Raw genomic sequence first — 545,117 nt, forward strand, 5'->3', positions numbered from 1 at the left:
AGAGGATACTTACGAAATCATGAGGCGATAAGACTCCGACATAAAACGAGCGGCACTCCGTTTCCGTCTGTTGCTTTTTTTTTGCTGAGGGGAAAGTTTCCTCTGTCAAGTCTCGCCCGTGTACTCCAGGGGGGTCTTGAGGATGCCCATCACGTGGGTCCAGACAGCCACTCACAAGCTCTGTTGGTTGTCAATCAATCGCTCAAGGCCTCCACTGCTCTCCCGAAAACAAGAAGGGCTCTGCTCTAAATCTTACCCCATGTAGATCCACGCTTCTCTTCTGCGGGTCGTGCCATGTGATAACACAGACGGAGCAATGCTGGACGCGGGTAGCAGGTCTTCAAATGCAAAGATACAAAACCCCTACACTAGAGCAAGATCGAGTAAATTTTGGAACACTAACAAGGATACGAGGGCTCAACAGAACTGATAGACAGCATTCGCAGACGGCATGTGACGTCAAGACCAGGGGTGGATCCAGAGGGGGGGTCCGGATGTCCTGACCCCCTCCCTTGATTTCTGCATGTGTAAAATTTGGGGCGTAAAGCGAAGGAGAGGGGGAAAGGGTTCCTAAACACATGGTACGCTGACCAACACCTGACCCCCCCCCCCCCCTCCCTTAGGAAATTCCTGCATCCGCCCCTGGTCAAGACTGACGAGCACTGAGGCCGCCGAAAAGTGGAGGAAGCGAGGAAAAAAGTTGCGGCGTTTGCTTGGTGCCGTTCGAACGGACATTAGAATGCCAGACTGCTGGACGCAATTCAACTTCCACAATTTTGACGGAGTTGTGTCGCCTCACAATTTCGAAGCATGAACGGAATGGCTGTGGCTGAGGATCACAATAACATGTGTCAACACTGTGGACAGTGAACACTCGATCACTGCCAGTGATCCGCTTCGAAGCATAAATGGGACGCCTGTGGCCATTCACACGACTGAGGCCGCCCTGGAAATAACAATAACTCGTGTTAGCACAGTGGAGAGCAAAATCCCAGCTCTAGTGCTCTGTTTCGAAGCATAATAGGGACGTCGAAAGCTTCCATGAAGTCGACGGCCATTATGACTCTTGGGTCGCACTTCGGTGAATTGGCTAACACCTCGTGGTGGATGAGGAGCAGGCAGTGTCCTGTGCGCCGAGGTGTGGTCTGAAGGGGTGTGGCATAGATTTTCTAAATTTTGGAGGTGCCATTGTGCTCACTTGAAATATATCGTAGAAACAGCACCAATTGCTTGACGTGAGGGAAAGTCTGCTACAACATTGATGAAGGTTGGGTGAGAGGACCGAGATCTGTGGAATGGCAATGCCGGTGACTAGGCCTGATTCAATCAGACTTAAGCTTGATATCGTCAGTCTTGCAGGAACGCTATGATGAAGTGAAGCGGTCCTCCACAGAGACCTTAGTTTTAAGCCCCCCAGACTAGTGCAACGTAGAGGATCAAATCAAACCTTCTTAGAGCCGATAAGAACTACAATGCACAGACTGCGGCCAGACTTGTTGCCGAGGGCAGTGGTGTGAAGTAATGAAAGGCCGTTTTTCAGTGCTTGGAAGGCTTTTGGAACTGGTTTAGATTGAATGGAGGCGTTTCTCGGTTTTGTGATGCTGTGGTTTGTAACAGGCGTAATCCTCTTTTTCGTTGGTGCTGATGTAGTGCCCCCGTCAGCTGGCCCATAGGTCAAATATATACTGTCATGATTTGGGGTCCCTAGCTTCTCGCACCCGGATCAAGTGAGTTGCCTCCTGGAAGGCGAGGGGATGTACTGTTGGAGCGAATTCATCATAGGATCCATCTAATGGATGCTGAGAAGTTATTCCATATGGCGAATCATCCAGAGCCCTTTGAAGGCTGAGGTCGTAAGACTTGCAACGAGATCACATAGGAGGTGGTCGCTTCCCACTGTCAGTGTGCACTCGCCGTGCCCCTCGGCTTAAGGAGCCCCACATTAACCCTTAACTCTCAAGCCCGAGCCCGCTGTACTCGTCATAATTTTGCACCAATAATGCCAATAACAAGTCCTTGTCCAGTCCAAAAACTTTTAAATTTGCCTGATGGAGACGAACCAGCTGCTCCTTATCCAATTTCAGGTCGTGAACTTTAACAGCAGAGGGAAGTGAAATTCACTAGTTTTTTTCTTTTTGTTTATAGAGTGCATTTTGTCTAGCAATGGGTTTCTAAAAATAATGCAAGTTGCAATGGTGTTGAAGCAACACGGCTCGGAAACAGGTTTTTTGTGCGGTGGCACTGTTTCATCAAACATTTCCCCTACAGTTTGTTTCATCGACACTGCGACATTTTATGAACACATTGTTTTATCGACGTATCTTGCTATGTTTCGTCGACGACTTTTTTTTTCTTTTTTGGTTAAGGGTGCGCCAGTGGCGTCACAAGGGGGGGGGGGGGGAGGGGCTGATCGCCCCGGGTGCAGCGCTCAGGGGGGCGTCCCGGGGGGGGGGGGGGGGGGGGTTGGGAGTCGCAGTGAGGAGGGGTGTGTCACGGCAGGCTACTGCCCCGGGTGCTGCTGACCCTCAGGAAGCCACTGGGGTGCGCTGGTGTGTTGGTGAGCAAGGGTACGGGTACATGGACGGGTGCGAGACCACCCGTACACACTGCTGCGAAGTGGCTTGCACGGGTGGGTTGGGCGAGTTCACATTTTTGTAATGAACTGCCGCAGACTGTCGCTGCGAAGCGTCGTGAACTGGGTGGGTTGGATAGTTTAATGCATACCCCAGTGATAAACGCACAACGAAATGTTCCTACAGCGTGCAATTTGCGTGTCGATGAAACTTGACAGCACGGTGTGGTAGTGTTGATGAAACGATCAGTGTCAATGAAACTATCAGTGTCGATGAAATGTGTCACTAACACAACAGGGACCCTTTTTACTGATGATTCTATGGAAGCTCTAAAAATGAGGACTGCAAAGTTGCCTCCAAGAAGAAGTTCGATATGTTTTCTACATGAGTCCGACTTTGCCAAGTAGACCCGAAGGACCATGGGGGACTTTCAAGAGCTCTTTCGCGGCCATCGCCTGATGTAATGCAGAGATGAACATACATCAGAAACGTAATTAGGCAGTACGAGCCTTGGAGCAACACTATTTTCTGTTCACTTGGTTTAATTCCCTTTTCTTTTAAGTCTCCTCTATCTATTTTGTCATTGTCGTTGTTTGATTACGACACATACATTTGGATCAAGATCAGAAAATCTGGGTATTCGGTAGGTTTCTGAATTTTTTAGTTAAATAAATATTTCGCATATAAGAAAGCCACAATTCATGAATTAAAGGGAAGCTGCCCTTGCAATTAATTTTTATTGACATACTTTTCAGCTGTTAGAAATTATTAAACCAATGCTGCAATCGAATTGTGTGGACAAAATGTTCCGTCTAAAGTAATTGAAAAAGTTGGTGCGTGTTTGCCAGCAATACCTTAGGCCGCAACGCGAGTGGGGGTGCGCGCGTCACATACCCGGGTTTCGAAGCATAAACATACGACTGACAGGGCCTCCGAGAGCAAGCGGAATGTTTACTGCAACATTTATTATTTTACATATGTACAATGTCTCTGAGCAGACCACAGCAACTTCACTCGAGTGCAAACCTCACAGTACTTCCCATCTGGGCACAACTTCACTCTCATTGTATAAATCTAAAGCACAGTGAAGCGTGTCATCTTCTCCAGCCTTCACGAGTTTCAGCTCGCTAGACTTGCGCACCTGATAGCAAAACCTGTGCCGGTCAAAACCTTCGTTCATTAGCAATTCAATCAAAATGAATAGCTTGCGTTCGGCAACATACAGAGCTTCCACTCTACAGAAGTGTGGCTCGGCATCCTGGGAAGGTTTCACCAGGACAGTACCACACCGGTACTCACGGTGGTCGAGTGACGCACGCGACACCTGGCGCGCACTCAGTGGCAGGACTCCTTGACCGCAAGGAGGTAGAGCGCTCTGCTCAACTGGCTTGCCAGATGGGGTCACGAGGTCAGAATCAAATGAAAACTCCTTCAGCTGGTGACTCTGCATCAGCTGATGCCGTGTTGACAGGGTTCGAGTGATGTTGCGGAAGTTTTTGACGCGCGAGGCGAGGCTCTTAAAATGTTGATGCTTGGCCTCAAATCTCATTGACCAAAACTGTGGCAGCGGTCCAAGTTCTCGAATTAATCTGGCGTAATGCACCAGGTAGTGCATCTTAGGAGTTATGGCTGCAGCACCATATCGCTGTGCAAAGTCCACGAGAAAGGTCTGCACAGTCGTCTCTAAGTACGGAAGGTACTCGCATGGTATTACCGTAGCAAAGACGATGTCCACAATTTCGCGGAACCGCAGATATAACTCCCAGTCCGCATCACCTTCTGGGACCAGGTCCCCAAGAATCAGACCCAGGAGTCTGAGAAGGCACCACTTTTCAGAAGCAGTGCCCTTCAGGTTCGCTTTGCTTGTCAGAAAGGACCTATTCATTGCAACAGGCTTGTTCTTTTTGTCATTCCATCCGTACTCGAATGAAGCTATGTAATCCAAATCACTGTATGCCAGCGTGCCCCCCTGAACTAATGCCTTCAAAACTTGTCGGAGAATGCACTCAAACCCCCCTTCCAAAATGTCATGCATCAGGTCGGGAGGCAACTGACGCGTGACGTCGAAGTAGGGCAGTTCCAACAGTATGGAGCGTTCAGTGACACCATAAAGTTTCTTGTTGGCGATCGGGTTAATAGCAATGGCTTGCAGGTGCTGCTCATGTGCCTGAGCTGAACGCAGGGCACAGAAATCCTCAGTTGTGACCTCTAGCAGACTTTTAGATGCCGCCATACAAAAGCGGCATACCCTGCCCTGACTAAAACAGCATGAAAACCCTCCAAGGCGGTTCATGGACAGATTGTCTCCACACACGCATAGCACAAACACTTGTGCATTGCGCACTGCTCCTCCACTCGTGAACGTAAGCCCAGATGAGTGCAGTTCCTTAAGATCACTGATGAATGGCTTCAAAATGACGTCCAAGCCATACTGCTGTACATCTTCATACTTACAAAGAGCACCAGGTAGATGGATCTCAGCTGTGACCTGTGCCTTGGATGCAGGTTCAACAAGGTGAAATACACGGCGAGCAGCTTATGCACGCCCCGTTTCGCTCCTAGGGGGTTACATATCTCTACCTCGTCGCTGTATAGCATCAGAAAAATGGTGTACTGCACTCCTTCCGAAATAAGATCCCTGAAATCTTAGAACAGGAGCCCATCAGTGAAGTCGGCATACATCTTGGGGTCGTCACGGCGCAGTTGTGGTGTGTAGATTTGGGCAGCGATGTCAGGAACCTCGCACAGCTTTGCAAGGAGTCTCGGGACTGGTACATAGTGGTAGCAGCCCCCTTCAGTACCGAGATCACATTTTACTGGCTCGACATATGGAAAATGTGTCTTTGCATATTGTTCTCTCATGTGTTTGCTTTGTATCCCCTCAAAAAGGCGGGGCAGGAACGAACATTCCAACAGTGAGATGGCATCTGGGGACAGAGCAGACACATCAATCTTGGCTGCGATTTCAGCAGCATATGCCTTGATGATGCGCTCAAAAACAAGTTGCAGATTGCCGAAGATTTTTTCGGCCACAGTGTGTGCCAGTTTGTGGTTTTCAGTTGTGTTGAAAAAGAAGTTCCAAATAGTAGCAGCTTTGGCTTCTGTCACAAAATCGCTGAACTCTTCTCTTTCTGGAGATCCGCTGCTTTGTTGCGGCTGGGGCGCTTATGGCATTTCAGCATCGTCACTCAGAACCCCTTGGTCAGTGGCTGGGCAGTCCTGGATTTCATTTCTTCGATCGCGGTCGAAGGCACTTCCAGTGCTTTCCAGCAGATCCCTGTGACACCGATAAAGGTGAGTTTTGTACGATGCAAACCGGTTGTAGCTATTTGTGCAACCGGCGATTCCACAATATACTGTGAAGTTGTCGTCACCGCTATGAACGACTCCGATGTGGTTGACCACCTTCGTGAACTGTTCAGAAAAGTATGGGCACCTTGGACAGTATCTTATTACCATTTTTCTTTACGGAACAATAAGCAACTTGCGAACGACACGTTAGTAAACCATGGTATTTGGTTTCGACGCGAAGGCACGTTGTCGAGTACTATTACAGTAGTTCACTGTAGTAACATTCAGCACCATTCACACCATGATACCACAGTGTTGCCAGACGGCCCCACAAAAAACCGCCAAATCGCTGGGGAGTATAGCCCAAATATAGCCAAAGCCAAATATAGCCTAACTAGCCATCCTTATCTATAAAAAAATATAGCCAAAACTAAATACAATTATTTTAAAGCCTTTTACTGGCAATTTTCACGCGCATACAAGACACGTTGCATTTTCTTTTTCAACCCTCAGGTGCACCACATTTTGTGCACATTATGTCCCTTATGAAGGTTTCAAAAATTTGTTTCGGAAGGATAAAGATCCGTGCAGCACTGACCCTTCCTTTGTAGGTTTTCAGAAATACAGAACAAACAAAGACAGCTTTATTGTGAAGTCCGGGAGATATGATCATACAGTAAAAGAACAAAATACTGAAGGAGAACAGTAAGAACACTGTTTCAAACCAGAACCCCAATATCTAACACGGACACCCGTCTCTTTTTCTTTGTGTAGAATATGAGTGTCCCCCATTCCTCTTCACTGTGCTTTGTTGGGGTGGGCGACGACTGGAAGGTAGTCAATGTTTAGCGGTGAAGCTGCGGACTTCTCATTCTTAGGAACTTGGGTGCCTAAGGATTCTCAAATATGGGCATCAAAGCAGCGTTTGGAAAGTTCAGTCTAGGTTCAGGTAGAAGACGTGCTACCGGGCCTGTGGTAATAGTGCAATTTTTTTGGTTTGCTCCACTGCTCTGTGGGAAGACCGCTTGAACTCTGCAAGCATTGCCTCTCCGCATTGTGAAAACCCCGAAGTTTGAAACCAAATTCTCCTTCCTCTCTCTCCTCTCGACTGGACGAAAGAGGAACAATTTTCTTTGAAGCCGATAAGAAGTTTGAAAATTAACTAGTCGAGCCTGGGGTTTCGACAAAAGTTTGCAGTACCCTTAGAAATAGCCCTAAATAGCCACATAGCCAACAACAAAATTTTGACGCCAACTAAAAGAAAATGTAGCCCAATTTGGCTATATATAGCCCAATTTGGCAACACTGCGCGGACGGTCACGGCCCTGGGTTTCGCAGGCGACGATGGAAGGACGGTTTAGAAAAGGATTACAGTGACAAAGAGACAATTAGAATGACGAAAATAATCCCTGGAGAAGGGGAACGAGAGGGACAAAGGACCAACATAAATCTCCATTCGTCATTATTGTCCAGCTCGCTTGCACCTTTGCATTTAATCGCTTTATAATTAAGACAATTAGAAGATTGGTGAAAATTATCTAGGGAAAATTGAATGATGGACAACTAACTAGCACAGCTGGGAACAGGCTGGACAGAGGAAAATTGGGACTCCCTCCCGCGTGGCTCCGGCCCAAAGTCTCTCCCAGTGGGTCCGGTGCTGGGGTAACGCCGAAAAGGTTTGACCAGAGGAAAATTGGCGGCTCCCTAGCCGGGGGGAAGGGGCAGGGGAATGATGTTTATAGTTTTTTTTTTTTTTTGCCCGATCCCTTGAAGGTTATCCTGGTGATATCCCACACTGCCTGGTGATAGTTAGGGGGTTGAAAAGGCGGGAGAAATCACGTTTTTGTCTTTTTAGACTTAAACTAGGTGGCGCAAGCTACCGCCCGTTACAAAGGGTATAGCCGTTAACATTTATCCATCCGCTAGCCGAAATTGGAGCCAAAATCAGATTGACTAGCAAGATAGCGAAAATGTTTTCTTATATTATTTTTGATTATGCAGTATTGAATCGGTATAATGTAACAAAGCAAAAACGCCTTATGACCCACAATTTTGTAATAAAAACATCACCACGAAAAACTAAAATTATCCAGTCCACGTGCAAGCCGCGGCTTGCGCAGCTTGCACGTGCGTGCTGAGACCAACGGTTCTGTGCCCGTAGCCCTACATCCGGAAGCGACAACAAAAAAGGATCGGCGCGCGGTTTCCACAACGGCTGCGTGGCTGCTTTGTGGTTCAAAGCGAAAGCAGGGAACTACGTTGCTACGTTGGTTGGACTTTCTCGGCGTTCCCGCATCACCCTAACTTTTCCAAGTTCGGCGACGGTTTCCTCAGCTGTGGAGACCTCAGTTAACGAGCGTGGCTGGCGTGGCTTAACGCGGAAGTGGTGCAATGAGCGCGATTGAGTGCTTGGTGTCGTACGGCGCACACAAGATAGTTGTCGTTGTTGACGGAGAGCATAAGCGCGCCGATTTAATTCGGACCCTTGCTGGCAATGTGTGGTTCCAAGGAGTGGACCTGCAAACAAGCCACGTCCAGGTCAGCTCAGTTACGTCATTTGTGCTTTGTGCGGGGTCAGCGTGGGACCGGGCAGCACTTGTATAAGAGTGCGGTACGATGAAGAACGAACTTGAAGCTCCGAATCCAGCACGCGCTCATGGCCATTCTCCGCGTGCACGCTTTTGTAACCAAGGCTACAAAGCTCTCGCTGGAAGTGGAGCTTTAGTACGTTCTTAAACTTTCTGGCAATGAAGTCAAAGCTATGTGCGATCACGCAACTTGAGCGCCGATTAAGACTGTGCAGGGGCTATCCTCTCGTCGGATTCGCGGCAGAAAGTTGCCCGCGAGAATCTGCGTCTCCAACTAAGCAAACGGCACCAAGCGTTTGAAATGCCAAGCCTGGGTATCGCGCTAGTGCGCCCTTCTACATCAAACTGTTTGGTCAAGCACATGCTTTTAGGCCCTCTCTAAACTGCTTCGTGATTTCTCCACCACATGACCAAACAGTTTATGTAAAAAGGCGCATTAGCACGAGACCCTCGCTAGACATCTTGGCATTTCAAGCGCTTGGTGCCTTTTGCTGAGTTGGAGCTCGCCCGTTCGATGCTCATTGAAATCGAAACGGGTTCATGCGTGGATCGAATACAGGATCACTAAACTTTTCAGCGCTAGCCCTTTCTACGTGTTCTGAGCTGTTGGAAGTAATCTTATGACTATGCCCACAGTGTAATTTTTCTTTTGTAAAAATTTACGCTGAACTACACACCGGCTCACTGAAAATTTCCTTTCATATTTTTTGAACCAAGTAATGTCGTGTTTTTAAACTTTAGCATTTTGTACAGGCAGCTAGCGTCAGGGTATGGCGGAGGAGTATCAGCTTTCTGCGATGCATCACCACTTGTGACCAGGAGGCCGTTTTAGGATATGGATACGTGTAGGCCCGTCAGAGATTTTTGTGAAATGTTCTCTGGTTTTACTTGTGCATACCTTAGGTTACGTGTGTTGACAGTGATGCCTATAACTTTCCTTTCATTCTTTTGTCGCACAAGGTATACCATCCTCGGTATAAAACAGATGTGGACCTCATGGAGGGCACGATCCTCGAGGATGCAGCGCTGGTAACCATTTCTTTGGATGAGTCACAGTTCAGGTGGGTAAAAATGCTTGCAAAGACTGAAGCAGTCAGGCATGTGTGCTTCAAGTGCTGTTATCAGGACTGACAACAACGATGCCTCTGCAAGAAAATGTTCAAGACTGTCTGTGTAGCATAATTGGGCTCAACTTGTTTTTGACATCATGTATAGATGCTGGCTTTTAGCAGTTGAAACCGAGTCGTCTAGGTAGAAACAATGCAGCTATAGTTGTTTGCACTTTTGACATGTTTTGGTTTCCCTGTGGGATAAAAGATAACATATGCACGTGTCTGTGTGAACAAGTTATGACCTAAAATTTGGTTCCTGTACTTCAAAACATTAAATCAAGGGCATTCTTGTATTCAAAATTGTTCAGTGTTTCTTTTTTCTTTTTTTTAACTGAAGCGAATATGTTTTATTTTATATATCTAGAATCATGGATGTCGTCATTCAAGAGGACTCTGCACCATCGAAAGCTCCGTCGAAAGCTCCATCGGAATACAGGTTTCCAAAAGTGCCATTGGACATCACGCAGGCATCACAAAAACACACGAGGGGGCAGTACCTGCCTTGCCGATCGAAGATCATTCAGTGGCTCTTCCACGACCTGTGCCTTTACGACCTGTAAGTTCAAGTTGGGACTGAACTAACTCCTAATTTTTAGTGGCTCAAATGAGCACATGTGCATATTTTTTTTTTATTCTTTAGACAGCTCTTTGACAAATCAATACAAATCCAATCTTCATATTTTGGCTCTCTGGCAGGAAACACTGGGCACGCTTCTTTCTTCATCATAAATGGTGATTAATGCTCCTATTCATTGATTTTTCCAATTGATGGCACTATGTCTCTCCTTTACTTGTGCAGGTACCCGGATAAGCTCTATGCCGAGGCCGCAAGGAGCCTTGTGGAAAACTTCCCAACTCTGAAGGACACCACAGGATCTGGTTTTGTGAGTAACTAGATGCAATTTCACTTTAATTATTAGCCTGCACTCATTTAAACAAATGTGTACGAAGTACTCACCAAACATTTAAAGGACACATGCAAAGGAAAAAAACTTTTTTTTTAAACGGCTTACGTGGAAAAAGGATGTCATAAAACAATTTTACAACGAAGAAAAAGTGATTGGTGCTTACACTAGGTGCTGGGAGTCCCCAACTAAGAGTGCATGCAAGGGCTCTAGCCGCTAGGAAATGGCTATACACCCCGTGCGGGACCTATAAGGGGCGCTTTGAAAACCGCACGCAGCGCCACTTGCACTGCGGCTGGAGGTAGTACTGAGAGTCGTAGCAGAAGACTTTGGCTCTTTGCTTCGGAAGCTATGGCGGCGCAAGTGCCCGTGGCAGGAACATTTGTCCTTCGAGCTGGTTTTAAAGATATTATAGTGGGATCGTTCTTCCGCGATGCCACACAAAGAAAGGCAAAAAAACTTAATTAAAGCAGGCACGTCTTCGACGTGAACGAACGGTTTGCTATGGCGACGTCAGTCTTTAAAGGGGCGATGCAACGATTTTTGTATTTTGCGCAAATACCGCTTAGAACGTAACCCTGACGTTAATGACCTGTGAAATACCCGTTTGTTTTTCACCACACGCAATCGAAGTCGCAGAACAAAAATAGGGAAAAACGAGCAGAGTTCACCCCCTCAACTCGCAGCCAGAACAAGCAGCCACGTGATCGGGAGCCGATTATATGCCGCCAGTGTTGATCATAGCCATGCGCTGGGGATGGCAAGGCACAGGACACGCGCTGCGTTCCAGACATTATTATGGTTCGGCTGTTGTCGTCATTGCAGCGATTGGACACAGGACACTACCCGAAAGTTTCTCGAGCTATAGATTATCACGAGCCCAAATCGAGTTGCCACGCAATGCTCGGGTCCAATCTATTAGCCACATTCAAATATCGTAGCTGGGCGGTATTGCTACCGCCCAGCTACGTCATCAGGTTTTGCGAAGGAGAGATTGAATCAAAACGCTCGGTTTTGTCCTCGAAATTACAGCGCAACAAAAGAGTTTCTTGGCCAGTGGCGTTGCCGTGCGAGTATCCTTGAGTCCAACTAGTGCCAGTAAGCTCGTGTAAAGTGAAAACCATTCTAGTTGAATATCGTTGCACCGCCCCTTTAAGGCCAAATGTGTGCGTCTCGCCAGAAGCTTACTTCATAATTATTTAGTTATAGCTCCTTCCCCTTGCAAACCCGGAGCGCTCGCAGATTCAGAACTTCGAGCATCCAGTCGCGAGCAATCTCAGCGGCACACGCATCAGCCAAGCGGAGATGCTCTGTCCAGCGTCGCCGTCACCGCCTGCCTCGCTGCCAGCCGAGACCTCCGACGCTCAGATGCCCCGCGATCGAAAAGCCGTCCCGGGTGAGGACGGTTTTATCCGAAATGCAAAACATACCGCTTGGTTCTACAGCCTTTGACTCTTCCCACGAAATAATAACCAAGGATGCTCAGCGCTCTCGTGTACGTATACGCGCATGTTGATTCCAGCTTCGGGTACTTGGCGCGAACGTCACCACAGACGGCGGTCGGCATGGTCGGCACCGCTTAGTCGACATTCGAACAGCTTGTAAAAAAGACACATCCAACTGACGTTGTCATATCGAAAAGTACTGCGACCGTAACCGGCGCAATCGCTGCCGTGTAGCTGTGACAGAAACGGCATAGAAATCAAAACCAATGTATTGCGAGTGGCTGCGGATCAAACTTCAAGCGTGCGAGCGTATGCGCCGTCGCTACATAGCGAACACCTCCCAATCGCTCCCTGCACTCCACCTCTTTCGGGCAGAGCGGTTCGAGTTGCACGGCGAGCGCCCGACCGTCTCCAGATCTGCAAGTGACACAGACACACATCGCTCGCGATTTGCAAGGGCCACAGGGATCCGCTTGGCAAGCGCGCCGGGCGCTCCGGATTTGCAAGGGGAAGGGGCTATTAGGTTGTCACGCCTTCATGCTCAGAAAGTGATTGGTGCTTACACAGTACCCGTGTACTTGCAAAACGTTAAATCCTTTTAGATTTACTGATGACCCAGATGCAACCGCGGCGTTCCTATGTTGTGACCGCGGCTTCGGTTCATGACGATTTGCAGTAGAGTCGCCTCGTCTCCCGCAATGCTTCACTTAAATTTGTCGCTGCAGTGTAACAACCTCTTTCTTTGTTTATCTTGCTTGCCAAAACATAAGCCTGATTTACACATGCATGTTCGAAGCGACCAAAGCGACTACGAACAACAAAAACTGGCTGGAGTGACGAACCTAGCAATGCTCCAAGCTCGTCGTTCCGGTCGTTCGTAATTGCGGTCGGGTCGAACGTGCATGTGTGGATTAAGCTTTGAACTTTGGCATGCACTTCTATCATTACAGGGTCCGCACAGTGCACTTATGCGGGCCGCAAAGCCGCGCTTTGTTTTTCCCGGCAGACCCTGTAGTTTTAATAGCCCTGCTACTCTTCGTTGTACCTTCATTCTACCAAGTACTCGTAGCGCTGCTGTGCCGCAAAGTTTTTTTATGTGATTAATATCCTAGCTAACTCAATCCACTTTTTAATGGTCCTAACAAATAAATTAAAACCTGCACAGCTCTGGCTGTCCTTGCATTGTATTCCCAAATTTTGTAAATCTGGCATTTTTATAGTGAGAAAGCTCAGGGGTAGACTTATTGCAATGTTCCCTCAATTTTGTTGAGTATTAAAATTTCTTGCATGCATGTTTCTTTTCTCTTCAGCTAGACGACAGCAGGAACATCCCGCAAACTCACTGCACTTGTAGAGGTGGTGTCTCAGGGCAGTGCAAGCATTCAGAAGCAATGATTATGTATTACTGCTGCATACCTGCCAACTCTTTCGAATTTTTTGTGAAATGTACGAATTGGTACTAATTTTACGATTTTACGAATCTTGCTTCACATTTTACAAAAAAAAGAACAAATTATACAAAAAAAAATGTTTTAACATCTTTTTTGTATAATTGTTGCTGGCGGTATCTTGCACCACCACAAGAGGGCGATACGTACCGCCCATGGCAGCGTCGTGGTTTTTACTATCCGTCTATCCGGTGGTCATGTTAGTGTGTTCGACAGCGCTTGTTGGTTCGGCGTGTTCAGACGTGGTTGGGCGTCTCTGTTTCGGCCAGTTTCGAGGCGAGGAGTGCGGCCTCTGTGTTTGTTGCACATGTAATCGTAGCATTCTTCTGGTCGCGGGGGCTTCGCGGCTCAATGGCGAACTCCAAACCTCAAAAGAGGTACTTTCAGGTGTTCATGAAGCCCTACACGGTGGAATTTTCGTGCCTCGTGCCGTATAAAAAGGGAGAGAAGTTTGGATTCTGTAACACGTGCATGTGTGATGTAAGCGTTTCGCACGGTGGCAAGGCTGACATTAAGCTGCACATCGTTTCGCGTAAACCTCCCGGCGGCGGCGGAAGTTTTACGAATTTGAAAGTTCACAGGTTGGCAGGTATGCTGCTGCTGAATGCTTTCACGTATTCAGCAGCGCGGATTACTGCCATACGACGAATTCTTTCATTGCATTTTTCCGAAAACAGTGTACTGCTGTTGCTGCCCGACAAAGCGCAGACGAGTTGAGAAACTGTGAAACGTCGTCCCCGTGGGGCATGACGTGTACCTGTTGGTACAACCGACCACGCAGCAATTCATGATACCAATTAACAGCGCATTAACGACGCAGTGGCGGCTCCGCGGCGGCAGAATTGGTATGGCAACGGCAGCGGCACGGCGAGGTTTCCCTCTACTAGGATTCTCGAAGCCTATCTTCTCTGACGGCTGCGTGGCGGCACATCAGCTGCCGTACATGGAGTGTATGGACGTTTAAGGGATGGGGGAAGGTTCTACGCTTTCAAACATGGCGGCCTCAGTGAATGGGCGGAGATGAGGGTTCTGCGGCTGAACCGAATTTATTGATGAAACTATCGCATTTACAAAACAAAGTTGGAAGATATGTAATAACGTCAAATGGGTTTCAGCGGCATAGTTTTATTCAAATGGTCTTTAATAGCTTGGTTAGTTGAAGTCCTCTTATTCAGTGTGTTGCTAGAATGTGATATTATGGTAGATATGTTTCTTAATACAAGCCCATGTGAGATGCGATGTGCTGTACACAAGAGATACAATTTTGCCAGGATTATTTTTAAACAAGCTCTCTGAAATTCTTTTTTTGTGGGTACATCCAGGACTCCTGGCGCGTTGCCATGCGATATAAAGCAAAATGTGAACTGTCAAAGCTGTGGATGCAGGACAACACTGAAAAGCAGGTTTCACCGCGGAATCAGCCGAGGGCATCGAGGGGCCTAACCCAAAGCGGGTGACGAGGCCTGGGACGGTAGGAGAGATTGTTTCATGGAGACTCTTTTCTATTTTAATGGGGCACTAAAGTGCTTTCTTTACATCCTCGTTTTATGGTCACGAAGGTAGAAGAAGCATCCCAAAATATCTAAAATTACTAACATGTGCGGCCAATTTGCATATTAAAAAAGTGATCGAAGATCCTAACACCGTTGACACAGAATGACTGACGGCGCTCGTCAGCTACTCGCAAGTGATGGGTTCCCACGTGGAGTCATGACCATAAAACGAGGTTTCAAAAAGCACTTTAGTGCCCCTTCAAGAATTGGTAAGCCTTGATACTAATTTTTTACTTTTGTGTAATATATTTCAGAACATAGTGCTGCCAGCACATGGAGAGGATGACGAAAGCCTGCAGGGCCATATCATCAACATGGAAAAAGAACTGCGAAAAGCAAATCCAAATGTCGCCTATGTTTCCGACTCCATGTCGAGGACACTTGCTACACGGCGGGCACGGATAACCACTGATCACCCAAGTGTGGCAGCCATTGTTGCAAAATACCCTGCTTTTGAACATAGCACTTTTGTAAGTATTATTGAAGGTAGGATTTTAAAAGGGCTGTGCAACTATTTTAAAATTAAAAAGAATTCTTAGTTTGTAATTTTTAGATTGTTTACCTTGTCAAGTGATAGAAGTAGCTTCTCTTTCCTCGGAAATAATGCCATACCTTTGAGGAATCGAAAAATGAAAACGGACTATTTCTCTATCTGCATTCGCAACGTGGCGGCAGTGTGAAACATGTAGCACTGCGTTACTGAGGGATGATGTTATAAGTGTCCTCTCTGTTGGGATCGTGGCACCATGTTCTACTCTCTTTTGCCTGTCGTGCGACCTTGACGTCAGTGGTGCTCATATCTTACTTGCGTCACTACCACGGGAACCGGACGTCTCCTCGAAATTAAAAAAGCGTTTTACGTTCGAATCTTTTTTTTTTAATAAAAAATTGGGCTTGTAGGAAAAAAGATTGTTTTCTATTCTAGAGACTCCCAGGCTTAACGTCCCAAAGTTCGAAAATTGTTGCACAGACCCTTTAAACGGGCACTGAAGTCCGTTTTGAGATCCTCATTTTGTGGTCATAACTAGGGTTTGGTGTTTTCGGTTCAAAGCGATAAAAGTATGCCGCATTTACTTTCGGAAATTTGGTTGATCCAGTCTTCCTGTGTCAAGTTTGCTCTTGTCCTCTCAAGATAGAGTCTCAACTGCTGGCATTGTACTTTATTCCTTTGATTTTTTCTCAAAGAGCGAGAGGGCAGGTCATCTTGTCTGATCTAATTCAGGCTGTATTGTAGGGGACACCGAAAAAAAAACACGCTGCTGTCCAGCACACACCATCACGCTTCCACTTTGGTTAAACGAAATTCAGTTTGCTGCTGTACGAGCATGTTGCCACTAGAAACTAACCAGCTTTGGCAGTCCTCAAAATGGGAAGGAAGAGAAGGCATGCCAAATATTATCATTGTCTAGAAGAGCACATAGAGTCTGCTCACCACATCAAAGTGAAAACTACACTGCCCTAATTTGTTTAAGGAAAATTGAAAATACAGCAACAGATAAAATAGTTAAGTGCCTAATGTACTGCACTTTGGATGAACAAGCATAAAAAGAGTGTATTCCATCATTACATATTCATCGACAAAAACCGGTTAACTTGCATCTGTAATATACTTACCAATAAAAACCAAAAACATCATTTAGAAAAAAAAGAACAAAAGTATGCCGAATTTCAGAGGAAAAAAAAAACTCAGAACCCTAATCATAACTTAATATAAGAAGCATCCTTAAAAACCCGAAACTACATTCATGCGTGGCCGATTGCCTTATTAAAAAAAGTGATCAAAGATTGCGACAGTTACCGTTGTTGGGGACAGACACATGGTGCTACCAAACCTTCCTGAATATGGTCGAACGACGGACAGTGCTCGGCAGCCAGCTGCGAGCGATGGGTTCCCGCCGTCCACACCGGAACCTATCGCTTGCAGCTGGCTGACGAGCATTGTCCGCCGTTCAACCATATTCAGCAAGGTTTCGTAGCACCATGTGTCCGTCTGCAACAACGGTAACTCACAATCTTTGATCACTTCATTAATAAGGCGATCCGCCGCGTATGAATGTAATTGCGCGTTTTTTTAGGACGCTTAGAACTCGTAGACCGAGTTATGATCATAAAAGCACTTTAGTGCCCCTTTAAGTGTTCCAGAAACACAGTTCACTTGCCTTGACATCCTTTCTTTTTTTAATACAGTTGCAGCAAGAGTTTACTGCTGTGACAAGCAAGCCAATGGAGGTCAGCTTGGCGGCCTGCCTGTCCGAGAGCTGCCTGCGGATCTTGGATGCCGCTAGGAAGAAGCGACACCTGTGTAGCTTTTTCGAGGATCTGGACCGACGGGTCGCACAAGGGGACAAAGGCCCGGAAGATGTTAGGACTTGGTGGTTCAAATAACTTGCGGTTGATAAGATGAATACTGCAGGAAGGCTACAATGCTCAGTCTTCCTGTGCTTAATCCTTGTTTAGATAGATTAGGTAGAAAGGAGAGAAATGTACTATTTGGGCGTGTTGGTAGCTTTTATACACTTAGAAAGAGGAGACACATAAGGGATGACACAAACAGGGCAATCTTCCACCTTTGACTACATTTCTTTTAGACTTCAAGCACGGCGTACGACCATTCTGTGGGAAGAAGATAATGGGAAATTGCTTGGGGGAAGGGGGGGGGGGGGGGCAAAACGATTGCAAGCCAGGTGGAATGCGAAGGTATGGACACAAATAACGCTGCTTTGGATTCCCAACATGCAATTTTTATTCATGGGGGACAATGCCCTGGCTGCGCTCCTAATTTCGCTGCCATGACGAATTTGGGGAGCCACTGCAAGTTTGTCAGAGAAATAATCTAGGCTTTTCGGATGTTGACTGAGCCCACAGAATATTAGGTTCCCCACCCATCTCTCTATAGCAAAAAGGATTAGCCATTCTGAGCCTGACAATGGACGTTGAGCATTGACAAACACGGTAAGACAATGAGTTGAGCAGAGTCTACTACGCAGACGCCCCTTCTCGCTGTAATTCCCATCTGCCCCCCCGCCCCTTCCACTTAGAAGCATCTTTGTATGCCAATCCTTTTGCCCCCCCCCCTCTGACTTAAGCATTTTCCTATTCCCTTTTTCCCATGGGGTGGGGCACCATGCTTGATAAATGTAGTTAAAGTTGAAAGATGGTCCCATCTGTGTCGTCCCCTATTTGTTTCCTCTTTCTAGTTGTTTAAGAGAAATGTTGCATGTGCTCTGTAATAGTTTGTTGTCTAGTCTCAATAGTATTAAGTTTCAGCCAACATGCCTTATTCGCGTTGAGACCTAGACTTAGTTGTGTGGAAGTGTGCTCTTGCTTGTCTATGGTTTCCTATGAGGCATGTGGTAATCAGGGAGTCTACCAATCTGGAAAACCTGGAATTCTCAGGGAATTTCGATTATCTGGAGAAGTCAGGGAATTATCAGGGAAGTTAGAAAGTTGGCTAGTAAATCAGGAAAAATGACCAGTGAAAGTGGTGTGGCAGTCTGGATTGAAGGCGATGGTTATGCATCGGCACAGCCATGCTAAATAATGTTGCCCAGAAACTGTCAGGGAGTTTTATCAAAATAGTCGGGAAGAAACTTGGGAAAGTCAGGAAATTTGAACTCAGTAATTTGGTAGACACCCTGGGTAATTCCCTTATGTCCACAAAGCAGCTGGGTTCCAGGCATTTACACTAAAAACACGGAAAAAGGTACAATGCACAAGCTCTTAGCTTGAAGGGTTGAGTTCAATGCACAAGCACGTGCATTACATTCGGGCCTACCTCAGCCTCAACCTCACGTCTGTAGCATTCTATTAGCTAAGAGCAAAACCTAGTTTCCGAGTAAGAGTAAAATAGATAGTTGTACGCCTTTTCATGATATCAGCCATGGTGATTGTATATCGAAGAGAGTAGAGGTTTTCATATTCTGAGGCAGCATAAGCCAGAAATATTCTTAAGCAACCTTCTGGTTGATTGTGGGCCTTAAGTTCAGGAGCATGACCTGCTCATACTTTGTGCTGTGTTTTGCCGTTTTGTGACTTGTAGAGCCAATGTCCTTGAGCCATTTTATGTCTTCGTGGGCAGTTTGTACTAAACGTCATCATGGCCTTTATCATTACAGAAGTTTTGACAACGGCTGCTCTTTATGTGTTGCCGTCGTTGGTTAAGCAGAGAAGCTCTGCCTTTCTCTACCCACATGTAAGTTTCAGGAACCAATCTTGTTCTTCACAGTTTATATTGTAATTGCAGCTTTTTAAATGACTTTGAAGCAGTCTATATACATTATTACCTGGCTCTTATAAGGCGGCACTAAATTTATTTTTATGGTGGTAACTTAATCTACACACTCTAAGGTTTTAAAAACCCTAAATTGTGTTGTGTGGGAATATTTATACAGCGCGGTGTTTGTCTGCATTCAAGTGATGCGACATGTCTCGCACTGTAGATGAGAAATTTAGCCAAAGCAGTACAACCGCCAGCCTGGGGTCTTTACGTACGTAATGCAGTAGTGAAACACGAACGTGTGCCGGTACGATGCTCATCCAGATTGAAACGGACAGGAGTAGGGACTGAACCCAGGATCCCTGGATTCTTCAGCGCAAGCTTTCGCTACACATACTCCTAGCTGCGACACGGTGCACTAGGCCATCGATCCCCCCTTAAAAACCTTGGAATTGCAATAATCTGTGGCTTATTCTCATATTCATACCTGCCAACTCTTCTGAGTTTCCGAATTTCGCTTCAAATCTTACGAAAACATTTTTTTTATTTATTTATTTTTAATTCGTTGTTGGCGGTATCTTGCACCACCACAAGAGGGCGATAGGTACTGTCCACGGCAGCGTCGTGGTCTTTACCGTCTTTACTATCTGTGTATCCGGTGGCCACGGATCGGTCCACAGGTTAGCAGGTATGCATATTAGAAAGGTGACCAAACATTGTTACATGCCCCTTGTTCTGCTATATATTGCAGAGTGAAGTTGCCAAGAAAAAGGGAGCTCCTCGGCTAATTGCAAGCAATAGCCTGCGGTTACCCATTTTATGACCTTGCCACACATTTTTTTATCAAGTTGACAGCTCATCATCAGAAGGTCTCTGTTGTAGATACAGTCTTTTGGGCATTGTGTCCAAGGTTGGCTTAAGGGTTAAATCTGTCTTCTTTTGGGGGACTGGATTTTGTGTGTTAAGTGACCAGCCGTTCGAAGAAAATGTTTCGATTGTTTTCATTGCCTGAAACGGCTAACAACTATGTACGAGGGCAGTTTCAAAATTTCAGAGCAAACAATGACCTAGATTTATATTGTAATTAGAGTTCTTGCTGGTTAAAGTGATTATATGTTGTGGGCACAGCTCTGGAACATTACGCATTACTTGGACAAATAGTGTCCTATTTCTCGGCTTTACATTGTCATGCTCTAGGCATATACGTTTAGTGTCCATATTGTCACAATTTCAAATGGCGTTTTCATACTCCCCATTCCTGCACTGATCACTGAACAAGCACATTTGAACTTTAATATGCATGTACATGGTAACTGAAAAAAGAAACAATTTGTTTTCTAGATCAATATTATCCCCCCAAAAAAATTATTTGGAGATAGAAACCGAATAACGTGTGCCGAATTCAACAGAACTGAAAACGCTAAACCCTATGTATATTGCATCGGACGCTGTAGGAATATTTAGGATCCATTTGAGAACTCGAAATGCCAAAAATATTAAAAGAATTACTATAGCACATTGAATTTCAATGCTGTGTGTCCTCACTTCCTACTCTTCTTACTGCTGTTATTTTTTTCATTTATCTCTGCATTTTTATTTAGGTGCTTACATTAATTTTTATGTCTGCTGTTGTAAGTCCTTTGGAATATTATCCTTTGTCCTTTGGAAGTCCTTTGGAAGTCCATATATATGATTTTATGTAATCCTGCTTTTTTGCACCATGCAGATTTGGTAAATTATACACAAAATGTGCGCATCTTAAAATTTTGAGCTTTGCAAAACCGGAACACACCTATCTTTGTCTTGCACTGCTGTAAGCTGCGGCAAACCATGACATTATTGCCATGGTGACCGTAGCTGACTTGACATGGCATTCGTAAAAAAGATAGCGTGGTAGTGGTAGCAGAGGAATGTGATAATGCACCTTTCACTACATTGTTGTGCTCAGTGCGCAACAGCTTAGGGCACGTAGAGTGGTAGGTCATATTGCGGAACCCAGGGAGACATTGTTCAATTTCTGTGTATTTTCATCTGAATGAGCATCATACTGGCATTTGTTTGTGTATCTACTATGTGAGCATGTTCTCAATCCTATGTTAGCAGTCTTACTGTGCTCACCAAATCACCCATCTACTGCAGAGAACTTATCTGGCCCTTTTGAGGGCTGACTAACTTCATGTTGTCCAAACATCTGCGCAACACAACTTTTTGGGTGGAATGCTTGGCACTTTGTCTCACTTATACAATAACATAATTACAAAAGAAAATACAGAATTTGGAAATGTGTGCCATGGTATTTGTTAATATAATGTTTTTTTTTACATTTCTTTAGGACCCAGACGCACTTCAAGCGTACCCAGCAGTGAGCTATGAGGAGAACGTCTATGAGTCGTCATCGTTCGTTGTGACCGTGGATGGACTTCATGTTAAGGAAGACTCGCTGCTGGGTGCAATTACAACCATGACTGCCATGTATTGGGTGTTCAATATGGAATTTAGTCCGAGAGCCTCCAAGACAATGCAGTTAATGTCACATGTGTTTGGGGTTAATTCTGGCATCCCAGCTAGCCCTTTGGTGCGGGTGGCCATAGGTATTTTTTGTGGTTAGGTTATCCCACCGGCAGCTGTACACCTTGTAAAGGTTTCTTTTTATGAATTTCAGGCCAAATATTAATGAGAAAACTTTGCTCCACAGAGCAAAGAGGTTGATCTCATTTTTCTATCTAAAACAATTAAGGTGGGAGGCTGGTCTTTAACTTTTCGTTTTTTATTTTTCATTTATCGGGCTGAAATTTAGTATACTTATGTATTTCTGAGTGGTGATTTCAAATAAACAATTAGTTTTCAGATAGCTCCACTAGATTTTGAGTTATTAATAAATTTATCATTTTAACTAGGCCCTCCTTACGGGCCGTTACCATAAAATTGTCAGAATATATCAGAAATATCTATAGAATTGCATTGACCAAGACATGTTTTGTGCGGTGATGCTATTTTAAGCCTGATTTAATAACGTTACATTGGTAAAAAACATTTGCAATCAAGTTGCACAAAACGGGAGGCTCTATCTTTTTGAGACTAATTAATTAAAATTATTGTATGAGCTATAAAGCAACAAAAATAGCACCACCGCACAAAACATCACTTGGTTATTTCAATTCTATAAATATGACTGATATATTCTGAAGAATTTTACGGTAACGGCCCTTAAGCAGGACCTAATTAAAATGACGAATTTATTGATAACTCAGGATCTACTAAAGCTACCTGAAAACTAATTGCATATTTGAAATCACCACTCAGAAATACATCAGTATACTAAATTTTAGCACGATAAATGAAAAATAAAAAACATGAAGTTAAAAACCAGCCTTCCCCCTTAATAATGTTTGGAATAAAAAAGTGTTCAGCGTTTTGATCAATTTGCTTTTTAATTAACAAAGCTACAAGCATAAATCAATTAAGAAACTTGGGCATCACCTTAAATTACTAAATCTTTGTACTTCAAAAAGATGCAACATGCATGCCATATTTTACAGTATCCTGAAGAAAATGTGCTCTATGAAAGCACCTTAAATTTAAGCTTTAATGATACTTTTTTGAGGACGTTGTAAGAATGCTATGCACCCATATCTTTGTAAAGTGAGGCAGTTTAGTGGTATTGCATTATACGTAACGAGTTCTTAATTTTTATTTAATTATGCTCTTATTTTTTTTATTTAAAAAGTTAATTCTTTGTAAATAATTAACTACCTTTATATTCCCTAGGCTATTCATTTTCCTACGTTTGGCCTTAAGACATCAGCCTTTTCTGTCGGTGCATAGTTCTGGGGGGAACAATTTGGCCTGCACTTTCTGAAGCACCCTGTAGTTTTATACTTTATCTTGTTTCCAGAATTTCCATTTCACCATTTTTATTTTTTATTTACTTATATCATTGTCTCCTGATGTTCCAGAATAAGTCATGTTTTATGTTTTTTCACCCCATATGTGTAATGTTTTTTGTTAAGAATTTAAACTTGCAAAGGGTCTGAACTAGTGCTGTGCATAGTACCACACTGTGATAGACTTCAGGCTCACTGTACTAATTTTGTAATTTATGTTTTCAACTGCAGTTCTTGACTTTGCGTCATGCATAAGGCATGTGGAATTCCATCTTCCTAATTTGTTTTTTATCAAAGTCAGATTACATCATGTTTTATGTGTTTTACATCAGATGTTTATTGTTTTTGTTTACAATTAGAGCTTACCTATGGTCTAATCTATAGTCATTGACCGGTTAAGAACCCAGTACAAGCCCCCCCCCCCCCCTCCCTAAAGCCGTCTAGTCTTATCCCCTCAGCACAGCAATTTCTGGAGATGGTTCGAGGAGGGACTCACCTCCTCTCCAGCTTTTGCTCAAGTGGTGTAGAGATTTGCAGGGCAGCTTGTCCTGGGTTCTCAACCTGTCCCTGACTATAGTGCCGTGCCTGCAGTGCACCCTGTGATAGAACTCCAGCCTACTGCCACTTTCTTTGTCTTTTGTTTACTTGTTTTACCTGTTGGATGTGTTCATAATTTTCATCTTCACAGTTAGCTTTTGCTTTTTTTATTTTCTTATATCAGTGTCTCTTAATGCCCCAGACTAAGTCATGTTTTATGTTTTTTCACCCCATATGTGCAGTGTTTTTTGTTTAGATTTCAAACTTGAACGGGCTGAATTAACTGGTGCATGCTGTGATACAACTGAAGCTCACTGTGCTACTTACATTGTATTTTCTTACATGTTTTTTAACAGCAGGTCTCAAATAAAGGTGTGATTGACTTGAGCTGCAAACTGAAAAACCATCGAGGCAACAGGAGTGCATCTTCAAGCGTACAGCTTGTCCTAGGGGACAAAAAGCAAGGGCTCAAATATTTGTCCCTATGGAACAAATGTAATGGATTAACATTTACTCCTTTGGGATTAATATTTAGTCCTGTGGGACTGAATGTGTGGGATTAACATTTAGTCCTAGGGGTCTAAGGGGTGGGTACACGTGTTAGTCCTAGAGGACTAAATGGAAGGGCACTACTGCTAGTCCCAGGGGTCTAAATGCAAGAGCGCAACAGTTAGTACTAGGGGTCTAAGTGGTGGGTGCATGTGTTAGTCCTAAGGGACTAAATGGAAGGGCGCTACTTTAGTCCCAGGGGTCTAAATGCAAGAGTGCAACAGTTAGTCCTAGGGGGACCAACTGTGAGAGACTATCCGTACGGGTGCAACAGTTGCTCCCACCCCCGTTAGTCCCCCAGGGGACTAATGGTAGTGTCAGCGCAGTTACTCCCCGAAGGGACTAAATCACGCTCCCTTTTTTCTTAGAGTGTACTATGTAGAGCGAAAATAAGCAGTTGCCTGCTTGAAATCACACTTGTGTGAAGAAATTACTTGCGATTGTCGTTTACTGGTGCGCACGCCACGATAAAGTGAAGGCGTAACTTAAGCCGACGCGAGAGGCCAGTGGACGAAATGCAATAGGGGCCGCCATTTAAAAAAAAAACAATAAAAACAAAACATAAGAAGTACTTAGGTACCCCATCCGTGGTGAGGGGGCGTTTTTACGGGCTTAAATAATTTTTTGAAGAACTTTCGTTCCTTTTAAATTATTTAGTTTTCAATATAATTTATATTGTGTGAATAATATACAATGAGTTAAGTTCTACAATGTACGTTTATTCACACAGGGCCCTCGATCACGTGGTTTGCGATTTCCACAGGCTTATTCTAAATTGTGCAAACTGTATAGGATAAACTGTGGGCGGCAGAGCTCGTTCGGGCGAGCTCCGGAGCGACTGTACGGCAGGGCGCGGGGCTCTTACTTCACAAGTGTGGGCGCTGGGCCGTCGCCCGGCGAAATGTGGCCGTACATGCCACTACGCCGCAGACGAACTAAGGAAGCGGAAGTGCTTAGGTGTCATCGGACTTTTTATTAAAATCATAACCGGCGCGCGCTTTTTTTCCCCAGCTATTATGGTCGCTGCATGGTTTCTTTTTCGTTCCCACCAAACACATTAAATAGACAAAGTAAGCAAAACCAATAGTTCGTCGACAAATCTGAAATACATGTCGTCTGCTTTTCACTAGACCGGACGGCTGCTGATCTGCCGTCATGCAGCCGACTTGGGAAGGCACCCAAAGCGGCTGGGGACCCTGCAACCCCCTGTTGTTCCGTCAGATATAGGGTGCGCGATTAGCAAACAAACACCGTCGAAAAAAAATTATGTTTTTTCTTTTGAGGTTTGTGTACCCACCACCTTTTGCTTACGTTTCGTTATGTTACGGGAGCTTACGTCTGCATACGTCGAGAGTCGCTAGGACATAATTACGTTGTATGAAACCTGACAACAAATTTCAATAAATAGCTTGGCAGGCTAAATTCTAGGCAGGGATGTTGCGGCGACTTATAACGTTACGTAAGAAAACTTTCCTGTGTGAGTGGCCTTTTACTCAGGAAAGTTCGTTCTTTGAAATCTTGATACGATGCTTCCACCACCTTTAGGCACTTTTGGGGTAAATAGTAGCACAATACGTTTCCGAGTCGATTTATGCGATAAAATTAAAAACTTCACCTTGATTCGGGGGAACGAAATAGAGATGTTTATATATATATATATATATAAATCACGCCCTCACCTATATCGATGGGGGGGGGGGGGGGGGTTTATTTCACGTCATACGTAACGATGGTCCGGGTTATACTTTTAATATATATGTAAAAAATATATGTCTATGTTTTTGGGAGAAGCATTCAACTATATGTAAACATTGAAGCCGATTTTGTTCCTGAGATTAAACATTTGGAAGCTCGTGGCGCGACGATCTGAAAGATTTCACTATGGTACTTTGCACAGCCGTCAATATTACACCGAGTCTTGTACGAGGTAAAAAAGGAAATTCTATTCATTTTAAGAAAGATTTAGATGTACGCGGAACATTCAAAATCACAATAAAATATTTCTATGCAGAAAAGCTACGAAACGCGTCAAGTACACATTTCAGAAATTATTCACGAACAAACAACATTATATAAGACTGCGAAATATGTAAGTATTAACATTTCTAAATGAATTTTAAAAATATACTCGTATCCATTATTTTAATTGTGTTATTGATGCAAAAACTCAGGTGATTTCTTTAAATGCGGCAAAATTGCCCGTCAGTATTTAAAGATATCCATCTTTTATATTTTAACTCTCCTTAACTGTTTGTTCTGTCTTCAACCAACTTGTGATGGCAAAACATTGAGTAACATATAACCTCCCAAAGAGAAAAAACGACAACAAGCTTTCACTAACATTGAGCGAGCTTGTCTTCGTTATAGGTGCATTGCCGCACGACGTCGGCTCCAAGGAGACGTTTTCTAGAACCGACAAAGGCTGCTCTATCGAAGGGTGCACAAAGTGATGCTCTCCCTCTCTTACCTTCATATTTCTGTTCCCTTGCGTTGCCTCCTAAACGCCCCTCTTCCCTGGGCCTTCTGGTCACGAAAGATTGTCGGCAGACGCCACTACTGCTGACAACTGAAAGCTGTATGCACCACCCTTGACCGTGAATTCTAAATCCCGGGCACGAGGGAGATCTGTCAGCGTGAAAGCAATGCGAGGGAAGTAGTATCGGGAAAGTCGGTATCTTCGTGTTCAACATTTTGTGATGGAAAGCTAACCAGCTTACTATTTCTACTTATCGATGCGTACAGTAAAACGTCACGCAGATAGAAGTTGATAAATGCGGCAAAATTCACGTCATGAGCTTCAATAAAACCCCGAGAGGGGGTGCAGCCAGGGGGACGTGCGTTCGTTATTCAGCCCACCCGTGTTGTTCATGAGGGCTCTAGCTTCTCTATTTTTTGTACTTCACACCGCATAAACGTCTCATAATAGCGGGCACTCACTCAATTACAGATACAGAAACATACACACAGCGCTGAACTCACACTTTTTGTATTTTGTCTTCGTTTTCTTCTACTTAGTGTTAAAACAAAATCTGGAAATTGTTTAGTCCTCAATTTTTTTCTTTCCACCTATTAAACAAATTCGTAAGATAGTGCGGAATTATCATCTTAAGGTGAGGTAATCCAATTCTTTTCCATAGAAGGTGAGAGCTGGAAACCTCAGCTCACGCACTCATCGTCAAGCTTCAAGTATTTCACTTCTTAACTGGTTGTTGCTTCGGTCTCGCACGGTGCAACTACGTAGTTGTGCCGCACACCCGCAATCCCGGCAGTGGAGACCTAAATCTCCTGAGTTGGCGGCTCTGGTAACGTTATTGTGGAGTTCGCCAAGCCGATCGTTCAGGAATCGTCCACTCTGGCCGATATAACGTTTGCCACAGGAGAGATGAATGAAGTAAACGACCTCTTGGGTGCACTGCACAAAACTGGTTTTGGGCTTCTTTGTGCAGCTCTCTGATCGGTTCGAAGAAGCGTTCACTTTCTTGCACAAGCTGGTGAGCCTTTTCGGACCTGAGAATACCACCTCAACATTGACTTTTTTCGCTACTTTTTTCAGTCCATGGGAGAAGTTGTGAATATAAGGCACAAGAATGGGCCTCGATTACCTGTCTCTTGGTTTAGTGACCTCTCGTCTTTCTATATGTTTGAGAAGGTTCTTTGCAATCGACGTTAATAAGACACTGGGGTATCCTGCTGCTGCTAAGCTAGAGATTTGCGCATCGAAGCTTGTTTTAATCAAATGTCCACATTATTTGTCAAGAAAGCTGGTGAGACATAAATTCACAATGCCTCTTTTGACCAGTTTTGAGTGAGCATAGTTGAAGTGAAATAGCGTTTTTTTCCCCTTGGCTCATATGACCACCATACGTGATCTATCAATAAAAGTAGTTTAAATCCAGGAATCTTCAGGACTTCTTGTGTGAAAGCTCGTGGATACGCTCGAACGGATATATGCTGCCTTAGAATTCGGATAGAACGTTGGCCAACGTCGTTGGGAACTTGCAAGTCTCCACTGCTAGGAAGATCAAATATTCATCCACGTGTCGAAATATTTTCACTATGCTTGAAGTGTCTAAGTTTCTACGCAAGAATCTATCGTGGTAGGAAAGATAAAGGTAGCTGACTATCGGGGCAATACACAACCCCATGCATACGCCCTCTTTTCGCAAGTATGTTTTTCCTTCCCAGGTGGCAAAGGATGATTGCAGATACAGGGGAATTAAATCGATTAACTTGTCTTGGGCAATTTTCCCAGAGTTCTGGAGGGCGATGGTACCAAAGCAGTCTATGCTCTCTTCAATGTACTGTAAAAGACGGTCTTGTGGCAGCGAGTAGTAGAGTTCTTTGATGTCGCTTGGAAACACGTTCAGATTTTTGTCACCATACTCTATTAAGAAACTTGTTACTTCGTTTGAGCTCCTAATTAAATAAGGATCGTAAATCGTGAAAAGGTTTAGCCTTTCTGGGAGAAATAATGCGACCGACTTCTGCCGGATTCCTTTTTCCGAAACAATAACTCTGAGTGGGCAATCAGGTTTATGTGTTTGACACTTTATGTAGGAGCAAAGTGTTTTTAATTCCAGCGACTGACACAGTTTTCTAGCTTCACTCTAGATTTTACTTAAAGGGATGTCGTTACGGCATTGGAAAACAAACTTAATGGCTGAAAGGTCTTTTGTTCCAAACATGTCGAGGTACATGAGCACAAAGCCCCCAGCTTTATCCACTGGCATCAGAGACAAGCAGTGCTCTTTAAGGTAGGTCTCCACTTTCTTGGTTGATAAGGGCGAAGCCGGTAATTTTTGTCGAAAAAGTATATCAACTCCTTCAGAGTTGACGCGATCAGATTCAGCTTCTGGAGCTCGGTGGGACACTTGTCTGACCGTCGACAAGCTGGTGCCGACGTTTTTGGTTGTACAGCGAACTTAGGACCAAGGCTGAGGACGCGCTGCACGATCTGTGGCAGGTGCATGTCTCCGATAGTATGCACAAGGTTACCCTGTGCCCACACTTTTTCTGGTGTTAAATTACCGAGATGCCTTAAGGTGAGATGCCATAAGTGTTCTGTCAATCTATATATTTGGTACGAGTAATCACGCCACGAGCGTTCACTGAAGAAAAGACTGCACAGGTAGACGTAAAAGCTCGTCCTGTAACGCCTGGTTTGTCTGTGGCATTCAGACTGAAGGATCTTGCATATTCTACTGCCGTGACCGGCGGAAGGGGCGAAGCCACCAAAAAGGGGTTTGACTTCAGGCGGAACCATTTTTACTCGAATGCAGTATCCGAAGGTACTCGCTTGGCAGACGCAAATGGCGATCCAAATGACCAGGAAGCTTGGGTTCAAGAGAGGATACGAACTAGTGCCCGGTGTACTAGAAATAAAGCTTGTTAACACCGCAGCTTGGGCTTCTCGTTTTAAACAGCCACGACATGGTGTCGGGAAGTGTAGTCAGGACAGCGACACACGCTAGAGAGGTAAGCGACAAGCGACGGCCTCAGCGAGAGAAAAAAGGTGTGGCCAAAGAGAGACGAGACATGGCTAAGTTCGCCCGGGGTGTCGGGGATGACAACGGCCAAACAAGAGGAACTTCGCTTTCGAGCCATCGCCGTGAAGCCGGCGGGGTTGCCGCGCCTGCGCAGTGGGGTCACGTGACGTCACCGCCGGAGCGCCGTGCGCAAAAGGAAGACGTGACGCGCTGCCTCCGGCGCGTCAGTTGCGCTTCGGACTTCATCGGTTCTCGTTGTGTGCTTCGTAAGATGGACTGTGAGGCGACCGCGTCAACATCTACGGCCTCGACATCGGCAGCACCGTCTACATCTACAGCGGCACACCGAATACAGTACCGGCAGAGACAACTTAAGTACGTGTAGAAACATTACTCGAAAACATTTCACCCGCAGGACTATAATGCTTTCGCATTGCTACACGTAAGCAATCATAAGCGTCTTCGGCGTCTCTTTTTGTTCTTTTTCCCGTAGTAAGGTCTAGGAGCCCGTTCAGAAAATCGTACAAGGACTCTTTGTTTGCATTTGGACAGCTCATCCTGCTCGTAGCTTGTTTTCTGCCTTGTTGCATTCCGTATCCTCAGGACAAAAATAATCGGGTTATAAAAGTTTTCGCCGTAACAAAATGAACTTATATATATATTTTTTTTTTTCGTTCTTTCACTGGTATTTCGTGTCTGCATCTTTTGTCCTGGCTTGTTTCCCGTTCATTGTTCGGGCGTTTCCGATTCACTTTAGCAATTGGGTTCAAAATTGCGCTGTAGTGTGCCGAGTACTATTTCTGTAAAATATTCCCGCGCAAATGTTTTTATAAGATCGAAAAATGTATTTGAGATATTGAGTACAAGATACTGAAAAATGTAATTAAGATAGCGTAACAAATACTCTCGATCAAATACAATATTTCGATAACTAGAAAAAGTTGATTAAAATACAGTGTCTCGAGTAGAGCATCTGAGATAGGCCCAAATCAGACAAAATATCCCGACGCAAATCGACATTTTATTTTGCTCCTGTGGATCTGCTTGCAGTTTAGGGGAGGATGGTTTTTTTTTTATTTATTTATTTTTATTTCCCGAGTGAGTGCCTGCATCTACTAGTACTTGCGTTGAAGGAGGATGATCGTTATGGGGAAAAGAACACGACCGAATCGATTGGTGCTGGGGCTCCGACTGCCCGCACGTTTTTAATTTGCGCGTGACCCGCGTCACGGAGCTCGTGACCCGAGCTCCGTGCTGCGGCCATTGTTGCGGGCTCCTACAGGGCTCCCCCCCTGGTAGCATGGATCGTAGGAGAAGAAAAACTAATAGATCCCATGCTGGCAAAAAGAAAAAAAGGAAGAAAAATAATGAGTAGATTCGGTTCTGACATTAAAGTACAAGAAAAGCTATATGGAGCTATGTGGCCCATGAGACGCGCTTTCTTGTGGGAGGGGTCTTGTTGGCTCGCAGAGACAGTAGGTGTTCTGTGGATGGAGACTGGTCCTTAAATTCTTGAAATGCAGGCTTGAGTCTGTCCATCGCTATGGTTTCTGTATGTCCGTTGGCGTCTAGAGTCGGTTTTCTCGGTGCGTTTGAGCACCTTGAAAGGTCCATCATAGGGCGGAGTCAGACTTTTCTTGCTGCCTTCTTTGCGAATGAAAACATGTGTGCATGTTTGGATCTCCTGGCTGACGAAAACTTTCTGAGAATCAGGATATCGAGGTAGTGTCGGTTGAAGCTCTCGGATGAGCTCTCGCAGGTTGTCCAAGTACGTTTGGGATGGGACAGTTTGGGAATTTTTGTTGCTGTTGAAAAATTCACCAGGAAGTCTAAGTGTCGAGCCATAGACGAGTTCCGCTGCGGTGCATCCGAGGTCTAGTTTGAGCGCGGATTGAACGCCGAGGAGGACGAATGGTAGGTGATCGACCCAGTTGAGTCGCCCGTCTCGTGCCGTAATTGCTGCCTTGACTTGTCGGTGCAGTCTTTCTACCATGCCGTTAGCCGAGGGGTGGTAGGCGGTAGTACGCACATGGTGAACTCCTAGGAGCTGGGCTAGAGCGGCAAAAAGCGAGCACTGGAACTGCCGTCCCCGGTCCGTAGTGACGGTGGATGGACAGCCAAAGCGGGCGATCCAAACCTCAACAAACGTCCTGGCGACAGTCTCGGCAGTGATGTCGGGTAGAGGTATAGCTTCGGGCCACCTGGTATAGCGGTCAACGCAAGTCAAGATGTAAGTAAATCCCCGGCATGGAGGCAGTGGACCCACAATGTCAAGATGCACATGATCGAACCGTGCAGAAGGAGAGCGGAACGGTACCAAGGGAGTAACCGTGTGCCGGCTCACCTTAGAGCGCTGACATTGCAGACATGTTCGTGCCCAGCCACGTACATCCGCGTTGATGGTAGGCCAGATGTAGCGAGCTGTTATCAGGCGCTCTGTGGCTCGGATGCCTGGGTGACTGATGTTGTGGAGGTGGTCGAAAACTTTCCAACGAAGAGCTAGCGGAACAAGAGGTCGAGGACTGGTGGTAGACATGTCGCAGAGGATGGTACCGTTAGAATGAGGGAGAGGAACTTCCCTGAGTACCAAGGACTTCACCATGTCAGGATGGGCAAGCAACTCCGGATCATCTCGTTGTGCGGCAGCAATGCTCTCAAAATCGACAGCTCCACGACTTGCCGAGACAGCGTCGACACGGGAGAGCGCGTCCGCCGCTGAGTTGTCTTTGCCTTTTACGTGGCGGAGATCAACCATGAACTCAGAAATGAAAGCAAGTTGTCGTATCTCTCGGGAGCAGTAGGCGGTGTGGTTGCCATGGAAAGCATACGTTAGAGGCTTATGGCCCGTCAGGATGTGAAACTCGTAACCCTCAAGGATATACCTGAAATGTTTGACAGCCCGGTACACTGCAAGAAGTTCACGTCCGAACGTGCTGTAACGTGTTTCGGCGGGCTTCAGTTTCTGGGAAAAAAATACAAGTGTTCGCCACTCGCCGTCAAGCATCTGTTGCAGGACAGCGCCGGCAGCAGTGCTGGAGTCGTCAGTCATGAGACGGGTGGGGGCTCCAGGTTGTGGATAGAAAAGCAGGGCTGCATTGGCCAAGGCTTCTTTAACGCTGGAAAAAGCAGACGCAGCTTCTGCGTTCCATGGAACTGCTGATGATGGCCCTTTCTTGGTTCTAAGAAGATCTGTCATGGGCTGAATCATTTCAGCACAGTGCGGAATGAATCTTCGATGGAAATTGATCAAGCCCAGAAACTCGCGAAGCTTGCGAAGTGACGTGGGTTGGGGAAACTCGCGGATTGCCCGGACTTTGTCTGCGAGTGGTAAGATGCCCCTTGACGTAACGCGGTGGCCCAGAAAGTCCAGCGCATCAACGCCGAAAACGCACTTCTTCGCGTTGATGACGAGACCGTACTCCTGCAGCCGGTCGAACAACAGTCGCAGGTGTTGCTCGTGTTCTTCCGGAGAGGTGCTGGCCACGAGGATATCGTCAACGTACGCGAAAATGAAGTGAAGTCCTCTGGTCACTTCGTTGATAAGGCGTTGGAACGTCTGAGCGGAGTTTCGCAGCCCAAAGGGCATTCTTACGTATTCGAAAAGTCCGAACGGAGTAGTGATGGCAGTCTTGGCCACGTCCGCTGGCTCTACGGGAATCTGGTGGTAGGCCTTTATCAGGTCTATCTTGCTGTAGATGTTGGTACCAGCAACCCCAGCGGAGAAATCGTGAATGTTCGGCAAAGGGTACCGATCAGGTACCGTGCGTGCATTCAAGGCTCGATAATCTCCGCATGGTCTCCAGTCATTCGGGTCCTTTTTCGGGACCATATGTAGTGGCGACGCCCAGTTGCTGGAAGACGGGCGGACGAATCCGAGCTCCAGCATATGTTCGAACTCTCGACGCGCGATGTCTAGTCGCTCGCCAAAAAGGCGGCGAGGACGCGCGGAGATGGGCGGGCCACTGGTGATGATGTGATGTGTCACACCGTGCTTGGTTGGTACCTCCGCATTGCAGGGCCGGGTTACGGCAGGGTATTCTGTGAGGAGGGCTTCATACCTCGACGTCGTTGCCAGGGGACGCATCGGGGAAGCGTTGAATGACGACAGGATACCCTGGATGGTCAAGGATGTGGTGGCATCGGTGAGGCTTCTGCCACGGATGTTGACGGCAAGGCCAAAGTTTGCCAGGAAGTCCGCTCCCAGTATGGCTTGACGGAGATCCGCGACAATGAAGACCCACCGGAAAAGTCGCCTTAGTCCTATGTCGATGGTTAGCGATCTCTGGCCAAAAGTGGCAATTGCCGAGCTGTTGACGGCTCGTAGGGGCGCGGTATGTTGCACTTGCTGACGGTCAAGTCGTGACGCAGGCAAGACGCTCACCTCGGCCCCGGTGTCCACTAAGAAGCGGTGACCAGAGATTTGGTCAACAACGTGGAAAGGGCGGCTTGTGTGTTGGCCATCGTCACTCGCCGCTGCTAGTGCCGGGCCTCGGTGTTTTCCGACCAGGAGCATGGTTGATGGCAGTGTGTGGCCCGTTCCGCGTAACGCCGGTGGTACCAGCACAGGGCTCTGCTGCTTGACCGCGAGGCTCGTCGCGAGGCTGAACGGGCGTGAGGGGAGCCTTGCCTGGATTGTAGAGGTCTTTCGTCTGACGCTTTCATGGCGGCAACAGCGCAGGAAAGCTCTGCTATGCTTGCCTTGATCTCGGCGACTGTTGCTTGCCAGGGCTGGGGCTCGTGAGGCTCGTGAGATGCCACAGCAGCAATAGAAGGGGCTGAATATTCAGCAGTCCGATCCGCCAGCATGGCAAGGCGATCTAGCGGCATGTTGTCAGCAGCTGCAAGAACCATGCGCATTCCTTGCGGAAGTTTTTGAAGAAATAGCTCCCGCAGTATACGGTCTTGGGAATCGGTGGCTTGGGGACCCAGCAACTGTCACATTTGGTGGAGAAGTTGTGATGGGCGGCGACCTCCCAGCTCCTGGGCTGTCAGCAGCTGCTGGATTCGTGACCGCTCCGATGCCGTTGTTCGTTCGAGCAGAATGCTTTTTAAGTGATCGTATGCGTCCTCACGCGGTGGCTCCGTCAGCACGTCGTCGATTTCGTCGGCCACGTTTGGCGGCAGAGAGGCAACGACGTGGTAGAATCGTGAAAGCTGGGTAGTGATGCGCCGAAGATGAAACTGCGCCTCGACTTGGGTGAACCAAACTCTGGGGTTCTTCCGCCAACCTCGCAACTTTACAGTTGCGAGGTTGGCGTCAGAGGTCTGAAGCGGCGCGCCGTCGCCAGTGTGAGCGTTGCCTTGATCCATGTTGGTTGAGGCTGCTAGAGAAGGCGACGGGGAGCCTTCAGATTCCGGGTCACCATTTATGGGGAAAAGAACACGACCGAATCGATTGGTGCTCGGGCTCCGACTGCCCGCACGTTTTTAATTTGCGCGTGACCCGCGTCACGGAGCTCGTGACCCGAGCTCCGTGCTCCGGCCATTGTTGCGGGCTCCTACAATCGTGTTTCTTCTTTCGCCTGTTATGTTTCTCTTTCTTTGTGGCATTTTCAATTTAAGCACATTTCAAGTGAAAGAAAGTTCTGCTCTTTTTGAGACTTCTCGCGTGTGTGTCGTACTTTGCTTACCTGCAGTCTCGGTGTTGTGTCATGTCTGGAATATGGTAGCAGAAATAAGGGACAAGAGGAGTCTACATCCGATGGTCGAGGAGGGCCTGGCTCCAGGGGCCGTTTAATGGTCTTCAGAGCGTACACGGTAGGTGGCGCTGGACAGGCGTCTACGGGCAATACCACCTAGAAGACAAGGCCTGCACATTTCCCCTTAAAACGTCATCGCTAGTGGATCCACGCAGCGCCGCCTAGCTCGTACCAGCGTCGCCGCCAGCGCGTCTTCCAGCGTCTCACAACGAGTAGGCCTTTAGCAGGTGACGACGCCAAGTCGGAAGCGTCGGCGCTTTTGCGGGAGCTCGCATCGAGCTTCAGCGTTTTTGCTACCTGAGGCGGGTCGGGCATCCACTAACGATGGCGTAATGCGCGGGCCTTATCCTCTAGGTATAATTGCTACGGGGGTGCTCCCTCCCTACACACACACGCACGCATCCACACACACAAACCACACTCGCTCCAAGCGCACCGTAGCGTGAAAAACTAGAGCGTTACGTGCCTCTACGCGGCTCTGTACAGGGGTCACTTTTCTCTGCGTGCCGCCAGTGGACGGACGGACAACGAACACGTCCGCAAAAACCAAACTCTGTACACTATGTACACGGCAAGAGGAGGGACGCGGCCCGTGTATATTGCTGCGGGACGCTCCCAGGGGGGGCGCGGTGGTCCAGGACGATTCCTGCCGAGCCGAGCCATACAGATCGAACAATTGAGGTTCCAGAATTCTCTATAGAACTCAACTTCCGCTTTGAAGTCCGACTGTAGCCGACGCTCCGATACGATAGAGTCAATCAAACACCGCCATAAGGGAATCGTCACGGCACCGTGGTCTTTTTGTGGGTTTGCTAGCACTGGCTGAACCATCACGCCCAGTGAATTTGCCACGATCCTGCGCTTCTTTCTGCGAGTGATTGGTTTAGTCAGAGATACAAAGCAGAAAGAAAAAAAAACGAACACCGTGACGATGCATGTTTGGCGTTGCTTAAGTGGCGCCATTGGGTTGTGGCGCAGGCTGTGGTCGAACTTCAGGTCAAACGGAGCACAGTCTGGATTGATGTTGCGAGATTTCGATAGTTAACATATCCCTCTATGTTTGTATATTTTTTAAACATAATATAAACGTTTACTGTTATGTCTTAGCTTGTTTTTGCTACATTTTTAACGGCAGCTTAACGTGGCGATTCTCGTTAACACTCTGTTTTTTCTTTTTTTTTTAGACTCTTTAGGACGATTCTTTTACGCTGCACAAATATACAAGTCAGCCGGATCTGTGGGCCTCGATTATTCGAATCGAGCAGAAACAAAACAAACGCCGAAGTGTGCGGAAATTCATTAATAATTCTGCTGAGACTGGGGATGAATGTGTTCCTGATCAAAACCAGCTGCGTTCTGGGACCTCTTATAATCAATTGCTTGTCTAGACGACATGTTACGCTCGTGTTTTGCTAAGTAGGGAAGGGAGTTCCTTCGATCGAACTTTCGATCTATGTTATGGAGTGGTGCTTATCAGTAGAAATAAAATACGCCAGTGACAAACCTGAAGTATTTATGCATATTCCACTTATCGATTTAGTTTGTTATATATATGTCTGCTTTATTGCTCATTGATATTCTGTAGTCGTAAGAAACAAAAATGCAATCCCAGATTGCAATATTGACCTGACGCTCAACGTGACAAAAATGATAATGGAATACGCTTTGAAGGTTGCCATCAAGTCGCAGCTCTACGGAAAATGGCCAACAGATTTGACAACGCGTACGCATACTAAATATAGGTGTCCATTTAAACAAAACGCATATCAAAGACTAATACAAAAGAGATATAGAAAAAACTAAATCAATAGGTGTAATATGCATAAATATTTGGGGTTGTCACTCGCATATTTTATAACTAATGGTGAAGCACCATTTCATATGTTATGCAGTAGTGATACCCGATTGCACGCCGGCATGGTGCTTCTCCAGAACAAAATGGGCAGGGGCTAAAATTAATCCCAGGATTCATGGGTTCTGCAGCGCGAGCCTTTGCTCCACGTGCTCCAAGCTGTGGTGCTCTAACAGACTCGGCCACCGATCTCCCCCGCCCCCCCCCCCCCCCCGTTCCCCCTGAGGTCTTCGGGTCGTTTCCATGTTGCTCCAAGTATATGAGTGTTTCGCTACCGCGAAACCGCTCAATCTGAACCTGTCAATAGAGGATAAACTGGTCTGTCTTTTAACAAAGGTTCGTCTCTTTTTGACAAATGTCTAATTCAGTAGTGGCCCAAACGTTCATGGCGCTCGGCTAATAGTTTAATCAGCGGAATAAAAAACAGTGCAAAAAGACGAGGACCAGACAAAGAAGTGACACGGAGTAGCGTTGTCCTTGTCACTGCTTGGCAGCGCTACGTCCGTGTCACTTCTTTGTCTGGTCCTCGTCTTTCCGCGCTGTTTTTAATTCCGAAGTATGTACCAACTCGCCCAAGCCTCAGCTTAATCAGCGGCCTGACTAAACTTATATCTACTCAGTTCATTATACATGAGGTCTGCATTATTCACTAACCTCCAAATGTCCTCTGAATGGCTCGGCAGTTTGGCAGGAAGCCACCATTCACCCCGGCATCTACCACAACACCATCTACTGGCTCGCTTTGTTTTTTCGAAGAAGCATCTCGAAGTGAGACCTTTGAATGGAATGTCACAAACAAATGTCCCAACTTGGGTATTGCCCGCATGCATTGCTCCCCGCTCTCCCAAAACAGCACTTTGCTAGTCAAGTCTCTATACCTCAAAACAAGATTCTTGAAACCTAGCGCAACAACAACGATCTCAAATAATGGTACACAAACACGTTTTTCTTCCGTCCTTCAGCGAATCCCGGAGACTTTTTTTAAACAAAAATTAAATTGTGCCACGAAACTAACAATCAATACTATGGCCAGGATGAGGCACTCTCTGAGCCAAATAAGCAAATCTGAATAAGTCTTATTGAATCTGATTCAAATCTCCTTCAATGTTATGGTAACTCACAGCTTAGGATTCGCAAGGTGTGTAGAATCGCAAGCGTCTTATTATGGTCCAACGGTCAATAAGAAATTAGGAGTTAAAAACTCTAGGCAATGAATCGCGAGGGAAAAGACAGAAGCTCATTTAGCGATGCTTTTCTTTTGTTGTTGTTAATATTGCCAATACGAATAGTACCAATGTTACGGACTGGTTAAAAGGCCTCTGACACGCCGAAAAAAATCAGTGCCCGCCAGTGCCCTGTGTCGTAACAGTGTACCGCAAGATGTCGGGGCGGTCAGAAGGGAGGTATCGCCGGAAGTCACGTGAGTTTTATCACTCCTCGTGCTTACCACGACCGAGTGTAATATTCATTTAATATTTTCTTTTATTCTCTGCATCTTCGCGAGCAATCCAAGGAGACAAGTTATCTTTTATTTGCTTTTCATTGCCTAATGTTGCTGTAAAGGTAGAAGAAGAGGAGTTAGTGAACATAGTAAACAAGTTCTCCTCATGTTCTAGACAAAACACGTAGTTTATGCTGGACGTTTACTTGTACTTGGTACACTCACCAGTTCGTATTCTCTAGACGGGAGGCATTTTTAGCCTACAGAGTATCCGATGGTTCGACGACTTTGGTGTCTGAACCTTCAGCAATGCGATGGGGCGAGTCGTATGGTAGCAATCCTAATTTCTGCAAGCGTTCTATTTTATTTTTTTTTATTTTCAAATCTTGTTAGCTTGTTTTTTGCCCAGTATGGCTCTGTTCCATCGGACTGACGGCATGCACTCGTACACTGGCTTGTACTCGCAACGCTTTCATCATTAACCTCCATCAGGTCGATCCAGTGACTGTTCGTCCTCAATTTTTACAGCACGCAAACTAACCAACGGTGCAGCGATAAAAAGCTAGTGGAACTGAAACTTCGTCTTTTAAAATCGCTCGTAAAAAATACCAGAAAAAAAAATTAAAAAAAGTCTCAGGCACAGCCGTGGAGAGCACGAGGAGTGAAACTCGCTTGACTTTCGGCAAACCAACTTTCAGTGACGTAGGTCGATGCCTCACTTCTGACCGCCCCGACACCTTGCGGTACACTGTTACGTCACAGGGCACTGGCGGGCACTTTAATTTTTTTTCTGGCGTGTCAGAGGACCTTTAAGAAACGTAAATCCTGCTTCTTGCTTTGATCTTAGGTGGTCTTATCGGCTGATGCCAGAATTACAATGGTTCAAGAGCAATATTAAGATAACAGAGTCTTCACGCCCAGCGTTTCTTAAACTCTCAGTGATTATAAAGCGATTCTCAGGATAGATCTTGAATTGGCCCACTCCAAACCAAAACAGAGAATAGAAAATTTTAAAAAAAGTCACAATGAAGCGGATTCAAATCAGCTTCGATAAGCTCGTGTTAGTCTCGTTAAAACTTTCAATATAACAGCCTTAAATTAAATTCTCGCTAGTTTTGTTTCCGAGCCAGGCTCCACAGATCACTTCAGTCTGACTAGTTTTCTGCGACAATTATCACACGTCTTTCACAGTCCGGCCTCACGCAACCTGTCTCGTTGACTTGTCAGTCCCTCCGTTCGTAGTACTCACAAAGCCTGCACATGACAGTTTTGAAAGCTAGAGGTTTTTCTCGTACCTAATAAACAAAGAAAAAAACAACACATATATAACCCCACGTGAAACTGTTCCGCGTTCGGCGAGCTCTGTCGATCCAACGCACGAGTCTTCGGTTGGAAGTGAACTCGAGGAGTAGGCACGGCAGTATTAACGGTCGGTCCGGGTGCCAGTGAAGAGTCGGCGTGCTCCGCGGCAGGACTTGAACGGGGTCGTCTGGAGGATGATTCGTCACCGCAATTGGGTCCGCCACAGCAAGTACACACACGCCGCAATGAGCGTCGCAGACAGTCCCCTCGCTGTGCACACTGCGGCGCTCGGCTGGAAGTCGCAGTCACCTGCGGCCAGAAAATGGAACTCGTTGTTGATGACACAGAATAACTAATGCTACATTTTTAATGGAGTTACAACGTCATGCAATTTTTGTTGTTTTATATTGTCACGCGCGCAGCTGGCCAAGGAGGCAGTGGGTCCATGACCTAACGGTTATCGTGCTTGCCTTCCACGCGAAAAGCCAGGGCGACGTGTCTTTTTATGAATTCTTTGCAATTTCGCTTTCTGTTACATTCGAAATCCGTGTTACTTTTCGAGGTCCGAATGCTCTGCGCGCCGAACCTTCTAGGCCGATTGCTCCAGAATCCCACGCGTGTACATAAAGGGCTCCGCGTGCCGAGGCGCAGTCAGTCTCTCCCCAGCGTTCGATCCTGCTGTTACGCCTCCTTTGACGTCCACGACGCTCTGTTGTTATCCTCTGTTTTCTTTTTGGCTTTGGGCACAAGTTCGCCCCATTAAACGTTTCAGCCTTCTCAGTTATTATTTGTTTCGTTACCTCATAATTGGTGACAATATTCCAACGGGTGTAACTTCGCTTGCGATTCATTAATTATTCTTACTCTAGCTGTATAATGTATTTTATTCAAACACTTCTCAAACTTTTTTCAACCCCAAACCTGTCATGCATTACTGCTGAGGCAAGGAGTCGGCTGATTTGGAAACGATCTCTCACATAACCCACTGTGAATTGTCTATTTCACACTGCCAGTCTATGCGCACACTCTATTTCGTCGTCAGTCGTCGACACGGACGGACTTTCAGTTCTCTTGTTATGCCTTACACGTGTGCGTTCACCCTTCAATTACTGCATTCAATTAAACACATTTTCTTGTGGCAAAACACTCCCTTCTTGCTTGCACGAAGATTTTAATAAATAGCGTCACTAAACACATCCTCAGACCATCGAAACTAGGTTGGTTGACTGGTTGATTGGAGGTTTATGGCACATCAGCATCTAAGGCCATAATGCGCCAAGAGTCTGAACTATTGCAGTAGAGGGTTAGGGAGGAGAAAGAGCTCTAGTAGCTGGTGATGTAATAAAACTATGAACATGCATTTGTATAAGTGTGAAATGTATGGTCATGAGTTTGGGGTGGAAAATAAAAACACAGTCGGTGTATAATGCCGATAGCAGTGAGAAACGTAAATAAGCAATCATGTGAAATAAGTGGTTCATTACCTAGAGGCAGGGCTAGGTGCAGTGGGACATGTTCTCTATATAACTGTGACAAGTGTTTCTGACGGTATTAATCATATGTCTGACATTCAATTAGGATGTGCAAAACGCTTAAAGTTATGTTACGATGTTCACACACTGAGCATCCTCCCCACTCAAAAGGTGCCCATGTGTGAGACGTGTATGGCCAATTCGTAACCGGCACAGGACCACTTCATAGCAGCGCTTCCGATGCCGGGCACTCTCCCATTCACTTATGTAAGATTTTACTGCATGCAATCTGTTGTGCAATTCAGTATTCCACTGAAGTTGCCACTTTAGTCGAGACGTGTGATAGCCTTTATAAGGTATTTTTACTTTTTTTTTTAATTTAAAGACGCGTGATACTGTTATTTTGAAGACGTGTGATAGTCTTTATAAGGTATTTTGCGCAAGTCAACTTGTTTCTCGTTAGCAGAACTTGCTGCATAATCAGCCGCTGCGTTTCCCGGGATGCCAACATGGCTAGGCACCCAGCATAAAGTTATGCGAATGTTGCTGTTTGCGGCTAAAATAATCTTACTCTGCAATTCAGAAACAAGGGGGTTTGTGACCCGTTCCAGCGATAGGACTTCTTTTAAGGAACTCAAAGGGTCAGTGAATACTACAGAGCGATGAAACCTTTTCTTGGTTATGTGATCGACCGCCAATAGCAGACCATAGGACTCTGCCGTGAGTATGGTGGCGTTTGAGTTTTTCTCCTTACTCGCCTAGCGAATGGTCCGACCATAGCGCATCCCACAGCGGAGTCGTCTTTTGTCCCGTCCGAATAGAAACTTGTATACTCTTGGTATTTATATTGAAGTTCCAAAAATTCCTGCTTCATGACTTCCCTTGGAACATCTTTTTTACTTTGTTTTGTAAGTGTGAAGTTGCAGTGAATGTTCTTGTAGTCCCATGGGGCAATATGTGCAGAGTATTGGACTATTGGGGCCTTTGCATCCATCCCAACAGACTCTGTTGAACTACAATTTCTAGTTGAAAAAGGAGGAACTATAGAGGGTTTGTTTTTTGAAATGCTCGCTGGAACCGATTGTTTTCTATGTTATCTCGAGCAGGTTGCTCGGGAACCGAGCGGGCCCTAATAGAGTACATGTAACCCAGTGCGAACGTTCTATACTCCAAGAATGGTTCATTAGCTTCTACGTATAAACTAGGTACTGGGGAGGTGTGGAACGCACCAGTAGCTAAACGCAACCCCTGATGGTGGATGGGGTCCAACATCTTCAAAGCCGATGCCCGGGCTATGCACTATGCAACCATAGTCAAGATGGGAACGAACGACAGAGCGATATACGCGCAATAGAAACAGTCGGTCCGAGCCCCATGACAGATGCGATAAAATGTTAAGAACGTTGAGAGATTTCAGACATTTCAGATTAAGACTCTTAATATGTGAAATGAAAGTGAGTTTTGAATCATATATGATACCCAGAAACTTGTGTTCACTTTTTGGGGAAGTGGGAGTACCATACATACACAAGGATGGATCATGGCGAATTCTACGCCGACGAGAAAAACAAACACAGGCCGTTTTTTCGGGCGAAAATCTGAAACCCTTTGTATCAGCCCTTTTCGTCACGTTATTCGTCACGGTTCAACTTACGATTGTAAGTTGAAACCGACGTTCACAAATGCAAGCTACAGGATGAGACGGAGATCGGCCAGCCGTCAACATATATAGAATATTGTACTAAGGGCGGTATTACACGAGTAATTGAATTTAACTTAACGATGAAAAGAGTGACACTGTGCACGCCTCCCTGGGGGACTCCATTTTTCTGTATGAACTCTCTTGAAAGTCCCCAGCTTCACACGAAAAGTACGGTGCTACAAGTAACTTTCGATGACACCTAACATGCGACCTCGAACACCGAAACTGAACAAGTTTTGCAGTATTCCAAAACGCCAAACCGTGTCATAAGCCTTCTCTAAATAAAAAAATAAAAAAACAGAAAGGAATTGTTGAATGTTCACAAATGCCTCCCGCACAGCGGTCTCAAAACGAGCAAGATGATCGACTGTAGACCGAGCTGAAGGGAAACCACACTGGTACTTATCAAGTACGTTGTTTCTCTTCAAGTAAAACATAAGTCTCTTGTTAATCATTCGCTCTATAGTCTTGGCTATTGGCCATAAGCTATGAGCCTAAACCTAGATGAACATGAGAGTCCTTGCCAGGCTTTAGCTCTGGTACGATGCTAGCAACCTTGCAAGAGGATGGAAAGTGACCCACGAGCCAACTCTATTAAAAAGGTACAGAATAAGTTCCACGGTGGATGGATTAAGATGCTCAAGCATTTTATAATGAATCCCATCTGGTCCAGGCGGAGACTGCTTGGTTGAAAGGAGAGCCGACTGAAGTTCGTGTAGTGTGAATGGAGCATTACATGGTTCTCTCATAGCCCCGAATGCGGTCACGGTCCTTTTTTCAGCCTGCAATTTGTATCGCTGGAAATTTTGAGTATAATGCTCGGAGCTCGATACAAATTCGAAGTATTCCCCTAGGATGTCTGCCTGCTCTTTCAGGCTCGCAGGGCATATTCCATTTCGACTTAAAAGTGGCACAGAAAATGCCCAGTAAGAACCATCGATTTTATGCACTCCGTCCCAAATTTCTTTCAGGGTTGCACTGCTATTAATAGAGGAGGTATATTCTCTAAAGCTTTGCCGCTTAGCGTGCCTTCTGGTGTACCTTGCCTGTGCCCTCATTCTTTTGAAATTAATAAGGTTGTTTGGTGTAGGATATCGCCTAATACCCCACGCTTTGTTTTGTTTCTTTTTAGCCTCTGGGCAGTCTTCATTCCACCACGGCTTTGGCCTTTTAGGAAGATGTTTGGATGTCATCGGTATGGCATTCATTGCAGCTTCCATGATGTGCTTTGTGAGATCGTCTGTTGCCTCGTCGATAGAGGGTTGATGTAGAGGTGAAATAGCTAAAAAAGATGATTGCTTAAAACGTGCCCAGTCAGCTTTTACGAACTTCCACCGAGGTGAACGCAATGAAAGAGTGACGTGAGAATGGTTCAACTCTAAAATTGGGGGAAAGTGGTCACTTCCATATGGACTTGGGATGACCTTCCATGAAAGCAATGGTAATATTAAAGGGTGACAAATGGATAAGTCTATAGAAGTAAAAGTATGAGTGGTAGAACTAAAATATGTAGCTTCATTTGTATTAAGTAGGCACAATCCCGAGGAAAGAAGAAAGCGTTCAATGAGAGCCCCTTTGGGATCTCGTCTGCTACTCCCCCACAGAGGATTGTGCGCATTAAAATCTTCCAAAAGTAAAAAAGGTGGTGGAAGCTCACTAACAAGGTCTTCAACCTCTTCAATATTTTGCTGATAACTAGGAGGTATATATAAAGAACAAACTGTAATTATACGGTCTAACAAAATGCGGGCTGCCACAGCCTCCAGTGAAGTCTGCAGAGTCACTCCGCTACATGGAGTTGAGCGTTCCACTACAGCTGCAACGCCTCCAGATGAATGAACTGCTTGTATGCGGTCTTTGCGAAACACCTGGAAGTACTTTAAGATTGTGGGAGCCACTGGTTCCCCTCCCCCGAGAATGCGTAAGCCAAGGACGCTCCGGGCGAAGCCTTCTGGCTTCGAGCCCGGTTGCTCTGTATCGTGTCGGAGAGACTACGTCACCACGCTGACCTAATCTCTTGCACTTCTCCGCGCGTCTCCCGATTTCGGGGGAACAGCGAGATTGCGCGAGAGAAAGTCGGGCCTGCCCTCCGAGTGGACGGCCTATGGTCGAGGAGTCCTGGATTGGACTCCGGGCAACGGGTGGAGTCGCGGCGCGAGCTCGTCCGACCGGCGATGACTCCACGGTAGTGATTCCCCTGGCTCTGACAGTCGGCGTCCCCACTACCCGTGGGCGTCCGTCTGCCGAGAGCCCTGGCCCCGAATTCCTGCGACGACGGGTAGCTGTGTGAGCTCATCCGACCGGCGATGACTCCGCTCGCAATCACCCGTTTGGCTCTCAGGTCGGCGGGCGCTGCGGGCACACTGTGTCCACGGCTCGCTTGACCGCAGTGTCTTGTTGGGGACCCCTGGTACTCAATAAATGCTGTTAGATACCGGGATCATCGTTGTTGGCATGGCGTTGGCCGAACTCGGCGCGGCGACCGCCCTCGCTGGTAGCCGTCGGCCGCGCGGTGGGACGGGCATCGGATTCCCCTTTGAGCACCGGTCCCCGGACGTAAAAGGTGCGTAACCCTCCCTCCTTCTATTCCCACCATATATTAGTGTGGCTCGCTTTCTGATGTGTTTCCTGCAAGCAAAATGCAATGGGGCCATGATCATCTAGTAGCCGGCTCACACGGTTATTGTTACGAAGAAGGCTTTTACAGTTTCATTGAAGAAAAGGAGACATGGGTATTCTAAAAGGAAGTCAGATTTATATATATATATATATATATACCAGAGAACGCTACGGCATAAATTTACGGGGATTTTGGTGCCTCAATACGTAGGATTGTTTTTTTCTTAGCAGTGTCCTTCGGTCGTCCTACATCCTCAGAGGGGGCCAGAGGAAGAGACTGTGTTTTAATAAAAAACTGGTCGTCTTCAGAGAGCGGTAGGCTCTCGTCCATTTTTTCATCCGGCGAGAGTGTTGGGCCCTGGGGCGGAGGAGGTTGTTCTGTCCGCCTGGGCTTCTGGTTGCTGCAGGAAGCACGAGGAGGGAGCCCTCGACCCCTGCCAGAAGGGCCAGCTAGGGCCGCTGATGGCACCTCTGGTACCTTGGACGAAATGGTACCCTCCTTGAAGGGTACAGCACCCTTAAAACATGAAGGTGACTGAGTGTGCGTCACCTTCAGGGGTTCCGAAGGGGACCCCTGTGGAGAAGACATTTCTTTCGGGGAAGTCTGTGTCTCCACAGATGCCGTAGACAGTGAGGGTCCTCTCAACCCTGCCTGAGCATGAGAAGCCCTTGCCTGAAAGGAAAGTTGTTCTTTGGATGCTTGGTAGGTAAGGTTATGTTTTACTGTAAAAGTCAACACTTCTTTTTCCTCTTTCTATTTTGGGCAGGAGCGAGAAAGAGCAGGGTGAGCTCTGCTACAGTTCACACATGTGACTTCATTTTCGCAGATGTCTGCTACTTGGTCAGTACCACCGCACTTTCCACGCGTTTTTCGGCCGCGGCAGTTTCGGGAATCATGCCCGAACCGCTAGCACCGGAAACACCGCTGAGGATTTGGAATGAAAGGGCGGACTGTGCAGTTCAAGTACCCTGCCTTCACGTTGGATGGAAGAGCATGGAGTTCAAATGTGAGTATCAGATGACGGGTTGGTTTTTCTTGTCCGTCGCGTTTTAAGGTTATTCGTCGAACAGCAACAACAGCACTCTTGCGCAGACCTTCGAGTATCTCGTCTTCACTGCATTCGAGAAGGTCATCTTCTGAGATGACCTTCTCGAACAGTATTCAGGGTACGGTGGGGGGTGACAGTAACCGGGTAGTCTCCCACGCTTGTCAACTCTAAGAGTGCTGTGCTCTGCGGCTTATTTTCTACTTCGACAAGGAGGTCTCCAGCAAGCTTTTTTGCCTAATACATTTTCCAATCACTAGTTCTAAATGCTTTGCAATAACAAAGGGGGACACTTCGGACAAATGCACAGTGTCACTTGTAGAGTGAACTACAAGAGATCAAGGATAATTTTCTGGTTCATATGCTTTTTCGAAAGTAGGGGGAGTGGCGCGAACCCTTTTGGGGGGTCGCTCTGCTCGGGGTTCAGAAGAGAGGGTCGCCATAAAAAGGCAAAGGGTTTTCGGAATCTGTGGCGCGCCGCCCACCACGGAGCCCAACGAGGGAATAGGTAACACCCCATAACAAATATGGCTTTGCTGGAAGCATTACTCTATTAGCGCTACTCAGAAACTTTAACCAAGTGTGGATCTGGACGAGAGTATCTGTCACCACCCAGGCTAGCCCTTGCCGCCAAAGGAGTTGAAAAGGAAAGAAGAGAAATTAGAAGAGTGAAAAGAAGGAGAAGACAAAGGTAAAAGAAGGGAGGGGATAGTAGAAGGAGTGGCGACTAGAATGAATCATCCTGGCCGGGCCTTACCAGGACTCCCGTCTATGAGAAGCGGGGGCCGAAGTTGTGTATTGCCTCGCCCGGGGGACTCCGAAGGGTCCAAACCTACCCCGGACTCGGCTGAACCACCAGGATGCCATTTTCCCCAGACACGGGAAAGCCACACACAGCCAGACTTGGGCTGGCGAACCCGCATGGCTTGGGGGTCCGTGGTGACGCCACTCACCAAACACCTGCTAGGGCTCCCCCACTTGCGCAGACAGCAAGTGGCGCAGAAAATGTTTCTCGTACCTCAGTCAGGACAGAACTGGCATATCATATTCAAGCATGCACAGCAGTGACTGGAGAGACGGCGACCATGTGTGAAAAGCGCCAGTAGAACAGTGTGGTCAACATAAGTTTGAAATAACCGGGAATGCGGATAATAGTTCATCGCCCTCGCAGATAAAAGGCGGCTACGCTTTAACGCCTTCTGCTTAAAGATTTGGCAAACTGAGGCACACACGATTGTACAGGATCAGTCAAAGGGATGGATGACCGTTCGAAGGGATTGCATAAATCGGTTTCTGAACGTATAGAGCTAACATTTTACACAGACCTGTCCGAAAAACTTGTATTAAGGGAATAAAACTTTTACCCGAGAAACGTTGGAAGTTAAGAAACCTCAACTTTCTACCTTTTCTCAGCCGTGTAATAATGAATCGCGTCTGATTGGCGCAACAGCCGCCAGATGGCAGCACGCCAGATCGCAGGCGCCCACGACGGGTGCTTCACTAGAACATCGGCATTAGCCGACAACGCTTCTGATCAAGAAATGATGCACTCTTTATATGTAAAGATTGTCAGCGCATTACTATTTTATTCTATCCAAAAACATGGAAAATGAAGATAAAACCAAAACAAGACATATGTTGATGATACAACTAATGCAAAGATGCAAGCGAAAGGATCTGGACAAGAATGACGATAGCTGTGAGAAAACAGTGAGCGCGCAGGCGAGCTGGTGGAAGTTCATCATGATGTGGAATGCCCGAGACGATTGTAAAAGCTGGGAAACTTTGTCACTTCTGTTTCTCCTTTCTCCCCCTTGTTCATCTTCTCCAGGGATTAGTATCATGAAGACATATATGTTGTCTTGTTGTAGTTATTTTTTTCGACAACCGCTTTTGGCAACGTGTCGTAGTCTGCGTCGCACTCTCTGGTTGTTACTGCATCTCTTTCATACTCTGCAACTTTCATCCGTGCCGTTTTGGAGTGCAAGTAAACTTCATGGTGTGATTAGCTCCTAACAAGCAAATGAAAATTGCAATCGGGTACAGCAAACGTTAGAAGACGAAAGAGATCCACCGACGTTTTCGGGTGGAGTTTCGGCGGCAACCTGCGTGCTCCCTACGATCCTATGCTGGGTTAAGCGCCTCAAGGAGGCAAACATCCAAAACAAGCCACCGACAAAAGTAATCCCATCACCGAAGCTGACACCGATAAATGCGGTAGTCGGTGTTTTTATTGCCGACCTCCACCTGTGAGACGGAAAGCACTGCTGACATTAGTCGACTGTTGCGTCAATTAGACACCTTTGGTTAGCACATGGCCGCCGTATGTAGGAATACTAAGTTTTTCATCTAAAACTTTTTACTCATTTAAGTGGACTGAACCTGGGGGGGGCACCGGAAGTCACGTGAGAGGAGTGCGAGCTGTTGCCATTAACAGAAACAAATTGTGATCGCTTAGCTAGAAAAAAGTTTATTCAATCGAATGACGCGCTTTGGCGTTTCGGTGTCGTCGGCGAGTCGGGCGGAGGGTCGGGAAAGTCGCCCGTTTTGAGGCGGTGACCGAGGTGTCGGTGGCAAGTGTGGGATGCCGTCGTGAAGCGCCAAACCAGAGTTCCGCGTCCTGAGGAGCCACTCCCGTTCCATCGGCGCGAGGTCGCTGAACGAGGGTTAAAACTTGTCTGCGAGCGCGGCATCGTCGTCCCTTTTTCTAGTTCACAGACCGCAGCGCACTATAGCCAACCGCGGGAATCGTGTTGCGCGAACACCACCTAGACAGAAGGCCTCCGCATCTCTATATAACACGTCATCAGAGTCGGATCTCGCTAACTCGGCTGTTGGGCCCGAGTCCAACCTTCGACGCCCTGATTGGACACGAGCCCCAGCCAAACACTGACACAGCACTTGTGCCCAATCTCAGGCCTACATCCATCTGACTGTGGTGACGCGTGCGGAGGACTTCTGTCAGGGTGGTGTAAATTGAGCGGTTTAGAAAATTTATTTGAAGGCACAGAAGTATGAGTCATGGAGTTCTAAAATATGGAGAGTCATGCTAGGAACCCAATGCATTCGAAACCACCTTATTTTTAAAACAAAGATGTATTTGACTTTATGGTCTCTTGAAATAACGACATTTTGTAAGGTGCAATTTTGCTGGTGCGGTATACGACCATATCGAAGGCGACATAACACGCGTTACGCAGTTCTATACGCAGCTTGCAAGTTTCGACATTGCTGGGTACTGACGGTTATTTCTATTCGCTGTTTTTTTTTTGTTGTCAAACTAGAATGTGTGATGTGTGAAACTAACACGGCGGACCGCAAGCTCGATGCGCATAAAATGCTGGAGTGGCCGCGAATGACGTCACATATGCAAGCTACGTATAGTCGCTAAAAGAATAAAATGACCCGGTGTTTCCTTTGGATACTTGACCTCCAGCACGCGCTCGTTCCTTTCCGTCACGCTTTGGCTGCGCGTGCACCCTTGAAGCTCGCGAGACGCGTATGTATTATCGAAGCTAGGGATCTCGCGCTAGAATCAGGACTACTGAAAGACCTCCCTGCCCTTCGCATTCTGTCAGTAAGTGATCATAGTAGTACCCACAACAAATCACTCTTGTAGAGCGCAGGTCTCAGTCAAAAACCGACTGGTGTGGAATCGTGGAACAAAACTTTGAGTCAGCAGAACGGGTTCTTCGCAGAACACTGCTCTGCATCATAACGGGTAACGCACACTTCCTCGTTTTTCAACCATTTCACACTATAGACAATTTGACGATAACGTCGTCTTTTCTTTTGCAACGCGACGGTTGGATGACACAAGAAGACCCCAGTGGGCACAGATGTACCATGAATGCTCATAAGACATCTATCCCTATTGAACAAAATGCACCATACGATTCCATACGACACATTTCACCCTATGCCGTATCGAATGCACTTTTTTTAATTAAAAAAAAGCAAGGGTTCATTTGATGTCTGGCTATGGTTGTCTACAATACTTCCTTTCTCAGATATCACTGAATTGACATTGTTTTCTTCCACCTCTTCTTATAATTATCCAATTAGCGATATTCAAAATAAACAGACGAGGCGTGCTTCAAAAACAGACAATGAATTTTGTTCATATGGGTCTCTCGTTTGGTAATATGGAATATTGCCGCAAATGACAACTAATGAGGTGACAAAAACTGAACAAAAATAAATGTTTAATGGGGCGAACTTGTGCCGAAAAGAAATAGAAAAATGATATCTTCGCAGGCGCTGACGGCGGCTAAACAGCATGATCGAACGTTGGGGAGATACTGCCCCCGGCTCACCACGCGGAGCCCCTTATTTACACATGTGGGCTTCTGGAACATTCGGCGTAGAACGTTCGGCACGTAGAACATTCGTACCTCGATTAGACTAAAGTCACTGGATCTAAGAAAATAGCGCCACTGCCTTCCCACCTGCTAGCTGCGCACAAACACATACCAACACATAGACGATAAAACCTCTCGATAAGATTGGCTCATCACTGTTGGTTGCCATGGTGATCGCCATTTGGACCCTTTCAAAGCTTCGAAGCTTCGAAAGGGTCATTAAAACCAGTCGCACCAAGATCGCTATGGAGCATCATTGTACTGGTAGCGTTCCTAGGTCAATATGAGCGTCTTTGGCGCTGTGCATGCAATAAACTTATCACTTATGCTTAATTACCCAGATCACTAACAATTATGTTGCTGTTCTTGCGTATTTCAAGACAGTAAAATTATTTTCAAAGCCACCAAGCACTGACTTTTGTGTGTGGTGGCGGTACGAAGATGTACGGCATTACACGCGGCGACGGTTCTTGGGGGTATTGTAAAATAATGTTACTGCCCTAAAACACACTACAAGAGCAACATAATTGGAAGATATCCGAAGAAACAAGCATGAGTGATACGTTTATTGAGTGCACAGTGCCGAAGACACTCCTATTGGCCGAGGAACGCCTTCAGTACGATGGTGCTCCATAGCGATCTTGGTGCGACTGGTTTTAACGACCCTTTCGAAGCTTCGAAGCTTTGAAAGGGTCCAAAATTGCGATCACCATGGCAACCGACAGCGATGTGCCTCATCTTGAGAGGTTTCGTCGTCTGTGTGTTGGTATTTGTTTGTATCCGGCTGGGGAGGTGGGAAGGCAATGGCGCTACTTTCCCAGATCCAGTGACTTTAGATTAGAAAACGATGTTCTCGAACTTATGGGAATGCTAAATTGAAAGAATCAATAAAAGACGCGTCGCTCCCAGGAACCGAACCCGGGGCCTCAGCACGACAGCCAAGCACGGTACCCACTCGGCCACGCACGCACTCGCTCGGCGACGCGCGTGGCAACATGACTCGTACAGTTTGAAATGTCAATAGCGCCAACTTCCCCGCAATACTCTCGGGAAAGTCAATTCCTGAAAAATCTATGGAGAGATCTCAGTGAGTCACGCGTCTAATAATATGTTTAGACCCTCAAAAGCACTCTGCGGTTTGGCACTGAGCATGGTGGAACATAATGCTGAGTGCCACAGCGCAGACAGTTTTTCTTAGGTCTAAACTTATTATCAGACTCGTCACGCCTGATATTTTTCTACAGATTGCAGCGATTGACATTCTCAGGTGCACTGTGGGAAAGTCGGCGCTCATGGTGTTTTAGGGTGAATAGGTTCATATGTTGTTTTTTTCAGTAGGATTGTAAATTTAGAAAACACTGAGGACGGCCCAATATCCTTGTGTTCGGCCGGAGACTCACCGGCGGCGCTTATGTTGAAGGTGAGGTTCCCGGTGACTCCTGGAAGTACCGTCCGCCGACACGTGTCGTGAAGACCGGACAGCTGCGTCATCTTCTCACCTTCGGAAAACACCTGAGCACGACACATCGAGAGTTCACACGCGGTATCTAGACTTTACAAGAACCGATTACTTTAAGGTTCGGACTGAAACAGAAACACACAAGACCGAACTTAGAGGGTTGACATAATGATGTTAGGATAAATCCTTAAGGTGCAGAAGATTTACGTAAGAACAAACTGAGTGCCACTTAAAATGGAGCGAAACTCGCACCCTGTATGAAACTGCTAACTGGCCGCTGAAAAAAATTAGCCTTGTCCTTGATTCTATCTCAGGACGTCTCCAAGTCTGGCGGAGAGCTCTACCAAGTGAATCAAGCAAAAGCTGGCAGACAGTACCCTTATCACCCTTACGGTAGCGAGGGTAGTAGGTAACAAGGTGACTGCAAAATCCTTGCCACCCCCCGCGTTGACAAGGGTACGCGGTCACCCTTGCAGTGGTTATGATCAAAACTGATGGCAACTGTTAACACCCATTTAATCCTACTGACTGTTGGTCAGCTCAGTTGGTAGAGCACTCCACTAGTCTTTGAGTAGTCTCGGTATCGAATCCCGAACAAGGCGGATTTATCAGTGGCTAGCAGTCGCCTAGATAGCGCGAGTTGTGCTTAATTTCTGGTGGAAGTCAATTTACTCTTACAATCTCTAAAGGCACCACAATGCAGTCACTGCGAAAGGTTTTAGCGCACTTTAATTTACGATAATGTATATTTAGGGCCCATTCTGACAGACAAAGTGCGACTTGCCTTGTGTTTCTGCGTTCCGACAATGGTTGGGCCCTTTGCGGTAATGAATCTTGCATGTTTGGGCGTTCCTTCACATTAATACCACACTCTGACCACGTAGCCCGATAGCATGCAGTAACTAGCAACTCAAGAAACGGAAATAGCGGAGGGTACCGAGCCTTTTACTATACACCAACATAGCGTTTACAAACAAGCCCGCTTTGCCCACGCGCTGCGCGGGAGCACAAACCAAACTAAGGAGGAATCAAGCGTCCGCGCACGCGCAGTACTGACAGCAGCGCCACCGTAGTGGCGCGACGTGAGCGAGTTGAGTTGGCCTATAGCTCCGAAGCCAATGAGGTTCCGGCATTAGCCGATAAGAGCACCGAACAACCAATCACGAAGTAAGCAGTGGAAACATAATTAGCCACACCCTGCTATTCTTAAGCTGTCGGCGACCATAGTGAGTATCAGTTTTTGGTGAAAACGTTTTCTCAGGCCTGATGATTGGTGCAGCTTCCTCTGTAGATGGTAGTGATTGGTGCCCCGAAAAGTTTGAGGGAAAGTTGACACGCCCGCGTTCGATACCGAGAAGAATTACATCGTAACATTCCGGCTGATGTATGAATTACTAGTCGCGAAGCAATTGCAAAACATTCACCCTTCCAATCAGGGACTCCGAGATTCCCTCACCAAAAAGAATTCCCGGGTGAGACTCTCAACTGCGGAAACCGTAAAATTGCGTAAAGAGCACGTACTCAAGCTTACACGACAGTCTCCTTAATGCAGAATAACTTCACGTTTTATAAACAAGGAAATACAACATTGCCCGTAACGTGGTCTGCCCAACATTGAACTTTGTGCAAGAATATGTCACTGTTTGTCGTGTTTTTGTCACCAGTAGAATGGTTAATGCTGTACAGGGCCCTGCCTTCTTCGAAACTGCCCAAATGAAACTAAGGTGCGAAGGACGATGTTGGTTTAACAAAGGCAAAGTTTTAATTGTGATTTATTTATGACTGTTTACTTGTGTCCTCTTACGTCCAAGGTGATTCTACATTCCACTCCAGTCCGGAGTTAAGTCCACAAAAATTAACGCCGCTGGAATATTGTCATGGTATCACATAGGTGCGGCGCTGTATGTGAACACCTACTTACTCTTTTACTGCGATAAAAATTGAAGATAATCAAAGTTATTTGACTGTTTCGCATATTTCACGTCAGAAATTAAGAGCAATTAAACATGCTTGCGCTCTTTTCATACAATGAATTTCTCTCAGTAAGAATGGAAATAAATTCATAACGCTTACAACATTTAACAGTGATAACTAACTTACTTAGTGCGGTTTAGCTGAACAGTAAAGCCTGGTTCCCTCGTTTGTGTTTTAGTTGGCTAGAAAGTGCTTTGTTAGCTCGTAGATTTTTACCCAAGCGCACTGGCGCCATCTATCGGGCAGCACTAGGACACTCTTTATATTTGTATATCTTTTTTTTCATTTTTAAGTGCCATTCTTTCAACGTCGACCTGAAATTATTCTGATAATATTACAAGTGACTTTTTTCTCGTTGAGAGTGCGTAGTTTTGATATCTCAAATACAGTGAAACCTTCCGTTTAGATTACACACAGGTTGGGAGTGCTTCAGAACTGTCCAATAGTGGGCTGCAGTATGTTATTGTGTACCAGGGTTACGAGGGAACCCAAAAGTAACACCCAAATGAAGAAGCCAGACTTAAAGCTATCGCTGTTGTTCTTTTTCAACATAAATCGAATGGTGTCATGAATTATGACCAATTTGTTTCTTTACTGCTATTTTGTTCTGATTTGACATAGAGAGCGTCAGTATGGAAGCGTGCGACTGTATTGAGGGTACTAAAACTGAATGAGTTATACACTTATGGCATGTCAGAGTGTAATTTAGGGAAAATTGCAAACGTCCTGTATTCTACAAAACCTTCCTTTTACCAAATTTAACGGATAGAAAACAGTGACAAGAAATTTCTCACACAAATATGTCGCCCATACATTAGACCTAATGAGAACTTTTATCGCAATCTCGGATCTCCATTCCTGCAAGATATTACAATGGACAGCGTTGTTGGGCATTCTCCAACATTTAAAGCAATATCCCATCGTGAGAAAAAAGTATTTTAATTTTGGTTTTCGATTTTTTTACATAAAATCAAATGTTTTTCTCACCGCCCCAAAAACGTTATTTTTAGTGTAACTAGATGGGAATACAAAAATCATATTTAACATGGTAAAAATAGCGCCAACATTTTTCTCCAATTAACGAAATTGATTCTGTTTTTCGCAGGAGCCCGGAAAAATGTTTTCAGTGCTGCTTCTTTACACAATGAGGTTAAAACCAAAATGCCTTCGTGTTCACTTTTCGGCCGAACATCCAGAGAGCCAATCACTGCAGACAACGAAATGATCCCAGTTAGTGACGAAGCTCAGACTACAATCAGATCCGGAGAATGGGATGTGCGCAGAGATAGTGAAAATATAAAACATTGTGCTAATTATCTTTGATAACAACGCGTTTTAGGTATAATCCTAATGAGAGCATGTCACTGGCTTGAATCCTCCTGTCGTCCGTATTTATTGGCTCCCTGTAGATGTTGTGCACCAAAGTGAACGCAAACGTGTTTTTTTAGAGTGGATGTTTCTTCTTTGCCAGTTATAGTCATGAACAAAGAGTGAAAAAACTACCAGTGAGGTAGATTTACTACGTCTGGGATAAATCGTTTAGCTGATTATATTTCATAGCCAGTTCGCCTGCTTATTTTCGCTCCTTGGGATAAATGTTTGTTTGGCTCCAGTTAACAGCATAATTCTTAAGCCGCGAACGTAATTCAAAATATATCATACAAGAAATAATCTGCAGGCACACTCTCAGGCTTGCTTTCTTTTATGTATGACTGCACTGTCTCGTTTTTATACTTGCACTTGCTTGTTTAACTCATAGATATGTATGAAGCAAACATGCTTTGAAGATGAATGACGTGTGTCCACGGATATTTCCGCCATTGCCTCAGCGGCGAACACCGTATGTTTTGTATGATGTGTCAGCAGAAGGACTGCGCTTTTGAGGCAACCAGTTGATTTCAGACACTCACGAAGCAGAACTTTGCCTTGGAGCCCTTCAGGCCCGTGATGAGGTAGTTCTTGCCATTCTCCTGCCAGCCCCCGTGGCACTGGAACGCTGCATCGAAAGAAACAACGAAAACATGTCAGTCGCGAATCTTCAGTCCTGGTCCTTCTGTTCCACGCTCATTATTTTCATCTGGTTTTGTGTTAACCTGTTTCTTTAGTACTTGTGTTTGGTTTGTAGCTACTATATGACTTGTTACTCTTGGGTTTGTAATTTAATAGAGCCACATAAGCTGTATATTACCTATCAAAACTGGGTAACATGTCTTACATTCTCCTGTAATTTCAATGTCCCTTAAAGTACAATGACACCATAGCTGCACCCAATATGAACAGTCATGAACCAACTGTAATGGAAAGAACGCTATCAATTAACAGTGTCTTGGCGACAACAAAATATTCATGATGAAAATAAACCCTGGGTTTACCGGTTGCCATTAATTTGTAAGACATAACATCTTCCACGAGAGCAACAGGAGGAGAAGACAAACTGTAGAGATCACCAACCTTTCAAGCGGGATATTTATTCATACCTAAGCATTCAGTCAACAGAGTGTGCGAAACTATTCTTAGATGACAACTGGATACACGAAAATCTTCCGGTACTCAACCAACAATGGAGTACAATAATTTCTCCGTCGAAAGCATCACACACTTCGAGAAGAACTGCAGAGGTGCTGAAAGTTGCTGGCTACGTTAAAAGCGATTTATTGTTTTCGGTTAATTTATTTTATTGTTTCGGAAAAAAAAAAAGCTAATATCACGCTTCAAACTCCGGTTACTGGGCGGAAGCAATGGTTTAACACAATGCCTTTATCAAGCAATCTTGGCTCCAGGACCAACTTAAATAAGGAAGAGACCTGTCTACTGTACTGTGTCTCAGCGCCGGCTTAAAAGTAAGCGCATTCCTCACGAACACTCGTCGTGGCGCTCAGAGCCCCCCTCAACCTTCCCTACCGGATCCAGTCCGGAAATCCTTGGGGAACACCAAAGCGAGGTGGCTACGCCGCTGAAATTTGTGTGTTACGATACGAAAATTTAAGTTTCGAATCGAACTGCGGGCAAAAGATACACTGTAGTGTGTCGCTGTGTACTTCGCACGGAAAAACGGGGCGAACACGAATTTCCATCATCGAGCGTCCGCGAAGAATGGATGAAAAGAATCACGAAAGCGGTTAAGTGCCGATATTTGTTTTTCATCTCAGTTATCTGGGACGGTAAGAATAATAGCGTCATATTGTAGAACGTCCTCTTCTTCTTCCTTTTGTGTATAAATTCAGTTGCGAGTCAGCGCTTCTGTGTCGTGCATGTTCCTTTTCTTTGTCTTTGTCTTTGTGTGCGCTGTTCTGTTCATCGTGGCGTCATATTGTATTCGAAGAGCAAAATGCAGTCAAGACATGTTTTAATGTTTCAATTTTTTTTAAGGTGAAAAGAGTTTTTTGTGGCGCCCAAGTGATAGCAGGGGCACTGTCCAATGCTCGCTGCCTTTACAACAGATGCCTCTAAAGAGAATGTTAATATAAAAAAACCTAAAAACCACAGCGGTTCCAACGGTGTTCCCTGTTCTAGATTTATCCGATCGACAAACAGTGCAATTCAAAGCAGACTAGAAAACCCGCGGTGACACCCGCACCACCGTCGCATAAACGAAGAAGGAATGAATTCATTTTCTGTTTGCAGGCAACTCATTTTTAAGATTATTTGCAACAGTTATACATGGTGACACAATCATTTTATCCGCTACGGACGGCGAGCCCGGTGAACGAAAGAAATGCTACCTCGGAGGAGCCGAGGTGGAGCCGATGGACCTCTCGATATTCTGACTCAAGAATACATTCCTCGACTATGCGAACTACTGGAAGAAAACGGCACCGTCGGTCAGCGTATTTATGACGTCCGAGACTCACGAAGCCATGGCAGTCACAACGTTGTCTATTGTATTGTGCACACGTCACTTGTTGGACCAAGGATTGAAGAACGTTTTAACGTTCAAGTTCTCTTCAGACAGAGTAGACTCGCCCTTTTCGGTGAGGCAGCTGAGCGGCTCCAACGACCGAAGGGATGCCCAAGGCGCCCTCATCTCTGCACCAAATTCTTGTCGTCATCATCATCATCATTAACCTTGAATTTTTTTACGGGCATTACACAAGGGAGCGGCACATAAGTTTCAGAGTTCGATATCGGTGCACTGCTGCAAAAGCCAGGTCTGCAGCCTGCAGCTTCGCCGCGTAATATGAAGAATATTTGGCAACCCTTCTTAATCGAACTTCAAGCGCTCCCGGATAAGGAAATATTTTATTGTTTATAAAAAGTTAAAACTAGCAAAGAACGCAAAATAAAGTTTTTGGTAGGTTATCAAGCTCTAGGACTGCAGACCAGCACGCTGGCACTTATTGGAGGTTTCCTCGCGAGGGCGGCTGAAGGCAACATTACCTACGACATTTGCTTGCATCAGCTTAAGTCCCCTCCACACAACAGCACTACCGTTGCGATAGGACACAACCTGGACCGTGGGGTACCGCGCTATCCCAGCCTCCGCTTCGTTAACGTTCAGAGAACACTTTAGAGCGCAGCCAATTCTGCCGAGACGGGGTTAGTAGCACTGAGCAAGCCACTGCTGACGTTTACTAAAAAGGATCTGCCAGCAATTCCGAGCAACCTGCTATTTGACTTTGGAATCAACGACTCACAAGGTCACAGAACCGCCTTGGCTGCACTCGTCGTTAGGAAGTTCACGAAGCCTTTCCTGACGAACATTACATCAAACCTGATGGAGGAGCACCGGTCAATGTAGTTCATAAAAAAAAAACTATTTTGAAAAAGCTATTTAAGGCGTTGGACATTATGAGAAGCATGCATAGAAGTTGTTTAGTAATTAGTGTAAAAAAAGGATGTGTATACCTATTTATTACTCTGTGAGTCCAATAAAAGGAAATTTTTGCGCACAGAAGCTACACCAATGTTAAATAATGTCATGCTTTAAAAGGCGTCTGTAAGACAAAATCACAGGCTTCAGTATTGCATCGCGAATCGCGCAGCCTTCTCCATTCAAAACGATGGGGGGGGGGGGGGGGGGGGGGGGGGGGCGCTTAGGCGCCGCCTCGTAGCCGCAACGTCAAAGAGAGCTCCAGTTCCTCTCCCATAGGAGGGGCGCGCGATAGACAGGTCTCCCCCCTATTCAAGTTGGTCGTGCTTGGCTCTCAACTTTGATCACTATAAACCCCTGTAGTAACTAAGCGCATTACTTTTTATACAAAATAACTAGAATCTGGTGCAATAAAAACGCCACAAGATGTAAGACTAATATTTGTACCACATCGCCCGGCGCAATACATAAAAATCCTCGAACCATTTGGCATTCGATCGCGCACATTCAGTACGAACTCCAAAGACTAGTATACAAATTTTCATTTGAGTGCGATCGGCAATGTTGCAACCAGTTGCAACCGCTTACGACGAGGAAATACACTGGCTCACTGTGTCACCTTTTAGGTAACCTGGAACTACGTATAATTGACTGAATGATCTGCAGCATTTACGGCACCTTATTTAGGTACTATCAATTATAAAGGGTTGTTTATTACATTGACAAATTCAGCGAAGCCCCCAGTACAATATTATGCAGCAAAAATTCAGAAATATAAACGCACTTCTGAAGTGTCTTAGGGATAATTGATAGGTGGCGCCAATGCGCCATTCGTCGTAAAAGGAAACAGGGGCACGTAACGCATTCGGGCACACTTAAATGAAAACTATGTGAACCAACCTTAAGTAGACCTTATGGTTAGAACCTCATCAGCAGTCGCGGTGGTCTTTTGGCCAGTGGCCAAAGAGTGGTACTTCATTGGCCAATGCTTGGCCGATGGCTGAGGGCCAGTGGCCATAGGCCAATAGCCAGAGAAAGGCCAGTCATCTTCCAATCTCTGGTCATTGTCCGGCCACAGGCCAAAGGACCATTGCCAGCCATTGGCCAATGATTGGCCAACTCTGTGTTATTTGGGAAATTGCAAACGTGGAGTCCCTTGCTTCCTATGTCTAGTATAGTTCTGCTTCAGCAAGCTTAGAAGGCGATTGGATGAGTTGAAAAGCGAAGATGATGAGGCAGTAGATAAATGGCACAGCCGACAGCTCTCTTGGTTTGTGCAGCTGTCTAACAACATGGGTGCTTACTGCTTTTCTCTTTTCTTGTGTTAGAAGTACTTCCTATCAACATCCATTAAACATTGAGGCCGAAAATATATCGTGATTTTCGTGCGATCTAATTCAGTGCTCATCTCAATCAAAGATAAAATCCTTCCTCGTGCGAGCGCATACCACGCAGTCTGTGCGTCAACATAGGAATGTTTTTTCTTTCAGAAGTGCATTTTACAGAGTGTGAACGACGGGCATTTTAAAACATACAAAAAAGAACTCGTCTCAGTACTACTTAGAAACAAGACAATACTGTTTTCTATGAATAACATAAACAATCAAATTACTGTAACGTTCCCATATAGCTTCAGGAAATGATGCCACATTTCGCACTAAGTGCACACACATATGCTAACCCGAAAAAACAAGCATAGCTGATAGACTTCCAATCAAACTTAACCGAGCTATATATCAACATCTTTATGGGTTGACGAGTAAGTGGTGTAAATGTGTTATTCGGTCACAAGGAAAATCCCGCATATGTCTTGGCAGTTAAACTTGAGGAAGAAAACGAGAAGGGGCGGACAAACACAAACTTACAACTGGCAACACCATTTAATAACACCAAGAGTTTAATTTAACATTTATTAACACCATTTATTAACACCAACATTTAATAACACCAAGAGCAAACTCTTGGTGTTATAAAATGTTGTTGCCAGTTGGAAGCTTGTGTTTGTCCGTTCCTTCTCGTTTTCTTCTTCAAGTTTGATTATCCCATACCAACCCGCTCGTTCTCTCCTTACACTATCTTGGCAGCTTTCTACTTTTCTCATATCGTGCTCTAATAGTTTCGTGCTGATTTACATTCCGTATGAAAAAAATATAAATGCAACAGAATCTTCGAAAAATGAGGACGAGATTTATCCAGTTCAACTTTTAAGGGAATGTGAATGTCGATGAAATAGTTCATATGCAAAACATTTAAAAAGCAGCCCTTTCCTGTATGAGCTATAAAAGAGATAAATCTGTTAATTTGCATGGATGCACGGCATTTTATAAAGAAAACCAAACACACGTGACCACGTTCTATAATTTAGAAATGCCTCATCTGTATCAATAACACATATCCATCAACAGACGGGCAAATAAGGTTATGAATTCCCTTGACGGTCGTTATCGCGTCAAGTATATTACCGGTTCTAAATTGTCTTTGTGAGTTTGAGTAAGCTTCCAGACGGATTTAAAATGCATTGGCGCAATGGGACCAGTACAATACAATTTGAAACAACTGTTCGGTGTAACTGGAGTTGTGATCGATAAGGTTTGCCTCCTAGGCTGCAAATATTTTATTCAGTGTTGAAATTCTAGCAAAAGTTTGGAGTCTTCTCTTTACCACGAGCGCATCACTTTTCAATATAGCCCCCACCGGCGGCGAAGCACTTCCGCTACCGGTACAGCACTTTCAGCATCAGTCGCTCAGTCAGGGGGCAGGCGTTTGGGGCTTCAGGACTCCCCCCCCCCCCCCCCCCTCTCCCGGAAATCCAGCCGCTCCTATATTATATACATGCATTTTGATCCCCCCTTCCCCCTTTAGATCCAAAGGCGTGGACACACCAGTCAACCTCGCCCCCCCCCCCCACCCAACCCCCCTCGACAGAACTTTCTGGCTACACTACTGCATGCCGTTGTAGATGATTGAGAGAAGATGTTGACTAGATCAACGCCGCCCTGGAGGAGCTGCAGTTTCCGAGATGTTTTGCCTCAATCACCTTACAGCTTGGACGTCGGGCCTTCACACTTGATTTCTCAAAAAAAAAAAAAAAAGGACGTTGGGACGGTACAACGTTAGCGTCCGACGACGAGGTTAGCGATGCCATGCACCGTTAGCGTCGTCAAGAGCAGCACTCAAGCATCTATGGAAATATGCAGAGAGTAGTGCACCGGTAGAGGAAGTGAATCACCGCCGGTGGGTAATAGAGTAAAAAATTATGTGCTCCTGGGAAAGAGAAGATTCCAAACTTTAATTCGAATGTAACATCTTTGAATTGCCTCCTTGAAGAAGAAAGTTACAGCCTAGGAGGCAAAATTTATGGATTACCCTGCGCAGAGTCATTACCTTTAATTTGCTATACGTCTTGTATAAAACCTAGGTTGTTACAACCAATTACACAAAGATGCGAACATATTTATACATCTATTCACTTCTGGCTGCTGCAAAACTACAGAGCAATTCGCTGCCAAAACATGGAACTCTAGAAGATGGTGGAATAAACTCTTTTACCTGAGTTAATGCTCCGTTTAATCATAACTTGGTATGGGGCAAATGCTGAGTCCCTGCTAAGAAAGTAAAGCCGTCAGAGCAAATAACGTCAGAACCAACCGCCGTACTATCCCTCTCTGTGGAAAGCTCTCGCGTGATTTGCGTTTAGCTCTGCAGAGACTGTACGTGCTGGCGGCGAGCATTCACCAGATTTCTTTCGCACATTCCAAATTGTTCTTCACAGCAGACGGTAAGTTGCTTTACATACAGTGGAATCACGTTAATTTAAACTCTCTTAATTCAAACTCGCGGATAAATCCAACTAACATGCAGGGCCCGTCAAATATGTTTCTACGAAGAAAACTCCCGGTAATTCAAACTTTGCATTATTCAAACAAAGTTCTGGTCCCCCTCGGGTTCAAATTAATAGAATTCCACTTACATCCAATGCACATGACACGTGAAAACAGTATTTTCCGCAGTGCTCCAACGCTCTAAAAGCTACGTGTGTGAGCGTCTTCGCCTGGTGCGACCTTGGCATGAGACCGTGTGCGAATGAGATGCAAGGTGACGCCATGAACTCTCGCACAGCTGCGGAATGCAGCAATGGAGAAACTACAACAGCCTTGACAACGCAGCACAACAAAGTTAACGCCGAGGATAGTTGGCTCAAGCTAGCCTTGTGTTTCGTCCTTTGAACAAATGAGTCTGAAGCGAAGTGAAGCAACCAGAAGCAGAAACGAAGCGGGCGTCCTCACTCGTGCTGGCGACCAGCGACTGCGCTGCTGGTGGCTGCTGGGAGGCGCAGCCGTCGGTCCTGAACTCCAGGTGGCTGTGCCTGCGACAGCCGAGCACGTCTCGGCACCCGTCGGGTTTCCACGAGGCCCTGCCCGTGGCGCGAAGCCCGTCCGTCCCCACGAGCGACGGGCAAGGATGAGAGGACGCCGAGCCCTCTGGAGACGGAAAATGTACATGGAGAACGAGAAATTCAACTCAATATCTTACACGGTCCGATGGGGAACATATAATCCTGTTTTCTAACCAGTATAAATAAACTACGCATTGCAGAAAGCTGGGACTTTGTGTGGGTTCACATTAAAAACGGGCGTGTTAGTAAACGCTATCGCAGTGGTAATATAAAACTCGAAAATTTAATAGCCTGCACGAATCAGAAAGTGGAACAAATGAACAAAACCTATCAGCGAACGTCCATCCGAAAGCGTAAAATTCGTCAAATAAAAAAATTACATTTTGTTCACTTCTAGCGTTCATTTCAGTTAAATAAACTTGCCAGCGAGAAGAAATATTATCTTTCTTGCTGACAAGTGCTTTGCACTGATATAAATATCCCATGGAACCAGAATGTCGGTTCTTGGTTCGACGAATATTCAGCTTAGGTGGACGTTTGCTCTCGTTATTTTATATTTTATTCAAGTAAATTCATATTCTAAAACGTTCGCATTTCATCGTTGGCGCTGGCTTCATATTCACACGAAATTTCATCTTTTTTTATGCAGTCCAGAAGCGGAGATTCATTTTTAAATTCAGCTCTATATTGTTCTTACTAAAAACCTAACTTCTTTTGAGTGACGTACAGAAACTTAACTTAAATGGTTGTCCATAGCAATTCAAACTTCGTGAAATTTAAACAAAAAATAAAACACGTTTACGTTTACAATTCTCTCTAATGGCGAACTAGAGCCCAGCTTTTGACGAGGAGGAGGGGTATGACCCTCCTCCCCCTACCCTTTTCCTCTCCTGCTCCCCTCCCATTTAGCGGGAGATTTTCGTGACATTTCCCGCTAAATGCAGTGGGCCATTTAGCGAACATTTCCCCGCTAAATATAGAGGAAAGGCTTTCCCACTAAATTTAGCGGGTTAAGCTTCCCAGCTATATTTAGCGGGAAATCAACATCACGCGACCCCAACACCAATTCAGTTTAACCACTAAATTTGCAGCAAAACTGTGACGTCCCATAATGCAACGCACGCGATTACGAAGACGCCTACGTCGACGCCGACGCCGCCCAACCCAGAAACGGGCGCCTGAGAGCTGCGCTCTAAAAATGAAAGACGTATACAAGTCTTTGTAACACGAAATTAGAGCGCAGTTCTTGAGGATGACGGGAGGGTATGCCCCTCCTTCTCATCCGCACCTCTCCTCCTTTGCTCCTCCACCTCCCATTCTTTCCTTTTACCTCCCCCTCCTCTGCTCCTGTTCCTTTCCTCCTCCTTCTCATCCCTTCTCAGCCTCCCCCTTCTCGTTATCTTCCCTCCGCCTCCTCTCCCCTCCTCTTGTCCTCCTCCTTCCCTTATCCTCTTCCATACCTTCCTCTGCTCCTCCTACATAACCTTATCCCCTTCTCCTCCTCTACCCTCTTTTGTTCTCCTCTTCGCTACCTTCTCCTTCTCCTCCGGACCTTCCCCTCCTCCTTCTCTGTACCCTCCTCTCCTCCTCCTTCGTACCCTTCTCGCCTGCTCCTCCTCCATACCCTCCCAACCTCATCATCCGTACCCTCCCCTCCTCCTTCTCTACTCCTCCCCCTTGGTACCCTCCCCTGTTACTCCTCCGTACTCTCCCCTTCTCCTCCTGCGTACCCTTTCATCCTCCTCCTCTGTACCCTCCGCTCTTCCCACACTTTCCCCGCTAAATTTAGCTGGAAAAGTGACGCCACGTGACCTGCACGCCAATTCAGTTTTCAACACAAATTAAGATTAATTTCGAGGTCACGTGACGTCAGTTTTACCGCTAAATCTAGTGGAGATAGTGAATTTTTTCATGGGTGACGTGACACGAAGTCATGTGACGTCGTTTTCACCACTAAATTTAGTGGGAAAACTGAATTGGTATTGATATCACGTTTCGTCAATTTTTCCACTAAATCTAGGGGGGAAATGACTTCCTTCGTGGGCGACGTGACACGAAGTCATGTGACGTCGATTTCCCCGCTAAATGTAGTGGAAAAAGTGACGTCACGTGACCTCAACAAGAATTCAATTTCCCGTTAAATTTTAGCGGGGCGGTAACGCCGACGCCACGAAACGCGGAAACGGGCGCCTAGGAGCTGTGCTCTAAAATATCAACATTGAATCTGTTTCATGTTGTTTCATGATTTGCGACTTCCACTAAGCGAGTCACATGCCCTTACTGTGCATTCGACCCAATATATCTTCAGGAGCGCCATCAACCGAGTCCAACATTCGGTGTTTGTTGATTTCCACCCTGGCTATACTTGGCGTCAACGCCTTCGTGCTACATTGTCAACGCTAGCCTAGCATCCCTAGTGCTCAATCTCTGCAATTCTCGCCGTCAACTATTTTGTGCTAGGTCACCAAAGCTTGCGTAGATTCCACAGTGCTCCAACTCTGTCAAAGCTATACTTCGTTTCTGCTTATTTCCAGACGCCGCCGACGCTACCAGGTAATGGAACCAATTAAGCAGTGCCAAAAGCGTAAGTCACTAATCCTTTTCTGCTTATGATTGTTTCACCGATGATATAACACGTACAGAAACATGAAGAACACCATGATGATGCCTTTTTGACGCTCTCTGATTGATCTGCTCAGCCCCTACCATTGGCTGACTCTGGACTTAGGGGAAACGATGCGTAGTTGCCCTAGCGCGTGCGAATCAGACGCAAATAAATTCAGGTACTTTCGCAGCAGCGCGGGGCCTGAGCGGTGTGTGGACGTTACGGTGGCCCTGGCAATGTAGCACGAAACAGTTGTTGCCGAGTATAGATTACCTTAATCTTCATATCGTGCCGTCGTCTTCTCTTATTATTGTATTCATCTTTTGGAACCGGATTTTTGAAGCCGCGATGGTTGTTTTTTTAAACACCGATGATTTTTAATGACTGAAATCGCCTAGAACAGTGCGTTACGCCACAAAACAAAAACGCCACGCGGCCGCCATATTCTACAAATTCACGGGACGTGCATGGGTTCGTTGAATTTGGCGGCCGCGTGGCCTTTTTGTAAGTAGTAAATAGTATATAGTAAATATTTCAACGCTTGATGCACGTATGAGGCGCGCGGTGAGCTAATGTTACTACTCGTGCCACAGGGGTAAGCTTAGTTTTGCGAAAACGCATATGATGAGGATATCACCTGCCTTTTCGGGCACCGCCAGCATTGCGCCATTTGCACGAGTTGTAACTTTAGCGCACCCCCGCACAACTCACGTACGTCATGTCATTCTCACATTTATTTAATTAATGTTTTTTTTTTCGGATGCTCAGCAAGTTTCTAGTTCGAACTATCTATTTGTATTCCATAACTAAAAGTTAATTGATATGGTATAGTAATTATTTGATTCATTGTGACAATCAGTTCCCTACATTGTCCTTTTGAACGTATATGTGACCGGCACACGCCGCATTAGGGCGTTCTGCTCTTTTTTTCTAAATCAAACACCCTGTTTAATGTTTTATATACTTGATGGTTCCGAGGGTCGGTGATTGGACATGCCGTGGTAGCTTCAATACGAGTACCCTTTGTAAACTAAGTTTGTGAGAACTTGTACCAAAATAAAAGGCAACTGCAGTCGTACCGAGAAGCGTGATAAAGTCTTGAGAATCCGGATCAAAGGCCGGAGGCAGGCAGGCGTCCCTTGCCGTCCTACTCAGCTCCCCTGCAAGCAAGAGAACATTAGAAGCCCCGTTAATCCTAAATGAATTCATATTAATCAACATGCGGTTTACACAATGGCATCATTCGACATCAGATGTCCTCTTTGTTCGCCTAACAGAGGCAATAGAATATGAACGATTACATTTCCACCCGTTTATTCGAGTTATCGACAGAACGAAATAATAAAAATAATATCTTTAAATTAATATCTGTTTATTTTTGCTGTTATAAATTACCTAAACATCATCGCATGACTTCGTTTGAATGTTTAACTACCTATGCTGATAAGCGTGTGCGCAAAGCTCGTGGGATCTGCCGCAAATACTGAAAATCCTAGTGTTTGTTCGATCATAACGTGTGCATTTTGCTGCGCGCATTTTTATCTTATTAAAAAACTGATCCGAATATTTACTCAATTGATGTTTTTATATAGTGAATAAATATTCTTAATGCCTTTCCAGTTTTTTCGTAAAAAAAAAGCCTGTATTTATTCTAGCATCTACAATCAAGTCATTCAAGCATGACTATCGTTCGGTAACTAGGGAAGTACAGCTGAGTTCCTGCTGTAAACTCAACTTTAGTGAGGATTCGCTTTCTTATTTTATTCAGTCATAAATATTGTGAACCTTCGCTTGAAGGCCATTGCGCGAGCGGTTGAAACATCATTATACTTAGACAGCTGCACTAAAGATAGCACTCCTAAAGAAATGTATACTTAGAAAATTACGCCATTGTTATCACTAGGAACAAACGAGGACCTACGCAATTCCACCAAAGTTAATACTTGTAGAAAACATGTGAACACAATGGGAAAAAGCGTAACACATTAATTGCAGCTTATATTCACTCACATTAAAAGGCTATGTCTTAAAAAGTAGCACAAGTAATATATACTCAAACTCATGACCTGTCTCTAATCGCTGAATGTCACTCCGCTCCAGCATTCTACCGACACCAGATTTTCATAAATATTTCCAATCAACTTTCTATACTTTATTACGAACCTTACTCAATAATATTTTTCCTGGTACAAGTGTGTTCGTAACAGCCTAAATGTGATGGTTCATTGTAAATTATTTTACGAAGAGGAAACCCCAGTGAGTGACTATGTTAAAAGAACAAAGAATGTTTATATTCTATTATAATATTTCGTTCATATCAAATGTGCAGCCACAATGCGAAATGCACCCTGTGTCGTTAGTGTTGTCGTCTGTTTGTTTTTATAACAACTACAGTGGATACCGAATAAGTTTCGCGGGACATGTTTCAAATAAGACTCATCTGCCACACAAATAGCAGTTCATCTCTCCTTTGAACCACGGGGTGCAACGTCTGACCGCTTTTTTCAACGTTTTTCCTGCCCCGTTATATGACATTAATTTATTCGGCCCGCAATCGCACCGCCCCGGAAAGTGAGAAAACCAAACACAGTTTGCAAGAAGGCTAGCAATAACTTGTTTAGTATCAAGACTTTATTTTTATTTTTTTTTTTTTACAGCGGAGATTTTAAGGGCTAGGTTCCCCAGGATCGTGTCCGTTTATGGCGGCACAAACCTACCTGGACAGCTACCGCCATCTATAAGCGACGGCGGCAAGCACACAACCAGTGTGGTTTCCGCCGTCACTCGTAGATGGCGGTAACCTTTCCAGCTATAAAAGTAGATTGAGCAATTGGGCGCGTTGGTGGGAATTTATCGTAGGAAAAAGCGCGAAAACCAGACGACGACGAAGAAGCACACAGTGTATCGCGTACAGCTCCGCTGGTCTTCCTTCTTCACGAAAGTGGAAAGTCTGAACGACTTTTTTTTTGCAGAAAACATGTTTGCGAACAGATGGTACTAGACACCCTTCGGTCGGGTCGTTGAATTCCTATTTTTGTGATGTCGGCATGCAGTACTCGCTGCTTGTTAGCTGTGCGCGTGCAATGACTTTCTGAAGAAAAAAACTATTTTCCTTATCGCCTCTTTTAACCAACCACAAGGCAAAAAAAAAAAAAGACAAAAAAAGACAGAACTTTGAATACAAAGCTATACTATCATTGACAACTTAAGAAAGGACAAAAGACAAGTTCTGACATGTAGCAAACATCTCATTATAGCTCCGCTGCTCTCCAATCAGGAATCGGCAGACAGAAATCAGAAAGCAAGAAGCCTGAACTTAAGAAGCCCCTCACTGCGTTTTTAAGCTGTCACCCAGGGAGCACATACACGTCAAAAGGATGTCGAACGAAGCTCGATGACGTCAGGAACCACGTGTCGAAAAAACGTCGAAAGTCTGAACCCTTCGAAGTCATGTCCCTTCAAAGTAATATGGAAAGGCTAATGTCTGAAAAAAAGCGTGGATTTTACGTCGACATAACGTCCCACTTGACAACTTTAGAAAGTCGAATGCACCTCTGAATTGGACGGGAAGTCAAATGATAGCATTATATCAACATTGACACAATGTTCCATTTAACGACCATAAAACGTCAAGTATAGGTCTAAACTGAACGGGATGTTAATTAAGAACGTCATATTAACCATATCGTAAAGTCCCATTTCACGACATAAAATGCCGAGCGCGTCTCTGATAACGATATGTCAACGTTGAAATAACGTCCCATTTAACGACCATAAAACATCGAACATACGTCAAGAGTGAACGGGATGCCAATTGATAAGGTTCCGACCTCGGTCACCGTGGAACCATGGAGTGGACCGGATCTGGCTTCGTTGCTCGAAGGTTGTTCGCAAAAGCATGCACATTCGGACGGAATAGACCATTTGCTAAATCCCCCAATCGCCCCGGCCCGCACTCTATGAATCATGGGAACGGTGCTCCTTGAGCTCCCTTGTGATCGGTAATTTTGGACACTTCCATGGTTACACAGTTTTGGGTGTAATTCGGAGTCACCCAAAACAAGCTTCCTATAGTGCCCAAGGACTTGTCGTATCACTTTTAAGATTTCTCGTCAATGACATGGTTTTCGATACTGTGCATGCTGTCCACCCTTCAACCTGGCTGAGCTGCAGAAATCTCTTGCATTATTATCATTCTCTTACAGCTTCAAAGACGCTGATATTAAGTTGGATACGCCAAAAATGCTTTAAACAGCCCCGCTGACTCCAATCTAAATCCTGGTTTGTGTCGTGAATTCTAGACTTTTTAAGCAATTCCTGCTAAAACGAACATCATTAGAATGATAATATTGTAAGAGATTTCTGCAGCTCAGGGGCAAGGTTGAAAGGTGAATTGCATGCACAGTATCAAAAATGCTGAGATTGACGAGAAACCTTAAAAGTTATATGACAGCACCTTGTTCTCTATAAGGCACCTGTTTAGTGGGATCAAGGTGTTCGCTCAGACATTTTTGGGACGTCTCGTGCTCCACGTTCAAAGAACTTTCCGAAGAAAACGTTGAACTGACGTGTATTATTGCTAATGACGTCAATGTATTGCTCATACATTGTTGGGACGTCTCGCGACCAGCATTTGAGAAATCACCCGAAAAAACGTAGAACTGACGTGGAATAATGTCTTGCTCAGGACATTGTTTGTACGTCTCGTGCTCGACGTTGAAATGGCTTCCCGGAGAAAATGTAAAACTGACGTAAAGTAATGTACAAGACGTCAAATGTTGCTCAGGACATTGTTATGACGCCTCGTGCTCGACGTTCAAAGAACTTCTCATACAACACGTCGATCACTGTTGACGAAGTCGAGGTGAAGCTTATGACGTTACCACTACGTCGCGTGTTTGACGTTGTCGTAGCCTCTCATGTGGGCGTAGGAATGCTATCGATAAAAAGTTTGTTAAAAACTTCGACGTCGCCCAACCTCTAGGACATTACTTTGACGTCATCTCAATGTCTTCTGCTGCCTGGGCAGTTACGATACAACAATGACTACTCACCCATTTGCACCTCCAGAACGTGGGAGTCCCTGCGATGTATCGCAACGCAGACGTATCCGTTGTTACTGGAAAATAGCGCGTGGCAAAAAATACTTTCAGAAGCATATATCGACTAATAATGTATCACACCACAGCCCAATTCATTTATGGAGTTAGATGACCAGCTTTCGGGTGTTGCAACACTAAGTGTAGGCGTTAAATCCCCCTTGAAGTTTTTCTGTAATCATACTGCATACTCGTTTCATAAGAGGCTGCCGAAATGTCAAGGCGCGCACGGCGACATTAATCATCATGCCTTCGCGCGTATGTATATACCTATACTCGTTTTCACCTAAAGAAAAAAGGAAATTTCACACATTGTCCACACACCGCGCAAATAAGTTCTTAAAGATTTGGTTGTCGGGAGAAGAAGGGATGCTTTTGACAATTGAAACGGGTACAGCTTGATTAGAAAACAAATATCTAATCTAAAATACACCTATATTAATGTTAATTATTTATATAAGGGAGTAATTAGTAATACTTAGCGAAGGCCCGGACTTTTTTACTACGGTTCTTGAGGAGAAAACCAGTATAGAAATATTTAGCGCTTTGTAAATTGAGGAGTGAACTAACCTACTCTGACGACAGGCTGTCAATCTTATATTAAACTAGAAAAGGAAAGAAAGATGCTTTAAAATTGTGACATGATTGTAAACCTGAGACTGGGGCAGAAAGAGAACACAACAGAAGGTAGTAAAAAAGGAGGCAAGGTCTCAAACTCACCTGCAAAGTTTATTTCGAACACGCTTTATATACCTCATCTCCAACGCCGTCTCTAAATTCTGTTGGCGCCTTTCAAGTGAATAATTGGCCATCTGGTAGTCAAACTCCTGCACTAATATCCGCCATGAAGGAAAGGTTACTACAAAAAAATCGCTAAGATTATTTTTAGCGCCTACTTCAAAACAGATCTATCCTATTAAGAAGAAGCACACTAGATATCAGGAGTCGTCATCATTCGTCATAAGTGGTACGCCGTCCACAGTGAACAAGATACGACGAAGGTGAACAACAGCACTGAGTGACGATGACTATGAATGAGGTCTCCATACGTGAGACAAAGACGATCGATGATAGCGATAACTTACAACGACTTCTTTCTTAATTGTGTCGGTATTCCATACGACATACACTTAAAGGTAAAAGTGCATTCCCGTTTCATGAAAGGAGTTTAGAAGGGAACGGTGTGAGACAGCCGATTAGGATGGAGGCCCACCCCGCTAAGATGGCGACGACACGAAGCTTGAAGGCCCGGGCACGCCTGAAGGAAGTGTTCGAGATCAGCCTCCCGAACTGGGGTGAGGAAAGAGAAACAGCAGTTGGATGTCGTGATATGAACCGAACTGGCGCGGACAGCCGGTGGGATCTTTGCGTTCACATGAACCCATGAAGCGAAACCTCTTTAAGGCAGGCAAGACCACCAGGGACGTTGAAACCACACGAAGGAATAAGAGCTCGTGTGGTGCGCAGCAGTGACCTCTTGTGAATTGCCAGACCAGTCTATATGAGGCCGGCATCTTAAAATGAAGAGGGTAGACTACGGTTTGAGAATGACAGGCAGCGTCTGCATCGGCATGAGCGGAAACACTACAGCGGCGAATCGAGCAGACCTGTACTGGGCAGGAGCACTCGGCTACAAACCGATGAAAGTCCGACGCCACACTGGAAGGGTGGTCAACGCGACGTAGGGCAAGGACAACCTGCGTCGAGACGGTGTAAAAAAAACACGAGGAGGGTGAAGATGACCAATACGAGGCGAACGAGTGGCACGGAAGGATTCATATGGTGTACCAAGGCAGCCGCCGCTGGAACTGCGTCAAGCTTCAAGACACGGGTTTGACGTCGTTGATAACTCATTCAGTCTAATCTGTTCACTTTCGCCTCATCTTAAAACCTAGGGATCGGTTTTAACCACCGGAGGCACGTAATGACCGGAACATTTTCCGTATCACGATGCTGCAATCGGGCCCATTAGGCCTTGGTGAGATGCTCAATCTGTGCCTGGTAAACAAGACAGGACTGGAATATCCGGCGAACATCCATCGATTCAAAGAGAAAATGCCCCCCCTCTCCTCCCCTCCCCGTTCCCGGGAGAGTAAAGGGATATGGCGAAACAGGTGCAGCGTGCAAAAACCTGACTTTCGGGCGGCGCGGAGCCCTGGCGGCGCTGAACCAGAGGTAGTCAAGTCCACGCCGTGCACGCGGAGTGCAGACATATCCGTCAGGAGTTGACCAGCAAGGGTAAGTCTGACGAAATTCTATTGGAGAGTTGTAGCGGCCCTAACTGTTAGCAATGGACAGGTGAACCGTCGTTTCGGATGAGAAAGTGAGCCCCATCAAATTGCACTAGCTTCCACCACCATGTTCAGGCCCCCTGTTTGACATTTCTGGGAGGAGCGAGTGGTCCATACCACCACATCATCCGTGCATATCAGAAAGTAATTATCTGGGTCATCCTAGAGGTCCCAAGAGAATGGTAGAGCGCTTCAGTGAAAAGCAGCGGGGCAAGGGCAGTACCTTGTGGCACCCCCGCTCCAGTGTAAAGTGCCCAACGCTGACCCCGCCTAGGCTCATAGAAAGAAACGACGTTGAAGAAAAAAGCGGACGAAGCAGCAAATCGGCCCTAGTAGCCACCGAGGAATGACAAGGTTAGCCGCGTGGCTCACGTTGTTGTATACTCTGTGAATATCCCTGCCGAGTAGCGTGCGCACAGGGTAAGAGATAAAATTTCGTCCGAGTCGTCCGCAGTACCCATGCGAGGCCGGACTCCACAGTGCTCGAGCCAGCAACCGAGGCGCGTGGTCACCATTTAGTCAAGTAGCTTGCACAAAGTCGAGGTGACGACGACAAACGAGGACTAGGAAGACTGCCGAATGCAAATGGCATAGGCAAATTATTACTGCATTTGAACACTTCAGTGACAATGAACGACAGTGACTACTAATGACTAATATAAATGAAGACAACGTAAGATGACCGCCGGAAAACAAACACGGGCAACAACGACGGCGAATGACTTTCGAAGACGGCGAACGACGGCTACGAAAAACCAATATTGATTATGAGGTCAAGTTAGGACGACGATTGAAGGTGGACGACAAACGACGACGAGCGGCATACAGTGACGACGACTACAAACAATCACAGCAAATGACAACTACAAAGAAATACAATCGACTACCGATGATAGAGGATATAAAATGACAACTAATCCAACGACTAACAGTGGCTACGAAGGACAACGAATAATGGCAATAGGTGACGACCAACGACGAAGAGCGGCGTACGACGATTACGAGCGCCGACGAAGAGCGACGCCCTCTATATAGACCAATAGGAACGACATCTAGTGAAGACCAGAAATGACCATAACGAATGACGACAATTGAGGACGAACGGCGAAAAACGATGACGGTCATTCAATGGCAATAAAGACAGTGAGCGCAGACCGACCATATACCACAACGTGAGCACAGAAAACAAGCTGTGTCGACAGCAAGTGACCAAATCAAATAACAACCAACGAGTGGGGACGGCGACTGACGGCTGACGACAAACGACGTCGACTACAAATGACCATTACGACAAATGTCGACTACGATTGAAGGAAACAAAGGACCGCCGAACGACGAAGACGAACAGCGACGACGGACGACAGTGACGGATGACACACGACGACGGCGAACGACGAACGATGGCTACGAATCACCACCGCACATGACGACTGCGGTTGACGGTACAACGAACGACAATCGACGAAGGGGGGCATACGACCTCGACAGACATCATCAACATGTGACGATGACTACCACAGTAAATAATTACAACGACCGAAAAATGAAAATGACGACGACGAATGACGATGTACGAAAATGGTGATAAACAAATCTTTTGATGGCGTTGCAGGCGGACCACAATAATGACTAAAAATGAATATAAGGCCGTCTTAGTTGTCTCTGATTGAGCCATGTGGCAGCCGCCCAATGTAATCAATTGCTGTCTGTTTTGTTAAGCGCACAGATTATGCTTTGTAGACGGGGCGAGTAACGCCGCAAGTGTTACACGAATGTTGAGTCGACTCAGAAAACATTTGATTTCGCACTCCCTTATACTTGTCTGAATAATGTTTAAGGCCTGCCAGTGCGTACTCATTTGATGCAGTAAACTTCGCTACTCTGGGTAGCGCGTTGACAGATTTCGAACATCCGAAAATTCTGATTTAAAAACCTTGAATATAGTGCAATTAGATGCAAAGGTGCAAGCGAGCTGCACAATAATGACGAAAATAAACCCTGAAGAAGGGGAACAAGAGGGACAAAGGAGAAACACGAATATCCAAACAGAGCTAGGTGACTGGTGCGTGACCGAAAAAATCCGCCTGGTCCGGGTATCAAACCCGGGACCTCTCCATTTCCAGCGGAGTGTTTCACAAACGGAGCTAACCAGGGGTTAGGCGTCAGTAGAGCAAACGGGTTTTATCAGCTGCCACCAGTCTAACACCAACAAGGGTAAACCCGGACCAGGCGGATTTTTCCGGTCGCGCACCAGTCACCTAGATGTGTTGGGAGATTTGTGTTTGTCCTTTGTCCCTCTTGTTTCCCTTCTCCAAGGTTTATTTTCGTCATTCTTGTCCAGTTCGCTTGCACCTTTGCATTTAATTGCATTATAATCATAACCTTAAAAACTGCAAGTTTCACCTTTGTTGGTGTTAGACTCGTGGCAGCTGATGAAGCCCGTTCGCTCTACTGACGTCTAGCCCCTGGTTAGCTCATTTGTTAGAGCGCTCGACTGGAAATTGAGAGGTCTCGGGTTTCGATACCCGCACCAGGTGGATTTTTTAGGTCGCGCACCAGTCACCTAGCTGTGTTTGGAGATTTGTGTCTGTCCTTTGTCCCCCTTTTTCCCCTTCTCCGGGGTTTATTATCGTCATAAAAACCTTCCCACACCCGACTGGCCACTCAAGAGTACACTGACGGAGTCAGTGAACTATAGACCGTTTTATCGAGGGCAGCGCCATTTTCAGAGCGAGTGAGAATAGGACAAAGGGCTATTGGCGCTTTCCCCCTTGCTGGTGCGTTAAAAAGAGTGAAAGTCCCGGATGAGAGGCTTCGCCGGTGTTGGGTGTATGCATGCTCGAAAAAAATTCGGGCATTGCCCGAATTTCGTTCGAGCTTTCTTCTTTGTTTTAAATTTCCAAACTTCATTCGAGCTACAAGCTTCGATGGCAACAGTCCCCCGGTCATCGGGACACCATTGCCAAGAATAACGACTCAAAACGTCGAATACTGTCTGTAGCTTGCACGGAATCCGGCCAGTGCGGCTACAATGTCTTTAAGCTCCATCGCTTTCCAGATGACCCCGTTCTCCGGCGGCAGTGAGCTCCTTCCGTAAACCAGCAAGGCTTTTCCCCAACGCCACCCTCTTGACTGTGCTCGGAACATATTTGTGAATGGAGCGCGCACCGAACGCTGTACCGCCGATGAACATGGTATACGCTCGCAAGGTGCGTGCAAGTTTTGTAATTGAATTTATGTTCATATTGATACCCTCAAGTGGTGACACTGACTCAATTTTGTCATCTACAACACTTACTTGAAGGCTGATTTCCGCTGCCGGGTGTAGCTAGAAATTGTCGAAAAATTAGTTCTATCTGTTTTCCTGAATTGCAATTTTCTGCGCAATACCAGAGGGCATGAACCTATGTTTACCGTCACAATGCGATTAGATTATTTTCCTTTTCCAAGTTAGGACATAATTTAGCTGGAAACAAACCTTCGACGTCTTTTGCTGAGAGCTGAAACATGCTCCTGCATCGATTTCGAGTCCTTGAATCATTGGTCGACTCGCTCCGGCAATAGGTTTATCTCGACTCTTGCTGCTTTCAGTTCTTGACAAAAGACACACTCGTCTACACAGGATCCTCGGATGAAACGCTTATAAACACCTTCAAGCCGTAATGAGATGCCTCCAAGAAACGCCAAAAACATTCTGGGTGTTCTGCATCTAAAACGACGATAAATCTGAAAGGACATTCAATCGCTTTCCAATGATACAATATTTGGAGCACTCGCCTCCGATTTCTATCGGTGGCGCATTCCTGCCGCAATTCTGGCGTCGCCGCACCGGTGGATGCCGTAATTCGGGGCAACAAGCATTCTCAATGAGTTGAAAAACACAATCCGCGGCAGACAAGAACACAAGACCCACACTAAGTCAAATACCCAGCCCATTGCAGCGCCCAACTAGCACACCCAACGCGGGAGCGGCGCCCAGAAGAGCGCTTTCGCCAACGTTTCTAACCACTCAGAATGGCCGCGGAACCAGACGCTCGTTAGCTGGTGCTACATTATTCAAAACTGCGCAACCCTCGACAAAACGGTCTACCGTTTTATCGTGGAACGATCGAAGGCAGTTCACTTTGGTTTCAAGGTGTTTATAAACTTTTCATTTGAGGATCCTGTGTCGACGAGTGTGTCTTTTGTCGAGAACTGAAAACAGCAAAGTCGAGACGGGCCTATTGCTGGAGCGAGTCGATCAATAATTCAAAGATTTGAAATCGATGTCTTTCAACTTTCAGCAACAGAAATTGAAGTTTTTTCCAGCTACATTATGCACTAATTTTGAAAATAAGAATCTAGTCGCGTTGTGATGGTCAACATAATTCCAAGGCTTTCTGGTATTGCGCAGGAGATCGCGATTCAGGAAAACCAATACAACTAACTTTCGACAATTTGAAGCCACACTCGGCGGCGGAAATCAACCTTCAACTAAGTGTTGTAGATGAAAAAATAGAGTCAGTGTCACGATTTCAAAATATCAGTATTACGATAATTTCAGTTACTAAAAGTTTCAAGCTGAAAGAGAAATTGTCACGAGAAAGCTCGCACGCACCTTGATAGCGTATCCCGTGTTTATCGGCGGTACAGCGTTCGGTGCGCGCTCCATTTAAAAAATGTTCCGAGCGAAGTTGAGAGGATGGCGTTGAGGAAATGTCTTTTTGGTTTACGGATGCAACCACTGCCGCCGGAGATCGGGGTCACGTGGAAAGCGATAGAGCTTAAAGACATTGCAGCCGTACTCGCCATGCTGGATTCCGTGCAAGCTACATAAGTCCCCGGACAGTATTCGACGTTTTCTGTCGTTTTACGTGCACTCTATCACCTAGCAATGGTGTCCCGATGACTGGGAGACTGTCGCCATGCAAACCCGTGGCTCTAATTTTGTTTGTAGGTTTAAAACAGAAAATAAAGCGCGAACCAAGATCGGACAATGCATACACCCAACACCGGCGAAGCCTATCATCCGGGACTTTAACTCTTTCTAACGCACCAGCAAGGGGAAAAGCGCCAGTAGCCCTTACCCCTCTTCTGTCTCGCCCTCTTTCACTAAAACGGTCTGTAGACCTTTTTCGCTAACTCTGGTCCCCAGCCCCCTGGAAGGCACATCCGGTATGCGCGACTGAAAAATAATAAACGAGTTCACCCTGCAAATAGTAAACAAATAGAGGGGAGACAAAACGAGAATAGGTAAGGGTTGCGCTTATATCATAAGTACATTCTAGGGCCGTGGCGACGGCAAAACGGTGTTTTTGCCCATACTGGAAGTGACGATATTTCAAAATGGCGGCGCCTTTGTGAGAAAAGATCGTTGACAATTCAAGAAGGTAGGGCGAGGGAAAGGAAGGCGGGAGAGGAAAAAAATTCCTCCCCTCGCCAGCGCTGCGTCCGCTTCCTTTTCTCCCACCTTCCTTTCTTTCGCCCTGGCTTCTTAACCTGCAGCATATTATAGTTGCCCCCTCATCTCCGTTGAATATTAGTTGTCAGTTCATTTATTTCAAATCTGACATTTTTAATATTAAATATAGTTTTTCGCTGGGTTCTTTTTTGTGGCAATATTACTGGGGCACGAAATTGAAGTGCGGACAACTATTCCCTCCTGTCCGGTATACAGTGACTTGGATAACTCGTGACATGCCCCCCCTCAACTCCCCCCCCCCCCCCCCATACACGCACACATGCAAACAAATAATGGTGCTGCTTCGGCGTGACATCATTAAGATATCTTTGCATTTCCAGGCTTTTCAGATCCCCGAGCGATATTTCAGATTTATTATGGCTGAGTGTTCACCCTGCGGGTTAAATATTACCCTATACCGTTGTCACGTAAATAGTAGGTTATCAAACGGTTATAAGGCTGGCAGGTGCCGAAGGAAAGTAAAGGTGGGATTATAGTTGCGCACACAGGTTCGTATAGCTTAAGATACAAAGTGCAATTTCTATGAAAAATAATTTAACAAAAACACCCGAGATAAAGAATACATTTTTGGAGAATATTCGCACGAATGTTTTACTGGCTTTACTTTCCTGCAAGCTGATCCTAGTAAATCAGAAATTTCTTAATGCGTTTTACACTGCAATACGATCGAAAGAACAATAATTGGTCTTTATTTAATCTTAATAAGAATTCAGAACATTTGTCGGCAAAATGCTTTTATAATCATAATGTTTAGTGGAAAACTGGGTGGAATGTTTAGCCACTTGGACTTTAATATTGTTGGGGCTCAATACGACCGGTTGGTATATTGGCCTTGACTAAAAGAAGACCATTGACTGGTAGAAGTTAATGCCATGCGGGAAGTTGTCGAGCAGTCAGCAATTTGAGAGACAACACTCCCTCTGCCATTTTCCTAAAACTTCGGTCCCCACGATCCCCTTTTTCTCTCCATCTACCAAAAGGACTGCAACACAAACTTGAAGTTCCTAACTCAGTTTTGTGCCCGAGCGTTCGTAAACGCTGGCAGGTGCTCCCAATAGGCATGACGGGCTGTATAATTTTATATATCTTGCGCACATGCAAGATATACGGGAACGTGCCGGAACGTATCCGAGTGTGTAGACATGCGATGCGTCAAAAAAGGCGTCTACCCTGTAACCATTGGCAGAACCATCGCAGCGGCTGCAGTCACCGCCAGTCTTCCCAGAATACAGTGTTTCCAACAGCGAAATTGAGGTCACGTGGTTCATTGGCTGCGTTTGGAGTACGAAGTCCAAAGAGGAGACCTACACGTTGGTTGTCCGGAAGCGTCTCCCCCTACTCTCCTTCTTGCCACGCGACTACGCAACGCATGCGCACTTGCGACCAGTCTGCGCAGAAGGCGTCCGTCATCAAATGGAAACTGCTCCTCAAGGCTGAGCTGATATGTTTCAAATGTCAAGAAGAGATCTCCGATGAGCAATCGATTTCATGTAATGATTGCGGATATTCGTATCACCCCGGAAGTTGTTCGGGAATCTCTGAAGCGACACTGAGAACAAAAGGCGAGTCATATCGCAAAGCTTGGAAGTGCCCCACCTGCCGAGCTTCAAAACTGAAAGGCGGTGCGTCCAATAAGCAAACATCCGATGACGGCATATGGACAATGTTGGCGTCCATGAACTCAAAACTAGATAACCTACTAGATCTGAAGGAAAAAGTTGGAAACATTGAAGCGTCGGTCAACATGATGTCGGCACAATACGATGAGATTCTGAAAACCGTCACGGAACATAAGAAAGAAATTAAAATTCTCAAATCTAGAGTTGAAGAAATCGAGAAGCGAGACGAAGCGAGGGAACTCAGCCAGTTAAAGTTGGAGCTCCTGACCTTGAATGGAGAAGTCGGAAGCTTAATTTGGAATTCCACGGTATTCCAAAAACTAAAGACGAAGATCTAATGAGCAAAGTGAATGAGGTCGCGCCAGCGCTAGAAATACCCGAGCTGACTGGAACTGACATCACAGCAATCCACCGACTGCCGTCAAAGCCCGACAAGATTCCAGGTATTATTGTCAGGTTTGCCTCTCAGACAACAAGTGACGCGTGGTTGGACCGTAAAAAAAGGCTAAGAGCAAGTGGAAAGAAAGTGTACATCAACGAGAACCTGACAAAACAAAATCGAGAACTGCTTGTCAAGGCTAAGGACTGGGCAAAAGGAAAAGGTTTCTTGTATGTGTGGCACAAAAATGGTAAAATCTTTGTTAGGCGCAGAGATGGTGACAATGCCTTTGTGGTCAGGAGTGATGAAGATTTGCAAAACATTCCGTCGTAGTTGCATATTTGATGATGCTTAGAATATTTGTTCACAAATAAACTCCAAATGGCTTTTCCAATGACAGAGAGTACTTCTTTTCAGCCACTACTTCCTGTTGAAGTAACGGCTCTCCTCGAGAAAAAATGTAGTTCACATTTAAAGTGCTTTCATTTAAACGCGCAGTCCGCAGTTAACAAAAAAACAGACCTTGAATTGCTTTTTGATCAGTTCGGTGTTCTTTTTGATATCGTAATGCTTACCGAGACCTGGTATAAAGATGACTCGGATATTTTTAGTTTACCATCCCATGATACGCATGTTTTAAATCTTACTTTAAAGCGAGGCGGAGGATTGGCCATCTTGATTAGAAAGGGTATTGAATGTGAACTACTAAGCGATTATTCTCTTATCACAAAAGATGTGGAAGCATTGTGCTTACGTAATAATCAAAATATTTTCGCGGTTTTTTATCGCCCACCGGACGGTAGTATGTCATCTTTTTTTGCATTTCTTGAGTCTTTTTTGATGTTCACAAATGAAAGTATATATAACGTCATTTGTGGGGGTGATTTTAATATTGATATGTCTTCTGACAGTGTTTCTAAAAGGGAAATGGAAAACGTAGTTAGCATGTATGGACGTGTCAACACGATAGTCGATCCTACAAGAGTTACCTTACAGTCTAAAACCATTTTAGATTTGTTTATAACCAATTTTCATACAGATCGACTGAACAGTGGAGTTATAAGTTGTGACTTGAGTGACCATCTTCCCATTTTCTTGTGTGTTGACCTTAATATATCTCGAAAGCTAACGAAATGCGAACCTGCGATTTTCCAAAGTATTGATAAAAATAGCCTCGATGCTTTCAGACGAGACATCGCAGCTGTAGATTGGAATACGGTGCTTACGCAAGAAACGGTTGATTATGCCTATAACTTATTTTTAGAACAATTTCTAAAGCTGTATAAACTTCACTTTCCATATAAATCCGTAAAAATATCAAAGAAGATTCGTAAACTGTGGGTAACGTCCACACTGATAAAAAAAATTCGTAAGAAAGATGTACTACACAAACGGTTCGTCAAGACACGCAACCCAGATGCTCTTAAGGAATTTAAGTCTTATCGAAACGGCTTAACTAAGGAGCTAAGGAATGCCAGAAAATGTTATTATTCTTCCCTTTTCTCGTCGGAAAATGGTCGCACTGACGTAATATGGAAGCATCTTGGTTCGATGGTTAAGGGGTTTCCTGTACCAAACTTTATTGAAACATTGCAGTACAAAGGTGTAAGTTTAACTGGCCAAGATTTGGCAAATGTGTTTAATGAATATTTTGTAAATATATCTAGTATTGCCGACACTAATGACTCGTGTAAATATATTTGTCAAAGAAACTGTAGATCTATATTTTTAGAGCCAATTGCTAATTCAGAAATAACTAATGTGATTATGCACTTAAAAAATAGCGGTAGCTGCGACGCTGATGGAATGCAAATTCGCCCAATTAAGTATGTTGCCGACCTAATTGCTCCCGTGTTAACTTACATTTTTAATCTTTCTTTGGAGTCTTGTGTGTTTCCCAGAAGAATGCAAGTAGCGAAGGTGTCTGTACTGTATAAAAAAAGGTGATAAAAATGACTTAGGCAACTATAGACCTATTTCTATATTGCCCGTATTTTCGAAGGTTTTGGAAAAGCTACTCTATCACCGTTTACTAGATTTCTCGAATAAATGTGACCTCATAACTTCCTCGCAATTTGGTTTCAGAAAAAACTGTTCAACAGAGACAGCTTTACTTAATCAAAAAGAATTTATTTTAGAAAATTTTGAAAGTAAAAAATTAGTTTTAGGAGTGTTCCTAGATTTCACAAAAGCCTTTGACTGTCTTAGTCACGAAGTATTATTCAAAAAGCTTGAAATTTATGACATTCGTGGACATGCCCTACAGCTTTTAAATTCGTACTTACGACATCGTCAGCAATATGTCAACATAAACGGTCATTCTTCCACTGTAAGATCTATTACGTCAGGCGTTCCACAAGGAAGCATATTGGGACCATTTCTTTTTAATTTATACATTAATGATATAATCAACGTAAATACTAAGGCGAAATTTCTAATTTATGCTGATGACACAACCATTTTTTTTTCTGGCGAAACCTGTGACGAAATAATTGATATGGCGAACTTTACTCTATTAAATATAAAAGGCTGGGGGGTAGCAACTCACTGAAAATTAATATTAATAAGACTAAAGCCGTCATATTTCGACCAAAAAATAAGTCTCCGGTTATATCGAAGGTTCTCCGCTTTGACTCGTCTCCCATCGAAATCGTTAGTTGTTTCAAAACACTCGGAGTGTTTTTTAGTGAGACAATGAGCTGGGATAATCATATAAACTATATTGTTCCAAAGCTTGCTCGGGTAGTTGGAATCGTAAATCGCTACCGATCTGTTTTACCAACGAACGTTAAATTGTTGCTCTATAAATCACTATTTTATTCCCATTTAACGTATTGTCTTCTAGTTTGGGGCACATCCACAATGACTAATATAGAAAAACTGTTTTTGCTGCAGAAAAAAAATATTGAGAGGAATATGTAATGTGCCATATGACTTTCATTCTGCCGATTTATTTAAGACTTGTAAAATAATTAACATCTTCAAATTATATCAGTACAGACTCGCTACAAGTTTTAAAAGTGAAAAGAAAAGGGGATTGTGTTTTCTGGAAAGACTTGCGTCGTTAAGGGAAATTTGCCCACATTATTCCACCCGCAACGCAGAGAAATGGAGGATGGTCACTCAACGAACACATTATGGCTATCAAATGTTAAATTTCACACTCCCACATTTACTAAATAGTTTTAGCATTGATGATATTGACTTTGATAGTTTAACCTTCCAAGACCTGCGCTTATATTTTTTTTTGCACGTGATCATTCTATGTTTTGTACTTGGGTGAACCTTGGTTTGTAGAAATGTCAACCGGAGTTGTGCAACGGTTTCATTATATACTTTGACTTTTTTTTTTTTTCCGCCTGCTTGCTGATGACGAATGTAAGGGGCCCGAGGACCAGTCAAGCTGCCTAGTGCAGCTTTTTTCCTTTGGGCCCCCCATCATTTGATGGAAATAAAGTTATTATTATTATTAAGGTCGCTCTTTAAAGCCGCAGTCATACACCGTACAAAAGACGGCCACTGCAGACACGGTGATCACCTGCGGAAACCGCTCGAGCCTGTTCAAAGCACGTTTGCTTTATATATACTTGAAAGATATCTCTAAACAGTTTGTTATGACCAATCTGACAGGACCATTATACGAAGGACGCCTCAGACAACACCTGCAGATGGTCTTTCGTGTTATATTCAGTGCAATTTACTTATAATGAAACTATATAAAAATTCAATCGTTATAACTGATTATCGTTGAATCTGAACTCGAAAGTGATCGTTTCTGGTCTAGAAACTCTATAAATGATCGTTATGAGAAGTGCATTGTTATACGCGGTATCGTTATAAGTGGATTGCACTGTAGCAGCAGGGTGAGTGCGGCTTTAAGTCTAGGCGCTCTCTTGTGCCCACCATCCTGACGTGCTGTATCCCACGACGGTGCTGGCGTTGGGGCCCTGGGCCAGCTCCTGGATACAGGTGACCCTGAGCTCGGGCTGCTGCTGGTCTCCGTGCTGGGACCGGTGCACGCGCAGCACGCGCTGGCCGAAGGCGAAGCTGCGCCTGCCGTCCAGCGAGTGCCAGCGACGGCCGGGAGAGGCGCTCGACACCGTCCAGGCAGGGAAGTGACAGCCTGCGCTCGGCTGCCGACCTGAAAAACGATTTCAACGGGGAGACAGTGACTGACACGAAACGGGTTTCCGTGAAATACTGTAACGCTCGACCGTCGCGCTTGATCTTTACGTGTAGGTTTAAGCTACTCTTTTATCTGGACTATCGTCCGCCAATGATTCAATCTTGAAAGTTTATATTTAACGAGGTGCACACTATATCCAGGCGGAGGCTATACAACAATGTGTTTTCTTACATCTTTCATTAGCGGGGATGTGACGGATTTTGTGTATGGCTGGGCATGAGTTAAATATGATTAAGGTGTGATACAACCGCTAGGTGTGCTGTGCATGATCTTTTACGTGTGGACTATTCATCGGGTGTGACCTGCGCACCGGGAGCGGACTATGCACAATCTTCGGAGTATCCAAAAAAAAGTTGTTTTTTTTTAGCCGAAATGTTTTTTTTTTTACAGACTGTCGTGTGCGAACTGTGGTACAAAGAAATATATATATATAGAGAGCATGCACGTTCATATGCGTCATTATTAAGTCAGAAATAGTAGATTACTTCTGATAGGGATCGAGCTTGAAACTAAGTAATTCCCTTCCAGATGCTATGGCGACAGAGCTAAACACTGAAGTGCGTAACAACAGCTATAGGCTGGTTCTTAAAGTCAAAAACATACACTAGCTTGATCATGTTCACAAAGACCGTGAGACAGAGGACGTGTTGTGCTACCGCACACATGATGTGTGTAGTTGCGCGGGACCGGCACACATCAACCCACCACCATCATACAAGGGCAGCACGCGGAACCCACACACTTCATGCGTACGGTAGTGCGACAAATATTGTCTCCCGGTCTTTGTCTGCTTAATCAAGCTAGTGTAGAACTTCCTTCGCGCCGCTTAGTATAGTTCCACACGGGCTTTGTCCTTCGCGGTTGGGGCAGCCGGAGTCAATACATGTCGAGAATGAGCTAACTTGTCATGTCAGATACGCTCCTAAGGGCATGTGTTTAGTGGCAGTGTTTGAGGCGAGGTTAAAGAATTTGAGAAAGTTTTAATAGACCTGTGTAGCATTGGCTATTGCGGTGTGCGAGTTAAAAGATACAAGTTTAGAGAAGCTCAGTTTGCATCAGACCAAGACGAGATTACTACTGAAATTATTGTTAGGCACGTTTTTTTTTTCTTAATCATATTTATTTTTAAATATAGTTTCGTTTATTTTTATAACATATATTCTTTTATATACTTATGGCTATGTTCCAAATCTTACCCGAGTAACCTGCCTCCTACGTCAGCGGGTAATACCACGTGACATCGCGAGTAAACGATCCGCGACTCGATTTTGGAACGGCCAGGATAATCACCTGGATACTACGCGGATTGGCTTCGTCTTGGGCGACGGCAAAAAGAAAACACAGCAGCGATGGCAGAAAATAGCAGACGATCCTTTTGATCATGGAGAAAGCACCCGAAGAACGGTAATGTTAATGACGACGCGGTGTATTTTGAGGTGGATCCACCAGCTCCTTTTACTCACCTTCGTTTTGAGCTGTATATTGAGATCAAAATTACTTACTCCTTACAGCTAGACATAAAAAAATGTGTTTTTATTAATCTGCGCGATCGGTGCAATTCTAGTCACGGTGCCCTAAACGCATATATTCCACGCATTGTAATTTGCACCGATTATGTTTTGCAGAAATATATTCCACACGGTGTAGCGGTACAGCGCGAGGGTGTTTTCTCCAGAATGATATAAAACTCACGTTCGCTTTGACGCGAATGTGATTACAGTGAAATTTTCGAAGCCTTCACTGCTTTACGAACGTTATCCTCTCATTACACACACTCTGGAGGAAACAAAAATATTACATTATCATACACCGAGTTCAAACATTTTCGGCCTTGAACGTGAGATTACGGCATTCCCCCAACGCCGAGGACGAGGATGCGGAGAAGCTCCTGTTTACGCTCGCACTCAGATAATAACAAGTACACGTTCCCGGGGAAGGTGGACGGTCTGGATGTAATGCAGTCAATTCCTGCGTTGACAACAGTAAATCGCAATAACCAGACATGCTGCACCTAATTCTTTGTAATTTCGAACGTCCGCCACCAAAACCAACGGAGCAAGCGAGCTTTGACGGCTGTCGGCGCAGAAAGCAGACGACGAACAGATCACGTGACGTATTTACTCGATTTGATCCGACTTTACCCCCCGATCGAGGAGGGTAGCGCGAGTAATTACTCCGGAGTAAACAACCCGCTTCTGGAACGCGAGTTCTGACGTCATCGAGTAAGCTCGAGTAAGTTTTGGAACGCCACGGTACGAAACTTTTACTCCGGAGTCGGATCGAGTAAATTTTGGAACACAGCCTATGTTAACTTGGACCACTGAAGAATTTAGATCAAACACAACGGTACAAACGGAAGAGGGCACAGCTGTTTCTTCTTTTATTTCTTACTTTGGTGTTTCACATAAATTCTTCAGTCGTCCACATTAACAGAGCACAAACTAATTCAGTCGCCTAAAGCCCGTAACACGTTTACTAATTGGGCATTATTTATTTAACGTTTCCGCTTGGAAGTATATTACTTCACATAGAATCAAGAATGAGCAAGATGGTAGTTTGTTAGAAATCTTACATCTGTTAACTTGAGACTGCTCATGCAAACATGGAATAAATGCAATTTCAAATCAAACAACGCTTGTTTTTTTTCTATCCCCCTCCCCCCCCCCCACACACACACACAAACAGTTTCGTTTAAACTCGGTATCATGTTAAGCAAACTCGTTTGACTTGACAGGAATGCATATACTTCATAATCCTTCGCCAAAAAAAAATGCAGCGATCCTGCTGTGTTTTTTCTTTTTTTTTTGGACTGAACATTTTTGTAGGTAACATAACTCCCTCAAAAACGTGACAAAATATCGCAGCAAAAATAAATGTAACAAGCAGCAGCAAAAGTGTATCGTCGCGGCACTCTTCGCATTTGTAGGTTTGCTATCAGCATCTACACCATTCGGTAATAGCAAAGACACAACGAGAATGAGTGCCCTGACCAGGCGCTTTTGGCGCTGCTTGATTGTCTCTATCGGATTGTAGCGTCGGGTGCGGTTGAACCCAACGTTATTAGATTACCTCAGTTGTGGAACTCCGCGGAGGGGGGTACCCCCCTCACTCACTTCAATCCGCCTAGCGTCGTTCGAAGCGCCATCTATATATTCGTTTCTTAACTATGCGTTACAAAGAACCCAGCTGAAGCGCCAAATGGCGATCACAACGCCGCCATTTAGCCTGCAGCGGTCACTCGAGGAACTGCACGTAGCATCTATTTTGGCTGTAATCGGCCATTTCGGAGCCGAAACAGATACAGTGGAAAGAGTTACAGGGATGGCACCCCCGTCTCCCCAGCGGATGCGCCGCGAATTTACCCCGAAGTTAAGATGAGCCTAGGTCGGGACGCGCTACCTGAAATCACCGGTGAGGCATGGTTGTATGAAAACAATATTAATTGTGCCGCAAAACCTTGCAAACTAAAGATTTTAGAAAACATCACGCGCCCCTCATTTTGTACTAAACTCCAATAAAAGTTACTACAAAACGAGTTTTTTTCCGTTGGATTTGACGTTTCTAGTAACGTTGAAACGTACGTATCCTGATTTAGTTACCAAAGCAGCCGTCTGGCGGAGCGTGAAGCGACGCTGGGCGAGTCGTGGTGAGTGAGGGGGGTACTGTTCGTGCATGCGGCGTCTATGACAGTTCCGTAACTGAGCTAATCTAATAACGTTGGTTGAACCTAATGTGAAACAGGCTGTGTTCCAAATAGATCCGAGTTACTCCAGCAGGTCGCGTCATGTGACAACAAATATAGAATGACGCAGGACGCGAGTACGTTTTCGAACGCCCAAGATGCAAAACCCTTACCCTAGAGTAAGAATGAACACATTTTAAACACAGCCAAAAAGTATCGTAGCTCTCCCCTCATATATCTCCTTTGAAATACACACCCCACCACAACTCAAATGATGGAAAATAATAGGTCATTCGAGAAATGTAAGAATAGCCTAGTAACCTATATGTTGAATCTTTCGTGACCTGCAGTGTGTACTTCAATATTTCATTTTCCAGATTAAAAAAAAAATATATATATATATATATTTTATCCAATGCAAATGTCTGTGGTACGTATGGGAATCATTCTTTATCCTCTGTTTTTTCTATTTTCTCTGCTGAGTGCGGTATAATCCTGGGGCTGGGGTCCTGTCAGAAGACAAGCATGTCTTCTTTTACCTAGCCCCCCCGACGTTTTCGTATAAAATAAAAATACAGTACAATACCATACAATACCCTGCCAATGTACTCTTGACAAAGACGTAATCGAATCAGTATCAGTGTATAAATTACATTGGCCTTAGACTAACACCTAACATTTCGTGGAACCTCACATCGAAGCCATTTCTGAAGAGGCTTCCCAGACGCTCCGATTCACCAGACGTAATCGTCGAGCCCCCCCCCCCCCCCCCCCCAATGTTTAAACGATGTCCTATAAAACTTACGTAAGATAAAATTTAGAATGTACATCCGTAATATGGAGCCCTCAACGAGTCTGATAAATCAACCTCCTAGAGTCAGCACAAAAAACAGAGTCGCCCGGTTCACCTTATCGTCGGTTGACCACTTCTCCAGTGTCTCTTCTCTAAAAAGTTAACTTCAACTTACATCCTTACTCACTCAAAGGAAACTGTATCGCCTTTTCATTCTGTATAAAATGTATTACCATTGTCCAGAACTAAATAACACTTTGTTTGCACACCCCGATAAAATATCATCCCGCCTGAATAACTCTCGCGCAATTAAACGAATTTCCAGCAAAACTAACGCCTTCAACAAACCGCTCCTCGCATATGCCATCGCCAAATAGAACCAGTAGCCATCCTCCATTGAAATCACCACTGATGCTGCGGTGTCTTACAATTCCTTACAAGCCCATTATGCATAATTTCTCCTGCTCTTATTTTTTGTGTGTTCTATTATTGTTCTACTAATGCGCCCGCTATTGTATTCCTCGTTATATTGCCAGCCCCCCCCCCCCCCCTCCCCTTATCTCATGCCCTAACCGGGTCTTTAAGGTGGAAATAAATAAAATGAAGTGGAGCTGAGAGTCATCTCGAGAAACTTGCGTACTTTTGGTGAGCGTCATTGTACGCGAGCCTTCGGACGCGGATACGAGTCCGTCGCACGTGGCGTCCGGTGACTGCGACAGCTTGTAGACGTTCTGGTGGCCGACGTGCTCGAACACCTGCGGGGACCAGCGAAACCAGAATGTCAGAAGTACGAAAAGTCGGCACGATTGAAAACAAACGTTGCTTCGTCACATCACAACTTACCTATGCGGGTAGAAACTGGGAAAGTGGAATAAACGAAAGCGCGCTAGGACGTTAGAACACCGGACTCTGCTTGGAATGCTCAGTGGGCAGACGAAAAGCGAGCTGCCTTTATCTTTCGTCAATCTTGGAACGCGGTCGAACGGCGCTATACCCACTTAGTCATTCCAACCAGAGCAGTGTTCTTGCTAAAATCTACAAAAAAAATTGGGTCTTTGAAAGGCTGCATCCAAATGCGCACTGCATGCTTGACAACTGTAGTGCTTTGCGAGATATGCGTCCCATTTCGCAAGAAAATGCACAAGTCTTAGAGAAGAACTTAGAAATTGAACCTGCGCATTCCCGAACCATATCAGAAAAGCTGCAATCGGTCAAGAGATATGTGTATAGCCTCCACAATCTCCAATCACGAGGCCGATAGGCTTTGAAACGAACTCATTAGCAATATAATTATTGTCCGTCACAGACAAGACAACACATAATTGGTGAATAAAGATAAAAGGAATCTGATTCAGACAATCTGTAGAAATTGTTGGTGCGGTAGCGCGTGCACACATTTAGTGAGCAGACAGCATCTCGCTCGGCGCCTCACTAAGCCTTGTCTTTCTGCTAAGATAACACCGAGCCCACAACCTGCCAGCCCGCGACGCTGGCGCCGCCTCGCGTAGGAACAGGGCAAGAAGGCGAAAGCGAAAGGAAAAGAGCAGACGACGATTCTGTCGCATTTGACCAGGCATCCCGGTGTAGAGGAGGCTATTCTTTCAATTATGTTTTCTTATTTTCTATTGTGCAGTCACTACTCTCACGCGCTTGCCACAGGGCGGTACCCTTCCTTGCTCTAAAACGCACATGAAAAAAGCAAAAAAAAACTCACGCTGATCTTTTTTTTTCATTTAACACAATGCATTTTTCCACCCTGCACTTGAATAAACAAATATTACAACAGCAATTACATGACCATAAAAAAAAATGCAGGATTTTTCTAAGAAGACTCAGGATTTCGTTCTTGCTTCTAGCCTTGCCCAAATAAAATGCGAGTTTACCAAAACCAAAGTCTGTTTTCCTTTCTGCCAATGAAAAAAACCGGGACAATAAAAATATAATTCTTCCGGAAAGTACTAAAGAACACAGCTTTGTTTTCTCCCTTGGGCTGAATACCCAAGATTTTTTTTTTCATTCTAACCCAACGTTAGTATACAGCGAGGTTACTCAAACTAAAGTTCCTATTCCTTCCTGATAATGAACGCAACAAAAACAGTAAAAATACTCCTTTAAGAAAAAAAAAAACTACACAGCGCTGCGCTGGTCCAGAGCGGACTGGGAGGCGCCGATCCCGCATTAAGAATGGTCAGCCAACCTTCCCGATTCCCGAGTCCTTGTTTCCTCCGAGGAAAGGAAGAGCCGCAGTCGATTAATTTCAATTGCTGGAGCGGCCCGTTTTTCTCCGGAGTCTGAACCCTGACCCTTGTAGTTCTGTACGAGAGTGTAATGGAGAGTAACGAACTGGCCTCACTTGCAGCGTCAATAATCGAACTCGTGTCCCTGTTGGGACCAATTTACCGCTCACGTGAACCCAGACATGAATGTACCAGTGCACGGTAGGGACTCTTTTTATTTAGTCATTCTGACACGGATTACGCTGTACTCACAGAGACAAACATCTTCGCACAGGAAAGACAGACGGTTCTAGAGCTATGCTATGTTCTTTTTTTCGCGACATCGATGCTACGAAAGTAATATTATGCTCATTCTAACATGTGAAAAAGTGCTTAAATTGCATGCGAGCGAGTGTACTTTCAACATGATGGTGAACCCTGAAGCCTTGGTGGAAAGAAGTTAAGGCAGTAATAGATAAAGAAAAAGGAAAGTTTCACACGCTTTCTGTCCCTCTTTATTCGTTCTCTATTACGGATTTATCTGCTTTCCACCGTTATTCGCAACGTGTATTTTCACGATTAACATGCTCGGTTAGTGCGTTCCTTTGTTGTTTTATTCAACTCAAATGACACGCTAACTATAATTCTCTAACACGTTTGCAAAAATCTTTTTCATTCATGAATGTAGCCATATCTACCCGCATAATCGTGATATGGGTCTTCAATTTTGGTCTCCAGCCATGTTTGTGTGGGGATACCTTGATTTTCAGCGCCACTTTGCTATATCTGGCGGAGGAGATACTCCGCCAAACAATATACCATTGCAACGTAAGATATATTGCCACAAAAAATAGGAGATGAATTTTAAGTTGAAAACAAACATTAAATGAGGCGAACTTGTGCGTACAAACCTAAAAACGAACGGCACAATTAAAAACAACGCAAAAGGATGGTACAAAAGTAGAAAGAGCACACAGGACAGACTGACTGACAACTAAATGTGTATTGGCAAAATCCACAGGTCCACAGTGTATCGAATATGCACGTGCTCATCTAATCACAGATTTGTGTGGGGTCATACCACGTGCTAAAATCAGCACTACATACCCGAACGTTAGCTTATTTAAACCAGCGGCGTCGCACGTAAAAATGTAATCAGGTGGAGATCAAACGCTCATCAAAAATACGATTAATGACTGTTAAATAAAATGACGATTAATTTCTGTTGCGCTGTTTTTACTCACGTCGTTATACAATCGCAGCACGTTTTAGAACGTTCTGAACCAGAACACACGTTGAGAACTCAAAATGGCATGGGACTTTACGGTAGCAGAGATGGCTAAAAGAAAGGGCTGGACCAGGCGGCGTTCGAACCCCGTTCCTCAGCGTGGCGGCCCCGTGTGTTGCCGAATCCGCCACGCACACGACAATATTTGTTCTAGTATGTTCGCTTACCGCACGCACTTACACTTTTTTTTTATTTTGTGCGATATGTCAGCTGTCATTTACTACCTACTACTTCAAAGGTTATATATGATCTTGTTGATTCGTGCAGTTGGCAATGTCTTACCTTCTGGCCGCTGACCGTGGCAGGGGTATACAATACAATACAATACATTCTCATTTTCCGAGAAAAGCATTACAGAAAATGTCTGGCCCAGGAAAGCTGAATTTGGCTTGTATGTGCGGCCAAGTAGCCAACTAAATTGATTTTTTTTTTTTAAAGCAGCAGTGCAACGTCTTGAGTATACACAAGATAAAGTCGGTCAGCGTGCCTTACGGATTGTTCACTGCGCATCTCTATTTCTGCGTCTGTTTTTGGATGTTAGAAAGCACCATTTCAAAATAACTTCTGCAGGACTGTCACCAAGTTAACATCCGTACCTCCAGAATGATAAGTTAAACTGCGTGATAACGCCACCGAGACCAGACAAAGATGGCGCCCAAAGCAGAAGGCTGAAGAAAAATCTTCACTAAGCATCGTTTGCAAATATTCCGTACTTCTTGGTCCTCTTTTTGTGCTGGTGAATCGAACGAAATCCTCATATTGAAAATAATTCTGCGCTCATTTATTAAGGCCAAAAGCAAGAACAGAGAACATAAGCTCCACAATGGCCGCACATACCTTCCGTGAAGCCCAACGGTCGCAGACGTTTCTTTACCATCTGCGAAGGGACGGCGATGTCCTTTTTCTTAACGGTGTAGTGAACGCGGAAGACGGGATAGCTCAGCTTCGTGCGCCATCATTAAAGATGAAAAAAAAAAAAAAAAACGTTTTGATGATAGGTTGCCATGACGATCGATAAGCTCTTCAGAAATTTACGTAGCACACCAGTAAATCGAAATTTCTGGGCACCTACACTCTCAAGTGCAGAAGGAAAAAAAAGAAAGAAAAAAAAGACTGCGCAGATCAGTACAAATTATAGAAGCAGCTTATCGGGTTAAGACGCTCGGGTGCGTTTTTCTTTCAAATATACGGTCTTGGAAAGCATGTTTTAAGACGTCCAGCTCCGAGCTTCCGGGCTGCACGTCCTAAACTGAAGTGTAATAAACCTCAGGAATAATAATGTAACCGTGCATGCATCACAGCCGTGATCGAACATAAAAAATACAAAGAGCTGGACACTATAGTGTAAAAATCATAAACGAGCACAAAAGTACGAAAAGAAAACATAGCCAAAAGTTAGTTTTAGCCTTCGCTTATTTAACATAAAGAACGCGAAGCAAAGGAGAACTCAGACTCGAAAACGGTCCTTGTCCGTCTTTGTCGGTGACTGTCTGCCCTTAGCGATATTTATGTTTAATATGATTAACGAACTGGCCCACCTTAACAGTTGAGTTTAGTATCTGATTCACTCAAAAAGATAGCGACTGCCCCTCTAAATGTTCCTTTGTCGAGCGCCAGTCTATGCTTCCATGAATGCATATAACCCTCCGCAAGTTTCCTAACTTTCACAACTAGTCAGAATGATAAGAGTCGTGATTTTCTGCGGAAAAAGCAGCGCATAGTTAGGTTTCTGATGCAGTTACTTATAATAGACTCTTTCCGAAATGAAATCTGGAAACTTTGATCACTCTCCTCATCTGAGGAATGGAATATGTCGTACTAATGGCAGCCTTGCGGTTGCTGATGATGGAAGACGTTCAAGATTCTCTGAAGCGAATCTTGAGAGGCCTCTTGTGACGTTATAAACGGGGCTTGCACGAAGAAGACGAGGCGGTGGGAGCACACGCAGAGACGCGCTCGTGGGCAGAGGACCGAAGCCACTGACCGAGATTGAACGTATCGCGACACCGGTGAAAGAGAGTACCGTGTTAAACCCCGGTCAGGCGCCAAAAAAAAAAAATTGGGTTGTGTGTGTGTTTATACAGCCTAGAACTTGGTCTGCCTCACAGGGGCGACGAGTCTCCCAGCTGTAGATGAGAAATTTAGCCAGTGCAGTACAACCGCTATCCTGGGGTTTTTAACTTGCATCAGACAGAAGGGATACACAACCACACGCCGGTACGATGCTCATCCAGATCGAAACGGGCAGGGGTGGGGCTCGAACCCAGGATCCCTGGGTTCTGCAGCGCGAGCTTTCGCTCCACGTGCTCCGAGCTGGTGTGCGCTAGACCACTCGGCCACAGATCCCCCTGTCAGGCGCCAAAAGGCATGTGGGGGCTGCAACCAGGCTTGCTGGGGTTCTGTCGCCTGCTCAGAGGCATCGCCCTGAGAAATCAACATCCAGACTCAAGGCTGCTGTGATTCCTAGGAACGAGCGGCACCTTGTAAACTAGCGGTTTCGGTAAGGCGCCCGCGCAATTTTTCCGTCGCTTATCAGGCCCCAGCCTTGTACCTGCTCCACGAGTGGTAACTTCAGCGCACTACTTCGCTTCTCACTCTCTCAAACTCTTTCTAAAAAGTACTGATTTAGGGGTTTCGGACGACGCTTAGCAAGTTTCTAATTAGAATCATATGTCTATTTCCACTAATTAAAAAGTTAATTAGTGAATATTAATTAATTAGCCGACTTATCGCAAAGATTAGCCACCCACATAATGTCCCCCTTGGCGTATAACTCACTTGCACAAACCGCATAAGTGAAGTTTTCACGGCTTTCTTTTTAAATCTGCAAGAAAAAAAAACACCTGGTATATTTATTACCATCGAACCTGAGAGATCCAGAAAAACATTTTGAGGCAGTAACACACATACTAAACTGTTCTTGATTAGCTAAAATGATGGCTCTCACAAAATACTAGAGTGCAGGCCGAACTGCTGTTTGAGCAACCAGATAGCACTTAATTTCGAAAAGGGTGTATTGCGTCAGGTCAGCGCACTATTAAAGCCTAATATATTTGTATACGTGGCTAGCGCGAACTAAATGTCCATCGTTAACGAAGTTTCAAACACGACTTTCATATTGTGGTACAACTAAAGTGACGTATATGGCAAACCTCAACGGTTCGCTTGGGTCATTACTGTAGATTTTTAAATGTTACAACATACGATGCGACAATGAGACATTCTTCCACGTCTGTTGGCAAACATGCATCCACGTAATGATACCCCAATACTGAGCTCAAAGTGGAGCAGGAGAGTAATTTTTCTTGTGACCATTAGAACTTTTTAGGAGCTTAACGAATGTATGTACTTTATTACCATTGTTCATAGCAGTGTTTGTTCTAAATATGCCTAAATCAACAGTGCTAAATAAGCAAAACGAAGCGGACAATTAAAAGGAAACTGAAAAAATAGGAGCTGAAGATATGCTTATAATATAAATTTTGCATTTAGAAATATTTTGGCAGCACGCCCTAAAAACGGGCACTCACAAAAACGAGGCGAAAGGTCCCAGATTAAAATCAGCGAAAGTAATGAAGCTTTTTTTTTTTATTCATTAAAGTACGTAATTTGTAGAAATACTCCTTCTCATCCTCTTTTCTTCCTTTGTAGTATATTTCAGTGGAAGCATCACGAACATTTACGAATCAAACCTTAGGACGTCTTCGCGAATCTCTTTTGTTTTTTCGAGACACTAGACCGTGTGGTGAACGCCTCAAAGAATGCCTGAAATCATGATAGCCTGAAATTTATATAGTCCCTATGGTACATACAACGCGTCTCCGATAGGTGTGTTTACCGTGTCCAAAAAAGGCTTCCCTCGATATCCGCTCGATGACGTCATAGAAGTGCCACGCTGCCGCCTCCCGCGATCCTGGCGGTGTCACAGCAGCGATGGTGGATGTGGCAGACGCCTGCTCTGCCGCAGGTAGTTCTCCAGCTTGACAGTACAAGGAAGCTTTGGAATCTAGGAGTTGGGACGGATTGCGAATCCATGACGAAAGCGACACTCGTGTATGCCGGGTATTTTTTTCGCCGCTACCTCTTCGGCCCCCCACCAGGAACGTGACATCTGACAGCCGAACACACCAGTTTTTGTGACGTCATTTGTTGCAACTTCGGGACCGCAGAATGGGACACTAAACACACCAGTCGGAGACGCGTTCCAGGCACGAGTCACTGTAGAGCCAACGAATGCAGAGCGTGGCGAACCCCGGCCTCCTTATTACCGCTCCACTGCAAATGAGATGGCGGCGTCGGCCCATCAGAACGCAGAAATTGTAATCTCGATTCAAGAAGTGGGATCGTAACTCGGAGCGCAAGTTCGTCTGCTTTTTGCACACGGGTTGCAATGATGTCAGCAAGCCGAGCTCTTATTGGTTCATTGAAAAGAAAAATAATGGGTAGACCTCAAGGCTCTTCGCATTCAGGTCTACCCGATATCCTTCGAATCAAAGCAATTAGAGGTCGGCGTCGTTCTGATGTCACCACAGCTCCTGCTCAAGTAGCAGACGACTCGCTCGCCGCATACGCCGCACGAGTGGAGAAGCCAGGAATTTATTGCGGAAGGGGGGGGGGGGGGGTAGTGTTGAGGTGCCTGGGATGTCCGTGACTCGGAGCGAGGGTGCGGGGGGGAAGGGAGGGAAGCGGGCAATCAAATTGCATATGTATATTATGAGGTCACCTGGATCTCGGGGTGGGGAAAGGGGGCGGGAGGGGGGTTTGAAGCCAGGTAAGCCCCTCTCCTGGCTACGCCACTGGGTCACACTGTGACATTTTGAAGTAGTCAGTGACTAAAATAAAGTCCCATAAAGAATAAGATATGCAATGCTTGGAGTGTCCCGAGCATCTTATCTCTCTGAAACCAGTGAAGCTGTTTCATTAACCGCTAGGAAGACCAAATAAGAAATGAGGCCTATTACAATAATAGGCCTCATTCTCTCTTTCTTGAGATGTCGGTGACTGGCTCAGCACTCAGGTTGCAGACACCATTTACTTCTTTTTTCTAAACAATAGGCATGAAAATGATGAAGATCGAATAATTGATTAATTAATCGATTAAAGGGTGGCGAATAATCGGATTTGATACTTTTAATTGACGCTCAGCCCTAATCAAAAAAGGCAAAGAAAAACCGGTACAAAGATGCGATGTCTATATGTTCTGACGGGTGGAGGCATCCTGAGCTCCGCATTATTTATAGTTCGCATACATACCACCAGCCGGCACTCGTTACTCAAGAAAGGTGCATTACATGCGGACATAAACTCGGACGAAGCAAATCCCGAGTGCCCCGGCTCCAAATCAGGCATTAACTCCCCGTGTGCTTGCCTGGTTTGAGGGCGAGTGGTAAATAATGAAGACGCGGAGACAAATCATTAAGCTCATTACTATGCGCTCAGCGTTCCTTCACTTTCCAGACCGGACTGTTAAATAGGGTTTTACGCCGATCACTGGCCCCCTTTATTAAACCATTACTCTCCACGACAGAAGGCCAGAGGGCGCCGCCGACGTGTTTTATGTTTTTATGCGTTTCTGCGCTGAACGTCTTTGCTAATGATAGTGATTTTGCCTCTCCTGCGTCATCGCCCTTTGAATGCTGCGCGATAACCTATATAATAGAGAAACGAAATGGGCCACTTTCAAAATAATGTTATCATTAACCCGACGGACAGGTTGGCATTGAAGCCGCTGATATTTTTGCTAAGACATTCAGACAGTCATGCTGAAACGTTACCATTATCATGGTAATATTTAAGCGTGACTTTCTAAATGTCTCACCAAGTGTAGTGGAATAGAATTTGAAATCCTTGCCCCAAGCGCCACGCCAGAAAAACTCCTATCTCGGCCCAAGATTGTCAATCCTGTGGGTGTAACTTGGGCCTGATAAGATTTTGGTACAAAGCATTCGTTAGTGGCAAAGTCTTTTGCTTTGTCTTTTCTATGGCTTTGCTTGATTTGCTACATAATTGCCGCAGTGTCCCGCATACGTCCTAGATTCCAGCAGTGGGGCCTGTTTCTAGCACTCGTATGGCAATTCAGGCCCAAAGTCTCCAAATGAAAATCACACAACCAGAAATTAAATCACGTTCCGGAATTCCCTCGGAAACCGAGACGCAAAGAAGCCGGGTGACAGCCAGACTACCAAGCACTGATGCCTAACTTTAGCACTTGCTTAGCAATATAGGACCAAAACAACCAGACCCTCGCCAAAGTATAAGTTATATTTTACTACCTCGGCTTTTTATGGCTTTCAAGGCCTTGCATCACCAGACAAAAACCAAGTATTAACAAAAAAAAACTGTGCTACCTGTGGCACCTCTTCATGCGTCCGTCGAGCTCTCACCTCTCGGGCTAACTCACTGAGGCGCCCTTCAATTTTTTCACATTATCTAGCGGGAGTTGAAGCAACTCGGCAGGCGAGCTGGTTACGGCTCGTCTGCCGGACAGGCACGAAACTCGAAGTTTCGTGTCTTTCCGTCCCATTTTGTCCCCTAGCTCCAGGGCTACTGTGTCTCTTTAGCGGGAATGGTTTTCCCATTACATATCAGTATCGCGGAAACGCCTGAAGAGGTACATAGTCACGCAGAAATTTAATTTTCCCCTAAATAAAGCGGAAAGATAATCATTAATAATTATAAACAAATTCAACTTTTTTCGCAATATGTATCAATCAAGTCACGAGAAAGCGGCAGATGAATGTACAGTATTATTTGGACTATAAACCGCACCCGGTGTATAGTTGGCAGGGGAAACTTTCGGTTGAATACAGGGTCCGTCCCAAAACTTCCCGGAATGATTTTTTGTAGACGGCAACGCCGACTGGCGGGGCGGCGCTTTGGGAAGAGAAGTTAGTGGGGGATCTAAGCTTCGAAACGAGACCGGTCTCCGTTGCCTGCGGGCAGTTGTTGAGGCAGGTCACTCTCCGCGCAGAGGTGTCTACTGCACCGTCGTCGAGAACACTAATGAGCCAGTTTTGGAGCAGCGTTATGCAGTCAAGTTTTGTGTGAAACTGAGTAAAAACCGGGTAAAGACGCTCGAAATACTTCGGAAAGCCTACGATGTCGACGCGATCAAACAAAGCCAGACTTGTATGTGGCACAAGAGGTTCCGGGAACGTGAGGAGCCCGTCAGCGACAACGACCGCTCGGGACGCCCGTCGACATCACAAAAGGACAACTTGGTGCAAAAAGTGCATCAAGGTTTGAACAAGGACCGGCGATTAAGTGTTCGGATTATCGCAGAGGACTGTGGAGTACCCCAAAACAATCGTTCATCGCATTTTAACTAAGGATCTTTAAATAAGAAAAGTTTGCGCGAAAATGGTGCCAAAGGTCCTGACGAGTGACATGAAGGAGGAGCGTTTGTTGACTTGCCAGGAATTGCACGAACGCAACAAAACGGACCCAGAATTTTCGGACAGAGTAATCACAAGGGACGAGACGTGGATTTTTGAGTATGATCCCGAATCAAATCGTCAGAGCAGCGAAGGGCACACCACGGAGTCACCTCGCCCGGAAAAAGCAAGGATGAGCAAATCGCGAATCAAGGCAATGCTCATTGTGTTTTTTGACAGAAAAGGTTTGGTTTATAGTGAAGTCGTACCACAGGCGAACAGTCAACAAGGAGCTTTTCTGTGAAGTGCTCAAACGGTTACACAACAGGGTTCGACGAGTCTGAAAAGAAATTCGCGACAATTGGATCTTGCACCATAACATTCCGTCAAGCCAAACCGCGCTCATTGCTTCCTAGCTGCTGGCCAAATTGGGTGTGGCAACGGTGCCACCACCGCCGTACAGCCCCGATCTGGCACCACCGGTTTTTTGTTTTTTCCCCAAAAAATCAAAAGAACCCTGAAAGGAGCTTGGCATGGGACGCTGGAGATGGTAAAAGCAGCTGCGACAACCTCACTGAAGGAGGTTCCCGTTGGCGGCTTCTAGGGTGCCTTCAATGATTGCGTGAAGCGTTGGCAATAGTGCATCGAAGCAGGGGGAGAATACTTTGAAAATTTCTAAAAAGATTGTAATATTGAATAAATGATTTATAAAAAAAAATAAGTTCCGGGAACTTTCGGGACAGACCCTGTAAAAAGGTTTCCTACGATTTTCCATACCTGGTGCTTTGCCCGAAAGTGTAAACTTCTTACGGCGATTGTCGAGCAAGCATGTCGCCTAACCTCTGCTGGCTCTTCCTACAGGCGCTGTCATGCTTCTGCGGATGCTCCAACGGGGAATGCAACATCACTAGCCACCTGGCCTCCACGCCCACGATGACGCTCAGTAAATCCGTGCAGGACGCCAGTCATCTTCCCGCACTGAAGCCCACCACGGTCATCGTAGCGCTTGGATCGATTTCCGCTTCCGCGGTTACGTCACCTGTGAGACACCTACAAAGGGAGCTGCCACAACATTTCATCTTCAGCGGGCACGACGATTGTCGAGCAAGCATGTCGCCTAACCTCTGCTGGCTCTTCCTACAGGCGCTGTCATGCTTCTACGGATGCTCCAACGGGGAATGCAACATCACTAGCCACCTGGCCTCCACGCCCACGATGACGCTCAGTAAATCCGTGCCGGACGCCAGTCATCTTCCCGCGCTGAAGCCCACCACGGTCATCGCAGCGCTTGGATCGATTTCCGCTTCCGCGGTTACGTCACCTGGAAGACACCTACAAAGGGAGCTGCCACAACATTTCATCTTCAGCGGGCACGACGATTGTTGAGCAAGCATGTCGCCTAACCTCTGCTGGCTCTTCCTACAGGCGCTGTCATGCTTCTACGGATGCTCCAACGGGGAATGCAACATCACTAGCCACCTGGCCTCCACGCCCACGATGACGCTCAGTAAATCCGTGCCGGACGCCAGTCATCTTCCCGCGCTGAAGCCCACCACGGTCATCGCAGCGCTTGGATCGATTTCCGCTTCCGCGGTTACGTCACCTGGAAGACACCTACAAAGGGAGCTGCCACAACATTTCATCTTCAGCGGGCACGACGATTGTCGAGCAAGCATGTCGCCTAACCTCTGCTGGCTCTTCCTACAGGCGCTGTCATGCTTCTACGGATGCTCCAACGGGGAATGCAACATCACTAGCCACCTGGCCTCCACGCCCACGATGACGCTCAGTAAATCCGTGCCGGACGCCAGTCATCTTCCCGCGCTGAAGCCCACCACGGTCATCGCAGCGCTTGGATCGATTTCCGCTTCCGCGGTTACGTCACCTGTGAGACACCTACAAAGGGAGCTGCCACAACATTTCATCTTCAGCGGGCACGACGATTGTCGAGCAAGCATGTCGCCTAACCTCTGCTGGCTCTTCCTACAGGCGCTGTCATGCTTCTACGGATGCTCCAACGGGGAATGCAACATCACTAGCCACCTGGCCTCCGCGCCCACGATGACGCTCAGTAAATCCGTGCCGGACGCCAGTCATCTTCCCGCACTGAAGCCCACCACGGTCATCGTAGCGCTTGGATCGATTTCCGCTTCCGCGGTTACGTCACCTGTGAGACACCTACAAAGGGAGCTGCCACAACATTTCATCTTCAGCGGGCACGACGATTGTTGAGCAAGCATGTCGCCTAACCTCTGCTGGCTCTTCCTACAGGCGCTGTCATGCTTCTACGGATGCTCCAACGGGGAATGCAACATCACTAGCCACCTGGCCTCCACGCCCACGATGACGCTCAGTAAATCCGTGCCGGACGCCAGTCATCTTCCCGCGCTGAAGCCCACCACGGTCATCGCAGCGCTTGGATCGATTTCCGCTTCCGCGGTTACGTCACCTGGAAGACACCTACAAAGGGAGCTGCCACAACATTTCATCTTCAGCGGGCACGACGATTGTTGAGCAAGCATGTCGCCTAACCTCTGCTGGCTCTTCCTACAGGCGCTGTCATGCTTCTACGGATGCTCCAACGGGGAATGCAACATCACTAGCCACCTGGCCTCCACGCCCACGATGACGCTCAGTAAATCCGTGCAGGACGCCAGTCAACTTCCCGCACTGAAGCCCACCACAGTCATCGCAGCGCTTGGATCGATTTCCGCTTCCGCGGTTACGTCACCTGGAAGACACCTACAAAGGGAGCTGCCACAACATTTCATCTTCAGCGGGCACGACGATTGTTGAGCAAGCATGTCGCCTAACCTCTGCTGGCTCTTCCTACAGGCGCTGTCATGCTTCTACGGATGCTCCAACGGGGAATGCAACATCACTAGCCACCTGGCCTCCACGCCCACGATGACGCTCAGTAAATCCGTGCCGGACGCCAGTCATCTTCCCGCGCTGAAGCCCACCACGGTCATCGCAGCGCTTGGATCGATTTCCGCTTCCGCGGTTACGTCACCTGGAAGACACCTACAAAGGGAGCTGCCACAACATTTCATCTTCAGCGGGCACGACGATTGTTGAGCAAGCATGTCGCCTAACCTCTGCTGGCTCTTCCTACAGGCGCTGTCATGCTTCTACGGATGCTCCAACGGGGAATGCAACATCACTAGCCACCTGGCCTCCACGCCCACGATGACGCTCAGTAAATCCGTGCAGGACGCCAGTCATCTTCCCGCACTGAAGCCCACCACGGTCATCGCAGCGCTTGGATCGATTTCCGCTTCCGCGGTTACGTCACCTGGAAGACACCTACAAAGGGAGCTGCCACAACATTTCATCTTCAGCGGGCACGACGATTGTTGAGCAAGCATGTCGCCTAACCTCTGCTGGCTCTTCCTACAGGCGCTGTCATGCTTCTACGGATGCTCCAACGGGGAATGCAACATCACTAGCCACCTGGCCTCCACGCCCACGATGACGCTCAGTAAATCCGTGCCGGACGCCAGTCATCTTCCCGCGCTGAAGCCCACCACGGTCATCGCAGCGCTTGGATCGATTTCCACTTCCTCGGTTACGTCACCTGGAAGACACCTACAAAAGGAGCTGCCACAACATTTCATCTTCAGCGGGCACGACGATTGTCGAGCAAGCATGTCGCCTAACCTCTGCTGGCTCTTCCTGCAGGTTGGTTATTCATTCAGATCGTTTAGCAGTGATGATATCACGATTGTAGTTGTGACGTGCCCACGGACTTTGTGTCACATTGCGCATGACGGTTTGTTAGTATGTACGCTTCTTTTGTGTGAGAATGTGGAGTCAAACCCGGGGCCTACAACTGAAGAAATGTTTCAGCCAATTATTGATGGCCAAATCGCGATTAAAAGTGAAATATCTGAGCTCAGGGCTCGACACGATCGTAATGACAAAAAAAAATTGAAGACCTAACGTCTAAATGCACGGGAATCGAGAGAACTCTGAGCGAATTACAAATAAAGACTATGCAGATTGATCCCCTAAAGCAAACTGTAACTGCTCTTGAGCAAATTATATTTAAACAAATTGCAAAAATTACTGATCTGGAAGACAGAAGTCGCCGTTCAAACCTTGTAATCCATGGCATCCCCGAAACCCCGAATGAAACCGACGACCAATTAAAAAGAACACTACCCGTTGAACTTTTTCAAAACAAACTGGGCGTTGCGTGTTCGTCCGTGGCGCGTGCTCACAGGCTTGGTAAACATGGCTCCAAAAGACCGATTATTTTGTATTTTCAGGATTACAATGCAAAAACGGAAATTCTTCGTAATGCTAAAAAACTGAAAGGCTCGGAAGTGTTTATAAACAGAACAATGATTACTCGCAGGCTAGACTCATGAAAAGAAAAATGCTGTGGGAGAGTGCCAGAAACGATAAAGATAAAGGCGCCCGTGTTTATCTATTTAATGATAAGCTTCACGTGAATGACGATGTGTTTGTATGGGACGAAAACAAAAATACACGCGCAAGTATTTCAACCCAGATAGAAACCACCCGTTCTGACTGACTTGTACCTAATCGTAAACAGTTTCGACTCTTGAACTTAAATGCACAGAGTGTCGTCAACAAATCACACGCACTTGAATCTATCCTTCTTATGCATGACCCGCATGTTTTTGTTATAACCGAAACCTGGCTTACTGATTTCATTAGTGACGGAGAGGTATTTCCGGATCAGTACAATGTATTTCGCAGGGATCGTGATGGAAGGGGTGGCGGACTGGCTGTTTTACTTAAACCAGGCATTGAAGCGGTCCTGGAAACCCAAATAGAACATCATGAAAGCTTGTTTCTACGCCTTAACTGTTGGGGCAACACTGTTATCCTTGGAACTGTTTATCGACCCCCCTCTGCTACTCCTGACTACTTGTGCAGGTTATTTGACCACTTGTTTAAATTTAGCAGCCATAAAATAATCCTGGCTGGTGACTTTAATACCCCGTCCGTTGACTGGGCGAATATGTGTGGTTCTTCTTCTGCAACTGAAATTATTTTTGATATGATGTTCGCCTTTGATCTGACGCAGTTAGTTCAGGATCCAACCAGAGTACATGGTACAAGTCACTCAATTCTTGATCTTGTTTTCGCAAACAATTCGCTTAGTGATTGCACCATATCTGTTGAACAGGGTATATCCGATCACTATTCGGTCCTCTTGACTTGTTTACTTGAGCGCTTTTCACCTACAAAAAGAGTTATATATTCACCTTTCAAAGACTACTCGCGAGCTGACGATACTAGCATACTCGATTATCTTGACATAAATCTTGATAATTTCACTGATACAAATGTTGATACCCTTTGGCTAAAATTTAAGAACTTATGTGAATACTGCCTTGACAAATTTGTACCTACAAAATACAAGCGTATTAATCGTAATAATACGTGGATTAACAGAAAAATCGTACATCTCAAACGCAGGATAAAACGAGCGACGAAATCAAGGCCGGTTAACTGTGATGTCACCAATCCGCAGAGCGAACTTCGTAGCCTAATTACAGTGGCTAGGGACAACTACTTCTCCGGTACGCTTCTAAACTATCTTAAACATGACCCCCCAAAAGTTTTGGCGCTACTTGACTAAAAAAATAAGCCTGTTGAGCAAATCGTGGTGAATGACACTGTCTCAACTGATCCTGGTGTTATAGCGTGCCATTTCAATGAGTATTTTCAGTCGGTATTCTCCGATATCCGTAACTATGAATATGTGATTTCCACCACATCAAACTATCACTCTGAGTTCATAACTTATTACGGCATAGTTTCTTTGCTGTTGTCACTGAAAACGAAAACAAGTGCTGGTCCCGATAAGATTCCAAACACATTTTTACGACGGTACGCTGAGTCCCTAGCCCATTATCTTCTCATTATTTTTCGTGCATCATACTCAAACAGCTCGCTGCCAGATGATTGGCGCACTGCCATAGTGGTACCTGTGCACAAAAAAGGGGATCGCCTAGCAGTTGAGAACTACCGTCCAATTTCCTTGACTTCTTCTTCGTGTAAATTAATAGAGCACATCATCTGCAGCCAAATCAATGAACTGCTGGACAGTCGTAATCTTCTAACAGAATTTCAACATGGATTTCGCAAAGGCTTATCAACTACGACCCAACTCGTCACTACCATTCATGAGTTTGCGCAAATCCTCGATAGGGGAGGTCAAATTGATGTGCTCTTCCTGGACTTCAGCAAAGCTTTCGATAAGGTGCCTCACGAACAACTGCTTTTTAAACTTGAACAGCTTGGTCTTCCACATGGTTTTGTTAACTGGATTGCTGCATACTTGTCACATCGCACACAGTCTATTTCCGTCGGAGGTTGCATCTCTCCAGTTCTGCCTGTAACGTCAGGGGTCCCCCAAGGGAGCGTTTTAGGTCCTCTTTTGTTCTTGGTGTACATAAATGATATTCTATCAATCATTGACGCAGGTGTCCATATACGTCTTTTTGCCGACGATTGCATTATTTTAAAGAAATAACTTCGAGCTCGGATCAGTTATTGCTAGATCATAGTTTGCATTCCGTTGTATCATGGTGCGGTAGGTGGAAAATGAAGCTTAACTCTGCTAAATCAACACTTCTACGTATTACAAAAAAGAAGCAACCCTTTGAATACATCTATAATATCGCGGACACCCCGGTTACTGTGGAGCGAGAATGTAAATATCTTGGTTTAATTATATCGGACACGCTTTCTTAATCTCCTCATATAAAATATATCTATACCTCGGCATCCAGGAAGTTGGGTTTCATTTAAAGAAAGTTGAACGACGCTCCGATTCAGGTTAAGCTCCATGCGTATTATTCAGTAGTCAGATCCAAGTTGGAGTATGCAGATATCGTTTGGGATCCATTCACTCAGAAAGATATCCGGAAGTTGGATATGGTGCAACGTCGAGCGGTTCGTTTTATTTACGGAAAGTATAGAAGGCTCGATCCACCATCTCAACTTATGCAGGCTAACGGAATACAGACTCTTCAGGCCAGAAGGAAACTAGCGTGGTTGAAATTCTTGTTTCATCTTCAGCAAGGACAGACTCGCATAGACCCATTGCAATATATTTCCCCTTTAGCCTCAAGAGCTACGCGGCACAGACATCAGTTTTCACTAACACCCATTTTTGCGCGTACTAATATGTTTAAGTTTAGCTTTTTCCCTCGCACTATTAGCGACTGGAACAGTTTACCTCTCGAACTATTTATCGACACCAACTTTGTAGAAGGTCTCGAGCGTCTTGATAACTAGCATGTTTTGCTTTGTACATTGCTGCACCTTCAACTTTTTCGCATGGACATTAGGATTGTATAAACCTTCATACTACATCTGGATAGGTCACTTTGTATTAGTGCATGATGGAATTACATACTGCTTGATGCTTGCTTCTCCCCCCTCCCCTTTTTTTATAATAATATATCCTGTATATTTGCTACGTAGTTGTAAACCTTTTAATGTCATGTTATTTGCTTTCGTTGTATGTGTGAATGTATATGTTGTATCCCACACCTACTTGGGCCTTCAATGGCTTGTAGTATCCTCTAAATAAAAATAAAATAAACAACTTGTCACTGCTTTATTAACTCCCAACGAAGCTTGTATCAAACATAAATCACAACGATAGACGATATAGGAAAACAAATCATTGTACGCACCATTTCCACAAGGTCGCAACCATCTTAATTGTCGTCAAATCTGTACACAGAAGAACATCGCTATGATTTATCCACGCCGCTGGAAGGTGTTTACAAAAATACGTGATTATCGTATCTTCTTTCTTTGCCTTACCTATATTTTCTCGTATATTCCAGTTTGATATGTTTTATTATTTTGTCCCGCTTACCAGATATAGAACCCACGTGACTGATAACGACAGAAAACAGAAAACGTATATAGCTCCCATTTCCAGACCGTTCGAACCGCGTAAACCTTCAACTTTTAGACATATACAAGTCCGCGAAATATAGTCCCAAAAATACGGCATAAGTCATATGCCATTGCATTTGAAAGGAAACACAAAAGTAATGCAAACCGCGTCGAATGTAACCTCACACTAGGTGCGTTGACACGTGGTCGCGAGATTGAGAAAGAGTTTCCTTTGGGGCCTTTTATTGTTACGGCAGACAACAGAGAAAATACTTCCTCCTGTGTCCTCTAACGTACTTTATTGCAGCTGTGGGAAATTGCAAATAACACGAAGAATACTTATAAAATATACTGCATTATGGGATTGACTGGCAGGTGCCGGATTTAAAGACGGCAATATATTTGCTACCTGCGAGGTCGTAACATCTCTATAATTGTTGAGTCCTAATTGTTCTTTTAATGCAGACGTGTTTTAGCCGACAATATATTTAACGGGTAAATTTTGTGCAAAAAGCGTTGCGCTCGAGCGTAACCCCATACCGCGTTACACGAAGGCCCAAGGCAAACTAAAGGATGCAAACCCATAGCGGGCAAATAAAAAGATGAGAGAATATACACTTGTGCATACTTAAACTTAATCGCGTGTCAGCATAATTAATCCAACATATTGAGATATAACAACGGGTGGAGCAAGAATCAAACCCAGACCGTGTGATTCGCAGTTGAATGCCTCTGCGCAGCGCCACGAGGCAACGGGAAAGGGAGCGCCAGTAGCTGGACTAGGTATGACTCATGAGAGACTACGGTAGCAGTGGACTTTCGGCGGGCGCAGCTGGCTCCCGAATGACGTCACGGGGCGCTAACGGTTAACATAATGCCCTAACGGTTAGCGTAGCGGGCCTGCCACAACTTCGCACAGGATCCAATAGAGAGAGCACCTGGTTGTATTTATATATGATAAGACGAGATGCTCAAATAACTTGGACGCTATAACTTGCTTCAGTTACTTCAAATACCAGAAGGGCTTATCGCAGTCCGAAAGCACGAAGAAGTGAAGGCGCTAACGTACGCTCAAGAAAAAGCGAAACTCATAAAAACTTCTCGTTGAAGCGTACTCCTCACTCACCCAATTCCTGAATAAATTTAATATTTCCTCGATCCGAATACATGAAAGGATATCCTTCCATGTATCCTTTCATGTATTCGTACCTATTCACCAACACACTCATCTTCTATCATCGTTCGATCATTCAGATAAACTAATGAATAACACGAGCTTGTCATGGACGTAAGGCATGCGAAACTACCCAGAGATCTTCGTAATCAAGCCCAAGAAGTCGTAACTTACGCATAATTCATGCACGGCACATTTTGTTCTCAAACTTTGCCAGGATAATGCAGGGAAGTTTAAATTTTAAAGAAAATCGCATAGTGAACAAAAAAACAATGAAGTGTTCCGTTTTAATATGCGATATGAACATAAAGTTTATCTTATATTTTGGTACTGATCTAGACAGAACTGTAGTCCACTTTCGTCGCTAATTTTCCTTGCCTAAACTCTCAACTCTCCAATCTATGTCTCCTCAATCGCCATCAACTCTGGCAAAAGAAGCCGACAAAAAGGGAAACAACCTCCGGATACATAACGACCAGCGGGAACGACACTGCATAATCAATGTCTCCCCACGACCTTTTTCCCCGTTATGTGTAGCGATGAGTAATCGCGATTCTCAAGTGCCGTGCTTATGGTCGGCGATCACGAACATCGCTCAAGCCCTGAGCGAACCGAAGGAATCGCCTGATGACCGACTGCACGGCAAGGATTGCGCCCTGGAAACAAAAAGCGATTTGCTTCGCCCTACGCTCTGTTACAGCTTGAAAGGCTCGGCTCAAAACGTTTTCACTTTCTAGAAGAACATCGTAGTCTGTTTTTTAAACTCGAGTTGAACGCTACGTGCATTACGAGTAACCTCGTTAGACTCGCGTATATTACGTTCGCGAGTAAAACTTCTCGGAACGTAACCGTTGTAGTAATATGATAACTCTTCAAACGATAAACGGACTATTGGCGACGAGATGTTTCGGTAGTTCCTACCAGTGACGTCGCGACTGGCGTCGTCGACAGGCGGTGGCAATTTCGATGGTGTGTGAAAAAGCACGGCGGAAGCTTGTAGGCATCGCGTCATTCAACCTACATTGTCAGACTTGAGAGTCTGACGTCCCTATTGCCTGTATAATAAAAGTAAAAATCATCATACTCGAGGCTTTATAGTGAGCGTTTTACCAATCGTGGCAGGCCCATTAGTGTGACGCTCTTAGTCAGGTGTCCCATAGTCACTAAAACAACTAAGAACGGCAGGGAGGATCTCCAGTTGTCCCGCCTGGAACGTGAACTTCGTACCTTCGATAGTGCTTTGCCGTCTCGTGCACCTCGAGCGCGTGTGCGGAGTGTAAGCACGGTAAAAGCATAGCCTCCTCTATACTGCCAAAGCCTGGCAGTTGGACGACGGAGCCATTGAGTGCCCGGCCGCAGATTTGGAGCGCGAGGATCTGGTAGCAGAGAGCATCAAGGAGCCATTTCTCGGGGAACCTGTACGTCAGCGCACAGCTTCTGCACCGGCGAGGACCCGAAACCCACTCGTTCGCTCAGGAGAAGTGTCGTTTCGGCGTCTCGCCGAAATGACACTCGCGTTTCGCCGAAACGACACTCGCGTTTCGCCACGTCTCGCGTTTCGGCGGGGCGCCAATCACGTGGCTTCCTTCTCATCCGTTGTCTGCCGCTCAACATTTTCCATTTCGGCGGCCGCTTCTCGTGGCGCTCTGCCAGGCTTTGTTAGTATACAGGAGGCTATGGTAAAAGGTACGAAGCGGGTGCTGGAGGCTGAGAGTTCCGAAGATACGACTAGCCATTCTTAGTCTGTCCGTGATTAGAGTCATGCTAGTTCATAAGAAATATCACATTTGTCAATCGGGTGTTTCGACAATGACAATGTCTTCCGTGAAAATGCGTCTGCTGTCTTCGCTGTAAACGGCCCCAGTAAGGTACGGCAAGTCCTGGACATCTTATTATCGCTCCAGAGTCACGAAGCCGGCGGCATCAGCCGACAGGATAGAAGTTCGAAGCTTCTGGAGGCGACATGATGCTGCATGTGGCAAAGCCGGGGGAGAGTTCCGGTTTGGTGCGACATGCCACCGACGATGACCAAAAACAAATAAAAGTCAAAATACGCTATCGGACGGAAAGCGCACCCTTGGGGGCGTTCCAATTCCCACCGACCCCGACCTTTACTTTTGGCTTCACACAGGATTTGCTCGTTTGGCTGGTTTCAGCCGGTGCGTTGCCTCCTCTTCTTTCTACGTCAACGGCTGACAGGAACACCCAAGAGCGAGCTACGAAACAACGAGCGTAAATCCAAAAACGCATCGCTTCGTATTTTTTTAATCTACCAGTGATCATAGCCAAGCCGTAGTGAGTCATTTGGAGGCTGAGCTAGCCTATTTGACTCACGTCCTTGGCTTCAGTTGGTGTCAATGCGAAATCTCCCAAGCATTATTATTGCACTAGCCAAAACTACAAACTATGTGTAAAGGTGCCTAAAGAATTGCGAGCAAAATATTATCATGACGGTATTTACGAGGATTTGGAGCGAGTGCTTCGTAAATTGAAAAGGTCATACGGTCAAACACGATGTCCCTCTCGATAAATTTGTAATGCTAGCTCAAAGGCAGTCTTCTACACGTTACTAAAAAGTAATGGATTACAATTAAAATTCTGTTCGGTTAAGAATTATTCAATTAGATCACTTGATTACTTGAGAAGGAATGTAAGTGGCCGTTACTTAAATAAAAACAATCGTTACTTTTCCGAATACTTCCGATTTTCAAAACGACATCCTTTTCTGACGGTTAGAAGCGGGTCGTTGGTGCTGTCCATGTTGGATTAAATTCGACGAATAAGCAATAGACTGTTTTCAGAAGTCTGCGCCTTCGTCTGCCCACCATTGCTTGTTCACGTACTCTGACCACGTATTGGACACGAGGGCAGCGTCAGCGGTCGCCATGAACTCGGCTTAGCACTTATTTGAGAGCGAGCACTGCGTCAGTGTTCGGCGAGGACTCGGATCCAATCGCCTACTTCGCGTCCAAGAATGAATGGATAGATAGATGTTAATGGCTATACAATTTGAAATGGGCGGTAACTTGCGCCACCTAGCCCAAGTCTAAAAAAGCAATGGCCACCGCCAATGTTCCTCGACGAACTTTTGAATAGGGTTCATTATGCACTACATATCATCTTAATTCACCGATTTTCGTAACCTAGCTTTCTGTCGATTACTTGATTCGGTGTAGATTCCTTGGTAGGAAAGTGCGCCATCAGAAATGGGGGATAAATATTGTCACGGTTACGAGCCATTGCAGTACTTCCAAGAATATTTAGATTACTCTCGCGATCGCTCCCTAGAAATATTTTGAAAGTATTACAAAATTACTCCAAAATGTAATTGATTATATGTAATTTGATTTCTTGTAATAAAAACCGTACAGGTCTGCTCGAGAGCCGTAAACAGTTTAGTTACAATTGTTCGTCTAAAATGGCGTTGGAAATTAAAGCAAAAGAAAACAAGCCCTTTCGAAATCCGCCAAAATGATATATACAGGTGATACTTGGAATAAGGAAATATTTCTTCGATATCGATTTATTCCTTCACTTCATCGCTGCTTGTCCAAATCGTGAATAATAAAAACGCAACAAACTTAGTCCGGGTTTTAAAATATATATTCCAATTTGACGCAAAGCATGTAGTCGCCCTAGAGAGAACACAAAACAAAAAACAGACGTTTTTGCACAGACATGTTGTGAAACAAGATTACAAGCAAAACAGCGTATGAAACACCTTCAAACTCAGAACGTTCGATAAAAGAGGCAGCGTTTTAACAAACACAAAAAAAAAAACGCAAACGCGTGCACACGGTTTTTAGCAGGTCAGACGTGATTTATTTTACCGGCTAAATAAATATATAGCGCAAATAATACATGCACTCCAGTGTGCTGTATAGATCCCGCGGGCAATCGGCGATCCAGTATTGGCGGGAGAACCGAAAATGGAGCCTGCGCGCGAGCAGGCGGAGCTGCGGGTTTCACAACTATGTTATCTGGTGAAATATCTATTTTCGTTGTTTGAGCCAACGAAGTAAGAGAAGAGTTCCGACGCACGTAGGGTTCGTGTATTCCGTATGCTTTGGCGTCCCTGCCCGGGGAACTTGTAGATCTCAATCACCAAAAAGTAAAATAAAACAAAAAACACGGGTGTCGCGCATTGCGCCTTTCTTTTCTCAATGTAAAACTTTTCCTGGTTTCTCGCTGTGAACTGCGGGGACGGCTGGGACGCTGCATGATCTTCAGCAGAACGACTACGCACTATCACACTGCCGCAATTTACCCGCTAAATTTAGCGAAAACATTTTTCCGTTATATTTTTCGCAGAAATACTTTCTCCGAATCTAGCCTCGCGACGAGAAATTCGCGAAGCATTTGGCCGCTAGATTTAGCTGGGAAATTTTACCGCTAGATTTAGCCGGCAAGTGGTTCTGCTAAAAGTTACGTTACACTAAGATGCCACCAGACACCATGAAGTCACGGGACGTAAAGACATCACGTCACGCCATGGTGTCACGTGGAACCCTCAATGAAACCTCTAGATTTTAGAGAGGGAGCAACTCGAGCCATGGAGGGCATTTGCAATTTAATGGCTGACATACCCCGCCTCATTGGTTGCTCGTGCGCGTGCATGGTTTGTCGCTCGGCGAGAACAGAGGGAGCAAAGACTCAGCCAAACTTGGTGAAGCTCGCAGACAATACAAAGCATTTAGCGTGTCTGTAATTATTTATGTAATTGTTTCTATTGCTTAAACAGCTATGTAATCGGTTTAGGATGTATTTGTTATTTCGCACGAACACTGTTCGTGTTTCACACAGTTTTTCGCGCAGCCTTATTTTGATGTTTTGAGTTCCTGGCGGTCGGTTCTAGGCCCTCTTTTATTTTTTTTTATTTTTATAAATGATATATTGTCATGCGTTCAAATTTCTTAGAGGCTCCTTTTTGCCGGTGATATAAAGTTGTTTAAAAAATGCAGTCCCCGGAAGACTGCAATATATTACAATACAATACGTCATGTGTCCTTCTGTTGTACAAACTGAATCAGTTGCTACTGATCCCTACAAAAAAAAAAAAACTGCTTTTGTTGCGTATAGGTCATATGGTAGTTGAATACAGATATAACCCTGATGGAATGCCAGCGCAGCAAGTCTTTTTTGTGAGAGATCTTGGCGTGTCTTTAGATAGTGCCTTAACATTTAAAAATGATAACTCTTATTATGGGTAGCGCGTCGAAAATATTGGGAGTTGTTCCACGCTCGTTACTAAAGATATACCGAAATTAACATTGAAATATACCTCTCATACTAAGTGCAACCCGATCAACGAAATCTGCTAATGACAATCTTACATTTTTATTTTGAACGAATGGCTGCATTTGTTTGTTCCAAGCGGCTGATTATAGCGAGCGCTCTAATGGCGCGTTCACACTAAAAGCGGATCCGCGTTCGCGAAGCGGATCCGCTAGCGGATCGGCTTCGCGAACGCGGATCCGCTTCCAGTGTGAACCAGTGTGACCGCGTTCCGTAAGCGGATCCGCGAACGCGGATCCGCTTACGGAACGCAGTCCGCTTCGGACCGCTTCGCGGTCCGAAGCGGAAGCGGTTGGCAAAAACGCGCTCCAACCGCTAGGATTGAGCGGTTGGAGCGCGTTTTTGCCAACCGCTTCGGGACCGATTTCTCCCAACCGCTCTCATGAACCGCAAAGCGGCAAACAACGCGACGCTGACGTGACGTCAGTGACTTTCAAAACAAGATGGCACCTGTCGCTGGTGAGGCGGTGAGGCGTCGAAGGCACTGTAGTCCTAGCGCTGTAGTCTTAGCTTTCGACAAATCATCGGAGAAACTTCATATTCACGTCTGTCACCTGAATCCGCCGCGAAAAGAAGTGACTCGTAAATTTAACGCGCTTAGCACCGGTGATTTGGTTCGGGTAAGAGTTGGTTTATTATTCCGGGTGTCACAAGCCCAAGCTCGCTGCCTTGTTAGTCGCTGCCCGTAGAACGTCGGAACCCGCCCCTGATCGACCGAAATGTCAGCTTTTCTACCCACTAGGATAGTCGCGTGAACTATTGAAAGCTTTCGACACCGTGCATGACTACCACGAAGGCCGATAGAGACGTCGTGAGCTTGATTGCGTAGTCAACGCACTACCGCGGAGGGGGCAGGGTACCTGCGCTAGCTCGACCTGTAACGTTTGCTACTAATAAAATAAATAAAAGGAACCTACTCAAGGAATAAAGTGTACGTACCAGACAATGCAGAGGTAATCCATACGGCGTTTATTTGAGCTTAATGTCAAACAAACAGTAGACTCGATCGACGAGCGAGTGACGAGAGAAGAGTCCGCCACCAACGAAGCCACGACCGGCTAGCACCGAACACATTCCCCCGCACCACAGTCCACCCCACCGCTCACAACTTCGAAAATGATAAGAACGAACAACAACGAGGGGGGAAAACTGGCCCTCTATCCCGAAAACAAGGTCAGCTATTCATGCAGGAAGGGTCCACTTCGAAGAAAAGGCCGGGGGCATCCTGTTCGGAGTCAGCAAGGTGCGCCTAGCTGGGCTTTGCTTGCGGGCGAAGTCGAGGGAATCACAGGCGAGTTTGGCGGGTCCATGCTTCTTTTTCCGCTGCCTGAACTCGTGATGCGCGCGAACACCCCGGAGAAAAATATTCCGAGTGCCAAAATAGCAAACGTTTGGCTTTGGATCTTGAATTAAAGTGGATTTTGGATTGTAAAACAGGGTTGCCAAACGACAGTCTCACAAGATCACGCGTGATCGCCGAGAAACCGCCAACCGCCTCTCGGTGTGTCTGAACGGGGTCGCTCGCTTACCGCATCCGCGACCGCTTCGCGAACGCGGATCCGCTTCCAGTGTGAATGCGCCATAAGAGCAGTCATCCGAGAGCGCGGTAAGCATGACGTCACGAACTCGTTCGTGACGTCAGGCTTACCTTCACGGGCAAGGCTACAGGAAGGCTGGCGTGGGTGTGAGTTTCGCCACTTGGTGGCGCCAACGCGTTACAAGCTGGTTTTTTCGAGATGTCCGATGACTGGTGTCGTAATGCCAACGGAGGCGAAAAAGTGATTCATCTGCGCTTTATATTCCCCTCTCCTCACTTGCCGCGGGAGTTGCATAGGAGCGGAACAGAAGGTAAATCCTGTTCGGTCAAGTTTCACGGCTAGCTGCGTTCGCAGCTCGGCTCCGTACTTCCGCGGAGCTGCGCTCCTTTTATGCACCCTTTCCACAAGGGCGATGTCATCTTGAATGTCGTCACTTCTGGTATGCGGTAAAACATTGTTTTGATCTCTTCACGCCGTTGGAAGTTGTTTATAAAAATGCGTGATGTCACACATTCTTGTTCCGCCTCACCTATATTTTTTTGTATATTCCGGGTTGAAATCTTTTATTATATTTTCTTCCCGCATACCAGATATAGAACAACGTAACTGAAAACCACAAGAAACAGAAAACTTCTATAAGAAGGGGGGACGTAACTAGATTCAAACTAGCTTTGGGAACATCCACCACGTACAGTCTGGCGATCGTGATTTTTTTTTTATTCTTTGTAAATATTGGTTTGTTGTCTTTTTGAACGAAACATCAGTGTCTCTGGTGTGGTCAAAATATTTAGTTGACATTGAGACAATAAAATAGACTCTAGACGTTCGTTGCAGTAGTCCATTAAATTGTTTGAACCATTAAAGCTTGATGACTCTTTTCAAACTTCTTAGTAAAATCGCGACTTGAATTTGCGTCTGCGATGTGGAATTTGCAAGCAAAAACACAGGCAATAAATATTGAACACGTTTAGAACAAAATAATTTTTTTTTGTTTAAATCAGGTATATAAAAGGGCGTGTTTATTATGACTTCAATATCAGCTAAAAATATTATCTCACTTTTTTTTTCTTCATAGAAAAGGGAGGTTTCTGACTTAGTTCTGCTTCGGAAGGTTGCAAATCGTGCTATAGACTCGGCTCTTCTCTCTAAAGTTAAACTTTCTGTCAATTTTTTTTCTATCAGACATTTAATAATTGATTTCTTTTTATTAGTTCACCATGCAACATTTCACCCCTCTTTCGGATTCAGTCGCTTTATAACAGTTTTATCACTCCTGGTCTTCACGTCTCAGCATCGGACACTGAGATCCGTGACATGCTGAATAATTCGCTCTATGCTAACCAATCTCCATTTCTCCGTATAAAACTATTTCTGCATTAGCATGTTTGGAGTGTGATCATTTCTGGTTCTTACTTTTAATGCCTCTGTGGAAGTGCAATTTAAAGATCAATGTGATTTTCTTGTGGCACTTTAAATAACGATTAATATTATTATTAATATTATTATTACGTTGTTATTTTTTTATTTTCCAGCTTAATGTCTAGAGAAGCAAAGGAGGCTGGTTTGTAGGACGCGGCACTTGCTGTACAGGAGAAGATATGAATCTAACAAGAACATATTTTGGATGCTCCACGAAACCTCTCAGTCTGAGAACGAACAAGGAGAAACACATTGCTTGCTGCTAAAGACGGTCTACGCATTCGTCTCTATTTCGCCTCTTGTATTACAAACACGGCCTTTAAACAAAAATCCGTGTTTTCGAGTTTATTTTTTTACGAATTCCGGGACTGCCTTTTGAGGGGTTTATTTTTTTCCTAAGATTCTTTTTTTTTTTTATGTCAACCTCATGTGTCCGTTAAAAAAAAAATCAAAGTTTATGGGGGCTTACGCGGAAGAAGAAGGGACATGGAAATACGATATCTCAACCCGTACGGAACATTCGCATGACCCGAATATTTCGAAAACGTCCCGGTACGGATAAATGAAGGGCACGAGATAAGGGGAATGGTACCGAAGAATGGCAGCAGCTCGAGCCAAACGTCAACAAATATGATATTTTTACGCTCCAAACCAGAGAAAAGCTATGGGCACGTCTCAGCCAGCCGAGGACTGACAAAAAATCTTGACCGCCAGAGGACCTTTTGATGTGCAACCAAAATATCGGCTTGTTCCACAATAAGCCTCCATCAGATTGCGGGCACCTCGGCTGGGATTTGAGCCCGCTACCTTGTGACCCGTAGGCCGGCGCGTAGCCTCGGAGCCACCGAGGAGTCTAAATCGGGGGTCGCGCTGCTTATAGATCGTACACAAGACAGTCTGCATAGAGATTCGAACATGGGTCACCGCGAGAACCGTGCTTCGAATGCCGCATGGCAATGAGTACAAGGATAAAGATTGGCACGCAGCATTCGAACCACGGGTATTGCGGTGATTCGTGTTTGCAGATTGTCTTTTGTATGATGGTATGAGTACTCTTAGCCGGGGTCGCACGCGTTTGTTTTGCAGGCAAACGCGTCACCGTGCTTTTGTTTTCCCCCGAAATCAAGCAATGAAGGCGCGTCATTGGTTGCCTCGTCATCGTAAAGTTTTTAACGTGCTTTTTGTGCAGCTTTAAACGTTCTAAGACGAATTTCGGAACACTTGCTGGCTGTAGAATTCCGAAACAAGGACGCGATGCCAGACAAGGCGTTGCTTTCAGAGAAATGTGCTTCGAGAGAATTGATTATCGGAGCAAGAAAGTACATTTGCATGGCACCCCAAGTTTGCGTCGTTACTGTTTGCAACATTTATTAGCGTTTATTATATACAGTTTATGAAGTAAATATGTGATTGTTCATATCAGTCTCCATAGGTAAGACGAATGAACAGAACTATCCTTAGCTCGAGAAACTTTGTGTTTCCTCTCTTCCCCTCGCCTACCGTATTCAATGTTGAATTTTCTGCGTCGAAAGTCTTCCAATTGCATTTAACGACACAGAAGTATGTCAAGGGTACGACCCGATAGAAACTAAATAGCTTAAAATAATATTTTCTTCTGACTGATAAAAGCAATCGAAAATAGAAAGAAACAAATTAGGTTCCCCGCAATTATATGTTTTCCTCCAAATGAACTGATTGCGCAACTGTTCCAAGGGTCATGCAGCATTTTGTTTTCTTCAAAGCTGCCGGTATATTTTCATAGGAACATGATAATTTCGCGTGACTTGAGAACGCACAGAAACTTTTGTTACCCAATTTTGTTCTTCGAATGGCATTACTTGTCTTCTATAGATATATGTCGTGTTTGTTGGTACGAATCTAAACGTTTGGTTGGCATGCGGGTATTTTTCTACTACAAAAAGTATGTTACGCGTTAACGTCTGACTAAATATCTAAAATTTATATTTACCCAGAAATCGCCTAGTACATGCATGAAGTGAGCGTTTGAAAAAACCCCAAAGCCATTTTTAACAAAACAGCAACGACGCTGCCCCTAAAAAACTTCGAATTTACGTGACTAAAATTACTTAGACCTCACGAAATAGCTATATTGCACACCCTAAAATAGCGATGCTGGCATCTGAAATTCTTTTACTTTCGCATGAATACAAATATTTCAAAATTAACACTAAGAAATAGTTTGAGACATCCGTTTTCAGTGAAATAGAATGTGAGACCGAACCTATCCGTAAAACAAGACAACTTACAAAGCCCTACTTCCTCGGGCGCAACAAACTTACAGTTAAAAAAAAATTGTATCTAAAGACAACAAAAGAAATCAGTCTTCAGGAATGCACACTCAAAATCTAGAGTGCCTTCTGCGCAATTTCGGCGAAGTTGCCATTCAATCACGGCGAGACAAGAGCAATAATCTTCAGTTGGGCACAAGCGCTGATCAGATTACGAGAAATTGGCTTCGTCGGAGACAATTTCACCAGAAGCCCACGCCGCCTCTTACATTTCCCCACAAACGATAGATACAACAAAAATTACGATCGAAGCGTCATCAAGGTAACCTCTCCAACCAAGCCTTTTCTCCCCGCACAGCGATATATTTTCCCCACCCAGTCCCAACGACTGAAAACAAAAAAATCCAAAAGACAAGCTTGACATAGTTCGTTTTACCTTACAATGGAGCGCAAAAGACGCCACGAGCTATCCAATCCAATCCAGCGCTGTGAACGTGTCACGTGGTTGCCCGACATCGTGGGCATGCCTCGGCTACAGGGTGCTATCGCTCCATCTCCTCCACAATGTCACGTGACACTCACGTGGCATTAAATTGACTGCGACGGCTCGCTACGTCGTCCGAAATCCATCGTACGCAAAGAGAGTATTTGGGTGTAGCAAAAAAATAAAAGGCTTAAGCCTCAAAGTTGCGCGTAGCGCGCCCCATTCGTTCTCTCGAGCCTCCGAGAAGACGGAACGCTGATTAAAACGTCATCTGCTGCGATTCCATTTCCGAAGCAAGACGACTTACCTGACCCCGCTACCATATTCTTCGGGAGCATTTTATGTTTTAAAGCCCGCGCATATTGCACCACGCGATTGGAAGGCAGAGAGAAAAGAAGAAAAATTAGAACGCATATGCATTATTCGAGGCTCGTCTTTATCCGAGATTAGATATTTATTTTTCTGGCGCGGTGTACTTCCGCCTGTCACGAGTGTGACAAGCGACAGTCGCCTTATTTGCGGAAATTGAACTGAGCGCTAATGAGACGCGGGAAGCCGGAAGCGAGACTTGGGCGTTACGCCCGCTGCGCGCGCACTCAGGGTCACAAGATGGAATCACCGTGCTCCGTTGACCCCTAAGCTGACAGTAAAGTGGCAGCTACGCGTATGCCGGACTAAAAGATCGCCTCCATGTTGTCACCCGGCCCAGCTCTCTGCGTGTGAGCATGGGCGGTGATCACGTGGTGAAAGATGGACGCTCGGCGAGCATGTAGCTTTCACCGCGCTGTCGACGTAGAGGGAAACTGGGCATAGATTCGACGTACTTCTATCTACGCTGGCATTTGCCTATTCGTGTCCAACAAGAGACAACAGCTGGTCTAAATTATGATTGAGCGTAGAATGCAGTATGGTATCTGAAAAATGACCAACAAAGAAAAGTGACATCGAAGGGACGTCGTCAGCGTCACGCGACCACATGACGGGTTTACAGTGGTGGCGTGACCACCGTAAGGTAAATTTGGCGTTCTATGTCTTTTTTCGTGGCCATTGCAATTTTGCAATTTTCGTGGCCATTGCAAAAGTGTTGCCGCCGCAACAGGGGTCCCTCGCGACCACTCTCCCATTAGCTGGAATAAAAGCGATCGCGTGGACATCGCGACAACCAATGTAGTCCTATTTGGCGTTCGCAGTATGAGTCACGGTACATTAACGAATGCACCGAGATGTACATACACATGACAAAAATACGGTAGCAACATTGTTTCATCTCGAAGCGAGACATCCGGTTATGAGCAGCACCTCCTGGGTACGAAGGCCATAGGAGGGTATGAGCAACGCCTGTGGATGAATTTTCATTGTCATCCTCAGGAGAAAAACGCGGGGAAAGAACCAGACAGAAGTGCTGCGTCACCGTTCAGTTAACACTCGCGACCTCACTGAGTAAAAACAAGTCTAGGTCAAACGCAGGCGAAAAACTCCTGGGGTGTTCAGGTCGGGAGCAGAGTTTCTTCAAAACCTTACGGCAATAAAACACGCCGGGGAAGTTTGCACTCATATTTTTTTGCGACAGTACACTGCGCATCATGCTTAACACGAACATAAAATCCGCAGTTGATTTCCCTTTTTTCCTTTTTTTGCAATTTAGGTCAGCACGGTAAGAACAGTGTTTTTCATCACCTTAGTCCTTGTCCAGAAGGAGCGAATTCAACCTAGCTATATCCACAAAGACGATGGGAACGATAAGGGAATATATCAGTTGTCACGCTTCTAGCGCCAGTTTTTCAGCTTCAATAACACTTTGGCGTCTGGCGGGCTTCGAGCGTCCGGACAAGCAAAGCACGACGAAAGACAACGAGCGCACCTGGAAGACGGGAATCGTCAAAAGACGCTGTGCTATTTTTGTCCTGCCAGTGACCATAAGTGATTTGATGGCATTTTTTATTTGTAAGAGGAATATTACAGCTGAGAATTGCTTATTGTTGCTCAACTGTGTCCCGCTTCATAGCGTTTCACTTAGTTAAGTTTGCGCTTCTTCGCTACATGAACAATGAAACAAATGCAGAAGGATGATCTAGCTCCTTCCTAAAAATCTTTTTTTTTTGTCTAATTAAGCTGCGCATGCCGCCGAACGTTAATGTTTCGTTATGGGAAAGAGTTAGTGCGCAGGCGAGCTGGTGAATACATAAAAAAGGGAAACCTGAGAAGCGGAAGGAACCAATCCCGCACTACCACCAATCACCATAATCGTAAACAAAACGTATTTTTTGCATCAACGAAAAAGAGAGAGGAAAAAAACGCTAGGCTGTGACAATGTTGAATTAACCTGTGACTGGGGAAGAGGAGAAACATCAAAACTTAGTACGTGACCTCTTACTCGAATCCAGCAAAATCAATCGAAACTGAAACTTTTCGCGCGCGACTATAGGAAGTATTTACTGGCGGCCATAGTTCAGTGCGCGACTGCTGAGCGCGTGCTGATGGCCAGCTTCCACTGTTCTTTTGCAACGTGCATTCCACACCATCAGGATTGCGGGTCTTAGCAGCCTATTAATGTGGGCTCGTTCTGAGCGTGCGCTCTAGACAGCACCCACAAATATGGCGCCCAGTGAATGCTCCTTACAGACTCAGTCTATAATCCGGTTGAGTCAGTTCATTTTTGACCTCCTTTTTCATTATGTAGATTAATTAGTGGAAACCATAAAGCCCCGGTCGCATCGCAAATGCATCATGCAAAATACAGGATGGAGGCACTGTCATCATGCCTGTCGCAAACACAATGTTTTTGTGTTTTTTTTTCTTTTTTTTTAGTATGATGTTCGAGCAGTTGGACTGTGGCACGAATGAGACCTTGTCAAGATTCCTGAGTGTTCTTCTTCACGAGCGTGTTTGTACTCACAAAGCAGCGGTAGCTGTCTCCATCCGAGTAGGGCAGCGCGTGAAGCTTGCGCTGCACCATCTTTCCCACCAGGTAGTACGCGGAGCCTTCCTTCCACGTCGCCAGGCAGGTCAGCTCTTCCACTGCGTAGACCGAATCCAGATGAACATTTGGAAGACAGGGAACGTCGGTGCGCCTAGAGAGGACGCGTTTCGTGTTCTGCCTCGATAGGAAACGTACGTCTCAAGAGAAGCTTGCCCGAAATTACAATTTTCTTTTCATCGCAATATTTACGTCGCGAGAATATAAACTTGGAAGCGTGTTGGTTTTTGGACGAAGACGACAGAAAGAATAACACACTTATGACAAAGGGAGAACGGACACTTCTCCTTTGAACTAGCAACAACACAGATACACCGAATCCCCTAGCGGAGTGTTTTTGAGCCCACCCCTGCCCAGAAGGAAGAAAAAGGAAGTTATACAGTAAATACGGGATAAACGGGGACAGAAAAAGTGTGACCAAAAATTTCATTGCCGGTTGGAAGATGAAATGCAATTATGCCAATTGCGGAGTAAGAAATTCAATTTCATCCGTAGTTAAAATGATTCAAGGCGCCTAAGTATTAATATTCATTGAATTCATGCTGAAGGTTTCTGTACTTTTTCTGCCAAACCTGTTACTGTGCCCTCCCGAAATCCTCGTTTGCTCTAAACTCGGAACACAACCACTGCACATGCTGGAGTGAAAGACAACGGGGTGAAAAGAGTCTGCCGAAGCTTTTGCAACTTCCAGGTGGTGCTCGCGAAGTCGGTGCTTAATGCACCTGCACGTTTGTCCTATGTGCTGTTTTCCACACCCCAAAGGAACGAAATAAACCTTCTGCTCTTAACATCGAAGGAACTTGATAGTATGCTTGACTGTGCATCATTCAGGCTTCTCGCTCGAGTTCACTTTTTGGGAAAGCTGCTTGAGGCGCCGCCGGCAGAAAATACCACGTTGATGTACCTAGAAGCAATTGCTTTTGTCGATGCACTGATTTATAAATGTATAAAATAACCGCAAAATGATCCCGCTTATTGCCTCTAGTTGTTGTGTCTTGCCGTTGACGGCCAAGAAAAAATCTCTGCGGGAGTGGCTTTCCGAAGATCCCCTGAATAACCAGCCTTGACAAGCCTCTGATGTTGTAAATGGAAGCTTTGTTTCGGAAAGGTGAGGGCATGATTTCGTAAAAGAGAAGACAGACTTGACAATGCCAAGTTTAACAGTTTTAGAATGAGCACTTGTTTAAGGGTAACAGCGGCTTTTTTGTTCTCTGTCTTAAGTGCGTTACTCTTTCTGTCGTCTTAACGTCGCGAGGCTTATTCTTGTTTAGGAGCGACTCCGAAAGATTTTTCAGTTTAGAGACGTGGACACTGAAATAAAAGATGCAAGTTTCGAAATCGCTCAAATGAGACACGGGATTTTAATACCGCGCTATTTTATTTGATTTTCTTATATGTGGGGCTTATTTTCTGACAGACGTGTTCTATTAAAACTTTAAAAAATCGTTAATGCTCTTTTCTTCAAGAAATTCGGGTGAGAGGGGATCTGATGAGTTTAAATAAAAAATGAAGTTCATGTTATGTTCTCGTACTATGCAGCAAATTCCAATTTCTTTAAACGGCCACTTTATACGCGTGGTTTGTTTTTTACTGCACTCGCTAAAGTCCTTAGTTCACACTGTGTCGCCACAAAAACAAATTCATGAAATACTTAAAGATATTGCTTTCGATTATGTTATTAATAATTGAGTCCACACGGGGGCTCCGTCGGCGCTTGGTTCAAACTCGTGTCGTCGCTGACTGAATAGGAGCACAGACCTAACGCTGCCGTATTATTCATGACTATGGTGCAAGGGGCCCTTCTTGAACTGGTGCGTTCAACATTCTAAACCAACCACACATCGAAAATTGGCCCCGAAGTGGCCACAAATGACGTCACGGGATCCGGCCTGCCATGTTGGCGGATGTCGCGATCCTGGCGGTTGATGGTAGAAGTTCCGAAGAACGAGCAGAACGCGAGTGTGGCTGTTGCCGCGGGGGCGTTCCAACTCCTGGCTACAAAGCTTCTGTGGACTGTCACAGTGAAGAGCGACTTACAGTGGTACAGGTGTTTGCCACATTCACCACCTCTGCTGTGACGCCGCCAGGGTCGTGGTCGGCGATCACGTGACACTTTTGTGACGTCGTCAGAGACGGAAATCATGGGAGCGCCTTTTGGGACGCGGTAAGCAGAGAAGTCAGAGACGCCTTTTAGGCACTATAGTCGTTGCCGATCTATGCCCAGCCATGATATTCGGTGGGTGACGTAAAAATCCAGCATTATGAACTTGATACGTTTTGGTTCACGATAAGTCAGAGCACAGCTAAATGTTACGAACAGATGGCGCAAATCATATAGCATTGAAATTGAAAGGTCACGGCGTCCATCCTTGTTTCGTGCGCATGCTATTCCCTCGACAACTCAAGCGCTCTAAATGTGCTGCTACGCGCTTTTAAGACTGTTTCACACACTTCAGTTCATTTATGATTGAGTTCCCGTGATCTAATACGACTGGCACCATCTATGAGGTGGCCCTTGAACTGCACTTCACTAGAGTGAAGCTTTTGCAGTATTTGCAACATCCAATTCGCGTTTAGTTTTGATAATTTCTCGTTTATAACACTCTAGAAAGTTTTTCGGGCCAATATAGAAAAACTGATGCGTGAGAACATAGGTATGCGCAAATCCCAAGTGTTCCACGGCTCCCCGATAGAAGACGCCAGGGCGTTCTCTAGTCATAAGAGATCACAAGAAGACATTTGGTCGTAAGCAGGCGCGAGTGCGTGAAGCAGCATTTTGACCATGCGGCTGAGTTTGTATGCCTTCGAGCCTGTGGTGGCGTTCTGACTTAAACTGGTAGATTATTCTTCGAACTGAATGCTCATAGGCTACTTTTATTATTAACAAGTTTCGCGATTTCTAAAATACTTGTAGGTGCAACAATAAATTAACGCATGATAATCAGTTTAATCTGGCAACCAGAAAACACTGGCCAACTTAGTCACAACGTGTTGCCCCTAAACCACCCATTTACTTAGCCGCCCCCATATTCAAGGCGCTCCCATGCTCCCGGAACCTGGTTGTTTTCCACGGAACGATCTCATACGCTCACGCTGATAGGCTACTACCCCCCCCCCCCCCCCCCCCCCAACGCTACTCTAACTCTCGCCTTCTTGCTTTCCGTCATTCTGCACTGAATGCACGGGCGAGGCCGGCCGTCGCGAATAACGGCGAGTTCGTCCGTCACAATATCGTCCTCGTCGCTGGAGCTGGGCGCCAGAGGGTCGGAGCCAAAATTACCGGCTTCCAACATCTTTAGATAACGATTACTCTCATCGCTCCTTCTATCAGCGTCCAAGATTTTGAAGAAGCGAGCGATTCCATAGGCGTCATTGTCTCGAAACAGGGTGTTAAAGACACGGAAGGAAAACGAGGAATCTGACGCCCGAGGCGCCGGAGAGCCAACTCCGCGAGTGCGTGCATAGGGACGCCGCGCATTAGGCGAGTGACGTCACCGACCCAGCATACATCAGCCTTTTCGAATAGGGTGGATCCGAAGCTCCAACATATAAATCGATTCATCCCAGAAAATCTCCCGTCTGTTCGCAACAAATTTCGCTAAAATATAGGAAGATACAATGGATAGTAGCAGCATCTCATATTTCATTTATTGGCGAAGTATAAGAGGCAGGGTGTCTAGCGAGTTATTATTGTGAAATTCCCTGACTTTTCCAGGTTTTCCTTGACAATTTCAGGTGAAATTTCCTTACCACTGTAGAAGTGATAAAATATATAAGACCATTACCACACAAGGCATTGAGCACTGAGTGCTGTGAGAATCATTTTAAGCGGTTCAAACCAACCTGCATATTCCGAAATATTCGGGTTCGTCCAGGCCGGATTAAACGAGCCCATTCTTGCCGCTGGCATCATCAGGGAAGCGGCCACTTGCGGAAACACGATGAAAACACGACGCTCAACCACACACGTCTATAACCGAATGGCAGCATGGCCGCCAGATGCACACTTTCGGATACTTTCGGCATAAGGCTTGGATTGGATTGGGGTCTCCGGACTTTTCATTTGTTAGTACATCTAGCACTTCTAACTGAATCTAGCTTGGTGTCGTGCCCGCAATCCAATCCAATCCAATCTAAAGCTTGGACTGGATTAGTCGGTTGTTCCTTTTGCATCAGGTAGCACACTCTACATCGGGTGAGCAGAGCCCGCGCTCCGCTCTAAGCAGACTTTATTGCCTATTTTTCTGCCCCTAAGTCTTCAAGTCTTTGCTAAGGGCACTCGATGGCTTTCCGGCTCATTTTTCCTGGCTGGGATCGCTTTTTGACAATTCCCTCATTTTTCTCGGTAATTAAAATTTCCGTGACAATTTCCGCTTCTTCCCGGTCGCTAGAGATCCTCAGAGTTGACAGACGGGCATGGTCGTGCGCGCACTCCAACAATGTGCACGAAACGATGGGCAAGAGACTAATTATGTGTTTCGGAAAAAGAGAGAGATAAGCGAAATAGTAGGGTTTAATCTGAAGTGTGCGGCACTAAGAGACGCGAACTTCGCCTTCATTCCATACGTGTTTACTCGCAATAAAGGTAGCATTTACTACGGATATCCGTTCTACGTTTTGGGATTATATATGTTGGATAAATTTACAGGAAGTAGTAATTAACAACAGGGGTCTGTAATTTCGAGGTTTTTTTCGTGATCACCGTGTCTGTAAACACAGACTATTTTTGCTTTCATTCAATCTACATTTAGATCCCCATAGAAAGGCGCAAGAAACAAATATCAAGAATATATTCCAATTTAATCCTGGGAACCACCTTAAAAACTCGTTATACGAAGAATCGATCCCGGAAACGTTTCCTGGTTCAATAATAATTAATAAATTAAAAAACGCCTGCCTCTGATATTTCACTATCCTAACTCCCGAGGTTAAACTGTCTGAAAACCTTAAAGCAAACTGCTGTCTTATCTGAATACTAATTATAAAAATGTAGTTATGTCATGTAATATGACCTTAACCTTAACGGGCTGGCGGTAGTTGAACTTAGTAAAAACAGCCCGAGACTAGGGAAAAAAGAAGAAAGGACAAGCACAGGGATCTCGAAAAGTTTACAGCAAGCACGAGTTGACGACAGGGATCTGTGCTTGTCTCTCCTTTCTTTTCCCCAGTCTCGGTGTGTTTTTGTTCTGTTTACTTTTTTTATATAATAACTTATTCACAATCTCATTCGGGCCCTCAGAAAGCAAAATGACGACGATGATTATGATGAAAACTATCAAGTCTGCGAAGGTCTCTATTTCTAAAACTATACCAAAATGTTCCAAATGTATATAATAAAAATATAGACGCGATGAGCACTGAGGCAGACTTCAGCCTAGAAGCTCGTGCATTGCGTTATTTCGCAGTTGTTCCCTCCATTCTATAAAAAACGGGAAACCTGAAGCCGTTCTCGAATTTCGACACACGTAAAAAATCTCCCGGCTATATTACCGGACCATTGTCTGTTTATCATAATGTAAAAACAGCGCAAACAAACACAGACGAAGGAGAAGAAACACGCAGACGGTACAAGCGCTTGTACCCTCTGCGTGTCTCTTCTCCTTCGTCCGTGTTCGTTTGCGCTGTTTTTACATTATGATCAACGAATACCAACTAGCCCAACTCTCGACATTAATTGTCTGTTTCTTCTCGTGTAGCCAGACTCACACACCCCCGGCGAATTAGAATCATCACGTACGCAACTCGAGTGCAGAAAAACTGTAAATATTCCCGAAAATGAACAAGTAGACGGCCGACTTTTGAGAGTATGTACTCACTGACTGCTGAAGAAACACGTGGCGGGACTTGGGCACGTTACTAACGCTAGGAAGCCAGTCAGATTAAGGCATTAGTCGATAAGAACGTCGAAGAAGAAAATACAAAGCAAAGCGCGTTAACATATAAGACATGCATTTCTGAAGCTTTAGATGACTATACAGGGTGTACGGAGGTAAACAAAACAAAAATTTGAAAGCCGTGTAACGCCGAATTGGAGCGCAGCTCTTGAGGAGGAGGAGGGAAGGGTACTGAGGGGAGGGTAGGCACCTCCTCCTCCTCCTCCTTCTCCTCCTCACCTTATTCTTTAATATGCTCCGGGGGGTCACCTGACCTTCGGGGGAGGGGGTGACGTGACCTCGGGGAGGGGGCCACGTGACCTTGTGGGTAACCTTGGGGGTCACGTGACCTTGAGGTGACCTTGGAAGGGGCCACGTGACCTCGGGGGTCACGTGACCTTGGGGTGGCCTGGGGATAACGCGACCTTGGGGTGACCTTAGGGGGTCACGTCACCTTGGGGCGACCTTGGTTACGCCTACGGCGACGGCGACGCCGCTCAAGCCGGAAACGGGCGCCTAAGAGCTGCGCTCTAAAATAATGATCGAACTTTGGGGGGAGTATGTTACTTCCGGTTGGCTATTGCTCTTGCTTTTTCTTTTGAAGACCTTCAGTGAGTAGCGCATAACTAAAAAGCATCACCGCCGAGGGCTAACTGCGGTAACTCCTGAAGTTTACTTATATGGCGAGAACGACATCTTTTCCTGTTCCTTTGTGCGAAAAAAAAGCACTTGTACCTCGAGCAAAAATCTGCCGAAGGTATCGTGGGCGCATCTTCAGGGCAACCTATTCGACTAACCTGGTCCATATACTGGAGAACGAACGACCTGCAAATCCCTAAACGTGTTCAACTACTTCGCGAAGTGCAAGGCATCGGCGGTGGACGCCTACCTCCCCCAGGCGCTCAAGATACGCGCCGAGATTTCCCGCAGGGGTCGCCTAGCCGGGTCTTGGTTTTAACAATCTTCAGAACTTCAGACGCGAGTCTTTGTAATGCATCATTTTCCTGTGTTCTAACTCGCTTGCTTTGGTGTTTAAGGTTTCTTTTCCAGATCACCTCGCACAAGGCATTTGCACATGCCGTAATGGCCCATCGTTGTAGGGAGATGGAGAGATGGTCGGTGAGACACCGCAGCGCCGGCTCCGCACTAGCATTAGTCGCGTTGTGCCATCTGTTGGCAGTACATTAGAATAGGCTAGCACCGTCTCTCAATGCCGTCGCCCTGCGATCCCAGAGGCTCGGCGGCGCGTGTGTCGTCCCTCGTCTCAAGATAATCCGCATAAATTCACTTCTGACGTTAAGTTCGTGCCGGTACGCATCGGCAAATTAGATGCACCATATTGGGGCACTTCTAGAGCGTAGCTCGAACGGAATAACTAGCTGGGGAAGCAAGGGTCGTCGCGCACCCACCCACACACAAGGTGAACATAGGAGGACCGGAAGTGTTTCTCGCCATCTGTAATGGCGGCCATAAGCGGAGTGCACACCCTGTGTACAGGGTAATGAACCATCACAATATAACCATCACAAAATATAAAAAAAGCTTCAAAGTCAAAGAAAATGACAACTGTAGCACGACGTCTCAAGGCAGCTGTGATATTTTCTTTGTCTTTTTTCTTATATTCAGCCGATGCTGACGTCACCGACATCTTCATTGGTATCTTATGAATACAACCGAATGACCTCTTAACATCAATACCTTGATACCAATAGACAGATTCCTCCAAACTGTACAAGCCTTTCCTTTTTTTACTAATAAAGTAAATGCAAGTGCGCAGGCAAGCTGGTTAAGAACTGAAATTTGTAACCCTGGAGAGTGGGGAAATAAAAGGACATGACAACAGGAATCACGAATCTTCTCGACATTCGTGCTGTCCTGTCCCTCCGTTTCCCCCTCTACAGGATTAAAAATGTCACATTGAGACAATTTATTTCACAATGAACAACAAAGCCCTCGAAAAAGAGCAACAAAGGAAACATCCCGACGACCGACGAAAGAAGATTGTCGCCTGTCCTCCAAATTGACTTTTATTTTTGGACAATGCAGACCAACGAGCGTGTTGGTTTAGTTGAGGAACGCCGAAAGACGAAGACACAGTTTCGACGACGAACGACGTATATTTTCTTTATTCGGTTGTGAAAGTAAATGTCTTAAATGCATAGCCATCGTGAGAAAGGGTTGCGGAGTTTAGATGATATTAAGATCATTCGGTTGTGTTTACAGGGATTCTCCCTAAACATGTCTGTGAATTTAGCATCGGCTGTACATATATAAACACTTTACATAAAAGAGTGCCATCTGTTGCACAGAAGGGCACCTAACCCCCGACGCCATCTTGAAGGGTATCACGACGGTCATGTAAGTCTGTGCACGTTTTAATCTCAATACTGACCACGATAGTTTTTTTTTGTTTTGTCGAGTAAAGTTGCCCGAGAGGGCGAAAAAACTGTATTTTTCCTTGTTTTGTCGCAATGTCCGGACTAAAAGACGTCCAGGATCGGGGTGGCGACTGCCGGTTTGACGTGGCGAAGGCCTCGCCACATCGAATTGGCAGTCGAACGCGTTGTTCGACGTGGCAAGACCCGCTTGACATGGAGATGTGCGACTATGAGTTTTGAATACGGCTTAATTTGTGTGAGGTGAGGTTCGTAGACACAGAAGATTACTAAAACTACGGCTCGAACGCGTGTTCGTCTGCAAGATTTTAAAAGTTGAATAATTACATCGTTCAGACTGCTAAATACAATTCGAAGTGACGTTATCGCAATATCTTTTTAGTTATTGTGTGTACCAACTGTTTACCATGAATTGCTTCTTTTGTAACGACGTTCGACAAGGCGTGTGAAAGATATTCGTCCGTGAAGACGTCTTTTTGGACTGCAAATGAAAATATTTAAGGGAAGAGATTTTGAGGTGCAAGCATTTTCTTTTATGTTAAAATATTAGAATATGTCGCAGAAATGAAAAAAGAACCCAGGGAAAACTGCGACATAATCAAGCTGGGCAGTTACATAACAAGTCAACGAAGATGATGTGCTAACGCCATCCAAGCAAACGGAAAGGAACACAACCTTCGTAAAAGTTGCTTCAAGGCATGAAACCTTCCTTCTTCGCGTGCTGTCTAAAACCGGCTAGCGGGTTTGGCAGTCAGGGGACTTGCGAGCGCAGCGCCTAGCAGTCAGTGAGCCCGTGGTCATCGGAACGGCGATAATGTACGCTGTGTGTTATATATATCGTCCCGCGACTGGTGGGGAATAAATACTAGGATAACCGGATGATGCAACCCCGAGTCTTTGACCTCGTGTAGCCACGAATACTTAAATAGCTTTCACAGGAGGGTGGCCGCGAGTGCACCATCGAAACATATAAACAACGTTCCAAGAACTAACCTATTCTCGGTTTTAATAAAATTATTGTACGTCTCATTCGCTTGTTCTTAGCCCGAGCTGAAAAAAAAGTTGGGTCGCGTGATAAAGAAATTACAGTTCCATTTCAATAACGACCTCCTCACAACACAGTGCACACCCCATTACGAAACTCGCACGGGGCTGATGTAAACAAAGCGGGAAGATCCTTCAAGATGGCGTCAGCTGCCAGTGTACCCAACAAGTGTAGCTTTTTCACTGTCACCACGGGTTCTGAATGGCGCCTTTGAGGAGCGAGAAAAATGAATGAATCTATTTGCGTTTGGCCTTTCTCCTACTGTTGCCTTTTTCTTTGACTTGAAAGCCCCTTTATACTTTCCGAACTACAGTCTCAGGTGTTACATTATGAATAATTATAACGAGCTCGCCTGCAGTAACTGTTATTTTGACTTTACAGGGCGTTTTTGCTTTATTATTTACGAACTTATTTTAATGAATCCATGATAGCTAAATAAAGACGGTCTTTGTAGGTAAGTTATACGGCCAGAGGAACATAATATAGATGATTATCCTCACAATAAGTCGGATGATTACCTTTTTAATTAGTGAAAATAAAGCTATAGTTTTAATCAGAAGCTTGCTGAGCGTCATCGAGAATCACTAAATCAGTACTTTGAAGACATACTTGAGCTTGTCGGAAGCGCAGTAGTGCGATAGATTTTCCACTCGCACAACATGCACAAGGCTGGCGATGAGAAAACTTGGATGATGATAAAAAAACTCAGTGCAGCGTTATCGGACTTGTAGCCTTCCATCTGCTACAAGAGTGTTCATTTTAGCACTCTATTGTGCCCCCGCGGGCTCCAAGTCTTTCTATACCTGCCAGATTTAGCGGTTTTCGAGAACACTCAGTGAGTTTGTTCTTGGCAGCTTAAGTTTATTCTCACCCATTAAAATATTATAACTATTTTAGTTCATTAGGCGACTTATCGTGGCATTAGCCCTCGATACTATGTCTCCCAGGCCGTATAACTCACTTGCGAAGACCTCATTTTGACGTTGATTTTTTGCCAACTTGTCACTTCGTCGAAAGCCCATTCGTTGACTGAAAACTGGTAGAAGGACAATTAGTCGAATAGGGCAAGTGGCCTTTGGCCAATTTTGAGAAGGGAGAACTGGGCGAAGGTGCAAATTGGTCGAGCGAGATGTAGCATAATTTTAGAAAGTAATTTTAAGAGTTACCTCAGTGGGGGAGGTACTTTGCAGGTCATTTTTTTCTGGGGGCGTTGAAGGTCACCAACAGGTAGCGCCTCCCGATAGTGTGAATCGCGGGACCTTGCTAACCTTCATAACCAAAGTACAGTGAAGTTTGAAGCAGGAAGATGGCTAATTATGCGCTTAGAAGCATTCAGGAGTGCATCGCAAAACGCCGAGTCCTTCTTGGGTATAAACGCCGGACTTTTGGCAACAAATTTCAGTCGCTGCGCCATGAAACTCGGGAAAACTGAGAGTGGCTGATATTCTGGCATGATGTTGTGGGGAGTATGCGAGAGCTTCCACGGTAATATAACTTGTCTCTAGGCTCCTATGTGCTCTTTATGACTTTGGATTATTTTCGAGAGAAAAACTTCGTTGAGATGCTGTAATGGTAGTTTTTTTTAGGCAAGAGGTATCGAGGATAGTACGTATATAATTAAAACAGCGCGAAAGACATAAGGACAAGTAGAAGAAGGGACTCACACTTTTACTACTTGTTCTTGTGTTGTTTGCGATGTTTTCATTATATGTCTGCTATGCACCACCAACTAGCCCACTTCATAACATTACTCCTGTATCTTGATTCAAGTCTACTGATCTTCAACATACTAAGGACCGTGACGGACTCAAAAAAGAAAAACACAAGGTCTAAGTTTTAGTATCGTTTTAGCACGTCGAGTAATACCCAGCTCGCCTGCCTAGTCACGTTGTCTTTATTTGTCTCGTTTATTGTTAACTTGTCAGGCATTTCTTATTACCTTTTTTACGCTCTTCAAAATTTAGTTTGCGCATTGTGTTAAGTTTTCGGCCTATGTCTTAAAACAGGAAATCGCATTGCATCACAATACTTTAAAATCTTTCAACGATTTCTTTTTATTGCGAACGGGCGAGCATTTTTTTTAGGTATCCATTTCACGAATTGACCTAGTGCGCATCGCCCAACTGGATGAATTTTTCTTCTGCAAATTCTCCGTCGACAAAGGGGCTTTCAAAAAATTGTCCGAAACCCCCCAAAAAGCTACCTTCGCACATTATATTCATGAATCTCGCTCCCTCATTAGTCCTGCGTTTTTATCAGCTAATGTCGCAATCTGATTGGCTGGGGAGTGGTAATAGGATGCTCAGGATCCGCCACACCCTATGTTTCTTAAGCTGTCTGTGATTATACCACCATTCAAATATCTTCTTTTGATTTATTCTATCAGGTCTATAAATATAGATGTTAGAGTATATTCTTTTAAAGCAGCGCGACAAAACAAGGACAAAGTAAAGACGAGACAGACGACATCGCAGACTGTCAACTCAAAGTTTATTTCCACAGCTTCCAGTATACACCAACTCATGTTTACAAACGAACCGGAGCGCTCCAAGCGGACGCCACTGACGCCGCGCATGCGCGACTGGGGTGTTGGGAAGAAGCTCGCCGTCGCCCATAAACAAACCATCGGAATGGGATGTTAGGGAGTTTTCGTAGACCGCGCTACCCCCTCCGCTAAGCGTTCCGCAACGAAGAAGTCGCTACTGCGCCTGCGCGCCGATAGCCTTGACTGTGGAGTTCCCGCTATCGTAGCGGATTGCGGAGGGCCTTGCGGGACGGCGAAAACGATCTACGAAAACTCCCTGTTGTCAGCGTCGGTGTGAGTCCCCGCGATCTTTTTCGCGTTGGAATTGTCGATTCTACGTCTTCTTGGCAATATCTGAGTACTTGAGCGGCATCAGCAAAATTAACGAGGCTTGTTACACCGCAAAACTTTGCGTGAATAATGTAACATGCCGCGATTCATTTCGCGTGGACGCCGCAGAGTGGACGCTAAAGCTTGATTCACATGGTGAGGTTCTGCTCGCTATTTTCAGTCATGACGTAGATCGGGCCGCAAAAGCCTGAACCGTAGCTGAGATGTTGACGTCGATACTTAAAATCGCAGAAAGAATCGGATCGAGTGAATCAGGCATAACAAGTCGGTGATGGCCCCCGGTAGCAATTATCAACATTGCCTTTTGTCTACTGTTTACACCGAGCCTACTTACCCGAAGAAACCTTCAAACTTAAACGACTTTTGAGGTCTGCACTTCTTGTCGCAATAACCGGGCCAACGTCAATTGTTGGTAGCCGGAGACTGCGGATGCATCTCCGGCTACCAAAAAGCCAAAATGCTCGAAAGGAACGGTGACAAACTAGCTCGAGAGATAATAGAAGCTTACAAAATAAACAAACTCGGCGACAAAAATATGTCAGCATTCCCTCCGTTGGTCTGTCCGATAAAAACATTTGTTTTCTCACTGGTGCATTTTAGGGACCGATTATGACACAGCACTGTGTAATCTAACTAATAAAATGAGGGGACTGCATGTATTTTGTGTTTTTTTTTTCGCACTTTGTTTATTTGGTTGTTGCCCTTGTGATGCATACTTGAAGCACTGGAAATAAACTTGTCAGCGATGTCGTCTGTCACGTCTTTACTTTTTTCCTATTTTGTCGTCATGTTTTAAACCAAGATGCTCACCAACCAACTACCCCAAACATACCTATTAGGAAAGTTGTTTTACCGTGTTTTTTGAACATGCTTGGACTGACTCCCAAATGCAGTCAGCTGCGAACGATCCGGTACAGTTTCCCAAGCGAACCTTTTCCTTTAAAACGAGCCGTAAAACTCTGCGCCTGCACATTGAACGCTCGCACTTTTACCGAATGTGCACTGAGCAGGTCATTCTCAATGTCGGCAATTTCGAGGTGTAGATATCTTCCTCTAAAAAATTAGATAAAAAAAAAAAACCTTGCCAAACTCAATGTTGGGCACCTTCGCAGACGTCCGAGTTAGCCACGTTATTCAGTTGAAGCGCCATCTTCCGACAGGCGCAGAGGGCAATCGACGCACGCTGTTGCCTACTCGCTGCGCATATAATGAGATGGCGCCACAAGTAGTTAGCGTGGCTAACTACTTGCGAACGCGGCCACCGTCGACTTTGAGAAGTTTTTGCTCTCAAATTTTACTTAAACAGCTCAAAATTTCACGCGGTAAGACTGACCTGCTCAATACACTTTGGGAGAAAGTTCAAGCTTTCTGTGTACACGCGCCGAGTTTTCCGGCTGGTTTTACTGCTTTGAACGCCCAATATTTGGCTAGGAAAAGGATAGACAGTAGCTTGTAGGTTGGGACACCCTCTCACGTGGCTCCCACACAAACATTTCAAGTATCTCTTCCAGTGGGTCTTGTGTTGGAGTAACGCAGACGAAGTTTGTCCAGAACAAAATATGGGTGATTCTCACCGGGGCGAGTAGGGGGGGGGGGGGGGGGGGGGTTGTTTTTAAGCAATGAAATGCTTTTTAACTCTACCATTCAATCCCAAAAGTTTGTCTGTCCGGTCGTTCATCCACACGCCTGTGCAGTTCAAACTAAATTTAGCGGGGAAATTGATGTCACGGGACATATACAGAAATTCAGTTTCCATGCTAAAATTAGCGGTAGAAGCGACGTCCCGTGACCTATAAACCAGTTCAACTTCCCCGCTAAATTTGGCTGGAAAACTGATGTTCAGTGACCTCTCGTCACGTGATTTACGTATCAATTTATTTCTCCAGTTAAATGTGGTAGGAAAATTTTCGTCACGTGACCGGACGTCAAGTGACCTATACACAAATTTAGTTTTCCCGCTAAATTTGGCGGGGAAACGGATGTCACGTAATCTGATATCACGTGACCTATAGACCAGCTTGGCTGGAAAATTAAAGTCATGTGACTTGACGTCACGACATTTATAGATATATTTAGTTCCCACGCTACATTTATCAGGTAAATCACGTCACATAAACTATACACCAATTTAGTTTCTCCGCTATATTTGGTGAGAAAAGTGATGTCACGTGACCTCATGTCACGTGACATCTGTTGGCTAGAAAATTGCTGCGAGGTTACCTAACGTCATCTGACCGGTACGCCACTTCAGCTTCCCTGCTAAACTTGGAGGGGAAATCGATGTTAAGGGACCTGACGTCAAGTGAAATATACACCCGTTTAGTTCCCACGCTAAACTTAGCGGCAAAATTGAGGTGCGTGACCCGACGTCAGCTGAACTTTATATATATATATCTATATATTCCTAGGAAAGAAGACGACGTGGCGCGAGTGCCGCGCTCGGCGGTCTGCCTCGGAGCACCCGCGCGATCCGATTCGGACTTATTTCGTCTGGCTGCGCTGTGGTATTGACCATCATTTGCCATCCATGAATCGTCTCATTAAACCAGCACATCGTCGCCTCACAGGATGGTGGAAGTGCGGAACCATACTCATCTCCTAGATTGAACATCGGCGCCGCTATGATCCTGTCAACCCGCCTCATTAAGGCAGTCATCCGCAGCAGCAGACCAAACACCAGCCCATGGATCCGTCACCTAACCCCCGCCCAGACACCATGACAAGCCGAATCAGACAAAGCCGCATCAGACGAAGCCGGTCTATAACTTAATTCCAAGAAATGTACGTTTGATACCCCGCACCTCCACCATACTGTTAGGGTGATGCTCTCGGCAGCAGAAAGGACAGTACAATACACGACGATAGAACAAACAAAAGATTTATGGAGGACGAGCCGGTCCGCGGGGCCTGGCGCGAGATGGTCGTGCGCGCCACTGTCCCGTCGTCGTCTTCACCTTCCTAACAATATATTGATGCCGCGTGAGGTATACTATACAAGAATGTATATAGTCGTCGAAACAAATTGAAACGATCGCATTTCATGCATTATAGGAATTTGAAGTTAAAGGTCGCTGCCAATTTGTTTTCCCAATCTCCCAGGGGTTATTCTGGGGACATCCCATATTGCCTAATGAGAGTTGCGGAAATGCAGAGGACTAGAAAATTAACTTCAAGGGGAAATAAAAAATTATAAGTTTTCCTTTTAGATTTTAGGGTAGGTGGCGCAAGCTACCGCCCATTAAAAAGACAGCCGTAACGTCCATTCATACAGTATTCCGTAAATATGGACCACGTGACGCTAGCAAGCACTTGATCATATCGTGGCGGTGTCCGGCAATGACAGGAAAAGGGTGATGGAACTCTGGCCGCAGATTTCGAACTGCCTCCAGTGCGTCCGCAGCGCCACTCACCGCTGCTCTCAGTGCCCTGGACGTCGGCGCAGGCCTGGAAGCGGAAGAGGATGTGCCAGTCGGCCGTGCACGAGTCGACCGTCGACACCGGGTTCTTGCAGTCGCCGTGGCCCCGGTTGTACGTGAAGGTGAACGGCCCCCGGAACGGGCAGGCCACGGGCGACGCGTCCACTGCAGCCACGGTTCAGATGTCAGGCAAACACAGCCACGCCTACACTCTTGTACAATACACTACAAAGCCTTTGGAAAAATCCCCTAGGGGCCGAGTTGGCTCCGAAACGTAGGGATCTTTTCTTTTATTAAAGCGTGGTTATAGTTCCAAGTTTAAGTTTTGAAACATCAACAGGTAACTAATTTGTAAAGACTATAATCATTACTAACAATTGCAGTCATATCTTGTTAGTATGGACCCGTTTGAGTTTATTCAAGACAACCTTGTACCGAATTGTCTCAGGGGACATGACTAAAGGCACTTTGACTGCCTGATGGGGTCATGCAGCAGTGTATACAAATATGAAGTACAGCTAAAGTTATCCTACAAGATATGTCATTACAAAAAAGTAAGCAGCAGGTGAAGCAAAAATTCGCTAATAACATATATTCTACATTTTGCTTGAAACATATCTTCAATACAATTTTGCAATATGCTAGTGCACATAACATCTCCAAATTCTCAAAACATCTTGTGGTGGGTTTATTGCTCCATAAATTATATCTATATTATATTTTTCTACTATTTTGGGGTGATTGGGCAGTATTTAGAATATCTAAAATAATGGGGTACTGTTTGACTTGGTCTGGCATCAATAAACGTAACCTGTGGTCTCCATAATTTGTTCGAGAGCGGGTTTTAACTATTAAGTTTTCCCTTAAATTATACCGGCCAACGTTTGTGTGGTAGTACGTGGAAAACAATAATTTGTCTAATTGGAATTTACGCCAAACTGCAAGTGACAGTTTGTATTTGTTTCGATTTCTTGCGTTTAATATACCCTATCTTTTAAAATAAGTGATAACACTTTCAAAAGGTTGTACTTAACCAACTGATCGTAATGCTGGCTTTTTTATGGATAAAAGACAATCTACGTTTGCTTGGGACGTGTTTGACCAAACTAAACCACAGTGACTTTAACGGGATTGTACGAGGGCTGATTAAATTTGATGTTTCCCTTTTTGGGAGATAATATCTTAGCCTGTTTAGAACAGCAACAGCTCGACATTCATTCTTTCTTATGGTATCAATATATGGCGTCCATGATAGTCATATAAAATAAGCTTTAAAGAATCGAATTGTTGATGACTGTTCAATAGAAGAGTCCTGGAATTCTAATTTCAAATCTGAAGGTATCGTCATTCCTTTTTGTTTTAAACACTAGGTACTTTGCTTTACCGACGCTTTAGTAGAGCTTATTTCATTTAAGCCACGAGTCTAAACACGAGGACCAATTTTTTCCCCTGAAATATGGGTATGCCACTGTATGTACCAAATTGTCGGGGACAAGCCTGGTAAGAATGCGCATTTTGTCTCGTTAAAATGAATGACTAAAATTCTGGGCCATTTTGCGGCAGAACAGAGATGTCCATGATAACGCGACCTGGCTGACATATCACTTTCCAAGGCCGGCCTCCGAAATCTTCTATAGGATAACTAACTCTCTTTAACTTCATAAACGACTTCCGTGTTTATCTGACTATAGTCCTCGCCCGGTATATTTAACCGCAGGATCTAATTGACGCTAAAATTGTGTTTTATACCTACTCCACCTTTGGTACATAGCCCGCATTCAATGCATAGTCCATACCCCATGCATATTCAGCATTAGAAGAACATTCTTCTACACAGCACCCTTCGAAAAACTCCCGCTTCAATATATCACGAAAAAAAAAGCTTACATCACGTGGAAATCTTTGTTAACATTAACTGTCATTTACGAAATTTCTCATGTTTCGCCATAACAAAACAATCTTGAAAAACCAAACCCTTAAGTAAGCACGCCTAGGTACTCGGCGTGAAATCTCAACTTTTTTACGTGGTTTATTGCCCGAAAAATACGCGATACGGCACAGGAAAGAAGGATCCTCTTTCTGCGCAATTTCGTGGGATGAGGCAATCTGCAACGGGAGAAAAAACGGTATCTGGGAGAACCGCAGAGGTACATCGTGGATATTCACAACTTAGCATGAGGCAACGCTTCCTAGTGTGATAGATTCGCGGGAGAAGAACGAGGATCTACAGACTAAGTGTGCAGCAAAAAGCAGACGCGCCCTGCGGTCGAAAAGTGAAATGAAAAAGAAATTGGAACGGAGTGCGCTGCGTTATTTTGGAGCTTCCGATAGCTTAAACCAGCCGTGTGGAGATAGGAAAAATACGCAATTTATCATTTCAATCCTCGCAAACTGTACGCCATCATTCATGATATTTTGATTTTGAATGGGGTGCTCTGCACCGTTCCTCTTTAACTTTAACCACTGCCGACAATACCATTGGATGAGAGGAAATAAAGCGGCGCAAAAGGTGCTTCGTCACGCGGCTCGATGTCTTCGTCGGTTTGCCATCACCTGATAAACAAATGACGCGCATATAAAAAATCAGAATTGCAGCGCAAAAAAAAAACGAACCAAGAAAGGGTTGTTGAAAATACAAGCATCAAAAAGAGAAAGTAAAACACTTGAACACAAGGACAAGCGCCACAGTTGAACTAGCAACGAACAATTACAGATATCTCTCTTTTCATACGTGCATTCTTGCTCCCAACTTACTAAACTGAAGAACATACATTAAAAAAAAACATTTGGAAGAGAAAGCTAACCCCGAAATAAAGGAATGGGAAAAGGAGACAAAAGCAGCTAAAAGAAAATAAAAAAAGGAAGCAGCCAGTTCACTTACGCAACCCGTAAGGTGAAACACCGCGACAGCTTAGGTGGGACGTCGAAGCCGCTAAGGTGTCATTCCCGAACAAATGGACTGAATGAACGTTAAAGGTGCGAGCGCGCACCATAGAGTCCGCGTAGGCGTTTGCCTATTAAACCAAGTAACACACCGGGCGAAACTTTTATAGCGTTTAGAAAGCAATGAGAGCACAGGCTATCCCCGAAACGATATTAAACGCTATTTTATTTCACCGCAAAAGCAAACTACGCACCGGCGAACGCTCATTCTCCACCCAGACGTATCGCTAGTGGTCCGTACCAGACGCCAAACCTACAGCAGTAACGGTTATCTTATTCAACAGATATGGGATTTCCTAAAAATTCCAATGAGAAAATGGCGGCTGACGGAGCCCCCGAATACATGGAGATCTGTGGCGCCAGAAACCGAACACGGGCGAAAATGTGCACCATTTTCCCATTGAAATTTTCAGCAAATCACTATAACTTTTGAATAAGAGTTAAATTCAAGTTAACTTTGAGTAAGCTCGTGCTGAAACTTTGGCATCGGGTTCCGACATCTAGTGCTACATTTGGGGGAGACTGAGTCTTGACGTTGCATATCTTATTTTCAAGCTTAAAAGAACACTGTAATTCTTTTGGGTGTGGTTACCCCGCACATTAAGTTGAGAGCATTTTGTGAACCTGTAAAACAATTTTATTGGACGCAAAATGGACCGCCTTGTGCTAATTGAAGAAGACTTGAAAAATCGCACACCCAAGTTTGAAATCTAGGGAACGACAAAACTGCATGCGTATGCATAAGCCGTTCCCTGTTGTTGGTGTGGCTGCCTGAAGGTCTTACGCAGTCTAATTGGACACAATCTAGCACCTCCTTATGGTCACTGAAGAAAATGTCTAAAAGTGCACGCTGAAGCTTCAAGCGTGTAGCTCCACGTAATTTCATGCCCGTGATTTCGGCGGCTTAACATAAGACTTGTGCCTATCTTAAATACTCTACTCAAGATACTGTATTTGAAATACTTTTGGTGGTATTTTGGTGTCTGGCAAATAGATTTAGCCAAGAGTATTTTCTACTCTATCTTAATTATTTTTCTGACTATCTTGTACTGAGCATCTCAAATACATTATGCAACTTTGAAAAAAAATTCGCCGGAACATTCTACGGAACTATGGATCATCAGACTCCAGGATAAAACTGAACCGATTGCAAACTTGAAGCCCAGTAACCGAACATAAACAGGAAACAGGGCGTGACGAAAACAGTCCCCAAATGCCAGCAAAAAAAAAACGAAAACAAATGAACAGCTTCAAGTACGCCCGCCTTTATGTGTCTTCTTCTCCTCTTGTCGACTTTCTTCTTTTTTCAAACTGTCTTTGCTTGGAGCTAGCAAAGTACTGTTGAAGTTATTCTGATTTGACAGTTAGACCCTGCCTTTTGTCTGGAGCTAGAGTGGTTTCGTCAGCGTAGGACTGTAACGGCAATGATTACGATGAACCAGTTTCGAAATTCGCAGATTCAGGGATATGAAAACGTGCGAACACGTTTACATGCGAGCACAGACATTCCCTCGGCCAAAAAGCTACATCCAGATGGCTTCATTGAGCTGCAGTGACCTAGATTGGGCTTGCCCAAACCTCGTTGTATGCCCATTGTGACTTAACTTTTGCTCCATAGCTCGTTCAAAAGCGTTTAGTGCATCTCCTTCCAAATGCGCGCATTGATTCACCCTCAAATTCTTCGAAACCAGTTTCCCGCCACGTGGAGTCATTTATGAACTAGTGCACTGGTTTTCAACCATTGAGGTTTCGCGGGACCCTTCTGGATAAGCAAGATGATGGAGGGCCACGCTCGTATTTAGCGGAAGGGAAAGGTATAGGTTAATTATGATAATTATTTAATTAATTGATAGAACTATGGGCTAGTGGGAAGTGACATTCACACGAGAAAGCTCACCCCAGAAATTAGAACAATTTATTTTCAATCTGAAAGAAGACACCCTTTATTACCGGGCTTGACTTATGAGGCTGGGTTTTGCGGACCCCTAGAATGCCTTCGCGCACTCCGATTAAAAACTACTGAAATAGTGGATTCTGATTCTGGAATCTTGACCATCTTGGCCTTCACTGTGTCAAGAATGGTTTCAACTGGGGCAGAGGGGGCAGGGGAAAGGGGTTTAGAAGCGGTTTTGTGGACACTCTTTTGTGTTTGTTGTGTTTCCCTCTTGACCTTCTTATTATTATTATTTTTAGCAGTTTGAAGGTGTAAGGGTTCTTTCTTATGTCCCCTTGTCGATGTTTCTCCTGAGCGTGCGCATGTGTCGTTCACTCGCCTACTTATCAACAAGTCTTGCTGCCTGGTCAGCTTCAAGTTCGGCTGTTATGGATATGCAATGCCGAACTACGTGTTACGTCCTCCGAATCGCAGCATGGCATATTGGGAACTTATTGCGGAATGCGGCGTCACGAGCCGAGCCTGCCGCCAGAGTAAGGCAGGTCCTAAAATATTTAGGCACGCACTATGTTGCATATCCCGAATTATTTCTGAGCAAACCTCAATTGCAGAAGCTAAGGCGTTTCTCAAAGGTGATAAAATGTAATTTTCAGAGATATAAAAAAAATAAAGCACCACTTTCTGACCTCTTATTCTTATATTAACAGCTTGTAAAACTTGCCGAATACCTTCGAATATTATTCAATTACGTTTTCAAACCTCTTGTACTCTACTCGAAATTGTTCGTATAGAAAGTAAATTAAATGCTACTCTAAATACATTTTCAGATAGGTTTTTAGTATATCATCTGAAATGCATTTGTTAAGTATTTGGCACAACAGTGCTTAACACCCTCCTAGCTTTATTCGTTTTATAACCCGAGAACCTTTCTGGCTTGATTAGCGAAAACGCTTTGTTTTCATTGTTTCCATTATCAGCAGTTTCATGTTTGCTTCTACGCGCTGTCATGGTGTCACCTGAACTTTCAAGATAGGATGTAGCAATCGAATAAGTGTGATTACGGTTACTCCACCGGGTAACCTGATGCTACAGGCTCGTATCTTTCCGTCGCTGCAGGTGAAGAACTCTTCTATGGTTCACCTCTTCCCTTGTTCTCTTGGTTGAAAATCGTCCTTTGATAACACAATATCTCCAACTTCTATGTTATGGAATTGCATCTGTTCGCAGTGTGCATACTTTTCATCTTGAGTAAGTATTTCTTTGACAATCTGTTCTAAAATATATTCAACACCTCTTAACGGTGTTTCTACATTTCAAGAAGTTCATTTGCAGAAGGGTTCGCTAGCTCTGTAAGTCCGTCTGTCGGGAAAGTGTTCAGTATCCTGCTCGTAAGGAAATTGGCGAGTGGCATTGCTTCGGTTTCTTCGATGTCGTTGTAGACATAATTCAGGGGTCAAGAATGTATAACTGAATCTACTATATCTGAGAACTATAGAGAACTCCTCTTTTGTCAGTAGTCTGCAACCCAAGGCCTTTTTTCAAGGAGAGCTCTACTGAGCAAACACGTCGTTCATAAAATCTTCCCCACTCCGGAGACACTTCTACGATGAACTTCCAGTAAATCTTGGAAGTACTCACTTGATTCGGTACTTCGTTGCCTCTGATTATGTTCCAAAGGTTGTGTATTCCTTCTGGTTCCTTTTAAACGTTAAAGCATTATCCGTCTAGATAAACTGTGGGATGATTCTCCTTCATATAAATCGTCGGAATGCGTGCAGAAAATATGCTGTAGACATATCTTCCACAATCTCCAGGGGCACTCCTCTCGTCACCGCGCAAGTTAAAAAAGTTAAATACGCTTCATGAGATTGTGGCTTGCCCTTTAAAAAGAACAGACCGGCAAAATCTCTCTGAGTCACCTAAAATTAAGTGGCTGATTTTACGCTATCAATAGGAAACGGAGCACTAACTTAAGAGGCTGGTCTTGAACTGTATCGCTGATAGACGATACATTCCTTGATCACCTTCTTTACACACTGTCGGCGGGAAACAATCAGGAAAATCTCCCTCAGCTGTAAAAGAACGTCGTGTACTCGGCACGGAGTAGTCGTTGATGCTCTTGAAACACAACTAGGCGGCAGTATCCGTTGTCTTTCGTTAAGACTATTCGATGTCGTTCGCTATCAGACGCTTGGCTGTGTTGAAATAGACAAGTAGTTCACGACACGCCTTCCTGATCACCAAGCAAAGGCATGTAACTTAGTCTAGAATCTGTTGGCATCGTTTTAGCTTGGTGAGTGCACATTATTTCTTCGAGAAAGGATTCAAGTTCTACACTTTCCATCCAAGACAGTTGGGGTTCTTGAATTTTGGGTGCAGTCAGAGGTCCATTCTGGTCATTCGTGTGTCTCAGTTTATGTGTAAATCTAAGGAAACAGGCTGTCGTTTGGTTAAGTCGCTGAATTTAACTGTAGCTTGTTTCATTCCATATGGCAGGTTCAATCGGGTGCACATACTATAAAACGTTAGTAGGATCGTTTTGGTACGTGTCACAGGAATGGAACAAGTCCATTGTTAAATCAAAATTACAGTCGGGGCTTCACGAGCCGCGTTGCTTTATCCATCGGAATCCATGTGAGTCATTTCCACCACAGCTGATTTTTAATCGGATGCCTGGTCGATATTTCAATTGTAGTAAGGTTGTCTGTGCTCTCTTTGCCGTGACATTGTCTTGAGTTCATGTTTTTCGTGGTTTGAGTTTCTCGCACTTAATCATGGACCAGTCCTGTCCATTTGTTGTCGTCTCCTATTTTCCAGTATAACGCAATAATAAAATCCGTCCAGAAACGTGCTTCCCTCAGCTTCTCTTGAAGATGAGTTCTGACGTGATGATAGATCCTCGCTGCCACCAATCAAGCTAAGAGTTCTAACCTTGCTAAGGTAACCGTCTTTAGCGGCGCCCATTTGAGATTTACAGAATAAAAATCTTGAGTATATGTCACCTGTTGTGTTTCTCTTAGACATACATGCAACTGCGCCATTGGCCACAAACCGCAAATATCTGCAGCGCGGTTTTTCACATTTCTGCGGTAATTTGGCTTCTGTAGAACCGTGGTAAAGATATCTCTCCAAGCAAGGAAAGTTCGTTACACCATCATTCATGTGAAAAATAGCATTGGGCAATTGGCTCTCCAAGTCTAGCTTCAAGCAGCAATTGGTTGAAAATACATTTTCGCTCGCCTAATGAAGGTTACCAGCATTCCAAGAGGATCGTGCATCTTTGGCGCTATCTTCGACACAGATGGTTTCAAGTACGTTCGTTTCTGTAAAAAGTTGACATTGTCCAGAAAAAAATGACAGTGTGTCTAATCAAGGGTTTCACGTGAGTCCAAGAATTTTTACGATACCTGGCAACTCTTCGAGTGGTACTTGTTAAGTCTTGTCCCCGTGGATCTTCGCAAAAACTTCAGGAGAGTTGGATGACTATTTGTAAAGTTTTATAGTATTAAGATGAAAATTGTCATTAGTTTCAGAGTAGAACCTGAGAGCTTGTTCTTCGTCCTCTGCAACCGTAAAGATGCTGTAAACGTAAAATGATTTTAAAAGGTATTCCATCCTTTGAGGGTACAGTGAGTTCATGAGTCTCGGATGGTGATGTACGGTCGCAGCTAGCAGAATGGACTTCACGTCGCACCAAGAAAAACTCTTGTCATACTTTACGTTTCAAAATTTGGGACAGAATGACACAACACTGGCCTGCTTTCTACTTACAAGACGCGTAAATTATCAGTGTCCTTTTGGTTGATAGCGATTCTCAGAAATGCTTTCTCGATGTCTGCGACCAGCGCAAGTGTATGCCTTCTGAAGTTTAGAAGAAGGTTCACCAGATTAACGTTCAGATTTGGGCCGCTCTAGATTTTCATCCACTGAATTTGATCTTTGGCCATACGGCGGAGCAGCAAATACCACGCCTATTTTTGTTGTCCGACTTTCCTTGATTAACAGCAGGTGTGGCATCTATTACACAACTCCGCTATTCTCAAGGTTTCTTATCTTCTCTGCTATATTTGCTTTGCCATATTTTAAATGGTAGCGTCGAACGTGTTCAGAATGCCTCTTTTACGTTTGAGCTTTTCAGTTAGCTGCACCTTTCCCTTTTTGGCAACTTTCTTATTGCGTTGTAGGTGGGCCGAAGGGTTTCATAGTAGGGCTACTACTATTTCTCTGTATTTTTTTGTGTGTTATTGTTCCTTCAAATAGGGTCAGTACGGAGCCGGTTGAACTTTTGTCTTTGTCTTGCTCCACTTCCATTGCGCTTGAATTTAAAAAAAAACTTTGAAGGATGTCCTCAGCGGTGTTTGTTATCGCAGAAGCCTTGAGAACGACTGCTTCCCAACACTGTGTTACGGTGGCACTTAGCGATATTGATCTTTGCATTGTCCATCCAAATCAGGTCTTCATGGCGTTCATATTGCCGCTGATTTCTGTGACCCGTCCTATCGCAACATTCTATTATTGCTCTGATATCATAGGAATGTTAATTTTGTTAGAATGTTCGTTTTTAGTGACACCTGCGATTGTATAGTTCAGTCGATGGAGCTCTTTCGCTACTTATTCATTTTTCTGGGGATTGTTGATTGCAAATAATGGAGGTTTCCAGGAACTCAATATGATAGAGCTATCCGTCACGCTTGCTTTGAAAAGTGATGAGAGCCCTTCGAAATTTTTTATATTCGTTTGGATCCATAAATATCCCACCGACGGTAGGTTACTGCCCACTACCGTCTTGAACGCGAGTTCTCAAAATAAGTCTTCGATTATAAACGATCGTTGACCACCATCACCAAATAGAACACTAGACAGCATCCTGTATTTCGTCCCAAACGTCCATGCTTTCGCTGTTTGCCGGAGCACGATCTTGTTGTCGGAAGCGTCAATCGTTGATTTGACTAGAGATATTACGACCACTTTCTCTTGATCAGTGTTCATGAAGGTAGGGTTGCACATCACAGAAGCATGCCAGCCTTCACAACCTTCACATGTAACTTTACTTCTTGGACATGCGATTCGCAAGAGTGCATCAAAAGCATTTGCAGTTTTTCTGAGGAATTATTATATTATCGTCCATAAAAGCTGTTGAGGTGCACTCTCCCGTCTTGTCTTATTTAGTGTAACAAAACATAAAGGGCGTTCTTTCATTTATTCGTAGTAGCGCTGACGCGGATGAATTTGGTCGGATACGTGCAGCGGGATACTTTTTATTGTCTGTCAGTGTATTCGTTTTTCCTACTGCATGGGACTCCAGTCTCGTAGGATTGAACGTTTCCGCTCGGCTTTTGAGGTCAAACCTTAAAATCTGAAAAGTAAAGTCCTTAAAGCCGTTTGCTGTCCTTTTGAAGGAAGGCTGGCTTGAACACCTTGGTTAGTTTGTTCTTGGTCGATGTTACCTTTTTGTTGAATTATATGTCTGCTATAAGGCGGAATTATTCCAGATGGAAGAAGTCTCATACGTAGACGATTTGGTATGGAACAGTTGGAGTCTCACTATCCCGAGAGACTTCATCATTTGTGCATAGACTTGCACGCTGTCGCAGATACTTCGAAGTCCCCGTACATTTAGTGCAAGGGGCAGATAGTTCAGGTGAAGCAGCCACTCTACATAATATTGAATCATTCGATTTTTCTTACCAAATCTTCCAGTGCGGCAGTCAACTGCGTCCTTGAAGCATAGCAGGTAGATTTCGACGGAAGACCGGCGATGGCTGCTTGCTTCCATAATGGTTGCAAATATTGCTGTTGAGTGACGAACCTGAGAAGCTCCAGTTTGGAAAGTTTGCCCTTTAATGTATTTGCCGTTCCTCTGATGTCGTTGTATTCGTGCCTCGTTGTCTCGGATGGACGTCGTTGTTGGAAAATTAAAATTGTGTGGTCCAGTTTGGTCTAGTATGTGACGGCTCGGTCGTTGTTCTCGAATCCACAAGTGCACTATTGTTCCGCGTCGTCTCTAATGCATGATTCGATGCAAACGTCCGTGTCGTTTAGCGGGCTATGTACATGTACATTTCCCAATCGTCCTCTAAGGACTCCCAGATCTCTCTCGACGACTGGCGTACATTGCAGCGCAACATCGATGTCCGTAAAGTGCCGGTGGCATCTATGAACCTTAAAGATTTTAATGAATGGGGATGGGAAGGGGGCAGTTGAAGCTTGTATATGACGCACTTTACGTCTACCCCTCGCAACCGCATGGTCGGGTGGTGGAATAGGATCGGATGAAAACGAGCATCCCAGCGGCTGTACCTGCAGAAGTTCAGTGATTTAAAGGTATCGACGTTTATTGAAGCAACACTTGTTTACAAATTTTGTCGTGGGACAGATTATTCTCAACGCCAAGTCCAACGCCAAGTCCAGCTAAATATATATTGTTTTATACAAGCGCACATTTTTTCTTATCTAGCAGAAGTTTAAACCCGGATATTATTCATTTTTATATCTAAAAATTAGGAAACTCAGAAAAATTAAACACCCAATTTTGGAGGATCCAGAATCGACAAGTATAAACTCCGACAGGCACTGAGAAGTTCAGGGGGATTTGCGGCCAAGTGTACACCCTGCTAAGTTGGCTCCTTCCTTCGTTATAGCGTCAACTCATCTTTATCTGCCTCATGCCGTCGCCCTTCCCACCACCCGTCAAGCTCGGCTCGTGCCTGGCTCCGGTTGTTCGACTTCAGAATCACCCAAAAAGTGACATCTGGTGGACAAGACCTCTCAGTGCTCAAAAGGACTGTCGTTTATCACAGACGCGGGATTTGTGGCCAAGTGTACACCCTACTAAATTGACTTGTTCCCTCGTTATAGCGTCAACTCATCTTTATCTGCCTCGTGCCGTCGCCCTTTCCACCACCCGTCAAGCTTGGCTCGTGCCTGGCTCCGGTTGGTCGACTTCACAATCAACCAAGAAGTGACATCTGGTGGACAAGACGTCTCAGTGCTCAAAAGAACTGTCGTCCATCACAGACGTGGGATTTGCGGCCAAGTGCACACCCTACTAAGTTGGCTTGTTCCTTCGTTATAGGTGAGTGAACATAACTTGAATCTTCCTTTTGCTTCGGAATACTTTTCGAGATTTTCTGGCCGCAAATCCCTGCGAATTCGTGTTAATCTCTGTGATTCCTTTGTACTGTCATGGGGGTTGATTTGGGCACGCACAGAGTTCGTATTGGATGTTTTGTTACGCGAAAAAGAAACCGTGCCTTTACTTCGCATCGCGATGTTTTGAACGTCAAATCAATGTGTCCCAGCGCGAAAATTCTGATTCTGTCATTATGCATTGCGCAACTGTGGCTTTGCGCGGGAGATGTTGAGGCTAATCCGGGACCTGACAAGATGTATCTGGTCCTGGAGTCCCTTCAGGGTATCATTGCTTCAAACGGAAAGAACCCGAGAGAAACTACAGCTACACTAGCGGGCATTAACGCAGAAATTGAAGATATATTACGGCGTGTGTTGCACCTTTAAGAATCTCTTCGCGAGGTTACTCACTTAAAAGTGGAAGTGAAATCTCTGAATCTGACGGTTTCTAATCTTAAAACAGAGAGGGAAGGCATTACCACCAGACAACACAGAATGGAAGATGTAATTAGTGTCATTGACGACTTAAACAATCGTCTTCGCAGAAATAACCTAATAGTGAAAGGCCTACCTGAACAAGAACGTGAAACCTGGAACGACACAGAAAAAAACGTACACGCGTTCTTCTCAACCCATCTAAACATCACCTCCGGTGAAATCGAGCGCGCGCCCCGGATTGGGCGGTCTAGGGCTGGGATAAATAAGCCGATAGCTATACAATTTCTGAGTTACAGAAGCAAGTGCGAGGTCTTCAGCAATGCTCCCAGCTTGAAAAACCTGATATCCCTTAAAGTCTGGATTGAAGAGGATTTTTCTTCCAGTGTGCAGCTTGCCGCAAACAACTTCGTGACTATGCGAAAAAAAAAACGAGGTACAAATGGATTCCGACTATCATACGATAAGCTTACATTGAACAATGTTGTTTACTCCTACGATGCAAACAGTGATCAGGTTATCTCAGTTTCCTGAGGCAATACGATACACCACCGCCCATGACCTCAGATTGGCCCGCTCTCTTTCCTGGTAGCCAAATTCCGCAGCCTATTGCCGAAGCAAGATGACTCTTGTTCTGCTGATGTTGTTTTGGGAACGGACACCTGGCTTACTTCGAATATTGTGAATTCAGAGCTGTGTCTCGCTAACTCGCTTACTTTTTATCGCAAAAATTGAACTGGTACAAGGGGAGGCGGAGTTAAGGCAGCTGACAGAAACACCATTCCATCCTCTTTGCTTTCCTTTCATAGCTCTATCGAAATTTTATAATTACCGTTAAACTATCTTTTCAGACGTGTTTAATCGGGGTGTGTTACAGGCCCCCCAGCTCTCAGCCGACTTTATTGGAAATATAACTACAGTTACCGACGAAGTTCATTCTAAATTCCCTCCCGGCCCTCTCATATTAGCTGGCAATTTGAACTACCCCGGTATTGATTGGGCTGCATGTACAATGTCCGACGAATGCCCCCCCAAAAAATGAGTGCCGGAAATTGTTGGAAATGGCCAACTACTTTTATATGCAGCAAATAATTACCACGCCTACGCCTGAAGATGCAGTTTTAGATTTAATTTTCACCACCCATCCCAAGCATGCATCTGTACGCGTCCTCAACAAAATTAGGGATCATTCTATTATCCACTGCGATTTTTCCCTGACTGTAAACAAAAGGAACCAAATTAGCAAAGAAATATTTGATTATAGGAGTGTTGACACGGAAACTTTTTATTCTGTAATAAGTGTATTTTCTAGTACATTCCTGAGTGGGTTTCATGAACGGTTTCTAAACGACAACTGAATCCTCTTTCGGGATAAGTTACTGGAGGCTCAGGTTGTATTTGTATCCACTATAAGAATCGCCCCTAGCCCGCACGAACTGTGGTTTACGACGAGAATTAAACACTGCCTACAAAAAAAAGAAACGTCTGTAGAGTCTTGCCGTGCTTTCACACAGTCAGCGTGATTGGACCACTTATTATGCTCACTCAGTATTCCGCAAAAACGAAATAAAAAATGCCAAGCAACGTTTTTTCGATGACGATGTCTCAAACATGATTCGATCCGACGCAAAAAAGTTTTGAAAAGTAATAAATCCAAAGCCAACTCCAGTATTACCTTGTATTATTTGTGACGACCGGATCAGTACAAACTTCACATCAATTAGCTGCTGGTTTTAATACTTTTTAGCAGTGTTTTTACTGAGGAGAACGTGTTTCCAGATCCTACTTCTATTCCCTCACTTACCGAAAATATAATGAACGATATTTTCATTTCTAGTTATGGAGTTGAGTGTGGCATTGATAGTTTGGAAACCAACTCTAGCCGAGGTCCCGACGCAATAACTACTAAGCTTTTAAATATAACCAAACACATATCTGGAGTTCTAGTGTGCAGGCTGTTTCAACAATCCCTCTCCAGTGGTCAACTACCTGATGACTAAAAACTCGCTCATGTCATTCCAATTTTCAAAGCCGGAGATAAAAATAATTTCAATAACTACAGACCCATATCGCTCACTTCCCTTTCATGTAAAATCTTAGAAAACATACTTTCATCACAGATTATGACCTACTTATCTTCAAACAGCCTTATTTTCTCTAATCAGCATGGGTTTCAACGTGGTCATTCCCGCGAAACACAACTATTTTAATTGATTACTGACCTTCACCTTTCTGTTTACTCCTCTTGTCCTACCGATGCAATCTTTATTGATTTTGCTACAGCTTTTGATCGGGTTCCCCATAACAGACTAATATAAAAATGAGGAGCTATGAATATAAACGCTGCTGTGATTCAGTGGATAACTGTTTTTTTAACAAACCGCTCTCAATCTCTTGTAATTAACAAGTGCGTCTTCTCCCATATGCCTGTGAAGTCTGGCGTCCCTCAGGGCTCTGTCCTCGGTCCGGTATTGTTTCTTTTCTATATAAATGACCTTCACTCTAACATTCAATCTACCATACGTCTCTTCGCGGACGATTGCGTCATTTATCGGGTCATTTCTAACCCCTTAGATTTTCGCATGCTCTAACGGGACCTAGACATTCTCCAGCATTTAGGCACCACATGGTTAATGCGAATAAACACTAACAAATCTGAAGCTGTCAATTTTACAACAAATTACAAATCACTCATCACGCGTACATGTTTGGAGATTGCCGCATTGAAAACGTTACGTCAAATAAATACCTCGGCGTCCACCTAACAGCCAACTTATCATGGAACCTTCATATTGAACATACAACCCGCAAACCTTCCAGAACTCTTGGTTTTCTTAAACGCTCTTTATTTCAAGCTAACAAAGAAACTAAACTCCTCGCCTATATTACCGTCGTCAGGTCGCAGTTGGAATATGCATCCATCATACTGCACCCTCATCAGCTTTACTTAACCAACCATATTGAGGCACTTCAAAATAAAGCTGCAAGATTTATAACCCTCGACTTCTCCGGTACTTCCAGAGTGTCTAACATAAAACGTAACCTCAACCTAACCCAACTGGAGTACAGACGATGCATTGCTCGCATGTCATTTTTCCACAAGCTCTATCATGCATCATCTCCCTTTAGGGCCTCATTCATTCAGCCTGCACATCGTATTTCGTCTCGCGTAGATTATCACTTTAAAGCATCGCCAATCTTTGCCCGCACTAACTTGTTCAAAAATTCCCCTCTGGTTCTTGCCATCTCGGAATGGAACAGTCTGCCCAGAGAAATCGCGTTAATCACTTCACCTGATATGTTCCTTAGTTCTTTAAGTAATATGTACAAACGTATGTGCTGCTTTTTGTTTGTATAAGTTTATTTGAGACAGAACTTACAGAATGTCTCGGGGTACATGGCTAAAGGCACTTTGAAGTGCCTGACGAGGCCACACCGCCCTTTTTGGCAGCAGCGGTTGCAAAACAAAACAAGAGTGACATGCTTGCACTGCTATACAATAAGAAACAAACACAAAAGAAGACAAATAACAAACAACCAGGGGTGTGCGAACACAGGTGGGCCAATTATTTATAATATTACATTTTGCTACAACAGATTTTAAAAAAAAGATACTTTTTTGTGCTATTACATGCATTTATCATTCAAGAAGTTTAGGACATATTTTTCGTTGTTTTATTCATCCGAAAATAAAATTTCTTTCACACTTTTCTTATAACTAAGGAGTGACCTGGCGCTATTTAGAAAGTCTAAAATAGTTGGGTGTTGTTCAAAAAATCTGGTATCTGAAAACTTAGCTTCTGATCTCCATAATTTGTCCGTGAACAAGATTTCATTATTACATTTTTTCTTAAATTGTACGGCCCATTTTTCATGGATTACTTTGTATGGAACAGTCATTTGTCAGCATGAAATTGCCGCCAAATCTCGAGGGACAGTTTATATTTGTGTAGATCTCTTAAGTTTAATATTTGGTATGTTCTAAAGTATGGTGTGGCATTCCTAAAAAATTCTGTTTCTAATTGCTCGTAATGCTCGTTTTTGTATAGATAAGAGACGATCTAAGTTTGTTTGGGACGTACTTGACCACACTAATAGACAATAACTTATGCGGAAGTGTATGAGGGCGAAATAAATTTGACGTTTAGCTTTTTGGGGGAGATAATACCTTAATCTATTCAAAAGACCAACAGCTCGACAAAGATTTCCTATGATCGAATCAATATGGGGTGTCCATGATAAGTTTTCGAGGAATAGAACTTCCAAGAATCGAATTGTTGAAGACTGCTGAATGAAAGAGTCCTGGAATTCTAATTTAAAATTTGACGGTAATGTCATTCCTTTCGGCTTAAATAGTAAGTACATAGTTTTGTCTGCGTTTAAATAAAGTTTATTAGATTTAAGCCACATGTCTAACCCCCTTAACCATTCGTTTGCCCTTCCAAAGAGATCGTGTATGTCTACACCGGAGAAGAAAATATTGGTATCATCTGCATATAATACTATATTTGAACTACCATGTGTGTTTACAATGTCACTGATATATAACGAAAATAGTATAGGTCCAAGAATAGATCCCTGGAGGACTCCATATCTGATGTGGGCAAGGCGGCACGACATCGATGCGGTCACCAACGAACCCCTTCTTGTTTCTGCTGCAGGTGTTCGTCTTGATTGCCCTTCCTTCAAGCTACAAGGACCATGGACAGTCCAAAGCCGAGGAGTGCCAACTTTTCTCGGACCTAACATCAATTTACCCTTCCAACGTCGAGTCGGGGACTGTCTTTGACGAGCGAGTTTTCGCTTTTGTGCCATCGGTGAAATCTTGCTGAAGCATCGCTTCGTCATCGACATCAACGACGCTTTCGACATACGCCCCCAACGGTATCAGCTTCAGTGGGCAAGGCGGCTCGACAGCGATGCGGTCACCAACGAACCCCTTCTTGTTTCTGCTGCAGGTGTTCGTCTTGATTGCCCTTCCTTCAAGCTACAATGACCATGGACAGTCCAAAGCCGAGGAGTGCCAACTTTTCTCGGACCTAACATCAGTTTACCCTTTCAACGTCGAGTCGGGGACTGTCTTTGACGAGCGAGTTTTCGCTTTTGTGCCATCGGTGAAATCTTGCTGCAGCATCGCTTCGTCATCGACATCAACGACGCTTTCGACATACCCCCCAACGGTATCAGCTTCAGTGGGCAAGGCGGCGCGACAACAATGCGGTCACCAACGAACCCCTTCTTGTTTCTGCTGCAGGTGTTCGTCTTGATTGCCCTTCCTTCAAGGTACAATGACCTTGGACAGTCCAAAGCCGAGGAGTGCCAACTTTTCTCGGACCTAACATCAGTTTACCCTTTCAACGTCGAGTCGGGGACTGTCTTTGACGAGCGAGTTTTCGCTTTTGTGCCATCGATGAAATCTTGCTGCAGCATCGCTTCGTCATCGACATCAACGACGCTTTCGACATACCCCCCAACGGTATCAGCTTCAGTGGGCAAGGCGGCTCGACAGCGATGCGGTCACCAACGAACCCCTTCTTGTTTCTGCTGCAGGTGTTCGTCTTGATTGCCCTTCCTTCAAGCTACAATGACCATGGACAGTCCAAAGCCGAGGAGTGCCAACTTTTCTCGGACCTAACATCAGTTTACCCTTTCAACGTCGAGTCGGGGACTGTCTTTGACGAGCGAGTTTTCGCTTTTGTGCCATCGGTGAAATCTTGCTGCAGCATCGCTTCGTCATCGACATCAACGACGCTTTCGACATACCCCCCAACGGTATCAGCTTCAGTGGGCAAGGCGGCGCGACAACAATGCGGTCACCAACGAACCCCTTCTTGTTTCTGCTGCAGGTGTTCGTCTTGATTGCCCTTCCTTCAAGGTACAATGACCTTGGACAGTCCAAAGCCGAGGAGTGCCAACTTTTCTCGGACCTAACATCAGTTTACCCTTTCAACGTCGAGTCGGGGACTGTCTTTGACGAGCGAGTTTTCCCTTTTGTGCCATCGATGAAATCTTGCTGCAGCATCGCTTCGTCATCGACATCAACGACGCTTTCGACATACGCCCCCAACGGTATCAGCTTCAGTGGGCAAGGCGGCACGACAACGATGCGGTCACCAACGAACCCCTTCTTGTTTCTGCTGCAGGTGTGTAAACCGTTTTACTGCTGTAAAATCAAAAACAACTATTTGTGCTTGGTTGTGCTGCCTTGCCCGGGCGTGTTGTGTGAATGTTTGGCTGGTTGCTTTGATACGTTCTGCCTACTTATACTTTTACTGAGCGGGGACGTAGAGTTAAATCCCGGACCTACCGTAAGTGAGCAGTTAGAAACTATTATCCTAAGTCAACGGGATATGACGGCAAGACTCGCGTCAATAGAGCAAAGGCTAGAACAATCAGCTGCCAGTGCTAATGAACGGCTAACTTCAATTGAGCATAGAATTGAAGCACTTTCGTTTTCAGCCCAGAAGCTTGAACAGTGTGAAGCCGCTATTGAAAGCTTGAAATGCCAGGTCGTGACGTTATTGGATAAGGTTGACGACTTGGAAAATCGCAGCCGCCGGAACAATTTAATTGTCTATGGAATAAACGAGGAAGATAATGAGACGCTTGCTTCAATAAAACAGGCGGTAATTGAGGATATTTTTAAATCGAAAATGGGAGTAAATGTTGCAAGCGTTGAGCGCATACACAGACTAGATAGAAAGGCGGCAAACAAGTCACGACCGGTTATCATTAAATTTTTTTGATTACAATGAAAAAATGCTATTGATGAGAAACGCTCCTAAACTTAAAGGTACTAAGCAATCGGTATCTGAAGATTACTCTCGTCGAGTTCAAGACATTCGAAAACAGCTGTGGCAGACGGTTAAAGATAACAGAACACCAGATGACAAAGTCTTTCTTCGCTACGATAAACTTATCTTAAACAACGACGTGTACGCGTGGGACCACGAAAACAACACAAGAATTAAAGTTACATCCGCACGTGCGGAAAAGTGACTCTTAAATGATCAGCAGCGTCAGCTAAAAATAATAAATGTCAATGCAAGAAGCCTGGCGAACAAAGTTGAGGAGTTGGAGCGTATACTGCTTGCTCATTCTCCTGATGTCGTGGTTGTAACAGAGACATGGTTACATCCTAATATAGCAAATTCAGAGCTATGCCCGCCTGAATATAACATAGTTAGAAAAGACAGGGCTTCTAGGGGAGGGGGCGTAGCTATAATTCATAAAACGTCCTTGCAGTGTATGCCTGTATCTACACCAATTGATCATGAAGTATTGCTGTGTAAACTCTGGTACGTCAATGTGTCATTCATGGTATGTGCTGTTTATAGACCACCAAATGCAGCTATCAGTATGATTAGCGATCTCAATGATTACTTAATTCAGCACGTTAAACCCTCAACTAATTTCATCCTACTGGGAGACTTCAATCTACCGCACATTGACTGGAGTACACTTACTGTGTCCACTAAAGATCGTGCGAGTGGAGAGGCCCTGATTGATTTAACATTTTGACTAAATTTAGTTCAAATAGTAAATTGCCCTACTAGGGGCGAATCACTGCTATATTTTTTTTTTTTAAATGATCGCTTGCTTAGTAAACAATACAGCAGCGAAGTTTGCGAAGGTATTGCTGATCATGATATGGTGCTTGTGTCAATTTATTTAGATCAAAGATTGCCATCTTTACCTGTTCTGTTAACAGTTCCAGATTTCAACAATGCTGAAGACGTTTCTATCATCGATTTTTTAGAATTGTCTTTTGATAAGTCTGAACAAATGTCTTTTGAATGTGGTTCTAACATTGAAGCGCTGTGGTACTACTTTAAGAATATTGTAAACAAGTGTATATTGAAATATGTACCTTATCGAAAGAAAAAGACTAACGTTCATGATCCATGGATTAACAGAGATATTTTGCATTTGAAACGTAGAATTGCCCGAGTGAGAAAGAATTCTATATCTAATAGAACAGAAACATGTCGCCAGCTTCTTTCTGAATTAAATGCACGACTTAAACTTGAAATCTCAGAAGCAAAGAAAAAATATTTTAATACTTCGCTCCGCTCTTTCATTAAAAGTGCGCCACAAAAGTTCTGGCGTTATGTCTCACCTAAGGATAAGTCATCTGTCCAAAGTAATATTACCGCGACTGAGTTCAATTCTTTTTTCAAATCGGTATTTACTACTGACGACGGAGTTATCCCAAGCCTCAAAGTTAACGATGCGGACGTAATTAGTGACATTTTTATAACTCAGGAGGGAATTTTTAACTTAATTTTAAATAAATTAGACGCTAAGAAAAGTACTGGGCCGGATATGATACCAAACACTTTTTTAAAAAGGTATGCAGAATGGATGTCCAAGTATTTACATGTTTTGTTTTGTTTTTCTCTTGAGCATGCAGTATTACCGAATGACTGGAAGACAGCAAAAATAATTCCGATACATAAAGAGGGTGACTGGAGTGCAGCATCAAACTTTAGGCCAATATCTTTAACTAGCACCACGTGTTAAGTGCTAGAGCATATTATTTTTACACATATTTCATGTTACTTAGATAAGCATAACCTAATATATAGAAATCAGCATGGGTTTAGGAAATCACTTTCGACTACAACTCAGCTCATAGAATTTACGCATGACTTGGCTGAAGCCATTAACGAGAGGGGCCAGACTGACGTAATTTACTTAGATTTTTCTAAGGCGTTTGACACGGTGTCTTATCCAAAGCTGCTTGCAAAACTTTCCAGTATATTCAAAAACTCACAAATCGTAAATTGGGTAACCGCGTATTTATCAAACCGAAGCCAATATGTCCACTATAACAAAGTTGATTCGGACAAAGTGCGCGTTACTTCAGGAGTGCCCAGGGTTCCGTACTTGGGCCACTTTTGTTTTTGATTTACATTAATGACATTCCAACCAATATTGATGTCCCGATTAGATTGTTCGCTGACGACTGTATTATATATAAAACAATAAAAAGCCATACCGACAATCTTAAACTGCAGCAGGCTTTGGATGAGATACTGTGTTGGACTAAAAAATGGCAAATGAAGTTAATTTTTTTAAAAACAGCCGTCATGACATTGTCCTGTAAAAAAAAAATCCAATTCAATTTATTTACCTACTGGATGGACAACCAGTAAAGCGGGTCGAGGAGTACAAGTATTTAGGACTTCTTTTTAACAATAAACTGAACTGGAACCAGCATTTAGAATTAACGGTTAACAAAGCGAGGGGCACTTTGTTTGCGTGTCGTAGGAAATTAAAATATGCTGATTTTGACACTAAACTTATTGCTTATAAAAGTTTTATTAGGCCTGTGCTCGAATATGCTAGTTCAGTATGGTGCCCTTTCACACTAAACGGTATTAACAAGCTTGAAAGTATCCAAAAGTTAGCTGCTCGGTTTATTTTTAATGATTATCGTAGAGAAACATCGTCCACCGAATTAGTTATTAGAGCGAAGCTTCAACCGTTGCAAATGAGAGCGAAAATTGATAGATTAAGATTGTTGTTCAATATTCTTAATGACACTTTTCATGTTCAAAGCTCTAACTATATACAACCATTATCGACCGGGTCCTCACGTCTAAACCACACAAGAGCGTTAAAACAGTACAGGTTCAAAAACGACTGTTTTAGATATTCTTTCTTCCCTCGGGCAATTCAAGAATGAAACGAGCTACCAAATGATGTCGTCGTTAACACAACTGTTGCTAATTTTGTATCTGCTCTTGAATTCATACTTAATTGAGTTTTTATTTATAAATCTGCATCTTGTATACATGTTTTGTACCCACTCCTACCATGGCTCCTTGACTGGAGCCAGTAGTATTCCCAAATAAAATAAAATAAATGCGTTGAAGGTCTGACTTCACTCCGTTTATGGTTACATACTGCGTTCTGGACGCGAGATAGTTTTTAAATAATAATAATGTCTTCATCCAATGTTCTTGTTGTTTATATTATTTATTGCTTGTTTACATACTGCGTTCTGGACGCGAGATAGTTTTTAAATGATAATAATGTCTTCATCCAATGTTCTTGTTGTTTACATCACAAAACCTAGTTTAATGATAAATAATTACCTAGATGATATGGCACAAGCGGGACTGGAATCAATGATATATGAATTCACAAGAGAAGAGATATTAGGCGAGAAACTAACACAGTCATGTATAGATCATATACACGTGCGGTCGAAGGAAGGGAAACCCGAAGGACAAGTAATTTCTGAAAAAGTGGCTGACCATTATTTTGTGGCAGTAACTATTCCAGATCTTATTCAAAACAGTAATAAAATTGTTGAAGGCTCATTTATAAATAATAAAATAGTCGATAAACATATCCAAGAAATCGACTGGAACATTCTCGCCGAAGAACAAAACCCAGAAAAATTATACGATAATATTGTTAAAATATTCAATGATATTTATACAAAGTCAACTCAAAGATGCAGTACGAAAAAACGTAAACAACAGAATCAATGGATAACTAAAGAAATTGACGACCTGATCAAAGAAAAAAAGAAAGCTTGGCAACTACTGAAAAGATTTCCTAATAATAAGAAGTACAAAGAAAATAACAGAATAATTAGGAATAAAGTTACAGCATTAATAAGATTAACAAAAATAAATTATTACTGGAACAAATTCTCTGAGACAAAAGATACAGCAGAATGCTGGTCCTTGGTAAACCAACTGTTACAACGAAAAAAGAAAAAAACGATTGAAGACACTATTCAAACAAACTTCGGTCCTGAACATGACTTAGGGATACTAGCAAATAGTTTTAATACAGAATATGTGCAGTCAATTGAAACTTTATGTTGTACGACAACGGAAAGACAACCAAATCAAATAAGAAATAATGATTCAATATTTTTCCCCGATATGGATGACAATGATCTAATTGAAATTGTAAAGCAATTAAAGACTAATAAGGCAACAGGGTTTGATCAAATTAGGGCTAGAGATATTAAATACCATATCACTATAATGAAACCTGTCCTATTACAGTTGTACAATCGTATATTTTCTAGCGGCATCATTCCAAAAAAGCTTAAAACATCCGTTGTTCGGCCTATATACAAAAAAGGTGAGAAAAATAAATTCCTAAATTATAGACCAGTTTGTATCCTTTCTGTGATAAACTATATAATGGAAAAATATATTAATAAAGTTCTTAGGTGCTATATCGCTAAATATAACCTACTAACTAACACACAATATGGATTCAGGGAACATATAGGAACCAGTGACCTTCTAGAAGACTTTTTTGACTATGTAAATGAAAACATCGACGCCGGTAATTATGTTCTAGCCTTATTCATAGATTTTACGAGGGCCTTCGAAACAATCAATCATGATATATTAATGGATAAACTATATAGTATTGGAATTCGAGGGAAAACATGTGATTTATTTCGGAATTATCTTGCTGATCGATTTCAGGTAGTACGTTTAGGTTCAAAATATAGCAAGGAAATCAAGGTAAAACAAGGAGTACCACAAGGTACAGTCCTCGGTCCACTACTCTTTAATATATATGTTAACGAGATAGCACAGGTTAGCTTAAAAAGTAAGCTCCTTCAATTTGCAGATGACACGGTAATTGTATACGCACATAGAAATTACGAAGTAGCGGCAATGACTATACAAGATGATATACATAAAATTATTCAATGGTACCGTAAAAACCAAATAATTGTAAATGTTCCTAAAACGCAAGTAATATGCTTTAGAGATCCAAGAAAAAAAATCGTAAATGAATTTCCAATAAAAATGCATGATGAGAACTGCGACAACTGCTCGTGCATCCCGCTAAAATACGCTGATAATGTAAAATACCTGGGTATGCACATAGACAAATATGTTAAATGGGATATTCACATAGACCAGGTTTGCAAAAAATTAAGGGTATTAATGGCCCATATGTACCACATCCAAGAACTAGTACCGCGATCCATACTTAAAATGATATACAATTCACTGGGTAAATCCGTACTTCAGTATGGAATAACAGTTTACGGGCACTGTGCCAAGTATTTACAACTAAAGATAGAATCTATTCAAAAAAGGATAGTTAGGAATATTGGGTACCGGCGCGAAGAAACAAATCTCTCAGATTATATGCATAGAGAATTAGGAATATTACGTTTCAGAGATCAAATGAAGTATGACATTATAATAAAGCATTTTTTCAACAATAAATATAGGCGCGAAAATAAAAAAGAAAGGACATTAAGACCTAATAAAAAATTTGTTGAACCATTTGTAAGAACAAGATATGGAGAGGCCACAAGGAAATATTACATACCTAAGCTTTATAATACATTACCCGATGAGCTACTTGAAATAAAATCCCCTAGAATAAAAAAAATAGCAAAAAAGTGGATAATTGAACAGGGAAAAAAAGATTCTTAAAAGGTAATAGGTATAACCGATGAGTATCCCCGAAAACGCAGGATATAAAAGGTTGTTATTGTGTTCTATTATTAGAATTGTCTCGTAAGTCGTGAATTCTATTCTTCTTTACAGTATGTAAATGTTAATTCAATATGATTCGATGGGTTTACACATGTACTCATCAAAGTAGGCGAACTAATATAAGCTGTAGAAGGAGGTGGAACTGCAGTAATAGGTACTAATATTGGTATGTTTTGTTATTTTTAGTTATGTGTGCAATAAAAATGCAGAGGCTCCTGTCGCGTCCCACACACAAGCCATCATTGGCTTACGTGGGCTTTATATTGTATTATTTGCAAACAAAGTAAATAAAGATGGTTTTTGTATTGTATTGTATTGTATATTATTTATTGCTTGTTTAACAGTGTTTATGCCAACTATGTAATCGTTTTCTTTTTCTTTTTTTTTCCACTTGACCCAATTGTATTAGACTTTGTAATATCGCTCCCACCCCCCCCCCCCCCCATGTAATGCCCGTTTGGGCCTTTAGAGTAAATAAATAAATAAATAAAATAAATAAATAAACTCCGAGAAACACCCTCCGAGTTTGGCGAAAAATTAAGTCCGAAAACGCGGAAACCAACATGCCTTATTCACATCGCCTGATTTTGTTTGCCATTTTCAGTTGCGAAGTCAAGCACCGCAGCTCCCACCACGTCTTCTTTTTTTTTTCCGCAATAGCGACGTCGCAATTGCGATATCGCACGTAAACTCGCACCATGCGAATCAGGCTTTACACAATTCGGCGCTTAGATAGCTTGAGATTCTGAATGGCGTCCCAAACGTCACGACCTTGTGTCTTCTCTTTTTTTTCTAAATGGGCAACCGCGTCCGCCATCGAATGCACGCATAGAAATAGAGCGGTGGTAATTCAAAGAGAAAACATCAGGGTCGTAAATTGGACAGCGCCTGCAGTCGAAGCCATTCGGCGCACACGGTGCGCGCCATCCGCGATCGGCGCTCCCGCGACCCCACTCGGCAAAAATGGCAACAGCGAGCGATCCGCATCGCCGCGTGTCGCTGAAAGCCCGCCTTGAAATGCACTTACGAAACCTGGGTCATTGCTGTTGTTTTCCTCGGAACCCACCGTTTGGAAAGGGCCGAGTACGGGGCTCCTAAATTTAAAGGAGAGGTCCGGCAAAATGCTTGATGGTTGCTGATTTGCCTTGAGATTGGTCCAACATACCAAAAGACACGGTTCAGCAACAGTCAGTTCCAACTCAATAAATGCGGGTTGGAGTATCTTATGTTAAGGATACTCGCTTCCTGAATGGTTATTTTACGTTGTTATAGACTAATGCGGCAGTCTCACTGCCTGGGGAGTGTTAATAAGATGTTCGGGGATGCGCAGGGCCTGTACTTCCTAAGCTCTCGTTAATTATACTAGCCCAAATGAGGAGTCTAAAGAATGTTTTTGCATTTTTGCAAATCTACATATTTTGTTTTAATGTTGGTTCTCGCCGCGTTTTCAAATCGAAGGCTTGAAATAGCGACCGCTGGGGGTGCAGGTTCAATATATGGGTAGCAGAAATGGTTCCCAGGGTGATTTCATATAAGATCGACCAAAGGATGGCTAGTCGACATTTTGAAATCAACTGATGTTTTTATATGTTATTGTCTAGTGTCTGGTATGAACGAATCCAAACTTAGTTTTGACTAGAAAAAATACTTGGGGACAGGAAAAATCGTAATGCATGAGGTGGTGGACAGTTGCATTAACGCGCACTGATGGAGGGTGCCCGTTTGAGAGTGAAAAACTAAAGCGATAACATTCGGAGAACTCTAATACGTTTTAGGCGCAAACTATGGGTATAGCTTGCTTGTAATATAAAGTAATCATATTTATTTAAAATTTATTTATTTTTCTAAAAATTGACAAACATGCCTGCTCGAACGACAAATGGCAAACTTTGCAGGTCTGTATCTCATTAAATAATTTAATCATTATGATATAATTTGCAGATATTATTCTACTAATATATAGCTAATATTTGAAAAATAACTAAGGTATCTGTGTGATACAATAGTTAGGATATATTTAGTCAAACATGGAAAAAAAATCAAACAAAGAAAAATTCCGATGCGAATAAAAAAAAACACCACCCTCGATTTTTTTTAAATTTAGGTAACCTGTTATACTCTATTTCGGCATTCATTTCCATTAAAACATGTTGCATCATTTTATTGAGAAAGAAGATACAACTCCCCAAAGTAGGGTCCTTTTTCAAAGCCTACACTTAGCAGTGTTTTATACAAGAACTGACTCTGAGTTCCAGTTTCATGAAACCAACACACATCTTTTATATATTTTTATTCAGATGAGGCCAATGATAACTAAAGAAATCGTTCACACACTTAAATTAAGGAGAAACTACTGTGTACAAAGAGGTATCATATTACGGACTAGTGATCCGAGAAAAGATCATGCAGCCATCGGCCACTAGGAACTTTGTTTACTTTATTCTCCTGCGACACTGTATGCTATTCCCTCTTCCGCTCTACCTTCATCTCTCTCTCTCTCATATATATCCCTGATATATATCCAGAACAAAAACATGTTCAAGCATTCCCTTTCTGCGTGGTAGTGTTCTGTGGCTAGCAAAAATCATTTCCTCGCTAAGCTCACGATTATGGCAAAATAGTTGCCGGAAACCGCAGACGACACTCGTCGCTAGTTCTGGCAAAACGGCCGATACAATCTTTTTTTCGCATTTCCCCGCTCGCTGTCAAGGACAAGGGGTTTCGCTTCAACCAGCAAAACATGGCCGCCGAAGCCTGTTTACTGAGCAGTCATGCCTGTCGCCATCTCACTCGCTGGCGTCACGGGCGTTAATATCAGGCACAAAGGGGCACACCAACCGGCAGCATTATCCCCAAATACTCGAGCCTCGCGTAAATACATAGAGTGTAAACGCTGTCGCCATGTTATCGTAGTAAGACCGCCCCCCCCCCCCCTCCCCCAACGGGGGACTGCAGTACGCGACGGCGTACTAACACAACGGCGACGATATCGATATCGCGGGCTCCGAATTTTCCCATAGTTCTACTCCACGGGCGTTTCTCGAAACGCTTGATATTGTGTACGCCCGCCTGGAAGGATTTCAGGCGCGTAGTTAAGATAAGGCGGTTCCCCGCGGCAAAAGAAAGCAATTTCACAAAAGCTTAAAAGCGGCGGCGACGCGTGTGCGGTGAACGCTTGTAGTTTTGGTGTAGACACGGTGTGTGTGTTCTCGTTGTTGACACCAGCCGGCGATAAGGCACTGAAGGTGGTAGCTCAGTACAGCAAGGGCTAATCCGAGTGACCATCAACGTAACCCCACCGCCAACCCCTCGCGAACCGGTCGCCGACATGGCTCAGGCTGTGTCATGAACCACGTGGTAGAAGCTCGGGTGCTTTCATATCAGCGCGTGGAGGGACGACAGTGCGATTCCGGAAAGTCTTTCTCGAAGGCCGCTGACCACAATTTTTTGTCTAGAGACTTTCCCTCTTTCTTCCTTTGACGTGGATCAAGCTTTGCCGACAGCCTCAGTTGTGACCTCTCTTTTCAAATGTACGTTTGCAGTGAGTGAGCTCCTCAGCCTCGGACTTGTCACTTGTGCACCCAGTAGTTCTTTCATTTGGCAATTATATGCCATCAGTTGGGGTTTAATTTCTATTATTTATGTATACATTATGAAGACGTCCTGGAGCTCCGAACGAGTGTTTTCTGCAGATTACTTTTGCAAACACAAAAAGACTATACCAAAGCAGCGGAATTTTCGAAGTGTTGGCGAGTTGGACCTAAACTCGTTGAAGCAAATTCTTCCGCCTGACTGTTCCACCAAAGTGAGTGCGACGGACTACCTGTACTACCATTGCTTCATGCACATCACTAAGGAGATCTCGATGCGAAGCTCAGAGCAGTGCCCTGACATATTTGTGCCAGCTGAAGAAGCAATTGAAGATCTAAATCGCAGCATACAACCTACAGATGTGTCGCCGCTGAGACAACCAAGCGTCGTAAGAAGTCGGGACAGGCCTGCCTATGTCAAGAGAAAGCAGACAGAACTGGAGCAGGTTGCTGTCAAGAATATACGCTCAAGGCTACGTATTGCGTACGACAGGGACGCACCATCGGGGTCGTCCGAACCAACATGCTCCACATGCCCTGAGTGGGTGGACAACTTTCGGCAGGCCTTTGAAACCGCCACCTCTCTCCGGGAACGTTGTCAACTGCTTACACTCCTGCCGTCAACACTGACGAAGAATGAGGTTCAAAAGATGATTCCACAGGCCTCAATGTACCTCATCAGTAAATCCCGAAAACTCAAGGAAAAGCATGGCGTGTGGTATGAGCCGGATCCTTACAGGAGGTGCAAGGTGAGCCCTGAGAACCTGTCTGCTGCCCTAGAGTACTTCACGAAAGACGAGCTACAATGTTCGCGCCAAAGTCCCAACCAGAAGGACGTCATCTCTGTCATGCTCAACGGAGAGAAAACGTTCGTGCCAAAGCGCTTCATGACACGCTCAATACGAGAGGCCTTCCGTATATACAAAGACAAGCATCCCGATTCCGGCGTTGGGCTAACGAAATTTCATTCGTTGCGCCCTAGATGGGTCCAATGTATTCCACACCAGGAAGTGTGCGTTTGTGTGCGCTGCGCCAATTATTATCTTTGTATTGTATTGCCGCTCTAGAGAACGTTACAGGCTCAACATTCAACACTGGTGAAACAAACTCGGCATTTCTGTGCGACCCAGCAACAGAACTGTGCCTTCAAGGAGACTGTGATCACTGCCCGAAAGGCCAGTTTCTTACACTCCAGGAACTTGATATCCCGGAGGATGAAGAGATTGTGCTTGCAACATGGGAGTCCGGCGACCTTGTGAAAAAAACTTTGGAACCTGAGACTTTCCTAAAAGTCATCCAAGTGACGGTTGGAAGTTGGTTACTTCACAACCATATCCGGCAAACGCAAGGTAAAGCGATCTACGATGAAAAACAGTGCATGCAACGCGGGAGCATTGTCTTTCATTTTGACTTTGCTGAAAACTGGACCATCGTGCTTCCTGACGAAGTGCAAGCATATCACTGGAAAAAAAAACAAGTTTCGATATTTACATGTATAGTGACGACAAGAAAATCTACAAACAGCTTTGCCATCATCAGTGAGGACCTGCGTCACGACGCCGCTCACGCTTGCTTGGCTCTAGAAAAAGTGAAGGAGTGGGTTGAAGACAACGTTGCGGTATACTCGTACGTGACGTACGTAAGTGACGGCGCCGCCAGTCATTTCAAGAATCGCTACCAGCTTCACCAATTTGCAAAGGACGATTGCCGACAAGCCCAGTGGTTATTTTCTGCATCTGGACATGGGAAAAATGCATGTGACGGATTTGGCGGACTCGTGAAGCACCAGGCCACGCTGAACAACCTGAGAGAACGTTCAGTAAGCGCAATTCAGACGGCCAGGACAATGGTGAGCGTTCTATCAAAGAAACTGAAAGGCGTGCATCTTGTATATCTGGACGAAAATGAGGTTGTTCGGTATCGTGAACAAAAAAAAAAAAGAAGAGTGGCTGACGGTGCGCCCCTTCCCTGGTATTCAGTCTTGGCACGCGTGGCGGCTCAGCAAGTCATCAACAGAAGGGACCTGTGACGTATATGTAGCACGGACAGTCGGATCTGCTTGGAAGCAACTTTATTAAATGGGTACAGCGAGGAAAACCTTAGCGTAAAGTGCCGAATTTGATTTCCCAAGGACTGCTCATTTTGAATGCAGGGACATCTTATTTGTCACATTTTTCTTCACGGGGTATTTAACCTACTGTTTTTGTTGGTGGTTACTAATAATTTTTATCTGATCACTATAAAAAAAATCCCAAAATGTTATCCTCGAGCAGGATAAAATCTATCGGCTTGCCACGATTCATTCATACACCGAGAGCATCGAAGCTGCTTCAGTTAGGCACTATGGCATCCGTCACCTGAAATTGTTTGTAATCGTAAATACACAGCCAACCTAAATATCTTACTATTATATCTTTGTTTTTGTGTGTGGAAGTAAAGTTATTTATTTTACTCTAGATGTAAAATATACCGGAAGGTACAACTTCACACTGCATCATCTTTTCTCAAATCATTAGTCTCTAATATGATACCACTTTGTACGCTTATGTAAAATGTTGTATATAGTTTCTCCTCCCTTTTACTGTGTGACCGATCGCTCTTATTATCAATGACCTCATCTGAATAAATGTATATGAAAGATTTGTGCAAGTTTCATGAAACTGGAACTCAGAGTCACTTCTTGTATAGGACACTGCTAAGTGTAGGCTTTGAAAAAGGACCCTACTTTGGGGAGTTGTTTCTTCTTACACAGTGCAATGATGCAACATGTTTTTAATAGAAATGAATGCCGAAATAGAGTATAACAGGGTACCCAAATTTAAAAAAAAATCGAAGGTGGTGTTGTTTTTTTTTATTCGCATTGGAATTTTTCTTTGTTTGATTTTTTCCCATGTTTGCCTAAATATATTGTAACTATTGTGTCACTCAGATACCTTATTTATTTTTTCAATAGTAGCCATATATTAGTAAAATAATGTCTGCAAGTTATGTAATAATGATTAAATTATTTCATGAGATACAGATTTCCAAAGTTTGCCATTTGTCGTTCGAGCAGGCATGTTTGGCAATTTTTAGAAAACTAAATAAATGTTTAATAAATATTATTACTTTATATTACAAGCAAGTTGTACCCATAGTTTGTTTGTAAAAAGTTTTGAAATTCTCCTAATTTTATTGTTTTAATTATTCACTTTCAAACTTGCCCCCTCCATCAGTGCGCGTTATTGCAACTGTCCACCTCTCCCTGCCTTACGATTTTTCTTGTCTCCAAATTTTTTTTCTGGTCAAAACTAAGTGTGGATTCGTTTATACCAGACACTAGACAATGTCATATAAAAACATCAGTTGATTTAAAAATATCGACCAGCCACCCTTTGGTCGATCTTATCTGAAATCACCCCCAAAGAATTACAAGAAAGTTTACAATACTGGTGAGAAATTAAATATGTAAAAGACTCCCTCAGCTAGAAAAAACAAATGTGCGACGTCCTGTTTTTTTTTTTTTTTTTTTTTTTTTTTAATGTTTGCTTGGTTTGCAAGTTGAACGTTTGGTCTGGCCTCGCATACAACTGGCGTTTGCTCAGTCTATTTTGATTATTAAGACACTAGACACCATGCCAGAAGGAGTAAAGCTGTGTTAAAAAAAGGTGGTCAGTTTGGGTCACTCTATTATTATTTATAACAACACGAGGACAACGTAGCTGTGTTCGTGTGGTTATCTTTATCAAAGCGATAAAGCTTGACTTTCAACGTCACCTCTTGAAGGCAAGCACTGCGAACTGACTGGACTCTAGTCCCAGCGGAACGCTGACGCAGTACTCGGGCAGAATCAGCACACTGCGTCGGCCTCCGGTTCATGACGTAAAAAATCCGGCACTGTGGCCTTTTCATCTAGGAGGTTTTGTCTCATACCTATGGCGAGGAGGCATGGCAACAGGGAAACAATGCAAAGGAAATGACGTCAAGATGGTTCCACTTTGTGCTCGAAGACAAAAAGACATGATGTTCAGGCCATTAAATTCCTTTTTTTGTGGCTCCATATTCGCAAGGATATTTTGGAACCATCAGTACGGACCCCGAAATAAAAAGGGAGGGAAAAATAGGTTTTCTTTTTAGATTTCTGGTTTGACCTTTGTAAATGTCAGAATGATTGCTTATTCTAAGACTTCACGCCACCGGCATCCGCAAATTATTTTACAACTAACTACGATAAAAAATATTTGTGTTCTTTCTAACCCGAAATAACTTTTTTCTGCCATTCATCTGGTAGCGATCCCCATACAAAAAACGTACTGATCCGGCTCTGAAGAGACTGTTTAAGCAAAAACAACCTGAAAGCTAACAACATAAAGCAGGGGTCTCAAGCACGTAGCCCGAGAGTCGCATGCGGCCCGCAGGCAACAGGGTAGGAGAGTTGATTCCCATGTCTCGAGCAAAAGAAGTGGCATGCGCCATTGTGGTCTTATCTCGTCGATTGATTTTCGCACGAAAAGTAGTTCTGCCCTTTTAATGCCTTCAAGTAGTTAATCCTTTTCTGTTTTCACTTTCTTTTGGTCTCGCTTTATTTTTTGCTTCCCAGCTTTCTTGTAATGCACAACAATTTCCCTACTAGGTTGCAAGCGCGAGCTGTCTGTTGAAGGATGCATCCAGGCTGCGCAAACTCTCGATCAACAGGAGCAACTCCAAAAAATGAAGCTACGAACTCGGGATTATTACCTTCAAAAATATATCGCCATTAAAAGGCAAGTATTTGTTCAGGGTGTTATTATAAAAATCGTCAGGAAAGCAAGGACTGTCAAATTAACTGATTGTGTTATATACATGTTGAGCTTGATTAATTCCTGGGCGAATTGAGGGACTGGAATGACAGTGCACTTGCACTCTTGTTCTATTAAAAATGCTAGCAGTTTGGCGGGGTGGTGTCATATTCGTTCCTTTTACCATTTCAGTCCAGGGCCCAATGTAGTCACACATTCAAATCAGATCTTAAAATGCCACAGGCAAAGCTGCCATTTTACAAAAAGCATAGAACACAATGTCTCTTTAAAATCTTTTGAAGGACCGCCCCTCCCCCCTTCCCCCCAGTCCTTACGTCGGCACAGTCCTTACGTCGGCACTCGACCTTTCCGATGAGGGCTATTTTGCCCCCACACTCGAATGACTTTCAGTCCACTGACGTAGGGCATGAGGACATGCATACATTCGTGCATGCATGAACATATAGAGGCATAAAAATATACGTATACCCTCGTACATGGTCATATAGATATAAGCAAGCATACCTTCCGCGCATGCACGCACGCACACATGCAGGCACGTACGCACACGGGCGCGCACGAACATATGCGCACGCAAGCTACCGCCGGTTTTTGATCTGAGTCTTTTAGAATCGCGATGGGCCGCCACAAAAACTACAAGGGTGGTAGAAACTGCTTATGTGGTACACTAACTTAAGCGGTAATATTTGTTGCCCGCAAGTACCCCTTCGAAGTAAAGTGAGAAAACGTGCCGATGTTTTGATTGCGCTAACAGTGTCGCGCAGCGACATACATGCCTGCATGCATTCATTCATGTATACATTAAGTTAAAAATATGGGGGGCCGTCAAACCACGCCCTAATTGAAAACCCTAGGTTTCTAATATCCCAGTGTTCACGTTAAGGTATTGACTCGTATGCATAAAAACATACCTACGCACCTCGATACATACGCGCAGTTGTTCGCACCTCTTGACTCCGATAGATTATTTTATGATGCGCGTATGGCAATTGAAATTATTTCGAGTGCACATTATTGAACTCAGTAGTTGCTTTCGCAAGGGTCAATGTGCATTCGCTATTCAATGACAACTTGAAAAACGAATGTGCATAGCCAGCCCTGACCGCTTCAATCTCACCCCGCAGCCCATGAGGTTGCTGCATCGGTCCATAAGAACGTTCACGAACGATTCACGGAGCGAGAAGCGTTGAACGTCATGAGCCGTTCCCTGCTCTTCTTGAGCTCTAAGTGACTCTAGTACTAAAATCGCTCGCAGCATCAACGGTTTCACTCCAAAGTCATGGCAAGGAAGTTATAAAATAAACAATGCAGGTAAACAAAAAAAAAAAACGAAGATCGTTCGTCAATGATTGAACTTTACATTTACATAGCAGAAAGGACAGCGCCTCGTCCTGTGCGTTCTCTCCTTCTTGTCCGTGTGTTATTCGCGCTGTTTTTCAAAATGGATTCATACCAACTCGCCCAACTTTTCATCCTAGCAGCACAAGGAGCTAATCGTAATCCTGGCTTAAGCCCTAAGCCTGGAAATCGAATCTCCGCAAAAATGAAGAAATAAGGAAGACGAAGCAAAGATGTATTAAGCACATCTTAGAGTGCGGTCGCTGGCACGACATACATATATAAATAGCCGTCATTTTGGCTGGCATAAAAGCGAAACAACATACCGTAGGACGATGACTTCAATCTTAAATATGCAGATCACAATTATATCAAGATTTTCACTTAAAAGAGTCTCCTGCATACGTTTTTAATCAAGAATAAAAGTATGACGCTTTTTTTTTAGTACCTGTGCGGTTGAAACCTGATGTTTCACGCAGACTTTAAAGAATCTTTGTGTTAAAATGTTTTTACCTAAAAAAATAACGCGTTTCTGACTGCATTTTAACGATAGTCTCTAAGGTATAGATGGAGAGTCTCGAAGAAAAGAATTCATATTTTAGTGCCGCGTTTTCGTAAAGGACATTTTTAACACTTTTTCCCCTCGCTCCTTCAATCGCAAATACATAAAATGGGGAGCCATTCCACCGGTTCGTACGCGCATTAGGACTCAACGATTTTGCAGCCTCCATCAAACAGAGTGGTCGGCCTTTTCTATGATGTCTTCCGGTTGGGAACCTCAATTAAGGTAATTTAAAAACGTGCTCTCCTAGTTTTTGTACCCTGTTGGATCTTTTTATATTTTTTTTCGTCTTCTACGATTTTATTCTTCGGAAAGCACGGAACGGTTGGTGTCTTGATTACCTTTTGAGGGGGTCTAATTTCGGCTAAAATAGAGTTGATTGCGTCGATCAGCTTTTTATTCGTTGCTTTATATGCATGTGAGGCGAATGCGGTAGCTACCAAACCTCTCGGCAACTGCAGACTAGGTTTCGGGCACTTATTTCTGTTTCTTTTACATGGCGGTAAGCCGTCAGAACGTTATTCCAGTAGCCCGTATAATGATGTAGGGGCCTATATTTCGCCAGTTTTAATTATAAGGCATACAGGTTGCACTGCTCAAGAAACTCCAAAGGTACGATATATTATTGTTCCACACAGCTGTATTATTGACTAAAATGTTTCATAATTTAAGCGATCATCTTTGACCATCAAGTTTAATGAGGATAGTCTATCTAGAAATGTGACATTTTGTTCACCAATTGCTGTCGAACAAATTGGGCACTCCAGCACGAGTGCTAACCTTGGGTGTTAAACCTGTATAGCACACCATTGTTATATCGCTCGTACGTCCTCTTTAAGCTTTATGTGAATGTAAGACCTATATATGTATTTTGATTAATTTCGATCAATGCGGCCTACGAGTGGTACGAAAGTTTCAACAACAGCACTGTAGTATTATTTTTCGGAGGTACAATGATTTCTACTAGTCCTATTAAAGAAACGGTGTGTTCAATGACAAAATTTATCTCCACAGAAAATACATGAACAAAACCTAACATCCGGGAAGACAACAAAAGAACCGAGGTTGGGCAGTATCAATAATACGCATTTGATTGATATGATACTTAAGTACATTTAAACACATCCCCAGTAATATTTTTCTTTCGCAAATGATTTTTGAAAAAGTCGTCTTTACTGCAACGTGAATGTCGTCTTCACTGTAAGTCCCTTGACGTCGGCGGACGTTTGAGAGGCGAACAGCTGTCACAGTTGGGTGAATAATCAAATAAAATTCGATAATTAACTTTCTAATCATTGAAAATTTACATATGAATATAATTAGAAACTTGCTGAGCGTCATTTAAAACCACTATATCAATCATTTTCACAACGTGTTTCAGCGTATCAGAACCGCAGCAGGGCGCTAAAGTTAGCACTCTTGCAGCAGGCACTAATTTATACATACTGTAAACGACTTATTTTTCGCGGGCTCAATATTTCGCGATTTAAGTCAAAGCTGAAATTTTGGAATAATTCGCGGGTTCTAATATTCGCGACCCGGTGGGATCTGAATATAGATTTCAAAATGTCTACATTTTACTGGAATTGTTCGCGGGACCAAGTTTTCGCGAATTTTAGGCGATTCGCGAAATTCGCGAAAATTAGGTCCTCGCGAAAATTAAGTCGTTTAGAGTATATTAAGAGACGAAAAAGTCGCGCGCCGCCTTATCGCACCGGTAGCTTTGATTCTCCTGAGCGAGTGGAAACTTTAGCGCAGTACTGCACTTCTCATCTACTCAAAACCTTTCTGGAAATTGCTGATTTATTGATTTTAAATGATGCTCAGCAAGATTTTAATTGAAACCATATGTCTCTTCATAATTAGAATGTTAACTAAATAAGTTTTGTTAATTTCTCACCAGACTGTGAAAGTTGTTCGCCCCTCGAATGTCCGCCGAGATCAAGAAACATATAGTGAAGACAGCATTCACGTAGCAGTAATGACGCCTTTCTTTTTAAATTTGTTTCCAATAAAAAATATCACCCTGCCGGGGATTTCATACAAATTGAACAAAACACAGTTTAAGAAAATGATAAGAGAACTTATGACTTTTTACGAGTAGAAATGCGAAAGCATTCGTGCACGCAGAGTATTCCTACGAGCAGCGCGCCACTTCTTGCTTTTTTACACCGCGCTCCGGCGGTGACATGACGCTCCCCCAGTGCGCAGGCGCGGTGAACCCCGTCGGCTCCACGGCTTTCGTGACGATGCATCTGCGTTCCTGTGCTTTTCTTTGTGTTTTATAGTTGAGGACTGTCCGCTGTGACCTTGAGCGCCCCGCAGGCTTTCGTGACGAAGCATCTGCGCTGCTGTACTTTTGGCCAATGGGAATTTAACCTCCATTTCTTTGCTACAGACGGTTACAGACAACGCCGGCTACGCGCCATGGGACCAGTAAATGCTTTCGCATTAAAAAGTATGCGAGGGCACTTTCCCCAGAAAATTAAGACAGTCAATGAAGGCGGACCAAAAAGGGACTCGGCGAATGACCAAGCTCATACTTATATGAATCGGTGTGAAAAAAAAAAGATGTGCGTGAGATAATAAGGAAGTGGAAACGCCCTGCCCTGTGCACTTTGCATTTTTAAGATCTACCATATTCCGAGTTTCTTCATTGGATGGGATCCTACTACTTATTATCTCCATGTTTTGCGGGAAAGGAAACACGCAATAGACCGACCTCACCAGCCAGTTTGACTACGCCACCGCTGCCGCAATGCATCGAGGGAACTTTAGTCTTTCTGCACGTGCGAGAACCCCGCTGGAGCTCTGCGCGTGTAGAGCATGAGACGGCACGAGCCCTCTCGCGCGCTGCCGTCTGCCTCCTGTGAACTAAAGTTATGGCGGCGTCACGCATGCGCCGAACGCTTAGTGAGATCAGTCTATTTTATTTAGGGTGCATTGAGTCAAAATACGGTGAGAAAAACACACCTTATAATACAATATAAGTTCCGTGTTCAAGTTTCGACAATAGATTTCTTTTTTATTTCAGCATTTCTTCCGCCTTGGTGCACAAATTAGAGGACTGCACGGGCCCGGGCCAGCCCGAAGGCCCGAGCCGGGCCGGGCCGGGCTCGGGCCGGGTAGCACAAATTTCCTCGGTTCCGGGCCGCTCTCGGGCCTGACAAAAAAGTTGTCGGGCCGTTTCAGCCTGCGTCGGCCCGGGCCGTGGTTAGGCCGTCGTGTGCCGCAAATTCTAAATTGTTAATAACAAGAACTTTGCTCATTGGTCGTTTCAGGTTCAATAAAAACAAACGAGCGGAATAAATAAATCGCTACAACGCCGTTAAAAAAAAAAAAAAAGACGTTTTGCATTTGGAAAGTTTTCAGGTGGATAAAAGGAAACGTATATGACTCCACCAGCCTAGTGGGAAAGTGCGGTCAAGAAAACGAGGGCACTCCAATCGCAGGGTACAACATGAGTGTCTGTTCTCTCTGCTTTTCATACAAAAAAAAATCACGGGACCTTTATTTTTTTACTTTGTGGAGGGGGCCTTACTATGCCCCCAAAAGATCAGCTAACTGCCATAGATAATTTTATGCTTATAGAGCCTTTTCAGGATGCACTAGCGTGATTGTGATTGTTTCTTCACAAAACCCGTAGAGAGGTAACTTCTCTGTGACTCGAATAGAACAACGAAAAGTCCAATATCTCTTTAAGAAATTCATACAGTAAATAAAATATTGCGCACTTTTGTCTTCGCGTATATACGAAGTGCACATTTCGCCTATTGTCTCCAAAATACATCGTCTATTTTATCGTGGCAGTTTATTATGTAAATAAAAATTAGTCCAAGTTTTTAAGAAAAAATTATGCTTAGAAATGTTTAGGTTAAAACCTGCAAACCTTTTCGGGCTCAGATATATAATCTATCTGGCTCGGGCCGGGCTCAGGCTTATATTAGAAAAGATTTTGTCGGGCTCGGGCTGGGCTCAAGCTCCTGTCTAAAAATTCTGGCGGGCCCGGGCCGGGTACGGGCAGTTGCTCTTCCGGGCCAGGTCGGGCCCGGCCTTGAAAGTAAATATTTAGTCGGGCTCGGGCCGGGCCCGGGCCGTGCCTCTACCGGGCCGGGTGGGGCCGGGCCTAGAAATTCCGGCCCGTGCAGTGCTGTAGCGCAAATTACACAGCAGTGCTCACATGACATCTGACCACAAAAATATATGATCCGCTAAACCTAAAACAGTATGTTGGAGCTACCAGAAAGCACCGGCAACTGCTGTTACTATCTCCACATTTAGAAGCTTTACGCCCATAAGGGTGCTAAAAGGTTGTTATCAATGTATACTTAGAGTCTTGGATGCATAATTTTAGACCTTACTTTGAGTACTACACCCTTTTGAATAGTACAATATTATGCTTTTGCATGGAGCACCTTTCGTTTTGATGTGCGTACAAAGGGTATAAGAAAGTGCGCTGCGATAAATTGAAGGGCCAACACCGTTTTCAAAGCTGCTTGCCTTTTAGTCGCAACTTTGGCGGAAGTTTTGTTCATCGAATATATGTGGTACACATCGCCTTATCCTTTTTTTTTTCAATTGTCAGGTATATAAGTTGAAGTTGTCTATGGGGTCATGATTCCTCTCTTTTGCTTAATTTACTGCGTCTTATTTGCCTTTTCTGAGCATGCGAAAAATGCATATGGTGCTTGTTACTTGTAAATGGTTTGCTCGTAAAAATATTCATTCGGTGCTGCTAGGATCGCCAGCGTCCTGCTTTTTGATGTTCACTTGCAGTCGGAGGGTGTTGCAGCAATACCTTAGTGTACGCCCAGAGACGAGTCCCAAATACTGCTAGTTTCATTTTTTTTTATGTCCTATGCATTAGATTATTGTGTTACATTTTATGCACTTCTCGATGTATAAAAATACAATGGCGAGTTGTAAAATATGCATTATTTTCTTTTTATTTGAACCCTTTGAAGTTGTTGTATAGTCAATGCAAAAGTGAGAAGGGCAGGGTGTTCATTTTTTGACCGCCCAGCCTGCAGCATGTACTCCATGCCTTTCGCCGTTCTTTGCTTGCGGTCGACTATGCACAAGGGGCCGAAGCGTTGTCAAAGGTGCGAAGCTCACGCTGGAGGCGCGACGGCTGAAGCTCCACCCTGCCGTTATCACCTTGTCAGTGAATATAGCAGAGTCAAAGCAACCTACAAAATTGTGTATTAGACATCAAGTTTGAGCTTTTTCCGTCAGAATCAGTAAAATAATTTCTACTTTTTCTTTTACTGTATGAAATGAACAAAAAAAGAAAGGGAAGTTGTGAGAAAAGATTGTCAAATTCAAACTTGTAGCTTTCTTGTTAAAACACTCCCTTGTCATAGAATAAATAGAAGCAAAACACCGGCAGACCATAAATTTGACAAGGTACTATTAGTCGTATTCTTATAGAGTCGTAGTTTAACCCAGCGTATGTTTTAAAGAGGAGAGGCGTAAGGCACTCCTTTTCTTTTTTTTTGCAAACATTGTCAACATAAGTATTACGGGAATTTTCAGAACGGTTGGCGTGTAATTCCCTGGCAGTAACAGTGCAAGCGTGGTGGTGTTACGTGCCACATCCACGGAGGGCATCTGGCACGCCCCAGCAAAGAACTGAAAATTTGTCTCTACCACCTGGGGATCTCTTCACGCGAAACAGAAAGCTCGGGTACATAGCGCACTTTCCGCAATTAGCCTCCGTCAGATCGCGGGTCCCTTGGCCGAGACTCGAATACGCTAAGCAAAGATCCGAAAGAGAGCGCTTTGCTTCGTAGCCATCGCGGTGCGTGACGGAGGTCGACAGTGAATTCGGAAGTGTACGCGAGATGTCGAATTCCTGGTGTAGAATAAGCTTTGTGGCTACCGTTAAACGCATACGACAGCGGCTTGTGGCCGGTGAGGACGCAGAGTTTTCTTCCTTCGTTAAAGGTTAAAGTAGCTGTAATTCCTAACAGTTAGGTATAGAGCCAGCACCTCTCGCCCGAAAGTGCAGTAGCGAGCTTCTTGTAACTTTAGATTCCGCGGGAAAAATATCCATGTACTTCCAGTCGCCGTCTAAACGCTGTTGTTGTACAGCACCGAGAGTGGTGTCCGAGGCCTTAGGGCTCATTCACACTGGAAGCGGATCCGCGCGTTCGCAAAGCGGTTGCGAACGCGGTTGTATAAGGATTCAGTACAATTGCACGCGCACACGATGACATCAAATGCGCGTGCAATTGCACTGGATCTTTATACAACCGCTTTCGCAACCGCTTCGCGAACGCGGATCCGCTTCCAGTGTGAATGGGGGGTTAGTCATGCAGCGAGTGGGAGCATCAGGGCGTGGGTGTGTAAAAAGCGTCGCATTGCCAGCGATTTTTCCATGGAAATGCTGTCTCAGCGCGGTCGTTCTAAGAAAAGGGTGATTGATGGTCTTTTGTGGTCTTCAGCAACTCCGCTAATGGTTGTATCAAGCCGCCACAATGGGATATAAACATCTGTTTGACGTTCACCAGGCCTAGAAACTCTTGAAGCTTTCGACAAGAACCTCACTGAGGAAATTCACAAATGGCTTGGACTTTTTCGGAAAGGGAATCATACACTAGTTTAGGTTGATGACAATGCCAGCCTGTTCAAGTCGGTCGAACAGGAGATGGAGATGCTGCTCATGTTCAGCCGTGGTTAAGCTGACTACGAGGATGTCATCGACGTAGGCGAAGATAAAATGCAGTGCTCTCGTGATCTCACCGATCAATTGCTGAAGTATCTACTCCGAGGCCAAAAGGAATTCGTACATATTCAATAATACCGATCAGGGCGGCGATAGCTGTTTGAGGAACGTCGTAAGGCGCAACACCTGCTAAATCTAAGCCGCAATCGATTGCTAACCTTTAGAATCACCATAATCATACGTTTTGATGCTCAATCACTAAGACACGGTCTCATGTAATGTTCAAATTGCCGCTACCAGTCGAATGTAATTGTAGAACCAATGCATTTGGCTTATACCACAAGCTTACATTAAGTTTCTTTTTGATCCGGCGGAGAGCATGCGGCTTTCATGGTGAATGTACTGTTGTGACCGCGATCTCCCTCTTTCTTTCGACCGAACTCATTCAATACACAATTTGGTGCCCTTCTCATTTCGGGAGCACACGCAGTGTTTCTAAAGATTATTGCAACATATTGCAGGCGCGGCGCCTCACTGGTGCCCCATGTGTCAATGCATGTGCAGCGTGCGCGCGAACGTAGCTTCGGCAAGCTTGCAATTGCACGCACTGCCCCGCACAAGCAGAGACATAGTGGCGGCCAGGTTCCCTTCTTGCAATCGTCTCTATATAGCTTCCATGTGACGTCATTCGCGATTATGCCAGTATTTTAGGCGCTGCGAGCGTTCAGTTTTTCATGAACTTTTCCCACCGCAGAGGCTCCAGTTCAAAGAAACCAGTGAGTAGAAATAACCTCAGTACCCAGCAATGGCGACCCTGCTAAGCCATGTATAGTCGGGGAACGTTAGGCATGCCATGGAAGCCCCGCTTCCAGCGCGAGTTGACGGCCTTCGGTAAGACTTCGGAGAGTCGTGAGCACGCGCACGAGGTGGAGCTTCCACTGCATTTTTAATCCATCACTGACTACTTGATGGCCGCCATTTTAACATGCCTGAAAGATGAAAGAACTTGGTTCAAATATATTTCGGTCCCTTCGGCTGTTCTGAAGAAAAAAAGTCCCTTTGGAGTTGTTCTTTATACTTCGTTTCATTTTACGTCCGGACGCAGCAACGCTACAAGCTTATGGGACCAATCAAACAGCGTCAAAAGCGCGCAAGTATCGTGTTAATTATGTTTGTGTACGTGTTCGAGTATCGCTGAATCAATCATGTACATAGAAGGACCAGTGCCTTGCGTTTTTGCCGCTGTTTGGTTAATCTCAGCAGCTGGCAGCGTCGGTTGCATGTGTACCTCAGGTGAAACGAAGTATAGCAGACATTTTCAAAAACGTGGTGAGACACTAAGCCTGAAAAGGTTCTTACCTCTGAACAAGGAATGTAAATGGGCGTCGACATTCAGAAGATGGCACGCTTCTTTCAGGTTGTCGAACTCGTCGCAGTATGCTGCGGCACAAACGGCACTTCGTTACTAACGACTTCGTATACTTTTAAAAATATGTGAGCGCCTAGTGTTTTTTCAGTGGAGGAAAGAGGATCACCGTATTGTACAGAGGAATTACACAAAATGACAAGCATCAAAAAGTAATTAAACTCGAAATCGCAATTGACAAAATGTCAGTGAGGAAGAGAAACGCAATGCTCATTGTCTTTAAGCAGCCAGGCTGCTTGTTGTTGTATCCGTTACAGTCATTAACTCATTCACTGAGTCGTCCACCGTCATTAACTGGAAGCGCTCTGCAGTGATCAAATAGTCCATCGGAAGATCTAGGGGTAAGAAAAGGCGCAGTCATCACGTCATTATGAGGCTACAATGTACGCGATTTTCGTGTGGAGATAAAACAGACACTTACTTTCTCTGTACTGGAGGACATTATGATGCTTTTGGTAGATGGCAACGCAGCGAAAACACCTCTCGCGGCTGCAAGAAAGAAAAAGAAACACACATTAAAAAGCCGCACAAACCAAAAATCAGTAATACTTTCGTAGATTGGCATTTGGGCTCCAGAAAACAAAAGTTCGCAGTCCGGAAATTTCTTCTAAGCACGTTTCAAATAAAGGTTATGGAAATTGCTTCTCATGGTTTAGATTTCCTGGAGCTATCCGAACATCGCCGTGACGTCACACACGCCTGGCATTCTTTTCCGTACCACTTTCTTTTTTTTTCTGCGCTTGAGCGCTTCGAACTTGCAGTGAGGAGTCTACAACCAAAACAATATGGAAAGAGTACACTCAAAACACGAGACGTCATTAAGATCTACTCACGCAACGGCATCTGATGTTTACGAAATGAAACAGTGGTTAACATAAGTTTCACGACTCAATCTTCAAAAACAGTTTACTCCATATTTTCCTCGGAGGTGTCGGCATTGACGGCTTTATTTTATATAAACAATAGCAGTTGAACTTCAGAACGCGTGGTTGGTCGCTCAGGAGAATGGGTATCGTCCTTTGGGACGTTAAAAAAATGTAGCCTTTGAAACCAATATTCTTAAGCCGCAGTCAGGCTGTTCATGTAATGTACGAAACACACGAAGTTTATCTGCATAAATGATGATAAAACTGTCTGTGGAGACGCCTGAAGCGTGTTCAAAGCATATTTGGTTCATGCACAAGTTTGGAGACGTCGGCAGACAGTTTTTGAATGACCAGTTTGGCAGGACCGCTATGCAAACAAGAAACACGCATCATATAGCGTCGGCGCACTGTCTTGTATGTGATATATTAGTAATGTGACCACGGCTCTGAACTTGACGGGCGTACGGTGTCAAAATCAACGACGCGCATAGTTGTTCCAATGACAATAGAAAGATTAAACGTGTCTACTATATCAACGAAACTCGAACAAACAGCGATGGACGCTTGCGCCTTGTATGTAGAAACATGACTCGTAGTAAAAGCACCTACCGACCGTTTTCGTCATGCATATTGAAAGTAACAAGATAACCCTAACCCTAAAAAAGTCTGGCAAACTTACACCAGCTTGCATTCACCCTGACTGTTTCTTTCTATAAACTATGAATGCGGATAATATTATTCGGTGTGCATTGTATATTTATTTTTTCCGCATATTTATTTTTACCAAACAACGGCCTTCACCCTGACCGTTGTTTGGTACTGTAGTTCTGTAGCTCATGCGTAACTTGATTCGCTTCAAATTAGTGGCTAGTGTAAGGCTTTAATTGAAATACTTCAAAAGTAGCGTGTGCGGACCTCTTGATGTACAAGTTAGCAACCAAGTCATCCCCGTTTTTCGCTCTTTTTCTTTCACTACTAAACAACCGTCATCAAAACTACTGTAGTAGTGGAAAGTGCTCAGTTTGAGCACTGAACTCAGTGCCAAATTTTGATGTCTGCCAGCACCCCCTGGAAGTGAAATCCGGAAAAGCGCCGAAACCGTGTTGGCGCCGACAGCATCCCGCAGTGTAGAATAAAATCACTTATACCTCTTCAACATTCTAAGAAATTGAAACAAGAGGATGAATAAAATAGACAAAATACGCCATTATGTTTTGTCTTTTATGCTTTATTTCCAACTGATTTATTCTGCTGTCAGCTTCTCGGCAGGGGGAAACGTGTACACATATCTCCTTATCTGAAAGGATCGTTATCTTTTCAGGAAAACTGCCGAAATCGAGGTTTGTTGAATGAGAGGTCACGCTTTCATTGAATGTATGAACCTTTGTTTTTCTGTAAGGAATGCAAACCAAAAGATATATCCGTATTATACAGAGTTCTAGTGTGTGTCTAAGTACCCCGCAAAACGGTCGACTAGTTTTTCACTGCGATGTACAGCCTGACCTTTACAAAATACTAAACGAAACGAAAATATATTTCTGCTTCCACATAAGGTACTAATGTCACAATTCACTGAAATGCTTGCATCTACTCGGGAGCATAACGCCGACCTAATTTTTAGGCCAACGCTGACGATGAGTTTTCGCTTTTGCAGCGTGAGCTACACTGGCCGAGGTTGAGCAGTTTTGCGTGGCTCGCATAATGAACCGTGATCCGTGCTGCGCAATCGAGAGGAGCAGTGACGTCACACGGCGCACAGCGGCGGGGTGGAGCCGCCCAACACCTCCTAGAAGACAAGGCCATAGCGCTCCGAGTGGTTACGTCACAATGGCGGAGGAAGGAAGGCCATCGCGCAACTACGTGAGAAAAACCATCGAGCATCGACGTGAGAAAACGCCCATCTCGAGCGGTGCGGTGCGGTGGGCCGGCGCGCCGGCGTCGCTGGCGTGGCTGGCGTCGCGCGGAGTGGCACTGAACGCGCATGCTCCAGCCAGCTCCCGCTGCTCCCGCGTTCAAACTTTTCCGTTGCAGTTAGTTTTGTTTCGTGTGCTCGCCGTGCTCGCCTCGTGAGTGCCTCGTCTCGTGTCCGTAAACTGTCCGCGCGCGCGCGCGAACGTTTGTTTGGTCGGCATGCCGAACAAGTGCTGCGTTCCGGGTTGTCGGGGAAACTACAAGAACTCCGAAACAGTGCACATCTTCAAATTTCTCGAAGACGGCGACCAGCGGCGGTCGTGGATACGAGCCATTCCCCGGGAGAATCTCGTTGTCTCGCGACACTCCAGGGTGAGAACTTCCCCACTGTTTCGAATTGCCGTTTCTCTTGCACAGTTTCGTCAGCTTTCTGAGGTTCTCGAGTTCCCCTCCATGTTACCAGTTGTGTGCAGCGCTATACTCCGTTCACCCTTAAGCTGAGGCTAGAAGTTTCGCTTTCAGCACGACCTCGCTGGCTTCCGCAGTGCTTTGGTTGCGCTTTCCTGTGCGTTCACACTTGTGTTAGCAAGTGCAGAAAGCTCGCGCTGAAGGCGGAACTTCTAGTCTCAGCTTTAGGGTGAAAGGAGTATAGATCAAAGTCAGTTGACGAGCTTCCTAGAACGCCGTAAGATTAATGTTTGCACGAGCGTTTGTGCAAGGAAGACATTTCCTAAAGCCACGTGCTCGCGTTCACAAAAAACGCTACAAGCAGCGCTGGCAAAGACGTGCTGCCTTTGCCAGCGCTGCACGAAACTTGTGAGTCGGAGTTTAATTCTGAAGGCATGCGTCGTGCGTTTTTGGTGCTCAGCGCCCGTTGACAGTAGCGTTCGATGACGTTAAACAGCTTGCCTCGAGGACGAGAATACGGCCGGTAGCTGAGAGTCTGTCCAAACAGAGCACGCGTTGCGCGTGAAATTGCTCTCGCAGGCCCATACTTATATCTCGTTTCGGCAACCAGAAGTTTTCCCCAAAGTTTGGACGCTGTAGAGCGTTTAAAAGAAGTTGTAGGCTTGTAATAAGCGTCATATATGCCCGCGTAAAAATCGTGCATGTGAAAAATGGTCACATGCGTGTCTGCGTAATATAGATTTATTGGACATCTCTTCGTTACGTGATCCGTGGGACCAATTAAAGAGATGCTGACAAGTAGCTGTTATTTATACAAAGGCAACATTTTTTTCCAGGTGTGCGAGCTCCATTTTGCTAACAGCGACATTCTTCGAGTGACATCGCATACCGATGCTGCTACAGGGTGCACCGTAACGGTACCCTTACAGTACCCTCGACTCCGCCAAGGTGCTGTGCCGCACAAATTCCGCAACTGCCCCAACTACTTGTCGACTACTGATGTAAATGTGAGAGAAGATCCAGAGGCCAGAAGAGTACGCCTGGAAGCCGATGCTCTCCAAACTGCAGTTGCAGAATCTATGGACCTGTTCCAAGCTGAGGAGGAGGCCGATAGGATTCTCGGCATAAAAGATGTAACTGACTACTTAAGAAGCAAGAAGTCTGGATTTTGGCATGTTATAGAAAGCAACAATTGCCTAATTTTGGTGCACATTGTTCACAATGAAGCACCATGGATCAAGTATTCAATTGTCGTGAATGCTGATTTGCGTCTTACATTCCACGTTGGGAAAACGGCGACCAAGAGACTAGGATCCAGTTTACAGATTCCTGCTAGCGTCAACAGCAAGAAGGCACTAATCAAGCTCCTAGAGAGCATTGAATTGTGGGACGACAGCTTAAGCACCCGGGATGCAGATGAGGACATATTCGAGACCGTTCATCTGCTACTTGGCCAGTTGTCCACGACACCAGCAGAGGACAAAGTCCATGCCATTCAGTTCCTCAACGAGCAGTTGGCGCTACTATCGAAGAAGAAGGAGCAAAGACGTTACTCAGTCGACTTCATGATTTTTTGTTGTATTTTTTTACAATATCTCCTCATGCTTACAAGTATGTCCGCAGCAGTGGTAATATTTTAGAGCGCAGCTCTTAGGGGCCCGTTTCCGGCTTGAGCGGCGTCGCCGTCGGCGTCGGCGTCGCCGTCGCCGTCGCCGTTGCCGTCGGCGTAACCGCGCGGTGCATCATGGGAAATGTCCCATAATGCACCGCGCGAGCCCCCCACCAAGGTCACGTGACCTCGTGGGGGGTCACGTGACCCCCCGAAGTCACGTGACTCCCCTGAGGTCACGTGGCCCCCTCCTCGAGGTCACGTGACCCCCGCCGATGTCGCGTGACCCCCCGATGACGTCATCGTCACTGATGACGTCACCGGCATCCACATCGTCATCGTCATCATCACTGATGACGTCACCGGCATCCACATCGTCATCGTCATCATCACTGATGACGTCACCGGCATCCACATCGTCATCGTCATCACTGATGACGTCACCGGCATCCGCATCGTCATCGTCATCACTGATGACGTCACCGGCATCCGCATCGTCATCGTCATCATCACTGATGACGTCACCGGCATCCACATCGTCATCGTCATCATCACTGATGACGTCACCGGCATCCACATCGCCATCGTCATCATCACTGATGACGTCACCGGCATCCGCATCGTCATCATCACTGATGACGTCACCGGCATCCACATCGTCATCGTCATCATCACTGATGACGTCACCGGCATCCACATCGTCATCGTCATCATCACTGATGACGTCACCGGCATCCACATCGTCATCGTCATCATCACTGATGACGTCACCGACATCCGCATTGTCATCGTCATCATCACTGATGACGTCATCAGTGACGTCACTGATGTCGTCACCGGCATCCGCATCGTCATCATCACTGATGACGTCATCAGCGACGTCACTGATGACGTCACCGACATTCGCATCGTCATCGTCATCATCACTGGTGAAGTCATCAGTGACGTCACTAATGACGTCATCGGTACCCGCATCGTCATCGTCACTGATGACGTCATCAGTGACGTCAGTGATGACATCATCGGCATTGGGGGTCACGTGACCCCCAAGGTAACGTGACCCCCCCCCTGGTTAGTTTAACCCCCCCCCAGTGCCCTTCCCTCCTCCTCCTCAAGAGCTGCGCTCTAATTCGGCGTTACAGGGAGTTGTAAGCGGCTTTCATTTTTTTTTTCTCCCACACCCGGTGACCATCCGTTCAATCTGCTCCTCGTACGACATGAATCCTCAACACGAGCATCGAAGTTCAACATTCCTGAGCTATATGAGGAAGAGGATCTTTGACCTTGACGATCGCCAGCGTTTTGTGACACTTATGGTGGATGAGGTTCACATAAAGCCCTTTTTTGACTATAAAGGCGGAAACATCACCGGTGTGGCGCTCAACTCCACGGAACCAGCCAACAGTGCGTTTGTTTTTATGCTTCAAAGCATCACGTCCAACTTCAAGGAAGTTGCCCACATCGTCCCTGTGCACCGAGCGGACGCGAAGTTTCTGCACAAGATGTTGAGAGACGTGATTTGTGAGCTGGAGAACATCGGTTACAGGGTTGTGTGTGTCGTGAGTGATAACAATGCGGTGAACAGAAAGGCGATGTCCGACTTCGTTACACCACCACCCAAAGAACCACGGATTGTGTATCCACACCCATCTGATCCTTCCAGGCCACTGTTTTTCGTGATAGATCCAGTGCACATCCTGAAGTGTATCCGCAACAATTGGCTCAACCAACAAGATGACAAAGTTTGTTTCTACTACCCAGAGTTTGAGAGTGAGCCGACAAGGCAGCGGCGCATGCTGCGAGCATCTTTTGAAACCATCCGAGATGCGCACAACTTGGAATGCGAGCAAGTGCTGAGGTTTGGCTACACTCTTTCAAGGAAGGCTCTGAACCCCTCAAGTATTGAACGGCAAAATGTGAAGCTTGCTTTGCAGATCTTCCATGAGTCCTTGCCCCATGCCCTTCGTGCACTTGGATCGAACACAAGTCTCCAATACTGTGAGGAAACAGCAAGCTTCATCGAAATCATAGTGAAATGGTGGAACATTATGAATGTCAAGACACCATGCAAAGGAATGGCAAAAAGGGATGACTTTCAAAAACCTCTCTTTCCTTCGATGGATGATCCGAAGGTGGATTTTCTCTACAACTTTCTGGACTGGCTCGAAGAGTGGAAGAGTACAGACTTTACCGGAGGCAAGCTAACCCCGGAGACCCATGCTGCTCTCCACCAGACGACTTATGCACTCTTGGAGGTCGCCAGGTACTGCTTCGAAGAACTGCAGCTGTCCTACTTTCTCTTGGGAAAGATTCAGACGGACAGCTTGGAAGAGCGCTTTGGAAAGTACAGACGGCTGGCTGGATCACAGTATCATGTGTCCATAAGGCAAATTTTTGAAGCTGAGCATAAACTGCGGCTGTAAAGCACTCTGCCAAAGATCGCCACAGCTTGCTTAAGTGGCAGCAAAAGAGACGAGCAATGGGAAAATCTCTTCAAACGCACGGATGCCCCACGCCCCAATTGCAACGTCGTAGTAACTGAGGAAGCGTTGTCACAAATAAAGGACATCATCCCGGTCCTTGTCTATGTAGCAGGATATGCTGTGTATGCAACTGTGAAAAAGCTGAACTGTGAGAAATGCAGGGCTGCATTGTCAATAGACAAAACAATCACGGTTTCAGTCATGCAGCAGCACCACGACCTTGTGAGAGAACTTGACAGGGGAGGACTCATCCATCCAACAATGTTTGTTGTAAATGCAGTTGCAAACAACTATGTTGTTGTTGTTCAACTGTCGAAGCAGCCAGAGTTTTTGCAGATGCCAAACCAGCGGCAGGTAGCAACAGAGCTCACTGTTGAACTTCTAGCCAGCGACGAATTCTCGGACTTCGACACCTGTGGAGATGGACACACGAGCGAGCAGGTGCTTAAGCATATTTTATGGTGTAGCACAAACATTATGTTGAAGAATCTGTGCCGCAGGTTAAATGATAAGATAATTGATGCGAACGCCAAGGCAAAGAAAAGGAAAGCAGAAACTCTTAGAGCCAAATCAACCATCACATGGACCTGCGCAAGCTCGCCACAAGTCTTCCGATTCAACTGCCACTCAGTGATAAGTCTTCTGGCTTTTGCACCTGTGAAGACCTCTATCACATTGCAGGCACCTCGGTGTTATACTTTATTTGTGATATTTTGTTGAAGACCAACTGTGATATGAACATTATAATTGTTTATCATGATAGTCACCCAACCAAAGAACTCAAGCCCTTTATTGCAGAGCGAAGACAGTATGGTTGTGCATCTAAAATATATGTGCTGAAGGTTTATGCCACATTATTCTGTGTTATGTGTGCTCTTTCTCGAGTATTGTGGTGGTGATACGGCATTGAAGTCGACATGCAGTATGTGTCGTGCATGTCACGTCTGGAGAGCTACAAAACAGCATGTGAAATGCACATGTGCGGCTACGTGAGAACCATTGGATAGACGAGCGGTTTTCTTCCCCAACTGTCTCAGGTGAGAAAAGCAGTATTTACAATTTACTTTTATAGTGCTGAATGCAAGTCATGGGCAGAACGATCCTCCAACTATTTACCTTTAAGCAGAAAACCTGCTTATGAGATTGTGATGCTGTCCAGATTCAGTTGAAGTTTGTAGGCTTGTCAGGTGACATTGGAGTACTATTTTTAGTACCTCGAAAGATTTTTTTTTTCAGAGTTAAAACACTGCGATTTGCCTAAGAAACTGGATTGGGGCTTTGTCACTGCTGCCAAGCACGAATATTTTGATATAATGCGACTAATGTATTGAAGTAGGCAGAAGCAATAGACACGCTGTACCAAACTAGTTACAACTAAGTTTTTATGACAACCTAACTGGCTTGTTAGAAATCTTCACAATTTGTTTCAGGCATGTGATGAAGTGCACAAGTTTTCTCCTATTAAAGCTTTTGTTGCAATGTAAGGTAGCCATTTACCTAATAGCTTACTGGAATAAAAATAAGATTTTAGCTACATTCGAGCTGACAAGCTTCATGCAGTCTTTCGCATAAATGTTCTCTACCTTTGTAAACATTGTATTGGCAAGCATTTGGTGCTGTACGTTTTGCATTTACGCATGCAAAAAAAAAAAAAAACAGTTCGAGACAAAAGGAATTAGACCACTCGTCTTCAGTGATGATTTCCGACGTTTTTATTTCACGCAAGGATGTGGTTAATTCGCTATCACTGCATCTAGTCATTTCGTTATAATTCTCATAAAATCATTCATCTTCAAGGAATAATTACACCACTAGGAATATTGCTGTTTACGAGTGAACTCAACATATCTTGTGACAATGCTAAACACGTGCAGCATTCTTCCATTTAACGTCGAAAATTCGACGCCGCAATACTTTTCCCGAGTAATAAAATCAGCTTCCGAGCTTTCATTATGAGCGCAGTGGAAGTTCAGCTAATTAAACACGCTTGTGTAACTAAAAACACGCCGCTGCGACGGTCGATCCACGTGCGTTGCCTTCGCTTCGGCGCTTCGACGCGCGCCCGCAATGGCCTTCCTTTGCGACGTCACGAGGAGAGCGCTACGGCCTTGTCTTCTAGGAGGTGTTGAGCCGCCGCCGCCGCGGGCTCCGCCGCCACCGCGCGCGCCTCGCCGGTCTTCGCATTCCAGAGGAGTGACGTCATAGCCGCGCGCAGACGCACTGGCGCCGCCGCATGCCCAGCTGTGCGCCTCCGTTGCGCAGTAGCCAAGTCTGACGCTGCACCGGAGCCGCTGGATAGCGCCTCTCATTTTGTGCGCATAAGCTCACGCTACGTATATCCGGGTATAGCCGAGCTAAGCCACCGCAATTTTTTTAAGACTCATCAGTCACTGGCCTATCTCAAAGTAATTCACTGATTGACATTCTAAAACGCCAACCGAACCGCTGTCCGTACGCCATAAAATTAATTTGCATAAAATTAGTCTTAATTTATTTAAGCAATCATTTCACCAATGTTTTAATTGCGACAAAGTGAATAATGTGCAACCTAGTCAAAACAGATACACCGCCGCCAATTATATTAATGGTTACAAAAATAAGCTCCACGCTGCACCAACATATCCTGCTCTTTCTCCCGCATTAAGAGATCCGAAACGTAAAACCTCAATCATATAAACAAACTACCGCACTCGATACTTAACCCACAAATTTACTAAATTATTAAATTGCCCAGGTGTTGATGTTGATATCAGTGCCACGTTTTCGAAATTTGCAGATGATCCTCGGTGTGCTGTGGTATAATATAAAATACAATTTACTTCATTTTGTCATTCGTTTTTACAAGATGTTGGGTATTTAATAATTTATAATGACTTTCGGACGGCAAAACGTAAGGTATCTTTCTAGCGAATCTAAATATATTTCCTTTAAACCATGCATTTCAAGTTGATTTGAATTAAGTACTTGAGGTTCATTCAATCGAAAGCTTCTGGAGACGACTTGGTCTAATCCATCTTTAAAGGCTAGATGAGTTTCGATGGGCTTTTTATTCGTAGCAATTCATAAAATGGCCGACATTGTGCGCACTGAGCGCGGCAATGTTTACACATCAGCGCACTTTCGCCTTTTAATTCAGACGGTTATTGTCGGGCATCAACCATTGCCATCAGGTTATGCCCCAATTCTGCCCTTTTCATTACATCAGTAGTTTTAATAAAAACCCTTTGATTAAAAAAATGAGTATTAAAAACTGGCGATTATTAGTTCGTGCTAACCGTGTCGCGTAGTTTACGTGCGTCATTTATTTACTAGTAATTTTTATGTTAATTTTGCTTTTTTGAACACAAACAGTTCAAAATGGCGTATGCTGTCACCGGTCGCAAACGCAGCATAGTTTCGCCACTCTGACTTTATATTTTGCAATTCTCATTTGCTTTCCTACACAATTAAATATGGTGGTATACCTTATGACAACACCCTCTCGGCGAATGTTCAAGTTCCGACCTTGACTCTAGGAGGCAGAAAAGTGACACTATTCTTCAGTGCATTTTTAAATGTCGGTTCTACCGTTAGAAAAAAAGAAACTTCAACTTTCTCTCGGTTTAACTTTGGAACTAAGGAGCCCTGTTCCAAGCATTTTCTGTTTAGCAATATGGATACTCTATTACCAGGGGCAAACAGATTTCAGAATTTCTTCAGATGAATTTAAAAACATCAAAAAAAACTTTGAATAAGGATCTGTATTCGATAGGCATAGATACCTAGTGTATGAATTAAGACTTTGATGGCAGTGTTTTCCGGTGGTAAATACTCCAGACGTAATATTGTGACTAGACAAATAAATGCGCGGCCAAAAAGATAATTGTTTTACAAACCCGCATTAACTATCGTTCTGTCGTTCAACTTCTACCGCTTTTTAATGAAATGTTTGCAATTTAATAAAAGTACCCATAAGTATGCAGTGCAGCACCCAAAAGAAGCAATTGCTCGAAAAGCACCACGTATTGTTTTACTTTCTTCACATTGCAGTTCTTCTGCCCTCTTTCTCTTCCCATTCCATTCCCTTACCGACCTACTTACCTACATGCCTACGTACCTACGCAACATCCTACCTACCAACCTACCTACCTAATCAATCATTGAGGCAGTCAAAATATATATAAGCCGTATATATATATATATATATATATAGAGAGAGAGAGAGAGAGAGAGAAAAAAAAAAACCTTAGTGAAAAACAGAAACAACGGACGATTTAATATTCGACGTTTCGGCCGGAGTCCGGCCTTCGTCAGGAAGACGTCTTCCTGACGAAGGCCGGACTCCGGCCGAAACGTCGAAGATTAAATCGTCCGTTGTTGCTGTTTTTCACTAAGGGTTTTTTTCTTCTCAGTTTTATACCCACGCCTTCGGCCTCCCGCCACCATGCCCGTTATATATATATATATATATCAGGGTGTCGAACCGGAACCGAACCGAACCGAAAACCGGAACCGAACCGGTATTTTTTCCGGAACTGTACCCGAACCGTTATATTGCTATCGCGATGAACCCGAACCGGAACTGAACCGGAAAACAAATAACGGTTACCGGCTCATGTCAAAACGGCTCGGCCACGCGCTGTTGACAAGGAATGTGCTATCAATGCCATTTGTTTTTTAAGTGCCGACAACTGACACACACCTCCGCTTACATATTTTTCTTCTCCATTCAGTCTTAGGAATATAAACGCTGCATTCATGAATCTTGACAAACGCTGCATTTATGAATCTTGACATAGGAACCAGTATTGCACTGGTCGCGGCTTGCACGGAAAAAAAAAATTGAAAGGCTGTGCAAAAAAAAAAAAAAATCACGTCACGGGATTTCATTTTTTTACAATATCGTAAATCCTAAATGCTGCTGTGTACTCATTTCATAACACGTTTCTAGAACGCGCGAGTTCTTGGAGCTTGCTTCCATCGGAATGAGAAAAGAAAAGGCTGTGGAGTTTGATAATAATGCATCCGGTTTCGTATAGGCACTTAGAAGCTAACATATTTGTGAGACAGCGAACTCTTCTATTTCAATATTTATCCTATTACGTTCTTCTGGCGTTGCGTTCGGTGAAGTGTTTTTCATATTCCGTATGTTATTTAATGAAAACTTCTTTAAGGGTCTAATTTGAGTTACTGAAGGGTAGTTCAAATAAAGAAAGCTGTATTTTCTCCCCACTGTTCCTTCAATTGCTTACACGCCGAGGTGGCGGGATAGTTAGCGAGTTCTACTTGTAAGTGGGTTTGTAAGGAGGTCGCGGATTTTACAGCTACTGCGTCGGACCCAATTAGATGAAGTCCGAATGCGTAAACGTCGGTGAGGTAACCTTTGAGTGCACATAAAGAAACCATTCCTGGTAGAAATCCCTGAGCCTTGCACTACGATGTATCCCGTTTCGTATGTGCTGTTTTGAGATGTTTTATTTGTAATTTATTTTGATGTTGCTATTTGTCATTTATAATTTCCGAACCGGTTCGCGAACCGGTTCGCGGATCGAATTAATGGAACCGGAACTGAACCGGAACAAAATAAATTTACCTGAACCTGAACCGTAACCGAACCCGTATTTTTTTCGGTTCGACACACTGATATATATATATAATCTATTTATTGTTTTGAATGAGCGTGGGTTCTGTCAACCTAACATGTTATGTCTTCTCCCAGTATTTCGCTTTTTAAAAATGAATAGCCTATTTAACCGTTCTAGTAAATATTTTAGAAAGTTTCACTGAAAGTATACGTATCTTTTAACTCTATAATATGCGTATATGCGCATAAAAGGTTGTGATGAAAACATAAAAGAAATAGAGGATTAGAAAAACCAGAAAGCAATATTTTTTATAGTGACCCATCAAGTGGAGAACTTCTATTCAAATATGCAGATGGATGAGCCGTGCTGACCGAACAAACATGGTGGCTCAAAGCCGCCGTAAAATAACAAATATTGGCGGGTCTGGGCTTTAAACTATCGGTCTTCCTATTGTCGGTGAAGTGCGTTCTTTACGCACAACCCCGCCTCGCTCTACGGCATTTCTTGCACGCACTACGCTTGCCGTGTCATCAGGGTGTCTTCTTTGGTGTTGGTTTTCCGCCACGGGTAAATGCAGGGTTTTTTTTTTTTTTTTGCCTTGTGTATTTACAGACTTACCGTAGGATTTTTTAGACAAATTCTTAACAAGGTGATCCAAATTCGCGGTGACAGGTTGCTCTATAAAGACATTTTTTATATAGGCCTTTTTTTAGAAGTGCTGCATCTCGAGAAGTGCTGCGCCGACGACGCCGTCTGGTGGCTTAAAACATAAAATACTGGCTGGTTGTGGCAACACAGCTATCTGGGTTGCTAACAGTGCAGGTATTGGGGCAGATTAACTAATAATAATAATATTAATAATGTTATTGCAGGTGCCTTAAATTTTCAAAGTACCATTTTGAAGCTGTCAAAGTCCTAAAGAGTTGTGATTTTAAAAGAAGAAGAATTGTGGATCGCGTGCACAGCATCTGTAGAAGAACAGTCTTGCTGGTTCATGACGTCAATCTATAATGCAGCACGCACACATAAAGTAAAAAAAACAAAATATACAAAGGAGTCAGAGAAAGATTGTTAAAGAAGAATTGAGGACCGCGCATAACATCAGTTGAAGAACAGTCTTGCTTGTTCGTGATGTCAAACCATAATGGAGCAAATAGTCTTCAGTTTTCTCTTTAACCTTCCGCGAGAAGTGAGATCGCTCAGCAGAGGTGGGAGGTTGTTGAACATGTGCGGAACGTAATAAGAGCGAATGGATATCCCAAAATGTGTGTTGATGCGCGGCGTGACATATGGCTCCAGCTTTCGAAGGTCACAACATACCAGGTTGGGAACCTTGAAGGTGTCATCCCAGCAGTGTCGGTGTACAACCGTATGCAAAAATAAAGCTCGAAACGATGGTAAAATAAGATCGTCAAAGATATTATTGGATGCCTGAGCGCTAGAACCTAATGCATCGCTAAGCAAGATGCCCTTCAAAAGAGAATTCACTTTGATTTCCAATAGGTCTGTGCACTGCCAGAACACAGTTATTCCGTATCGAAGCACACTCTACACAAGCGCATGCACAAAAAGTTGTCTGGTTGACATCGGGATGAAAGTTCTTATGTTGTAAAGGCTGCATGATCCAGCTCGTAGCTTCTTTAAGATGTAGGAAATATGCTAATTCCACGACAAGTCACAGTTAAAATAAATTCCCAAGTATTTTTTAGCGCTCACATAGTCCACTGGCTCAAATGCGCAAGAAATACAATGTGAAGCGTGCAGGAGTATTGGCTTGTTCAAAAGAATCCTTTTTAGAGGAATGCAAAAGTACATCAGTTGCGTTTTTTTGCGTTGACACTAATGACATTTGCCAGGAACCAATTCATACTCTTAAATGAATCCAGCTGCAGTAATTCTGCCGCCTTACTATAATGTAGGTGACACGATAAAAGAACCGTGTCATCTGCTAGACTAGACACTGTTCTTTAGACTCCTTAGACTTAGTTCTTAGACTAGACAATAATAATAATAGTATGATGATGATGATAATAATAATAATATATTTATTCGTGCAGATATTTCTTGTAGTCGAGGCACGGGTCTGTCAAATGCCGTAAAGGCTTGTGGGACAACACCATACTGGTCATAATCACAATATCCCCCACACAAACAGTGTCAAGCTCACCATACAGTATCTACACTCTAATGCAATAAAATATGATGAAAAAAGATGCACATAGTTTAAATGACTGCACCGTGATGCAATGAATGATTATGTAAACACAAAAAAAACACACACACATGTGCATACACTCCTGCATAGTTACGTTGTTTCATTGAAATCTTAGAGCAAATAATATTAATAATTATCAATCAATCAATCATTATTTAATTTGGTGCCCAGGAACAACCATAAGGTCGTGGTGCTGGCACATTGACATATTCAAACGCTTACTAAGATTAAACATACATATACTGCACATACACACATAAAGACGAGTAAAACATAAAACCAACATTACAACTAGACAAAAACACCTAAGCAATACATTTCATAACCCGTAGAAAGAGAGCAGATTAGCGCATTGGCATTTCATTACAGCTAAATGACATAGCCTCAAATTTAAAGCAACGAAGAATTACTCGCTTGACAAGAAAAAATACTTTTCAGGACATCATTAGCTCGAACATACTTTAAACCAAGTGACCGAACTTGTTTGAGCTGGAATAAAAAATATCAAGTCTTTCCGCGTACCCGTTGTAACTTTCCAATAACCTGGCGATCAAGCATATAGTACTAAAAGTTACGGGTATGTGAAATGGAAAATTAAGTTTGGGTACAGATGTACTGGTGTGAGTGTGTGCTTTCATGAGTGGTATTTATTTTTTTTTTTTTTATTTACAATACTGTGAACCTTACGGTCAACACAGGAGAGAAAAATAAGTTGTACAAGCCAAGCAAAATGCATTCACACTCAAGTGAGCACTTATGCACATGCAGTGGTGCGTCACACCCTGCACATCTGAAGATGTATTCCGCACACATACATTATTCAGTTAAAAATTCGCGCAATGATAATTCAAAAGACTTGAGATTAGAGCAGCTGACGACTTCGTTTGGCAGAGCGTTCCACTCTACTATTGTCCTACAAAAGAAAGAATACTTAAATACATCATTTTTGTATTGATACGGAGCAATCGCCCTGACGTTGCTAGTCCTTTGGGAACGAGACGTTGAAGGCCGCAAGTAAAGCTGCGGATCTAGCTTTGTCATTCCAGTCGTTATGGAAAAGAGTTCTTTTAACCTTGATATTTTCCGTCGCTTTGCCAGCGAGTCAAGCTGCGCCTCTTGTCTCATTGAAGAAACAGATTCTGTACGTTTATATCTGGAGAAGATAAATCGAAGAGCCAGATTTTGTATTCTTTCAATTTGTGATTCGTGGCATTTTCTATACGGGTCCCATACAGTGCATGCATATTCTAACAATGGGCGAACATAACACATGTACGCAAGTTGTCGAACATCACTATTGGCATGCCTAAGTTGTCTTCTGAGGAATAATAACTTTTTGTAGGCCTTTGAACAAACGTAATCTACATGACTGTTCCATCGCATGGTAGAACTAAAAATAACACCTAAATATTTAAATTCGTCCACCTTTCGCAGTTGCACGCCACCTATGTTATAGGAATATTCTAAAATGTTTCGTTTGTTTGTAATGCTGCAGAATACTGTTTTATCAAAGTTAATTACCATACCCCACCTTTCACACCACAAGTAAAGTTTTTCTAGAGAGGAATTAAGCAAGTCTTGGTCTTCGACTGTACGCACTTTTGAAAACAACATGCAGTCATCCGCAAATAGCTTTACCTGGACAGCTGGCGGCATATCATCTGCAATATCATTTATATACAGTAAAAACAAAAGTGGACCTAATACCGACCCTTGTGGCACACCTGAAAACACTGCAAGGCGGGTAGAGCATGCATCATTGCAGTAGACATACTGTGTTCTGTTAGTTAGGTAAGACCGGACCCACGACACTATATTGCTGTTGAGACCCACAAGGTGAAGCTTTTCAATTAATTTGTTATGAGGCACGCGGTCGAACGCTTTTGAAAAATCCATGAACACGACGTCAACCTGACCCCGCTCATTTACAACAGATGAGAACTCATGCGCACACTCAATTAATTGTGTGACCGTCGTCGTCGTGTGTGACCGCCACAACTCCCATAACTTGGGAGTTGTGGGTATACCACTCATACCACTCAACGGTCGACATACGTATACCTTTAATTGGGAACGCTTACAGCCAAGCACACGCATTGCAATAGTTTTGGCGTACTTCATTATATACAGCTGAAGAAAAGCAGGGCTTGCGAGTCCCGTGGCTCTTATTAACGCTCGTGAGCCAGAGTGATTGTGGCAGTAGCCAAATAAAGAACACCAAAGAACGTTTTACGAAGAAAGGAGCGGGAACGCAGTGGCCTTTCACTTCTTAAGTAGTCAATGCCAATAAACTAATAATTACCCCTAAACCTCTCAACAGAGTCACCACCGAGAAATTAACAAACACACGAACTTACTTATGATCTTCACGCTCCTTTTATTTAATTTTTTTTAATTATCTACGATACTACTAATCCCATTCCGGACTGCTCTAGGGTGGTCCAAAATAATTAATGACGAAGAATCCGTTACAAACACTACATGAAAGTCACGTGTTAGTCGATCTCGACAGGCGTGCGCTTCTAAATTTACCCTACATGATTCAAGGCCAGTGCAATTTAGAACGTTTCTCCGCAAACTATTTTATGCATTAATGGCTCGGGAGATCAAAGAAAAGTAAAAGTAATTACTGTGGGACGGAAACTGTAAAAAAAAAAAAGTTACCTTTGACTAGACTCTATGAGAAAAAAAATGAATTCATAAGTATCTTGGTTTTTTTTTGGTTTTTTTTTAGGCAGGGGGGGATAATTAAGCTGTGTTCGCTAATTCATATAAAACCTTGGGCTTAGCAAGTTGTGCCCTCTTTTCGAAAGGTAGAAGTTCACTATATCTTTAGTGTTTACTAGGGAAGTCATGCGTACTATATTTGCTACATATAAATAAGGGTTAGTTTTTTTGTTTGTTTTTTTGCGTTTTTATGCGTTTTTATGGGCAAATATTCAAATATCATTGACTGCGGAGCAAATGCACGAGACTAGCTTTTCTCCCCGTTTCTTAAGTTGTGTGTTCATATAGTTATAACTAGGGTGTGCATTTTCCGGTTTTAACCGAAAAACACCGATAAACATCCGTCGGTGACGAAAATATAAAATCGGTTAAAACCGAAAAACACTGGTGGTTGGATATTTACGCCCTGGTTAAAACCGAAAAACACCGGTCGTTGCTAGTTTCCGACCTAGCGAACCTTTTCCCCGTAGAGGTTCGTCAAATGTGTTATCTCGTGGATCCTGCATTCTTCCAGTGTTTATACGTGGCTTGCAGGTGGCGTCAGTGCGCCCTCCTTTCTGGGGGTCAAAAGCGTCTAGTGAACCCAGTGGAAGCTAAGCTCTCATACGCCTTCCCCCTATTGTGTCTCCCATGGCCCCCTTTTGTGGAAAAATTAACACAGTGGAGGGTAGGCTCTCACGTGCCTTTTCCTCATTGTGTCTGGCCAAGTGATGTCGGTGCAAGCCATGTATCCAGAGGTTGCTGTGGTTCCTGGAAGACACTGCCAACGTACGTGTCGTACTGGAGCGTGCGTTTTCATAATTGCGGGTTGCGAACCGCAAGGAACGTGCTGCCATGACGGCAGCACGTTCCTTGCGTGTAGATGCAAGCATGACAGTATGCTTGCATCTACTATGATAACCAAGTGTGAGAAATGGTTGCTTCCTAGAGAAGAAGTGTATGAACTATGTGAATAAAATCGGAACTCTCTGTATGTGATCAATCGCTTTTTTTCACCGATATTCACCGATTTTAGCCTTGTCGTGAGACGTTCCACCGAAATACACCGGTGTTTTGAAAACAAATAAACACCGAAAAACATCCGCCGATTTTTCTCACAAATAAACACCGCAAAGTACACACCCCAGTTATAACGGAGTGTATCGATAGCGGATTAGCTCTTTACGACGCTAAAAGACATTCAGCTCAATGGCCGACATAAAAAAACGCGGGTCTCTGAATTGTAATATTGCGTTTCGCCGCAGCCCACCTGTACTAAAACAAAGACACGACAGCTTTGACAGCTCAATCAGATTAAGATTGTCGCGTACATATATATTTTTTCCTGTGTTCGCTTTCTACGGCTTTGAACTATTGTAATGGCGTCTCTGGTCCCGCACTTTATGCAAAGAAGAACGAAGAAAAATGGCGCTTCCGGGTTACAGTCACGCTCGACGAATATACCCTCGCGTGGACGAGACTTACATAATTCATGTCCCGACGGAAATTTTTCGACCCACGGATGATTCTCGAGCGACCGAACCGAACCAGCGCTGAAAGGCCGTAATTTTGTATCTTTAAAGTTTTAAAAGTCTCGCTCGCACAGTGCGCAACATGCTTGAACTACGCCCACACGGGGATAAAAAAGGGCTGATTCATTGATATATATTTGTTGAAAAGTAACGTCTTCAAAATATAGGGACAAAACATATACTACTTTTGTTTCCGCACTAAGATATCCTTTCGATGTTCTCGCTTCTGAAAAACTGGAAGAGCGTTTCCCGGTTACGCGCAAAAATGAAAAACTATTTGTGGGAAAGAATAAATCAATCAATTAATGCCAGGTTATATTACTCATAGCAAAATCAGACTCCTGTTACACACATTTTTTTTACGAATTATCCCGCATTTTTTTAATGGTTCGGTTATTATGGCGGTGGTGAATCGCAGAACTACAGTATCAAGAGAAAATTCATCGAAAACGTATGGCAACTCTAATATATTTGGTCATTCGCATAGAGAGAGAAGAGAGAGAATGAACTTTTTAAATCAGTTTTCTGAAGGGGGGAGGGGGGGCCTTTTGTCCAGGGCTCCTATGGCCTTCGCCACCGAGCGGACCCGGTCCACCAGCTTACGCTGGTCATCCAGACTGGAGCTGAGCAGCACGGCCTCCCATTGGGAAGGGGTAGGGTGTGGGAAAGGGGGAATCGCGGGGTTTCGTTGGCATGCCCATACAGTGTGGTATAGGTTGGCGTACGTGCCGCAGAATGGACATTCTTTGTCGTATGGTTCGGGGTACCAGTGGTGAAGTAGACTTAGGTGTCGATAAGTGTTCGTTTGTAGTCGCCGCCAGACAACAGCCTCCTCTCGTGCGAGCTCCTTGTGCGGCGGGGGGAGCTTTCGGCGTTCTAGGCGTTAGTACTCTGTGATTTCCGCGCACTAGGTCAGTGGGTGTCCGTCGCTCTTGGTCTGTTCTGTTTGTCTGCGTCCGGTGCTCGGAAAGTGCTCGAGCGACAGCGTGGGCGCGCTGGTTGCCGGGTACAGACTCGTGTCCAGGGGTCCAGACCAATTTGACCGGGGGGAGCTTATCTTGGTGCTGCGTGAGTAGGACGTACGCCGATTTGGATGCATAGCCCGTCCGGTAGGCTCGGCATGCGCGGTTTGGGAGTCTGTTATAACTGTAACCTGTGGGTTGCTGTGGGTGCGATGGCTGCCTCTTCGACTTCTGCTGGTCGGTTCGTTTTGATTGCCGCACTGACAACGGTTTCGAGGTCTTGATTGATCACGCTGATAGTAGCTGCTTGTTTCTGGGAGTAGTCTGCGGCGTCCGTGTATCGAACCGCTGGGTGGTCTGCGTAGATTCTGGCGTGTGCCTTTGCCCAGGATGCGCGACTTCCTTTTAAATACTCAGGGTACATGTTCTTCGGTATCGATGCGACATCTATGGGGTAGCAGACGGCTGCCGGTAGGGGCAGTGTGGGGTCACCGTGTTTGTGGCCTAGCTATCCGAGTTTGCACAGCAGGTTTCTGCCGGCTACGGATCCCCAAAGTGGATACTGTTGACCCGTCAGGTGGGCCTCGGTGAGTTCTCGTGTCGTATTGGTAACCCCTGTGGCGTGTAGTTTCTCGGTGGTTGTTGTCGGTGGAAGACCCAGTGCTACTTTACAGGCTCGTCTGAGTAGCATGTCGATCGTCTCTATTTCCGACGGTTTCAGGGGTAGGTATGGGGTGGAGTACGTGGCCCGGCTCACAATCAGCGCGCGGACCAGTCGGAGCGTATCCTCCTCTTTGAGGCCTCGATGGCGGTTTGTGATTCTGCGTAACATTTTGATCACTTGATCTGTGGATCTCGTGAGGTGGTCGATGGCCTTTGTGGCACTGCCATCCTTCTGCATATGCAGCCCCAGAATGCGCATGCTATCCACTGTGGGTATCTTGTGTTCGTCGAGAGATAGTTCTATATGAGTGCTGGGTTTGCTGCGCCCGGGTGTTTTCTTCTGTAAGATCATGAGTTCGGATTTGGTCGGTGAGATTGTCGGGTTGCCGAGCTGCGCGTATGCCTGTACAGCTTGCAGAGCGCTTTGGAGTGCCTCCCATAGGCGTGCGCAGGATTTTTCATTAGGGGGGGGGGGGGGGGGTGAGGTTTCCCCAGAGCGCCCCCGCCGCCCTCCTCCCCCCCCCCCCCCCCCTCCCCGCTTTCTATCAACGCACTCCCACTGATGTCCTTACGCTCATATTGTAGTGCTGAGACGAGATATTTTTATGAAACGTCTATTTCAACAATATTGAATTGTAACGTATACAAAATATCATTAAGCTATAGGTTTCACTTTCTTGTGAAACGTCCGCAAAGAAAGGCAGTCCCTGCGCAGCTGAGGCGTCAGTGACACAACGCGCATACAAATAATTTTTATTCTTTCTAAACCAGAGAAAGATACGACGCATATGCCATCTCTAACAGCAGAGAATATTTAAAAATAATGCCTCAACGTGACTTTGCTAGTATGAAAAATGTAGTATACATACAAGGGAAACGCATGGGTGCACCTACACGTGGCGAAAGCGGTCATATGGCGTCTGCAACGTTCATGCAGAGGACGAAAAACGCCACCCAATACACAACGTAATAGCAAAGCTTAAAAGTACGAGAATATACCGCAGATTAAAAATACGAGAAACAGCAAGTTACAATATTTACTAATTACTAAAGATAAACGCTATGACACGCCATTTTTTTTTCTTCTGAGCATCCAAATGTACAATTAATTATCTTACTTTCTGGCGCTTGATAGAAACATGTTATAGAAACAACAAGATAACACGCACGCATTATGTCATACTCAACAAACATTATAGAAACTAAAGAATATGTTATGTGGTGGTAAAAATATTTTATGACCAGAATACTAAAAATGTGTAGCACGTGGGAGATATAGTACTTTTCACCAATCGTGAAAAGTCTAAAGCAAAATTCTACGCGATTTTGTCGCGAACCGTTCGATGACTGACTGAGTCGCGGCGTATTTTTATGGTTGTTTTTTTCGTTGCGCGCACTAGAGGGAGAGAACTTTAGCGTCGGTGTTTTATGCCGTCGAAAAAAAAACCATGGGCCTCCTGCGCTGCCCAGACGGTGCTGCGAATGGGACTTGTTATGACTTGTTTTGGGTAGTACAATATTTAGCGTCTCAAACTGTCACGCATGCAGAAGCGTGCCCGCTCTGGTGCGGAGCGCGAGATCACGATGAAAATACAGACACAACAAAAATTCGAACCCCGTCAAAGCTAAGACGCCGAGAGCGTGAGCCAAGAGATGCCGTTTCACGCGTTCCAAAGCAGACATCAAAAATAAAGAAAAAAATTAAAGCGTCGCGACACAGGTGTTGTGACGTCACCACCCAGAGATAAGAGACGCGTGCCCTAGCGGTGGTGTCATGAATTTGGCTTTTCGATTCTCTTGCAACGTTGAGTTTCGCCGATTTCTGGCGTCCAATGGTGTTTTTTCGCTCTTTAGCACCACATAGAATTGAAAAAGCTCGACCAACGTACCATAAGTAGGGCTATGCTCAATCAGGTGAGCTTGTGCTACACAAAATGAGGGCGCTACAGTTTGTTCAAAGCTTCAGCGCAGGAGGCCTATACCGCCGGCGCCGTCGCGCCTCGAGTCGGGCCAACTTTGCGCCCCCCCCCCCCCCTCCCTAGATGATTAGAGGGGGCGGCCGCCCCCCCTGTGCGCACGCCTATGGTGCCTCCTGCTTTTCTCCTTCTGAGCCCCTGGTGGTCCAAGTAGTAAGATCATCTGCGTATATGGCGTGGCGTATGCCGAGTATTGCATTGAGTCTGTCAAGGAGCTTGTTCATGGCCAAATTAAATAGGGTCGGCGACAGGACGGAGCCTTGGGGTGTTCCTTGGTTCGGGGTCTCGAAGGTGTCGGTACGTAGTGACCCAATAGCGATTATGGCGGTCCGATGGCTGTGGTAGCTTCTCACATAGTTGTACTTCCGTTCGCCGCAGCTCGTGTGGGCGAGGTTTTCTGAGATCAGTTTGTGGCCGACGTTATCAAAAGCGCCTTTGAGATCGAGTGCTAGGGTGGCTTGCGGTCTGTGTGCAAATAATGTGTCCAACAGCTCCTTCTTCAGTTTCAGTAAGAGGTCTTGTGTTGAAAGGCGGGTTCTAAATCCAAACATTGTGTGGGGCTAACCCCTGTGCTCTCGAGGTGCGGCTGCAGGCGATTGAGCGCGATGTGTTCATATAGCTTACCCAAGCACGATGCCAGTGATACCGGTCGTAATGTGCTGAGGCTTAGAGGCGTGCCCGCTTTGGGGATTAGTATTATCTCCGCGTGCTTCCACTCCTTGGGTACGTCCCCCCGTTCCCAGTGGGAGTTGACATAGTCGGTCAGGGCTATTATTGAGGGTTCATCCAGGTTTCTGAGCAGGCTATTCTGGACCTTATCCCTCCCTGGTGTCGTATTTCTGGTGAGTTCTTGGATGGCTTGGGTGGTTTCTTGCGGTGTTATCTCCAGCTCCAGCTCGGAGATAACACTGCAAGGTGTTATCTCCGAGCTGGAGCTCGGAGATAACACCTTGTCCTGGTATGCATGTAGCTTGAGTTCTTCGAGTAATTGGGCGTCGGTTCTGTTGTACTGGTGTATGATTTTCCGCGCGGTGTGTTGGGAAGCTGATTTGCTTTTCATGGGGTCGAGTAGGTGTTTCAGGAGGCTCCATGTTTTTGCTGTGCTCAGCGTGCCTTGCATCATGTTCCGCGTTTGTCCCCAGTTGCTACGAGTGAGCTCCTCCGCGCATTCTTCTGCTTCAGCGGTAAGTTTGACGACCCGAAGTTGTAGTTTCCGGTTGAGCTTCTGTCGGCGCCACCATTTGATGAAGCCGCGCCTGGCGTCCCACAAGTGTAGTAGACGCGTGTCGACCACGGTTGTTTGGTTCGTGAGCGTGATCTGCTTGGTGTGTTGGTCTATATCGTGTTGTAGCGTACGCACCCATTGATCCAAGTCGTGTATGGGTGCCTGTTCGTGGTTTTCTCGCGCACTTCTAAACACTGTCCAATCCGTAAGTGCTATCATTTGGAGAGCCTTTCTGCGTTTTCCGCTGGGTATTGTGCTAGATATGATACAGTGGTCGCTACCTAGTGTTTCTTCTAGTTTTTCCCATTCGGCCAACGGCATTCAGGAGGTGAGCGTGAGTTCAGGGCACGTGTCCCGTGATACGCTGTTGCCTATCCGCGTGGGTTGACTGGGGTCTGTTAAGATCGTAAGCCTGTTTTTATTTATATTATCGTGTAGTTTAGCTCCTTTCGGTTGTGATTTTTGATAGCCCCATGCCGGGTGAGGTGCTATAAAGTCTCTGACTATGATGAACCGGCCTTTCGCCGTTTTGAGGACCCCGTTGAAGAGGGCGTCGAATCTGGCGTAGCGGTCGGCGGGCGAGCTGTGGGTGTCTAATACGAAGGTGCTGAGTGCGCCTCTGCGTAGCGGTAGGATTTCTATGAGTATCGTGGTAATTACTGTGTCCAGGGGGTCGTGTTGGAAGGCTGTGAGAGATTTACTTACTAGGGCGGCTATCTGTGATCTTCCTGGTGTTGTGTAAGTGTTGTACCTTGTGAGAACGGGAATGGTTCTCGTTTCTTGCAATGCGATTACGTCCGTTGGTTTTTGAGAGTGCTGTATATATTGTCTAAGTAGCCCTTGTTTCTTTTTGAATAATTGACAGTTCCAATGCCAGATTATCGTTTTTGCATTTGATTGTTTAGGCTGTCCCGCCATGTTGTTGTTGTTGTGGTGGCCTGGCGGTTTCAAGGGCGACGTGTTTCCGGAGTATCGCTAAGATCTCCTCTTTTCTGAAATGAAGCAGCTGTTGCTCTCGGTTCTGCTGCTGCATCTGTAGCTGCATCTGTTGGTTTTGCAGCTGCATCTGTTGTAGCTGCTGCTCTAGCAGGGCGAATGCCGAGCTTGTCAGCCTATTCATCATCTCCGCGAAAGTATTGCACTGCTCTAAGATTTTGTTGAGTCTTTCCTCGAATTCGCTTTCTCTAGCCTCGAAGCTTTGCTTTAGTCTGGAAAATTCCGCCCGGAGTTTCGCAATTCTAAGGGTCGTAGTTTTTTCTCTTTTGCCTGTGAGCGTCGCGGGTTCGTGCGCGTGTTCAGTCGGGGGGTAGAGGGGGGTAGGGACCGTGCTGCCCAGCTCACCTACTATACTTTGTCTCAACGTACGATGGACTAAAGGCCAAAGCCACGGGCCGCCAGGTCCAATCACGTTTCATGCTATCCCATGACACGCCTAACATTGATTGGGGGTAGATGAATAATGCTCGAATCCAAAAGCGCCGCATTATTTCTATAGCTTCGACGCCGCAAAGAGCCTATTTGTCGTGGGTTTCTTTACGATGTAAAATTGTTGAGTCACTCAGTGCTCTTTGATTCGAACCACTGCCCACCCGTCCTCTCATCAGGGATCCGAGACGCGGGCACCGATACGGTCTTCGAAGCGAAATACCGCACAATTTCCAAGTGTATTGTGATTGGATCTGGCGGTCCGTAGCTTTGGCCTTTAGTCCATCGTAGGGTGAGACGAAGTATAGGTCAGATAGCCCTGGTCACCCATCTGCTGGGCGACTGCTCCCTCTGCAGGCCCCGGAGTCGATTTTTTCATTAGCTCCGGCTTCCCCTCCCCACGTGTTTCAGTGCGCGGTCGTTTACTCGTTGACAAAAGAAGATCGTCGCTCTCGGCGGATCTGGTCCCCGAGGTTGATTTCCTGGTGTGTTGCCCCGTAGATGGCTCTCTGGTATGCTGTCCCGTCGTGGGTCGGCTAGGTGTGGCGTTCGACCTGGTGTGCTCCGATTTAGGTCCTGGTATGACAGCGTCAGTCCAGGATTTAGTAGGAGATCTCGCTTTGGGGATGGTACCGTTGGAGTTCGTGCTTGTCTCTTCTGTCCTTGGTGACTCGTCGGTTTTGCGCTGGCGCTCGTTTTTGCATTTGCTTGCCGGGCTGGTGTTCTGGGATTGGTTGACGCTGGGTTCGTTGATGCTGGATCCTCGACATAGTGGGTCTTCCGTATCTTGGTATCTTGGTCGGTTGCCATCGCTCGGTACACTCCGTGTTGCCCGTTATATGTTCGCCTTGGCAGATGACTCACTTGGGTATGCACTAATGTGCCTCGGTGGGTTCCGGGTGTCATCACGTGACGCAGGTATGTACGTCCGGCATCGGGCACACGTCCGCTCGATGTCCCTGTTTGAGACAGATACGGCACACTTGTTTGGTCGGTCGGTAGGGTTTGCAGCAGTATTCACCTCCGTACAGGTACACTGCCCGGGGAATTCTGGTTCCCTTGAAGGTGATGATAGCTTTGTCGGTTTTTCCCATGTGTCTGGCGTATATGATTTCATGGGTTCTGCTGCAGAGTTCCTTTAGGAGGATTTCCTGGGTGACTTCAGGTTCCAGATCATAAGTTACCCCTTTGGCGGAGTCCTCGGGTGCCACCAAATACGTGTGGACCGCATAGTCGTAGTTCCCCAGACGTATTTGGTCGATGTCACACAGTCGCGTGGCGAGTTCGATGTCTGCGGTGCTAATGACGACTGTGTTCTGATGATGTTGCACCCTGAAGATCACACGGCCGCGCATGGCCTCGATGGGGAGCTCGCTGGCTTTACTGAGGCTGTTGCTCCATTTCGCGAAGTTCAAGCCTTCTCTCGGCTTCATGATCATCTTGTAGTCGGTCGTTGATAGCGATTCTTGATTTACGATACGTTTCGTGGTGCGATAGCGTGGTGTCGTCTCGGGTTCCTTCGCTCCGTGCTTGCCCGTTGTGTCTGCTTCCTCGTCGCGGTAGCGAAGCTTGCCCCGGTCTCGAACCACTTTGAGACATCCTTTCCCGTGTTCTTGACTGGACGCCGTGACCGCGGCCCCTCCGTTGTCTTGTAGTTCCATTGCAGCTGTACCGGCTGCCATCTCAGTCGCTTCGCATTGGCCTTGCGCCGGGGCGGTTCTCGCCAGGCCGGCGGCCCGACCACGCCTGGTTAAGCGCGTTAGGCCAAGCGGGGCGTCCACCGCTTCGGGATTTCAAACCGCCAGAAAATGGTGAATTATGGGCGTACGGTTGAAATTCGGGTATCCATGGGGTCCACTTGACTAGCGGAGATCGCTGGTAAGGTCTGTTTGTAGCTTCGTTGAGGTTTTTTAAGGGAAAATAGGTATCGATGCAGAAGCCCATAAGAAGCTCGTTCGCTCCGTCCGGCCCCCTAGTGGCCTGTTTTCTCATTCCGTTAAAAAATCTTCCCGGCAACAAGCAACATACTGTTGAGTCAGCCAACTATAGCTATTTATTTTGAGTAGTGTTACATTTCCCTTATAAAAAAGAGGGCGCGCTGTGAGATTGCGACTCCCTTCTAGCGTTGTTCCTCAAAACAATATGTCTGGGGTACCTTACGCTGCACAGATGTTCAAGAGGCCCGAAGCGCTCACGTTTCGCTATCGACTACAGCGTCATTTCAGCGAATATTGGGACGTCCTAACCCCAGTGGTTCGCGTTTTTTTTTTTTTTTTTTCGCAACTGGAACATTTTGTCGTTAATAGGCGGTCGGCTACAATCGTCAATAAGTGAAATTGCGATAGAGACGGAAGAGAAGCCTGGCAGGCACTAATTTTGACTGGTTGATTTCAGTAAAAGCCTTGGAGATTGTTGTGATCAATCCTTTAAATTCTGCCGCATTTCTGAAAAGCCGTATGAAACTCAAACTACACCAAGCATAGAACACGGCAGTGATTCGACAAAAGTAAGTTTATCGTTCGTTGAAGCAGCAGTTATCATAAATAGTACGACAAAAAATAAAGAGATGGAATCGGTGTCAGAAGAAAAACAGCCTGAATACCCAAGGGGGTGAATCATTCGGCAAATTCCCAAGTCACGGACCATTTTATTTACGTGACCGCGTCTCTTCCTCCTATTGTGGCGTTTAACAGGGCCTTGAACGCGGTGTTGGAACCCTTTGGCATGAATATTACAACTACTCTCACGGACAGAATGAGAACGGCAGGGATGAGTTTTAGTTGGTCTGTTTCCAGCGCACCGTGTAAGATATATACATATATAGGTGTGGCAGCCACAACTAGAAGGCTCCTCCATATGCGGCTAATGGCAGCCTGTCGCGTGCCCGGTTTTCCACGATTCTCCATAGGAGACATGCATATTTTAAAGTTCCTTTCTGGGTGCGCCACGTCGGGTAGAACTTGGCACTGGCGCTGCGCGTGTTGCTTGGGCAATGCCTCGTCGCTGTCCTTAGTCTAATGCCTTAACGGCGGCAAGAACCGTTTTAGGAACGCATTGAAGCGGAGTAATCTTTGGCGCAGCTTTCAAGCACGCGTCCATCAAGGTCAGAGCAAACGCTACGAGCTGAAAGAACGCGAGCCCGAGTCTTAAAAGAATGAAACACAATTTTTTCTTCTCAGTTACGCCGTCTGAAAGACGGAAACACTGGCTATGTTAAAAAATCATAGTCGAGTAACCTATATATAACTTAGTGGGTAATATAACTTGACATCTCGAATAAGCGATTCGCGACTCGATTTTGGAAATACCGGGATTATCATCTTATCACATGAATACTTCGCGAATATGATTCGTCTTGGGCTATGACAAGAACAGAACATAGCAGCGGTGGCGTACAATAGAAGACGATCGCCTTCGATCATGGAGAAAGCACCCGAAGAGACGATAATATCGATCGCTGCGAAGTTTTTCTTTTGAGTGACGACACAGTGTTTTCGGAGATGACACCACCGGCTCCGCTTACTCAATGTGCTTTTGGGCTGTATATTAAGATCAAAATCCCTTACTCCTTTCAGTTAGACATCAAAAACTTGTTTTTTTTTTTTTATTAGCGCGATCGCTGTAAGTCTATTCCAGGTACCTCAAAAACATATATGCTGAACGCATCGTAAATTGCACCGATTACGTTTTGCAGTAATTTAGAATCCGCTTTCACGCGCTGATGCGGTAGAGCGCAGGGGACTTTCTCGACAGTGATATGTAACTTACGTTCGCATTGAAGCAAATATGACTACAACATCACAGAGATAACATCCAAACCGCTAAGGGCATTTTCCTGGTGAGGGAGGGAGGGTGGGGTTGTTGACTGTGTTATCCTCTCATTACGCACATCCTGTGAAAAAGGCAGCATTACTTGAACAACATCTGCTGCGTTTCAACATATTTAGCCTGAACGTAAGACTACGGAGATCTCTCCAAAACCGAAAAGGAGTGTACGCAGAAGTTCCTGTTTACTCTCGCCCTCTAATAACAACAAGTATAACTTTCTGCAGTAGATGCACGGCCCTGATGAGGTATATAGTAAATTCGCGCGTTGAAAACAAAACAAAAAAGTCGCAATAACCACACATAAATGGCTGCACCCCATTAATTCTGCCATTTCGAACGTCTTCTACTAAAGCCAACGAAGAAAGAGGATCTTTGACGGCTATGAGTGCAGAAAGCAGACGACGAGCAGACAGCGGATAGATCACGTGATCTTTATTCGATTTTATCCGACGTTAAATCACCTATCGGAGGACGTTAGCGTGTGAGATTACTCCGAAGTAGACAACCCGCTTCTAGAACGCGAGTTCTGGTGTCATCGAGTAAGCGCCAGTAGGTAAAGAAACGCCACAGTATGAAATACTTGGAGTCGAATAGAGTAACTTTCGCAGTGGCGTGTGTCCTCGCCTATAGCTATCTTACACCGTGCTCCAGCGCAGGCTTCCAACCTTCGAGAATGCTCCGGCGTCCCGGCGAGCCTCGAGTGTGCACCCGCAGCCAGATCACTGCGAAAGGATATGAGCTTTTGCGGGAAGTCGGGCGTTCGAAAGAGACGCCGTGCTGTTTTTGCCTTGGCAGGGACCATTCTAGTTTTTATTAGTTCGCCTCGATTTTACGCTGACCGTGCCATAGAGTTTACGTTGTTGATTAGTGGTTAAGGCGGGAAAGGGGGAGATGGGTTCAGTTCGGAATCCGCCAACGTCAGCGAAGGTCTCCAGCACACGCTTCGGGGACACCTGCGAGGATGACTCTGGGGCTTATAATACAACACGTTTCTGGGCGAAATGCCGGCTGAGGTGGTCTTTCTTTAATTAAGGCCAATGGCCGGTAACCCACCGTGAAACTGCATTTTGGGTTGCAGATGAGAGTAGTTGGTTTAAATTATTCCTCACTCTCCTGCTTGTGTATGCGGGCAATATTTGCTCTTCTATTTTGCATTTTTTTTTTTTGTATTTTCCCCGTTAATTGCCAGTTAGAGTATCGCCAGTTACTTTGTAACCTCAAGCCACAGCCTCTTCTCTCTTCGAGTTGTATATTTTGGTTTAGTTGGCAGTCTGTTTCAGCATAACTTGGTTTAAGCTAAGTTTAAAATAGTGACTGCTGCCTGTAGTTCCCTACTGCCTTGCACGCATGTTTTCCTTTCGCTTTTTCTAGGAAGGAGGGGGGGGGGAGGCGATTTCTTCTCCAGCGTTCGTTCTCTTAACATAGGAAGAGGTGAGAGGGGCTTCCACTTTAGTCTTAGCCTGTCACCGACTATAGCCACCTTCAGTAACGTTCAAAACTTAACTAGCAGCACGTTTAAAGGGGTACTCCGCCGATTTTTGAGCTACCTCAACTAACTATATTTTCTGACTCCCCGGCCTTTACCCTTTCTGGTACGCTATTTAGTATCGTGAAATTCATAATAGTTATTGCGAAATCGGCAAATGAAAATCATGCAAAAACAAACATTCAAATATACCCGCCCTTTTCAGGGCCGTGACGTCATTGGAAGGTCAGCTTGCCAGTCGGGCGAGCAGTCTAAAAAATAGAATATGTGAATCATTTGTTCCGTGATGGAGCGCGGGGACTGGAGCGAGCTTCCAAAGCATTCATTTGACACCATGAAACTGCTTCAAATCAGTTGGGAACAAAGTCTACAGTCCAAAGAGTGAACCCCTGCACTTCCAATGACGTCACTTTTTCATTGTTGCCAGTAGAGACTTTCAGTTTGAAAAACACGGTGAGGACCAAAATTGTAAATTCAATAACTTCGTGAAAAAAAATTATTTTGACCTAATATTTGGGATACTATTTTGGCGATGTTGTTTGGCGAGTTTAGCAAAATTTCAAGCAAATCGGGGACCATGAAGAAACCAGCGGAGTTCCCCTTTAATAATGCACTTTTGATCTAGCAATTCGAATGGAGAATAAGCGCGACCGACTCACTAAAACTTTAAACCTCCATGCAACGAACCTAAATCCTGCGTATGCAATTTTTGGTCGAAATAATGTAATTACTTTTTACCTGTAATTGCTTCTTTATTTTGTTTCTGCTAACAAACAGTTATGTATATATATATATATATTGCGACTTGTAAGAGGTGTGTTGCGTGTTCCTCTTTACAAATATATTCTCACCTCTCAGCAAGAACTATGTGCTCGCCCGTTACTCTTTATAATCTCAATTAACCTTTCTAAAGATTGAATTTGTCTTTATCTCTCTGGCCCTTAACGTGTGAGTTGTTCTAATGCTTCGGTTAATTGGGTTATGTCCATCGGGTTTTGTCTTCGCACAGCGTTATTCGCTGTTATGTGCTTTACAAACATAACGACACCGCGAGATGGTTCTGTTTTGCCGCTTATGCTAACTCCGCGCGAATCACGTGGCACACCTTTGACTACCCGATCACAGCTAGACCGAGAAAGTCATTCTAGCTGCAGGAGTAACAACTTTAACTTTTAGTATTTTAGTGGCCTGCAACGGGTCAACATTTTGGTAACCTTGTAATGGCATTGGAATCATTCACCTTACTGCGGATCACCAAGTTTCGCTGATAGGTTGGTGTTCCCCGTGAACACATGCAACTACAAAATATGCGAAAAATGTAAAATATGCGAAAAGATCCGGAAGAATTTGAAGCGCGGTCCGGGAAACGTGCACCAAACAAAAAAAGAAGTCCGGAGGTCCCATAGTGGAAACGCCTTATCGTCACGGCATCACCCACACGCTAAAGAAGATAGCAAGCCGGCAAGGGGTAGACGTTTCGTGTTCCGCGCCGAACAAGGCACATTCCATATGCAACAAGATCAACAAGGCACAAAACACACACCAAAAGAATGTGACATAGAACACAAACAAGCACGCCCAATGTCAAAAAGAGGTCATCGATTAGATTCCCATGACGTGTGGAAAATGTTATACAGGCCAAACAGGACGATGTATAGATGATAAAACAAGAGTACATTCCGCATCTTTACGAACCTTCACAGGGGCAGGACGCGTAGCAACTCACTGCCGTACATGCGAATGTGAAACAAGACTACACGAAGTTGACATTGTAGGAACAAACAGAAACCAACTCGCACGTGAGTTGCTAGAAGCCCCAGCCATCAAGGACAATGGAGAGGAATGTGTCAGTGCCCCTTCAGTTGCACTCCACACCAATAAGGAACCGTTCCTACGGAGAGCCACGGCGTCCGGGAAAGGATACAAGAAAGAAGAATGCGCAACCGCCTCATCCCCCAAAAAATCTGAAATAGAAAAACAGCTTAAACAAAATGAAAATATCAATTACGCGATAATAAACTGTGGTTCTCCTTAGGGCCACTGCCTTTGGGAGTACCACGTTCGCGGCGAGACGCTCTACCGCGAAGCGGGTTCGCACTCGCGTGGCATGCTGCTCGTCGAGCGCAATGAGACACCAGTCACGTTGGTAACGGTGATAAACTGTTTATTTACATTGAAACAAAATAACAACAACACAGCGGCTATAAGCTGGTGAACGCCGTCGGTGTGGAGATCGCCCACGGCCGAACGGTCGTTCACAAATGTACAAAGGACGGGGTAAACGCTCACCGGTGCGCCGGAAGGTTCCCGTGTCGCCGCCGCCGAATTCCAGGAAGAAAAGAGAGCAGCGAGACTGCTGTCAGGGTTGCCAGGTGTTTGAACTCCAACCCGCCAAACGTCTACGAGATATAGCCCAAAAATAGCCAAATGTCGATCCAGAAAAATAGCCCAAAAATAGCCAAAAAAACAAACAAACAAACTTATCATTTGAAACGTTTATTTTGAGCAGAAAAGACACACAATACATTTGTATCGACCAAATGCCCCAGAAATGGCGTCCCTTGCACGTTCGGCGAACTTCCTGAAACGCTCGTACAAGCGCATGACAACATACCTTCCACTGTATTGGGACGCTTTCTATCGGGGCATGATGACAAGAATGACGTCACGGGAGAACTATGCAGAATTAAACACAAAGTATAGGTGCAAGCCAGTCAACAGAAAACCTAAAGAATGCGCAGAACAGGTGCTGCTAAGGCCGCAAGGAATCGCGCCGTCACTTGTTGAGATGGAGGAATAACAAGACATGCTTGCATTCGGACAAAATTCGGAGGTAAACAATTGCACAAGGCGCTCAAAAAGAAGACGAATTTGTTTGCTGTCGCATGCTTATCAGGGTTAAGGGACTGAAGCGCCCCCCAAGAGAAAGAGGACATGAAAGCCTGGTGCAAGGAGGCATTAGGCTTTCTCCGGCAGTGACGGACACCTCCTTTTCGCACTGACACGTACCATCCCATATGACCTTTGCGTTAAACATTAATTACCGTTAATGTCCTTGTTACTGATGTGTTAAGTTCCTGTTATACTGCGGCACCACAGGCCTCAGGTACAGGCCAATGGCCTTTCTGTGGTGCTGCGACCCTCCAGGGTCGAATAAAGACTATCTATCTACTCTAAAAAAACACATTTTAACCTATAAACCCAAGTGCTTTCAGGCATTTTGGTTCCAGCACAGGTCAGAAATTGCCCAATGCACAGGTCAGAAATAGCCCAATGCACAGGTCAGAAACAGCCCAATACTAGCCAAATAGCCAACTACCATTTCCTCCCGCCAACTGCAAATAAAACTAGCCCGATTTGGCTATTTATAGCCCAACCTGGCAACCCTGACCAGGGTTGCCAGGTGTTTGAACTCCAACCCGCCAAACGTCTACGAGATATAGCCCAAAAATAGCCAAATGTCGATCCCGCAAAATAGCCCAAAAATAGCCCAAAAAAAAACTTATCATTTGAAGCGTTTATTTTGAGCAGAAAAGACACATAATGCATTTTTATCCATCAAATGCCCCAGAAATGGCGTCCCTTGCACGTTCGGCGAACTTCCTGAAACGCTCGTACAAGCGCATGACAACATACCTTCCACTGTATTGGGACCAACGTTACTAAAACACTCAGTTGAGAAACTCCCATAGAGACAGCTTTGAAAAAGTGGCCCCAATCTGTCTCCGAGCACCAAGCTAATGACGAACACAACGCCACCATTTCTCCCGCAGCGGCCACTCGAGGAACTGCACGTGACTTCTATTTTGGCTTTAAGAACAGATACAGCGAAAGAGGTTACATGGGTGCCACCCCCGTCTCCCCGGCGGACGCGCCGCGTCGACCTACCGAAGTTAAAATGCACCTAGGCCGGGACGCGCTACCTGAAAGGACCGCTGAGGCATGGTTGTATAAAAACAATATTAATTGTGCCGCAAAACCCTGCAAACTAAAGATTTTAAAAGCATAATCGCCCCTCTATTTGTACTAAACTCCAATAAATGTTGCACAAAAAGAGTCTTTGCCGTTTGTTTTTACGCAAAAACAGGCTTTCAAAAAGCTCAAGGTGACCACAGTACAGACAAATGATAAAGAGTGGCGCTGTTGTCGCATTTAGCTCGGTCTCGGTGGACGCCAGCGGCCCAGGTTACGAGGGCAAGTTTCCCAACTGAGTGTTTTAGTAACGTTGATTGGGACGCTTACTATACACGTTTGCAAGTCCGGTCTCAGGGCGCCGCCATCTTTCTCAGTGGGGTGCGCTCTTGGGCGCGGCCTTAATCCGATTACGACGCCTTAGCAAGGCTTTGTAATCGGGTTATGGCTCGTCCAAGCGCACTCCAGCCAAGCAAGATGGCCGCGCCCTGAAGCCGGACCGGTGACCAGGATGACGTCACGGGAGAGCTATGCAGAATTCAGACAACCTAAAGAATGCGCAGAACAGGTGCTGTTAAGGCCGCAAGGAATCGCGCCGTCACTTGTTGAGATGGAGGAATAACAGCAGATGCTTGGCATTCGGACAAAATTCGGAGGTAAACAATTGCACAAGGCGCGCAAAAAGAAGGCGAATTTGTTTGCTGTGGCAAACTTATCAGGGTTAAGGGACTGAAGCGCGAAATGTTCGCGTACCTTACTCTAAAAATACATTCGAACCTATAAACCCAAGTGCTTTAAGGCATTTTGGTTCCAGCACAGGTCAGAAACTGCCCAATGCACAGTTCAGAAATAGCCCAATGCACAGGTTAGAAATAGCCCAATACTAGCCAAATAGCCAACTACCATTTTTTTCCCGCCAACTGCAAATAAAACTAGCCCAATTTGGCTATTTATAGCCCAACCTGGCACCCTGCAGTGCTGTCCGCTGGTTTTAAGATAACGGCGGGGGCGAAGTGGCCAATCAAGGAGCGACACGTCGATCTCCTTTGTGCGGGGGTTCGGTTACGGAAATCGCCCCAAGAGGGGAGAGGAGGAAGCCACTCACAGTGGTAAGCAGCGCCGCCTCTCGCTACGCCAGCGCGGCCGCCACGGCGCGCCAAAACGCTGACGCGACAGAATGTTGAGGGATCACAATCCCCACAAAACAAAGAAAAAATGAATTACTCAAAACAAGAAAAAGAAAAGGAGGAGCATTAAACAGTTGCAAGTCCAGCAGTTTGTGTGTGCTATCTTTGTTCATCTGGCCCATCAAAATACAGCGTTCTATTTCTTCCGGAAGAACATTTATGAAATTATATAAACAATTTCTTAAAACCACAAATGTCTGGATGGGTTCGAATTTATTAACGATTAGTTATAAACATCAATAAACCTAAAGCTGTTATATTCAGGTCAGACGGAATGAACAACACGATAATCAAGCTCTCTCACTATTAGGAGCGCAGAACACCTATAGGGGGCGCGCCGCTGCGCCTTGGCAACGCCACGTGTGGTCGCTTCCACGTTACGCCGCATAGTGAAGCGCTGTCAAGGCGCTGCCCTCTCCGACCTATTTTAATGAGCCCATAGCGTCTTTGCCCAATCTTTGCTTTCCCACGGCCGTGTTTCTCGATTTAGCTACGAAGTCAAAGTTTGCGACCTGAACATTCAAAACCTACCCACTTCCAGCTTTTCGCCGGTTGTGTTTCCCGTCATTGGACCCCAGGCGTTGCTCGAAGCTCGTGTTCTATCGTGTGCCTCGAAGTTTCGAACGCCGTCTGCGCAAGCGTATGGCCATGTTCTTAGTTTATCTGCACTGGAAGATGCATACGAAGTGTGTCTGTGTTCGATGGCACCGAAATCACCAGAGGAATACATTCATCAATGCAAGAAATTGGCAAAATGTATATGACAGGTATTCTTGCTTCTTTTATGATATCGCTCTCTGCTCGCTGGCAGATTGAGATGATCGCGGCAGTTTTCGCTGGCCAGTTTATCTGCACTGGAAGATGCATACGAAGTGTGTCTGTGTTCGATGGCACCGAAATCACCAGAGGAATACATTCATCAATGCCAAAAATTGGGAAAATGTATATGACAGGTATTCTTGCTTCTTTTATGATATCGCTCTCTGCTCGCTGGCAGATTGAGATGATCGCGGCAGTTTTCGCTGGCGCATGTTGGCGATCTGTGTTCTCAATTTTCAGGTCTCGTTTAAAACAAAGTTAGCGCCGAATGTGGCCCCGACCTTTTTGTATAGCACTGTGCTCAGATAAGCTCAGATGCATTAAAGACAAAGGTTGCCTGCTACACGGGTTGTTTATGCCATTCTGGTCGTGTTCAATGCAAAATACTTTGGCTAGGAGCCGTGCTGTTGTCCTACTGCCTTATCGCACGCCTCCACAACGCTCGTGTTTTTTGGAAACATTATAAAATGGCAAAGATCTCGGTGGTATTCTCAGCACACACATAAGGTGGGACGAATCGGTCCAAACGATAGATAAAAAGCTATTAAAGATTGTAGGCATCATTATCAAGCATAAAAATACATTACACTCGTCCGCGCTCCGTCACATTTATACCTCTTTGTTTTCTGCTCGATTTAATAGCCTTTTTGTTTTTTTGGAAGCTGGGAAACAGCACTCTTTCTCATGTTTATCTTGTCTATGAATTGCAGAAAATTGTTACTCGTCTCACTCTGCAATCAGGGATATGATAGACACACAGCCATGTTATTTGGAAACTTGGGTACTGTTAAAGTAACAAATTTTATGATCATAAATTAGGTCTTGTATACAAGAATGTATTAAACAATCCAGATAGTGATTTGCTTTTACTTTCTTCCTTACAGTTAAAGAAAGACTTTGTACGCCTTCTCTGTCTTGATATCTGGATGGTCCTGCAGTCCGGAACAAACAATGGTAGTATCAGATGCTTAGACATACCTCCCTAAGGTTTTAGGCTTTTTTTAATAACTTGGGTGCCGGGGGGCCGTGCCTGGCGTCACAATATTCGATGGGAAATAGATCCTCCAGAAACATTCGCCTTTGAGTCACACCGCCCACCGAAATTGGAATATGTGGTCACTGCAATATCACCAGTCTGATCCCTGCCGCAATCACGTCTCCCCTTCCGGCATTGAAGGTAAAGGCCCGTTCACTCTCTTGCGACCTCTTAAACCTGTGTTCCTTAAAACTTCTTAAACCAGAGAACACACTGGCGCCATCTATTGGGAAGCAGTATAAACTCGGCGGTCCGGCATATTTTTTTTTATTTCTCGCGCATTATCCTTTCTTTCTTGGCTCGAAAAACTTTTGTCAATGTTATAAACGAGCCTTTCTATGGGTATTACGTACATTTGACCTCGGAAATCCCGCAAAAGCTTCGCTCTTGTGAAATGCAGTTCCAGGGTCACCGCATAGATGGGGCCACAATGCCAGTGTGTTCCCTCATTCTGAAAACATTTAAGAAGTTTGAAGAGATCTCGTCTCTCTCAGTCGTACTCGGTCGCAAGAGTGTGAACGGGCCTTTATTAGCCCCGAGAAGTTCGCGTGGCGCCCCCTTACGGCAAACCGGGGTGACGTCACGGCGAGGAGAGAAGTTTTCCCCGGCTCGCCTCGCTCGCCCTGAGGAGGCTGTGACGACGTCAGCTGTCGGCGCGCTCGTTTCTATTGATTTTTTTTTTTTTTTGCGTGTTTTTCGTAGGAAGTGTAATTTTTTTTTTAGGCGCCTTTATTGAGGTATGGCCTATAGCTACAGGCGAAACTTCAACCAACATTTTAAGCACCGTTGACAGGGCAGGCAACGGATGAATCGCAGCTGGTATATGAAAATAAAGAAATATGGCCACAATTTCAGGAGCATCATTATAGATTTACATCTCGCACAATAAATGCTGCTGATGGCCTAAATGAATTGGCAGGTTATGCATACTATTTTTTGTTTTGTATCTCCGTTTTTAAACAAGATCGCCGAAGCAGAAAAGCTGCATGCTGCTCGGGCAACATGCTAAATACAGTCTGGGCCATGGGGAGAGAATCACAAGTAAGACAGCCCAAGTGCGGGGGCAAAGGAAAAAAAAAAAAAAGGAACATTTATTATATACATTGCTCGCATTTGACCTTTGCTGTATTCGGATAGTATTTCAATGGACTACACGGGTGATATCTGTGGACTTGTTTATATCAACCCTCAAGTAATGTATAACAAACGTAATGAGGTGTCTAGCTCGTTATTAGTCCGTTAAGCCATAAAATTGAGATTTTACTTAAATCGAATTGTCCTGAAGCAAAAACACCAGAACCTTTTCTCACGCAGACTGTCGCCCTTCACGGGTTCCACATTTTGTGCTACTAGTGCTGCAACTACCACTGGACAGACGTTCGAATGCTTGCTTATACTCCTGTTTTCCCTTGTTGTAAGAGTGTCCAGCTGTAGGGAGTTTGGAGGCTGAGGAAGCTTTTGAAGACCCGCAGCAGTGTCTCTTTTAATTGGAAATGACAATTCAGACTAAACGGTGTATTTTCCGAATACCCAAGGCTGGAATAAAAATGTCAGGAAAAAGTATAAACATTCCAAATTACGGCACTATTGCTGTGCATATTTTGGGCAGTTCAATACATATCATACAGCAACTGCGGGCAATTCGGCCGTTTTTGCTGCTACCATACAAACTAATTTCCAGTAATTGTGCATCTTCTAAGCAAATATGTCTGCATACGTGTATAAACTATATAATTAATTTACGAAGAAGCTACATTTATGTAAAACAACCCTGTTCCACGAGCACTTCAAAGATAATCCGACACAGGGCCTTTAAAACATCTGCGAACCAGCGTATGCAGAGTGGCAGCGCAAAGTCGGGAGTCCCGAGCTAATTTGCCGACCAGCCAAAGGCCCATGATATAAATACCACTTAAATGCCTTGATGTAATATCGTCCTAAATCATGAACATGCAAGGGACAGAATTCCAGCGTCTGAAACACTTGCGCCACCGCTCCACCGATCTTTCGCAAAATTGCCTTGTGTCGTGTGGACGGGCGGGGAGGTTCATCAGTGGAATTGCCTCCGCCGATAGCTTTCGGGATTTGTAACCCAATTTTAAAAATAAAGGGGACAAACAGGCTTATAAAATGTACGGAAGCACGTCAATATCGGCCTATCTCAACGTCTTGTACACCGGGTAAACGAAGTCCAGCTCCTCGAAGAGCTTGCGGCACACAACGCCAAACCAGGAATCCGGTGCTGGGAAGCGAGCCGATGCGAGATCGAGGAGCGGAGTCATCGCCGTGACGTCACGGTACGCCTCACCCAATCAGGGCGCGGCGACCGCAGCGACGCTTGTGTTCGTTCTCGGGGCTAATAGTGAAGTCGAGCCGCTTTAGCCAGCAGCTTCCTCGACGATTCTTTGTTAGAGACCTCGCCCGGCAGTCCTCCAGCAATAGGGAGTTTCCGTAGATCGTTTTCGTTCTTCCGCAACTCTCTCCACAACCCGTTCCGATACCCGGAACTCTACAGTCAAGGGCATCGGCGCGCAGGCGCAGTAGCGGCGTCTTTGTTGCGGAGCGCTTAGCGGAGGGAGAACGCGGTCTACGAAAACTCCCCAATGTCTGTCACGCAATCCGTCAACACGAACCGTACATTCACGCTTCCGGTTTGTGCCCTTCACGGAGTTTGAAGACGCCGCCAAGAGCGTCCCCCATGCCCCAGACTTTAGTTGGCGAACGCGGCCGAACTAAGCTCCCTCTCAGACATGTACACGTTACCCTAAAAAAAGTACTTAAATACCGTTACTCGTTCGCTACTCGGTCAAAAGTAACTAAATACGTTACTCGTTACCGATCCCCAAAAGGAACGTGCGACTTACTTTAAAAGTAACGACTTACTTTTCACGTTACTTTGACGACCGAATACACAACTGTTTTTGTTTCATGTTTTATTGTTTTCCTTTTAGTAGTCGTTGCACTTAAGCAGTAGCTGCCTCTCGAAGTTTTCATCAGTTATGTTTCCCCGCTTCGCACTCTAGTCTATACTGAGGAGGTAGTGCCAAGCCTCCTTTTCCTCGCGAGATCCTCACCCTTTCCTCCTCTCCACGAATCTTTCGCGCCTCCGTTTCGACGCTAGCGCCGACTAGGGCACCCTCTCTGTAAGACTGCTCGCCTGGATGCCACTAGAAATGCTGCGAGATTGTGTGTTTCTTGTTTGTTTTTAGCTTGCACGGTTCTGTTTTCTCCAGGATTTGAGTTTGCGATCTTGCACATCTTCCGGTGCGCGGTAGATTACGCTGCTAGTTTTGCGTATGCTCGGATCGTTTAGTCGTTCAAGGTCGTATGCTATGTTTCGCTGTATGAACATTTATTCAACAAATTTGAACTTCTTAACAGATACCCATAACATCACTCCTCCGTGGTCTGACATTTGAGCGATAGGGCGAAAGTAGTAAGAGGCAATTAGTGCGCGCTCCTCAAGTTGGAATGCGAGGAGCATTCCAATTAGCGCGCTATTTCAAAGCCGCGTTCTCGCGCTGTGAACAGAGAATGGCCTTGCTGCTGATTGTTTATACGTTTCACGTCAGGGACCAGCGAAGTGAAAGCTTGCTACGCTTTGCGCCTCCCTGGCTCGCATGCAAGCTGGTGCAGTGCGGGCACCGTTTTTTCAGGCTGCGTGCCGCGCTCGTAGCTTTTGCCCCGTGCGCAGGTAAGGCGAAATGTTACGTTCATATGAATGTAACATTTTTCAGTTTTATTATTGAATAAAAACGTTACATTTACCAGGCAAAGCCGGACGAGCTTTCTTTCGCAGGTAACGAGTGCCTCGGCGGCGGCTACGGCATAAAGAGGAACTATCAACTTACCGGAAAGAGGAATCGGCAGGATGCTCCATGATGGAGCGGGAGATGAGGGGATCTAGCAGCTGTGCAGCAACTCTACACTACGTTTCAACTTACAGTGGACCGCAGAGCAAACCTACGAACCATCGCGGCCAATTCATTGCCCGGCGAGTGTTACCTGAGTTCAAGGGGAAAAGAAAAAAAAAAAGGGGGGGGGGGGGGAATCAGCGAAACGCGGAGCGCGAAGTAATGAGATGCGGTCACAGCTCTAGGATGGACTGAAAAGGCTGACGTCCACGGCGGCCAAGTGTAAGATGAAACGGGGTGTACTATACTCGGGGTCAACATTCTGTATCAATGAAGACAAAGCTAGAGAGGCGAAGCACGCCGTTTCACTGCGCAACTGAATATAGTTCAACCAAAATGATTTGCTGGGTTTCAGTCAACCTAGTAAAAAAATATATATAATCATTCTTTTAAATTTTACTTCATAATACTGCTAGAATATTAATCAGGATATGCCAAAACGTAGGCGTGTTTTAGAGCGCAGCTCTTAGGGGCCCGTTTCCGGCTTGAGCGGCGTCGGCGTCGCCGTCGCCGTCGCCGTCGCCGTCGGCGTAACCGCGCGGTGCATTATGGGTAAATTTCCCCGCTAAATCTAGCGGAAAAATTTCCCCGCTAAATCTTGCGGGAAAAATTCCCCGCTAAATGTAGCAGAAAAATTTCCCCGCTGAATCTAGCGGGAAAATTTCTCCGCTAAATCTAGCGGAAAAATCTAGCGGAAAAAATTCCCCGCTAAATATAGCGGAAAATTTTCCCCGCTAAATCTAGCGGAAAATTTCGCCGCTAAATCTAGCGGAAAAATTTCCCCGCTAGATTTAGCGGAAAAATTTCCCCACTAAATCTAGCGGAAAAACTTTCCCCGTTAGATTTAGCGGAAAAAATTCCCCGCTAAATCTAGCGGAAAAATTAACCCGCTAAATCTAGCGAAACATCTAGCGAAAAATCTAGCGGAAAAATTTCCCCGCTAGATTTGGCGGAAAAAATTCCCCGCTACGTCTAGCGGAAAAACTTTCCCGTTAAACCTAGCGGAAAAATTTCCCCGCTAAATCTGGCGGAAAAAAATCCCCGCTAAACCTAGCGGAAAAACTTTTCTGGGTGGTCACGTGACCCCCCAAGGTCACATGACCCCCCCCCCCCCCCTTGCCCCGAGAACAGGTAACCCTCAGTACCCTTCCCTCCTCCTCCTCAAGAGCTGCGCTCCAATTCGGTGTTACAGGGAGTTGTAAACGGCTTTCACTTTTTTTAGCTCCCGCGCATTTTCTGGGTTTAAGTTCGCGGCAGGTTTTCAAGTTTTCTGCGAAGCAATATGGTGTTGTTTCTTGTGAACCGATACGTCGGATTGGTCGGTATGGTTTATTGTCGTACCATACGTGAGCTCGCCCTTTTTGTTCGCCGCGTAGGAGTTTCGCAAAGTCTGGCCACCAAAAGTTGTCAAACCTAACCAAGCGAGTCGTGTGCTACTTGAACGCACATGTGAGACCAATAGAACCGGGACTCGATATCGTTTCCGTATACCATTTTGTTATCGATCTCTCCGGCGCACGGCCAAGCAGGGGAGGGTCATTAAGCCAAAAGTCCATGGGTTCTGCAGCGCGAGCTTTTGCTATGGCGTGTCCCGATTTGTGGTGCCACCGACATATCCCGTCCCCCTTTCTAGGTGCAGGGGCAACGGAACAAGTTCCAAATGGGATTTAACTTCGTGCCGTACCGTGTGCGTGTTCCAATTTCGGTAGATCGCGCTCACGCTGCGATTCCTCAGCACCAGAAGAGTTACGTACCAATGACCTTGAAACTGCAGCGCTGATAAAATTCAGATTTCTTCAATCGACGTCACATATCTGCGTCGGTCGCAAGACAAATAGAATTCGACGGGATCAACAACGGCGCGATTTACTTTCTGAATCGGTCTCAGTGCTTCAGTCAAATCGTTGGATTGCGTGCAGGGACAGACGAAACGCCGGGAAAAAGACGCGGATAGGCCTGCACGCTCGGTAATCTCCGTTCAGCACCGTCGACCGCGGTCGTCATACGAAGAGATGAACTCTAGCAAATACGTGTATGTCACGTCAAAACTTACTGAAACCGAAATCAAAAAAGTACGGAAGTACTTGGCTCTATACTACAAAACCGTTAGCACAGCACTCTTCCTCCCCCCTAGCTTTCTTTTTATTGCCACAGGAAGTTGTCCCCGAGCGTACACACGCAACATTTCTACACCTATATACGTGTAAAAAGGCTGTATTCACAACGAACACCTCTGCTACACCCTGCTCAAACCATTTTTACACACCGTTTGAGTATTTATAGACGTAACGAGGATGTAATGGCCATCTACACCCTTCCTACAGCTTTCGTACCATCTGCAGGTAGTAAAATTGGGTAAAAACGGTGTACGTTTTCTTCATTACACCTTTCACGCAAACCGGTTGAAAAAGCTGTAATGGCGATACTACCAAATACACCCACGATTTCTTATTCCTCTATCTTTATCGCGTAAGCCAAAGCTTGTCACGATTGTCTCAGATTGGAAAAGACAAGCGCCGAAAGGCTAGGACAAGGTAAGAAGACGACGACACAAGGCGCCTTGTGTCGTCGTCTTCTTACCTTGTCCTAGCCTTTCGGCGCTTGTCTTTTCCCATTATGAACCAACTGGCCCAAGTCACCGTTTTGTCTCAGATTGATACGTCCAGATTCTATTACTGCTATATCACATTTCTTAGCGTTCCTTGACTGTACTCAGTAACGTAGCAACTTGTTTTGAAATGGGAAGCGGGGGGGGGGGGGGGGGGCACCCAAACCCAGACCCCCCCCCCTTCCCCCCTTCCCAGGGTCGGGGGCCGCGCCCTTGGTATCCCTTGGGCGCCGCCGGCCAGTGTTTGCCCTGCCGAGTGGCGGCTGTTTCAGGGGGGGGGGGGGGGGGAACACATGCCTTGCGCCCCCCCCCCCCCCCTTCCCCCAGCCAGACTCTGAGAGTTGGAGGGGGGGTGTACCGGTTGGTACGCCCATGGCTGTACTCAAGGTTTAAGGATCATAGCAGTTAATCTTTCAGCGCAACACAAAAGTGTCGGTCTGGCAAATATGCGCCTTGAATTCCGCTTATCAGCGCACAGCGTCATTCCCACAGCCGCCTCCTCCCTGTGTCATGACTGCCATGGGCGGTTCTCCCGCCCGTAAAAGACCTCCCCATATTTGATAGCCTTTCTGCCCGAGAAGAGTTATGTCTCATTTGTTTGCGTAATTTATTTGTCCAGTCATTTCATCGGGCCCCGAACCAGAGGGTACACCCTAACAAAAAAAAAAGTGTACTGAGACACATACACCTTTACGAGGTGTACTTTTTTTTCTCCTTTATGAAAACGTGTACTGCGATATCACATATTTTAGTAAAGGTGTTAGAAACCCACACCTTTTTTTAAGGATGTGATGTTTACACCTTTTTTCGAAGGTTTATCGCTACTCCTATGAAAGCGTTTGGACAGGCCATTTACACCTATCAAGTTGTGACAATGTTAGAGGGATAGTCTCCAGTACATTGCAACGTTTTTTTTTTGTTTTTTTTCTGCGATGGAAAGACGGAAAGAATAGACCGATCTCACTAAGCCTTCGGCGCATGCGTGACGCCGCCCTAACTTTAGTTCACATGAAGGCAGACGGCCGTGCACGCGAGGGCTCGTGCCGTCTCGTGCTCCACACGCGCAGAGCTTCCGCCAGGTTGTCGAATGGGCAGAAAGTTCCCTCCATGCATTGTAGGAGCGGTGGCGTAGTTAAACTAGCTGGTGAAATCGGTCTATTGTCGTTCCCATCTTCGTGGTGACCGTGCTGCGCTCTCTATAGACGTTGTTTCGATTCCTTTCGGTCTCAGACACCTGGGTTCCGTATCTGGTATGCGGGGCGAATTCCCTATTGCTTTGAGACTGGTGGCTTCACTGCGTTTCCAGAGGAGTTAAGACTTTTGTTTTTTACTTTTTTCTCAGGTAAGTTTGTTCTTCGCAAATTTTAAAGAAAACAAATGCACCACCTGTGGCCAACGCTGCGCAAAATCGTAGGACTATGAGTTAAAAAACCAATTTTCGCGGTCGATTTAAGAATCCTGGCCGCTATCGGAGATATTCTGGAGATAGAGAATGCGAAATCACAGGTTTGAGGAGGTATACGCGCGGCGTACCATATTGCCACGCGTCGCTGAGGGAGCGCGTGCGTGGCCGAATGGTTACCGTGCTTGGCTGTCACGCGGATGATCTGGGTTCGACTCCAGGCAGCGGATACAAAAGGTGCTCCGGTTGTCGTGCGGAGCACGTTTTGTAGCCGCTTGGGTTGCCGGAACACTCAATCTAGAACGTTCGGCGCGTAGAACATTCGCAACTCGATCAGGCGAGAAAGTTCTCCAATTAGCGAGACCGCCAGGTTGAAAGAATACATAAAAGAACATCCCGCTCCGTGGAATCGAACTCTGATCCTCCGCGCGACAGCCAAGAAGAGTAACCATTCGGCCAGGTACGCGCTCGCTCAGCGCCGCACGTGGCAATATTTCGTGGAAGAGAACTACTGCGCGCACTCAGAACGCCTTCCACGGCCCAGCAGGCAAAGATGGCGGTGCGCAGAAGACGATCATTGGAAAGGTCTATGCACCTGTTACCACAAGGCCGCAGCCATCTTGAATTTCGTCAATTCTGGCATGCGTTAAAACAACGTTTTCATCTCTCCACGCCGCCGGAAGATGTTTACGAAAAATGCGCGATTGCGACAGGTTATTATTTTGCGTCACCTGTATTTTCTCGCATATTTTTCACGGTGCAATATTCTATTATTATTTCATCTCGCGTATCGGATACAAAACCCACGGGACTAAAAAAAAAAAAACGTTTATAGGTGGTGTGTTCCTACCCACCTGACGGCACGCGTCACGCGTTCGTACCATTGATCTCTGTTATAGGAGGCTGGATGGCGCATTCAGCAAACAGGTATGAAGTCACCGGAAGTAAGCGGCTTGTACCGGAAGTAAGCGCTTTGCAGGCTTTGTAACCCTTCCGAGTGCAGGTTCGAAAAGCGTCGAGGGCGCTGGATTTTCGCTTGTCACCTCAGGAGAGCCTGCTTGCTGCGCAGTAAAAGCGCATGCAGACCCGAGAAGTATCGTTGGAAGCCATTCAATGCGAACATTTTGAGATCCTAGTTGATCAGGTTCATGAACCAAGTTCAAACGCTTCAATCTCGGGATTTAATTCAACCCACTCAAAAACACCGGAAAGTACGAATCAAAACATTGACTGAATGCACTAGGAAGCCCAGCAGGCACCCGACTTCCGGGACAAGCATCGAACTTCCGGTGGCTTCACTTGCGCCCTGCTCGGAAAGCGGCTATGCGCCATCCAGCCTTTTATAATAGCGATCAGTGGTTCGTAACTTCGAAGCTCATTATCAGATGAGTCCTCACCGAAAGTCGACACGCCACTTCCACCGTATACCGTCGGCTCTTCTAAAGGGACCCCTCTACGAAGTATACGCCGTCGCGACCGACGAGTCATTCTTCTTGCGGCATTTCGGATAACCCTAAGAACAACGTCACCCACCAAGACACCCACCCGTAACACGTGACCGCCGAACCGGAACACATATTCAATAGCGTGACGACCGCCACCGTTTCCATCTCGCAAAAGGAGCGGGGTTCGGCCTCCGCGCTCCCTTCAGCCCCAGGCCGCCAGTGCGCCGGTCGCTACGTGCTCGCAGGACCAATCACCAGCTGACTCCGCTCTCTGCGCATGCGCGAGAGAGCGCGGCGTTGTAGGCGTCACTGAAAAAAGTAACGTGATACGTAACGTATCACTTGCAGATAAACGTAACGAGGGACCGACCTACGTCCCTTCAAAATAAAAGGAACCCGTTACTTGTATCGGTATAAAAGTTACGCTCCGTAAATTTTCATAGATTTCATCTATGAAATAAATCTTTTTTTTATTTTTTTTTGTTACAGGTATGCATAAGCGCAAAACTTTATAAAAGCAATGTAGAAGGTATGGAGGATGAGTGCTAGAATTTATAACTCGACACCTTAAAATTCGGAATAAACTTAAGCTTAAATTTTGCTGTCTTCAGAGGGTGTAACGCGTAACGTAACTACGTTACCCGTCACTCGAAAAAAGTAACGTAAGCACGTTATCCTTTACTGTTTTGTGAAGGAAACGAGTGCGTTACAAAGCAAACCGAAAAAGTAAAGTGCTACCGGTACCGCCGCTGTTCCTGCCAGCACTGCGGGAACATGATCACGTGGTCCAATCCAGACGTGTGATTGGCAGAGCGAGGACGTGCCTTCCACCGCACTGGCAGCTCACTGTTGAACGGAATACACCTCCCGCCTCCCAGCGTCCTTCCAGGTTACTCGGGCGGGGGCCGTTGTAATGCGTGCGCTGTCAAGCGACCTGATGGCCCGGGATCTCCCCAAAGGCGCGGGAACACTTCCCCCTTTTTTTTTTTTCTTCTTTCTTCCGCCTTTTTCCCTTCGTCTCCGAAACCGCGGCACGTCGCTCAAAAAGGCTCGGGTCGATCAGACGCCGGCACGGCTGCCTCCCGTACCCATCCCCATCCCTATCCCCATCCCGTCTCGCAATTGGAAGCTTGCAATACAGGGAAAGGGCGGTGAAGCGGAGCCGCGTCTTCGCTAGGCGGAAGGGAGCAAGCGGGCAGGGGGTGGGACCGTTGCAATCAATAGCGCTAACGGCAGAACAACGCGGGACATATTTCAGGCGGCCGAGCGAACGGCGGGCGCAAATTCCCCCCCTCCCCAACCAAAACAAATCAACGCCCTCGCAGAAGAAATATTTCGGTTTTTAGCTTTTCTCGCGGCGCTTCTTTTCTGTTTTCCTTCGTTTGTTTCGATGTCTTCGTGCTCCGCAATTCCGGGCTACCGGGTTCTGCTAGTGGCCCGAAAACAAGGGCACTTCTGGAGTGCCTCCTCCGCGATGGCTTCTTCTCCCTTTTTTTTCCCCCATAAAGAATGCGGCGTTTGTCGAAACAAACAAAAAAGGAAGAGCACAGGAAGGAGCTGTCGATTTGAGGTAACGAAAAATAAATGTGACAGTAGCGGAGAACGGCGTTGGTAATGCGAGAGACGGCATTGAAAGAGACGTTGTAGCTATAGAATCAATCGGAAAACCCTATTTGTTCTTCGAAACTGGTCTCGCTCGTGACTCCTATTCAGCCAACTTCGGTGTCTCTCAACTATACCGACAACGGTCTCTACCCTTTGCTTGAATCGCGTCTAACTATTCAATTTTTTTGCCTAATGTAGATGTTCTAGTACAGCATCGTAACTATTACACCTGTCGAGGCGTCGAAATAAGCCAGACTGTCATCACCTCCTGAAATTAAGTGTCATTATTTCGTTATATTATTCCTTACTCATGTGTTTTTTTTGTTTTTTTTTCAGCACCTTGACAGAATATCACATCGTACTTCAGGGAGTAAAAGCTTCCAAGGTTTGACGGGTTCTACCAACGCTCCTGAATACCTTTAGTCACTGTCACGGTGAGTTTAGAAGGGCGCCTCTTTTGTACGCCCGTCGGTGAGCTGGGCTAGTTGGTAAGCATTATGCTTGGTTAAAGTCAGCAAACAACGTGAGGAAACTGTAGAAGAGTTCAGCGTCTTTCCTGTATCCTGTATTCTTCTACAGTTTCTTCAAGTTGTTCGCTGACTTTAACCATGGATAATAGGGAGTTTTCGTAGACCGGTCCTCCTCCTCCCCCCCCCCCCCCCCCCTCCGTTACGCTCTCCGGAACGAAGACTACACTACTGCGCATGTGCGGCGTTAACCTTGCCTGCAGAGTCCCGGATCTCGTAGCAGGTTGCGGAGAACATCGTGGGACACCGGAAACGATCTACGAAAACTCCCTAATGTATGAACGCCCGTCCTCTAGCACTCGCTGATTAACTTTCGCCGTGCTTTGGTGGTTCGTGCCCTAGCCTCCTCTATACTGACAAAGCCTGGCAGATGGCCCCGAGAAGCGGCTGCCAAAATGGAAAAGGTGGAGCGGCAGACAACGGATGAGAGGAGAGTCACGTGACTGGCGCTCCGCTGCGGCGAGATGCCGAAACACATTTCTCCCGAGCGAACAAATGTGTTTCGGGTCCTCGCCGCTGCAAAAGGTGTGCGATGACGTCCAGGTTCCCCGAGAAATGGCTCGTTGATGCTCTGTGCTACCAGATCCTCGCTTAACCGGCTACATTTAGCGGGTTAAGCGAGGATTTAGCTTATCCCACTAAATTTAGCGGGAAAATTTTCGCTACATGTCCCTCTAAATTTAGAGGGAAATTTTTCGCTAAATTTCTCGCTAAATCTATCGGGAATGTTTCCCCGCTAAACTTAAACGGGGCAATTTTCGCTAAATTTAGCGGGACATTTATCGGCCATTTTCCGCTAAATGGGAGGGGAGCCGGAGAGGAGGAGGGGAGGATACGGGTGAGGAGGAGTGGAATACTCTCCCCTCCTCCTCCTTCTCAAGAGCTGCGCTCTGATTCGCCATTACACAAAATTGTAAACGACTTTCTTTTTTCTTTATTACTTGAATATACATGTATTATTATCCCCCTTAAGACCGGACCACAGTAGCGGCAACAGTTTCGCCGGCCGGCGCCGCGGCACCGCCGTCCGGCGTCCCAACGCGAGGAGGCCACATTGGCCTCCGTTTTACGGGAGTCACGTGACAGCACTGGCTTTCGAGTTTCCGCACGCCTCCCGCCGGATTTCCCGCTCTTTTGCCGTGAGCTCTTCGTGAGACTCTCCCGTTTTGGCTCTCATCTTTCGCATATATCAGCATCGAAACCGCACTCGCAGCCCACATGGTAGGCAAAGGTGGTAGCAATTAAATTACGATAATTCAATTACAGTAATTAAATTACTTTTGAGAGTAATTTGTAATGTATCTTATTACTTCTTATGGTGGTAATTTAGTAATATAATGAATTACCATAGTGGAGGTAATTGCTATTAAAATATAATTACTTTTGGATATTTCAGGGAGTTTTTTTTTTTTATTTGCCCAGAAATGAACAAAAAAAAAGCAGTTTTTGCATTTGCAAAAAAAAAAATAAAGCTTCTTTTTTCGTTTAGATGGCCGAAGACGCCGCCAAAGCCCAAGGCCAGGCCGACGCCTGAGGAAGAAGAGGACGGGCCCTCCCACACCCTCCTCCCTAACCCCTATCTCGGACAAAATAAAGTTTACTACTACAAAAAAAATTTTTTTAAATAACGAAAAAGAAACGACAAATGCGGTTTTCGCTTCTGGCCGGTGGTTCGTGCGACGGTCGGACTGGGTGCCTTTATGTGCGCGTTGCTTGAAGGCACTTTAGGTCGGACTAGAGGGTCGTGTCTCCTAAATACTGCTGGGTTTGCAGAGCGTTCAAGTGCCGTCCGACGGTATACGTGGGTTTTGTCTCCCTCGAATATTAACTTGCCCCGGAGTTCACACAAAGAAAAAACAGCGCACGTAAATAATCAATAGCAAGGCAATCCGAGCCAAGACGCATCAGGGGATCGACAGCGTGCGCAAAGGGTATTTCGGCAAAAACGTGAACCCACCACACAGACAGACCCAAGGTCAGTCGGTTTGGCTTGGAAGGGCGTGTTGGTTCGGCCTTATCTGTCTTTCGTTTTGCCCACTGGCTTGGTGTGGGGTTGACGGTTGTTACTTTGCGAATGCAGAGCAGAGTGCGTTCTTCCTTTTTGTTTAGCTCCTCCTTTAAGATATACGTATAAAACAGTAATTTGAAAGTAATTTCGGTACTTTTATGGGGTAATTTGTAATTGTAATTCATTACTTTCATGTAGCGTAATTTGTAATGTAATTTAATTACATTTCAGTCCTGTTTATACAAGTAGATAATATTGTAATTTAATTACGATAAATGAATAATTTGGCCACCTCTGAGGGTAGGTGTCCCTGATGACCTGGTCATCAGCGTGAATGTAATCATCCTAGCCTGCTCGTTGATATTGCGACGTCACCGCGCTCTGAATGGAAGGAGGCGCAGGTTTTAGGTCCGACCGAGTTGGTGCTACCGAAACACCGTGGGACAGATTGTGACGGGTTGCGACATCCGTTACAATGCAGGTGACATGCGAGAAGTGTCATGAAGAAACTCAACTGTTATTCGGAATTCCTCTCCGATAATTTCTCAGCCGTTGTTCTTAGCGTCCTTATCTAGGTAGTCTGACTGCGTCTTGTCATTTAAATAGGGAAACAGTAGCACGGTTTTAAGGAACCGCTCCGTGGGGAAATGCATTGAGGGAAATAGGGATAGCTGGCGAAACGTGAAAGACGCGCGGAGAAACGGCTTGCGCGTTGCTATGGCATGGCAACATCACTATCTACGCCACCTCCCATTGACTCTTTTCGTCTGCGGCGAAAAACGGCGAGCCCGTATCCGCGCACGAACAGGTTGCCCTGACGGCGCCCTGCGGTGCGCCGCTGAGGGCGAAAAATGCCTTTGGCCGTCAGCCCGTGGCGGCCAGCGGCGCGTGGCAAGCCTCCGCGACGCTAGTGTGGAGGCTTGGAGTAACGTTCTTGTGTAAATTTATGAAACGGGAAACCACTCGCATTTACACATCATGGTTCTTATTATGACCACTGACAATTATTTCGCATCACCAGACTCGACCATCGCATTACCACTGAACATCTAATGCAATCCTGGCAAGAAGATATTGCTAACTTCTAGAATTAATCGTAAAACGACATACGTCGTCAAAAACACGGTTCTTCTTTAAGAAGCGCTTTACCTTGAACAAACAATTTTGTTCGAATAACTCGTTTCCTGCTTCCACAGGATCTTCCTGCTTCCACAGGGCTAGCTTCCACAGGATCGTGTCCGCCAGCAAACAAATGTCGACACAAAACTCTGGACAGCTACTGCCGTCGCTCATAGGTGGCGGCAATCTTTCCAGCCTTTCCACTCTGGCTTGCCCACTTGCGACCGCCCATTACTTCATTCCCACCATAGTACAGCTTCGCTGGTCTTGCTTCTTAACCAGAGTGGAAAGGCTGAACGTTTTTTTTGTTTTATTTTGCATCTTCTCAAACGCGAGCGCATCTCAAGACTATCTTTGATAGATTTGCCTCGCTGCCTCTCTATTCACACGGAACTGTAAGATTCTCCATTACAGAACTAACCGTCCTACCCAAAACCAAAACCAAAACAGTCTAACTTTTGACATCTTAATTATAAAACTGAAATATTAACTCCAATTTTTTCTGGAAACATGTAATCCATATTGCAGACAAAGGAATAATTTCTGGAAACCCAAAATTCCTATGGACTCTAGATAAACTTCCAGTTTTTAATCTGGGTCCGTTCTCTTCTTTAAAATAGACATTCGTCATTTTGGTATGAAAATATATACAAGCGTACAAATATTGCTATCGGTATGCAGTGACTAGCGATAGACAAGAAAATGCAAACTCACCTTTTGGGGGCGTTAACACATAAATAGAAAATCTATAGAATAGCGAAATAAGTAGTGTGAAATTAATTATATTGCCAAAATGGAAACAATAGGACTTACTAAGATGCAAACAGATGGTTTTACCAGCCTTTCGTGTCTAATAAAAAAGACGGCAACTTACTTTTATTTAGGAAACACTAAAAGCGATATAAAAATAGCTTTACAACTACAAATAAAAACTAAAGTAAAGACAATCAATTTTACAGAAATTTGGAAGATATGTGACATTGATTCGCGAAGCCACATTTTATTGCTACTTTTGAGATCCTGGCAAAAACAAAACGCTGCAGGTGTATAAGTACGTGTGTACATCATGTTGAACTGAGGGCTTGTTTAGGGTTGTATTGGCTCCTATAATTGACCTAATTAAGAATAATTCAGAGCATGCCCTTAACAAAAATAAAAGCAACTTATATAGTATTCAGTCAAGCAAAGCAAATTTTAAAAGAGTCTAGCGAACAATTTTTATCTTCTAGAAAAACAACCAAATGCTCGGCCACCCCCAAAAAAAAAAAAGAATAAACTGCTGAGAGATGAACTGCGATTGCTGACAAATATACATATGAACGTTCAGCAATACACACATGTCACTGATATTTTTTTCATGAATATGTGAGCTTAGCCATGTCTCCGCACTATTACTCTTGTCTCTTGCTGACTGCCAATGAAAACTGTTTTGCGCAAATAAAAACTGGCGTGCGAAAACTATTGATTCACATACACAGTCATAAAAGTCTGCCTGCTACATATCAAATGTATGGTTTCATCATATTCAAAATCCCCCGATATACCCCACGCACCCCAACACGCCCTATCTCTCAACGCGACACATCCATAAACAGGGTGATCTCAAAGGCAAATAAAGCCAACTTTATTACTGAACGCTAGACAACGAAAGGAATGTAATGGGAAACAGGAGCAGGACGTTCATATCAGCACGCAACAAAGAAAAATACTGCGAAGAACAACGTCGTCTTTAATTAATTATTTTTGTCTTTTTTTATCACTGTTTAGAGCTTGGAATGTTTTTGTTAATAGTCTATTAGCAGATATTGGTCCGTTCGTCAGAGCTTTCGTGCATTTACGAGTTAAATTTGGCTGTGAAATTGAATTGGTGCATATTTATACACCAATTCAGGTCACGTCATACGTCATTGGTGACGCGGGAAACGTTTTGACGCAACGTTTAGAGAGAAATCTGAATTGGTGTATACACACCAATGACTTCACGTGACGTCAGGTCAGGGAACGTCAATTTCTGCCCTAAAATTTAGGGAGAAAATCGACCTCATGTGACATCATAATTTGACACCACCACGTCACGTGACCACGTCACGTGACTCACGTGGCAACACGACTCGACTCCGTGCATCAAGTGGCCACTCTGTCTGACGTCAGGGCACTTCGTGTAAACTAATTAAAAATATGGCCTTCTCCACTTCCCAAAACGACTGTCGAAAGCATGCCTTGTAATCAAATTTAAACGATCGCTCCTTACCTATTACGTTCCATGCATTGTGGAACTTCGCAGAAAAATGTCCCTGTCAACTTTTCCTTGTTCCTGAGGCAACTACACAGTCTCGCGGCACTCAAGGACAGATGATCTAAACATAGCTCGCCTGCGTCATCACCAAACGAGAACTCACTTTCTCCTTTATTTCGACTCAGCGGCGCTTGCAGCCTGAGGACTAGTCATTTCCGACAATCGATCAAGCCAAGCGAGTAGAGGTCCTGGCAAGCCGTACAACACTCAACACTCTGGAGTCCTTCTGCGGAGCTCCCGCAGTTCCTACGCCCAGTGGTCACCGAATCAATACCTTTCCTTCCTTTCGAGCACTGGGGCACATTTCGATCTAGACGGAAATTGCTCTTTTGTTTACTTTCGTAGATCCTTACGCATTACCATAGAAGCAACGTAAGTTGCAGGTACGTATTCTATTTGAAGTGGGATCGATCAGTCTACATCGCAAATTGTCCGAGACTTCCCGAGTCAACAAACAGAGTGAGTACAGACAATGTGCGACCTCGATTGACGGTTGCTGTAGAAATACACCGCGACGAATGTGGACAGGACCTCCTTTCAGTACCGCTCTCTGAGAACATGGCTTAGGAGCGCTGAGGTCAAATATTGGATCACTCGATAGTTTGGAAAGGCATACGTTATGGTTTTTATATGAGATTAAAGTTAACCGCCAGCAACGATTCCTGGATGTCCAAGCAACAAAACAACTATAGAAATGGTGGCGTAAGTAGTTTGCCTAATTTTGAATATGTGGAAAATAGCGGCACATGTCGTTCACTTATCGAGCAGAATAAGGTTCCGTAGTAGAACCTTATAGAATAGTGCACATACCGTATGAAAACCCAGTGGTTGCTAACACCGGAAGGTAAAGAACCAATGGTAAACTTTGAACTATAGAAGCAGAGAGAACAAAAGAAATAGGGGAATTCCGTACTTGTGCAAACTCCAGATAATGTCGTGGGGGCGAACCACCGGAACAAGACAATTCTTCTCTATTTTCGGTTTCTCGGTTTCTGCTTGTACCGGATCGGTACCCGCGCTCCAAAATGAAGGTTCATATCCCGCAGATTCTTAAGCTCTTCCTGAAGCACACCCCTGCCTTTCATTCGAGTGCGTCAGTAGAAGGACCCTTCAGCGTCTCAGGAGATGTATTCTCAAGGAAGTGGGAAAATGCAACTGACCAAATCTTCCGTAGGCTGCTTAAGGGCCAAACTACAAAATCATTTGCCACGTGGTAGGAAAATCCAACTCGCCATCCCTCTCATTTCCCCTTTCCGCTCTTATTTTGACGGAGGGAGGACACCTTTTGTTGCTGCATGTCGGGTTGGATAAGCTGGGATAAACTCGCAAATTTTCCGGTCCCACGATGCAGCAACAAAAGGAGTCCCACCTCCGTCAAGATAAGAGCAAAAAGGCGATATGGGAGGGGTGGCGAGGAGGATTTCTCTACCTTGCGAAAAACTTCTTTCTAGGTCGGGCTTTAAGTGCAGGGACTACTGAAAAGAAAACAATAACCGGTTACACAAAAGCAGTTGTGTATTTGGTGGTCAGATTCCCGGGGAAAATAACTCGTTACTTCCAGGTATAAAGTAACGTTTTGAGAATCGGAAGCAAGTAACGTATTTAGTAAATTTTTGATCGAGTAGGGAGTAACGGTATTTAATTACTTTAGTGTAACGTGTACATCTCTGAAAATGGGCCTCCAACCACAATATGTCTTCACTTCTTCAGATGACGACACAAGATTTATATTTATCATGATGTCGCCACGGTCGCACGGTCGGAATGCACGACACCATTTTCATAGCTCGGCACACTGGTCATGACTAGACAGATCATCTTAGGCAGAGCTGTATCATTCGGCTGAAACTGATGTAGAAGTAACAAGACTTATAATTTACTCCAGGTTGCTTTTTTTTATTAAAGTAGCATTGGTAACGAAAATACAGCTGTCACGAATATCATTAAATAATTCATATGCGCGTTTTTTTAGAGTATACAATTCAAAAGGTCAGAAACCTCGTACGGAGAAAATAGCGAATTTAACTCCAAAATTATAGGTTTCTTGTTGCCTTCCATAAATATGGCTGCTATCGCAGCCTCGTTGTTCCATCGATTTAATTTTTATAGACGTTTATAGCATCAGTATATATATTTCTAAAAATTGTCTTTCGGGCGCTTCCATCCTCTGCAACGCCTTCTGAGCATGTGCTGTAGCTCCGTTGACCGGTATATCAGAGGCAGGCGCATTCGTCCACAGCTCAGTGACTCAGCATTTTTAGCCCGGGTAATAAGCGCTGGAAACGGCTATAGTATGAAGACACCCATCACCACTAATCGTTTCTTTAACACGTTAAAACAACTGTACATTAATTATGTGCACTCTCGCCCGACGCACAAGGTGACTGTCACTGCACTGTCGTCCAAAGAACAAAGAGGATTTCCCTACTGAAAAAAAAAACCATTTGGCGCCTATATGAAACTAAACGGGTTCATACCGGTAACAGTTTAACCATACCGCTCACCAGTTTGTCAAAGGGGTCGCCCGTATGGCTCAATGGGGTCCCCTGTATGAGCCATAACGGTCACCTATTTGGACAAACAGGTCACTCCTTTGGCAAATGGGTCGCTCGCCTGGGCAAATGGGCGACTCATTTGGGCAAATGGGCGACTCGCTTGGGCAAATGGGCGACTCGTTTGGGCAAATGGGCGACTCGTTTGGGCAAAGTTCTCGCACTTTTGCTCGAACCGGTGACCATGTTGCAAACTGTACTGGTTTAATCAAACGGCTCTCCGGAGCCCGTTTGATATTGAACGTACAGATCAGCAGCGTGGGCAAGCCTAGCGTTTCAGCCGTGGCAGCCAATGTTTCCGGAAGGCTGGGTTTATCGATTTCAGATCATCCACGTAATGCAAGTAATTATATTTATATTTCAATTGCGCTGATTTTCGATTATACTGCAACTAAAACTAACACTTTTTTTTTTGTTTCACGTAAACGCGCGACGTTGGTGAGCCGATGAACTTTGTCCATCTTTGTTGCCTCAGTTTACTTATTCAGCTCGAATCTCTCTCGCAGAAGACGCGACCGCGTGAAAGAATGTACGTCTAGACTCCGTTTCACTTTAATTCAAGACGCAGCGAAGGTAGCACGCGTGCACGCGGCTGCAGGAACATCGAGCATTGCGAGAGCACGCCCGCCGTTGGAGCACTCAAACTACGAGCTCGCGCTGGGTACTTTCTTCGCTCGGGCGCAAGCCGAGCTTCTGGCCGCCCCGCCGCCATTTCCAAAATTCGAGCGTGTTAAAATGCCCGCGTGCGCGCGCGTTTGTTTTTCGAGGCTACAAAAACACATCTCCCTGGAATGCCTGGGGAGAGGGAGAGGGGCTGTCCCGGTGGTCCCGGCGCCTTGACCTCGCCCCCTCCCTCCTCTCTTGTCAACCCTGTCACGTGACCCACAGCAGCGCGCGAGCTACACGCTGATAAGCATCGAGATCCGGAAGGGCGCCAGTGTTGCCAGATTCGGCTATATGTAGCGAAATTGGGCTACATTTTTTTTTTAGTTGGCGTCAAAATTTCGTGGTTGGCTATATGGCTATTTTGGGCTATTTCTAAGAGTGAGGCGAACTTTTGTCGAACCTCAGGTTCGACGCCGAACTTTCAGGTTCAGCTAGTTATTTTGCGAAATTTTAATCAGTTTCGAAACAAAAAAGTTTCTCTTTTGGCTAGTCGAGGGGAGGGAGAGGAAGGAGAAAGGCTTCAAACTTCTACAAACTTTGGGGTTTTCGCATTACGCAGTGAAGCGATGCTTGCAGAGTTCAAGCGGTCTCCCTACAGCGCAGTGGAGCAAATTAAACAGACCACAGGCCCGGTAGCGCCCCTTCAACCCGGACGCATATGGCTCTGCCCGGACGTAGACTGAACTCTCCGAATGCTGCTTTGGTGCCCATTGTGAGATTCCTTAGGCACTCAGGTTTGTAAAAATGAGAAGTCCGCAGTTTCACCGCTAAACAATTGACTACCTTCCAGTCGTTGCTGACCCTAAGGAAGGAAAACACAATCAGAGAGAGCGTGAACATGAATGGGTGACACTAATATTAGTAAAGACCTGAGATATTGGGGTTCTGGTTTGAAACACCCAGTGTTATGACTGTTCTGCTTCTGTATTTTGTTCTTTTATTGTATGATCATATCTCCCGGGCTTCACAATAAAGCTGTCTTTGTGTGTTTTGTACTTCTGGAAACCTACGAAGTAAGGGCCAGTTTTGTGTGGATATTCATCCTTCCAAAGCTTTTCTTGAAAAAATCACAAGTAACATACGGTACACAAAAGGTGGTACATCTGAGGGTTGAAACAAAGATTGTAACATGCATTGTATGAGCGTGAGAAATTGTTAATATAAGGCTTAAAATTCATTGTTTTAGTCTTGGCTATTTTGGGCTATATTTTTTTACGGTTTGGCTATATTTGGGCTATACCTCCCAGTCGTTTGGCGGTTTTTTGGTGGGACCATCTGGCAACACTGAAGGGCGCGCCTTGCAGCCGCTTTTTTCTTTGTCTGTTTGTTGTCAGTTGCCGCTCGAAGTTCGCTCGTCCTACCTGCTTCAATCTGTCGCCTAACCCTGCGATCTTATTGGGATGTCTCTCGACCACGTATTGGATGTGCACCAAAGCTATCAGTGTTCGAAAAGTCCCCCGTGTATATCGGCAACGAGCGATTCTTCAAAGAAGTCGCAAATTCTCGCGGTTTGATTGGGTTCGGCAAGTGACAGCTTGTGCGCCGCATCGTGTTGAAACTTCCAAGGAGCCGTTCCCTCTCGTTTGTGTGGTTGTCCTGCTTTGACCGTGTCGACAAATATCACGGATTACATCTTTCAAGTCCGCTATTGTTATGGTAAGTGCACTGCAACCTTCGTGTTGGCAACGATTGACCGTTCTTCAACGCGTACTCTTCCAGATTATCCATAGAATTATGCAGCGCCTATTCGCCTGGCTGCCGGGAGAACAATTTCCCCGAAAGTCTACCTGTATAGTCTTCACAGATCGCTTGCATGTTTGTACTTGTCTACAGAAGAGGTAATAAACTTCGAGGATAATTGAAAACAATCTTTTGTGTCGGTTTTCCTGTCCATTTACAAGCACCTAGGCGAGCGCATTTGTCCTACGTGTTTTCTCCATGTTATAAATACGTTTATGAGTTTCCGGACGTCTTAAATATGTTTAAGATAACCAACCTCCCAGACGATACCCATTTAGGGCTAGCGCATAATTTGCCAATTCGAATGGCACGTTCAAACGTGTGGTCACGTGCCAGGTCGAATGGCTACTCGTATCAAACGGGCACCTGTGCCAAACGGGTACCGTTTCAAACGGGTACCCGTATCCCATAATCACGTTTGATCCAAACGGATCGACAAGTTTGATTCAAACGGGCGACCAGTTTGCCACCCGTTTGGATTTCAAATGGTTTTTTTTCAGTAGGGTTATAACTCATTTTTGTTCAGAATCCCCTCTCCTGTGGGCAAGCGTGTTTTTTCCTTCTTTTTATGATACCGTGATTGTCTCTCACAACACGTAAATAACATTAACAAAAAAGTTTAATAGAGAGGTAGAATTTTGCAAGCTTCACATTGATACTAGACCCTCTTCAAAAGTGCGCGCCATTTAGTAGCGGCTGTGCGAATTATTTGAGTCCACCATTGTTTGGGCACTCACTCTGAGCATGTACTGGACGCGAGGGTGACGTCAGCGTTGGGCGTGAACTCGGCTCAGCTTGCGTCGAAAACGAGCGCAGAGACAGTGCCATAGAAATGGCGATTGTCAATGTTGCCTGATGGACCTTTGAAAATAGTTAATTGCCATACGTGTGCATGTTTTGATCATTTTATACTTTGTTTCAGCATAACTTAACAGACGGTAAAACATATAACCCCATAAAGTCAATCGGAGTGCAGGAGTGAGGCGCGTGACGGTGTAATGTCGGCGTGCACAAATCCTGTGAAAGTCGTCACGTGTTTCGCTCTGTCACTCTAATTGGCTCGAGGGGATTGTAGCGTTTCATTTTGCCAAGTTATGCTGGAACGAAGAAGAACGGCCTCCGTTTGGCAGACAAGAAGGTGTAGGGAATACCATAAAGAAGCAGTCAAACGATATTGCATTAGTTGTGGACGACACTAGAGTGGTGTGGCCAGGATCCCTTAACGACCAGGGTCAGTACTGTTTAAGTATTACTCGAGAGAGCTTGTTTCTGAGATCAGCGGAATTGGAAAGTAATGAAAGATGAAGTAGAAAGCAACGAGGCTTCCTGCCTCTGACAAGTAGGGAGCTACTTTAAGTCGAATGTGGGAAGGGGGGGAAGGGGGGGAAGGGCTACGTTTACGTGCCAAACAAACGAAGAGCACCTAGCACGCCCCAGCGAAGGACTCGGGATTAACTTCCACGTTTTGGGGGAATGTCTTCATGTGTTGCGGGAATCCCAGTGGCGCTGCAGCTTCTCTGCAATACGCATTCGACAGGTTGCGGACCTCCCGGCTGGGATTCAAACCAGCCGCCTGCACTCTAAGAAAAAATGGAGCAAAAAGGTAGCAACGGCGCGTCTTCTTCCCTTCTACTGATGCGACCCCAAGCGGACACGAGAAGAAGGGAGGCCACTTAGTGGTACATTGCAGTAGGTGCGGCTGCGTACCTATATTTAATGACTTGACGATCTTGACGCGTAATAAAATTAAGACCGCCAGAGAGATGGAAGACCCATTTTTCATTTTATCAAAAGAGGAAGGGGAATGTGTGAGCGCACCGTCGGTGCACTTGGGGGATGATGAAGTCCTTTTTATCAAGGAGAATGGCAGGCACGTGTGAGGGTGATGACGTTGTAGAAATATTGTCGGTTCGGTTGTATTTATGTGTCTTGATTGTTTTTTTCCCAAGCTCAATGTGTTTATTTTTTTGGTTCGTTTGAAAATTAAACTTTAGTTGTTAGTCGCGCTTTGTCCGTGCACTTCTTTCACTCGTCCTTTGTCAAATTTTTGCACTGTTTTCACGTTTGACTAAAAAAACACTCGTCATTTTTAAGTTCCTATAAAGATTGGGGAAAAACGAGCAGAGATCACCCCCTCAACTTCCAACCAGTACTAGCGGCCACGTATCTGCTGCCGGTTATATGCTGTCTTCCTTATGTCCACGCGCTGGGGTTTACAAAGTGGAGCACGCACCTAGTTCCAAACTTCGTTAGGGTTCGGCTACGCTTGTCATCGCAGCGATTGGACACGAGCCACGACCCGAAAGTTCGTCCAGACATTGATTGTCAGGAGCCCCAATAGTGCTCACGTAGTGCTCGTTCAATTAAATGGGACACACCTGAAATATCCTCTCCACTGAATAATCCCGATGACTACGTCAACACTGCGATTACCGTTACCACATCATCAAGTTTTTGGGAACTAGAGAATGCAGGATAATGCACGCTTTTATCCTTGAAATTACACCTCGGCAAAGCCGCTTTTTGCTTAGTGGCGTTGCATGCGAAGGTATACTTGGGTTCCTGTGATTTCCCTGCACACACCTAGGGGGGGGGGGGGGGGGCATGTGCACCCCCCCTGTTTTTCTGAGGGCACCTCCTTAATTCGCAGTGACTCCTCTGTTCTCAATGCTCCCCTCTAACCCAGCCCCCCCCCCCCCTAATAATTTAGACACCCCCTAATTTCAATTCCTGGAGAAACCCCTCTCGGGTTCCACAAATGACAGCAAGCTTGTGTAAAATCAAATACCTTCCAATTCAACATTGTTCCATGGCCCTTCAATATAAAACACGCTCTACCACAAAAGCAAAATATTGAATGCTGAAGCTCTTGTAACTCTCGCAAGCAGACGGTTCCTATCATTATTCACGTAATAAAAAAAAATAATATTTTTATAACCATCACTCCGGCAACGGGGTACATTGATTTTGTTTGACCGTTTATTACGCGTTTTCAAGCTTGCTTAAAATTGCATGTTTTTGACAAAAAGATAAGCACCCAGTTATGTAGGAGCTTCAGGCGATCCATTGGGCGACGAGTTTCAAGAGAAGCTACTTTTGACAACTTGTATAATATGTTCACATAACGTTTCCTTTCGTATTCTGTGTACACATATATTTTGCAATCATTCAATTTGATCGATGCCCGTCCTTGAGGTTGGCTGCCATTCAATGTATGGGTAATACAGTACGGAAATCTATTCATCCTTCTGTTTCTTGAGATTTGGCTTTGTTTTCGACAACCCTTCCTTTTTTTTATTATGCAACTACGTTACTGTTCCTACTGAAGATTGACTTGATTATGAAGCCAGTGTACTTATATTCGTCGACAGCTTTCGCGGGACTGCAATTTTTGTACAATTAAGGCGCACAAAGTTACAGCTGGGAATATCGCGAAGCTGCTGATATTCGAATTCGAAAAATTTCGAAAACTTTGAACCTCGTTAAGGTTCATAATCGGAACGTTCGCAACTTTCAAACCACGCTGAGGTTCAATATTGAAAAATTCAAATATGTACGATTTTTTTTAAGTTCAGGTTAGAAGGTTTGAAATTTTTTTACGTGTCAAGTTCTAAAAATTTGAAGTTTTCCAATTTATTTTAGATTTATGTTTGAAGAACCTTTGAATTTCAAATTAAATTTAAAAAAAAATTAAAGTTCTCTAATTATGTTTGCGAATTTCAGCGAACAAATTTCAATTTCCCGGTTTCGAAGAAAATTTCGACGGTTTCATCTTGAAAAATTGCGAAAAGTTGAATAAATCTCACTAAAAACATTAAACATTATATTTGTGTCTAAAAGACTCCTTCCTACACAGTTTTTATTAGAACCATACTGCCTGGAACGTATCCCCGACTGGAGTGTTTACCTCGTCCCAAAAAGTGCTCCCTGGATTTCCGCCTGATGACGTCATAGAGGTGTCATGCGGTCACCTGCCGCGATCCTGACGGGGTCCCAAAATGGTGGTGGTCGATGTGGCAGACGCCTGTTCTGCTGCGGATCGCTCTCCAGTGGGGCAGTCCACGGAAGCTTCGCCAGTCAGTAGTTGGGACGCCACGACGACCACGACACTCGAGTTCACTCGTGATTTTCGCCAGCATTTCTACAACCAACCACCAGGATAGCGACATTCGACAGCATGACACTCCGGCTTCGGTAACGTCGTTTGTTGCAACTTCGGGACCAGGTTTGATGTATTTGAGAGGCATAGGACGCTAAACACATCAGTCGGCCGGAGTAGCGCTCCATGCAGCATATTATTACTGGAACACTATCTGTACTACTAGTTATTTAGTGTAACTAAAGAATAAGCGTTAATATTTTTTAAAGGTTAAGCGAAAAGCCTTCGGACGTTCCCGTAAACTTCCGTACCTCCTACCTCTTCGCAAACTGGCCGATACACAATCGAAACCCGTCTAAATGCGATGTTATCATAAAGCAACAAAATATAAATGACGATGCATGCTTACAAATGCACCCAGTCAAGACTTTTTTTTTTAAGTTTTCAGCGGCTCTGGACGCATGTTTCCGGTGGGATGTCCCACGGAATGGAGAAATCACCGGGCAGGGGAATGCAGGTACACAACCCGACACAAGTCAAAGTTGTGGAACACGCAGCCAGATAAGCACTGGGGCCCTCGAAAATTCAGCTGATCAGGTCACGACCGGTCTTGCATCAAGCTCGGTAAATCGCGGTGTTTTCGTTCTTTTCTTCTTCGATAAAAAAGAAATTAAGTGTGGAAATGTTGGTCACTCTAAAGTACAAAAGGCTACTAATGATAATCGAGCAGGCACCGATCCGGCATCGGCTGTCGCGCGTCGGCTTCACTTTTTGTGCCTGTCATTCCCCGACGAGCCACATAAAAAAAAAAAACGCAAAATTTACGTAAAAAAAGAGAAAAACTTAGTTTATTAACAACGCTTTAAAGAAGCGCCTCGGTCGGATCTTAAGGTTGCAGACCTCAGATTCGTTTCCCCGCAGCAAACTATGCGGTTTTATACAGGAGAAGCTCTGTGCGAGAGCCAGAGTAAAAAAATAAATAAAAAAATAACACGCACGAGGCCCAGATGTCTGAGGCCACCCGCAACCTCAAGGAAAAGTTAAAGCACCTTGACGTGCTTTTTCATTTCCTTTTTTTTTTTTTTTGTGCATGTGTGTATGTGTGTTTGCGGGGGGGGGGTGGTTACGCAGAGGGTGATTTTTATCGCGATGCATTAAGAATGAGTCGTGAGCCAGGACAGCCCCAAGTTCAAGTTTTCCCTTCAAACCTTTTTCTTATTGATATTTATTACGTTAAACGCCTGGGATGCCTCAAAGTGGCGACGCGGGCGAGCTAGCTCATTCCTCCGAATGTGTAATACAGCGCGCAATAAAGAAAGACGCTAGAGCGGACGAACGTTGAACGTCAACTAAAAAATTATTGAACGTACGTGCAACGAAGAAAACGACCACACCCCAATCGCGTAAATACATGCTTGAAGGTTGCGGTAAAGTTAGTTTTAACTTTACCGTTTAACTTTACACAGAACACAGACAGCGCGCCCGTCTGTGTTCTGTGTTCCTTCCTCGTTTGTGCTCGTCTCTTTATGCGCGATTTTAACCATGTTTAGTTTTAAGTTTTAACTTCGTCAAACTTTTGTTTTGAATTTCTATGTTTGTCGAGATTTTGAGCTTCGGAAGTTCGGAAGTTTGAAAATTGCCGAATTATTTAGGCGAAACAAATTAGAAAATTTAAAACAATTGTAATTTCTATGCGTGCAAAAAAAAACGGAAGTTAGAAAGTTTTTGAATTTTTTTCTAACGTAATAACTTAGGAAATTGAAAACGTAAGGAACAATTCGAACCCCTTGGTTCGATCTTTCAACCCCACAGTACGGGTTCTTTCGCTGGGTCCCCTTGTGCCGTCCGAATTGCCAGGTCCGGATGGGGTGACGGACTTGGTTGTGGGAAGCTGGGCAGGTATTGACGGAGACGAAGTAGCTTCCCTTGGCCGTCGACGACTAATTCAGTTGAATTTGGGAATTACTATCCAATAAACCATTTAATACTTAATGTAGCGAATTAAAATACATAAAGGAAAAAAATATTGTAAAAGGGTGACTTCCCCTGAACGGGGTTGGGATGGAGGTGGTCGGGTGTTAGCTTATCCAAGCTCGGGAGTTGGTTGGCTTGTGGGAGTACGTCCCGATTACGGGGACAAATGTCCCTCGGAATCCCACAACAGGGCTCGATTCCGAAGCGTTAGCTCTCCAGCTCCAGCACGAACTAAACTCACTCGCTAAGTTTCCCCTCAAAGTCACTCGTTGGTCCATCCCCTTTTAATGGACCGGCGTATCCTCGACGCATCGTTAGACAGGCGTTTCCCATTGGCCAAAAGGCCACAACCAATCGGCTCACTTTCTCGCCATGGGGCAATCGCTTATATTCCCTAATGATAACCCTCGGTCTGCGTACATCTCACGGCCAAAGGTCGGGCGGCTTCGGATACAAGCAAAGCCATTTCTCGAAAGGCGAAGGAGACAGCCGACCCCGGTGTGAATAGCGCCTACTAAGTGAGCCATCTTGTCATTCATTCTGCCAGAAGTGGTATGACGTTGCCGTTCTGCCGTGAGCTTCCACACGCGGGCAGGAAAGACTACACTGATGTAAACGCGCTGTGTAAACGGTGCCGGCCACAGGCACCGCGTTCTCCCAGCCCGAAACGCACACTCCGATCCTTTGGGCAGAAAACGCGCGTTCCAAACCTCGCGTCGTAAAGTACGCCGGTTTCTCGAGGTCGCCCACCACGGTAAGTGTTTACACCAATGCTTTCCTACCAGCCAAGCCTCCCTGGTGCTAACGGCCCACCCGCGGAACCCTCGTCGATCTTTAAGGCGCATTCCCACCGGCGATGTAAGCAGTCGCGCGATGCGACTAGATCGCATCGCAAAAAAATTAGATGGTCACACTGGCGTGCGCGATGAGCGAGTCCAACGCTTTCGTTGGCGAGTCGTTTCTCGAAAACTCGCACTCCGAACGCCGTTGATTGGCTCAGCCGCTCCGCGAGTAGATCGCATCGCAAAAAAGTCGGGTCGAGTTGCGACTGCTCAAATCGCGTCGCTTTTTGCCCGCGATGGTCGCTTTTGCGATGAAAGTTATCGTGCTACTAGATCGCATCGCCGGCTTGAACGCACCTTTCCACCCACGTACGAAAAACTCGCAAGCATGGCGTTCAAAACAGGGGTCGATGCGTGCAAGCACGTCCAGCATAAGCGAGAAGGAAGCTTTGGCGGGCTTGCAACTGCGCGTGCTTGCTTACACGAGCATAGAAATGCGAAAATTCCAAATTAACTATAGAGCGCGTTGGTAAATTTGACTTGACAGAGAAAGAATAAAACTAACTCGGCACAAAGAAAGACGAACGTATATTTCATGAAAGATAAGTCAATCGCTCCTTGTCTAAAGTGTTTTGTTTTTTTTCTGTCAAGTCATGATAGAAATGGCGGTGGTCAAAAGGTGTTTCGATATTCGTGTATCGAAAGGTCTTATTTTTATGAGGCCAAAAGGTATACATGCGGTGGAGTGACGTTTTATACAATAGCGTAAAAGTATCTGATTTAATAGGCTAATTTACAACGTCACTCTCGTAAAGTTGGAGGTGCGGGATCATGTTGACGCAAATTATACATTGCTCGATGCGTAACATGTTCAAACATTTTTCGTTTGAACGGTCTTTTCTTAGAGACACATATATAAGTTTGTCTACAATAAACATAAGAATACAATATTTAGCACATAAAAACTTATATATGCCTTATTATAATTTATATTTTGTACATGTTTTTTCTAAGTAATTTAAATTTTTTTTAATGGGCTTGGGCTTATAGTTTGGGTAAAGTCCCGTGGCTGTAATTTATCTCTAGAAAAAGTATTCGCTCATCCTCATAAAGCTGGCCTACATGCACCCTTACCACTCATTTAGAGCTCACAGGTCGTCGACTAGCGACATTTTCAATAACGCAATGTGATTGGCTTTCTGCCTTCACAGCAACCCTGTGAATACAACAAAATGGTTTCATAAAAAGTACTCCGGCCCGTAGAAAAAAAATAAAACAACATTCGAGTGCGTCTACTTTTTTCTTTTTTTTTTTTCAAATTACTTGGAGAGCCAATTACTTGGAGCTAATGATATGACTCGACGAATGGCTAGTCTTGAGCCTCGATACGCGTTTTTGCCAAAACAGAAATTGTGCCACATGCGAGCGACACTGAACAGGGTGTGGTTAGGTGAAAGATCGTGCGCAAACGTGGCATCGTGCGCTAGAGTTGACTGAAATGAGCTTTGAAGCCACGTCATCTGCCCAACTCCCTCTTTTGGTGGAGTCAACTGAGGGCCCAAGAGACGCAGGACGAGGCCTATGGATATCTATCTCCTAAATTTTGAACAGCACCCCTGGTGAGAGAAAAAAAAATATTTTAGGTCGCATTTCGGTTATGCGTCGGGTTGCGTCCTTTCAAGCGATCTGTTAAGGCTCTGTTACACTCCAGCAATGAGCGCATGCAAACGTGGCGTAGCGCAGCGCACATTGATACTGATTGGTCGCAGATCTGGAGCTCTTGCTCGCCGGCTAATCAACAGGTGCGCGTTCTGTGCTATGCTGCGTTCGCTATGCTCAACGTCGGAATATAACTAAGCCTTTAGTGCCCGTGGACAGACGCTCAGGGACCATAGAATTATTATAATGTAAGATAGAGGCTCAACTGGCGCTAGTGTCCATGCTACTTCAGGAAGGCAAATTGAAGCAGACAGCAACCAGTCTACTTTCCCGGTGCTCCTGTGCATTCACAAGGGAAAACGCACGTAGATTTTGTCTCTTCGCCGGAAATAACATGAAATAATTTTGTTATTTGGGTCGTACCGAATAGTATGCAGCTTTATTAACATTTTAAAAGTGTAATGGGTTTCGTTAGCGCATTTTCTTCATCGGTGAACGATGTTTAACTTCTATATTTAAGGCCCAAACTTCTGTTCCACGGCAAGTGTAAAACCAAGCGACGATTCTAAGCCATTTCTCTGACGCTTATTTTTAAAGGTATTGCAAATCTCCTTTTTATCCCAGTATTTATTGTACAAATTACTTGCATTTTTTTGTTGTAGATGCGATGAAATGTGAACGATAATGTACTTACTTTTGTGTGCTCCTTCCTACTAAGATAAACAAGGCATTGGCAGTATTTTAAAATAAAATAAAAATAAATAAATACAACGATATTGCTCAAATGCCAATAGTCTCACTATATGAAAGTGGCTGCGTCTTGCATGTTTACGAACGTTTAAAAACATTCAAAACGTAGAGAATAAAGTACGTGGGTTATGCAAGGTGTCTCTTTTTATTATTTCCTATGCCGGGCAGCTTTTATAAAGCACTTCTTCTCAAAGGTTTCGAGCGTGCGGGTGATGTTTTGAACGTAGGACAAGCAGACTCCCATAGAAGAAAGAAGAAAGCACCTCTTATTGGTGGCCTTGATTTAGTTTTGATCATACATAAACAAGAAGTTCATGATCCAATGTTGCTTTGTAGTTCTTGTCGTCTCTTTTAATTTTCTAGATGTCTTTCCTTCGTTTGGCGCGTATATCCGCTATGCTGAAGAGCCCCGACGTCGTGTTTGCGTTAACAGCGTCCGGCAGTGCATATAAATACATGTGCGAAGCCGTTGTATCACCGTTTCCAATGCAATGAATGGGGGAAAAAACGCCGTAACTAACCAATTACCTCGTGTGCCTCACTAAGAAATGTTCCAAGCAACCTAGTGCGGACGAATTATTCGAGGTATTTGCTCGTATAATCGAGCATAAGGAGAAAATGCGCTTACTTTTTCCGATAGAGATCATTACCAGAAGTCAAATTTTGACTGGTTGAACCTCTAATGTATCTTATAATAACTTTATGTGAGGGACACTGAGGGACGCCCCATGGGTCCAGCATGATTTGCGCAAGGAAGCCGCTTTACGTTTACTTTAACATAAGTTTCAGTCACAAGAGGGAATTGTAGTATACCGTTTCTGCAGCCCGCTAAGCACCCGGATAGCGCTCCGTAATCCGCCACAAGACCTTGAACTATGCGGAGAAGGCTGGCGGCGCGCATGCGCAGCTGCGGCGTTTTCTTCGGGGATAACGTAGTGGAGGAGAAAAACGATCTACTACAACTCCCCATTATATGATCGCGTCTCATGGACGCTGGGGAAGGCACCTCTGTTTTTGTCGCGTCTCGTGGACGCAACAGGGCACCCTTGGCCGAAAGAAACAGGACTATCGCGATCATGCTCCTTGCTTCGTTATCCACTCCTCGGCGTTTTTATCGGCTGATTCCGCAACCTGATGGGCTTTGAAGTGATATTCAGAAGCTATGAATTTGTGTTACCCTGCATTTCTTTGAGTTTTCGGTATCTATAGGCCATTCAAACAATCACTTTCCGCGCACTGCCACCTTTGTGGTGGTAGAACGTGTTTTCAGCGTGTGCAGCAGCTCTTGAGTCAACGCCTTCGTGTGTGTATGTGTGTTTTTTTTCTTCACCAATAAAAAACAAAAACAAAATCCCAGTATACTGTGATTTGTTTTTGTTCAGACGATGTGCTGCGTGAACAGCCCAGTGACTCGGAAAGTTTCTTTTGTGTAATAAGGACTGGATGGTGTATGAAAACAATTGGTTTCCATATTTCTCTAAAAAAATTGAAAAAAAAAATAACGTGCAGGCGAGTTTGTTGTTTGTTTGTTTGTTTTTCTTGAGAGTGTGGCACAGTTATATTGTCACGGGTGGTGACCAAACAAAAAACAGGAAATAAACAGAAAGAAATAAACGTTTAATGTGGCGAACTTGTGCCAAAAAAATAAAGAAGGAACCAGAAGAAAGCAGAGCGTCGCGGGCGTCGAAGTCGGCGTGTCAGCAGAATCGAGCGCTGGGGCGAGACTGACTCGACAAGGTCGCGGGCGGCCTCTTATCTAGAGTGCGCCGCTATCTCGAAGATTCGGCGAAAGCGGTTCGAGCGTCGCGTGATCGGGGCGAGAATGAACACGCACTTTCTAGAAAACAAAAGCAGGGACAAATGATAGAAGTTACGTGCGGTACATGAATAAACGGGAACTTTCTGGAGGACCGTGACCGAGCGTTGCTTTCTCAGCCTTGCGCGCGGCATTACTCCCCCCTTTAAAAGTGCATCGCCCCGATGCAGTGTAAAACAAATCAAAATAAAAAAGAACGATAAACTAAAGAGTCTTTTGGAGCACAAAGATCCACAGTCCTATCGAGCGTAGTACGGCTTCAGGCGCACGACGTGGACGACCTCAGGTCGTGGTGGGCGGCGTGACGATGTTCGTGTTCCGTCGGGCATCACCTCGTAGTTCAGATCCCCGAGTCGACGAAGCACTTTGTAGGGTCCAAAGTATCGTTTCAGCAATTTCTCACTGAGGCCGCGGCGACGGATGGGCGTCCATACCCACACCCTATCTCCGGGCTGGAAGTGGACGTCCCTGCGACGAAGGTTGTAGCGGCCGGCGTCGACGCGTTGCTGGTCTTGAATTAGGAGTCGGGCGAGCTGGCGAACTTCTTCGGCGCGTTGAGCAACCGCCTGGGCGTCGTCGCTCTCGTTGTCAGATGGCTCATGGGGCAGCATGGCGTCCAGCATGGTCGTTACCTTCCGACCATGTACCAGCTGGAAAGGGGTGAATCCAGTGGTCTCTTGAACCGCCGTATTGTAGGCGAACGTGACGTAGGGCAGCACCTCGTCCCACGTCTTGTGCTCTACGTCGACGTACATAGAGATCATATCGGCGATTGTCTTGTTGAGTCGCTCGGTCAGTCCGTTGGTCTGCGGGTGGTATGCAGTGGTTCGACGATGGCCGGTGCCACTGAGACGAAGGATCTCCTGCGTCAGCTGGGCCATGAACGAAGATCCGCGATCTGTAATCAGAACCTCGGGAGCGCCGTGCCGGAGGACGATGGACTCGATGAAAAACTTGGCGACTTCCACAGCAGTCCCTGAAGGAAGAGCTTTCGTTTCGGCGTACCGCGTGAGATAATCTGTGGCGACGATGATCCAGCGGTTCCCCGACGTCGAAGGCGGAAAAGGACCAAGTAGATCCATTCCGATCTGCTGGAAGGGTGTAGTTGGAGGAGAAATGGGCTGCAGAAGTCCGGCCGGCCTCGTCGGCGGTTTCTTGCGTCGCTGGCACTCGTGGCATGATCGTGTGTATAGGTGGACGGTCTTGGGGAGCTTCGGCCAGTAATACTTTTCACGAATACGGGCCAGTGTCCGGCTGTAACCAAGGTGTCCGGATGTCGGGTCGTCGTGGCAGGCTTGGAAGATCTCCTCTCGAAGGTCACTCGGGATTACCAGCAACCAAGGTGTGTTGTTGTTGCCGAAGTTCTCTTTGTAGAGTACACCTTGTCGGATGGCGAAGGTCGGCAGTACTCGTGAGAAGACACCTGGCACGGTACTCCTGCCCCCTTCCAGGTGCTCGATTAATGCGCGCAGCTCAGGATCGTCCCGTTGACGTCGTGCCATATCGTCGGTGTTCACTGCTCCTAGAAAGCACTCGTCGTCATTGTCGTCGCTGCAGCCGGAAGGGGTTTCGACGGGGGCTCTGGACAGGCAGTCGGCGTCGCTGTGCTTGCGGCCTGACTTATAAACCACTGTCATGTTGAACTCTTGTAGTCGAAGACTCCATCGAGCGAGGCGTCCTGACGGGTCCTTCAGCTTCGCAAGCCAGCAGAGCGAGTGGTGGTCCGTGACTACACGGAACGGGCTGCCGTACAAGTACGGTCGAAACTTCGTTATTGCCCAGACGACCGCAAGGCATTCTTTCTCAGTTGTGGAGTAATTTTTCTCCGCCTTGGACAATGTCCGACTTGCGTAGGCGATGACTCGCTCGATGCCTTCTTGCACTTGGACTAGTACTGCGCCCAGTCCCGCGTTACTTGCGTCCGTGTGAATTTCTGTTTCCGCATCCTGGTCGAAATGTCCAAGCACAGGAGGAGTCTGGAGTCGTCGTTTCAGTTCGTCGAATGCCTGCTGTTGCTCCTCGGCCCATTCGAACTTCTTGGCGTCCTTCGTGAGATTCGTAAGTGGTGCGGAAATCCTTGCGAAATCCCGAACGAAGCGTCGATAATAGGCACAAAGTCCAAGGAATCTTCGCACGGCCTTCTTATCTGTCGGCGCTGGAAATGCCGCGACGGCGCGAGTCTTCTCGGGGTCTGGGCGGACGCCTTCGTTACTAACCACGTGGCCAAGGAACTTCAGTTCGTCATAGGCGAACCGGCACTTTGACGGCTTGAGTGTGAGTCCGGCGGTCTGAATGGCTTGAAGAACAGCTCGGAGTCGTCTCAAGTGCTCGTCGAAGTCAGCTGAAAATACTACGACGTCGTCAAGGTAGACGAGACAACTCTGCCACTTCAGCCCTGCCAGTACGGTGTCCATGACACGCTGGAAAGTTGCTGGCGCTGTGCATAGTCCGAAGGGCATCACCTTGAACTCGTACAGTCCATCCGGCGTGACAAAGGCTGTCTTCTCTCGGTCCCGTTCGTCGACCTCGATTTGCCAGTAGCCGCTCTTCAGGTCCATCGATGAAAAGTATCGAGAGTGGCGCAGCCGGTCTAGAGTGTCGTCGATGCGGGGGAGTGGGTAGACGTCTTTCTTCGTAACCGTGTTTAGCTGCCGGTAGTCCACGCAGAACCGAAGAGTTCCGTCCTTCTTCTTAACCAGCACGACTGGAGAGGCCCATGGACTGCTTGAAGGTTGGATTATGTCGTCATTCAGCATCTCTTGAACTTGCTGATGGATCACCTCCCTTTCCTTAGCGGAGACTCTGTACGGCGATCGATGCACAGGGCGCGCGTCGTCCTCAGTAACAATGCGGTGCTTGGCAACCGCGGTCTGGCGCACCTTCGACGACGTCGCAAAGCAGTCGCGGTATTCGGCGAGGAGGTTAACCAGCTGACGCCGTTCAGGGTCCGGAAGCTTAGGGTCAATGTCGAGCTGCGCTGGCGACGTACTGTCTTGCTGGGGCGGCGAGGATTCGTCAGTGATCGCAGTGATTTCGGCGGGGTTTCGGAGTTTCTCGACGTGGCCCACGGCTGCACCTTTCGTGAGGTGTTGCGTTTCGTTTCGGAAGTTCGTCACGAGGGCCACAGTCCGCCCATCCTGAAGTTCAGCTACTCCCCTTGCGACGCCTATGCCTCTTCCCAGGAGCAATTGGAGGCTTCCCTCGAGAAGAACTTCGCCACAGGAAGCTTCATCGATCCCGACAAGTACGAAAACACTCGACCGCGGTGGTAGGTTTACGTGGTTTGCGAGGACTCGGACCGTGGGTGACGTCGCTTCGGGTTCCTCCGCTGGTGGAGCAGGTTTTCGTAGCGTCAGCCGGTTTGTTCCGAGGTCGATGACGGCGCCATACTCGCAGAGAAAGTCCATTCCGAGGATAACGTCCCTCGAACAGTCTTGCAGAACGACGAACTTGACAGGGCACGTTTCACCGTGGATCTCGACGCGAGCAGTGCATCTCCCGACTGGTGTGATGAGATGACCTCCGGCGGTTCGTATTTGGGGTCCTTCCCACGGCGTCATGACTTTTCGAAGGCGGCGGGAGAGCCTCCCACTCAAGACTGAGTAGTCTGCTCCGGTGTCCACGAGTGCCGATGCGTCGTGACCGTCGATGACGACGTTTAGGTTGTTGGACACCGTTGCAGGGGCGTCGTAGCGATGCGTAGCGTCGGGAGAGTGGGAGCGCTCCGGCGTTCTTGGAGGCTCTTTACGTCGGTCGTCTTCGGCAACTCCACCTCCAGGGGTTGCCGCGCCTAGTTTCCCCGGCGAGGAGCGAGGGGCGACAGGCTTTCACGTCGGGGTCGGTGCATCGGCGAAGCTGGACGTCGTGGCGATGGCGACCGGAACTCTCGGCGGGACGCAGGCTCGGGGGACTGAGGTCGTCGCAGGTACTCGTCGATCTCGATAGGGCGTTCACCATGACGGGGGCGCGGGTCGTTCGGGTGGAACCCGCGTAGCCCGAGTCGTCGGTATGGGCATCGGCGGTAGGTGTGGTCCGCTTCCCCGCAATGAAAGCACAGAGGGCGTCGGTCGGGCGTTCGCCACACGTCGGTCTTGCGGGGTGCGCGAGGCTCCGGGCAGGCGTACTGGACCTGGTCGTTGTGGCGTCGGTCGTGCTGCGGCGCAGGAGACTGACGTCGGGGCGGCGTGACATAGGTGCGACGAGGAGGCGGTGGCCGTCGGGCCACTGCGGCGTAACTCAACGTCGGTGGTTCCGGAGCGGTGCTGACGACAACCTCAGGCTGCAGCGCTTGCTGGACTTCTTCCCTGACAATCTCGGCGATTGAGGGCGAGGCTGGGCTTGCGGCGGCAGGTAGAAGTTTCTTGATCTCTTCCCGGACGACGTCTCGGATCATCTCGCGGATGTCCGCGGTGTTGCAGCCGGAAGGCGAAAAGGAACCGACGCCGGGAACTCGGTGATAGTGGGTGGCTCGTGCTAGAAGGGCACGTTCGATGTTGGTGGCCTCCGTCATGAAGCCTTCGACGGTGGTAGGCGGGCTCCGCACAAGACCACCGAAAATGCTTTCCTTGACGCCACGCATCAAGACTCTGAGCTTCTTTGCTTCGGATGCTTCGGGATCGGCGCGGTTGCTCAGTCGCAGGACATCTTCCACGAAGCTAACGATGCTCTCGTTAGGGCCTTGAATCCTCGCTTGAAGAAGCTCTTCCGCGCGTTCTCTTCGGTGTTCGCTCATGAACGTTCTTCGCAACTCAGCCTTGAGTTGCTCCCAGGAAGTGATCGAAGCTTCGTGGTTCTCGAACCAGTTCCGGGCGGTGGCTTCCAAGGCGAAGTAAGCGTTTTGCAGACACTGTTCCGGTGTCCATCCGTTATGACGGGCCACTCGTTCGTACTGTTGTACCCAGTCGTCGATGTCTTCGTGGCTTTCGCCGTGGAATGGAGCAGGTGTCCGAGGAGCGACGGGTAGGTAGACGACGGCAGGAGCGGTGGGGGCCTGCGACTGGTTGTCCATCGTCGTCTTCTTCGGCTTGGGTTTGTCCAGCAGCAAACCGTACTCCGGATCCTCTCCCTTGGTGCGGCGGCTGGTCCGAGTTTCAGGTTCCGCGCTGAGTGGTCTTCTCAGCGAGCTTGGAGTCGGGCTTGCACTGCGGGTCCTGGGAGGGGAACGCTGCAAGGGCATGCGGTACCCAGCACCTCCACCAAATGTCACCGGTGGTGACCAAACAAAAAACAGGAAATAAACAGAAAGAAATAAACGTTTAATGTGGCGAACTTGTGCCAAAAAAATAAAGAAGGAACCAGAAGAAAGCAGAGCGTCGCGGGCGTCGAAGTCGGCGTGTCAGCAGAATCGAGCGCTGGGGCGAGACTGACTCGACAAGGTCGCGGGCGGCCTCTTATCTAGAGTGCGCCGCTATCTCGAAGATTCGGCGAAAGCGGTTCGAGCGTCGCGTGATCGGGGCGAGAATGAACACGCACTTTCTAGAAAACAAAAGCAGGGACAAATGATAGAAGTTACTTGCGGTACATGAATAAACGGGAACTTTCTGGAGGACCGTGACCGAGCGTTGCTTTCTCAGCCTTGCGCGCGGCAATATGGCTAGCTGGAGCATGCGACGCCTCTAGGTGGCGGGGCCGCTCCGCCTGGGTGGCTGGTTGGCAGCGTCCACGTTAAATCCCAGAGTGAAAAGTTAGCCGCTCCGACCTCTTCTAAGGCCCGTTCGGACGGGGCAATTTTCTTAGCAATTTCGGTGTTACTACTAAGTTGTTTTCCAGCTTTCCCTAGATCACCTGGCTGCAATACGAATTACTGGAATCGAGTCCGGCTCGAAAACGGCGCGCAACTCGGACGACTCGGAGACGTACGAAGCGGGAGCAGGCAATCAGGGGCGCGATATTTTCGCCGGACACACCTGTGATGGCAAACATCACAATTAAAAACGGGGTTTAATTTGGTTTTGATTCCAAATGAACCGTTTTTGGGAATAGGCCATTTCATAAAGGTTAAGTTAGTGTCCTCGATGTCATTAAAATATATGAGAACACGTTTATAGCGCGTAATTGTGTGTTCCTTTAGTGGAAGAAAAAAATAGTAAAATTTAATGATGATGATGGCAAATCGTAGCAATATGATTCCTGCGTGTCAACCGCGGATCTCTATTCTAGTGGGCTGGATCGCTGATTGAGGCTTGTCTTGCTGGGGTCGAGCAACACCACCGGCAGCCATCGCTTGACATCAACTGATGCGTGGGACTCTATGGGAGAAGCGGCGAAGATTGCAATTTCTTATTGTAGGTTGTTCTCGACGATGAAAGTTTTACCGTGTTTTCCAGGAATGACTGTTAATATTCTCCACGCAAATATCAAAAGCGTTAGAACACCGATATTAAAAAAAAATGCTTTGTGGTTGAGAGTCAGGGGTTGCGACTTTGTTGGTCGTAAACTGAGATGCGGTTCATTCAATGAAACGAGGGTTGCCGAGAGTCAATGTGGAGCCGTTCGCGATCTCAAAGTCATCAGGGCTTAGCAGACGATAAGTTAGAAGGCCTTCATTGGGGACATTTGCATCGTGTCAAGCGCTTCGACCGAGTACTTTCTGGTGCAAGCTCTTTTGCTTTGAATTACAGTGCTTGCTTTGAATCATTTTTTTACAAGTCAGGGAAATACTGCAGACCACACCCCCTACGCCAGGGACAAACGTGTCTCTGTTCTGCTAATCACAAGTCAGGGTATTTCCCTGACTTGTAGTAAAGTTTACATCGGCCACACCGGTCGCTGCATTAATGATAAATTACGCGAACACGCCTGTTTGATTAGGGCATCTCCGTCAGGGAATCTGGCGGTTCACTGAAACATATGTGGTTGCTTTCCGGTTTTGGAAGATACCACGGTCCCGGGAAGACACAGTCTCTAACGAACTAGGGAGATAACTGAGGCCTTTTACATTTCCAAGTTTAACGACAACTGTGTCAGCGCGCCTTCGATAGATCTTTATGATTGCGAGTTGGCATTCATGAGGGGCTTTAACGTGTGACGGTCATGCGTCGTGATGTAATTTTCGTTTGGTGCAACCACGCCGTTGGGCGTTTCTTTCAGAATAAACAGTTGACAGTCAGCGCTCAGTCTGTGTACATCTTCTCTGTCCTGTGTCCTTGTTCGCGTTGTTTTACCCGTAAACATGCTTCACCAACTAGCCCAGAACTCAACAATATTACACGACTAAACTAAATGTAGACAAAACAGAGTACATTATATTTGGACCTATCAATAAGCACGACAATAGTGTAATACATCTGCCCCCCAATATAATAGCCCCCCAAATCTCAGGTTATAGAGCAAACGTTTCTCGACGTCAGGTTTAATGGAACACATACTTGGAACACTTACGTGAACAAATTAAAAGGGGAAATATCGAGAGCAGTAGGCTGTATATATATAATAGCAAATTTATTGCCAAAGTGACTTATCAAAAACTTATATTATTCTTTGTTCTACTCAAAACTTTTTTTTATGGAATTATGGCATGGGGACAAGATATAGCAAATTAATAATTCGTCAGAAAAAGGGTTTTGCTCATTTTAGAAAACTGTCAAGGAAATGGTCGTGATTTTTATAGCAGTCTATATTTTAGAAAACATAACATGCTTAAAGCAAACCATATTTATTACTTTAAGCTTATGCAGATAATATACAAAGAAAAACTTTATCAAATGAACGAAGTGCCATCGCAACCTTATCTTCTTAGAAACGTCAAACACAAGACGCCTAAGGTCAGGACAAATTATGAAAAACAAAAAATTAAATTAACAGGTTCCTTCATTTTTAAAGCATTTTCGAAGGGCGTACAGATTTTGCAGTATCATTTAATAAATATAAAAGTAACATCGAACACGCCCTTGTGCCCAACGAGATATATTACGTGTAGTAGAAATTGTTTCGTTATGCGCCTATCAGTGTTGCAACGACAAATGTGTTTGTTACATGGATGTAACCTTTTCCGTACATATCTTTTGTGAATTTTTGCTCGTTTCGTCATTTTGTAATTACACTTCAGTGTTTACGAATCAATGTCGTACGATTGATAGTTCTAGTTATCTTTTTGTGGCATTATCTAGCAAGGTTTAGAATTTTAAAACGTTTTGTAAATTGTTTTCTTATTTCTTGTAATATCATATTCATCTGAGGACAGATTAATCCTTGTTTATATTCGTAAAATAATTTCTCCAATATTGCGTAAAAAATGTGCACGTTTGTTGCTATGTAGATATATGTATCTTGTTTACTTTCTTTACGTATATATGGATCACTAATGCAAGTTTTGCTGTTATGAACTGGTTGGGGGGAAGAAGGGGGGGGGGGGGGGGGGTAGAGGCCCAGTCAGGCAGAAATGCCTTTTGTTTCTACCTACCAACCTGGCCTGGCCTGTGAGAAAGCAAATAAACTTCAAACTTCAAACTTCAAATATCACTTTATAGTGCTTGCGCGGAAGCCTCCTTGCTCAGCGTCGGGTTGGAGGCGTTACGAGATACGTCTGACTTTGCGCTCGAGATATTTAGATCTTAAACTCGGGTATGGTTAACTGAAAGTTTCTCGAACCCTCAGACATAGCGTTTGCGACGTAGATGCCTGTGACCACGTTATTGTTATAGCGCAAGCGTAGTTTCAAAGCGGCCGTGAGAAAGCAAACAACACGACAACCAAGCCCGCGCCGCGCGCGCGAGGGCACTTCGGAGGTTTTTGAGAGATTCGAGAGATGTACGACGGTGCACATGGTGTATACCACCGGCGCACGTGGAGCGTATCCGTTACACACGTTGAGTTTTCTGCCAAAGTGAAGTTTGTTTCTCCCGAATTTCTTCGAGTAATAAATTTGAGACCGCAGTGACACACCCCTTTACAAGCGGAGCATATGCAGTTGGTCTAGAAGTGCCAGTACTCGATCAAATCTGCGTAGAAAGTATTGTTCGCTAATTTTATTATTTTTGCCAGCCCATAGAGGCGATCATGGATAAAGTGAAAACTTAAATAAAATCAAAGAGACAGCAGACAGATCGACCAGTTGCAGGGCACTAGAGGATACAGCACAGACAAAGATTTCCCAAAAACATTGACACACCAGAAATATGTTCTCAATTTTCATGAATTGCGTAAAAAAAAGTTGGCGCCGACTGTGACCCGAGCGTTTTCTATAGCACTGTGTTCAGGTAAGATGATACTGACTTGAAATTAAGGTTGGCTGCTACACAGGGTGGCTAGACCAGTCTGGTCGAAGCCTATGCCAAATTCTTCTGCTCTTGGAGCCGCAACATGGAGCCACTGTCACTTCGAACGGCTCCAATCAAAGACTCGTCCGAACCTCGAAGTCAAAACGTATCACAGGCTTTCCCCCATCACAGGTGCTGGTGCCCATTGAAGACCAAAGAACGTTTTACTGATTTGTCTAATAAATATGCGAAGCCTCTTCAAGATGACATAAGTCGTAACTAAAAAAAAACACTCTATGTTCTTATACCAATTTGTACGTTATGCTTGAATGTAGTCGCGTTTAATGATCCGGTTTTACTAAGGTCCTGATTGGGGTGACAATTAATTCCAAGAATTCTTCGTACAACGGAAGGTATTCCGAAACGTTCCCCAACGCGTGACAATAGACCGTTTGCTATATTACCCAAGCATCAAGGAGAATGCCGGGATTGGTGTTTCACGCGCCCACACGCGCACGCCTTCCCCGTATAAAAGATTCGAAGTAAGTAACCAAAATAAAGCGTTGACGAGCGCGCGTGCAAGATGCCATTTGTTTTATGTATTTGCTTTAGAAAAGTTGCTACTGCTGAGGCCAGCACGTGCGGCGCGTGGAACACCAATCCAGGCGTTCTCCTTGATGCTTGGGTAACACAGCAATAGGTCTGTTGTCCCCGCCAGGAAACCATAGAGATCTCTATCGGGTTTCACCTCGCACCTTTCATGTCGGAGCTCCCCATCCCTCGCGGCTTTCTAAATAGAGTAATTCTAGTTTATAAATAAAACGCACGAAACAAAAACATAGCTGGTTCATGGTGAAACTTGAGAGGGCGTAGGGGGTCTCGCCCGCCCGCGTCGTGCCGGAAATACGGTCGCAGGTCGGAGGCTGCAAGCTTACGTGGACTTCTGGAACTATTCTGTAACCTAAGTTACTCTGAATAACAAACAAGCTTTTTGTGTTCAACAAATTATGAAAAGCCCGGCATGGCCTATTATGTTCCCACTTATTATTTTGTGATTCGATCCTTTTTCTTCTTGTCGGCGTATGCCGCAAACCCACTTGCTGAGGAACGTCACAGACCGACACTGATTCAGAAGCTTCTTTGTCGCGGTGAAATTACGAGGATAAAAAATGACTATTCCATTCAGTTTTGCCTCTGCAAAGCTTGATGACGTCATTGTGGGATAAAAACCACCCGACTGACGACAGCCGAGCGTGGCTCATTGGACACGAGAACTGCGTGAGCACTCGACTTCAACACGTAACAACGAATGCCTCGGCCGACATTCGGTTATGAGAATCACCGAACTCTAACAATGCTTGGAGCTCGGCAGGCGTTTTCTACTTTGCCCACCCCAGCGCGTGGCTACGACTAACGTTGGCGGGATAGGTTAGGCACAGGCCACGTGGTCGCTTGTTCTGGCTCCGAGTTAAGGGGATGAACGATGCTCACATTTCTCGAGTTTTTTTGGCGACTGCCATTGCTTAGACATGAAAACTAAGGCAAGCTTATTCGGTCGCTAACGTTAGGGAGTGATTCTGAGTCGTATTAAGCAAAAGTAGAAAAATCGCTTCATGACACCTTCAGTGTCTTGATAATCACCAAGAAAACAAGACTAAGATAACATTTATCGTCGTGTCCCTTTATAATGCATTAATTGAAAAATCCTAATAGTTATTTTCACTACCTTCGTGTTTTTATTTTCCTTGCAAATTTTATTGTTGATGGGCTCTTTATTTTTTTTTTTTTGGTTGTAGGTTACACGTTGAAGCGGTTTCACCTAGGAAATTTGTATGCCATCTTTTAAACAGGCGTATCTGTGCGCATATAGGTAAACTTGCACGCATAGAGGTCCTGCAAGTATACAGGTACTGTAGGAATACAGAAAAGCCTGTTTGAAAATATGTTCCATATTAACACAGGTTCGGTATGTGTAAGGGAGACCAGTTTGAATACAGGTCATGCATCGCATAACATCATATGAACTAAACTGGTCAACCTGTATGAATATTTATACATGCTTTTTTCTTCAATTAATCATCACTAGTGAAGCCGTATTTCACGAGACTCTGGCCCGTTCGTGCTCTCTGCTAATAACGCCACAATCACGTCTTCGCTCACCTGACCATGGCTTACGGTCGTACTTTCTTCATCTCACGCTGCCTGCATAACTCAGGTCATGTAGTTCACCCGTTCGCCCTTGTCTCGTTTAAATCGGACTTCTGAAAGCCGTCACATGTTTGATGTAAAAGAGAAAAGAAAAGCTTTGCCTGAGAAAGCGCGCGATCGTTTCTTCATCAGCTCTAGCCTCAGCCCATCAGGGCCGTCTGCCATAGTTTATGCTGCAAAGCGCGCAGGTATCTTTTTATTTTAAAGATGACAGTAATATAAAACAAGTTGTAGCTAATACATTATGATACTAAAACATACAAAAAAATTAACGTCTGATGACTACATTAGTGTTCAAGATGGCAAGCATCTTATTGGTACTAAAAGGCCGAGTACTGCTGAAACTGAAGAAATCCTAAAGTAACGGCTGATTTCCAGAAAAAACACAAAACACTTATATAAAATGACCAAAATATTTTTGCAATCGAGATTCATTTAATATATATTGGAGCCTTATTTTATTTACTGTGCGGGTTTAAGAATGTGTAACAAAATCGTTTGACGACGAATTTACCCGTCCTACATGCAGCGTGTGGAATAGCAAGACATTTCCTCGAAATTAACCGTATTGTAATGTTAACAAAATAGAGCTCTGTCGACACTGGAGATATGGGCAAATTTTTCAAACTATCTGGTGTGGATTAGCTTACAAAATCTTTTCCGCGAAAATTGAGCGTGCACAAAATAAGTGTTTCTAGAATTTTACTATTAAGGCCCGTTCACACTCTTGCGACCTCTTAAACCTGGGTTCCTTAAAACTTCTTAAACCAGAAAACACATTGGTGCCATCTATTGGGAAGCATTGTAAACTCGGCGGTCCGGCATATCTTTTTTTATTTCTCGCGCATTATCCTTTCTTTCTTGGCTCGAAAACCTTTTGTCAATGTTATAAACGAGCCTTTCTATGGGTATTACGCACATTTGACCTCTGAAATCCCGCAAAACCTTCGCTCTGGTGAAATGCAGTTCCAGGGTCACCGCATAGATGGCGCCACAATGCCAGTGTGTTCCCTCATTCTAAAAACATTTAAGAAGTTTTAAGAGATCTCGTCTCTCTCAGTCGTACTCGGTCGCAAGAGTGTGAACGGGCCTTTATAGGGGTGCCTGGATAATTCAAACACCTCCGTTTTCCCCCAAACAGATGGTTCATAATAGTTTCGTTAGATTTCCTGCAACTCTAGCACCGGTGCAAAAAAGTGTAGGGCGGCGTACTTCCGGTCTTATCTTAATACATATACCGGAAGTACACTGCCCAACACTTTTCTGGAGCACTGCAGCAGTTGCAATTAAGTCGAACGAAGCTAATGTGAGTTGCTCTTATTAAAAAGACAAAACGCCCGTATTTGCCCGGTTCGTCCCCGAAATATTGTCTATAGACCAACTAATCTCTCTGACGTCAAGCCACACTGGTGGCGCTGCTCCCGGCACTGCGCATGCGCGAAAAGATTCACTTCTCTCAAATTCAGTTTCTGCGCAAGTATTTGAAAACAGTGTGTTGATGTACATAACGGGAGATATTCATATTAACGGGGGCCCTATTACCTAGAAGTGTCCGTATTAGTTTAGAGATAATGTATAGCTGTTTTTACTCCTACTCTGCTTTAAACTTGGTTACCGTGATACGCATAAAGGCATTTTGTTTAATTTTACGTGGCGCGCTTCATTGAATACCTGCTTCATTTGAAGTGCGCTCTAGAGTACAAGGTATCCTGGTAAGAATGTATTTTATACTTAAAGCAGCTGTGCAACGATATTCAATTGGAATGTTTTTCTCTCTACACGAGCTTACTGGCACACCTGAAACTCAAGAATACTCACACGCAACGCCATTGGCCTAGAAACTCCTTTGTTGCGGTGTAATTTCAAGGACAAAAGCGATTATTTTCATTCAATCTCTCCTTCGCAAAATTTGATGACGTAACTCGGGGATCGCAGTACACCCAAGTGACGATATTTGAATGCGGTTCATAGATTGGACCCGAGCATTGCGTGGGCACTCGACTTGGGCTCGTGACAATTGCTATAGCTCGAGAAGCATTCGGGTTGTGAACCGTGTCCAATCGCTGCAACGACGACAACAGCCGAGCCATAACAATGTCTGGAACTCAGCGCGTGCCCTGTGCTTTGCCAACCCCAGCGCGTGGCTATGATCAACACTGACGGCATATAGTCAGCTCCAGATCACGTGGCCGCTTGTTCTGGCTGCGAGTTGAGGGGGTGAACGCTGCTCGTTTTTCTTTAATTTTTTTCCGGGACTGCTATTGCGCGGGGTGAAAAACGAACGCGTGTTTCATAGGTCATTAACGTTAGGGATCCGTTTTAAGCGGTATTTGCGCAAAGTACAAAAATTGTTGCATCGCTCCTTTAATGTAATTGTTCAGAACTATCCCCAATACAGGCTATGAGAAAGTTGCGAAAAATCAGGCATATCTTGCGCGTGTAATAAAACGAATTTGCGAATCATTTGAAACTTGTTCAATTCACCACGTGAAGTGGGCGTGGCGAAAGCTCTCGGAACAGAGCACTCAACATGTTTCCCGTTGACTAGTTATAGACCCTGCTATATACATATATATATTTATATAGCGCAGCTCTTAGGCGCCCGTTTCCGGCTTGAGCGGCGTCGCCGTCGCTCTCGGCGTAACCGTAAGGTCACGTGACCCCCCCCCCGTCACGTGACCCCCAGGTCGGCGTAACCGTAAGGTCACGTGACCACCCCCAGGTCACGTGACCCCTCCCCCCCCCCCCCCCCGAGGTCACGTGACTCCCCTGAATTCACGTGACCGGCCCCCCCGACGTCACGCGACCCCCCGAGGTTACGTGACCCCCTGACGTCACACGACCCCCCTGAGGTCACGTGACCTCAAAGAGTCACCTATCCCTCAGTACGCTTCCATCCTCCTCCTCAAGAGCTGCGCTCTAATCCGGCGTTACAGGGAATTGTAAACGGACTTCATTTTTTTTACTATTGTTGTTGGCTCAGATTGTTTTGTTTTGTTGTCTCGTATTTTTTTCTATTGTGTATTTACCTGCCTTTTCATGCGTTTATATTTTGCTCCTCCCGCTTGTGCAAGAGAACTGATATTGTGAGATCAGTAAATAAAATGAATGACGGAGTCAGCTCGAATATTCGCGTGTCGAATTCCTGGGTGCGTTTCTCAAGGTACATGCACATCTGACACCGATCTGAAGAATTCTGTTCTGAATATCAGGAAATCCCAGTCCCCTAGCAAACGCAGCTTGAACGAAAAGTTTTAAATTAAATTATTTGATGCGCACGCAAATTATGAATCGCAAAAGGTAATAAAAGCGCTTGGGGTCTGTTTTATGTGGCACTCCCCAAGCCTGAAGGCCCTCTCCTTGATTTAACACGGTGGAGCATAAAAACGTAATAGAAATAAGGAAAACTGTTGAAATAGTCAGACTAAATAAAATTAATATTCTTATCTTTTTGCTGTTCTTTTTTTTGTCAGGTCTCCTTGCAGCGGTCCTCTCTTTCTTTTGCGTTCCTTTTTTTCCCCTTTACTTTCGCTTTTCTTTTTTTCCCGCTCAAAAAGTTTTGCTCGCCGTTTCCACTTTTTTCGTTGTCAACTTTTGCATACGTGTATCATGTATAGAAATATTTATCTTAAAAATGCTGAGGAAACAGTCGCTTTTGACGAGCTCGTGGCCCGATCTGCTGAGTTATTTATACGTTCATACCTGTACAAAACGCGTAACTTCTATCTACTAGACACTTTTTCACTAACAAAATAACAACTTAGTTACTTCTTAAGATAAGGAACGAGTAAAGTATTTTTATTACTTTTATAAAGTACGAGTAATATATTTAGTTACTTCTAGAAGGGAACGTGTCCAACACAAGCAACCCTATTTGGTTTTCACAACGACAAGCGCCTGCCATGCGATCGGCAAAAAAAGAAAAAGCTCCAACAATACGCTAAAGAGTGTCACGAATGCGTTAAAAAGTAGGCATTTTAAACACCTCAAAGCATCGAAAGACGGCTGCTGCTTAAAAAAAAAAACGACATATTCAGAATAGCGAGTGTGTACCCCGTTACTTTTGAAGTCAAGTAACTGGTTCCTTTTGAACCTCAGTAACGAGAACTTAGATATATTTCGAGCAACTAACGTATGTAGTTACTTTTTCATTACTCTCACTGAAATCCAAGGCCCAGTCAAAGCAGCACTACTATTTATATCGTAGCACGGAACTAGTTTGGCAGTTAGTGGCACGCATCTCAGCTAAATCGCAAATGTTCACATTCTGCAAAGCTCGCGTCATTTCAGAGTACAATGAAATAAAGCTGTCTCGATAGTCAGTTAAAAATTAAAACGGGCAACAAAACTACGGTTCTCGACAGGCGTCTTTAACTGGGCTGTTTAGCGTACGTCTTATGCGCCCCCCCCCCCCCCCCCCCCCCCCTTCCACAGATCAAAAGTGTTCCCTAAATGGAAATAAATGGCGTCGAAGAAGCCGGCCGCGATCGTGGCGGTTCGGGGTAGAAGACGAGGCAAAAAGTAGTAGCGAAGTCGAGTGTCGGTGTTGTCGCGGAGTCCCAGGCCCTGTGTGCCGAAGTTCCCGTGCACTGTCTGGCAGGAGAGTGACCTACAACTGACCAGGCGTCTGGTCCATCCACCGCCAGGATCGCGTACGGCGCCAACATGACACTTATCTCTAACGCCATCAGACGGAAACGGAGGGACCACTTTTTGGGACGCGATCAACGCACCAGTTGCAGACGCGTTCTAGGTGCCATAAAAAAAGAACGCCATAGGCAGGACGCGCACCTGTCTTCGATGAGGAACATGTCTCCGTCGGTCTCCACGCAGGTGCCCTTGAAGGCGAGCTGGCGTCGCTCGATCGAGATGGCCGGGTGAGCGCCCTTCTGGAACCACATGCCCAGCCAGCGCTCGGGGAACTCGCAGCCCCGGCCGGACTCTGCGCAACAACCAAAAAAGAAACACGGCCGCATACGTCAGAGTGACACTCGCACAAACGATGTCAATGCACGATCGCGGGCTAGCAAGCTGTGTACCAGCAGGCTAGTGAGCAGGTAAGCAATCAAGCTTTACCAGCACAATCAATTCTCCATCTCAAAAACATCTGCAGTGCAGACAAAGGCGCGAGCACCTAACTTTATACTTCGTTTCAGCTTCGGTCCAGACGCAGCCGATGCTACAAGCGCGAGCATGTGGCCCAGAACAGTGCTTGCACTGCACGAGCGCGCGTGCTTGGCAGGGATGCTGAAAGCCCGGAGCTCGCGCTTGTAGCTTTGGCTGCGTCTGGACCGAAGCTGAAACGAAGTATAGGTAGTGCCTCGTTTGTGCGGGTTCTCCTGCTGGCAGCCCATCCTGCTGAGCACTGACCCACGCGCTTGTGCCATTGTCTGCATTAAACTCATTTAATTTACTTGCAGCTCGTACACCGGTGTCAGAAAACTGTAGGGCAGCGTACTTCCGGTATACGTGTTGACATATGACGAGAATTACACCGCCCTACACTTTTTGGTACCGGCGCAGATGGTACCGGTAAATTGACCGAGCCCGTGTACATTTGTGAAATGAAAGTAGATGAAACAAATCGCACGCCCTTAGTAAGATTAATCTTGCACCAGAGCAATCTTAATTTTTGTTTTCACGTTATCACCATGCCACCATCCCCTTTTGAGGTTTTCATGCGTCTGCTATGTTTAATGAAACAGTTTATTTTTTTTTTATTTATTATTATTTTTTAGTGAATCCCGTTTCCTCCAAAAAAAAAAAACTGAATCAGAAGCTCCCAAAGTACGCCATAAAAAAATATTTGTCGCCAACCGCAACCTGAAAAGTCACTTCACTCTTCAGATCTGGAACCGAAAGCACCGACACCTGGAGCACAAGCGCTCTCCTATACAGCCCCAAACAAAAACAAACGCATCTTTTTTTTTTCTTTCGTCCACACGCCTTACGTAAACAACCCTCCAAAAAGCGAACCTGCGAGACTGCGAGGTTCTTTCGACTCCCCACAACACTCGAGACATCGTGTACAACTCGAGAAGTGTTATACAGCCTAAGAGATGGAGTGCACAGACGCCCCCTCACAAACACAAAAATACGTGTGCACACACGTACACACGCACAAGCATTCACGACGCGCCAACACACACACACTGCCAGGCACCGCTTTATTAAGAATGAACAGACGTCTCGTCTCAGAGTGACACAGGACGGACGGCCTCCCCTCGCGAAAAACTCGAGTTTTTCCCGCCCCCTCGCTTCTCTGTGGCGGGGCTTCCGACCACGGGGTGATGGATCGCGGTTTAATGGGCGCGCCGGAACACGTACCAAGTTCCACACGATAACATCGCTGCCGCTGCAGCGAAAGCGTCGCTATGCGACCGCACAATTAAAGAGCCGAGCTCCATGAATGCGGACACACACAAAAACCGAGCACTACAAAGCAACGGCCAAAAGAAATACGTGCATTTTTGAAAGGGAGGTGCTCGTAAAACGATTTTATGGCTGGGGAGAACCATCGGCCTGGTGAGGGGAAGGAAAAAGAAAAACGAAATGAAATATTTTAATCTGGAGCTAAAGTATACCAGGAGCGAGTTCCAGTCGCTAGCACGTCACGTTCCCGGTTCTTCTTTTAATGCAAATTGGCAGGGCAGTACATCAAAATGAATGACGTATCACGGTTCACTATAGTTGAGACTCCGAAGTTTGGAGCCCATGTAAAACGAGAAATAAAGCTGAAGAGCGTTTCTTTTCTACGCTTATTATTTAGATATACATAAAAAGAATATCTGGGGTTACGACCGATGTGAAGTGTAGGGGTACGTCACACACACCATCTATAATCACGTTCCATGCGCAAGTGCATCTATAGTGCAGTTATGCCAAGGGCCTAAAGCTTTGAGTGCCCTTTCGATTGAACATAGTAGTGAAAATAAAAAAAATAATATCGTGTGGTACAGCTCGTGGATTCACTAAAATCAGTCATCAAGCTTAACTGAAACGAAGCTTTATGCGGCGAGTAAGTTCACCTGCTTTTTGTGCGGCGGGAACAATAAGGTCATAGTGCGAGCTCCGATGTGATTTGGTCGCTGCCTGCCATGCCTGCCATGCCTGAAATGTTGAAGTTTCACCCGCAGCTACGGGCCATGCCTCGAGAAAACCAGATATAATAATGCACACTTTCTCCCAGAAATGCACTCGAAATAGGAAATAGAAACGAGCGTTTTGACAGCTAACGTCATCGTCGCCTCCGCAAGGCGAGCAGGGCGATGGAGGGGAAAATGACGTCCTTGTCGTGACGTCACCCCTGTTTGCCGAAAAGGGGGGGGGGGGGGGGGGGGGCCACTGAAACTTTTCGGGGCTACTAGCCTCCGAAAAAAAGAAAAGGGTACTTCAAAAAAAAAAATTTTTTTTTTCGAACAAGTATTAGAGGCGTTTCCGCGTGCGAGAAAATGACGGCCTATTCTCCATTTCCTCTTGAGTCCCAGCGGGGCCAAGCGCTAGAAGCTACACGAGCACAAACCAGCTTACTAAAACCCGATGTCACAACGCATTTGTTCTTGAGCTTGATTGGGACAGTTGGTAGTAAAACGCGCATAGAAACACACACACACACACACACAAATGTTTTAATCTAGTGATTTTAGAGAGGCTTGATTGTCGCCATTCACTCGTGGCGTTGGTGGTGCTCTGACCTGAGATGAATTGTAGCATATATCCTCTGCTCTCCAACGCCGCCACCGCCAAAGAGCGAGCAACAGCTGCGAGTGCGGAGATTCGTCGCGTTTGTCATTCACATGATCACTCCCCTCTGATGCTCGAAGAGACGTGTTTCGGGGGGCTTGCTTTCCGTATGGCTTGACACTGACGCGAACGAGTTTTAGGAGCCATCGAAAGCACTTTCCGTATTTTTTTGCTGGTGCCAATTGACAAGGAGCGCGCATAGTTCCACCCGATAAAAATGCTTAATGTGTGTACGTCCCATCGCCAATACGAAGAAACTATCGCGGGTTAGCCAAAAGGGACATTTGTTAACATATTTTGAAAAAGATTCACCATTAATGTTGAATTTTATCTATGTTATCCTGTTATCCTTTCTGGGTCCCTGGCTTTCGGCAGGCGAAACAGCAGTAACTTCTATTGAACGACGTGTGTTGCCCTATTCGGTAGATAGCGAACTTTGTGCCGACAACACGAAAACGAAAATAGCTTCAATGGCGTTCATCGGCCAGATGCAATTCTTGCGATGTTTCGAACCTTGTGGTACCCGCTTTCACTGTAAGTGCATAGATGTCATTAGAGATGACTATGATTACTTCATGCTGAGTGGTACCAGGACGTACAAGAGTAAACCTTGTACGAAACTCAATGGCTCCGACGAAGTTAGTGCTACCACGAAAAAATGTCCCCCCGACTATAGCGACACGGCATCGGGAAACACTGTTGTAGGGAACTGCAGCACGTGTGGCTATGGGGGAATTCGTATTAAACTAACATTCACAATGCTTTCTAAAAATAAAGAAAAAAAAAGGGGGATTGTAGGTGGAAGCCACAAAGTTATAGGTCGTGGTGGTGATATCAACGTCAGGATACTCGCCACTAACGACATATGAGTACCTTTCAAAGAAAATACTCGTCATTCTCCGGTTCCTACTACGTTTCGCTGGTCCTTGTTGCGGATTACCTCATCATTCATCAGCAACACGATTGCACCAGCCTTCAGATACGGCTTCGACATGCTGACAAGAGACAAAGCATCCACCAAATATTATCAATGACTACTCGGATCACTAGGAAAGTTTTGAGATTACGCAAACAGAAAAGGTGGAGGAAAAGAAAGTCTGGTGCAACTATGCCTTAATATTTACTATAGTCCGTTGCAACTCAAGAGGTAAGGCGAGAGAAAGGAAGGACGGGAAGGAGGAAGCGGACGGAACGCTGGAGAGAGGACAAGGTTCCCCCCTCTCCTCTCCAGCGTTCCGCCTGTTTCTTCTTCCCCAGCCTTCCTTTCCCTCGCCCTACTTTCGTGAGCTGTAATTTACTATAGTAAAACTAATTATTATCTTATACCACAACGGCGCGTAGTATTGACCCTGGATTTCAGAAGATTTCGACATGCCACTTCGTCTGCCTAGGCCATGGAGGTCGAAACACAGGGTTCTTAATAGATGCTGTGTTACGATTTCAAAAGTAGTTTAAGTAGGTCGGAATCACTGGGGCGGTTCTCACATGTTTTGGGACGTTCCACCGGCACAGGCAAACGCTTTTTTTTTCTTTGATATTGTAAAGCATGGTTACATCTCTCTGAGAGACAACGAGCGCATTGGCAGACCATTAAAGGTTGCGATTGAAGGAAACGTCGCTGCTGTGGAAATACTTTTTAGAAGAGACCCTAGCTTGGAATGCTATGCTATCGGAGGGGGGGGGGGGGGGCGGGGAAGGGGGCTGTAGATTAGTTAGTCAAGTTTTATGACCATTTCTCAAGAACACCTTTTTTGAAGAAAGTTTATAATCACGCATAGTTTCACAATTCGATGGAAACTCAAAAGATGGAGCTCGTAGAATGGTGCCGAAAGATACTACGGACATTTCAAAGCTGCGACTACAGAAAGGTAAACGACAAGTTTATGGCCGACTAAACCTGGATGTTTATTACGATTTGGAAACAAAGCGCCAATCGTTAGGTTGGGTCTTCCTCTGAACGTCAAGAGGCCAAAAAGTGTAAGAAAGAAAACGGTGACCTTTTTTATCTTCTCAACCAATGTCCATGTGGCTACGGTATCTTTGAAAAACAAAGAACAGTAACTGCACAATGATAAGCCATATTGTTTTCTTTCAGCAGTACTAAAAAAACTCTGGGAGAGGCCACCAAGAGAGGACTTCAGGAAACTCCTGCTGCACCGCGAGAATTCACCGGCCTACACTGACAACCGCACACTCGAATTTCTTAAAGACACTTCAACGAATTCGCTCACTCATCTGCTTTACAATGCGGTTGGAAAGTGATGGAGACGAGAAAACGAATGTGCGCGTTGTACGCAATAGCGCCGAGCTCTAATATAACTAGGGATAGACGCAATGCTAGCTGCCTTTGTCTATTCCCATGCGTTCTAATCCGTTCAAATGCAAACTCCGAATACGGGGCGTCGGCGTTCGTCATTCAAGTTAGCACGATGAGCGACTAAAGTGAAAGGCAGCTAGCTTTACGTCTACCCACTAACCATTCCAGTCACAGCTCAGTGTTTTGACGCCCCTGCGAGCTCTTGTCTCCTCTTTTCTCTGTTTTCTACCGCATTAAAACCACGAACCATGCGAGTTCTCCCCTTGTTCGTCCTGTTGAAAAACAAACTGAGAAGACAGCGATTTACAACTTGTGAAGATACTTTCACAACAATTCTTGCTGTGCACGACATCCAATGGTGCCGGTGCTTCCGGGATTAGTTTAGAAAGATGAGTTCTTCTGCGAAATGTCAGAAAGAATACTTATAAAATCTGTAATAGAAAGACAACAATATATTTGATAAGTGACAACATTTTCAAAACTTTTTGTAGAGACCCTCGTAGAGACCATTTTAATGATGCCCTGCTGTGCGCCGCCATTTTGTCCACCGGGATGTTATCAGCAGACCTCTTATGCGGACTTTTAGACGCCACGCGCGCGCCCACATCCCAAGCACTTTACATTTTCTGCCTCAGGAATAGACGCTGTAAAAATGTATTCTACACTCCGTCTTATGGTAAGTGCGAGCGAAGGAGAAGCTACAAGACCGAACGCAACGCTCTGAGCTGATCCCCTATTTACTCGAGCTCCTGTAGCGAAAGCCTTGGTCAGGACAATATGTTAGTGCTTACAGCGTCGGCTGGTGAAACAGCTAGATTACACGTAACGCTTCCCTCGCATTACCAACATGTCTTGAAGGAAGACAATGAAGAGCAAACTCTTGAAGATCGGTACTTGGCTCAACTTGTATATAAGATCTCGCCTGTCTCATATCAATGTGGCTTTATTGAACGGTATTTTTTTAGGGAAATCTTGCACAGAATATGCTTTCAGTGTTCGTTTGCGAAAAAACACAATCTGTATAATATCAAATGCATGTTTCGGAAGCGTTGTGGAAGCTTTCTAGCAGCAGAAATTCAGCAAACAGCAGGACTACGCTCTGTCCATCAGTCAAGGAAAACAAAATCTTTTTGATTAAGTCATTTGTTTTATCAGAATAAGTTGTTTTAAATCGTTCTAGCTATAAAATAGCGATCCTTAATCACTAGGCATATTTTCCAATATAGCAGACTGATTGATCAGTCGGTCTAATTCGGAAAACTATTCTCCGTAAGTTTAAAGTACGGTTTAATTAGCAACTTTTTCTTGAGTGAACCGCGCCATAGTACATAAAAATAGCTTGATTTGTTTTTCTTAGCGAAGATAATTTTGTTGCTTTTTCTGTCGCGATACGACTTTCTTGCAATAGGACATTGATTTTCTAGTTTTCGTTTCTTTCTTTTTGGATACTTATTTAGATGCAATAAGAGTTGCGTAACTGAAGAGCGAAGTCGAGAGTAGAAACAAGGCTCAAAATCCCGATTTGCTCAGAAGACCACTCCTTGTGTCCCTGTTCAACCTGGCATAAGGCTTTCTTGTTGATGATGCTTAAATACAAGCGAATTCCGATAAGTATCAAGAAAAGATAAAATCAGTAAATAAAAAATATTTATGAGATTATTTTGGTGTGAAAGGTTTGATTTAAACCATTACAGTTGAAGCGGGCTGATTTGAATCACAACTTAAACCATCTAGCTTTTTATCCTGCGCCTTGACCCCAGGGTACACAACCAGCACAGCATGGACGACGACGAACACGCATGCAACAACTTCCATTTGGTTGTTTGTCGCTGAATGCTCACGGCCATCTGGTGACGTGTGCTTTCCGTAATGCCACAGAAGCGATGGAGTCCGAGAAAAACACAACGGAACTGACGTGTCAAGCGACAATTTTAGAACCACGCAGTCTTTGTCGTTGGGATCAGAGGCGACGCGGCAACAATGAACCATCTTTGTGTGTGTGTGTGTTCTTTGAGGGCTGGCTTTTATTGTTATTCACAAACGGTGTCGACAAAAATGCGACAACACGGGCAGTTGTCTTGACTAACAGCGCTTCCGAGGAACCAAACCACTGACCACACGCTCAGTAATTCCGCACCCTGTTATCCGCGCCAGCGGAGCGGCTTTGATTAGCATGCTTACAGTTGCTGTATATGTATTCGTGTTGCAGCGTGAAAACTTTCTCCCCTAATGGTAGGAGGACCTCAGCACATGCTTCACATTTTGCGACTTTTGAATTAGTGCATAGATCTAAGGTGCATTTACTCTTCTTTCTTTTTTCTTTTTTTTTGCGTCTTCTCGATAATTGCGTATAACGCAGCTTGGTTTCGGTCTTGTCCTCTTCGTCTTCCACCTGGTAGTTTTCTTCTCATTTTTTTGCAATTATAGTTTGTGTCACCTCACACGAAAAGCACGAAAACCAATTAAATAGGAACGGAATAAAGAATGTAACAGCTTTCCATGGGAACAGCGATTCCGACTTCACGCGGCCACGTACCTCCCACAGACGCTTTGGTTGGCTTTCTCGAGTCTTGCCTTTTGCCGACTGCAAACATAGGATGAAGCGAAGTGTAGATGACGCAAGGCCCACGCGCTTCTTTCTATGCTCTTCATCGTGTACTTTGACGTCACCATGCCCAACGCTTTTTTCAAACGCAACGTGTCTATTGGAGAACAGCGGTTAGCGTTTTTGGGTTTGAGTTTCCGTCATATATCAGAAACAAGGAAGCATTTAAAGAATGGATACGTGATCTGGCTGAATTCTTAATAATACGTTTTAGTTACCCTACAAGACACAAAGGCAACCGGATAGTCTCTGCAACTCCACTGGACTCCGGAAAGGAGTGCTTCCCTTAATCATTACCATCTCTATTAAATAGCTATCACCTCGTGAATGTTGATATATACACTTATAAGAACTGTCATTTTTGTGCAGTGTACGAAATCATGGAAACACGACTTTTTAATTGCATTTCTATGCAACTGAGTATGTGAAAACTAATTTTGTCGTATTCTTTGTTTTTCTTTCTTGTATTCAGCTTCCCAAATGTTTTGTTTCAAAGCAGGTCATGTCAATGTTTTCCATTCCTTTGTCGGTAGTCTTTTGTTGTTTTTATGGTGGAAATACCTCGCACTATTGTACTATTTCTTGCGTTAGTTTCGTTTTTGTTTTTTTCTCACCACAGCTTGGTACTTGAGGGTGGGGGAATGTGCGATGTGTTTGTTTTGCGGTACTTTAAATTGTTTGTATTCCTTTTTTTACTTTGTGTCTTTTCTGTACAAATGCGGTTCACCGATTCCCAAGCGCTTTCAGACAAGCACAGTGTGGCGTTAGCAGGTCTGTTTCCGTTTTCTGTCTACTTTTGGATACAACAAAGTATATATTGTTACTACTATTATTATTTAAGTATTTCTTAGGTCGTCAAGTGATAACGTTCTTGGTTTCTTTCGTGTCAATACACGAAGTATGCGGAAATATTGTGATGAGCTTTGGTAACTGTAAAAAATATAATATTATTATTGGGTATATTTGTGCTAACGAAGATCAATGTTAAAGATGACCTATGTGATGAATTCCAGATACCAGAATACAAGGCAACTATTTTTACCCGTCCTGCTGGCAGGAAAAAAATTTGCAATATTTGTTAAAAAAAACTTGGTGTGAATAACGATTTGGCATTAATTTCAAATATTTTGAGTCAATTTCAGTGAGTCTATGGTATTCTAATTGGTCTGTAATTTTGTTAACTTTTTGCAGGTCTCCTTCAAATAACCCTGTCCATTTTTAGAACTCGATTATACTCTTTGTAGCTTCCAGTCTGTTGGCGTCATATGTTAAATAGGAGACTTTAACACTGAGCTAAAACTCAATAAATATGTTTGTGACTATCTTAATATAATAGCAGTTTTCGGTCTTGAAGGATTTATTCTTACCGCCTCTCGAGAAGACTATTTAATGGCCACCTTGTGTCATCACGCTTTGCCCCATTGCTTCCAATGTAATCGCAAAATCAACCGTAATAGAACAAAAATCGCTGATCACTATTTTGTGGCCACTCAACTTACATCGAATCTCTGTACTAAACCATCACCGTACTCAAAAACAAATTTTAAAATTTTTGACCGAGTAAGGCTTGATAAATTTGTGCGAAGTAATGACGGGGCCAGCCTTTAGTCGGTTCAAGACTTCGAGAAATTTTACATAAGATTTAGAGATGAATTAAACGCCTTCAAAGAAAAAGGAACGATTACTGTGAGACAGCGTCGGAGTGATGAAGTATGGTTAACTATACTGATATTAACTATTAAATCTAAAGACGCTCTTTGCACTCGCTGTCGGCGTTCTCGAGAAAATGAGCAATTGAGAGCAGAATTTTGTAATATAAAAAATCACATCAATGCGTTGAATCGTTCTGCCAAAAGAAGATATTTCCAGGATAAGTTTATGAAAGCACGATGATATGTATCACAAACATGAAACATGGTGAATCAGCTACAAGATGTAGGTTCTATGCGACCACTAGACTACACATTAGACGAGGCATTTGATAACAAGACGACAAGAATGGTTGAAGATTTTAATAAGTATTTTTCTTCCTTCTCTGGGGTATCCCGTGATGATGACCTTTGTCAAACAAACGTTCTTGATACAAATATTTCCTCGACTTTTCTACCACAAATGAGTGAGCTTGATTTGAGAACAGTGCTGTTCAGTCTTGAAGCTAGGAAAACATCTGGAATAAATGGCATTCCAAAGAATATTAAAATGAAATTACGATTTTATATAGCATCTACTGCTTCATTTGTAAAATGGCTTTATTTCAAATGGGAGGATCGCTTACGATTTGAAAACTGTGCTAATGAAGCCCTTATTTAAGAGGGGGGGGAGGATAGGGGGCTCCAAGAACTTCAAAACTATCGACCAATTTCAATTTCCCCGTGTATTATTCAAAGTCTAATAAAACATATTATTCAAGCCATCGCATCGTTTCTTGATAACTTTGATATTCTCTCTTCTAACCAATTTGGCTTCGTCAGTAATTGGGGGACACAGTCGCTCCTGGAAGATTTCGCAGATGAGTTACATCCTGCTTTTTACAGGCACCAGGTCTCATGTATCCTTTTATTGACATGGAAAAAGCATTCGACACAGTGAGCCATAAAATTGTACTGAAAAAATTACACGACATCGAATTCTGTGGTTCATCCCTATCATTATTACAAAACGTTCTGGCTCGGCGAACGCAGCTAGTTTCCGTGTGCAACATTCAAAGATCTAGAATAGTATTGAAAGCTGGAGTTTCCCCAAGTCTCCGTTTTGTCATCTCCGCTTTTTAACATTTTTGTCAATGATATGTCGAACGCAACTTCTACATGCAAACTTTTCCAAAACGCAAACGATACGGTCCTGCTCTCGCTTCGTCGTTATCATGATGGAGCAATTGCGCATCTCCAAAAAGATACGAACTACCTTTTTGAATAATTTAAAATTAAAAAAAAAAAAATTCTCGGTTAGTACATTTGAAACCAAACTTGCTTGCTTTCGTAATCCACTAAAAGATCTTAAATTCAGTCATCCGCTTTACATGCATATATCGGAGTGCACGCCATGCAACTGCTCTCCAGTCAAGCACACTGATTAGTTTAAATATTTCGGTATACAGTTTCACAATACCCTGTCATAGAGCTCCATATATTGCAGATTTGTAAAAGACTGCGAAGTGTTTCCTGTTTATTCTTTAACACAAGGTTCTTGATACCCAATTTAACAAGAAAGATGAGAGCCCAAGTACTTTCGTGCAGCGTTTTAAGATACGGAATAACTATCGTTGGTCATGCCTTTGGTTCATAATACCAGAAGATCAATTCAATCTCAAAAGGCCTATTTAATGGTATCATATGTTATCTAGGTTAACAAAGTGAGGAACAAAGAATGGAAATTTTAGGCTTGCCAGTATTTAAAGTTTTTTTGTTTCAAACTGTTCTTCGTAAACACTTCTAGACCGATAACTTCAAGATCCCACATGTTAGCTCTCGATCATCCCTCCGTCGCACTGAGCGGTACGAGCTATTTCGTGTTGTCACAAAGTACGGAAATAGGATTCAGATTTCCTATGTACCGACTTTTTTAAAGAATTCGTCGGTAGAGTTTTATGATGTGAAATCACTAAAACAAGTCAGGCATCTTGTCTCTGGTATTAGTAAAGCATACTGAATTTGTCGTTATTTACCTACGCATATTAGTTTACACTATACCGTGCGCAGCGCATGTTTGATTTGAATATGTATTGCCGGACGATTTGTATGGTGGGAGCTTACTAAAAGGCCTCAAAAATAATTTCCATTGTATTGGTGGAGCATTTTGACAGTATCTAAATCGTGTGTGGTATGTGACCCATTTTTATAAACATAATTATCATCGTTTAGAGGCACCATACATAATGCATATTTAATTCAAAATTTTATGTATGTGGCGATACTTTCAACAATAAAATGTACGCTCCTGTCCTACAAGTCTTTATTTATTATTATTACCAATCATTTCTACCAGAGCTCGGTGTTCTGGCGTCCCCACGAGCCCTGGGCTCCTCCTTTCCCTCCGTTTCTAACCATATAAATTAGGTACATGCACCACGTGAACACTCGGCTTCGGCTTGTAACAGTCATCGCCTCGATATGAGCATTCAGGTAGCTGTGTCCCCTCACTCCAATGGTGGCCACAGCCGAACGCTAACTATGCCTGGAGCATAGCCTCTTATGTACTGACAAAGCCTGGCAGATCGCTACGAGAAGCGGCCGCCGAAATGGAAAGGTGGATCGGCCGATAACGGATGAGAGGAGAGCCACGTGGCTGGCGCCCCGCTGCGGCGAGACGCCGAAACACACTTCACCCGAGAAAACCAGTTTGTTTCGGGTCCTCGCCGCTGCAAAAGCTGCGCGCTGACGTCCAGGTTTGCCGAGATATGGCTCTGATGCTCTGTGCTACCAGATCCTCGCGCTCCAAATCTGCGATCGAGCACTCTATGGCTCCGTCGTCGAACTGCCACGCTTTGTGAGTATAGAAGAGGCAATGCCTGGAACTAACACCTACCACGTGCTTTGCCGTCTACTGGGAGTGGCTATGATGAACATCAGTGGCATATAACGGGTTGCGGGTCACATAGCCGCTTATTCTGTCTGCGAGTTGAAGGGGTGAACGCCGCTCATTTTTCTTTTATTTTTTTAACCCTGCCATTGCGTGGAGAGAGAACTAACAGATATTTCATGGCTTCCAAACGCCAAGAAATAGTTCTACGCGGTATTCAGTGAAATTGCAAAAACAAAGAATGGTGCACCGCCCTTTGAAATATTAGAAACAAGTAGATTCCGAGAGAGTGTCGGGAGCGCGAGCGAACGAGGCAGAAAATTATTAAATGATTAGTTCTTTATGGGAATGAAACAGGCTATTTTTTATAATAAATTATACTAAAAAGAGACCCTACAACGTACCTTTCTAGAGCAAATACAAAAACTACACAAACTAGCGTTTTGAAACGATATTAAACCGAGACACGAAGCACCAAAACGAAATTCTAAAAGGTTTCTGCGCACGGCGCAAGTCCTAATTAAATGTTTAATTAAAACATTCTATAATTTCTGAAGAGTCACTCACTCCAGAGCTAATAAAAATACAAATACGACACATGTCCTAATCATTTTTATCAACGTTCACAAAGGGTCTCGAATTAGAGAAGAAAGGAGATTTCGTCGGCGCCCGCGGCTGAAGAAAGGCTCTTTCAGATCCGAAACGTCGCATTCTGCGTAATTTCCAGGGAAGATTCGGACATTTTTGTTCGGAACACCCCCTCCCCCTTCCCCTCAACCCGCCTAAAGAGAAACGAAGAAATATTTTTCTTAGTTGTCGGGGCCACTAATCGTCTCCGCAAATCTGCGCTCGTAATACCTCCGACGGGGTTTCCCTCATTCGCTGTACCCACTTTTGTTTTTTGATGTCCGCGTTGGAAAGGACGGACATTAAAGCACGCTCTGTTCAACCCTGAGCTGACAGTGCGGTGGAGGCGGTGCGCTCCACGGACATAGCAGCCGCCTCCCTTTCATCGCCTGGCCTCGCTTTCCGCGCGGTGATACTCTCAAGAACGGTTATGACGAAGTCGGTTACAACGAATAGCGGCTACAGCGAAGCGATCTGGATTTCCCATTCCCTTTTGCACTTCGTTATGACCGAAGTCGGTTATAACGAAATAGCGGATATAGCGAAGTGATTTCTCATTTTTGTTGATTTCGTTATAACCGGCCTCGACCGTACATACGCGGAAGCGCGATCACGTGTTGAAAGAGTGACGTGTGACCGAGGCAACGGGGCACGAAGCTTCCAGCGCACTGTCAGCTAAGGGACGAACGGAATATAGATAACTCACGCGTACGCAATTTCCGGAGCGACCCGCCTAATCTGCTAGGGCATCGCCTAATCTGGGGGCAGGCACATCGCTTCGTGTATATCTGGGACGTTTTCTTTTCGGATGGTCGCGAGTCGAGGCCACCGTTCACGTATATGTGTACGCTCGCCTTGACTCGCTCGCGAAGTCTCAGGCTCGCTAAGCTCCGTACTACAGCCATAAACGTTGCACTTGTAAAACGTTGCCTTATTGTTGCATTTACAGCAGAAAATGTCTTGTTTTGTGACAATTATTGATTCCTTTACGCTTTCCAACTCTCTTTAAGCGGGAAATATTCTTTTCGAAATACACGCATACTGAACAGCTTTGCAAGTGGGGTCCCGGCTTCACCTCAAACCGCGGGCCGAAGGAACGCGGGAATACTCTCTAAGACGTTTCCTGCTTGTCGTACGATGTTGCCAAACGTCTCTTGTTGAAGCATACGCCACTGATCGACGAGAGAGACACAAAAACATATTTTCAGAAGATACAGGTGGCGTTTTCAACTGCGAAAGAGCACAAACAAGTAAATAAAACACCAAAACCAATAACAAACTGAAACGTTCGAAAAAAAAAATGTATAAAATCTTTAGGCGCATATCACAATGCGCCTGAAGCTCCTTCTCAACCCCATTGCCCAAAGTTAGTGATCCTCCGAAACGCCAAAAAAGTCAGCACGTCGTGCTGACTCACTTTGGGAACAGTGCATACCGCTTACCTGCAGTATGTACAAAAAAAGGCTTCACACACAAATAATGCATCGTTACCCTAACAAGCCAAGCAATCCATTGCCGGACCCAGTGCTCGAGCGTCTTTGGCCGCGTCAATGCCTTTCTCTTCCACATGCCTACACGTCACAGAACTCGTCATGGCTACTGGAATTCCTGATTGGTTCATATCCGCGCACACCGATAACGTTGCCCCAACATGGCGGAAACTTTACGCGGAGCCACCATTGCTCAAACTTGCAGCGCACAGGAGTATTTCTTGCAAACGTGTATAGCGGCGGTGACGGGCAGAATTCGGAACTAATTCGTTATAAGTAACAAATGACTTGTACTTTACCTTTTCTGGTAATTTTTGTAATGGCCACGTTGCATTTTGCGGCAGTAACTTGTTTCAATCAGTCTTTATTTTTGGCCTCATTGCCAACGGTGCCTCGTACAAAAACCTGCCAAAGGCAGCTTGACGGGGTCTGGGACCCGTTTGGAGATTGGCAGCAGGACTAATTTTCCCCCCAAAAAATAAATAAATAAAACACGCCGAAAAAATATTTACTAAAATGCCAAAATCAAAATACCAAAATTTACCAAAAATACCAAGGTCGCACACAAGCGCACAAACCAGATAAATATACGCACCGCTTCTGTTCATAATATTCTACAAAATACAACACTTTTTGAAGAGAAACACAATTAGCAAGAAACAATATAACAAAAAAAATCGTACACAGCCATTTTCCGCATTATACAGAATTAAGTTAGTTACGAAACGTTTCTAACAAAACACTTGCTAATTAACCTTTACTTCTATACAAATAAGAACATATTACGGCAAGTATCGCCTTAAGCTCACTCCATTCAACATAATAAGAATACCTCAATAACACAAATTAAATCCATATTATTTGATTGATCCATCGACCATGCATTTGCTTTCGCGTGATTTTGCTTTTTCGTGTTTTTGAGGAAAGCAGAAAAACTACGCATGACGCACTCGTGCACCAGATCAAAAAAACATTGCAAATCAATGCAATGGTTTTTCTTTTCGTTTTAATTTTCCGGTTGTTTAAAAAAAAAACGCCTTTACGGCTGAACCAACCCGGTTTGTGCAGATCGGTTACACGATCCAGGACCATAATATAGGAAACTAAAAGTGTGGATAAGACGGTTATTGACCAACATTTAAAAACAATTGAAGATATGGTTTCAATTAGGAACCTGCTGAGCCCTATTGAAAAACTAAGTGAGTTACTTTTCGAAAGACTAGGAGCGCGAGGAGAGCGCGGTGGTGCACCAAAGCTACCGCTCGTGCAGCATGCGCAAGGCTGGAGGGCCGAAAACGCAACCGCGCTGCTTTTCCGCCTTTCATCATCAGTGTTTTCTAACCGCCAGCCATGCGCCTGTTTCACCAATGGTAAGTTTAGCGCAATCCGCGCTTCCTACGTGTTTTAACTCTTTCTAAAATTTGAGGATTAGATGGTTTTCCGCGGTGTCTACCAAGTTGGTAATTGGAACCACGTTACACACGCAAGAAAATAGGATTAATAAGTTTCGACTAATCATGACGATTCACCCTATATATCAGGTGCCCCTGGACAAACAACTGACCTGCACAGACCGCATTGGTGTAGCTTCAACGAATTTTTTCTATAAAATATGTAAAAACTAAAAGAAATTACAGGATGATGCTTAAGTGCAACGGTCGCCTGTGAGCTCAGTGCTCTGGACTAAGTGTAGCTGGGCAGCCCCTTTAGCTTGCAGACTACGTATGCTGAATTAAGTTTGATGGCCACCGACGGTCGACTTCGGGCTAAGTAAGCTAACTAAGCATAACATTTCTCCGATGGTCCCGAGAGGACTAAGTATGCTGGACAAACTACCACTCGCCGGAAAGAGTCGCGTGTTAATGCTGACAACCGTTGGCAGCAAGTCACACATAGCTCAGTTGCTTGCCCTCCCGTTCATCTCTATACTTGGTACGCCTAGCAGAGATGTCGGACTGTGGATCCCATGGTCGAGGGTTCGATTCCCGCTGAGCTCCTTCGTGAATATCTTTGATTTCGATTGTTTGTTCCTGGGTGTGATAATGTATGAATTGTTATGACTAATTGTGTACTCTATACACTTTGCGTATCAATGCATTGTTTGCTATGGGCTATGCATGTTTCATGTTACCTTGGTGCGTGTGTAACGCTTTTTCGTCACACTCAATCGTTACAGAACCCATTCCGTGTTAAAAAATATTCCTGTATAAATTTCTGCAGCAGTCTATTGGAATCGTTTACACAGCAGACCAGCGAAATGCTCGGATAAAGTAGAAAGCTCACGCCGCGCCTCTGTTTTGTAGATTCACATTGCGGCAACACCGTTACAACGGACGAAGATCGCATCGCTGCCAAGTCAACTAGCTACGGCCGCACGCGCTTGGAGTAATTGCCCGGCAGGCCATTATCAGCTGATCCAGGTGTCTGCAGCAGCATCGAGTGTCCGGAGGATTTGACTACATAGGCGCTGGGCGCTGAACAACTTGTCGCAGACCAGCGAAATGCTCGGCTAAAGTCGGAAGCTAACGCCGCGCCTTTGTTTTGTAGGTAAGCGTCGTTCTTTCGCTTGAGATTCTTGGACTGATTTCTTGCATTTCGCTGGTCTGCAACTGTGCTTTCTGTCGTTAAGTGCCTTTGAAATGTCTGAATGTATCGCGTGCATGAAATCTGTGGCATCAGACAGCCCTGGTTTGATATGCTCGGAATGCAAAAACCGCTACCACACAGGATAATTTTCCGGCGTGACAACAAATGCGTTGAAAGCAATGCCCCAAAGTAACCTCGAGGATTGTGTGTGTAATACATGCAAAGTAAATTCCAGCCGTCAAATAGCATCTTCGCAAAAACCCAAACCTATACGACAACCTTTAGCACAGAAAAACCCACAAGGAACTAACTTCGAAAAACTAATAAAACAAAATGAAGTCATCGGCCAGGGGCTGACAGTCGTTCTCGTCAGATTACAGGCTGTCGAAAAGTGCTTGGAAGCACAAACTAACAAAGGCGATGATATGTTGGCAAAACTTGATGATCAAGGCTTGGTTTTAACCCGTTGAAGGGATAAAACCATACTTAAATAGCCTTTCCACGCAACAGGACACGGTACATTCGGGACCGATTTTACTTGAAAAAACAATTTATGGTCAGCAGAAAAAGACTAGTGAATTAGACGGTGAGATTGCCAAAAGGGGATGCGAAAATAAAGGAGCTGAAAACCGCACTAGACAAGGCTGAACAATATTGTGGAATCCACAATAATGTGGATTCCACAATATTGTGGATATTGTGGAATCAATCAGCAGCCGAATGAGGATGCAATGAAAGTGATTAAGGAAATAGCCGTAAAATCGCAACTTTCCGAACTAACAGATGAAGCCGTTGACAGAGTACATAGGCTTAGAGGAAAGAAAGGTAAAACACCTGCCTTGTTCGTAAAGATTCACGGAAAGAAAAATGAGAGACATCTGGATTAAAAAACAAGTGGCACTGAGGAACGAACACATTTATAGCAATGAAAACTTGACAGGGTAAAACAGGAATTTGTTATCGCAAGCTAAAATACGTGCTAAAGAAAAGACCTAGAAGTTTGTGTGGACCAGGAACGGGAAGGTTTTTCGACGCCAGAAAGAGGGTTCAGCTGTTATTCACATCGAGGACAAAAGTGAATTAGAAAAAAAAAAAAAAACGTGAACATGGAGAGTTCATTTCATTCGTTTACACTCTCGGACTTGCACACGAAACGAGTCTTAAGGGAAGAAGAACTTGGTGAAATGAAGTTAAACTTAATGCACATAAATGTGAGGGGTGTAAATGAACACTGGTATCAACTCATGGTGCTTTTATCAGAAAGATTATCTTCCTTGGACGTGCTTATTTTAACTGAGATTAATGTAGAAGAAACGGTATGCAAAACGTTCACCTCAGATTGCTTTTATATATATTATTTATGCCGAGAAAAAAGAAGGGGTGGTGGACTAATTATGTTTGTTAACGACAAGTGTATATCGGATAGACTTGACATTTAATCGGGGATTCAGAAGTATGTGTTGTATCTATCCACAAAAGTATTTTCTCTTACATTGTCTGTGCTGTGTATAGGCTACCGAGCTCCAACATTAATCTGTTCATCGAAAAATTGTCTCCTCTATTTAGAAAATTCAATTACAATAAATATTTCGTTCTCGCCAGTGATATTAACATTGATGTGTCCAAGGACGCTGAATACGGGGCCTCGAGTTATGTTGACACTCTCTCTTCATTTGAACTTGAAAATGTAATGCATGGCTTTACGAAAGAAGATTATTATGGCGATAAAATTACTAGAACGTGTGCAGATCATAAAATTACCAGAGTCAGTAACTTGCATATGCTATTTTACGTCATCAAGAAAAAGATGCAGATCATTACTTTACTGCATTGTTAATATGGGGTTACAGGTAAACTTACTGTTTAGTGGGAAATTATGGTTGGAAAATAATTTTAGATAACAGCAAAATTGACCAATTAATCAGAATATATGATTTGAATTTGTTACTATTCCTGGACCTCCTTTCAGCATATAATACTTTGGTAGACATGCTTCAGATTATATACCAAAAATCAAAAAGGAAGGTAAGAAACAGACAGACAAGACCAGAAATTGTGTGGATTACCGAAGAAATGTTGGAATTATGTCACAGTAAGGACAGCCTATGGAAAAGATGTAAACTGAAACCTGAAGACGTGCTTTGAAACAAGAAGTTTCGCGAGGTGCGCAATCAACTAACAGCAAAATTCGATTAGCGAAAAGGAAACATTAGATGACAAAATTTAGCCACTCGGTAAAACATTAACCGGAAAAAATGGAAGCTTTTAACCAATTAATTAGAAAGAAAGAAAAAAAGTAATATTGATAATGCAATCAAGAAGCATTTCCCCGATGCTGATGACTGTACTATGTTAGCAGACTCTTTTAATAGTTATTTTATCAGTAGCGATAAAAAATACGAAAGAGAATTATTACAGAAGGAGCAAAAACTACACGCTCCCAAGTTCAGTAACAAAAACTCCGCAAACTCGCCTCTAATGTGTGAGGATGATCTTTTAACCGTCATAAATTCTATGTCAATAACAGAGTCACCAGGTACAGACAACATACGTGTGCGAGATTTACGTAACAATATAGATAATCTAAAACAAGTATTACTTAAAATAATTAACAGTTCCCTTACTACAGGAAAATTTTTAAAAAGTTAAAAGTTGCAGTAATCAGGCCTCTTTACAAAGGTGGTAATGAAAACGATTTCGGTAGTTACCGACCGATTTCAATATTGCCATGGAAAATTGAGTTCAGATAAATACGAATACCTTATGTGAAATAGTTTCTCTTATTACTGATTCGCAGTATGCTTTTCGGAAAAATAAAAGCACTACAGCACGTGTGGAGGATTGTTCGGACTGCATTAATGTTACATTCAATAAGAATAAAATTGCTCTTGCCTTATTCCTAGATTTATCAAAAGATTTCAATACCATCGATCATACGTTACTTCTAGAAAAACTTGAAAGAATGAGCTTCAGAGGACCATTTTATGATTTTTTTTTCCATGGCTACCTCACAGACAAATTTCAATTGGTGAAAATAGAAAATTGTGTTAGTGGTAAAACTCGGGTTCAGTGCGGTGTACCTCAAGGAAAAACTTTGGTCCCGTTTCTGTTTAACATTTACATAAATGTTATAATGTATGTAAAGACATTTACATAAATGTCTTTTACCGCTACAATCTAGAATCTTCTGATATGCAGACGATACCGTTCTACTATTACCATATGACATATAAGAAAACGCAACTCCAATATTTCAAAAGGTCATGGGCATGTTATTGCAGTCGTTTTCTGACAATATTATTCACTAAATAACATTAAATCGAAAATTATGTGTTTCCGGGATCCCCATAAAGGGGTGAAGCTTACGGCCGGCATTTATTTATATTCGGGGCATGACAACTCTTGCAGAAGTATAGCATTTCCATACGAACAGTCTATAATGTACTTAGGCATAGTTTTTGACGAAAATATTTTATGAAACCATCACATAAAATTTATTTTAAAAAAAAGGCTTTGTATCAGCGTATTTTTTACCGGTTAAATAGCCTTTGTGGTATAAATGTTAAGAAAACTGTTTTTATGGCCCTAGGAGAGTTGATCATGCAATACAGTATTACTGTTTTCGGCCAATGTGCAGGAAATAAAAAGCTGGGAAGAGATAGACTACTCAAAAAAATTGCGAGTAACGTTGAGTACCAAACCACATATGATAACCTAGTAATATATATAAAAACGAAAGAACTAAATATAATGTATTTTTCTAAACTGTATTAATATGTAATGTTAACACGGCATTACTGCGATAAGAGTTTGAAAATTGAGGTCAAAAAGAGAAATCCGAGATGCACTGAAAGGTACGTAATACCCAGAATATTTACGAACTACGGGAAGAGAACAAAACGGCATTATATGCCTTCCCTTTGTAATAAATCACCCGATAATTTGATTAGTATATCATCCACGCGAACGGCAAAGAAAGCTCTTAAAAGTTATGTCTAAAATGTAAAACCTGATTTCCCTGTTGCTTTTTTTTTTCTTGAGTCATTTCTCTGTTATGCAACGTTGATTTTCAGTTATTGTTTTTTAAGGTATATTTCACGTCAGGTCGTACGGTGCTTAGAATCTGTTAGTATTTCAGTGTTCAGCGATCTTGTTTGATTTTCATGTGGAGGGTAGTTTATTTTACATGGCGCAAATATTGCTCTGTTTTACAATTCTGTTTAATTTCTTTATTTATATTGCTACTTCTAATACCGTGTTCTATTCCTTTTATTTGTAAATGTTTTGGTCTGCCTGGTCCCACGAACAACGAATCTTCTTTGCTTTAGTGGGCCAGTTACTGTGTTTTTTCAACGGAATAAAAAAACATTTATTATTATTATTATTACTATTATTATTATTATTATTTCACTAGGGTAGCTGCACTGATCTTGACTTGCGTACAAAGAAGCAAGAATCGCAGATGTATATAAGGTGACATAGTGTTTCCTGCGCATTAAAACGAACCGGTAAAATCGGTGCCTGCACACAGAAACCTGAAACTTCCTCCGATTGTTCTTTTAGGTGGTGGATTTCATTTAGTTCAATTTCAAGGCGTAGTTTATTTTTGGTAATGAAACTATTAATTTGCTAAAGTCAACGGCGGAGGTGTTCAGAGAAGACCGAGTTAGTGTTGAATCCAACTACTGGTGCCATATTCCGATAGGCTCATCGAGCAGACAACACGGTGCATCCTCTGCTCGCTGAGCCGTTAAAAAACTGAGCGTTATAAAAAAACTCATAATTCTTGAAGGAAGCGCGTTCAGTGCTTGACGTAACTATACCAAAATGCTTCTGTAAAGGCAATTTATCTGTAACGTTGGCAATGTTTGTTACAGCAGTTTTGGTACGAATATGCTCTTATATAATAAAGAGGGCCTGCTTATCTGCAGAGATTCACTATACATTGACCCTTCCGGGACGATTATTTCTTGTCATCACACCTGAAATAAATTCCCTCTTTCTGAATGCTATTTACTGTGAATCAGAGAGAATAACTGTATGCTACATTGTAGTAGATTTTCATTTAAAAATAGCTAACTCATGTTAACCAACAAATCAATCTTACTTTCAGAAGCGTGTACATGCTTTATGGCGAAGAAAATCCATCGAAAATATTATGTTGTGATATCAATTTTATTATGACCAACTCCAGCATTTGAAGAACACAATTTGTAGCATTATGTAATATATTTTCTTCTCCGTTCTAATTTCATATTTCTCGTTTGTGATATATTTTTTTTTTAAATTTCATCGCCTTATTTATTGTCGCTAAATTACAGTAACAAGAAATGAAAGTTCTGCGAAATTATGTACAGCAAGCTCCGTGAGAGAGAAGACACGCGGGCCTCAGTTTATGTCGCAAATGTTTGAATTTCGTCCAGAGCGGAAATAAACAAATTTATTCTCGAATTTTGCATTTTTAGTATCTACAAAATCGTTGCGCTGGAAGAGTCTAAAAAAAAACAAAAAACTTTAAATTATTTGAATTAGGTAACACTACGTTCTGGAACTTTCGTATATTGTAAAACCTGAGACGAATAACGTATTCACGTTACTTATTTCGAGTAATGGGTAACATACTTACGTTAGACGTTAAATATTCTTCCCAAAACTTCGGAAAATTTACACTTCATTTTTTTCTGTTTCTCAAGTTATGTGAAGGTTCGCACCAATCCCCCATATTGTTTGCCCCCTTTTATTTTTTACGCAAGCATTTCCACTTCACAAATCTTCGAAGCTTACTCACTTTGTCCCCGTATAAAAAATAACTCTCTCGTTTCATAAAAAGAAATATGATTTAAGCAAAATTAACGTGGGTTACATTTTTACTTCTAACGGTAACGGATTACTGTTATTTCGAGGTAACGTAGGTCGGTAGCGCGTTTATTTATTATTTTCTCAATGTGCAACATATAATATTTTCTCTAACGCCCACAATAGTGCACTATATATCGAGAGGCTAACGCAGTTTTCCGCCTGCCATCACCCGCTCGCTTTTATATGTTCAAACGCCTCCAGATCGCCTCCGTCGTCTGGTACAAACACGTTTCAAGCGCTTCTGATTTCAACTAAAAACGCCGAGTCGCAGAAATGTGCGGCGTTTGATGTTCAGCAAAAGAAAACTACTTCGCATATTCATAACGCGTTCCCATGGCCAACTTTATGGGACATTTCGGGAAATAAAAGGTTTTCAATGAAACATCGAAATTTTACCTGACTTGCGTACTATGACGCCAAAACACTTACTGTTCTCGGGAACACTGCGATCTTTTTTGTCAAGAACAGAAATAGGCAATTTTGTAAACGTGGCCCATAGGATTCAATTTTTAAAACAAAATTGGAGAGCCGCTGAATAAACATTATACGCGTCCATACGTTGTATTCCTAACTACTGATATGTTAAGAATGCCGTCTTAAATATTCTCGAGAAACATTGCGATGTTTGTTCTTGTTCAGATGAAATTCTCATTTTAGTGCGTGCGCCGATGCGGTGATATCCAAGCAAGTTGGGGATGACAGGCCAGTATATGCAAAGATGGCAGCGCGCACTAGGCGAATATTTAAATGTATTATAAAGTGTATATTATATTTCTAAAAATAGGGGTGGCAAGACTCACATTGGGTTAGAACCGCAGACAAGAGTACAAAACATCAGAGAACCACAGAAAAAAAAAACAGGGGGGGGGGGGGGGGGGGCGCTACTTTCAACCAGAAACGTTATAGAGAAAGCAGTCCTTTCCGAAGGGGAGAGCTATAACTGTCGCCTACAAGAAATAACACCATGCAGCCGAACGCTTCCTCAACCGCTAAGCAGAAATGAGTGCATGGTTCGCTAGCCAGTCACAGCCTCTGACTCCCGTTATGCGCATATGGCTCCGAATTCTTTCTAGAACAATAAAGGAAACAGGGTCACTGTGAAGGTACATTTGTCAAAAAAGCAGTCCAGCTGTATGTGCGTAGTAGTGTAGTACGAAGCTGCCAAGATCCTGAATTTTTTTCTTATTCTTAATTTTTTTTTTTTTTTGGGGGGGGGGGGGGGGGGTGGAGGGACATAGGAAGGCAAGGGGGGCACGCTTACCAGGGAACCGCGAGCCGCACTTGAACCCGCGCATGCCTCTAGAGAGCCCCAGTTTGGCCACCCCTGCGGCGCCGCCATTACCGACCTTCAGTTTTTGACTCCTCTTATTCCCTTTATTTCACTTCACCATTACCATAGCAGGCCAGGTTATTGCAATCTTTGATTCTACTGTGTCCTCTCCACCACTGGACTTTCTGAAGGCCCGTCAACGCCCGTTTCAGTGGCTCGGTATCTGAGTAAAACGAAAGAAGGTCGGCAATGGCGGCTATAATATGGCGCGTGTTTAAAGCCTCTATAGATTATACTGCGGGCAAGTTCGTTCGCCCTTGGCACACCTTGTGAGTTTGTTTACACACCACATTCTTTCCGTGCCTATGCTTCCCCCCGACCTCAAGCAATGTCGGAACGCGTTGGCTGCCTCGTCAACACCCGTTCTCTTGGCTGCCTTTTGATTGGCGTGGTTCCTCCATATAGCGCGAACCACATGTACGACGAAACCGTCCGATCCGACGTCCGACCACGCATAACGACGGTCGGAGGCGAGGGGTTTCAACGCTCTCCGATGTTACGAAAACCCTCGCCCCCCAAAGTCCTTCCGACAGTCCGCACGTCGGATGGGAAGGTGTCGTCGTACATGTGTTTCGCGCTTATATTCTGATGCGCTAAAGACGCATTCTCGAACGCTTGCTGGCCATGTGCAGCCAATTCTGTACATGTTGTTCCCGGCGTTCCCTTCGACGCAGGGGGCCGGGCTGCATAGATATACGAAAGATCTATTGGCTCCAGGTAACCCGCATTGAGCTCCATATCTTTTACTAGCGTATTCTAGCTGCATCTTCCACGTGTTCTATTAACGTATCCTTTAAAAAGAAAAAAAGAAAAAGAAAAATAAGTTGCCTTTTATCTGGCCTTGGAAACGACCCTGTTACGGTATTCGAGAGAAGCGCATTCATACTAGCCATATTCTCATTACGGTAGGTATTCAAAATGCGGAGGGGGCCATTGAAAGAGTGGCCTCCCCCTCTGAGTCAGCCCACCGGCCCCCGCGAACAAAGCCTTCCCGAATCGATGTCTCGGCACAACCCCGCTTCCCTTTCTCCCTTTCCGGGAAAGAACGCAGTCATGCCTTCCACGCTAAGCTGGATCACGCAGAAAGGCTACGAGCCGGGGGAAACCAACCGGGCGTTGCCGGACGTGGCACGTGACCTTGTCTGGTTTCGCGTGCATCGCTCAGCACGATCACATATGGATGGTTGGATGAACGGATGGTAATGGCTGCACCCTTTGTAACGGACGGTAGCTGGCGCCACCTAGACACGAGTCTAAAAAGAGAAACATACGTCCTTCGAACAGCACTGGTGTCCAGCATATTTTGGGCATAGTTTCCTGAGCCAAGCGTGCGATTGGATCGGAGATCACTCAAGAACGCTGACCCAGCGCTCATCTCTCTAAGCCTGTCACTCTCAGGTTTTAGCAGTGCACCTGGCGAGCACAATTTAGCATTTTAGGTCGCCTTTCGGTTGCGCGTCACTGCAATCTCCCACGCTGAGATAAACGTGCAAATTAAAACAACGAGAAAAGAAAAAAAACCTGAGACTTACTATAGCGTATTGATAGGACGCCGAAGGCGCGAACTGCACTGTTCTTTCGTTGATTAAAAAAAATGTTTACGTCTTTCTATGTTCGAGCGCGTGGACAGACGCTGACAGACGTGCATGGTGGGACGCTAGACCGACGACGTATGTTAGCATTGAATGGTCGCGTCTCGCGGTCGCTAGCATCGGCTACAGCGCGTCTTTTGTGGTCGCGACTTGCGGACACCACGGCGCCTCCCGGCGGAAAGAAACGGGCCTATTGCATGCTCAAAGTGCGTGCCCACAATATGGCGGCCTCGTAGAATCTACGAAAGGGCGGGCACTTTTGAAAACGGTCTATTTGCGCGCCTAGATTTGAGGGTGTTTTCAAACTGCATGATCGGAGTGACGTAGTTTGTGAACCGCCGTTTTGCGATAGAGCTGCCAGGAGGACGCGAAAGCGACTATCGTCTGCGGGTTTCCCCGGCCTTGGCTCAGCCTCTCCACCCTCTACCCTCTTCGCCATGTGGAAACACGCGCGTGCGCAAACCAGTCTGCTCGGGAGCTGTACATCATTGCACTCCCACGCGCTTATACGATTATCCAACGTTCGGGGCTTCTTAAATCTATGCTCCGCTTCCCTCGAGGTCCGATCCCAGTCGACGTTACCGTCTGAAGAAGCCATTCCAGCGGTGGCAAAAGTGCATCGACATGAGGCTAATCTTTTGTTTCTTGCTTTTGCTATTACCCACTCAACCAATCGCGCAAGAGCGAATGCCCCACGAATCTTCTTTTTTGTTTTTCATGCCTAAATGAATCAGCCGATCATTGCTTACCCACATAGATGATGTCGCTGTCTGTTTACGTTTGTTTTGTGAGTGCTTTGCTGGGATAGCTATGTTTTTTTCATTGCTTATATTTTTATCTTGTCGGAAAAAGGCCCTGCGCTGTTTGTGGACATATAAAATAAAGACTATTATTATTCATATTATTAGAGACAACGGGCGCCATGACGACCCACTTCTGAAGCTGCCTGGTTGGGTGCATCGCATCGTAGCGTTGGCTCCGGAAGGATTTAGTAAAGCAGTATAGGCTGTCGTGTACCCGGGGAAAACAAATTAAATTCAGAAACTTACGTGACGAGCTTGCGCTGCGGTTCAGTCGCCCGGGATGATCGGTAGCCTCTCGCACGGTCCACCTCGGAATTTATCCGCAGAAGGGAAGAGAGTGGCGTTCGTGTGGGGGGCGCGCCGAACTTTCGGTTTTTGTCCGCGACAAACCGTCCGCGCGACTCGACCAAAACGCGGCGTGGAATAAAAAGGAAAAAGAGAAAAAGCGACCGTCGAACAAAAAGTGGGGACGAGGGTTGATAACAATGGCCTAATAGCGCCGGTGTTGCGGACTGGTCCCGCGTCGGCACAAAGGGAGCGGCGGCGCGTCCTCAACCGCGTTCGGACGGAATGAGAGAGATTGCGACCAGAAACAAAGCTGGCGCCGCTGCGCAGAGCGTCGGCCCTGCATGCAACGCTGATAGCTGGCTTCTGCGGCCTCGCTTTTAGCGCTACAACTTTTCATCCGAATTGAATGGAAGAGGCAATCTGCCCCCTTCGCCCATCTTTCCGTTCGGACGCACCGTGTGTATGTGTGTCTCATTGCCCCGAGTTTTGACGTCTTTGAGATACGGATGGTATTTCCGCGTGTTTGGGGAATCAACAATGGCGTCAGTGAAGATGGCAATGATTTAAGTGGTATAGACAGCGGACTTGGATGGCATGTGCGCCTATCATTGTGATATAGTGTCTCCGGATAGAAAAGGATCATAAACTGAGCCGTTGGAATTTTTTAAAGTTTGTATTCCTCTAATCCAACGTAGAGTATTTGTCGAACTGTAATCCGCACACTCTGCACTATTAAAGGTTAAACTTAAAGGCGCAATATACAGGGTAGGTGATTTTTCAGAGTCGTTTAATGTGACCATATTTGACGGCTTCTTTTAATGACAGAGTACGATTAATATTGGTTGATGTTTGACACAAGCTTCCTTGTGATCTAATAGAGCCGGCATTTGTCGAGGTGTCCCACTCCCATGTATGAGAGGTTTTTACGTGTCGACTAAGTGCCAGGCGCGTACAATCTCAGGAAACATTTCTCTTTTTCAACCAGAGTTCGCGTCTGAGGACTATACACCAACTCATCTCTGTGACGTCACGGCGCGGTGGTGGCGCGTCGGTCGCACTTCCGGTCTGGGGCTGTGGGCAGAAGTCCCCATGCCAGACGTGTATTCCTGCGTTGTTTTGAAAGGAACCATACAAAAACCTGCCTTCTCGTCAAAACGCCGTGACTGGGGCCGTACCAAGAGTGTCGAGAAAGGTTTGAAGGTCAATTTTCAGGTGCTCGGTTCGTCCGAGAATCTGGATATGTGCCGTAAAAAGGGAAAAGCAGACGCCTTCGGACAACGATTGCTTGGGCGGGAAGCACTTTGGGTTGAATTCACGGATACTTGTGGTCATCAGATTTATTTGTTTTGTTGCAACATGAACGCCAGAAAACCATCAAGTTGTGCGGACCACCTGCGGACTACGTTCAGTGCGTCTTCAAGTTCAAACGGCCGCCTGATCGTTCGAGCTGTCGTCTGCTCTCTCAAACGTTTCTGCTTGTCGTCTGCTCTCTTAGACGACGCCGGCCCGTATATGTTGGCCCTGTATTTGCGATAAGAAGTAAGTGCAGGCCTCAAAAGACTTACGTTTGAAGGTTGGTAAGCAGGCTCGATGTAAACAGTAAACACAAGATGTTGATCATTGTTACCAGTGAATATCACTGACTATCTATGCCTAATTGACTTGGTCCGATTCTGCTTGCGATTTTCAGTATGGACGTCGACCATTTCAGCTACGGTTCACGCTTTTGCAGCCCGAGCGGCGTCGCGACTGAAACTTGCGAGCGAAATTTCATCATGCGAATCAGGGTGTAGCGTACATACTGTGGCGTCCACGCGGAATGAATCGCCACGTGTCACATTATTCGCGCGAAGTTTCGCGGTGTAACGAGCCTCGGTAATTTCGCTGACGCCGCTTAAGTAGTCAGACATCGCCAGGAAGACGTAAAATCAACAATTCGAACGCGAAAAAGAGCAGGGGGACTCACACCGACGCCGATAACATCGCATTTCAATGGTTTGTCTATGGGCGACGGCGAGGTTCTTGCCCACACCCCCCTCGCGCATGCGCGGCGCCGGTGGCGTCCGCTAGGGGCGCTCCGTCTTGTTTGTAAACATGAGTTGGTGTATATAGACCGTTTTACTGAAAGAGGGCGAGAGAGAAAAGGGAAGAGGGCTACCGGCACTTTCCCCCTTTCTGGCTGTGTAGAAAGAGTGAAAGTCCCGGATGAGAGGCTTGGCCGGTGTTGGGTGTCTGCAGTGCCCCAACTTCGTTCGCACTTTCTTTTCTGTTGTAAACTCGCAAACTTAATTACAGCTACGGGCTTGGATGGCATTGATGGCAACAGTCCCCCGGTCATCGGGACACCATTGCTGGGTCATAGGGTGCACAAATAAAAACAGAAAGCGTCGAATACTGTCCGAAGACCTATGTAGCTTGCAAGGAATCCGGCAAGGCGAGAGCGGCTGCAATGTCTTTAAAGGCCCGTTCACAGTCTTGCGACCGAGTAAGACCGAGAGAGACCAGACCGGGTTTTAAGCCTCTTGCGATCTCTTAGGACCAGCTCTGCGCTGCGGCGCATCTGGTCCTAAGAAGTCGCAAAAGGCTTAAAAACCGGTCTGGTCTCTCTCGGTCTTACTCGGTCGCAACCATCGCTTTCCACATGACCCCGGTTTCAGGCGGCAGTGGATTGCGCCCGTAAACCGAAAAGGCGTTTCCGCAAAGCCAACTTTGACTGTGCTCGGAACATTTTTTGTGAATGGAGCGCGCACCGAACGCTGTACCGCCGATGAACTTGGGGTACGCTCGCAAGGTGCGTGCGAGTTTTCTCGTGATAACTGCTGTTTCAGCTTGTAAAATTTTGCAACTGAATATATCTCAATATTGATAATTTGCAGTGGTGACTAACTGGACTTTATCGTCTACAACACTTAGTTGAAGGCTGGTGTCCGCCACCGTGTGAGGCTGGAAATTTTTGAAATGGTAGTTCTATCGGTTTTCCTGAATAGCGATCTCCTGCGTGATAGCAGAGAGTCGGCAAAAGCGCTCCTTGGAGTGGCGCTGGTGGGTTGTTTTCGTTGACTGGGCGTTTTGAAACGCTGGATAGTCACTGCAGGGTATGTCTCGTGTGTTGCGATCTGCGTTTTCGAGCCCAGGGTGCAAGTTTCTTTGTTCGAGTCATGGCATCCGTCAGTGCGGCGACGGGGGCAATAGCGGCAGCGAACGTGCCAGCGATAGAAATTTTGTATGATGCAGCGTGACCCCGGCTTTGGGGGGTGAGTACTCAAAATATTGCATCAAATAGTAAAATAATTCGCGGCTGCTTCGAGGCTTTCTGCGATTCGATATAAGGACATCTAGAACGTCTTGGTCGTTCATCCACAAGGAAATATAAGAACACGGACACGAAGATAAAAGCAGCGCGGCAAACCGATCAGTAGCAGCTCCGGGTGTTTACAAAAGTTAATTGAGGTTCCCGTTTCGTGTATCGCTTGTTGATTACTAAAAATGACTACGTTGAAATAGGCCCATTGCAAGCAAAAATTGATAAATGGTTCACCATTTACAGTCATGCGGAAAGCGATGAAGCTTAAAAAAACATTGCAGCCGCACTCGCCTTGCCGGGTTCCATGCAAGCTACATATAAGTTCTCGGACAGTATTCGACGCTTTCTGTCGTTATTCGTGCACCCTAGCACCCAGCAATGGTATGGTGTCCTGATGACCGGAAGACTGTCGCCATTGAAGACCATGGCTCTAATTAAGTTTGGGAGTTTGAAGCAAAGAAGAAAGCGCGAACGAAGTTGGGGCACTGCAGACAGCCAACACCGGCCAAGCCTCTCATCCGGGACTTTCACTCGTTCTACACAACCAGAAAGGGGGAAAGCGCCGGTAGCCCTTTCCCCTTTTCTCTCTCGCTCTCAAAATGGCGCTACCCACGATAAAACGGTCTATAGCCAGCCGGCAACAGCCAGGCGGCACCGGCAGAGGGACCGCTCATTCACACTGGAAGCGGATGCGCGTTCGCAAAGCGGTTGCGAACGCGGTTGTATAAAGATCCAGTATAATTGCACGCGCACTTGATGTCATCGAGAGCGCGTGCAATTGTACTCGATCTTTATACAACCGCGTTCGCAACCGCTTTGCGAACGCGGATCCGCTTCCAGTGTGAATGAGCGGTGAGAGCCGACGGTTATGCTCTGTCTCCTTGTAACTTGGCAAATGGTGAACGATAAGCCCAACATTCCGTGCCAACGGCTTCGAAATGCGCGACGTATACGAGCGCAACGCACACATATTGAAGCAAGACGCAGCGAAAAGCCTGATACATTTTCGGAGTAGAGGCGCGCTCCGGTGATGCAGAGTCACGTTCCCATTGGCCCGCCAGGGCCGTAGCTTCCGCTGCACTGGTATGTTATGCGATGAAGGCTTCCTGGGATACCCAGTATTTCTTGCTTCAGACACTAGTCTAAGCGGCGCCACAAGAGCAAAAGCTCACGTTTGCACAATGCAGCCGCCACTTCCAGGGATACCCAATATTTCTTGCTTCAGTCGCTAGATAGCGCTGAACCAAACAGCATTGCAGATTGCCTATGCAATGTTGTCGATGCATTCATATGTTGCGTGGGTGTACTTACAAACAATCAACGACATGATTTAGGTGGTTTTACAGAACCTTCTGAATCGAGTTTATCCATACGGCTTTTGGAATCTTTTACATTGCAGAACCACTTGAGTTTCCCTGTACACGCGAATTATAGAAGCGTCACTGCACAAATATAATGGCGTACGTGATATCAGAAAGCGATAAGGAGCATCCTTCTTCTCGCCTTTGGTCATACCCCGTTTCACGAAATTTCCCGACATACCTAATCAAGCAGCGTGAAAAGCGCATCGTCACGGCGTCTGTCGTTTATGTACATTCGCTATCAACGGCTGAACTAATCGCTCAAAAAAAAAAGAGTCGTATTTGTAGCCTGAAATGTGCGAAGAAACGAAGGCGACAGCTCTAGCACGGTCGCGCAATGCGGGTGGAATGCTGCCGTCGCGTACATGAGGACGGAGGTGCAAAGCGGTCAATTCTCATAGCCGTTGTGGTTGTCGTTGTAGATTCCACTGACGTCCGCCACCAGTGCTCGGTGATCCGTGAAAATAAGTGGGTAAGCGTGGTGGAAGTTTCTAAAACCATGCAACCTCACGCGCAGCAACTGGATTCTGCCAAGGGGGAATTTCGCATAAAGCTAGTATTGTTTGAAAACAAGTGTTCGAAGCAGACGACACGGAAGGCTCTCCCTTCATCGCGTCGTTACTGGCGGGATGCCGGGTGTCCCCGCTCTTCTATTTTCACGCTGCGCGGCCGACGGGAAAACCCGACTTCCCTGGCCTCACGCTAAGAGCGGAGAGAATAAAGATTTTCACCTTATTCCTGCTCGCAGCGACGACATCGGACGAGGTCAAAATCTCTGCAAAGTGTCGCCCGTAAAACTATCCCTTTAAAACACCGTAGGATCACGCTGCATACGATGTGCGCGATTGGTTGATCCGATGATCGAAAACGCACGAAGGCGCCGGGGACAATGACGGTACTGTCTTGGTGCTTGATTGGCTTGACTCGAAGGGAAGTGAAGAGGTTCTTGAATTCGAAGAAACAGTAAACGTTGTAATGTAGACACTCGGAAAATTATAGGTCATTACGTTTTATTTCTATCTTACTAGTTGGAACGTCAAAATAGCCAATTAAAATTTCGAGACGTTGAACCGCCAGTTGCCGCGCGCCGACTGTAGGAAAGCTCGAAAGCTTGACAAAATTGACGTCATTAGCGGGGTCAGATGACCCTTGGTCGCCACTAAACTGGCTCGGGGATGCCGTCAATGACGTCACGACGCTCTGGACAGATAACAGATGGCAGAGAGGATCGCCGCACGGCCGGTGGTACTCGGTGCAAGTAGGTTTCTAAAATAAATGCGGTTTACGTTTGGTTGTACCCAAGATAATTCCGCTAACTGAATTCACGAGACAGAAAGCTATAGAAGCTGACTCCTAACTCAGTTATCTTGAAAAAGTGCCTCAGCTTTTCTTTAATGGGAAACGGAGTATACCGTGTTGTGTTGGCCTTCCCTGACTTTGTACATTGAAGGAACGCAAGGATGTGGCGGAAGCAGAAGCCTAATAAGATATCAAAAAGAAAAATTAAGTTTCAACCCGAGGAAAATGCATTGGTTTGTTCCACCACTGAATATGCCTATAACCTTAACGTCAGGAGCGGTGCTTTTTTGCGTCGTCAATGGTTAAAACGTTCACCCTCAGCGACGTTAATATATTAAAAAAAACTAACCGATTCGCGTTTATATCTCACGCTCTCTACCACCGTTAGGGGTTTATTCCCGGCTAAAGGTCGCGAGGAAAACGTGTTTGCGAACGCACCTATCTTCCGTTCTTGCAATCTATTTTGGTACCGGCTATCCCCAAGATTGGCCCAACCCGCCCTGTACACCGATCAGCTTCCCCTTAAACAATTGTAACAGAATACCCTAGTCTAGGATTTCGTTTCAACGACAGAGACAAACTTCAAACCTAACTTTTTTTTTTTTTTTTTTTTTTCCATTTCTTTTAGCACTCGCGGTGCTCTCAGAAATGAAGATAAAAAATAAAAAGAAAGACACCAGGAAAAAGTTCCGCCAGTTCTCTGGTAAACAAAGAAACAGATACCGCGCGAAATCGAACCGCAATAAAAAAGGCTGGTAAAGAGGAGCCTATCTTTGAAATGCGATACATTCTTTCTTTGCCCAGCCCACAGAACAGGACTCCAGCCCAGAGCGAAAATCCCCGTGTAGAAAAGACACCTGCGCTAGGATAGCAGCCTGCCGTCATGCCGCTCGAAAACTTTTCTCTTTTGATGATCGCGTAGCTTCCTCTGGCCCGTCTTTGTGAGCTTTGTTCTGCTTGTCACGCCGAAGCACCGTTCCTCAAAAGCAGAAGCGAATCCACAGTCCCCATTTCTTCTCCCTTTTTGAACGTCGTAGTTGCCTTCACAAGTTCTAGGGGCATAAATTTAAAGCATCACTATTGAGGCTTTATTAATGTCCCTTAATCTTAGGCTTACTTTCAGCACATATATGGAAAGAAACAGAGGGGAAGAAGGAGATGATAGCATCCGTAGACATTCGCGTATGCGAAGAGCAAGTCGTCTACTGCCTGCGCAGGAGTTGTGGTGACGTCAGCACGACGCAGAGCTCTGGTTGGCTTTGACTGAAAGGATAGTGGGTGGACCTCAATGCTGCATGCCCTGAAGTCTACCCACTATTTTTTCGATCAGCCAATCAGAGCTCAGCGTTCAGACATCCTCGTAAGAAGCAGACGAACGTGTTCCACATAGTGCGTGGAACGCGTCCCCGACTGGTGTGTTTCTACTCCGTCCCACAAAGTGGACCCTCCACTTCTGTCTGATGACGTCATAGAAATGTCACGTTGTCGCCGGCTGCGATCCGAGCGGTGTCGCAGCAGCGTTGGTGGAAGTGCCAGACGTCTTTTCTGCTGAAGGTCGTTCGCTAGCTCAATAAACCACAAAAGTTTCAACACCCAAGGCGTAGGGACTCCACGACGACAGCGACGTTGTCATTCGCTCGTGCTTTTTGCCGGAACCTCTACGACCAACAGCCAAAATCGCGACATTCGACAACATGGCACTCCGGACTTTGTGACGTCATTCGTTGCCACTTCTCTCAGTCTAAAACAAATCTGGTCATAAGAATCTCTCAGAGATTATTCGGTTCGTAGGTATTTTGCACCCTATATATATATATATCGAGTTATTTTAGGCACACCCTAAAATGGTTTTCGAAGAAGAACCTTCAAGGTGTTCTTATATATAAGCCCTTTAATTTAAGCAAAAGAGTTCTTTATCGCCCAGTCGCCTTTCTAGTGCACCAGGGGTCATAGTGCTTGAGGTGAACCCGTTCTTCACTTGCTGAAAGAGTTCTTGAGGCGCCGAAAACCCCTACGAGAACATTTTTTTTAGGGTGTAGATTTAGACATTAGTGGTCCCGATGGGGCCATATACGGGTAGAAATTGAAGGAAAAAAGGAGATGACAGCTCGCAGGGACTTCAGAACGCCGAGCTCTTGTTGGAATGATCACAGGGTAGAGTGAAGCCTGTCTCTACACCATTGTCTCCACTCACTGTTCGAATGCGTTTGAATGCCGAATTGCAGCATTCGGTGCGAGACGTTCACTTTTGAACAGTGAATAGAAACAAAGACAGCTAGCTTTCTGCCCACCCGCTAATCATTCTAACCAGGGGCTCGTTCTTGGTTAAGGTGGGAACGAGATCATACTCTCCTGCTGATTGCACGTGGCGCTGCAGCTGGCCTGTAATGAACTCATAGGACATTTTTTTCCGTACGTGAGTTTACAATCAAGCGATAGTTTGGTGAAAACGTCTCACCAACAGAATAATTGCGAGAAAGGCATCGATACTTCCGATGCGTCTGTTGTTAGTGCTCCTTCGTCCACCGGTCGATGTTGGCTTGTTTGCAGCAGCAGAACAACCCGAAATTTTCAAACAGAGCGCGGGTTGTCAGAGGCATTCAGCTTGAAATAGCGAACGATTGCTATCTTGAGCCCGCGTCCGATCTCACGTCGCCACAACGCTCGGCTCGCAAAAAAAAAAAAAAAAAAATTCATGTTTTTTTGTTTTTTTTTAACCGCAGAGATTGGCGTTCTGACGTCTCCTCTCGTCTTCTGCTCTCCCTGAGTTTCTCGACGCATAAGCCCGCGCCGGAAGCGGAACAACCTCCCTGCCGTTCTCCCCTTGTCAGTGAACATAGCTACCTCGGTCTCTCTACCCAGGGCCTAATGAGATTGACCGAGCGTCGTCCGCTCCTCGCTATGGGGCTGGCTTCGACTGCTGGACGCCGGCGTTGGACTTTCCACGTTCCATACTTAAACTTTATCGTGCAAATCGCTCGCATGATTTTGTTTATACCTTTTACCTTACGGCACATGTATACTTCATTTCACCTAAGTCCACACGCAACCCACGATACAATCTGATGGGATCAATCGGATGGTGATCCTTCTGCTTCTGTACGTGTTCTATCATCGCTGAACCAATTATAAACAGAAAAAGTCCAGTGAATTGTGTTTTTAACGCTGCTTGATTGATCCCATTACCTCGCAGCGTCGGCTGCGTCTGGACTTAATCTGAAACAAAGCATATTAAATTATTAATGCATGAATTAATAACTTTATCTCTCTGCCTTTTGTTTTCCGCTAAATTTATTTATATATTTTTTGTTGGTGTTGCTGCGTGTTACATGCGTTTGCTCCCTGCCCGAATAAGTTTTCTGTTATAATAGCGTATCACATTAGACCTATTTTGCTTGTACGTGTTTCTCAGCAGTTCTATCAAATCCTACGTTAATATATTTTATCCTGTTTTTCTCCTAGCGAGTGTTGTTTTGTTTTGTTCTTATTGCCGAAAAGTGAATGTTTCCATCTTCTATCGTCGGAATAATAGTATTTTGACGTAAATAAATAAAGAATTAAGCTCTCGCTGTAACCGGTAACTTCCAAGGACCTCCAACAGGAGGCGGCGTCACAAAGTGGGCACAGCACGTTAGATGTGTCCGGTGGCGGAGCTTCCCCCTATACATACATTTATAAGACTCCTTTTTTAATGAGGTCTAGACGTTCCTTGCATTCTTCTTTGTTTCATCCACCGAATAATTGAACGGTCACACGTGCCGCAAGGATCGGAATGCTTGATGGTACTCCTAACGCGGAACGCAAGTTTGTCTGTTTCTTGAGCAGGGGTCGCGCTGGAGTCGAATACGCTCAGCCCTGACTGGCTCCGATTGGAAGGATACTGGGGAGACCTCGAGGCAGCTAGCAACGAGGTCTACCCACTATCCTTCAATCAGAAGTAATCAGAGTTCGGCGTCCTTTTGATCTCACCGCACCCCCTGCGCAAGAAGCTAGCGAATTTCTGATCCGCATAGGTGGACCAAGTACGTTCGGAATTCCAGCCAAGGACAGGCCTCAACCTCCACTGCGGCGGACCTTATACGAGCTATTACAGTCAGGCCAGCGCCGCGAACTCGCCTCGTGTGGCTCTGCACCTCTCCTAAAGCCGCCTGCAGTCACACTGTTTGTACATCCTACAAAAGGCACGATGTTACGTAGATGACAAAATTATGAGCGCGGACACTCCTCAAGCATGTTTAAGGCATGCTGGCCTCATGATGGCATTTGGAGCATTTCTCCAGACAGTTTTTGCATGGCCACTGGGACCGTTATACAAGGAAGAAAGACGCCCGAGATAATGCCTGCACACTGTCCTTTGTACGATTTAAAAGTAGTGAGATTGCGGATTAAAGGTCACATGGCACTAATGCCCGACTAACATGATGCTGTTTTGCTCACGATTTCGCAGTTGCGACGTCGCTCGTGCGGCCAGAAGAGTGTGTACGAGGGTGCGGTGTTCCGAGTAGCAAATTCGAATAGACCCTTTCCGAAATTCAGCGCCATCTGGTGGCTGAAATGGCGGTTTAACTTTTGCCATACGAATGGCGGCAATGAACCCGTAGCCTGCAGTATTTTATCGGGCACCGTCACTTTTGCATGTCAACGACAGACGAGAATAAACTTTTCGCTATACAGATTTTTCTGAATCATCTCATCCAGTCTCGATTCCCACAACGATGCAACCAGTCAGAACGAAGCGCCAACCCAGACAGACGCCTTGATAAAGTTCTATAAGTCAAGGGGTTTCGAAGTCGATTTTGTGCCACAAACGGGTTCACTGGGCTCGAATTAGAGAAATGAACACTTACGCAGCGCTTGCATTCAATTCCGGTTTCGCAACGTGCTAACGTCTAGAATGTATAGGCCTCGAATCCTCAGCTTAGGAGTATCTTCAACCATGTTCCTTCATCAGTAAATAGAAAGCCGCCATTGTTATGGCACATATGCCATTTTTCCGATGATGATGATAGTGATCAAAGTGGCCAGACTGAATTTCGGGAAGGGTCTATTCGCGAGCAAAGTCGCACCACGTGAATTGGGCGTCACGCGGCATCGATGTGGCTCCGACGGCTCGTATCTGCACCCTTGCGGTTCATAGCGAGTTGAAACGAAGTGAGCAGAACCGAGTACACGGAATAGATAGTCTTTGCGCCCCCTATGACGGCGCGTTTACAGTCGCGGTTTCGCGGACAAATCCGCGCAGGCGAAAAGTACATTTTGGGGACTAGGCGCAAAATCGAATCACCGCTGGCGGAGAATCTCGATCAGTCCGGAACCCGGCCATATCTACATTTCCCGCCAGCGACGAATGAGTTCCGCACAGCCGGCTCCAAAATCCACTTTTGTCCTGCGCGGATCCGCCTGCGAATTCGCGAGTGTAAACACGCCATAAAGCCCGAGCTAGATTGTGCGATTTGTTTCCCGATTTCGCGGTTGCGGCGTCGAACACCCCAGCTTCCACCACGCACTTTTTGCCTCATGATCGTCGCCGGACCTGCGAAATCGCGAGTGGAATCGCATCGTGTGAATCAGGCGTCACGGAGCTAGAGTCGCCTTTGAAAATTATCTCTCGTTTGCCCGCATGAGGTATGCGCAGTGGCGGTGCGCAGAAACCAGTTTTGCGAGAGGGTAAGTGTCTGCGTCTAAGCATCGCTGCGAAGACGCAAAGAGCGGAAGAGAATTAAAAGAATGAAGAGGGGACAGCGCCTTCGTGCAACACTAATGTCGCAATATTTTTTTTTTTGCACGCAATTAAGGTTTGCGAAATTGGTGCATCATCTCCGAGGAAAGACACAAATAAGGCACAATACTATAACAAAAATAAGGGCGACAATCTACAAACCAATATTAAAGCAACACTGGAATTGCCTTGTATTTGAATGCAGTTCAGTACAATGTTGGATTAAATATTAACCGCGTTTCGGCGAGTTCCTATTGTGCAGTTAATCTTTCTCTGCAACTCTAATGTTTTTGTTAAGGCATAAAAGAACTTCATAAGAATTTCAACCAGAAGAAGCAATATTAGACGGCATTATTTCATGGGTCTCATTTTTAATAATTTAAAAGTACTACATTATCGAACCAGAAGCATGTTAGAAGTGAATACAAAAACACAACTGTCCAGCATCCTTCACTGCCTTTAAATACAGGGAAAGCCCAAAAGGACAGAAAGTAACGGTGTAAAAAAAATCAAACACCAAAGTAACGTCAACAGGGCGCAAAAACACAAGTGTGAAACAGCAAAAACGCAAAACAGGAGAAGCGCTATCAAACTCCCAAACACCCTCACACGTGCCTGCCATTCTCCTTTTTATCAAGGAGAATGGCAGGCACGTATGAGGGTGATGACGTAGTAGAAATCTTGTCGGTTGGGTTGTATTTTTGTGCCTTGATAGGGTCTTTCCTATTCTCCCTGTGTTTATTTTTTCTGGTTCGCTTGAAAATTAAACTTTAGTTGATAGTCAGCGCTTTGTCCGTGCACTTCTTTCACTCGTCCTTTGTCAAATTTTTGAGCGGTTTTCACGTTTCAAGTACTTATTAAAGCGATCAGCGAAAATAAAACTATTATTTGAATTAACTATTTTTTTCTGGTACCGTATTATTAACAGACCGGTTTTGAAAAACAGAAATATATAAAAAGTCTATTCTAATGCTATACTTAGCGAAAGCATTGGTGTTGCGATGCCTGGGTGGGTGCCTAGAAGCACCGAGTAATGTAACTCATAATGACTTGACCATGAATAAGGTTGAACATAATTTTATTATATCAACCTTGGAGTCTTTGTTGTAACGTAAGCAAGCCGGTCTGCTCATAAAGGGCTGAGACTAAATCATGGCGATTGTATTTGCTAAAATAAAACGGAATGCTTCTTAGTAATATTTAAGAAACTTTCCTCACCTTATGTGGATCCGATTCAACGTTTGAACGAGCATATGTTCTCCATGCCGCTAATATATTGTCTAAAACGGCTTTATGCGGTTAATTTATTGTCTAAAACAGACTAAAGGTCGGGACAATATAATTGACATTCTTCCATTCTTTCGCGCTCGTGGCGTATTCCCTGCGTTTCTCTCTGGGAATTCCAAGGCGTAGCATCACCTGAAATGGTTACGTTGCAACAACTTACGTCATTGGATTAATTGTTCTAAGCGCTCGCAGGATAGGTACACCGCGCGATACTCTTAGTGCGAATACAACATCGGAGCTTTTATGCATTTCTCTTACACAGTTATGACAAGAAACAAAAATTAGAACTTAGATTGCTGCCCTGAATGAAAACTTTCCGGTGCACTAGTTGTTGTTATTGCAGCTAAAGAGAATCACAAAAAAATTGATGATCGATTGTTCACGCTAAAAGTGCCGCGCTTTGCACAGTATGGCACAATGTCTATGGGTAGTCCTACCCAAGGCTTTAAAAGTAACTGCCTAAAAGGAGTAAGCTTAAAGCTACAGCCAAAATACTTTCAGAAGCTTCCTAATGAACCTCGTGACTGTTTCACTGGATTATAATAGCTCATCTATTATAGCTCGATACATCGGCAAGGACAATGCCACCTCCGCCATTTTTTACTTCTGATGCCCCCCAAGTCGCACGATCTCGAGGTCTCTCACCACAGTCTCGTGGTTTTGGCAGGACCTTCACTGTTAACACTCTTTTTGATGTCTCACACCCTAGGGTCGTGGCTTTGGCGTGTGCTCCAGTGTGAATATCTTTTTGATGTCTTTGCCCCTGGATCGTTGTTTTACCAAGTGCTTCACTCTCAATATCTCTGTAATGTCTTTCACCCAAAGCACATCGCTCTAGCAAGTGCTTTACTATCAACGTCTCTTTGATTTCTATCACCCAAGGCCCATGGCTTAGACAAGTTCTTCACTGTCAACGTCGCTTTGATGCCTGTCCCGAAGGCTCGTGGCTCCGGCGAGTGCTTCACTCTTAATATTCCTTCGATGTCTCTCATCCAAGGCTTATAACTTCGGCTAGTGCATCGCTGTCAAGTTCCCTTCGATGTCTCTCACCACAGGCTCGTGGATTTGGCTTGTGCTTCATCGTCAATATCCCATTAATGTTTCTCAACCAAGACCCGCGGTTTTAGCTAGCACTTTACTGTCAATATCCTCGTTATGCCTATCAGCTCAGGCTTCTGGCTGTGACCAGTGCTTCACTGTCAATATCCCTTTTATGTGCCTCATAGAACACTGCATGGGTCGGTTTGTTGAGCTCAGACCCGGCCCGGATCCGGCGTACATAATAATTTACCTACCCAGGTGTTTGAAAACAGGTCAAGGGCCGGCCGGCACCCAAGCGATTTCTATGTTGCCCTGGCCGGCCCGGCCTGCCAGCTTTTAGACCAGGAGCAAAATGATTTGTTGGTCTAGTTGGTTAAACATTACGAAAAATAAAAAAGCGCAAAAGACAAGGACAAGAGGGAGACAACACAGGACAAGCGCTTGTCCTGTGTTGTCTCCCTCTTGTCCTTGTCTTTTGCGCTTTTTTATTTTTCGTAATTTTAGAACAGGCCCGAGCCCTGCCGAGGCCCGAAGTCGATGTGATGTCGTTTATAAACTTCGCCGCGCGGAGTACGAAAGTACTAGGCAACGCAATTTTACGCACCTAATCCGACCATTGAAGGTGTATTGCTGGTACGCACCTTTTTCCAGGTATGTCAGTATCTGCCGGAGCTAAGAACACCACGTGTAAAATTAACTAGGCTAGTTGAATTGCGCCACCAAGAAGTGATCCTAATCAATAAAAATAACAAATAGATGAAACGATAACTCAAACAACGATTTTGGTCACAGTTATCGTTTTTCATTGGTATAAATTAAACAAAAACTGCGACCACGATTTTATTTTAATCCGAAAATGAGTTGAACGATATTAATAAAAGTCAGACTAACTATTTCCACATTGAATATGTTCCCATGCAGCTTCCTAGAACATGACAGTACTTCACGGTCCGCACGCTTAAAATTATTGTTTTTACTGATTCTGCACAATTGCCAGGGACTAACAGCGGAACCAAATAAAACTTATCTTCCGACAAGCATTTTATTTACGAAATAAAAAGAATACTTTCTTTGTTTTTAAGTTAGGAGAATAGATTATCCAATAATCTGACTTTAAGCACGTTTGTCTCTCTTGAATAATGTGGCCCACGGCGCTAAAGTTTCTTTCGCAACTGGCACTTGTTGCAGAAACACATGAAACCTTCTTCGTAAGAAAAGAATGGCGTGGAAATTTCTTGCTCTAAAACTCTCACCATTTCAGCACGTCGCCGATGCTTTCACGCGACTCGGGGAGGGGGTGCGCTCAAGCCGCAGCCTCAAGTCCAATCCAAGCCCGCGAAGGTGCAGACCCGAGTTATTCAGTCCAAAGTCTGAGCCCGGCACGGCCCCGCAGATGATAGGGAGTTTTAGTAGACCGGGTTTCCCCTTCCGCTAACCCTCCGCTACGAAAAAATTGCCACTGCGCCTACGCGCCGATGGCCTCGGCTGTAAAGTTCCGGGTAGCGGAGGGGCTTCGCGGAGGGGGAAACGCGGTCTACTAAAACTCCCTATTAACCCGTGCCCGTCCCGCCGGCCGGGCCGGGCTGGGTCCGAGCTTTAGGGTGAGCCCGAGGCCTTGAGCTGCTCTAGTGTCTCATCCCAAGCTCGTGGTGTGGGCTAGTGCTTCTCTGTCAACACCCCGTGGATGCCGCTCACCCCAAAACTCCCGGCGTGGGTTAGTGCTTCACTGTCAATATCCATTTGATGTCTTTAACCTCCGGGTCGTGTCTTTGGTTAGAGCTTCACACTCAATATCCCTTTTAAGCCCCTCCCTCAGGTTGATGGCTTTGGCTAATGCTTCGCTCTCAATATCCCTTTTAAGCCCCTCACCTCAGGTTAATGGCTTTTAGCTAGTGCTTCACTCTAAATATCCCTTTTAAGACCCTCACCTGGCTACCCTATTGAAAATTCCATCAAGATACGTAATTTGGGACACTGACTGCCAGTCAGCAGCCTTGGTGGAACGTGCCCTGATGGTCCATCAGATGACATCTGACTGCCACTGCCAAGGGAATTTCTTCAACAAGGGCAGCATTTATATAAGAGTAAAGCTATACGCACTCATAAATATCGCCAAATGCCTCGATAAGACAAAATGTTCGAGAAAAAAAAAAAGAACAAGAATAGCAGGTCCACCGCGGTTCGAACCCGCGTTCACTTGGGTACAAATCGGACACCTTAACCCCTATGCTATGCCATCGCTTAGGAACCTCGGTTTGACCATTCGTTTTATACGAGTTTAGCGGAGCGCGTATAGTTATTTCCGTCCGAAGTGCACTCCGGAGTGCGTATAGCTTTACTCTTTATATAAAGCTCGAATTCCGAGGTGGCAATTTGGATGGCTATGTAACGGTTCACAAGCCGAGGTGGCCATTTTGCATGGCTGTGAAACGGTTCACAAATCATTAAAATAAATGTAATTCATGACATCAAAAATCAGGAAAAGTGTGTACCCGTCCTTTGTTTTTTTTTTTTTCCTCCTTTTGAAATTTGCGTTTTTCGGGCAAAAGGGACATTCGTTTACAAACGGGACCACATGCACCGTAAGCATGTTTCATAGAAACGCCCTCGATGTCTGAACCTTTCGGGACGACCGTATACACTTTAATTCGCAAAACCTATGCGACTCCATTGAAGCTAGAGAGCAAGCATGCATGCTACGACAGACAGCCCTGGCTTCCACGGACGAACGCGAGCAGCCCCGACACAGCGGTAAGGCCATTAGCCCATGCCAGATAGAAAGGTATAAACTTTCTTGCCCAAACCTCTCGGACCGAGTCAGGAGCATTTTAGTATTGCAGCGCGAGATTCCGACAATGAGCGCATCGCTCTAAAGAATGCTTCGGCTGTATATGCAATTAAGCCTTCAGCATGTTATACAAAGCACTCGTACATCACTCGCCGTAATTCAGTTCTACTCAACCGCCATATAGAGTACTTTCGCGTCCTAAAACGATCCTTTTGTTCGCGCGTCTCCGCCCAGTAGACCTGGTACACCTTGTTGTCTTCAACTACACCGCTAAAGTCCCTTACATCGTCGAAACTCACAACAGGCTGGGTCTTGTCGAGTAGAAATTCTACTAAAACAAAAGACATTGTAGAGCCCGGGCAGGATCGACAGGTTGGAGCAAGCGGGCAAACAAAACGAGTCGAGAGCGATTGTTCATGGAAGCTCGGCGAAGCCTCTATGGGCGAAGCGAAAGTGGCGTGTTCGGCGTTTCGGCGGGCTTCTGATCAAGGCTGTCGGTCGGTTGCGTGTCATATCTCTAACATCAGCGGTTTTATGGGCTCACGTCCCGAAATCGTTTTCTCGTGCATAGATTATTTTTCGTATTCATAGATTTGACGAAATAGTGGTATCCGAACGAACTTTACGTCCTTTGACAGTACGTCTGTATGCACGTCAAAGCTTTTTGACGTACAGTCAGAGACAATCGATGTACAATCAGAATCGCTACCAAGACATCTTGATGGCTTTTCGCGGCGGCCGACTGCCACCAGAAACCATCAGAAGCCCGACAAGCGGAGTCTGACTGGAGTTTGACTGTCGGTCAGAGTAACTTGTTGGCCAATCAGACAGGCTTGACGTACAGTCAGGCACAGTCAGCGGTCCACTAGAAAACATTGACTGCCAAACAGGGTTACATTGATGAATTTTTCCTTCGGGTAGTGCTTTGCTCTCAATATCCCTTTTAAGCCCCTCTCCTCAGGTTAATGGCACCGGCTAGTGCTTCGCTCTCAATATCCTTTTTAAGCCCCTCACCTCAGGTTAATGGCTTTGGCTAGTGCTTCACTCTCAATATCCCTTTTAAGCCCCTCTCCTCAGGTTAATGGCTTTGTCTAGTGCTTTGCTCTCAATATCCCTTTTAAGCCCCTCACCTCAGGTTAATAACTTTCGCTAGTGCTTCACTCTCAATATCATTTTTAAGCCCCTCTCCTCCGGTTGATGGCTTTGGCTAGTGCTTCACTCTCAATATCCTTCCAACCTTTTATGTCGGTCTCCTCCGCAGAGCTACTGAGGCGTACGATTCGGCGAAGACTGTCGCCACTCTGAAGCAAATCGGAGTTAAAAGAGCCCCGCGGCGTCCCTAACAAAATATCCCCGACCCTTCTCCCGGCCCTCGGCGAACGAAACGCAATTTCAATTTCCCAGGGGACAACAGGGAGAGACTCCCGCCGGCGTCCGCCAGAGCCTCCAACCATCTCCTACCGAGAATAGAACTGCCTCGTCTTGAATAGGAAAGCCGATAGCGTGGATCTCGACTGACGCGTGCAGTTCGGAGCGCATACGCGATAACTTGATTCTGTTACAGAGTAGCCGACCCCGCATGATCTTCTTTCGCCATTCGAACGCGGTTAATTCGACACGTCCGTGACCTGCTCAACTTCTCATTAGTGTTCAACGACAGCCTATTGTGCTTTCCCTTTACTTCTTTAGTATTGTTTCTCGACATTTCGATTTGACAAGTTTTAACTGAATATTATCGCGATTGTCTTAATATATCCCATGTCGGCTTATCCAGTCACGGATCGTCGTACGGAAAAAGATGTCAACGGGTCAGCATCAAAGTGACATTTCAAAAGGGCCATGCGCTCAGTCAGTGACAGACAATCAACAATTGCTGACCACAAGGAAACTATAAAAAAGATGGCACACTGTTCGTTCCCTCAGCTACGTCGACTCTTTATCGAAGAAGTGGAGACGGATATCTTTTTAAAGCAATTAGAGATTGCCCCGAGATGATAATGGAAAACATTACCGAGGCTACAGACAGTGACGACTCGCCATAAAAGAAGAGTATTGAACGGATAGTTCATTCCGCATATTACAGCTTGCCGCGACAGGTATATACAACGAGGTAGAGGGCCTTAGAGCGATAAACTGGCAGCTGGAAGGGACTTCCCATTGGCCGCCGCCACGTTGCACATTTTTGACCAATAGACACGTGACCTTATAGGTTTACGTCTAGATTTTAATCATGTACCGCGCACAAATATCTGCTTATTTATCTTTAATAACACTACCGGCGAGATAAGTTATGTTTCGTTTGTTTTAAGTCCAAAATGTGCTTTTACGATAAAAACACGGGCAGCTTCGCAATCCTTCCGCTAAATGCCGTCAGCCGTGGTGCTGTATTTTTTTCTTTTTTTATCGGAGCTAAACGCAGATCTTTGGTGCTAACATCATTGAAAAAAAATAGTTTTTCATGTTGTTTACAGCGTTCGCAACACAAATCTCGGCTCAGTTTTGTGTAGAAGCCTCAGAGTTTGGTACGGTCACCTGTGAAATGGTCAAAATTGTACAACGTGGCGGATGCCAAGTAGGGGTCACTTTTGCCTGGTGAACGGGATACCAGTTTATCGCTCTAAGCCCCTCTACCTTGTCGAGTATATAGGAGATTATCCACACCGCCTATATACCACGACTGGTCGTGGAAGAATACCTTCAAAACAAGGATGCCTTCGACGCATTGCGGTTGACCACTAGAAAAACATGACAAACCGCTCGAACCTTCAGCCAACCACAGCGACCCATAGAACTAAAACGGCGACCGGGTTTGTATTTATTGAGGCACGTTCTCGGACTTGTCTCGAGAGATTCCAGCCACGACAGCGCCGCAGCAACGACCGCGAGTTCAAACGCGGCGTCGGCGGCAGTGCGGCGACAGATGGCACGAACTCCGCAACAGCGGCGAGGGACGAGAGCGAAAGAAGAAAGGAAGAGAGGGGGAGCGAGGCAGCGGCGGCGAGGCTGCCAATCTCGGGGACTCGGCAAAGCGGCCAGATCATCTAGCTAGCCCCCGCTTATATTTAGCAGGCTCCGAATCCGGCGGTGCGCTTTCATTTGGCCGACGGAGGAAGGGAAGGACAGCGCCGATCGATGGCCGAGCGGCGATCAGTCGGCTGCTCGCCGCCGCTCGAGCCCCGGTTGGCTTCGCGACTCGACGAACCTGGGAGATCTGGCGGACCCGGGCCGCGCATTGGCGTGCCCCGTTAGGTGTGTCTGGACAGTAAAGCCGCAGGCGCGCTGCTCGGTGCAAAAAATACCGTGTCCGCCGCGGACATGATGAGGGAATTATCTGCGCCTCACGCTTGTTCCAAGCATGTTTGTTCCACACATGCTCCCTCTGTAGACGATTTTTGAATGACCGATGTGGCAGGACCGTCAGACACGCAAAAAATGCGCTCCAGACAGTATTTTGTATGACCGGGACTTTTTTTGAAAGCATGGAATACATTTTCTTTGTTTAACGTTTTTGGTTCCAGATTTCGTCGTTCCGCGCTTTTCACCGCTTAATTTAGCAGGGTAATTGACGTCACGCAACGTCGTGACATCGAGAGTCACCACGACTCAACAGCGTGACGTCGGTTTTCCCGCTAAATGTAGCGAGAACATTGATGGCGTGGGACCTGACATCATGTCACGTAAGGTCCGGTGACCGGGTCATGTGAACTACTCGGTCACGTGGCAACATTATTAGACTAGCTCAGTTACGGAACTGCTCATAGACGCTGCTTGCACGAGCAGTGCCCACCTCTCTCACCACGGCTCGCCTCCCGGCGTTCGACGCGCCGGATGGCTTCTTTGGCAACTGCGGTGTATTCACGTTTCAAAGCGCAGCGTCTAGAAGGCGTTCTACCGTACCCAATGAAACAGTTTTGAAACGAAAATCTGGATGGCGCTTCAAACGACGGGAGGAGAACTGAAGTCGCGCGCTGGGGGTAATACAGCATGACGTCATGATATAACGTGACCTCGACGCAAATTTTCCCGCTTAAATTGTTGTCACGTGGCCGGACGTCCCTCAGTATCGGGCCATGTGACGCCCATTCAGCGGGGATATGAAGAAACATGTGCCTCACTTCCTGGAACGACTGTTCGATATCTTCTAAACAAATTTAAATTGTCTTTACTTGAACTCCGCATTCCATGCATTATAAGATTTCGATGGTAAAAAAAGCGATGTGTGTAGGTACTGAGAGAGAGGAGGACATCTAAGCTCGCTGGAAAGCTAGAGAGCTCAGCTTTGACTGCAATGATTAGTGGGTACACACAAAACTAGCTGCCATTGTCCCTTCCTCCTCACTGTTCCAACGCGTTCGAACGTGACCTCCCAAAGTCGGACGCCAGCGTTATGCGTTCGAAGCGTGAGTAGCGAAAAAGACAGTCAGCTTGGCGTCTCTCCACTAACCATTCCACTCAGAGCTCGCCTGTCTGGTGTTACCGCAAAACTCTGATCTCCTCCGAGTTTCTACCCGTATATTTTATCGTAGTGGCCTCGGCATTCGGCGCAAAAAAAGAAGAGCGTTTCAGGGAGCGCTTCGAGAATGGTAGCAGGCGCAGAGTTGGCCAGCTGCCTAATTTCATTTTGCTTTGGGTCCAGCTGCTTCACGGCTTCTTGCGAACGCCATACTTCCGCGTCTCGTGTCAACGCGTCAATCGCTCCAGCTGCGTCGCAAGTGGAGCCGCAAAAATTTTCGCGAAGTCTTTAATGAAAGTATCTTGCGTTTTTAGACTAACTCGGTGTTCGAGAATGGGGTGTGACTCTTTTACTTCTGTTTCTCGTGCGTTTATGATGTCACGTGACCCCAAAATGTGCTACAATCTCGTATTGCAATGTTGTAACTAAAAAAATCGTTTTTGTTTTCTGTTCTTTTTTGTTTCTTTTTCGGAATTAGGTTTAGAGAGACTATGTGAAACCAGTCCGCTCCTATTCGGAAGAAAAACCGGTTTGGTTTTAAAGATTTTATTTGATGTAACATAGAGCTATCAACATTGAACGTAAAGCCTCACATCTGATACATTATACAATATACAGTCTGCAAACACTGGCTGAGTTTTGTTTCCAAAATTGGACCACTGGTGGAAAAAAAACCAAGAAGAAAGTAACAGATAACTTTGGATAGACCCAGTACGCTGGGAATCCCCGTTACAAAGAAGTTAGCCGCATATCCAAATCCAAATCCTCCTTCTCTGACGGTCCTGACAGATTTGTTACTTAAAGTCTGCCTGTAGACGCCTTCGAAGCATGCATACGTGCGAAAGAAACATACGATTCGTATATGCTTGTGGTGTTTCCGCAGGTATTTCAGTCCCCATGCACCGTGTCCCTTTTCGGGTGTACGAGCGGTTTGAGAGCGCCTTTCCGCTGCTACTGTAGCGGTCATCTGAGCTCGGCAATCGCCCCCGGGGGCCCTAATCAACGCGGAGGGCCAAGCGCGACGGGGGAACCACCGAGACATCGCCGACTGCCGCCACTGACCAGCTCTGAACAATCGTAGCAGGCGGCGGTGTCCCGGCCCCTGGGACCCAGGGCAGAACACGAAACGTGCGTCATTTGTTTATAAGCCTCAGAAAAAAATGCGTTTTTCTTGTTTCGTACGCTCCCGAACGCGTTACCCGTGATGTCCCCTGGAATTTTCTGCTAGAATCTTTAGGTATGTAATCCCTTCTGTTACTCGTGTAATCGGCGCGTTTTGAGAAAACCTCCCCTGCTGCGTCTTTTTTAGTGTTGTTTCCCTTCAATGCACGTTTCGACCCTTGTGGAAGGGGGATGAAAGAAGACAAATTAGATTCGAGTTGCAGGACGTTACTACGTCACAGAACTGGGTAACATGTTGAAGTTGCGCTGTTAGCTGTAACGCAGTGGACCGTCGTGAAGTCGCCATAAGAAGTCAGATGGAATTTCATGTATGCACATCTAATGCGTTTCGAGGGACGCCGTTATGTGGCCCACGTTAAGGAAGCCGGATATTTCTGACGAACAACAACATTCATTAAGATCTTCACTAATATAATTCATGATACAAACACGCGTTTCCCACGTTCATTTCGCAGTTTTTTGCAACATATAATTGTTATTCTATACCACAAGTCATAATGGCTGGAAGTAACCGTTTTTTTTTTTCTGTGGGTTCTATAAAAGTAACAAAACAAATGTTGTTGTTGTTGTTTTTTTACCGTAAGCCCTTTCTATCTTTATGACCAGGGTACTTGGAAAGCCTCTTACATGTTAGTTTCACTTAATCTGTTGCCAGCAACGCATTACAAGTAACACGGCACATCAAATCATCTGCACCTTGCCACTTGCAATTAACGGCGTTTCATCTAACGCGTTTATATATTATTATTTTTTTTATTTGTTGATACTACAGTCTCCTATTTCAGGAGACGTAGTAGGAGTGGTTAACAACATATGTGCGACGAAGCTCGATTGGTCGTCGAAATATCTCTTTTAATGTTCGGCTCCGTTGAGGCGTGGTGACATTCTTTTTTTCTTTTCCAGCTCGATCGTCTTCTTCCTTTTCTTCCAGCGTTCACGCGACACCGTCACATGCCGCCGCCTCAAAAAGGCGTCGACCCGACGCACACAACACGCAAAGAAACTGGCGTTATGAAGACACTTAAAGCACACACAAAACACGCGATAGTTGCAAGTGCTGTGCACGTATAAAACAGTATTCAAATTCAAGTCCACGCAAAACACAATCGTCCGAAGCGGTAATTGCAAGTCCTGTACACATATAATACAACATTCAAGTACAGACACGACACAATCGTCCCACGTGGTAATTGCAACTCCTGTACAAGTATAAAACGGTCTTCTACTGAACAGTTTTAGGAGAGTGAAAATTCTGCAACAGGCTCTAGATACGGTTTCAGTTTTTCTACGTGCACGATGTCCCGCCCTGAACCATCACCGAACTCTATTTCATAATTCACCGGCGATAGCTTGGCCACAACTCGATGAGGCCCAGTGTACATTGTCCGTTTTTTAAGCCCCACTGGCGGGGCCCTCAACAGCACCAACTGGTCTCGTTCTAACGTTATGTCAGTTCGGTGTTCGTCAAATAGTCTCTTCTGCTTCTCCTGAGCCAACTTGATGTGTCGTGCGGCCAATCTACGCGCTTCGTTCCAGCGCTCACGCACGAGCACCGCGTATTCGGAGCTTGATTGCAGTTCTTGCAGCTCTTTCCTGTTATAAGCCACATCCAAGGGGAAAACAGGGTCACGTCCATACAGAAGGAAAAAAGGAGAAGTACGAACTGTATCCTGATATCCTGTGTTATAGCAGAACACTATATAGGGCAAAACATCAGCCCACTTCTCTCCAGATGAGGTGGTGATTCGCATCATCTGTTTGAGCGTTTTGTTGGCTCGTTCGACGAGGCCGTTGGCAGCTGGGTGATAAGCTGTAGTCGTTGCGTGACGTATACCACGGTACTTGAGGTAATCGGAAGTTGATCTGGCAGTCATCTGTGTGCCCCTGTCCGTAACTAGTACTGTGGGGCATCCGTGCTTGAGGATAATTCTCCTCTCGATGAACTTCTGCACCGTGGAAGCCTCAATGTTACGAACAGCTTTCGCCTCAACAAACTTGGTTAGGTAGTCTATGGCAACTATGACAAACTTGTACCTTCGTGAAGCCTGGAGGGGCCCAATTATGTCGAGTCCAACTGTATGAAATGGCACATCGACTTCAACTGGCTGCAGCAGTCCGTAAGCGCACGTCGTAGTCATCTTCATCCTTTGTCAGAGGTCACAGCTTTTCACGAACCGTTGGACATCCAGATACTGTCGAGGCCAGAAATATTTACTGTGGATTTTCTCGTATGTGCGACGGATTCCCGTGTGTGCTCCGAATCGACTTCCATGAAATTCGTGAAGTACTTCCGCTCGCTTCGTCGCCGGCAAGCATAAAACAAATCGTTCATGCGTTGGTCCTGCATCCCTTTTGTAAAATACATCATGAAAAAGCACGAATTGTTTACTTGCTCTCTTCTGCTGTTTCTTTGTACCAGCCTTTTTCTGCAGTATCTTTATGATTTTTGTACAGAACGGGTCCTCCTTCTGCTCGGAGGTTAAGTTGGGCTCTTTGACCTCAAACACATCGCAAGTGCGGGTCCTCCCAGTCTCTCCCAAGCCGTTGGTTCTCGAAGGTTCCCCTGAGCAGAAGCGGCTTGGAATACGGGACAGACAATCGGGGGCAGCGTGACATGCGCCAGACTTGTACACAACTTCAAAGTCGAATTCTTGGAGCAGGAGAGACCACCTAAGCAGGCGTTGGTTTCCCTCCTTGTAACGAAGAACCCAGCAGAGCGCATGGTGATCTGTAACAACATGAAACTTTCTGCCCATTAGGTACGGACGTAGCTGTTCCAGGGACCACTTAACCGCAAGGGCCTCAAGTTCAGTGGATGTGTAGTTCTCTTCAGCTCCGTGAAGAGAACGGCTGAGGTATACAACAGGCCTGTAATCCCCAGTTTCATCTTCCTGGAGGAGTATGGCGCCGAGGCCGGTTCTGGAAGCATCAGTGTGGACCTGGAGGCCGTATTTAGAGTCTTCTGAAAAGTGCTTCAAGACGGGAGGTCCACATAAGGCAGATTTCAGTTCATGGAAGGCGTGTTCTTGTGGAGCACCCCATGTGAAGGCTTCTTCTTTTTTCAGGAGCTTTCTCAAGGGGGCTGCGATGGCACTATGGTTCCAAATGAACTTTCGGAAATAGGACGTCAGTCCCAAGAACGATTGAACTTCAGCCGCAGTTCTAGGAACGGGGAATCGCGTTACGGCATCGACTTTCTCTGGATCAGGTGCAATACCTTTCTAGGATACAATATGTCCAAGGTAAGTCACTCTGGTGCAAAAAAAAATGGCACTTCTGCGGTTTGAATTTGAGATTTGCGGCCTCAAAACGCGCGAAAATATTTCCCAGTTGTCGAAGGTGATCTTGGAACGTTGTGCTATAAACAATGCAGTCGTCCATGTAGACCAGTGCGTTGCGATACTTTAGATCACCGATAATGGCATCTACAGTTCGCTGACACGTTGCCGGTGCCCCTTTTAACCCGAACGGCATTCTCAGAAATTCATACAGCCCCCACTGCGTAACAAAAGCTGTCTTAGCGGTGTCGCCCGGTTCCACCTCTATTTGGTAGAATCCTGAAAGGAGGTCCAATGTTGAGAAATACTTGCTCCCACTCAATGCCGCCAGAGCATCATCGATTCGTGGTAGTGGATAGACAACGTTTTCAGTTACAGCATTTAGCTTCCTGTAGTCTACACACATCCTTGTTGACTTGTCCTTTTTTTGGACTAGAACCAGTGGTGATGCCCAGGAGCTTTTGGAGGGCTGGATAATTTTTGCATCCATTAGGTCTTTTATCATTGCCTTCACCAAATCTTTTTGAGCCGGTGAAATTCGCCTTGGGTATTGTGTAATCGGTTTTGCACCACCAGTAGAAATGGAATGTTTCTCTATCGTACAAGATCCCAAGTGTGCAGTGTCGGTTGCAAAACTAGAACGATATTTCATCAAGAGTTGTTTTACTGCCTCCAGCTCTTCGAAGTTCAGCGAAGCTCCCACGTTGAAGCTCAACTCATCAATTATTATCTGCTGCGTTTCGTTGCGGACTTTCGGCACATCTTCCTGGTTCTCAAGATCAGAAAAACTGGAACATTGCAGGACTGATTCCCATTCGATGGGAGACAAGTCAACCGCTTCAACAGCTTCTACCTTTTCTGCTGATCCTAAAGATGCCCTCGCAGGTATTTTGGATGGCCTCAAGGAAAGGTTTGTAGCCAAAAGTTTGAAAGTCTTTGTCCCTGCATCGACGACTGTCGGTTGCAGTTCCAACAAGTACCGTTCAATAGCTGATTGAGAACCTGTTACGTATAAGATATCGCGACTTGTCTCGCCGTCTGAGACTTCCAAAACGACTTCGATGACTTTCCGGGAAAGAGGCGGTACTACTTGGGTGGTCGTTGCATAAACCTTGAGTGGTTTTTCAGCTTGGATCGAAAACGTGTTTGTACCCCAGTCGATAAATGCTTTTGAAGAGCGTAGAAAGTCATCTCCAAGTAAGACTAAGTCTTTTTTTAAATGTGGGACAACCACAAAAGTCTGTCGGAATGACCTTCCGTCCACCGTAATGTCGACACTCACTTCTCCATTATTTTCAAGTGGCAGCCCATTTGCTCCCACAAGTTTCAGGGAAGATTTTGAAGGTGTCATCTGAAGTCTCTGGCAAACAGCTTCATTTACAAGGCTTCTGGTGGAACCAGAATCCAAAACTGCACTGAGTTCAAGGGATCCCATAAAGACTGGGACCCGTTTGACGCCCACAGAAGATTCACAGCTAACGCGCTGCACTACTGGTGTCTCCCCGCAGGCCCCGAAGACACCAGGTCGGAGTTTTCCAGGTCAGTCGGAACGTTAGGCTCTGCTTGAAATGCGCGCTGCCATTCAAGAAATTCTTGCGTGAGAGGCTGGGGGCACCATGTAACAAAGTGGCCTTCCTGTTTGCAATTTAGGCAAAGCTTGAGTACTTTCCGACGGGATCCTTGAGCCTTGGTCTGGGCTGCATTGTTCTGGCGACGGAATTCCCTTTGGTAGGCCAGGCTTGGTCGTGGTTTGTCATTCGCACTGCTCGCTGCATCGTATTCCTGACGTTTTTCCCCAGGCTGCTGTTGCCGATCAAGTTTGACGAAACTGCACAGCTCATCGGCCCCTCCTTCGTGGAAGTTTGAAACTTTTAATGACTTCTCTTCGGGCTTCTTGGCTTTTCCGCTTGCCCGATCAAACTTCATAAAAGAGTCAAGCAAGTCATCAAGCGATGTGAAGCTTCTATCGAAATGCAGCCGCTTTGTCTTGTCGTTCAGCGATTCAAGAAGCAATTCGCACTTCTCGGCTTCGCTTCCTGTGAAGACACATTCTTCTATCAGTTGCAGCTTCTGAATAGCGTACTCCATGCACGTTTCTGTGGAGGTCTGTCTTCGAGCGAACATTGCTCTTTGATTTTCCACAGGGCTTTCTAAATTGTAGTGCCGCCCAAACGCGGACTTCACGTCATTTCAAGTGCTCATCTTCTTGGAGTTAAGCTCGAAGCGCATCCAAGCAAAATCTTTGGAAGGTAGCTTTGATATGAGCAGCGGCAGTGCGATATCTTCTGGCAGCCCGTAAATTTTCAGCCAAAATTCGACCTGATGGAACCAACCAATTACGTCAGTGGCAAGGAGGGGAGCTGCACTTACGGCCGCGGTGGATGGCTGAACTCGATGGTTGATGGTATCTCCCAGTCCTCTCCCCTGGCTATGCTGGTTCGAGCCCTTGTCTCTGGTTTGAGATGTGCTGCATGAGTTTGGAACGCTCTCTTGTAGTTCGGTATCCAGCGACCGCTGCTGCCGTTTCTTTTTCTTGGATATTTTATTCGGTTGCCCTTGGTGCTTGGAGCCCTCGTCGCTGCTTTCAGAGTTGCTTCTCGAGCTCGCGGCCTCCAAGCAGTTGAGTCTCTCGATTACTGGGGACAGTAATCCGCACACCAGGGTCTCCATGGCTCTCAGAGAAGCGCTATCCCCAGCAGCACTTGCAGAATAGGCAGGCGCCGGTGCGGGTACAGTCTGTTGTCGGCTAAGAAGCTCTGCGATGCGTTGCCTCAATTCAGCGATTTCTTCGTCCCTCCTTGAAAGGATCCGCTGAAGTTCTTCGCTCCGTGCAACTGCCGCCTCAACTTTAGCTTGCAGCGACGCGTCACTGCCGCTTTTTGCGCCGTCTTCATCCATCGTTGCTGACGTTGTAGTTAAGCCTTCTCGTTGATGCCAAGAGCTCAATGGGCGATTTGACAAGGACCGCCGTCCCCACATAAATTTACCTCATTACGGAGTCCCCGTTCGGGCGCCAAGTGCGACGAAGCTCGATTGGTCGTCGAAATATCTCTTTTAATGTTCGGCTCCGTTGAGGCGTGGTGTAGGGTGCCTACATGTCTGTCTGTCTCAGGGTGAAGACATCCATTGTTACCCTGAATGTGCCAGCGCGTGACGCTCTCGCGCACTTGGTGCGTGACTTGGGCGGTGAAATGGCGTCTATGCATTAGCCAAAGCTACGCGCTCGTGCTGAGTGACACCGGATTGCGCGCACTTCAAAATGCATAGAAAGAACGATTGGGCGGAAAAATGGCCGAGATGTCACCACTCAAGCAAAAGCGAGCGTGTGTATGAAGGCACTCTAGCGTGGTGACATTCTTTTTTTTCTTTTCCTGCTCGATCGTCTTCTACCTTTCCTTTTCTTCCAGCGTTCACGCGACACCGTCACAATATGGTTCACAAAAACAACAATAAAAAAGAGCAGGTAACAAGCACAAGGATATTTGTTCTAGCTGATCCAAAAACACACGAAGGATTAAACATGTTAAAAAAAAAACGGCGTTATACAAAGACTATCTTCATTACAAAAAAGTAATAAAGGAGCATCAGATACAAGATCTCAAAAATAGCGGTGTTGATTAAAGAAAAAACGGCTCTGGTGATGCTGTTATTATATCTCTTGGCAGGGAATTCCAGTCGTGAACAGTCCTTGGAAAAAAAATCATACTTAAATGCATTAATCCGACAATTAAATTCTTTTAAATGTTTCTTTTTTTTTCTTTTTTTTTTCAAATTCATTCGCACAGCGTTTCCCATATCGTTTCATTGGGGACGGTATAGACTACAAGAAATGACGCGTAACGCGATGTTTGCGTGCAGCGATTCGTTACCAGTAACTGCGTTGCGGATACGGGTTTACGCATACATATCCGAGTCCCCCCCCCCCCCCCACACCCAGCGCGCACCAAGAGGACAGCGTGGACACGCCGACGTCATTTCGAACGCTCGGCCCCTTCGGCGGGTAAACAGCGCAATGATCCGCGCATGCGATGCTACATATGTAGTTCGGGCCGTATCGGCAGTGGCGACATACTGGCTTCGCAACAGCGCCGGCAGCCACCCCCTCTCCGACATGTCAACAGTGCGCGCTGGGGGCAAACAGAGCGCGCGGTCCTTTCGCTTTATTGCCGGCTGCAGGCAGGACGGTTTTGCTGCTTCTGTCGCAAGGACGGTCCACGCTGCATAAGAACCCCACGTTGTACCAAGGCCTTTGTTTTGTTGTTGTTTTTATTCGGTAGAAAAAAAAGAACTGCCACTGATCCATTCGCCGTGGACAAACATCGGAAAGAGAGACTCGTAATGTATACGGGAGGATATCCCGATTGTGTTCGAACTGCTCGACAAATATGAAGCAATTTGTGTCGCCCATCGAGACGACGCTCAGTTCATGTTTTTTTTCTTTTAGAATACTATTGGCGACGTGCGCGACCGAAAGCGTCGCTGTGGTCGGGCTTCAACGATTGGCCCAAAAGCTGACTATGACGTCGCAAAGGGTATACCCTTGACGGAAATAAGAGGAATGAAAGAACTTTAATTTCGACGGTGTTGGCAGTGTTGCTTTGAGAGCGCAATGATTTCAGGCTTCCACCATGCTATTTACAAACACCATCGAACTTGTTGTTCGCAAGGTAATGACGTCACAAGGGGGAACCACAGGAGGGCGCCACCAAAACATCTCGCCGCTAATTGTCACCGACATAATGAGAGCTACCAGGGCCGGTTTTCTCGAAGCGATGGTAAACCCATTTTGGTAAACCACGGTGCCTAGGAAGGGAAAAGTACCTAGGTATTGTAATAAACGGCTGGATATAGAACAACAATAATTATTTTTGATTGGGCAATAAGATGCGCCATCTGTCGGTGAAACAAGGCAGTCATTTTGTTCATCCTCTTTTTTCGCTGGTTGTCATCGATCTAGTATGGCATTTTAAGTCAAAATATAGTAATGTTGTACTTGAAGAACAATTTATTTGCTTACGATGGTACGAAGAAATTTTAGCTACTATGCTAGAGTTTGTCGACGAATATTCGAAAATGTAAGAAACATTTCCTCTCATATGTTTCGCCATAAACAACGCATAACTTTCCCGTATTTCTTCCAGTCTGGCAACGCCGGTGCTGTAGTCTCGTTTTCGTTCCTTGCGACGCACGTTTGTGCGATTCCTGCTGATCTCAACTGTTTGCCCTCTCTTCCATTTGCCCAACCGATTCACCGGTGACGAGAAGCTAAGCTTCTCGTCACCGTTGAATTGCTGGCCACCGGGGATATGTAGAAACCTGAATGCTGTCGGCATACTGTCGGCGCAGTGTGAACAAAAAAAAAACAGCACAATGTCTCAGCTGGTCACCCGGAACGAAGACTTTATTGAGGATAACCCCCTTTCTCCGCAAAGTAATCGCTGCTCACGAGTTGGCATGCATAGTGTAACAAATTAAACGTCTTAGTATAAATATGACCAACACTCGTTCGCAAAACATTTTTTTTACTCACCATAAAAACACTTGCAAGGCTTATGTACCGTCATATGTCTTGGATTCCGGACTGCTGAAGAGTGATACGTTCGCGGAATGCTGCCGTCGGTTAGTTTAGTAGTCCCTCTGAACTACCGCTTTGCTTGACGTGGTAATAGGGTGACTGTGAATCATTAATATGACAGCCAGATCGAAATGAATGTTCAGCAGAGCTATTAGCCCTCATGAAGCGACGCCGCGGCCATTTTGCTTCTAGGTACTGCTCCTCGCTCGGCGCCCCTGCTCTCCCAGTCACATGACCTGGAATTCCCCCTTCTAGGGACAATAGTTAACTTTAAACCACGGTTCGCGTTCGAGAAAACGGGCCCAGGAGGTCTTTCAGTTGTCCTGCCTCGAGCACGAGCTTCTTACCTGCGATAACACTTCTGCGTCTCGTGAACCTCGAGCCTGCAGCCAGCCGAAGTACGGCGGAAGATAAAGAGCACGTGCTGAAGGCCGGGCATCCGAAATAAAAGTGCTCATTATGTTAGTGACAATGAACATTACGTTCGAAGAGGCACACGTACTTCTGGCATTTTTTTTTCTCGTTTACCATCAGCTACCAGTCACGTAATTTCCATATCCGGTATGTAGGACGAAGGAACAAAGTAAACAAAAAGCAGGCACCACATCCAGAGCCCTATGTACAGAGAGTTCGGCCATTCATTGGGAAGCATATGAGACAAATCAGGAGACGTCATTGAACGAAAGCGTGCTGGGCATGTTACATGGCGTTTTCACTAATTTGAATGTGGCCAACCAGAAACCGGAAATAATAGCTTGGTGGTGTACTTTGGGGGAGTATCCCCGGGGTGCGCCCTGGGGGAGTAACTGTCGGTGATTGAAAATAGGGTGCAAGTGATGTCCCAGCCAAGGTTAACCAAAATCATGGTGGGAAAGTGCGACTAACGGAACGATCGACAAAATCCGTACGCCAGGCGCCGATGGCCGGGAATCTGCCGTCCAAGCGGTCACACACTGTCCGAGCAATACAAAGTTGAGAGGCACATTCGTTTCTTACATCTTTCTGTATGATCATGATCGAAACATCACGTGCACTCTATTTTCAACCATGAAGGATTACTACATTTAACTCTTAAGCCCTTATTACTACCCTACACCTATGATAAAAACTGTTTCTCGCTACCACCGCTTGGGGATTCTTTTCGGCTTCTGGTTGGCCACGAGAGCATGTCAAACGCTCTTTCTGCGTCTAGTACACGTAGAAAGAGACAGTTTAGCCCCATTGACCAAACTCTCTCTATACATGACTGTGATCAAACCCAGGAACAAATAAAGAAATATAGAAGCAAAATGAAAGCAAACGAAAGTCGCAGTTGAAACGAGAACGCCTGGAAGTGAGAGCAAAACGATGTTTTCCCGCAAGGCCGGAAGTTCTGTCATTCGTGATGGCGGCGCCCGCGTAGGCAACTACAATTGTCAGAAGCGATGCGCTTAAGCATTACCGGAGGCGGGGAGCACGCTAAAGCAGCAGCCACATTGCTAGTGCTTCACACAAAAGACACTCTGCGGACGTTTTTGAAGCATACATCTATATAGATGAACCATGCTTAGGAACATGACTGAGGCGTGTCTGTAGCAAATTTTGGCAGATCGTGTCTCGATCGAACACCGTGTCTTTTGTAATCTGTGTGAGTTTTGTGACTGCGTATTTAAGGTATACGAAAGCAGCTCTCGCTTCCATTGAAACGTGTACACACCACGCGTTAATTATTTAACACCCTCGGTGCCTACAAGTTCAGTGCGAGGCACCTCGTACTTTCTCGTTACAGTCGAGGAGCTTAAAGTGCCTCCTCTATACAGTATCAACGACGATCCTCCAGATGTAAGCTTCAAAAGCGCCCAGTCGCGAGTAGACCTAAAGCTGGCTGCCTCAGTCGTCACTGCACTCGTCGATCGCTTTCGAATGTGAAAGCCGAACACCGGACCTCAGCGTTTCGCGTTCTAGCGCGTTCCACGAGTGCAGTGAAGACTGAGGCAGCCAGCTTTAGGTCTACCCTCTAACCACACCAATCAGAGCTCGGCGTTCTCACGTCCTCGCACGCTCTGGGCTTCCCGTCTCCCTCAGTTTCTCGGCGCAGAGAGCACCAACCCGTCAAGCTATGCTTTGTTTGCCTCTTCGCACGAGTGGATTGAAATTAGTAGCCCCAACTAATAAAACTAATATTTATTTAAAATTTTTTTTATTTAGACTTTTACTGCAAATAACATATCGCCGGGGAAATTCTAAATGAAAAAGACAGGGGTAAGAATGAAACCGGTTGCTTTTTGACGAGAAAGGGATAGGAAAAAGAACGCTGGTTCCTACGCACAAACACATCGAGGAAAAGAAACAAATCAGCACAATACAAAAAAAAAAAATTCATAAGACACAGAGTGAAATAATTTGTAAGATTGTTAATTGCCAAAAAAATGTAAACCTTAGCATGTGTCGTTTTTAAATAATTATAAAGCGTTCACGAAATGGGCAACGAATATAGCACTGATGAACCGAAATAGGATATCCACTAATTGGAAAACAAGCATTTAATGGATATACAAAACATAATAGAAAACATTTCTGGTAAGCATTTAAGAGCTTACAACAACCTGCGAAGAAAAAAAAACAGTGCAGCAAGGTGGTGTACTTTGTATCTGACAGTGTGGAAGTGTCAAAGTGAAATTCGCACATATGGCAAACAAACCAAAAAAAACCAGACAAACGTTTCTGAGAGACTCGTAGATCGTACCAAGCAGTAAAGTAGTGAGGCACATACGAAGTACATTTCTGTGTCCTGTCCTCTTTTGAAACAAAATTAGATGCACCATCGCAACATGGCCCTACTTTAGAAGGGTGTGAGAATATTGCTCAGCATCTCAGTAGCAAGGTTATTTTAAGTGCCAGAGCTGATAGTTTTGAAAATATTATAAGGAAAAATAACCTAATCGTCTACGGAGTGCATGAGGTCGTGTCTGAACCTCCCACCTTACCAAAGAAAAAAGTGATCTCAGATATTTTTTTAGTATCAGCTAGGGGTAAAACCATCTACTACTGAAAGAGATACATCGAAGGAACCGAGAGCAAACAAATCGGACCAGTATTAGTAATATTGTTTTCTTTCAGCGAAAAAAAAAAAAACAGATATCAGAAGGAACGCGTACAAGTTGAAATGTACAGTTGCGTGTTCTTTCCGATGACTGCTCTACGGAAGTATGAGAAAAACACCGGCTCCTTTGGGCCGATGCGAAAAGAAAAAACAAGATGAGGTCAATAAGGTAAAGGTAAATTATGACAAACTTGAAACTTGTAATGAATGGTAGGCTATTCACTTGGGATTTTTAAAAAGGAGATCGTTCCCGTAAAGCGAACTTGACGCCCAAGTTTTAACAGAAACGTTAACAGGAGGGATATCACTGTGACAAGTAAATTATAAAGGGGAATAGACTGGATTGGTACGATCCGTTCATGCTGACAGTATTCTTGTGATCGAATCTTTGCTAGACCTTGATCTTCGATCTCCTCTTTTGAGGCCACGTAGATCTTGATCTTGATCTCCAGTATCCGCATTATAGATCACGAGGTATTACCCAGTTCATTCATCACCTACAGAAAGGATAGATGGTGCCGTGTTAGGTTTCCCGATAATAGTAATCTTACAACGGGCGGGTTCTACTGGCCCCCAAGCTCTGATTAAACTTTCAATGATGTCTTTCACGAACTGGTGGCTATCGTTTCTGATGGCTGCGTCTTGCTTCGTGGCGATTTTAAGCTGCCGGATATGACATGGAGTGATTAAATGTGAAAATGCAGAACCATGAGTCGGTTAAATCTTGATTGAAAATGTATGGTGGACAGCTTAGCCCATAGGCAGAATGTTCTTGAGCCAACGTGCAACTCTACCACACTAGACTTGCTCTTTTCTAACTGTCGAGACGTTGTAAGAACTTACGTCATTTCCGGCATCAATGACCATAGTGCAGTTGTCGCTACCCTTGGTTTTTTTTTATTTTCCCGTCAGAAATTGAATGCAAAGAGAATGGTATTATTATATGGAAGTATATATTATGAAGGGTGCCGTTGTAAACTTCGAAAATATCATTATTTGGCATTTGAATGCTTGGCTATCCGCTTTCGTCTTAAACTTCTCTGTTTTCTTCTTTTGCGACCACTGTCGCAGTTTCGATTCGGCCTCTGGAAAGCAAAGTGCCACGCCAGGACCCTGCCTCGTACTTTCCAAAAGCAAACTAGAGTTATGGTGCCAAGGGTCCGATTTTTGTCAACGCGAGAGCGAGAACGAGATATAATCTACCTCTCCCGGAGAAACTGATGATAGTCTTTGTAGACGGTTCGTCAGCTAAAGCGAGCGATGAACGCAGCTCGTCTGCTACGAAGTTCGAACCGCCATTTGCAGACTGAACTAAAACAAGAAGAAACAGTACGCTGTCTGCTAACAGACGGGAAAAAAGTTCATAGTCCGCTACGAACCGAGTAACTCAGCGAACTGTCATCCAACATGGGCTGAAATTGTGATGGTCTGCTATTTCACTCAGGTAGCTATTGATAACCCGCGCTTCGTTCGTAAATCTTCAAGTTGCTCCGCTGCCTCACGAAAGCTGACATTTACCGGCGGGTGATGGAGTACTAAGTACAAGCACATCAGAGGCCGCGATACCTTTCTCGCTATTTGCACGTTGGTGAGATGTGCTCACCGATATGTTGCCCCGTTGTAAACTCCCAAGCAGTCGTAAATGCCTGACTGGTTGATTACACGGAAGCTGTGACGCCACGTCCAATCAGCAGGCGAGGACCTTCTCGCTTTTTTTTTTTAACCAAAATCGGACTCCACACCCGCTGCTCTGCCAACGCCAGGACCGGGAAAAGCGTGACGCTTCTCTGAGGTCATCAATTGGAAATCGAAAGACTACTTTACAGGACGCAGTAGGCTCGCCAGTCAGACACGCGTTCCAGGCACCCGACTCTAGGGACCGTCGCACATTACTCCCTACCTGGTTTTACCTTGAGAACCAGATTGGAAAAAGGTTGCGCTCCTCTCGGAGGTTTTTTTTTTTTTTTTTTATATATATATGAAGTGAATCAAAATAATTTTTGTTCATTAAATTATTGGGATGTTATATTATCAAAACGTTCACTCTTTTTCTGTGAAAGGCATTGTTTTCTTAAGCAATTTTTTAGATAATGACTTTGCCTAGTGCATAAGATATGAGCGACAATTTCTTTTTTGTTCTTGAAGTGGCTGACGTATAGAGGCTTTTGCGTGTAGACCCATCTATGTCCCTCTCTCTCTCTCTCTCATCTCTGCATCTTTTATTATTCACTTTCCTCTATCTCACGCAGAGTTACTTTATTCTCCTCAGTCAGGACACCCTCTTCACTTCTTTTCGCAACCCCGCCCGATTTGCCCTATTTCTTTTACATTTTTTTTTTCTTTTGCCCTAGCGGCTACAGTTGTCCAGCAAACGTACCCACCTAGGGCAAACCAGATTCCGAAGTCACCGGGGCACACGCTCAACGGTCATCGACCCGTCGGCTGTATCGAGTACGCATCGAGAGTTCGGAGGGATTTGGAGAACCCCGCCACCAAAGCGAATTCCGCTGAACACCGGGTTCGGCCAACTCCGTGCACAGGTAACCCTCCCTGCCAGCGCTGGAGACACGCGATCGCCCAGGGGGAAGTACCTGCTCGCGACCCCTGCCGATTACCCACAGCGGACATCCGGGCACTTTTCTCTACCCCGCAAAACAACGGGATTCTGTCCGCAGATCGATGTGCCTGCAGATTTGTGCGACGGCAATGGTGTAGCCACCATTGACGCCGAGTAGTCTGCCTCGATTTGAGAGTGTTTGCAACCTCTCGATCGGGGTCAGGCTCTTCACAAACTGCGTTTGCAATGTTAGCTGCGAGGAGGCGGCAAAAGCGACGATCGTCTCTAAACGTCGTCAAGCGTTTGCTCAGCCTCTCCGCCAAGCCATCCTCCTCGCCATCCGGCAACACACGCACGCGCCTGAGCAACCTATGTGCGTTGGAGGTGTCCGCCATTACACTGCAAACGCTCTCCGTGGTTTGACTCTCTCCATCTCTTTAATCTGAGCTCTCTAGTGCCGAGATGTTTTACCGACGCACTCTCACGGTTCTGTATCCCCGCATGATATTCCAATCAGGATTTGTTCAGCACCGACATCGAGATTTGCGATGTTGGCTACTTATCTTCGATTGCGAGCGACAAGTTCCGCGCGTGTATAAAAGCCCAACGTAAGTTTAGAGTCATCGCGGTCTTAAACCAACACCGCCAACGCCGAAAGTGTGCATTACTCTTATTCCCGTCCGCGAAAGCCCATTTAATTCCTCTTCAAATGTAAAAGTGAGCGTTTTAAAAATCGTGAAAGGTCGACGACAGCGAGGCATTTGGTTGCACACGTGGGCGATGCAGCGTCTGTCCTTACGTTCGACCGAAAGCCTGCGCTTGGAGCCACAATTGACACCAATCCAGTCCCTCTAAGCGGGTCACGTGACTTTGACTTACTAGAACACGCTGACCCTTTGCCAGGGAAGTATACTGTTTCACTTAAAAAGTTTAAAAGAGAAAAGAACACAAATACGAAGAAGAAATGCCTACACAATAGAGGGACGCCAAGTGCTCCTTATTCGTCTTTGTTTTGTTCTTTTTCTTTTTTTTTCTTTGCGCTTTAATTATTATTATTTCTTTTTTTTGTGAACGGAGAGCAACTAGCTCAAAGAAAGTAATAATTCAGTGTCCCGTTTGACTAAAGCTGCCGTCCCACTGCACATAGAGCATACGACGGTTATCGCTGTAGGCATGACCACAGAGTTACCTGCGGACATGCCACGAGCATCTTCGAAGCCCGTTTGCGTCACATGCATGCTTTGAACATGTCTGCAGCCAGGATGTTTTGGGATCAATGTTGCGGGACTATTCCTAGAAAAGGGAAAAACACGCCAGACGGTTTCTGCAGACTGATTTTTGTACGATGTGTTAGCGGTGCTAGCGCGGCTTTGAGGGATGCAGGCGACTCCAGGCTCCCTCCTAGAGTCACAAAGAATGGTCCGCCGGATGTTAACATAGAATGCGCAAATGATAGGCTCTATACGCGATGCCGCAACCAAAAGCGCCACTTCTTAATCGGCCTTTCGCGATAGGCCAAACGATCACTATGACCTCTGAGGTAGGATTATTTCTGATCTCGTCGATGGAAATTAGATCAGGGTGAGACTCTGCACTTCGACGGTGTTGATATAGAAACGTGATGACTAGGGCGCATTTAACGTTCTATCAAACTTGTTTCTCGCTTCTTCTGTGCTTGGTCTTGAAGTGTGTGATTGAAACCGTAAAGGCCGGTTCTCACATGCAGCGAAGCGCTGATGTAGCGCTGCTCACGTGCCGTCAGGTACCTATTGTATGCCATGAGCAACAGTTTTGACGGTGCGATACAAAGCTGGTGAACGCTCCCGTCGGCACGTGCTTACCACGAGGTCAGCGCTATGCTTGTAGCGCTCCGCTGCATGTGTGAACAGGCCTTAAGAGGGCGTAACTGAGACGCCCTCTTATCGGGGAGGCGAAAACTGCCGAGTCACCGGGTGTAAACAAATGCGCACCCTCTGATATTCCGAGAGCTACGGCGCGCGCTCAGTGACTCAATCGGGACACTAGGCGGAACACGCCGAATACATTAAGATTTTTTACGTGTACGAATACCAAATCATTCCTACACACACCGCATTCTTACACACGGCGCTCCGGCAATGACATCCCGCTCCCCCACTGCGCAGGCGCGACGCCCCCGCCGGCTTCACGGCTTTCGTGACGAAGCATTTGCGTCGCTGTGCTTTTCTTTGTGTTTTATTTTGGAGGCGCGTACGCTTTGACCTTGAGCGCACCCGTCGACTTCACAGCTTCCCTGACGAAGCATCTGCGTCGCTGTGCTTTTCTTTGTTTTATTTCTGAGGCGCGTGCTTCATGACATGCCTCAAGGTCAGATGGTCGCTCAAGGTCCGCTTTGACCTTAAGCGGCGCGTGCTTGACGACAATTTTTGTGGCCCTCTTTCGGGCTCAACGCCAAAGCTGCCTTTTAGCGTATTGAGACATATAAGGCTTTCGCCTTAAAAGTCGGCGAGGAATTCCACCGCCATGAGCAGCCGGTGCCGAAATCAAGCGTGGTGTTGGGCCAATCACGGCCACGGGATTCCTCGGTGACCTTTTCGACAATGTCCGGATTAGAGCCCCAAGACGCGTTTTACAGCCCTTTACACGAAAATGGCGGTGCACACGACTGACACAAAAACGGCCCGAAAAAGCGACGCGGAAATTGAGCCGTCAACGTGACGTCAGCAGCGTCACGTGACCGCGTCGCGTTGCCATGCAACGTGACGTGGTCGCATGACTTGGAGTGTTGCTTAGTGTTGCTATAGTCGACAACCGTACCGACCTTAAAGGGCAACTCCGCTGAATTCCGAAAAAATTAGGCTTACATGTGATTCAAATTCACAAAGCACTACTAAACAACTCTACGTCTTCGGATTCGCGAAATGTAGAATATTATTTGTGTAATCCTAATTTAAACATCAGCTGATACCGAAACCGAAACTTCGGTTGCGTCAGGCAACATTGGTCTCGGGTCGTCAGAGTCATAGCCACGTAACGTCGAACGACATGGTCCTGTGACGTTCGGAAGGGAGCGAGAAACAGTACACGCGACGCGGGCAGGTCGCTTCGCATGGCGTGGACGGTGATGGCCCGGGGGAGAAGGGGAAGGGGAGAAGACGATAGAGGAGAGGGGGAGCGGAGAAACAGGCGGATAAGCGCGCGGGGCAGCGCAAACTAGCGCATCCGCGTTATGAATGTGTCCCACTAGAGCGACAGACAGAAACAAAAGACAGCGACAAGCCTCAAACCCATGCAGCATGCTCGCGATGGTACCTTTGGCAGGCGTTTAGTCGTTCGGTGCTCGTGAAGTAAGAACGAGTGATTGCAAGCCTGCCTACGATAGCCTCGCGTCCATGATGCTCCTGCATGAGCATAGCCTGCTTTTTTCTACAAAGCCTCTCAAATAGCGAAAGACTCTGGTTTGAGGCTTGTCGCTGTCATTTGTTTCTGTATCTCCCTCCAGTGGGACACGGGCATTACGGTGATCACGTGAACACCCGGTCAGCCAACAGCGGGAGGAGAAACTCATGACGTCATCGTTCAATTTCGCTCTGAGAAGTAAAAACAAACAAAACGTGAGAATGACGTAGTCATGCCTCTGACGTAGTGGCTCAATGTCGGCTGCTCCAACTCCGTGGCATTGACTGCGCTGATGATTGCGCCTCGCGCTGCACGCTAGAGGTGGTAGATTTCGGCGACTTGGCTCACTTGAAGGTTTGCTGGCCAGTTTATTAAATATATAAACGGAATTAGATCGTAATATTTCACATGGGGTCTTCCTATATAATACCGAAGAGGGCTACATAGTTTTCTAAATATCAAAAATGAAGCGGAGTTGCCCTTTAAAAGCTTAGTGACGTGTACTGCGAACTAAAACTGTTGCTAAAGATGGCAAAGACGCTCTATGCGCTCTTTTTGTTTAATTTTAGTTGAATGTTGTTTTTTTGCTTTTTTGTGTATGCAACAATGCGGAAACCGTGTCACACGGGTACCTTGCAAAACGCCTTCGAATCCGTCTCAACGTTAAGAGTAAAAACCTATTGGAAATATCGGTTTAACGTAATAAATAGAAAAACAGCGACAAACCAAGGATTCTAGACAGTCAAGAAAACAGAGCGTCACCTAGTTCCGCTTGACAATACAGCGAGTGTTTGTATTTGTAATAAAATAATTAGGCTTCCTGTTGAACGACGTTAGTCATTTTTGGTTCATTATTATAACAAAGCTTTATTTAATTGTCCCTGAACTACCCTGGAGGTGTCCCGTGTAGTGCGTATATGGGTAAACACTCCAAACAAAACAAAAAATGTAGTACTCAAACTAAGAAAACCGAGACGAGAAAAATAAAATTAATATTAATACAACACGTGCCTTGGTACGCTTAGCCAGATAACATCAACTTAGCAACTCGTAAATAACCTGAAAACAAGCCAGGTTTTACTAAGAATTAAAAGGTTATCTTTATGCATTACCTAAAGCGCTTTGAATTTTCAATAAAGGGTACATGGGGACGCACAGAACGGATAAGTGTTAAGACGTTTCGACTGACCAGAGACGGAATATGAAGTTATATGGACCTTAGCAAATGCAATGATTTAACCTTGTCATAAAGAACTTTGTGCAAAAAAAAAATGTCTCACCTGTTCCTTACTGTCAGCTAAGACAATCAAAATAGGTATGGTAACGTTTCATAATGCTAGAAACACCTCATTCAATACTAACTGACACATCAAATTATCAATTTCTAATTTGCATAATATATCAACCACATTTTTCGTAAATAAAAACTTACGCGTAAAGTTTTTGTTATTGATGCTGCTGCGGTTTTCCCTATTGTTTTCGTTCATATATTCACTCCTTCCTGTATCTTGTGTATTCTACATTGTTTATTTTCTTGTTATTTATATATTTCTATGTTATCGGAAAAATAGTGATCACTACATTTGAATATGTAACTCTCAGCTGAACTTTTTTTAAATTTATGTATATGTGTAAACTGTAAGGGACCAGCGCCTCGTCGGGCTTCTTAGCCTCTTGCATTGCCACCTCCTGAGAAACCTGTCGTAAGGACGAAGAAATAAATAAATCAATAAATATATTGATGTGGTTCTTGTTTATCTTACTCAAGTTTCAATTGTAAGATTTCGTGATAAACCCAAAAAAATTCCAAATGATCGAGCCAAATACAAGCCGTGATAAAGCAAAGATTCACACAGGCGCGATAAACAGTAGGGTGTTTAAATTTGCGACACAATTGTGAGATTACGGTCAAAAGTGTTTAATGCAGCACTTAGAGGTTCACTTATCGAACGACCTGTCATCGAACACTCATATGACACATGTCCTGTCTTTGCTAACTTAGACGCAATTTAAAACTAGCGCCGTCATCAATAAAGCAACTAGCCCACACTATACACGTAAGGTCGCAATTGAAGTATGCGTCATCCAAACTGGCAACATTCAGTGGCAACAAGCATAAAGGCCGCTCGAAATAGCGCTGTCAGATCCATCTTTTGAGACTTCAATTGAGACGGCAGCATTATTTCGATAACAATAAAATCTAACCTCCATCCACTTTTCTTTAGAACATTATCCACCCCGTCAATTTTTCACAATATAGACTATCGAAATTATGACATCAGAACTTAATTGTTATTCCCACCAATCTCATATTTCCTCGCATTGATAACGCGTGTAAAGTGCGCCCAGTTTTTGCTCCAACTGTTTCATTTCTTAACTGCTCCTTGCCATTAACAATAGCGGACTGGAATAACATACCTAAAAGCATTGCGACCCTGACAGATCATACCGCATTCATTTGAAAACAAACTAGTTGGTACAAGTTAAACAGGTACCAACAAGCCCACCTGTCCGTTTTACTACAAACCATCCATTTGAAGTTGCGCTATTAGAAAATAATTAATTAGTTTAAATATTTTATTTGTGAATTTTTTTTTCGTATGACAGATCACTTCTCAATTAGTTTGAGTGTGCATTTTGTATTTTTCTTTGCTCTTATATAAAAACACTATGCAGCATCCTCCCTCCGCTTGTATAATGCCCGTAAGGAAGCTCAAGAACAAACAAATGATAATGGCGATGATGGTGATGATGATGATGACAGGCTAACTACGGGTGTGCGAGTAGAGGTTCGAATCAAATAGCGCTGCATCATTAATAGCTTTCGCAGTTCAAGAAAAAAACACGACATGCCGTCTCTATTCGCACACGGCTAATTTGCAACTTTCAGCGATGGTGGTGCCGCGGTGTGAGAGTTGCGCTCCCTAGCTTTGGATGATAGGCTTCAGAATAAAGATGCTTGCCTACACCTTCCAGACGAGAAAAAATGAAGCAAGACTCTAATATTGTTCGTAAATAGCAAAACTAGGATTAGTTACGCGTCGCAGACCCAGCCTCGTAGTGCTGCTCTACGACGATCATCCAGATGACAGACATTTTGATAGGCAACGGTGCGCCCGCTATAGGCAGTGAAAGTTGCGAATGGTTACTAAAATCAAGTGAGCCACCAACACGGGCACCACGATCCTTGATCAAAAAGACACTGGGAATCGAGGCGTCTCCCACAGAGTAAGAAACGAAAAGAACTTCGCGTTTTCTAGAAACCGAAATATATTTAGTTTTCCTGGAGTAAAGAGTCGAGGAGTGTATTGAGTTCCATTTCGCAACACGGTCTATGTAGGCATGAAGGCAAATAATAAAATTTAACGTCATCGACAAACGGAAAAATAGTTGTCATAAAAGACTGTACGAAGAAGGTACGTGTTTCTTGTCCAAATTGTTACTTGAGTAATAGTAAAGTGGTAGTTTTAGCTTTACTTTTCGAGTGCTAGGGTGCAAAGGAACTACACCTTAGTGCCTCCTAGAGTCCAAAGTGCGCATTATTCGGTTAAGATAATTGTCACTGATTTCTAGTCACCATAGATCATTTTAACTCTATTGGCCAGCAGAGTAGTTAATGGCTAACTTAAAACTTTAGGGAACGTAGATGCTGATCAAGGCGGGAAAAAAGTAATACATCGAAACCCCCCAAGCTCTTAGATATGTTGTGAATACTGTATACAGCGCACCATGAGCGAAGCAATACAATTTTTTTTTGTCGGAATAAGCTACACAGCATTAATAGACCTAATATCAATCAATAACCCAAGTTCTGCCCGTAAATGTATTCAAAAGCACGCTCATGAAGCAACGCGAAAAGAGATTATAAAAATGCGCGTACTATGATCCATTACATTTTCTCGGTGTCGGTCGCAAGTCTATAGACACATCGCACGCTTGGTAACGAAAGATACACTCCCCCGCTTGCGAAAATTCGTCAGAGTCCCGCAAGAAGTTCTTGTACCCTCCAGCTACGAATTCGTTATTCGAGACCTTGACAATGCGTGACCCGATCGAGGATTCAGAAATGCAAATTACCCGTCCGCGCCGCGAAGGGATCCATCATAATCACACTTTCGCCCCTTTTCAAGAGCTTACGTTGACCACGCCATTGGACAAGCTTATGAATAATGCATTGTGATTGGTCCTTCTCACGCTTTGTAAGAAAACTTGCTGAAAAGAATCTAACGCAGTGTATGTGTCGTGGAAATCCCTATTTCCTCATTTCTACGAGTATCCCGAGAGCGCGGGGTGCCGGCGCCTTTCCTGCTGCCGCGTGTGAAAGCGATATGCGCATGACTAGTCCTGTGTGAATAGTAAATTCTGAGTTCGAAACAAATTCAAAGCGAATATTGGTTTTGGCCGCATTAGGCGTTTCGAATATCGAATAGTTTTCCACGTCTTTCACCACCGTTGTATCATGCTTCGACGAAAACCCAGCTAAACTCGTAAAGGTTGTTCCACTTGCTGACTGGTAAGCTAAGTTTAATCTATCAATATTTACAAACTGTGACCTCAAAGGGTCTGGTGTATTCAAATGGCAAGTAAACGATGGATTTCGCATAAAAGGAATCCTATAGAGATGGCAACTATATCCAATTCAGTGAATTTACAAATCTTGCTATATAAAATATTATTTCTTTAATCTCGAGTTAAAAAAGAAAGAGTCGCGCATGATGAACGCATCTTGTAAGGGCATCTCTGCCTCACATACACTCTTGTATAAGTCAGTTTAATTTTGAAACTTTCACTACATAGTAGATATACACAAAGTTTCCATTTATTTTCAAATACAACCGGCACGTGCCCACCATCTCGCTTTGAATGTATGCTTGTCTCCCAAGCACGCAATTGGGATATTCATACTTTACCAAGCGTTGGTAAAGTATGAATATCCCCCCGTTGTAATGCAGAGAAGCAACACCCGCACAGCTTGCCTCCGCGGGTATCGCTTCTCCGCAGTGCACCAGTGCTCGGTAAGAAGCGCGCTCAATGGGGCAATCCCGCCGCAGTCGACACTTCGAAAAATGCAAATAGTGCAGTTCTTCCCGAAGCGAATATCGAATACAGTATTATTCGAAATTTCGAATATTCTGTTAAAGCGCTGTGTAAGTGGCTCTTTCTTTTGTGTGCATGAAAACTTTAGAGTGCTTGTTTTGAGGGTCCTCTGTTTCCTTGTCAGTTCGAATATTCGCACAACCCTACGGCACGACCCGTTTTTGTTTGTTTTCCTCCCCTTTTTCTCCTTGTCACGGAGAGAGCGAGAAAGACAAGGTGACTCCCGAATGCCTGGCCTCCAGCTTGACCTCGTTGCCTTCCACCGTGATTTGGCACAGCGCTTGCACGCGAGAGGCTTACGAGACACCAACCAAAAGGTGTTCGAAGGTAGAAACGCAGAAAAGTTAGCGCAGGATGCGGAACAGCTGGAATACCTTCCTTCCATTCACGTGCACCCAGTGGCCTTACGGAGTACTCACAGACGGCCACGGCTGAGTGTGCGACCGCTCAGTGCGTGCTGATTGCTGGCTTCCTTAGTTCTTTTGCAACTTGCTTTCCACACCTTCAAGATCGCAGGTCTTAAAAAACTATTGATGTGAGATCGTTCTGAACGTGCGCTATGAACAGTGCACTCAAGTATGGCGTCCAGTGAGTACCCTCTATTAGCGGCGAGATGTTTCGGTGGCGCCCTCGTATGGTTCCCTCTCGTGACGTCATGACCTTGCCAACAACGAGTTCGATGGTGTTCGTAATGAGCATAGTGGAAGCTTCAAATTATAGCGCTCTGAAACCAACACTGCCACACCGTCAAAATTAAAGTTCTTCTATTTTTCTTCTTTCTGCCGATGAGAAATCCTTTGCTTACGTCATTGTCAGCATTCGGCCAATCATGTAAGGCCGATCACAGCGACGCTTTTGATCACGCATGTCGCCAATAGGAATGCCCTTTTTGGAAACTTGTTCTCGACGTCTTTCAACAAAATGGCGCGCACCGAGGATGCCGGCCTCTTGTAGTGATTGGCACGATGAGAACGAACGGGCGTCTCTTTCGGTCTCCGGGCCTCCAGCGCTCGTTCGCAGTCTTCTGTTATGCTTTGGCTGCGCATGCACTTCGAGCTCGCCAGACGCCGAAGTGTTACTGAGGATAGCAACATAAGACTTGAGGCGGGACAACGAAAAGAACTCCGTACCCTGCTTATTCTGCCACTGAAAATAGGCTCTGAGACAAAGTCACGCGTATACGTGTTCTTTTTTTAGACGTGATGGCGTTACCCTGATGGTCGTTCCTACGTGTTTTTGCCGAGATAAACAAATATAGTGGTGTGAAATGTATGGTTTAAAAGGTTCACACTGAGCAGCGACGCAACAGCAGTGGCCACAGATGTCAGTGATTTCCATCTATAGACCTTCCCGGCGCTTATGATTTAGGCAAAAAAATACTGCGTCCCTGGGACGTGGACGTCTGCACGATGTCCAACTTGGCTGAGGAGAGCCACTGCGTATTCTCAGAACCTTTGCAGCAGTTCAGTAGACAAAGATTCTCGCATTCTGAAAATTGTTTTTTTGCGCACCGTCATTTGTTTAGTTGCAGGTCTGCGAAACGCGTTCTGAACCTACAGTCCGTGTGGAATAGTTCTGCGTACATTGCACACTCGTAACAGTTGTGAATACAGTAAGATGGGGATAGGGGCTGGTTAATGCATGTTAGGGCTAAGTGTCCCTAACGTGTAATATGGACTCGTTGATACAACGGAAAAATTCCTAAGGCGCCGGAGAACACGTACAATTGAGCGGATATAAAAAGCGCTAAAATGAGAAGTGAACTTTAATAAGAAAAAAATTTTAACATGTTCCTTCTTCTGCCAGTGACAACGCAACGTTTCTTTTTGCGCGTGTGGGTGTGTTTTGTGATAAATGTAAGAACGGAGCGTTGCTGCCTTTAGTTTCGCCACAGTGCTTGAAATAAAAATTTAAAAAAAATCTATCTGTCACGTTTGTTTTTATACTTCGCAGGAATCTTGCGATAGCAAGGCATGCATGTTTCTCTTTCTCAGTTTGTTGTTCGCTCGTTACAATCACTTACAGTTTAAAGGCCGACGATCCGACTCGAGATTCTGCAAGGCAGAGGATCCTCCTCGCCACAGGAAAGGAGGAAACCGGCAAGAGTGGACAGAGCAGAAGGGCGAAGAGGAGGAAGTATGGGAAAAGTGGAAACCGTGAACTGGTCGTCGGTCCTTATGAAACAAGGGGCATGCCTAAATATCCTTACACGCACTTAATGCAGCGTGATTGGTTGTTCGTCATTCGGCTGAAGTGGAAATCACATTAGCGGCGAGGTGATCCTCGAAACGCGCCACGCCCTGGGTTGCTTAAGCTCTTGGCGACTATTGCAGCGCTTTTTGGTCTTCTTCTCTGTTTCTTTCAGTTCTCCTAAAGTTGGGGAAGCCGGTGCGGCTCAACCGCGCTTTTGGGAAAGCGCATCTAGTGCATACATACAGCTGCGGACACGCTCGTAATACATCGTACAAAAGACCGTCTGCAGGCACTACCTCAGGCTTTCTTTAGTTCTCTTATGACGGTCCTCTCACACTAATAGTACAAAGACTGACTGTGGGCATGTCCTAAGCATGGAAATATACAAAGCATGTGGGCTTCGAGCGTGCATGAGAGAATTATCTACGGATTATGTTATTGGCGAGTTTTAGGAAACCGTTTTTGGACGTCCGATAGGGTACGATGGGCCCTCCGGTACCCACTGCACATGCGCAACCAGAGAAGACTCGAATATGCGCAGTTCGTACCGGAGGGCCCATTGTATACCGTATCGCATGTGCGAAGACGGTTCCCTAAAACTCCCTAATATGTGTGCCGCAAACACAGTCTTTTTTGTGTTTTTTTTTTGTACGATCCATGTGCGGCGTGACTCTGGCTTTAGTGGGAGAGCGCGGTCGACTCCAGGAAGGCTGCCACGAAGAATGGACTGTGGACCGCTAACATGGGCCGTAGCGGGGTCCGCGCGATGTTATGAAATTCAACTCTCAAATGCTTTACGTGCGTCTGTTTTCCGGTGTAGAAAGACAAAACTTGGTCATCTCAATAAAATGAAGCAAGCTGCAAGGGTACGAGCAAGCTCGACCTTTGAAATTCGACTACAAAAAAAAAAAAGAAACATGGCGAACGAAGCATCTATAGCCTACATTCTTTGGAGATCTTCGGTTGAAAGGTGTGGAATCCGTTTACGAAGAAATATATTAAGAGACTTTGACGAGTTCAGATACTTACAGCTCGTTGTAGATATAATCGATGCCACCGGCTCAGCTCCCTTATTGATTCACTTAGAACTTAGAAAGTGATCCCTCTAGAATATTGAAGTGATTTAGCTGGATTAAAATTTAATTCCGTCTTCGGATATACTAAACTTCGGCTTGAGTCTTCATCCCATCGTAATTTTCAGACATTTTGGACGAGACATCTAATGACCCTCCCATAAAAGAACATCAATCGCTCGGACAAGTGATGCTAATACTCTTTTTTTTACAGGAGAATAATAAAATAAAACAATCTGCCTCATCGTATATATACTTAAATATATAAACGGTATGCAAAGCCTTTTTTGATGTGCAACTTGTGTGGCTTTAGTAGTTTCTCAACTGTCCTTTTCTAATTTCGCTGCACTGGATATCTCTTTTACTTTAGTTTTCTATAGTCACAATTAATTTATTTGCTTGAAATGACAACAGAAGATTGGAACAAAACGGCTCCATAGCAGCTTGACGAAAGTCCCAGCTCCCATACAGTTCATAACAGCATTTAGTGCGAATGAAAAATACGGATAGAAACACAATAATCGATTAATAAAAATACGCATATACGCATATACACACATATATGAACATATTATTTATCTGTGTATTTTTTTTAATTGCATAATAAAAAACAACGACTGAGATTAATCTTCCAGGTTTCGGCCGAGACCAACCTTCTTGACGAAGGCGTCTTCTACCGAAACGTTGAATACTAAACTGATCCGCTGTTTTCTGTTCTCGCGAGGCTTTTTTTTTTTACTTCTTTATACTGACGCCTATGGTCGCCACGCAACCACGCCCACTTTATAGAATACATATATAAAGAAAAAAAATGAAAGCCGTTTACAACTCCCTGTAATGCCAAATTAGAGCGCAGCTCTTGAGGAGGAGGAGCCAAGGTCACAAAGGTCACGTGACCCCCCTGAGGTCACGTGACCTTGGTGGGGTCACGTGACCCCCTCACCAAAATCACGTGGGGGTCACGTGACCTGGGGTGTCACGTGATCTCGGAAGTCACGTGACCCCCCAGAGAAATTTTTCCGCTAGATTTAGCGGGGGAAATTTTTTTGCTAGATTTAGCGGGGAAATTTTTCCGCTAGATTTAGCAGGGAAATTTTTCCACTAGATTTAGCGGGAAAATATTTCCGCTAGATTTAGCGGGGAAATGTTTCCGCCAGGTTTAGCGGGGAAATTTTTCCGCCAGATTTAGCTGGGAGATTTATCCGCTAGATTTAGCGGGGAAATTTTTCCGCTAGATTTAGCGGGGAAATTTACCCATAATGCACCGCACAGTTACGCCGACGCCGCTCAAGCCGGAAACGGGCGCCTAAGAGCTGCGCTCTAAAAATACGCGTAATTAAACATATAGCCGCGCGCGTGGCCGAGCAAGCGACGTTTGATCGCGGACTTTAAAAGATTCGTGTTTATACCTACTGGGGGCACAACTTCTATTATTTCGTCCTACTTCCTTGTTCTCTAAAGTGCATGTTTATGTCACTCCGAACGATCGACGCTCGAATCTTCTGCGCCCAATTTTCGAGATGCCAACTCACGCTACATAAGGAGCTGCGCGCGACCTTGTCGAGTCAGTCTCGCTCTCACTTGATGTTGCGCCGCCAAATCGCCGCCTTTTTTTTTTGTTCCTTCGACTTTTGTTTTTTTATTTTGTTTGGCACAAGTTCGCCCCGTTAAACTCTCAGTTTGAAACAGAATTTTCGCCGCTCATGCACCGGTCATTCGTGAAAATATGTGCACGTGTATCCCACAACTTGTCAAGTTGGCAAAAAAAAATAATACTCTATAATTACTATATCCTCCACCGTTTTGGCAGCGATACTGACGTGCAGTGCGTTGTAGTAAATAAATTAATAAATAAATAAACTTACAGTCGATACTTTCTATGTTTTGTGATCTTGAACAAGGGTGTTGCGTGATGATGGCAGCTTGACCTGGAGCAAGACGTCTAAAGAGCGGTATACTTGCGATCGATAAACCGAAACGTTCCGCAGTTGCAGAGATACTGAGACGTCGCCTCACTGACCTCTTTCCCTGTCCCTTCTACTCTGGTTGTTTCAAGATTTTCTCACCCAGACTCAGGTATTTTAATAAAATGTACATGATGTTTAGATACGGGACACCAAGCAGGCGCCGAGTGAAAATAGGCCCAACTACCGAACGCAAATGGCACGATTCATTTATTTATTTGTTTTGTGTTAATTTAATTATTTATTTATTTAGTTATTTAAGTATACGTTTGTTTTTTTCATTTATTTATTTGTGTGTTTTATTCTTTTATTTCCTTATTTATTTTTGGTATTTTTTAATTATTTTATTTTATTTGAAATACTCCGGACTATGCAATACACAGATAAGGGAAAGAAAATATATCCCACATATTCATTATGCAATCAAATTTTAACTAAGCTAAAACAATATGTATTACAATCTTTCCAACATGCAGTCAAACACTTTAAGGAAGCAATTAATTCAGCTGGCTATTAAATAACTGAGGACCACAACAATAACTACTTACGCTTGCAGAGCAAAGTAAACAATATACATTACAAAATCACGGATTCAAGGGATTAGCTGAGGAATTCAAGGAGCGTCTGGCTTTCAAATAATTGAGCACTACAGCAGTCGACAACTCGCTCGGACAAAGGATTCCACTCCACTTATAGTTTTGTGAAAAAAAGGGGGGAGTGGAATGACGTGCGCATGTGGTCACACCAATGTGATGTCATCACACCAACCCCAATTTATCAAACATTTTCATCCTTCCTTCCTTTCATTTGTTGTACACTCATCCCTTATCCCAAAACAAGATGGCGAAGATGACCCTTCCAGGGAGACAGACTATGCACAGGTATTTTTCTCCAAGTAGCAGCTACTTATTGTTTCTTTACTTATCAAAATATAATTTAACTTGGAACGCCGCCCGTATACGAGGCACAGTTATTTTTGGACTGCAGTCCGCAGGGATGAAGTTTGGTCGAAAACAAAAATATTCGCTAAATGCGCAACGTACCTTGACAAAATGGCTGCTTTACTGACGCACGAGAAACTTGTATCATGCATAAATTATGAATGACATATTTTATCATTCACGAAATTTTTCACGTCTTGTCATAAAGAAGGATCTGGAAAAAAAGAAATCCTTGCATGTTCTGCACCCTCCCGTACCGCACGAAATTTCAACTTGCAAACCGAATAGTCATCGTACTACAATCCGAAATGTACGGTATGCTGAAAATATAATTTAGTGCACGAAAGTGTGCAATAAACTTTGCCACCTGGGTTGCAACTTTTTCCCCGATGATGAAAATGAAGAATGTTGCATTTGAATGAAAGTTTGAAATGTCCTCTTTCTCAGGAGCAGTGCTGATGCACAACGCCACCGGGGCCGTGCATCATTTCGTCGTAAAAGAGTGTAATGTCGTCATTCACTGAATGCGGCTACATTGAATGGCGACTTTAAATGAAGGCCGTCGTGAGAGACAAAACTCTCATTCATGTCGTTGTAAAATATTAAGAACTGCTGTTGACGACACCAACGGCGCACTGCATGGGTAGTCGGATGCACACCCTGTACCCCACAAGCGGTTGTTTCGTCCCTGTCAAACCGCGTGACTTTGAAGGATTTATTTTGCCCATTTCAGCAAGAAATAACCCTTCAAAGATTGTTTTGTTTTGAAAACCAAAAAAAAAATAAAAAGAAAACAGTAGCTTAATGGCGCGAAATCTGGACCGTAAGGTGAGTGGGCCAAATATCTTGAAACTGAAGCTCATCCAGCGCGGCCTTGGTCTATTGAAATGTCGGCCTCATTGTTCTACGACGGCATGCAGAGACTAGTTCACCGGTGGCGGAATCGCACTGACGTTAGTGGGAACTACATAATAAAGTCATGTGCTCCTAGAAAGGAAATTTCAAACTTTCAATTGAATGTAAAGTTTTTTTTAATCCCTTAATTGAATAATTAAGTTACAGTCTAATAGGCAATACTTAATGAACACCGTTCGTATTTAAATATAACATAAAATAAGAACTAACTATATGCCCTTTTAGCATAATTTGTGCGATATCGAAGATTGAAAAACATAGTCTTAACATGTGTATTGTATTAGTACATAAATATAAGTACACGTATCCGAAATATGCAGATGAATAAACTGAATACGTGATCGAATGAAACAAAGGTCACGAAGACGCCTAAAAACTTAATATTGAACCTTCGGCGTCCCGGAGTTCGAATCGCGGCACCACCAGAGATTTTTTTTTTTTTTTTTCCTTGGTTTTGTAACCTTGGTCTCATTCGATGTAGTACGGTTCCTTCAGGTGGTTATTTTTGAATATTTCCCTTTTAGGGGCCACGGAAGTTTATGAAATCGTCCAGTGATATAAATACACGCATAAGTACACAAGTGCACCCTTTGAGTGTGTTTTTGTTAATGGCAGTGTCGGTAATGAATTCGGCGAATGGAAAGTAAACGCGTTACATTGAGAATTGTAATGCTGCTACGTCCCTCTGCTCTACCTGCGATATCTACAACACACTTCACGACACAGCACAACAAGTGAGCGGCGAGTCAAAAAAAAGAGAGAGGGTGCACAATTTGAAATACAGAACGGTTAGCTTAGGCAAATACTTTTCATAAAAAAACTCTGTACTGGAGGAGAGGAGAAATAAAATAAGAATAATCATTAGTAAAATATTTTTGTCCCTTATACCTTAAAATAGCTTTTTAAATCACACAAAAACAGTTTCTTACAGCAAACGCTTTATTGAACATTACTTCAGTGCAGGGTGCGTACAGCAGAAGGAGGTGATTGTAGTACCATTCATGTTTTCGAAATAATATTCTTGCCTATTCTCTAGAAAAACAAGATTTTATCATTTGTCAGTGATTTATTTGGGTGTGCTTTAAACTTCAAAGTTATCTTTATTGTACACATAAAGTAAATGTAGAATTGTACTGCATAGTTTATTCACGTGCTTCTTTCGTCGTAGTATAGTCTATTTACATCCTACGTTGATCTATTAGTTGCCAGCTGATATCACTGGCAGTTTAAAAAATGTCAGGGCTTGGCGCTTCATGAGCATCTGATACTCGCTTTGCAGCCAATCATATTGCGCAAATAAGAACGCCCGAGAACAAACCCAAAAGCAAAAATCATGAACATAGTAAGCCATCACCGTGCATTTCGTAGGTTGCCGTATAAACACAGGGTTAGGATTACTCATTTCCGTTACATCAATGACTTACATCTGCACGCTAGGATTCCACCACGTCTTTATTTATCGATGTTTTCATAAAAACGGACTTGGACTAGATATCGCCAACATAATTCGCTCAAACGACAAAACAAGGAAAACAAAACAAATATTCTAGTACACTTTCATTGAGGGCAATTTCATCGTTTCCCCTGCGGAAGACCAGTTCATTTGTTGCTGGCTCGTAATAAAATGTACCTGATCTAAATCATCAAACAATCGGAGCACTTTCTAAACGATGTGTATTTGTTATCTTGTTTACGTCCGATCGATGCTCGTTCAGATCCTGGCGCCATTCTGAGCTCGTGTATTGCATCAGCATTCATTAAGCGTAAGTAATTCCACCCAGAAGCTTGCTATTGAAAGAATGAATGAAACCTTTTATTCCCCGACGGAGCAGGCGGCACAGAAAAAAGTCATCGTAGCGACTTGATAATGTATCTGCCCCGTTACAGTCGGCAGGATGAGCAAACCAGGGCATATACCACGTATATGTAAACATAAGCAATCAATTACACAAATAAATATACTATACCACAATAATACATTGAAGGAAGAAAATCAGTCCGCGGGGGAGACAGATAGTCGCGCAATATTTACGCCGTTAAACGCAATTTAGGCGGAGGTCACCGTTCGCTCTAAGACCTGCCCAGTATATATGCCGCGCTCATGAGCGAGAAGAAACGCTTCTTCGTGCTTCTAGAAGATTCCAGTTGACTCTTCACCCGAATGTAAAAGTAAGGAGGAGTCAGTGTCACCCTTACTCTCTCCCGAACATTCTAGACCGGATCTTCGAGAAGTCAGAGGCTGTAGATGTTTTTTATTTATAATATTGGTAATCTCGAAGTCCACATCTCTGTCTTAGAGTAAGAATATTTATTCCAATCGAATATCACTGCGACATTTATCCGTGTCATACAGCGTTACTGAACAGTGTATATTTGCGTGTTCCTTAGCGGTCTATTCGCATACGCTCATTGTTCTATCCTTCTATTCTACACGACGCTGACCCTATTACCCGACTGCAGCTGGTTTTTAACAAATTTGAATCCAACTTGGATGAACTTGGTATTGATATTTTTGGATGCGAACGAACATTTAGAAAGTGCATCGATGTCTTCCTTTCGTTGTGACATGTGAACATTTGTTCTTGAGGTCCGAATTCCTTTTATTTCGACGTAGTGCACCACTAAGAAGGCGTATAGCTGTTAGTGTGGCTCTGAAAATAAAGCAAATGAATGAATGAATGAATACCGGTTTTTATTTTTTTTAAGTCTGTTAAAGTTAGAAAGGACACTATCCTATTCGGTTCAAAGTTCATAAGCACAGCCCTACGCTTTGTCTCATAAACGAGCACAATTCTAATGCGTCGTTTTCTTCTAAAAAAATTAAAAAAAATACACTTATTCTTATTTTGACGCAAAAAAAAAAAAAATCAGTTTGCCAGCAATGAACCAATCTTACGAGTCAGTGTGGCTACTGCACTGCTGCAGAGGCGCATTTAAGGAAGCGTAGTCTCTCTGGACGTGCAACAACCTCGCCGAAGAGCTCTGCACGTGGAGAGTGCGAGACGGCGCGAGCCCTCTCGCGGGCACTGCCGCTTGTTTTTGAAAACACAATTCACGAATCGGTCTACTGTGACCACGGTGACTGTGACCGAGTTGTGGAGGGAGTAGTGGATTCTGCTCCCCTCTCGTGCGGCAGGAGATACGTCGGGCAAACGGGACGCCGCTTTCATGATCGCTTGCGAGAGCATAAGCATAACATGTACAGAGTTCTCTCAGGTCGTCTTGGTCTTTATTGCGAAGGACCCCGGGCTGAAAGTCGTGCTGCTCTGGCTAGATCTCCTTCACAACGAAGGCATCAGAAGCACCGCTTCCCGCTGTTTAAACTTCCAGACATCAAATAAATTTATACAAAAAAAAAACCTTTTCGTGGTTTTCTATGTTTCCCGTAGAAGTAAAAAGTACGCGTGCATAGCTTCTATCGGAACTCAGAACACACTAGCACAGACGCACTGGTAGCTTGGCTTGCATAGCCGCGACCCGAAGCAGCTGTCAAGCATGTCCTTTCCTGAGACAAAAGCTTCGAAGTAGCACAGGCAGGGCCTGCTTGCTAGAAACGAAGTTTCAGCTGAGACAGTCAAAAATGTGGGAATGAATGCACAGTCAAAGGTAGCGCACGAGCGAAGTAGCACAGCAAGCCGAGCCTAAAGAGCTCGCCCGCCCCAGGGTTGGCAACCTCTCTTTCTCACAGTCTTAGCTAAGATTACTGCTCAGACATTGTTTTCAGCAAGCCCACGCTGGTTTCACATAGAGGAGTTTTGGCTGTCATTTTGGGACTTCGAGGATTTTCCTTCTCAATGTCTTATCAAACCTTCATCATTAGTTTCGACAGCAAGACAAGCAGACCGTCGTCGAGGCAGGAGGGAAAAAACAGTTTCGCGATGTACTTCGAAAGGATTGCCACCCAATTCCCGATCAAACGAAACAAAAAAAGGGCCCCTAGCAGGACATCTGCCGAGGGCAATCTTCACCGTGTTTCATGAACCCTCTTCGATCCTATCTGTATCAACGAAAAATAATGGTACCCCACTTATTTATCCTCCTCCTTCACCGGTCTGGAAATCCTGCCAGGCCCCGCCACTACACACCAGTTCGATTAGCTTCGCCGAGCTCCAAGAATGAAAGGAAAAAAAAATATTTGGCAATCGTCGTAGCCGGCTTTGACGTGACGCAACGATAACGCAACCTGATCCTATCAAGAATGGTCTACTTCATAGTGGTCTTCGTTGCGAAATGCTCCACACGAACGCGCGGTATGGACACCGTCCACTAGTGTAAGGTTAGCAGGTTAACAGCCTGCGGTAGTGGTGAGGTGGTTCGTAAAAGAATACGATGATGATAACCAGAGTTTTTAGGTGCTCGCTCGCTAACCCCGTAAAGCCGTGGTGAAACTGCTAATAGATCATATTAGAGACAGTCTGCAATGGCCTGGGGCGTGTGTCTTTCTTCCGTGAGGGTTCTGTCAGCTTGGTCGCACAAAACTTCTTTTTAGACAAGTTCGAAGCGTACATTTGAAGCGAAAACACTTTGAATATGCCTAAGCCGTGTTCGCGAATCTTCAGGTTCGCATTATCGCGAGTCCTCATGTTCGTGTTCTCATGTCCTCATGTCCGCAGCAACACAGTGTCTTTTGTAAAATGAGTGAGCAGTGTGAATCGCGGCTACGAAAAGGGTTCATGCACAACAGTGCGCGGCATGCATTGCAAGCTAGATCGTTATCGCCATTTCTGTAAATGAGGTGCGTTTTTTCGTTGTTTACATTTCTTCATAATGTGTTGAAAAGGTTCTAATGTTTTACGTAGCAAAGCAGAGACTGTAAGTACTCGTTGGTTTGTGGTCGTTAATGCTATCACATTTAATGATTAGCAATATAAACAAATTTTAACCTATTTTTCGAAACATGTTGCCACAAAATATTTGCTATTGAAATACCATGGATGAGGCAAACCAGCTGTGAACATTGAACCCAATAAAAACATCGATAAAGACAGGGAATGATTTTATTTTCCGTGAAGTTTACCGCTTGGTCGGGGTGTCAGTGAGTAATATCATTGATAAGTGCGTGATTATTGTTAATTTCCTATCTTCCGGAGTGATGTGTTCGTACTACGTTTAAATATTTAAAGCTCGAGGCATCCACTCGAGTTTACTGAGTTCATATAGCGTGTAAGCTTGTTTAAAAACAAAATTAAGAATTTGCGTAAACGCTAACTGTTTCTCTACCTTTATGCAGACACGTCATCTAAAGCGAAAGTGTTTGATTGCCTGTCCGCCTTTCACGCGTAGAAAATATTTTTTTAACCTTGGAAACAATTATAAAATGGCCATGACTTAGTGATCAAGGTCTTCGGCGTAATTTGTTTTAGTCATAGCTAGGTCATAACGAATTCAGCATGGTCTCTGTCATCCGTGAACGGGTGGCTCGACGTCATGCTGCTGCGTAGTGTTTTTCGACGTAAACTGAGCGGTAGATAGTCCTCCTTCAGCATGTGCTCGTTTCCTTCCGGCGTGTTCGGCTTCGAGTGTACCGAAGGGTGAGAGAGGGTCACTGGCGTCTGGAGGAACCCACAGTGTGGCTTATCATGTTAACGCTTCTTGCTTCGTGATTGGTCTTTTGACGTTCTTACAGACTGACGGCCCAACCTGATTGGCTGCGATAAGGAGATGTTCAGCACTAGTCACGCCTTCTATTTCTCACATTTTCAGAAACATTAGAAAGGTCGCTCTGGAGGCGGAGCATCTACTACTAACCTTATGTCGCAAAAGACCATAATCGCATATCACTCGAACGCGCAAATGCAGAAAAGCTGCTGCGCATGAGTGAGGAGAGCCTGTTGCTAGTTGTTGGTTGGAAGACAAATTGGCGTGCCGGTTATTCCTAGGCTGGGACAGAGGCGCGAAAGCGAGAACGAAGAGAGCTCGCGAGTCGCTTTGTTCGTCGCCATGCTGGCGCACTGTGTTGCGTATGGTTGCGCATATTACTTTTACGGTAAAGAGAACGCTAAGCGTTTTTAGATTTCCGTCGGCCAGGCGTCGTCCTGCGAAAATAGAGGCTTGGACAGCTGCCATGAGAAGAAGGAACACGGACGGCTCACCATGGCAGCCGAACGAGCACTGCCGGATATGCAGCGAGAATTTTGTCGCGGGTACGTCGATTTTGTACGCTCCTGGGTAATTATCCACACAATTCAATCCAGGTCTCGAGGCGACGCTTGAAACAGACTGCGTGCACGAGCTTTGCACCCCACATGTCTCAAGCCAAACCATGCATCGCGAAGCCTAGTTGTATTCCAACCTTTTTCCAGCCTCGCACCCAAAATGTCGAAGCTTTTTCGCAATCACCGGCCGGCGAAAAAGAGGAGCGTCGCGAGACCGCAATTTTGAGCTGGGCGAACCAATCGTCCAAAAGGAAAACCCCGACACATCGATATTTTTTTGACGCCTACACGCGCGTGTCAGAGTCGTCGTCGTCTTCGCTCCACGTGTGAGGTTCGGCCATAAAGAAGCGGAGTCCTTCGACTGGAATCGATCGACGAAGACGTGTACAGTATTGGGACACACGATCGCCTCTACCGTGCCCGTGGGGAAATCGGCGCTAAAAGGACTTTTAGGCCAGGACCTTCGTTTCCACACCCGTGTCTCTTTCTTACATTCGCAGACAGCTTAAAGAAGCTGTCCCATTGGTCATGCACGTACACAAAAGAGGCGGTGTGCGCTGCAAACAGGATAACAGGGTTATCGGCGGACAGGTGTCGAGCATGTTCGAAGCTTATCCTTTTTATACGTGCGTATGGGTGCTTTTTACACGTCTAAAGAGAGTTCTTATATTATAAATGCTGCGGGACCGTCGGGGGAGAGAAAAACATGCCTCAGAGAGCGTTCCCAGACTATTTTCGTAGACTGTGTTATCGGTGTGACTCTGGCTTCTTGATTCGATAATCGTTCGCATACGCGGATGTGAAACTTAAGTTTCACAATCTCTAGGAAAAAAAAAAATCTCTAGCCATAGCAATTCTGAAGCCTTCATATAAAAACACAAGTGGATTTCGAACGTTGCAAAAGTTGACAGACACAAGCTTCAGAATAACTAGGAGCGTTCCTTTGATGCTGACCGCGGCGTTCTAAACCAATCCGTACACCCTTTTTTTAAGAGGGAGAGGATTTTGGCTCTACCTCACAGGACGGCATACGCACGTCTTTCACTCTCAAAGAGCTGTTAGTTCAGGTCACCAGGACGCTGACAGTGGAGCGGAAACCAGCTCGCGACTCGAACATCACGCCGCTACTGACAGCAGCGCCGCTGCCGACAATGTGGCGAGAGCATTTTTTAATATAATATGGCTAGAGCATTTTTGGGGGCCTGAAGATTGTGACATTCAAATTTAAAGGCCTGCAGAAGGAACACTCGAGCGTGTTTGTAAACGGCGCGCTGGTGTATCCGCAGACGTACTGACAGGGAGAATGTCCACCTTACTGCACTTGAGTTCACTCTCGACAAACATGCGGCTTCAGGGTGAGTGGTCACCTGACAAAGAGGCCGCGGTTGATTGGTTCTGGCGGTGTGTAAACGGCTTACATTCCACAACCGGCTTAAAGGCGAATGACGAGGCCACGGAAAGTTCATTTTGAGCTGCTTATCCGAGCCACAGACCTTTGCTGGCCGCGGATTCGCCAGCATAAGGCACTCAATATAAAAAGCAGAGAAAACATCGTGGCACCTATCTAAATCCGCCGAAATTGAAAATTTGTATGGCATAATCCTGGTTGCGTCGCTCTTCAAAAACTTCGCTTTATTGGGAAAATAGAACTTGCAAAGTAGCCGCGTTTAAGAAACATAGGTTCACAAAACCTTAACCCCTTAAATAAACTTCCTACGTGAATTCGTTGTAGTTTTATTCCTTTATTTAGGTATGTTTTATTTAATCTCATCGTGCGTCGACTTACCCAGCTACACCCATTGCTCTAATACAAATCTCTCCAGATTATCCTATATTTTTTTAAATATTTATTCGGTCTAAATCAATTTGTTACAAGAGCTTCTCGTGTTTAAAAAAATGGCACGAGAGAATATGAAACTTATTTAAAACATGTTTTTTTTTCTTTCTCCGAACTAAAACCTTCAACAAAAATGCAGTCACTGCGCAGGCTATCTGGTGGAAGTGTATCATGATTACTTTAACCCGAGACTGGAGCGAAAGGAGGAAAATGGTTTACGGTGGCAGAAGAAGAAACAGGAACAGACACGTCTTTAAGGAAACAGAGACGTGTCTCTCCTTGTTTCTTTTTCTACGCTTATAAAATATTTTCCTTTTTCTCCCCGAGTCTCAGATTAAAGTCATCGTAATACAAACCTCTGAATTCCCCAAGAACCAACTGTTTCCAATAAAACGAGCCTTGAGTGCAGCGTCTATAAAATGATCGAAACTTGAGGAAACGGGAGTTTCAGGGTAATCGTATATGCACTTTCTTTGCTCCCCAACATTCAAGTTCTGCCGAAGAAGAACACGGTTAAACTCGACCGAGCGAGTCAAGTATCACTCAATTTTCGAGCGCATGGTTATGGTTCGTTTTGTTGACGTTTGAGCAAGAGGTGTCTCCAAAGCTTCAGTTTTTCCCGAAGAGGTTAAAGCCATTTTTATCTCATAATCAAATCAACGAAACTGCCACTTAAAATACTCCCGAAATAAAAAGATGAAAGGCCAGGAGACTACCGTATTTTTCAAACTGTAGTCCGCGAAAGCTTCATGCTTAAAATCTTAAATTTAATGCGCTGTGGTCTATCTACAGGTGCAGACAAATAGAAATAGTTGTTTTTCATAAGGTTCATTAGGACGAGAGTGACGGATTTTTTTAATGGTAGACTATGTCAACAATGATTTATGTAAGATGCAAGTTTTTCTGAACTAATAAATCAGTGATTCGTCAAGGTGTTCTCTTTATGATGCTTCTTTTTTTTACTTGCGGACTAAGCACTACGTGCGGCCTATGCACCCGTGCCTACGGATAACGCTGAAACTTGGGCATCTGGTTCAAACCTCTAGCGCTAGTTTTGAGCAAAAAAAAAAAACAAAAAAACGGGATTTTTTTTTTCTTAGGAAAAAGGGGCGGGGGGGGGGACACCATGTACAACAAGATGGAAAGAGAACCAAGAGTTTACGGTACATTCAGAGACAAATCACACTAGCGGCACCGGATCACCCTAGAGACAATTTCGTGAATGTTTTCATAATTTTTTTTGTGGTCATCGAACCGATATTTGGATTCCAATTAGAGCTAGTACAATTACTCGACGTTAACTCCGGACTAACACTCTACACTTTGTTTAACACCAAGTCCTATACATAGCGCAGCCATCGCTACGATGCAGTTGAGCCAATCAACCAGTCCGAAAAGTGCATCGTCACTGCGTTCGTTATTTTAGTGAGTTTGCTATCAGCGGCTAAACCAATCGCGCAAAAAAGTATGATTCGTTAGGCCAATCAGACACAATAACTGTCTTAAACAATGACTACGCGTGATTGGCTTAACCAATCCCGCAAAATGCATCGTCATGGCGCTCGTCGTCTTTCTGCATTTTATATAACCGGCATAACCAATCACTGTGCGTGATTGGTTAAGCCTAAGCCGGTGAAAAAAACACACAGTCAGCGAGCGTCGTGACGATGAACGTTTGGCACTGATTGATTGGTTACATTGAATCGTAGCATCGGCTTTGTTCAGATGTCGTGTAAAACTGAATATTAAATTACTCGTTCTGCCCAATAAACAAAAGACAGCGGCGGCGACTGCAGCGGTTTAAGTCATATTGCGTAAAAAAAGTAAAATAATATAACTAGTGGCCTTGAAGATAAACAACCAAGCTTCAACATCTGTAAGCTCTAAACTCCACCTTTTTTTTATGCTTACTGTCATGTCAGTACGATGCTCACTGCCAAGACGACTGTTCTCATTCGTGCAATCTGACCCTAGAAAACAGTAAGTGATTTTTTTTTGGTCTAATCGTTAACTACTAGAAATAAATAGAACAAAGCAAAAATGACACAGGGAAAAATGAAAGACATACAGAGTGGAAGGCAACACAAGCGAATACGTTTCGTCAAAATAATGATCGTGATTGCAACCAATTAACCTGAGTTAGGTAATGTGATCAAGTTAAAGTGGAAGGCAACACAAGCGAATACGTTTCGTCAAAATAATGACCGTGATTGCAACCAGTTAGCCTGAGTTAGGTAATGTGATCAAGTTAAAGCTAAATCTCGAAAGCGAATATTTACCGGAAACCAAAGGGCACGAGCAACTTTCGAAAGCGTTCACCGGGAGGCTGCTTTTCCTCGTTGGCGGTAGTCAATAGACTATGAAACTCCGCGTATTTTGGGGCGTACACGTAGCCCTAAATCCTACAACTTTTTTTAATCCAAGCATGACATAAAAAAAACTTTTTTTTATTCAAAGTATAGAAAATTGACAGTCCTGTACGTAACGCATTACGAGTAGCGAGTTACTTCTACTTAGTTACTGTTTCCAGTAACGAGAAACGTATTTAGTAACTTTTAAGGAATAACGCGTACTACACCGTTTGAACAGCCTCGTTTAAACAATGAAACAGTATGAAAAGTGTATCAACGTTTATCGCTGAACACGTCAGTTGAACTCTCCAGCTGGGAATGTCCATCACCCTGCGAACACACTAAGGTTCGTTGGTTGAGCAGTCTAGAATCGTGTACAGAGCGAACGTTAACCCGGAGGCTGCCAACACAGGGAGGAAAAGAACCCGTTGTCAACTTGGAACTTTAGAAGCAGAGAGAACAGAAGAGAGAGGGGAGTCTCAGTTTCACCAGCTCTTCCTGAAGCAAAACACTGCCGTTCGTTCGAGCGCGTCAGTAGTAGGACCATTCAGCGTCGCCGGAGGTATATTCTCAAGAAATCGTGGAAACATATATGCTGAAAACGTCAAGAATTAGCTACTGTGTGCAGCGAATACTGAAAGGAAAGCCATAAACAATGAAACAAAAGCAGTTGCGCATCTGGCCGTCAAATTAACTAGAAAAGTGAAGAAAAGCTGAACAAGAACTAGAAGTTCTTGTTCAGCTCGCTTGCACCTTCGCACTTAATTGCATCATGATAATAGAAAAGAAACTCGTTCTTAAAGCCATTGTAAAGCCATTGTTCCTTCTGAGAATCGGCAGCGAGTAAAGTATTTATTTACTTTTCGAGCTAGTAACGAGTAACGGTATTTAGTTACTTTTTTTGGTGGCATGTAAATGTCTGTTTGTTTTTTTAATGTTTTGGCAAATCGAGACTATTCGAAAAAAAGTCACGTATTGGAAAAGTAATCATTTAGCTTATGTGGTGTTTTCTGCACAAAAATGTAATTTTTTTCGCTTTCATTTTTGTTCGATGGTTAAACACTTCGATAAACCAGATTGGAATATTAAAGTGCTCTGCAATTGGAAAAAGTGTTTAAGGTAAAAATTCTTAGTTCCATGAAATGATTGATTCATAAGCTGCGGCGACCGCCAGAGTGGTGCACACAAACTGCATGCAATCGTTCTCAACCACAAATCAAAAACGACATTTTTACAAACTTTCCCAAATAAGCATTAATCCTTCCGTTATAAATTGGATAGCTGAATTCTTAACCAACCTGAGCAGGCCGTTCATCTTGGTCAGGGAACCCACCGTTCTCGTTATGGCAGGTGTTTCCCAGCGTAGAGTTCTGGGTCTGATTTTATTTCTATACGTTAACTACCTTCCTCTCTATCTAAATGTTTTAATCAGGCTCTTTGCGGACAACTCTCTCTTATACCAATGTGTTATTAACACCCAATATTGCTTATTTTTAGATGATAATTTGTATTTGTTCTCTCTTTTGTGTAACACCTGGCTGATGAAAGTCAATGTAACCAAAAGCAAACTACTAACATTTACTGGTCAAAAAAGTCTTACAGTACGCTACTTCAACTTTCTAACACTGCCTCTGGAAAAAGTGCCAAACTAGAAATATTTAGGTGTAACATTGTCTAACGACCTAACCAGGTACGCTTATGTTAACACCTTAGTGGCTAGAGCTTGCAAATTATTCGGATATATTAAACCTTACCCCACCTTGTGTCAAACTGCGTATAATGTTTGTGAGATCTAAATTAGACTACACTAACAATAATAGGTGACCTCATCAATCTTACCTCATTAACAAACTTGAAGCAGTTTAAAACAAAGCTCATTCATTTATATTTCATGGCTATTTTAGGACAGGAAACCTAACTACACTAAGACCTATATAGATCTTAGTCGATTGAAAGAAATAACTAAACTTGCAGGTCCTGTCATTTTTGACAAAATCTACCATTTATCTTTTTCTTTTATAGAGCATTACTGTCAACCTCAATTAAATACCTCATTACGTTGTGACCACACCTTAAAACCAACCGCCTATTCGCGAGGACTAATAAATTTTAAATTGCCCCGCTTTCTCTAGCCATTAAAGATCGGAACTCTTTCCTTGAAACCAAACTAACGAAGATGAATTTAGAGAATCTTGGAAGGCACCTCAGAAATATTTTTTCATTACCTAATATGTTTAATCTGTAACATTTAGTTATTATTTATTCTTGATTTGTGATTTTTATTTTGTTTGAATAAGTATAATGTTTATAATTAATTATACGTTGCTTTTCTAATTACCGAGAAATTACCGGTATATAAAAGATTTGGCGGTTAACAGTTCACTATTCGGTGTAACAAACTGCTTATAAATAAAAAAATGCTACATTTACTGTCCTTCAACGGATAGTGTGTGTGAAATCTATTCCCATAACGATGCTTCGGCTAGCACCAGCCAAGAAATGAAATCCGGCTGAGCGGGCCTCATTTCCAATAGAGCAGACCTAGAATGCACACGTTTTTCTTCCTGATGTTTGCTTTCTTCTGGCAAACATTCGCAGTGTCATTAATAAACATGATGAATTGTTCCTTCTGCTTGACCACCTACAATGTCGATGCTATTATACTATTTGGAATATGGTTAACGTTTAAGACTTCTAAATGAGATTCTTCAGTGTGAAAAAATCTTTCAGTATCCATTGATGTTATTGTAGTTCTAAATCGGGGGAACGTGTCTTAATCGCGATTTTAGAGCACATTAATTCTTTTCATACTGCCCCTTGTTTCTTGCCTGGAAATTGTTGGCGCAGTGGTAGGCATCAACCACCGGGACGTAATCGTATGTGTGTGCTATCAGCCGCCTACTTCTTTGTATTGACCTTCATGACGTTTTTGTTTTTTGTTTTATTAGGAGATTTTAATTATATCAAAATAATTGGGGTGTTAATGGCCCGTTAATCCTCAATTTATTGAGTGAAGCAGCGTTATTTGTAAACGTTCGCGCCGATTGTAATTTCTCCCAGCTTGAAACTCATTCCACTCAAACTTCAGCATCATGTGTCGGAATACTTTATCTTGTCATGACGACTTCTTCCGAACTAATCTACTCGTTGACCATATTCCCTGGTTTAAATGCTCACTGTCTTATGCATTTCGCACTCAAAGGAGCCGTTGATCGTTGAATAAAAAACCCCAAACATATTAGGGATTACAACAAAGCCAACTTTGATTTGATCTATAAAGAGCTCGAAATATGTGTAGATGAGTACATGCAATACTTTTTTAGCCGCACCGTAGAAAACGATTGGTCTCTGTTTAAAAATAATGTGAACTATTTAGTTCATAAATGCATACCATTCCACATCATTCCGTGCAAGCATCAATCCGCTTGGCTCACCTTGTCGCGAAAGCTTCTGTTAAATAATAAAAAAGAACGGCTATTCCGGAGAGCCATATGATGTGATAAGCAAAAACACTGAACTGCTTCTCATCAGCTTTGTTAATGATGCAGTAAAAAAGCAAAATACTTTTTTCTTAACACCACACTTCCTTTTTTAATTCCAACAAATTATGTAATGTAATTGGGTGTTCAAAGCAGAACTCAATATATTCAATAATTGCAACGTTATAACCCCTTGAAGTCAAAGCTGCAGTTAAGCGGTCGCTTCGCTCCTTCGCAATAATTGTCGTTTTTCCATTAACTTTGGACAACAAGGAAAGCCTATTCGTTCAATGACGACACGCGAAATCACTGCCATTCATCGCATGTTTAGGCGAGGAAGCACTCTTCGCTTAAAGATTTCTCACTTAAGTGCTGTTCTACGAGCAGGAGAGGGGGGGGGGGGGGGGGGGGGCGATTCCAGCTGGGGAACGTACTCCCACAAGCTTGTGGCACATATGTGACAGCGATGGGCGAACAACGCACATCGCAAGGTTTTCTTCTATAGTGAAGACGGCCTGACGGATATCAGAACCGCAATCTTTTTTTTTTTCGATTTGGCGCCACCATATTGAACTCAAACGAAACCTGTCAATGTTTCATCGGTGTGCCTCCGTGCTCCACCCATACAGACGGATACCGTGCTCGCCACGAATGGAAAGCAACATGCAATAGCTATCAGGTGCGCACTCCGTGCGCACCCGTGGACCCAATGAAAGATGCAGTAACTTTATCAGGCAAATGGACGTCACCTGACATCACGTTCCATGATGTCAAGAGATGTCAAGTCGTGGTTCCATGACGTTACTTCTCATCATGGAACCACGACTTAATACCGCGACTTCAATTACCTGCAAAATTTGGAGGGAGTTTTAGATTTATTTACACCCCAAACGACTTTTGAATCAGGAGTTTTAGAACAGGAGTTTTCAGTCATTAGGTCCTCTATTTTAACCCTAGCAGCACACTTTCCCGGCTCACACTTGGGCCAGTTTGGCGGAAGCTTGGGACCACGGATGGGCAAAATACATGCAAATATGTATCGAAATATAAATACAAAATACTTCGTCAAAAACGTATTTAATTACAAATCTAATTACATTTCTAAAAAAGCATTTAAGTACAAGATACAAATACAACCAAATGTATTTGGTCTCCTCCAAATACTTTTCCAAATACATTCCTCAAAATTTGCGTCAGCGACTTCAGGGCACCTGCAACGGGTTTATCGGTAGTTTTGCATCGCACACTCGGGAGTTAGTGTGCGAGGCTCTGCTAACGTAATATAAATATTATCACAAAAAAATGTAATCAGCTTGGACGTAATAGGTGAAGAAAATACAGAGCTTCAAGCAGCTTTTTTTTTTATTACATTTTGGTATAGACCAACAAAGAACTGAGACGACCAAGACGCGCAGAACTAGACAGAGAATTTTTTATTGTTGCAACTCGCACCAGTTACGCAAATCTGAACGCCCTGCGCATTTAGAATGTTCTAGGCAAAAATATGGATGGAAATCAAGCTGGAAAGCATAAAAAGTTGTTACAGGCACTTATTTAACCAGTCTGCCTGTGACCGTCGATTTCGTCACTATTCTTGCCCTGGACTAGCGGCGTAATCACAAAGTCACTAAACGCGTGTGCTTGACTGAGAGACACTGCATTCGGTGCAGAACTTAGCTTTCTTCCTGCTCTGGACGAGTCTTCGGAGGAGCAAAATGAGTCGTAACAATAAATTTGAGGGATGTATTTTCGCCATCAAAATTGTATTTAAGTACAATTGCATTTGAAATACCCGCGTTTTAGTATATAAATACACACATCAAATACATTACCCAATTTGTAATTAAATACAAATGCAACAAATGTAAGGTATTCGAAATACATATTTCAAATACTTGTATTTGAAATACTGGCCATCGCTGCTTGGGACAAGCTTGAGCGAAGTTGGCTCTAGCTCGCACCAGTCTAACCCAAGCCTGCGCCGAGCAAGTGTACTACTTAGATAATGTCTTTCAAGTAACCTAAAACAATCCCTTCTTAAATACTGCCGTTGCGTGCTTCATAAAACATTTTTGACCCTGGAGAGTGGGGAAACAGGACAGGACAACATGAATCTTCAATTGGAGCTTCGAGCTGTCCTATCTTTCTGTTTCCCCACTCTCTAGGGTTAAAAATGGCACTTCTTAACCAGCTCGCCTGCACCCTTGAAAGCAACAATCGCTAGTAATGTTTAACACTCTATTCTGTCAAAGCTTACAAATAAGCATGTCCATCAGTTACATTACATTAGAAGCAAGATATAGAGTACATATAAGTCGTTTTCACAAAAGAATCTAAGTAAGCGCTCAAAGACTATTTTTAAACCGACGTTCGATTTTAAAACTGGAACCCCATTTGTAGTCTCCGTAGTTTAGACAAAAAGCTGAAACCATAAAAAATTCAGTTTTTAAATGACGATCTTGCATTTGTACAGGCCTTGTAAACGCAAGCGGATGGGCAATCTGCTACACAGTGTTTCGATAGAACAAGGTTCTTATTACGCTTCCTTGAGTGTGTTCCCGTGTTCTACGCGGAGCGCGATTTTCTCCGAACGCTCGCCGACGCAACGCCATTGTCGAGGATTCCACAAACACATTCTTCCCCGACTGAATAAAAAGTGGCGAGGAGCAAAATATAACAAACCGAACAGGCAAGGATATACTCCGTTTCGCCCCACGATTGGACCGGGGAAGACACTGCGAGCCTTCGGAGGCAATCCAAAGTATCGAGATTGTCACGTGATCTTCGGTGGGGGGCGGAGCGACGAGGGAGCGCGTAGCCACGGGATACGTTCGCAGGGCTGGATTGGCTGTAATGGCTTGTGGCGTCCGCCGCGGCACATCTCATTGTGGAACAAAGTGCAGGACGCAATAAATTGGGTGCTGTGAAATGTCTGCGCCAATGCGACAAACATTTTGAGACCATTCTGTTCGCGGCAATTTCGTCGGCGCGAGGAAATTTTTAGGCCAACTGGTTTGAGTTTTTAGATAAAATTGTTTTGTTGAATAATTGGAGTGACTATAACGTAAACAGATATTTTACCACTACCTATATATTTCGTCAAATTTTCAGATGACTTTTTGATAGAATCTCTTTTGTGCTTGGTATATGGCAAGACTGCTGCCCGTACACCCCTAGCATTTAATTGGTTCACCAGATTTCTAAGCGAGACCAATTGAATCCAAGATTATTTTAAACAGAATGCTTCTCGAGGCTGGTTCCTAACTCTGAAAAGTCAGTAGAAGTTTGCGAGAAAACCTTATTACACGGCCGTACAACGCTCATGTGGTTGGTGCCACTATATAGTTTACGGGGTTGGTGCAACCATGGGTTACGTTGTAACGTGACCCCGTTCCGTGTCGTCACAATGTTACGTGACGTCGTTAGGCCGTGGTGTCACTTAATGAGATGCCATGACATGACGCCAGGTAACGTGACGTCACTTTGCATGGTAGGGTTACGTAACATAGAGACATGACGTAACGTCGGGTCAGGAACGTCACATGGCGGGAGCACAGGATTGGTGCCTTACGACCACGTCACGTCAAGACGTCACGTGACCACCGTTCGCTAAATGTAACTGGAAATATTGCGTACTGTCCTAAATAATTACACAGTCCGCATTCTGCGTCTCCCGGGGTTTCCACGTAAAAGGAAGGTGGTTAACAGTTTTCTATTTTTCAACTTTTTTACTCCGCTAAAATTAGACAGCGACAGATTGTGAGTGCGCTACCATGTCACGTAATGATTCTTTTCGAGCTGCTCGTGCCCATACCGCAACTGACCGATTCACAACATTCGCATCCGCTGGGTGTCACTTTATTGCAACGGAAGTCGCCTCGCACTATAGAGTCACGGAGTTTGCGCGGACGCCTCGTGGCTTTGAAGAATAGTCAGAGAGAAGGATGAAGGAAGCACACAATCTAATGAAGGCACCATAAAGAGATTCTCGAACTTTTGCAGACAGTTTCTGTTGTCACTTTGACATCTCGCAGTATGACAGAACCGCGAGGACCAAACAGGCATGCCGGCTACCAGGGTATGAACGCTTTATTTCGGGCCCGCGTGGAACTATATATAGCGCTCCACGGACCAATGGCAACGCAGTTAATAAAACAAACAAAAGGCGGATAACAGTAAGTCATGCTTCGGTGACTCGGCCGAAGTGATAACAATTCTCCTTTTCTTATAATTGAAGGCGATCAATGGGTTTCCGAGTCCGAGTGGACCGTCGCAGCTGGAACGGCACACAGCTGTCTTCGGGCTCGCTTGAGGTCGTGGCGTCGCCGTACAACTCGTTCGCAGGGCTCTTGGCCGAGGCTGCAGGTACCGCGGCTCGGGCCAACTGGTCAGCAGGGCTCGTGGGAGAGGGTACAGGTACCGCTGAACCGCTGGCGGCTGCGGCTCGGGCCAACTGGTCAGCAGGGCTCCTGGGAGAGGGTGCAGGTACTGCTGAACCGCTGGCGGCGGGTGCCTCGCTGGTTTCCGCCTTGACCTCCCGTAACCGCAGTTGATCGAGATGACGGCGGACGTTGCCTCCGGGAGTAGATACCACAGTCATGCGAGCGCCGTGGTTGCTCTCCACCACCCCGGGCAACCATTTTTCACCTTGCCCGAAGTTCCGGTACCACACGGCAGCATGAGGGCGAATGGTTGGGACCTGTAAGTCAGGCGAGCACACACGTCTTGACGGCACAGCAGTGTCGACGCGCGAGCGTACTTGGAAACCGAGTAAGCGCTCGGCCGGTGATTTCCCGTCCGACAGTGGAGTGCGACGGTAAGACAGCAACACTTTCGCCAACTTCTCTTCCAAATCCCCGGTTGACAACTTGGCTAGGGACTCTTTTACCGTTCTGACCGCCCGCTCTGCCAATCCATTAGATTGTGGGTGATACGGGGCGGTTTTTAAATGCTCCACGTGATTTCGTTCCAGGAACTCGCCAAACTGCTGACTAGTAAACTGAGTCCCGTTGTCTGACACAATCGCACGTGGTAAGCCGAATCGGCTGAACATCTCTCTGAGCTCCCTTATGGTGGCTTCAGTGGTGGCCGAGCGCATTACGCATACTTCGATCCACTTAGTGTGTGAATCCACTACCACCAGCAGCATTTTGTTTTCAATTGGCCCAGCGAAATCAATGTGCAAGCGCGCCCAATTTTCTCCCGTTTCTGGCCAGTTAACAGGCGTGCTTGCTGGAGGCATAGGAGCAGCCTGTGTGCAGTTGTGACAAAGACGAGCCAGTCGTTCTACCTCACCGTCCAATCCGGGCCACCAAAACAACGTCCGGGCTACCCTTTTCATGGCCGTCGCCCCCTGGTGAGCCTCGTGGAGTAGATTGAGCATCTCTTTCTGGGCTGCCCCTGGAATGACGACTCGCTGTCCCCAGTAGAGCAGGTCCTGGATGACAGTCAACTCCTGCCTTCTGCAAAAGTAAGGATGCAGCTCATGCTGTTCTTTGGTTAGAATTTTCGGCCAGCCACGCATTACGAAGCTTTTTACTGTAGTCAGTGTTCTGTCCTCGGCACTGAGCTCTTTTAGCTGCCGTGCCGGCAGGAACGCTTCATCCATGCACTGTATCGCGAACACGTACTCTGGCAGCTCCTCCTCTCGGCTCTCCTCGGTCTGTGGAAGGGGCAATCGGCTGAGGGCGTCCGCGTTCGCGTTGAGTTTCCCGGGGCGAAATTCGATTTTGTACTGGAAGTCGCTGAGTAGAAGGGCCCACCTTTGAATTCTTCCCGATGCCAGCAGAGGTATCGGCCGGTCCTCTCTCAGCAGACCCACCAGGGGTTGGTGGTCGGTGACGAGAACGAACTGTCGACCTAGCAAGTAATCCCTGAACTTGGTCACGGCGAACACCAAGGCGAGTGCCTCTTTCTCTATTTGGGAATAATTTTTTTCTGCTGATGTCAGGCTTCGGGAACGGAAGGCGATCGGTCGGTCGACAGACCCCAATCGGTGCGACAGTACAGCTCCTACTCCTGTTGGCGAGGCATCGCATTCCAGACGGAGTGGTTGACTTGGATCAAAAAAGGTCAACACGGGAGTTTTTGGCAATACTGTCTTGGCCTTTTCCACGGAGTCTCGTTGTCTCGGTCCCCATTGCCATACTTTATTTTTTTCTAAGAGCTCGTAAAGCGGTGCCAGCAGGGTAGACATATTTGGCAAAAACCGATGATAATACGTCAACAATCCAATAAAGGCCCGGAGCTCGCTGACGTTCGTAGGGCTTGGGGCTTGTCGGATGGCGTCCAGATTCTTCTCGATGGGGTGAAGCCCTTCCTGGTCCACTCTGTGGCCCAAGTAGCAAATTTCACTTTTCCTAAACGTACACTTCGACTGCCGCAGCCGCACACCCATGTCTTGAAATCGTTGCAGCACTGCCCTTAGATTTTCAGTTCCCGGCTGCTCAGCCACCAACACGTCATCCAAGTACACCTGCACTCCTGGCAGGCCGGCCAGCATGGTTTCCATTTTTCTCTGAAAAATGGCCGGAGCCGATGCAACCCCGAACGGCAACCGGTTGTACTGGAAGAGCCCGCGATGTGTATTAATCACCGCCAGTTTTTTGGAATCTTTGTCTAACGGTACCTGGTTATACGCGTCTCGCAGATCTAACGTACTGTACACTGCCCCACCACGCATCGACGCAAAAATGTCTGCTATGCTGGGCAGAGGGTACTGTTCAGTAGCACAGGCAGCATTCACAGTCAACTTAAAATCTCTGCAAATTCTAACGGATCCATCACTTTTCCGCACAGGAACGATCGGCGCCGCCCATTCTGAATGCGTTATTGGAGACAAAACTCCCGTTTGAACAAGACGGTCTAACTCCTCAGAGACCTTATCTCTCAGAGCGTAAGGAACGGGTCTTGCCTTCATGAATTTCGGGCGAGCTCCTTCCTTCAGGTAGAGATGTACGGGGGGCCCCTCGATGGCTCCTAGACCGGGCTCGAACAGGTCCTGGAAGTCGCTCAGCAGGGATTCCAAATCCTGGTGGTCTCGGTGAGCGGAAACAGAGGCCACTTCTGCGCCAAGCAAGTTCAACTTGTTGATTACATCCCGGCCACAAAGGCTGGGTCCAAGGCAATCCAACACCACCGGGTTTGCAGGAACCGTGCGGCCCTGGAAAGCAACGTCCAGATGCAGCTCTCCTAAGATGGGCAATTTCCCGAGATAACAATTCAGTCTCAGTTCACTTTTTGCAAGGCTAGGCCAGCGGTTTCGGCACTGAAGATACACGTTCCGAGGAATGACGCAGACAGGAGAGCCAGTGTCTATTTCCATGCTGACGTCAATGCCTCCCCAGCAAAGCTTCTTCCTGACTGGTTGAACCAAACAGACCGTTGCAGCTTGCGACTTGATTGCGTACACCGACGAAATGCACAAGTCATCATCTTCTGCTGACGCGTCCGCCAACAACGACGACATCTGTTCCTTATCAGGTTTCCCGCTTCGCTCCCGATACCCCGTAGCTCGACACTTTCTGGCTAGGTGCCCTTGCTTTCCACAGCGAAAACACGTTTTCGTTTTGTGGCCGCAGTTTTCCCCGGTGTGTGATGAACTTCCACAGCGACCACACGCTGCTACCGAAAGGTGCTTCTCCCGCCCGTACACATTTCTTGACGGCTGTTTCACCATTTTGTGTATGGCCCCTTCCTTCGTTTCTGGCCTTTGCATTTGTTCTACTTCGGAATCAGCTGCTTCCGCTGCGGCTGCTACTTCTTCCGCCTCATTCAACGTAAGGTCCCGCCGTGACAGCAACCTTCGCTGGACGTCTCTACTTCTCACACCGCACACAATTCGATCCCGTAGCATCCGGTCAAGGCTCATGCCAAAGTTGCAGTTTTCCGCAATTTTGCGGATCTGCACAACGAACTCTCGTACGCTCTCAGTTGGTTGTTGCACGCGGTTGAAAAATTTATAGCTCTCGGCTATTTCATTGCGCTTAGGCGCGTAGTGCTGCTCTAGGAATTCCACAGCTTCTTCATACGATAACTCGTTCACCTTTCGCGGGGCACAGCTACCACTTAAGACTTCTATCGTATGCGTGCCGAGTGCCGAAACTAGCAGCGCTCTCTTGGTCTTTCCACTGGCAATAGCATTTCCCTCGAAGTATGCTTCAACGCGTACGATGTAGGAGTCCCACTTATCTCTGCTGTCGTCGAAGGCAGGCACTTGAAAGCTGGTCGGCGTCGCCATTGCCCCCGTCTCGGATCTTGAGCAGCCCTTGCCTCCTGCCCGGCGGAGTTCGGCGCCTCGTCGCCACTGTTGTCACTTTGACATCTCGCAGTATGACAGAACCGCGAGGACCAAACAGGCATGCCGGCTACCAGGGTATGAACGCTTTATTTCGGGCCCGCGTGGAACTATATATAGCGCTCCACGGACCAATGGCAACGCAGTTAATAAAACAAACAAAAGGCGGATAACAGTAAGTCATGCTTCGGTGACTCGGCCGAAGTGATACAGTTTCCACTTTAATTTTCAAATATTTACAGGAAACAGAACAACAATCCAAATAAGTGTGTTGAGTGTGACATTAAAAAAAAAAAAACAATTTTGATCCTTTCGTCTTGCTAGTAAAACAAGTTGTCGCGTCTGTGTGGAAGCTTGTTCCACAGACGCGCTTCGGTGTCCGAACTTCAATCTGGTGGTAAGAACATGCTGTCAGTTGTTCTTTCACTGACGCGTGCTGCAACCATCATCACAGTCAAGTGCCTGGATTGGCAATGCTTATGGCGCGTGCTGTGCCCGAGCATTGAAAGAGCTCTTCCGTCGAGGCACTCATTTCTCACGGACGCAATACCTGATAATGGCAGACGGATTGATTGTTACCAAGTGCAGCCCGAATAACGCAGTCTTCACATCCCCACACTAAATTAGTTTACAATCTAGAAAGCAAATCAACTTATCCTGAGGATAGCACCCTAAACAATACCCATATGACGCTGGTGACCACCCTACAAATAATTAATTACGAGGTTAAAAGGGGAGAACTCATACAGGACGAAAAAAGACACGCGTAGCGCACGACACAAGAGCACCGACATTAGAGCGCCGGCAGTAGAGCGTCACGACGTTAGCGCGCGCGACACGACAGCGCCGCGACGTTAGAGCGCGCGACGTTAGAGCGCTGCGACGTTAGAGCGCGCGACTCTAGAGCACAGCGACATAAGCGTGCGTGTCATTAGAGCGCCCGTCACGAGAGCGCACAGCCAGCCCAGTGCGAGTGCCCGAACCGACCGACCACTTGTTCGGACATCGCGTGTTTTATGTGAAATTGGCGGGGATAACGCCGCGGCGTGCAGCAAGGACATTGCGAAATGAGTCGACGAAAATGTTGCGTGTGACAAACCAAGAAGCGTTACATAAAGCTGGCAGCATAAAAACAGAAAAGAAAATGAATGTCCAAAAGGTCTATCTCTGAAAAAAAAAACAAAAAAAACACTGCAGCTTTATAAGTTCTTCGATTTTATATCTCACAGATTTGCAGGGGAGGTTTTCCTGTATCCGCCAGAAGGCTGGAAAGCTCTGCATCCGATAAACTTGCGATGAGCTTTCCTTCGATGAGCTTTTTACTGATAGTTTTTTAGCGATGAGCTTTCTTTATTACGGTCATAGATGTCACAATACTATTTAAAGTTATGTGAGGGACGTCTAAATAGCCAACAAATAGATGGGAGCCCAAACGACTGTTAACAATAGACCAAAGATAGCAAAAAGGAAACTAATAGAGACTATCCGAGAGGTGCACCGCAGCACCGTGAAGGAGTCTCAGACTCGCTGCTCCACCCAACTGCAGACATTCCCGGTATCTATATGCCCCGCCCCACTGCCTTGCCCCATTTTTTCTCCGATCTAAGTAAACGATTAGTTACAAAGAGTCGTACCCGTTTTATTTTTTAATAAAGGCACAATCAATCAATCAAAAATCTTCAATGCTCTCATCTGATGAGCCGCACAATTTGTTCTGTCTGGGGAGCCGCGGGTACATCCCACATTTTGCGGTGTTCGCTCAACTGGTCGTGCGGTGTCGTGTCGCGCGCTCAACTGGTCATGCGTTCACGTGACATGCGCTCTAGTGTCAAGCGCGCTACCCTCGCAGCGCACTCGTGTCGTGCGCTCTAAAGTCGGCGCTCTAGTGTAGCGCGCTCTAAAGGCGCTTTCCCGTCACTATCACCACTAGACACCCCTAGCAACAAGTTAAAGGTCCTATCACTAATCACACGCAGCCATCAAGAAACAGTTCTTTGTTCAGTCGATAAAGAGATGACATGCTTACGCATTTTTCAGTCGCTTCTTTACTACAGAAAACTTTGATTATTTCCCTTCCCATCATCTCATTATCTTTCTTAAGCAACCTTGTGCGTTCTAAAACTGGTTCACACCCACATCGTTTGCAGTGTTCTGCAAGATGCCCACCCGAATTATTGCGTATCGCAAGCTTGTGTTCCCGCGCTTTTTCATTACTTTAATCAACAACTAGCCACGAGCAAGGTTTTAAGGCGTCCCGAAGTATAGATTAGTGGCAATCTGGGCAGGCATTTTAGGGATAGTATTTTAGGAGCAACACGTTTTCAAGCAGCGAGCACCAGGTGCAGTTCTCACATGAGCAGAGACAGCAAATACAGGGGCAATTAATAAACCACGTATTCGATTCTAATATCTAATTTGTTGACTTCTCCATTATCCTATGAACTAGACAATTCAGGGGCACACATTCACTCGTGATCGTCTCTGCAGTTCCAAAGGTTGCACATATATTGCTTCGTTGCCGTCAGTATCTCACGTAGAGCGTAATATATCTAGGTTCCTGGAAGGTATCTTTAAAGGGCCCCTGAAATGAGAAAAAAAGGAAGTTTTTTTTTTTTAAACAGTCTGGTCTGGACATGCAATTAAAAAAAAATTAAATTTACGCGAAAAAAAATATTTAGAGCAATATTGACGTTGAGAAAATTATTTTAAATTCTGCGCGCAAAGTTCAAGCCGTTCCGGAATAGTCATTCGCTCAACGAGATGGTCATTTGGTCTTTCCACCTCAGGGTGAAGGCGAAGCCGATCCACCTCTCCTTCACGCGCCCGAAATGGCGAGAAAATACAACTGAAAATGAGATGACTAAAAATAGATCGCGTCTAGCGCCGTCAATATTGCTCTAAAAACTATTTATTTCCGCGTAAAATTAATTTTTGACACGCAAGTTTCAACCAGACCGACTGTTTAAAAAAAACATATTTCTTTTCAGGGACTTTTTAAGAAAAATGCATTGCTACAGGCAACAAATATTCGACACTGTCACTGAAAAAAGCTGTTTGAAGCGGGTGTCAGCTCAGCAAACACCATTCAGAATTGAGGGGAGTTCTCATTTTGCCGTAGCACCCTTTTCCACACCTTTTTTTACATCCCTCGAAAATTAAGGAAGCAACCGCACCCTATTTTACGATTAAATAGGGTGTATTACTAGAAACAAAGGTACTGAAATGTTCTAGACATTAATGTTAATATCAGGAACACCGTTTTACACCATCCAACAAACAAAGGGAGTGCCCTGGAACCGCACTTTATTCTGGGACGGAAAAAGGGTCTAATATTTTAAGCAAAGGTGCTGAAAGGTTCTGGCTAAGGTTGTAAACTTCCTTATCGTGCAATTCACGAGCTGCCTTTCTGCTTACGCATTTCAAGCGCTGCGGACGCATCCTCCAGGATAACACTCCTTCCTATAGATACGCCCGTGTCACCAGTTGCGTGCAGTGCAGGCGAATGCAACGTCAAGCGAAGAGAGAAAGGGCGCGCGCTAGGAAGGCGGGATGGGAAAGGGGGGCAATGGAGGGCGAGGGGAGAAAAGGAGAGAACTAGGAACGCTATACACGAACTCAACTCTGTGACGTCACGGCGCGGTAGTGGCGCGTCGGTCGCACTTCCTGTCTGGGGCTGTGGGCAGAAGTCCCCAAAAGAAACCAGACAAAAACCTCTCTTCTCGTCAAAACGCCGCGACTGGGGCCGTACCAAAAGTGTCGAGAAAGGTTTGAAGGACAGTTTTCACGTGCTCGGTTCGTCCGAGAATCTGAATATGTGCCGTGAAAAGGGAAAAGCAGACGTCGTCGGACAACGATTGCTTGGGCGGCAAGCACTTTGGATTGAATTCACGGACACGTGTGGTCATCAGATTTATTTGTTTTGTTCCAACATGAGTGCCAGAAAACCGTCAAGTTGTGCGGACCACCTGCGGACTACGTTCAGTGCGTCTTTAAGTTCAAACGGCCGCCTGATCGTTCGAACTGTCGTCTGCTGTTTCAAACGTTTCTGCTTGTCGTCTGCTCTCTTAGACGACGCCGGCCCGTGGACAAAATGTTGGCCCGGTACTTGCGATAAGAAGTAAGTGCAGGCCTCAAAAGACCTAAATTGGAAGGTTGGTAAGCAGGCTCGATGTAAACAGTAGGTACAAGGAGATATTGATCATTGTTACCAGTGACCATCCCCGACCTCTTATTCCTAATTCACTTGGTCCGATTCTGCTTGCGATTTTCAGTATCGACGTCGACATTCTCAGCTACGGTTCACGCTTTTGCAGCCCGAGCGGCGTCGCGACTGAAAATTGAGCGAATTCTCATCATGCGAATCAGGCTTTAGCATACATACTGCAGCGTCCACGCGGAATGAATCGCCAGATGTCACATTATTCACGCGAAGTTTTGCGGTGTAACGAGCCTCGTTAATTTTGCTGACGCCGCTCAAGATAGTCAGACATCACCAGGAAGACGTAGAATCAACAATTCGAACGGGAAAAATGGCAGGGGGACTCACACAGACGCCGACAACATCGCATTTTAATGGTTTGTCTATGGGCGACGGCGAGCTTCTTGCCCACACCCCCATCGCGGATGCGCGGCGCCGGTGGCGTCCGCTAGAAGCGCTCCGCTTTGTTTGTAAACATGAGTTGGTGTATAGAGGACAGGCAGATTCTCTCCTCTTCCCCAGTCTTCCTAGCGCTTGCTCTTTCTCCCCTCGCCTAGTGTTGCCTTCACCTGTACTGCACTCAACTAGTAAGATGGAGTATAAAAGGTGTTGTATGCATCGCAGTCAAAAGGTAGAAAGCGTTTCCGATAAAAACGTGCGAAATATTCTACTTTTCATTCGCAAGATTTCACATAAAAAATCCGATGCCTCGCTTGCTTTGCTTTCTTCTATTAAACAATACTTAATTATTAAATTTCAGCACAGTATTGTTTAATAGTCTCTTTGAAGTAGCAGTACGAAACTATTTTCAAACGGGACAATAGAAGCAAAGCGTACTCATTGAACAACTACAAATTTGAGGGTAAATGCAGCATCTGCGGTAGCATAGGTCACTTGATCTACAAAGACTTCCGTCCTTGACTGTGCTCTTATCAAAGCCATTATGAGTCAATTAGTTTTTTAATCACGGGCGCCAGCTGATTAGCATAAAAAAAATCCCGGCCCGAGCGCGTGTATGTTTATTTATGCTTCTTATATGAAATGCCGATAAACAGCAGCTGCCGTAATTATGGTGTACATTAAGCAAGTTCAAATTAATTGAAGAACCCATCAGCAAGCTAAAATTAGCTAGAAATAACCGAGATTACGTTTTGAGACATTAAGAAAGAGAAAGAAAACAATGCACAGATTATAAGAAGGTTGAACGGGTCATCAGCAAAAAACGGGGCATCTGCTTTTAAACGCCCATATTAAACAACACAAAAAAGCCCGTTGAAAAAAAAACGGTTTCACTACACAATACTGTATAAAAAACGTTTGCAGAAAAAAAAAGAAAAAAACCTGACCTCACAGATATAATATAAAGCCTCAAGTCGATATCGTTAATCTGTTGAAGGAATATAAACAATCTCTAATACTTATCCAAGACCCCGGTGCTGATAAAATGAGTGATACTAATTTATTCGAAGCACGGTTTTCATAGCAGATTAATATAAAAGCGTCGAATACTTCTTACCCTGACAAAGCACGCAGGCGAATGGTCATACTCTCTAACATATTTAGTAGAACAAGCACACTTCGGATAATAACGCCGTCTAAAAGCCCCCAGTAAAACCTTGGGTTCCTAAAAAGACTAGTTGAGCTAGTTGCTCTTACTTCGAAATAACATGAGTCAAAAGTGTTAGAATTGATACGAAGTTGACATTTATGACTGTTTTATTTACTGCTATCGATGGTTACGCAGTAACTATACATTTTAATTGGAAGAGAGTGTTGCACTAGGCGTGTTGCTAATTGTTTAATATGATAGAGATACCAACTAAAAAATACGATGACCATGAAACGGCCACTTGCGAGAGGACATCAGCTGTACTCGCAACTGAACTTTCTTACTTAAAAAGAAAATAAAAACGGGGGGCGGTTATAAAGCAAAGCATACTTGCGAGTACAGCTGTTGTCCTGCCGACAGTGTGTCCTTCGTGGTCCTCATTTCTTTGTGGCTGTTATTCCTATCATGCTAAACATTATATTTGAATGTTAAACCATAAAATACAACGTCTACGATTGCGCCGAAAAATGAAATTCAGTTCATGTTAGCGAACTCACAAATTACATCAGTTCTATAAATTTATTGCGTTTAATCTTAAGTAGTCAAACCCTCAATGCCTCCTCCCTTCGACCGTTATCACCCTCCTCCCTTTCCTATAAAAAAACAATTAAGAGAGGTTATTCATACATAGAAACGTTACAAGTAGTGACCTGACAAGAATTTGAAGGCGCAACTACGGTGCTTGGAGTGCATCTCCGACTGGTGTGTTTAGCGTCCTATCTCACCCATGCATCAAAAGTGGTCCCCAAGTGGCAACAGATGACGTCACTGAAGCCGGAGTGTCCTGTTGTCGGATGCCGCGATCCTGGCGGTTGGTGGGAGAAATGCCGGCGAAAAGCACGAGCTAACGCGAGTGTCGCTGTCATCGTGGCGTCCTTAGTTCTGGCTGCTGAAGCTTCCGTGGACTGCTACACTGGAGAGCGACCTGCAGCATACTTAAATCATTGTCGAGACCGCTTAAAACGAAGTCGGTTATAACGAAATAGCGGATATAGCGAAGTGTTTTTCCGATTCTCGTTGATTTCGTTATAACCGGTCTCGACAGTAGAAAGAATCAAAACACGACGGACTTTCACAGACGACCACACTCTTTCATTTAGCAACGACAAATGTTAGTTTCCGGGTGCGAACAATTCCCGCGTTGAGCAGAATGGGGAAGGGCTGAAGAAGAGGATGTTACAATCGGGAACGCTAATAAAGGATTGTGTCACCATACTGTGACTGCTCAAGTTCATCACATGTATTTTTACAGTTCTGGCCTAATAAATTCAATTTCACGTCTTGTAAGCGCCAACAATGTGGAGGAGACGTTCTTTTTTGCTTTTTTGATAAACAATGTTTCAATTATTTCACGTGAGAATCGCTGATAATGCGTTCTCAGGAGCTTGGTGCTGCCAAAGTTCAGTGTACGCCCCAAAACACTCCTCCGCATGAGCAGCGATGAAATCATCCAAACATTCTTCATCGAAAAAGCAGAAAATAACGTCTCGTCTGCACCTTCTCGATCTGCACCTTCTCACCTGCACCTTCTCGATCGCACATAAGTGCGATCGAGAAGGTGCATTCGGTGCCCGTCAAATGCGAAGCTAAATACATCGGGAAACCTGGCCGATGCGTAAACGACCGTCTACGAGAGCGTCAAAGTGAGGCAACATCAAAAGCCGATCAACCAACACATGCCATCGCTGCTCACGCGAAGAAGTGTTTTGGGTGCTCATCGAACTTCGGCAGCATCAAGGTCCTGGGAAAGCACCATCAGCGATTCGGACGTGAAGTCATCGAAATATTCTTTATGGAAAAAGCAAAAAAAGAACGTCTGATCTGACAAGCCCTGACAAGACGTGGAATTAAATTTATCAGGCCAGAACTGAAAAGATAAAAAATGATAAACTTGGGCAGTCATGGCACGGTAACTCAATCCTTATCGGCGCTTCCGATTGTAACCTCCTCTCTTTCAGCCTCTCCCCCTTCTGGTCAACGCGTGGATTTTTCGCGCCCAGAAATAAACATTCGTCGTTGCTAAATGAAATACTGTCGAGAACGGTTATAACGAAGTCGCTTATAACGAAAAAGCGGCTACAGCGAAGCGATCCCAATTTCCCACTCCCTTTTGCACTTCCTTATAACCGAAGTCGGTTATAATGAAATAGCGAATATAGCGAAATGATTTACGATTCCCGTTGAATTCGTTATAACCGGTTTCGGCAGTGGTGTGGTTGACTGTGAAAGTCCTTCGTGTTTTTATTCTTTCTATCTGAAGTGTTCAAGATCACCACACGGTCGCCTTAGCCAGACCTGCAGCAGTACAGGCGTCTGCCCAACGCACCAAGGCTGTTGGGACACAACCAGGATTGCGACACACGACAGCGTGACACTTCAGTGACGTCATAATTCGGAAATTGAGGGACCACTTTTTTGGACGCGATAAACACCGCAGTCGGAGACACATTCCAGTCACCATAGTGTAACGCCATGCAGCGTTCTTGAGCTCCCATATACAACGTTCAAGCGCGCTCATCCTCGGTGCTTCCACGTCAATGAAAAAAATTACGACTCGGATGTACAGAGCTTTAAAAAAAAACTACAGCCCCTCAAGTCGCGCCCTTTAGACAAAACACAGCCATTCGCCACTTAAACTCCGCGAGATAAACAAAAGGGGGTTCGTTTCCTCGATAAAGTCCTTGGTTTATGCGGACGCGCGCCCAAGGAACGCCTTCCCGTGATGGCAAGATGAGCTCCGAGAACTCCGGAAGAACCCAGGCCGCCTGGAAAAGGGGGAAAAAGTTCAAAATAAGGAAAAGGAAAACGTCGTTGAGAAATGCGGCCACGGCGAAACGTTCCGACGGCGGAGCATCATTTTTTCCTTCGAACCAACTTGACAGCGGCCCACAACAAACGACCGCTGACAAAACGTTTTCCCAGAGAGAACGTAGTTCCGCCGGGTGAAGTCGCGGCACCTGCGACGACGGAGAAGCTCTCCAACGGACTCCCGGGGATGAAGGACCGACGTCCGACGCCCCCTAGTCGAGAGCGGCACTCGGTTGCGCCGGAAGTTGAACCGAAGGACAGCCGGGAACACACGGTCACACGAACACTAGAAAAGAACCGTAGCAACGTGGGCCCAGCCCTTGATTGGTGGGGACGACGCAGGATTTCGGGTCACGTGACGCATACTTGGGAACCTATTCGTTAATCAAATCGCCGTCTATAATAACGGAATGGTTTGGGTGCCACAATATTAAAGTCAGGTAAGACCTTTTAAGTATCTTATCTGTTTATCCAATAGGCGATCACCGAGATGGTATGGTTTGGGTAACTCAACATTAGAATCGCGTGACACATTCTATTCACTTTATTGGTTAGTATAATCGGGGATCACAATGAAGTAATGTATTCATGACCCGTGATTCGGTCAACTGGGTAACAGCCTTCCTTATCGCTCATTTCAATACAACTTCAGAAGCGCATGGAGTGGCCTATTATACCAGGCTTCCTGTTTCGTGGTTTGCACTTGGGTGTTCTTAATGAAGCCCAGTCTTAGCGGTTGCTGAGGCTTATTAAGGTTCTTGGTACTTGCCACGCGATGAGTTTCTTTATCTGTCAGTGAATATAGCGACCAATCTATCTGTTCGTACATTCAATGAATAAGATGCACCAAAAATGAAGAGGTTTCACTCAGCGCGCCAATCAGGTGTCCCGAGTGTGAGACGACATTTTGCGATGCGGTGGTCTAAATCTCTCCTGTGACTGCCCTCTACTGCCTGCTGAAGCAATCGAGCGTTGAGACGAAGACAGCGTCTTTCGAGTATACCTGCGTTAGCCGAAACACTGTGTTGGCAACCATTCACCAAACCACGAGGGATGTCTGCGCGTGCAGTAAACCAAAGTCAAATGTTTTGGAAAAACAAGTGGGGACCTATGTTTTGCTTAGGGGCTTAGCTTCCTCGGAAATAGGTCTCGCAAAGGAGCTTTGACAATAGGCGCTGCGACCGTTAGAATGATAGGGCATGCCTTCCACCGTGCTTTATCTGCGCGCGAACACCGAAGCGTTGTCGAAGGTGGGAAGTTTAAGCTTCTAGTGAATATAGCGACCAATGAAGCCCCCCCCCCCCTTCCCCCCTTTTCAGCAGCAACGTCGATTAAGCGAACATCAACGATTGTCATTTCTGGTGCAAGCCAAGAGGAGTTCCCGTTCACATGTAGACATTTCTATACTTCGTTTCAGCTTCGGTCCGAGCGCGGCCGATGTTATAAGTCGAAGGGCCAATCAAACACCACAAAAAGCGCAGCGTCATGGCGTGCTCTCTGCTCCTGATAGGACTAGCCGGCGGAGGAGCGCGCACAGAGACTCGGCGAATACCGGATGGTCCTATCAACTGTAGAGAGCAGGCCATGACGTTTTGCTTTTTGCGCTGTTTTATTGGCCCTTCTGCTCATAACATCGGCCGCGCTCGGACCGAAGCTGAAACGAAGTATAACGGTATGCCTCTCGTTCAAGTGGGATCATCGCGGAGCCAGAAGCGCGCAAGCGTGTCGTCATAGCCCCTGATTGGCTAAGCCAGCTTAAGACATTGACGTCACACCTCGTCGCTAACCGATTGGTTAATCGGACCGTAGATCACCGTAACGGCATGCATTTCCGACAGACGGGACTGGCTTACAGCTACCCAGCCCGATCGAACTAGAACTCCGTTTCTCCCTGCGATGAACCTGAGCGGAAGCTACTAGCCAGTCCAGCGCTCTGAACGCATCATCTGCAGGTAACATCTTCGATGGAGACGAGACGCTCACACGGCGTTCCGGCGTCTTATACGGTTCATAGCACACGCTCCGATCCAACTCTATGCGCGTTGTTCGGCCGGCTGAAGACGACAATGACGTCACGGCTCGTCGCCAGCCGATCGGCTAATTGAACCAAAGAACGGCGCGGCGTCGCGCATTCACGAACACACAGAAGAGCGGCTCACAGTATCCGGTCTTTATCCAATTCGGTGCGGCGCGTTGTTCACCCGGTTTAAGTCGACGATGACGTCACGCCATGTGACCAGAGGATCGGCCAATCAAACCGCGGGATCTCTCTAACGTCGCGCGTTCCCGGACGCTCAGGAGTGGCTCACGGCTTCGGCTCCGATCCAACTCGGGGTTTACGCCGGAGATGGTCGCGCACTGGCGCACTCCCTCGCGCGCGCGCGCGCTTCTTCGACAGAGCGCTTTGTCATGCCCGAAAGAGGAGCGCGAGCCCCCCCGCCGCGTCGCAGCCGTCGGCTCTCGCTGATGGCTCGGCGACGACGCTGTTGGGTCTCCCCTCGGCACAAAATACACCCGTGGTGAGCGACCCTGTAGCCAAGCCGGAAGGCAATTTCCCCTCGGGCGAGGCGGGCCGGAAACCGTTTCCTTCCTTTTTCTAGCCTTTTCTTATATTTGCTTCTTTTTTCTTTCCACCAGTTATCGATGGCAAGCCTTGGCCAGGAGACGCTCCGGCGATTCATCTTGCTTCTCAATGGGGCTCCGCTCATCCGAAATTTACGAGCAACGTCTTCGAAAGACAGCAAAAAAGAAACCCCTTTTTTTCCTCGCTACGACGACGGTGTTTTTGTGCTTGGATTGCGTAGTAGTATATAGGGCGAACCCCCAGCGGTGCTCCGCCGAAAGCGACCAATCTCTCGTTGCCTTCCGCACCTTGGTGTGAGAAGGAGTGAATGACTTCGACGCACTACTTCTTTGGCACTTTAAATCCGCCGTCGCACTTCTGGTACATCATACTGACGACAGTTACCAGACACTGTCTGATGTCCTTGTATACGGTCCTGTTGTCTTCTGCAGACATGTTCGAGAGCATCTATGATTCAGACATGCTTCGAATATGCTCGAGCCATGTACAAAGGTAATTTTGTCCTCTTATCCGCAGGGAACGCAGTGTCATTTGCACGATGCGTGCGCAGTGGATTTCGGCCTTAAGGCGCGCGCATGTCGCAGGAGGTGACATGGGCGTCGGGGCTACACAACCTTTGAACCGTGGCGCACGGAACGCGAGGTTTTTTTGTTTTTTTTAAGAAAAGTTTCAGCATGCTGATTTTACTACACTCTCAGAAAAGAAGGTGTATTATTACACCCCTTGTCCCATATAATACACCCCAAAACTTCAATTCGACGTACAGCACCCTAGAGTCGAACAGGCGGCCCCAAACTTTACGAGGGGCTTGATAGCCGTTTGGTGCAACTTATTAAGATAGCTGATGTACATATAATTGACTACAAAAAAAAATTATCGGAGTTTTCTTGGCCGTACTGCAAAAGCTCCGTGTTTTCTTTCTTTGGTATTTGATACATACTTTAACAATTTAATGAGTTATATCAAACCGTTATCAAGCCCCTGGTAAATTTTTGTGCCGTCTGTTCGACTATAGGGCCCTGTACGTCGAAATGAAGTTTTGGGGTGTATTATATGGGACAAAAGGGTGTAGGGTGATACCCTTTTTTTTAGAGTGTACTTTGATGACACAATTTCGAAAAGTAGACTTCAAAGGGCCGTCCAAAGATCTTTCCTCCTTTAGCAAGTACTAAGGGTGTGCGAATACCGATTCGAATCGAATAGCAACGCGTAATTCGTAACTTTCACAGTGGAAGACAAAGCCGCGACCACCAGTTCTCTTAACAACTATAGAGATGGCATTCCGCTATTCGACTGAAACCGGTTTTCCAGCATCACTGGTAAAACCGGTCAAACGTGATCGCTGACCTTCATAACATACGAAACACGGGTCAGTTTTCCCGTCCACGGAGCTACAACCGAAGAATGAATTAGAGACAAACGAGCAGCGACCACGACATCAATTTAGTTTCCCCGCTCAACTTAGCTGAAAGGAAATGACGTCACGACTTCGTGTCGCGTCACTCGTGAACAAATTCAGCAGCAGGGGTTGAGGAAGAGGAAAGAAGAGGAGGACCGGAGGAGGGGAGAGTACGAAGGAGAAGAGGCATACCCTCCCTTCCGTAACCTCCCCTCCTCCTCCTCAAGAGCGCAAACGTCCTTAATTTTTGTTTATCAAATAAATTAGATTCATTTTACTTTTATCCCATTTATTTCGCTTAGATAATATTTATATAGCTTATATCACGTAATCTAAAAGGTAATTGTTTTTGTAAACGGCAAATATGTATTTTTTTAAGAATCAAAGGAAGAATCCAAACACTTTGGGACAAGTACAGAGAGCATAGTGCTTTCAACTAGCAACGAACATTTACTGATGTCTCCTTCAATGCGTACAATCTCCCTCCCAACTTATTAAATGAAGAAGTTCCTTAAAAATAACACAAAAAAAAATTGTAAAAAGAAGGAAGAAGAAACACTAATGACAAATTCACGCCCATCGACTAATTCAGTTCTGACTTCAGGTAGTTACTCTCGACCTCGGACAACCCAACAGAAGGAACAGCGATGTTGTGTACGTCACTAGCTATCCTGTAGGCTTCAAACATCTCTCGGCTGAGCTTGTTCTTCTGTTTCCCAATTATGCTGCGTCCTGGAAACGAGTCTCACAGTTCGTGCAGAGGCCTTTAGGTTCCATAACCGGAGGATAAAATTCGCTTGAAGCACGGGAGACCTCGAGGATGTGCTCTCTTAATTGGTGTTCATTCAACGCCCTGTCTGACCAGTGTATCGGTCACCGCATGAAGAAAGGATGGAGTATAACACCCGCTCTTCACAAGCAAAGGTCTGGAAGTTTCGTTGTTGTTAACTCTTTTGCAAACTTGTTTTAGGCGCAACTTGCACGAGAAGACAACTAAAGTGTTGAAGCGCGCGGCTATTCCCTTCAGTCTGCCTGCTGAGTTGTGCACATGTGGTATGGAAATGTCGGGTGAAGCTTTACCACCTGGAGCACTGGTCTTTGGGGAGCTGAAATTTGCTGAACAAGATGGGTACTCAGAAGACCTTGCGGATATCCAGCTTTGAGAGGGCGTTCTTGTTGTTTTGCAATGCTAAAGCCAAACAAAAAAAAAAAAAAGAAAGAAGGGACCGACGAATTTTATGTTTGACCAGTTTAGAATGGAAACTGCAAAATGGAAGAAATGTTATTGTGTTTTTTTTTTTTTCGGATCGTTGGTGGAAGGCCCAACAAATGCCGGACGGAAGAAGATGAAGATCAAGATCAAGATACTGGAGACCTTCACCTGAGCTGTCTTCCCTTGTGAAATTCAGGCCTCAAGATGAAAGAGGTAAATGCGTGAACTACACAATAAGAAGTGTAGATTAAGTGAAGGACTAAATAATCATCCACATAACGATAAGCATGGAAGATGAGTGTCAACTCTTCAGAGCGTGCTTTGATCTCCCGATCAACATACAGGAGAAAGATTTCGCAGAGGACCGGGGCGAAGCAGAAGCCAATGCAAACACTTTTTTTTTCGCTTGAAAATCTCCTTTCTATGTTCGACAAGTGTACGTTGTGGATGGAGGGCCAAAAAGTCGAGGGAACCCCGTTCAGATACTCCAGGTGGGTTCTGAAAGTCGCATGGGACATGTTCGTGGATTGCATTTGATACAGAATTTATTAGGAAGGAAGGATATAATCGGTTATATAATTTCCTAATCTCTAACGAGAACATGATAAATTCCTCGGGATTGAAGCTCATGGAGACGAGAGATTAGATCTCTAGAAATGGCAACTCGGAAAGGTTGGTTTAGACTGATCGAAGACCGATGCTTTTTTAGAAAAAGAGCAAACTGCTTTTGCCAGCGCATCCCCTTTCTGAAATGAAGATTCTTAGGGAGACTCTTTTTTATGGGTTTTCGCCGTAAAAAAAACAGACTTAGGTGCTGCTTGTCGAGCTAATACTATCTCCCCAAAGGCCCCGTGCTCCACGTAGTAAAGCTTCACTGTCATTTCCATACTATATGTGCACAACTCTGCACACAGACTGAAGGGAATAGCAGCGCGCTTCAACACTTCAGTTGTCTTCTCGTGCAAGTTGCTCCTAGAACAACTTTGCAGGAGAGTGAACAACAACGAAGCCCAATAAGGATGTGAAATCAGACGTGAAAATCAGACCGTTCCCTGTGAAAAAAGGGTAATATATTCCATCCCCTTTCCATGCGGTCACCGATACATGAGTTATACAGGGCGTTGCCTGAACACCCGCTTAAAAGAGCACATCCTCGAGGTTTCTCGCGCTTCAAGCGAATCTTATCGTCCAATTGCGGTGCATAAAGGCATCTGCACGACGCCGTTTGCGCGAAACCGCCAACACCCTGGAGAAAGGATTCGCTCTCCGAAGAGAAGAGTACGCGGATTGTTGGCGGCGATCGAGGGCAATTTGTGGTGACCGCAGCAGAAACTACCGAAGCCCGAAAGAACAGATTGGATCTCCTGGGACGACCAACCTTTGCGCTAAGTGCTAGCACATTTTGCCAAGAATCAACTTAGCAACAGCGTCAATTTTGGCATTTATTTTTTGTCCTGGTGCGCTCTGCTTTAATAAAATGCCAGCTACTAAGCAGGCAAACGAAGTAACAGGCTCACTCTTAAATACCCGCTCTTGGTAAAATTACGAACTCTACTTCTTTTCGAAATAGCAAACTGACGAAAACATCAAGTACCGTTATTTGAAACAAATAAGTGCGCGAAATGCCACAATTCTGTAACGAATAAAATGGAATGCCAGAGAACCGAAATCAGACTAGAAAAATAATGGCAAAACAAAGAGAACAACAACGAAAAAAACAACAACCACAACAACAACGAGATTAAGGTTTACCGTCCACAAACCAACGCACCAAACAGCAGTAACGAACGGCGGAACCAAGCCGTATGTCACCAGCTTGTTTACAAAGCGGGCAACAACATGGGTTGCTCCAGCACGCTTGACCATTCTGCAACTATCTGACGGCCTGGGCCCTTCCATACCTAACGACCCGCAGCAACCATGAACCAGGGACGCCTCCAGGCACGCGCGTACACTCGAGCTTCTTGGAGTAGACGTAGCCCTAAACACAGCACTGAACCAACAAAAATCTCTCTCACACACACGCACGCACGCACGCATAAAACAAGGCCTGAAGGAGTATCTCCTGGAGCGTTCGTAGGGAGAGACGACCGAGCGGACGCTTCCCTAATGAAACGGCCACCAGGGACGAAGGGGTAGGAAGGAAGGAAGCAAGCACCGGTGTCCCGAATCCCAGTCTGCCTCCCCCACGCCATCTCCCTGATTATTCCCGACGAGGTCGACGGAGACCACTCCTTCCCCCTCCCAGCCGTTAGCCCTCCCGTGTATGCAAATCAGAACGCATCTGCATGAGTCTCCCCACCCAGAAGCTTCCCCAAAAGCTTCCCCAAAGCCGAACCTCCTTGTACACGAATGGACTTCCCCTACGAGTGCATTCTTTAGGGAGTGCAGGGTGCGTGAGCGCTGGCCCGCTGTCTAACTCGGCGCTTCGACCCCCCCCCCCCCCCCCCCCCCCCCCGACCCCAGGAGGAGAAGGGATCTCTCGCTTCTGCAACTTTTTGCCCGAGTCTTCCCAGGAAAGAGGGTCCTGGTTTCTGGGACTCCTCCAAAGTGCCTCTTCGCTCGTTCCTTCCACAACGAGCTGGCTTATCTGCTTCGATTGTGTCTGTTGTGTCGGTGTCGTTATCGAAGGCCTGGTTGTTACCGGCGCGACAAACGTGCGAGCAGGGGGTTAGTAGGGGATTTTAGTAGATCGTGTTTGCGCTATGACTACCATATGGAAAGGGTTTAGAATGTCTACGCTCAGTATATGGAAACGAGGCCTATTTCGCCGTACTGGCGCAGCGCTCTATGCCGGTAATATCTAGTGCTTTTTTTTTAAATGAAAAAAAAAAGTTCCAAAATTGTTACTTTTTCTTTTCCTTTTTTTTTCTGCTATACGATACGGGAACGGCCCACTGTTTGCGTTTAGTAGATTGCAGAGGGGAGCTTAAACCCTTTGCAACGCTCCCTGCATATGGCATCTTAAGCCGAACTCCCACTGTTAATACTTCATACTAAAAGCCAGTTCGCAACTGTTTTAGGCGGGTGTCTTTTTCCTGAAACTGCCCTGTTACATTTGCAATGCAAACATTGTCTGCAGAACTGGTCACAGCATGAATATGAATGAAGCAGACATACTTGAAAAAATGGTTGACACGTGCCCGCAGATAATTATGTCATCCACGTCTGCATCAAACGCTCGTCTTTTCTTTGATGTATGAGCTGCGCGACTGCGGCTTTATACTTTTTATGGTAACGAAAACATGAAAACGAAAAATCGGTTTCATTATACACTCGGTTTACGTATCAATTCTTGTGGTCAAGATTGCATAGTAACAAGGTTCCAAATTCTGCATGCGGGCCGCTTTCTTGGCTTTCTGCGCAGCTCCTTTTGATATCTGCAAAGTTCATACTTCCAACATGTATTTATTGCAGCCGTTGTTTAGCCATTGCTTCATTATAAAACCCGAAAACTCCATTTTCGGCAAATAGGCAAGGTCTATCTCTTTTTAATAACAGCGTACGAAGAGCTCTAGTGGTCAGAATAAATTTGTGCCAAACAAAAGTGTGTTAGATGTGTCTTTGTACCTTGTCACGGCCGACGTACTCACTGGACATTGGTTGCTCCTTTGGAATGCCACATTTTTAGAATAAATTGACGTAACTTCTTCAGTATACACGTTATCAATATCAGCGATGTTCAAACATGAGTCGACATCTTTGTCTCGAATCCAGCATAATTTTACTCTCTCTCGTGGGATTTGTTTTTTTTTTACTTGTTTTGAAAATATGTTTTTCGTTTGGGGCAGAAATAAAGGCATGGCACCTGACAGAACCTCTGCCCATCTACAGATAAGCTGTTCACCATAACGACATAACAACGACAACAATTTATAACAAATGCAATATGAAGAAGGATTGCAAATAACCGAGGCTAAACAAAAGAAAAAATACAAGTCGCGTAACATGATTCAGATATACTTGTATAGATATATGTTTGCTGCCACAACGTTCACAAAATGTCGATGGATGCAATGGCAAAAATTGTTTAGTTATAAATTAATAAAATGTCCTTCTAGCTCACTTTAATTAATACAGCGTGAAATTCGTTCGAAAATCCATACGACTTATGCATGAACCTAATAATATCACCTATATATCTCTCTTGAGGAAAATGATCATTTTGTGTCGTGAGATACTGCTTCAAAAAAATCGTTTAGGGAAATGGACTGTACAAATTGAGGCTAACTAAATGCATACTGCAGTAGGCTAACTCCATATAATCCGTTGACTTTCACTATAGCAGTAGGCTAACTCCATATAATCCGTTGATTTTCACTATAGCCCCGGTATCACAAAACCATGCTCCCGGTAGGTATAAGAGAATTTCAGTAAATTATTTATGCGCACCGTTAAGTTTGATGCGATGCATGCACACGGGCGCCGTCAGTTTATCGGTTATTGCCACACGAAAATACTAAAATTCCTCTTGTCCGCCAGAAACACTCAGTAATCCAATGCATGCCGGGTGGCGCCTGCGAAGTGTTAAGTATTGTTATCGAATAGTCTTATCGAAATAGATAGAACAGTCTAGTGAGACCCCTTACAGTCTGCTGGCTGCTCGCGCGTATTGTCTTACGTATTAATTTTTTGGGGTAGTAAATTCCTTCGAAACAACGCCCTCGCGTTTGTGGTGTCCCTGTTGGGTTCACTATAGAGTATGCATCAAAATCTTCATCCTTTATAGGTCTCCATCGCGACATCTTCTAGTGGCAACATATATAGTTTCAGTGTAAACCCACAAGTCAGCATGGTACTTCCTGCGGGAACTCTGCCTGGGAGAGTTCTTGAATTCAACACTAACGCAGACAAAACAAAAAACCTAAGAAATATAAGCATAAAAACAATTCGGACTAATATTTGTGCACGTCTAGAAAGCGAGAAGTACTGCCTGCCCTCAAAGTTTAGTACGCGTTTTGCCGCCGTCTTCTTCTCTATATACCCTTTCGCTGTTTACAACCATGAACTGCCGCTTCCGTCCCAAGCGTCTTCCGGTCGCACCGTCTTTGCAAGTCTTTTAAGCTTGTTTATGTCACCAGTGATAGAAAGCAGATATGCTACACGGACAACAAAGTTGGAGATTCAACGAGGGCCCTCGGCTGTACAATATTACATCTTGAGGAGTCCAGTTGGTTCACAAGAATACTCGAAACATTTGAACAGATTTCGCACTCCTTCTTTCTTTCGGCATTCATCTGGAGAATTGGTGGTTAAACATCTCATCTACATTTCAAGCAGCGGTGTTAAGGTGGCCTTCGTTCATTCTTTTAATAAACCGGAAGTTCTCTGGCACGTCAAAGGCAGGAGCACCACCTCGTTATGTTTCCGATAAAAAGGGTCTATACTTCGTGTCACCTTACAGTAAAATACCGGGGGAGCGCCCGACCCACTTTCACTGAAAACTGCGTTAATTTAGACATGGCCGCTTGTCCGGTCAAATCGGGCGCTTAAAGGGCAACTCCGATCAATTCCGAAAATATCGGGGTATGGATATTACAGCGAAGCTGTTTATGGCTAGGGTTCCGTGGATGTTTCGTTTACGTAACCAAAAACTCTACGCTCGCACCGCCGCATGGGCACGCCCTCCCCGTATAAAATATTTGAAGTAAATGACCAAAAAAAAAGCGTTGACGAACGCGCGTGCAAGATGCCATTTGTTTTAGGCTTTTGCTTTAGAACAGTTACTGCTGCAGATGCCGGCACGTGCGGCGCGTGGAGCACCATTCCCTGCATTCTCCTTGATGCTTCGTGTTGTGTATGTATAAAGCAATGTAACAGGTTCCCATTCTCACCACCGGGGTGCGCTGGTCTTTGCCCTGTAATATGTGTCTTCGACATATTAAGTTTGTTCTTTGTGTGCTGTTCCTCTGAGTGGGAGCTTCTGTTCTTTGGCGCTTCGGCGCGACACAACAATGGCGACGAGGATGGGATAGAAGATCGAACGAACCAAGTAACAACGTGGCAAACAGCACAATGCCGAAGTTTACGGAGTTCAAGCCGGAGGAGGATGACGTCGACGAGTATCTCGAACGCCTCAAGATTTTCCTTCGTGTGAACGCTGTCAAGACGGAAGACAAGGCTTTGACGCTGCTGAACTACATCGGGAAAGCGTCGTACCAGGTTCTGAAAACCTTGCTCGTCCCAGACTCGCCGGTATAGAAATCGTACGACGTACTTTCCGAGATGCTCAAACGCCACTACGCGCTCAAGCGCTTAGTGATTGCAGAGCGCACGAAGTTCCAATGGAGAAATCAAGAGGTCGGCGAGAGCCGAGCAGACTTCTCCTTGGCTATCAAGAAGCTCGCCCAGACATGCGTGTTCAAGGACTACCTCGACCAAGCTCTTCGGGACCGGCTCGTGGCGGGGTGTCGCGACCCTGAGGTACAGCGGACACTCATCCAGCTCGACGACGATTACTTGGACAAAGTTGTGAAGGTGGGCCTGGCCAAAAAACTTTCTCTGCGCAAAACGGTCGAGATACGACAGCCCGGCCTTCCGGACTCAATGGACGTGCACCGCGTTCAAAGTGATGGTGAAGGACACTCCCGGTGTCCACCTTCCGCCACTGCATCGCCACAGCTCCAGTATCAGCGTACGGAAGGCCCTTGTTTTAGATGCGCTAGTACCGTGCATGCTTCCGAGAAGTATCCGTTTTTAAAAGCGAAGTGTTTCAAATGCAGGAAGCTGGGGCACACTAAGGCGGTGTGTAGGGCCAAGCCTAAGCCTACTTCCAACACCAAGCGCGGACCTTGGAGCGTAACCTGTATGCGGAAGAATGACGCGTCTGCGGCATTCCAGAAGGTATTGGAAATCGAAGGAAAACCGGGGACGATGGAAATCGACACTGGTTCAGCAGTTACTTTGACGCCAGAAAGAATGTATGTGAATTTGTTTTCTCACGTGCCCCTTGAGGCAAGTGACATGCGTCTCCGAACATACACCGGGGCCCTAGTGCCAGTTAAGGGTGTAGCGAGCGTTAATGTAAAAAACGGGGAGCTACCAAGCTAAAAGTTACCTTCGATTGCGGTAAAATCCGCGATTGCCCAGCTGCCAGCTCTTCTAGGCAGAGACTAGATCGAGCAGTTAGAAATTAACTGGTGGGGCGGGGGTCGTATCGAGAACGAGACGATGACAGACTCACTGAAAAGGTCGTTCCCTAGCGTCTTTGAAGGTCCAGTGGGGCCGATAAAGGGTTTTCAGGCAAGGATAATACTGAAATAAAACTATCAACCTGTGTTTTGTAAACACAGAGTGGTGCCATACGCATTCAGAAAGCAAGTAGAGAGTGAGCTTGAGAAAATGGTGGCGCAGGGCATTCTGAGGCCTGTAAAGAGTGGTGAATGGGCAACACCCCTCGTTGTGGTTCCCAGGCCAGGGGGTAAAGTTCGCATTTGTGGTGACTACAGTGTGTCCGTAAACCCACAGGCGACGGTGGATCACTACCCATTACGGAGGGTAGATGAGGTGTTCAACAACTTTCGGGGGTGTGGCATCTTTGCTATTTCGGACCTAAAGACTGCATACTTGCAGTTAGCCCATGACGAAGCGTCGCGGAAACTGTTGACAGTGACCACTCACCTAGGATTGTTTGAGTATTTACGTATGCCTTACGGATTCTTGAACGCACCAGCAATTTTCCAGAGTGTAATGGATAAGATTTTCCTGGGCCTACCCAAGGTAGCGTGCTATCTTGATGATGTACTGGTGGGTGGCGTAGACCAAAATGACTGCAACCAGAGAGAGTCTTGAAAGTGTTGAAACGTTTTCAGGAACATGGACTTCATGTGAATCAGGACAAGTGTCAATTTTTTGTACGCGAAGTGCGTTACTTGGGATACTTCTTGAGTGACCAGGGTTTGAAGCCATGCCCTGAGAAGGTAGAGGCTATCAAAAAGGCACCCGCACCGAGTAACGTGACGTAGGTTAAGGCATTTGTGGGGCTGCCAGCTTTTTATGCTCGTTTCCTCCCAGACTTAGCTGCCACGCTGGGACCTTTGTATGAACTCTTAAAGAAAGATAAAGAGTGGAATTGGTCGGAAGAATGCCAACAGGCTGTAGACAGAAGCAACGATCAATTGTGCAGTGCTGGGGTGATTGTCCTCTACGACCCCAGTCTACCAGTTCGAGTGACGGCCGACGTATCTAGTTACGGCCTCGGAGCAGTCTTAACACAAGACATGGGAAACAAGGACTACAGACCAGTGGAGTTTGCGTCTAGGACGCTTACTGTGGCTGAAAAGAACTACGCACAAGTGAAAAGAGAGGCCTTGGCACTCATATTTGCGGTCAAGAAATTCCACCGGTATCTCTTTGGGCGTTCGTTCACCCTGGTAACTGACCACTACCCGCTAACGTCGATCCTGGGACCTAAGTATTCTACAACAGCCATAGCTGCTGCGAGGATCCAGAGGTGGCGCTTGTTACTTGCAGAGTAGAACTTCAAAATCCTGTACCGCAAGGGCGGGGAGCTCGGGAATGCTGACGCCCTATCGAGACTTTCTCCGAAGACAACTGTGGAGAGGAAAGTATGTTGAAATATTTTTCACCCGCAGAGCAACCGCTTCTTTCAAGTTCCGATGTGGGGAAAGAGACCCTCAGCGACCCCTTGCTGCAACGTGTACTTGAACACACCAAGAGAGATTGGCTAACATCCGTGCAAGATCCAGGGTTGCAACCCTTCTGGCAGAGGCGGGGGACGCTGTCAACGGACCAAGATTGCCTACTGTGGGGGACTAGAGTCGTGATTCCACAGGCACTACAGGCTGCGGTCCTCAAGAGCCTGCATGAAGAACGTCCAGGGATGGTGCGTCTGAGACAACTTGCGAGAGGGAATGTGTGGTGGCCCGAAATCGACTCCATGGTCGAGAGCAAGGTGCAGTCGTGCGAGATCTGCCAAGCGGTCCAAAAACGACGTTCTTCCAGTACCACTCCAGCCATGGTACATGACCTCGCAGGTCTTCGAACGTATCCATTTGAACTTTGCAACCAAGTCGGGAACCAACGTGTTTCTTTTGGTTGACAGTTTTTCTAAATTGGTTGAGTTCCTGCCCATGTCTTCCACAACCGCACCCCAGACAGTCGAGAAACTTATGGCTGTCTTCACACAGTTTAGACTACCCGAAGAAGTGGTTACTGATGGAGGCCCCCAGTTTCAAAGTGAGGAGCTCAAGACCTTCTTGAAGGATCAAGGAGTGGTGCACACCATGACGCCACCCTACCACCCGGCTTCGATTGGCGCCGCGGAGAAGGCTGTGCAAACAGTTAAGCGAGCGCTGCTCAAGCGAGTACTTGAAAACGACCTCCGAGGGAAGAGGCGGAATATCCAGGAGAAGTTGTCGTGTTTCCTACTTGCCTACCGGACGACACCACACACAAGTACTGGAAAGGCCCCTGCAGAGCTGTTCCTGGGACGGCTTCCGCGGACCCGACTGTCGCAGCTCAAGCCAGGTGCAACGTCCCTTCCACGACGAGAGAAGCAAAACAAGAAAAAGGAGCTGGCTGACAAGCGCAGAGGTCCAACAAAACTCTTTCAAGTGGGCGACAGAGTTTAGGTCAGAAATGTGAGGGGGTGAGAGTAAACTGAACTAAAGGAATTTTAAAGAAAGTAACCAGTCCGGTTACATACCTGGTGCGGGTGGCTAACCAGATGCGTCATGTGCATGCTGATCACTTGCGCTTTCGAAGTGAGGGCTCGTCCCGATCAACCTCTTCGGAGAGTGGTTCGAGTGACACTGAGAGTGTTGATGAACCGGGCGAATTTGAGGTGCCTATGCCACTGAATGCTGATAGTGGCTTAGCTGCTCAGGAAGTTCGACGGTCGACCAGAGCTCGACGCCCTCCAAATAGACTGGTGTACTAGTGTTCTTTTATGTAAGTGTGGAGTAGTGTTGTGTATGCATAGAGCAATGTAACAGGTTCCCATTCTCACCACCAGGGTGCGCTGGCCTTTGCCCTGTAAAATGTGCCTTCGCCATATTAAATTCGTTCTTTGTGTGCTGTTCCTCTGAGTGGGAGATTCTGTTCTTTGGCGCTTCGGCGCGACACAACACTTGGGTAATGTAGTAATAGGTATATTCAGTAGATTAGTCATCAATAGGTACCATTTTCAATATCAGTAGACTTTCAGGTAGATAATCAAGGTTTCTCAAAGATTTGCCGCTGTGCGACCCGCGTCGGCAAAGCATACGCTCGCACCGCCCTCTCTTTGTCGCCGTTCCAAGCCCCCGCTTGCGTGCCTAGTTTCCTTTCCTTCCGCTCTCTCGGGGTGGCGGTCTTTTCGCACGTGTCTAGTTTTCTCCGGCTCCTCGGGGCGGGTCTGTGTCGTCTGCTAAACAGCTTCGCTGGTCATCCACCTTCACAAAATGTAATGGCTCATGATTTTTCTTTTTTTCACATTAAAAAGCACGAAAGAAAGGCACACGTAGTTTGCTTCACGAAAATTTGGATATATAATATTAAATCTGAAAATAAGCATGAGCAGAAATTGAAACCGAAAGGTCGGCTCCGTATGGGAATATTGGTCTCGGGCCGCCAAGAACATGGCTATCATGTGGTACGAGATGTCACGTGATCGTCTGCGCGACGAAGGGCGGGATCGGGGCAGGCTAGAAGGGCCACCGCTGGGCCAGGCTTGTGCCAAGAGCAAGTGTCGTCTGCTGCACCGCACTCTTCAGCACGTTTTGCTGCCTATGACATTTAACGACGTCTGCACAACTGCGGCATCAATCTGCGCACGTTGTGTGAACGAAATTCCGAGAGACAATAACCGCAGGAGGACAGCCGGACGGCTCCCAAGAAGCGCGCTGCGCACGCCGCTGTGCGCAGCGCGCCCGTTACGCTTGACCGGAGAAGTAAAACCAAACAAAAAAAAAAAGAGGGCAGTGGTGATGACGTTTAGCTCAATGTTGGCTACGCCCACGCCGTAGGCTTGACTGCGCTGTTGGTAGCGCCTCACTTCGCGCGTCTTGTTTGCGATGCCAATGATCAATTAAGGTATGTTCACTCGGGTATCTGTTCTCGCCACGTTGCTGCGTCTATGCTTTGTAGGAGGTCGAGGATGCACCAAGTTGTACTCTGCTGCATTTTACGCTTGATCCTACCATCATCCTGCTATGAGAAGTCATCCACTTCACGCGGCTGCGAACGATAGAAGTCTCACCTTTCGACGCCGTCAAGAGAGGACGGCCCTAACGACAGAGAGATTTAGAATAGGGGGCCCGTACTTTTCTGTGCCCCCAAGAAATTGGGGGACCGAAACGGAGCAAGGTTGGCGCCGTCGCCCTATACAATAGTGATTCGCAAAGTAGCACGGCGCGCTTGTTTTTCTTGCTTGTGGCGCCAATACAAGTGTTTGGTTCCCTTTCACGGCGAGCTGGTGCCAGAGCTCTGCTTTGCACCGTCGCTTTTTTATTTCTGTCTTCCGCAGGCTTCATTCACTGCGTCTCACACTACGGCAGTCTCTGAGAAAGTAGCATTAACGCAGCCACCACCGAAAATAGCACACTGCTACAATTCGCGCCAGCGAGTCTCCACACGTGTTCACAGTTTACCTGGCTTCTTTCACATAAACACATGACGGTTTGTGTTATCACCGCCTTAGCCACGCTAGTACGGCAAATGCGGCGACTTTTATTTAGGCCTTCTGTTATCTCGAGAAGGTCGTCGGGTAGTCAGCACCTGCGGGCCTTCGTTTGCAGGTCTGATATTTATTATGCATTCCTTTGATGGTAACACATTTAGCAGAAAGACAACCAAGAGTACGAGGCACTTTCCTTAAAAATGCAAACATGGTGAGCACTCCCGCACTGTTTTCATACGTAGTCTTATATAAACATTTTTAAATATTTGAACTACTTTTTTCTTTTGATTTATACACCAGTGTCGCAGTGCTTGTTGATCATGCGAGGAGGAGACTGTTTTTTTATGCACATTATTTTTTTATGGGTCTAAGAATTCTTTGTTCCTTGGTCTTATTTCTGCACAAAAAGGATTTCGAGGTAGCGAATTGGATTCTCGGAGTTCGAAGAAAATCTTTTGAATTTTAGGACTCCATGCTTTTCATGTTTAATGTCGTTGATAAGTTATTTTCTTCTTTTTTTGCGGGGGGTGTTATGAGTTTATGTACATTTTTTTTATATTCGACGTTCAGCAAAGTTAACATCGAGTCAACTTTAAATTTTCTGAAATGCGTTATATGCCGATGTTTCTTTTATTTCTAGTGTTCCAGAATTATAAATTAAATTAGTAGCTTCAAACTCATCAAAATGCATCGCTTCTTAGTACAGACTCACTTGACTGAAGCAACTGGAACAACAACCCATGGCCTGCGACTTCTCGTGGCGCAAACCGGCAGCTTTTTCTACGGGATTTGAGAGGTGTAAACCGCTAGTTAGTTGCATGTGCCACCATCCCGTGGAAGACGTTTAACACATAATTACGAACTGCCCAAGATACAATCAATGGCGAAGTCTATGACGAGTTCGATTAAGCATACTCGACATTAGATCTTTTTCTGTGGCAAAATTTGTTCTACCCTTCACAAGCTTTTCCAAATAAGGTTACTCGAATTAAAAATCAAACACCCTGTATATCCCAATGTAAACGAAAGCATGTTTTCCGCTTTGAAACTTTTCTAAATCGTAGCCGTGTGTAGATAAACTAGGATTGAGGGAAGGAAGAATTTGTCTTTTTTTTTTAATTGTACTCCTCGTCACAAAAAAAGGAGCAGGAAAAGGACAAAAAGCGAGAGAGAAAGAAAGGAAAATTAACATGCATCTGCCTCTCATCAGTTATTATTCCCGCGTAGGGAGCCTACATATAAAAGAGAGAGAAAGCAAGCGGCTTCAAATGCAAAACAGAATTCATGCCATAGAAAATAAGCTTCAAAGTTTGGATGAAAATCAGAACATGCTTGCTTTTCTTGAAAGTTTCGCGAGTGGCTGCGATGCTCAAATGGGTGCCCTTGCTAGGCAAGTTGATGAACTGGAAAACCGTTCCAGGCGTAACAACCCCATTGTAAGGGGCATAAAGGAACAGGGAACCGAAAACGAAGATGAACTGGTGAGTAAGGTAAATGAGGGAGTATTTGATGACATACTGGATCAGAGATTAAGTTATATTTAGGGTGTGTACTTTCCGGTGTTTATTTGTGAGAAAAATCGGCGGATGTTTTTCGGTGTTTATTTATTTTCAAAACACCGGTGTATTTCAGTGGAACGTCTCACGACGAGGCTAAAATCGGTGATTATCGGTGAAAAAAAAGCGATTGATCACAGACAAAGATTTCCAATTTTATTCACATAGTTCATACACTCTTCTCTAGGAAGCAACTATTTCTCACACTTGGTTATTATAGTAGATGCAAGCATAATTTAATGCTTCCATCTACACGCAAGGAACGTGCTGCCCTTATGGCAGCACGTTCTTTGCGGTTTTCAACCCGCAATTATGCAAACGCACGCTCCAGTACGACACGGACGTTGGCAGTGTCTTCCAGGAACCACAGCAACCTCTGAATGCATGGCTTGCGCCGACATCACTCGGCCAGACACAATGAGGAAAATGCACGTGAGAGCCTACCCTCCACTGCGTTAATTTTTCCACAAAAGGGGCCATGGGAGACACAATAGGGGAAAGGCGTATGAGAGCTTAGCTTCCACTGCGTTCACTAGACGCTTTTGACCCCCAGAAAGGAGGGCGGACTGACGCCACCGGCAAGCCATGTATAAACACTGGAAGAATGCAGGATCCACAAGATAACACGTTTGACGAACCTCTACGGGGAAAGGGTTTTGCTAGGTCGGAAACTAGCAACGACCGGTGTTTTTCGGTTTCAACCAGGGCGAAAATATCCAACCACCGGTGTTTTTCGGTTTTAACCGATTTTATATTTTCGTCACCGACGGATGTTTATCGGTGTTTTTCGGTTAAAACCGGAAAATGCACACCCTAGTTATATTGAAAGAATACATAAACTAGGAAAAAAGACGCCGGGTCAGGATCGCCCTGTTATACTGATGGTTGCGGAGTTTAGGGAAATACTTAATATTTTGAAGAACTCCTCTAAGCTTAAAGGTACCCAAATAAGCACTAATGAAGACTTTTCTAAAAGAATTGTAGATATTAAAAAATATATATGGAACTTCACTGCAGAAGAAAGGTGAAAGGGTGCCAAAGTCAAACTGTTATTTGATAAGATCAGGCTCAATTATGTTTTGTATGCTTGGAATGAAATTTTTAATAAGAGGCACAAATGTCATTTTCCTCCGGGAGCTTATAATGAGCTGATAATGAGTGACTAAAACAAAGACATTATATTTCCTTTAAAATATGAATATGAACGTAAGAAGTACTTCGAACAAAACGGTAGAATTTGAAAGTACCATCTTAGAGCAAGAACCTGATATTATGTAAGTACAGAAACCAGATTTCATAAGGATGTTTTAGGCTCTGAGTTCATACCGCCAAGCTATAATATAATACAAATATTAGTCTGGTATTTTTTATCTTTAGTGATGTGAGTGCTGTTCCGGCATTGTAGTATGTGATTATGTTGAATAGCCGTACAGTATATATTGGAGGCACATATCGACCTCCCAAGTCGTCGATTCATGTACTAGAGAAGCTAATAAATCGTATGGATAGAAATTTTAGTCACAAACGTAATATAATATTATTACGTGATTTTCATTTACTAGGATTTGACTGGCTTATATATTCCCCTGGAGCAATCAAAGCCGCTAGCTTAGACCAACTATTAGAACTTGCTTTATGCTACAATCTAACCCAGATCGTAAAAGATTGCACCAAATTATTATGTACCACAACGCCATCGTTTTTAGACCTACTTTGTGTTTTCGAGCGGTTGAAATATTTTCTTTGTAATTACGAAATTGGAGAGAGTCTATCTGACCATGAATTGACACACCTGTCCTTGAATATTAGCCCCTGTACTTCTGGCGATCATTATCGATAGACTGATTTGAAATTTAGGTCAGCTGATAACGTAACGATTCTAGATTGTCTGGAACAGTGGTTAAATTTTTTTTTCTTTATCAATCAAACGCTAGCGCTCACGCGCTTTGGGAGTTCTTTTCAAACATCACTATGCGGTGTGCTGAGCCATGTATTCAAGAAGCAGTAAAAGAACTAAAAAAAACAAATTCCCGGATTACTCGAGAAATTATTCAAGCCAAACGAAAACTCAAGCGGAAGCGGAAGGCGAGTTCACGAACTAAAAATAAGGACAGTATTCGCCACATAAGCCAAGAACTAAAGCGGCTTGTGAAAGAGTGTTACAAGATATTTTTAGATATAACGCCTAAAACATCTCTCTGCGAGACGCCCGGTAAGTTTCGCCTATACATTAATTCATTAGCCAAACCCTGCTGTGACAGTGATCTCGGTATGAATCGAAATTGAGTGGAAACGTTAAAATTCATTTTTTTTTCACTCTTCTGTTTTTCCTTGTGACGATAAAACGTTGCCATGATTCACTACATATCAGAATAGTCCTCCTATCAAGAACATATAAATACACGATGAAGGAGTTTTTAACATTTTACCTAACATCGTTATAAAAAGCAAGGGGCCAGTTAGAATTCCTAATTATCTTTTTTTAAGACACGCAAAGTGGGTATTCAAATACCTTACCTCGATATTTTTTTTTTTATTATATTTAAAAACTGGTTACTTCCCAAACGTATGGAAACGTGCAAAAATCATATCGGTTCACAAAAGGGGGAGTGCTTCAAACGACAGTAATTATCGCCCCATTTCACTCGCTAGCATGTGCTCTGAGCTACTTGAACATATAATATCTAAACACCTAATATGTTGAAAAATCTGAGCTGTTGTTCCGATCTCAACACGGCTTCCGCAGAAAGCTTTCTACAACAACCCAGCTGATCGAAACAGTTCAGGATCTCGCACAAACTATGCATCTCCACGGTCAAGCTGATATAGTAATTTTTAGGCTTCGCAAAAGCACTTGATAAAGTGGCACATTCAAAACTGATACTAAAAATGAACTCAAATTAAAAAAAAAAAAAAACAGTCGTCACGAATGGGCTTTCGCCTTACCTTTCCTTTCGCGAACAGTATGCTGAAGTTCGATTGCCCGAATCTCGTCCTTCACAAGTAGATTCAAATGTGTCCCAGGGAAGTGTCTTGGGCCCCTTCTACATTTTAATTTTATAAATTAATTGCACAGCATCATTTCAGTACCCATCAAGCTATTCGCTGGCGATTGTAATATTCACAATAAAATAGAAACACCGCACGACCAGGTCAAGCTAAACTGCTATATACAGAGAATAAAACACTGTTCTGACCAATGTCAAATTGTGCTGAACCCGGAAAAAGAATCAGTCTGTATGTCAATACCGAGAAAATAAAATAGTTTGCATTATGATTGGAGCATATATAGTAGCGTGCTTAACAAGGTAAATGAATATAAATACTAAGGTTTAAGACTGGCAAAACATAGTGGTGCTTGAGGTGAAATTGGATAGCTGAACACCTGAAATAAAAATACTCGCCTATACAACTTTTCTAAGACCTAATATTGAATATGCCGAAATCGTATAGGACCCCCCCCCCCCCCCCCCCCTATCATAAAAAGTTGTTTTAAACTGGAGAAAATCTATTGGCGAACATCCCGTTTCATATTTAATAAATATCGCCGGATTAACTCCTCGACTTAACCATGTCAACTTGCCGAACTTCCATCACTTGGATACAGAGTTAAGCTTTATAGGTTAATATATGTTTTCCACGTTATTTATATTCGCGTTGAAAATAATTATTCCGATGATCTTGAAATCTGCAAAAACCTATCATCGACGCATCGCCATGGCACGTTGATTCCCAAGCCGTAACGACTGTTTTAAATCCAGTTTCTCCACTAGAACAATGAAATAGTGGAATGTTTTACCCGATAAAAGCTGCGTCGTGCATATCTCCGAGCAAATCTCTAAAATGCATCGAAAATATTGTTTCATGGCAACTACATATTGCAATTTGGCAGTGACATTTGTTTTTGTCTCAAAACGATTTTGTTTGTTTTCTTCTGATATTTTGTTTTTGATTCTGGATACGTTCTTTAATTATTCGTTACATGAAGTTGGCTTTTTTTCGCAACTGTTTAGTTGTGTATTTATTTATTCCGGTAAAAATCTATGTTGTGTTTTTTTGTTGTTGTTGTTTTTTACGTTGCGATATCAGCCCTGAAATAGCCCTACCGGGCTGATAGTGTTAAAATTGAAATGAATAAGTCCGAACGCAGCCGATGCTACGCTCCGACGGACCAATCCCGTACAGCAAATGCGTTTTGGTCCTGAGCATTTTCGAGATCTTTAATGCCCCCGGTATTTTTTCCTCACATAATCTCTCCGTTTTCTTTTCGAACCCGAATCGCGTCCATTTCTCGTCGCGCTCCGTTTCCGGCGCTTCTCGGACCACTTATCCCCGTCCCCTTTCCCAACCGTCCTAAAAGGTATTTCTCGATGAAAACAAACAAACAAAACAGCCGCATAAATCGCGCGCGCGGTAAAACCCGCCTCTTCGGAGCGCGTCCCGAGGGGAACCTGCCCACATCCAGAAATCGCCAGTTTCGCCACTCTGTTGCAGGGCCGGACGCCTCGGCGGCCCGGCAGCCACCTGGGAAATTAGGGGCCGACTTTCGTCGGGGTCCGGACCGTATATAGCGGCCTGGCGACGCCGTGACCCCCGTCGTCCAACGGTTCAGAAATTTCCCCAACGATCGCCACGACGACGGCAGCGCCTCCGCGTGGCAAAGGGGGGGTGCCCACTTGGCGATCATTCGATTTCGTGTCGCTTAGGACTTTTCACACGTAGAGTAACTCTATATGCTTTGCTTTGCGGAACATGTACCGTTAATCGTGCTGATCCCCCCGCGCGATTCGGTCACACTTAAAGTAGAAATTAAGTAGGTTTCGAAAACGTTGAGTCACCTATATTGTAGGGGCTTTGGCTAGCATTTCCTTTCTATTACTAGCGCGGAGTGGAGAATCGCGACGGTATCGGAGTTTTGATACCAAGTATTGCGGGAAACGCGACCGTCGCTCATGCGTCATTGTGCGTTTCCCAAATTCCTCAAAAAATGGCGCGCTTGCTTTCATCGTGGGTTGTCGTGTCGCCTTCTTCTGCGTGGTCACTTTGAAACCGCGCTTTGCGTTATAGAAATACCGCAACTACAGATATCTAATTACAAGCAGGTTCAAGATGCTTCCTGCTCGTCAGACTTCAGTGTAATATCCGCATTTTGCGCAACGTAGAGAGAAAATGATGCCCCGCCACGAACCCAGTGCTTAGCAAAGTCTCATCCTCGCTGAAGCGCTGTCGTCAAATTTTGCGTACGTGACCTCTTCTCCGCCAGTGAGGAGTTGGCGGCGAAAGAAGAGGGAACCTGATACTCTGGCTCCGCCATTTAGTTAGCCTATTTATGCCGGGGTTGGGCAGTATCGCGATACAAATGTGTCACGATAGTCTTTTAGAAACAATATCTGCGTTTATATTTCCGTATCGCGATACGCTTTTTCAATCGGTATCTGTATTTCGGTAACGGAATTCATTTGCCGTGTGTTCCTTGTATCGCGACACGATCATGGCGCAACGTATCGTTAGAATGTTTGAGGAATCATTGACCACGTGGTAGCTCTACTAACTTTAGGTCCCTGAGATTCGCGACTCCTTCCCTGTTCTGCAAAGATAACGTATGTCTTCCGAGGTGCCTCAGTTGATCGACAAATCTGTAGGTTCAAAACGTTGATGTCACCGCGAGCAGGGGCTTCACAAGCCTACAGCCTACAGATTTTTTAACAATATCGCGCAAACGCAGACCGGCCGCTATAGATGTGTGGCAGAAGGCACACCCCTAGCCTCCCCAACTAGCTGTTTCACGCCGCGATAAGGCGCTGATCCACCGGCCGGAAGGCGTACGCGCGATATCCTTAAAGAATCTGGAGGCTGTACATTGTACTCCCTGTGCCCAATATTTTGAGACGAATAATAATTCTGCTTTTAGATTGTCAGAAACAAAAAGCACCGGGCCATTACGTATAGGTATGTTTTTGAAGGGATGAATTTTAGCATCAGTATTTTAACTGTTTTTGCTATGTATCCCAGTATTTCCGAATACATTTTAGAGGATCACTGACCAACCCTGATTCACACACACAACACAGCTATATTTCAGCACTATTAGTCAGGGATGGAAGTTGCGCTGACCATGCTGGTGCAGCGCTGAATATACGGGATAAGAGTAATACAGTGCTGATACAGTGCTGCGTCACTGCTAAGTTAGGTCGAAGTCACCTCTGCATAAGCGCTCTTCTTTGTGTTAACTCAGCGCTGACTCAATGTGTGAACCAGCCTTTACAACCTTATTGCCACTGAAAAGGCAAACACCGATTTGCGTTGGCTGACAAAATTATACATCAGTGAAACAGAAACAGACACAAAAAGGCACAATCTTTTAAGGAAGAACATGCCCGTCTCTGTCTCCTCCTATTTCTGTTTTGTTCGATCTGCTAAAAGTATATTTACACCAAAAAGCTCGAATGCCTTCTAAGCTTATGTAAATAATTGCTCCTTAAATACTGCATTCTATCCATTTATGACTTTAACGATAGAGGTCGCTGGCAATTCTTTACTTTCTTTCTGTGCCGAATAGAGCTCTGATCGCAGACTACAGATATACCTTGGAGGCAACAGAAAGTACGCAGGCGAGTGGACGAGGACGGACGAGCAACTGCTCTACTTCTCTCTCTCTCTCTCTTTCTCTATCTATCTCTTCATCTCTCTCGCTATCTTCAGTCTCGCGTGGTAGATGCTGTGGGAGCAAGGACAAAGACTACAGAATGTTCCCATAATTTATGACGCTCTTCACGCGCGCCCGTTTGGAAGTTTTGAAAATCAGGCCTAGTTCCGGCGCCTTTAGCGGGCCTCGCCTTACAAGAAACAAACAACAAAATAGTGTTCGCACACATCTGTAGAACACCTCGTTAGTATCTCTGTACGATTAACTGGCGACTAGTCGTTCCCGACATTCCCTTCGGTGCCGCGGACGTTGTTGCACGCTTTGCAAAGGGTCTATTTGGGGGCTCTCCAGAGAAAAAAAGATAACCTCGGTATTATAAAGCGATACAAACGGATTGCAAAAGAAACAGAAGTCCTGCGTGAACAATACAACCTTTTGTATGCACTAAGCATACAAATGTTGGCCTTCACTTCCCCTACCGGACAACTAAAGCTAGAAATTGCAACCTTCAGAGATTAAGAGACATCTCAAGTAATGAACAAATTATTTTGTGACAAAAATAAACTCGAGAAGGAAACGAATATTGCCGCCGACTCCATCACAGATCACTTTATTCATTGCGAACATACAACATACCACGTTTAGAAAAGAAACGGACATTAGGTATGGCTTTTGCAAACAGACGTGTCATAATAAATATCTAATTTTTGCTCATTAAATCATTTATTACTTGACTCGCTTATTATGTCGTTTGCTTGTAGTACGCACATATTTATTTGCTCAAAAAAACGGAAATCTTTGCAGCAGTGCGTTTCGAGACCGGGAGCCTTCAAGGAACGAAAGAAATTTGGCTACGTCCAAAACATATTCGTTTAATATAATTTAGTAAGTCGTTAACCAGTTAATTACTTGAATTCCTTATTATGGTTTATCTTCTACCCATATGTCAGTTGAAAATTGAAATCTGTGCGACAGTGCAAAATTATCGCTGATGTTTGGAAACCGCAAACCTCGTCAAACAAGGCCGAATTTTTCTATTTTTTCTGTTACATCATGTGGGGGCTACGTATCTTTACGCGCGAGGGCAGGTGCTCAAAGGGAACCGGATCTCCGTCCTACTACGGAAAATGACAACTACCAGCGAAGCAGGTCGCCACGCCCAGTTTGCAAAGTCCATACCAACGACGATGATCGCGGTATCCAACAAAGTTTACTGGGAAACAAGGGTTCCGAAACAAGACGGCCCCGGCGCGCTCGTCCACCTGAGAGCCAGTATCGTGAGCGGGTCGTCGGTTGGAGGAGCTCACTCCGCTAACCGTCGTAGCAGAAGCTCAATCCAGAGCCCTCCTCAGACTGCCGTCCACCCCGAGATGGGAACCCCGACCGTCCCGCTCGATCTGTCCCGGACCTACCGAAACGGGACGCCCCTGGAGTAGCGCGAGGGGGAGTAGGCCAGCAAGGTGGCCAACCCTCTTCAACTCGATACAAAACGCGCTGGCTAGAAGCCCGACGATTCAGACAGACACGTCCGGAGCTTACACCTGCTCAGGGGAAAGAAGCCAGCGGCTCCCACAGGATAAAAACAAACAGCGCACAAAGAACAGGAGACACATGGAACACAGAAACGCTGACTCGTGTTTTCTGCGCCTCCCTCTTGTTGCCCAGTACTTTGTACGGTGTTTATTATTATGTCGTCTCAATACCCACTTGCCCAACTTACTATACAGCTCCCACAATCCTAACTATAGTCGTTTAAAACAATGGTATAGACGGTTCATTGATCGACCTATTGGATCGTTCGTTACATTGCTTCATTTCAATTTTTATGTCCGAGTCAAAATCTAAAGTCGTAAAAGTCTCTCATCTTGAGACTATGCCGCATCCATCGCGGAAACATATATTGCGTGATATCTTAACCACAAATGTTCTAACGAATTTCTGATGTTAAATAAATGGTGTAATGCATATTTGATTCGGTTATTCATTGGTATCTATACGGCCGAGCCAGAAACTGAAATCTCGATAAAACCCGCGTAAAAAGGGTAATGTGATTTGGAGATGGCGCGCCCGGACGAAAAGCGAGGAAAGGCCATTTTGCGAAGATGCCTCGCGCATTAGGATATCCAACCTCCCAATCTTTTTATGTGGCCCGTTGGGAACACCCGGGTCTAAGAGGATGAACTGTTTGCAGATAGTCCGTGCCCCACTCCCAAGTTAGAGAAGGACGTAACACGTCATCGTGAAATATGTACAGCGTTTCCAGAAGGAGGTCGGATCATTACGTAGATATAACAATCCTACATCCGCAAAAGCTTTGCTCGATATAATCAAGTTTTTGGAAAAAGCGCGACACTGTTAATACGAACAAGTGATCGACTTTTTTTGTATATTTTTGTTTTATACTGCGAAGGTTTTTCATACATATCAATCAATTATCCGTGATTTTTATTAGAGTCAATGCATATTACAAAGATAATAAAAGACCGTTTGGGCCCATTTTAGTCAAATATTGCGAGTAGTGTAATGGAGAGTGCTCGTTTGGGGCACTCGCCTAAGCGAAAGAAACGTGGTGGGAATTACGGCAAACAAATGAGGACAGAGAAGAAGGCACACAAGACAGGACTTAACTGACACATCAACACCTTCGGAAATGCATCTGTCCTTTTCCTGTGGCTCAGTCTTTTCAGCCACCTTGTTCTCTGTCCTCGTTTCATTTCTTTTATTGCGTATTGCCCACCATGTTTTAGAACCAACTGTCCCAATTCGCGGTTTCAACGAAGAAAAAAATGTGACTCCTCCCCATACCATTTCGAAGTGAAATGTGAAAATACACCGATTTTATGTCCTTGCGAATAACAGTGTCGCCCAGTGCACAGACAAAGACAGTGGCCATGACCACGCAATCGCCGTTTTTTCGTTTTTTTTTTTTCTTTTCTGAGTAGTCTTTTATCCGAACTTTAAGTACCTCGTCAACCCACCGAAAGCTTCCCGCAACCAAACATAGCGAATCATAACGCAGGCATAACACAAGCACGACCCATTCCTTGCTCCTCCGGTTCATCGGAATTATCGAGGCAGGTATAATTTTTTGTATAACTTCGACACCTAACGGCCAGAAGCGTAACATCCCACAGCACGACACTCCGTCTTTTGTGACGTTATTTGTTGCCACTTCGGGAACATTTTGGATGCATGGGCAGAATGGAGCGCTAAACACAACAGGTGGAAACGCGTTCCATGCAGCGGAGCAATACCACCTTTTGTCACGCAAGGTAACTCGAAGGCTGTGGTTGAGGCTGAAATGAAATCTAACGGAACAGGGTTCAGAATTTGCAACCATCCGCAATTAGGTTCTCGTAGCTTTTCGCTAAAATAGATATACGTGATCAGGTACTCTGCTCCTATGAAGAAGCACAATAACTGCAAATGTTTCTTTCTATGGGGTTAAGAGATTCCATTGGAGACGAGGTGTTTTGATGGTGCCCCCTGGAGATGTCACAACTGTGACGTCACCATAAGCGAAGTCACAACCAGGATTATCAGTTGTGAATGGCAAGAGGAACGGCGGCACGCGTGTAAACTGCATGGTGCAAGCGAGGAATCATTGCGTTCTTAAACCAATGCAGTCAAAGTTGACTATTCGACATTTCTTTCACTTCCTTTCGATGAAAGCGTGACAAGTACGATTAAAACCATCATAGCGAGCTTTTTGACCAATCACCGCAGATCGCAGCGACGTTTTCATTTACTTTATTTATGTATTATTTATTTATTTACCCTAAAGATTATACGACGTTACAAAGAGAAATGGTGCAATAAAACGCAGAGAGCATACAGGGGGAAAAAAACGCTGAATCAAGGTTCGAAAGAAAACAAAATGTTGAAGTAGGCATTTTTAAAATCATGAATGTAAACATCTTTGTCGGAGATTTGTCTGGTTGAGTAAAATGACCGAATTAAAAGAAACTTATTCAACCTCAAAACCGTAAAAATAAATCCCGCCGTGTTTTTTTTTTTTTTTTTCTTTCTTACGGGGTTACTATAAGTCGTATGGGGCAGTCACCGCTTCAACTTCTTCGTCTTTTAAACGAGAGGACATTCTTTCCTTTTTTTTAAGTAGGCAATGTTTTGGTCACTCTTCTTGTAACGTGACGTAGACCTTGCGCTTACAAGGATAGTAAGGCACCTATAGGGATCTGTTGGTGTTCCCTCGCGTATGTTGGATGTGCCGATATTCCAAAGAACACTTTTTCGGAAGTTTGGCTCCGTGTCCATCACGTGCGCCTGAACGAAGTCAATCGGATGGTAACGCCCTCTGCAGTGTTCAGCTTTAGATTTTTAAAATCCGTTTGGTCATGAACGAGAGCAGTTTGTTGGGGAAGGAGGTTTAATTCTACGAAAATGTGACTAATGAACGAGGTAAAAGAAAGTATTTCTATGACATAGAAAAGTGCCAATTTGTTTTGGTGATTTAAGCAATCGGAAATGTATAACGGGGCGTTAGTATAGGTGATGCCGAATAAAAGGATGACGCTAAAGCTGGTTCTGGCTGCATCAGATTATAGCGTCGGGCACGGTGGGATTTAAAGGGAAACCGAGTTTAGCAGTACGACGGTAGTTAGAAAGTCAGTAGGATACGTCGTGTATATTCTTTAATCCTCAAGGTTGGTTTCGCCAGGTTCACAGCGAGATCGGAACGCAAGTTGGGCATCAATCGGTGAAAAGACGGGAACAGTCTGTTGTAATCTTGCAGACAAAGTGTACAAATCCGTCCGTTTCTGCTGCGTCCCGGAACCAAGAGACGCGTTTTCCTCCTGTCAAGAGGGCCATAAACATCCCGCAGCAACAACAACAACAAAAAAAAGAGGAGCGAAGAAAGCCGATTCTGAGAAAACGGCGCCGCGAGACGGTCGTGTCTTTTTCGCGCCGAGCGCCTCGCAAATGGGCCGGCAACGAGCCCCCCGCCGCGGGTGGGCCCTGAGCCATCGGGGCCTCTCGGCGGCGACAGAACCCCGAGTTCTGGCTCTGCGCTGCCGGACCACCGTCTTTTATTAATGAGCCAGCGCGCGGCCGGGCCGCCGTCGAAAGCGACTGCGCGTGCGCGCTGCTCCACTGCGCGTGCGGCACCCCCCTCCTCCTCCTCCCTATGCTGTTTTCTTTGGCTCTGTTTGTCTTCTCCCCCGAGCAAATGCAACTCGCGCGATCGGACAGCCGTGGCCTCGAAACGCTACCAGACGAACGTCGATGCCGTGCGTTAAGCTACTCCGTGTATTCCGGGAATACAAAACAAACAAAATTAAAAGTGAAAAGACGCGATGGGGAGATCCGTTTCGTACTACGTTGGGAGAAATAGTCCTAGCAGGAAACGAAAACCGCGTTCAGTAGCGTTCTCAGTGTAAACACCTGCCTTTGAACAGTGATACACCATAGTGTCTGCTTTCCGCTCTATCTGGTTAATACGTGCGTTTCACTGGGGTATCAATTGGAAACTAAGAGCGCTCGAAGTACCAGTGGTTTATTGAGTAGCTCCTGGAAAGTACGCAGTCTTCGAATAGGGAAACTTAGGGAAACATTGCGGAAGTGAGTCGGTGCGTGAACCATTTGATCAGCGACAGCAGGTAGCGTAGCTCTACAATTCGAAATAGCCACTGGGGTAATGAGAACCGGAATAATTCCGTATGTATACTGAACATTTCCAACAGCCTGTTTGATACTGACGTGCTTCGCCGAAGGCTTCGCGCCTCTGGACATTCAGGAAACCTCGAGGGGGGCGTTCGCTGCAAGTCGCTTCCACTCGCCCCCTTCCAGTCCAAAGCGGAGAAAAAGATACACGGTTCCTTACCTGGGACGCCGGACTGCGCCGCCGCGATCCAAGCGAACCAGCAGTAGACGCAGCGTAGTGTAATCCCGATCCAGCGGCGGCGGCCGCCGCTTGGCCGACCGCACGACCTGTCAGCGAGAAGACCACGCATCGCTGGACGGTCCCCGACCCCCCGTGACGACGTCATCGCCGCCATGCACCCGGGGCCCACTTCCTAACTGGGTTCTCCGGACCGGGGGCCGCCTAGCCCGGGACGGAACAAGAACCACGTTCGCGCCATGTCCCTCCGACGCTCGTGCCAGACGCCACAACCTGGGTTCGGGACGCCAGGAGCCGCCCGCAGCGCGCTCTGCGGGGACGCCGCCGTCCGACGTTGGGGGAGCGTGAGGGCGCTGCGATCGGCGGTGCGCCCTCCCGTGGCGGTTGGGAGCAGACGATCGACACATGGCCGATCGAATGCTGGCGACTCCCTTTTTGCTCGTCGCCGCTTTGCTGGATTTGCTGACGGAGGCTGGCAATGGGAGTGCAATCGAGGGGAACAGGGGAGAGGGTATGGGGATGAGAAGGGAAGCGCGTATACCCCTTCCCGATTATGCCGCTCGTTTTTATTTTTATCTTCGTCATTTCTTTAATCCTAAGGAAAGGTTTCGACTTCAGGAAAACCGAGTATTGAACTGCATTTTTCGTTTCATGGAGACCCCCAAGTCGTAGTCATGACCTGCATATACGGCACCTCAACTTTTAACGCCGCAGTGCTGTCAGCACCAGCGACACTGACAGCACTGCGGTGGCGCTGCTGTCGGAATTGCGCGTGCAGGGATTGGCCATTGTCGCATCTTGCACGAATAGACATCCTTACGCAGAAAATGCATATTCTCAAATGAATTCTATACAATCGCAAGGCACACGAATGGATGTCAATAAATTATGGAAAATAAATCTACTATTAATGGCATAAAAATTGCCTATTCACGAAATAGAAGTGTTATTATTAAGCGAACTATCAGAACAACGTTCGCAACATGAAGGCGGCTCAATATTCAACTAGTCATCGATTACAATTCCCCTACATTCAAACAAGGGAAGCGTGTTCACAAAAAAAAAACAAAAAAAACAATTGCGCTTATCTGAATTGTAAAGCACATACCTCTTGATCGACTAACATAAAATTGATGTTGACAAGCTCTCAAGGATCCCTCGTTCAGTTATCAATGTATAAATTCAGAACTAGTCCCGATGGCTAAGGATCCAGATGCAATGTGCAGTGCTTTCGATGTGTACTACAATTAAATAAATAAAAATTGGTTGATTAATTGATTGATTCTGTTGATTGATCGGTTGATTAATTGATATATCGATTGATTGATTATTATCGGCCCAATTTGTATTGGCACAGGTGTAATGGCGCAGTTTGTGTAACAACAAAAACTGCAAAGTCTTTAAAGCCAAGCAGGGCTACTTTTAGCCAAAAAAACGGCCAATTGAAAAAAGCGTTGGTCGGGGAACATTAGTTGCGAGGGGAGGAAAGCTATTGGTCCAGTGCGAGCCCGCAGTACAGTCCCAGCGATAGCTTTCAAACGTCACAGCAAAGTCCTTTGGCACCGTTGTCGCGTTCACGCACCGGGAGTCTTGACGTCGAAGTCTCTCGAGGACGTCCTCGCTTGAGGGTCCGCGACCGGCGCGCCCCAAGCGGCAGCACGCCGAAGCTCGATTAGATTCGCTTCGTGTCAGCGTCGTGGCGAGCCGCTGCGAGACGCACCGGCGGAGTCGCTGGTCGGCGCCGCGTGTGTCCACCATACTTCTTTGAATCTTAAGTTCAGTCGCAGCCGACGTTATGAGCCGATGGATCAATTCAGACAGCATCAAGATAGCACCATTACGGTGTCCGCTACGTTTCTGTGCGTGTTCTATTACCGCTGAATCAATCATAGAGGTGAAAGTCCCAGTGACTTGCGCATTTGACGCTGTTCAACTGGTGCCATTCGCTCGTGGCGTCGGCTGCTTCTGAACTTAACCTGAAAATAAGTATAATGGTGTCATTTAGGCGGAAGGGGGAAGAGGGGGGAGAGGGGGGCGCAGGCCTCTAGGTGGTATTTGGTCCGGTGGCGGGACGTGAAGTCACAGGTGACAAGTGGAGTGATGCGACGATAGGATCGGGCGGCGGCTGACGCCTCTTAACCGAAGATTTTCATTTCAACAATTAACGAATTAAATTTCGAATTCATTAAGAATGATGAAAATGGTGCATACCAACGTCGCGGGAACTATGGCCTTCTATCGAGCGCTACACGAGACTCATAAGCACTGGGGTGCCGACATAACTTGTTCTGAAATGTGTGGGCTGGCTCTGCGGTATCTGTGGTAACGGGCTCACTTTATACACAGCGTACCCAGGATCGAACCAGGAGAACACCCGTGCGGCGGGCGATCTTTTTCGAGCATTTGACGATGTTGACGACGGACGAACTACGCCCTACTAGAACTACTACCACATAAATTAGAAAAAGAACAACTACACCGACAATGGACGTCATTGTTATGAGAAAAGCCCATAACAGCTATTGCCGTCGGAAGTCCCAACGCCGTATTGTCCCGTACGTAGTATGCCCGAACATCACTAGAACGACAAACAAAAAAAAACGACACCGATATCGTAGCCTCCTCTAAACTCGAAAAGCCTGGCAGTTCGAAGACGGAGCCATAGAACGCCCGATCGCAGATTTAAAATGGGAGGATCTGGTAGCACAGAGCATTTCTCGGGGAACCTGGCCGTCAGCGCACACCTTCTGCAACGGCTAGTTCCCGAAACATGGTTTCCAAACCCCGCAAAAAAAGAAGCGGTAGCGCCTGGAACACAAGGAGCACGAGCGAACATTTCATCGCTCGGGACAAGCGTGTTTCGACGTCTCGCCGCGGCGGGGCGCCCGTCACCTGGCTCTCTTCTCATCCGTCCTCTGCCCCTCTACATTTTCACTTTCGGCTGCCGCTTCTCGTGGCTATCTGCCAGGCTTTGTCAGTATAGAGAAGGCTAGGGTGCCTCAATGTCCTAGAGAAGGCTATGCCGATATGCCTCAAGCTCGCGCAGCTTGCACTCGAACGTACCTTCGAAGGTATTTTTGGTGAGCTTGCAGTTTTTGCGGCTCGTGAAATAAGCACGAGTGGTCGCAAGCTTCCCAAAGATGCCTTCGCGTGAATGCTGCACGTGCTTGAGGCCCGTCGGTGTCCGTTGTTTCTGTTTGTCGCTCTGGTGGCACTAGGGCACTGTAAGCAGTCACTGCATAACCACTTGCTCGACTAACATTTGAGAAAGTCATGAAACAACTTCAAAAATGGCGCGGAAAAACAATCAGTTCTCAGTAATCCAACTACTCCCAATCTTGCCATACAGGTTTCCCAAAGTACCTTGGAAAGCCATTGAACTTGGCGGTAGTAGGATCCACGAGGTGGCAGCACAAGGATGTCAACGCGCTGACCAGAATCCTTGGCCACTTGTACAGGAACAAAGCCCGAAGACACGATCCCACACCTCCAGCCATTGCATTTGGAAAGCCCTTTGAGACGACCGGAACCCAACAAGTTTAGTTTGACCCGGCCGCTTTGTGTCAAACCAAACGCCTTGAAAAATTTATTTTTCGATACCCACTTTCTCAACGGCTTTTGACGTTCACGTACTTCTGTCTACCGTCTGAGACAGCATCTCCAGCAGTGTTGTAGGCGTTCCAGAGAAAAGTTAACGAAATACGTGATTTGTTACTCGAAAAATAAAGGAACGCGTAACCGACCTTCGTTACCGCATAATAAAAATAAAAACGCTTTACGGCAAAACGTAACACACTTTAATTTTGTGTTACTTTTGATTTGTTATTCAATAAAAACAGCGTTGCCTTTTTTTTTTTTTTTTTGACACTGGGAGAAATGGCGGAGGCCTTGGGGTTTTTCTAAAGTGGGACTTTTTGTATCGGGTAAAAGTCAGACAAAATTTCGAAGGTATGTCGAATGAGTGCAATTACTAATAACTTGGCGCCTATACTTTGTTTCGGCTTAAGTCGAGAGGCAGCCGACGCTACGAGCTAATCGGGCCAATCAAGAAGAGTCAAGAACGCAATTCATTGGGCCTTCCTCGTTTATGATTGGTTCAGCAATGATAGAGCACGTTGAGAAACATGCTGACCACCATGATGGTGCACTTTTGACGCCCTCTGATTGGTCACATCAGCTCGTAGCGTCGGCTGCGTTGGACTAAAAGGGAAACGAAGTAAACGAACATGAAAACAAATTTAAGTGTACTCGTTTCAGGTCTTGGGAAGATGTAACAAGTAATGTAACCACCTTACCCGTTACTCGAAGTAAGTAACGCCAAGTAGGTTACCCATTACTATTTTCGAAAAGTAACGAACATGTTACTGCGCTACCGGAAAAAGTAACGCGTTACCGGGAACGCGGTTATTTGGAACGTGTTACCGCCAACACTGAATTCTCCACATGCCTTTGCTCTCATGAAGTTTTACGCGCAGGACGTTCCCCCATTTATGCTTCTACTCCTAACTAAGGATGTGCAGGAATTCACTCAGCGGAAAAGAGAGCATGTGTGCGGAGGATATTTTTTTTAGAGGATTCTGTCTTGGCTTGAAAGGCACGAAAATTGCATCGCTATTGAGAATACGCGAACTTTGGCACTAACGATTCAGCTAATTTAGATGGCACGAAGCCATCAACGTGTACCCCAACTAGTCACTAAACGAGCTACGCTACAAAGTCGACGGACTACTTTTCTGACGACTGAAAGACTTAAAGTGGCCGCACTACGCGCTCAGTTTTTACCCTGTCACTCGATATAAGCGAATCAAGAATGGTAAACATACCAGTTAGAGACGCCTTCAGGCACCATGTATCATGACCTGTGTGGCGCCGTTGTTAAAGGACTGCCATCGAATTGCTGTCTAGGACGAACCTTTTTTTTTAAAGAGTTTTAAGTATTTATGAGCTCTGCTGCCTCATAACGGCAGAGCCTCACATGCGCTTCACTGGAAACGGGGAAGCTGGACCGACTTGTTCGAAACGGACAAAGTTATGGCTAGCGAGGGCATGAGAAGCAATCTTCGAGAGACACACCTCTGGAGGAAGGTAGCTTTGGCTGCTCCCGAATTCAGGAAACGCAGTTCGAAGCAAGCTCTTGCCCTGAGCAGGTGTCACACCTGCGCTTGGTGGATCTTTACGTAGAAAAGGTCCCTCGAACAATGTGAGAGATAGGGAGAGAGTTGCTTGCTAAGCCCGATAGAAATCCCCCAGAAAATCGCTGCTCCCCGTAGCCCAAGTCACGTGACCGGAGGCCACGTTGTTGACGCTGCCGTCGGCCAACAGCTAATTGCCAGGACCGGCAATTAGGTGCAGCGACCTCATTACCTGCCATTAGTCAGACCAGCTGCCAGACGCGCCACGGCGCTCGCGATTCGATCCCAGCGCTCTCGTGGGGAGAACAAATGCTGCTAATTCTACTAAACCCCCCCCCCCCTCCTCTACCCGCGACGCGCTCTGGAGAGAGGATTCGTCGCCGAGAATGCCTGCTAACGTGTTTGTCCTCTAATCAATCTTGACTGTTTGTTTATTTCCTTAGAACTCGGCTTTCTTTTTCTCAGTCGTCTTACTTCGACTTTATAATTCAGACCAAAAGAAAGCCGATAGCAGGGACAGGTTTTTTTTTTTCGCAGCTGGTCAAGTGGTTTTCGAATTTTCGAATTGGGAAACTGACCTTTGAATCATGAGAAAAGGTATTTATCAACTGATAACAAAATCCTTATTTATTTATTTCATTTTAACGTACTTATTTTATAAAACATTCTATCATAAGCTATGGTTTAAAACAAAGATTAGGTTATAATATACTTTTTATTATATTTTGTCTTATAATATATATATATGTTTAGATATAACGGGCATGCTGGCGGGAGGCCGAAGGCGTGGGTATAAAACTGAGAAGAAAAAAACCCTTAGTGAAAAACAGCAACAAAGGACGATTTATTCTTCGACGTTTCGGCCGGAGTCCGGCCGAAACGTCGAAGATTAAATCGTCCTTTGTTGCTGTTTTTCACTAAGGTTTTTTTTTCTTATATATATATATATATATATATATATATATATATATATATATATAAAACTGAGAAGAAAAAAACCCTTAGTGAAAAACAGCAACAACGAACGATTTAATCTTCGACGTTTCGGCCGGAGTCCGGCCTTCGTCAGGAAGCTTCCTGACGAAGGCCGGACTCCGGCCGAAACGTCGAAGATTAAATCGTCCGTTGTTGCTGTTTTTCACTAAGGGTTTTTTTTTTTTCTTCTCAGTTTTATACCCACGCCTTCGGCCTCCCGCCACCATGCCCGTTATATATATATATATATATATATATATATATATATATATATATATATATATATATATATATATATATATATATATATATATATACATTTTATCATTTATTTTAGCATACGAAGAAGAAAGTGTGTTTTGCGCATTGCTCTTGCGCTGCACGAAGTTCTTACAAGTTTTTCTTGGTGACAGACGAAACGATTTTTTTAACCGTGTGCGCTTTGATAAAATGACATGAAGCTCATCTAGGATGCACCTATGTACATCACAATTCAACACAAGAAAGGGGAACTTAATAACAATCAGCAAAGAGCTGGACTTTTTTAATTTTTTTATTGCGGTTTTTAACGTGAACGTAACAATGGAATAGCTCTGTTTCTTTTTTGTAATGCGCAGAAACAAACGTACGCAGACAAACGTTTACGCACAAGCGTCTTTACCAACTCCGAAATTTCATTTCATGAGCAGCAAGCAGCATGCTAGATACACTCGCTGGGAATCCTTACTTTCGGCAGTTCCTCGTTGATATTGTGGGCAGTGACGCAACATTGCGCCAAATGTGAATGCGCGCCAAAATGGCCAGGGAGCGTGAGCCGGTCCATTTTGGCGCCAAATGTGAATGCGCGCCGAAATGGATCAGCGAGAGTGGGCCGGCTCATTTTAGCGCCAAACGTGAAATACCGAGCACGTTTTAAGCTGGTGTTTGATGCACCCTCCTAGAATATCCACTTGTTTGTTTTACGCAAAGATGGCGACTGCGAAACATATCGGCACCCGATCGCGCTGCCCCAAGTGGGGTGTGCGCTGACGACGCCATCATTCGACACCTGTAGACGCTCTGCACACGCCCCAGCTTAAAGCCGTCATTGCTGGCCGTGTCCCGTCTTCCCGAGATACCGAGCCACTCAAAGCGTGCGTTGACGAGCCTCCACAAAGGCCCATGCTGGGGACAAGAAGACAGTAGAATCCAAAAGGGCGGTAACCTGGCCTGCTATGATAATGACCATGGGAAGTACACAGATTTAGAGAAAACAAAAACCGAATCTGCTGCAAAGCGTCTGTGTCACTGCTAAAAAGACAAGACACTAAAACACACCATCACCCCTTCCTTTTCAATCTATTTAACCATCAGATTAAATAAATCCTATTATTCGATTCCAATAAACAATTTGCGGTAAGCCTCTTCGCTTGCGTTCAACCTCTCTCCATGACCATTTCTTCCCGCTGTCGCCATTTTAGGAGGGAATCGTCTCGCGCAACCGACAGCGCCTATCTTTTAATGTGTTACGTATTTTTGACACTTCGTCTTGAGAATAGTCTAAATGGGGCATTAAGAGTAATGGAAACGGTCACAACGACACAATAACAATGGGTTGTAGCCTGCGGAGGCATATGGGGCTGCCCTTCACTCGCAGTTCGCAGACAGAGCCCCCAGATGGCGCTCGTTACTAAAAAAGGTTATTGTTTAGCGTCTGCGCTCGTTTGCAGCCAAGACCTTCGTAAGCGCCCCGTCAGTGGACAAAGGCTCAAACGCGGGAGATATGCCTCAGTCAATCGATGACATCCAATGTTGCCCTCGGTTAAACGTTGGAAGGCCTTTAAAGGAGCTGTGCAACGATATTCATTTGGAATGTTTTTTTCTGTACACGAGCTTACTGGCACACCAGGGACTCAAGGATACTCACACGCAACGCCATTGGCCAAGAAACTCCTTTGCTGCGGTGTAATTTCAAGGACAAAAGCGATCATTTTCATTCAATCTCTCCTTTGCAAAATTTGATGACGTAACTCGGGCATTGCAGTACACCCAAGTGACGATATTTGAATGCGGTTCATAGATTGGACCCGACCATTGCGTGGGCACTCGACTTGTGCTCGTGACAATTGCTAGCTCGAGAAGCATTCGGGTTGTGACCCGTGTCCAATCGCTGCAACGGCGACAACAGCCGAGCCATAACAATGTCTGGAACTCAGCGCGTGTCCTGCGCTTTGCCAACCCCAGCGCGTGGCTATGATCAACACTGGCGGCATATAATCGGCTCCAGATCACGTGGCCGCTTGTTCTGGCTGCGAGTTGAGGGGGTGAACGCTGCTCATTTTTCTTTAATTTTTTTCTGAGTCTTCTATTGCGTGGGGTGAAAAACGAACGCGTGTTTTATAGGTCATTAACGTCAGGGATCCGTTTTAAGCGGTATTTGCGCAAAGTACAAAAATTGTTGCATTGCTCCTTTTAAGGGAGCAAGGGACCACACCGGGGACACCTGGGATCGATCGGTGGAATATTCAATAAAACCTGTAATTGTCGAGCGAACGGTATGTGAGTACACACAAAAGCTCCTTGAAGACATCTATTGCGCCTTTCCCCGTAAACGTCATCTCTAGTGGATACACGCAGCGTTGTAGGTGTTCCCTAAAAAGAAATATCGAAATACATTACTTCTTACTTCCAAATAAAAGTGACGCGTCACCGTTCTATGTTACTTTACAAAATGAAAAGAACGCGTTACCCTTAGCGTTCCCAATAAAACGTATCGCACGTTATTTTTGCGCAACTTTTTTTAATCAGCATGTTTTACTGTCTTGACGTTCCATGTGTGCATACACGCCATATTTGAAGAAACATTATGACCATACGAAAACTGAACGTAATTACTTCATTTTTTTACGGTTTCCCATAAATACTCACAAAAAACGCAAAAAAAAAACCCGCAAAAACCGACATGGCTTGGCGTCTACAAACACGAAAAAATTTAATGTTTTTTTTTTTTTTAAGTCTTGGAAAGAAAAAGTAACGAGTAACCTAACTCTGTTACCGGTTACTCGAAATAAGTAACGTAAACACGTTATCCGTTACCATTTTCAAAAACCAACGAGTGCGTTACACGTTAGCGAAAAAACGTAACGCGTTCCCGGTAACGCCGTTACTTGTAACGTGTTACCCCCAACACTGGATACACGTCACTATAGGCGCCAGCGCATCTTACAGCGTATTACAACGAGAGCGACGTTAGCCCGAGGCGACGCCATGACCGACGTGTCTCCAACCTTAGGGTGGCTTCTCGTGGTGCCTCAGCGTGTTTGCGCTTGGGCCGGTCGGGGGTGCACCAACGATGACGTCATTTGCGGGCCTTGTCTTTTTCGTATGAGCCCCTCCTCGAGCTGAGATAGCGTCCCCTGTAAAGCGTGCTTTGCCTGCAAGCACGGTTGTACGTAGGAGAAGCGTGACGCGTGGGGAAAGCTTCGCTCCTTGTCGACCCGATAGCATCTCCATAAAATAAGTCGAAACTCCTGTTTTTTGCGAGATAGGTCAGGAAAGACCGCCGTGATTATTTTTACAATTTGTTCCTCAGACAGGATCTTAAAAAACTTCCTAATATTTCGTCACAAACCCTTTCTTGTTTTTTTTTTGTTTTTTTTTCTGTCACCGCTACAGCGTCTTATTCATTTATGTTTCTATTTCGTTTCATCCGTATGCATGGCATGATTCGTATATTCACTTCGACTAACGCACAGAACGTGTAACTGCTAGCGCGAAAGAGTTATCGGCGGTTGTTGTTGATTTTATTTTTGCTTCCGTAAATTGGAAAGACGTCATGAAAGCTACAATAGTCCCTGGCAGAATGAGGACGCCAGGGCGTGTCTTTCAAACACCCGGAATCCACAACGCAGCCCCCGTCTTTCGCGCTACTTTGGCTCGCGCGCGCGGCCGACGAACCACGTGTAATATTCGTATTGTCTATTCACTTTTTTTTTGTTATTTTCCAATGCAAGCAAATCAGAAGCCGTCACAATTTTCTTGTAGAAGACGACAAAAAAAAAAACAGCCACGCAACGTGTAGATTTAAGTTAAGCCCCCTGTATAGGCATGTATAGAATTGTGGTTCTATAGTTTGGATCCGTGTCCCTGGCGAGAAAAGCCGGATATTTGTACGTCGCGTTTCAAAAGCCCTGTGAATACGCGTGGGCAGATGCTGAGGGATGCGGACAAACGCTAGTTTATGTCCGTGGATCTTGCATGATGAGACGTTAGGACGCCGCATCACGACAACACTAAGGAGACACTGAGATAAAAGAAGAAAACATTTTGCTTAAAGGGCTTAGATTGGACACACATCTCTTTTGTAATTTCTTTCGCAAACAAAAAACAATTCATTTTAACTGAAGAGCGTGTTGGTAACAATGTCCGGCAACAAAAAGAAGAAAACAAACCCCTGACAAGAGTTCGTCGTCCCTTGTCCGGAGTGTGTTGTATTCTTCCTGTTGGCAGCCTGTTGCCAGTCAAAAAATAGTTGCAGTCATACTTAGGCCCTTAGACGCAATTAAGGTAAGCGTAATTTCAATAGATTTTGGGAACACAAGGGGCGTTAATAAAGTTCGTATTATCGGCACAAAGAATTGAAAAAAGAAAACGGAACAAGATAGGCATCAACATGAGCGCGCGTCCCTCTAGTTTCCGCACAGTATAAACATTGCATGATATAGGAGCTCGGAACGCCGCTAGGGAGTCGAAACAAAGATGGCACCGCCCGTGGGTACCAAGCACATGCAGTGATCTGTTTTTGTGTTGTTTTTTTTTTTTGTATTTGTATACAAAAAAAAATATGTAAAAATTTTTTTTCAATATTGTCATACAAATTTGTATTTGTATGAAGATATTCATTCCAATCCGGGAGCGTTGTTCGGGGACAACGCCCCAGTTTATGATACTTTGGTTAAATCGCGCAGACGCCTCCAGTGCGGCCAAATAATTTAATTGCATTATAATAACAACCTTAAATTGGCAAGCTTCACCCATGTTGGTGTTAGACTGGTGGCAGCTGATAAACCCCGTTTGCTCTACTGACGTCTAACCCGTGGTAAGCTCAGTTGGTAGAGCGCTCCACCTGCAATGGAGAGGTCCCGGGTTCGATACCCGGACTAGGCGAATTTTTTCAGACGTCACCAGTCACCTAGCTGTGTTTGGAGATTTATGTTTGTCCTTTGTCCTTCTTGTTCACCTTCTCCAGGGATTATTGTCGTCATTATTGTCGTCAAATAAGAGGAAAGTATTTTAAGGACGGCGACCAAGTGATTGTGAAGTAGAGCGATTCCTCAAGACGAGGAGTTCTATAACAATGGCCCCCGGCATGTGGTGCATCGCTGGAAAAAGTGGGTAACTTTTGGTGGCGAACATGTAGAGAAAGTTTCAACTTTTACTCGAGTTTCATTGCTCAATCTCTATTCCTTCTTGGCAATAATACTAACTTTATGAACGCCCCTCGTATATATTAATACTAATAATTTTGAATTTGAATTGAATTGTATTTATGTTGTTATGTGTATTTTAGATGTGCTTGGAGTATATTTTACTATACATATTTTCAACGTAATTTCAGAGGTACAATTTTGCACCAAGTGAAACAAATAAAAGAATGTATTTTAAGTGTGCTTTTAACATGTTTAAAATTCAAAATACGCTCACACATTCTAAACATAGTTTTTGCTAAGGGTTAAGTTACATATTCATATAATAGAACTTTCCGTGGGAGCCGTTCTTTCCAAGCAATAATTAGAGTAACCAGAATCGTTGCTAGTCCGTCTTAAGAATGTAAAATAACACAAAGATCAGAACTAGTAGAGGGCGTCCTTAATAAAAACGTGCAAAAATTTGAAAACAAAATCTCTGAAGACCTTTTCGTTACAGTCTTCATATGCTATTCAAAGATCATTACTTTCAGGTTGCTTGGTGTCCTCCTGGACACCAAGCAACCTGAAAGCCAATAGCTCTTGAAGAGGATTAACTAACCTATAGTATTCTTGTAACAACTCCGGCAAAATCAACGGCTCCTGGTGGCTAGAAAATAAAGTTGCGGTGCCAGGTTCGCTCGCCAGCCTTCTCGAGCAAATCAGGCAACCTCAACACTTGATGGTCTGAAAACAAAGCCGTAAAAGTAGGCTAAAAAATCAGAGTGAATTCACGCTAGCGCGTAACATGGGTAACCGCGATAGCAGCTCGGCGCTTGCGCAGATCGCCAACATTAAAGAGATTTAGTCCATCGTTTAGTCACTCCCACTACGCTGTCCGCGGTTCGTTACGAACGCCGCTACATATATCGCAGCGGAACCGCGCTTTTGTGTATTTCTAAAACGTTCACAACCCGCTACTTATTTACTCATTCATTTCAATACATTCAGGGCCCATGGGGTATCACAGAGGTTTGAGGGAATACAAAATCAACAAAAAAATTAACACAATAGGAATACAAACAAAGTAACGAACCTTGTTAAAATACTTTGTCCGGCGTGTTAGCAAGGGCGTTAGTTAACGCTTTTAAATAGTTCAAAGTGTGGCATGTTTACCAGAGGAGCTGAAGGCGGTTCCAATCAGATATGACGTCCTTGGTGCGAAGGAGTCGGTGCAAGTTGACGTTCTACAATAAGGTGAAATTGAAAACAATGTGAGGACGGACAAAGGACGAGTAGGTACACACAGACTGAGCGCTCTGTCTGTGCGCATCTACTGCGCTGTATTTTCCTCTTTTTTTTTAATTTCATAATGCCGAATTAATTGGCCCAAGTTTTAACGGCACTACAATAAGGCAGGCCTACTTTAAACTCGTGATCAACTCGTGCAGAAATGTATGGGGGCTTTAAGAATCACATACATTTTAGAGTAGTGTTAGAATAAAATTTGTAGAACAGCCATAACCGAGATATTTTACGACGTAAGAAAAGAGTGTGTGTGTGTGGAGGGGGGGGGGGAATAACGTGGTTTCCATAGACGAGCTACTACTATCTAAAAGGTGTTTCACTTACTAAGCGTGGGGATATGATAAAATAAAAAAAGGCTTCTTTTTACATGCGAACCTTCATTGCAATTTCAGAGCATTGGTTACTGGTTTTCAGAGCTTGATTACTGGTTTCGCTTGATTGTAATTACAACATTTACTTGCCTATTACGTCGGGAAACCTAAAGTCATTTGAATGGTAAGATCAAAGTCTTTTTCTGATATAAAGACCGTCTATCGTTGTCACCATTAGGTTTGGAACATTTCGATATTATTTAAATCAAAAGTTCATTTTTAGAAATACGCTCCTTAGGGCTGGTAGCTAATACGAGAGTCGTAGCTATTTTATGTTCACCTAATGCACAAAAAATTGTAGAGGTGAACAACTTGAGTTTAAAAAATTCTGATCTTATGCATCACCAACCACCCCAACACGCCTTCTTGGTGGAGGTAAGCATTTTTATGAAACCATATGAAATGTGTGAAAACATCAGAGTTATTTTTCACTGTGATAACGATCACTTCATACTTTGTTTCTTACATTTCCAGTTTCGGCACTGACATGGCTAATACGTAATGTATATTGTAGCTCAATGAAGACGCGTAGTTTCTTCAAATGCATTACAAATCAAAAGCTATAGTCAGTGACTTCTCAAGAGTAACATGAGAGCTCCTCAAACCACTTTCCACTTTAGCGGAGTAAATGCTGTAGAGGAGGCGACCTCCACTCCAGCATTTTTTGTGCATTACTAGTTACCGACTATAGTTAAAATGTTTCGCGCTTTCCTAATGATCATGTAATACAAAACACAGCAAACCGATGATTTTTTTTTTTTTGGGGGGGGGTATCTACATTCTTTTATTTCTCAAGGTATAAATAATAAAGATGTGCGTACTTTTAAACATCCGGAAGTACGTCAACCACTGTGGCTCCCTGGAGTCTCACATCTAGATGAGAAATTTAGCCAGTGCAGTACAATATGTACTGCACTAAAGACGTTGAGTTTTTTTTTTTTTTTTTTTTTTGGAGGCCATGTCAAGCACGTATTCAATCATATGCCTAACAGAAACTTGGCTTGCAGATGGAATTTCTAGTTCTAATTATTTCCCACCCAAATATGAAGTCTTTAGACGTGATCGTGACTATGAGAAAACGGGAAAGAGCTTGGGGGGTGTATTAATTGCTGCAGATAGGAGTCTGCAAGTTCATCGGAGGAGCGATCTCGAGTGTTAGTTTGAGAGCGTGTGGATTGAAGTAATATCTACCGATGGTAAAAATTTTCTTATTGGCAATTACTACTTTCCGCCGATGTTTGATCACATTATTTTCTGTGAGCATATCAACTTCCTGGAACAAAGAATTGACTTCTCTATATTTTGAGTGCACATGTATGGCGATTTCAACCTTCCTGGTTACGATTGGGAGTCAGGCAGCTTCTTAGTCATACGAACACAAGGTTGAAGTTACTTTGTCTGTTAGACTTCCTTCATTTCAATGGCTTTGAACTACGTAATTCTGTACACCACTGCTGAGGAAACATACTTGGCCTTGCCCTGGTCACCTCGGTTGTTGATATCAGTCTTGCCAAAGCTCCGCTATCTCGGTTGGATAACTATCATATACCTCTTATTGTATCATTTCTCTTCCCACTTGCCAAGCAAATTTTTATTCACAATCATGATTTTTCAACTCCAACGGGGTTTACTATTCCTTGTATTAGCATTTTCGGTACTATGACTGGTGTAGTGTTCTAGCTGATCAGTGCGTTGAATCATCAACTTCCACACTTTCGACTATTGGTCAGGAAAGCATGCAACTCTTCATACCAAAGAGGGTGTCTCATACAAATGGCTATCCCATATTGTTCTCAAAGGAACTAAGACATTGCTTCAGGCGCAAGCTACACTATCATCGCTTCCACTAAAAAAAACGGCAATATCGATTGGTACACGAGATTTAGTCAATGTCGTGCACAGGCGAAACGATTGTTTAAGCAAGATAAACAACAACATGCTGACGATTATAATGCAATTAAATGCAAAGGTGCAAGCGAGCTGAACAAGAATGATGAAAATAACATAAAAAAACATCAGCATGTTGATGTTTTCATCAACATGCTGACATCGCCGAAAAATCCTTGAGCACACAGCCACAGTGTATGTTAAAGTTTGTCAAAAAAGAGCATTAAAGAGAATGTTACACAATCACATTGCGAGATAAAGAGGTAATGATAACGTCTCTGACCCTGTTGATGTAGCTAATATTTTTGCGTCCCATTTTAGTGCTTCTTTCAGTAAAAATAATCTTCTAATGCCTAGCTCGAATATAAACTGCATGGTTACTATCTGAAGTCTGAAGTTTTGTAGGCAATTAAAAAATTGAAACCAAAGTTATCTAAGGGAGTAGATGGAATTCCCAGCTTCATAGTAAAAGGTTGTGCTCCACATTGTCCAGTTTTGGTGCATATATTTATCTTATCACTTGCATCTGAAACATTATCTGCCTCTTGGAAGCGCTCTGTTGTGGTTCCATTACATGAATCGGGTGATCGATCTGTGGTTAACAACTATAGGCTAGTCTCCCTCCTTTGTAGTTTGTCTAAAGTTTATGAAATTGTTTTGCACACCCGCCTTCATGCATATTTTTGTCGGAAGATTATTCCTGAGGAACATAGTTTCATGAAAGGCCGCTCCACAGAAACAAACCTGTGTTCCTTCCTACATCAGATTGTACCATCTGTCCATAGCGGAGGACAAGAGGATGCAGTGTACTTTGATATGAGCAAAGCTTTTGACAAAGTTGATCACCGACTACTGTTGAGTAAACTCTGTAGTTACGGTCTGTCCCTTAAGCACTATCATCTGCTCGATAGTTGCTTATCTTATCGGCTGAACGTTGTGCGAGTATCCGTCCGATTATCTGCTCCTTTTTTATCTACTTCTGGGGTTCCTCAAGGCAGGAGCCTCGATCCTTTGCTGTTATTTTTTTTTTTAATTTGTGTAAATGATTTAGTTTCCTGTACTAAACACACGCGATTTTTCTTATTTGCTGATGATATTAAGTTGTTTACGGCGGTTAAAGCGGTTCACAATTGTGAATGTCTTCAGCCTGATATAGATTCTATTGCGGCGTGGTGTTTGTCAAATGACTTACTCTTAAATGAGTCAAAGACGAACCTTATGTCCTTTTCTAGGAAGCGTAAAATTTTGAGTTTTCCTATGTATTAGAATCCACCAATATTACTCGCGTTGAGGTCATCTGTGATCTGGGCGTTTTTGTGGATCCTGCAATTAATTTCAATCATCACGTGACTATAATTGCGAATGCTTCCTTCAGGGTGCTGGGAGCCATTACACGAGTGGCACGCGGTTTTTCTAAACCACTTCGTATTTTACGTTTGTTTTCTTCACTGGTGCGTAGTCGTGTTGAACATGCCTCAGTTGTCTAGAACTGTATTGGAGTGACAAATTCAGGTGAAATTGAGAGTGTTCAACGTAGATTCGTTCGTGTTTTGTTTGGTCGTTATTTTCAAGCGAATTCTTTCTACAGTTATGAGAGGATTTGTGAACTCGTGAAGTTAGACTCGTTGCACAACAGGAGAACAATTCGTGAACTGACATATTTGTATAGGATCGTAAATTGTATAATTGATTCCCCAGAGCTACTCAGTCGCATCTACTTGCACGCTCCTCGTAGGTCTTGTTGACTTTATACTTTGTTTTACCCAGCCGGTTTTTACCATGCTGACTCATGACAGGCCTACAACTGACTTATAACCATTTAGAACAAATTTGTGGGAATGTTAGTCTTGATAATTTTGATGAAGAGCGTAAATTTCGAAGGTGTGTTGAGACTATTATTTTTTCCTAATATTTCGCCTTTACCTTATTAAACATTTCACCACTAATTGACTCGCAGATAAGTGCACCACTAAATGGGCGTTAAGTTGTTGGTGGGTAACTTAAAATTTAAAAAAAAATCTAGCCCGGGGTTGTTAACGTGCATCGCGCAGTAGTGATACACAACCGCAAGCCGGTACGATGCTCATTCCGAGCGAAAAATTAGATCCGACTACAATGAGACACGACTAGATTCACACGCGCTGTACATCAATTTCTTTGAACAAAAAACACTCTGCAAGCCGTAACGCAAAATTAAAGGGAAATGTCTAATGCCACCTAACGCACCCTGATCAAAACAAAGGACACACATGTAGCGCTGTAGGTCTAGCAAATTTGAAAAAAATACGATACATCTGAATTGAATTCTGCGAAAACATGAATGCATATCATTTTTGCACGTCACGAGAGCGGAAAGTCAAGCTGTCTGGAAGCATCTCTCAAACCGCAGTCCGTATTTGACAACAAAAAAAAATATTCGCGCAAAAAGATCGAACAGTTCTTCATGGCGGAAGGGTATTAATACCTTTTTTTTATGTAATATGCTTCTAGGAGCAGCATGATAACTTTGGGTGCCAAGCAGTCGTTCGGAATAGTCATGAGTTGCGGATTAATTCCGCCGCAGCAGATTATTTTTTTTTACCCATAAATATCTTTGGTTTAGGGCACCCAACTGACCCCTGAAGTAGGTCTTCCTGCATCTGTTAAAATATTCGTACGAACTATATATAATGTGTCTGTTTTGCTCAAGGGCGGTTCCAGGAAACGACTTTTTTCTTTCCGGTAAGCCGCGTTCTGCTTTCGAAATTACTTTGAATGTCGATGCTTAGCTATTGCCATTGTGTTTGGTGTTATTAATCCTGCTTCGCTCCTGAGGTCTCGTTTGAATTGATGTTTATTTATACTTCACTAGGCTAGCTGACACATAACTGGCTTAGATCGCCGAGCATTGTCGTGGCAACTTTTAGATATTCCTTGAAATAGCAATGCGGTATAACATCATTATATAATAACGCCAACTCGAAAATTAGGAGCGTACTTGCCATTTTATTTTCCTATCTAGACCTTGAGCAATATCGATGCATAAGATGCGTTTTGTAAAAAAAAAAACTTGAAACGATGTTTATTTGCAGACGTAACTCTTGCCTTTAAACTCGCACACCTAAAGTTGTTTGAGTGTGTGTGTGTGTGTGTGTTTTTTTGTTTGCTTGTTTGTTTTAGTTTGAACGTGCAGAGTCTGGAAACCCCGAAGTGAAGTCTGGGCTTCAGACTTGCAAACGTCATTATGCGGGAACCAAGTAAAAGAATTTAAGGGCTTCATAAAACACATCGTATTCAACTAGAAGCTACGCCTAACATTAATCAATTTTATATGACGTCATGCACCTCATTGAACAACCTTAAGCGAAAGGCATTCTCTTAACAAAACAACCAAAGGCTCAATCTATTAAAGTTCTAATAACGTATTTCACCGAATTCCCATCTGCTGCTTGTTGCCAAGCACTCTGCTGCGACCCAGTTTGCTGTAATAAGAAATTAAGTATTTACAACATATATTAAATATTTGGTCGAGCTATTTTCGGAGGTTCATCTATTTCAGCTAAAAACCAATAAACGCACCTGAGCGACTTCGGCCCGGAAGCACACACAAGTTCACCCGCCTCTTAAAACAGCTGCGTATTGTATTACCTTTTTGACCCAGTTATACGTTGCGTTTTTTTTTTCTTAATTAATATAATAACAAACTCCCGCAAACGCGAAAAAATTATTAATTATTGACTAGCGTTAATGTTTCACTTAATATTATGAAACAACATTGCTTAAAGAAACGCGATTGTGAGGCGCTGCACTTTGAAACTCACCAATGAAGCTGTGCTGCACAGGTGAATACCCGAAAAGAAGGAACCATCCCGCACGGAGTTCTACGTATCCAAATGCGTCTTCACGCGTTAGAGGCCCCGCATGAATATTTGGTGAGAAGGCACGAATCTGGACTTGACGCGGCAAGATCCCGGTTTGTTAAGCCGGGTTGCATCTTCTTTTGTGCGAGTTTCTAAAGAAAAAATATGCATTTTTAATGAAAACACATGCATCAATGCAAACATTATTAAATAGAGCATTTCCGAGCACTCACATGTTACGGATACTTATTTGCAGGGACATGTTTTTGGCCGATCGTCATTTCGCCAAATTTAACAAACCTCCGGACGCGAACAGAATCGTCCCGAGATATCAATGCGCCCAGTATTCTAAGGACTTGTTTTTACACATCATCCACGTTATAACCTAAAAAACGATGAAGCCACGTATAACAAGATTGCATTATGTATAACGTTTTAAGTGGAACCTTGGCCGTTCTCCATCAAAGCAGCGTTGTTTACGACAGTCCGGAACTCGGCTTGTTGTTTAACTTGCTATATATAAGCCTGGGATTTCTCGGCGTACTTCGTTGATTGCATCCTTGCTCGTCGTTTTGCAACCTTCGCGACTGTTATTCTCATTTATGAAGAGCCGATGCCGTAAGTATCCCAATATGCATAACTCTTTTGCTAGTGTGGCGGTGCAATGATAGTTACAACATACGAAACGTGCGCCACGATTTTGCAGACCTTCGAGGTTACGCACCAATCGTGAGGCCGGGATCTAAGATTGATACAGCATATTCAGCTTTAATCGAACTAGAGTTCTATGCAAGAATAGTTTTAATGACATAGGTGCTGAGGAAAAATGTCATTTTAGATATTGAGCATAAAATTAAAAGTAAACATTTCGACGGAACTCCGCCTGGTTAGGTGAATAATAAGATAGGGTACTTTGTATACTCAAACCAATATCGTCAATGTGCCCGACGCTTCGAAGCCGGCTTGACTCCTTGATCACGGGTATGTGGGCCCAAAAGTGGCAATCTGTTGTTTTTTTTGTTTTTTTTTAGCATTGTTTTCTTCTTTTGTTTTTTTTGTTTTGGCGCATCTTATCCCGTGGATATAGCTGCTTGGCAGCGTTCCGGTGAATCGGTTCAAATTGTGGTTAGTACTTTGCATGTGCCAAGATTCTAATAAGAGACGCTTTCTCCAGTTTCTTTGTCTATCGAGAATGGAACTGCTATCAAAGCCGATGACGTGGCCGGTCTTCTCATCATGTTCTGCTAGCGCGTTGCCTGGGATGTCTTTCTTCTTTACATCATACCTATGTCTGCGCAGGGGTTCGTCAAAGTTCTTCGTTTTCCCCACATAAGAGGCATAAGGAATTCGGTAAATCAGGCCTAGAGCTTTTTTTGGGGCGGACAATCCTTCGGAAGAAAAAGAAGATGGCCTAAAGTTGATACGGGCGTGTGTGTAACTGCTATGCCCTACGGTCTCAGAACGCGGGCTAGGACCTCGCTCGTGCCATAGAGGTATGGGACGCACATGCCGCTGGAGGTGCTTTTGTTCTTGGATGTAGAAGGGTGACAAAGTTTCTTGTATATCTTTTTTACGAATCTTGTCGCGTGCGTGTTCAGAAAACCGGCCACGTCATCGACTTTGACAGCAGTTCCATGCTTGATAGAAAAGCTAAGAGAGAGAAGAAGAAAGCAACGACACATTGCTACTTTTGGGCTCATATACAGTCACCCGTGACCAAGGAGCCGAGCCGGCTTCGAAACGTCGGGCACATTGAAGATATTGGTTAGAGTCTACAAATGACCCTGTCTTAACATAAAATTACGTTTGAAATAATGCGATCAGTATGAGTTTTTTATAACACCTTAGAAGCTATGTGAAGACCAATATATTTGTTAGATGTCACATATTGCAGTTATGTGTTACAAATTGAGTATCACGATGGGGACGTGTTAGGACCCTCCACCCTGATAGATTTACGTTCCTTAATATTAAGAGTCATTTGCCATATGTTGTAACACTCGGATACCTTACCTAGATCGCCTTGAAGAAGTTCGGCGACCGATTCGTTAGCTACTTCAGGATAAATCGCACGGTCGTCAGCACACACATTTATTGATAATGATACGCACATCAGTAAGTCATTTACATAAATAAAAAAAAACACAAGGGGTCTTAGAACGAATCCGTGGCGAACACCAGACAGAACAACACTGAGGGAAGAGTTTGCTTCATTAGAAGTAACAAATATATATCAATTAGAAATTATTCAACTCTGGACAAAATGTTAGGATCAATGTTAAGTCTGCAAAGTTTAAAAAGTAAGAGTTTGTGAGACACTTTATCAAAAGCTTTGCCTTTACAAAAATTAAGAAAGACAGCCAAACTGGAAACGACAATAAAGAATAAAAAAAATATAATTTATGAAAGTGAGAAGTTGAGTATCGCAGGACAGGTGTTGGCGAAAACCATTGTTAAATTCAAAAACAATCATTTGAGTAAAACAAATTTAAAAAGATGAGAGTAAATATCGTGCTATAAAATTTTTCGTCACGTACTGTTTAAAAAATTCGGTTGGTAATTAAAATGTCTATGTTTTTCATCTCATTATAGGGAAGTGAAAACACCTTCCCTATTTCTCAATCCTCTGGTAAGACACCCAGGTCTAGCGACTAGTCGAAAATGTAGGAAAAAAAAACTTGGGAGGTAACTTTTCATATACTTTACAAATGCGGAGGCAATATTATCAACACCGTACGAAGATATATATGCAAAGTATGAATCTGTTCAACAATTCCGTCATATTAATATAGAAAATGGGTCCATATAAAGAAGTCATAATTTGGATTATCTTTGGATTGGAAACTTTGTATTATCAGAGTTAGTATCGTAAGCAAACGCCTTAACGAAAAATTGAGCAGTACTCTTTTAATCCCCAGAACAATCAGAGGAATAGCTGCGACGCGTCACGGCGAAGTTCTTGGGCATTGGCGTCGCGTTCAGGCACCGTCAGGTGCGTGAGCGAAAGCGTTCGGAACAAACATACATATCTGACCATTTTGCTGCGAACGCTTTTGTTAATAATATAATTGGGGTTGTGTGGATAGATATACAGCGTGTAGTTGGTCAGCCATTTCAAAGTTGTGACGAATCACTCGCTGTAGATGGACAACTTAGCCAGTGCACTACAACCCGTATTCTGGGGTCTTTAACGTGCACAACGCAGTAGTGGCACAGAACCGCACGCCGCTACAATGCTCATCCAGATCGAAACGGGCAAGGGCGGGGATTGAGCCCACGATCCCTGGGCTCTGCAGCGCGAGCTTTCACTCCACGTGCTCCGAGCTGGTGCGCGCTAGCCCACTCGACCACCCAACTCCCTGGCTTTTGTTATTAAAACTTGGGTTTGGGCTAGTTGGTCCATTACTGAACAAAAGGTTAAAAAGCGCGAACAGCCGGGGACAGTAAAGAAACACGGACGACAGTGAAGCGCCTGTCTTGTCGTCCGTGTTTCTTTAGAGAGCTTTAGCAGATCGTTCCCATGACTCCGATAACGATACCCGATACTCCGCCACCGCCTCCCTTGCGCATGCATAGTATCGTTATCAGGGCTATCGGAGGTATCGGAACGATCTACTAAAACTCTCTTTTATTGTCCCCGTTCTAACCTTTTATTCAGTTTTGTTATTCTCTTGTTCGGGAGCGCATGAACGCGCGTCTCCCGGCAGGAGCTCTTGGCATTGGCATGTGCTACGACGGCGTTTTTTCATCGGCTATTTTTATTTTTTCGTTCCATAGAACGCGTGCAGTGGGCATCGAGTACTACGAAAACCAAAAGTATAGATGGTTTCAGGCAGCTGTGCATGGGCGCCGTCCTAACCGACCTTCAGTTTTGGTTTCCTCTTATTCCGTTCGCTCCACTTCGTCATTACAGCAGCAGGGCAGGTTATTCACATTTCAGGTGTTACTCTGTCTTTCTCCGAAGCATAGGTCCTTGTGGAGAGCCGTCAACGCCCAATTCAGTGGCTCAGCATCTCGGTAAGACTAAAGTCACTGGATCCTGGGAAAGTAACGCCAAGCTCCCCGTGTGGCCGCCATCTTGGTCCGTGAAATGAGCAATTTCTCCTTGACCCCTCCGTTCTTGGGGAGCCGATCTAGATTCGCTGGTGACGGGTATCTTTATTGAGTCGTTTTTTGTATACCGAGATTTTGCTAACCACACACCGGTGAAACAAGCGTACACCTTCGTACCACCACCAGATGCTGCGTCGGTGCTTGGAGGCACTGAAAGATAAGTTTACTGTCTTGAAATGTGCAAGAAGAACAATGTAATTGTAAGAGATCCACGGAGATGGGCATGATTAATAAGTTGATCGCATACGAAGTGCCAAAGACTCCTATATTGGCGAGGAACGCTTCCAGTACGATGATGCTCCATGGTGATCTTGGCGCGACTGGTTTAGAACGACCCCCTGGAAGCTTCGAAGATTTAAATAGACCAAGATGGCGATTTCCATGGCAACGTAGGCCGATTAGCCAATCGCCTTGCGAGGTTTGGGTCGTCTCTATGTCAGTATCCGTTTGTGTCCGGCTAGCAGGTAGGGAAGGCAATGGCGCTACTTTCCCAGGATCCAGTGACTTTAGGTAAGACAAGAGAAGGTCGGTTATGGCGGCTCAATCTGGCGCGCGCTGAAAGCGCCTATAGACATTTCCAGCTAGTGCCCCATGACTGCAACCGCGTGCAGCTTGCGCGTGAACCTAGCTTTGGCGAGCTTTAAAATGCGCGGGCTCGCTCGCACGAGCCCGCGCACTGGACGCCGCCATGGTAACTACTGGGGTCCCGGTCAGGCCATATACACTTCACTGGGATAGTGAATCGAAACATAGAATATAGAAAACAAACATCAAGAAATAAGTCGAATAGGATCAGGTAAACCTGTAATTGATAAGTGTATGGTTCTATTTTAAACGGATGTCTATATATATATATATATATATTTTTTTTAATGACGAGATTGTGGCGAGCGCTTCGAAATTAGCCATCGAAGAGCGCGATGCATCTCGGGAGATCCGACAGATCCGGCTCGTCTTTCAGGTCATCATGCCTTGAAGGACCAAAGGTGCCGTAGTTACAAGCTTTGCCACTTGGAGGTGCCAACACGTTACAATCTCGCCTAGTCGAAGCTCCCGAGGGCTGTAGCATACCGCGGAGCCTGCGGAGCTGCCGGAGTTGCCTCGAGTGTGCGGTGGCCGACCAACACAAAGCCAGCGTTGGGTATGACGATATTATTGATTACTAAGACGCCGCTACATTACCGGTGGTCGTGAGGGCCGAGAAGCCATTCGGCCTAGAGTTGTAATTGTGTAACCATTTGCCCTGTCTTCGTCGTCGGCAACAGGTAACAGAGCTTATTCGTGAAACGATCTTACGACAAACCCTAAAGAGGAATCCGTATTCACGAAGCGACGTTGTCGAAATTTTTTCATAGGCTATGATAAAATCTTACGATTACGCCTACCACGGCTTTTTAGGATCAAATTAACATCGCCGGCAACATCGTCCTTACGTCGTCTCGACGACAACGTGCATTTCTATGTCCTCTCTGTGCGCGTCCCGACTTCAAACAACAAGAGAAAAGAAAAGGAACTTGAAAATTTATGTTGGGGCTGAGACAAACGCTGTAACCTAGGATACCCGATACAGCCACAACTACAATGATCCCACCGACCAAGTGGCCGTCGAGGGCTATCAGGAACTCTCGGCCTAGCAAGGCACTCCGACGCGACGTCGCTCCGACGACTCGGAATACAATATCCGCACACGACCGGCTGGCTTGTTGAATAGGATATGCCCACGTTACCTTTGTGGACTCTTCCCGTATGAATGGTTTGAACCCTGACTTCTAGTTTTAGATAAGAAGGCCAGCCTTTCCCATTGCCGTCCCTAGATTGTTTACGATGCAACGGTGACAATCCCACTCGTCGAAAAGGGACACTCCTCGATTATATCTCCTTTTTTGTTTTATAAATATAAAAAGAAACGCTATAAGGGGATTGCCTTCGCAACATGGGTACGTACACTTTTTTTGTATGTCCATTTTACACCCACATTACGATACGCCAACAGATGTCGACTTAGAGGAGTTGCTGGGAGCTACTCAATGCCGAGCGTCACGTCAGCATCGAGTTGCTCTAGGCCCAGCGGTTTTTAAAATCGGATGTAAAACATCGTTTCAAAGGCGATTCCAAGAACGCGGTGCCAGTGCGGTTCCGCTCTCATTTTCTACGTTCTTGCTGACACCCTTTTAGTTCAAAAGTATCGTCCTGAGCGTCGGCTCCCTCCCGCATACCCGAAACCACGAAAAACGCCGCAGCGATTTGTTTTACAAGTGCGCTGCTTTGCAGAGGCTATACGGGTCGTCTCCTTTTAGCAACGATGGTAGTTGGGTTGACTTCGTAGCGCTCAAGTTCGTTGCAGTCGACCAAGACGGCTATCCTGTCATCACGAGAGCGGGTATTCGGGCCCGTTTAAATACACAATTCGTAGCGTCAACATTACATCGCACGCACACAATCCCCAAACCACCCCAAAAAAAGCAGCCCGATAGATGTCCTGATACTGAAACTAATGGTGGCCAACTCTGTTGATACTCTCTAAAGCGCCTTGGTAGTGCGTTCAGGGCTAAGTAGTCTATATGAGTGAGCCTACATCCCGTTGTGGCACTGCTCTTACTAACATGTTGCCGTCGCAACATTCCATCGAGGTTTCACAAACATCCACCAGGTGGTTTTTGGTTCTCGTTTTATTCAATTTAAATAATTCGTTTTGCGTTATCCTATAAAATATTAGAATTGGTGAAGTCCTATTTAACTCGTTTCATGCTTAATCAAAAAAAATGAGCTGTAAAATTTTGTTTTCGTATCCCTTTAAACTCTGTACGCTATAATTAGGGCTCCCGGTTTTCAGGATAAATCCGAAAATTTTTGAAAAAAATCATTCACCGATTAACATTCGATCAATTTAGATTTATCCGATAGACCCCGAATTGGCATGCGCCAATAACCTGCACGAAATGGGGTAGAGGCGGTAGTTGATACTTCTCTATTACGTCCTTTATCACTTCACCTCGTGCGGCCGCAGGGTCGGTTGATGAAACAGGATGGGATAAATACGAGCTTCCCAGCCACCTCCAGGAGTTCATTTATTTTTGGTATCGACGTTTATCAAGGCAACACTCCTGTGCAACTTTTGTCGTGGTACAACTTAGTATTGTCAGTGGCAATGGCACTAACAGCAAACCAAGTCTTGAAGAAATATTATTTGACACAATCGCGTTTTTTTGTTTTTTTTCTGGATTTTTTTTTCTCCCAAGTATTATTTTATTTATTTATTTAATAATCGGAAACATTGCGAAATTAAACTCAAAATTCTGAAGAATTTCGAATCAAACGAAAATACACTCCGACAAACTCAAATTTTTTTGCAAAAAAATTAAATCCGAAAAACACCCTCGGAATGTGACACAAAATAAACTCTGAGAATACGGAATCCTACCTATGATGTAACTTCTACATAGAAAGAACCTATAAACTAAAAAAAAAAAAAAAAAAAAAAAAACCTACTGTAACAACGGCAGTCGTTTTGATGTTTAAATTACTTGCTTCGAGACTATAGGTTCCAAGGCTTAAATCAAAGACACAAAGCCGATCTATAGGCTATTTTAATGGCCACGGACGTGCAACCTCTACAAAGTAACCTGTAAAAAGAGCGCAAACCTACATAGCCCTAGCTTGAACCTTCACACGAATGTTCTCTTCCTTTACAAAGTAAGAAAGAAAAAAAACTGTTATTTTTTTCCTCGAACAAGAAAGAAAAACTGGGCAAGAAGCCATATATAAGAGGGATAGAGACTTCAACGTATTCCGAAACTATGTTCTCATGACCATACGTGATATCGGCTTCCTCTGCGCCTTCACCGGTGAACCGTAGGCTTAGGGACATTCTCCCGCGGTCATGTCGGTGACGGCGCTTGAGGCACTCCGGAATTATGTGCAGTTTTCCTTTACACCTGCACTCGGCTGAGGGTCACCAGGGATGCTCTTACAAACAAGGACGTCTGGAAACTCTGGGCTACCTCCGGGATGCTGCTTTGCTGGCAACTTGTTCCCCGCTGCTGAAACATGGTCCTCGTCGACACGGACTATCCCCGCTCGCAAACCTGGGCACCTCGGCTGAGTGGATTCTCCAGCTCCTCCTGAGAGGCAATTTACTAAGTTTACTTTCTAAGCTTTTCTGGCGTGCATTTCAGTCTCCGGGAATATAATAGTATATATCATGGTTTCACCTTGATGTTTATGTCTGAGGCGAAGACCAGTTCAGTTGTGTCCGGCGTTTTTTATTATAATTTGTGTCGTTATATTTTCCAGACACTGTCTTCGCCGCCATCGAGTGCTTGCGCATACCTTAATTTGAGAATCATGTATTACCGGAGCTGGCAGAAAATTGTATTGGAATCTTCATACCCTCTAAGTATTTTTCTAAGTTTTGCTATTTACTGGTGTTTCTGTCGGCTGCGCACGTTTTTACTATTCACAGGGATTGGCGAGATTTGCTACCACAAGGGCGTCAAGATATCTCTTGCCCCAGTAGGCTTCCCATAGCATATTTATTTGTTCTTCTGCAACGGGCAGCGGTCAAAAAGAAATTGCGTTTGTTTGTGAAAGTATTACTCAAAAGAATTCTATATGACCGAGAGTATGAAAACATACGCGAAACAAAAGTTGAAAAAAAAGTTTAGAAACGGTCAAGTGTTCATCGACAACGGGCGGTGGACCTTGTTATGAAACAAACACCGGTGAAATAATGCCAAAGCACCGATATATGCGAGGACTGTATGCCAATCTTTTTGTGATTTGCGCTCGTAAATATTGTGTCTTGTATGGTAGTTGTTTGTGTAGACTGGATCGATTAATTTGTCTCGGCTCACCGAGCCCTTCTTTCCACGCGCTTTAGTCTGTCTCTTATCAATCATAGATTAGTTATATATGCTTATGTCGAGAAAACGTTTATCATGATAACTTTAACTCAAAACTGGGGCAGAAGAGGAAACAATGGGAGTACCATCCTAAAGGAAGACGACGTTGAACATGTTGAACTCCTCGTGGTCAACGTTCAGTGTGAAGTTCTTCCCTAAAGATTATAAACCGGAGATGTCCCTTCATCGCGTTGCTGTCAAAGAAATTGTAACATGAAAAAAATAAATTTTGTGCTTGCACAAAAAAGTTTAGGGCATGATCATCTAGTCAGCTCGATCACTAAAATATTCAGGCAAGTTGATCTAACTACTCGAGGATCATCCTGGTAAGGAGTGTAAATTATCATAGAAATGAACCTGTCACATAGCAAAACGTGCTAGTTTTCTCCGCTTATTTATCTGCATGGTGAATTCAAAATATTTCCCATGCGCATATGCACCTCGGCCTGTGTTCGCGTTTGTGTTCTTTTTTTTTTTTTCAAAATAAAGCTTAGTTGAAAGTAGGCCTCGTCCAGTCTGCATTTAATATTGTGTCCTTGTTGTTTTTGGTGTCTAACTTTAAGAGTGTAAAGTCTCTTACGATGGACATCAAATATCCCTATTACTCACTGTAAAGGGGTCGCCTACTGAAGAGAGTGAAATATCCACTGGTGCTGAATTTGGTTAGGTTTCAAGCACAATCAAGCACTTCTGTAGATCGCTTTGTTTGCCATTCGCGAACACTGCATCCCGTCGATGGTTTTAGAGTGCGAAGGGAAGAAGTATATACAAAAAGGTGTGTGTAGAGGCCATCTGTTGTACCAGCGTTAGCTGAAGTAAACCTGAACTCGTTTGATTTCGTCGTATCAGAAAGGTTGCAAAAATTGTCTTCAGATACATGTATTGTTAAGAGATATGTTGATGATATAGTGATTTGCTCTTTTCATGAGTGTGTTTTGAACAGTTTTGAAACGTAGAGTAGATTGACAGCACTTGATTTATAGTTTACTGTAGAACGGCCGGAGACTGATGCACCCAGTTTTTATATTTGCTAATTCCTACCGAAGAAGGATTATTTTGGGAATACAGCAAAGAAAATTTAAAACCGGTGCTGTCAAAAATTAGTTGCCACTCAAAAACAACAAAAGCGAATATTGTTAAATCATTGATCATGAATGCACTAGACAGGTCTGGTATTAATTTTTAACTGAATCGTTGTATAGGCAGTGGAAAAGACTGAGTAGTCCCAGGTATGAAGAGGGCTTCGTCAGAAAGCAATTGTGTCTACAAATTGCAAACGAAAGCGAAGGAAAACAAAAATCGAAGAGCAAGTTTGCTGTAATCTCGAATTATAGAATGCCACATAACCGGAAAAGACGTGTCAAACGGTTGGGTGTAGATACAGTTCTCAGCTTGGTCCTGCCTTTTCAAACGGGTTCAAGTGAGTGCAGAAAAGTCAGTCGGGAAAAATCGGTCTTCTGCGAAAATGAAGTCAGTGAAATATTTTTGGCTCCTGGTTCTAAGTATGTGGGGCAAACTTCAAGGTGTGTCAATAACAAATTAACCGAGCACAAAAGAAACGGAATAAATAAGGCTGGAAATTCGGAAATAGCTAAATATGTTCAAGACTGTAGTAATTGTATTGCACACTGGTCTTGAACAAAAATAGAAGACAGAGAGGTAAATAACATCAAGGGAGTTTTAAGATAGAAAATCCGAATAAAATCAATAAGAAACTGTATTAGTCAGGCTTTTTTAGCCTGGTGGTAACACTGAAATATTTTGCGACTTTAATTTCTTTTAATGTAATATTAAGGTGCTTTTGGTGGTCCCTCTGTTAGTAAAGTCTGACTCGTAGAACCCACGGTGCAAGGTGCGGGATCAGCATCCAGTTTTGTGCGTCACGTTTCACGCAATGTGAACTTCTTTTTTTTTCTAGTAAGAAAGTTTGCTTGATTTCCTCTTTGCTAATCGAGACTGTCTAGTAGAAGGAGGGAAGTGCAAGGTAATCCTTGCAGTCCTGTTTGTGCGCTACAGTTAAAAATAATTTTATCCTTCTCAGAAACTGTCACCTCTTAAGATTGGTGTAAAGCAGTTTAGAAGTTTTTGTCCAGTCTAAAGGTGGTTGTGCTTTGTAGGCTGTTTTTTGCTCTCCCTTGTGGTGTGATTGTAGTTTCTCGCGTTGGAGTTGAAAAGCCAGAATTCTCTGCGGTTCTATGGTGCAGTAAATTTGTAGGAGGGTGTTTAAATAAAATCATCACCTGGGTTAGAGACCCGTCTGTCTCTGTTTTTTTGTGTGTTTTTTTTTTCTACCACTCTCAAGCTTTTCCTCTTCCTCCTGCCACAGTCTCGGGTAACAGACATCATGATAAACCTCGACCAGCTCGCCTATCCACTGACTGTATTTCTGAGAAAGTGAGTGTACAACAACAGTTTAACTCTAGCTTTTGTCACTAAAATTACATATACACTGGTTTTAATTAATCGTATGGTTCCAGAGCACTACTCGATACTTAATACATACTTATAAATACTAATCAATTTTCCTTTAAAAATATTTCTTCATGAATTTATGCAGTACCAACCTCCACCCGCTCTTACCCACAAAAGGTTTGTACTTTAGATGAAGACACAAGCTGCGCCATTTCACACTTATAATCGCGTTTAGGAGTTCTATTTTTTAGAGCGCAGCTCTTAGGCGCCCTTTTCCGGGTTGAGCGGCGTCGGCGTAACCGCGCTAGTTGCGTTGTGGGACGTCACAAACTCCCCGCTAAATTTAGCGGGGAAATTGAATTGTTGTTGAGGTCACGTGACGTCAATCGCCTCGCTAAATATAAAGGGGTACTTGACCCGCTAAATTTAGCGGGGAACTTTTCGCTAAATTTCCTGGTAAATTTGGCGGTACTATTGCCCCGCTATATTTAGGGGGAGGGGGAATTTTAGTTAAATTTAGCGAAACTTTTACGCTAAATGGGAGGGGAGCAGGAGAGGAGGAGGGGAGGGTACGAATGAAGAGGAGGGCATACCCTTCCCTCCTCCTCCTCAAGAGCTGCGCTCTAATTCGGCATTACAAAAATTATAAACGGCGTTTCTTTTGTTTTATGTGCGACGTATCCTTAATATTTAGAAGTTAGAAAACTTTTTGTGTGTACTCATTTTTAGGCAATAGTGCCAGACGAGGTCCTCTTTAGCGGCCCTCACTTTTATAGCCGGGAACTGAGAAGATAGCGCGACATCGTCGCCGACACTACGAAGACCCTCTTTCTGGTGCCGATGCTGCTGTCCGCTGCCTTGCCAGCGGTGCGGCTAACAACCGCCACTCAATGCACAGCTACGGTTGATAACGACCCTTCCAGCCAGGACCCGTCAGCCTTTTGCCTGGTGCACCCCACATACGTCCTACGTGCATCCCGCCAAAGCTGGACCTCAACACCCGCTTCTGGCAACATGCAATAACGTGCGGCGCATGTCTACAAAAGTGTCTGACGCAACCCTCTCAGTTGTGGCGCGGCTTCGTCGCCAGCACTACGATGACCCTCTCTCTGGTCCACGTTAGTTATTTAAAACATACAGCATGTTTTCACGATGATGACCCCTGCCTGTTAGCAATATCGTGCACCAACGACTTGCTTGACTGGTGTAAAAAGCTGTTGTGTCATGGATGAGAATATGGTTACATAGCAGTTTTAATGCGGCTTCTAATTGCGTCAGGTGACGTTGAACAAAAAGGAGGGCCCCTTACGAAACTTGAATCGATTTTAACGACTGCGCAACGAATAGAGGCAGGTCAGTCCGCAATTTCGGCCACTATTACGTCACCGCAAAATAACCAGAGATTAACCGACGCGCTAGTAAACGAACTACTAACAAGGGTTACTGCAGTTGAACGTGGTCTTGCGTCAGTCTCACTGCCAGTGCCTCAGAACTTACCCAGGCTTAACGATCACGCTCGAAACAACGCACTTTTTAGATATTAGAGCAGGATATAATGACGAAGATAATAGGCTTCGCCGGTCTAACCTCCTGTTACTCGGTATCTCGTTCTCACAGTCCGAAACCTGGCATCAATCGGATGGAAAAGTTCTCGAATTTCGTACCGCCGAGCTTGGACTGGAACTGGACGCTTCCAAACTTGAACACTCTCGTCGTTTAGGCCGTTGTTGTCCCGGTAGAAATAAACCGATTATTGTGAAGTTTGTTCGGTTCTAAGTATGGCTGATCGTCGATTAAAAGTTTTAGCCCGATTAATCGCCACCCTTTAATCGATTAATTAATCGATTAATCGGTTGCGTTAATTCTTATAAATAATGTATTAAAAAGAATGCAACAACTTGTGTTGCCTTTGAAGACTTAATTTGCTCTCTGTTACACGGCGCAAACGATATTTAGAATTGAGGATGCATATAGTTCAATGATTCAAAGAAATATTTTTGCTCCAGCTCCGAAGACAAATAAGTTTGTCCACATTCTCCGGCAGGAAGACAAAAAGTCAGGGCTTGGGCGATGCTTCCTTATTTTTTCAAAGAAAGGGGCCTCGATGAGGGGGCGCCGATTGTTGTCTGTGTTTTGGCGGATGGTCCTTGCTGTAGCTACATGGGGGCTTCACTCGCAGGCGATTCTGAAGCAAACTTAGGCTTCCACTGTACGAAAACGGCTTTTTGCAGATGATGCAGTAGACTTCCTTCGAGTTAAAAACTTCACCACTGAAGTTTACTTTAAACCCAAACTTTCCAGCGAAATCGCCTTTCATACTCGTGAGCTCGTCCATTTTTACGTGCCGAATACTGGAACAAGTAACCATAGCGTTGTTAGCTTCCCAGATTGTTTTTCTGCTTGTTTGTCTAGCCTGGGCAGGATGTGTAATAGATCCTCAATAAGTGAAGTTTCGCGGTCGCGCGGGGAGTAATTACGGCCCCGGCTTGTTCGTCTGGCCTCGGCGGAACTGTAGTCTATATCCTCAAACACGCGACGCTTCGCGAGCGCGAGAATTGAACCTTGCTCACAGCACCTGGCTGGGAACGGACTTCTTTTGAGTACCGATTAAAAAACCGATTAACCGGTAAAAAAATTTGATCGCGATTAAAGCCTTAATTGATTAATCGGAAGGTTAATCGATCAATTGCCCAGCCCTAGTTCTAAGATAAAACTGCTCTTCTAGCGTCGGGACTTAGACGAAAGGATTCCCAATTCGCTATTCGAGAAGACGTTTCGCCCTCTTTCCGATTAGCATGGGGCAAAATGTTTCAGTTTGCACAACCTATAAACGGTCCCTGTAAAATTCGCTTCGAGATTTTTCGAATGCTTAATAAAGGTCTCGTATGTGACGCCGCTTCCGACAGCGTAAAGGAATCCACGCGTAGCAACCATTTATTGTTAACCGCTCTCGCATTGTTTTATGCTTAATCAAGCGCAACGTGGCAAAAAGTTTATCTTATCTCGTTTCTTTCACTAATATTCGCAGTCTCGTGCAAAAAAACAAAGAAGAGTACATGTGCAGCTTCACAGAAGATAGCCCTAGTGACATCCCCTAGTGCTGACCAAAATTTGGTTTAAGTCTGATATTCATGATGACGAGTTCTATTCCGATCACCTGAACTTTTTCATTTACCGGAGGGACCGGCCACTGCAACGCGGTGGTGGCTTCCTTATGGGTGTGAAAAGGCACATTTCTTTCTTCGGTGTTCAATTACAATGCAGCCTGGAGCTCACTTGTGTTTGCCTTTCTTCTACTAAAAATAATATTGCCGTTTGTTGAAGGCCGGCTAATAGTGATCCCACTTTCGCGAGGGAACTGCATAAAGCCCTCTTATATATCACTAACCGCTTCCAAAAAGCTTACATCTTGTTATTTGAAAACTTTAACTTCTGCAGTATATGCTGGTCGAGTCTTACAACAACCGCATCACGAGACTCATGTGAATTTCTGGAAGTAGGTTTGCTGTTTAACCTCGTTCAAGTAGTCCAGATCCCGACCCGAAGTGAAACTATGCTCGACCTTGTTCTTACATCCTCACCAGATCTTGTTCAGTCAGTTTGCTACAGTGATGGTTTTAGCGACTATAAGCTGCTACACATCAAGCTGTCCCTGCTTATCGCTGTTAAAGTTCCTATTAAAAAGGGAATACGGGACTTCAATAAAGCTGGTCTTGTATCAATAAATACCCACTTGAGCACATTTCGGCACTCTGTCAAATAAAATTTAATTGAAGAAGTTTGGAATGTAACTGGTTTTAGTATAAAATTGAACTGAATGAGCTATCGGAGTATTTGTGCCCACCGTGTGTATTCGAAGCAATGGTTGTCAGCCTTGGTATATTAAAACGCTCAAGTCACTCGAAAATAAAAAAATAAAAAATTTTTCGGAAAGCATATATTGCCAATTTTCCAAATAATTGGAGAAATACTACGCCTGTTTAAAGAATATACCAATCTGATGAAATAATCTAAAAAGAAAATATTTCAGCCATGACCTGCTTACCATCCTTCAGAATAACCCAAAAATGTTTTGGAATGTAATTTCACTAAAAAGAAACAACCACATAATTATTTTAATTACAATGCACAAAGTTGCAAGCGAGCTGGACAAGACTGACGAAAATAATCCCTGGAGAAGGGGAGCAAGAGGGACAAAGAACAAACACAAATCTCCAATTGGAGATTGGTGTTTGTCCTTTGTCCCTCTTGATTTCCTTTTCCGGGGATTATTTTCTTCATATAATTGGTGTTTGATGACATGGGAAGCCCAGTTGACGAACAACTATGCTCGGAGATAATGAGCAAATATTTCAGTCCCATCTTTACAAAAGAGAGTTCCTTAGATATTCTTGAGTTACCAACTTTGAACTATCAGCCTATTAGTGTTTCAGCAGCCGGTATTGCCACCCATATTAAAGGGCTAAAACTTTCATCGTCCTCAGGACGATGAAAGTTTAACGTATCATCCAAAATACTAAGGAACGCCTCGGCTATGTCTAGTTCCCTTTTACACTTGATAATCGAGCAGTCACTGTCCGAAGGCTGCCTCCCGTCTGATTGGAAAGTGGGCAAGATTGTTCCGGCTCATAAAGGCGACCATCGCTTCATGCCCTCAAACTGTCGTCCTATCTTACTAACCCCTGTCCCATCGAACCTTCTCGAACATATCTTCTCCCATATAATGCCTTCTCTAGACAGCAGAGACTTGTTTACAAACCCCAGCATAGATTTGAGGACGATGGCAGAGGTTATTCCTGCGAAACATACATTTTTTAATGCCATGACCTACACCATAACCTTCTATCTCGCAATGACACAAATTTCATATGTTTAAACTTTTTCAAAGCATTTGACCGAGTTTCTCATCTTTTTTTGATTTCAAACATTTCCCGTGTTTGTCTAGACCCTCATGTCCTCAAATGGACACACTATTTTCTTAACTCGCGAGTCCAGTACATTGTCTTAAATAAACATGAATCTAACCTTACTAATGGCACATCCGGTGCACCCCAAAGAACAGTTCTTGAGTCTCTTTTTTTTCTAACATTTATTAATGATCTTCTGGACCATATCTCCTCTAACATACACATTTTCGCAGATGACTTCGTACTCTATCGCGAAATAACCTCACCCAATGACCAGGCTTTATTTCAAAATGAGCTACCTCATGTCACCCAGTGGCGTAGTAACTGGCTAATGGCATTAAAGAATTCAAAGTGCAGACTAATCAGCCTTTCTCGAAAGACAGTCCTTTCCTCATTTCAGTACAAGCTAGATAATGACATCATCAAAGAAGTCATCAAACACAAGTATATTGGTGCGGTTCCAACTATCGACACGTCATGGATCAACCACATTAACGCCACCTCATTGGACACAGCAAAGACCCTTGGCTCCATTCGGTGCTGCCTGAGTGCTGTTTTTCCAAAACTCAGGAAACTTGTGTACGAAACTTTCATTCGACCAAAATTAGAATACGGCGCTGCAATTTGGAATCCCCACCAAACTTATTTGATCACTCAACTTGAAGCAGTATAAAACCGAGAAGTCCGGTACATATCATGAGATAACGATTGTACAGCTAGTGTATCTACAATAAAAGCAAACTTCAATTTATCTACAAACTTCCTCATTGTCATCTCGCTGTTAGTAGTCCGTTCCTGCATACTCCCGCACGGTGGTCACGTCGCCTCAGCAACTCCCACAACTTTCAGCGCATATCCGAATTACCTAACACATTTAACAAATTTTTTCTACCCCCCAATTGTGGACTGGAACGATCGCCCAGAGTCTTTCGTTTCAATAACGGACCCAGTTGTTTTTAGGGAGTCCATTTTCTTATATTTCACAATGCAGTTTCCTCTGTTGCCTTTTTACCCTCTCATTACCAAACTAGTGTGTGTATCGCTTTTTATCGTCGTTGCATTATTTTTTAATTGTATAACCTACTGGACTTCCCTCATCCCTATGTAATGCCTTCAAAGGAGGGCTTTTAATCAATATTAAATAAAATAAAATTAAATTAAATGAAATTAAGGTCGCGAGAACTCGCATCCGGAGTGCTTCATGTGCTCGTGAGGAAGGCCTCGTGATGCGTCAGGCAAGATATTACACCAAGGATTTCAACCACCTTCTCGATGTTCATTTATCGATTCTGTTTCAAGAGATGTTTGGCTCTAAGTACAGTGTCCCCGAATGATTCGGGAACAAATACGTAAAAACCTACTGTGTAGTGTGCTATAGGCGTCATTCCCAAGGGGAAGTTAGCCTCTATTGTTCGAATATATGATATAATCTTTATATCGTTCTGTGGGTGTGTTCATTGAATTCAACACCCTCGTCATCGTTACCATCGCGTTTTTTTTTTTTTTTTGTTAATTTTTATACGATATTTATTTCTGTAGATTGAGTTGAAATTATTTTGCCGTTTTCTATCATGTTCTTATGAATTATCACGTTTATTTTTGTATAAAACGACAAATGTGTGGTGCGTCGGCCGCTACTTCCGACGCACCATATATGTGTTGCTCTATCCAAAAATAAAAAAGTGGCTGAAATCTGATATGGTAGCCTCGAAGAGCGCGTCAGACAAATGCGCTCTCCGAGCCTGGGCGTCTCCTGTCTCACCAACTTTGTCCATTTTTGTATGGAACGACAAATGTGTGGTGGTTCAGCGGAACGCATTTTTTAAAGATTACAACTAACGGCGAAAAGTAGAAGCATACAACGTAACCTCTGAAATATCTGTAGCATCTATGCCTATACATAGAGTTACATAACTATTGGCGGCGTGCGCGAACTACGTGGGCCGCTTCTCTAGCTATCATCGTCATCATCGTTTGTGACGTCACGGGTGGGACAGACTGAGACAGACCGCGCAGATCTTGGATTTAAAAGGTTAAAAAGCGCAACAAAACAAGGAAAATAGACACAAACACGACTGGACGGGCGCTAACTCACAACTGATCTTATTTTTAAAAGCACTGTCACTTTTATACACAAGATCGTATGCCAAACCCACACTGCAACCAATCACCACTCTCACAATCACTATCTAGAAACATTACTTCTTCCTGGAGCAAAAAGAGAGAAGGCATGCTAACGCATTTGGAAAGGAAAGATGACAAATGCATTAGCATGCCTTCTCTCTTTTTGCTCCAGGAAGAAGTAATGTTTCTAGATAGCTGATTGTGAGAGTGGTGATTGGTTGCAGTGTGGGTTTGGGATACGATCTTGTGTATAAAAGTGACAGTGCTTTTAAAAATAAAATCAGTTGTGAGTTAGCTCTCGTCCAGTCGTCTATGTGTCTTTATTGTCCTTGTTTTGTTGCGCTTTTTAACCTTTTAATTCAGTATGAACCAACTCGCCCAAACACAAGTTTTAATTCGGATCTTGGATTCTTCGGTTCGTCAGCTCGCTTCATGCCCTGTTTGGGTAACACGCGGTGATGTCTGTTTCACGCGTTGTGTTTATTGAATGAAGTGATATTTGTAGTAGGACACTTTTCCAAAGCTTCAAGCTGTGGCACGCGTAGTCGTGCTAACAAACATTTTTTTCGCTGAGGTGTAGAAGCACTGGGATGGTGGTGTGCCGTTTTCTGCCCTAGTAGAAACGGATGGATGATGGAAATAGAATATCAAGCGCTTTACCCCACTACATCCACGGTGAATACGGTAATTTTTATTTAGGATTAGGACAAAATAAAAGTGCAAAAGGAATGTCTCATCAAATTGAAAATAGCAAAGCGAAATTCGAAAATTTCGCGTGTGTAATAAACAGCTCAGTGAAACAGACTTCGTGTATCCTATCGGTTCTAATGTGTTCTTTGAGTGATGCTCTCTCATTGGTTTGCAGATAGTTGCTTCCTCTCTGAGTTTTGTAAACCAGTAAAAAAACATTATTCAAAATAACTGGCAAGCGGTGGCTGGCTTCCGGAGTCGTTTCAGTTAAATCCCTGCTTATTCACCCAGTCGACGCAAAACGTACGAGACACCCTCGCGACCAAAGCCTTAAATCTAGTGAGTCGGTGACACCATAGGCGTAGACATCGGGGGGCATCAGGGCTCGTGCTCCCCCCCCCCTCCCCCCCCTTGGTGAGGTCCGGGGGGGGGGGGGGGGGGGGCCGTTGTCATTCATTAGACAGATTATTCGCATAAACGTCATACACGTTTCTTTATTAAGTAAATCGTTTTCATGGGCATAGATGCGAACTAACATAGCCACTCCGTGCTTTGATATAGCGCGTCGTATGCTCGCATCCTTGGCAACCAAGCGTCTGACTGGTCTTTGCACGTGCCAGAACGATGGCTAAAGCGCGAAACACATGTACGGCGAAACCGTCCAATCCGAAGTGCGAACTGCCGGAATGACCTTCGAGGGCGAGGGTTTTCGTAGCACCGGAAAGCGTTGAAAACCCTCGCCTCCGACCGTCATATTGCCTCATTGGACGTCGGATCGTACGGTTTCGTCATGCATGAGCTTCTCGCTTAAACCCGATCACACGCCAGCTAATCGAGACATCACGTTAATGCACACGACGCAGTGATTGACCGCACTAGATCGACTTCGGCCGTCTTCTTGGCACGTCCTACGACCAGTCAGACGTTTTGACGCTCATGCGTATGGTCCGACCGGGCCCCCAGCGATTATCACACGTTTGGTCGCTATTTCGAGGTCACTGATAAGCTGCAAGCAGCTGTCCAGGCTTTGGAGTGAGGCCCCCTCAAAGAGAACTTCCAGCAGGCCGTGGAGGGGCTACCACACACGTGGTGCAAAGCCGCAGGGAATGGGCGTAGACAGGGCAGACCCTCGTACAGACCTCTAAGTAATGAGTAACTGCAGCAAAACAATAATGATTGTAAACCACTATATGGTCAGCCCCTCGTAGAATATTCAGCCTTCTTTGCGCCAGTGAACGTCATCACAATGATAAAGCCAACTCCGCAAACTTGGCCCGAGCATGACACAGGGCGTCCTTCGGCGAATTGACTTGAGACGGGTCCCTGCCGAAGGCTGACAAAATCATGTCCAATTTGTGTCTGCGCTCGATATCATATCAATGACTTGGAAGCTCTAGTGGACCCGTTCTGATTAATCCGGGTGGAGTTGGCTGGCCTCCGGTCGGCGGCGTTAACGATTGAGCCCTACGGCTTGGTTATATAAAAGGTGTTGGATAACAGCAGGAAACTGTGACGTCACTCGTTTCGGCGCCCAAGCTCCACGTCGGGCGAGAGGAGGGACCCAGTCGCCGGGGAGGGCACGGCGGCATCGATCGCCGTTATTGCGTTTTCGCGTCGTCACATCAGCGATAATTCTTAATAACCGGCTCCGGCTTTACCGGCTCGTCCCGCGCCGAAAGGGAACCGAGCACGGAACGGCACTCCCTCCGCCATCTTTTATCTTTCTAATTTTTTTTTTCGTTTTTTTTTTTTTTTTTGTTTTGCGTGGGTCGGCATTTTGCGTGTGCTTGTTGCGTGTTTTTCCGCCTCGGTGTATAAAGTATCGGTTGACTCTTTCCGTGCGAGGCTCTCGACGCTAACTAGGTGGGCGATCGTGAGATGTCGGGCGCGAATGCGTCGGCGCGTCGGGAACACCTTTCCGGATCCGAGGCGCGCCCGTGTTTCGGGTCCGTCGTCCGGAGTGTCGGCGGGCCAGAGCTTCGTGCATACCAGCCCAACAAACAACAATCGTCGCTAGACTCACCGACAGCTTAAGGAACGCGGGGCGGGGCGAGACACGGACATCTCATTATCTCTCTGCACCCAATAAGAAAAGGACATTAGTTGAAACAGATAACTCAAGAGATCGAAGAAGAAAGCGTGATGTGGTCCACATCATGAGCCGAACCCTGTCTTTCTTGAGCTGACAGCGACCACAGGCGATGTCACAAAGCGTCGTTTTTTTGTTGTTTTTTTTTGCTTTTTTTCCTTTCTGTAAGGCGCGTTTTTCAACGTTGGTGAACAGTTTTCGCCTTTTTCATTTTGGTTTCCGTGCAAACAATTATGTATTTAAGCAGTTTTCTTTAATATCTCGTTGAAACACATGTTTTGTCGATCCGTCTACGACAGAACGTAGTAAGTACAACCGTTATGCATTTCGGTTGCACTTGCCCATAATAATTCTACTTTTTTTTATTTTCCTTTCAAATTTGTTCCGGCACCAACCGGAGTTATTTCGGCTTCTCAATCGCCAGCTCGCTTTAAGTCCGAATAAAGAAGGTATGTACAAATGTAAAGTACCAGCTGATGCACTCTTAAAAAAATACACTCTAAGAAAAAAATGTAGAGGGCATAAATGGGACACGTTAATTTTTTTTTTTTTTTTATTTTCCCACGTCAAAAAAAAAAATCTTTTTCTCAGTATTTTCATTGTTAGGTATGATTCAGGTGGAGAAGGTGGATGTCGTAGCCCGCTAAGCCCAGCCCCGTGCTTACAAGTTGCCTACACCTCTCATTGGCCGGAAATATTATTGACGTGTGAAAGGTTGGTTGTAAATCTCTGTGCCGTATTAATATCTTAATCGACTATTTTTATTGTTTAAGAACCAAAGAACCAATATAGAGTTATTAGTGTTTTCAAATGTGTTCTAAGATTGTTTCTCCCGCTTTGGTTTGAAACGTTAACAAACATGGCTGCCGGCGTCTACGCAGTACTGAACGAGCCAAGCTCGTTGAGCTCGTCAATTTTTATCAGTGCGAGTGGTTTTGAGTTCACGGAGGTGTTTAGAGGAATATCTCCTCAAGCGATGTAGTTTACAGCAAACAAGTGCCGCAAGTATGCGTCTTGGGAAGCGCTGCGCGGATGCTTGTTCTGGTAGCGGGACTTACCTAAACCTAGCGTCCCAGATCAACTATTTCGATCGAACTGGCTTGATTTCTTCCTTTGCGCGTGCTGATGCTTAATAAAGATGTAGGTTCCCTTAAAACCGCCTTTGCTGCTCTGTGAATTGTGCAACCGCCGGGATTGCGACCATGGTTTCAGCACCGAGAAGATACCTATATAGATAAGAATTCGCGAGCAATTTGGCCGGAGGCAATTTGGCGTTAGGCTCGCACGAAGTTTGTCTAGGTATGGTTCCGCCATTGCGTCTCGAAAGTCAAGCTTTCAAGTTTCGCAGTGCACCTGGCCTACCAAAGCGAATATTTTTTTACGTCGCGTTTTAATTGTGCGTCATGACGCTCACCTACCTTGCTCGCAGACGCCAAATGAAAAAAAAAATATATAACAGCAAAGCTAGAAAGACGACATATTTATTTCGTTCATTTTTTTAGTTCTCTTGGTCGCTTAATACGCACATCAATAGACGCTGACAGACACTTGTTTTGGACCATTGCTCGCGCATGATGGAACACTGAACGCCGCTTTCATGGTCGAGTCTTGCGTGCGCTGTAAAAGTTTTTACACGAGGGGCGGAATAGCAGACGGACAAAGGCGAAAACGGGCGCCAACAGACAGCGTTCATGTCCGCGTCCTTTGGGCATGGCAGACGACGATTGACGGTGGTGAAATAGCAGAGGATGCCGTGGACTGACGCTCATCTGATCGCACGTCTAGCAGGCGGTGCGTTAGACTTACGGCCTAGACGCACCGGATGACGTGAAGGGAAGACACGACACATGTTATCCTGTTCGGTCGACTATCCAAGCCAGTCCAGTAGTAATAGGCGGGGTCACTGATTGCTGGACGGGGCTTAAAGCGGGCAGTGACTTTCACCTAATTGGTTTCCAACGGCGTAAAAGTTCTGAAATTGTTTTCTTTCTTTCGTGGAAAAATTATTTTAAAAATTGCGCATCCCATCAATGGCTTTTAAAGTTTTTTTCTTGTTTTGTTTTTTGGCATGTAGCCTTTTTTATGTTTCCGACTAACCTAGCTGGCGCACTCAATCGCAACGCAAATTAACTCCAGCCAGTTGAAAACACGCAGCGAACAGAGCAGCGAACTGTTGGAAAACGTTGCCTCCGCGCATAGAAACACAAAGGGCGAAAGTGCGTCAAAATGGCGTCCGGCATAATTTCGATTCGGAAGTACGTCGCGTTAAAGCATCCTATTAGCAGCCCTGTCAACACGTACAACATCAACAACTGGCCCCTAAAAAACGTGTTTGCTGTTTGCTAACGTGGTTGTATGTTCGGTGGCTCGGGTCAACAAACACCTATTTCCTTGGCACTCGAAAAATCGTTTGCCGAGCTAGTGGCAATAGCTATTAATCCGAGCACACACTGCTAATATATCATTCACAAAAGAGTTTGCGGACACTGCCCGACGTCTATTGTTTGTATGACGGTTCTCTTCCATTGTTCATAAATAACTCTCTGCAGACATGTTGGAAGCATACGTATGCACGAAACAAACATGGTTCATGCTTGAGACGCATCCTCAGATAATTCTATCGTCACGTATGCAGCGAACACGGTGTCTTTTGTTTGTTTCACGTGCAGTTTGACTTAGACTACAAAGTAGTACGGAAATAAAATGACGTGGCCAAAAACTTTATAGCTTTTGCTTCAAACAAAAAAAAAATAACTGCCGGCGGGAAGCGGAATGCGAATCGCGCTCGTGACGTCAAGGGTCTCGGCACGGCCAAGGGTACTGTAGTTGCGAGCATTGTCGCTTGGTGGCGTAAACCCGTGACAATCTCACCTAGCGTTAATATCCGAGGACTAGGTGCCCTGTGCAGCATTCAAAGCTTTCCCGTAGCGTCATTCGCGGCTATGTTGGTATTGTATGTGCCACGTGCGTTCGGTTGACCGCGTTAATTGAACATCGCAGAAGTAGGAGCTTTAGGAAAGCAGTAAGTAGAAAGGATCGTGAGTACCCAGCAATAACAACACCCGCAGGCTCTTAAGATATTCAGTGAGCGCGTTATTCACAACGCATCCGGGGTGTGTGTGTGTGTGTGTTGGGGGGGGGGGGTGTTATGGTTGGCCTGGCAGAGGTCCCCGTATCCTCAGATCAAGCTCATATTTACCGTCTGCTAAAAACGGCGATCTTCGCCATTCCGTTCAAGCCAGCGAATTGCGCGAACTGCACGCTGTAGGAAAATTTAGTCGCGGGTGTATCACTGGCCGGCCGACCCTTTCACGCAGCTTCGCGGCGACACCCTGCGACGTGTCATTACAAAATTGTTAACCCACCTGGTCCAGCCTACGTGCCATTTGCGGCGGCAGTTTGGGCTTACTTATTACAAGAAAACGCTAATCACAGCTGTCTATAAAACGGCCTGTCCATGAAACAGCATGTCGATGAAACCAACTGTCGATGTATCGTTCGATGAACTGACTCCTAACGCCAATGAGAGGCGTCTGCCAGTAGAATTTCGAAGAAATTATTTTCCCAGCTACCGGGAGAGTAGACACTATAGCCAGCTTAGACTCATCCCGGTCCTTTTTTGCTTTACAAGCTTCTCAGTTGTATCAAAGCTTAGTAGTACCTTATCACAAATCGCATGCACGCTTGTACTTGTCTACGGAATAGGCTGTACGTAGTAAACTACGACATTTCAAACCAATATATTGTATCAGTTGGCCTGCCTGTTTGCAAGCAGCTTTGCGAGCACATTTTTTAAGGGTTTCCTTCATTTTTTATATAGGTGAATCAAGTTAGGGACGCTGTAAATAAGTTTAAGATATTCAACCTCTTAGACGATACCTAATTAGTGCTAACGAATAACTTCCCTGAATATTCAAAGGGCACGTTCAAATATGTGGGTACGTACCAGGCCGAACGCGAGCCCGTATCAAAAGGGTGCAGTATCAAACGGGCACCGCATCAAACGCGTATTCCATCATCACGTTTGGTCCAGATCAGTCAACAAGTTTGCCACCCGTCGGATTCAAACAGGTTGGCCAGTTTGCTACCCGTTTGAATTAAACTTTTTATTTTTCAGCAATGCTCTCTGCAAGGTGACAATTTAAGGTTAGCTTTCCGGCAACCTATACAGCCGTACTTGCAGGGTACCAATTGTTTAGGGGCATTCTTTGTAGCTAGCTAACGACGCACATGTGTTAAAGGGATGCTGAACCAAAATCTGGATTTCACAAAACACTCGGCAAAAGCGGGCAACGGGATGCTACAATCTCCAAACAATCACTCTTACAACAATATCTCGAACGGATGACCGTATTTTTCAAAAAAAGGAGGCGCATTTGACAGATCTGTACACGTCTTGTTTCTCCGAAAAGGAGAGGGAACGGCCTCGCGTCTTCTGCGCCTCGCCGCCTTGAGGGGACGAAGCGAAGAGAGGAGGAAACGAGATATCTCGACGTCACGCGCCTCGTTGGCCTCGTTTAATCTCGACCTCTTTTCCGAAAATACGGCCGTCCATTCGAGGTATGGCCTTACGAGTAGTGTTGTAGGGGTTGTAGCGTCCCGCCTACATCTCCTGCATTGTTTGTTTTTTTTTTCTTTTTTTTAACCAAATTTTGGTTCACCATCTTTTCAAAGTTGACTAACATAGAGATTTGGGCTAGTTCGTATTTCATGATTAAAAATTAAAACGGTGCAAGGACACGGACAAGAACAAGAAGGTAGACGAACAAGGCGCTGATGTCCTTGCGCTGTTTTAATGTTTACTCCCTTTAAAGGCGTAGCTAATGAAGCATGGAAGACGCCACGTGTGTGTGACTTGTTAAGGCTTGCTTGTCCCATTACGCGAAAAACCGTCGGCGGTGTCCCTGAAAGATGATCATAAAACTACGTCATCAAGCACGCGCCTCGCAAATAAAACACAAAGAAAAGCACAGCCACGCAGATGCTTCGTCAAGTGAGCCGGCGGGGGCGCTCAAGGGGAAAGCGGACGCGCCTCAGAAATAAAACACGGAAAAGCACAGCAACGCGGATGCTTCGTCACGGCAGCCGTGTGAGGGTTCGCTGCGCCTGCGCAGTGGGGCAGCGTGATGTCACTACTGGAGCGCCGTGTGCGAAAGGAAGACGTAGCGCCTTGCTTGTAAGAATGCGCCGCGTGTAGGAATGCTTTGATATTCGTACACGTAAACAATCTTAACATATTCGGCAAGTTTTTTTTTTGCGTTTGTTGTCTTTGTGGTACAAGGACACAAAGCCTAAGTCGATATTTTTTTTTATGCACCCTTTTTTACATAGCGCCAACAACTGCTTGTTTCGTTTTAAGTTTAAAGATGTCGAAAACCGCTACTGCAGTCACTGAGTGGTAAAAAACTCAGAGCGTTTTTTGTTTTCTTCTTTTTTATAATGCGTATGGCTTATGCTTGGTGATTCGATCGCTAACGTTCTTTAATGGCGTAGTTTCACTTCCTGCGGAGCAATTAGATGATCCTCACGACTCAACTCAACTTGCGTTTCCGTTAGTGACTACAGTGTGGTGGAGTGTGTTCAATTAGAAGGAGCCGAAGCTCGAAAATTCGGTGCCCACCCAAAATTCCTTTCGCAGTAAAATTCGAAGCTCCGGCGCTTTCCAACAGCTGTGCATGGGCGCAGTCGTGCCTAATATATTCACATTTCGTTTTCTTTCGTTGCGTTCAATTCCCTTCTTCGCTGCGGTTGCGAAAAAGGTTTATTGACCTTTTTAGATGCCATTTCTCGTTATCCCCGAGTCTGACTTTGTGTGAATTTGTAATTACCCATTTCGGTGCCCGGACATTTGATGAGGCAACAGAAGCTTAGCTGTAACGCCTCAGATCTGGAGCTAGCGAGAAAGTGTTTCTTGCGTACTTGTTTCGAAAATCCCCGAATGTTGATTAGCCGTTAAAGGTTATTAACTCGAGGAGCGCGATGTCGCTTTAATGAAATCGGAATTTCGCGAGGTCGGTTGCAACATGAGATCTACGAAGGTTAGCTCCTCTCACTCGAAATTCGCAGAAACAAATGCTCTTCTCCTGAAACGGCGCACGATTTTCCTTGCGTCAAAACTGGTGACAACGCGACGCGTGCCCTTCTATAACCAGTGCCAGCCTAAAAAAAGCAGGGCATTTCCCAAGCACCTTAATATCTCTCTGTAGCCAGTGAAGTCCCGCTATTCGCCATTAAGAACACCACAACACGGTAAAAGGCTTTATAGCTAGACAACTTGTTATTGACTGTCCATATTGCGATAAAATATCGCAAACACAAAAATAGTAAGAAGAACAGTACAGGACCGAGCGCTCGCTCGAAACTAAGATTTTTTCTATGGAAAAACAGAGAAAAAACACCGTATCCAGAACCTTTGCACGTGCATCTAGCACTCTTCCCCTAATGGCTGATCACAATTCATGAGCACACTCCAGAAAATCTTTGTTTCCTTCTCGACATTGTCACTGGTGGTTTACTGATGCACGTCTGTCCCCCTGGTGTACATGTAGTAAGCTTCGAGTACCTACAGGGTAACTTTTTTATTGTGCCTTCCAAAAGCAAATTGTTGTACAAATTGCCTCAGTGCGCGTCTGGTGTCTCAGTCGTAGATGAGCAATTTAGCCAGTGCATTACATCCGCGAATCTAGGGTCTTTAACGTGCACCACGCAGTAGTGATACACGACCGCACGCCGGTACGATGCTCGTCGAGAACGAAACGGGCAGGGCTGGGGATTGAACCCAGGATCCCTGGGTTGTGCTGTGCGAGCCTTCTCTCCACGTGCTCCGAGCTGGTGGGCGCTAGCCCACTCGGCAACCGATCCTTTTTTTTTTTTTTTTTTCTTTATTGCGGGATTTTTTACATTGTCAAATAGGCAGGCATATCGCTCAAACCATAGGAAACAGGACAACGCCAACGCCAGTCCGAAGTGACTGGCGTTGGGGGCTAAAACTCTTTCATGGACAAAAGTGCCTCAATCCGCGGAAGCCATTCAGGCTCGCACTTCTGTGCTCTGTTGACTTCAACTAACAAAGATACACTTTCACGAAAATATTCCCGCGCCTCCCGTACATTATTGTCAGCGTTGTGTACAGCCATTCGGGACTTCTAAATGTTGTGCAGTCCCGACAGCATAACCAGGTCAAGAGGAAAACCTTCCTCGTTTTAACCAATAAATAAGGGATTCCATGCGCGTCACCCTGTGTCTTCCCAAGGCGGTTATGTTCTGTAAAGCAGGGTTGGCACGGGCAATCCCAGCTCTCAAGGAGTAGCCTTGTCCACGGAGCCTATCCTTCACGCGCCGTACTTTTTAGGGTGTAGCTACTGCCACACGAAAGTTGTGTCTAGTAGACAACTTCAGAAGCGCATGGAGCAGGCGCCTTAGCCTGCTTTTTATGACACGTTGAAAAGTAGTGAATGCGCACAGTAAAAACGAATACGAAGAGAGAGAGAGAGGCAAAGAGGACGAGCGCTGACTAACAACTGTTTTTTTTTTATTGAAAAAAAGAGAAAAGGTGGGGAGGTTGAGAATTTTTTAGAACTTTTAAAGTTTTACTTGGAGTAGACTCGCATTCTTTTTGAGGGCCGCCATTACCTGCAGAGGGAAGGTATCTACATTGGTTCCAGTGCTGCCCTGTGCTTTGTGATATTTTCTTGGCCAAGTACGACCGAGCCATTCAAAATGCCTTGGAAGGTAAACCTGTGACGAAGTTGTGTACGTATGTAGACGATTATTTAGCGGTTTTGCAGGACTGTGAAAACCTTACTGTATGTGAAGTTGTTGACTATGTGATGAGTGTTGTTAAAGACAGATCTAGAGGCCTGACGTTCACCCTTTAATGTCAGGATAGGCAGTTTCTACTTTTTGGGGGATTTGCGAATGCAATTCACAGGGGAACACGTGTGCTGGAGTTACAAATCGCGAATCCTCCCCTATGATTCAGCGCATTCAAAGTTGGTGAAACGGCGCATTGCGTCGTCTTGTCTACAAATGGCGACTGAAAAAGTCGGGGTGTCACCATGCCATGCACGACAGCTTCTGTCGTCAGGTCAAGAGACTTTGAAGCGCAGGGTATCCAACTTCCCTTATGCTCGCAGTGGCTGATAAACTTTTGAAGAAGGTCAGGATCAAAAGCCAAAAGGACAAGCAAAAAAAGGGAGCAAGACCACACGTGATGCCATACTTGCACAGGGTTTCACACAATTTAAAAAAAGTGGCGGAAAGATTCGAGGTACTTCTGGTCTTCTCAACACCACGTAAACTGGCTCAACTATGTCCGAGGATAAAAGAGAAAGGCAAGAATAAGCGGCAATGCACCGTGAAGCATGCAAACAAATACATGGAATGCGCCGTAAGAGCGATATATAAAATTCCATTGGGCTGCGGCAAGGTTCACATATGCCGGACCGGAAGGTGTTTAACGAATGATTACGTGAGCATGCTTATCGCTGCGTTCAACAACAAGAGCAGATTTACCCATACATTGCAGAGATTACCGTTGCATTCCCAACTTTCAAGGCACTACAATCGTTGGGAGACGCAAAGAAAAAGTGGCGAGAGGGGTACTGGCTAGCATACATGATAAAGAAGGAACGTCCTGATAAGTATATCAGTAGCCCTCACTTTTCCTTCACAAAAAAGAAGTGAATTTTATTGACACGTGTGGTAACTGAGTCATTGCTGACTAGTCACATTTCTGTAATATTTGTGGCCCTTTTGCTATTTCTATTTTCCAATAAAAATTCAGTTGTTAGTCAGCGCTCGTCCTGTTTGCCTCCCAGTCTTCGTATTCGTCTTTATTGTGCACTTTCACTACTTTTCAACATGCATAACCAACTCGCCTGCATCGATACGTTAGTTTTTATTATACTTTTTTCTCGTTTTCCATACAGCCTTCGTGTCAACCCTGGGGCAAATTCGGATAATGTTTGGGGTGCCTAAAAATCACAGTAATTCCAAAACGGCTTCTAACAATTTTTTTTTGTTTTGTTCTTTTTTTTTTACTTATTAATATTATTACATTGATGTTACCACTCGATAGCTTTTAGGGGGACAGTCCGCGGTTTCGCACCGTTGATCGCGCTCCATATCGACAAGGGCCCATTTTTGGCACTCGGCCAAAACATTCTACAGGTGGTAGCAGGATAACATGCATGGTCAGTAAACAATCCACGCCGGAGAATCTGGCAGTGCACTGGGATAGGTGCCCATGTGAACCAGGCACGAACGACAATTCTTGTCCGGTGACAAATAAACCTTCATTTGAGAGTGCACTTCGTCAACCCTCTTGTCTACTTCTTTGTCCCTATTTATTCAGCGGTTTACGTTTAGCACGTGAATCTATTAGTACCAAACAGTAGTAAAACAACGCTCTCCTCTTACGCAGACAGCTGAAATTCTCTCTACATCGTACACCCTCCTTGGTTCCAAAACGCTGTGGAATTCTCGTCCGGTGTGTTGCTCGGTTTAATACGATACACCTAGGTGGACTCTAAGGTGCGCGTTTTCCCCTTTACCGTTCATTCAGTCACTTCGCTCCGAAGCGACACCTTAGCGGCTTCAACGCTACTTCATCTGTCGCCCTGTTTCCCCTTACCGGCTGCGTATCTGTTCACAATTTTTTTTTTATTTGTGAGACTCTCTGTGCAGGATACGGGATCAGCACCGGTCTTTTAAATGCAAAAGCATTGAATGTCTCATGAAGTGAAGCCGTTGAAAAACGGCACCTAAAGTCCCATTGGACAAGTGAAACGGCACCTAACGGCACAGAGCCTCCGCGTGGTAAAAATTAAAATAAGTTCCCGGGGCCAAGCGAGAAATGGTAGCTTGTTTATCCCCACTCTTTTCTCCGTTTTTTCTTTGTACAAGAGATCCCTCACTGAAGATACCTTCCAAGGCCACGCGCTCATGTCCCTTTCTTTGTCAGCGAAGCAGGGGCGGTTTGCTGGTGGAGGCGGGCATCTCTCCCGGCGGCTTAAATCCCCGCAAGGGGGATTTCCTGGTCACACGACCGGCTTCACAGGGACAACGAACCTATAAATAGAATTTAGCAGTCCTGTGTTCCTTCACAGTACAGTCACAAGAACAGCTGCGACACGACACGGTAAAGTCGTCGGGCATCGGTGTCGCGTTCGTGTACCGTGGGGTGCGTGAGCAAAAGGGTTCGAATCATAATATAATTTGTTTTGTTCCGAACGCTTTTGTTTTGTTCTATTTTGTTCCTGAACACGTGAAAGCGCGTCTCCCGGTACGAGTTCTTGGCATTGGCAGTGCTACGACGGCATTTTGTTCTGTTATTTTCTTTTTCCAGGGAGCGCATGCAGGGGGCATTGGATACCACAAAACCCTAAGTTTAGAGCGGGTTCTTAACTATCACAAGCCCAAATTGAAAGTTTCTTCCCTATTCAACCTATATAAGACCGGGTTTAGTGATCTTGAAGGACACGATGTACTAAAACGTTTTTTTTTTTTTAGGTTGCGCACGTGAACGCTGCCAATAAAGTTGTGGCTTCAAGAGCTTGCATTTTTCTACCGTGGTCGACTTACTATCGCTTATGGCGCCGACAAGAAATAGTAGGACCCTGCTTCATCTACTGCACGGATGCCTTTAAGGGGCGAAGCTCCTTAAGGGGTATTCACAGGAGGGAGAAATCCCGGGGATTTCTCTCCGGCACGCGCGCATCACGAGATGAAAACGTGATGCTTTTGCACATCGCAACGCCTGACGTTTTCGTCGTGAAATGCGCGTGCCGAAGAGAAATCCCGGGCACGCGCCCGGGATTTCTCCCTGGGCGCGTGCCCGGGCTCTCGTGTGAATTCCCCTTTAGGGGCTAGCCATGTCCGTATGTCCGTCCGCCATCGGGTGCACGTGCTCCTGCTCGTAAGCTCACGCGCTCACGTGCTCCCGTGCTCGTGTAGGGCAAAAAAATGCATCTCCACGTGGTGAATGATGTTGATTGGGGCGAAGCTCTGGTGGTGCTTGTCTGCGTAGACTGTGAGCCGCAGCATGCCGAGCCTTTCGTTCGTTTTGATCCATGTCAGAAAGAGAATGTGTGGTATGGAACGTGGTTATATACGCATTTGAGCATTTGACCGCAGCGTGACATGGATGAAAACGAACGAAAGGCTCGGCATGCTGCGGCTTAGCGTCTACGCTGACAAGCACCACCAGAGCTTCGCCCCAATCAACATCATTCACCACGTGGAGATGCAGTTGTTTTTTTTTTTTCCTTTTTTTCTTGGGTGGGGGGGCGGGTGTTTTCCAGCGAACTCTCGAAGAGGACGTAGACTTTACCGACTATAGTATTTTATTTCTACACGTCCTCACCGAAACAAATATTCCTTATTATTTACTCATGCTCATAGGCCTCCACAGTATTTGGAAATACCGGATGATAGACAGGGATGCTGGCATACCACGCACCAATATTCCATTTTTCTAGAAGACTTATAAAGAAGTGTTTACAAAGCTCACAAACCAGTGCCTGAATGGTTTCCCTTTTAGAGCGCAGCTCTTAGGGGCTCCTTTCCGTCTTGAGCGGCGTCGGCGTCGCCGTAACCTCAAGGTCGCGGACCCTTCCGCCCCCAAGGTCACGTGCCCGCCCCCCCCCCCCCCCCGAGGTCACGTGACCTCCACGAGGTCACGTGGTCGCGTGACCCTTCTGAGGTCACATGACCCCCCTGAGGTCACATGACCCCCTGAGGTCACGCGACCCCCTAAGGTCACGTGACCCCCCGAGGCCACGTGATTCCTTGACGTCACACGACCCCCTAGGTCACGTGACTTTAAGGAGTCACCTATTCCTCAGTACGCTTCCATCCTCCTCAAGGGCTGCGCTCTAATACGACGTTACAGAGAATTGTAAACGGCTTTCATTTTTGGAGCGCAGCTCTTGGGCGCCCGTTTCCGATTTGAGCGGCGTCGCCGTCGGCGTAACCGCGCGGTGCATTATAGGTAAATTTCCCCGCTTTATCTAGCAGAAAAATTTTCCCGCTAAATGTAGCGGAAAATTTCCTCTCTAAATCTAGCGGAAAAATTTCCCCGCTAAATCTAGCGGAAAATTTTCCCCGCTAAATCTATGTGAAAAATTTCCCAGCGAGACTTAGCGGAAAAATTTCCCCCTAAATCTAGCGAAAAATTTCTCCGCTAAATGTAGCGGAAAAATTTCTCTGGGAATCACGTGACCCCCCCCCCCGAGGTCACGTGATCCTCAGTACCCTTCCCTCCTCCTTAAGAGCTGCGCTCTAATTTGGCGTTACAGGGAGTTGTAAACGGTTTTCACTCTTTTTTTATGCTTTCTTAAGACTTCCAGATTTTTATTATCTGGAAATGGTCAAAAATATTGCGTACTTAAAAACGTTGTTTGTTATTGTCTGCGAAGTGCCGCGAGTGAAAATGTGCTTAGAAAGACAATCATCTTAACTTTTTACCTCAGTTCTATTGCTGCTTGTACACACTCCGTGCGACGCGACTGGCGCGCCGCCGCGCGGCCGGCACCAAAGGTAGGCAGTGAGAACTCCAGAGAAAACGAAAACGAAACCACGCCGCAAACGTTGGTACGCATTGAAGTCGGATCGGTGCGGTTGCGCTGGGTTCACAGCACAAAGTGCTGCCTGTGCTGCGTCATTAAGTGCTTCAATAGTTATGCGTCGTATCTCGGGGGGACAAAGTTTCACAGTTTTTCACCTCGCCGATGTTGTGTGGGACAGCGACAACGATGGACCCGTGCCGTACGACGCGAGAAATTTGGTCTCCCGACCATGTCTGCCACTGTGTCGGCACGGCGGACATATTCTACACTGCCACTTTACGCTCTGCGTTTGTTTTCGTACCAGTAACGTCCACATGTATTAGCGCCGATGGGACGAACTGAAATGCCATCCCACACTCGCGGGTATGCAGGGCCAATTTCGTTAAAGGAATACCCTCCAAAGGAGTTTCGTCCCCATCATACGTGTCGATGATATTTCCGGACAAGTATGGCACGCAATCTGTACTTCACGAAGAAAGATTCGAACGGTAAAAAAAAGTGACAAATATGAATTTAAAAAAAAAAAAAAAATGAAACTCGGAATCACTGGAGAATCGACGTTTGAGTATGGAAGCTTATATGGTGTGCTTTCTTTTTTGATCAGCCTCCTTTTGGATGTGGAAACGCTGACACCCCGAGTTCTGTAGACACCAATTTTTGTTTTCTCTAGGCTTTAGAATCACCTACCGCAAAGTGGTTCGAACTGGAAGAACTGTCCACTGGTCCCTTCCTACCTGTAATGTGTGCACCTCCCACGATGAGTCGTATTATCTTGACAGCCCTTTCATGGTCAAAACCAGTTCTCATTTAGTTACGCCACCCGAACTAAATTTCCACCTGGTTTCGATATGCCACCTCTTTTTGTTAAAATAAGTCTTGTGTCAAGTTACGGTCATGACAAAGTACCTTTGCGCCGAAAATCAGCACCTCGCTCAACAGGTTATTACTCAACAGCTGATCGCAAAAGCCCATGACGGCCAAGCCGTTTGTTGGTCGACAACTTCGTTTTCTCGGCGTTGGAACCGCCTTTCGTAAAGTTGTTTCAATTGGAAGTACAGTCCACTAGTTCCTTCCTACCTGTAAAGTCTCCACCTCTCCCAACCAGTGATATTCTCTCGACAGCCCTTTCATGGTCAAAACTGGTTTTCATTGAGTTACGCCGCCCAAACCTAATTTCCACCTGGTTTTCTTATGCCACGTCTTTTTGGCATAATAAGTGCTGTGTCATTTTGCTGTCAACTCCAAGCACCTGTGTGCCTAAATCTGCGCTTTGCACAGCCCGGTTATAACACAACATTTTGGGTCCAATATTATATATTGCTGACAGCTTTATTCCTTTATTCGTTCGAACCATAACTTTCACACCTGCTGTCTAGACGAAACTGGGCACACTTCGTGCACAAACTTAGTGAACATCTCACTCGCCTCCGAATATCATCGTTCCAGCAGTCCTACGTTTACAGCGACGAGCGAAATAAATTTCCCACTCAAAGCAATTATGGTGGCGGCCGTCTTGTTTTTCGGAAAACTGCTCCAACTCCTTTTTCGGCCACAACTAGAGAAATTACCTCTATTAACGACTCAAACTCAATATATAAGAAGTAAAGAACAGCTAAATGCTCTTGTGCCCCAGCACTAATGCAATGTCACCCTCAACGTATCGGCTCAAAAAGCAAAAGTTTCGTCCGTGCGCGCTTCCGCCGCCACAGCTTGGCATACGAAAAGGCGCCGCAGGCTGCTGAACGCGCCTCACTGTCGAACGCCAGCTCCTCCGCTAGCGGCGCTGCGCGCGTTTTTCAAAGCGCCCCCTATAGTTCCTGCAAACTTGCTCTCAGAATTCAGGTTACAAGGTGATAAGGTGAAAATATGGTTATACGCTCCGTATAACCATATTTTCACCTTATCGCCTAGTAAGTAACCTGAATTCTGAGAGCAAGTTTTCATACACTAAAGACAAAAAAACAGTATTTAGCGTAGGGTGATGGTAACGCCTCCACTTCGCACGCAGCGGACCAGGGCTCGATTCACACGGGCGGCGGGCGATCTTTATCAAACATCGACTACGAACGCCCTGTATCGCCAACTATAACTACAAGTACTACAGCTGCAACACCAACAACGGACTTGATCTCCAGTGGTGGGAAGATCCCATAACAATTATCGCTGTAAAATTCCCTGTCAAGTATTTTCTGCTACGCTATCGAGGCTGGCGTCGCTTGTGCAGTGCAGCAGCATAGCACTGCTTCGAGAGCGCGTGGCTTCGTCTTGCGACTCGTTCGTTCGCGCTCTCGTGCGCAGGAGACGGCAAACAAAACGACGCGCTCGCGAAAGTAGCCTTGACAGCGTTAGGCAGGCTTCAGACGGGGAAACTTTCCCCGCAATTTTGGTACTGCTGGCAATTTGTTCCCTAGGTCTTTCCAGATACTGACGCTGAGACACAAACTGCTCGGATCGCGTCCGGATCGAAGCGGACGAGCAAATCAGAAAACTGGGAGACGTTTGAACTTTGAAGCGGCCGCAGGCAATCAGGAACGCGATACTTTCACCCGACACCCGGTGGAGGTTATATTGACAACTGAAGACTTGCTTCTGGTATGAAATGAATAGTTTGATAGAATACACTGTTTCAGAAAGATTAGTTCGTATTCACCACGCCATTTAAAGATACAAAACACGTTTATGACACGTAACTGTGCGTTTAAATAGTGGAAGAAAAATCAAATGTAATGATGATAGCAAATCGTACCAATTCGGTAGCTGCGTCTGAACGTCGGCGGCTTGTGTTGCTGCTATTCGGAGAGAAAGTCGTCTGCTTCCATTCCGATGCGGAGCAGAAGTTTGTCTGCTTCTTGCACAATGGTTGCGAGTTTGTCAGAATGCCAAACTCTTATTGGCTGATTGAAAAAAAAATACTGGGTATACATTTCAAAGCATCCAGCATTAAGGTCTGCCCACTCTTTTTTTTCTATCAGCCAATCAGAGCTCGGCGTCGTTCTGACGTGACCGCTACTCCTGCGCAAGACGCAGACGAATTGCCCTCCACTCTACGACGTTTCTGGGAGAAATTTCGCCGTCTGAAGCTGGTCTTAGAGCACTGTTGAAGCTGCGCCAACCTTGGCTGCGCATTACGAAATAGTTCACGCCAAGAAACGCAAATGGCTTTTGTAACTCCGTCTTCGCTTCAATTATTCGAGTCAAATTTTGCTCGCAGAAAAAGGGTTAACAGGCTTGAATTGTAAATGAAATGAATTGCATTTCTGTACATTTTGAGAGGCCTGTAAAGTTAGTTGTGCGAAAGCTCGTGTTAAGCGAAAATTGAAGAAAACAACAGTCAAGACGTACGTCTGCTGAGCAGAATCCGCTGTAACGCTATGTACTTCCCGCTACTCTGAGTCTTTCACGTGACCGGGAAATCCCTCTTGCGTGGATTTTAGGCGCCGAAAGCGATACCCGTATTCCACAACAAACAATGAAGTAAATGCCCCCTAGAATGCGTGGCGTTGCGCTGATCTGCTCTGAAGCAATGAGTCTGACACTGAAGCTGCCATAATAATGTCCCATTTTCTAGGCCAAGACGTTTACTGAGGTGCATGGCTCACAATGCCTTCTTCAATGTGCCTTCTGTACAGATCGCGTTGATTAGCAAGCTATCCATGTGCTGTGGAGAGAATAAAATATGTGAAGAGATGAGAGAAAGAGAGGGCAGAGGGCAGGAAAGGAGTCAAGGATTCCAGTGCTATTTAAACTGAAATAATGTGTACAACGGCCAGATTCTTGGGGCCGTTAGAACAAGCCAAATTCATGATAACACATCATGGCGTTCTATCTTGCCAAAAGACGCGGTATACTTTATCCGTTGCTGCTAAGAAGGTGGTATGGCCCCGTCAGTATCCGCTGCTGCTGGGGGGTGTCATCGCCCCGTTAGGAACTTAGAGTGTCTTTAGACACATTCCATAAGACAATTCTGTAAAAGGTCGTCTTGAATATACTCAAAATTAACATAAGGTAGCAGAAAGAACATATTTGCCAGTTGCTACACCTTTAAGAAAAGCATGATCTCCAGTTGAGATTCCAAAGTACAGCCACAGAGATAGTTGCGAAACATTATTGAACCCTTATGTATCCTTATGTATCTTGCACCCCACGTGGAGGAGCCACCGCCAATGTCACCGGGAGAGTAATACACTCATTTATAACTATGAAACTATCCAGCTAGATGACGTCGCATGACTGCGCTAATAGTCACTGACGTCAAAACATCGCATGACATAGTCATGTCATGTGATCCTTTCAAAAGACCTTCTATAGGCCTGATTTGTAAGAAATGTTTGTGACTTCGATTTCTATAGATGATTTTTACAATATTTATAAAGAATTCTTTTGAACTTCTATAGAATTTCAATTGACATCATGGTGTCTCGTGACACCGTGACGTTACTTGACAAAGTGGGGTTACATTACAGTGTGACGTTACCGAATATCATAACGTCACGTGACTTGTGACGTTACTGTGTCCCCTAAGAACATGCGACACGGCGACCAATGCAGGGTGTCATCATTCCGACTGGGTTTAAGAGCAGTCTCGGTGGTTCTACAATGGTAAGAACCCACAACGGCTATCGCTATAAAACTGTCGAACACTTCGAAAAGCGGCTCTGGAAGATGCTGAAGCAGGCTCTCTTTTTTTTTTTTTTTTAAGAACACCCCTGAAACTGCGCACCGTGCTACGCTGACAACCCCCCGTCAGGGGATCTTTAATTCTCGGTAATCGTTGGTGTGTTGACCGATGAAAAAAATCATCTCCGTGACAACGCTGAACAGGACACTAATGGAGTCGTGAGCGTCACCATCAATCATTTTACCCGCGTTACGCTCCCTCGACACGTTTTTTATACACCGTGCGAGGGAACGGTAGTAATGACGTGTGTCCAGCCTAACCGCTCCACGGTTTTACCGAGTTTCCCTTTATTATTTTTTTTTTCTGTGCGTCGTTGCGGGGGCCGGATATTTTCGGTTTACGCTCTGTAAAAACAAAAAAAAAAAAAGGTCACATTATGCTACACTGGATAATGATTAAGCGCACAGCAGAAAAGTGGCAAAAGAGCAAAGAAGAGGCAAGACAACCCAATTTCCCGAAAGAGCTCAATTTGGTTCCGAGATAAGGTCTATAGTGTAGCCGCACGGCAACGTAAAAACGCCGAAGTCTGATTCGAGTGATTGGAGGGTAGACCAAGAGCTTGTTTTCTTTGTCTCCACTAGACAAGTGAAATGCGAGGACCAAATACCGGACGGAGGGCGTCCCACGTTCTAAAGAGTTCGACGAATGCAGTGAAGACCCCGGCTGGCCCTTGTCTTCATTGCCATACTGACGAGCGTGTCGGTTCGGTTCATGAATACCGAAAGAATAAGACACAGGTGAGACGAGTGACTACGAACACTTTATTTAACTTATAACAACAGTGCAATAAAGCCACAAATATCTTTTTCTTTTTTTTTCTTTTCTTTCAGAGTCACTAGCCCACAATACGGGGTTTCCTTTCTGAAGACGCTTCACGGAGATTTATTCTTGGTCTTAACCGCCCATGACCTGCCACCAAAAGTAAGAAGTTTAATCGTTTTGCCGTCCTCCCCTGTGTACAAAGCTCAGCGGATCGTTTGAAGGCTAGTGCCCACCTGGTACAACACAAGCCTTGTACCGGGCCTATCCAGAATGCGTTAAAACAGTTCTGTAAGAGTCAACAACAACAAGAAGCCGCAGCAAGCCGCTGTGAAGCACGCAAGCAAATTCGTCTTATGGGAAGAGAAGAAAATGTATTCTTTTCCATGAGGTTGCCGGTGCAAATATATTGGGCAAAAGGGAAGGTGCGTCAACCACCGACTTTAGGAACAACATTTGAAATTTTCACGAGCCTCAGCTGACTCGTATTGCCCTATCGTCGTTCATTCCCGGTCGTTTAGTGGCCTCATTTCATGTTTTGAACGAGCCAGCATCGTAGGAGGGCACCATAAAAGGTTCGGAGAAGAGATAATGGAAACATTCGCCGAGAACAAAGCCATGAAACAATGCCTCTGTTCCGTCACTCGTTTTTACTCGAGATGAGACTGCGTTCTTTTCTCCGGAATCGGCATGGCAGTTTGGTTATAATTTTGAAAAATAATGTGTTTATACAATCGAGTCATCCCTTCTTTTAATCGTCTAACCTTTAAATGTTCAAAATATCCTCTCCTTTCTTTTTTTTTTTTTCCACTGTTGTTCGTTTTTTTTGTTTTTTTTTTTACTTTGGGGTGCGATTTCTAAAAAAGATCGCTGTGGCTATATTGTAGAGTTGCTAGTAGAAAGAAAGTGAACGTCGTCTCTGGCCTCACCTGTGTCTATCCTTTCGGTTTTCCTCTTTATTGCACTCGCGGAACGTGTTTGAATGCGAAAGCCAAAGGCCGGACGCTGGCGTTCCGCGTTCTAACGTATTCGACGAGTGCAGTGGCATAGCCTCCTCTATATTCTCAAAGCCTGGCAGTTCGACGACGGAGCCATAGAGTGCCCGGTCGCAGATTTGGAGCGCGAATTCTGGTAACACGGTGCATCGAAGAGCCATTACTCGGGAAACCTGGACGTGAGCGCACAGCTTTTGCTGCGGCGAGGACACGAAACACACTTTTTCGCTCGGGAGAAGTATGTGTTCGGCGTCTCGCCGCAGCGGGGCGCCAGTCACGTGGCTCTCCTCTGATCCGTTGTCTGCCGCTCCACCTTTTCTATTTCGGCGGCCGCGTCTCGTGGCGATCTGCCTGGCTTTGTCAGTATATAGGAGGCTATGGCAGCGGAGACAACGGCGGCTAGCTTTAGGCCTACCTGGGTCCTCCTCTTAATCATTAGAGTCAGCACTCGGCGTCCTGACGTCACCGCATGCCCTTGTCTCCTCCTCTCCCTCAGTTTCTTGACGCATAGACATTCTTGCAAAATCGAAGCAATCCTAGAGGCCTAATGCCGTTCAAAGCATCTTGGGAAACCCTTGGCCACTGTTTCGGTTTAAATTTTTCAACCTAACTTCCCGGAATCCCGTCATGACTAAATACAGTGCTTGCGTATTCGAATATGTAACTCATCTGATTTCTTTTAATTTAGAATACTCTAGGCTTTGAGCACCTGCAGGAGCTCAGAGTCGTTAATTCCTCTGTCTAAGTACTTCAGAAGTCGCGTTCGCCACACGACCACCGAATAGAGGTTTGGACGACATGATTACTCCAGGGCATCACTCGCCGCCTTTAAGGGTCCAAGAAAGTTTACGAGGCAGTGCAAAGTACCTTTCTCTATGTCGAATAGTAATACTGTTTTTGCTTTATTTGGATTATTTTCTTGAGAATAGTTTTAATGGGGAACGCTCAACACTGAATTTGATTGGTGTTTCATACAATTTTAATAGCTCTAGCTAAGGTTTGCGGAGTCGTGTATCCTTTGAAATGAGGAAAACATTCTACCGATAAAAATTCAATAAATATTGCAATACATACTTATCTGACGGAATTAAAAAAATAATAAAACACCGAGTTGAATTTTAAGATTGAAGCTTCAGAATAATTTAGTAATAAGAGATCGTAAGCTGGCTCTTATTAATTAAAAACAGACTTCATGACCAAATGAGGACATAATTTCAAGGTTAAAAACAACGCAAATTATAAAAATTGGCTCTCCCAGCTCACAATACCCAGGGGCGGACGCACGTATCTTCAAAGTAAGGGGGGGAGGGGACGCGGGGGGCGGAAGTTCAGCGTATCATATGTTTAACCCCCCCCCCCCCCCCCCGTTTCTCGGACCGAAATGTTTTTCACATGCGAAATTCAAGAGGTTGGTCAGGACATCCTGACCCCCCCCCCTCTCCCTCTTAATCCGCCACTGACAACACCTGATGCAAACTCAAAACTCTACTCTTAACCGTTTTCTTTATCTTGTTAAGTATTGTTAATAATGACACACTATATCGCTGTAATATGCTAAGGCTTTTTTCTACTTTATTTTAGTTAGTTTCGTTTTGACCTCGCAATGGAACGCCCCATCGCTATGACATCAATAGGTGTTTGAAAGTTTCATGCGTGTGCTCGGCAAGTACCGGGGGTAAACAAATGCCTCGGGACGATAAATAGTGTCAGTTACCAACGTTCGAAGGTTCCTTTTACTATCAAAGTGCCTAAGAAAAGCCTAAAAAACCACGACACGCTGGGGTGAACAGGCAACTCCGTCCAGTGGCAACTAAGGCGAGCATAATATTTTCCTTTGTTCCTCGAATTCGCGGAGCAACTTCCGAATGTTTGCTAAACCAGTATGTCGCCGAACTGTGCTTGCTTACCTTAGCCTGCTTTTATGTTTGGAACTGTCCCCAACTTTGTCAAAACTTCCAGTACACTCAGCGGTGAAGGAAAAGTTTGCTGAGCGCCGAAACTGCCGTACGAAACTTATGTAAGTGTTTGAAAAATAAGAGCCTCCGCAGTGCACGCTTATTGGGTTGTAAAACCCCTTTCTATTGTATCAAAATAGAAATTAATGATGGTCATAAGTTTCTCTTTCAGTGTTCAAGCCTTCAATAAAAGTCCTTGCTGTCCAGAAATTCGCTCTTAATACCCTTTTTTTTATTTCTTGCTTGGAGTATTTGTATATTTTGAATGTTTTTATTGCGCAGAATACAGCTAACTACCATAAATGCCTTTGAATTCCGACAGCTGGGAGAATAATCCTCTGTGCTCTCATTGTTTTCAAAGGCTTGTGTAACCTCACACACGATAATGATGACAACTGAACTGTACAAGCTGCTGTCTACCCACATCTTATAGTCATTGTTCAGTAGTTGAAGTGTACTTGTGCTAAAAGTCATTTGCAACACATATCATACACTGAACCAGAGAAAGTGCATTATTTCGGAGATTGAGTATGCGCAAAGCGAATGGCTCTTTGCAGTCAAAATGGCCATACAGAAGAGCCCCGGTTCCCTCCCCCTCTTTCAGAATTGATCAGGCTTACAAAACAATAAATTTTTGACCAAAATAATTCAAATCTTGCAATGAATGCCACAGGTGTAAAGCTGTTAACGTTTTTACTTTTTTTATTTCTCAGACTCGGCATGTTGAAGGCTGTTAATTTCACGCAGAGACTCGAAATGGCGGGGGAATAATTAATGGGCTCGACAACATCGACCGCAGCCAACTGTGTTTAAGACTTGTGAGCTGTTTGTCTTTTTTTTTCCTTTTCCTGATCCTAGGATATCTATCATGTACTTATACCAAATGAAGCGTTATTATCTAGCTTTCAATTATTGCAGAAGTTGTTGTTGTTTTGTTTTTGTTTTGTTTTTTGCATCGAGCCAAATTTATGTGAAGCGAAACTGACATAAGCAGGAATCTGTTCTTACTGGACTACCTTTGAGCCGCGTGCCACGGCCGCCTTTACATTAGTTTTTCTCTCGTAATATGACTGATTGCAGAGTCATACCTTTTGGAGACGATACTCCAAATTCCAGCCGAAATTGGCTTAATTTCGGTTTCTGCATTCGACTCATTAAAACAAAAACTAATTTTTAGAATTGCATTATCCTTTATTGATAAAAAAAAATGCTTGTTTTCCCCCTCTTTTTTTTTTAGAGTCTTTAAAGAATTGCATGGACATACTGAAACTTAAAGGTCTCTTAAAGGCTTGTCCAACATTCTTAGATGCAAAACAAAGCATACCTGGCTTGAATAACCTAGTTCTGTGAAAATCAATATGATATTGTGACAGAAATGTATGGGGATTTAATTGATCGCATTATAGGACTGCTTACTATTTTTCTATACTTTTTGAATTACTACCTGGTACAACAGCGCAAACCTGAGGCAAAAAGCTTCCAAAGAAGGAACTACTTCCTCGTTAAAAACAGATTGGATGATACCCATCACAGAAACTGAAAGACAGTGCCCGTGAACACTTCGCTCGGGATGCAAGGACCTGATAGGCATTTGCTTTAATGACTTCAAACCTATAATTACATTTTTTTATCTACAAGCTACAATATTGAACCAGCAAAGATGCTATGCTTAATTATCACAGTGCCACGCATGTGTTGCTTATATATATAAAGTATAAACGAAAAGCAGCAAAAAGCAGGAAGACAGGACACGACATCTTTCCCTCTGGCAGCGTGAACATTTATTCAGTAAAGAGGGAGGGGGAAAGAAGGTGGATGAGGAAAACAAAAGCATAGAAAAAGGAAAGAGAAATTAACCTAGAAGACAGGAAACTGAGCATAAAGACTTCACTCTAGACCATTTAGGCGGGTTGTAGTTGTGGACATGGATATGCGACTTCGGTGTAGGACAAACAGAGATGATGATTTTTTAAAGTTCTTTGGAAAATGGCTTGGTGAAAGCTTCAGTTATCTCCATACCTTTTTTATGAGTCATTCTCTGGGAACTATTAGACTCCCACTGTCAGCAATCCTGACCCCGAATAGCATATCTCCGTCCACAGCTCCAACCAACCTGGGAGGTCTAGAGACAAATCTCTACGCTCAGTTTTTCCCGTGTTCTTGGTCGCTTCCTTTTCGCCTCCCCCTTTCTCTTGCCTGCTGCCCTGTCATCACTCTTCCCTCAGGCCACTACTGCATTAAGGTGGCGATGCAGGCGAGTTGCTTCATCACTAAGTCGAAAAAACAGCGCAACAGACACAGAGACGAGTAGAAGAAGTGAACGGGACTAGCGTTCGTCCCGTCCACTTCTTCTACTCGTCTCTCTGTTACGCTGTTTTCTCGATGCAGTCACTACTGCAACTATTGCCGTTGTTGCAGGTCGTTCATAAATGTATAGGCAACCGATTGATGAAAGTCTTGTTTTGTCTTTATCCTTTTTTTTTTTTTGCTTGTCGTTTATTCTTGACATCACCAGCGTGCTTTATTTCATCGTGTTGTTTTTATGAGCTTCATCTTCCTCAGCCTCTCATAAAAGAAGCACAAAGGCGGGAGAAAATATGTACAAGGGTGCCTTGCAAGCACTGCGATTGCGTTTTTGCCTGGCTTCGGTTTGTGACCTCTAAATATTCTTGTAGGTATAGAAACCTTCCATTCAACAGAATGGTTTTGCCAAAAAGTTTCTCAATATCAGCTTAAATATTACTTTCATATGTTCTTATCAGTTTTATGCCAATCAATTAGTGCAACGTTCAATCTCTATTAAATAGTGGTACAGTCAAGTTGTAGTCAATTTCATGCAGCAAGTATACAGGTGTTCTTTTTAGACTTTGAAACAATTGTTATTATCCCAAGTCTCCAGAGCAATTTTTGTCTTAATGTTTTTTTCCAGTGTTATAGTTGCTTATTAATTCGCTAGTTTATTGAAAATATTTTCAGTCATTTTGAACCCTGCATTTGCTAACCACTTTCGAATTTAATAAAATGTTCAGAGCACATAATGTATATTGCTCTATTGTGAAAGGTATAAACCTTTTTTTAGAGCCCAGCTCTTAGGCGCCTGTTCCCGGCTTGAGCGGCGTCGCCGTCGGCGTAACCGTGCTTTGCATTATGGGACGTTTCCGATAATGACGTCATACGTGACGTCATGTGTGACGCCACGAGGGTCACGAGTGACATCACGAAGGTCAGTCGTGAAGATCCCGACGAAGGTCACGACCTTCACGTGGCCTTTACGAGTGGCGTCACGAGGGTCACGGGTGACGTCACGAGGGAGAGGGAGGAGGAGGATGGAGGAAAGGGTACTGAGGAGCGCTTATGGTCAAGAGGTCCAACGAGTCAAAAGGTCCAACGAGTCAAGAGGTCCGATAGCCACGTGACAGCCGAGTCAAGAGGTCCAACGAGTCAAAAGGTCCAATTCGAGTCAAGAGATCCAACGCGTCAAGAGGTCCAACGAGTCAAAAGGTCCAATTTGTGTCAAGAGGTCCAACGCGTCAAGAGGTCCATCGAGTCAAGAGGTCCAACGCGTCAAAAGGTCCAACGCGTCAAGAGGTCCATCGAGTCTTAATTTTATCTTCTCTGTTTATAATGATATTGCTATTAATGGGGGGGGGGACTGCTTGTGGCGGCTACTGGCTGTTTGACCAATTTGAATAATTTTGGAGAATACAAGTACTACATAGCCATTGGAGACAAGTAGACAGATACTATTTGCCACAATGTATATGTATTTCAGTGTTAAATAATGGATAGTGCCTGGCGACATATTTTGGACTTGTAGAACTTAATATCTGTGTTCCAGTCTCCCTGTTCTAGGACTTATTTATGCCATTTCTACGGAAGTGTCTCTCATATTCCCGAGATATAAAATACAAATGTACCTCAGCATCTCGTATTTAGCCCTCCCTTTCATGTATCTCAGTATTTGTAAACGCAAATACTTCCTTGGGTAACTTTGCCCAGTCCCGGGTTGTCGTACGTTTTATTAAAAATATGATGCACTACTATTTTATGCTTTAGTTTTTATTCACTGAGTTCACTTCACTAAAGAGATAAATAACACAACATAGGAAGAAGCTCAAATATCACTGGAGGGCGTCTTTAAACGAGCCCAAATTATGCCACTTGGCGTCCAATAGAGCGTTGCTAATGAATGCGAGCATTGTCTCCTTGAAACGTTATGACCGGTACAAGTGATAGCGGGTTAAATTGGGCCGTTGGCTTACTTAAAAACAGGGAGCCCCAGCCACAAATACTTAACTGCTTTACTGCTCTTTATTTTTGAAAATGCTGTGAAATAAACCATGAAACTGAACGTTTCATGATTAAGCATTCTTGACACGAATTACCTAACACTTGTTTGCCGATATCATTTACTTGTAGTTGAAATTACGCGATGTGTTAGTCGGTTGGAATTGTAAGATGATGGGATACTTGCTCAATCATTTTTAGAAAACTGGGCCATAGAGATTTTAGTCGATTGAAGAACTGTTCGTGTCGGAAAGCAGGTCGATCTCTGAAGCAGATAGATCTCTACTGTGTCCGGTGCTAGGCCATGGCGAATGGAAAAATGACTAACTTCGCATGCCATGCTGCGCCAGGGCAAACTGTCTCTTCAAGTGCTTTGAAGACCAAGCACTTCAAAATATCAAGGAAGCTATTTTGACGAGACATGAACAAATTTAAACAATTATTACAACTTTTGAAAATGATGTTACAGAAATAAAAAAAATCTATATTCAGACGTCAAACGCCGTAATAGTGCTTTAGTGTGATGGTAGACGTCGAAATAGCAAACAACTATGGACATATCTTTTGTATGTGACGAAAGATGTGTTTAAAATAGTTTTACAATTATTTCGAACCCGGATGTCGAAGTAGTCACTTCCTAAAAAAATGCATCTCAAATCTCGATATTCGCGGGGGAGAGCAACACGGAAAATGCAGATTTACGACTTTGTGGTCAGGGGTAGAAGAGAGGAGGCACACAGGTCCCCAACAAACGAATGTTGCTATAAGCTTGACAGTTTATAACAACAATGATTTCCGGTGTTTACAAATCCAGTGCCCAGCATGCGAAAACCACAGCCCAGCGCGCGCGTATCTGTCGCTTCAGAAACCAAGCAAATCACGGGTCATACGCACGAACATTGATTACATCACCGGCCAGAAACGATATATCAAAGCCGTGTTCGTGAGATCCCCTGCCGTGTGGAAGTCTTCGCAGCTCAACTTTTCGCTCTTTTTTCGACATTTTCTTCTCCGCCTTTATTGTTAACATCTCTGTTGTCTGCTTTTTTAATGCGTGAGCATTACCTAGCTCAGTCAGCGAAAAAGCCGTCGGCAAAATCCGTCGTCAAAATCCGTGACTTGTCCAACGCAATCCAACATAATAATAATAATAATAATAATAAAAAAAACTTTGGGAATATTGGACCTCTTGACACATCGAGGCACGAGTCAAGAGATCCAATATGGGTCAAGAGGTCCAACGAGTCAAGAGATCCACGGCGAGTCAAGAGGTCCAACGCGTCAGGAGGTCCAACGCGTCAAGAGGTCCAATATTGGACCTCTTGACTCGTTGGACCTTTTGACGCGTTGGACCTCTTGACTCGGAATCCTGAGGAGGAGGAGGGGGGCATACCCTTCTCTTCGTACCCTCCCCTTTTCCTCATCAAGAGCTGCGCTCTGATTCGGCATAACAGGGGGTTGTAAACATCATTCATTTTTTGTTTGGTTCGTCCTTTATTTTCTTTTGGTTACCTCTCTTTTTTTCTACGATTATCTTTGCACACTTTAATTTTCCTATTGTAAATATACAACTTACGTCTTATTCCTGCAACCTGCATGGCGTCTGTCTTCCAGTTTCCCCGACGAGCGTGACAAACATGCGGGATGGATATAACTCCAATAAGATTTGCTTTTGTCCCCATTCTAAATTTTCGGTCCAACTGAATTTATTACGAATGACAATTCTTTATTGAAGGGGAGGGGAAATCTTCTATATCGGCAGAAAGAGAGAGAAAGAAAAAATAAAACATTAGGCGGAATATAGTTTAAAAGAACACGAAAAGCAGACAGCGTATAAAACATATTTGATCTCGATATGCCCTAATTAGAATGTCACATGGTTAGCCCTCTAGGAGACGGTCCCGCTGCATCCAAGAAGTCAAGGAGCTCCGGAGTGCAGTGAGCCACTTCGCCCGCGTACCTATCAGGAACGGGAGCCTTCGCGTTGTGCTGGTATTCATGCTGAGCTAGCTGAGCATATCGGGTAGAGACTTACTCTGGTCAGTGCACGTTGTGAAGGCCCAACTCTATATCGTCCGGTTCATTGCATAACTGGGACTTTCACGTGCTTGAATATCTAAAGGGATCAAGACGTGCGTTGGCATTTGAACAACCTGTTTTCAGCCTCTTTGACGGCGTTTGTTTTCTGCAGTTAAACTTTTCTTTTTGTTTCTGGGAGGATGCATAGCCGGCCGCCGGCTGCGTTAGGGTGCTCGTTCCTAATCTCTTGGTGAATATTTCTGTGGGCGGTGCTGTACGCATCTATGGAGATTTTTGGGCGCACATCGTTGTGTGTTGCGAAGATGAGAAGGCTTCTTCGTTGGCCTGGTATTTCCAAGTGCGACAGTATCCACTGGAAGTGACTTTTAAGGCGATAGCTTTAATATGTATCTCGTTGTGCAGAAAAGCCGGTGTCGGGGTCGGTGTTGGCGTCGGCGTTGGTAGGCCGGGAAAATCCTGTTTCCTCCATAAATAATTAATTTGCCTGAAAGGAAAAAAAAATCGAAGAATTGTGGGCGGAGAGGGATCGAACACCACGACCCGTCGGTTGCGAGCCAGACATTCTAATCACTAGGCCACGCAGAGACTTTGTTTTCTTTTTTGACCAAAATAAAACAAATTCATTTACAACCTAAATGCGCGTTCACTTCTTTTGCAACAGGTCAGACGAAAGTTGTAGAAAACGATATGATAAAAAAAAAATGAAAAATAAAGGGCAGATTCATCCTAACATCTTAAAAACCTTGGAAACGAGCTGGCGTTTATATTTACCTATCCCGTTCCACTGTTAAATGCGAAGCTTAAGCGTCCTTCTATACCTTTTACAGCGGAGCTGTTAAGCGCTAGGTTCCCAGGATCGTGTCCGGTGCAAAACACTTGTCGACAAAAACGCCTCTGGACAGCTACCGCTATCTATAAGCGACGGCGGCAAGCACACAACCAGCATGGTTGCCGCCGTAGCTGGTAGATCGCGCCAACCTTTCTAGCTAGCTGGCGTAAGCTACCGCCCGATCGAAAGGGCTCAGCCGGATTCATCCATCCATCCATCCATCTAGAGTTCGTTCCTGTATAGACGCTTTGCAGCAGCTGTGCATGGACGCCGCCATAACCAATGTTATTAGATTACCTCAGTTGTGGAACTCCAGCGGAGTTCCACTTGTGGAACCCCCCCCCCCCCCCCCCCTCACTCACCCCAATCCGCCAAGCGTCGATCGAAGCGCCATCTATATTTTCATTTCATAACTATGCGTTCCCAAGAGCCCAGTTGAAGCGCCAAATGGCGATCACAACGCTGCCATTTATCCTGCAGCGGTCACTCAAGGAACTGCACGTAGCATCTATTTTGGCTTCCATCGGCCATTTCGGAGCCGAAACAGATACAGTGGAAAGGGTCACAGGGATGCCACCCCCGCGTCCCCAGCGGGCGCGCCGCGAGTTTGATCCCGAAGTTAAGATGAGCCTAGGTCGGGACGCGCTACCTGAAATCTCCGCTGAGGCATAGTTGTATGAAAACAATATTAATTGTATTGCAAAACCTTGCAAACTAAAGATTTTAGAAAACATCACGCGCCCCCTTTTTGTACTAAACTCCAATAAAAGTTACTACAAAGAGTTTCTTTTTTCGTTGGTTTTTACGGTTTTTACGTTTCTATAACGTTGAAACGTACGTATCCTGATTCAGTTACCAAAGCAGGCGTCTGGCGGCGCGTCGAGCGACGCTTGGCAGGCTCTGCGCTTGGCGAGTCGTGGTGAGTGAGGGGGGGTACTGTTCGTGTATGCGGCGCCTATGAGCAGTTCCATAACTGAGCTAATCTAAAAACGTTGGCCAAAACTGACGTTCAGTTTTTGTTTCCTCGTTTTCCGTTTATTTCACTTCATCATTACCATAGTAGGCCAGGTTATGGCCATATTAGATTCAACTGTGTCCTTTTCTAAAGCATCGGCCTTCGTAGAGGATCGTCAACTACCGTTGCAGTTGCTCGGCATCTCGGTACAGTGTACTGGAATACTTGGTCATATTGAATGGGTTAAAACAGCGCAGAAAGACGAAGGACCAGTAAAAGAAACCACACAGACACAGCGCTACTTGGGTAGTGTTGGGACCGAAGCGGCTCGGCAACGGGAGCTCGTGAGGGCGCGTGTATTGACAATTCGTGGCGGCACTGTAGTCGAGTTATCTGGCTCGCGCAGCCCGCCTTTTTTTTTTTTTTTACTTTAAGCGGTGCATTTGCCGGTACCACGATTTTATACACTCCGTTTCACGTTATGTTGTACCGCAGCGAAGGCTAGAAGCGCGAGCTCATAGCGTTGGCAGCTGCCCTTGGTGCGCGAGAGCTTGTGCCGCCGAGATGTGCACTAGAGCAAGGAGCTCGCGCTTGTAGCCTTTCGTGCGGTACGACACAAGGTGAAACAGAGTATAGGGCACATAAAAAAAACAGTATTTTCAAATCTCTTCTTTTTGACATTTTTGCGGTAGGCAAAGCGTTAATGAACGGTTTAATGGGTCATGCTGCAATTGCAGCTTTAAAGGGAGCCATTATTAAAGGCCAACACACTTTAGAAAGTTCGCGAACAAACAACGAGCTTTGAGCGAAAGCAACAAGGCGCTCGTTTTTGTTGAGCTTGTCCGTCCCTTCTCGTTTTCTTCCTCAAGCTTAATTATCTCTACCAACCCGCTCGTTCTGTCCTGAGGTATTCATCGCTAAAATTTTGCCCTTCTTCGCTTAATTAAAAAACCGCGCGCTGAAAGCGCGAATGAGGTTGTGCTGATATCGATGCGTAGAAGAATGACACAGTTGTTTCTGTCCTTTCGTCACTAACTCGACAGCGTGTCTTTGGTGGACTCGCCGGCGCCACACATTAAGACGACTATGTCACTATTCTACGTATTATTTTCATAACGCTGTTTCTGAATCAAGCGAAGAAAGGCAAACTTTTACGATAAATTTTGCGAGCCTCGTCGCCTTTTCGCGAATTATCGAAATTGTGTTTGCCTTTAAAGGGGCGGTGAACCGATATTCAATTGGAATATTTTTCACTTTACACGAGCTTACTGGCACTAGTGGGACTCAAGGATACTCGCACGCAGCGCCACTGGCTAAAAAACTCCTTTGTTGCGGTGTAATTTCAAGGACAAAAGCGATCATTTTCATTCAATCTCTCCTTTGCAAAATTTGATGACGTAACGTGGGTATCGCAGTACACCCCAATGACGATATTTGAATGCGGTTCATAGATTGGACCCGAGCATTGCGTGCACACTCGATTTCGGCTCATAATAATCACTAGCTCGAGAAGCATTCAGGTAGTGGCCCGTGCCCAATCGCTGCAACGACGACAACAGCCGAGCCATAACAATGTCTGGAACTCAGCGCGTGTCCTGTGATTTGCCAACCCCAGCGCGTGGCTATGATCAACATTGGCGGCATATAATCGGCTCTAGATCACGTGGCCGCTTGTTCTGGCTGCGAGTTGGGGGTAGAACGCTGCTCGTTTTTCTTTAATTTTATTCTGGGACTTCTATTGCGTAGGGTGAAAAACGAACGCGTGTTTCATAGGTCATTAACGTCAGAGATCCGTTCTAAGTGGTATTTGCGAAAAGTACAAAAATTGTTGCATTGCCCCTTTCATTAAACTCCTTTTAAAACTGAAATTGCACCATGGCCAATTAAGCCATTAATAAACAAGTTAACTAACAGATTTTGGTTAATTATTGAACATTGCAACGGTTATTCACCCATTTATTGTCCTCCGAGCCCCACAGATATAACGAAAAACGGCATCCAGATATCTGCTACATCCCTTTTTTGTAAAAAGTAGACGAACTTTTTGATGCGGAAGAACGCTGCGGCGCAGCGATACCAGGTGCGTTCTAAGGCCCTTCCCGCATGCTTTTCAATGGGCGGAAGGCGAACAAAAAGAGTTCGAAATAAGGACTTAACGTAGAATGCTGCATTTCTCCAGCGCCTCATAATTTGACGAGCCTTGCACGAAAAGCATGTTTTTATGGCCATCCCGCGTCCAGTTTTTTCTACCCGTAACATAGGTCTAAAGTATCAAACTGCCGAACCACGGGTCTTTCTCTTCGAATACCCAGCTCAGGCGAGACTTACCTGGTTGTCAGAAAGCAGAATGTCGGTTAAATGTATTGTTATGAGCGTGTAGGTTTCAGGTGGTTTACCCTCAAGAGGATAATCCGCTGCATATTGTAACCATTATTTCAATGCCATGCTGTAAACTATTACAACTTTTTCCTTGCCTGATCTACGTGTGCTCATGTTTTCTGCTCAAAATGATGTGAAATAGTTTTTTTTTCTTTTTTAAATCTTATAAAGCATTACTTGTTCAGCCCACGTTGTCTGTTTTTTGGACTTAAGTTCAATGTTAAAACGCGTGATAAAAATTGTCACGGCTTATAAGCCAGTTCTTAGAAGTGAACGTCAGATGGTCCTCGGATGGTCGTGGCAGCCATGAAGAAATAGAAGATTCTCACCCCTTTGCGACCGTCGCTTGGGTGGTTCGTCGCATAAATGGACACAAGAATGAGTGACAAGTGAAGCGAGCTGATTAAGGTCAAGAAAAAGAAGACGGGTAGAAAAGAAGACAGAGAAGTTAATCTGGGGTATTAAAAACATACTAAAACAATCTAGGACTTTAGTATGTGCCGTTTCGTTCCATTATAAAAAGAGATAGGAAAAACAAAACAAAAAACAAAAAAAACTGCTTCCGAGTTTTAGATATCCCTTTCAAATATCTAATGTTCGGCCTTTGCGACCAAGGAAATGGGCATTTCATTTAAAATGCTCACCATCCGACAAACCGAAAGTCGCAGCTAATTCTACGCTGAACCAACTTGCAATCCGCTTCTTTAAAGTCGCAATTGTTTTTATGTAAAGGAAGGGTAATGTAGCTTGTACCGTCCATTACATTGAAGCATCATGTTGCAAACGATCGTGCCGCAGCGTAATTGACGCCGCGGTACGACCGCTGGCAGGTCGTAGCTGTATCAGAAATCCTATGGGCACTGCACCAAAGCGGCACCAAAGATTCATATTTTCGCGCGTGCAGCCGCGCACGCGCACACCTTCTGGATTATGCGTCGGTGTCGACACCTGTCGCGATCAATACCACGCGCTTTGGGCGAGCCCCTCCGGTCCCAACAGTACCCAAGTATTCTAGTACACTGTAATCTCGGTAAGACAAGAGAAGGTCAGCAATGGCGGCTGAAATTTGGCGCGTGTGTAAAGCGTCTATAGGCTCCCTACAGGAGCCAGAGTTGCGTGTCTGTTTTCCACGTGCCGCCGCGCCGCTATTCGCCGAGATCCAATCACGTGAGGATCCGGATCAAATGCCGTGTAGGAAAGCAGACGTTGCACGCGCCCCGGCGTACGTTCCCCTGCTTTTGAACGTGCCACACGCCTCGAGCGCGCGGCGCGGCTATTCGCCGAATTCAGTCACATAAGGAGCAGGATCAACGGGTCCATATCACAAGAGCGAATGACATTTTAGCGAACGGCGACATTTGAGCGAATGGACGTTTTAGCGAATAACGGGGGCGCGCGTTAACCCATCCGTCGCGCTGCGCTTTACGCCGCTTCGCGGCGACAGTCTGCGGCAGCTCATTACAAAAATACGAACTCACTTGGCCCACCCAAAAACGCTGCTTCCCGGCGTCCGACTATTCGCTAAAGTGTCGTTCGGTGAAACGTGGGCGTTCGCTAAAACGTCATTCGATGAAGTTAGTGCCTTCCACAGGAACTCTACAGCTATCATAGAAGAATGGATAGATGGGCAGCGCGTGGGTGGGAATTCATCGTAGGAAACAGCGCGAAAAACAGACAACGACGAAGAAGAAGCACACGTAACGAGCGCAGCGCTCGTCGCGTGTGCTACTTCGTCCTCGTCCGTTTTGTGCGCTGTTCCCTACGCTCTGATTAGTTTCGGTTTGGTATTTATTATTACACCGCGCGCCCTTTCGGGGAAAGAAGACAGGCTGCGGAAGAAGCTGCGACGTACGCAGCAGCGCGAATGGGTCTGCGACCGCCACAAAGCCGCTGTCGCCTCGACCTCCACTGCGTCGAGCGCTTCAGATTCCCTTGCCAAAGAAGAGCACATCGCTCGCCTGGAAAGTCTCCGCCGAGAACAGAACCAGGGATGTAAAGGGCGCCGGCGGACCAACGCCACGGACGACGATCGTGCCACGGAGGCCCAGCGCAAGCGCGAGGCCCGGAGACGCCTGCCCTCCACGCCCGCTGAACAGTTCCCGGGCTCGACGGCGTTGTTGCGAAGCGAGTTCGTGGATTACCCGTTTGGCGTCACGTGCGCCGTGTGCGACCAACTCTGGCTCACCAGAGACGTATCCACGATCGGCGGCGTGTCGGACGAGAAGCAGCGGGAACCGGGCGCGAGCGCGTTGCGGCAATCTATCGAGTACAGCTCCGCTGGTCTTCCTTCTTCACGAGAGTGGAAAGGCTGAACGTTTTTATCTGCGTATTTGTTGATTCTCGATCTAACGCCAACAGATTTTGCAAAAGGGCAAGCTTTGTTAAGGCTATCCGGTTGCCTTAACGTATACCTTTTGAGTGGCTGAAGATTTCGTGAGTCGATAAGTTACCGTGCCTGTTTGATGGCAAGCGGTACAGCAGGGTGTTGCCATTGTTGTTGAACTGGAGTAGTAGCCCGGTTGACCCGAATACAACCATATAATATACGCATGTTCCACGATAATACCATCCTCAACAATAACCTTTTCATCAGTGAAAAACAAAGCGAGAAATATGCATGGAGCGTTTGGGACTGCTTTGTTGAACAAAACATATTCGTGAATAAGATTTAGGGCATGCTAAAGCGTTCACATCGCTTGTCTTGTGACGAGAGTAAAATACAAAGAAGGTGCACAATCAAATGTTAGTTTTAATTTTGTACGGTAGGATATATGGGCTTGCTATGTCCGAGAGCGGAAAAACGGTAAGGGGCACATGACAATGCAAGCTCTTGCTTGGTGCTTGTTCGATGCAATTTCTAAAATAGCCGAACCGTGCAAGTCCCTGACCTGAGGGTTTAGAAGGTTTTTCAATAGATAAATAAAGTGTTCGTCTTGAATGACTGGCGACAATTATAGAAAGCAAGAGAAGTCCGTTTTAGAAACTTTCGTTTCACTAGTACCGACTACGCCACAACCTGGTCTCCGATCGCAAGCTGTCGCAAGTGTGTGAATCAGCCCTAATATCAGGTTCACACACTTCTGACTATTTAAGTAGATTACAAGAGGTTGAAACCTGTCGTAATATTGTATGACGAGAGAACACAATAGCGCCATATACTGGAACCTGTGAACACTAGTGATTTCCGTACATCTGCCACTTTTTTCGCGCATATTTTTTTTATTGGCTTCAAAAGCTTTTAACCTTTTTATAAACCACACTTTCCCATAGATAATACGTACAGGTGACCTCGCGAATACTGCGAAACCTTTACCCTAGTGAAATGCAGTTCCAGGTCTATTTCATAGGTGACACCAGTGTGCCAATGTGTTTTCTCGTCGTAAGAGATCACAAGAACTCGGTCGTAATCAATCGCAAGTTGGTGAAGCATCCTAAAGAGGGGAGTAAAGGCACCGAATACCTGGTGAGGCATAGTAGCAACTGACTTTCAATTATTTTTTTGTTTCGTGTCGGTACCGGAAGAACACGCCAGCTAGCTTCGCCTATTAGGCTGCCTTGATGATGTGGAGGATCGATACACCTTGCTTGTACGGATGCGGCGCCATTGCTGCTCCTCGCTCCCTATAAACGCCGGAACTGATGAGTGAATTAAAGTTTCTCGAGGTTTGTGGGCAGAGTTCACCATTGATGGATTTGTGTTGTTTCGCGCCCAGCTTCACCACAGCATAGGGATCTGCACGCGAAGGAACAGAAGGTTAGGGTGAAACTGTCAACCACCCAAGCACAGAGCCCAAGCGGTCTCTTCTCTGAGCAGGGATCTGTCCAAAGGACGAAGGCACCTCATAGTCGCCATAGAACAATGGATCCGAACCGTGTCTATGGGAAGCGAAGAACCGGAGGGTTGTAGTCAAGATAGCGACAGCCCTGGCAGACTGCTTAAATGGCAGTCCCCCTTGTGCAAAACAAGAGGGGCTGCCTTCGTGCAAAACACGGAGGCGCCCGCCATTGAAGCCATATTCCGACCCGTATGTAGCCATGTCTAGTCATGAATACATGACAGTTGGGCACGGTATCCGCGAAGGTAATGGGAAGCGAAGAAACGAAGGATTGTAGACTGTAGTTGAGATAGCGGCAACCCTCGTAGACGGCTCAAGTGGCGCCCACTCTGAGCGGTGGACCGCGCAAAACACGGCGGCACCCTAGTCGCCATAGAGACCATAGATCCGAACCGTATCTTGTCATCTCCAGTTATAAATACTTGGCAGTTAGGCGCACGGTGTCCGTGTCGGTCTCCACGCGAGCGTGAAACAGCCGTCCGCCAAGCGATCGGGCGCGTGTGCCCACCTGGGGCGGGTCGCAGCCGCGTCGGACAGCTCCGACGGCCCGAAGGGCAGGGGGACCGTTTTGCGGCGCGCACGGCGGGGAGATCACGTTCCGCCCAAATGGGCGCACGGGCTCAAGCTGCTAATGCGACTTTAATTTCCGAGCTTTCCCCCCGCCGCGCCGAAGGCCCGTCGGCAGCGCGCGGACGTTCGCTCCGGACGGACGCCCCCAAGGGTCTCTTTTCGGGGGTCCGTTAGCGGGGGCCTCGTTTGCCTACGACCTCTCCGATCGGAAGAAGGCGGGAAGGAAGGGAGCCCGCCCTTTACTCCGTTCGCCTCCGAGCTGACAGTGCGGTGGGAGCCACGGGCTCGCCGGACCAATCAAACTCCTCGTTTTCAACGCCTGACCCCGTTCTCTGCGCGTGGGCACGGGGCTGGAGCGAGATCATGTGGCGGAGGATGGACTGGTTCGACGGACACGTGCCTTCCACCGTACTGTCAGCTCAAGGATGAATGGAGTATAGCCGCGCCGCCACCGATACGATCGAAACAACGACCAGGACGCGTTCCGGGGCCGGCGTTGCTACGAGACAACGCGTGCATGCTTCGACGAGGCGTGTTCGTACTTCGGGGCGGGGTGGTTGAGGGTTGGTTAGGTTTCGGCGGGGGCAGCAAAGTTCGGCGCGCTCGAGCGTGTGGCTCCTGGTGCAGGTTCCAGTGTCGCCGCCCGATCGAACAACAGGCGCTTCTGGTTTCGATTCGGGGGTAGCGGGAAACGCGTTTGCGGACTCCTCGTTGCGTTTGGAATGCACGTTAAGGACCAGGTTGTATCTCAACAGCGGTGAAACTTTGGTCGCTTCCTACGGACCGCTTGCATGGGACACTGTGGCGGTTCTGGCTTTAATTCAGGGCGGCGGAACGTGTTTGCTGACTCATTGTGTTTCGGATGCACATTAATGGCAGAATGACGCGTTTATTCGTGGTTTCCTGCGTCGCCGGTCTGGCGATTCTTTCGTTCCCACGCTCCGCTTATGGAGACCAGGCATCCACACTAGCAGCATCGAACACAGGGAACGCTAACAGCGTTAGACCTTAATCCGAAGTCCCACTGCTCATCCATTTTAAGAATCATAATTGATTTATACGTAGGTATGTGTCAAAAATGTCTTCAGCCAGTTTTGTATGACCAATTTGACAGGACCGCCATACAAGAAAGAAAAGCACCCAAGACTGTCTGGGGTTAGAATAGGAGCTATAGACGTCAGTAGAGCAAGCGGGTAGAGCGCTCCACTGAAAATGGAGAGGTCCCTGGTTCGATAACAGGAGCAGACGGATTTGTTCGGGTGCGCACCAGTCACCTACCTGTGTTCGGAGATTTGTGATTGTCCTTTGTCTCCCTTGTTCCCCTTCTCCAGGGATTATTATCGTCTTTCTTTTCCAGCTCTCTTGCACCTTTGCAATGACTGCATTATCATCACTGTCTGTTGTATGACGTTTTAGCGGCATGATCGAAATTTTAGCTTCCAAAGCTGCTACCTTTGGACAAACCTGAGAAGAACTAGCGGTTTTCAGTCCTGAACTTGCGCTCATACCTATAGGATTTCGTGTTTTCGGGGTTTATTTTTTTTTTCAAATTCGGGGTTGTTTCTCCGAGGTTTATTTTCCCACAAACTCGGTGTTTTTCGGTGCCGATTTTAGTGTCACACAAACATTCGGCGTTTTTTGGGTCTTTTAGAAATTAAGAAACGGAAATGGGATTCCCAAACCTTCAGAGAACATTGGCTTCATCTGAACACTTAGAGAACATCTTTGTGCCGCAGAGAAATAAAAATGAGACAGGGGCTGTGTTTCCGAAGGATGAAGCAGCCTCATGGACAGTTTGGGGGGAGGGGGGGGAGGGTGTTAAGTTCTAGAGTTGACATAAAATAACTGTAAGCACAAATATCTTCCCACGCAGCTTTGGTTGTACTTAGTCAAGAACAACTCCAATTCAAATTTTTCTTTTTTGGTTTTCGTCGATTTTAATAAAACCATCTCGAAAATTTATTTTGGTGGTTTATCAGTAATTAGCGAAACCAGGGAACCCTACTTATAGCACACTGTGCTCCATTTAAATTAGGTCGGACCTTAGTTCTACTTTTTACCGGAGCACCCTTGATGGTGATGGTCTAAATTGATCCTAAAATGATTTCCGGACACCTGCGCAATAATTTTGCGAATCTAACATTTCCTAAATATGGGTTCGCGAGCAAACGTATCGGTCCAAATTTTCTTTTTATGCTGACTAGCTAAAAAAAAAAAAAAAAAAAAAAACTTACGCTTCAGAGTAACTATTCTTCACCCATATCTTGGTGCTTAAATTTATTGTTGCCTATTTTCTAAAGCGTTTTCCTAAATCTCAGGAAATGGTCTCCCGTCCTCCAAAATTGTTTAAACAGTTCGAGACAGAACAAAACTATATCACCTAAGCTTCCTGACACGATATCTCAAACTTAGTCAAACTTAGGAAGTCAAACATAGCAAGTCAAGCTTAGGCAGTGGAACTTAGGAAGTCCCGTACGCTCCTCCTTGTCCCCGCCGCGTGCACCCTCGACATTGAAAAGAGCGAGGGGGAAAGAAGGCAGCGCAGTTGCTCGCGTGCCCTTGCCCGCCTTTTCTCCTCTCTCTCATACGAGTTGTTGTGTACATAGACTTCGCGGCATTCCTTTTGGTGCCGCGGACGGCGCTATTTTGAGGGCTAAAAGAATAAAAAACTAAAAGAATATTTATTGGTGGATCCTTAAAGATTACGTTAGCATGACCGTTGGGAAACGCCACACACGCCCCCCTTTGTGAGATGCTAACGGTGACCCCTCCACTTTTCTCTTTAGGCTTTCCCTTTTGCTTCCTGGAGCTCTTTTTTGCTGCCTATTTTTGGCTTTGTTACGGGGTCAGTGTTCGCTTTTTCCCAAGAGGGGACGTGTATGGCGTTTCTCAAGGGTCATGCTAACGTATTTTCTCAGAAGCCACCAATGAATCTTTCTTTAAGTTTTTTTTTTTTTTTTTTTTTTTTTTTTTTTCTGGCGAAGCAGGCTGGCCGAGCCCGCTTCACCCCAGCCTCTGTCGCACGCAGACTTGCGTCGGCTTGCCACGTCTTGTGCCGCATTTCGGCCAGTCAGGCTAAGCGCTGCTTCTGCTCCTCTCTCTCGCACACTTAGCAGCGGCATCCGCAGCCTGACGCTCCTTTCGCTCTTCTCCGGTTTCCCGCGCTCGCATTGGCTTCCGCCTCGTGACGTCGCCTCCCTCTCGCCTTTGTCCTTCACTGCTCTCCTCCTCTCTACGCGGAACGCTTCCCTTTCCACTGTAATGCCCACAGACAGGTGGCGTCAGCTTTTTTCTTTCATTAGTAATGCTAAGGCATTACTAATTTTCAGAGCTGGCCAAATTACTCATATTTTGTAATTAAATTACATTGCTAATTACTTTGCTGAAAATTGCTGAAATGTAATTAAATTACATTACAAATTACCACAGCCAGAAAGTAATTAATTACCATTACAAATTACTTTTAAAAGTAATGACATTACTTTCGCATTACTTTTGTATAGTTTTAAATATAAAGGAGCTATTGATAACTTCCTTTTACACATAACTTTACATTATTTACACAGTTCATGGCACACAGCTAGAACTCTCTGTTGCATGTTTACCGATGGACAGAGGAACGCACACGACTGATCCGTTTCCCACCCCAACCCGGACAACTATTTTTGGAGATGACTGAGGACCCTACGCGGATTATCTCTGGGTGGGGGGAGAACAATTGTCATTGTTCGCAAAATCGCGTCGAGGCCATTCCACCAGGGGCCTTAGTTCGACCTACTTCCCCTCCTTCATTTCCCGAGAATGTCGAGCAGAAAAGCTCGAATGGCAGGCACTCACCGCCCTATTTCTCACAGTGGAAGATAACACAGAGAGGGTACGCAGCATGCATCAGAAAAAGTAAGCGGAAACTTTCAAGAGGGGCCAGAAAACGTCGAATGCAAAACCGCAAAACATAGGTAGAGAATCGCGCTGAGCGGGTTTTCACAGTTCAAGAGAGTGGCAGAAAATGTCTAGCTGATAGCGGGCGCGAGAGTCGCACCAGCCGCATTAGCATCAGCAACATAGCGGCGGCCGAAGAGCGTTTTTTGGAAAGGTGTAGAGGAAAAAGAAAAAGTAAAATAAAAAGAAAGGCGCTCTAGTGTATTGTGGACACAAAAATATGCCTGGTGCGAAAAAGTAATTAGGTAATTTAATTACAATTACCGTCGCTGGAGTAATTCATTACATTACTAAATTACCTGCTACAAAAAGTAATGAATTACATTACTAATTACTGGAACAAGTAATTAAATTACTGTAATTTCATTACAGTAATTACATTACTGCCAGCTCTGCTAATTTTGTACAGCGTAAATATTTTTTATATATACAGCGCACCAACTGGTCTACTTTAACCAGTTAGATTTAGGTTATGTGAATTTACACTTCCAGCAAAACAAAATAAAAAACTTGGCCTCTTGCTCAACTCTTTCATACTTAGGCATTTTCGGCGATATTTTAACACATCTCGCAATTTGCTTTTTGGGCTGAAACATCTTTTAGAGTATATAAAAGTAAGTTACAGACGTTCTTGAAAAGAACAAGTTAGAGGTGAATGCTAGAGTGTTTTTATCCTGGGAATCTGAATATCACGTTCGTGTCCCGTAGATGTGACTAAACGCGAGAAAGCACGAAAACCCTCCGACCAGTCGTTACGTAGTATACGCAGACCTATCGGCGGCCGGGCGCGTTTCGCTTGTGTGGACAGCGCGTGCCATTGCAAGCCTGCAAGGTATATCCCCTCACATTGACACCAGTCGCGATGTCTTTTTCTGGCCTTTTTGAAAATAGCGTGAGGGCGCGTACATAATTTCGATAGGCGCTGAAGATGTCCGAGACCGGAGATTCTGAAATCTCTTTTTATGACGTCACGCTCCGGGAAGGAGGGGCTTCAACGATATTCTAAGAATATATTTTTTTACAGCCTCCTTGAGCCAAATTGAAAAATAATCTCGATATTCGTAATCCTGGAAGACAAATAAAGATGGTTTAAGTGTTTTATTCTCAAATACAGAACCGCTTCACTTTCCCTTTAATGATTAGTTTACTTTTCACAAAACGTTCGCGCTCAACTGTTGTGATTTTTATTGGGCATGGCTCTCGGATATTTTATTAAATACCGAAAAAGTCTGAATGGTGATTTTTTGTGCCGCAATAAAAAAATTCTCATGCTCGATTTTTTCAAAGTTTTCCTCTATGATCCTATGCAAATGGGTAATTTGGGAATCCGCGAAAACATGTTGGAGTATTGTTTTAAATATTAAAAAAATAAGCATTTTGCCACGTGTATGTTGAGACGGAAAATCGTTGGAGGTTTTCCGTCTCAACGAATACTGGTACTCAAGCTGTGCATCCACAGTGAAGTTTGTCGCATTATCAACCATACACCATGGAGCATTACGCAGAAAAAACTGCGATTTCTTTGTTATTAGTGATGTGGCTGATATAGACCCTTTCCGAAATTCAGTGTCGTCTAGTGACTCAAATGGCAGTTGAACTTTTGCCGTACTAATGGCGGCAATGAAATTACATACTTTTGTTGAGCGCGTTGGTGATCAAGTTAAATACTAGAAAAAAGAAAACATGAAGGACGGACAAAACAACACATCGGACACCGACACTTTCCCAAGTGAACGGCGAACGATGATGTGCTCCTCACTGTACAGTTCTTTCTGGGTCTATTTCAGTATTCATGACCACAAAGATGCAACCAGTCCGAACAAAGCGTCCACCCCCATAGACTCCTTGATTAAGATCTATACATCAAGGGGCTTTGAAGCCGATTGTGTTCTACTGACTGATTGACTGGGCCCGAATTGGAGTTGAACGTTTACGCAGCTCTCGCATTCAGCTCGTGCTTCGCATCGTGTTGACCTCTCCAATAAATAGGCCTCGAATCATCAGCTTATAAGCATTCTGAACTTCCTACTTCATCAGTAAACAGAAGGCTTCCATTAGTACGATGCATATGCCGATTTTCAGGCGATGGTAGTGATCGAAGTGGCCAGACCGAATTTCAGAAAGGGTGAAGGTCCATTGCCTATGAAGACTAAAATTTGCGGCGCATTCGGTCCTTGTGATACTCTGCTTGGCTGATTGCGCTGCATTGCGCTACTTTCCAAAGGTAGTACTTTGATGTCTGTAGCCTGTCGACAAAATGATTCCATTTATCTCTCTAGACACCAATATACTTTGTTTCTAATTGCGATGGATTGTAGCGGGTGTTACGAGCTATCTCAGCTAATTTAGTGTATCAAGTGAGAACGCGTACTGCGCTTTCTTTTTTTTAAGGACACGCGATACTGGCACGACCTGATTGACTTGTATAATGCGTGGCGTCGTCGGTGGTTCATCGTAAGGTAAGACGTAGCTCATCAACAGGCAACATTAGGAATATTTTGCCCTAACCGAAGAAGTGGAAAGTTAGATAGCGTCGTCGAACCAGCGTTGCGCCGTCACGCAAGGGATGCCTGGTTTTTGTAACGCCACCGATCACCGGGTAACGTTTGCAGCGCGCCGCGGGAGGCTCTGGGCAGGCTCAACCAGGAGGCTCCACGGAAGACCTCTACCTTCTTTCTCAATTATATATGCCGCATGGCTTTAAATGCCAAGAAGCAAGGCGCAAAAGGCCAAGTTTGTCATTCTATTTCACTTGAAATATAAATTGAAACAAAGTTTAACTGCTCCAGGTATACTAGTTGACGTGGTTTATACGTTAAAAACTATTTACGTTGTGGGAAACTTTATTCTTTATTCCTGTGACCTTTAAATTTGCGCATACGCGGATTTACAAAAATTGTAATTTCACCTCCTCTCAGGCGTGTCGTTTCTTAACGAAAACAAGAAAATGCTTTGCCAAAGTAAGGTCATTCCCGTTGTATAGACAGTTTTTGCCACCTCTTACAAAAAATGTAATTAAAAATAAAAAATTAATATGACATTTTTGTAACCGTCCTTATCTGAACACAGCCTCATAGAAAAATTATAACTTCTTAAATACAAAGTAAAACCTCTTTTTGCATGAAGGAGCCAGTATTTATTTCTAAAAAAAAGACAGAGACGACGAATCATCCTGCATAGGACACAGAAAAAGCACGGCCGCCGATTTCCCCCTAATTTCAATATTTCAGCATCTCTGACTTAAGTTCTAAAAAGCGACTGAAAGAAACGAAGCTCGCGTGTCCAATTTCAGGTTGTACGTTTAAAATTTGAATTTTGCGGGGCATGCCAAATGTGATAGTATTTACGGCCGATCTCTGTAGGTAAAAACGTAAGACTTAAAAACGCTTAGTTGATAAAAATCATATGTTTGGGTATGTGGCCTTGTAAACAAGAGCAGCGGCATACGTTGAAAAAAGAAGTTAACTCCAAAATATTAGGATCGGGATTTTCCAAGTATGTTTCAATTTCGAACGCTCTTAGAGTGCAAAATTTAGGCGTCGTCCTCTCATATCCTTGACAGATTTTTAAGCTTTTAACGTAAAAGGTCAGTCAGGAGTTTTATGCACGGCCATCTGTTAGAAACGGGTCGCTTTGGAACACTAAGTGCTTCGCATCCTTTAGATGTAGCTCGGCGGCTTCGCCAAAGTCGCTTGGCCCGATCTTCGGCCAAACTTGCATGCGTTTCTTTCTTTCGACAGCCATGTAGACATTCGTGAGGAAATAAATGTGTATTTACGCAAGTAATTGCCGTTATTTGCTTGATTTTTAACCTAGTACGAAGCACCTAACCATATACAACATCTGCCACGAATCGCAGCCTTTACCATAACAGGGATGATCGAGAGGTGATTTCCCTTTTCATGGTGCATTGCTTTAAGTTGATTGAATACCCCTTATTATCACGGTAAAGGGACGAAGTTGTTCGAGTGTGTCATCACTGTCCAGTGATGACACACTCAAACTTAAATGTCTTAAATATTTTGATAAGCCCGAGAGCACAAAGTGTGACGTATTCGCGTTATGAGCTCGTTGCGATTCGTTATACTTAATCCGTGGTCGTTTCGAAGGATGCGTTGCACGAACGACACACTCATGTGCTCCCGTTTAACCACCGGCGTAAACTGCCCAAAACAAATTTCTGTTTCCCTTATTGTATTTTTGTTAACGAGATAAGTGAATTTGAATTTTTCCCCCTCGAGGCTTTTATTATTTGCTTCTGTCTTTCTGGTAAATCGTAAAGGGATACATTGGGGAAACCAATTTTTGCGAAGCCGTCAAAAAGCTTTAAAAGCGTTAGTTTGTAAGCATGTATTTTCCCGGAATATAATCCTGAATATAAACACCTGGGTGCGTTTATGTGAATAAAAAAAGAAATAGCTAAAACTACAAAGATGCGATTTCGTGCACCTTTTCAAAATATTGCAGCGAATAGCCTTTCTGAATTTAGACACAAACTTTTGGAGATAGACTGGAGCCAGGTCTAGGAGGAAGTAGGCGCGAACGAAGCATATGATATAACCTGTTCATCAACAATTTTAAGGAGATATACAAAAACGTATTTTACATATAGATATATTCAGTTGTCGTAAAAAGATCGTAAACCGTAGATAACCTTAAAATTTTTGTTTAAAATAAATAAGAAATATGTTTCGTGCAAGATATTCGTAAACACTACGGACCTTGAACATCTTAGAGCATTTAAATCATACCTTAACATAATTACAAGGGATTTACGAAATGCCAGAGCAAGGTACTTTAATAACTACTTTGTGTCCACTGCGATAAGAACAGACGTTACGTGGAAAAAGCTTAACAAGATCCTAAATCAATCGCACGAAATAAAATAAATTGAGAAGCTCCGCCTGTTTAATGTAGAACTTACAGGAACATTACTAGCAAATACTTATATTAACCACTTTGTAAATTAGGCAAGAAATAATCCAGGCGAAAACGCTTGCACGTATATTGAACGTAAAAATTAAAGTTCGACTTTCTCGAGCGTTTTAAATCCAGAGGTGATGCACACATTTTTGTCTATCAAAAATAGTTCAAGCTGTGACGCTGATTATATGCAGATAGGTCCGATCAAATTTGAAATAGATGTCGTATCACTCTGTCTGACCTACATTTTTAATCTCTGCTTGCGGCTTTGTTTCCGAAAAATACGCCAATAGCTAACGTCAGCCTTTTGTATAAAAAGTGTAACAAGAACGACATGGGCAAATGGCAGGCCAATTTTTATCTTACCGGTGTTTTCGAAAGGCTTCGAAAAACAAATTGCTTCCACGTATGGTGAAGTTCTCAGATAAGCGCAGCATAATGAATCCGTGACAATTTGGTTTCCGTAAAGGCCGGTCTACTGAGCTTGCTCTGTTAGAGCAAAAAAATATATATTTTGAGCAACGTTGAAAAAAAATTACCCTTGGAATATTTATTGATTTTAGGAAAGCGATCGATTATCTAAATCATAATCTGTTAATAACAAAACTAGAAACATGTCGTTTTCGTAAACAGGTATTAACTCTAATTGCATCATATCTTTCCCATCGTAAGCAACACGTCCATATAAATGGCTAGGATTATAATGCGATTCAATGCAAAGGTGCAAGTGAGCTGGACGAGAATGACGAAAATAACCCCTGGAGAAGGGGAACAAGAGGGACAAAGGACAAACACAAATTTCCAAAACACAGCTAGGTGACTGGTGCGCGACCGAAAAAATCCGCCTGGTCCGGGTATCGAACCCGGAACCTCTCCATAGATTATTTTCATCATAAATGGCTAATCTTTTAATATAAAACCAATTGAATCTGGAGTTTCCCAATGAAGTATTCTAGGTCATGTTTTGTCTAATTTATTTGACAATGATATCTTGAAGTTCAATAAAAAAATATCAAATATCTCATTTACGCTGACGATACTAGTTTACTATTTGCAGGTAATAACTCTAATGAACAAATAAATAGCGCAAATGAAACTCTTAAAGACCTTGTTAAGCGGCGAAGCTGTAATGTTCTGAAAATCAATGAAAATAAAACCAAAGCTGTTTTATTTCACCTAAAAAAACAAGAATGTTACGTTTACTTTTGATGTCGCTTTAATTCGACTAAAATTGAAGTCCTCACTAGCTTTAAGACTCTTGGTGTTGTATTTACGGATCAAATACGATGGAACGATCACATTAATTATATTTAGCTTAAACTATCCCGTGTTGTTGGCTTGATGTTTCGACACTGCCATCTTTTGCCAAGAAGTGTTAAACGTTTAATCTAGAACTCTTTATTTCTTTATATAAACTACGGCCACCTAGTCTGCGGTAATAGTATAAATACAAACTTAAAAAAACTACCTTTGTTGCAGAAAAAATGCTAAGAAACATTTCCAATGTCTCCTACGACCACCCTAGTGAACCCGTATTTAAACGTTTAAACTATCCCGTGTTGTTGGCTTGATGTTTCGACACCGCCATCTTTTGCCAAGAAGTGTTAAACGTTTAATCTAGAACTTTTTTATTTCTTCATATAAACTACGGTCACCTAGTCTGCGGTAATAGTATAAATACAAACGTAAAAAAAACTACTTTTGTTGCAGAAAAAAATGCTAAGAAACATTTCCAATGTCTCATACGACCACCCTAGTGAACCCGTATTTAAACGTTTAAACTATCCCGTGTTGTTGGCTTGATGTTTCGACACCGCCATCTTTTGCCAAGAAGTGTTAAACGTTTAATCTAGAACTCTTTATTTCTTTATATAAACTACGGCCACCTAGTCTGCGGTAATAGTATAAATACAAACTTAAAAAAAACTACTTTTGTTGCAGAAAAAAATGCTAAGAAACATTTCCAATGTCTCATACGACCACCCTAGTGAACCCGTATTTAAACGTTTAAACTATCCCGTGTTGTTGGCTTGATGTTTCGACACCGCCATCTTTTGCCAAGAAGTGTTAAACGTTTAATCTAGAACTTTTTATTTCTTTATATAAACTACGGCCACCTAGTCTGCGGTAATAGTATAAATACAAACGTAAAAAAACTACTTTTGTTGCAGAAAAAAATGCTAAGAAACATTTCCGATGTCTCATACGACCACCCGAGTGAACCCGTATTTAAACGTTTAAACTATCCCGTGTTGTTGGCTTGATGTTTCGACACCGCCATCTTTTGCCAAGAAGTGTTAAACGTTTAATCTAGAACTCTTTATTTCTTTATATAAACTACGGCCACCTAGTCTGCGGTAATAGTATAAATACAAACTTAAAAAACTACTTTTGTTGCAGAAAAAAATGCTAAGAAACATTTCCAATGTCTCATACGACCACCCTAGTGAACCCGTATTTAAACGTTTAAACTATCCCGTGTTGTTGGCTTGATGTTTCGATACCGCCATCTTCTGCCAAGAAGTGTTAAACGTTTAATCTAGAACTTTTTATTTCTTTATATAAACTACGGCCACCTAGTCTGCGGTAATAGTATAAATACAAACGTAAAAAAACTACTTTTGTTGCAGAAAAAAATGCTAAGAAACAATTCCAATGTCTCATACGACCACCCTAGTGAACCCGTATTTAAACGTTTAAACTATCCCGTGTTGTTGGCTTGATGTTTCGACACCGCCATTTTTTGCCAAGAAGTGTTAGACGTTTAATCTAGAACTTTTTATTTCTTTATATAAACTACGGTCACCTAGTCTGCGGTAATAGTATAAATACAAATGTAAAAAACTACTTTTGTTGCAGAAAAAAATGCTAAGAAACATTTCCAATGTCTCATACGACCACCCTAGTGAACCCGTATTTAATTGTTTAAACTATCCCGTGTTGTTGGCTTGATGTTTCGACACCGCCATCTTTTGCCAAGAAGTGTTAAACGTTTAATCTAGAACTTTTTATTTCTTTATATAAACTACGGCCACCTAGTCTGCGGTAATAGTATAAATACAAACGTAAAAAAACTACTTTTGTTGCCGAAAAAATGCTAAGAAACATTTCCGATGTCTCATACGACCACCCTAGTGAACCCGTATTTAAACGTTTAAACTATCCCGTGTTGTTGGCTTGATGTTTCGACACCCCCATCTTTTGCCAAGAAGTGTTAAACGTTTAATCTAGAACTTTTTATTTCTTTATATAAGCTACGGCCACCTAGTCTGCGGTAATAGTATAAATACAAACTTTAAAAAACTACTTTTGTTGCAGAAAAAAATGTTAAGAAACATTTCCAATGTCTCATACGACCACCCTAGTGAACCCGTATTTAAACGTTTAAACTATCCCGTGTTGTTGGCTTGATGTTTCGACACCGCCATCTTTTGCCAAGAAGTGTTAAACGTTTAATCTAGAACTTTTTATTTCTTTATATAAACTACGGCCACCTAGTCTGCGGTAATAGTATAAATACAAACGTAAAAAAACTACTTTTGTTGCAGAAAAAATGCTAAGAAACATTTCCAATGTCTCATACGACCACCCTAGTGAACCCGTATTTAAACGTTTAAACTATCCCGTGTTGTTGGCTTGATGTTTCGACACCGCCATCTTTTGCCAAGAAGTGTTAAACGTTTAATCTAGAACTTTTTATTTCTTTATATAAACTACGGCCACCTAGTCTGCGGTAATAGTATAAATACAAACGTAAAAAAACTACTTTTGTTGCAGAAAAAATGCTAAGAAACATTTCCAATGTCTCATACGACCACCCTAGTGAACCCGTATTTAAACGTTTAAACTATCCCGTGTTGTTGGCTTGATGTTTCGACACTGCCATCTTTTGCCAAGAAGTGTTAAACGTTTAATCTAGAACTCTTTATTTCTTTATATAAACTACGGCCACCTAGTCTGCGGTAATAGTATAAATACAAACGTAAAAAAACTACTTTTGTTGCCGAAAAAATGCTAAGAAACATTTCCGATGTCTCATACGACCACCCTAGTGAACCCGTATTTAAACGTTTAAACTATCCCGTGTTGTTGGCTTGATGTTTCGACACCCCCATCTTTTGCCAAGAAGTGTTAAACGTTTAATCTAGAACTTTTTATTTCTTTATATAAACTACGGCTACCTGGTCTGCGGTGATAGTATAAATACAAACGTAAAAAAACTACTTTTGTTGCAGAAAAAAACGCTAAGAAACATTTCCAATGTCTCATACGACCACCCTAGTGAACCCGTATTTAAACGTTTAAACTATCCCGTGTTGTTGGCTTGATGTTTCGACACCGCCATCTTTTGCCTAGAAGTGTTAAACGTTTAATCTAGAACTCTTTATTTCTTTATATAAACTACGGCCACCTAGTCTGCGGTAATAGTATAAATACAAACTTTAAAAAACTACTTTTGTTGCAGAAAAAAATGTTAAGAAACATTTCCAATGTCTCATACGACCACCCTAGTGAACCCGTATTTAAACGTTTAAACTATCCCGTGTTGTTGGCTTGATGTTTCGACACCGCCATCTTTTGCCAAGAAGTGTTAAACGTTTAATCTAGAACTTTTTATTTCTTTATATAAACTACGGCCACCTAGTCTGCGATAATAGTATAAATACAAACGTAAAAAAACTACTTTTGTTGCAGAAAAAATGCTAAGAAACATTTCCAATGTCTCATACGACCACCCTAGTGAACCCGTATTTAAACGTTTAAACTATCCCGTGTTGTTGGCTTGATGTTTCGACACCGCCATCTTTTGCCAAGAAGTGTTAAACGTTTAATCTAGAACTTTTTATTTCTTTATATAAACTACGGCCACCTAGTCTGCGGTAATAGTATAAATACAAACGTAAAAAAACTACTTTTGTTGCAGAAAAAATGCTAAGAAACATTTCCAATGTCTCATACGACCACCCTAGTGAACCCGTATTTAAACGTTTAAACTATCCCGTGTTGTTGGCTTGATGTTTCGACACTGCCATCTTTTGCCAAGAAGTGTTAAACGTTTAATCTAGAACTCTTTATTTCTTTATATAAACTACGGCCACCTAGTCTGCGGTAATAGTATAAATACAAACGTAAAAAAACTACTTTTGTTGCCGAAAAAATGCTAAGAAACATTTCCGATGTCTCATACGACCACCCTAGTGAACCCGTATTTAAACGTTTAAACTATCCCGTGTTGTTGGCTTGATGTTTCGACACCCCCATCTTTTGCCAAGAAGTGTTAAACGTTTAATCTAGAACTTTTTATTTCTTTATATAAACTACGGCTACCTGGTCTGCGGTGATAGTATAAATACAAACGTAAAAAAACTACTTTTGTTGCAGAAAAAAACGCTAAGAAACATTTCCAATGTCTCATACGACCACCCTAGTGAACCCGTATTTAAACGTTTAAACTATCCCGTGTTGTTGGCTTGATGTTTCGACACCGCCATCTTTTGCCTAGAAGTGTTAAACGTTTAATCTAGAACTCTTTATTTCTTTATATAAACTACGGCCACCTAGTCTGCGGTAATGGTATAAATACAAACTTTAAAAAACTACTTTTGTTGCAGAAAAAAATGTTAAGAAACATTTCCAATGTCTCATACGACCACCCTAGTGAACCCGTATTTAAACGTTTAAACTATCCCGTGTTGTTGGCTTGATGTTTCGACACCGCCATCTTTTGCCAAGAAGTGTTAAACGTTTAATCTAGAACTTTTTATTTCTTTATATAAACTACGGCCACCTAGTCTGCGATAATAGTATAAATACAAACGTAAAAAAACTACTTTTGTTGCAGAAAAAATGCTAAGAAACATTTCCAATGTCTCATACGACCACCCTAGTGAACCCGTATTTAAACGTTTAAACTATCTCGTGTTGTTGGCTTGATGTTTCGACACCGCCATCTTTTGAAAAGAAGTGTTAAACGTTTAATCTAGAACTTTTTATTTCTTTATATAAACTACGGCCACCTAGTCTGCGGTAATAGTATAAATACAAACGTAAAAAAACTACTTTTGTTGCAGAAAAAATGCTAAGAAACATTTCCAATGTCTCATACGACCACCCTAGTGAACCCGTATTTAAACGTTTAAACTATCCCGTGTTGTTGGCTTGATGTTTCGACACTGCCATCTTTTGCCAAGAAGTGTTAAACGTTTAATCTAGAACTCTTTATTTCTTTATATAAACTACGGCCACCTAGTCTGCGGTAATAGTATAAATACAAACGTAAAAAAACTACTTTTGTTGCAGAAAAAATGCTAAGAAACATTTCCAATGTCTCCTACGACCACCCTAGTGAACCCGTATTTAAACGTTTAAACTATCCCGTGTTGTTGGCTTGATGTTTCGACACCGCCATCTTTTGCCAAGAAGTGTTAAACGTTTAATCTAGAACTTTTTTATTTCTTCATATAAACTACGGTCACCTAGTCTGCGGTAATAATATAAATACAAACGTAAAAAAAACTACTTTTGTTGCAGAAAAAAATGCTAAGAAACATTTCCAATGTCTCATACGACCACCCTAGTGAACCCGTATTTAAACGTTTAAACTATCCCGTGTTGTTGGCTTGATGTTTCGACACCGCCATCTTTTGCCAAGAAGTGTTAAACGTTTAATCTAGAACTCTTTATTTCTTTATATAAACTACGGCCACCTAGTCTGCGGTAATAGTATAAATACAAACTTAAAAAAACTACTTTTGTTGCAGAAAAAAATGCTAAGAAACATTTCCAATGTCTCATACGACCACCCTAGTGAACCCGTATTTAAACGTTTAAACTATCCCGTGTTGTTGGCTTGATGTTTCGACACCGCCATCTTTTGCCAAGAATTGTTAAACGTTTAAATTAGAACTTTTTATTTCTTTATATAAACTACGGCCACCTAGTCTGCGGTAATAGTACAAATACAAACGTAAAAAAAACTACTTTTGTTGCAGAAAAAAATGCTAAGAAACATTTCCAATGTCTCATACGACCACCCGAGTGAACCCGTATTTAAACGTTTAAACTATCCCGTATTGTTGGCTTGATGTTTCGACACCGCCATCTTTTGCCAAGAAGTGTTAAACGTTTAATCTAGAACTCTTTATTTCTTTATATAAACTACGGCCACCTAGTCTGCGGTAATAGTATAAATACAAACTTAAAAAAACTACTTTTGTTGCAGAAAAAAATGCTAAGAAACATTTCCAATGTCTCATACGACCACCCTAGTGAACCCGTATTTAAACGTTTAAACTATCCCGTGTTGTTGGCTTGATGTTTCGATACCGCCATCTTCTGCCAAGAAGTGTTAAACGTTTAATCTAGAACTTTTTATTTCTTTATATAAACTACGGCCACCTAGTCTGCGGTAATAGTATAAATACAAACGTAAAAAAACTACTTTTGTTGCAGAAAAAAATGCTAAGAAACAATTCCAATGTCTCATACGACCACCCTAGTGAACCCGTATTTAAACGTTTAAACTATCCCGTGTTGTTGGCTTGATGTTTCGACACCGCCATTTTTTGCCAAGAAGTGTTAGACGTTTAATCTAGAACTTTTTATTTCTTTATATAAACTACGGCCACCTAGTCTGCGGTAATAGTATAAATACAAAAGTAAAAAACTACTTTTGTTGCAGAAAAAAATGCTAAGAAACATTTCCAATGTCTCATACGACCACCCTAGTGAACCCGTATTTAAACGTTTAAACTATCCCGTGTTGTTGGCTTGATGTTTCGACACCGCCATCTTTTGCCAAGAAGTGTTAAACGTTTAATCTAGAACTTTTTATTTCTTTATATAAACTACGGCCACCTAGTCTGCGGTAATAGTATAAATACAAACGTAAAAAAACTACTTTTGTTGCCGAAAAAATGCTAAGAAACATTTTCGATGTCTCATACGACCACCCAAGTGAACCCGTATTTAAACGTTTAAACTATCCCGTGTTGTTGGCTTGATGTTTCGACACCCCCATCTTTTGCCAAGAAGTGTTAAACGTTTAATCTAGAACTTTTTATTTCTTTATATAAACTACGGCTACCTAGTCTGCGGTGATAGTATAAATACAAACGTAAAAAAAACTCCTTTTGTTGCAGAAAAAAACGCTAAGAAACATTTCCAATGTCTCGTACGACCACCCTAGTGAACCCGTATTTAAACGTTTAAACTATCCCGTGTTGTTGGCTTGATGTTTCGACACCGCCATCTTTTGCCAAGAAGTGTTAAACGTTTAATCTAGAACTCTTTATTTCTTTATATAAACTACGGCCACCTAGTCTGCGGTAATAGTATAAATACAAACTTTAAAAAACTACTTTTGTTGCAGAAAAAAATGTTAAGAAACATTTCCAATGTCTCATACGACCACCCTAGTGAACCCGTATTTAAACGTTTAAACTATCCCGTGTTGTTGGCTTGATGTTTCGACACCGCCATCTTTTGCCAAGAAGTGTTAAACGTTTAATCTAGAACTTTTTATTTCTTTATATAAACTACGGCCACCTAGTCTGCGGTAATAGTATAAATACAAACGTAAAAAAACTACTTTTGTTGCAGAAAAAATGCTAAGAAACATTTCCAATGTCTCATACGACCACCCTAGTGAACCCGTATTTAAACGTTTAAACTATCCCGTGTTGTTGGCTTGATGTTTCGACACCGCCATCTTTTGCCAAGAAGTGTTAAACGTTTAATCTAGAACTTTTTATTTCTTTATATAAACTACGGCCACGTAGTCTGCGGTAATAGTATAAATACAAACTTAAAAAAGTTGAGTAAGCTCACACCCTTCCACAAGAGTGTAAGGGAATGCGCAAAAACGCATCGAGAAAAGTCTATTCCGTGTGGTAATGGAGTGGTATATGAAATCCCCCTGGAATGTGGCTTTAAATATGTGGGGCAGACGTCAAGGTGTATAAATGACAGATTGACTGAACACAAAAGGAATGTCAAAAACAACGTGGCCAATTCGGAAATAGCGAAACATGTTCTAGAATGCAATAATTGTATACCCCACTGGTCTGAAACAGAGATAATACACAGGGAGTTAAACGACATCAAAAGGGTTGTAAAAGAAACAATAAGAATGAAATCAATGGGCAACTGCATTAGTCAGGTGTCGTTACAGCTTAGCAGCAGTGCAAAATCATTCTTGCGGATTTGAAAGTTTTGTCAAGTGCTTGTTGAATGTGAAGGTGTAAGTGGTTTCCTCCTTTGTGTATCACGTGGATTGATATCTTCTGTTACCGGGATGCTTTGTGATTGTGGGTCGGAGAATAGAGGGGGAGAGTGTACTGTGTACGCGAAGGATTCAGTCAAGTGTCTTCCGGGTGAGGGGAGTTATTGTTTGTTGCTTTGTGGAAAACGTCAAGGTCGTATGACAATTGTGGTGGAAAGATTGAGACCTTGGTTATCTTTTGGCTTTCGAGATCGGGAAGGTTCTGTGGTGAAGTTCGTGGAGTGTATATAAGAAGGTGACCAAATAAACTTGTCTTTAGCTGTGTTAGAGACGTGTCCTCGACTGTTCATTTTTCTTCTACTTTGAAACTTTCCTTTTTTCCTGCCTCAGTCTCGGGCTAAGAACAAAATGGTTAATATCCACCAGCTCGCCTGCGCAATCACTACATTATCATTAAAAAAACTACTCTTGTTGCAGAAAAAAAAATGCTAAGAAACATTTCCAATGTCTCATACGACCACCCTAGTGAACCCGTATTTAAACGTTTAAATTTGATGAATGTTAATAGTATATATATAAATATTGTTTTTCTGTGTGTTATAAATCTCAAGTAAAAAAGAATTATTTTAATCTGACTCTCTTGCGCCAAAAGTGCCACTTAAACCACTTGAAGTTTACAAAATTGGAAGTTACCTAATATTAGAACGACCTTCGGTCAGCAAATTTTATCTAATACGCTTCCAAGATTACTTTATTTTTTTTAGCATCAAAAATAATGATCCTATTAAGTCATCGATAAAAGATATTCGAGAATTTTTTTTTCAGTGTGGATTTTTTAGTAGTATTTTCCAGAGATTTCAGATGTATAATACTGCGTGTTTTTCTGTGTATATATTTCCATGTATATATGTATGATGTTTTCTGTGTATGTATCCTTTGCTAAGTGCACTCTCAATGTGCATATGTATCATGTGTTACTTCGAAAAACGTGAATATTGCCGCCTGATTACTTCTTGAATACTATTGTGTCTTGTTTATTTTTTTTGTGCCACTGCTGTTTGTGTAAGAGAGGGGCCGGGGACTCGTCGAGCTGCACGATGCAGCTTTTTTCCTCGGTCTCCTTTCATCATTTATTTGATGAAACTAAACATTATTATTAAAATAGGGCATGCTTTAATCGACAGTTTACATCGGGGCTTCTTCTTGCAAGGGTGCGTGCAGCAGCTTGAGTGTTTCCCGCTCTTGAATTGCGAGCAGCCCCTTGGGGTAACTTGCTTAAAAGTGATCTGCGTATCTCGCGAAATTGATGTTTTTAAAACTTCTGCTACTGGCCTTGGATACGAAAGGTCGGTTTCGTATGCCGAGCTTAAATCGCTCGAGCATGAACTCTGAGAACCACAGGTATTCAGGATCCTATAGACGTCACATTTAAATTCACTGCACCGGATTATGGCATCTCGTGGTTCCCGAAGTTTATGCCCGAGTGATTTGAGCTCGTCGTGCAAAGCCGACCCGGCATATCCACGACGAGGTAGAGAAGATGCAGAGAAATTCTATTCACGAGGTGGCATAAACTTGGACTGATGCGGGATGTGTCATAACTTGGTATGTCACGTCACGGGGCGGAGGCTTATTGCACCCAGCTACGCTGTTTCTGCTACGAGACTGTGCGAAGTTGTGACGCTCTATGGCCAGTACGCTCCCCGTTGGTGCTTCATGAGTCTGACCCGCCTGTGACGCTTGAGATCACATGGGGAGCTACGCTTCGTCATTAAGGAGCCAGCTGCGCGCGCCGGCGGTTGCCAGCGCGCGCAGCTGGCTCCTGTGTTCTATACTGGGGGGGAGTAGTGTCCCAAAATACGTCTTTGGGGCATCGGAGCGCAATGAGAGGCACCCTAATCCAAGGGCAGCGTAGCGAAGGTGCAGGGAACGCGCGGTGACGAGGCAGCCAAGCTTCACCCCGTCATCGGTCGAAGTTGAGAAGAAGAAAACGCACCTGGGTGCATTTGGGGTAAACAAACGCACGAGGTGCTCAAGGAGGCGACGAACTTGCGCGCCGTATAGACTAGTCCAGCTGCTTGCGCTCCCATTTGCCTCCTCCTCACAGCGCCGAGCAAAGTTGTCGGGCTGCGTATCGGGCGGTCGGAAATTCATTGCCCGCTGCGCCGCTTGGCAAATTTTGCTAATTGCAAATATTTAAGATTAAATGCAACTAATTCGGACGTCTATGAGTTATATTCACCAGCATCGAGACACTAGCCCCCTAAGTTAGTAGCGCTTGTAAGTAGTCGCTAGCTACACGAAAGAATACCACCGGGCCTCGTCGCTCCTTTGTTCTCCACCTTACTAGAGTGAGAAGCAAGCGGGTGATCATCTAAGCAGAACTAATAAGCGGAACTGACTCCAAGTAATAGGTCAGGCATGAGCGTCCTCTAACTCTATTCAACGAATAAAGTTTGTTTCGTTGAAAAAGTAATATTAAGTTATTTATTATAGGCAAAATATTTTTAAATGAGTGTCTTTTTCATTAAGACAATGTTTTAGAAAAGAAATTCAAATCACACATTGCCACATAACCAAGGACAGAATGAGATATGAAAAGGCCTCCAAACGCGGTCTCTCTCGTCCTTCATCGACCTACTCACATAGTTTTAGTGGCAGCTCCGACATCTAAACGTGTCTACAATATTTGCTGCTAGAATGATTTCTTGATGTGTTCACCGGCGTTTTAAAACGGTATTTTGCTTCGTTAGCGCTGGTGGACAGCGGTGAAACATACTTAACCGCGACTACTACACGCCACGTGATAATTTAGTCCATGACGTAAATAGCGGTGAAACGGGTGCTAGTCACGTATGGTGAGCGCGAATAATATTCTCATCATTCGCATATTCGCATAGCCGGCCCCGCGCCTGCTGCACGTGTGGGAACTTCAGCGCACCCGCGCGCGTTGTACGTGCTCCAAGTCGTCCTAAAATTGCCTGACTTGGAAATTTTCGATGACGCTCATCAAATTTCTAATTGCAACCATATGTTTGTTTCTATTAATTAAGAAGATAGTTAGTAAATCTACCTCAATTATATTGCTAATGAGGTATGTCTTTTGTTTTTGACATCCCTGGACTTCCGCCGTGGCTGACAGTTTGTTCCCGAAAAGAGTTTCTTTTAGTTTGTTTTTTCAACCATTCTATTTTTAGAGATTATTAAAAATCTTCGCAGAAACACCCGGTATAGATACTTGTCGTCTGCGTGCGTTGTCGGCTATGGGTTTATTTACGCCTTATGTTACCCTTGCCTGTGTGCGACGATTTTACGCTTCGCTCGGGCGAAACGCTCCAGCACACATTGACTGTTAAAAATTCGTAAAAGAAGAACTCCTTGCCTTCTGGTTCTTCGCGCACAAATAACTGTAATTTTGCAGCGCGTTTGTTTACACGCAATAAAACTTTGGTTGGGGCTAGTTGGTTCATATCGATTAAAATGTTAAAAGCCTGGAACAAACAGGACGAAAAAAGACACACGTACGACACGGACAGGCGCCAACGTCCAACTGGACGTTGGCAGTTGGAGGTTGGCGCGTGTCCGTGTCGTACGTCTGTCTTTTTTCGTCCTGTTTGTTCGCACCTTTTAATTTTGTTTAGACGGTCTGAAGTAAGTGCTCTCCCAGTGGGCGCCTGGTGTCTCTGCAGAGCATGCGAAATTTTACCAATGTCGATACTAGCCTGGGGTCTTCGACGTGCCTCACGCGGCAGCGATGCAGGAAAGCGCGCAGGTACGATGGCCATCCAGATCGAAACGGCCAAGGGCGGAGGCTTAAAGTAATGCCCCCCTAAAAGACGAGTCCTGCGAATTACGTCATCGTTGGTGGACCCCGATCCGCCCCTAGCGACAAACGCGCGCTGCAGCTCGACGAGAGCCCCCGCGAAGACGCGTCCATCTTGGCGTCGTCGCGTGCTAGCGACGCTCTCGTTGTGAGACGCTGCAAGACGAGCTGCCACCGACGCTGACGCAGGCCTTGTCTTACATGTGGCTACACTCTTAAAAAAATAGTAGTAAATAGTAGTATTTATTACGTCAAAGCTCGTGATTGCTTGTCACATAGGTTACGAACCCTAGATTAACGGTCGAGCTAGAAACGGTTACTAGGTTAAGAGGCTAGTAACGGTTACTAACCAACCTAATGTCTTTCACAATTTTTAGCTAGTAACTGTCACTCACTCTCACAAGACCTAGTAACCGATACCCGGTGGCCGTGCGGAGCGCGTGGAGCGAAAACTCGCTCTGTAGGGCCAGGAGATTCTGGGTTCAATCCCCACCCCTGCCCGTTTCGATCTGGATGAGCATCGTACCGGCGTGCGGTCGTGCATCACAATTGCGTGGCGGACGTGAAAGATCACAGGCTAGCGGCTGTGTACCGCATTGGCTAAATCGCTCATCTACAGCTGAGAGACAAGTCGTCCGTTAAGGCAGACTAAGTAAGTTCAGGCTGCGTAAACATACCAACAACCTATGCTTTTTTAACCGCTACCTTAACCCAGGTAGCGCTAGTCAACGCCAAAATCAAAATTGGCAAAAAAGTATTATCGCTGCGATTGATTTTTTCACGCTGCTTACATGCCCATTTCCACATTTAACTCGGTCAAGAAATTATAACGCAGATAACACATACACACATACTACACACGGGACGACATGCTAACTCGATCGCTGCCCCCATTGGTTACCCCTACGTCTCGTATACTGATCATTTTAAAGAAGTCGGTTGGTCAGTGACCACCTCGTCCATGAACGATGTTACAAATATGGTGCTGAACTGCTGATTTCACAGAATATTGCCCTCCGAGATTGTTGCTAGACATTCCAAGGAATGTTGTTTTTTTTTTGTTTTGTTTTGTTTTTTTAAGAAGTAACGATAGACACTGTAATTATTTGCGACAGTGTATAAAACAGCGTCCCGGTGGTTTCCCAGCAACCATGGTCTCGCTCCTCCGCATAGCAGCTGCAGCCACTACCTGTTCCGCGTTTGATGAAGTAAATAGCTAGTAAAAAGGTTGTGAAGCCTAGTTCACATGCAGCGGTTTTGGCCCTAGAGCGGCGCGATTTCTGCCGTCGCGGCGCTCTGGCCAGCACCAGCAATTCTGCGGCACGAGCGCCGCGACGGCAGAAATCGCGCCGCTTTAAGGGCCGCCCACACTGGCGAGAAAACGCGCGTGGCACGCCGATCGCGGCAAGTAACAAAATGTCGCCGAAGCACAGTCGGCGCCACGAGCGCGTGCAGAGACGCGCCCTTTATCTTGCCGCTTAACCGATTTATCGGCGCGCCGGGCGCGTTTTCTCGCTAGTGTGGGTGGCCCTTTAGGGCCAAAATCGCTGCATGTGAAACACGCTTTACGGTCAGAAAAAAGTAGTAACTGCTGCGCTTATTAACTTTGTACCACCAATCGCGCGTTTGAGCTAGTAGATACTAAAAAGGTAGTAAGGTAAGAAAAACGTAGTAACTGCTCGCATCAGTAACCTTTTACTAGCTTTCTTTTTCTTTCTAAAGAGATTATTGATTAAACACAGGATCCCTGGACTGTGCAGCTCGAGCTTTCGCTCCACGTGCTCAGAGCACCGGTGAGTTATTAGCACTAGCTTCGTTAGATTTACCTGCACTTGCTGCAGCTGTGCAGAAAAGTGCAGGCCGTGTACTTCCGGTCGTGTCTCGATACACATACCGGAAGTACATCCCCCTACTCTTTTCTGCACCGGTGCAGGAGGAGGTGCAGAGAAATTGAATGTAAATACTGTTAACATATACGGACACCAATCCCCCCCTCCTTTTTTTTCCCCTCTCGTGTTTAAAAAAAAAAGGATTACAAAATATTTTTGGTGCGTTAGCGTTGGAGCGAATGCTGCATCGTCGCGTGTGTCTGTTTCGGCGACGACTACTTGGAGTTCACGAGGAGCGACGCGACGGACCCTGCGACGGCGGCCCCTTGGTGCGGCCCCGGCGGCCGAGCTCGTGGCCCGGTCGATAGAAGCGCGACGACACCGATTTGCGCTTCCGCTAATTGCACTCGTAAAATGGATGTAGAGTGGCCAGCCCGTCGGCCGAGACAACTCGCAAATCGCGCGCCGTCTGTGTTCGGCGCTGACTCTGTTGCCGCACTACGTCCATCTCTTTCTACGCGCGAGGGAAACCGCTCCGGTCATGTAGATATCGCGTGTTCTCGGTCACATAACGGCTCGATAAATGAAAGCTGCGGCTGATTACGTTTATTGGAGTGGAGCTTAGCCAACGGTATGTTTATGGAGGCTCACCGGTCGGCTGGTCGCTTTCTTGTCGCTTCGTTCACTTGTACTGTGCTGTGTTGCGTGAAGCAAGCCACGTACCTGCTTGCCTTCACGTAACACAGGTGTCACGCGGATTTCAATATTTTGGGCGAAGGTTCCTCAGACATGAGAATATTTGTTTTGTTTTCTTTCGAATGTGAGCCACAGTGATAAAAATTCGTCGAAGACATCTAAACGGTATTAGCACACACGTATAGAGAGAAGAGAGAAGATACAGGAAAGAGCACTACTCACAACTAAATTTACTGAGATGAAGAGCGCCTCTTCCCTGTATCTCCCCTCTTCTCTCTATGTGTGCGCTAATACCGTTTACATGTTTAACTACCAACTAGCCCAATTATCAACCCTTTGCCGAAGACCATTAAGAATGCGAAAGGCGTTATAGTACCGCGGGTGATATGTTTTCGAGTGTGAATGTTGTCTATGCCGGTATTGTATTGGGTGTGTGCGTGTGCGTGTCTTCTTTCTGCTCGAGCAAGAGGAAGGCGCACATGCGGCGACGTCACACTCCCCCACTGCGCAGGCGCGGCGCCCTTGCCGGCTCCACTGCTTCCATATCGAAGCATCTGCGCTGCTGCTCTTTTCCTTTTGTTTTATTTAGGATGACGTGCTAGATGACGTGCTTGGTGGCGTATTTCTTTTTTCATCTTCGGGCACAACGCCGCCGGCTTTTCGCGTAATGGGGCAAGTAAGACTTTCGCCTTAATAAATTGCTTTCATTTTCACCTTTTTGTGATTAAGTCGTGGTCACAGACAAATACGAGCTGCAGACAGCGTCGCAGGCGTGTTTGTTGCACGTGTGACGGCCCTGCCGCGACAATGACACAAAAACTGGGTACATAGACGCATGTGTGAAGCAAGCACACTTCGATCGAACATGCCTGTCCGCGGGTATATCTGTTACCTATTAGCAGCGAACACTGCCTTCTTGTGCGATGTCAGAGCAGTGCGACTGATGCTCTAGAATCCCGAGAGGCGGCGCCCTTCTGATGGTTTTCTTTCTCCTAACCCAGTGTCACGATGCCGGCAGTTTCTGCGATTCAGAGGAAACAGCGAACGCCCACGTAAATACGCCGGCACGTGAGAAACCCGTGTGTCGAGTCGACCAAAGTCTCCGGAGGTCACTCGTTGTCACTGGCAGGTGAAGACACGGGGGGAGGGAGGGTTTGAAAGAGGAGGAGGGGAGGGTGTTGAGGAAGAGGGGGGAGGATGTGGAGGAGTAGGGTACGAAGGAGGAGGAGGACACTGAATAGGGGAGGAGAATGGTCCATATCTCTACATATATATATATTTCTTTCTCAAATTCTTTAGCACAAATTCTTATCACAAAAAGCAAAATACCTCAAGAGCGGCGCTCTAATTTCGGATTACAACGATTTCTAGACGTCTTTCATTTTTCCTCTTCCTTTCTATTTAGGCTCGAGCAGAAATTACGGTGCTTATCTGGTTAAAACAATTGTGTTTTTGTTTATGTCTACACAGCCTGAAGTTAGTCTGCCTGAAAGGGCGACTTGTCTCTCAGCTGTAGAAGAGAAACTTAGCCAGTGCAGTACATCCGCTAGCCTGGGGTCCTTTACGTACACCACGCAGCTATAGCGACGCAGGACCGCACGCCAGTACGGTGCTCATCCAGACCGACCCGCCGCAAGCGGCGAACTCCCCCAAGTTTTGCGAGAATATATAAAAACTACGTCACAGCGATCAAAGCGAAACTAGCAATGTGAAGCTTGGTTTGTTCTTTGTTTCTCGCTTTGTTTTTCTCTGCATTCCACAGTTGCTGCGGTATGCATTGCGGGCTGCTCATTTAGATTAAAAACGGCTGCCTTGGGTCTTGATCACGTATAAGACATGTTCTGGAAGCAAGCGATTCTCTTCGAAGTTTGTGACACCCGCCTTAGTGCAACTGAAGGGCACGTCGTGACCAGTTCTACAACATGGTATGTATCGTTTGTTTTCGAGCCGATATGGCTTGAGAGTGTGCCATCCTTAACACAGCGTAAGAGGACTAAGTATTGCACATCCGGTGAAATCTAGAAAAGCGACTTGACATGTTATAGAATACGCAGAAACATGACCGGCAGTACTTCGCAGTAGTTGGTGGTCGTTCGTGTTTTTATTGGTTAATTTGGCGGCGTTTCCTAATAGTTGTTCCATCGTATGCACCTTGTGCGCGTCTGCACTCGGAATGTTTCAAGCGCCAGCGTAATGCAAATGCCTGGTTCAGACTTTTGCGTCGCTTGCACCCATAGCAACCAAAACGACCAGTACAGATACACCGGTAAAACTCGGACTCAAGATTGCTTCCCGAGGGTACAACTTGAATCGCTTCCCACGTTGTGTACGACAGACTGTCTTCCTGGTGCAGGCAAAAACTCTTGCAACAACATGCTTCAGAAGTATTGATCTCTCAAGGGGGGCCTGGAGTTCTGTTCCAGTTCTGTTGTCAGTGTACTCTGTTGACGTGATGACGAGCTTTTTTTTTTCAAAGTGTGCAGCACACACTTAATAAGCAGCGGATTTGACTGTTTCATGGAATTGTTACTTTAGTTACCTGTGCAACTTTTAAAATAAATATTTTATCTGCTCAAGAAGCACAGCAAAATAAGCAGTTACTGGTCAGACATTACACTGCTAGTTTTTTTCAGAGAAGATAGGCGTAAAAAGAATATCTGCAAAACAAAACTCGAATAATTATAAGTGCTACAGACATATCTTTAATATTGAGGTTGCAAAACTGTTCATGTTCCTGCTGCTTTCGAACGCGTTGCTTAAGGCCCTGTCACACTGAGGCAACAGTTGGACAACTCTATCCGGCAACGCGGGAAAATCCTGTTGCCGGCGACCCTGTCACATCGAGGAAACAACAACAGTCGGGCAACATGTCTCTGCCGCCCGGCAACCATGTTGAACGATTTGTTGACCGACAACCCTGTCACACCGGGCTGACGGCGAGGACAACACGGGGAATACTCCGCCATCTTGATTGTTTACCTTCGTTCGTGTGCGGCGGGGAATCGCTGAAAATGTGACTCTACAAGGTGCTAGTGCGTTCGAAGGGGCGGGAATTACCACGGTACATCAACCAGTGACTGCGATTAGAAAACTTGACACGGGGAGTATTTTCCGCTCTTTATGTTATCGAAATGATCTTCGTTCGCCGACAAAGCAGATAGCCCTAACCGAGGAAAGTGACATCGCTGATATATTTTCGGGATTTACGCCACTGTATGAAGTGTTTCTGTCCGGTTCTGTCGTGCAATTCATATGTCTACTGTAAAATTGAGGTAGGACCGGCAGTACCCCAAAGCGTCTTTTGTAGCGTGGTGTTGAGCTGAACTGACAGTGCTTCAAAACTGCGACACCGACATATTCGGCCTTCATAACAATCGGTGGAATAAATATTTTTCAACGCTGTCTACTTGCCTACCGCCTGCTATATGATCGCTTCATTCCCCCAAAACGTCCCGGGTATTTTGAAAACAAATCAGGTGCCTGGTAGCGGCTGTTTCCAAGTTCCAAGCATCAACAATCATTATCAGAATGGTCGTTTTAATGCCTCGATTTTTTAATCTGGTTTTCTGGATTGTTTTTATCATACTTCATCAGCGGGCGAGTAGGCATGCCATTTTATTTTACTATCAGTAATGTGAGCTGGTCTCTCGGCAGTTCTAATTTCAAAACCAGTCTGAACGTTCACGACCGTAGCTGTGACCATTTCGAAAATCGCTTTCCGTAACTACGCAGCAAAAACATTAATCGAAAATATTTTAGCTGCGCGCCAGCCCAAATTATTGATAACGTTTTCCAAGCCTTTATTTGAGTAAGACGTTATTGATAGGGGACTAGCTCTACCATCGAAGCTATCTATGTTGTCGTGTTGCCGGCCCGAAATTCGCTCAGCCAGCGATCAGGGCAACACACGTTGTCCACCACAAGTTTCTGCTGTTTTTGTTGCTGAAAGCTGTCATACCGAGGCAACATTTTAGTTGTCGTCCATGTTGTGTTTGAGAACAGTGGTTGAGAATCACTGTCCTAGGCTGTGCGTAACGTTGGCTGTACCCTTCTGAAATACGGTTCTTTTATTGCAGTTCCCAAGCGTGTGCAAAAAAAAGTCACGCCTTTTAGCAGGATATTACTCGACAGCAGCCACAAGCTTCGAGCAAACGTATGCCGTTTCGCGCAAACACAACTACGACGGCCACCGATCGAATTAGGAGCGCTTGCAAAGCAAAGGATGCAGATTTCGCCTCCGAAGCGGCAACTAGGTACACGAAGTGGGATATTTATTTATTTATTTATTTAAAAGTTCCCTCAAGGCCCGAAGGCATTACAGAGGGGAGCGGGTTACATCAATAGAATTCAACAACATACAATGAATAACAACCTATGAATGTAAAACAATATGTACATATTAGTGAAACGCTGAAATGTGAACATTGTTAAGGCAATTTTTGAAAGCAACGCTGTCAGATATTGATACCACAGACGCTGGAAGGTGGTTCCACAACACTGTAGTTCGGGGTATGAATGAATTGTGAAAAGTAGTAGTGTTACATGAAGGTACGCCCATCTTGTGTCGGTGATCAAGACGCTGTGATATGTAAAAAGGAGGTGCTAATAACTTGTCACGCAAAGTATGATTGTGGTAGTAGATTTTGTGAAACAGGCACAAACGAAAAACTTCTCTACGCGATGCAAGATTAGGCAGGTTCAAACTTGATTTCATGGATGTTACGCTGGCAGTGCGGTGATAATTAGTAAGTATGAATCGGGCGGATCTATTTTGAATTGCTTCAACTGCAGATGTTAATACGTCAGTACCGGGGTCCCAAATTGAAGAGGCATATTCTAGTTTGGTGCGAACAAGTGTTTTGTAAAGAAGTAGTTTAAGTGATAAGGGAGCTGCTGAAAAATTTCGTTTTATGAAACCCAGCATACGATTGGCGTTACTTGTTACGTATTGAATATGAGTTTCCCAGGACAGATTGGATGAAATATGAACCCCCAAATATTTGTAGGTTGTTACTTGTTGTAAAGGAGTGTGGTTTAGGTAATAACAAGAGACATCACTCTGAAGCCGAGAAACCCTTATTACCTTACATTTGTTAGTGTTAAGCTGCATATGCCATAAGTCACACCATTCAGATACACGGTCAAGGTCACACTGAAGAGAAGAAACATCGGATTTGTTAGTCACTTCACGATATATAACACAGTCGTCAGCAAACAAGCTAATCGAAGATGAAACACAGGAGGGTAAGTCATTGACATATATAAGGAAAAGAAGAGGACCCAGTACAGACCCCTGCGGCACTCCGGACGTCACAGAAGCTGAAGGAGAAGACGTGTCATTCGCAAATACAAACTGAGACCGGTTAGTTAGGAAGGCGTGAATCCAAGATAGTGTAGCGGAATCAATGCTGAGTTTGCTTAGCTTATGAAGTAGTAGACTATGTGATACCTTATCAAATGCTTTAGCGAAATCGAGGAATATGCAGTCAGCTTGGGAACTTCGATCAAGAATAAGGTGAAGGTCGTTAGTGAAGGTTAGTAGCTGGGTTTCACACGAAAATGACTTACGAAAACCGTGTTGGGCGGGAGAAAAGAAGTTATTAGACTCCAAAAAGTTTACTAAATGTGAAAAAATGACGTGCTCAAGAATTTTGCATGGGATGCTTGTTAGCGATATGGGACGGTAATTAGAAGGAGAATGTTGATCACCCGTTTTGTGTATCGGCACCACCTTTCCCACCTTCCAGTCGTCCGGCAAATACCCACAATTAAGAGACTGATTAAATAGTTTAGAAAGTATTATTGAAGAATATTCTTTGGTACTTTTTAGGAATTTTGAATTAATATCATCTACTCCCGCGGAACACGATATTTTTAAATTATCGATTACATTAACAATTCCACAAGCATCAATAGCGACCGGGTACATAGGAACAAATCCAGTATGTTGAAATGGAGGTAAAGATGACACGTTAACGTCTGAAAATGAAGCCACAAAGGCGGAGTTCAAAACAAGGGCACACTCACTAAAAGGCACAGCATTTCCAGAGGAACTAAACAATGATATTGACGATTTTTCATTTCGATTAATTACATTCCAAAACTGCTTTGGGTTGCTTGTTAAAAGTGATGGTAGAGTTACATTAAAATAAGTAGCCTTCGCATTTTCAATAGCACTTTTATAATTATTGGCTGCAATATGGTATGCAGACCATTTAGAATCAACATTTGAAAATTTAGCTGCTCGAAATTTTTGTTTTTTCTTGTTAGAAAGCCTTTTTAATGTGGTGTTAAACCATGGTGATTGCGGGTTAACGGAAATATTGCGCAAAGGTATATATGTATTAGTAAGATGCACAACCTGCGTTTTAAATAAATCCCAATTTTCCTGAATTGAGCGTTCCGAAAAGAGCGGCAAGTAATCATCAAGAAAAAAAGAAAGTTCACTGTTAATGGCCTCGAAGTTACCTTTAGCATAGTCGCGTATTTTTTTCTGAATCTTTGGAGCATTTCTAACAGGAACATCGATGACAAAATGTATTAATGAATGATCACTTATGCCCTGCATGGTGCTAATTGAAGATATTAAAGAAGATGACGTTGTTAAAATTAGATCCAATATGTTGGCTGTTGTATGGGTAATTCTAGTAGGAAGAGTCATCAATTGACTGAAGCTGAAATCGCTACACATGTTTATGAAGTCAGTCGCGTCTGATGAAAATGGGTGACTGTAAGCATGCAAGCCAGTCCAGACTATATTTGGGTAGTTGAAGTCACCTAAAAGAATGATCGGAATGGAAGGAAAGCGTATTATTAATGAGTTTATTGCGTCATGAAGACTTGTAACGAAGGAATGAGTGTTAGATGGCGGGCGATAGCATACACCCAAAATAAGTTTCTGGTTATTCAAATGCAAACAAACCCATGTTATTTCCAATTCGCTATTCAGGCGCACGCAAAACGATTCAATATGACTTGCAATTGCGATTAACACACCGCCACCAGTCCTTTCACCTCTATCGCAACGATAAACCTTGAAACTTTTTTCACAACAAAATATTTCGGAATTTTTAACAGAAGAGGAAAGCCACGTTTCGGTTAAAACCACAATATCAGCACTGGATGAGTCTATAGCAGAGCACAAGTCATCCCTATGACGCAACACACTCCTTATATTACAAAAAAGTACTGACAAATGTTTGTTTTTATCAGTACGACCCTCACCCCTCGCAACTCGTTATGATGATGCAGATGTTAGGTTAGTTGGAACAATCTCTGTGTTATCTCTCACGCGCACATCGGGGGCGGAACCGAACTCAAAAACATTATCAGTAGTCGCGTTGTACATGTAGCACTTTTTGTTGACATGCAGCTTGTTATACCGCAGCTGATATATGCAATTCGTAGCTTTACCAAATTCAATTAGTTTTTTTCTGGCAATTCGAGTAGCTGGAGAAAAATCTTCGGTGATATACGTCGTGCTTCCTTTTAATTTTAGTCGCGAGAAAAGTACCTTGTCCTTGACCTTAAAGGAAGAAAACTTTATAACTAGCGGGCGACATCTGGTAGGATTGAAGGAGCCGATTCGATGTGCGCGCTCAATGCAATCTGGGGTAACCTGGAGCTGAAGGGAACGGGAACTAAGCTCGAGAACTTTTGTTTCACTTTCCGCCCATGTTTCTGACGCAACATCGGGAAGACCATGAATAATGAGGTTATCACGTCTTGAACGATCTTCAAGTTCATTAAGACGCTCGAGTAAGTTAACGTTATTGTTCTGCAAAGCTTCTGCGACGCCCTGCATCTCTTGAAAGTCGTGGTCGACTATTTCAAGCGCAGAAATCTTACTTTCAACAAGGAGGAGTCGACTTCCAAATTCGTTAATTTTTGCTTCAATGGATTGCTGGTTTTTTTTTATTTCTTCCACGGTTTTTATTAAACTGCTCTGCCCCTCCTGTGACTTTATGGCACGAGCATTAAGGTCTTGCAGCAGCTTGCATACATCATCTAGTTGCGTCGCTTGAGCTACAGTCATGGGGCCGGGGTTAAGCTCTACGTCGCCAGAGAGTAATAACAGTGACCTCAAAACGTCGAGACACTCCAGAAGTAATGCGAAAAAAACACTTGGGCACGGAAACAGCAAAAGGCAATGGTTGTTAGTTTTCTTAGCGTGTAGTGATGGAACGGAACCAACCTGCACAAGGATGCACACAGCGTTAGAACGATGCATTCCTAAGCTGTTTCCATGCCCACTGAAGCATCCAAGGGCGCTCCACGGTTTTAAAGCCAGGCCATCCGTGAGTGACGATGTCGATGTCGATGCGTAAACCCTCTCGAACGGAGTGAAGACACGCTGCGGTTGCGGCCAATCCGCGGGAGCACCGAAGGGCCCGCCGACGATGTTGTCCGGAAAGCCAAGCAACACTTGATTATTTGCTGACGGGGTGACGATGACTGGTTGAAGTAACGGTGACCAGCGCCGCAGGAAGAACAGCGATGCCAGTATCTGCACAAGGATGCACACAGCGTTAGAACGATGCATTCCTAAGCTGTTTCCATGCCCACTGAAGCATCCAAGGGCGCTCCACGGTTTTAAAGCCAGGCCATCCGTGAGTGACGATGTCGATGTCGATGCGTAAACCCTCTCGAACGGAGTGAAGACACGCTGCGGTTGCGGCCAATCCGCGGGAGCACCGAAGGGCCCGCCGACGATGTTGTCCGGAAAGCCAAGCAACACTTGATTATTTGCTGACGGGGTGACGATGACTGGTTGAAGTAACGGTGACCAGCGCCGCAGGAAGAACAGCGATGCCAGTATCTGCACAAGGATGCACACAGCGTTAGAACGATGCATTCCTAAGCTGTTTCCATGCCCACTCGATATGGGTACACATATCGGCGGATCCACTGGATCGGTGATGAGGCTGCGGATCTTTCCCTCAGAGGCGATGACAGCGGGTCGAAGGCAACCGGCGAATCGATCAAATGCATGTCGTCACTTGACTAGGACGAATTTGGTGAATCGTAGCCACGCTCTATTTGCACGTGCGGGTCAAACAGAATTTGGCTGCATGCGTGCTAAATACAACTGCTGGTATCGTTTCCAGGTGGTCTAGCTGTTGGTTTCAGTTTCGCTAGATTAACAAATTGATTGATCCGGTTTGGGCGAGGAGTGGATGGACGTAATTTAATACCGTTGGCACAGCATCACACCTCAGCTTACGAGCCTTCTGTCCGCTTAGAGCTCAGCTCGTAGCTCTCTTCTGTGAGATGATTGCTGCATAAGCGGGAACTCGATCTTTCCCTACGCACGGCGACGATCCATTTTGCTCGTCACTGCACGTCTCGCGGAAAAGTGTGGAGCGTCATGTCTTGGCTCGCATGTGCTGCTCGGTGGTTGCGGCACCCAACCGCGCAACAAAAATCTCACCCAACCACGAAACAAGTCGAGCACAACGACAAAGACGAAGCACGCTAAGGCAGACAAAAATGCTCGCTTTGTGTTTTGGGACGTCAGAGCTTCAATGTTGCCAACGAAAGCAGCATTTACGCTAGAATGCGATTGGAGCAGCATAAATTCAATTACTCATGCAGAGGGGCATATAAAATTCAGATATTGCACGTACGATGCGTCTCGAGGCAATAACAATGATATTCAATTGTTTTCTCGAACACAAAATTTGACCGGACAATCCCTTTAAGGCTGGTTCACACATTTGCCGCGGTTGTGTTAGCATGCAACCGAAACGACCGTAACGACCAAAACACCGTAAAAACCGTGACTCATGGATGGCTTCGCGAAGCTACCTCTTGCATCGCTTGCCATGCTGCGTACGGCGAACACTTGTCCCGGTGACTTTGTCGTTACAGTCGTTCCGGTTGCATGCGAACGCAACCGCACCGTTTTCTTACGTCGCGTCTAAGTCACCGAAACATTCGTGTCTCGAATGTCGCGTGCCAGGCTATCTCCTTGAATTGGTAGCCACGCTTAATACGAAGAACGGATTTCCCGGTGACTTTTCCTAACGTAACGTAAGAAATCGGGTCTGTGTGAAGCAGCCTTAATTCAGTTTCGCCGCTAAATTTAGCAGGGAATATGACGTCACATGACTTGGTGTCACGTCACCTTTGAACAAATTCCGTTTCTCCGCTAGATTTAGCAGGAATATTGACGCCACGTGACCTCAACAATTTAATTCCTCGCTAAATTTAGCGGGGAATAGAAGTGCTGGTGAGGTCACGTGGCGTCAATTTTGCAGATAAATTTAGTGGGGAAACTGTAGGAGGAGAGGAGGGTACGGAGGAGGATGGGAGGGTATGGATGAGGAGGAGGGAGAGGGGGAGGAACGGGGAGGAAGAGAGGAGAGGAGGAAGATGGGAGGAGCAGGAGGGGGAAAAGAGGAAGAGGAGCAGGAGGAGAAGAGGAGGAGGGGGAGGAGGAAAGGGTACGGAGGAGGAGGGGCATGCCCTCCCCTCCGTACCCTCCCGTCCTCCTCCTCAAGAACTCGCTCTAATTTCGAGTTACAGAAATTTGTAAATGTCTTTCATTTTTTTTAATACCGTTACCTACGCAATATCTCGTCAGTGTAAAACACTCGGTCTGCAGTTTTTGTCAAAGGCAAATGCCTCGCTGTATACCTTCAGTGGCTCCTTCGATGGCCTTGTAATTGTTTTGTCTCCGTGACTGACTGCTCCGACAAACCACTTTAAGTTCCTTTTCCATTCTCTTGTCTTCTACGTAATTTTGTACCTGCGTCGCTCATCACATTTTAAGTCTCTTCATTCCTTTAAACGTTATCCCCCTTTTCCTCAACATAGCAAGCCTAGCCCCACCCCTACCCCCGTCTTCCCTAATAAACCATCTTCTTTCTTCCTGCCTTCCTCAATCTCCAAGAAACTACATCGTGACGACGGCCAATAATTGCCGATGTAACGTCTTCTTTCCTAACCCTTCGTTTCCCATTCAGCTTACCCACCGACCACCACCGCAGCCATGCAGCTGCATACTTTCCGCGCCGCCAGCCCTCTTACCCTTTAGGATTACAAGCACTCCTGTGCGCCCGGGCCGAGTCCGACCGGGGGCTAATCAAAGCGGTCAAATCCGTACGGCAAACACTTTTTTCCCCATGAGGGAGGCAAATTCGCTCTCTCGAGAAGCTAATAAAGCGGCGGGGACACTCGAGCGTTCGGCGGACTCCTGTTCAGGCGTCGCTCCGTCGGCTGCACCGCGCGTTAACTCAGCGCAAGTCTTCCCTTTTCCGGGTTCCTTTCGTCGATTCTTGGGGACCATAAAGTGGGGGCCCCGGCTGTCGCCAGCAACCACCTCCTGGCTTTTTCTTTTTGTTTTTTCTTTCGTTCTACGTGTTGTTGTTTTTTTTTTCTTTTTTTTTTTTTTTTTTTTTTTTTGAATCAGCACAAAAAATATCGGGGTTCATAAAGCATACAACAAGGCCCAGTTTGTGTTTACACGCATTGACTTTCGAGAACAAAAACACCATTTTTGAAGCTGCTCGTGACAGCGACACGCTCTATAGGATGACCTAAGTGATTTTAAACTCCCTAAGAAGTACCAACGCCACGGCAAGCTCGTGGTGGTAAACCTTGTAAGGTCCTCCTCGCACTCCAGGAGCACGGTGAAGACTAGGGATATCGCAAATCTGCCCAGGTTCCAGGTCGACCAGGTTCGACCCTTTCAAGCTTCTAACACGAAGTACGAAAGCAGTTCGATTAAAGTTAGACTCGAATGCGCATGCGTAAAAATTAAAAAAAAAAAAAACGAGGTGGTGTTACGTGTCAGAGGAAAAGTGGGGTAAATGTTGCACGTATTATTTTATTGCATCAGATTATTAAAGTAGAGTTTCAAAAGGTATATATATTTGCCCTTATAATCACTGAACTTTCATAATCCTTCTGTGAAATACAATGCACACTACTTCCAACAGTTTTCGCAAAACTTGAAACCTCCGAGTAGAAGTCGGGTAACACTGTCCATGAGTTGAATCTTGTCAAAATTTGATAGAAGTTCAAAGGTTCGCCGATCGAGTCGAACGCCACAAGGTGCGACCATGGCGCATCTGGAAGACGTCTCCGACTGATGTGGTCACCGCGCCCAAGAAAATGGTCCCTCGATTACCGTCTAATGACGGCGTAGAATTGTGTGGCGCTGTCGCCGCCGGTCCCTATCCCAGCTGGCAGTATCCCAGCAGCGGGGGTAGATGTGGCAGACGCCTGTTCTGCTGCGGGTCGCTCACCAGTTTCACAGTCCACGGAAGCTTCGGAAGTCAGGAGTTGGGACGCCGCGACGACAGGCACGGGACGCCGGGCACGGATCGGACACGAGTGTCGCGTCAGCCTTCGGCTCAGACTCGTCCCCAATCAGCGAGGACACGAGCCTGAGCCGATCGCCGACCTTGCACTCGCGTCCATTGTGAGCCCAACGTTCGCCTCCTTAGCTGACGTTGAAAATTAAGCACTCTACTGCCTTCTTATCCGGGTGTCAAGGTTCGTCCAGGGTGAGAGGAAGGCTCGGGAGACTGAGACAAATGCATGAGTAAAAAATATATATTTAGGTCAGGAAGTAAATAAAAAAAAAAAGCAACGTTAGCAAAGCAAAAGAAAAGAAACAATTCGACCGTCCAAGCTCTTCGGTAGGCAGTATAGTCCACCCTGGGGTCGTAGCTCGGGTCGCTGGTGCCCTTGATTTATCATCCCTTGATCGTTGGTGAAGTAGTGCGTGCCGCGATGTCGGGAGGGGGTTGGTTATCTCCGGTCTGGGTGCCTTGACCCCGGGACGGAGTCAGTTGCGCTGATGGTCACCATGCTGAAGCCGGGACGAAGCCGGTTACGTTGACCACACTGACGCCGGGACGGATCCGGGTTGCGCACCGTTCGAGCAGCCGACCGTCGCGGCTCTTGGTTCAGCTTCGAATGCCTCCTCGCACCCGCGATACCGCTCTTCTTTTATTTCACTCTTTGTTTCTTTTCTTTTCCCAAATCATGACAGCGGGAGTGTATTCGCACGGTGCACTCGAGGTGCGCTGCACGCATCCTCAAAAGGAACCATGAAAATGTATCCGTAAAGCAGAAGGCTCCTCACTAGAGTGGTGAATAAAAATCATTATGATTCAAAGCGCGATTTAAACCACGATTTAACTCCAGAGTTAAGTCGCGCCATTTTGACCTTGTAATTAAAATGAAATCTTTCCCTCGTAAAACTTCACAAAATATTTTTTTTCCTTACACTTTGTCTCTCATTTGATGCTTTACGGGCATTTGTTTTCTATATAAATCACATAATTGCCGAACAAAAAAAATCATGAGCCATTCCACTTTGTGGAGATGAATGAAAGGCGAAGCGGACACGAGAGAGACGTGACACATAATTTTGAACAAAGGTACGATGGGGAGAGCGAAAGGAAAGGAAACTAGGCACGCAAGCGCTTGGAACGACGACAAAGAGATGGCGGTGCGAGCATAGAAATGGCCGACACGGGTCGCACAGTGGCAAATCTTTGAGAAAGCTTTAGTATCTACCTGAGAGTCTACTTATCTTGAAGATGCTGCCTAGTGATAACTAATCTACTGAATATACCTATCGCTAAATTACCCAAGCATCAAAAAGAATGCATGGAATGGTGTTTCACCTGCTCAACGTGCCGGCGTCTGCAGCATTAACTGTTCTAAAGCCAAAACCTAAAACAAATGGCATCTTGCACGCGCGTTCGTCAACGCTCTACTTGAGTCATTTACTTTTAACCTTTTATACGAAAAAGGCGTGCGCGTGCGGCGCGCGCGGCAGGCGAGCGTAGAGTTTTGTTGACGCTCATGAAAAATCCACGGTACCCTAGCCATAAACAGCTTCGTTCGTCGTTTACATGGTGTTTTATTGCCAGTAAATTGTAACGCAGAAAGAAACGGAAACAAGAAAACTTACACCATCTTGCAAGCAAATCGAAACGTAAGAAATGCTAGTCAATATTTTTTTAGTAACGAAAGAGAAACAAATCAGATTTTGATTTTTGTGCGGCGGGATTTACGTCAATAAAAGTCGTTATTTAAACTGCGCTTGAAATTTGCAGTATCTGTATCGCTCGGATTGCTTTTAATAATATCATATTCGTGAAAAATCTCTTACGTTTTAAAATGCATCTAGTGATAAATAATGACTGTTTTCTATCTACAGTAATCTAAATCGAATTAATATGATTTAAATGAAATAAATCTGGCTTAAATGAAATAAATATGATTTACTCGATTTACTTTAAAAAATATTGATTCTTTTTCCACCCTGCTCCTCGCACAATCTACTCCTGAATTAATTTAGGCCTGTCACGATTATTTTGATAAGCAAGGGCAGCACATGAGCCTGTGGTGTGTGTAACGCATTCTAAAATTCCCAAAGCTCACCGTAACCAAACACAACAAATCATAGCGTAGACGCAATTCACGGCACATTATATGCTCCCCAGGGTTATCTGAATAGTCGAGACAAGTACCTTTTTTTTACGCTTTGTTTTAACCTTGTACTCTCTTAGTGTCTTACTTTGATCATAGTGTTTGTGCTGTCTTGCAACCTGAAGTTCCATGGCATTCCCAATGTTTTTGCTGAAAATCGCTTTAATCCTCGATTTATATTTGGATGGAGGGATCTATGAATCACATGGACTATATGTACATTTCAATCCGGCGGTAGTTTGCACCATCTTGCACTTTTCGAATCATGTTTTGGTTATGGCCAACCGTGAGCTGGGAACTATTTACTGTTATAGTAGCGACTTTATATATGTGCAGGATGCGTATGGTTTATTATCCACACTGTAAAAAATAACAGTCAAATTGGCATAGGCACACGCGTAATACAAAATGTCGGCCTTCCCACTCTGGCGAAGAAGGAAGACCCGCGAAGCAGTACACTCGTCTCGCGTGTTTCTTCTTCGTCCTCGACTGTTTTGCGCGTTGTTTCCTACGATGATATCCCACCAACTCGCCCAACTATCCATTCTGCTATGGTAGCTGGAAAGGTTGCCGCCGTCGCTCATAGATGACGGCAGCTGTCCAGAGTTTTGTGTAGTTTTCTGTCGTCATTTGTTTTGTAGCGGACACAAAACTGACGAAACTATACTTTAGGTCACTAGTTGTGTGCAGTGCAGGCGAAAGCAACGCCAGGCGAAGAGAGATAGGGCGAGCACTAGGAAGGCGGGACGGGAGAGGAGGGCAATGGAGGGAGAGGGGAGGAAAAGAGAGCACTAGGAGCGTTAGAGAGGAGCGGAGGTTTCTCTCCTCCTCCCCAGCCTTCCTAGTGCTTGCCCTTTCTCCCCTCTCCTGGCGTTGCCTTCGCCTGTACTGCGCGCAACTAGTGACACGGAGCATAGACCTTAAAAGGGGGGGGGGGGGGGGGGGGGCGGTGCAACGATTTGAAGATTAAAAGAATTTGCATCTCGTCATTTTTACGTTGTTTATCGCGTGCCGGAGGATAGAGAAAACATCTCCTTCATTCAAAAATGTCGCGATACCATTGCATAATCGCAAAGTCAAAGTCGAGCTTTTCCCCCCCACCTGCAGCCGCGAGTGGCAGCTGAAGGAACTACGGCGAAAAGATAGCGTGACCTCGCTCGGCTCTAAGCTGCAGCATAACGCCCGTCAGAAAAAGGAAGAGGAAGCGTCCTCCGAGAGAGCACACAGGAAGTTACATGGCACCCCGAATTACGTCACTAAGAAGGGGACCGGGTGTGGCCGTGAAGACTGGGAGTGAGTTGAGGGGTGCCAGAAATGGAATATTTCTTTTTCTTTTTTTACACAACAATTAGGACACGCAGGCGAAATCTGTTTTCTTTTTAATTATAAAGCAATTAAATGCAAACGTGCAAGCGAGCTGAACAAGAATGGCGAAAATAATCCCTGGAGAAGGGGAACAAGAGGGACAAAGGACAAATACAAATCTCCAAAAACTCGGTCGCGCACCAGTCACCTAGCTGTGTTTGGAGATTTGTGTGTGTCCTTTGTCCCTCTTGTTCCCCTTCTCCAGGGATTATTTTCGCCAATCTATTTTCTGTTCTTTACTTTAGAAGGATTAGAGGGCAACTTCCAGAAATGTTTGACCGATGTCCGGAAATCATTGCACCGCCCCTTTAACAGCTTCGATGTAAAAACTGCGAGTGCGCCATGAAAAGGAATTACCTGAAATTCACTGTGAACGAGCTAAAAAGAGTGAGAGGAAAACGCAAAAGCAAGAAAACAGAAAGAAAAGACGCGCATGGCTAATTGGTCACCACGCTTGACCTTCGGAAACAGCCCCGAAAGCTGCGGGAACCCAGAGGGGCGCCTCTCGCTCCTTCACCTCCTTCCTTTCAACGTGCGACGCCGCGCCAATGCCGACCGTAACTTCCATAACTGCAAAAAAACAAACAAAAAAAAAAAACTAACAGCAAACAACGAAGTAACAATGCGACGGGCAAGAGGCGTGGAGAAAAGAAGGCACCGTTGGGACAACGCGGGAAGAAATGGGAGAAGCGGACGCGCGATTCATTTTCCCGCCTGTCTCCGCGGTATTTTGTCCTCCTCCTCTTCGTGGCATTCGCGGCGTTTTGTGCACCTAAAAAGTTGGAGCGGAAGGCAACTGGACACTTGAGACACATATTTCTTCATCAGTTTGTTGCTTGCTTGGCAAGGATAGCGTAACCGTGGCATAAATATAGCCGCCTAAAAAGATTCTTACTTGCAGAAGTTGTAGTTTCTGTTCAAGCACGCTTGCTGTTTATGCTAGACAGTTCGATGAGCAGGCTTTCAGCTCTAGAATTCTTTCATGTGTGGACAAAGGATGCTGTCGCCAGTTTTTTTTTTTTTTTTACGTGGGCTACTCTCAGGTAGCATCTTTTGGGATGGCACTCACTTGGTCAAACGACGTTTTAGCAAACGCCGAGTTTTCATCCAAAGACACTTTAGCGAATGGTCGGTCGCCGCGAAACGGCGTTTACGGTGGGGCTAGGTGGGTTAACATTTTTGTAATGACCCGCCGCAGACTATATCGCCTTGAAGCGGCGGGAACGCAGCCGGGAGGAGGGCGGGGGGTTTGGGGTTGGGTTCACCCACCGCATGTAAGCGATTTAGCGAGCGACGAGACGAGCGACGAACGACGAAGATTTCTCTTTGTTTCTCGACGCGTCCCTCGGTATTTGGATTTCTAGAAAACGTCGCTCATCGGCTTGGTCACTTGCACCCGTCGCTTCCATGCGGTTTGCCTCGTCGCGCGACTGACTGAGCGACAGCTAAGCGGGTCGCCGTCGTTTGTGTCGTCGCTCGCCCAATTGCTTACATGCGGTTTATACTTAAACCACATGTAGGCGATTGGGCGAGTGACTGGACAAGCGACGGCGACCCGCTTTGCTGTTGCTCGCTCAGTCCTTCGACGAGGCAAACCGCATGAATGCGAGACGGGTGCAAGTGACCAAGCCGATGAGCGACGTTTTCTAGAAATCCAAAAACCGAACGACGCGACGAGTGACAGCGAGAAGTCCTCGTCGCTCGTCGCTGACTCTCGTCGCAGTTTTCGTCACTCACCTCGTCACTCGCTAAATCACTTACGTGCGGTTCAGCCTTTATACTTGATTCGCTCAAACGTTTATTCGCTCAAATGACCTCTGTTCGCTAAAGCGTCATTCGCTCATTTGATATATACCCAATACTTTGAGAAGACATGGGCATTCGAACTCTCAAGGGCAAGTTCGGTTTGCTTCAAAGAGTTCGGAAAGCTTTCACTGCACTTTGCCAACATGCTTATCCGAGTGCCGCACGAGAGAGGCTTTGTTAAAACATCTCAAAGGCCACGTCACCGGTGGCATTTTTGTTTCGTGCCCGTACTCCAACTGTCAGAAGGTATTCGGAGTTAAATCATCTTTCATATCAGATTTGAGCAGTGCGCCTCACGAGTGACGCGTTTCTTGGACGTCGGTGCATCGCCTGCAGACCCGCTTCAGGTTAAAGACCCTTCGACTCCGCCGACGAGTGCAGGTTCTAATGAAGGCGGTGCTGCTCACGTGATCCATTGCCCTGATAATAACCACGACGGTGGTATGTCTCTGTCTGCGGAAGAGAAAAGAGAGGCCGCAATTTACGATCTTGCTCTTTTTGAACTGAAGTTGAAATGAAAGTTTCTTATGCCGGTATCAACAGTTCAAAAATGCATTGATGAACTTCAACATCAGCATCTCTTGAACAAACAATGCATGTTTGGCAAACTCTCTAAAATCCTTTAAAACGTGATGGTTCAGACGAGGCTATATACCTAAATTATGCGTTACATTTAGTCGAAAGCCCTTTCCTTATGCGGAAACCGTAAGTACTTGGGACGTAGTCGCGAGGTAAAAAGGATCGATTTGCTCTGTATTTCCCCGTTAAAGAAACACTAAAATGCCTCCTAGAAAAGAAATCTGTGAGCCAGGTATTGAACGGGCCTTGGAACCAGTCCCACTTACCCGATCTTTTGGAGGACTTTTCTGTTGGCGGCTCTCAGTAAGGCCAGTCAGTAACTGATATTTCATTTCATTCATTTCATGAATCAAGATGCACCGCCAATCTCACCGTGCAGTGTTGTTCATGGTGAGCATACTGGTCCTTTTTCAAAACCACAAGTTATCATCATTGCGTGTCATTCCGGAATGTTTTCATAATAGTTCTGCAATTTACTACATTTTATATCTACCTTAATCGTTCTATGTGTGACCCTTACTGTCTTTTGTAGGAAAAAGCATGTACACAGCAGCATGCACTCGATCTTCATTGATGGAATAACCGTAATAGACAGAATTCACATGTTCGACCAAGCACGTAGTGCTCAGCGCGTAGTACGTTTTCAACACTGCGTACCCAAAGATTTGCACCACCTTGGAATTTATTCAGAGTTATTGAACTCATTTGTGCTTTTTGGCATCATTTGTTGTTGTTTTTCGCCCCTTTGTGTACTTCATTCATCTGATCTAACATGCATTTCAACAATGGCTCCAGACGTGAGCTCCATCTTTTAGAATGTCCATTGCTTGCGTGAAAACTTGTGCAGCGAAAGCTCCTATCATTGCTAGCGGCATTCTAAGGCGAGATGTTGTAGAATACAGCAAGTCTGATTACTGCAAACGACTAAATTTCGCGAGGACATAATTTTCGCGAATATCGCGAATCGCATACAATTCGCGAAAAATACGTCCCGCGAACATTTCGGCCAATATGTGAAAGCTACGGAAGCTACACTCGATTCGCAAAAATAGAACCCGCGAATAATTTCAAATTGTCAGCTTTGGCCCGATTCGCGAAAATTTGAGCCCGCGAAATTTTAGTCGTTTACAGTACTTTATTTTGTCCTTCTCTTACTCTTTGTAGCATTATCTCTAATATAACTTAGGATGCACTTCATATTTTAAGAAATGCCTCTCTGTATCTGCCTCACGGCGCCACCGGCCAGTAGTCTTTGTTCAAAAGGACTTAAAATGTTTATCTAAAATAACATGACTTTCATTTCCACTTTTAGATTTTTCAAAGCAAAAAGATAAATTAGTTCCAATGGCTGCTCTTGCAACTTTAGATCCAGTCGAGATTTTTTTGTTGTTGTTTAACTTTAACATTTCTAATATTTCGATGGTGTATAGGCCTTGTTAAAAAAAAGTTAAATTGAATATGGTTGTTACATAATAATAGCGGTGTGTACATTCAAAGATGGGCAAGTTGCTTAACATAAGGACAACTAATTTCAGAGCATTATATTAGTGCAAAACAAGAAGAAGAAAAAAGAAATCAATGACCTATTTTAAAGGGGTACGGAAACGAAATTTTAGTGCCGACTTTTTCTGCATAAATATGGGCTAGGGACAGGCACCACCTCGGAAATGTCAATATCGCGCTGTAAAGCACAGGAGAACTAATTTTAAACTTAATTAAACGATTTCAGATTCGCATCTGGTGGATGGGGGGAAGTTCTCGTGACATCACTTGTGGCATAGGAGCAGCGCCGTTCTGCGGCAATACGGCGTGCCGGCAGAATTCGCCTAGGCCTGAACGCGTTTGCAAAGCCTTGGCGGAGAAAGCCAAAGCGTAGTTGGCCACAGTGAGCTCGTTCTAGTTGCGGCTCTTTGCACGACACGACCCGAGCGTGCTTCCGGCACGGCTGGTAGTTGCTGCGAGTTGCGAGCTGCGAGCCGATGTTAAAAAAAGATATGTTTGAACTACGAGAGTGTCAGCAAGAGCCACGCAAATACCTGTTCACACTCGGAGCGGACACGCGCGTTCGATCGAAGTGCTGTATTCGCTCTGTTAGACCGCGTTTCGGTAAGCGCTTCTGGACCGATCTTTTACGATTGCAACTCGTTACTATACTGACATGACACTCGGCAAAGAAAGGTTGGGCCAACAATGGCGTAGCTCCCACGAACTGCTATAGCTCGACAGTGACCTAGCGTCGTGTCAGAATAAAAATGGCACACTAATAACAAAGTATACATACCGTGTTGCAAAGGTAATCCGTATGGCGTTTATTTGAGCTCTATATCACACAAAACAAGAAGATCGAATCAATGAGAGTCCCTTTTCGACGACAGCGTTCGTCACCGCTGTATCGGAAAGCAAGGAGATGGAGATGACGGGGGGAAAAAATTGACCTCTGAAACTTAGTTCAGGGATCAAACTATTCATCCGGGAAGGGTCCACAAGGGTCACGCGGGCATATTCCATTTAGCAGGCCAGCCGGTCATGGGCAGACGGTCTTGACCAAGGACCGCCGAGCTCGCTAAGTCGGTAGAATCCTGGCCGTTGTAGCTCTTGTTTGTGGATCCTGCGTTCTTGATCGTCGTGGCCTGTTTCAAGTGCTCCTTCCTTTTTTCTTGCTGGTTGAAGTCGGGAAGCACGAGGAGAGCACGTAGAAAAATAAATGTCCGTTGGTCGTCGCTACCAAGTAACTGAGCGACGCTGTCGGCCATGTTGATTTGATCGTAAAAGCTGCGGAGCTGTCGTAGGATTCTGTCGTAACCTGCACAAAAGTTACGCCAATTTCATTTCGAGAATACGCGTTTTCTCTCAAATTTGTCGTACGCACTTTTTCGACGTAAGTTCGCTTTAAGAATCCGACCTCAGAGCTGGTTTTCTCAGTGGTGCCGTGGTTGCCGATTTGCCGTGGTGCAGCGTGCGTGCAGCCCTTGCACATCTCAAACGGCCAGGTTGTCGCAGGTTGGATGGATGGAGAATATTTAAATGTGAAATCTATATTCCCTCCGCAGTGCAAAGAAATTGAGGCTATGAAACCCCCTTGCCATCAGTGAATAAGAAAATGCCTAGTTTTCTCTCGATTTCTGCCACCATTCACTTAATCTTTGTTTGGTAATCTCTACAGTCTTGAAATCCACTCTCCCTTCGCTGTCTCTAAAACCCAATGACTTTATTAAATCTATGTTGTCTTCGGTAGGCATAGGGTGAAGCCCTTTACAGTAGAGTATCAAGTAGAGTATCAGGTCGTAAATCGTCGACGCGCCACCAAGTGGCAACGCTCGTAACCACAACATCCACGCCGTAGCCTTTCCCGGCTGGCACAAGTGACGTCACGAATGCGCCTAATATCCCAAGACGCATCGCACTCTCCGATGGCTGATTTTTGAGCGCGCGCCCAATCGGGCCCCTCAGGGTGAAAAATATAGCCATCCGTTCAAAATACAAACGCCCGATTATGATTTACGGATATCATTGATCATATTAAACCTATTTCTGACCATAATAGATGTACTTCAAGTTTCGCTTCAGTATCCCTTTAAAGAACTGAATGTGGTTCCCTATATGGCAACCTTCGTTACAGTTGTTAAATGTTTTAATGCATAATGTGTTCATTCCTAAAAGACAATAGATGAGAACCGGCAGATATTCTCCTTCTTTATTTATTTCCATTCTACAACTCATGAGAATGTGTAAGTCGTTGAATGGTTGTTCGGTTCTTAATCTGGTGTGAGATTGGTAAATACTAATAAGTGTTCGTGGGAATTTCGAATTGCATATGGGGTCATTTCATTAACCCATAGGATTGAGGGCCAGGCTACTTAGGTGCATTCAAAAGATCAGTGCTTCAAAAGCTTAAGTCAGTGGCCAACATAGGTATTTATTATTGTCTAATTTTTTTTTACCGGCGTATTATGAGCTGTGGCAGTGAAACACTACTTCGTATATCCGCTCTTACAAATGCCGTTGGGATCAACCCCGATCAAGGAACCCAAAAAAGAAAAACAGATGAAAACTTATGCAAACAAAAACGTTCTCCAGTTAACGAGAAAAGAGTCAAAGTACAGGCTAGCTGGTGGAAGTCAACCATTTCGTCGTTTACCCTGAGACGTGGTTTTTTTTTTTTTTTTTTTGAAGAGCAGAAGTAACAGAAAAAACAGACAGGTCTCTTGAGACCTGTCTGTTTTTTTTCTGTTACTTCTGCTCTTCAAAAAAAAAAAAAAAAAAACAGTCTCAGGGTAAACGACGAAATGGTTCTCCAGTTAATTGCCGACATGTCCGAATTTGAATGGAAATGCAAATAGTATAAGATATTTTCCTTTCATTTAACAGCAGGGATCACGAATATTATTAATGCATCGGATGCTTTGGTATTGGTATTTATTGCGTGCCCAAAACACCGTGAAGGCTTTTGATATTGGTGCACATAAAAGTCACAAATGAGTACAACATGCAAAGACGTGAAAATACAGGAGTGACACATCAGTCATAATAAAACAAATTACAGACACAACTCAGTATTCAAAGTAACATAAGGCATGGAGAAGAAATCATGCTGCACAAGGCTATTACAAAAAAGTTGTCAAATTGTCTGCGCGTGACTGATTATTCACTTTAGACGTACGCGATAAAAGTTAGTTGAACAGTGTAAAACATAACAGCCCCAAAATACTCGGGCCAGTTTTTTACAGCGAACCTGTTAAGGGCTAGTTTCCCCAGGAACGTATCCCCCGCAAATAAATGAAGACACCGAACTCTGGACACCTCCCGCCATCTATGAGCGACGGCGGCAAGCCACGTATCTGGTTGCCGCCGTCGCTCATAGATGGCAGCAGCTTTTCCACTCTGGCTTGCCGACTTGCGGCCGGCCATTACTTGCCATTGCACAGCTCCGCTGGTCTTCCTTCTTTTTACGCTGCATGTTTCATGCAGCTCAAATGACTTTAATAGTATGGTCCAGTGTCATGGAATATTAACGTTTTATGGTCACATTTATCAATGCGCGACCGTAATAATAACAAAATATCTGTGTAAAAATGAACCGTAAAATCTACGGACAAATTCCAGGACACTGATGCTGCCAAAATTGCGCCGTAAAACTAACGGTGCATTGTAAGTCTGGTTTGCAGTAAGTTTAAACGGTGGGCGTAGAATCTTGTTTGCGGAAAATTTAGACGGTGACCATAGAGATCTCGCCCGTAAATTTTACGGTCAATTTTGTACAGCGCAGGAGGACTCACAAAAACTATTTCGATGAGCTATAAATACCGTGTTTTACTCTACAGTTCAACGACTTCCATTTTTTACTCTTTTTGTAGTTTTTGAAGTCGCCCTTTAATGCCGTAAATCTCGGTAATCCTTTGTTGCTAATATTAATGGAATCACGACGACCAAAAGAAGAAAAATTATTTCCTCTAATGCTGCATGTTTAGTGACACCAAAAAGCTTAGCGAGCGTCTCATATCAGACCCCGAGACTGCCTGCATGCGAGCACTCCAGTAGACTCCGTTCGCTCTATAAGCTGACAGCGCGGTGGGAGTTACCTGCTCGCCCGACCAATCAGCTGCCTCTCTTTCGTCGCCTCAGCATGCTCTCTCACGCGTGGGAATGAGAGAGAGAGCGTGATCACGTGACCAAAGATAGACGTTATGACCGGTCTAATGAGCACGTAGTTTCCACCGTGCTGTCAGCTTAGCGAAGAGCGGAGTATGGGCGCATGTTTTCTTTGAAAGGGTGGGGGGACAGTTTGTAAGGAGTTTACATGAAGATTAAGGACTGCGGCGCTCGCCGAGGTCTGCTACCCGAAAGCGTTAAAAGGACGACGCTGCTGCGTTTGACACATAACACCCGCGGATCGTCCAAAGACGCCCGTTGCTTTTGCTGCAGCGACAACATTTGCGACGCATTTTCGTTAACGGCGTTTCCCTTTAATCTGCCGCTGATCAGGCGTTTTTAGTCTTCACTTGCTGCATTTTGTATTGCTGCTGGTCGCCTTTTGGCGTTAATGGCACGTCTTCGAGTGTAGACTTCTTCGGGCGATTTTGACAAACATATAAGCATGTTGTCGCTTAGAGGAAAAATATGTGAGGGAATGGCACTCTATGACAATATATCACGCGGCTACTTAACCTAGACAAGAAACAAATTGAAAGTCTGCGGTTTTTGGATGAACCTGGGAATTGTTTAAAGTTTTGCTTTAGATTGGCCATGTCAAAATATTCGCATGCACAATAAATAATACCGTAATAAATTTGTTCAGAGGTTGACTATCTAGCATTTTGTGATAATGCGCATTTAAAGAGCAAGCCTAATAAAATTTACCAATCTCTACTGAACGCATTAAGGCGTGAAGGAAGAACAGAATCGTATACTTTTTTTCAAGTGTTATCTAATTAATTCGGAAACAATCAAAAACATGCAATTTAATTTCGTATAGATGGAACTCACGTGTGTGAAAACCTCAATGTATTGCTTTCAAATATGTAGTGCCGACATTTGACGGTTGTGTGGCTGCAGTTACGGCGTATGCAAGGTACGAAATACCTGTACACACATACAGTGCATATTTTATTGGGTTTAGAATTCTAAAGAAAACGATCATTAGGCTTCTATTCCTGAAACCACGTTGGGGGCCATGGCGACCACTAAAAGAAGTCGAAATGGGTTAAGTAGTTGGTTAATTAAATAAATAAGGTTCAGTTTATATTTTTATATCATAAAGTATTTGAAAAAAAGACGTTCAACCTCAACTGTTATTCAGGTGGTTCGGGACTAGTTACGCAATGTTAAAGCTTTTTTCCCTCTTCACCTTCCAACTGTATCGCGTTGGCAAAATAAATAATTATAATGCAATTAAATGCAAAGGGGCAAGCGAGCTGGACGATAATGATGAAAATAATCCCTGGAGAAGGGGAACAAAAGGGGACAAGGGACAAACATAAATCTCCAAACACAGCTAGGTGACTGGTGAGCAACCGAAAAAATCCGCCTGGTCCGGGTATCGAACCCGGGGCCTCTCCATTACAAGTGGAATGCTTTACTGACGTCTAACCCCTGGTTAGCTCAGTTGGTAGAGCACTCCACTTGTAATGGAGAGGTCCCGGGTTCGATACCCGGACCAGGCGGATTTTTTCGGTCGCTCACCAGTCACCTAGCTGTGTTTGGAGATTTATGTTTGTCCCTTGTCCCTCTTGTTCCCCTTCTCCAGGGATTATTTTCATCATTATCGTCCAGCTCGCTTGCCCCTTTGCATTTAATTGCATTATAATTATAACGTTACATTGCAAGCTTCACCCTTGTTGGTGTTAGACTGGTGGCAGCTGATAAAACCCGTTTGCTCTACTGACGTCTAACCCCTGGTTAGCTCAGTTGGTAGAGCACTCCACTTGTAATGGAGAGGTCCCGGGTTCGATACCCGGACCAGGCGGATTTTTTCGGTCGCTCACCAGTCACCTAGCTGTGTTTGGAGATTTATGTTTGTCCCTTGTCCCTCTTGTTCCCCTTCTCCAGGGATTATTTTCATCAAAATAAATAAATTCAATATTATACCAGGACCAGACGGAATGTTTTCAGTCGTGCACCAGTCACCTAGCTGCATTTGAAGGTTTATGTTTGTCATTTGTCCCCCTTGTTCCCCTTTTCCAGGGATTATTACCGTTATTCTTTTCTAGCTCGCTGCATCTGCATTACTTGCATTACCACCATCACCATAAGAGGCAGGCCGTTCACCCTTGTAGGTTTTAGACTGGTGGCGGCTGTTAGAATCCGTTTGCTCTACTAACGTCTTAAAGCCTGGTTAGCTCAGGTGATACAGCGCTTCACTGGCTGGAAATGGAGAGGTATCTGGTTCGATACCAGGACCAGGCGGATTGTTTTCAGTCTCGCACCAGCCACCTATAGCTGTGTTTAGAGATTTCTGTTAGGTAAGACGTAAAGTTCTCGAAGCAACTGGGTATCGGTTGTCTCGGTTTAACACCGCAGTGCTGACAACGAGAAGACTGAGCGGCTGCTTTCGAAACGTAACGCGTTTTTTTTTTTTTTTACCTGCAGTGGACACTGGCTCCAGAAATAAATACAGTTTGCGGAAAGCTCGTGTTACGGATCTATCTGCTGCTCTGCTCGCGCCGTTCAATAGACGTAGCGTCCTCGTTAAGCCTCATTGAGCTCGATCCGCCCGATTCGGGGCCACCATAATCGGATGGAGACGACGGAGGAACTTTGCTCCCCAGCTTTCAGGGACGAAAGTCTCTTCCTTTCTGACAGGAACATATGTGTCGAGAGCGTTCCTCCCTTGAGGGTGCGAGGAACGCTCCCGCCGTAAAGGGAGGTAGCGTTACCCCCTCCCTAAAGATGCGCTGCACTCTTAGAAAAACGGCTCTATATAGACTTTTAGGTAGGACAATATAGGCCCGTTTTTCTAAGAGTGAAGCGCGTTCGTGTGTCGCTGCTTGAAATCTGCGGCGACCGGGATGGCCGCCTCCTGCGCGGGGTGGCGTTGGCTTACAGGACGCCAGGTACGGCAGGCTCCACGGTGGCGGGGGTGCGGTTGGTGGGGGAACCAATTCAGCTGGCCGCAGCTCGAGCAGCCCGATAATGGAGCGGCCTGGTCTGGACCAGGGTGTAAGATAGTCAGGTGGGGAAACGGCCCATGGAAACTACCGCAGCGCCGTGACCGGATTGTGTACTCGTCTGCTTGCGGGTACCCTCTATTTGCGACAGATGGCGCTGCGGCAAGAAGAAAAAAATTCGGAATTGGGTTTGCGTGGAACTTTATAGGAGAGTGTGCAAAATAAACCGAGAGCACGACAGTCCTCCATCGAAAATCCACGAGAAACCTTCTCCGTCAGTTTAGCCGGTCACCACCGTTCGCCCACCCGGAGTGAGAGTTCGCGGTGCTCCACGTAGATGGCGCCACAGAAAAAGAGAAAACCGAGGGGGACACAATCCGGTCGCTCATTTGGCTCTCGTTTCCCCACCTGTTTTACCCCCTGGTCTGGACCGTGAGAGGTGGAGGTGCTGCCCGAGGCGTGCCTCGTTTAGCAGGTCGCCAATGGTGTGGAGGACCGAATGAGCCTGTAGCGTGTCAATCGGCGTCAAATTCGGAAGGCCCTTGGCAATGCACATGGCGTGCCGGTTTATTATCTCAAAAGCCCCTCGTTGTTTTCTGGTGAGACCCACGTGTTTCGCACCTTAGATTATCTTGGTCTTGTGGGAGCCACTGGTTTCCCTTCCCCGAGAAGGCGTGAGCCGCGGACGTTCCGGGCGAAGCCGTCTGAAGGGGTGTCCAAACAGGACACTACAAAACGCACGACTCCGACAAATCGTGAAAACTGAAGCGGACGCTTCTATTTTTCCGATTTGTCGGAGTCGTGAAAATGTTTGCAGGAGTCGTGAAAATTTTTACGATCACGACTGCTCTCCTCGTCAGATTGACGTCACACGCCACCTGCGTCTGTCTCACCTCGCCAACGCCCTCGCGTACCGCCGTCGCCTCGGTGGCCTCGGCTCGAAGGCCAAGGATTTGGGTGGATTTGGGACATACCTGCGTCGAAGGGTGCGTTTCGCCCGCCTCGGATCTGCTTTCTTTGTCGAGATTCACTTTCGTCGTGATGGCGTCCGATGCGGTTCCGTCAGGGCCGTAACCAGGGGGGGGGGGGGGATAGGGGGTTCTGACCCCCCCCGAAATTTTTTTCTGTGTACGGCCCTGGTCGGTGCACTGGCAGCCAGCCGATTTTAATCTCCATCTCTGCGCACGCGCAGTGGCGCCGGTCGGCTACCGGGTACCAATCCGGGACCGGATCTCCGGTTTGCTGTAACTCTCCATTATATGCCACCGATGCACATGATTCATAGGCGAAAATAAGACAATAGACACTTTCAAAATGGCCGCCGTTGTCCCCGAAAACCCCCCCCGAAATTTTTTTCTGGGTACGGCCCTGGGTTCCGTATTCTGAGCGGAGGCCTTGAGCGATTGACCGACAGCCAGCAAAGCGTGTCAGTGGCTCTCCGGACCCACCTGATGAGCAGAGCAAGGCCGCCGTGGAGGAAGCGAGGGGGAGATTTGACGGAGGGAAATTTCCCCCCGGCGGCCGGAAGCGGAGCGCGGCACGATTTGCCGGAGTCGTGAGTTTTGTAGTATCCTGATTGGACAGGCCTTCACTTAGATCCCGGTCACTCCTTATCGTGTTGGGGAGAATACGTCACCATACTGACCTACTCTCTCGCACTCCTCCGCGTGACGATTTTGGGGGAAGAGCGAGATCGTGCGGGGGAGAGTCGGGCCTGCCCTCCGAGTGGACGGCCGTGTGGTCGGGGGGTCCTGGATTGGACTCCGGGCGACGGGTTGAGTCGCGGCGTACGAGCTCGTCCGACCGGCGATGACTCCACGCTAGTGGTTCCCCTGGCCTTGACAGTCGGCGTCTCCACTACCTGTGGACGTCCGTCTGCCAAGAGCCCTGGCCCCGAACTCCTGCGACGACGGGTAGCGGCGTGAGCTCGTCCGACCGGCGATGACTCCGCACGCAATTACCGGCTCTCAGGTCGGCGGGCGCTGCGGCCACACTGTGTCCACGGCTCGCTTGACCGCAGTGTCTTGTTGGGGACCCCTGGTACTCAATAAACGCTGTTGGATACCGGGATCATCGCTGTTGGCATGGCGTTGGCCGAACCCGGCGCGGCGATCGCCCTCGCTGGTAGCTGTCGGCCGCGCGGTGGGACGGACATCGGATTTCCCCTTTGACCGGGCAGGTCCCGGACTTAAAGGTGCGTAATGCTCCCTCCTTTTATTCCCACAGTCTGAATTAGACTTCGAACCAGCATCCGTAGAGTGCGGCTGTCAGCGCCCCAATTCTTGGCTGTATAGTGCGACGGATGAGATAAAGCATATGGGTGACAGGGGCTTTTATTTTGCTCAGTTACGTCTTAGGCGGTTCCTGCGTCAAGAAGTCCACATTGAGGGCACACAGCACGTTGGGGGCGTTAGTGACGGTACCCCCGAACTTGAGCTCGATACACGACGCCGCCTCTCGGCATGCGTTGGTGTTATACCAGAAGTGGCGTATCGAGTCTTGTCGGGTGAAGGGCTTCTCTCGACAAGAAACCCGAGGAGGACTTCCTGGGCAGCATCGCTTTGAGGACAGACTGGGCCGCCCATTTCCCAATATGGTGATATCGTCCGCGTAAATTGTGGTGGACGCCGGAAATCTTGTCGAGGCGGTAACTCAACTCTGCCATCACTAGATTGTAAAGTATTGGTAAAAGCGCTGCGCCTTGTGGGACCTCCAGCCCAGAAGGAGCTGGTGAAGCTTGGGCCGTGCCCACTGAAGTGCTAAAGGTGCGCCCGTCGAGGGACGCTCGAATGCACTGCAGGGGCTTGCCAATAAGACCCTCCGCGGACGCAGTGGCTACTGCGGTGGGATGTGGTACGGTATCAAACGCCTTTGCACGTCCACGACGATCGCTGTCTTGCGTCGTATCGTGGGCTCTTCCCTGTGAGGTCCTCGGCGAAGAAAGCGAGCGAGTCTTGCGTGCTGAGTACCCAACGGAAGTCAGTCTGGCAGGGTGGAGGAAGTTGTGGGCTTCAACGTACCATTCGAGCCGCATCAGCGCCGTACTCTCCATGAGCTTCCCGGCATGTTACGTCAAAGAGATGGGCTGCATGTCCAAGAGTCAACTCAGGGTTCGGCCGGGCTCGGGGATAGGTATGACTAAAGCACCTTTATACGGAAAAGTAGCGCCATCCTTTGAAGAATGCCGCCTGCTATCTTGGCCCGATCCAGGCGGCACTGCAGTCAATGCGCGAGTGTAAAAAAACAAAACATGAAGATAAAAGGTGTGCGCGTCAGAGGAGGAAGGAAAAGGAATGCCTATGCTGTCGGAGTGCAGTGCATGCTATGAGCTCATGCCGCCAATCAAATAACGCCGACTGTACAACGTCACGGCTTTCGTCGTCTTTCTTTGAGTCCATCCTTCAAGGCTGGTAGACTGTGACAGTGCGCTTTTAGCCTGTGTTATGTATTTGCGCGTGTCTTTCAGGCCTTTGACTGCGCTCTGACTCAAGTATAGGAAGGGCGTCTGCTATCTTGGCCCGATCCAGGCGGCACTACAGTCGATGCGTGGGTGTAAAAAAGCAAAACATAAAAATAAAAGGTGTGCGCGTCAGAGGAGGAGGGAGAAGAAGGCGTATACCTTTCTTATTCAGGAGCGTTAGGTATAACCGGGAAGCTGGCCCACGTCCCAGGCTCTATTGAAAACGCCCAGGTGTTCTTGCATAGCAACTTTTGGAAGGTTTCGCGTGGCTGGAACAGTTATCATGTCGGGTCCTGGGGCACCGTGCAACTTTCTGATTTTTAATAGTGCGCCCTGTAGCTCTGCCATGGTGAAAGTTTCCTCCATACCTGGATCTATGCTTGCAGTTGGTGAGTGCGCGGAGCTGATATTGACCTGGTCGTAACTTGTGGGACACTCCTAAAGGAAAAATACATGGCCAGCCTCACCAGCAAATGGCTCGCATTTGCCTATAGTTTGCTACATGTGTGGCTGTGTTCCGCAACTTCAGCAGATTAGGATTCTGGGGAGAAGCCGAGAGACGGTCGCTCGAGAGCTATTTGAGGCATTCTTTATAAAAGAAAAAAAAAGTGGGACGGCATGTGTCAGCGACACTTCTATTGTGCTTCATAGTAATGAATTTCAGTTTTTTAATGATCGGGTGCAAAATGAATCAACTTTTATGTGGTGCTGCTTCGCCTGTCGTGTGTATATATATGCTTGCTTTTCCTAACTAAAACTAGGTGAAAGTCGGCGCTTGTCCTGTTTACTTCTTGTCCTTGTATTTTTTGCGCTATTTTATATGTTTAACTGAGTGACGTTGTTAGCGCGAAGATGACATCGGCGCTGTTTTCGTATTTTATCTCCATCCTTTATGATAGTGGGGCCCAAGAAAAAAGCTGCAGTAAGCAGCTTGACGAGTCACTGGGCCCCTACAATGGACAGCAGGAAGCGTGCGGGAAAACAAACAAAAAGCAACATAATAGCGTGCTAGAGGCAATGATGTAAATCAGTGGACAAAACTAAAAGCACCTTTTGCAAATGTCAAGAGAGAAAATGATCACGTACAAGCATATAATAAGCGCAAGTCTCTAGAGGTTAGACTTTTTAGATCAGTGTTATCTGCTAAGGCTGTTTAACAAATGCGGGAGTGTGGAGCTTATCATTTGAGGGCCATGATTTGTTTGCTGCGTGACCATCTTCCATTTCTCTGGGCTACGGGTAGGATACGGAGGATAAGTTTTCCTCAGCGACGCAAGGTTTTCCAAAAGACATATGGTACCTCTTGTTTTTTCACCTTTATAACTAGTAGAAAACCGATATTGATATAACTTGTGAATGGTGATTCTTTGAAAGTTCTTAAATAAATCAGCGGTATGAAAGTCGCGTGGCACGTTACATACACATCTCAATGTTTTCTATTGCAACATAAAAAGTTTTTCAATATTGGTAAATGTTGACGTTCCCCAAACAAGGTGGGAATACGTTAAGTGGGAGAAAAATAATGATTTATAAAGCAATAATTCAACATTTGTTGGTAACACAGATTTGCATCGATTTATAATCCCCACTACTCGAGCTAGCTTTGGGATAGGATAATTTATATGGCTCTCCCAAGACGTACTGTCGTGAGCAAAAGTCTGGATAACACGGGAGCGCCGACCGAATTGCATCGCCGCGCTCCCTGACGGCGTGGCGCCTGGTGCCGAGACCCGCGCAATGCGCACGCGCGTCCTTTCTTATCTGCTGGCCCACTTGTTCGCTCGCTTCAACGCGATGCGCTCCTGAGCGATTAAATGGGCGCTAGGTGCCGCCCCGGGAACCAAGATTCCGAGAGCCTCGCTCACCGCTCTGGACGAGCTCGCGTGCTCCGCGGCACGCGCCGTTCGCGCATATCTCCCGCGACTCGGCGACGCGTTAAAAGCTGTCGCTTCCCTCCATTCGTTATATTTAAGCTTCCCCCTATATTTGCCCCGGCTACAATGCAAACAGCTGCTGCTCAATTTATTATGCACGCGTTGTAAAGGGTCAAGAAGTCAAGAAAACACCGAGAAAAAAATATGGTACTGGCCACAAATTCTCAGCATGGTTGTTCGCGAAGTGACCTTAAAATGTTCAGTTTGACATCAGCTGTGATGACTTGTACCGGAAGTCATAAAATAAAGCTGCTATGCAACGATTTCCGGACGATGGCCAAATAATTATGGGAGTTGTTCTCCGACACTTCTAAAGTAAAGAACAGAAAGGCGATTTAGTCTGTGTGCCCTAATTATAATTTTAAACAATAGCAAAGATTCAAGTTTCCGGTACCCCTCAACTCTCCGAATGACGTGCTCGGTGACGTCGACGTGAGGATGCACCGGTTTCCGTGCGCTCTCCTCAAGGATGTTTACTCTTTCTCTCTCTACTGCTCTTCGTGAGGCGTTGAGCTGCAGTGATCCCCGCGTCACCGTCACGGCGCGTTTCCCATGGCCGCCGCACACGGCTGCAGAGGGGGAAATATTTCCATTTCTGCTTTGCGATTACGCAACAGAATTGCAACATTTTGCAGGAAAGTGATGTTTTTTTTATTCTTTCTGACGCTATCAACACTAGAAAAATTACAAGCCACCCAAACTGAACCAGCGCCTCTTTTTCCTTCCGTTTTGTTTCTTGTTTTTTCTTGGGGAGGGGCATTGAATAAATATTTCTTTCTTATTTGGCGTTTCTTTTTTTTTTTTGCTCGTCATTCACCACTTTACCGCGCGTGCATGATCACTCGGAAGGAAGCCCAAGGCTGCCTCGTGTATGCGAATACAAGTTCTACAATTCATTGCGGCTGCCGAGTCGCGGGAAAGATATGCGCGAACGGTGCGTGCCGCGGAGCACGCGAGCTCGTCCAGAGCGGTGAGCAAGGCTCTCGGAATCTTGCAGAGCCGTTTATACTGAGAGAGTTTGGCCTTCTTAAGGAAATTTTGACAGTCTGACAACCACAGCAGCGTAGTCTGACAACCGGGGGATGACTACTTCCGTCCGCCATATTGTGGATCTGACTCATAGGAACTCTACGCGATTTCACAGGAATGAACAAGACAAAGAAGTAACGCCATATTGTGTTATCGCAAAATCCGCTTGTTCTAGCGGCCAACAAGCTCCGCCCATCGGCCAAACTCTCTCAGTATAAACGGCTCTGGAATCTTGGTTCCCGGGGCGGCACCTAGCGCCCATTTAATCGCTCAGGAGCGCATCGCATTGAAGCGAGCGAACAAGTGGGCCAGCAGATAAGAAAGGACGCGCGTGCGCATTGCGCGGGTCTCGGCACCAGGCGCCGCGCCGTCAGGGAGCGCGGCGATGCAATTCGGTCGGCGCTCCCGTGTTATCCAGACTTTTGCTCACGACAGTACCCTCACTAAAAATGACTCCAAGAGTTTTAAAATAACTAGCAATTTCGATTGGAGTAGAGCTAAAAGTGAGTACTTTAGACAGCACCACGGGCTTGTTTTTTGGACGAAAAATCACAGCTTTTGTTTTATGAATATTGATTTTCAAGGAGTTGCTATCTTCCCAACTTTTTTTAATCTTTGATGAGGTCAGATTTGCCATATCGATTAAATCGTCGCAAGTATGGGAAGAAAAAAAAATACGCTGGTATCATCTTTCTACTTTGAATTTCCCACTTCTGGCAATGTTCCAAATGAACATCTCGCACGACACTAGCCTTCCAAATAAAAAAAAAAAAAAGACTGTAAAACGTTGATTGCTTCTTGCGCTAAAAGTGTACGTG

At 45.0% G+C, this 545,117-nt stretch overlaps 2 protein-coding genes and 1 non-coding gene across 3 annotated transcripts; 1 reads left to right on the forward strand and 2 right to left on the reverse strand.

The window, feature by feature from the left end:
- Positions 1–3,600: 3,600 nt before the first annotated feature.
- Positions 3,601–4,806, reverse strand: LOC120845997. The gene has a single exon (XM_040217570.1). It carries the CDS (start codon positions 4,804–4,806, stop codon positions 3,601–3,603), a length of 1,206 nt encoding a protein of 401 aa, XP_040073504.1.
- Positions 4,807–20,361: 15,555 nt separating this feature from the next.
- Positions 20,362–410,988, reverse strand: LOC8043879. Its single transcript, XM_042289248.1, has 14 exons — positions 410,635–410,988; positions 269,588–269,738; positions 183,038–183,105; positions 182,550–182,630; positions 139,344–139,514; positions 123,664–123,785; positions 90,476–90,590; positions 85,078–85,315; positions 71,380–71,444; positions 67,372–67,485; positions 63,611–63,805; positions 56,425–56,510; positions 52,482–52,593; positions 20,362–20,444 (listed from the first exon to the last, which is right to left on the reverse strand). The coding sequence occupies exons 1-14, from the start codon at positions 410,807–410,809 to the stop codon at positions 20,362–20,364; spliced, it is 1,776 nt and encodes a 591-aa protein (XP_042145182.1). The 5' UTR covers positions 410,810–410,988.
- Positions 410,989–421,829: 10,841 nt separating this feature from the next.
- On the forward strand, positions 421,830–421,904 carry Trnaa-ugc. Its single transcript has one exon. It is a non-coding gene; the product is annotated as a tRNA-Ala (tRNA).
- The last annotated feature ends 123,213 nt before the right edge of the window (positions 421,905–545,117 follow it).

This window comes from Ixodes scapularis, unplaced genomic scaffold, assembly GCF_016920785.2.
Source record: "Ixodes scapularis isolate PalLabHiFi unplaced genomic scaffold, ASM1692078v2 PGA_scaffold12__126_contigs__length_90152505, whole genome shotgun sequence".
Taxonomy (NCBI): domain Eukaryota; kingdom Metazoa; phylum Arthropoda; class Arachnida; order Ixodida; family Ixodidae; genus Ixodes; species Ixodes scapularis.

Bases quoted from the DNA above. Each gene is read 5' to 3' on its own strand.
- LOC120845997 (XM_040217570.1), bottom strand. From the start codon at position 4,806: ATGGCGGCATCTAAAAGTCTGCTAGAGGTCACAACTGAGGATTTCTGT.
- LOC8043879 (XM_042289248.1), bottom strand. From the start codon at position 410,809: ATGGCGGCGATGACGTCGTCACGGGGGGTCGGGGACCGTCCAGCGATG. The intron at 123,786-139,343 runs GTGAGTGGCGCT...CGGTCTACGCAG, and splicing joins CCAGGGCACTGAGAGCAGCG to TGGAAGAGCTGACCTGCCTG. The intron at 90,591-123,663 runs GTGAGTACAAAC...TGGTCCCCGCAG, and splicing joins GAGACAGCTACCGCTGCTTT to GTGTTCGAGCACGTCGGCCA.